The sequence below is a fragment of the Mesoplodon mirus genome (assembly GCF_964341445.2).
Source record: "Mesoplodon mirus genome assembly, chromosome: 3".
NCBI lineage: Eukaryota > Metazoa > Chordata > Mammalia > Artiodactyla > Ziphiidae > Mesoplodon > Mesoplodon mirus.
In genome coordinates this window covers 19,128,764-19,675,808 of record NC_138978.1, presented here as the reverse complement: position 1 = coordinate 19,675,808, position 547,045 = coordinate 19,128,764, and the positions used below count along the sequence as shown (strand labels likewise).

Below are 547,045 nucleotides of genomic sequence, written 5' to 3'. Positions count from 1 at the left end.
CATTGTGGGGACAGAGGTGGATGGGGCAGCAAAATCCCTGCCCTTAAGGAGCTACATTCTAGCGGAGGGAGCCAGAGACTAAACAGACAAACCAACCAACCAGTAAGATCACTTCAGAGAAAGGAAAGAAAAGAAAACAATGATGTGGCTGTGAGGTGGGGGGTGGGATACCCTAGATGGCTGGGGAAGGATGAGGAGGGGGCAGTCAGGCAAAGATGCGGGAGAGGAGAGTTCCAAACAGAAGGAACAGCAGGTGCAAAGAGCCTGAGGCAGGGACGAGCGATTTGGCACGTTATGAATGGCAGGAAGGCCGATGTGGCTGGGCAGAGGAAGCAGGGAGGAAGTGGGTAGGAAGAGGTGGGCATGGAGGGGCCAGGTCCTGCAGGGCCTTGTCAAGCATGGGGGGAAGCTGGCATTTCATTTTTAGAGTGACGGTAAGCCACTGCAGGGCTCCAAGTAGGGGATGACTCGTTTGGTTTATGTTTTAGAAAGGCCCTGGCTGCTGTGTGGCGGAATGGCCTGTAGGGGGCAGGAGTGAGGCAGGGAGGCCAGTGTCTGGTGAGAGTGGGCCTCAGTACTTTCTCCTGTCCTGAGGGCAAGGAGGCTTGTGTTACTCTAGGATGTGGGATTTTAGCAGCTACTTCAGAGGACGGGAGAGCGGTAGTGGGGGCATCCCAGGTGCTGCAGGATGTTCCTGGCAGCAGAGCATGGTGGGCAAAATTTGCCTTTGGAGCCAGATAGACCTGTCTTAAAACCTCCATTTGAACTCAGCCTTCCAGGGGGAGCTTGGGATTCTCCCAAAGTGACCCCTTTCCCACCACCCCAGGCCCTGGGGACCCAGGGACATGGAGCCAGAAGGGCACAGAGCCAGGGCCTGCCTCCCCCGCTTCCGCACACCCTGCCGAGAAGTGAGGCGGAGGAAGTGATGGCCTCAAAGGCACGCCTGGCCCCTCTGCCCTCGGGCTGCTGCTCCCACGGCCTGGCTCGAGGAAATCCTGTGGCTTGGTGGTTCCTGGGTGTCCCGGGCTGGTCTGAGGCAGGAGGCGGCCACGAGAAAGCAATACTTCATTTTTCTCTGCCCCTGAGTGGGTGGTTACTCGGTATCCTGCTGGGCTTCCGCGGGTGGAGGGAAGGAAGAGGGAGGGAGGGCATGGGAGTTCACAGAGTCTCAGAAGATCTGCATGGAAGTGGGACGTAGACATCATCTAGAACAACCTCTTCGCGGGGAGACAAAGGCTCAGAAAGGGAAAGAGGCTTTGCCTGAGGCCACGTGAGTTAGAAGCAGGACTTAGACCCTGACTTCCGGGACTCCTAATTTGGTGCTCTTTCTGTTAAGATGTGGGTTTCAGAGCCAGATAGACCTGGGTTCTCGTCCTAGCTCTGCCACTTAATCCTAGCTGGGTGATCTTGGGCCGGGGACTCTTTCTGAGCCTCGGTTTTCTCCCCTGTGGGATGGGATGATAGTAATTCCTTTCTCATGGTGTTTTAAAGAGTGGTTGAAATGATTCATGTAAAGCTCATAGGATGTGCACATAGTGGGTCCTCGGTAACGGGAGCTGTCAGTAATGTAATGGTAGTAGGATTGAATAACATTGCTATTGCAGTTCTGTCATTCTGAGCCTCGCGAAGAGCTGGAGAGACCTGCTGCATGCTAGGCTTCGCTTATGCTGTTTTCTAGTTCTGGTGAATGCAGTTAGGCTGGGGAGGTGAGGAAATTCCCATCATCAGCCTATCTCACTGTGGGTTTATTTTACTTCCCCATATAGTTGGGAGACCCTTTAGCAAGGCCCTTAATTATCACCACCACCCCAACACATACACACACACACACACACACACACACACACACACACAAAAACACACACACACACATGCATGCGTGAAAGGCTTAGGTGGGCTGGAGCTATTCTGTCTGCCTGCAGCCTGAATAGGGAGCAGACAGGCATTAAATGCAGGCCCGGGATGGAACCTTAGGCAGCTCCCACTTTCTGCGCCAGGTCCCTACTACACACTCACTGATTCCTGTTTGTGCAGCATGGCCTTGGGGCCAAGAGCAGGGGTTGAGGTATCAGTTTGAACTTGAACCCTGGCTCCACCACTTATTTGTTGTAAAGGACCTTTGAGCAGGTAAGTTTTCCTCTCTGAGCCTTGGGTTTCCCATGTGTGGAGTGGGGATAACAACCTGCTCCGGGGTGTTTGCAAACATTAAACGGGGGAAGGTGTGCTCAGAGCATGTGTGGTGCATATTCAGCACTTGGCTCTGAGAGATGGGTGTACTAATTACAGCACTGACATATGTATGTCCCAAACCCATTGGCCTGTTCCTCTTTCCACAGCTGTTCTCAGAAACTTTCTTTTTTTTTTTTTTTTCTGTGGTACGCGGGCCTCTCACTGCTGTGGCCTCTCCCGTTGCGGAGCACAGGCTCCGGACGCACAGGCTCAGCGGCCATGGCTCACGGGCCCAGCCGCTCCACGGCATGTGGGATCTTCCCGGACCGGGGTACAAACCCGTGTCCCCTGCATCGGCAGGCGGACTCTCGACCACTGCGCCACCAGGGAAACCCCTCAGAAACTTTCTTGACCGTGTCCGGCCCACCCATCCCCTTTGAGGGATGAAGGAGACTGTCCCTCAGCCCCCTTCATTCCCCACCCCCGACTGCCTGCTATCAGGCTACAAGTCACCTTGGACGGAATTTCCCCCTCTTTCTTGTCTCCTGCACCAATGCAGATCAAGAGCCGGGACAAGCCTGCCTGGGTTTGAATCCCAGCTCTGCATTTACTTGAGCAACTTTAGGCAAATCCCTTTAGTTCTTAGCCTCTCTTTCTGCCTAAGTGAAATGGGATTTGCACCGTGGGCCACAGAGAGTTGTATTGCCTTACCAGTGAATTGGGTCTCCCCGGAAAGACCTTTGTCAGGGACTCGGGTCATATTGTGAGCTTGTTTATGCCCATGTTGTGGGCAGACCTTTCCCACAACCCTGCTCCGCATCACCCCGTGCTCTAGATGGTGTGGGAGAAGGTGCGGACGCAGGGCTGCCTTAGTGAGCTCCCAGTCCACAGGGGAAGCTGGGCACTGTGGCTCTGATCCAATTCGAGCATGATCAGCACTGGCTGGGCAGGTTACTTCAGAGAAGACTTCCTGGGGTTGGTGACACTTGATGATTCCTTGGGAGAAATGATGTATTAACTTCTGCCTACCTTTGATTTTTCTTCCATAATCCTTTTGTTCTTTCCTGCCATAGCGTTTACTGGTCTCAGCTATTACATAAAGATAATCAGGCTATCATCAAAAAATCCGCAAACAATAAATGCTGGAGAGGGTGTGGAGAGAAGGGAACCCTCCTGCACTGTTGGTGGGAATGTAAATTGGTACAGCCACTATGGAGAACAGTATGGAGGTTCCTTAAAAAACTAAAAATAGAGCTACCGTATGACCCTGCAATCCCACTCCTGTGCATATATCTGGAGAAAAACATGGTCCGAAAGGATACATGCACCCCAGTGTTCCTTGCAGCACTGTTTACAATAGCCAAGACATGGAAGCAACCTAAATGTCCATTGACAGAGGAATGGATAAAGAAGATGTGGTACATATATACAATGGAATATTACTCGGCCATGAAAAAGAATGAAATAATGCCATTTGCACCAACATGGATGGACCTAGGGATCATCATACTGAGTGAAGTAAGTCAGGCAGAGAAAGAGAAATACCATATGATATCACTTATATATGGAATCTAAAAAGAAATAATACAAATGAACCTGTTTACAAAACAGAAATGGACTCACAGACTAGAGAATGAACTTATGGTTATGGGGTGGGGGGGAGCGGGGGAAGGGTGGGGGGAAGGGATAGGGAGTTTGGGATTGACATGTACACACTGCTATATTTAAAAAGGATAACCAACAAGGACCTACTGTATAGCACAGGGGACTATGCTCAATGTTATGTGGCAGCCTGGATGGGAGGGGAGTCTGGGGGAGAATGGATACATGTATATGTATGGTTGAGTTACTTTGCTGTCTATCTGAAACTCTCACAACATTATTAATTGGCTATACTCCAATATAAAAGTTAAAAAATAAAGATAATCATGTTTTTTGAGTATTTACTGTGTGCTAGGCACAGTGCTAAGTGTTTTATGTTATCAATTCTCTTAACTGATAACATCAGCCCTATGAAGTATTTATTATTATCCCCATTTTAGAGGTGAGGAAACCGAATCACAGAGAGGTAATGTATCTCTCTGAGCCAATAAGTGGTAGAGCAAGATTTGAACCCCAGACAGTTTGGCCAGAGCCCAAGTTCTTTTTTTTTTTTTTTTTTAAGGTGTTTTAGGTATCCTTTTTAAAAAATTTTATTTATGTATTATTTTGGGCTGTGTTGGGTCTTCGTTAATGCGTGCGGGCTTTCTGTAGTTGTGGACGGGCTTCTCATTGCGGTGGCATCCCTGTTGCGGAGCACGGGCTCAGGCACGCGGGCTTCAGTAGTTGTGGCTCACGGGCTCCAGAGTGCAGGCCCAGCAGCTGTGGCACACGGGCTTAGTTGCTCCGCGGCACATGGGATCCTCCCGGATCAGGGCTCGAACTCATGTCCCCTGCATTGGCAGGCGGATTCCCAACCACGGCACCACCAGGGAAGCCCTGAGCCCAAGTTCTTAACCACTACACTAGAGTGCTTTGTCTGTAATTGACTGTCCCCCACAGTCCTATGACTAGGCAGTCTCGCGGACCCTGACTGCTTCCCCTTCCATGGGAGTCCTTTGCAGCCAGCAAAGGTTAAGAGGTTAATATGAGGTCTTTCTGTATATCCTCCCTTAAGCATCAGCTCTGGCTTGAGCTGATGTCCCTTCAGGAGAAAGGGATCTGGAAGTTGAAACCCTGGAAAACAAAGGGCTTTTATCTGAGAGAGGAACAGGGATTAGAATAGAGGCATTTAGTGGGGCGAGAAAGGGAACTCAGAAGGCTGAAAAAGTTGGAATTCAGACTGAACCAATATTTGCTGAATGCATCTTCTGTGCCAGGTATGGGGGTATCTCTGCCCTCAAGGAACTCCTAGGCCTGTGGGAGAGATAGACAAGTCAACTGGCCACAAGTGAAAGGCAACAGCCTTTAAAGGCTGGAGGAATGGATGACTAACTTGGCCTAGGGAGGTGATATTTTGAGTTGGGTCTTGAAGGATGATTAGGAGTTCACCAGCCAGTAGTGGCAGAGCCAAAATTTAAACCTGAAGAGTCTGTCTCTAGAGTCTGTGTTGTCACCCACCGTGGCATGCTTGGCTCCACTGCCCTGCGAGGCCTGGCCTTGGGAGAGCGATTCTTCTGGTCCTGGGCCACTCAGTGTGGGCCCTGGGCAACTGTCCAGCCATTTCCCATCCAACCCCTGCTTCTGTCCTCGCAAACCCTGCTGCGCACCCCTTCTGCAAGGGTGGTGGGTGGTTGACCAGCCTTGCATGGAGAGCCTCTGCCCTCTCTAGGTGGCCAGGACTTGTGTCCTGAGAAGGACACACAGATTCCACCTCCGGTGCACCTGTGGCAGCAGAAGAGGCATGAGGAGTCGGTGAAGGATTTCCTGTTTCGTTTTGCAGCTCTCCCCATCTCCCCACCCCCAGCACCTGAAATGAGCTTTGCATAAGGCACTTCCTCAGATCATTTCCAACAACCCCGGCAGGTAGAGGTTGGTTGTTACCATTTTACATCTGCAGAAGGCAACAAAGAGAGGCTGAGCTGCATGTCCAGGGTCACACAGCTAAGCAAGTAGAGAGTCCAGAATTTGTTCCTCAGCTTGTCTAACTCCAAGGCCTGTGCTCATGTTTTTAAGCCATGAGGAAGCAGAACAGTCCATGATAGGCCTGTGCCTTTCTGGTGACAGATGCTCTCACTCCCATTCCACATGACCTATGGGCTTCTAATCAGGGCCCCAGGAGTTGCAGGTTAGTGGTAACAGTAAGACTCCATTGACTGCAGTGCTTCTCAAGCCCAAGTGTACATGAGAATCACCAGGAATTCCGGTGACAAATGCATATTTCATTGCCCTTGTCACAGACATTCTGATTCAGTACGTTTGGAGTGGGGTACAGGAACCTACATTTCCAGCAAACTTCCTGATTCTGACGCTGGCGGGCGAATGATCACACTTTGGAAATCCTGACTTATTACACGTATGCTCTGGGCCCAGCCCTGTCCTGGGCCTTCTGTTTTGTCACTTCAGCCATCAGAACATTGCTTGGTGGGGGAAATTGATGCAAAAGGAGGTGGGGAGTCATGAAAGAGACCTCTACCAGTCATAATAAAGACATTTATAATCAACGTGCCGTAAGTGTTAATTTAATCTTGAGATTAATTGGCTAGGAAACTGAGGCTCAGAGAGGTTCGGTGACTTACCCAAAGCCAAAAATCTCATCGAAGCAGAGCTGGAATTAGAACCCAGATCCCTCAGCTGCTGATGCCTGTGTTCTTCTCAGGCCCCCACACGGCCTCTTTTGCACACTCCTCCACGTAGATTCTTAGAGGCATGGAATCTAGGTAAATATGAGAAGATTGGTGGTGGTGGTAACTACCATTTATTGAGCAACTGCTCTGTGCCAGGCACAGGGTATAGAATGGTGAGCACACAGAAGTGGTCTTAGGTAATTGCATAGATTTCTGATTTTGAGCAGGATACTGTGTGACCTTATGTCTGAGGAGCCTGTCCCAGGCAGGGGCTGGGGGGAGAGCAGTGGCAGGGAAGACATCTCTCAGGAAGAAACATTTGAGAAGAAATCTGAAGGGTGGGTTAAGTATTAACCACGTAAAAAGATAGAAAAGGATTCTAGGCTAAGAATGGTATGTGCAAAGGTCCTGAGGTGGGTGACCTATAGCATGTTCAGCGCAGCTGGAGTAGAAAGAGAAAGTGACCCAAGGTGAGGCTGAGGGGTCACCAGGGCCTGGGCTCCATGGGTTATGTGGACCAGGTGAGAGACTTGGATTTCATCCCAAGAGCAGTGGAAAATGGAAAGCCACAGAGAGAGAGAGAGAGAGAGAGAGAGAGAGAGAGAGAGAGAGAGAGAGAGAGAGAGTGTGTGTGTGTGTTTCAAATCAATAAAGTTTAGGCTTAATTTTCTTCTACACCAAAAGACCCCACTTAAGCCTGCAAAGGAAGAAAAGGCAAACATCTATAACTGGAAGGGTGGAGGGTCCACCTGGCCCTGCAAAGGGTGCCAGCAGGGAGATGGCAGGACCTGAATTGCCTTTTTTAAAACTCTCTCTGGCTGCTGGTGGCCTTGGGTGAGGGGGCAGGAATGGAGGTGGGAGATGGTGGTCCAGCCCAAGCCCATAGTAGTGGTGAGGGAGAGGCAGACAGAGACACTGAGGGGTAGAGTTAACAGTCTTGGTGATTGATTGGGGTGGGACAGGGGATCCAGCCCATTGCTTTGACAGGTGAGAACTGCGCCCAGAAAGATGTGTGAGCTGCTCTGGGTCAGGGTCACACAGCTTGTTAGCGGGCCTTCCAGCAAAACTCTGACTCAAGGCCCAGTTTCCTGGTAGCTGCTTTTGCAGTCCTTCTTTCAGGCCTTCTGGTGGCTACATCCGCTCCCTGTACCCCCCAACTCCCCCACTGTGGAGTCTGCTGGCTTCAGAGAAGGGGGAGGCTTTATGGGCACAGATTCTGTCTTTGAAGCATCTAATGGGGGAGGAGCAGCTCTCTGCCCTCCGGATTCTTTCTCTGTGACCTCTGCACTCCTCTGCCGCCCTCCCCAGACTTTGAAGGAGTCCACAGAAGTGGGGCTGGGGTGGGGACTGGAGTCGCTGTGCCCACACGGCCCCTCACTGGGCAGGGGTGGGGGCCTGCCAAGGACCTGAGGAGGCTCCCTGCTGTGGAGAGAAAGGAAACACAAGGACTGAAGCCTGGGCCTCAGCCGGTGAGGTTTCCCCAGAAGTAGGATATGCCCCCTCATCCAAACCTCTTGTACTGGAAACTGCTGGCTGCCATTTAAGATTTCTGTCCCCCTCCTGCCCCCCCCCATTAACTCTCTGGCAAATAAAATCTCTGAGATGTTCAATTAAATGAATTTCTAGCTCTGCAGGCCTCTCCCCACCTCCCCATCCCGGTCTAAAGTATCCCCTCTTGGGATCCAAGATAGCCATAACTCCCCTGTCATGGACCTCATTCACCCTGTATCGGAGCCCCCATTTTCCTCTTTGGGGCTCAGGCTCCCCCTTTTTCTCTCCAGGTTCCAGAGCCCATTTTCCCTTCAGGACCCTTTTCCCTGGGAATTGCCCCTGGACCTTAGACCCAGGCCTGATCTCCCTCTGGGGACTGGGTCCCCTGCTCTCCTAGAGATGAGACACCTACAAACACACATGCGCATGCGTGCACTCACCCACACCCCAAGAACTGGCACACAGTAGGTGCTCAAGAAATGTGTTCTCTTCCTCCTGCCGCCCCGTTTCCCAGACCCTCCCACCCCCACATGGGTATTTTTGCTCCGGGAGCTGCATGCTGTGTGGCAGCCGGGCCTGGGAAGCAGCTGCTGTTAACTCAGAACATCAGGTGGAAGAAAAATGAGGGCTGAGAAGGGACGGAAGGAGCTCAATGGTACCGGCTCAGCCCCCTGGTCCTGATGTCCTGTTGGATCGGGATGAGGCAAGTTTGGGACAAGTCAGAGGAAGTCCCCTTCCCACAGCCGGGAGCTCACTGTACTGGGATCATTGCGCTGGCAGGACATGGGCAGCAGGTTTGGAAGTGAGGTGGGGGGTGGCCTAAGAGCCACTGGTGGCTTCCTGGAGAAAGAAGCCGGGATCTCCTGGAGCCTCTGGCCACCGTCAGGAGGACAGTACCCTGACCCCTGGTGTTGGTGCAGCTCTTTGTGGCACCTGTTCTCTCTGTCCTCTTTCCTGTCTGCTCTGCAAAGCAGGAGGGAGGGGCCATAGTTTGATTAGCGTGAACTTTGAGCCAGGCTCTGTGGCAAACGATGTGTGTGCTGACTCATTTCATCAGAGTCAGATCTAAAGAGATGGGTCCTCTTATGTCCCCATTTAACAGATGAGGAAGCTGATGCTTGGTGAGGCGAGATGACTTGGCCAAGGCCACACAGCTTAGAGCCGTTAACTCCAGAGCCAGGAGTTTTTTGCAGGTTCCTCTGGAGCATCGAACTTCAGGGCAGGGACTGGGTGGGCTTGTGGCTCAGAAAGCCTTCAAGCAGTGAAGAGAGAGGGGCCAGCAGAGGAGGACTAGAGGAAGGTTGCTCTGGAACCCCTCCTTGGGATCTCTCTGGAGGGAAGCAGGTGGTCCCCTTCGGGCAGGGGCCAGGCAGCTGGAAGCAAGTTTCGAGCTGCATGAGGAACTGGCACTGTTCTGTCCTCTGGGCACTCTCGCCCTTCAATTGTGCCTGTTACTTCTCTGCCCCAGAGGGGAAGCCCTGGAGGGCAGAGACCCTGGCTGTCTTGGCCCACCAGCTCTCAGCAGACACCCGTGAAAGACTGAGTGGAGGGAGGGTGCCACCCCACAAGGCTGGAACAGGGGAGGGGTCGGGATGGGGAACAGCCTTCCTGTGCCAGGGCGACAGTCCTGGAGCCAGTGCATGGTTCATAGTGTCATTAGGGACATGTCTCTAAGTGTTAATGCCAAACAGCTAATGGAGAAATAGAACTCAATATATGTAATTGCACTTTGCAAGTAATTCTGACCCCCATCTGTTGTGTAACATGTTTCTTTAAGGAACAAAAGCTGGAACAAAATGTCAGGGAGCATTTCTGCCGGTGATCTCGGATCCCTCTGTTGAAGAGGGATTTTTCCTTCTTTGGTGATTTGTGAGTTGTCTTGCTGTCCCCAATGCCAGTGATTCAGCCATAAAGCTCATTCAGGAAAGTCCAGAGGAATTTTCCTTCTCCATCAGGTTCCATTTGGGCAGTGCCGGGACACCCAGTGACACACTCGAGGCTGGGTGAGGAAAGCCGGGCACACTCCACCAGCCACTTGTCTCTGCCACCTCCACCTCCATTTGTCTCCCCTTCCTGGGGCCCAGAGCCATCTCAGCTGGATCAGGCAGGTAGATCAGTGACCCAAGGGCTCTTCCAGCCTGACTCGGTACAGCCCTGGCCCTCTCTGGGGGAAAATGAGTCACTTCTTCAACCCTGGAATGTTTCTCTTTATGTGGAAAGGAGGGGGAAGGAGTGGGGGTGGGGAGAGCCCCTCTTGGTTCCCTCCAGACTTGTTTCTCTGGCCGTGGAGGGAGGGATTCCAGGGCGACTTGTTGGATGGGGCAGCCAGACCCAGTGAAGTCAATAAACTGCAGCTTTGACAGCGACCAGGGTCACCCTGGAAGGAACTGTGCTGAGCTGAGCAAATAGAACGTCCCTCCCCTTGAGTGAGGCTGATCCCTCGCCCCTTCCTCTGCCCACCCAGTGCCCTCGGGGCGGGGGGCATGCCAGTCCTTTCTACCCCTTAACCGGTCTTTAACCTGGTCAGGTTAAGGAGGTATATGGGGGTGGGGGGTGTTAGTTAGCAGTGATTATTCTGAGGATTTGGAAATCTGACTTCAGCAAGGGAGAGAGGTGTGATGGATTCCATCAGTTGGTGATGTCTGCCAGGGCCTGGGGACAGGGGTGCAGGGTGGAGACAGGTGTTCCTGATTACTCTCCTGGAGACGGACTGATGGGCCTGGGTTCACTGCTCTCCCCCAGTTTCCCTGTTATTTCCTAGGCGACCTTAAGTAAATCGTTTTACCTCTTTGAGACACTTTTCTCATCTGTAAAATAGGGCAAATAATACCACCCACAGTTGTGAAAAATAACTGAGAAAGCATCTACAAAGCAGCCTCATTTCCTTTGCATCTTTACCCAGATGTCACTTTCTCAGAGAGACCTTCCTGGTCACCCACTGAAAATCGTCCCTCCCCCCATTTTCTGTCCTTTCCTGCTTGATTTTTCTCTTTAACACTCACTACAATCCAACATACTCTGTATTTTATTTTATTTTTTAAAATTTATTTTATTTATTTATTTTTGGCTGTGTTGGGTCTTCGTTGCTGCACGCAGGGGTGAGCAGGGGCTACTCTTCATTGCAGTGCGCGGGCTTCTCATTGCCGTGGCTTCTCTTGTTGTGGAGCATGGGCTCCAGGCGCACGAGTTTCAGTAGTTGTGGCACGTGGGCCCAGTAGTTGTGGCTCATGGGCTCTAGAGCGCAGGCTCAGTAGTTGTGGCGCACGGGCTTAGTTGCTCCGCGGCATGTGAGATCTTCCTGGTCCAGGGCTCGAACCCATGTCCCCTGCATTGGCAGGTGGATTCTTAACCACTGCGCCACCAGGGGAGCCCCTCCCTATTTTATTTATTCATTTTATTTCCTCTATCTCTTCCCACTAACGTATAAGGGTTTCTGTGTGTCTTGTTCCCTGGGTTAGCCACCTAGAACTGTGCTGCTACATGGGAGGCACCTAAATATTGGTAAAAAGAATGAGTATGTGAAAAAAATGAATGAAGGCACCTGAGCCCGGGCCACAGTCTGTAGCCAGTCGTAGGACTCGGGTACCTCTTCCTCCTTCTCCAGCTGCGTTATTCTAGACGATGGAGTCCTTTCTCCCCCACTCTCTCCAGGTCAGTTGTCCACTTTTGAGGTTTCATACTTTGTATTTGAAGGTTTCATACCAGTGCATGAGATTGCCCTGGGAGTACAGTGGGGGACATTTACAGTGAAATCAAAAGGTACTATTTTGGGGTTTCCCTGGTGGCGCAGTGGTTAAGAATCTGCCTGCCAATGCAGGGGACACGGGTTCGAGCCCTGGTCTGGGAAGATCCCACATGCCGCGGAGCAACTGGGCCCGTGAGCCACAATTACTGAGCCTGCGCATCTGGAGCCTGTGCTCCGCAACAAGAGAGGCCGCGACAGTGAGAGGCCCGCGCACCGCGATGAAGAGTGGCCCCCGCTTGCCACAACTAGAGAAAGCCCTCGCACAGAAACGAAGACCCAACACAGCTATAAATAAATAAATAAATAAATAAATAAAAGGTACTGTTTTGGAGTAGAATGCATAATTGGCATGAATTTTAAAGATTTTTTTTTAAATGAAGCTTCAACAAAGGCTTTTTATTGTGTCCTCAGACCTCCTGGCTACAGAGTCACTCTCTGGGAACCTTTGGGAAGGTGTGAGGAGACTTGGTTTTGGAAGTGACTCCAGCCTCGAAGCCCCGTGAAGCCATCCCTCCTGAGCCCCTGTCAGGGATTTCAGCCAATGTGCACTATGTCTACAGGGCGCAGATCCCAGCTCATCTAGTCATTCCCTGGGAATGACTTTTATTTTTTTAAAAATAAATTTATTTATTTATTTATTTATTTATTTGCGGCTGCGTTGGGTCTTCGTTGCTGTGCGCAGGCTTTCTCTAGCTGTGGCGAGCGGTGGCTACTCTGTGTTGCAGTGCCCGGGCTTCTCATTGCAGTGGCTTCTCTTTGTTGTGGAGCACGAGCTCTAGGCACGTGGGCTTCCGTAATTGTGGCTCGCAGGCTCTAGAGCGCAGGCTCAGTACTTGTGGCGCATGGGCTTAGTTGCTCCGCAGCATGTGGGATCTTCCCGGACCAGGGCTGGAACCCGTGTCCCCTGCATTGGCAGGTGGATTCTTAACCACTGCGCCACCAGAGAAGTCCCCCCCCTTTCTTTAAATAAGTATTTTATTTTGGAATAATTTTAGGTTTACAGAAAAGTTGCAAAGATGATACAGAGTCCCTGTATACCCCTCACCCAGCTCCCCCTAAAGGTAACATCTCATATAACCATGGTAGGTTTGTCAAAACCAAGAAGCCATCATTGGTTCATTACAGTTAATTAAATCCACGCTCTGTTCGGATTTCACCAGTTTTTATACTTTTCTGTTCCAAGATCCCATCCAGAACACCACATGGCAGTTAGTCATCATGTCTCCTTAGCCTCCTCTGGTCTGTGACCGCTTCTCAGACTTTCTTTGTTTTTCATGACCTTGGCAGTATTGAGGATACTGGGCAGGTATTTTGTAGAATGTCCTGTGGCCTTCCTCTCTGTCTGCTGCACGTTGGAGTGGTCCCCAAAGCCATGGCCTTTTCCTCTGCCCTGGACTCCGCCCATCCTCTCTTTCACTGATGCTGTCCTTCCATGGTGAAGGCCACCTCTGCACCCGCCCTCCTGCCTCCCAAACCCGGCTTTGCCTGCCCTGCTTTCTCAGTCAGCGGCACCTCTGTTCACAGTTGCCTGCATGAAGTTCCAGGTGCCAATCAGATGCCTTCCTGCCGAAGTTTGATCAGTATTCTGCCTCCCCTCCACTTCTTTCCACCCTCGCCCTCTGTCAGCCTCCCTCTTGCCTGGATTAAGGCAAAGCCTCCTGCTTGCCCTCCCTGCCTCCAGCCTTGCCCCTCCAACCTTGCCTCCTCACTGCAGCCTTAGACAGCTTTCTGAAACACATGTCAAGCCCTGTTCCCATCCTGCTTAAAACCCTTCCAATGCCCCCCATTGTCCTGGAGGAAGTCAAACTCCTCCATAGGAATTCTGGGTTTTTTGTGACCTAGTCCTTGCCCATTTCCCCAGCATCATCTCTGGCCTTTCCCTACCCTGTCCTCCCTGCTTCAGCCAAACAGAAATACAGTCTCCCCTCCCACCCCCCAGTGCAGCTTACTCTGCTCTCCCACCTCTGCCCCTTTGCATAGACTGTGCCATCTTTGTCTGTTTCCTGCCATTAGAATGTGAATTTCATGAGTATAGAGATCTTCTCTGGCTCGTTCTCCACCTTCCTGCAGTACCTTGGACAGCACCTGGCACATAGTAGGTACTTGATAAATAACTATTAATCAATATTAGAAGAGCATGGAGGTAAGAAAGTTCTTTATCAAATAATCTCAGATAAGCATGAAATTGCAGCAGTGACTAATACCATGAAGACAAGGGTCCTGATGCTGCATGTACCTGTAATAGGGGAATTTGACTAGTAAAGGTTAGAGAGGGCCTCTCTGCAGATGTGACACTCTAACTGCAATCCGAAGGAGAGGTGGTGTAACTAGGAGGGAAGGGAAGAGCATTCCAGGTACAAGGTGTGTGCAAAGGCCCAGTGGTTTAAGGGAATGAAGGACTACAAGAAAAGCAGAGTCACTGGGGCCTAGGGTAGGGAGGGGGAGGGCACACTGTGAAATGAGGCTAAACAGGGTGGCGGTGCCAGAGCCTGGAGTGCTTGTAGTTTTTATCTTTATCCTTGGAGCAATATGAGGCTTTTGAATGGGGTATGAAAGAGAGAGAGAGAGAAAAGTAGAGGGAGAAGACAGGGAGTGAGAAAGAATCATGATTATGTCTAGGCTGTGTGACCTCGGACAAATCATTTTGTCTGCCTGAGTGTCAGTCTCCTTGTCTATAAAATGGGGACAGAACCACCTACTTTGCAGGGTTATTGGGTGCATAAAATGATATAAAGCACTTTACCTCATTATGGTGCATATTTGGGGACCTGATAAATGTCCCATTTCTTCCCTCCCTCTGTCATGCACCGCACCCCCCTCCCCCCCCCACCAGCTGCAAGCTGTGAAAGAGACATTAACAAGCCCTGTTCACAGCCCTGCCATCCTCTTTGCTCATGGTCCTTCCCCTTTTCCCTCCCTTCTCAGGCCACCTCCAGCCTCTGCCCTGAAGGGAGGAAGGCAATGCCTGACTGTCCCTCCCAACCCAGACCCACCTCCTGCTCTGACCAGCAAGATGCTAGGATCCCTATTGCTTGCCTCTCCCTGAGTCCTGCAGGGACCAGTGAGCTACAGGAAAGCCAGCCAATCTGTTCGTTTCACTCTGGGGTTAAGGGGTCTGGGTGTGGAAGGGCTGTTCCTGTTCTGATAACTCGGGAACCTGCCCAGCCCCTTCCGCCTGCCCACTTGCCCTCAGAGCACCACCTGTCCTGCTCTGTGGCCACAACTTCTCAAGTCCCCTGCTGTAGATGCTCTGGAGTCATTACCCTGTTTAAGCCACAGGCATTCATGCAGGGCACGAATCAGCGTCCCCTTTTCACAGATGAGGAAACTGAGGCCCAGGGAGGTGACATGATATCCCCAGGGTCTCATAGCTTATTGGTGGCAGAGATGGATTGAAAGCAGGTATACCTGACTCGGAGACCCTGTACTGTGCACTGCCTCCTGTTAGACTTGGAGGTCAAGGACACTGGGAGGGTCCTTTGAGGTTAGCAGCCATTGCCTCTGAATGCAGGCACTCTTGGCATTTTGAGAGACAGTTTTTATTATTCTGCAGGATTGTTCCACATATAGCAGGAAGTTAACAACTGTGGCCCCCAGGATTAAATGCGAGTACTCCCCAGTCATTTGACAACCAAAAATGCTCCCACATATATACAAAAACCCCTTAGAGGGGCAGAACTGCCCCAAATTGAGACCTGCTGATAATTCAATAAAAAGTATGGTAATACTAATAGCAGCTAATATTATTGAGAGCCTAGTATGGGCTAAATGCTTAACCTACATATTTTCATTTAATCTTATCAGATATAGGTACCATTAATAGACCCATTTTACAGATGAGGAAATTGAAGGTCGGAAAGGTTAAGTGCTTTGCCCAAGATCGCTCAGCTAGTTGATGGTAGAGCCAGGATTTGAATTTATGCTTCTGCTTTAAAGAGAAGGCAAATGATTTGCTCAATGTCACACAGTAAGTGAGCATCAGGGATGAGTTTGAACTCAGGACTTCAGAGCAGTGCTCTTTTCATTCCAACCTGATGCTTAGAAGGACAAGATGAGCCCCACTGGCTGGCAGCTGGCAAGAGAAGCCACTGGCCTACGGTCAGGGGAGGGTTTCCACCTCTGTAGTTCGATACCTTGGGTCCACCACTGTCCCCTTCACCCAGGCAGCTTTGTTGTATTTGCCTACATCCCCTTTTTCTCCCTCCATCACCCCTGACCTTGTACCCTTGGGCTGGGCCCATCAAGGCCCTCCTCTAGCCTCACTTTCTCTCCTCATTCTTGGAATTTATCCTCATTTTTCGTAGAGTGGGACAGCTTAGAGGATCGGGTGACAAAACGAATGTGAAGAAGGTGCTAGTTTGATGCCAGGCATGTCCTACCGGCTCAGGAAATGTTTTCTAACTCTGAAGCCCATTGTCCTTCTCGACTCCATTCTCTGAGTGTCCCTCCGTCTGTTCTTCTTCCTCTCCTCTTCATCTCTGAGTTTTTCTGTCCTCACCTGGCTAGGTATTTAGGCCAGTTTCCAACTCCTAGTGCCAAAACGGCACCACCTCCCTGTCTCCTATGCCAGCAGTTGGCACTGTCATTTTTGTCACAGGGCCTGGGGTCTTGGGGTGGAGTGCGTGGGACGAGGGGCCCTGGCAGTCCCAGCATGTGCCTTCGGCCTACCCTTTGCGCTGGCCAGGTGAGAAAGGCTGACTGGTCTCCTGCCCTTAGAGCATCCTCTGGGTTTCCATGGCAGCCGTGCAGCCAGGATCCCTTGGCTCTTGCTGGGCAAAGGGCCACCAAATTCCCCACACGTGCCCATAGTCCTGGAACGGAAGCATCTGTTAGGAGGCCAGAAGTGGGCAGCACTGACTGACCTGCCCCAAATTCTTGGAGAGGGAAGCAGTGCTCAGCTCAGGCGGGTTGTGGGGTCTTCTGGTTTCATCCACACACACCCCGTCCCCAGTCCATCTCACTGGGAAGCTGCCTGTGACTTCTCTCAGCCTCGGTTTCCTCATCTGTAAAATGGCGATATAATGCTGATCTCAAAAGTCTTTCCAGCTGCCCACGTGAGCCAGATGGGGACTGTGGTCAGTGAGCCTGGGGAAGCTGTCCTGGGAGCCTCAGACAGAGCAGGAGGAGGGAGGCAGGACCAGACCACAGGGACACAACTCTGTTTCATTAGGACTCGGGAATCAGACACATCTGCCCCTTCTAAGCAGTATGGTCTTGAGGAAACACCCTTCCTTCTCCAAGCCTCAGTTTCTCTTTCTCTAAAATGAAAATAATTCTTCCTGTATGACAGGATTGCTGGGGAAATGGTCCAGTATACAGTAGGTGCTCATTAAGTGTTGATTACCTGTGAAGGCACTGGCCAGTCACAGCCACTCAGGGCAGGGTATTCCTGTGGTCAGCCCTGTCTGCACAGACCTAGGTCCTCAGCAGACCCCCTTCCTGGGCACACTGCTGGGCGCCCCCAGGATGTGCTCTTCCCATGGGGAATTCCTCTTGTGTTATTCATACAGACTTCCCCAGGAAGGCCGAACCCCTCTCTGTAAATGTCCCCAGCCCCTTATCTGGCTTTCCCTGAAGGCCTTTATCACTTTCTGGTTTGTGTTAGGTTGTTTGTGTCCTGTCTTATCTCCCCCAGGAGACGGGCAGCCGGCTGAGTCAGAGTGACCTGAGTTTGAGTCCCCAGCTCTGCCACTGATTAACTGGGAGATGCTGGGCAAGTGCCTTTACCTCTTGCAACCTCAGTTTTCTCTTCCATAAAATGGGGATGATAATCCCTCCAGCACAGGGCGGTCATGAAGATTACATGAGAAAATGTCATTCGGCGCATCACACGGGGTAGATGATGAGTCAGGGATAGCCCATCCCCCTCTTTTCCAAACCAGGGGCCCCGCAGCCGCGGGATCCTACAGGCTCTGACGCAGAGCCAGGGAAGAACATCACAGATGATCAAGTCACCACCCAGGCAATGGGCGGGGGTAGCTGCACAGCTGAGCCTGAGGCTGCTGGAAGTTCCCAGTACCCCCATGGCCTAGAGGAGGCTGGGACCTCAGGAAGCCTCCCCAGAATGAAGGAAGGGTGGGAGGGAAGACACAGATGAGGCCCCTACAGGGATGTGGGCAAGGGTAGAGGTTAAGAGCACAGTTTCTGGATCAAGCACACACTTCCTCCACCTACCAAGGGCTGTGTGACCCCATATAAGTGACTCGACCTTTCTGGGCCTCAGCATTCCACCTGTGAAACGGGTGATAATGATGCACCCCATCTCCTGGGGCTGCTCTGTGGAGGTGATGAGATGATGCATGGAAAGTGCTTGGCACAGTCTGGCCAAAAATTTCCTATTATTTATTTTTAATAAGTGCTCTCAAGGGCCCACCAACTGCTTAGCCAGACTCCTCAATTATCCATAAAACAATTACCCATAAAATTTTTCTGAATTTTAAGAGCTTATTTTTCTAGTACCTTTCAGGAGCCAGGCACTGTACTCTGTGCCTTCATCACGTTACCCCATGTAACCTTCACTGTCACCTGTTATCCCCATTTTGTAGATGAGGAAATTGAGCCTCTGAGAAGCTGGGCCTCCTGTCCAAGCCCACACAGCCCTTGACTCCCAGAGCTTGGCCCTCTCTCACTTTGCCCCTGTTCTGGAGCCTATCATGGCCTGGGTTAGGGTGTCTTGCCAGGTATCAGCTGGATGCAGCAAACCCCAAACATAATCCGTGGAGAGAACCTGTAAACAGAGGATCCAGAGTGGGCTGGAGGCTCCTGTGAGAGTGATGACCAGCCTGGGAGGCGAGCAGCCTGTCGGGGGCTGGAGACAGGAGCCTGTGAGCGCGTGTGTTTATTCAGCCTGTTCCAGGCAGGCAGGGGGCCCTGGCCGGCCAGTGTAAACATCCGGACTGCTTGTGGGCCTGCTGAGGGAGCTAAGGCAGCCGGGGAACCAGCATCCAGGGCCTCCTGGTGCCCGGTGGGACAGCACTGACTGAGCACCTAGTATGTGTCATGTCATTTACACGCATCTTATCACATCTTTACAACAGCCCTTTTTGGTCTCTTATTAGTTTTACCTTACTGATGAGGAAACAGAGCCCCGGGAATGGCACAGCCCCAGCTGTCAAAAGCCCACAAAACTTGGTTTGCTGAGAGGGTGAGTTTGTAAAAGCGTAACAGTATTCCTTTGCATCTGCCTCTGCTGATACCACTCTTCCCATACAAACTCTATGGAGACCCGAATTCACTTTCTCTCTTGCTGGGTTGTGCCCACCTGGGAGCTGTAGTTCCTGCTGTAAGTTACCTCCTCTGGTTTAGTACTTTTTAGCGCATCACCGTGTGTGGGACTGGCCGGGCTGAGGAAGGCCAGCTCAGGGGTTTTGCCCCTTTCTCACCCAGGAAAGGCGATTTTGCTGACTCTGGTTATGCAGCCTTGTGGAGTGAGTCTGATAGATCAATAAGACCTTAGGTATCATCCCACCCATTTTATAGATGGAGAAGCAAGAAGCCCAGAGAGGAGAAATGTTTGTCCCAAAGATTCACACTGAGTAGCCGAGGCAGAACTGACGCCCAGGTCTCCAGGGAGGATGCCCCTAGTCCCTTGTTAATGGGGGTGAGACAGGGTTAGGAAAAGGCAGGGATGAAGTAAACACGTTCCCCAGATGCTTCATGATTTCACAGCCAGCCCCCTCCCTTCTTCTGCCCTCTCCAAGCTGTGCCCCAGAAATGCCCTTGGGCTCTCGGAAACTCTGATAAATTCCTGTGCTTGTGCCAGCAGGGTAGTTTCACTTGGTTCCAGTGGCTGGAAGCCCATGCTGGGCCCCCTGCTCCCCACCTCCTGCCACGCTCTGCCCCGGGTCTTGTCTTGCTGTATATTCACACGTTCCCCTGCTCGGGTTCATCTTGGCGTCCAGCAGAACTGCCACTTGGGTTGTGCCAAAGCCAGAGGAATCATTTAAATATGCCAGCAGCCTGAGCCTGGGCAGCCAGAGTGATCCATCTAACACCTGTGGGGTGCGCCTGGGAGGCGCAGGTGTTCCCCGCCCCACTCTGAGGGGGTGGTGGTGGCCCCAGTTGAAGGTTGGGACCATTGAGATCACACCCTGCGCCTGGATTTGAACCAGGAGATGGACGCCCGGGCTCAACTCCCTCGGCCACACCTGTTGGAGCCTGGGACCTGCGGAAGTCGCTCCAGAGGGTTTGTTTGGGTACAAGGTGGCTAAGACTCCACCTGGAGAATTAGGAGTAGGGTCTCGGGAGAGGCTGAGGAGAATTGGGCAGGGAGGGAGCCCAGCATTCCTGCCCAACTCACAGCAGGGACAGGCACCTAGAAGGCCAGAGACAGAGAGTCTGAGTAGGGGTGGGGCCCTAGAGGGAGTCCAGCCAGCCCAGGCCCATGACTTTCTTTTTGTGTCCTGGCCAAGGGACCAAGATTACCCAATCCCCAGAGCCCCATATGCGTCACCAGTTAAGAACCACTGAAGGCCAGCCTGGCCTTGGGAGGAGTAAACCCTTTTCTCCCCTTGATCTGAGGCCTGTGGACTGGCCCTTCGCCTCCATCCATTCATTTTGGGAGACTCTCCTGAGAGCAGTAAGAACGATAACAGCTGCTGTGCACCAAGCCCCCCATCAGTGCACCAAGCCCTGCTATGCGCCAAGCCGCTGTGTGCCAGGCCGTGCTGTGAGCCATCCTATCCCCCACTGTGCGCCAGCCCACCTGCCCCCGCACTGTGCGCCAGACCCTTTACAAACACAACCTTGTTTGAGTCTCAGAAGAGCCGTGGGAGCTAGCAGAGGGGTCTTATGATCCCCACTTCACAGAGGAAAAAGCAGCTCACACAGCAGCAAAGCCCGATTCCGGCCCTCCATCCAAGTGTGTCTGCCTCCAAAGCCCATGCCTTTTTTGGTGTGGGACAAAATATTTCAGACATATAAAAAGCATAGAGTTCAGCAAAAACAAATATTGGTGAACCCACCATCCAACTTCGGAACTAAAACATTCCAAATGCAGCTGAATGTCCCACACGGGTCCCTCCCTGATCCCATTCCCTACCCACCCCTCTTCCAGAAGAAACTTTTCTTAAATGACTGCCTGGATTCTTTTACTAGATGTTTCTGCCCCCCCCCAAATGATACATAGCATTGCTCATGTGTTTTAAAACTTTAATTGGTACAAGGCTATGTATTTCCCTCTGCAGCTTTTCTCTTTGCATGTCGTGTTTGAGTTTGTGTCCATGTCATTTCAGTGCCGTGTCATGTGTTGTGTCACTTGAATCTACACAGTTATGCAGGCTGTGAGAGGTGGCCGTTTAGGTGTTTCTCATTCAGTGTTTTTTATCTTAAACTTATTTATTTTATCGTATTTATTTTTGGCTGCATTGGGTCTTTGTTGCTGTGCACAGGCTTTCTCTAATTGTGGTGAGCGGGAGCTACTCTTCGTTGCAGTGTGCGGGCTTCTCATTGCGGTGGCTTCTCTTGTTGTGGAGCACGGGCTCTAGGCGTGCGGGCTTCAGTAGTTGTGGCTCACGGGCTTCAGTAGTGGTGGCTCGCGGGCTCTAGAGCGCAGGCTCAGTAGTTGTGGCTCACGGGCTTAGTTGTTCCGTGGCATGTGGGATCTTCCCGGACCAGGGCTCGAACCCGCGTCCCCTGCATTGGCAGGCGGATTCTTAACCACTGTGCCACCAGGGAAGCCCTCTCATTCACTATTTAGATGATGCTGTGGAGCTTCCTTGTCCATGTCTCTTGGTGACCACGGGAGAGTGTCCAAGGTGTATATATGTTATTTATGTTACGGAGGGGGATCCAATAAGCCCACTGTATCATAGGACTCTTTGCTGAGAGAACTGATCAATTGTTTGAGGAGGGTTGCCCTAAGAGTTTAAAAACCGCTTAATGGGGCTTCCCTGGTGGCGCAGTGGTTGAGAGTCCGCCTGCCGATGCAGGGGACACGGGTTCGTGCCCTGGTCCGGGAAGATCCCACATGCTGCAGAGCGGCTGGGCCCGTGAGCCATGGCCGCTGAGCCTGCACGTCCGGAGCCTGTGCTCCGCAACGGGAGAGGCTACAACAGTGAGAGGCCCGCGTACCGCAAAAAAACCCCAAAAACCAAAAAAAAAACACTTAATGACAGGAATGTTCCTATTTTGTCTGCTGCTGTGAACAGCAGGAAGAAGAGTGTCTGGCACATAATAGGTGCACAGTAAATATCTGTTGACTGAGTAAGTGCGTGTTCCAGGCCCTGTGTGAGGCCCTTGATCTTAATCAGTCTGCTGTGAGGAAGGGTTCTTCTCACTTCACAGATGAGCTGACTAAGGCTTCAGAGGTTGAGTCATGGTTCCAATGTCCCACAGCCAGTAGCCAAGTCAGTCAGCTCCAGAGCCTGCTCTCTTTCCTAAGCCTAGGCATCCCCTGAAATTATCTGTGTAGCCAGGGAGTGGCTTCAGAGGCCAGGAACTGCTTCTAAAGCCTAGTTGCCTGGATAGACGTGCTTTTAAGGTGGTCCGGAGACTGGTAGAGTGAGGTGGGCCCAGCTGCTTGGTCCCCTTTGTCCTGGAATGCCACAATGGGGTCGGGGTGAGTAACATCTCACCTCTGGGGCTGATCCAAGGGGGAACTACAAAGGTTGGGACCACGCTAGGCTTAGGATTCCAGTGCAGTCAGTGGGAAGGACCCATCATGGGGGAGGCAGTCTGACCCCACCAAAGAATCATTTGCATGGGGCTTGAGCAGATCCGGATTCAAATCCCAGGCCTGCCACTTTTTAGCTGTGTGACTTTAGGTAAGTCTCTCAGTCTCTCTGAGTCTTATCATCTCCATCTGTTAAATGGGGATATTAACTTTCTCTTGCAGAATTATTGGTACATTTAGAATTGAGTGTAACAATCTTGGCACAGTACCTGCATAGAAACTACAGTGCAGGAGGGAAGGACATTCTGTTAGCAATACAAACAAATCACTACAGGTGCACAGAGATAGGGCAGTTTAGGACACAGAGGAGGACTTCATGGAGGAGATGACATTTGATCTGGGTTCTGAAGGGTGAATAGGAGTTCTCCAAGCCAAGGAGTATACTGTGAGTCAAGCAACTTCTATGTGTCCTGACTAGACTTGGTGTTGAGAGGAACATCATAGTGTTGCTTGGGGAAAAAAACAAAACAAAACAAACGCGACTTGCTTACAATTTGACAGAGATACATGATCCTGTGACAGTGGTATAGACCAAGTGCTGACTACATAGACAAAGAATCAGGAATCAGTGGTATTGGGATCAGAGGAACATGTGAAAACTGTGGGCCAGGGCAGTCAGGAAGTCCTGGGGGTGAGGGGTAGGGCTTGAATGAGAAAGGAAGACAAGAGGGAGAGGGGCTGCCTGATTCTTGGTTTCCTGGCTGGGCTGGGTCAGGAAAGGGGCCTCCCCAGCCTGGCAGGGGACTAGGGACCGATCTCATGGGTTCCGGCAGAAGCTCTGCTGTGTCCGTCTCACCAAGGCTTGTACTGTTTTCTCCTTTGGAAGAGAAGAAAAGTTGTTCCTAATTGTTAATTGTGCAACTGCGAATTGGCTCCTGAGCCAGGCTGAGCAGAAGCCAAGCCCCAGAGGGAAGGAGGAAGAGCCCAAGCTGGATGGCTACAGAGCCAGGAGTTTGGGGGCCCAGGAGGGGGTTTGGGAATGCTGCTGTGTGAGTGTCCCAGGCAGGGACGCCCGCCTGGCCTAGTCAGGCCTCCCTGCCCAGAACTCCCACTCCATTCTGCAGGATCCTGTGGTGCCCAAGAGTTGGGTAGACCTGGGTTTGAATTATATCCTCACCCCAGCTATGTGACCTTGAACCAGTTACTTAACCTCTCTGTGCCTGTACTTTCAAATCTCTCACCTGCGGTTGCTGCGATGGTTAAACCAGAAAACACATGTAAAGTGCTTATCAGCACAGGGCGTGGGTGAAGTTGCTCAAGGAATTGGTTTTGTTGCTGCTGCCGTCGTCGTCGTTGTGATTTAGCAGCAGTAACAGCAACACCCTTGTGGCCAATACCCACCATCACGCCTCTGTGACCAGGCCAGGCCGTTGCTCAGGGTGAAGCCCGGGGTCTTCCCAGCCGCCCCTGCCATCTCTCCATGAGCCAGGACATTCCCGTGCCATCTTATTAGCATCCAGCATCACAGCCTATCCCCTTGGCAGTGCCCCTCTTAGGAGGAGGTGGAATTTGAGTTCCTGTGTGCCTTTTCATGGATTATCTCCTTATTTCTCACCCTGTGAAGTAGGTTCAGATGTCCGCATTTTATAGATGACGAAACATGCTCAGAGAGGTGAGGTGACTTGCCCAGGGTCACACAGCAATAAATTACAGGATTCAAACCCAGGTCTCTCTGCTCCAAAACCTTTGCTCTTCCCACTCCAGGATGGGGGAGTGGCTTGTTCCCATAGAAATGAGCCTGGCACTCTCCCTTCCTGCAGTCACCCCCCACTCCCTTTTTTGTCGTGTCCCCCTGTCCCTGGTTCTCCACCCCCTTGGCTCTGCTCCGCGCCTGGGGACCACTCTGGGCCAAGACTGCAGATGGGGCAGCTTGTGTCTCCTGGAGCCAATACAGCCATTGCTCCCCCACTGTCAGCAGGAGCCCGGCCTCCTCTCCCCACCAGGCATTTCCTCCCGGGCTCCCCGGGAAGCGTGACACATGTGTGATGAGGGGGGTAATGGGGACCAGATGGGAGGCTGAGCCTGGGGTGGGCTTTGTTAGGCGGACATTCCTGATCACTGAGGCAACGCCAGCTCAGTAGCATCTGGTTTGGCCGAGGGTCCACCCCGATTGGCTGGGGCTGCTGGACTTGGGGAGTTGCCCTCCCGTGAGGCCTTGGTGTGGTGGCAGGTGGGGATGAGCACTTCCTGCTGAGACAGGATTTCAGAGTCCAGGAGGGAATAACGGAGGGCAGAGTGGGAGCAGCAAGGCGTTCGGAGTCAGACCTGGCGCCCAGTCCTGGCTCTGTCACCTTCTGTCACTGTAACCCAAGCAAGTCACTGCCTGCCTCTGGGCTGCAGTTTTATCTTCTGCAAAATGGGAGACAGTGGTAGTACTTACCCCATGGATGCATGAGGGAATCCAATAAATAGCACCAGGGTCAGAATGCTTTGTATATTTTAATTCCTTTCATTCTCATGGCCACCCGTGAGAGCGGTGCTGTGATGATCTCTGTTTTACTGATAAACCGAGGCCCAGGAGGTCATGTCACTTGCCCACGTCAGACTGGTAATAGGAGGCGGAGCTGGTGTCTGAATCCAGGCTGCCTGGGTCCCAGGTCCACCACGCTGCTGCTGCTCCGCTGTCCTGCCGCTCAGTGACATGTGTGATGACATAAGAGAAAAGTGCCGTTTCGGCGGGCGATGCCACATGCTCTTTTTCCTGCTTGCCCCAGAAGCCGGTGCCTTTGGTGGCCTGTGGGACAGGCCTGCTGAGCTCATAAGTGGGTGAACAGAGGAGTGGGTGGATGCTGGGAACGTCCCTGCACATTGGGCGAGGGGAGGCACCGGGGCTGTGACTCTCAGTACCCTGCGGTCTGGGCAGCCAGTTAGACCCACTGGTTACCCTGAGAGGAACAGGGAACCCAACTCTGAAAGCAACAGCCCCCACCTCTCAGGTCCCGGCTTCACTCCACATACTTTGTCCGCATTCTCTTCGTCTATCATCTTGCCCAGGATCGTAACGTGTGTCTTCGGAAGAAGCTGGTTTTGACCATAAGTCCAGCTGACTGCAAAGCCAGAGCCCTTTCCCTACAGGGCACCAGTCTGGGGCCCATCTCCTGCTTTCTGAGGGATGGGTTACAGTCTCCTTGTCAAGGAGGGTTTTTTTGAAGATGATTTTTGATGATTGTGGGTGGAGGGAGGACGCTGCAGGGTGGGGTCAGAAGAGCCTAGACGACAATTCACATCCAGGTTGGCCCCTTGGGTGACCCCTTTTACTTCTTGAGCCTCTTTTCCCTCATTTGTTGAAAGTTGTTTACAATTAGAGGGCAGAGTTGAGTGCTAGAGGGCCCAGATGACCAGAGCCTTGGCCCTTTAAGATTTCATGGCTCAGTGGGTGGGACAGCCACATACCCAGTCTCCATGGCGTCCTGTCATCCTACGGTAGCAGGTGGGATCTGGTGGAGGGGTGTGCAGAGTGCCAGGGGAGCACAGAGCAAGGAAACCCTGCAGCCCAGGGTGTCAGGGGTGATGGCATGGACACGGGTTGTATCTGTCAGCTTCCCTACCCACTCCATCTGCTAACAGCGGCCCCTTCCTTTGGAAACTGCTCTTCCCCGACTCCTTGTGCTCTCAATTGGGTGCCAATCACAGGATCTTGCCCCACCTCTTCCCAAGGAGGGCACATGAACCAGGCCTGGCCAATCAGAGTTCTTCCCTGAGACTTTATAATTCAACATAGGGAGAGAGAAGGGTTCTTTTCTCTAGGGCTCTTAGCTGCCCGTAAGTAAGCCTGGCCCAGTTCTCTGGGCCTGAAGGATGTCTAAACTCAGGAGATAAGAAGGAGGGTAACACACAGAGGGAACGTGAGGGATGGGGTCAGAGAGAGGGAGAGACCCCAGCAGCAGCATCTGAACTGGATATCCTCCTGCCTGATGCCTGATCCTCCCTCCCTCCCAGGCATTGCAAGCCCAGGCGTTTGCTTGAACTGAGTTACAAAACTCATTTCAAGCTGGGTTTCTGTCACTTATAACCCTGAGGGGCCTGACTGAGGAGGCTTCACAGAGGAGATGGCATTTGAGCCACGTGTTGAAGGAGTTCTTGGGATAAACAGCAATAGTGAGGTTGTGCCAGGCAATGGAAGCTGGTGGGAAGGGCCCAGTCGTGACTTGCCTGGGTGATGGCAGAGGGTGAGGTCTGGGCAGTGCCCAATTACATCCTCCTAACAACCCAGTGAGGTACGTACTATTATTTTACCACTTTACAGATGGGGAAACGAAGGCACAGAGAGGTTAAGTAACTTGTTTAAGGTCACATAGCTGGTAAATGACAGAGCTTGGATTTGAACCCATGCAGTCTGGCTCCAGAGTTATTTTCTTAATCACAGAGTGGAAGTGATCACCCCGTGACTACAACGCCCTGACTGCAGAGTTCTTTCCATGGAACTCCACATCTCATGGCCCAGTGGGGATGGAACTGCAGTGCCCATGCTTGAGATGTGGCTCCAGGACCCCAGAGCCCCAGTGTGGCCTGGGCAATGGGGAAGAGAGGGGGGGAAGGCCCTGTGGATTCTTTCAGAGGATGTGGGGTGCTCTTCTGGCCCAGTTTCATCCCAGGCTAGCAAGGAGCTGGGGCTAGGTTCCTGCCAGGCGTCCTGCCGTTTCTGTGAGCTGTGATAATCTCCAGAAACAGTGAATGATGGGCTCTGTCCAGCTAAGCCCTCAGCAGGAGGTCAGTAACTTTAAGAAGCTCTGGCTTCTAACCAAGGTGCTGGAGAGTTTTAAAACCACTCCCAGGGCTTCCCTGGTGGCGCAGTGGTTGAGAGTCCGCCTGCCGATGCAGGGGACACGGGTTCGTGCCCCGATCCCGGAAGATCCCACATGCCGCGGAGCGGCTGGGCCCGCGAGCCATGGCCGCGGAGCCTGTGTGTCCGGAGCCTGTGCTCCGCGACGGGAGAGGCCACAGCAGTGAGAGGCCCGCGTACAGCAAAAAAATAAAAAAAAAAAATAAAAAAAAAATAAAAAAAATAAAACCACTCCCAGCAGGGGAGGCCCTGGGCGGGCAGGAAGGGAAGAGGTATTCCAAGCTGCGGTCTTTGAGAATGGAGCCCTGGGGATCCTCAGCATCAGTCCACAGCTCCAGTTTGCCCCAGGGTCAGGCATCTCCCATGTGTCAACAGCTTTTACCTTATACTTACAGAGTTAAGGAGCATGAGCCCCATTTTACAGGTGAGGAGGTTGAGGCTCAGCAAGGCTAAGCGACTTGCCCAGGATCACACAGCCAGAGTTCCTAGGTCTGGTCTATGTCCAGATTTCCTGGACAGCCTCACTCCTGCCTCTTCGGCCTCATCCCTGAACTCAAGGATTTCTGGAACACATGCCAGAGCTCCCTCAGGTCTCCTGGCCCTTCCCACAAGACACCTTCCTTCTTCTTACCACCAATTCCACAGAACGGATTTTTCCCCCATGAGAGAGTACTTTTCCATTCCTCCAAGGGAGGAGCCCAGCAGCCCCTGGGATTCCTACACAGGTGGCTTCTGGGGCAGGGGCTGGGGACTAAGGCTTCCTACTGTGCCCCCGTGTCCGGGGCCTGGCAGGATATGTGAAAGGGAGCCAATCTTGCTTGTTAGACTAAATCTCCGACGAAGGATGACTTCAGCTGGGGTCAAAGGAAAGCCCCTTTAGGCTGAGCCTCAGGTTAGTCCTTAGAGAGTAGCGCAAGGAGCGAGGCTCTCCAGGTGGAGGAAACGGCGTAAACAAAGGTCCAGAGGTGGAGAAGTAGGTGTGCTCTAGGGGGAGGGTGGCAGTTCCCACGTGCGTGGAGGGGCTGGATTATGGCACCAGGCAAGAGCGGGGCAGGCACGTTTCTAGAGGGATCCAGAAGGTATGTGACCCACTGGGGTCTTAGGAAAACAGGTTCCTCTCCTGTCCTGATCCAGATCTCTGCCCCACAAGGATGCTTAAGGTGGGCTCAGGCCCCCAAGTGGACAGGGGCCTCTCCCCTGGGCCTGGCTGCCTTTCCCAAAGGCTTATCTGTTCCTTCCCGTTTCCTGTCGAGCCCGGCGCCCCAGAGCAGCAGCCCCCTTGTGGGCACAGCCTGGCCATCACAGCAGGTCTGGTCCCGGCCGGCAAGGCAGAGAGAGCTTCCACCTCCGGCCCTTGCTTGTTTTCCTCAGCGGTGCAAAGAACCCCAAACTCTTTGCTCTAGAACCAGAGTTGCAGACCGGGTGGGGACAGGTAACCAGAATGGCTCCTGGGATGCAAGGAAAGCTCTCCTGGCTGTCCTCGTGCCCCTGACCTCCTCCCATCAGTGACTGTGACGATGAGCAATGCCCTTTATGAAACCCCTGCTCTGTGCCTGTCCCTGCGCTTGGCACTTTCCACCCAGGGTCTCATTTGACACTCAGGACAACCCTGCCAGGAAGCCACTGCTCTCCTCCTTGTGGGGTGAGGGGAACTGCAGCTCCGAGAGGTGACATAACTTGCTCAACGTCACCGTCACTAAACAGCTAAGCCAAGTGCATCTGACATCAAAGACTCTTTTCCCGTCCATGACGTGGTGATCCTAACTCCGAGCCCTCAGGGTTGCTGTGCACAGCAGAAGCAGATATAGAGGAGTGATAAACCAGGGAGTCCAGTGTTGTACAGCCTGGGCTGGACAAACGTGGACAGGTGTCCTGAGCAGCGAGTCCAGGAGCTGACACACTGGACCTAGAAGGAAGGCGGGGATCTGGGTGCAGGGAGGCAAGGGCCCATCAGCAGCCCTCAGTCATCCTAAGCCCAAGTCGGCTCCTTCACCACCACCGAGCTCTTAGCAGCCATGGCACAGGCATGCGGGGCTTTGGAAGGAGTGTCCAGAGGCCTGTCTTCTGGTCCTGGCTGTGCCCCTGGTGCAGCTTACTCAGGGGACTTCCTCCCTCTGGACCTCAGCTGGTTCATCTGTAGAATGGGATGGGGTGGGCGTGGGGGTCGGACAAGGCTCACCCCTCCAGCCACACTGCCCTTCTTTCCTACTCCTTGATCTCTGTTTGGTCCTACCTCCGGGCCTTTGCTCTGGCTGTTGCCTCTGCCTGAAGCGGCCCCCTCACCGCTGACACCCCATCATTCTGGTTTCCCTTGACGTGTCACCTGCTCACAGAGGGCTCCTCCCCTCCTCCTCAGAGTTCCCCACCGCACCGCCCTGCTGTCCTTTCTCTGTAACACAAGTCACTCTCTGAAGTGAGGCAGTCGAGGTACTGGTTAGGGTTAGGGACTCCAGAGTCAAACTGCCTGGGTTCAAATCCCAAAGTTCACCACTTAGAGCTGGGTGATCTTGGCTGTAACCTCTCTGTGCCTCAATTTCCTCACCTACAAAACACGGTCAGTAATAATATATATTATTATTTTTGTAAGGATTAAATAAGAAATGCATTAAAAAGCACGTACAGTGCTCAGCGCACAGTAAGCACTCAATGCATGTTAGATGCTATTATTTTAATAACTCTTAGCAACATTGTTTAGCGTCCCTCCTATTCAGCTTCAGGCTCGTGAGAGCAAGGACTTTGTCTTCTTCAGTGATACATTTCAAGCGTGGAGCCATCTCCTAGCACACAGTAGGTGCCTAATAAATACTTGTTGAGTGAATGAATGGAGAGATGAGCGCTGACATTCCCAGCTTTTAAGAGGCTCTGTAGGGCTGGATATAGAGAAGGATGGATGCAGGGAAGACGACCCTGGGCCAGCCCCGGCTCAGGGCCCAGCCCTCTCTGCTCCCAGCAGCCCGCATGGTGGGCCCCATCGCGGCCTGCCCTGTTGGGAGTCCACCTCCTGAGAGGACAGAGGGGTCTCTGGGAATGGAGGTGGCTCCCTGTCCCAGACACCCGGACCACAGCCACGTCTGTGGGTGTCCGATGCTCTTTCCCAGCTCAGATTCTGGCAGCCAGGCATGGGGGCTAATGTAGATGTTGCCCTGTGCTCAGCAGCCCTCCCTCTCAGACCCACAGAGCTGGGCCCAGCCTGCTTTATCTTTACCACTGCCCGTGCCCACCCACCCCACCCCAGAGCATTTTCAGAAACAACCCTAACAAACAGAAATGCCCCCAGCTGCCCCTCCCACCACTCCCATGCCTCCTACTTGTTCTAGAATTCAGAGTGGGACTGCTGGCACATCAGTTCCCCTGCGGGCTTTTTCTTGGCTTCCGGTCCTCTGAGCACCCCGAGAACATCGGTTTAAGTGTCCAGTCCTGAGAGAGAGGGAGAGATCGCTACTGCCATCTGTACAGACAACACCGAGGCTCAGAGGGCAGGTTTGCTGGAGGCCCTGCAGTTGGCGAGGGCCGGGGTCAGGGTTCAAACTCAGGTCTCGCCATTTGCTGCTTCTCTTCTCATTCATTCAGCTCAGTTACTGAACAGCTACTGTGTGTCAGGCGCTGTGCAGCAGTGATCACAGTGCCTGCCCTGGCCTAGGGCCCAGAAGTTAGCCCAGCTACATACCAGCATGTACACCAGCGCTGTCCCATAGAACTCTCTGTGATATGGAAATGTTCCATATCTCTGCTATTAACCATGTCTGACTCTTGGGCACTTGAACTGTGGCTAGTGCAAATGCAGAATTGAATTCTTCATTTTAATTTTATTTTAATTTCAGTGGCCACATGCAGCTAATGGCTACTGGGTTGGACATTATGGGTCTGAGAGTCCTTTGAGAGCAGTCATTCGTGGCCTTGGACGGTCGGTCTCAAACTCAGATGTGAGCAGGGGCACTGCGTTGATTTCCCAGGGGGGCACCTTAGGGTCTGTCTTCATTCCCAGCTGTCAGTATATTAAACTCACAGGTGTTTGCTTCACAGCCACAAAGGAGTCAGACAATGTTTTCTTTGAAACACGAGACCCTCCTAACCCATTTTAAGTCTTCCACTTTTTGTTTTTTCTTACTGAGGTGTAACTTGTGTAGAGTAAAATGCACAGGCCAGAAGCAAACAGTTTGACGAATTTTGACAACTGTAGACACCCGTGTAACCACAGTGGGATCAAGATATAGGACATTACCAGAACATTTGCACTCCCCCAGAAAGTTCCCTCATGCCCCTTTCCAGTCAGTCCTGTCCTCAGAGGCAACTGCTGTTCTAACGTCTGTCACCATGGATTAGTTTTGCCTGTTTTTAAGCCTCACAGAAATCATTTTCCCACTTTTGACTGAGGCAAGATCATAAGAAATATTTCTTTTCTCTTTGTTGCAGAAGTAGAGTACCAGCATGATGAAAAGTGGCAGCTGAGCCTGGGCCACCGTGAGGAGGAGACAGGAAATGGGGAGGGGTGGGGAACTGTAGGACCCTGGGGATTCATGGCCGGTCCAAAGGGGACAGCCGCCCCTCAGCTCCAGCTGGCTGTTGCCACTTGAGAATGTGGGCCCAGCACTGCCAAGTCTTTTTTTCTCTTTTTTTTTTCTTCTGCCAAGTCTTTTTTAAAGGAAAGCTGAAAATACTGATTTTCATGTAAAATCTCCTTAGCGTTGGTATTTCAAAACCTATTACAACACTACAGGCCAGATAATTCACATGTGTGGGCCAGACTTGACCTGTGGACTGCCAGGGTGTGTGTTCTGCCTTGGGCTGATCAGAATGTTAGTTACAAGAGTAGCTGATATTTGTGGACTGGTTCCTTTGCTTCAGGTCCTGTTCTAAGTACTCGATGTTATTAAGTCATCTAATCTTCCTAACAGTTTATTAATGCATCGATTTTACAGATGAGTAAGCTGAGACATAGAGAGGAATTAAGTGACTTGCCCAAGATTACAGAGTACTTGGCTGGCATTTGAACCCCGACTGTCTGCTTCCTGAGTCCCCGCTCTTAACCACTACAGGAGCGGGGGTGGAGGGCGAAGCTGCCTGGGATGGTTATACCATTTGGGGTGCGGCTTTGCCAGCCAAGGGTGCTACCACCCTGAACGAGCGATGAGAGAGGCTCGGCCCCACCCACTGGGACTGCCCTGGCACAGGTCGTTTTCAGGTCCAGGCACCTTGGCTGTCAGTTGATGGAGCCCCAATTTTAGGATGTGCTGGGAAAGCAGCCCGGGGTGGGGTTGGAAGGATGGAAGCATGGCTGATGCTTGATGAGGGTGTCAGGGAGCACCGGGCAAGTGAGGACAGAAGCAGCAGGAACCTGGCAGGGAGAGGGCCCAGGCCCAGAGGGTGGCAGGGGAGAGGAGGAGGTGACAGCAGAAGAATCAGCCAGCCGGCGCAGGGCCAGGCCAGGCTGCCGCTGCGGAGACCTAGTGGCTGGGGCATCTCCACCCACTGGTGCTTCGTTCAGACAAGCCTGTCACCTGGGGAGGTTGGAAAGGGGAAGATAAGGATCACCAGGCCAAACCGTGCTGCATTTCCATTGTCCTCTAGCACATCCGCGGGAGAGGAAACTGAGGCCCAGGGAGGGCACAGCCAGGACCAGACCTGGACTTGTAGCTCCCACTCCCGTGCTTTTGTTGCTCCATTTGGCCGCATTCCTCAGGACCCAGAGTTGTGGGGAAAGAAGGTCTGTGGTCACTGGCAGGGAAGTGTTCCAGAAGCCTAAGGGACATGACAGGGAGAGGCCAGACCCTCCCCTCTGGCCCTTGCCTGTGTCACTGAGCCAGGACCTGTCCTGAAGTAAGTGCTAAATAAGTGTTTGCCATTATTTTTTTTCCAATTAGGTCTTCACACCCACTTTTGAGAGATGTACTCTTATTATTACCCATATTACCAATGAGAAAGCCGAGGCTCAGAGAGGTAGAGATCACTTCCAGAAAGTCGTTGGTGGGATTGAATGAGTGATGAATGCAGAGTGCTCACAACCGTTCTGGTGCACAGCAAAGGGTCGAGGGCCGTGGGCTGTAGGAGGGGTGACATGGCAGGGCTGGGCTGTGGTCACTGGCAGGGAAGTGTTTCGGAAGCCTGAGGGACATGACAGGGGGAGGCCAGAACACCACTACCCACCAAAACACCAAGTAACATGGGCTGGTACCCCAGGGCCCTCACAAGCCTTCCAGCAGCCTCCACACCAGGGGAGCCCCCTGGGCCTGGCTCCAGATCCTGTGCATCGTGAAGGGGCAGCCTGGCCTTGAGGTGCTCATGTCACCTCTCTGAACCTCAGTTTCCTCATCTGTCAAATGGGTACAGTGCTACCTACCATTCAGGGTTATGGTGAGGGCCTGGCATATGATAGGTGCTCAATACCCAGGCATCACAGAACCTCTAGGAAACAGCTGTTGAATTGAATTGGACTTTAAGGACAGAGGACAGGCATATCCCCAGTGTAGCCCCAGAAAGCTTGCTCCACACTTCAGTGCAGAACCAAAAAATCTCAGCTACAGCTCTTGAACTTGCATGCTTTAGAGGATCAAGAGGAGCCACTCACCCCTCTTCAACTATGTCTACACTGGTTGAGGGCACTAGGGAGCAAGTTTGCCATTAGTTATTTTTCCCCGCACCAAGAGCATCAGACACATATTGAGCACTTACTGTGTGCCAGGCACTGTGCTAAGCCCTTCTTTTATGTCGTCATTTTACACAGGAGGAAACAGGCTTGGTAATTGGGCCCTGGGCCCTCAGCCAGTACATGGTGGCATCGAGATTTGAACCTACATAGTCTGGCTCCAGAACCTGTGCTCTTAGGAAGGGAAAATAGTCTACCAGAAATAAGTGAAAATATTGATTTGGGGCAGTCTTTCACAGTTGCAAAGCCTTTACGTGCATGTGGTTCAGTTTGGTCCTGATGTCGCTAGATGAGAATGATGTTATCATGCCCATCTTTTTTTTTTTTTTTTTTTGCTGTATGCGGGCCTCTCACTGTTGTGGCCTCTCCCGTTGCGGAGCACAGGCTCCGGACGCACAGGCTCAGCGGCCATGGCTCACGGGCCCAGCCGCTCCGCGGCATATGGGATCCTCCCAGACCGGGGCACGAACCCGTATCCCCTGCATCGGCAGGCGGACTCTCAACCACTGCGCCACCAGGGAGGCCCATGCCCATCTTATAGTTGAGGACAGTGAGGCCCAGAGAGGTGATGCAACTTGACTGAGGCCATGCGGCTGGGCTGGAATGTGGGTCCATCCACCTGATTCCAAGTCCAGTGCTCTTTCCCCTGCTTCTCAGTCACCTCTTGGGGAAACAGCTATCTAGCTTGAATGGTGACAGCCAAAAGGCCCCAGTGAACTCTGCCACAGGTGTGGCCCAGTCTGTCCCACCCACACTGGGTGACACCATCCCAGCCCCAGACCACCATTGCCTGCATCCACCTCACTTTGATATCAGAGCTTTAGAGCCATTAATTCTCAGAGAGAAACATAGATGAGGGATTTTTCAAACTCTCTTTCTTGGAACCTCTGAGGAAACCAGGCTCAGGGTCAGGATATGGGGTCATTGAATGCGTAAGTGGCAGCTCCACTTATATCTCTTTTGTATTTTGGGTTGCCATGTTAAGTTTTTAAAAACAAAGGGCTCTGGGAATTCCCTGGTGATCCAGTAGTTAGGACTCCACACTTCCACTGCAGGGGACCCGGGTTTGATCCCTGGTCGGGTAACTAAGATCCTGTAAGCCGTGTGGTGCAGCCAAAACAAAAACAAAAACAAAACAAAACAAAAAACAAAGGGCTCTACAGGACCCAGACCCACCCACCAGCAGGCCAGCAGCCCCTGCACAAGGCAGGGCCTGGTAGCCACTGGGCCCTCACACAGCCCACATAGGGGGCACCCCTAGAGTATACAGCTCTGATGACCAGTGGGAGTGTTCTGCTGGCTTCATAGGACATCTTCTAGACAAGGCCACTTCTCCAAGATTGGGAAATATAATAAACCTACCTTATACATGGAAATAAAAACAGAATTATGCAAAATGAGGCAACAGAAGAATATGTTCCAAACAAAGGAACAAGATAAAACCCCAGAGGAAGAACTCAGTGAAATGGAGATAAGCAGTCTGGCCAATAAAAAATTCAAGGGAATGATCATAAAGATGCTCAATGAATTTGGGAGAAGAATGGATGTACACAGTGAGAAGTTTAAGAAAGAGTTAGAAAATATAAAGAGGAACCAAACAGCTGAAGAATACAATAACTGAAATTAAAAATGCACTAGAAGGAATCAGCAATAGATTAGATGATTCAGGGGAATGGATCAGTGAAGTGCAAGACAGAATAGTGGAATTCACCCAAGTTGAATAGAAAAAAAAGAAGAATTTTTTAAAAATGAGGATAGTTTAAGGAACCTCTGGAACAACATCAAGCATACTAAGATTCACATTATAGGGGTCCCAAAAGGAGAAGAGAGAGAGAAAGGGGCAGAGAACTTATTTGAAAAGATAATAGCTGAAAACTTCCCTAACCTGGGAAGGGAAACAGATATCCAGGTCCAGGAGTACAGAGTCCCAAATAAGATGAACCCAAAGAGGTCCACACAAAGACATTGTAATTAAAATGGCAAAAATTAAAGAGAGAATCTTAAAAGCAGCAACAGAAAAGCAGCTATTTAAGGGAACTCCCATAAGGTGATCAGCTGACTTTTCAGCAGAAACTTTGCAGGCCAGAAGGGAGTGGCATGATATATTTAAAGTAATGAAAAGAAAAACATACAACCAAGAATACTCTACCTGGCAAGGCTATCATTCATATTTGAAGGAGAGATACAGGGTTTTACAGATAAGCAAACGCTAAAGGCGTTCAGCACTACTAAACCAGCTTTACAAGAAATGTGAAAGGAACTTCTCTAATCGGTAAAAGACCACAACCAGAAATATGAAAATTCCAAGAGGAAAAATCTCACTGGTCAAAGCAAATATACATAAAGGTAGTAGATCAACCACGTATAAAGCCAGTAGGGAGGTTAACAGACAAAAGTAGTAAAAATCATCTATATCCACAATAAGGGATACACAAAGCAAAAAGATGTAAAATATGAAGTCAAGAACATTACATATGGGGAGGGGAAGTAAAAATGCGAGGTTTTTAGAATGCATTCGAACTTAAGAGATCATCAACTTAAAATAATCATATAAATATCATATTCATATATATGTGCGTGTGTGTGTATATATATGTTGTTATATATAAACCTTATGATAACCACAAACCAAAAATCTGGAATAGGTAGACACAAAAGAAGATAAAGGAATCTAAACATTAACTCTAAAGATAGTCATCAAATCATAAGGGAAGAGAGCAAAAGAAGAAGAAAGAAACAGAAAACTACAAAAACAACGAGGACACAACAAAATGGCAATAAGTACACACCTGTCAATAATTACTTTAAATGTAAATGACTAAATGCTCCAATTAAAAGACATAGAGTGGCTGAATGGCTGTTTTTTTTTTTTAAAAAAGACCCATATATATGCTTCCTACAAGAGACTCACTTCAGATCTAAAGACACACAGACTGCAGGTGAGGGGATAGAAAAGATATGCAAATGGAAATGGAAAGAAAGCTGGGGTGGGGAATTCCGTGGCAGTCCAATGGTTAGGACTCTGTGCTCTCACTGCTAAGGGCCTAGGTTCAATCCCTGGTCAGGGAACTAAAATCCCTCAGGCCATGTGGGGTGGCCCAAAACAAACAAGAAAGCTGAGGTGGCAATACTAATATCAAACAAAATAGACTTTAAAACAGAGACTGTAAAAATTAAAGAGACAAAGAAGGACATTACATAATGATAAAGGGATCAATTCATCAAGAAGATATAACAATTGTAAATATATATGCACCCAACATAGGAGTACCTAAATATATAAGGCAAATACTAACAGACATAAAAGGAGAAATTGACAGTAACACAATAATAGTAGGGACTTTAACACTCCACTTACATCAGTGGACAGATTATCCAGACAGAAAATCAATAGGGAAACACTCGCCTTAAATGACACATTAGAGCAGATGGACTTAATAGATACATATAGAACATTCTATGCAAAAGCAGCAGAATATACTTTTCTTTCAAGTGCTCATGGAACATTCTCTAGAACAGATCACATACTAGGCCACAAAACCAGTCTCAATAAATTTAAAAAGACTGAAATCATATCAGGCATCTTTTCTGATCACAATGCCATGAGACTAGAAATCAATTACAAAAAAAACTGCAAAACACACAAACAATGGAGGTAAACAATATGCTACTAAACAACCAATGAGTCACTGAAGAAATCAAAAAAGAAATTAAAAAATACATGGAGACAAATTAAAATGGAAACACAATGATGCAAAATCTATGGGATGCAGCAAAAGCAGTTTTAAGAGAGAAGTTTAAAGTGATACAAGCCTACATCAGGAAACAAGGAAAAATCTTAACCTAACCTTACACCTAAGGGAACTAGAAAAAAGACAAACAGGACCCAAAGTTAATAGAAGGAGATAAATCACAAAGATCAGAGCAGAAATAAAGAGAGACTAAAAAACAACAGAAAAGATCAATGAATACAAGATGGTTTTGAAAACGTAAATGAAACTGATAAACATTTAGCCAGGCTCATCCCCAAAAAAGAGAAGAGAGCCCAAATACATAAAGTCGGGAATGAAAGAGGAAAAGTTACAACCAACACCACAGAAATGAAAGGATCTTAAGAGATTACTATGAACAATTTTATGTCAATAAGATGGACAACCTAGAAGAAATGAATAGATTCCTACAATCTCTGAAGACTGAATCAGGAAGAAATAGAAAATATGAAGACCAATTACCACTAATGAAATTGAATCAGTAGTAATAATTAAAAAAAAAAAAGCCTCCCAACAAACAAAACTCCAGGACCAGATGGCTTCACAGGTGAATTCTACAAAACATTTAAAGAAGAGTGAACACTTATTCTTCTCAAACTATTCCAAAAACTTGAAGAGGAAGGAATGCTTCCAAACTCACTTTAGAGGCAGGTATCACCTTGTTATCAAAAGCAGACAAAGACACCACACAAAAGAAAGGAGGGAGGGAGGGAGGGAGGGAGTGGGGGGGGGAGAAGGGAGGAAGGAAAGAAAGAAAAGAAAAATATTATAGACCAATATCACTGATGAACATAGAAGCAAAGATCCTCAGCAAAGTATTAGCAAACCAAATTCAACAATACATCAAAAGGATCATACACAATGATCAAGTGGGATTTATCCCAGGGATGCAAGGATGGTTCGATATTTGCAAATCAATCAATGTGATACATTGAATTAACAAATTGAAGAATAAAAATCATATGATAATCTCAATAGATGCAGAAAAAGCTTTTGACAAAATTCAACATCCATTTATGATAAAAACTCTCAATAAAGTGGGTGTAGAGGGAACATATCTCAACATAATAAAAGCCATATATGACAAGCCCACAGCTAACATCATACTCAATGTTGAAAAGCTGAAAGCATTTCCTCTAAGGTCAGGAACAAGACAGGATGCCCACTCTCACCACTTGTATTCAACATAGTATTGGGAGTCCTAGCTGCAGAAATCAGGCAAGAAAAAGAAATAAAAGGAATCCAAACTGGAAAGGAAGAGGTAAAGCTGTCACTGCTTGCAGATGACATGACACCATATATAGAAAGTCCTAAAGATCTTATAAAAAAACTATTAGAACTAATAAACGAATTTAGTAAAGTTGCATGATACAAAATTAATATTCAGTAAACTATTGTGTTTATATGCACTAACAATGAATTATCAGAAGAAGAAATTAAGAACAGTCCTGTTTACAATTGCATCCAAAAGAGTAAAATACCTAGGAATAAGTTTAACCAGGGAGGTAAAAGACCTACACACTAAAAACTGTAAGACACTGATGAAATAAATTGAAGAAGACACACAAAAAATGTAAAGATATACCATGCTTATGGATTGGAAGAGTTACTGTTGTTAAAATGACCATACTGCTCAAGGCAATATACAGGTTCAATGAAATCTGTATCAAAATACCAATGACATTTTTCACAGAACTAGAACAAATAATTCTAAAATTTGTATGGAAGCACAAAAGACCCCCAAATAGCCAAAACAATCTTGAAAAAGCACAAAACTAAAGATATCATGCTCCCTGATTTCAAACTGTAATACAAAGCTACAGTAATCAAAACAAAGAACAAGTGTTGGCATGGGTGTGAAGAAAAGAGAACCTTCATGCACCATTAGTAGGAATATAAATTGGTATAGCCACTATGGAAAACAATACGAAGGTTCCTCAAAAAATCAAAAATAGAGCTACCATATTATCCAGCAATTCCACTTCTGGGTATTTTTCTGAAGAAAACAAAAACACTAATTTGAAAAGATATATGCACTTCCAATGTTCATTGCAGCATTATTTAAAATAGTCAAGATATGGAAGCAACCTAAGTGCCCATTGATAGTTGAATGGATAAAGAAGATGCGGGGTGTGTGTGTGTGTGTGTGTGTGTATAAAATGGAATATTACTAAGCCATAAAAAAGAATGAAATCTTGCCATTTGCGACAACATGGATAGATCTAGAGGGTATTATGCTAAGTAAAATAAGACAGAGAAAGACAAATACAGTGTGATTTTACTTACATGTGGAATCTAAAAAACAAAACAAATGAACAAGTGTAACAAAACAGAAACAGTCATAGATGCAGAGAGCAAACGGTTGACTTGAGGGAAGGCAAGTAGGGGGATGAGTGAAATAAGTGAGGGAGATTAAGAGGTACAGACTTCCAGTGGCAAAATAAAAGAGTCACAGGGATGAAATGTACAACATGAGGAATATAGTCAATAATATTGTAATAATTTTGTATGGTGACTGATGCTAGCTGGACATACTGTGGTGACCCTTTTGTAATGTATAGAAATATCAAATCACTATATTGTACACCTGGAACTAACATAGTGTTTAGGTCAGTTATACTTCAAAAATAAATAAAATAAAATAAAAACTGGTTGTGTTAACTAAAAATAATAATAAATTAAATAGAGGGCTCTATGGGGTTAAAAAACATATGCTTTCAAACCACTGTCTGAATCCAGTAACTACCTCCCCATTTTACAGGTGGAAAAACTGACTCCAAAGCACATGCCTTTCCCATAAATGATGATAATATTCAGGCATTGTTCTGAGTTTTTTAACTTAACCCTCACAACCCTGTGAGGACAGTACTGGTCTCCATTTTACAGATGAGAACACTGAGGCTCAGTTGGTTAAGTGGCTTGCCCAGAGCTTAGAATCCCAGGAGCCTACCTCCCAAGTTCACACTCTCAGCCACTCCCAGCCTGACAGGCACACCTTCTCTTTTTGTCCTGCAGAGGGGAAGTCACTAGCTGAGGCCCAGGGTAAGGCAGTGTTGGAACTCAGTCCAGAATACAGATCTCCTGCCTCCCAGCCCAAGTCCTGATTACGTCCTTATGTCTAGGACATCACTGGGCTGGAGAGGAAGATGGGCAGGCCTGTATGGACCCTGGCTCTGTTCTTCACTGGCTGTGTGACTTTGCACAAGTGAAAGGACCGCTCTGAACCTGTTCCCTCACCCTAGAAAAGGGATAATGGGGCCCACATCACGGAGTTATCATGAAAGCTAAACAGGATTATCCACATGAGTTGGTTGGCACAGGGCCTGGCACAAAGTGTGAGGGCCCTGGCCACCTCTGTTCAGGGATCCAAGGAGTCCCCAAGGCTTCCTGCCCCGCCTGCTTCCTCCCCCTCATCCCAGTCGTCACCCACCCACCCACCCGTGTAACACAAATACTAATTATAACCCTTTCCGTGAACTGCTTCCTGGCTGAGCCTAATTACTGGGCAGCTCAGTCATCACCATTATAAATATCACTAAGGGAGACAGATTAGCTTTGTCCGAAGTTTTATGTGATTATATCAATAAATGCTTGGGCATGCTTGGTCTTCCTGGCCTGGGACTTACCCAGCCTGGTCATCCTGCACAGCTTAATGCCCGCTGCAGGTTTCTGGTCTGTCTTGAACTTGGTGCTTGGCTATAAGAGTGGACAACCCAGCCCCTTTAACCTGGCCAAGAGGTGGTGCCTGAAGTGGTAGGGATGGATCAGGTTGGGGCTGCCATCTTATTTGTCATAATGGCAAAACCACAAGTTTTGGAAATAGATATACCTGGGCTCCAACCCAGGCTTCGTTAGTTACCAGAAGTGTGACTTTAGGCAAGTTACTGACCTTCTTTGTATTACAGTAGTTTTACGCTATGTAACGGGGAAGAGTCAAGGAGATCAGGCGTGGTGCCTGGCGTGTCATAGGTCCTCCCAGTTCCTCCTCTTCCCATCTTCCATCATCTTCAGTGTGACCTGAAGAGCCAGCCCTTTCTGAACCCACCGCCACACACACTAACATCTACTGAGCACTGCTTCTCGGTGAGGCAGTGGACTGAGGACTTTATGTGTCTTGTTGAATATGTATAAAGACCCTATGGAGTGGATACCATAATCGTTTGATAGATGAGGAAACCAAAGCACAGAAAGCTTTGTCAAGGTCACACAGCTGCACTTGGCTGCTTGCTGGTCACTCTGGTGGGATGAGATGCTAGAAGGCTGTGTAGCTGCCTTTGGGGAGCATAGAGCAAGGGTCACAGTAAAGTCTAAGAAGGCTGCCTGCAGGAAGATGCCTGGGAGCTGAGGGGTTAGCCAGGGGAGGGAGGAGAGCAAAGGCCAGGCAGAGGCCAGTGGACATGCAAAGGCCTGGAAGAGGAAGCATGGTGTGTTTAGGGGGCTGACTGTTCATAGTTTACTGAGGTTCAAGCATGTGAGGGAGGGTGAGAGAGGCTGGAGAGGTGCCAGGAGCTGATCAGGGCCTGGGGTGGGTTGTGGGGCAGTGCTGGAAGCCCAGCCAAGGCTCGTGCTTTCTTCTGCCAGTTCCAGGAAGCCTGTGTGAGAAGGAGAGTGACTGGATCATATTAATTAGTTTAGAAGGTTCTGCTGGAGCCAGCTGGGAGATGGCGGACTGGGGGTCTAATCAGGGAAGGCTTCCAGGCAGAGGCGGGACAGAGCCAAGTGGGCCTGGACAGAGGGGCAGAGATGACAGATGGAGACCATCAGGACGGTGGGGTGGAGAGAGGCATGGTAGGAGCCTTGCAGGGGGCCTGAACAGTCAGTGGTGGTGTGGTGGAGGGCCTACGTGGGGAAGAAGGAAGATGTTGCTAGCCAGGTTTGGGGCTTGGGTGTGGGCGGGCCTCCTCGGCAGGCGCTGAGGCACAGTCCGTTGGCAGCACTAGGTAAGGCTCTCAGTGCCTCCGGGGCCCCCAGGCAGGTGAGTCAACACCAGGCCAAGTAGGTGAATGTTTTTCAGCTCCCGGCATGTGTGGGCAAGTCTCCCACTGCCAGCACGTTAAGGGGAGCCCAGCCTGGGACTCTGGTCCAGACTAGGGTGATTGACTCATTGGCCGGCAGGGCTGCTGCCTTCTCCGAGGAGGTGGTTAGCAGCCTTGGCCTCCCATGTATGCTCTGTGCCCCTGGCCTTCCAGTCTTTCTCACCTTTAGGCCTCCCTTAACTCCTAACTAACCTCTCCTAACTGTGCCCTAGCTCCTGCCCACCTTCCCGCTTTCCATGCTCAGGCCTCCAGCTCCATCTGGCACAAAGTGGAATCTCCCTTCCCGGCCCCAGCCCCCTGTTAAAACCCTCCCTATTTCCCACATCCCGAATGGGCAGCCTACAGTCTCCAGAAGAGGTCAACCTGGAAAAGAGAAGGAGGCCCTGAGAGGGTCAGGAAGATCTGGGTTTGAGTGTCAGCTCTGCCACTAACAGGCAAGCCGCTTCCTTTCTCTGGCCTCCGTCTCCTCATCTGTAAAATGGGGATCCCTGGGCTTATTCCACAGGGTGACTGATCATGAGACACAAATAAGATGAGGGTATAAAAGAACCTTGAGAACTGGGCAGTGCTGGGCTTGTGTCAGTGCCGACAACTTTGTTTTCTGTTTTAGGGGGCAGCCAGTTATTTTTTTTAACAAATGTTTTATTTTGGAATAGTTTTAGATTTATAGCATTATTGGGAAGATAGAACAGAGAGTTCCTTTACGGCCCACACCCAGTTGCCCTATTATTAATACATGGTACATTTGTCACAATTAATGAACTGACATTGATACATTATTACTAATGAAAGTCTATACTTGATTTAGTTTTCTTTAAGTTTCTGCCTAATGTCCTTTTTCTGTTCTAGGATCCCACTGAGGATACCCCATTACATTTAGTTGTCATGTCTCCTTAACCTCCTCTTGGCTGTGGCCGTTTCTCAGACTTTGCTTGTTTTGATGACCTTGACAGTTTTGAGGAGTCCTCAGCAGATATTCTGTAGGTTGTCCCTCAATTGGGATTTGTCTGATATTTTTCTTAGGATTAGACTGGGGTAATATGCTTTGGGGAGGAAAGCCACAGAGGTAAAGTACCATTGTGATCGCATCATATCAAGAGTACATACTATCTTTTGGTAATTAGACTTATTGTTGATAGCCTCGACACCCAGGAAGTCAGTTGGTTTTGCCTGGAGTACAGCAACAGAGCTAAATTCATGCCAAATGTCAGCTGAACTAAGGCCAAGATCAGAAAACCTGGATGAGAGCAGAAGCAAATGGGAAAGGTGATGAAGGAAAATAAAGAAAAGCAATTTATGAGGTGGGTGCTGTAGTGTGTCCCCCAGGTGCCAGGTCACTTGGGAATGGGACGCTCTGTGCCGGGCAGTTTGTTTCAGCTCATTTAATCTTTACACTGAACCTTTTCATAAATGAGGAAACTGAGGCCTTAGAAGGGAAATGACATGGTGACATGAGCCAGAGAACCTGGAGTTGGGCCCAGGTCTGTCTTTATTGCCTCACTCCCACTGTTGAATAAATACTTTGAAGCTGCATTCCCAGGAGAGTAGAATAGGGAAGGTATGTTCCTGATACAGGTTTTTTCTAATTCACTTTATTCCACAAAGGATTCCTGATGGGTTATAACTGAAACACATCCAATATAATGATATGCAATAGAAATGAAAAATCAGGAGCAGAGAAAATAGAGTGGAAAATGTGGACAAGGACAAAGCTGAACTCAAAGACCAGAAAAGGGCCCATAGGTGAGCTTCTGATTTGGCTGTGAGCTTCCTCAGCCAATTCCTGTGATTCCTATAATCAAAGAGCTAAGAAGCAGTTCACTCCTCCAAGAACTTTGTGGTAAATTTAAAAAGAAATTAATCACATGGAAATTTCTCATGTAAAAGACACTGAGCAATGTCATAGATAATGTAATAGTAGTAATAGATGTTACATGGTGTCATCTTCAGGAGTGATGACTGTATTTTTACTATATGCCCCTTGCCCACAGTTGTCCTATTTGAATTTTACATTGTCATCAAGTAACTAAACTCTACTGTTTCTTCTTTGCTGAAGTCACAGATGCCTTTGCCTTGGTGAAAATCTTGGATACAAATTAACCAGTTATCTATATACCAGGTTCTGGGCTGGACACCAGGGATGGAGGGAAATAAAATGATTGCTGTCCATCCCCCCCAGGTCCCTCCCTGGGATAAAGACAGCGAGACAAAGGCCTGAACAAAATGCAGGTGCTACGCCGGTGGTACACCAGAGGGAAGGGCATAATTCCCTCTGACTGAGGTGGGGGGGTACTTCATGGAGGAGGAGGTAGGCCAGTCATGGAGAGCAGCAGTTGGGGTGGAGGGGGCACAGTCTTGGGAAACATAGGTCCCTTGAGGGTAGGGACCAAGTCCTACTCAGGGCTGCCCCCTCAGCTTGCCGCACAGGGCCTGACAAACATCAAGGACTCAGAAAACTCCTTTTGAGTGAGGGATAGATGAGGTGTCAGGGTGACGGCCACACAGCTGAGAGGTATGTGGGAAGGGTGAGTCTGGAGAGGTAGGTTTGGGCCAATTGCCAGGCGGCCTGAATGCCAAGCTAAGGAGTTTGGATTTTGTTCTTTAGGTGGTGGGGATCAATTGGAGGCTTTTGAGCCTTGTGTTTTATAAGAATTGATGGTACAAATAATAGCAGCTAACACTTGGTGGGCACATGCTGTGTGCCCAGCACTGTTCTAAGCACTTTATATTAACCATTTAAGTATCACAACAGTCCTACGAGGGAGGTGCTATTATTTTCATCCCCGTTTTACAGATGAGACAGCTGAGGCACAGAGAGGCTGAGTCACTTCCCCGGGCTCACGCAACTGGGAAGTGGCATAGTGGGGGTCTGAACTGAGGTTTGGAACTAGAGCTTTTACTCACTCTATCATTGTGCTTGTTAAATGTAAGTATTTAACTAACATATAACCTGAGTGTGTATTAGATGACATGTAAAGATTCAACAGATCTCAACTAATTACTGGCATGAGAGGCAAGAACTGACGGGGACTTTGGCCACAAAGGGCAGCATCCCTAAGGAGCTGAAGCTTAGAAACAGAATGTGAAAATGGCTCAGAGGATGTGGTACGGAGTCACAAACCTCCGAATTTCACTGTAGCTGCCTCTGACGGGCTCCTAGATTTCTTGGAAGATACCCCCGCCCTTGGGCACACCAACCCTGAGAGCCATCTGAGTGACTAACACAGTCGGGGCAAATGCCCGGTGGGATCACACCCAGCGCCCTGCCCCTGGGCCAGAGGCCTTTGTCGTCAGAAACACACGAGTGTTTATAATACTTCTCATTTCTGTTCACCCCAGGCCTTTGATTTCCACAGGGTGGGGTTTCCAGAGCTGGGCACCATCACACCCTCCATCTGGCTTTCCTCACCTTCTCTGTGCAGCGGGGGGACTGGGGACCGTGGTTCCCACTCCTGCATTCTTGGTCTCCGCCAAGCCCTTCTCACGCGAACACCAGGCCCACATTTCACATCCAGGGGCTCAGCGGAGCTGGGAGAGGAGCGAGCAGATCAAGGCAGAGACTCCCTCCAGAGCAGCAGAGATTCTTCCCCTTCCCTGAAGCTCCCTGGCTGCGGGCGTCCCCACAACCGCAAATGAGGCAATTAGGGAGAACGGCGCTGGCTGCCCTGCCACTCAGCGCCTCTGGACTCCACGAGGTCCCACCTGAAGAAGCAGCTCCCCCTCCACAAAGAGCACGGGACCAGGAGGCCAGGACCCAGGTTCCAGGCCCAGCGCTGCCCCTTACTAGCTGAGTGCCTGGGGTTCTCTGGAGGCAGCATGGTGAGGTCAGGCAGCAAGGATTCACATCCCGGCATCTCACTCTCTGGCCAGGTGACTTGGGGCAGGGGCGGGAGGCGGTAGGGGCGGGGGACGGTGTGTGCCGCCACCTCCCCAATCCTCAGTCTTCTCCTCTGTAAAGTGGAGGTGGTGATCCCCACCTCACAGGGCTTCACGGGGTCGGGAGAGATACATTGGGCCCAGTGGCTCATTCTAGGTGTCTGGTCTGCCTAGCCCCTCTCCCTGCCTAGTCCCCTCCCACTTCTCCTAAAAGGGAAGTGATACCTGCTGAGATTGGGGCTCTTGGTGGGTGTGGGGATCCAGCAAGACATTGTGTGGAAGGCCCCGCCCAGAACCTGGCGGGTAAGAGAGAGGGCTGCCCTGTCTTTGGAATGTCACTCGCTGACTGGGGCCCACTGTTTTCCCCATGGAGCGGAGCCAGCTAAGCCATTCCCACGTCTGAGGTGGGTTCAGTTTCACTCCCCAGCCCGGGGCCGGCAGCGTTTCAGGAAGGGCCCCTCATCTTTTGTGTGCTGAAAAATAAACAGCTCTTCGTCTCGGCGGATTTCTGGATTTCTGCTCGGGAGGTATGTGAGCTTCCCTCGTCATCCCTCCACGGACAGGTTGGCCTCGGCCCCTGGGATGGGCTGCCAGCCTCCTCCTTCGCTTCTCACCTTCGCTCAGACGCCTGTGGAGGCTCCAGCCCCCGACTAGGCCTTTGGGGATGTAAGGCCTGACGAGACCCAACCCCTGCCTTCAAGGTTCTCCTACTTAAGGTGCTGTGCGCTTTCAATAGAAGGAAGCATGGGGGCTTCCCTGGTGGCGCAGTGGTTGAGAGTCCGCCTGCCGATGCAGGGGATACGGGTTCGTGCCCCGGTCCGGGAGGATCCCACATGCCGCGGAGCAGCTGGGCCCGTGAGCCATGGCCGCTGAGCCTGCGCGTCTGGAGCCTGTGCTCCGCAACGGGAGAGGCCACAACAGTGAGAGGCCCGCGTACGGAAAAAAAAAAAAAAAAAAAAAAAGGAAGCATGGGATGGGGGGCTTGGGGAGGCGGAGGATACAGAGCAGGGGGCCAGATGCTGCTTGGGGTCAGAGAAGAATGGTCAGGAGAGCTTTCCGGAAGGGCTGACCTCTGAGCTGAGACGGAAGGAGGACCCGTTGCTTCACTACACCGGGGCAAGTTACTTCCCCGAGCCTCAGTTTCAGGTTCTGTAAGAACACCTGCTTCAGAGCCAAGAGCTTAAATGAGATGATGGATGTAGAAGAACTGACAAACACCTCATACCCCTAGGTGCCTAGGAAATAGTAGCTGCTGTGCCAGGCCGTAGAGATGTTTGGTGACTTGAATTTCTTTTTCAAGGGTCTTTTCCTGGGGCAGTTAACACCTGTTGCTTAGTGTAGCTGAGAGTCCCGATTTCAGAAAAAGCCCAGCTGTAGCCCAGCATGAAATGAAGCAGCCTGGGAGCTCTTTCTCTCTCTCGGGTGGGTAATGGGAAGTCCTGCACCCAGTGGGAGTGGAGCAGAAGACCCCAGAATTCACATTCTTCCCTCGCACCCTGCGTCTCCCAGGTGCTTAGACACGTTTCCTTTGTCTTCGGGCATTGCAAAATTAGATGCACAGGGATTCAAAGGCACGTCCCCAGAGTAATTTTCACTTCCCCTCTAATTGTTCTACCATTCATTTTAAGTTTATTGAGCACCTGTGGTATGCCAGGTGATGGGGATTCTCTGTGCCAGACAAGGTCCCAGCCCTGATAAAACTCACAGTTCTGGGGAGGGGGAAGGAGATAGACCTAAAAACCAACATAAATAAATAAATAACAGACTGCAGTAAATACTATGAAGGGGAAAATGGAGTGTCGTAATCGAGAATTTGGGTGTCTACTTAGGATGGTTGGGATATTTGAGGAAGTGACATTTAAACTGACATCTGAAGCAGGAGCCAGTCATGGGAGGAGTAGAGATGAGGAAAGAATGTTCCAGATAGAGGCAACAGCGCTATAAAGGTCTTGAGGGAAGGAGAAACTTGGAGAATCTGAGGACCAGAGGAAGGGCCAGAGAAGTTGGGGCCTGAGTGAGTGAGGTGGGGAGCAGCACAAGATGAGGGTCAGGGTGAGCAGGGGCCATGGGGGACTGGTAAAGGGACTGTCCCTGCAGAGTTTGAAGCAAGGGTAACAAGATCAGAATTTCCTGTTAAAGGCTGGCTCTGGCTGCAGAGAGGGCTATGAGAAGGCAGAAGGCGAAGCCAGGAGACCTCAGGAGCTGTCACTGTGGCTGTGACCCTGGATGTCACCTCAGCCCTCTGTGCCTGTTCCTTCACACACGTGTGACTGTGAGAGTCAAATATGGGAACGAACAGAGGTGCACTTTGGAAAGCTGAGGAAAATGTATAAATGCAGGGGATTCCAGGTCTCACTGGATACGGAGGGTCCTTTTGGAAACTGCTGAGTTAGGGTTGTCTGGGGCCTCGGGTGGGAGAGTGCCTGAGCACCCCCCATCTGAGGGAAGTGTCACCTTCCTGATTTTCAACTAGGCCCCAAGCTGTTAATGTTTTGAGGGTAAGGTCACACCTGTGAGCCTGGGATTCCCCTCCAGCCACCCAAACGCACACACATAACATTTTTCATTCTAGGTCAGGAGAGTTCTCTGGAATTTTCTGAGATCATCATGAACTCTGACTTAAAGACCCCTGAGCTAGAGGATGGCGGAAATGAGAGGGGAGGCACATGCCTCTTTTTTCCCCCAATCTTTCTAGCTCCAATGGGCAAGTCCGCTCTTGGGGCCCCTAAGGGACAATGGTGAGAGGAGCCTCTTTCTTGAGTGTTGTAGCCCAAATTAGGGGCACTTTCCTAATACCTGACTTTTGGTATCTGCCATAGAGGTTTATTTGAAGGGGAGCTTAATGTTTCTTCGAAGGAGGGGTTGCTGCGAGCCCCCTTCCTGACTGCTGGGGTAAGGCCCCTCCACCCCGACCTCTGGGAAAGGGAGCAGCCTCCATCTCCCCAGGGACTCCGGCCCTGGGGTGGTCTCCCCCGCGCGGCCAGGGAGGGAACCGGAGACGCGCCGATCAGGCCCCGCCCGCGAAGGTGGTGCGAAGCCCGGCCCAGCCTCACAGCCGGGCCCGCCCGGGCCAGACCCGCGGGAGTGCGGCGGCGGCGGCAGCGGGGATCCGGGCGTCGCGGAGGGCACCATGCGGAGCCTGTGGCCGCCGTGGCCGGTGGCCGCCGCTCTGTCGGCGCTGGGGGTGAGGCGCGGTGTTGCATAAGCGGGGAGGGGGGTGGCGGAGGGAGGCGGGAACCCCCCTCCCCCGCCGCGGGCCGGTCCGTGGGCCGGTCTCGGTGTCCCGGCCGGGGCGGGGCGCGGCAGCGGAGGCGGCGGGTGGCCGCTTCCCCATTCGGGCGTGAGAGCCATGGAGGCGCTAAGAGAGTCCGTGCTGCACTTGGCCTTGCAGATGTCGACCTACAAGCGGGCTACGCTGGACGAGGAGGATCTGGTGGACTCGCTCTCCGAGGGTGACGTGTACCCAAACCACCTGCAGGTAGGAGCCCGGGCCCTCTGTGAGCCCCTAGCCCAGGCCCACCAGGCAGTCGCGCTGGTGCCGCCCCCGCCCCGCCCCAATCCTACCAGCCGGGAGGGAGGGGGCCAGTGCCAGACCGGCAGCTCTGGGCTCCTTGTCGAAAAAGTCTTTCTGGATTAGTAGTGCCCCTGAGGCTCTGGACTCCCCCCCACCGGTCTCCCCTCCCCAGCTCTGCACCTCCCCAAACCCTCCCGACCACCTGCTACTGGGGCTACAGGCCAGGTGGCAGAGTTGAAGCATCCTGTAGAGGTGAGCTGGTCCAGTTCTCTTTTCACAGAAGAGGCCGTCCCTGAGTACTGAGAGACCTGCCCAGGGTCACACAGCCCTTTACTGGCAGAGTCTAAAACTGTCCCACTTGTAGCATGGAAAGCCCTGGAATCCCATCAGTGCTCGGCCAGCTGGGGTGGTTGGTCACCCTGTCTGGTGGGCATTACCCCATTCTTCCTCTTTCCCCCCAGTCCCTGAGTCTGCTGGGGGTTGGAGCCCATCCTCTGCTCTCCCTTTCCCTGCCCCTTTCAGCCTACTCAGGAAGCCCAATTCCTCCGCCACCCAGGGTCTGCCCCTGTGGGATTCCAATATGCCCACCGCCTCCCTGCCTGGTAGCAGACCAGTGAGTGTGGCTTCTTTCTGTGCTCTTCTTCCCCTGCGGGGCTGAGCTGGGACAGTCCTGACCAGGACCTCAGCCCTGGTTGGGTTTGGACTCAGGCAGGTGGGTGGGAGCGAGTTGGAAATATGAAGGATGCCTAAGGGGGCCCTGTGACCTGACTTCCGAAAAACCGGCTTAAAGAGAGGCTGGAGCAGCGGAGTCCAGGAGGACTTCTGCCAGGTTGACCACGGGAGGCATTGAGGAGAGTCTTGGGGCTGTCCAGTGAACTGACAACAAATCACAACGCCTCCGAAGGGCAAACTTAGGGTGTGTGGAAACTTAGGCTGCCAAGCTCAACCCTACTCAGGCTCTTAGAAGCTGGGATAATAATATTAGTAAAGGGAAACAGTGTTGATTGAGTCCCTCCTCCAGGCTGGTTAAATAGGCCCAGGGAGATCCAAACTCATGATCGCAAGTGGTCTGCCCACTGGAATAGAGCACCTTTACCTACATCATCCCACTTAACTTCAGGACCACCCCCATGAGCTATAGGGATTACTGTTCCCACTTACAGATGAGGAAACTGAGGCTCCAAAAGGGGAGACAATTGGCCTTAGGTCACAGAGCTAGAAATCTGGGAGTGAGAAATCAAACCCAGTCTGTCTAGACCCTCTATCCCATAGACCCTTCTTAAGAGGCTAAATCCAGCAGGAAATTAGATTGCTGTGGCAGGCACTTTTCCCTTTCCAAATCAAAACAGAATCTAATCAGCAATCTTTTTCAGTCTCATCTTTCACAGAAGGTTCTAAATATATCAGCACAGAAGCATTTCGGAATTCACAACAAAATAATATGCTGTGTTGTCATCATCATAACAGCAGCCCACGTGGGTATAGCCTTTTTTCAGGCCACAAAGTACATTCATCCGCCTGAGGCTGCCTGGCAGAGTGGAGGCAGCCCAGTCTCTGAAGCCGGGGGCCCAGCTTTGAATTTGACATCACTTGTGATCTTGGGTGAGCAGCTTAATCTCTTTAAGTCGCAATTCCCTCATCTGTAAAATGGAGTTAGAGAAAATGGGTGTAATGCATATTTCTGGGCCGGCTAGGATTCTTGGGTTTTTTTCTGGTCATGAGGTAAGGGCCCCTGTGGCTATGTTACACATGACAAAGCTGACTCTCAGAGAGGTTGGGGACATTCCTGTGGTCACACAGCTATCATGTGGTTGGAGTGCAAACTGCCACTGGTTGGCAGTACACCAAACTGCCAAACTGGGTAAATCACCCATTTTTACTACAGGAAAAGCCAAAAAGCTTGCCCCAAGGATTTGGAGGCATTTCTGTGGGTACCCAGCCTGGCTTTCCTTGAGACTCCCCGACTTCCCTAAAGCAAACATGAACTAGCTAACAATTGTTCTTCTAAGAGTCAAGAACCTATTTATCTCATCTTACAAAGCAGAGTTTTCTATTAATTTTATGTTTTTAATCATAGGGATTTTTTTTCCAATATAAAAACTTTGCATGCTCATTTGTGGAAAAAAAAAGAGTCAAGTATAAAAAAAGATTTACAAAGAAACAGTAACCCCACCACTCAGAGATAATCGCTTCTAGTTTTTCACATTTGCTTATATATATTTTAGAATATAGTTGAGCTCACTCTAAGTACACAATATTTTGTCCTGCTTTTTTCATTTAATGCCACTTCATAAGCATTTTTCTGTGTTGTTAAAAACTTCGAAAACATCAACTGTACCTCAATTTTTAAAAATACTTCCAGGGAATTCCCTAGTGGTCCAGTGGTTAGGACTCAGCGCTTTCACTGCCGAGTGCCCAAGTTTGATCCCTGGTTGGGGAACTAACATCCCGCAAGCCGTGTGGTGGGACCAAAAAAAAAAAAAAAAACACACAATAAAAAAATACTTCCAAAACATGCTGCCATTAAAAATCATAATACTTTACAGTACCAATGTATAAAAGTATATTTACTCAATCTGCTACAGTTGGACAGTAGGCCCAGTATCTCTAACACTGTGGGTGACCATTTTCTAGACTTTCGAATAATTTCCTGTGAGTGAGTGCTAGAAACGCAACTGCTCCCTCAATTTTAGGCTTTTTAAAATGGACCCAGTCCCCCCAAATCTCCCTCTCTTGACGGGCAGCTATTAAAAGCAGCTACTTGATTTTTCAAGGTTTGGAAGCCCATTGGTTCTCGGAACTTCAAAGTCGTCGATACCAACACTAGTAAATGAAAACTTGCATCTTTCAGCCAAACTTGCCACCTTTTTGCCTGAACATGCTGACAAAGTGCTGTATTTAGCTGGAGCAAATTTCTACCTGTACCTCACCTGAGAGGATTTTTCTTTCCCTTGATCTCGTATTTGAGGTAAAAGTTAATTACAGTCATCTAAAATTAGTCACTGTGGACTGAGTACAGAATTGAAAGCCCCATCTCTAACACGGAGCCCCAGCTTCGCCTCTCATGGTCTCTGAGACCTGAAAACTACTCACTTAAACCGCTTTTTTTTTGGCAAGATGGGGTTAATATTAATCCACCTCTCAGAGCTGTTGCAAAGATTGAAATGAGACAGTATAAGTGAAAGCACCATGTATAATGCACAGAAAATGCATTTGGTTGTTATCGGGATCATTATCAGAACTCACCAGGCATGATATCTCAGTGATGCCCTAAATATAATAGCTTTGCCTCTGTTCTGCTCAAACTGGCTGCCTAGTCTCCCCACACCCCAGTGGCTCAAAGAGAAATAGCTAAAGATACACTTGCAGCCTAAACTGGGGAACAGAGGGCCACAACTGTTTACCAAAACCTTTGAAACTCATCTAGTTAATCCTAAAAATCAATTTTTTCAAGAAAAAGGAAAGCTGAGATATTTAATTCTTAGTGGTGGTTTTCTCATTTTTTCTACCCCCGCCCCCTGCCATGCACAGAGCTGTCTTTAGCAGGTGATTTCAGAGACAGTCCCACTGAGTGCTTTACAGAGACCTCTTTGCTTACCAGGAGACCCTTTCAGCTCTACCTGCCTGTTAGATCTTTATGCTCCTGGCCTTCGAGTTGTTCTGGGATCTGAGCTGGTCAGACCTAGCACCTCATCCAGCTTCCTCATTTTAAAAATAGGTGACTGAGGTCCAGAGGCTGCCCAGGGACGCACGAGGGATCTTGATAAAGTCAAGGCTGACCTTTGACTTCTCGGATTGGTGCCCTTTCTCCCGTGCCATCGTGTCATCAGCAGCTGGGTGTTTTCTCTGGGAAGCAAAGAGAGCTAGAAAGTGCTTCTTCTAAATACTAGACTTTGATCCTGTTTAGATATAAGGAGTCCCCTCCTTCCCAACAGGTACTACTATAAGCTGTTCTCAGTCATTGGAAAAGAGTCAGGCACAGGGGCAGAGGGGCAGGTAGGACTCAGGAAGGAAATGGGGAGGACAGGAGGGCATTATAGTTTCACTCTGGCCTGGCCCCAGTGGCCTCAGCCAGAAGCTCACCATATAGAAACTGTGCTAGAAGAAACTTCCCCAACCTAACACCCGGACGGAGGCAGGATATCACGCAGGGCCAGGCTGTCCTGGTCTGTCTGCTCTGAAAGGCTGACTTCAAGGCAGGCAGCCAGACCTCCCTGCCAGCCCTCACGGAGTGGTCTGGCCTTCGGGCTGCAGCGGGTGCGCTCCCTGCCAATCCTTTGGCCAGACTGACTCCTGTTCGCTGCTCCACTCAGCCCAGGTCGCTGGGGGGCCAGGCGGTGACTCAGGAAAAGACTCTGCCTTCCCTCTGGAGCCCCTGCTTCCTCTGAAAGCCAGGCTCCCCGCCCCTTCTGCTGGCTTGTCTCCTGGGCCCCGGGCATGGTGTCCCATCCTCGCCTGCAGAACTCGTTCTTGCAGAACCTTGCCGAACCAGGCCCTCACTTCTGTAACCCAATATCTATCCCTCATCAGGGCTTTGTTCCCTTGGCTGTTCCCTGGGAACTCCTGAACTGGACAGCTAGACAGTTCCTCCCTCTTTCTCGTTCTCCAGCTCTGTTTCCTTCTCGGGCTCCCTCTCCACCTGTCTTGCGAGCGCATCCTTTCCTTTCTATTTCATTCTCTCTCTGCCTCACACGACAGTCGCTAGGATGTTAAGCCTGCCAGTGAGCTGAGCGTTCACGGTCATCCTTACCCCATCTTCCAGACGTCAGCTCTGCGCCTTGACTGATGCCCCTTCCCTGTTACCTCTCCAGAGACCAAGAGGGCTGCCCGTCACTAACCCCCCGACCCTCCATGTCCCTGCAGACCCTTCTTTCATGATCAGCATGCCCTCCTTTCCAAAAGGCCGGCTCTGAAGGAGGCAAGGCGGGGACAAGAGGGGCTCAGAGAGGAGACAGCACGGAGCCAGGTAGCAACTCAGACCCACAGCCCCGCCCCTGTCCGTTGCACCCAGGAGTTGGACAGGGTCTCCTGTAGAGGCCTCTTGATCCCGGCGCAGTCTCCCGGTGACTTCTCCTGCCACGGGAGGATGGCTCTGGATTTCTTCTGCCCTCAGACATGAGGCTTGTGCAGAAACCAAGAGGCCCGTCAACCTGGTAGTTCAAGTCGAGCAAAGAATAGTACAGAGGCTAAAAACCCTATTTTCAAATTCCGTTTGCCATTTCTGCCTAGAAATATGAATTTTTAATTTAATTCTGACTTAATTCTATTTAAGTTTTGCAGTGAACACCATCTGTTTGTTTGACGTTAAACAATGAGGCTCAGCTCGGCTTGCGGCTCCTGGGGGGCAGCGTGGCCACTCGGCTGAGACTGTGGGTTTGGGAGGGACGTGGGTTTTCTCACGCTGTCTCCTCGCCCCACTTCCTGTGTTTCTTCTGGAGCTAGTACTCATACCTACTCTTAGGGATGTTGTGAAGATAGAATAGCATCATCTAGCAACAAAATAGAATGAACGTGATGCCAGGAGCATAGAAAGCCTTCAGACAATACCTGCCATGATTACTCTTCTTTTCCTTCCCTCCCTTTGTCTTTCATCCTCTCCCTTTTATTTCTTCTTTCTCTCCCTTTCACCTCCTCAGCTTCCCTGCACCTCGGTATTGCTCTGTCCACATAAGAGAGGGTTTTCTGCTTCCCCATCCCTGACGACTGTGACCCTTGGCCTCCGAGGGGACGGGGTACCTGTTACACCAAGATCGCTCCATCTCTTAGCTTTTCACCCCTCTCCCCCCACGAGCTGAGCCTTGGTAATGGGGGCACTGAGAGGCCCAGAGTGGGAGGCAGAAGGTGAGACCAGCTCAGGGGTCCATGAAAAGTAAATGTCAGCATCCCCAGACAAGGCAAATCCTTTGGGGGGGGCCTCTGAAATACCGGTGCCCAGGGTAAACTGTGTGAGAGAATTGATGCCTCTGAAAAAGCACTTTATAAACGTTGATTGCTGTGAGCATGTCAGCATCGTCCCAAACTGTGTCTGCACCAGTAGCGTGGTCAGAATCTTCATGTCTCACGTTTTTAAAAAGGTTCTTAAGGGATTTCAGGAGGCGGCCCGCCCCGACCCCGACCCCGACCCCCGCCTGACACAGCTGCTTCTGTGTCCGAGCCTCCCGGACCTCCACAGCATTGTCACCAAGCCTCAAGTTCCTTTTCTCGGTTATAGAACCCATCTTTTTTTTTTTTTCCAGAAAAAGTTCTTGTCTTCCTCTTCCTCTAGAGCAGCAACCCCCAGTCATTTTCTGTTCACAAAATAGCCAGTGATGACCATGAGGCTGTTCAATGCCCTTCCCTAAGGTGACCAGCCTCAGATTCCCCAGGCGCCAGTGTGAGGCTCCCTGAAGGCTGTGACCTGCTCCTAGGGGCAACCGCCCCCTCAGCTGTTGGGGGGCACTCGCAGGTCAGAGGCTGGGTCTCCTCATCTCCCCTGATGTCACCCCCTTCACCTCCTGGCAGGCTGTGGATCTCCCTGCCTGCATGCCTGCTCCCCTCCAAGCCTTGCTCCTTCCACCTTGGCTTTTCCAAAGGGTGAATCTAATCGTATCCCTCCAGCCCTCAGGAGGAAGTCCCCGGTCTTTCACCTGGCTTACAGCACCCCTTAGGATCCAGGCCCCCCTTTTCCCTTCCCCTCCCCATTCACCTGGCCAGCTTCTCGTTATTCTTTAAGACCCAGCCCAGGCATCCCCACCTCTAGGAAGCCTTCCCAGACTGAACCTCTGCCCACCCCAGTCTGTTTCTTTATTTGCCTCTCTGCTGGGCAGTGAGCAGCTGAAAGCAAGGGAGTCTATCTTTTCCCCTCTGTCTTTCCAATATGGCCCTGAGTTGGTGCTCGACTGTTGGCCACAATGTCACTAAACTGAACCCCACCTTCAGGGGACCCTTCCTGTCCCGCGGCCCTGGCTTTTGCAGGAAGCGCCTCGTAGAACAGAGGGGAGCCCCCAGCTGGCCTCGGCTCTGAGGGCCGGGCCGAGGACTCTGAGTGCTATAGACTGGTGGGCTCCTCCTCAGCCTGGAAGGCCCTGTCACGCCCTCCACTTCCTCCCATTGTACCTCCTTTCCTGTTTAGCTGGACTGTTAGGCTGAGGACATTTTTTCCTCCCTTTGAGGACCTGCTCCAATGGAGCTATTTCTCCATTGCATCTCCCCTGACATCTCCCAAGACTCTAATCTCTGACCCACAGGCGGGCTCTAGAATCAATACACTTGGGCTCAAATCCGAGCTCTACCCATTTAGCTATGTGATGAGAGGCAAGGGTCTCACCTCTCCGGACTTCGGTTTCCTCATTTGTAAAAAGAAACTAAGAACACAGCCCTCATGGGATTATGACGGTTTCGACAGCTCAGGCTGTCTGTGCCCCTGGGAAGTGTGCACTGGGGTTGTGTCATCAAGGGGGTTGTGTCACCCCCGGCCTGTTGAAGCTGGGGCTCTGAAGAGAGCCCAGCTGGATGTCTGCTGGATGCCTGCGCGTCCAAACATCCTGTTGTTTTTTGAACTCCTTACTGGAGAAACAGGGAAAAGCTGATCTTTTTTTTTCCTTCTACCCGTATCAGGTGACACAAAAAACACAAGCCCAGCTGGGTTGACTGCTTGACTCTGATGTTTAGCAGAGAATCTGAGCTGCCGAGCAGTGTGCTGGTTCCTTTCCTGGATTGGGACTGATTCCGTGGGAACCAGACCACCCCTGAGGCAGGAGGGGACATCAGGCAGCCCCGATGTCTCCCCAGGGCTGGGTCCTGCCGTGGAGCCCCCTCCTCCTGGGTAGTGGGCACCCTGGGCTCACGTTCTCCTCGCCCCGCCTGTCTCCTTCGCTACAGGTGAACTTCCGAAGCCCCCGGAGTGGCCAGAGGTGCTGGGCCGCCCGGACCCAGCTGGAGAAGCGGCTGGTGGTGTTGGTGGCACTTCTGGCGGCAGGACTGGTGGCCTGCTTGGCAGCGCTAGGCATCCAGTACCGGACAAGTAGGTGCCCCCGTGTTGCGTGCTGGGCTTCACTCACTCCGGCCCCGGGCTCTGTCCACTTGCGTAAGGGGGCTTCCCCGCTCAAGCCAGGACTGGCCTCCGAGGCCAAGGAGAGAGCTGGGTCTGGAGGCTGGGGTTACTGCAACAGACCAAGACCTGGGAGCTGGGCAGATGGGTGATGTTAAGGTTTTGGGGTCAGAAGGACGTGAGTTCAAATCCTGGCCTGGCAACTTATTGTCCATGGGACCCTGGACAAGTCACTCAGTCTCTCAGAGCCTGTGTCTTCTCTACTTTAAATGGAGAAAATAATGCTCAGTTTGGGGATGTCTCTGAGGATTCGAGATGATGTCTATCACATACCTGGTGCCCAATAGGCCTTCTCTAGCCTTAGCTCCAGGCACTGTTATTGTTAGGATGTGGGCTGGTTCGACACATGGGCTGGCCCTGTCCTCCATCCCTAGTTCCAGCAAAATAGCAATAATGGCTTCCGTTTGCTGAATACTTTCCATGTACCGAATACCAGGCCTCTCCTTTATGGATGTAATCTCACTGCCTCCTCACAGCAGCCCTGTGAGGTGTGGTTGCTTCTGGCCCTGTTTTCCGCACAAGGAAACCGAGGCAGTGGCACTAAGTAACTTGCCCAAGGTCATGTGGCTAGTGCGAGAGGGAGTGGGGCAGCTGGAGTTCAACCGTGGGCTGGCGGGGCCCAGAGCTCAGGCTTTGTAATTCATGGTGCACCCCAGTGTCCTTCTGTGAGCCAGGGACCTTTGTGTGCCTCTGTCGTCTCATTTCTCTGTCCTACCTTGTATATGATCAGACCCCACTTCAATCCCACTGTCAGCGGCCTGAGGCTGGTTCTCTGTGTCTGGCTTAGTATATGTAGCAAGTGCCTTACACAGAATCAATGATCCATAAGCTCTTATGGACCTGGAAAGGGCAGATCCAAGTTAACAATAAGGATGGGAGTCCAGTCAGTTCCAGGATCTCTCCCCTGGGCCCCAAGATCCAGCTCTCTGACGACAGTAGGCCACCTGGTTGAGTAGCCTCTGGGGCTATGCCAAGAGTTTAACCCCATCAACTTGGTCACCTGGTACTCATCCCATCAGAGCGATCGTGAACCTTCATAGGATCGGGGAACATCAACTGCAGGTTTTGTTGAACCTTCTCCACTGTGAATTTGCTGGCCTGCGTGGGTGGCCATGCTGCACTAGGATGAGGAAGGGATTTGGGGGCCTGGAGGGAGGGCAGGACTTCATCTGAGTCATCCTTACATCCCTCCTGGATCAAGCACTCATTCATTCATTCATTCATTCATTATTCCTCCCACAAACATTTAATGAGAACTTAATCTATGTCAGGTGCCTAAGTGGTTCCTAAGAATCGCTTAATTGTTTAACTGACTGTTTAATGATTTGTAGATTTTTACCAAATGCGCCTAGCACAGCAGGTGATTAATGCATATCTGATTAATTAATTAATGATTTCTTAACCATATGTGCTTAGCATAGTGCCTGCATGCCATAGATGTGCAGATACTTTGCAAAATGAATAAGTAAATGATTGAATGAACAAAGAGCAAGAAGGAGGACTAAGTGGGAATAGCCTTTCTCTACTGATCACCCTAGTCCTGCAGCTGCCACACCACAAGGCATGTGGGATCTTAGTTCCCCGACCAGGGATCGAACACGCACCCACTGCATTGGAAGCGTGGAGCCTTAACCACTGGACCACCAGGGAAGCCCTGCTACAGTCACCATCTTGCTTCATCCTAAATCAGGTTTAGTTCAGAACACCCTGCCGGGAAGTACAGGCCCTAGCCAGCCTCGTCTGCCCAGCTCTTGGCCCTGTGAATGGGGAGCAGGCTAGATTCCAGCAGGCAGTATTGCCCTGAGATTGCCCCTAGGAGTTCCCAGGCTGGTTCTCCATCAGGAACCAGAAGGGAGCCCCCAAGACCTGGCTTCTAGTGATTGGGCCCCAAACACTTCTGTCATTGCCAGGTGGGGCCCACAGAGAGGAATCCTGCTTCTGTCTGTTCATTCCACCTCGGGGCTGCAGAAGGGTTTTCCCGAGGCTGGACCTGGGTGAGGGGAGTTCTTCCCCCAGGGTGGAGCTGGGCTGGGGATCCGGTGACCCTTGAGCCAATTCATGTGTCTTTATTGGCTGCCTGGGCCTGGGAAAGCAGTGGCCTCCCCAGATATTGACAATAACCTCATTACCCAGCAGCAGCAGGTGCTGGCTGGCATCAGCCACATCTGTGCAAACATCAGTCAATGCAAATTCTGGTGATTCTGAAAGACTCACCTTTAAGTTATGTCTGGGCACTTAAATACATATTTATCCACCTTCCTGCTGCACCATCCTTTCCAGAAACTTACAGATGCTTTGCAAGCAGTGGCAGCAAAACAAACGATAAATTCTCTGGAAAATATTCTGAAGTGTCTTACTTAGTATCGAGGCCAGGCACCATCCAGACGAGTGTCTGTGAGCTAGATCTGGGACCTGCTCCACGGATCATGCACGTCCTAAAGAGAAGGAATATTTTCTGCATCCACAGGTGGTGACCAAGGGCTGGACAAAGCTCTTTTATTCACTCAGCCATTCATTCATTCAACAAACATGTATTGGACAGCTGCTAGGTGCCAAGTTCAATGCTGGGCAAAGGAACTATAAATGCAAGTAAGATGCTGGCTCTACCCTCAGGCTCATATTCTAGTGGGGGATGTAGACAAGGAGACGGCCATGACATAGCATGGTCTGTGCTCAGATAGCGGACACCCAGGCAGCCAAGGGGCCCAGAGAAGGATGAGGGTCTGGGAAGTTTTCCCCGAGGAGAGGGAGCCTGAGCTGAGTTTTGAAGGTGTTGACAGGAGATTAGGGGGGCCTGGAAACCATGAATTAATTAATCAAATGTACATTAAACACCTGCTAGGCCAAGGATAGTTGGTAAAGCATCTACAAACCAGTCATAGTTAAATAATCAAGTGATTATTGCTTAAGTACCACCTGGGTACCTTGCAGTGTGCCTAGCAGATTAGGTGCTTAGTGAAGAACTCAAGCCTCTCAGACTGATTCCTGGGGGCTGGCTTCTTGTTTTGTTTTAAAACCAAGTCCCTCTATGATAACTACAAATACCTCTCTCTCTCTCTCTCTCTCTCTCTCTCTCTCTCTCTCTCTCTCTCTCTCTCTCTCTCTCTCTCTCACACACACACACACACACACACACACATTCTGATGTGTCTTGCTCCCTGAGGGTCACCCTCTTAACAGCGGGCTTCTGGGTTTTCCCACCAGCCAAGTATTTGTCAAGCTTTACTTCCTGCAGTTTGTTGTATAAAAACAATAGGTATTCTTTTCCTTTTCCAAATATGAAGTTATATCATAATAGTGAATAGGCTCTTTCAAACTACACAGAAATTCTTTCCCCCCACCCCCTGCCCCCAAAGATTCTGGTACATTCCCTTAGTCGGGAAGTGGGGCATGCGACTCAAAGATCTCATTTAGAGATATTTTAAATGCTGCCATGTCCCCTACCATTTCCTTTCTCTATTTCTATGCCTAAGGGCCCAATAATCTTTCATTGTTGTACGGTCATCTCAAAACAAGTAATTACCTCGACATAGAGTCACCCTGATTTTTGTGCGGTTGTGCGACTGCTCTGAGCCCTTTGTCAGCTTTCAGGACTTTGGGTTTGTCATCAGATGTTAATAAGCACACAGGCTGCCCAGCCCCAGCTGGCATTGTGTCTCCGAGTGAGAGGAAGACCACCCTGCCAGCCCATGCATTCTCTTCTGGTCTCTGAGGATTGGCCTGGGAACACTGGACCCTAAGACTCCAGGGAGCTGAGCCCCCCGCCCAGCCATGAGATCATCATCACCATGAAACTGGTTCTACTGTTCTTCCTCATCTCCAGATGGAGAAACCGACCCTCAGAGAGACGAGGCCCCTTGCGCGAGGCCAGAAGCAGAAAGCTGGGATTTGAACCCAGGTCTAAGAAACAGCCCCTGACGCCTGCCCTACTGCTTTCCTCCCTGTGCAGTAGGGAACTGAACGCGCCAGAAGGGCTGCAGCAGCCCCGGGCATCACTGGCCAAGGGGTGGTGAGGGAAAGGGGGAAAACCCCGGCCTTGGTGTTGCCAAAGCAGCCTGGAGTGGGGTCAGCCTGGGCGCTCCCACACCACAGAGTGACCTTGTTCCGTTCACTTGCTCAGAGCTTCGGCGTCCTCATCCCACAATGGGGGTGTCGCCCCCGTATCAGGAAACGGTCCCTCGTTGCCGGTCAGCTTGGGTCAACAGGCGGTGCGGCTGGGCCTGTGTGCTTAGTCACAAGCCTCCATCTCCTGCAGTCAGCTTCATCTCGTCACCTGGGGCTGGGCCACGGCTAAGGCTGCCCACCGTTTGCCTCCTTTGCTTGAGCCCACCGACCAACGGCCCCCTCCTCTTGCCTCTGCCCCATGTCCTGGGAGAACCGGCTCAAAGGAAGCTGGTTCCTCTGCTCACTGTGTTTTGGGGGCACTTGGAGGATGTGGCAGCCCTGCACACTGCCCACCTGTGCCAGCTCCTATCCCTCCTCATGGCAGCGCCTGACAGATGGGGCTGCCCTGCCTCCTGGGCCAGTCCTTACCGGGAGGGCTCCCTTCCAGGCCCATAGCAGGCATAGCAGAGAGAGGCTGGGGTTCAAACCCCAGTGGCCACTGAGCAGGGTACTTAGTCTCTCTGTGCCCCAGTTTCCTCATATGTAAAGATGGCCTTAAGCAAAGTGATCTCTTAGGGTTGTTTCATTTTTATTTTTTTGAAGATTCAGTGAGATAACTCTGCTGCCTTGTACTCAGTGGGAATGATTTTTCATAGTTGCTTCTATCCCTAAGACTCTTTCCTTCTTCCTGAGTCCTGGCAGCACCGTATTGTCTGCATCACCCATTTGGCATGGACTGAATATCCTCGGTCTATGTTGGTAGAATAAATGACAGACATTTCTCCTACTGTTGTCTTTTTACTTTTCTTGTATAATGTGTGTATCTCCAACTAAATTATTAACTCTTGGAGGAAAGGACTATGCCTTTTATATCCCCCCCACCACACACACACCACACACACACACACACCATACACACACCACACACACACCACACACACACACCATACACCATACACACCACACACACGTGACACACACCACACACACACGCACCACACACCACACACCACACATACCACACACACACCACACACACACCACACACACACACCATACACACACACCACACACACGTGATACACACCACACACGTGACACACCACACACACGCACCACACACCACACATACCACACACACACCTCACATACCACACACACACCATACATACCACACACACACCACACATACCACACACACACACACACCACACACACCACACATACCACACACACACCACACACACACACACACACACACACCACACACCACACACACACACACCACACACACACCACACACACATCACACACCACACACACACCACACACACACCACACATACCACACACACACACCACACACACATCACACACCACACACACACACCACACACACACACACACATTCTGCAAAGAACCTGGAAGATACTCAGTAATTATTTTGTTGAATAAATGAATGCATGAATGAGCAAATAAATTTGTTGAACATCAGGGAATAATTTAAAAATCAATGAATATTGTGGAAGGAAGGACTGATTAAAAGAAGCACCTTGGTTCAGGGTAATTTTTAAAGCTGTAGAAAGGATTTTAGGCAGCTAGACAGAAGTCTGTTTTACACATCAGGAGATGGTAAATCTGAAATCTTTTCTCCGTAGTGGTCTAGTGACTGTCCAGTTCAAAATCTGTTTGGTCAGGGCTGGGGTGGGGCATGGCACCCCAGTGCCCCAGGCCACCTGCACTATATTCCCATAGCCTCTTCCCTGCCTTCCCTTCACTGGCCTCTTGTCCTTGACCCCTGCCAGGAACCCCCTCGGTGTGCCTAAGTGAGGCCTGCATCTCGGTGACCAGCTCCATCTGGAGCTCCATGGACCCTACGGTGGACCCCTGCCAGGACTTCTTCACCTATGCCTGTGGCGGCTGGATCAAAGCCAACCCCGTGCCTGATGGCCACTCACGCTGGGGGACCTTCAGCAACCTCTGGGAACACAACCAAGCCATCATCAAGCACCTCCTCGGTAAGCACCCAGCAGCGGGACCAGTGGACGGGCTGCAGAGGACGGCTGTCCGCTGGACCTACCTGGCCAGGCCCGGTTGAAGGAAGAGCTTGGCAGGATGGGGAGACGAAGGGCTGTGGAGTAGGTGAGACTGGGTTAAATGTCTGCCCCATCGTTGGGTGCGTGATCCTGAGCAAGTTACTCATCTCTGAGCCTTACTTTCTTCATCTGTGAGAACAGGATTAATAATACCCAAACTGCAGAGGTTCGAGAACTAGTGAGCACATGTGTGAAGCATTAATGTGGTATGTGTGGCATGTAGTAGGTGCACAAGAACTGGTAGCTGTGGTCATTGCTCTTCTGGCTTTAAGCTGTTCCTTAGGTTTTTGACTAGTACTGACTGTGAGTTTTGCAAGTTATGAGCAAAAGGAATGAACGCTGAGTGCACTAGATCAGATTTTAAGGTTGTGAGCTGATCAAAGTTCCAATAACGGTTTTATCTGAGAGTTATTCATTGTAGGCAGAAGTCTTCCTTGGCCTCATGGTAATCGAGCTTGTGTGATAAGCCATCTAACCAAAGTTCTTCTCTTTATACCTTGTTAGGCCTTCAGCACCTCTAGTTGACCTTGTTGTTGGTTGTTTCATCCTCAGGTTAGAACCCCATGTTGGTCTTGTTTGAAGTTGTATCTTTAGTTAATGTCCGTTGAATTAACATCTGCCCGTTGGGTGCTTCTCCATGTGGAATCAAAACACCCTGTGCTGTAACTTCTAGAGGTCCCGACTTAAACCCTTCAGGGCCGAGACTTTCACCATACCTGTCTCCTGCTGACCCCTGCCCCGTCCTGGGACCCTAAATGCTGGGAGAGGCTAGATCATGAAAAGCCAGTCAATTAATCCATCAATGACAGAACTTAGATTTGACAAATACTTATTCAGTTTAAAAAAAAAAAAAAGCATATTGATACTCAAAAGTAGGTAAATTGAAGAAGATACCTAAAAGGGGGCAGATCTTCCCAAAGGGACAGAAACCTTCCCACGAGATAAGAAAAGAGTCTAATTTGATGATTATGAATTTCAGGCAACTGTGTCTTTAAGACGAAAGTGGAAATAAGCAAACTAGGTTAAGGAGACCTTTGCTTGTTTTCCCCACCTCAGCCCCAGGGGGCATGGCTGCCGCAGGGTGAAGCCCACCCACCACTTCTTGGCCCCCAGCAGCTGCTGGGCAGCGCCCCCTGGCAGCCCCCTGCTTGTCTCCCTGAGGGACAGAGCCCGGTGGTGTGTGAAGGCCGGGCTGAGGGAACCCCGTATGTCAGGAGCAGCAAAGCCCCCTGTGTGCTTTATGCTACCGAGTGCCCTTGCAAGGGGACCCAGCCTTTTATTTCAGAACTAAAGGCAAATATGTCTGTGGTAGCCAGACCGGAACTCAGGGATGTCCCTTCCCCAGTACCTAAAGACACAGCCAGGGACTGCGCAGGGACCATCAACCAAAGCAGGAGAACAGTCCAGATAGGATAACGAGATGGGCTAGTGCCTCTGCTTCAGTCACCAGGACCTGCGTTCAAGTCCTGGTTCTGCCACTTACTGTGTGACCTTGGGTCAGTTACATAACCTCTCTGGGCTCTTGTCTCATCAGTACAATGGGAACCATGCCTCCTCCAGGTTTGGAAAATTAAATGGGAAAATATCTTTAAAGCGCTTTACCTGGGCCAGGTGTATTGTGGTGGCTGCTGTCTGTGTTGGTTTTACTATTGTTATTTACCCTTGACCTTTGCCCAGTACTTTTCAGTTTACAGAGCTCTTTTGTAGATATCACCCTATGTGACCCTGTAGGGTAGGAGCTAGGAAACTGTTGCTCACCTCGCTTGATAGACGAGGAAACTGAAGTCCAGAGAGCTCCTCAAGACACGCTAGCAGATGGCAGAGCTGGGACTGCCTGACTCCTGGTCACGTGTCCTTTCCCTGTCCCACACCACCTCCACCAGGTGCCAGGGGCAGTACGGCTCCCTGCCCATCTTGTTGGGGAGAGCCTTCAGGAAGCACGGGGCTCTGAGAGTCTGAAGGAAAGAAGGAAAGAGGCTGGCATTTGCTGAGTGTCTGCTATGTGCCGTGCTCTGTACCAGGCTCATCATATCCACTGCCTCCTTAATCCTCACAGCTACCCTGGGACTTAGGAACTGTGGTTCCCATTTTATGGATGAGGAACCTGAGAAAAGTTAAGCTTGCCAAGGACACCCTGCCAGTCCAGGATGAAGAGGGACTCCAGCCAGGGGAAGGAGTTAGCACCCAGAGGGGATGGGGGAGAAAGGCGGACGGGCCCTCTAACTCCCCAGTCAGGTCCAGAACTGCCCCTTGTGTAGGACCCCCATGGGTCCTGATCCTGCTGGTTCTAGGAGGATCTTGGGTCTTATCAGGAAGACCTTGGGTCTAGGCCAGGACCGAGCGCATCCCCCTCCCCTACCCCACTGGCAGCAGTCCTGGGCTCTGGCCTTACATCCCCCCTGTCCCTGAGGGTCAAGGTAGGGGTGGGGGAGTGCACTGAGCCAGGCACGGAGCAGCCAGAACCCTGACCCCCGGGGCCGGGGCCCGGTGGTATCAGGAGCGAGCCCTAGCATGCTAGCTTATCACATGTGGCCTTGGACGAGTGACCCAGCTTCTCTACAACTTAGTTTCACTATCTGTGAAATGGGAATAATGGTGCCATCTAACACTCAAGGTTACTCTGGGTATTGTCTCACTGTGATGGGTCAGAGTGCTTAGCACAGAGTCTGGCACCCAGTAGGTGCTCGGCAGAGTAGGACTGCCCTTCTCGGTGGTGGTGGATGAGCTCCAGCCCAGACATCTCCCTACAAGCTGTGTGACTACAGAGAGGCTGCTCAGCCTGCCTCAGCCCTTCACCTATGAAGTGGGAACTAACTCCAAGCATTGGCAGGTGTGTTCTAAGGATTAATTGGGTGGTTGAAGAAAGAGTAATTATTGCTTATTTTATTTCTCATAGAAGCACTGATAGAGCCTCTTATCAGGAAAGGAGGGATAGGGTGTATCCATGACCGTGCTGGGTTGTTTACTTGTATTATTTTATTCACGCCATGGAGTATATGCCCATTTTACAGATGAGACTCACAAATACAAAGGAAACATATTTCCTAGGAAATGATGGAGCTGGAATTCAGTCCCAGACCTGTGAGGCCTCAGACCTGTATTCTTTCTTTACTGATTCTGCTGTGCGCACAGAAGTCACAGAGCAGCCCACGAGTATGGTTTGCCAACCTCCTTTCCCCCAAGGCTGCTTGATATTGTTCTCCAGGCCAGGCGAGACCTGTCCGAGTCCTGATGAACACAGTAGTTGGGGTCACCTCATGTCGTAGTGACCGAGAGCTTCCCCACAAGGCATATCCTGGCATCCCCTCTCCCCGGGCTCACTCCCGGAAACCGGTCTGGATACGGCGCCTCACTTATGGGCCTTGATACCTGGGACTCTGGTACCTGGAAACTCCCGAAGAGGCAGGAAGTAGGTGAGTGGGTGACCAAAATATGCAGGAGTGTGGGCCAGTGCATTCTTGGGCTTAAGACCAGGCTGGTTTCAGCGCCCCTAAGACAAAGGGGTCAGCCAGCAGGCCTCAGGAGGGAGCTGGAGCTGGCGGGGATTGGAGCACACAAGAGGCCCCTGCTGTCCAGGCTGGCCTGGGGAGCGGCTTCTCTAGGAGAAGAAGGACAATTCAGAGGCCAGTAAGGACTGTGTCAGCTGGCCAGGCAGGACAGCTATTACCATCAGCTTGCAGTGTGACCTTGGGCAAGCCACTTCTTTCTGTGAACAGTGAATTTACTCTGACGCCCTCAGAGGAAATCCAGGCAGATCTGTAGCAGGTGGGTTGAACTGGGCCAAGTGCCACCGTGGCGTGTTCTGGCTGCCTGCTGGCTGGAGGGGGGTGACCTCAGCTGCATGAGACACAGATGCCTCTCCCAAAAGACACTCTGCCGTCCACCCAAGCTGCCAACTTGGGCTGTCTTCGTAGGCTTTGGGGAGACAAGAGTGTCCTCACTTCATCAGAGGAAAGATACAGCTTGACCCGTCACCCCTTAGGCTGGGCCTTGCCTTAGGCTTTCCAGCTTGTGCTTTTAGCACAGACTGTTCTGCCATCTGGAATACCTCCCAGTCCTTCAAGACTTTTGTCAAACCTGCTTCTCCCGTTGTGCCTTCTGTGGATACCCAAGGGCCTCTCCGGGCTTGAGCTACAGTTATATTTTGTATACTTGTCATATTTACTACATTTTATATTCTAAGATTAATCATGCAAAAAAAAATTGATGCTTGCTTGTTGTAACAATTCAAGTAACACAGATTCCATAAAGAAAAAGTTAGTGGTTTCCCTTTCTTCTCCTCCTGACACCAGTCTCCCTGAGAAATACAAATAGAATCATTCCAGTAGCATTAAATTTGTCCATGTCAGTGACTTGGCAGTTAATCATGGCACCCTGTGACATCTCTTCTATTTTCATTTTGATCTGTTTTTCCAATATTTACTGTCTAATGTAGTTTCATCTTCCTGAACACATTGGAAATTCTACAGACAAGCTCTGCATCTGAAATGCTTTCTATCCAATATCACGCCTGCAGAAGCAGGCCTTTCTTTTTCTTTCATGCTTGGGGAGTGGTGAGATGGACTGACTGATAAATTGATCCAAGGATGGGAGTGGGTATCCAGGGCTTCTTAGGGGTGGCTGGACTGCTTCAGATCTACCTCTGGTTTTCCAAGCCAACCTGCAGAAGAGGAAAGGGAAGCAGAGAGAGCTTAGGCCTTTGCTCTGGCCTCAGCCACTCACTGGTGTGACCTTGGACCGGTTACCCAGCTTCTTGCCTATAAATTGCACCCACTGGTGGAAACGGCTGTGACAAGATACACACATGCAGCCATACCCACACACAGAGGAAGTAGCTCGTTTTCTCCGGGAGGCTTAAAAATGCGTGGGTTCAGGGCTTCCGTGGTGGCACAGTGGTTGAGAGTCCGCCTGCCGCTGCAGGGGACGCGGGTTCGTGCCCCGGTCTGGGAAGACCCCACATGCCACGGAGCGCCTGGGCCCGTGAGCCACGGCCACTTAGCCTGCGCGTCCGGAGCCTGTGCTCCGCAACGGGAGAGGCCACAACAGTGAGAGACCCGCGTACCGAAAAAAAAAAAAAAAAAAAAAAAAAAGCGTGGGTTCAAATTCCGGCGTGCCGCCCATTAACTCTGCCTCCATAGGCGAGTTCCTTCGTCTCCCTGGACCTCGTTTTCCTTCTGTATGAAACGGAGTGAGCCTATCCACCTCAGGGTGTCAGTGTGGTGATGAAAAGATCCCAGCACACAGCCTAACGGGCAGTAGTCACCAGTAAATGGGAATGATCTTATCATGATTTTTGTTCTTCTACAGAAAAAGGCACTGCCTGATCAGCTCCCCCTCTGACCCTCACCGGATGGGGCTCCTGAGGCCTGTGACTGTCAGAATCGTGTCTGTGGTTTTATCTAAAACAAACGCTGGTCCTGCCCTGATGTGGAGTTGGGGCCCCACAGGCTCCTGGCCAGCCGGTCTGGCTGCAGCACGGGTAGGGGGGGCGCGGTGGCAGTGCCACAGAATCCCAGGAGCCCCCAGCTCTGTAGCCTCCCAGCTGCCGGAGCGTTTGTTTCCTCCCCAGGACTGATGTGGGAAGTGGTGTTCCAATCAAAACTCCCAGAGGAAGAAGCGGGCCGATTAAATCGTATGCTATCTTTCCTCTCTGGGACTTTGGGGAAGTGACTGAGGAAGTTTCTGGAATTTGGGGTCCCTAAAAGGAAGTACCCAGGCAGTTGGGAGTCCTGTCATCTGGTCCTGGGCTGCCAAATTGTTTCCAGACCACTGGGGCCCTGGAAGTGCCACCGTCTCAAAAATGTGGCCCCCTGCTGGGTCCTGGATCCCACCCTGTCCATTCCTCCTAGGTTGCTCCCTACTCTGAAAAGTAAGCACGGTCGGGGGTGTCTTAAAGGAAACCAAGCTTTTCCTCAGGAGAAAATTAACTGTGCCTGACTTCACCCTGACACCCAGCCTCCTCCCTCAGGCTGAAGTGATGGATGCCTTTCTCTGTGGCACGCCCAGACACGCCTTCATTCATTCTCTCAACAGTTACATACTGTCCACTAACTGTGGGCCAGCATCCCTAGGTGCCTAGGATCCTGTGAGGAATAACAGTCTTTTTTGTGTGTGGAACTTACATTCTCACAGGGGAGACAGACAATAAACAAATAAATGAGTTAATAGATACCATGGTTGTGAACAGTTAGGGCCTTGAAAAAATCAAGTAGGATGCAGGGCCAGAGAAGGGAGAGGTCATGGTAGCCACGGTGATCCGGAAGGATGGGCCGGCCTGCAGAGAAGGGGACATTTGAGCAGAAGCTTGAATTAAGGGAGAGAACAGACCACAAGGCTGGGAGGGGAAGAGTGTGGCCGGCAGGAGGAACAGTGAGCACGGTGGCCCTGGGGTAGGAGCATGGAATCGAGAGGGGAGGAGCAGAAGACAGGCCAGAGCTGGCAGCCAGGAGGTGGCAGGGCCCAGGTCATCCAGGACAGTGTCTCTCAACCTTTTTGAATGACTGCTTCCTCCCTAAAGTTTTAATACCACGGATATACTGTATGCTTGTTTCTGTACTGTATGTATGCATAAAAAGAATAAGATGTTTCTGGGGACTTCCCTGGCGGTCCAGTGGTTAAGACCCCACACTTCCACTGCAGAGGGCATGGGTTCAATCCCTGGTCGGGGAACTAAGATCGTGCATGCGGTGCAGTGCGGCCAAAAAAAAAAAGAGTAAGATGTTTCTGCCATCCAAGAACTAATTCTCTCCCCGCCTTTAGGAGCAATATTGCCCCAGTTGAGAATGCATGCTGTAGGGCCTTCTAGGCAATTTGAAGGAATGTGTATACTCCAGTGCCTATTTGAACTGAAAGTATTCAAGACAACAGCTCTATAAACTACCCCCAGGGTTCCACTTGGATGTTTAATAGACATCTCAAACTTAAAATATCTAAAACCGAACTGCTTATTCCAGTCCCCGAGCCTACCTCCATCCCCAGTTTCTGCATCTTAGCACCCTCTTGCTCAGGCCGAGGAAGCCTGGCAACATCTTGACCCCTGTTTCTCTCACGTTCCCCCTGCTTCTCACCCCTTCTGTGCTGTCACCCTGGCCCAAGCCCCCCACCATCACTCTATCGCTCACCTGGTCTGTTGCAGCGGCCTCTTAACTGGCCATCTTGCTTCGGCTCCTGTCCCCCAAGGAGCCTGCCAGGTAGTAGGTGCCCTGTGAGTGAAGAGGAAGGAGAGGGGGTGGAGAATGTGCCATGGGTTGTCCCGATGGGCACAGGAGCCAGAGGGCGGCGGTGGGGCAGTGGAGGAGCTTTACCTGCTCCTGGGGCTCCTGCCCCAGCCAGCGTCAGCGTGAGAAGCTGGGGTGAACGAGGGGGAGGACACATGCTAACCCCTGGTGGGGCTCCCACTCCTGTCTCTTCCTGCCCTGCCTGCCTCACTTCCGCCCCGTGCAAGCCTCCAGCGGTACCGGGCTCATCACCCTCTCATCCCCCAGATAGGGCGTCCTTCCTCATCAGAAGCAGATCCTGAGCTCTGTTCTTTCATCAAGCGTCGCTGAGGGCCGCCGTGTGCCCGCCGGTGCTGGGGGAACAGGGGCGACTAGGACGTGGACTAGTGAGCGAGGCAGCCCCAGCACAGCCCGCACTGCCACTCCACATGCAAGTCATCCTTCATCCCCAGGGCTCCGGCAGGGAGTTCCCAGGCCTCCCCCTGCCATCCTCTCCAGGCCCCCTGGACTTTGTCCTTATAGCAGTCACCCCACGTGTAATCAGATGCCTTGCGATGCTCGCACTGCTGTCCGCCTGGCCGCCAGGCTGGCCCCGTGCGGGCAGACCCGTGGCCGCGGTGCCTGCTGCCTCCCCACACCCAGCCCGGCAGCCTCCAAACCTGCAGAACTGACTAAACATCTGTGGGAAAACAAGCGGAGGTAACAGCCAGGGTGTGGAGCTGAGAGGAAGGAAGTTTGACCTTGACAGTGAAGGAGAGAGGGAGGCGATGCATTCCCCCTCCTCTCAGCGGTCATATGGGGCTGGTGTACAGGTGTCGGGAAACGGGGGTTCCACCTGGAACTCTCTGTAATCAACACAGCCGGGCTGTTCCTTGGGAGTCTTTCTTTGGGCCTCTTATCTTGGTGGCCTTGGGGCCATGGAGGAGGGAGATGCCAGGCCCTTTCGTGGGCCAGAGCACACAGAACACGCCTCCCCTGACACTGGCCTGGCACTTCAGGGTCATGGCCAGAGTCAGATGCTGCTTCTGGAGCCTGGTGAGCAGTGATGATTCTTCAAAAGCCTAGGTGATATAGCTGATTCACTTTGTTATACAGCAGAAACTAACACACCATCGTAAAGCGATTATACTCCAATAAAGATGTGGAAAAGAAAGAAAGAGAGAGAGAGAGAGAGGGAGGGAGGGAGGGAGAGAGAGAGAGAGAGGGAGAGAGGGAGGGAGGGAGGGAAAGAGAGAGAGAGAGAAAGAAAGAAAAAGGAAAGAAAGAAAGAAAAAGAAAGAAGGAAAAGGAAGGAAGGAAGGAAAGAAAGAAAGCCTAGCTGCTGGGGGGCGGGTGTTGTCACAGAAACGAGGCCCCTGGGAGGGGTTTTGCTTTCCCTCATGTTGTGCTTCCTGAGTCTGAGAAGCAGGGCGAAGTTCAGCTCTCCCCACGTCTGCGCTCCCCCTCCAGAAGGCTCTTCTCATGCTCCAGGAGGACACTTGGGTGTTTCCAGGGCTCAGCAGTGGCTGCCTGTGGTCTCCAGGGCTGTGTGTGCCCTCCACAGACCCTCGGCACGCAGGCCCCTGGACCTCTGTCTCTGTATCTCCCTTCAACTAGCCCCAGGCTTGTCCCATCCCCTGTTGAGGGCTGTCACCCTGACTGCAGCAAGACGGGGGCTGCTGCTCTCTGACCATTGACACCCGTGATGCTGTTCATGGTAAGAACTGGGGGGCACAGGAGCTCTCGGGAGATGAGGGGCTGATGGGAAAGCTAATTCGGCTGGTCAGGAAGTGACTCCAGCCCTCCTGAAACAGGCTACACCGAACATTGATTTTCTCCCGTGCCCTGTTATGCTTCCTTGCTTTTCCTCATACTGTCCACTGCCCCCAAACCCAGTACCCTTTCCCCTCATTTCTACCTGGTGGGTAACTTTTCATCTTTCAGAACCAGCTCAAATCGTAGAACATCCTCTGGAGAAACACCCCACTCCACCAAAGGGCGTGACTTTTCTCTGGGTTCCAGAACCATTTGCGTTAGTCAAAGCACTGTCTTGTCTTGAGGTCATATCTTTGCATGTATGTGTCACCATCTGACCATGAGCTCCCTGGAGGCAGGAGCGGGTCTTACTCGTGTCCATAAAACCTAGTGGCCAGCCCAGTGCCTGGCACCCAGTAGGTGCTCAGTGTTGAGGCCCTTCGTGAATGAACCTCTCAGGAGAAGCTTCATAGGCAAGATGGCCTCTGAGGGGCCTTGAAGGCTGAGTGGGGTTTGACAGTATCCTATGCAGGAGGCCAGGGGGAGCTTTTTCTTCATGTGTTTACTTGTGTGTTACTTGTGTCCTCACACTGGAAAGGAAGCTCCATGGAGACAGGGACGTTGTCTTTTGTGTCCCCAAAGCTGGTACAGAGCCTAACAGAGAGCGAGCAGCTAGTGCCCACTTAGTGAATGAACGGGTAAAGCTCTGCCGGAAAAGGAAGCAAAGGAAGGGGTTTCGGGGTCCAGGAGGGATGAGAACGAAATGAGGAACAGTGGCCAGAGCAGTGAGGAGTGCCCCAAGGCGGGCGGGAGCGGAGGGAACCAGGGGCCCAGCGGGCTGGGGGTCTGGAGCAGGGCTCTGAGAGAAAGGCAGATCCTCTGTGCCCTGGCTGCAGACGGGACACTGCCCCCACTTGTGCCCGTGCAGGAGCGTGGCCTCAGCAGGTGGCATCCCGGCCAGGGCACCAAGGACAAGGAGAAGGGACAGAGGCTCCCGGGTGTCCCGGTGTCAGGGACTGAGATGCTGCTTGTGGGGGATGGGAAGGGACATGGCAAAGGGCCTCTGAGTCAGCTCTGTCTGATGAACATGGCCGGCCCCTCTGAGGAAGAAGCGGAGAGTCAGTTTGTAATGAACGAGGCCTTAAAGCTTCCACCCAAGCCCTGTCTTTAGCACAAGAAGGGTTCTCTGGGATCTGGAAAAAAAAACAGACAGGTGTCTGTCCCACGCACCGGGCGGGGGTGTCTGGGTCACACGCTAGCCAGCAGGGAAAGCAGACTGTCCTCCCGTTGGGTGGCCCCTGCTGCCAGGTCAGGGACACGTCTGAGAACCCATCCAACAGAGGGGGAGAAGCACAGTCTCCTCTCCTTAGCTGTGCTCAGTGAATGCGGAGCCCTCCAGTCTGCGCACGGCTGTCAGATGCCCACCGTGGCGGCTCCCCACCTGCACTGACAGGCCCAAGGCCCAGCTCTTGTCACAGCTGAGAACACCCAGGCTCCAAGAGGGACTCGCCCAGGGCCACCCAGTGTGCAAATGGGGGTGTGTTGGAAACTGCTTTCCCTTGTCGTTCCAGAAAACTCCACGGCCAGTGTGAGTGAGGCAGAAAGGAAGGCCCAGGTATACTACCGTGCATGTATGAACGAAAGCAGGATTGAGGAGCTCAAGGCCAAACCCCTGATGGAGCTGATCGAGAAGGTGAACCCCTGCCCCCATCTCCTCCTGCCCCTGCCCCTTTCCCCCATCTCCTCCTGCCCCTGCCCCCCATCTCCTCCTGCCCCTGCCCCCTGCCCCCCATCTCCTGCCCCTGCCACCTGCCCCCATCTCCTCCTGCCCCTGCCCCCTGCCCCCCATCTCCTGCCCCTGCCACCTGCCCCCATCTCCTCCTGCCCCTGCCCCCTGCCCCCCATCTCCTGCCCCTGCCACCTGCCCCCATCTCCTCCTGCCCCTGCCCCCTGCCCCCATCTCCTGCCCCTGCCACCTGCCCCCATCTCCTGCCCCTGCCCCCTGCCCCCATCTCCTCCTGCCCCCTGCCCCCATCTCCTGCCCCTGCCCCCTGCCCCCCATCTCCTGACCCTGCCCCCTGCCCCCATCTCCTCCTGCCCCCTGCCCCCCATCTCCTGCCCCTGCCCCCTGCCCCCCATCTCCTGCCCCTGCCACCTGCCCCCATCTCCTCCTGCCCCTGCCACCAGCCTGTGCCCCTGGCTTCTGCCCCAGCTCTCAGCTGCCACCAGGGCCCAGCCACCTCACACCTCCAGCCACCTCGACCAGCTGGATCATGGAGTCTGTCTGTCTGCTGGCGTGTGTCAGGTTGTCTGAGTGTGTATGTGTGTGTGTGCGTACACATTTCTGTGTAGTTGGGAATGTCTGTATGTATTTGTGTGGGGCTGTCTGTCACATGTATGTGCCTCTGGGCATGTTGTGAGTGGGACAAGGGCCCTATTTACAGGGAAGATGTTTCTCTACGTTGCTGCTTCCATTTCCTCAGGGGGCATGTTTGTATGTGAGGAGGGTTGTGTTCTGGAAGGACCAACAGAAAGTCTGGGATCAGAAGCAGAGCCCTCCCCGTGAGGAGGGCCACGCTGACCCGGGCCCCCCGTCACCCTGAGCAGAATGAGTCTTCTTCTTCCTGGGCACCTTCCAGTCAGCCTTGGATGGACTTGGGGGTCGGGGGGGGCACCCAAGGCTGGCCACACTGCCCAGTGCACACAGAAGGGTAGCCGTGGGTGTTTTCAGGAGAACTGCTGCTCCCCAGAGGCCCGCCTCCTAGGTGGGCTCAGGGGAGACACTGCAGCAGGGTGGGGAGCTGTGGGCATCTGGGACGGGACAGGCCCTCCCCGCTGGCACAGGCCCCACATGCCAGCACGTGCCCAACCAGGGAAGACTGAGGAGATGAAAAGCATCCCACCTCGAAGAGAAACTCTGGTAGACCTTAACTCACCAACCTTTTAAAGAATAAGGACCCTTTTTTTATAGGCACAATTGAATTTCTACTTTAATAGGAATTACATTCATGTGATTGAGTACGCAAAAGTGAACAGAGTGCAGGAAAATTCTTCCTATCCCCATCCCCAGCTACCTAGGGAGCAGCCACCATATGTTTTCATGACTGGTCAGAAACCCCTCATGAAGACAGACCAGGGACTTCCCTGGCGGTCCAGTGGTTGGGACTCTGCGCTTCCACTGCAGGGGGCGTGGGTTCAATCCCTGGTCAGAGAACTAAGATCCCACAAGCTGCACAGCATGGCACGGCCAGAAGAAAGAGAGAGAGAGAGAGAGGAAGGAGGGAAAGGAGGGATGGAGGGAAGAAGAGAGAGAGAGAGGAAGGAAGGAGGGAAAGGAGGGAGGGAGGGAGGAAGAGAGAGAGACAGGGAGGAAGGAAGGGAGGGGAGGGGAGGGGGGAGGGAAGGAGGAAGGGAGGGAGGGGGAGGGAGGGAGGGAGGAAGGAAGAGAGAGAGAAAGAAAAAAAGAAGGAAGACAGACCAGCCTTTTCATTTACTCCTGAGGCTCAGAGAGATCAGAGGACTGCAGAGGGTCACAGAGCAAGTCAGCCGCAGAGTCAGAATCCACACCAGGTCTCCCCCGACCCTGTCTCATCCCCTCCCCGGCCCCCCTCCCTCCCCACAGCTCGGGGGCTGGAACATCACAGGGCCCTGGGACAAGGACAACTTCCAGGGCACGCTGCAGGTGGTGACGTCCCACTACCGCACCTCGCCCTTCTTCTCCGTCTATGTCAGCGCCGACTCTAAGAACTCCAGCAGCAATGTGATCCAGGTGAGGGGCCTGGAGGCCGGGGGAGAGGGCCGGGCCTGACCTCAGGGCCTGTTTTGAGTTTAGCAAGCAGACCTGCCCTTGGGCAACAGGCTTCTGGTTTCTGAGCTTGGTTATTTCTGGAGGCTCCCAACTGTGAGATTTTTGCAGGAAAGTTGTGAAAGGGCAGGCTTGCTTTCCTTGGGTAGGTTGGGGTCATTGCAGCACAGGTGAATCTTTGGGGTTCTGATTGGTTACTGTGGGTCCCAGGAGTGACGTCAAGTCCTGGGCACAGCTGGAGTCACCTCCCGGTCACCCCAGCTCAGTCTCTGGCCTTTGTGGCTCTGCTCGGAATAGCTTTGAGTCCACCTCTTCCTGCCAGAGCCTGCCCCAGACTGAGTATCAGCACACCCAGGGGACCCCAGCCCTGGTCTGCTCACCCTCAGAGGCAGAAGCGAGAAACCCGGGTTGGGGGTCCTGAAGGCTAAGTTCCCACCCACCTCTGCCACTAACTCACTGCGTAACCATGGGCAAGTGCCTCAACCTCTCTGAGATGCAATTTCCTTATCAGTCAAATGAACTATAGCAATACCTACTCTAGGTATGTCAAGGTGTGGCCCAAGGCTCTGATAGGAGCTATCAGGGACTGACCCTCCCTACCTGCCCAGCACCCAACAAGGCCCTCACTGGCACTCTCTCCTTGAATCCTCATTCCAGCTCTGTGGGTTAGATAGTTCCCCTATTTTCCAGGTAAAGAACCTGAGGATCAGAAAGGTTTGGCAACTTGACCAAGGTGACACAGCCGTGAGTGGCCCTGGACTGCTTACCACCTTGGGAAGTGTTTAATGAAGCATAAGTGCTCCGCCGAGCCTAGAAGGAGTTTAAAGAGGAGGGTGGTTCTGTCTGACCTTCAGAAGGGCCCCAAATCCCCGCGGCTGACCACATGTGTGGGAAGGAATGTAGCCCGACATGTGTCTGTCCCCTCGTTGGGGGGCCCATCCCAGGGGTGGCCTCGGCTACCAGCTTGTGCTCCTGCCAGGGCCTGAGCTGCTCCTCCATTGCCACATGCCTGCGGAGACTGCGTGCAGGCGTGTGTGCGCAGGTGTGCGTGCGCAACGGGAGATCCCTTCTCACCCCCGCCTTTCTCTTCAGGTGGACCAGTCTGGCCTGGGCTTACCCTCGAGGGATTATTACCTGAACAAAACTGAGAATGAGAAGGTAGGTGTGCCTCTTCAGAGAGTGGCTCCCGCCTAGACCACCTCTCTCCATGGTTCGTCCCCCTCGGTGTTCCCTCAGTGTACACACCTCTGCGGGTCTTTGAAGCTAGAGGAATATAGAGGTGTCCCTTACCTGGCAGTCCCTGGCAGGGGAGGGGTATCATTTGTCCCCATTCTAGAGTAAGGCTCTTCCATATTCAGGCACCGTGGGCACAAGGGACAGGCGTCATTTGTCCCCATTCTAGAGCGAGGCAGTGATAACGCCCACCGCCTTACATACACATCACCTCTGGCCTTCCCAGTAACCCTGCAGGTACTGAACATCTCTGAACTTCATTCGCCTTATGTGTCACATGGGCATTATTTTTACCTGGCCTGTTACAGAGAAAATAAGGCTCAGAGATGCTAAGTGACCTTATCAAGGTCACACAGCTAGTCTTCAGTGGTGAGGCTGAGATTCTCCAGATCCGCTAACTCCAAAGCCCACACCTTTCCCTCCCCCGGCTGCCTCCCGTGATGTCCCAGGGAGACCTGGCCTGAGGTTCGTTGACTGTCCATTCATGATTCCACCCACTTGTATTGAGCAAGTGCCTACCAAGTGCCTGATGCTAGGGAGATAGTGGTGAATAAGACCAGCTTGGTCCCTGCCCCATGGGGCTTCGAGTCTGGGAGGGGAGGCAGATGTTAAGTAACTAACCACCCGATTAGAGGCATTTTGATAAATTGTGAGAAGGGAAGGGTGAGCTGAGAAAGTAACCTGGAGACCTAATTCAAATCTGGGGGCCTGGTAGCGCAGGGTGGATCAGAAGTGCGTTCCAAGAACTGAGCAATGCAATGGCCCTCTTGGTGGCTTCCATGGGGTGAGCGTCCAGGAGGGAGGATGGGCTGCGACAGCAGGGACCAACCCACCTGGGGACCTTTGTGGGCTTTATCCTGAGGGCCATGGGGAACCAGTGAAGGGATGCACTGCCAAAACCTTTCTTGAAGCTGGTTTCTAGTGGGTGTCCTGGGTGAAACCCCCCAGCCCCCTGGCTCCCTGCGCGGGGCTGCAGCTGGCCTGCCCCGCCCTGCCCCCCTTGTCCAGTGGGCAGTGGGTAGCAGCCACTGACGGATGGGGGGTGCTGGGTCCCACAGGTGCTGACGGGATACCTGAACTACATGGTCCAGCTGGGAAAGCTGCTGGGCGGAGGGGACGAGGACACCATCCGGCCCCAGATGCAGCAGATCCTGGACTTTGAGACAGCGCTGGCCAACATCACCATCCCCCAGGAGAAGCGCCGGGACGAGGAGCTCCTCTACCACAAAGTGACAGCGGCCGAACTGCAGGTAGCTGAGCCCTGCTGACGCGGAGGCCGAGGCAGCACAGGATTCAGGATGGAGGGCACTGGACTGGGGTGTTTACCCCCCCTTCACCAGACCCTCAGAACAACCCCGTGAAGCAGGGATGGTTGTTGTCCCCAATTCACAGACGGAACTGAGGCTTAGAGAATTAGAGTTGCCTGCTGAAGGCCACACAGCCAGAGACCAGCCAAAGCCAGTCTCTTGCCCTACGCCAGGCTGCTTTTCTGCAACCGCAGCTACCTGGGGAGACCCTGTGGTCGTGATAATATTGGCTCACATTGACTGGGCATTTCCAGTCTCTGAAGCTCAAGTACATCAAGCCTGGTGCACAGCCAATAAACGTGAAGGTTGGGTTCTGATGTCACCTCCCTTTTCCTAGCCAGGAGGTTAGGTGATGTGCTCAAGGCCTCTAGGCTCCTAAGTGGCAGGGCATCTGGGACCTGGACTCAGGCTTGGCTCACTGGAGCTCTGCTTTTGACCACGACCCCTGGTGACCTCCTGGAGCTGTTACAGGGTCAGGGTCAGAACTGTGACACTCTCTGCCCTGGGTGTACCCATCTGAGAAGTCCATGTCTCTTCTGTAGGTCAGCCTCTACCAAAGCCTGCCCCCTGGTGGCTGCTTGGGACTTGCAGGTAGTGAGTTGATTGCCTGCCAGTTCCTTCTTTCCAGTTCATGGCATATTGGTGTCCAGCCTTCCCCCAGGCTCTGGGGTCGCAGAGGAATCAGCAGAATGGCCTTAGTCAATCTTCCTGTTTCCTGCCATCGCCCAGGAATGCTCGGCTAGGCCGTGCTTCCCTGCTCGGAAGGATGTCCAGGCCACCTGTGTTGAGGCTTCACTCTTCCTCTGCCCGGCCGAGTCCTGCCCATCCTTTAGAGTTTGGCTCATTTCTGCGCTTTAGGGAAGAACACCTAGGTCCCTACCCCTTTTTCTCTCTCCATCCCTCCCTCCAACAGGTGTCTATGGGGCTACCTTGGGGCCTTGCTCTTGACGTGCTTCCGGGCGAGTAAGGGACACCAGCGAGGAAACAAGCTCAGTCTCATTGCCGAGTGCTTTGGGCAAAAGAAGCAGGGCACTGGGGCCAGGGGCAGAGCTAAGTCAGGGAGGGTGAGTCTAATGAATAAGTGAGCGAGAGCCGGGCTGACTGAGTGTCCCAGGCAGAGGTGCAGCCCACACAAAGGCTGGGGATGAGGGCAAGAGAGCCTGGCCTCCTTCTGGGTGCCAGCTGCCCTTTAGGTCCCCAGAGAAGCTGGCATCAGAGGAAGTGGTGCCGAGTGGATTGTTATGGAGGTCAGCAGCCTGTGCTGGGCACCATCTGGCACTGTTTTTCCGCTCCGAGGCCAGGAAGTCGAGGGAGATGCTGTTTGTGCATCATGATTTGATTTGCTCCAGCTGCCCAGTTCTCAGCCCAGAAGGGCTCCAGCAGTCCCTCTCCCCCGTGCAGTGGCCACAAAGGCAACTGACAGCCCAAGACTGGCCGAGAAAGCACAGTAGCCCTGGGCACATATGCCCCAGCGTGGCTTCCAGGCTCTGCCCCCAGATGTCTTTTCACCATTGCTTTTGCTCTTTTCTTCCAAGCAAGCAAGGAAAGGCTTTTCCTCCCTCCCAGCTACAGAGTTCCCAGGGTGGGGAGGATTTTAGCAGAGGCAGCAGCCTGGAGTTGTGTGAGTCCTGGGCTTGGAGTCAGAAGACTGCTCTGGCCCAGCCCCACCGTGAGCCTTGGACAAGTTACATAACCCCCTCTTTGAGCCTTGGTTTCCTTCCTTGTAAAATGGGCTTTGCTTGCTCATTTACACCTGCTCCGTTGCAGAACACAGAGACAAATTAGGGACAGCCCCTGCCCTCATAAGGGGCAGTGGGTCTTAACTTTAAGTCACAGAATTCTTTGAGGACAGGTTGAAAACGGTGGCGCGTCTCCCAGAAGAAATGGGCATGGTTATGTATTAAAAAATTATGTCTAGCGTTTAAAGAAGTCCTGGACCCCTGAAGCCTGGTGTCCTGGATGAGAATCGGCCTGCCCTGCCCATGGGGTTGCATGACGGTGAGATAAGGCAAAGGATGAGATCTCATCTTGTAAACTGACATGCAATTCGAACATATTACAGTAATCGATCTTAGTATCATTTCTGTGTCATCGGTGATGACAGCCCACGTCGCCAGCCCTAAACCAGTTTGATTCATTCCACCCTTGGACAGAGAATGTCTTTTTGTTCCCTGGTATCTGGAAATTTGGTTTTCTTCCCAGACACCAGGAGGCTCAGGGAAAGGCGCCCCAGCCTTTCACAGTGTGGTTCTAGGAATACACGGCGGTTCCAGGCAAGCCCCCAGCAGCAGAGTCTGAATTCAGACGCATGAATCAAACATCCTTCTGTTGCTTCTCTAGGGGCTTGAGGACCTTCCTGTTCCTTTCTAGGACCTTCCACACCAAAAGTTGATTGGGAATGAGCCCCATCCTCTGATCTAAATTCTTCAGCTGAGATAGAGCCTGGGAGCATCCTCTTTCCTCTCCCACTTTGCAAGCCTACTTGAGCTGGGTGCTTGGTGACCAGCAGTGCTCTCTGGCTGCGGGTGTGGAAAATAGAGCTCATCTGTGTGCCCCAAAGGCTTTGAGTCACAAGTGGAATGTCCTGGTTGGTTAAAACAGCTGTCTCCATGGAGATGGACCCAGGCACTTGGGTTTAAGTTAGGTGTTCACTAAATCAGTAAAGATTGAAAATGTGAAAATCCTGGTATTCAACACATCCTGTTTCAGAGTTGTGGGAATTTACCTGCACAGAGCACCTGCTCTCCCAAAAGGAACAGGCTTGTGTTAAGTATACAGGGATTTATCATCAGCTGTATCTGTACCCTGATCAGAGAGTTCCAATCACCTGCAGCTTATGAAGCTCTTGTTAATTGTATAAACAGCGACATTTTGTAAACTTGGCCATTTTCCCAGGGGGCTTTGCCAGCAGGTCATACTGTCAGGTGGCTCTAAGTGTTGAGCCCTGTTTGACCATCTCACCTGGACACCTTCAAGTTTTGCAGCCACAGAAATTTGATGGAGAGCCCCAGAGGTCACCTGCTTAAGGAGCTCCTGCCAGGAAGAGAAGGAGGAATGGACAAGCTAGGGGAAAAAAGAAGCTCGATTTATTGTATAAGCTGTCCCGAGAGGCACAGAGTAGCCCACCCTTGGCAGGGATTTTTTTTTTAATTTATTTTTATTTTATCTGTGGCTGCGTCAGCTTTATTTATTTATTTATTTATTTTTTGGCTGTGTTGGGTCTTCGTTTCTGCGCGAGGGCTTTCTCCAGTTGCAGCGAGCGGGGGCCACTCTTTATCGCGGTGTGCGAGCCTCTCACTGTCGCGGCCTCTCGTTGCGGAGCACAGGCTCCAGACGCGCAGGCTCAGTAGTTGTGGCTCACGGGCCCAGTTGCTCCACGGCATGTGGGATCCTCCCAGCCCAGGGCTCGAACCCGTATCCCCTGCATTGGCAGGTGGACTCTCAACCACTGCGCCACCAGGGAAGCCCCTTGGCAGGGATTTTTGTCTCCATTTGAGAGAAAGGCTGCAAAGTGACTTGAGGTCCAGAGCTGGTTCATGGTGGGGACCCCAATCTAGGTCTTCTCCAAAACAGGGCTCTTCCCAGCTCATCTTGGTGCCAGGCAGATGGGGATGTACTGGGGCCCACTGGGCACAGCTCTTCCCAACTCTGTGGGTAGTTTGCAATAGGTCATGGTGGGAATGCAAATTATCCACCATCACTGAGAGGCAGTTGTTAAATGTTTACCAGCACACCACTGCCCATGGGACCTTTGAGGTCCTTGTTCCCCAGCAGCTGAGCTGCACTTTAAAACCAGAGAGACTGTCAAGTGGGAGGTTTTTATGGCTGCCTCTGTCACTGAGGACATTATAAGTATTTACCAGCAGGTTATAGATTCATCGATGTCACAGATTGATTTTACGTTCTTAATTGATCTTCCTGTATGAAGGCCATTTATAAGGCATCTCTCACTTCCTTTATTTGTCTCACATTTTGCCCGTTTTCAAGGGAACAAAGAACAGAATTTGGAATCAGTCCCAGGACCACTCTTGGGAGGCTTTGAGCAATGATTACAATAGCTAATCAATGATTATAATAGCTAACATTGATTGCTTGCTAAATGCCAGATACCATTGACATTACAGGCATTTTTGCTGTAACACAGTATATGCAGTCCTGAAAAACCTTACATCCTGTAAAACTACAGGACTGAAAAGAACTAAAAACAACAGAACATATGGGGAAAATAGAACTAGAGCAGTCCATTCAAAGGTTGTGTAACTTGAGGACATTATGCTAAGTTAAATAAGCCAGTCACACAAGGACAAATAGACTGCATGGTCCCACTTAGATGAGGTACATAGAGTAGTCAGGTTCACAGACAAAAAGTAGAATGGTGGTTGTCTAGGGCTGAGGGAGGGGGATGGGGGAGTTATTGTTTAATAGATTCAGAGTTTCAGTTTTGCAAGATGAAATCTGTGGATGGATGGTGGTGATGGTTGCACAACGTGAATATATTATACTTAATGCCACTGAACTGTACATTTAAACATGGCTAAGATGGTAAATTTTATGTTACCATAATTTTTTTTAAAGTTGTGCCACTTGGTCATCAAAACACTCACAAGACAGTAATTGGAACCTTGAGAAATAGCTTGCATGGCTGGAGGCTGCCTGGTGGGAAATGGAACTCCTGACTGTGGACACGGAGACCCCGAAGATAGACAGATGGGAGCTCTATGCAGTGGGGCTGCCGTTAGGCGGGCCAAGGGCAAGTGCAGCCCTCTGGGAGCTGAGAGTTATGCAAAGTGTCATGTGCCTCTGTGGGGAGGGTTGTGTGCAGGTGCTCCTTTTAAATTATCTTAAAATAGAGCTGACTGGCTTCCTGTGTGGGCATCGGCTGAGCTGTGGGCTTTTCCTCTCTGATAACCTCTTCCTGAGGTTATCATCCTATGCTTGCTTTTCCAGATCCCATGCCTGAGAAAGACCTGCTGTGGACCAGAGAATTCCTTACATTCTACTGCTGTTATTCTTGTAGTTACCAATCATACAGAAGACTGATCATATAGAATCTAGTTGATGTTACAGGACCACATGTTGAGTAGAACAGACAGGATTACTTGTTTAATTCTCACACTAACCCTGTGGGGTGGGTTTTATGATGATGATGAGCCTCACTTTTCAGATGAGATCCCGAGGCACAGAGGGGCTCATCCACCTACTCCAGGTCACACAGCTAGTAAGCGTATGAACCCAGGCAGTTGGCTCCAGATTCTACACACATCCATTACAGACGCCTCTGAGGCTCAGTTTCTTCATCAGTAAAATGGGGATAATGGTACCTACCACCTAGGCTTGTCATGAGGTCCAACTGAGAGAAGATGTGTGTCACTGATGGTGGCACCTGGCACTGGAGGGGCTTGACCAACAGTGGCTGCCGCTGCTGTCACTGTGTCTCCTCTTATTCCATTTCAAGTTACAGTTTGGTGTTTGGTGCCTTACAGTTCTATGTACAGCGTCTCTGACAACAGTCAGCCAGCCTGGGTTTGACATCTGCCCAGTGCACCGTCAGCCAGCGCCCAGCTCTTTGCTTTGTTCACGGTGAGGGCTCGATGGCGCCTTCTTCAGAAGAACGACCTAGAGTCCTGGGCTCTAAGGAGAAGCAGCCCAGCCAGAGTCACGCTGTCTGCTTCCCTTCCAGGCCTTGGCGCCCGCCATCAACTGGTTGCCCTTCCTCAACACCATCTTCTACCCCGTGGAGATCAACGAATCCGAGCCTATAGTCGTCTATGACAAAGAGTACCTGAGCCAGGTCTCCACCCTCATCAACATCACAGACAAATGGTAAGGGCACCCGGCCGCCTGGGATGGGCCTCTCGTGGGCAGCCTCTTGGTCACACATGGCCCCTCTCCTCAGCCAGGACGGGGGCCACACTGACTAGGAACATGGGCCCTGGGCTGGCTTCTATGAGAGGCTGCAGGGTACCCAGGCTCCTCCGCCCGCCAGCTTGGTAGCCTTGGGCATGTTTCTTTCCCTTTTTTGGGTTCATTTTCCTCATCCATAAAATAGGGATACAAATACAGAGAACTGAGTGAAATAATCTGTGTGAAGTATTTTAACACAGTGCCTGACACTGAATGGGACCCAGTAAATGTTAGGTAATAATTCAGTTAATATTTATGATTTTTTAAAAATATTTATTTAGTAGGCTTCCCTGGTGGCACAGTGGTTAGGAGTCCGCCTGCCAGTGGAGGGGGACGTGGGTTTGAGCCCTTGTCCGGGAAGATACCACATGCCACAGAGCAACTAGGCCTGTGCGCCACAACTACTGAGCCTGCGCACTAGAGCCCACGAGCCACAACCACTGAGCCCGTGTGCCACAACTCTTGAAGCCCACCCGCCTAGAGCCTGTGCTCCTCAACAAGAGAAGCCACCACAATGAGAAGCCTGTGCCCCACAATGAAGAGTAGCCCCCGCTCGCCGCAACTAGAGAAAGCCCACGCACAGCAATGAAGACCCAATGCAGCCAAAAATAATAAATAATTTTTTAAAATTAATTATTTATTTATTTATTTGGCTGCGTCAGGTCTTAGTTGCGGCACACGGGCTCTCTAGTTGTGGTGTGCAGGCTCTAGAGCGTGCAGGCTTGGTTGCCCCCCAGCATGTGGAATCTTAGTTCCCCAACCAGGGATTGAACCTGCATCCCCTGCATTGGAAGGCAGATTCTTAACCACTGGACCACCAGGGAAGTCGTGTGATTTTTTAATTGTAGAGATTTGTTGCAGAAATGTTTTTAACTACAGAAAAAAATTGAAATTACCCAAAACACTCATGTTGATCTTATGGGATGTGCATGTGTGTTTGTAGAGAGAAGCAGGTATGTGAGAGAGAGAGTGAGAGATGGATTTTCTAATACATGGTTCCTTTCTTCGCCATCATTGTGACCACGTGTATAGTCTGCCTTTCCCTTGACCTTTACCATAAGCACCTTCCCCATGTCATCCCAGACCCTCTGCAGGTCTCATTTTTCATGGCTACATAATATTCCATCAAGTATAAATATGATTATTTACTCACCGTTCCCCACTTGTCAGACTTTCAGGTTGGTTCCAGTTTGAGGCTGGATGTTCACCATAGTGAACACTATATCTATGTGTGAAGGTGACTTGTTTGCAAAGGTGACACCAGCCACAGATAGTTCTCTGTGCCCTGGGGGTGGGGGCAGTGAGAGCTCTCATTCATGGAGACATTGGCCAGGCTGGCCAGAGCTTCCTTTCCTGCCCCTCCGATTCTTAGGCCCCCTTTCCCACCTTTGGCCTTCTGGCTGGGTCTTCCCCAAGCATTGGAAATGGCCACTCCTTCCCTTCTTCAGCCCAGTACCACACAGCATCCAGGGTGCATCTCCATGAGCGCCCCCTAGAGGCCAGTAGGGGGAATGCTGTTGTGCATCCAGCCTGGGGCACTTCTGAGCCTGTCTGTCATCCTCTTGCCCCAGCCTGCTGAACAACTACATGATCTGGAACCTGGTGCGGAAAACAAGCTCCTTCCTCGATCAGCGCTTTCAGGATGCCGACGAGAAGTTCATGGAAGTCATGTACGGGACCAAGAAGGTGAGCCCCTGCTGTGCGCCAGGCCCTAGAACTCGCGAGGGAGGTAGATGACAGGCAGAGGATGAAGAGGGCCACTGGGGATCCACCATGGTGTCCCTGGGCGCACAGGAGGGGATCTAAGCCAGCCAGGGGTGGGCAGAAGTTTCCAGGAAGAGGTGATTACACTGTCTTCAAGTGTAAACAGGGCTCTCAGTGATTTAGCTAATTTACAGTAAAAAGTGGCTTCTGGTCTTTCCCTTCCGACTCCTTCTCGATGGTGATGGTGATAAGGCTTTCCTTGTGTAACTCATGTGACTGTCACATCCCTGCAAGGTGGGTATGATCATCAGCCCCCTCTCACACAGGGACCCCCCCAGTAATACTACTTCTTCACCATAAATGTAAAACCCTTGGAGCAGCCCCTGACCCACGGTAAGTACAACACGAGTGTCCACTGATACTGTTACCCTCCCAAGCCCCAGACCAGGTGGTTTCCACCAGCTTTATTTTATTTTATCTTTTATTATTTATTTATTTATTTATCTTTATTTGGCTGCGCCGGGTCTTAGTTGAGGCACGTGGGATCTTTGTTGAGGCATGCGGGATCTTTTTTTTAGTTGCGGCATGTGGGCTTCTTAGTTGCGGCACACATGTGGGATCTAGTTCCCCGACCAGGGATCAAACCCGGGCCCCCTGCACTGGGAGCCCGGAGTCTTAACCACTGGACCACCAGGGAAGTCCCTTCACCAGCTTTAAATGCCCCACTGTGACCCCTGCCCTCCAGCTACTTCCACCTCCCCAAGGAAGTGGAGGTCATTGTGTCGTTCACATGGCCAGCTAGTGCGCATTCACTGACGCCCTGCCACCATGTGCCAGACTCTGAGCCCAGTATGGAGACACTGAGATGGGGTCTGTGCTCCAGGCCCCCACGTCTGCTGAGGGGGCTGAGAGAAACCGATCAGTCCTCACGTGCTGAGGGGATACACCAAGCCGGGACCCCTGCAGGCAGCTAGGAGGTGCCCCAGCCACAGAGCAGTGGAGGCTGGAGTGCCAAGCCCCCCTACCCCGGCACACCCTGCCCACGCCCAGGACCGCAGCTAGCAAGACCCCAGAGGGCGAGCAGAGCTGGCGCCAGGTGGACTGTGCTCCTGCAGCCCCTCCCAGAGTCCAGGGGACCGAGCAGAGCCGGATGAGGACTGGCAGAGAATGGCAGGATGTGGGCCCCAGAGTCGATCGTGGGGAAGGTTCTGTCTCTCCCTCCCCTTGTACACCCACCTCTGGCAGGAAGGGGACAGAGGGAGAGGGAGGCTGGGAACAATCCCTGCTCCTGACAAGAGGGGCTTGCTCAGCCACGAAGGCCACCCTGGGCCTCCAGAGAAGGACCAGGGGAAGAGCTGGCTGCCCTGCCCTCCTTCCTGCCCCACCTGCTCCTATCTTGGACCAGCCCTGGGTGAGGGCCTGGGTCACAGACGCGACAAGGCAGGGACTCTATCCCCTGAACACGAGGTCTCCCAGGAGACTTTATACAGGAGGGGCCCGACCAGGACCCGGGATGGTAGTTACAGAGACGGCTCTGTGTCGGGGGCACACACCTCCATCATCCCTTTACCCCCACCCCGGGTTACAGATGAGGAGACCGAGGCTCAGCGAGGTAAGGGGTTTCCCTAGTCGCCCAGCAAGGAAGCAGCCAAGGTCAAATTCAAACCCGGGTCTGGATGACTACAACTTTTGACACTTTGGGCTACTCACTATTAGTGATAATAGATAAGCTGTACAATTACTGGATGTTTACTTTTTATAGGCATTATCTCACCAAGCTCCTGCAAGACTTCTGCGTGTTGGAAACTGTTGTCATCATCTCATTTTACAGATGAGGCAGCTGAGGCTCAGTGAGGGGAAGGGACTTGTTCAGTCACGCAGCTTGTAAGTGGAGTGGCTCTCAAACCCAGCACATCTGATTCCACAGCCCGTGCCCCTGAGCCCTGCACCACTCAGCCTCTACTCTGCAGGAACCAAAAGTTAAAAATGAGTTTCCTGGTGGTTGCCAGGGGCAGCAGGTGGGGAGAGGAGAGTGGGGAGTTGTTGAACGGGCGGAGAGTTTCAGATTTGCAAGATGAAAAGTGCTGGAGATTGGTTGCACAGTCCAGTAGGTATAACACTACTGGACTGTATACTTCGAGTTCCCCGGATCGGGCTCAACGTGCAGCTGCTGCACTGACTAACGAGGTGCTGAGAGCTGGTGGGACACAGGAAGGCCTTGGCAGAAGCAGGGGCAGCTGGGAGACCCTGGACGTGGGAGGCTCTGAGCTGGGGCTCACTAGATGCCCCGGGGCTGAAGGGGGAAGACACTGCTCATCTGGTTCTCATTCTCTGGCCCTCCCCACTCCCCACCATGGCTGCTTCTGGGTCCAGGCCAGGTCCGTCTAGCTTGCGTCCCGCACAGCTCAAAGCACAGCCCTGCTGTGTGACCTTGGGTAGTCCTTGTGGCTCTCTGAGCCTCAGTTTTCTCATCTGTTGTTTGGGATCATCCCTGACCTCATCTCACAGGACCCTTGGGAATGGCCTCCATTTGCAAAAACACTTTTAATTTTAAAGCCCTATAGAGCATCCAGGTGTCCATCCTTGTAGGGGGGGTAATAGCACAGAGCTTTGGGTCAGAAGTCCTGAGTTTGCGATGCTTCCTCGAACCATACAGCCTCGGGCAAAGCACTGCATTGGATCAGGGAGCTCGGTCTTCCCATCTGTAAAAAGGGGTAACTAATCACTGCCCTATTTACCAGAGGGTTGTCTGGGATTACATGAGGGAACCCCTACAAAGTCTGCTGTAAAGGCTACCATACTCCACACCGTGTTCTTCACCTGCAGAAAGGAGCACAGAGAGTACCTGCCTCACAGGGTTAACAGCGAGGATTCCGCAGGGTAGGGCCCCGCACCCAGTGAACACTTACTAAACGTTTCCTACTATTGCTGATGCTGTTACGCTTTTTATGCACCTGTCTCTCCCCCGAATGTTCTGGGCATTTCAACTGAGCCCTTTGAGGGCAAGACCTAGCACAGTCAGGGCCCAGCAGAACTGCTCAGAGAACGCTGGCTGTGTGAATTAATGAATGTGTGCGTGAATGAATGGGTTTATGCGAAGAATCCCCTGAGAAGACAATAAGAATCAGTCCGTGATTCAGCCGTCCCAGCCTGGAGCCTCCACAGAGCCCAGGAGTTAGAATCCCCCTGGGCCCAACCTCCTGTGTGGTCAGGCTCCGCCAGATCCAGGTACAGCCCGTGTCCAGCTGTAGGCTTTGAAGCTGAGGAAGAGCAGTGGGTGGGGTTGCGGGGGAGGAGAGGGGCGGCCAAGTGGACACATGGCTGGGAGAGTTTAAAAGAACTTAGAGAAGGCTGGAGTGCCTTTTTCTTCCTTCCTTTCTTCCCTCTTGCCTTCAAGAAAATTTTTAAAAAGGTGTAATTTACACACAATAAAATGTATACATTAAGTATACAGGTTAGTGAGTTTTGACAAATGAAGTCACTCCTGTAACCACCAACCCAATCAAGACAGAGAACATTTCCATCAGCCGTTTGTCCAGCATGCTCTGCGCAGGAGGGTCCCTTGCCCGCCATTCCCATCAGTGCCCCCGACCCAGCATCCCCAGAGGTGGGCGTAGATGGGACCACACACTGTGCGGGCTTCTTTTGCTCAGCAAAACGGCTGTGAAATTCATCCATGTTGTGTACATCAGTTGTTCCTTCCCTTTTGTTTCCAAGTCGTGTGCTGTTGTACAAAAATACCACATTTTGTTTATCCATCTGCCTGTCGATGGGCATTTGTGTTGTTTTCAGTTGATGGCTATTATGAAGCAGGCTACCCTGAGCCTGGGCGGTTTTTACCACCTGCTCTTCAGGGTTAAGAAGGCTCGGCTTCCTCTGCAGCACAGGGTTTATGTGAGCAGGGCCACCGCTTGTGGTCATACGGACTGTCCACAAAGGCTGCCAGGGCAGGGGAGCAAGTGGGGCTGAAGCTAGCGCCTCACCGGGGGGTAGAAAGTTAACTGCCCAAGGCTCTCTGCCACCAGGATCCTCATCCTCTTCCAGGAGGGCAGGAGGGGCGTGGGGTGTGGAATCAAGCACGTGACAGTTCCGGTGGCTGGGGGACCCTGGACCAGCGGCTTCCCCTTGCTCAGTATCTGTTTCCTCATCAGGCTCCCAGGTTCATTTTGATGGCTCCGGAGGATACCCTCAGCATCTGTGACGTGCTCTGCAGGAAGTAGTAGATGCCGCTGATTAGGGCTATCCCGTGGCCTCTTGGTCCAGTGCCTAAAATAACTTCCACGGGGTCAGGAAAGGTCTCCCTCAAGTTCTGGACAGAAGCACGGGTCTAGCTGGTGCTACCTCCCACACAGACAGGGGTTGGGAAGACGGATGGGGGCCATGTAGCCCCTCTGACTTGTGTTTTCCAGACCTGTCTTCCTCGCTGGAAGTTTTGCGTGAGTGACACAGAGAACACCTTGGGCTTCGCCCTGGGCCCCATGTTCGTCAAAGCGACCTTCGCCGAGGACAGCAAGAACATAGTAAGTGTCTCCCTGTGCACACAGCCTGTGACATCACTCCTGCGACGGCCCCTCCCGAGCCTGACAGCCCACGCTCTGGTCTGCTCTGGACCTTCCCTACCCAGGCCAGGGCTCCAGCTTTAACCCCAAGGTCCTGTTTTCTTTTTCTTTCTTTTTTTTTTTTTTTGCGGTACGCGGGCCTCTCACTGTTGTGGCCTCTCCTGTTGTGGAGCACAGGCTTCGGACGCCAAGCCCAGTGGCCATGGCTCACGGGCCCAGCCGCTCCGCAGCATGTGGGATCTTCCCGGACCGGGGCACAAACCCGTGTCCCCTGCATCGGCAGGCAGACTCTCAACCACTGCGCCACCAGGGAAGCCCCAAGGTCCTGTTTTCTAAAGCCTTGAAGACTCTGAGTTACGCACAATAGTTACTGTGATCGGGTACCAGGCACTTTATCTGTAGTAGCTCATGTAACCCTCACCGCAGCCCGGCCAGGTTATTCCAACCATCTCCACCTCCAAGGGGCAGGCAGGGCCCAGAGAGGTAATGCTGACAGAGCACCCTGACCTCGAGGGGTGTCAGACAGAGGAACCTCACGGCTGAGCACCAGGAGACAGCCAGGCCCCAGCTCAGATCCTGGCTTTACCTCTTCCTGGCTGAGTGACTTGGGGTAATATTCTCACTCCGTGAACATGGAAGTGGGAGTGTCCATCCTGCCTAAATGACATAGTGCACACAAGAGGGCACCTGGCACAGAATAAGGGCTCAGTAAATGGTAGCTGTTACGTCGTTGGTACCACTTTTATTTCTAACTTTAACTGCCTAGATATTATTTGCAGTCAGAGGTTAGCAAACTGAGACTCAGATCTGTTCCGTGACCGACCATGACCTGCCTGTTAGTGTCTGATGCCACCAGTTCCTCTGCTCTTTCTGCTGCCCGACTGCACCTTCCCCTGCCCTAGAGTCTTCAGTCTCCGGGTCTGCTCTCAACATTATCACCCTCAGTAGCAGCCATTCATCTCCAGCCCAAGCAGAGCATTTCTGAAACCGCTCCTCAGAACTCGACCTCTCTAGATTTTAAAGCCCAGTTCATCAGAAAGGAATTCTGTGATCCAGTACATCTGAGAACAGCTACATATTCTGGCATCTCTAAAAAGAGTCGCAGTGCCTGGTACCCAGTAAAGGCTCTGAAAAGTCCTGCAGCAAAGAGACTTTTCCAACGTTCCCAAAGCTGGCCCTGAGTGTATTTGACCAGGGAGCCCTGTTTACAGAAGTCCAGTCTCATCTCACAGGATGTTACAGAGGAACGAGTGTTGGGGGAACATGGCCGTGGCCCCCCCTGCTTAGCCCAGCACCTTGGAGCACAAGGCCTCGAGCCAGGATCTGAGTTTAGTCTCTGGCCTGGCGTCATCCTTCTCCCTGGGATGCCCACTGCCTTTAGGCAAGTCCAGTGCCCAGACCTGACTAGTTCAGCTGCTGTCTCCTCAGGCCAGCGAGATAATCCTGGAGATCAAGAAGGCATTTGAAGAGAGCCTGAGCACCCTGAAGTGGATGGATGAAGACACTCGGAAATCAGCCAAGGAAAAGGTGAGGCTGGACGGGTGCTGGGAGGGGTCCCGCACAGAGGGCAGCAGCCTCAGAGAGACGAGGGTGGATGAAGGAGGGACTAGTTTTATCCAGTGAGCGCAGCACGGTTGCTGTCCTGCCTTCAGGAGGTGCAAAGTCCAGCACGATGGAGGGACAGCCTTGAACACATGATCGGATTAACAACTGTATGAAAACAAACTGTGCTAAGTGTGCGAGGGAGGTGTGACCATGGATGAGACGCGGCCCAGCAAGGGGTGGTGACCAGGGAAGGCTTCCCTTGGGACATGACATTTAGGCAGAGACCCCAAGGATAAGTGGAAGTTAGACAAGAGAAAGGGACGTGAAAGCTCTGAGATGGGAGGAGCTGGGCCGTTTCCCTTGGCCCAGACCCTGAGCCCGGCACCCACAGAGCACTGCTGGGCGCTCACTGTCCTCTGTGTCTCTCCTGCCCAGGCTGATGCGATCTACAACATGATAGGCTACCCCAACTTTATCATGGACCCCAAGGAGCTGGACAAAGTGTTCAGTGATGTGAGTTGCTCCCACCCTGCCCCCTTGCATTCCTGAATGCCCATGGGGGCCCTGCTTGGGAAAGGGCAGAGGCTGGGTCTGGGTGGGCCGCTGGAGGCACCATGACTGTCAAGACATCTGGAGATGATGTGGTGTGGGGTTTGGGCATGGACCGCGAACTAAGGAGCCGTTATCTGCTCCTTCCTCTCCTGGGCCAGCTGGTGACCCCCGCCTCCCCAGAGCCGCTAGCAGTCAATGACCAGCACAGCACAGTCAACTCTACTGAATGAGTGGGAAATAACGGGGGAAAACAGATCCTAGAAGTTGTAGAGAGAATTGGTGTCCGTGAAGCATCAGGGGGTGGAGCACAGAGTGGAACCCCTCATACACTTCCCAGCCCCACGAGTTGCCTCCTATCCCCAGGCTTCTCCCCAACCTCCCCAGAGAAACCTGGACCTCTCATTCGGACTTTGAAATGCTAATGGAAAAGAGGAAGCATAAATCCCAAATGCACGTTTAAGCTTAATTTAGGCAACAGGCGTAGTTGATACATCCCTGGTGGTTAGAGCTTTGGGCAAATCACTCCTTTAAATGGATTGTGCTTCTGCCCCGAAAGATAAAGTTTTACACCTTATAATTGAAATTTGTGAATTCAGGCATTTTAGAAATTGTAATAACCGCTCATCATGGTTATATTTAAAACCAAAGAATAGTAAAACTACTTCTGAGAATATGGGACTCATTCTGCAGCCTTTTTCCTTGAGAGTAATTTTAGATGCTCCAGGGTATCATGATATAAGATGAGGGGCTCCTGGAGACAGCCCAGGCAGACCCCACAGGATTGGAGTCATGACCCCAAGGGCCTAGCATTTTTCCAGAGCCCTGATGTAAAGCCAGAAAGTTCTAGAGCAGATCTAAGGGAGAACCTTGCACCTGGCAAGAGCTGAAAGGCCGGGCTGAGTGGTGAAGAAGGTGTGCAGTGATGTCTGTACCCTGATGTTTCACAGATCCCAGCTGGATTTATGAGGTCTGTGCTGGCCAGCGTGGTAGCTACTAGCCACAGATGGCTAATTAATTAAAATAAAAATTAATTAAAAATAATTAAGTTAAAAGGTTGTACTAGCCACATTTGAAAAGCTCAGAAGCTACATGTGGCTGATGTCGACCGTATCTGACAACATAGGCATAGAACATGTCCATCATCACAGAAAGTTCTGGACCCCACTGGACATATTTCCCACCTAAGGCCCTGGCACGGCTGCAGGGGCTTCCTGCTGCCTTGAGACACTGTTGGGTGCTGGGCGGCCCTGGGTGAAGCTCTTGGTGTGTCCTTGGAGTGGGGAGGGGGCCAGGCCCCAGCAGGATGAAGGGCCAAGGGAAGAGCCCAAGCCTGCAGCTCCGAGCCCTCCGTTCTGCCCTGCGGACCAGCCCCCTGACTGCATGGGGTCTCAGTTTCCTCGGTTTTAGAAGACACGGTTTGCGTTCAGGGACCTGAGTGGGCTCTGACCCTGTGGCTTGCTCCCGTCTGTCCAGTACACCGCGGTTCCAGACCTCTACTTCGAGAACGCCATGCGGTTTTTCAACTTCTCATGGAGGGTCACTGCCGACCAGCTCCGGAAAGCGCCCAACAGAGATCAGTGAGTCCCCGGGCCTCTCTGGGAGGGCACGGGCTCCTGCAGGCAGGTATGGGGGCCCAGCTTTCCTTCAGCACGAGCAGGGTGCGAGATGTGACTGTCGTGAGGGCCCTCTGAGGAGCGGGGGCGGCTGTTACCCCGCTCAGAAGCCAGGAGCTGAGATCAGCCCGAGTCTATGTGCCCTTAGCACCCAGCCTGTTGCCAGACGGAGCTTCGTCCCTGGAGTTGAGCGGGCCTGGCATCACCGCCCAGCTCCACCACTTCAGCGTTTTGGAGCCTTTGCTTCATTATCTGTAGATAGGATGGGAGGAGCTTAGTAGCCTCCTAGAAAACTCAGATGTAATCAGCCAAGTACTAGTTCTCAGACTAAACTCCCTCCATGCCTAAAACATTTTGCAGGGTAAATCTTAGAGAAAAGAGAAAGCAACTTCTTTGCCTCTGGCTCCCTCTTGTGGACAACAGGGGTTTGAATTGTCTTCAACCAGGGCTCCACCTAAACGTGCAAGAAGGTGGTCTTTGATCTCCAGAATAAGGCACAGGCACTGCCCCAGTGTTGTGAATTTATTTGAAGTCTTTTAATTTAGCTTAAAATTTTCCATCTAAAGTTAGTCTCCTACTCATTAATATACCCACCTCTTAATACACCTCTGTGGGACTTACCAGAGGAGGCATCGTGACTGTTGAGGCTCTTGGAGAAAATATCCTTTCTGTCTCACTCCACTCCCCACTGGCCCTTCCCACCAGAAAAACCATTTGGAAGCCAAGTGTTTCATTACTATCTACCATCAGGGCCCCTTCTACGCTCTTAAAATCATTGAACCCCCAAAAGCTTTTTTGTTTATGGGAGTTATATATATATATATTTTTTAAATAAATTTATTTTATTTATTTATTTTTGGCTGCGTTGGGTTTTCGTTGCTGCACGCGGGCTTTCTCTAGCTGTGGCGAACAGGGGCTACTCTTCGTTGCAGTGTGCAGGCTTCTCATTACAGTGGCTTCTCTTGTTGCGGAGCACGGGCTCTAGGCACGCGGGCTTCAGTTGTTGTGGCACATGGGCTCAGTAGTTGTGGCTTGCGGGCTCTAGAGCGCAGGCTCAGTAGTTGTGGCGCACGAGCTTAGTTGCTCTGCGGCATGTGGGATCTTCCCGGACCAGGGCTCGAACCTGTGTCCCCTGCATTGGCAGACAGATTCTTAACCACTGCACCACCAGGGAAGCCCTATGGGAGTTATATTGATTTTTCTGAAAATTTTATGAAAAAGAACAATTTTTTAAAAAATTTATTGAGAAGAGAAGTATTGTTTTACTTTTTGCAAATGTCTTTAATGTTTGGCTTAATAGAAGACAGCCAGATTCTCACATCTGCTTCTGCCTTCACTCTGTTACAATATATTGTTTTGAAATATATAAAGAAATTCTAAGACTTCCCCAGTGGTCCAGTGGTTAAGACTCCACGCTCCCAGTACAGGGGACACAGGTTCAATTCCTGGTTGGGGAAGTTCCACATGCGGTGTGGCCGAAAAAAAAAAGAAAAGATAGGAATGAAGAAATTCTAGCCTCACACAGACATGTAGTTAGAAAAGGGAGGGACCTTTGAACAGGCTTTTTGATACATATGCACATCCTTCATTGATCCTATACCATAACGCGACAGGTGTAACTTTCTTAAAGGTTAATTGCACCACCCTCCGAAACCATATTCATAAACTTTTCATACTCTGTTACACTAAAGTCCATCAGTCTGTCTTGCGCTTTGAATGGATCTTTTACCCCTGTATGATTTTGTAACACCATGCATTGGTCATTTGGAAAACAATGCTTCACTGAATTTCACATATCTTCCAAACAATAACTTCTTCATTTTAGAATATCAAAAAAAATCCACATTTGGTAATATCACTGCTGACCTCCAGAGAGAAGTCTTTAAGTATTGGGCAGCTGTCAAGTTTGTGGTGGCTGATACCAGTTTTCCAAATTTTTGCTTAAAACTTCAGGTTTTTGGAAACCTTGAATTTTTTGTTTTTGTTTTTGTTTTGTTTTGTTTTGCGGTACACTGGCCTCTCACTGTTGCGGCCTCTCCCGTTGTGGAGCACAGGCTCCAGACATGCAGGCTCAGCAGCCATGGCTCACGGGCCCAGCCGCTCCACGGCATGTGGTATCTTCACGGACCGGGGCACGAACCCATGTCCCCTGCATCGGCAGGCGGACTCTCAACCACTGTGCCACCAGGGAAGCCCGAAACCTTGAATTTTTATCATTGGCAACAAATGGTGTCGGTTGTTTTCCTTGAGGTGATGAGCTCACTCTATTCATTTTCAAGGATATGTCTGTCAAACACCAGTCATCCTCTCAAGTACAAATGGTGTTCCATGAAAAAAACAGAAATGCTTATGAGTGGTTCCCATCTGGTCACACATAATATTTAGAGACTTGTACTCAAGGGTCTAGATTTAATGAAGTTAATAATTATGCTGCGTCATCAAGGATGTTCTTAAGTGAAAATGACTTTTTTTTTTCTGGTGAAGAACATGGTGACCAATTGAACAGCTGGTGCCACCAGCTTGACTCAGCTAGGACTCCAGCACTTTTACCCAGCATTGCTTTTACACCATCAGTGTAACAGCAACACGATGGGAAAGGCAAATAGCATCTTAACAGTATTATGAAAATAGTTTGACCTCACAGAACCCCTGAGAGGGAATTGAGGGATTCCCATCCCGCCAGGTATCCACAGAGCACACTTTGAAAACTGCTGACAAATACATTTTGAGCCTAGATTGTAATGACTCTTTAGTATGTAATGGTCCATTTTGTTCTTTTTTTTTTCTGAGATGCTCAACATTTTTTTAATTTAGTTTTTGACCACGCAGCATGGCATGGGGGATCTTAGTTCCCCGACCAGGGATTGAACCCATGCCCCCTGCGGTGGGAGCGCAGAGTCTTAACCACTGGACCACCAGGGAAGTCCTGAGATGCTCAACATTTTTAATAGTCAGTGAAATGAAATTAAACGTAAAATAAGATTTCACTGTATACTTGCTAACATGGCTAAAGTTAATAGTTTCTGGGACTGTTGTGTGCTTCTGTGGCCTGGGGCCTGGGGTCAAGGGGAATCCACACTTTTAGGGCTCTTGACACCCTCCAGATGGGCCGTCCCCACCTGTGCTCCCCCAGCAGGCTCTGAGCTTTCCCGTGTGTCTTGCTTGCAGGTGGAGCATGACTCCACCCATGGTGAACGCTTACTACTCGCCCACCAAGAATGAGATCGTGTTTCCGGCTGGAATCCTGCAGGCACCGTTCTACACCCGCTCTTCACCCAAGTAGGATGCTCCTGTTGCTCCTGCCCCATCTCCTCCCCCCTACCCCTCAGTGGATCCCCCAGCCCAGCCCGGCCCTGTGGCCCACAGCTGACCCCACGTGCACACCCATCTCGCTGAGAGCTCCTTGTCCCACTGGCCAGGAGATGTTGCCATGGAAACAACAGCCTTACTCCCTGTGCTTCCCTCCGGGGTCTCCGGGATCTCCGGGACCGGGAAGCCCCTGCACGGTGGGAACTTGGGGGTAGGAGCCACATATAGGGAAATTCCCCTCTAACAGCGTTCTAGAACAGTCTCAGCTGGGAAGTTGGGAAGAGTGAGGGCACTGTCTGGGAAATGAAATCCACACAGGCCTGGGTCCGAGTCCCAGGCCTGCTCTCTGCTGACTGTGTGGCCCTTGGGCAAAGTGCCTGAACCATTCCACGCCTCTGTCTGCTCACTTATAGAGTTAGTTACCAAGGCCTAACTCTTTGGGATGACCAAAGAGGACCGTGCGGTGCCACAGAGCACCCGGCACAGTGCTTGGCGTCCAGCGGGCACAGGCAGGGCACAGCAGACTCACCAGGCTCTGACTGGCTCAGGGGCCTGGCTGGAGCCCTGCGGGACTCTGCCGTGTCTCCCGGCTGGGAAAGCAGTGGTCCCTCCCCACATGGCATCACTCTCACCTTCGTGTCCTCCCCTTCAGTGCCTTAAACTTTGGGGGCATCGGTGTCGTCGTGGGCCACGAGCTGACTCATGCTTTTGACGATCAAGGTACAGGTTCCTTGGGGTCCCCTTCAGATGATTCCCCCACCAGCTTCCTGGCCCCACTGCTTCTGCTTTTGCTTCCTTCACGTCTAAGGGTCTTAGCCTTAGAGACAGAAGGATCTGGGTTCATATCCTGGCCTGGCCACCTGCCAATTGTGTGGACCTTAGCAAGTCCCATCAGTTCTGCAGGCCTCTGTTTTCTGCTCTGTAAAATGGGCATGATGCTTGTGTGGAGATTGTGAGGACTGGGCAGACTCACAGTGGAGCACCCTGCTCCAGAATGGTGTGCAGTGCCAGGGGTGGGTACCAGTAGTCAGCGGGGAGAGAACATTTCTCCACCACTCCAGAGATTTCTCCCGTCCAACCACAGTCAGAAGAGTTAGCGCCTCTCCAGCTAATGTCCAGAATCCTCCTCATTGCCTCCTGCCTTGGGGACTCCAAGGCCAAGAAGGAGGAGGCAAGGCCTTGGAGGCCGGGCCCTGTCCCATGACCCTAGCACTGCTGGCTGCGTTCACCTCCTCCTGGCTCAGGGTCAGAGGCCCTTCACCAGCCTTGACAGTGAATCCAGCTCCACCGAAGCTTTGAACATGCTGGTCCTTTGCCGAGATCATGTTCCTCTACCCCCCACCCCCAGCCCAGCAGCTGATTCATGCAGCTCCTTTAGCACGCAGACCGGCCTCATCTCCCCGGTGCTGGGTGGTAGATGGGTGGGTCACTTCTCCCTGAGGCGAGAGGCACAAGCAGCACGGGTCCCAGCTCTGCCTCTTCTCCCCCTGACCCGACACTTCTGTCTGACCCCGCAGGACGGGAGTATGACAAGGACGGGAACCTTCGGCCCTGGTGGAAGAACTCATCCGTGGAGGCTTTCAAGCAGCAGACTGAGTGCATGGTGGAGCAGTACGGCAACTACAGCGTGAACGGGGAGCCGGTGAATGGCCGGCACACCCTCGGGGAGAACATCGCTGATAATGGGGGCCTCAAGGCGGCCTATCGGGTAAGAGGCCCCCTCCTCACACACCCCAGGCCAAGGTTGGGACTGTCCAGCCGCTTCTCAGTTAAGGGTGGCCGTAGACAAGCTGGGGCAAGCGCAGCAGCCCTGCGAGCCTCAGTTGCCACATCTGTGGAATGGGTGGCCGTGAGGACTGATTGAAAGGGTGTCTATGAAGCACCTAGCACGGAACTGGCACATAGAAGGCTATCTACTCTGAGTCCGACTGCGGTCACCAGAAAGAGCTTGGGTTAGACCCACCTGAAGACCTGCCTGTTCTTCCCTTTGCAGGGGAGGCCACCACTGACTCAGGCAGCAGTGGGCCCGGGAAAGGAGGGAGGGGTCAGTGGTCTTGGAGCCACTTCCGGCTCACATCCTGGTTCTGGAGTAAGTCACTCAGCCTCCTTGAGCCTCAGGATGCATGGCTGTGGCTCCCTAGTCCCTGCATCGCTGGGTGTTAGAAAGATAGCATGTGACCACTTGGGCTCAGGGCCTGGTCTGGAGTGGCACTCGGAGATGTTAGCTGAGTTGGAAGGGAGATACCAGAGGCCAGTGCAGAGCCTCCCCCTCCCCGTGGTAGTGAGAGCAGAAATCCTGTGAGGTGCCTGGTGTTGAGGCCTTACTGTGCGCCAGGCGCTGTGCTCAGCGCCCCCGACAGCTTTACCATTAGGTATCACACGCCCGTTTTGCAGGTGAGGAAACCAACTCAGAAACATTCAGCAACTTGCCTGACGTCCATTAGTCAGTGAAAAGGAATCGTGAACTTTCTACCCACCGTGTACGGTTGTTGGCGCCGGAGATTCTGTGACAAAACAGACAGGGATCCTGCTGTCCTAAAGCTCACAACTTTAATGGGGTGGGGAGGGGGAGAAAGGCAATACATACCTACACAAATAAATGAGGTAACTTCAGGTATTGATAAGAGGAAGAAGAATATAAACTAGGCCAAAGTAATAAAGGAAAATGGGGGGAAGGATGGCCCGGGGAGGCCTTCTGGAGGGGATGACATTTGAATTGAAACCTAAATGATGAGGAAGAGGCAGGGAAAGCTGGGAAAGAAGAGTAATTACGGAGGCCATGAGATGGACCCAAGCCTGGCGTAGTCAAGGACGGGAGCAGCGTGGAGGGAGGGCGGGGCCCAGGGCAGGGCGGGAGGCCGGAGGAGTGGCTAGACCAGGCTGCCGGCCTCTGCTGGCTGAGCAAGGAGCTTGGGTTTTATTCTGGCGACAGTGAGAGCCGCTGCAGGGGTTTTAAGTAGAGGAATGAAATGATCTAAGTTATCCTGTACGACAGGGTCAGCAGACCTACAGTCCCTGGGCCACATCCAGCCCTCAGCTGGATAAATCAATAAAAATAAATAAAAACTGGTGGGGACACAGCCATGCACATTCGTTTCCATGGTGCCTGTGTCTGCTTTCACACAACAGTGGCACCCTTGAGTTGCTGTGGAAAAGAGTGTTTGGCTTCCAAAGCTGAAAATATTTACTCTCTGGCCCTTTACAGAAAATTTTGCCAACCGCTGCTTTATGAGGATGACTTGAGTTGCTAAGTTGGGAGGGGATTGGAATTGGACCAGTTTGAGTCATGGAGACTAGTTAGAAAGCTGCTGTGAGGTTATCCAGGCAAGAGATAGGATAGAGCAATGGGAAAGGTGAGAAGTGGTTAGATTTGGGTTGTTCGGTTGATTGAAAGAGAAGAATCAAGGAAGAGTCCTGGGGTTTGGGCCTGAGTAACTGGGTGGTTGGTGATGTCACTATGATGGGAAAGTGATGTGTGTGTGTGTGTGTGTGTGTGTGTGTGTGTGTGTGTGTTAAGTTTGGGATGCATCTTGGATATCCAGCTGGGGCAGTAGAATATACCCAAGAAGAGGCTGGAGCTAGAAGGGTGCATTTGAGAGCCGTCGGTATTTAGATGTAGATGGTATTCAAAGCCATAGTGTTGAATGAGCTCCCCTCAGAATGAGTGCAGGTAAAGAGGATGGCTCCTCTAGGCTGAGCTGAGGCCACCACCAGAAGCTAGTCCCTGTCCCAACTGGGTAGACCTTCCCCGATCTCCCATGGTAGCCCCCACCCCATCCCGCTTGCTCCTGTGTCATGGGGACCCTGAGCTCTGTTCTCTCCCCCCAGGCCTACCAGAACTGGGTGAAGAAGTATGGGGCTGAGCAGACGTTGCCCACCCTGGGTCTCACCAATAACCAGCTCTTCTTCCTGGGGTTTGCACAGGTGAGTTCATTAGAGAAAAGCCAAACTCAGACACAATCTGCCATCTTGAGTTCCAGGAGGTCTGAAAATCAAAAGGCAAATTTCCTCAAATTGGGAAGCCCTAGCTCATTGGTCCGTCCGCAGGGTATTTACCCTGTAGGGAGGTGAGCTTCCTCATTAGAGAAATTCAAGGAAGGGCCAAGAATGCTGTTAGAGGAATTCCTGCATCAGGTAGGTGAGAGGACGAGGTGACTGCTAAGGGCCCTTCTGCTTCTGGGGTTCTAGCAATGTCTTGAAAACTCAAGACGTCCCGGGCTGTTCCTTGAGCTGGCATTCAGCACATAGCCTTATGTTGGTGCCCGGAGCCACCAGGCCATTAGACAGTTCGTTCTGCCCGGGAAGTGAGTGATCTAGACTCAAAGTGGTTTTGGGGCAGAATCCTTCGTTCAGGTGAAATGTCACAAAGATGCCCGGAACAGACAGAGAGCTGCTCTGGCTGCAGCAGAGGAAGCTGGGATGGGGTCCCACCAGCCCCTGTCTCTTCCTAACCCACTTGACAGGCTCTCCTGGCCCCCGGGGGTCTCAGAACCAGGCGGGGCCCTTATTTCCCTGCTGTGGTGATGGGGCCAGTCTGGCAGCCCCAGGGCCCCGCAGTGACCCCGGCCTCTCCCATGTCGCTCCCCCGAAGGTCTGGTGCTCCGTCCGCACACCCGAGAGCTCGCACGAAGGTCTCATCACCGATCCCCATAGCCCGTCGCGCTTCCGGGTCATCGGCTCCATCTCCAACTCCAGGGAGTTCTCGGAACACTTCCACTGCCCGCCCGGCTCACCCATGAACCCTCGTCACAAGTGTGAAGTGTGGTGAGAGGGGTGGAGCACCAAGAGCTAAGACGGAGGAAGCAGGGCAGGGGCTGAGGACCCGCCCCCGGGGCGGGGCCGACAAGGCTGCCCGCTCCATCCGGCGTCCAGGGCGTCGCCTGGCCACCTCGGGCCCCCTTCCCCTCGCTGGAGGGTTTACAGCCCGAACCAAGTCTGTGATGTGGGTTCTCACATTAATCCGAGATTTGCTCCCCTGTGAAGACCCGGTCATCCCAGGCACACGTGTGTCAACTCTGATGGGCATTTGGGTGTCAGGCTGGTTGCTCACCAGGCCTGGGCCCAACGCCGACACGGGCAGCGGGACACAGCCTCCTGCCCACATCCAGCGCCAGATACACCACAGACACCACTGTGTCAGTGCTTTAAAGATGTATTTTTGGGGAAACTATTTTTTAAACATTGTGGAATACACTGGAAATCTTCAGGGAAATAACGCATTTGAAACACTTTTTTTTTTTTTTTAAGAAAGGATTGGTATATTTATTATGTTCTGTTTTTCTAAATAACCTGTGGACAAGCCCCACTGATTTACCCGCCTCGCTTCCTCACTTGCTGCAAGGTTGGGCTGAAACAGGATCCCCAGCCACTGAGCAGGTCCCCCAATGGAGAGCTGCCTCAGTCCTTGGGGTGTGCGGTTTCAGCCTCCTCCCCTGGTTCTTGGTCCCCTGGTGCAGAGAGGAGAGGCATAGAGGCCCGGCAGAGGGAGGGGCCAGCTTGTTGGTACCACCCCCTCAGCGTGCCTGCCTCTGTCCCCAGAGTCCAACAGTGGGAACCCCAGCAAGGAAGATCTGACCCCAAAGTCACAGCAGGAGACTGATGGCTGCATGAGGCCAGGTCAGGGCCCTCAAACCCTGTCTGGAGGTGCCCGAGCACCCTGGATCCGGGTCACAGGAGCCCTGCGAGGCTGAGACATCCCCATCAGGTGTACTCGGCCACGCCATAGATGTCCTCTTTCCGTCCGCCTTCCTTTGACTGCGCCCCGTCAGTCCCGGGGCCTGTTGCCTCTGCAGCATCCTGCCATCCCAGCCACTTTGGGGTCTCTGCCTTGCAGACCCTCTTCTCCCAGGGAAGAAGGAAAGAGAAAGCAGCTCCCATTGCCCGAGGGCCCAAATCCTCCCTTCGAGCTCCGTCCTCCACCGCTGGCCCGGGCCGGGCTCCCAGGACCGCAGCCAGGCCCGCCCTCCCTTCTCTAGTGCCTTATCCAAGGCTGCGCCTGGGCTCCCCGCAAGGAGACAGCCCTCCGCCCCCAGGGGCCCCTGGGCCTCTTCAGTGAAGCCCCCCAAGTGTCCTGACTGGAACACAAGGCCATACCCCCTACTCCAGTGCCACACAGCTGCCCCTCGTGGCCACCCAGAGGCTCTGGCCTGTGGCCCTGAGGTCAGGAATCTGAAGAGCCCCTGAACTTGCCCTGGGCTCCGGCCCACCCTCAGCCCCTTGGGTTGAATCAAGACCATACTTGTAGCAAGATCCACTGCTCTTCTTGGGGGATGCTCTTAGCCACGGGAGGCTGCGAGGGGAAGGCTCCCCCAACCTGGTTGGTCTGGCCTGAGGTGTTAGGGGACCAGGAATGTCGTCCCCTCCCTGCGGCCTCATTTTCTCTGGACTCCCCCACCTGGTGGAGCTCGTGTAGCCCCAGGCTGGCCCTGAGGAAGCAGGCACCCCTGACCAAGGCAGGAGCTGCCTCAGCCCTCCTGCCTGGCAGCCAGGCCACCGGGCCAGCCCCGCTCCCACAAGGAACCAGAGTTCTCCTCGCCCGAGATGAGCAGAGGCTCAGCCACTGCCTCGCCCACCTTCAGGTCAGCCCTGGAGCTGGGGCGGGGGTGTTGGCAGTGGGTTCCAGGTGAGGCCCCTGGTCCCCACCAGCGGCAGGCCTGCAGTCTCTTCAGAGGAAAGGGAGGACAGGTGCCCACCGTGCGCACCTCACCACGGAGGGACCGGCTCTCCTGGGCCTGGCGCCCTCCCCTCCCCCACCCTCCTGCCCTCCAGCCTTCCCCGAGGAGGGTCGTAGTCCCGGCACCATGGACTGGGACCTGCCAGCCAGAAGCAGGGGTCCTAGGGCTGAGGGTCCAGCCGGAGGGAATGTCCTCTGCCCTCATTGCTTCAGGGAGTGGCAGGGGGCAGGCCGAGGAGGACTCGGGACCAGCAGGGCTGGAAGCAAAGGAAGCACTCCCACTGCCTCCCCCGCAGAGCCTTGGGCAGCTGCCCTCTGAGGGGCCCCTTCCTCCTAGGCCTGGGGAGCCATAGGGGCGGCTTCTCCGTGGGCACATGCACGTGGGGTTTGGAGCTGGGAATCTATTTTTTGTATTATCATGCTTGGTGTGGCACTATTGTAACTGAAATAAAGTACTTGTACCGAGGGCCGTGTTGGTCCAAGCGTGTGTCCTGTGGAGCTGAGGGAGGGCGCCCGGCCAGCACAGAACTGCTAGCACCCCCAGGGCCTACTGCACCTCCTGTCCCGAGCGGAGGCCTTGGACCCAGACAGATACCAGAAGGTTACACAGTGCCTGTGCCCACCTGGCCACACTTCCTTCATCCATAGGGTCGTGTAAGGGCCCCCTGCTGGTGAGAATGATGCATGTCACCACATGGGCTCAAGGGACCTCCTGGTAAAAATAATTTTTCCATTATCTTGGAGCAAAGGATACCAGCAGCGGGTTTCCAGGCCTCAGGTGCTTGGGCCGGGCCAGGCAGGAGAAGGGGAATTCGAAGAAGTTCCAGGAAGAGTCTCTGACATACACTCATGCCTCCTCCTGGGTTTTGCATGTATTCTTCCCTCTGCCTGGAATACTTCTCGCTGGCTTCTTTTGGCTGATAAACTCCTACCCATCCTTCAATGCCCAGCTCAGCATCACCTCTCGGAAGCCATTCCTGACCTCCAGTCCCGATCAGGTGGCTCATACAGGCTTCCCTCTCCTACCAGGGTGTCTTAGTGCCAGGGCTGCCATAATGAACTTGACAACATGGTGGCTAATACAACAGAAATTTATTGTCTCACAGTTCTGGAGGCTAGAAGTCTGAGACTGAGGTGTCGGCAGAGTTGATTCCTGTTGAGGAATGTGAGAGAGAATCTAGGCTAGAAGCCTGGTTTCTGGTGATTTGCTGGCAGTCTTTAGTGCTGCCTACTTGTAGAAGCATCATTCCAGTCTGCCTTCATCTCACATGAAAATATGAGAGGCTGCTAAAAACAGTACCGCCTCGGGAAGCACACACACACACACACACACACAGGCTGAAGGTGCAGAAGGGAGACATTTTTTCCTGCAGAGGCCCACCTTACTGACACTCTCCCTTTCCCAGTGACAAAGTGAACAGGCTCTTTTCTCTTCCCCACTCTGAGCCCTGGGGCTCCTGCTTCTCCTTTCCCGAACTGCCTCCCTTTTTTGTTAGCAGCAGATCCTCTGCTTCCAAAGCATGCCCCCCTCCCCAAGCAGGAATTAAAACCCCAGCTCGACCCTCCAGGAGTTTATCCTACAGTTAAGGAGATAGAAACACATGCAAGATGTGATTGAGAACAACTAGAAAATGTATACAACCTATAATAACAATTAATTGTGAAAGCAAAAAGATTCAGCAGAGACTCTCCATAAGGGTTGAGGAACTGCAGAGGGAGGGATGAGACAATATGCTAAACTTTAAAGAATCTACTACAATAATAAAACAATGAAAAATGGGTGAGACCTTTACAAAGAAAACTAAAACTTTCCAGAAGACCATAAAAGAAGACCTGAATAAATGCAGATGAATACCCTTATCATGAATGGAAAAGTTCAACATAATAAAAGATGCAGTTCTCCCCCACGTTAATCTATAATTTCCATGTACTTTCAACCAAACTTCCAAGATAATTTTCATGGAATTTGATAAGTGGATTCACATGGAATAGAAAATGCACCATGGCCAAGACAATTTTGAAAAAGAATAATGAGGGAGCTGGTTCTCTCAAAATATGTTATAAAGCTTTAGTAAGTAGTATGATGTGTTGGTGTAGGATTAGAGAAATGATACAACTTGAATAGATTAGGGAGACAATTCTATGTATATGTGGGAACTAGTATAGGATAAAGGAAGCCCTTTAAATCAGTTGGGAAATGATGAACCATTTAATAAATCGTGTTAGGATATCCACTTGGGAAAAAATGAATCTAGATCTTGCCTCTCTCACACAGTTCTCACACACAGTGATCACAGCGATAAATTCTACACATACTGGAGACCTAAACATGCAGTAACTATAAAAGTATTAGATGAGATATTACAGAAGATGTTCATGACTTTGGATAGGTAAAGTCATCTTTGAAAAGACACAGCTATTCACAAATATGAAGGTAATTGTAGAATTTCTAAAACTATTTAAAAAAACTCTAAAGAAATGAAAATCTACCATAATCCTATCATCCAAAGACACACACACACACACACACACACACACACACACTTGGACTTCCCTGGTGGCGCAGTTAAGAATCCACCTGCCAATGCAGAGGACACGGGTTCGAGCCCTGGTCCAGAAAGATCCCACATGCTATGGAGCAACTAAGCCCATGCGCCACAACTACTGAGCCCACGTGCCACAACTACTGAAGCCTGCACGCCTGGGCCTGTGCTCCACAACAAGAGAGGCCACCGCAATGAGAGGCCTGAGCCCCACAACGAAGAGTGGCCCCCGCTCACCGCAGCTAGAGAAAGCCTGCAGGCAGCAACGAAGACCCAACGCAGCCAAAAATAAAAAAAATTAAAAAATTTTAAAAGCCCTTTAAAGACACATACACAAAGATACAAGTGAATAAAGAAAAAAAATAAAAGGAAAAGACTAATACATTTGGCAACATGAAAACAATTCATTTATAAACAAGATACAATAAGTAAAATTAAAGATTAGATAAACAACATGGATCTACTATATAGCACAGGGAACTATATTCAATATCTTGTAATAACCTATAATGGAAAAGAATCTGAAAAAATATATATATACATACATATACATAAAAACTGCATCACTTTGCTGTACACCTGAAACTAACACAACATTGTAAATCAACTATACTTCAATTTAAATTTTTTTGAATTAAAAGACAAGTGACAGGTCCAGTGGTAAAGAATCTGCCTTCCAGGGCTTCCCTGGTGGCGCAGTGGTTGAGAGTCCGCCTGCTGATGCAGGGGACACGGGTTCGTGCCCCGGTCTGGGAGGTTCCCACGTGCCGCGGAGCGGCTGGGCCCGTGAGCCGTGGCCACTGAGCCTGCGCATCCGGAGCCTGTGCTCCGCAACGGGAGAGGCCACAGCGGTGAGAAGCCCACGTACCGCAAAAAAAAAAAAAAAAAAAAAAAAAAAAGAATCTGCCTTCCTATGCAGGGGACACGGGTTCGATCCCTGGTCAGGGTACTAAGAACCCACATGCCGCAGGACAACTAAGCCCACACACCACAACTGCTGAGCTCATGCGCCTCAACTAGAGAGCCTGTGTGCTGCAAACTACAGAGCCCACTAGCTCTGGAACCCGCACCACAACTAGAGAAGCGAAAACCCGCACGCCACAACTAGAGAGAAGCCCGCGCGCCACAACGAAGAGCCTGCATGCTGCAACAAAGACCCGATGAAGCCAAATAAATAAATAAATTTTTTTAAGTGACAGATTGGGAGAAAAAATTTGCAACATGCATAGCTAATGATCCAGAATATATATAAACAACTCATAAAATTAAAAAACCCAATCAGGTGAAAAAGAGCAAAAGATTTAAAGAGATCATTCAGAGAAGAAAAAAAGAAAAAAGTTTTTGAAACGATAATCCCACTAATAATATGAGAAATGCATTTAAAATTACGATGAGGTAACATTTTTCACCCATCGGTTCAACAAAAGTGATGATATTTGATATTAAGCATTGGTGAGGATGTAGGGAACTGGGTACTGCCATCCACTGTGAGGGCCAATTTGACAGTGTTTATTACATGTCAAGTGCATTTACCAGGACTTCCAGGCTTGGAGGACAAGGGTAGCACCCTAATTTCAAGTGTACCCACTCACCCTCCCCGCAAAGGAAGGTAAATCAACAAAGGAAATAAAACCACACAGGAACCTTGAGTTACTTGAAGTAGAGAAATAATTCAAATTCCAACAGAAGTCCCACCACATACAGCTGCAAGCCTGTGGGTGCCGAGACTGATGGAGAGAAGGTTTCAGAGACATTGTGAAAAACAGTAGAGGGGCGTGGCAGCCTTAGGTGACCCACGGACAAAATCACTCTCAGGACGTCCAACACCAAATGCCAAAACATTGAACACAGTTGGGGCATAATAGCCACCAGCAGCACCAGCAACGGGGAGGGATCTGGAAAGAATAGAAAGGGTAGCTTTGTAGAAGCATTGCTTCTTGGAGAGAAGCAGATATATAGAGTAGGGCTGGTCCCCTTGTAGATTAGATAGTGAAGGAAAGAAGGGATTAAGAAGGGAAAAGTAAGAATCCTAAAAAACAAACAAGAAAGCTAATATGATAGCGTAAGTCAATTATACTTGAATTAAAAAAAGTGAGACCTGGGGCTTCCCTGGTGGCGCAGTGGTTGAGAGTCTGCCTGCCAATGCAGGGGACACGGGTTCGTGCCCCGGTCCGGGAAGATCCCACATGCCGCGGAGCGGCTGGGCCCGTGAGCCGTGGCCGCTAAGCCTGCGTGTTAGGAACCTGTGCTCCGCAACGGGAGAGGCCACAACAGTGAGAGGCCTGCGTACCGCAAAAAAAAAAAAAGTGAGACCTAAGAAAAGCCAATTCCCCACAACACCACCACCTCCTCCTCCACACTGTTTATAAAGGATGTTGAACAGGGGCTGCAGGACGTACAGCAGAGGGCAAGCTTGAATAAGAAGTCCTGTCCATGAATGACTAAGACTATAAAGAGGCAGATCACATAGATTCAAAACTACTGTTAAAAAAAAAAGAGAGAAAATAAATGCAAATCAGAGCATCTCAGCAGAAGAAAACTAACATGACACTCCAAACTGAATTAAATATCCTCAAATAAGCACTTAGGGATATGGAAAAATACCTCAAATCAGAAGTACAAAAACTGACAGCAGAAATAGGCCAAAAAAAGAGGAAGAAGTGAAATGAGAATTGATCTTGATCTTGGAGAAGAAAATAACAAAATCGTATCATAAATGAAGATTAAACTAAAAGGTGTCCAAGGGATGATAGATTCAAATGAAAACTTACTAAAGGACGTTGAAGAAAAGCAGGAAGACAAGCAAGAGAACTAAAATGAGATAAAGAAGTAAAAACGGTCAGAGAGAAAATGGTGGAAATGAAAGACAAGCAAAGAGCTAACATTTAAAACTGTAATCCAGGAAGACTTTCTAGAAATAAAAGACCTGGGTCTACACATCAAAAGGGTTCACTGGGTACTATGTAAATTGACATTGAGCAATCAACTCTAAGATAGATCCTTGCAAAGCTATTGGACTTTAAAGATAGAAAGCAGAGCCTCCAGGCAAAAATATGAAATAACTTAAGCAGACGTTTTTAAAAATAACATACATTATATGAAATACCTAGAATAGACAAATTCATAGAGACAGAAAATAGAATAGAGATTACCAGAGGCTGGAGGGAACGAGGGAAGGGGAAGCTATAGTTCAATAGGTACAGAGGGGTTTTTTTGTTTTTTTGTTTGTTTTTTATGGTTTTTTTTGCGGTACGTGGGCCTCTCACTGTTGTGGCCTCTCCCGTTGCGGAGCACAGGCTCCGGACGCGCAGGCTCAGTGGCCATGGCTCACGGGCCCAGCCGCTCCGCGGCATGTGGGATCTTCTCGGGCCGGGGCACGAACCCGTGTCCCCTGCATCGGCAGGCGGACTCTCAACCACTGCGCCACCAGGGAAGCCCGGTACAGAGTTTTTGCTGGAGATGATGAAAAAGTTTTAGGTATAGATAGTGGTGGTGGTTACACAACATTGTAAATGTATTTAATGCCACTGAATCGTACACTTATGAATGGTTAAAGTGATAAATGTTATACATATTTATATATATTTTGACACAAAAATAAATAAGATGCAAAGCAAAAAAATAGTGGAGCAGCATTCTCAAGAAACTTACGGAAGCAATCCAAGGATGTTACATTGAACCCAACTGTCCTTCAAATAGCAAAACTACAAAACAACAAATAACATACAAGGGAATCCCCATAAGGTTAACAGCTGATCTTTCAGCAGAAACTCTGCAAGCCAGAAGGGAGTGGCAGGACACACTTAAAGTGATGAAAGGGAAAAACCTACAACCAAGATTACTCTACCCAGCAAGGATCTCATTCGGATTCGACAAATAGCAAAACTACAGAAAAACATCTGCCCAGCGAAGGGAACTATCAACAAATGAAAAGGCAGCCTATTGAATGGGGGAAGCTATTTGCAAATGGGGGAAGATATATCTGATAAGGGGTTAATATCCAAATATACAAGGAACTCATACAACTCAACATCAAAAAAAAACCCAATTAAAAAAATGGGCAGGGCTTCCCTGGTGGCGCAGTGGTTGAGAGTCCGCCTGCCGATGCAGGGGACACGGGTTCATGCCCCAGTCCGGGAGGATCCCACATGCCGCTGAGCGGCTGGGCCCGTGAGACATGGCCACTGAGCCTGCGCGTCTGGAGCCTGTGCTCTGCAACGGGAGAGGCCACAATAGTGAGAGGCCCACGTACCGCAAAAAAAGAAAAGAAAAGGGCAGAAAATCTGAATAGACATTCTTCCAAAAAAGATATACGGGCTAACAGACACATGAAAAGATGCTCCACATCATTAATCATCAGGGAAATGCAAATTAAAACCACAATGAGATAACACCTCGCACCTGTCAGAATGGCTATTATCAAAAAGACAATAAATAACAAGTCTTGGCAAGGATGTGGAGGAAAGGGAGCCCTCGTGCACTGTTGGTGGGAATGTAAATTGGTACAGCCTATGGAAAACCGTATGGAGGTTCCTCAAAAAATTAAAAATTGAGGGCTTCCCAGGTGGTGCAGGGGTTAAGAATCTGCCTGACAATGCAGGGGACACAGGTTTGAGCCCTGGTCTGGGAAGATCCCACATGCCGCAGAGCAACTAAGCCCATGCACCACAACTACAGAGCCTGTGCTCTAGAGCCCGTGAGCCACAACTACTGAAGCCTACGTGCTGAAGCTACTGAAGCCCGCAAGCCTAGAGCCCATGCTCCGCAACGAGAGAAGCCACCGCCATGAGAAGCCCGCGCACCGCAACGAAGAGTAGCTCCCGCTTGCCGCAACTAGAGAAAGCCCGCGCACAGCAACAAGATGCAACACAGCCAACAAACAAACAAATAAATAAATCTTAAAAAAATTTTTTTGAACTACCATATGATCCAGTAATTCCACTTCTGGGTATTTTTTAGAAGACAACAAAAACTCTAATTTGAAAAGATATATGCACTCCAATGTTCATTGTGGCATTATTTACAGTAGCCCAAATATGGAATATATGGTCAGGAAAAGACAGTCTCCCAGTATCTCCCCCACTATTTACCCTGGTTCCAGATGGATTAGCCAATGTAATTAGCTAGGAATCAGAAAAGCAAAAATAAAATGATCTCTACTTGCAGATGACATGATTGTGTACCTGAAAAACCCTAGAGAATAAATGATAAAATTAACTTAATAAAAGAATTCATCAAAGAAGCAGGTTATAAAATTAACATGTAATAATAAATAGCACTCATACGCACAAATACTTACCAACTAGAAGACATGATGGATGAGGAAAACTCATTTACAGTAGCAACAACAGAAAATAAGATGCTTAGAATAAACAAGTGTCAGTACCCTCTAGGCAAAAACCCCCAGGAACACACTGGTGGTTGGACAAATTGGGATTATTGCTTCTTGCATCAGAGAGCACGCACACTATGGGAATTATAGGGTATCTCAGTAAGTGGGTGTTGGAAAATACTTATAGAATTTGGTCTTGTGGTAGGTGATCTTGAGGAGGGTTTAATGAAGTGGGGCTTTAGTTTGGATGCTGTCAGGAAATGAAAGTACTTCTATAAATGGTATCTTTTTTTTCAATTTTATTGAAGTATATTTAATTTACAATGTATTAATTTCTGCTGTACAATAAAGTGATTCAGTTATACATGTATATTCTTTTTCCTACTCTTTTCCATTATGGTTTATCACAGGATATTGAATATAGTTCTCTGTGCTATACAGTAGGACCTTGTTGTTTATCCATTCTATGTATAATAGTTTGCATCCGCTAATCCCAAACTCCCAGCCCATCCCTCCCCCACCACTCTTCCCCCTTGGCAACCACAAGTCTGTTCTCTATGTCTGTGAGTCTGTTTCTGTTTTGCAGATATTAATTTGTGTTGTATTTTAGATTCCACATGTAAGTGATACCATATGGTATTTGTCTTTCTCTTTCTGACTTACTTCACTTAGTATGATAATCTCTAGGTGCATCCATGTTGCTGCAAGTTGCATTATTTCATTCTTTTTAATGGCTGAGTAATATTCCATTGTATACATGTACCACATCTTCTTTATCCATTTATCTGTCAGTGGACATTTAGGTTGCATCCATGTCTTGGCTATTGTGAATAGTGCTGCTATGAACATAGCAGTACATGTATCTTTTTTTTTTAACATCTTTACTGGAGTATAATTGCTTTACAATGGTGTGTTAGTTTCTGCTTTATAACAAAGTGAATCAGCTATACATATATCCCCACATCTCCTCCCTCTTGCATCTCCCTCCCACCCTCCCTATACCACCCCTCTAGGTGGTCACAAAGCACCGCGCAGGGGCCATGCTAATTTTCTCTGTATCATTCCAATTTTAGTGTATGTGCTGCCGAAGCAAGCACTCTTTTAAAATTATAGTTTTCTCTGGATATATGCCCAGGAGTGGGATTGCTGGATCATATGGCAACTCTATGTTTAGTTTTGTGAGGAACCTCCGTGCTGTTTTCCATGTATGAATGGTAGCTTAATAAATCTTATCTAGTTGGAAGACTAGACTGAGGCTAAAATGAGTTGTTAATGTTTTGACACAAAAAAATTTTAAGGTCACGGAACAGTTTTAATTTCCCCCTATTTAGCTCATTTAAATCACACTTAGTTTTCAAATAAAAACAGTAATGAAATCATACTTCCCCCTAAACATGATACAACTATCCTGCCTACAACCAAAACACACCAACCCTTCTCAAAAAGAGGATGCCGAGTCTTTGGGTGATGTTCACTTTTCTCCTTTGATATTCTGTAACCTAAATTCTGAAAATAAGCTTAACTCTTATTGATAGATCTTATATTAGTTGATAGGAGAATAGGAGAGGGAAGAAAACAAAAATATTTGGATACTATACATACAAACATATTCATAACAAAATAAGGAAGAGATATTCATAACTATTTGAATCCTCGTTTCTGCAGTGTGGTCAGAGCTGGTCTTTATAACTCCCTTCTTCCATTACTCATCCCTTATTTCCTTTGCCCTCAACAAGGTTCTTGGTTGGTCATGACTCTGCCTGGTGGAGTGACCCAAACCTTCATTCCTGAAAGGTCTAAGCCATTAACAGTCCTGCTTATGTTGAGTTGTTGTAGTTTTTCTTTGACTTTATTCACAGACATGGTAGAGATGCCATAAGGCAGCTCCTGTATTCCAGACATACTCTTCCTTGTTACCACTGTAGAGTAGCAATCCAACTTGCCCTTGGTAGTCAGGATCAATTGCCCCAGCCACTCTAGGAACCTCCTTATTTGCCTGTTAATTCTGAGTCATGAGGAGCCCAAAGTGCCTGGGTGGCAATTCAATATACTCATTGCCACATTGCCTAGTGGAATCATTCATTCCTCCCTTTAGAACTAAGATCTCCAGATCAGCAGAGCCTAAGGTCACAGGGGACAGGAAGAGAAAATGTTGCCAGTAGATCACTAGGCAAAATAGGGAGAGGACCCACTCTTATTTCCACCCATTGATTCCTGACCCTGTGAATTCTGGCTACGAGAAAAACAGCATCATCCGTTGGACGCTGATTTAGAGCATATACAGCATGGAGGACATTGTTACAGCCCTGCAAGGTATTGCCACCTAGATGGCCCTGTAATTGAGTCTTCCAAAGTCCAGTACAGGGACTTCCCTGGTGGAGCAGTGGTTAAGAATCCGCCTGCCAATGCAGGGGACACAGCTTCGAGCCCTGGTCCGAGAAGATCCCACATACCGCAGAGCAGCTAAGCCCGTGCGCAACAACTACTGAAGCCCACGCGCCCAGAGCCCGTAATCCACAACAAGAGAAGCCACCGCAGTGAGAAGCCCTCCCACCGCAACGAAGAGTAGCCTCCGCTTGCTGCAACTAGAGAAATCCTGTGCGCAGCAACAAAGACCCGACACAGACAAAAATAAATAAATAAATTTATTTTTTAAAAAAAAAGGCCAGTACACCATTCTATAAAGCCAGCTGCTCCAGGATAATGGGGAACATGATAAAACCAGTGAATTCCATGAGCACAGGCCAATTGCCAGATTTCGTTTGCTGTAAAGTGAGTTCCTTGATCAGAAGCAATACTATAAGTCCACGGAGGGTAAACTTGGCAGAAGGACTGTGTTCAGGGACCTCCTTGCCATCAATTTTCCCATCAGGTTCTTTCTGAGTCCCTTATGACCCAGCTAACCACTGAGCATAGCCTGTGAATCAGTATAGACTCATACCTCTGGCCATTTCATCTTCTAAGCAAGATGAGTAATCAGGTGCACTGCTTGAAATTCTGCCCACTGGAAGGATTCCCCTTCATCACTGTCCTTCAGGGATGTCCTAGAAAGAGTCTGTACTGCTGTAGATGTTTACTTGGTGCAGAACATGTGTAAACCAAGCCTGAGTTTTCTCTTCCTCAGCTGGTTGCCAGGAACTCTGCAGGAGGCCGTAAGTGTGGGATGGGAGAGAGAAGGTAATGTAGTGGGAATAGGAGTCATGAGCATTTGGACCACTTCCTCATGAAATTTACTTGTGCCTTCTGGGCCTCTTCAAGTACAGTCTCGACGATACCACCTGCATTTCATAGTGAGCCCTGTGGTACTGCCCACTCCTATGGCTTGTAGGTCAGACAGTACCTAGTTCATGAAGGGTAGCTCAGATCACATGGTAATGGGGTAGCCTATGGTCAAGTGGCCAGGAGCAAGCCAAAAGCTGTTTCCCAAAAAGAGTAGTCACCCACAGAATCCTAAGGGTCTGTTCTGTGATTCACCTGTGGGAACCTGCCAAAGGCTCCAAACATCTCCAACTGCCAGTGACACTCCAAGTGCCATTGGATCTGCTGGATCATGTAGCCCAAGTGGCAGAGCAGCTTACACAGCAGCCTGGACCTGTTGCAGAGCCTTCTCTTATTCTGGTCCTACTCAAACTAGCAGCTTTGAAGGTTAATTGCTAAGTGGGCCCTAGTAGCATACCTAACGGAGAAATATGTTGCCTCCAAAATCCAAAAAGACTCACTAGACATTGTGCCTCTCTTTTGGTTGTAGGAGGTGACAAAAGCAACAATTTGTCCTTTTCCCTAGAAGACATACCTTGACATGTCCCACACCACTGGACACCTGGAGATGTCACTAAGGTGGGAGACTGCTGAATTTTTGTGAGGTTTATTTCCTACCCTCTGACACACAATTGTCTTATCAATGTCTAGAGTATTTGCTACTTTCTTTTATTTATTTGTTTGTTTGTTTGTTTGTTTGTTTATAGCTGTGGCGGGTCTTAGCTGTGGCACGGGCTCTTTGTTGTGGTGCGTGGGCTTCTCTCTAGTTGCGGCATGTGGGCTCCAGAGCACAAAGACTCTCTAGTTGTGGCATGCAGCCTCAGTAGTTGTGGCCCGGGGGCTTAGTTGCCCCATGGCATGTGGGATCTTAGTTCCCTGACCAGGGTCCAAACCCGCATCCCCTGCATTGGAAGGCAGATTCTTAACCACTAGACCACCAGGGAAGTCCCTAGAGTATCTGTTACTTTCTGCTCACCAAGTCCAATCAGTAGAATATCCATAATGGACCTACATGATGTCTTGTGGAAGGAAAAGGCAATCAAGGATCCTGGGGACTAAATTATGACATAGGGCTGGAGAGTTGATACACACCTGAGGAGGGTTGATCAGGTATATTGCTTGCCTGTCCAGCTGAAAGAATACCACTTCTTGAGGTCTTTACTAAGATGTATTGAAAGAAAAGCGTTTGCCAGGCTGATAGTTGCACACTAGGTTCCTGAATGCTTGTGTCCCTCTCAAATTCATATGTTGAAATTCTAACCCCCAATGTGATGGTATTAGGAATAGGGTACTTTATTTAGGTCATGAGTGTGGAGCCCTCATGAAACGGATTAATGCCCTTATTAAAGAGACCCATGGGACTTCCCTGGTGGTCCAGTGGCTAAGACTGTCTGCTCCCAATGCAGGGGGCCCGGGTTTGATCCCTGGTCAGGGAACTAGATCCCTGCTAGGTTCAGGGAACTAGAACTTACTGCAACTGAGACCTGGTGCAGTCAAATAAATAAATAAATAAACATTTAAAAAAAACCCGAACATTTAAAAAATAATAAAGAGACCCATGTGGGAATTCACTGGAGGTCCAGTGGTTAGGACTCTGCACTTCCACTGCAGGAGGCACAGTTTCGATCCCTGGTCAGGGAACTAAGATCCCACATACCGTGCAGCATGGCCAAAAAAAAAAAAGAGAGAGAGAGACCCATGTGAGGATACAGCAAGAAGATGACCCATCCACGAACAAGGAAGTGGGCTCTCGCCAGATACTGAATCTGCTTGATTTTGGACTTTCCAGCCTCCATAACTATGAGAAATAAGAGTTTGTTGTTTAAGCTACCCAGGCTGTGGTATTTTTGTTATAGCAGCCTGACTGGACTAAGACACAGGGGGGGGCCTCAAGCAATGAGATCATATCTGGAACAGCAGCGGCAATGGAGTCAGCATCTGAATAAGTTTATGATAATCCACTGTCACTCTCCAAGATCCATCTATTTTCTGCAAAGGACAAACGGGTAAGTTGAATGAAGATGTGACGAGAATCACTATTCCAGCACTTTTCAAGTCCTTCATGGTGGCAGTAATGCCTGCTGTCCCTCTGGGAAAGTGGAATTGCTCTTGGTTTACTTATTTTGCAGATACAGATGGTGCTAGTGGCTTCCATTTGGCCTTTCCTACCATAGTAGCCCTCACTCCACAGGTCAGGATACAATGTGGGGATTCTGCCAGTAGCTGAGTATGCTTATTCCAATTATGCATTCCAGAACTGCAGAAACAGCCCCAGGTTGGATTTCAGCCACCACTGGGCAAACTATGAGTTGGACCTGAGCTAAAACTCCATTGATCTCCTCACCGCCATAAGCCCCTACTCTGACCAGTGGACCACAGTGGTGTTTTGGATCAGTTCAGAGCTAGCATCCAGTAACCCCTGGAAAATGTGATTATTTCCTTTTCCCCAGTGCACAGTCACTCTGGTAAACAGCCATAGGTCCCTTTGGGGGACAGGGGGAATTCCATAGGCCTGGTAAACAGCCATAGGTCCCTTTAGGCAGCAGGGAATTCCCTGGTTGTCCAGTGGTTAGGACTCGGCGCTTTCACTGCCGGGGTCCGGGCGGGTTCAATCCCTGGTCGGGGAACTAAGATCCCACGTGCCACGCAGTGCGGCCAAAAAAAAAAAAAAATTCTTAGCTTGCAAGTTGTACAAAAACAGCAGAGGGGTGGATTTGGCCCATAGACACAGTTCGCCAATCCTTGCCTTGGGGGTTTAGAATATACATCTTTAATTAATCTCCATCTGATTTCAAATAACATTATGTTACTTCACATATAGGGAAAGAAACTTACAACAGTATACTCACAATTCCTCCCTTCCATCTTTTGTATATTATTGTCATCTATTTTATTTTTATATATGCTATAAATCCACATCGCTATTATTTTTGCTTTAGATAGTCAATTATCTTTCAAGGTGATTAAAAGGGTCTAAACATGACTTTTATATTTACTTTTTTTTTTTTTTTTTTTTTGCAGTATGCGGGCCTCTCACTGTTGTGGCCTCTCCCGTTGCGGAGCACAGGCTCCGGACGCACAGGCTCAGCGGCCGTGGCTCACGGGCCTAGCCGTTCCGCGGCATGTGGGATCCTCCCGGACCAGGGCACGAACCCGTGTCCCCTGCATCGGCAGGCTGACTCTCAACCACTGTGCTACCAGGGAAGCCCTATATTTACTTTTATTTTAACCATTTCTGGAGATCTTCATGTCTTTGTGTAGGTCCAAATGCCTATTCTGGTATCATAGTCTTCCACATGAAGAACTCCTTTATGATTTCTTATAGTATAGGTCTGCTGGTGATGAAATCTTTCAGCTTTTGTTTATCTGAAGAAGTCTTTACCTCACCTCATTTAAAAAAAATTATATACAGTAAAACTGACTTTTTTGCATACAGTTCTATGAGTTTTGAGATAAGTATAAGATTCTCTAACCACCACAATCAGGATATAGAATAGTTGTGCTTTCATTAAAAAAGAAAAAAAATGCTTTTTATTTTGAAATAATTGTAGATTCATAGGAAGTTGCAAAAAAAATAGCATAGAAACTCCTGTGTACCCTTCACCTAGATTTCCTCAATGTTAACATCTTACATAACTATTATACAACATCAAAACCTAACATTGTCGGGCTTCCCTGGTGGCGCAGTGGTTGAGAGTCCGCCTGCCGATGCAGGGGACACGGGTTCGTGCCCCGATCCCGGAGGATCCCACATGCCGCGGAGCGGCTGGGCCCGCGAGCCATGGCCGCGGAGCCTGTGTGTCCGGAGCCTGTGCTCCGCAACGGGAGAGGCCACAGCAGTGAGAGGCCCGCGTACAGCAAAAAAAAAAAAAAAAAAAACAAACAAACAAAAAAAAAACAACCTAACATTGTCAATTCAAGAAACTGACATTAATACAATACTGTTAATCAGACTTATTAACACCTTATTTACATTTCACCAGTTTTTATATGCACTCATTTATCTGTGTGTGTGTGTGAGCGTGTGTGTGTAGCTGTATGCAATTTTATGCCATGTATGGATTCTTGTTACTAGCACCTTCATCTTTGAAAGATATTCTTGCTGCAAATAGAATTCTGGGTTGATGTTTCTTCAGCACTTTAAAGATGTCAGTTCATTGTCTTGTTTGTATAGTTTGTATGGCTGTTAGCATCACTGACTCCATCTTGGGCCCGTTCAGTTCCTCCTATCCTTCCACTGACCCTACCTTGGGCTGTACTGGGTAGTAACTCTCCTTTCTGTCATCAAGGGCTTTGTAGTTAATAGATAATGTTTAATGATCGTTGGGTCCAGGTGGCCTCTATGGTCTGTTAGTTCCCAAACAATGATGAAGATGTTTGCTGACGTATTCCCAGCACCCAGAAGACTAGCTACCTATTCATAAATCTTGACTTAGGAATGCATTCTGTGTTTCCAAGCATGTAGCCCTGTACCCTAGGTTAACTATAAAATTGCCCCAACGGCCCCTCGGTGGTGCGCAGTGCAGCTGTGAGTGCTTATGGGTCGCTGCCCGCCCTGTAAGTTATCCTTTAACAAACTGATCCATTGATTACATGAAGCTGCTTCCCTCATTTTTCAATCTCAAGATACCTTTTCAGTTCAGTGAGCACTTTTTGCTCCCTCTGTCCTCCAACGTAGTTTCTGATGAGACGTCTGCTGTAATTCTTATCTTTGTTCCTTTGTGTGCATTAACGTATCTTTTTTTCCCTCTGTCTGCCTTCAGGATTTTCTCTCTGTCTTTGGTTTTCAGCAGTTTGGCTATGATATTTCTAGTTGTTTTTTCTTTTGTGTTCTTATTGATGGGGGCATTATTTATCCCACTTGGTGTTCTCTGTGATTCTTACATCTATGATTTGATGTCTTTCATCATTTTTGGAAAAGTCTCATCCACTATCTCTTCAAGTGTTTCTCCTGCCCATTCTCTCTCTTTCTTCCTTCTGGGATTCCAGTTACACATATATTAGATAATTTGATTTTGTTCCACAGCTCTTGGATGCTCTGTTCTGTTTCTTTGTTTTTTCACTTATTTTTCTCTTTGTGTTTCAGTTTGGATAATTTCTATTGAACTGTCTTCAAGTTTACCAATTCTTTCCTCAGTTTTGTTGAGTCTGGTGATGAGTCCAGAGAAGGCATTCTTCACTTCTGCTACCGTGGGTTTTTTTTATTTCTAGATTTTCTATTTGACCCATAACTTCCACCTCTGCTGAAATTCCCCATCTGTTTATGCATGTGGTCCCTCTTTTCTACTAGTGTTTCTAACATATAAATCATGATTGTTTAAAAGTCCCTGTCTAACAGTTTCAACGACTGCATCATTTCTGAGTCTGGTTTGGTTGACTCTTTGTCTCTTGACAGTGGTTTTCTTGCCTTTTAGTGTTTTATAATTTTTGACCGAATTCCTGACATTGTGTGTAGAATGGTAGATACTAAATGAAATGGTATTAATTCCTGGAAATGGGCATGTATCTTCTGCTAGACAATTAGTGTAAGAGCTTAAGTCAGTGTAGTCAGGAGCTGGTTTGGACTTTGTTGTTGCTATGGTTACCTTCATTGCACTACTGGCTTCCAGTTCGTCTAGCATCATCTCAAACAGGATGGGGACTGGGTTGCTGGAGGGTTTTTAATCAGTGCGCCTGGTCCACCCCTCAACTTTCCATCCCTTGGTTGGGTTGCTGTTGCTTGTTACTTGGTGCTTGCTAGCCTGGTGGAGGGGGGTGGGGTGTGTATCTTATCCTGGTCCAGCCTCAGTTTTGGCAAACTGTATCCCTGGGCTTGGGGGTGGGGCTTCCTCAGTGGTCCTGCTCCTCCTCCCCATGGCAGCAAAACTCCGCCTTGTTATCTTTGGCAGATCCATATGGGAGAGTTTCCTGCCCCTCCCCAGTGATAGGAGCCTTGTAATGGTATTGGCATAGGATCCTGGTACAGGATGTTTTCCTGCCCCTCCCACTTTCCCCAGCTATAATAGGTTGTCGTATGTGCCCTGCAGGGGAGGGTTTGCTGCCTGTCCCCAGCAGCTTCATTCTACAGAGGGGAAGGATCCTGGTGAGGTTGAGACTTCCCACCTTCCCTGCAGCTGCAGCCACTTCCCTCCTCCAGGCCTGATGGAGGTCTGTGGAGAGAAACCTGCAAGAGGGTGCAAACTCATGTTGTGTCTGAGATTTCTGGGGGTCCATAGATGGCCTGTAGCAACTTGTTACAAATTTTCCTGAATCCCTTACATGCTTGGCACTTAGTAAATGCACAATGCATGCTTATTGTATATTCGGAGGAAATCATTGCACTTTTCTGAGTCTGTTTCTGCACCTATAAAATGGGGCTGAGAAGGCCCATTTAGTCCTCACATAGAGTTCATATGAGGTAATGGTTATGAAAGGGCTTTTAAGCGGAGAGTAGCAAGCACATAGACAGGATGATTGATCCTGGGGTCTCTGCTTCCTTAGCTGTGCAAAGGCTTGGAGGCAGAGAAGGCTAAGAAGTGCTGTGAGACCGGGATGGAGCGTGAGGAGGGTGTGGGTGGTGGGTGTGGTAAGGATACTGGTGGGAAGAGAGGATGCAAACCAAAAGGTAAGCTCCAGTTCAGACTGTCTGGATATAAGTTCTGGCTCCCACAGTAAATCCCTATGTTACCTGGGGCAAGTTGAATAACCACTCTGAGGCTCAGCTGCCTCATCTGTGATATGGGTTTTGAGATTTGTGGTAATTTGATTAATTAATACTTGTCAAGAGTTTAGAATAGTGCCTGGCAAAAAGTACTTAATAAATATCAAGGGGTTTTTGTTTGTTTGTTTTATTAATTCACTCATCCATTCAACAAATACTTAGAACCCACTATGTGCTAAGCATTGTGCTAGGTGCTGGAAATACAGCATTGAATGGGATAGGGTTCTTGTTGTTAGCTATCAAGAAAAGCAGTCACTGGGCAAGAAATCTCTATCGTAAAGAGCTCTCTAAACTTGAAAGTGCTGGGCAGGAACTTCCTTGGTGGTCCGGTGGTAAAGAATCCTCCTTCCAATGCAGGGGACGGAGGGGTTTGATCCCTGGTTGGGGAACTAAGATCCCACATGCTGCAGGGCAACTAAGCCCGTGCGCCACAACTATTGATCTCATGCGCCTCAACTAGAGAGCCCACGTGCTGCAAACTACAGAGCCCACGTGCTCTGGAACCCCAGCGACACAACTAGAGAGAGGAAATACCTGCACGCCACAACTAGAGAGAAGCCTGAGTGCCAAAACGAAGAGCCCGCACTGCAACGAAAGATCCTGTGTGCCTCAACGAAGACCCCACCTGCCGCGACTAAGACCTGACGCAGCCAAAAATATAATAATAATAAAATAAAGAAAATTTTTTTAAAAAAGAAAGCGCTGGGAAATATAAAAGTGTATCTCCGAGGAAATAACCTTTGAGCTGAAGCTTGAAGAACAAGCAGGAATTTGCTAGATAAAGGGCAGGGAAGAGTGGGAATTCCCTGGTGGTCCAGTGGTTAGGACTCCTCACTTTCACTGCCGGGGCCCAGGTTTGATCCCTGGTCGGGGAACTAAGATCCCGAAAGCTGTATGGTATGGTCAAAAAAAAAGCGGGAGGGGGGGGCGCAGGGAAGAGTGTGCCAGGCAAAGGGAACAGCAGGTGTAAAGACTGAATTAGGAAGACTCAAGCACCTGGAGGAAGGCCAGTGAGGCTGGAGATCGGAGGGGGCGGGGGGAAGGAATGGCCATTGGACTCGTCCTCAGGATTGGGCTTTATCTTAAGATCAATGGGAAGCTATTGGAGAGTATAAGCAGGGGAGTGACACGATCAGTTTTGGGTTTTTAAAAGCGGTTCTGGGGCTTCCCTGGTGGCACAGTGGTTGAGAGTCCGCCTGTCAATGCAGGGGACACGGGTTCGTGCCCTGGTCCGGGAAGATCCCACATGCCACTGAGCGGCTGGGCTCGTGGGCCATGGCCGCTGAGCCTGTGCGTCAGGAGCCTGTGCTCTGCAAAAAAAAAAAAAAAAAAGAGTAGCCCCCGCTCGCCGCAACTACAGAAAGCCCATGTGCAGCAACGAAGACCCAACACAGCCAAAAATAAATAAATAAAATAAAACCGGTTCTGCCAGCTGTGCAGAAAATAGATTGGAGGAGAGTTGGAGTCGAAGCAAGAAGACCAGTCAGGAAGCAGAGAAAAAGGGGGGCATGACACATCTAAGGCAGCAGGGAGTCTGCGCTAGGACCTTGTGTACCATTTCCTTTTCCCTCCAGAGCACCAAGACAAAAACCTGGTTCTGAAGAGGGAGTTTGCTAGTAAGTGCAAGCGAGCTGATTCTTGCTAGTTTTAAGATATGACCACCAGAGGGCGCAAAAACACTAAAGAGATTGGGGGTCAGCCCTGATCCACCTCCCCAGGCTGTGTCCTGGGATTCAAAGGCAGCCCGAGCGCGTCCCCTCCCCTCGCCCAGTTAGATGGCTGACTCTAGGGCCCACAGGAGCCAGCCTCCAGTTCCTTTGTTAGAAAGCAGTGAATAAACTGAAGGAATACTGGACTGGGAGACTGAAAATGTGAGTTCAATCCTTCCCCACGGCTCCCCGACTTGGATGACTTGCCCCTGTTTTCCCTTCTGCCTCCTCATTTGGCCCAGGTCCCCGGCCCCCAGGGTTCAGAGCCTGGTGTTTGAGCCACCTGGGTTTAATCCCCACTCCAACCACAAACTAGCTAAATAACCTTGGTCAAGTGACTTCACCTGTCAAAGCTCCAGTTTCCATCTCTGTTAAGTGGGAATCCTGACACATCCCTTGCACGGTTGCAAATTATGAGATAATGTCTGTAAGTACTTAGCACAGTGGCTGGCACATAATAATTGCTCAATATATGTTTATTATTCAGATGGAAATGTGACTCACATTCATTAAGTGCTTACTTAATATCCAGGACTGGGGCTTTACTAGTAATTCTTTTTGTGGCTTTTGGCAAGATTCCTTCTTTTTTCTGAGCCTCAGTTTCTCCAACAGAAAAACAGAGGGTTAGATCAGAGTGGATTCTCAGTAGGAGCCATTCCAGCCCTGACACTCCAGGCTGTTTCTATTTCTCTCCCTCCTACCTCTCCCTGCTTCCTTCCTTTCTTCCATCTATCCATCATTTATTCATTCATTCAACAATTATTTATTGAGTATCTACTATATTCCAGGTGCAGGAAACAAAACAGACCGACATCAAAGCAGCTGTCCATCACCGAGAGCTAGTCTGTTGGAAGCATGTTTGTTCTAAACCTTCTTTGTCCTCTCTTCCAGCAATCAATCTTGCAGGTTATTTCATGTTTAGAACAGGAAAAAATTGTGCCAAGAGTTTATTTCTGTGCATCCCTGTGTGGTTGTGTACACACACACATTTATATATAACATTTGCAGCAATGTTGTCATGGTAACCATTTTTTGGTGTCTCTGGGCATGAGGGCTGCCTGTGAGTGGAGGAGCTTTTATGGAGCACCCCCTGCATGCACTTTTGTGTGGTGAGAAATCCTGCTGGGAGAGTTCCCCAAGAGCCTTTGCCGGCCCTTTTGATCATTGCTGCCTATTTTTCTCATTGATCTTGTCGGATGTGAGTGAAATTGACTGGGGGAGTTGAATGTCAAGCTCAGTGACTGGCAGAGCAAGATCCTCCCGGACATCTGACAATGAGTGGCAGTGGATAGGTCAGCTTGGGCTTTTTGTCTTTTTAAACCCTTGATTTGGGAATGTTTAAGGCTTCGGGGAAGACTCGGATGAAAAGGCAAAAGCAGCCAGGGAATGTATTTTCAGAAACGACAGCTGCAGCAGCCGCTTTTGAACTTGGTAGGCAGTGCCAGAGCCGGGAGGGGTGGAGTGCCAGCAGGAGGGAGAGAAGGGACTCACTATTCACCACGCAGCCTGGCCCCATCCTGGGTGCTTTGCATATGTTATCTCCTGTAATCCTCGAATCCAGCCTGTGAGATAGACACTGTGGTTCTTAGCAGGAAACTGGGATGGAGAGGAAAAGGGGCCTAGCCAGGAAGTGGCAAAGGTGCGAGATTCAAACTCAGGCTGCAGGTTGACTCCAGTGCCAGGGTTCTACCCACTACTTGGGCCACTGGACCACTCTGCAGCCAGGTTCCCCTCACTTCCAGGCCAGGAACTCGGGGAAGGGGCATCCAGGAATGGCAGCCCAGAGATTCAAATCCTCACAAACCCCAAGTCACAGCAGCAGATCCAATCATGGCAGCCATGAGATGAACAAATCAAACCTACGCACATATTACCTTCACTCTAAATACAGGAGCTGGCTGCTTGTGTTTTGGTGTCGTGAGAGTTTCCCGTGTACCAGGCATTGTTTCACTTCTTTTTTTTTTTTTTTTTTTCGGTACGCGGGCCTCTCAGTGTTGTGGCCTCTCCCGTTGCGGAGCACAGGCTCCGGACGCGCAGACTCAGCGGCCATGGCTCACGGCCCAGCCGCTCCGCGGCATGTGGGATCCTCCCGGACCGGGGCTTGAACCCATGTCCCCTGCATCGGCAGGCGGACTCTCAACCACTGCGCCACCAGGGAAGCCCCCTCACTTCTTTATTATTAAAGTCTGTGAGACTGTTGCTATCTCATCATTACTCTATTACAGATAAAGAGAGTGAGGTACAGAGAGGTTAAATGTCTTGCCCAAGATCACACAGCTAATGAACTGAGATTTGATCCCAGGCAACCTGGTTCCCGCGCCTGAGCTCTTAACTGCCGTGCCTTTCTGGTCCATGAGTTAGGGTTCTGTGTGTGTGTGTGTAGTTCTAATGGAGCCATGTGGACTCTCCCCTCCCCAAAGAGCTTCAGCTATTTGAGAGATAAGAAGAGTTAAAGGGAGAGGGAAGAGGATACTCTTTTATTGATGATCTCCTATGTGTCCAGTACTGAGCTAGGCCTTTCCACCTCACAACTTTGCTGGAACATTGGAACTACTATAATCCCCTTCATACAGATGAGAGGAATCAAGGTCCAGCAAGGTGAAGTGATGGGTTAAGGTCTTAGAACTGGGATTCGAGTGAAGACCTACATTTTCCAAAACCCAAGCCCTACGTTGCAGAAGTAAAACAGCACTGCCCTGGGCCCTTCTCCCACGTTTCTCAGCTATGGTGCCAAAGAGGTGTTCAGGTGTTCTCCTGAGAGCAGGGAAGGCCCCTCTAGAAACCCTTGGCAGAGGACCCTGACCTACCCAAATCGAGGTGCTCCCCCAAATCTGCCAGAGTAGGGTTACACTCAGTAACTCAACCAGCATACATCCCACAACTATTTATGGAGCACCGCCTAATGCCAGGCTCTGGGCATGTAGCAATGAAAGCGAGTCATAGTCCCTGCCATCGGGAGCTTACTTTCTAGCAGGGAACAGCCATGATACAAGTTAAGTACCTGTGCGAGAAGTGCAGAGAGCTATGGGTGTGAATAAGAGACTACTGGGGGCTTCCCTGGTGGCTCAGTGGTTGAGAGTCCGCCTGCCGATGCAGGGGACACGGGTTCATGCCCCGGTCCGGGAAGATCCCACATGCTGTGGAGCGGCTGGGCCCGTGAGCCATGGCCGCTGAGCCTGCGTGTGCGGAGCCTGTGCTCTGCAACGGGAGAGGTCACAGCACTGAGAGGCCTGTTTACTGCAAAAAAAAAAAGAGTGACTACTGGGCCTGGGTTGATAACTGATGTGGGTGTTTTATGTTTATTTAAGGGGTACCTTCCCAACACTTTGGCTTGAGAAGGTCAAAGATATCACTCAGTGCTTTTGGCCAAAGCCGAAAGCTGGCCACACTGCAGCATGAAATGAAAGAGGCTTCTATTTTCTTCATGTTCAGAAATCAGGTGTGATACTTATCCTCAAGCCATTTCCAGCTTCATAGAAAAGATAAATAAGCTAATGTCTGTTGAGTATTTATTATGTGCCAGGTACTAGGCTACATTGAAGTCCCTTATGCACACAGTGTGATAGAATCACAAGAAAATATCCCAGCACAAAAGTAGATTAAATTTGGATTAATTTGGATCAAATTAATGGATTAAATTTGTCTGGGAAGGAGGGGGATCAAGGAAAATTTGTCCCATAAGATGATACTTGAGCTGGGTTTTGAAGGATAAATAGGAGCTCGCTATGCAATCCAGGAGCAGGAGACACTTCAGGTGGAGGAAACAGCATCTGGAAAGATTGGGAGACGTGAAAGTGTGTGGCCATTCAGGGGGCATGTGGTGGGAACTGAGGGTGAAGAGATTTCTAAGAGCCAGATGCAAAAGGGCCTTAGGCACCTGGCTGAGGAACCTGGCCTCTATCTAATCCCCACTTTCCCTGCATAAGGGTGAAATCCAAAAACCTTCTTCAACTTCTCTGTTCAAGTGGAAGAAAAGGCGTGCGACAAGGATGGAGGGGAAAAAGCATGATTGCCAAATTTGGGAAGCTGAAAAATGTTCATCTGCAGAATTAATTCTAAATTGCTGCTATTTTCATTCTCATGCTGGTGGGAAAGGCAGAGCATAGCAACGCGCCTCAGCCTTTTTCCAGGTGTCTGGAGTGCTGGCAGGCCAGGCCAGGCCAGGCTGGCAGGCCGGCTCCCACGGAGATCACTGGAGCCAGCCTGATGCTTGGAGCCAGCTGTGGGCATCTGGAAATCCAGCTTCCTCTTCTAGTCATTAGATGGGGGGAAATCGGAATCCAGGATTTTCCCAAGGCAGTAAACTTGGCAGGATGATTAAATGGCATTAGGCTTGACAAGGGCCAGGGCAAGGCTGGACCACCCAGGGTAGAAGGATGTGGTTTCCAGATTCAAGATGGGATATGTGGGTGACTCTGCGAAGTCCCTTGGTGTAGAGAGTGCTGGAAGCCTGCTGGGCAGGTATTAGAGACCTTTCACTGGGCCAGACCCAGTGGCCATACAGGTTGATCTCAGGAACAGGGCAGCTCAGCAGATCTGGTATGTAGGGGGTTCTGCTAATAAGGTGTGGAAGCAGTAAGATCACATGCTGCCTTGCCCCAGGCCGAGCAGCCACCTCTTGACCATGTTGGGTGACAGCCAGACAAGGGAGGAAGGAAGGCCCTGTTATGATTCACCTCCTATGTGCAGGTAGTATTGGTACCCAGATCTCCACTGGGGTGTAATGAGAATTAAATGAGTTAATACATGTAAAGAGCTTTGCCCAATGCCTGGCACATAGTGAGTGTTCAGTAAATGTTAGCTGTTACTGTTTTTATCTTCTAGACACACTAATGGTTTTTTTCCACTTGCTACCTTACTTAATCCTCACAACAGCTCTAGGAAGTAGGAATTAATAGGTTAAAAAAAAGTTTGCTTTTTACAGTTGAGAAAACTGAGGTACAATGGGGGGTTATGTAACTCACTCAAGGACACACAGTTAAAAGTGGCAGAGCTGGAGGGAACCTCTACAACTCAACAACAATAAACCCCCCCCCCCAATTCAAACATGGGCAAAGGACTTGAATAGACATTTCTCTGAAGAAGGTACCAAATGGTCAGTAAGCACCTGTAAAGATGCTCAGTATCACTAATCACTAGGGAAATACAAATCAAAACCACAATGTCATTCCACGTCACACCTATTAGGTGGGTTATTATAAAAAAAGAAAGAAAAAAGAAAACAAGTGTTGGTGAGAATGTGGGGGAAATTGGAACCCTTGTGCATTGCTGGTGGGATATAAAGTGGTGCAGCCATTGTGGATAAACAGTATGATGGTTCTGCAAAAAATTAAACATAGAATTACCATATGATCCAGCAATTCCACTTCTAAGCATGTACCCCGAAGAACTGAAAGCTGGTACTTGTAAACAGATACTTGTACACCCCTGTTCACAGCACCATTAGTCACAGTAGCCAAAAGGTGGAAACAACTTAAATGTCCACTGATACATGAATGGATAAACAAAATGTGGTATATCCATTCAATGGGTTATTATTCAGCCTTGAAAAGGAATTACATTTTTGACACATGCTGCACAAGATGAACCTTAAAAATATTAAGTAGCCAGACACATAAGTATTGTATGATTCCATTTATATGTGGTACTGAGAGTAGTCAAATTCATAGAGACAGAAAGTAGAATGGTGGTTGCTAGGGGCTGGAGGGAGGGGAGAACGGGGAGTTATTGGTTAATGGGTACAGAGTTTTAGTTTGGGACGTCACAAAAGTTCTGGAGATGCACAATGTAATGACTGCACAACAGTATGATTGCCCTGAATTGTACATTTAGAAAGAATTTTAGGGGCTTCCCTGGTGGCGCAGTGGTTGAGAGTCTGCCTGCCGATGCAGGGGACACGGGTTCGTGCCCCGGTCAGGGAAGATCCCACATGCCGTGGAACGGCTGGGCCCGTGAGCCATGGCCGCTGAGCCTGTGTGTCCGGAGCCTGTGCTCCGCAACGGGAGAGGCCACAACAGTGAGAGGCCCGTGTACCGCAAAAAAAAAAAAAAACCACAACAGTGAGAGGCCCGTGTACCGCCCCCCCCCAAAAAAAGAATTTTATGGTGTATCTTACAATGATAATAATAATAAAAAAAGTTGAAAGAAAGATAAGTGGCAGAATTGGGATCAGGACCAGGTCTCTTTGTCCCCCCGGCTCCTTGGGTTGGTTCCCTGGGCCCACTTTCTCCTTTCTAGGAAAATGCACTCCAGTTTTGTTCAAAACTGACTGGTAGAGAGAAAAGCAGTGACTTGAGGATGATGGGCACACACAATCGGAATTAGTTCAAGGCATTTGCAAGTGATGTTCGACTTGAAGGACAGGCTAATTCTGAATTCTGTACGAGCTGAGTCAGAGAGCAGAAGGCTGAAGAGTCAGAGGTGGTACCCGTGCGCCGTCCTCTTGTTCTCCTCCCACCTCCACCACCTGCGCCCGCACAGCGGCCATCATTTTGTGTCAGTCAGTCCACAAATATCTACTGGGCCCACGAGACAACTCTCAGCCACCAGGTGAGTATCCTACAATTTAACTCAACTCTGACACCATCTACCTGGAGAGAGCTTCAAATCCCACAGCTCATTTATAAGGGATGGTGTGGGAAGTTCTCTCTGATAAGGTGAGGCTAAGGGCTCAGTCCTACAGGGGCGCCCCACCCCCATCCCCCTGCTTCAGATGACAGTCACAAGCCCAGGCTGTTACCTGTGCTTCTGATCCACTGGCTAGAGATTGGAGGTTCCCATGACCCCCCTCCTTGGGTTCAATTAATTTGCTAGGGCAGAGCACAGAACTAAAACAAACATTTTACTTACTGGATCACCAGTTTATTATAAAAGGATATAACTCAGGAACAGCATAGGGCAAAGAATGGGGAAAGGGGTGTGAAGCTTCCATGCCATCTCTCAGCACCTCCATGCGTTCACCAACCTGGAAGCACTCGGAACCTTGTCCTTTTGGGTCTTTATGGATGCCTCACCACATAGGCTTAACTGATTAAATCATTGGCCACTGGTGATTGAACTCAGTCTCCAGCCCTCTCCCCTTCCCAGAGGTCAGGGGTTGGGACTGAAATTTCCAACCCTCTAATCACAATGTTGTTTCCCCTGGCAACCAGCCCCTCCTACTTAGGTGACCTAGGGCTTTCCAAAAGTCACTTCATTAACATAACAAATGACACATTATTCCTTTCCTTGCTTAGGAAATTCTAACGGTTTTAGGAGCTCTACACCAGGAATGGAATGAAGACCAAATATATATTTCTTATTATAAATCACAATATCACAAGCACACAGTACATGTCAGGCACCATTCTAGGGCCTGAAGATACAGCAATGAACAAAACAGACAGAAACCCTACTCCTGTAGGGCTAACATTCTAATGGGGAGGAATAGATAGTAAATCATGAATATGTAAATATGTCACTGGTTAGGTGGTGATGAGTGTAATGAAGGAAATTAAAGTAGGTTAGGGTAGCCTGGGGTTGGGGGTGGGTTGCTAACTTATAAGGGATGATCAGGGAAGGCCTCTCTGATAAGGTGGCATTTGAGCAGGGACATGAAGGAAGTGAGGGAATGAGCAATGCAGATATCTCAAGGACAGGAAACAGAAAGTGCAAAGGCCCTGAGGCGGGGAGTATATAAAAAGGAACATTGTAAAGGCCAGTGTACTAGAAGAGGAGAGTAGGAGAGAAGCTCTGAGATGTAAAGGTGGGGGTGGGAGATGGAGATCACGTAGGGCCTCATAGGTCATTGAACAGATTTTGGCTTTTATTCCAACTCAGAAGTGAAGACAGTGGAGGGCTCTGAGCAGAAGTGACATGACCTCAACTTTTCTTTTCTTTTTTTTTTTAGATTTATTTTTGGCTGCGTTGTATCTTCACTGTTGCACGCGGGCTTTCTCTAGTTGCGGCGAGCAGGGGCTACTCTTCGTTGCGGTGCGCGGGCTTCTCATTGCGGTGGCTTCTTTTGTTGCGGAGCACGGGCTCTAGGCGTGCAGGCTTCAGTAGTTGTGGCACACGGGCTGAGTAGTTGTGGCTTGTGGGCTCTAGAGCACAGGCTCAGCAGTTGTGGCACATGGGCTTAGTTGCTCCGTGGCATGTGGGATCTTCCTGGGCCAGGGATCGAACCTGTGTCCCCTGCATTGGCAGGTGGATCCTTAACCACTGCACCACCAGGGAAGTCCTTAACTTTTTAACGTAAATAATTATGGGGATTATTTAACTTGTAGGCCCAGTTACCTATCTCTCTTCCCTGTTAAGACGTGGTCTCACAGTCCTTGCTAGGGGCCCAGAACGGTGCCTGGTACATAGCTGTCACTCAGTAAATGCTTGTTTAACAAGTCCTGAAGATTGGTTGTGATTCCAGAGGCACACGGGGAGGAATGACTGACACTTGAAGTGGGAAAAGCCTGGGGGTGGGGGGATAGGGGGATCTGACTTCTAAATGAGAGGATGCTATCAGATGTGAGAAACACCTTGGTCCAGCAGTGAAAAGAGGTCATGAGTTTCAGTCCAGGTTGCACTGCTTACTTGCTGTTTGACCTTGAGAAAAAGCCTTTCTTATATCTGGGCTCTACCCCTAAAACCAGGACACTGGGTAAGGTGATCCCCTAAGGCACCTTCAGTCCTGACTAGACTCTATTACAATACTTCAAAAAAATTGTGGTAAATACAAATAACATAAAATTTACTGTCTTAACCATTCTATGATTATATTTTTTGTTCCCTCTTGCATCCTGGTGAAGCTGAAGCATCTGCTGCCATAGTGCTGGCGGGGGCTGTGGTCCCCTCCAGGAATAGCTGAGAAATGAAGACCATTACACACACCGTGGGCAAAGAGGTAGGAAGACTTGGCCCCAGAAGTGGGAGTGGGAGTGGCAGCAAACTTTGCCTTGGAGGCAAGAGGGAAGGAGTGAAGCTTTGTTGAGGTACCTACCATGCCCTAGGCCCTGGCGATGCTCTCTACAGACCAGCTCCTTTATGTCTTGCTTTAATCCTTTAGAGGCAGACCTCCTGTTTTTATTTTGCAAATGGCCCAGAGACGTTAGGAAACTTGCTTAAGGTTGATTAGCTAGCCTGTAAGGTTAGAATCCAGATCTATCTGAAAGTTTACAACCTTTGAAAGGAACTACCACCCTTACATGGCATCCTACCACTGGGCCCTGTGACGCTGGGCAGGGCCTGCTGGCACAGCTCTTTACTGAAGAACATTCATGGCCAATTATGAATGGGCCTGCAGTATAAGGAATGGGACAAAATATTTCTTTACTATTCCCATTGGGCTTTCTCTCCTTCCATCCATGTCCATTTCAAATGGGTGCCATGCAGTTGCTCCTTCTTTGGTCTTTCTTCCTCCTCCTCCTCCTCCTTCTTCTTTTTTAAATGTTCTCGGCCTCCCATCTCTATGTCTTAACTGCCTAGGGTCTAGATCTTGGGTCAGCAAGTTCAATTCACAGCTCTATCTCATCAGGCCTTGGTGGAGGTTTGCATGTCTCAGAGCGGAGCACCTAATAACATACAAACCTTCTGTGGCTACTAAAGATGGCTTCCGTTGTGCTAAAAGGCCAGTCCCCTCCAGGAGAAAAAAAAAAAAGAAAGGGCCAGAGAACTCCAGCTTGTGACAATATTTTCAAAAGTTTTCAATTAAGAAATTAAGGGGTCCCCTGAGCCCAATCTTCACTTCACTCAGAGAAACAGCACAGTGACCCCACATGATAACAAATAAGCAAAGCTCCATCACCCAGCCAGGAGGAGATGTGTAAACCAAGTCTTCACCTGTCTGCTGGCTCTTTGAATGAGGATGGAGAGGTAGTTTGATTCCGGGAGGGAATGCAGGTCTCTGTTGGGGGTAGCGTGGTGGGCTCTGGGAACAGTGGCTGGCTGGTCAAAAATTCAGGACTCCTCCTGTGAGCCAGCACTGCCTGCTCCAGGAAGCTCTCACCCTTTTCACTCCCTGTGTAGTGAGGCCCAGCCTAGGCTCTGCAGTACCCAGGGCTTCTCCAGGGTAACCTGAAAATCCTCTGGCAGTTCACAATTATTCTGTCCTTTAGCAAGCTCACATCCTTTTTATTGAGTGCTAGATATCAAGGATATTTTAAACGACTAGGTAATGTTCCTATGTAAATGAATAGTAGTAGCTAAAATGTATCCAACTATGACAGTGAGCAAGGGACTGGACTTTGTTGTCCTATTTCTCATGATAAGAGGTGGAGTCTCCATTTTACAGATGAGAAAACTGAGGCTTGAGAGGTTATGTGATTTCTCCAAGGTCATACAATTAATCAATGGCAGGTCTGAGAATCAAATTCAGGTAATCTGATTCCAACAGCTGTACTCTTTATTGCTCAACACTGAGTTCTAAGCATCTACTTGGGAGCCTAGAGAAGGGGAGCCTAGCTCAGCCTGGGGAGTGAGGAAAGGGTGCCTAGAGGAGGCGAGGCCTAGGCCAAGCCTTGAGGCAGGAGCAGGCATAAGCCAACGGGCTGAGAAGGGAGAGGATGGTTTGGGGTCGTAGTCCACAAACAGACACCCGGGCGAGGAAGAGAATGGCTTTGTCTGCAGTGGAGCAAGGTGGCTGCAGTTCTGGATCTGAGGTGGAGAGTGGCAGGATGGAAGCAGAGTCCAGATCCTGAAGGGCCTTGAATTTAGACTGGATTCTGAAGGCAATGGAGGAGCCATGGAGGGCTCTTGGCAGGCAAGTTCACAAAATCAGCTTCGCTTGTTGACAGCGCCTCTGGCCAGCGTGGGGAGGTTGGTCTGTGGAAGGCAATGGTGGCAAATCAGAACTGGAGTCAGGTGCCTGGGTTTGAATGCCAGCATTTCCACTTGAAAGTTATACAAGTTGCTTCTTCCTATCTTTAAGCCTCAGTTTATTTGTGAATGGGATATAATAATACCTTGCAGAGTTGTTGAGGTGAATAAGAGTGAATCTAAGCAGAACGTTTAGCAGAACTGTACCCTGGCACCCAGGAGGTGTTCAATAAATATTAGCTTCTCCGTGCCAGACGGGAGGCGTTGAGCAGGGCTATGCTTTGGATGAAAGGAGAGTGCTCCACCTTTCTGACTTTGCTCCCTATAAGCCTTTCTCGTTGATTGCCTGGAGCCAGAATCTTATCAGGGACTTTGACATTATTTTGCCCCAGGTCTATCTGTTTCAAGACAGATAATGCTGGTAAAGTGCTTAGCAAAGACCAGACACACAGTAATCACCCGATGCTTGTAGCTATTAAGTTAGGAAATGAAACTAGCTCAGAAAAGAATAACAATTAAGCAATTATCAGTCTGTTATCACCCTAGTATAAATGGGAAGCCAAATTCTTTCCTGGGAACAGGTTTCCATTGGGATAAGGGAAGTCTGAGATCTGGAACATAGAAGGAGAATCTGGGGAACTGCAGGACCACTTGGGAATTTTTCCTGGAGCCAGTCACGTCTAGAGAAGAGCAGAAAAATCCAATCCCAGGTAAACAGGTGTTACAAATCCAAATGGCTTAGGATTCCAGAGTATGAAGTAGCTCCTGCCTTCCTGTCTGGAGATGGGGGATGATGCTTCCTTTTCTACACTAGGAGCTGTGAAACCCTCTCCAGAAAGATGCAGTTGTGGTATCACCTTCTTCCAGATGCTTTTTCCCGGAGGGAGCTTTTGGAGGTCCCAGGGACTGTCAAGAATTAAGCAACCACTATGTGTAGAGCTTTATGTGAATTGAAAAAAAAAAAAAAAAAAAGGAAGGTAGTGTGAGGCAGTATGGCAGGAGGCAGAACCCAGCTCTAATTTTGTCTCTGCCAACTATACTCTCCATGTGACCTTGGCAAAGTCTCTTGTCCGTTTCGAGCCTCAATTTTCTCAGCTTCTTCTGTTGTGTGATGGTATTGAGCCTCACTGTGCCTCAGTCTCTACATTTGTGAAATGATTACCACCTCTTTCACAGGACTGTGTGAGATAATGAACTGCTCAGTGCCTGGTTACAGTTATTACCTGGCTTGCTCCCTGATCTCTGCAGTTCCTTTCCCCTCAATGTTCCTGTGCTTGGACAAGACCCCAATTGGGGGTGGAATGTGTGGGCAGGGGGTACGGGGGTGTTGGCTGGTCCTGCTGGGGAGAAAAGGAGCTTATCACCAAGTGTTACTCCGGCATAGGACACCGGGGAGCCGACCACTGGCTGCTGGTCAAAAGGCGCTCCAGTCTCCCGGGCAGGCCTTGGAAGAATCCGTCCACAGATCCCCAAGTTAAGGCTGCTGATTAGATAAGGAGGGTCGGATCAGGTTCCCAGGCAACTTGGGAAGCGGCAAGGTTCATTCGGACGAATGAACCTGGATTTCAGATCCAGGTTTGTTTCTGTCCTTTCCTGGCTGGATGACCTTGGGCCGGTCACTTTTCCTCTCTCAGGCTCAGCGTGCTCTGGAAATGGAGCTCCTCATCCCGCTCACCTCTCTGAGTGGACGAGGGCGAAATGTAGACACAATGGACGGGAACTGCGTTTAAGGGCCGGCGAGTGCTATTTGTTATGCTAATAGGTCCACGCGGCGGGCTCCTATCCAGCGGTTTCACTCCGGTTAAGCGGTTCCTCCCACTGTAACCGAGGTTTCTCGCCTCACTGCCTCCCGCCCCTACGGACAGGGCTCTGCGGACCGCAGGCTCCAGGGCCGTTACCATTGTTCTTCGAGGCTGGGCGGCAGACGAGGGCTCTCGCAAACCAGACCTCGCCTTTGATCTCTCCCTCCGCCCCGCACCCCAGCTGCAGCGTGCCTGGAAGCCCCCCTAGCCGATCTTTCCCGAGGAAGCGAATCAGCCCCGGAGAACTGCCGAACGGCGGCCGAAGGCGCCCCCGAGTGTTTCCGAAGAACCCCGACCTCTCGCAGTCTCCGGAAAGAGCCGAAGGAGCTTCTCACCCTCGGCCTCCCGAGCTACTCCGAAAAGGCCCGAGGTTTTCCGAGCGGCCGTCCTGCCGGACTGCTGGAGGCGACCGCAGCGCCATGTTGGATGCTCTACTCGTTGAGTGAAGAAAATCCGCCGGCATCGCCTGAGCCCCGCTACCGAGAAGGGCGCCGCTTCCCCCGGGCAGGGGGATAAAGACCCCCTGCCGCCGGCCCATGAGGATATTGCCGTGAAAGGTCCGGTCTCTCCGCCTCCTGCCCCCGCCGGGTCCGGCCCCCCCCCTGGGGTCGCGTTGTCACGGAGACCGGCAGCCGGTGGTGCTGGCCCGCGGGGCGGCTGCTGCTGCCGGCGGCGGCGGCGGCGGCGGCGGCGGCGGCGGGCGTGTGTGACCGGCCCCGGCTCCCTCCTCCTCCTCCTCCCAGCCTCCCCCCGGCCCCCCGCTCCCGCCGCCTCCCCGGGTCTGCCCCCATCCCGCCCCCCCGCTGCCCCCGGCCCCTGCACCCCGGCGCGCCCGGTCCCGCTCTGGGGGGGTTGGTGGCTTCGCTTTGCCATGAGTTTACCGCAGAAACCGGCTCTGAAATCAGGCTCAGCGGCTGCAGCAGGAACCGGACCCGGCACCGGAGCGGCGGCGGCGGCGGCGGCGGCGGCGGCAGCAGCAGCGGTACCGCCTCCTCACCCGGCGGCGGCGGCGGCGGCGGCGGCGGCAGCGGCGGCAGCGGCCCCTCCTCACCCGAACATCAGGGCCCTCCAGACCCAGGCGCCCCAACAGTATCCTTTTCACCTTCCTGCCGGCCCTTTGGCTCTCTTCGCTGCAGACCAGGGGTACTGGGGCCCCTCCGGGGACTCTCCTGCCGGCAGCCACTGCCCAGCCAGGGAAGGGGCTGCTCCTCCAGCCCACGCACCCGGCTTGGCCGGAGCTTTTGGGGTGCCCCGGCAGCAGCACTACGGGGCACCCCGGGACCCTCTGCACTACTGCGAAAACTAGCTCCATCGGCCTTGCTTCTGCAGCCCTTCCCTTGTGGAGCTGGGGGACCCTTCCCCCCCTAGCCTCTCCTCCCCTAAACCCTACCCCCGCCCCCCTTTATTAGGCCGAATTTGCTGGTGCCTGTGACCAGCCCTGCAGGGAAGGCTTTTCTCTGATTGTTGTGAGGACTACACCCTCCTCATCTCCCTGCAGCGGGGCATGGTGGGCTTCTCTAATAATTATTATTAATACATAATAAACTTTATTGGTAAATTTCCTGTATGAAACTAAACTCAGCTCGTTCGTGAGGTAAGTTGGATTTTAAATCTACGGTGAAATTTTGCAGAAAGCACTCCCTCTTGCTAGTGTTTTTTAGCGATTGGGGGAGTTGTGGTTTGTGGTGGAACGCGATCTAGGGAGGAAATGTTAAACCGGACGCTTCCCTGCGTTTGACCTTTTTAAAGGAAGAGGAAATTAACAGACATTACCCATCACCCCCAAAAGTCTCACTTCTTGGAAGGCTTGTGTTATGCTGAATCTTTGTAAAGGGCTTTCATTTACTCTTCATAGGCCTGATGTCTAGAGGGTACCAGGGCCCCTGGAGGAAAGTCTAGTATTGAATGTGTCTAATTTCATGTTATTTGCTTGATTGTAGAATTTTTGGACAGCTTTGATTAAAAAGACTTGGTGACGAGGTATTTTAGTTAAAAACCAGGCGGTGAAGGTAAAACATTGAGTTCATGAATTCCACGGAGACTTAGAAAGGTATTATTAGCTACCTTAGAATAACATTTCATCATGCATCCCTCCCCCAATCCGTTGTATTTGTGTAAATCAATAAATAATCATTGGATGTTAGATGTGTTTTTGTATTTGTGTCATCGTGTGTTTGACTTTTAGAGTAGGGTATTTGAGCAAGTGAGAAGCTAACTGCTGTGAGGTCCACAGATTATTTCACAGGCTGTAGTTTGATTCTTGTCTGTGTCCATTGCTTTGAGAAGGGGAAGGTATCTCTCTTCTAGAGTCATTCCAGGTCATCGTTTTGGTTTCTGTCAAGTGCCATTTTCTCTGTTCTTTGAATATTGTTAGTCCACATTTTTTCAATCCAAGCAGTGGTGGCGCAGAGTAAGATAAATTCCATTCCAGTGTCATGTGTGTACTGATTTCATAAGGTTGAACTGCAAGATTCTGTTCAATTAAGAATTGTTCACCAATGAGAATGGTTAGCGATACCTGAGTGTTTGTTGCTCCTCGAAAACCTGGTTAGTTTTGATCAGTATCCCTAGTTGCTTTACTCTGGGGGACGAAGTTTGGCTGACATGCCTACTTCAAGGTGGAATTCAGTGCTGGATCTCTTAAACATATCTTAATGCTTTGTGAGTTTAAATTCCTTTTTAATTTCAGTTTGTTTTTGTTTTTTTTTTTTTTTTTTTGGTCTTGATTGCCCATATTTGGTTAGGGCTTTAAGTTTCTATACTGCGCCACCAAGTAAATTATTCCTTACCTGCATCTTGGAGCTGTTTTGGAAATTAAATGAAAGGAGGTCCATAGTTACGTGTTCTTGACTACAGAGTGATAAATAAGGACCTGAGTACTGAATATGACAGTGCTTGGTGAATTTGGTGGTGTTACTTGGACACAGAGCTGTGACTTGAGTGTTTCAAGTGTACGTTTTCTCAGCGCATTTCACAAAGGAAGGACTTATAAAAGCTGTGAGTTGGTTGCAACATAAAAGTAGTTACTACTACTGCAACAGTTGTTAAAGGGGATTTAAGGTGTAATTTCTAGTGGAAATAACTTTTATACATATACGTAGTAATATAGGATACTTGGTTTTATGTGGCTTTAAGTTTTTACTTTGCCTCATGTCATCGAAGTAAGATTAAATTTTCTTCTTGATGTATTTCACAATTCTATTATCTTCTCTTTGCTTTACACGTTGAAAGGTTACAAATTGCTAAAATCTAAAAGCTTGTATAGTAAATGAAGTGTAGATTACAGATTTCATTAGAACATACCAATGGTGAAATGTTATCTGTGGTAATGGAGAATTGGTTAAAAATGGATTGAAACAGAGCAATTCTGCTTTTGTACACTAAGTGTGACTGAGTGTGGGAATTTGTATTTGTTTGATGAAAGTGGTTATTGTATATAAGTTGATACACATTGAAGCATTGAGACTGGAGTGCAAATTTGGAGTTGCTCTTTCTATGGCTTGATTAACTCTCCAGTTCCTCAAAATATATGGGTGCAGTTGTGTTTGAATTGAATTAATAAGTTCAGATAGTATTTTAAATTTGTAAAAATATTAGAGATTCATGTAACAAGATGTCCTTCATTTGTACTTAGGGTTCAAGTGACAAATCAGAAATGATAGTGAATTTGAATTTAAACGGAACCTGCTTAAGTAAGCATTGGTATGGCATGGCAGGCTCATAAGGCCATTTCATGGAAAGATGCCTTTGACTGCTGAGAGGCAAGGGATGGGGCATGGCAGAGGGTGGGCAGGAATGGTGGGGATGAAAGAAGAAGATAAACCCTGATATAAAAAGTGCTAATGGCAAGGGAGAAATATGCTTAGAGTTTTATAACATAATCCAGTATGAATCGTTTATGAAATTGGCACTTTAGGATACTTGCCTTGAGATTTGCTCACCTCAGCTTCCCAGTATGAGGTTCCAAGAGGCTCTACTGAGAATCTCAGTAGTGATTCTTAACCTTTTCTGGGTAACAAACAACTTTGACATTTTGATGAAAGCTTGTAGATCCTCTCCACAGAAAATTGTACATGCATAGAAAATCTTGCTTACATTTTCAGGGAGTTCTTGGGTCCCCATTAAAAGCCTAATTCTTTAGATGGAAATTGCTCACCCTTGAGATAATTAAAGATAAATGAGTTTGAATTCAGGTCCCCAAGTAGTTCTGACTTAAACAGAACAATTTTTCAGTCTGTTACGAATACACAGTGTTCTATTTATATGGAAAGACTTCAGGGTGTAATTTCTCTCAGGGCTGCTGACACTTCTGGGGAGTCTAGTTACTGTTTGGGGGGAGTTGGTTTGGTTAAGAAATCAGAGCAGTGGGTTCTTTAAAGGAACTAAATTTGGTAAAGGCCTGTGGTGACCCAAAAATGACTTGTGTCCTCAGCTATTTTGTCTTAGATATGACATATATTAAAAGCAAATATTCCCTTTTTTTAGTATTACAGTTTTCCTTTTTTTGTGTTCTGTGTTGATTTTCAGTTTCGTAGGCTGAAGCTAATAACATTTGCTTTCTTCTTTTTTGCCTCTACCAAAGCTAAATCTGAATAATAACAATAGTGTTCATTTATTGAGTGCCTACTATTCTAGGAGCCATACATACATGATTTTATTTAATTCTCACAAGGACTGTAATGAGTCTGTATATATTCCTCATCTGTAAAATACCGTCTGTATTTTACAGATGAGGAAACTAAAGTTCAGAGAAGTTAAGTAACATTCCCACAGTTGTCTCTCTAGTAAGTAGTGGACTGCAGTTCAGACCGTGGCTCCAAAGCTTATGAATGTCCTTTGCAGTATGCTGTGCTACTTCTTACCAAGTCTGCATGTGGAAATGGAAGGAAGGATACCCTCCCATATTTGATAGCTAGGGGAAGTCTGTATAAACTATAGGAGCTCTTTGGGGTAATCGAGAATGCAGTGATGCTGCACGTTGTTTTAATTAGCTCATAGCCACACACTGCTAGACAAGTAGGATATCTTTACCTCATTGAGCCTTAAAGCATAAGAATAGGCCTGCCACATTTGATTCAGTGCATGTTTCTGCTTGTTCAGATGTTAGCAAGGCCTCCAGCAAAATACCTTTATAACTAGCAACTAGAACTCCGTAGCTTACGCAGTGGCCAGCAGTCTGTTTACTACTAAGCCCCACCATCAACAAAGATGGATCTGTGCTTTGAGAGAGCAGATCCTCATCATCCTCTTTTAGCAAGGGAGAGAGGGAGACCAATGCAAGATGGAGATAAAGAAGGAAGAAAGTTAGATGCCTGAGTCCCATCAGCTCACATCAGTCACATCCTGCTGCTACTCCCTGTCCTAGGCTTATGGGTATTTTCTGTCAAACTGAGAATTTAAATTACCTAAGGACTGATATGGTGCTTTTCCACATTGGGGTTTCTGATAAGATTTTTACAAAACGTCTGCTAAAAAATGTTTGAAACCCATGTTTTGAATCATAATAGGGTTGCTATTTGTATTGGAGCTTTAATCTAAGTGGCAAGGTTTAAAATTGTTCATTTATCCAGCACCTACTGTGTGCCATACTCAGTGCTAGGTCTGGGGTTGAAATCTTTGCCCTCAAAGAACTTGGTCCAGACAGGTAAACGGACAGAATACCATGAGGCAAGTACAGTAACTCTGCTCTAAGAGCCTAGCCTGGGGGAAGGAGGAATTAGGGCTTCCTAGAAGAAATCTGAGCTAAATTAGAAGGATGAGTAAGAATTACCCAAGGTTTACAGAGCTTTCACCTTCTGCCTGCTGACTTTTCACGATTCCTTTGCTGTTGCTGCTGCATAGAATTTTAGTACTAAATGGATTTCAGGCATGTTTCGGGTTTTTAGCAGGAGCGGAGAAGCTAGAAGGAGGTACCAGAGAACATGGTAATCAAAACACAATTGCTGTAGATTCGAAATATCTTCTGCATCATAATATGAGGAATTAGAGTATGAGAAGATACGTATCAGATCTGATCTCTGTGGTTGGTTCTTTCCTGGTCTCCTTCACACTCATCCCATAATACCCCCCTGCCCTTCTGATATTAGACTTTGGCTGGGAAGCAGTACCTGCTGGCCTTAAAATATAGATTTTACTTGGTGTATTGAGAAGTCCACCTGATTTGGAGTAAAAAAAAAAATCTGGATTCAAGTTTGGCTTTAACATTTTTTTTGTGTGTGTGGTACGCGGGCCTCTCACTGTTGTGGCCTCTCCCGTTGCGGAGCACAGGCTCTGGACGCGCGGGCTCAGTGGCCATGGCTCACGGGCCTAGCCCGCTCTGCGGCATGTGGGATCTTCTCGGACCGGGGCATGAACCTGTGTCCCCTGCATCGGCAGGCAGACCCTCAACCACTGCGCCACCAGGGAAGCCCTGGCTTTTCCATTTTAATGTGTTATCTTGGACTAGTCAAATAACTACTTTGGGCATCAGTTTCCCCTTCTCTAAAATGAAGGGTTAAGACTAGTTTATAGTTTACAAAGTGATCCTCTTGAATTGTAATGGCTTTTAATTCTGAAGATTATGGTTTGAGGTTTGTTTTGTTCTTGCAAGTAGGCGGGAAGGATTTATAGAGACCTATTAATGGTTTCTTAGTTTGTCTGATGGTCAGTGACACGTTTCTGTGGTGACTTACTGATACTAGAGGCATTCTGACGTGGATCATAGGGAAGGCAGCTTGCTCATATGGGAAGAAGCTTCTGGTTTTTGTTTTATTAATGTTAGATTTAGCCAAACAGACTGAAATACTTCTGTGACTTTAGTAGTGAAGACTATATTGTCTGTGGTGGGATGGCTTGAGGCTGTAAAATAAGGTTGCCACCATGGTCAGATGCTGCCTTGCTCTGGGTGAAGATCCAGTTAGTTCATTATGAAGTATGAGGGAAAGTAAGTTCTGAAGTAAACTCCTGTGATGAGAAACAATCTATTTTTACTTTAGGAATAATACTTCGAGCTAATATAATATGAAATGAAGTATTTCCTGATTATTAGGTAGGCACCTGACTTCAGGTAATGTGTAAACTGCAGGTGAGATTTACATGGATGAAATATTGCAGGATCCCAAGATACTTCTGAATTCTCAATTGGGTCCTAGTTCTTTGACTTGCTGCCAATAAGAAGTTTTTCAGTCTCCTATACTCTTAACTGAAATTTGAGATAGTTTGAACTATTTAAAGTATATTTGAAATTTGTCAGTTTTTATGATCTTTATTAACTAGTAGTTGTTTTGTATTTTTTTGACCCCTGTGTGTTGTTTCCTGACTCTTCTGAGACATTAAATTTTTTTTTTTTTTTTTTTTTTTTTGCCGTGAGTGGGGCTCTTGCTGTTGTGGCCTCTCCCGTTGCGGAGCACAGGCTCCGGACGCGCAGTCCCAGTGGCCATGGCTCACGGGCCCAGCCGCTCCGCGGCATGTGGGATCTTCCCGGAGCGGGGCACGAACCCGTGTCCCCTGCATCGGCAGGCGGACTCTCAACCACTGCGCCACCAGGGAAGCCCTGAGACATTAAATTGTATCTGTAGAGAATGTAAACTTCATAAAGGCAGAAATTTTTGTCACTTTTGTTCACTGTTGAATTGCTAGCACCTATAACAGTGCTTGGCAGGTAGTGGGAAGTCTAAATATTTGTCGAATGAAATGTTGATTAAGTTAGAGTCTAGGAATCAGTTTAAGGTAAGTTTTGGGGTAATAGAGATGGCATCACAACACACTTTTTGCACTCAAAGCTGCCCTAAATTGTTTGCGCTGATGTGTAATTGAATTGAAAATAGTTCCATAATTTCCTTTGAGATGGCATAAGCATTGACCCAGTTTACATAGACGTCTAAAATGGCTGGGTTACATTTGAAGTATAGATACTGAGAATTAGAATTTGTATAAAGGCCAAGGAGAAAAAACATTTATAGTCAAATGTTACCATTAAAATTTTTGTTTTATAATTATGAGTAACACATCATCAATTCAGAAAATTTTTAAAATATGGAAAAGTAAAACATCAATCATAATCTTAGTACATAGAGGTAACCACTGTTTAATATTTTGGTTTATTTCTTGTCCTTTTTTCTATAGACTTTAATTTTAATGGACTTAAAATCTGCCCTTTTTTGGTAACATAACTTAAGGTTAAATTACATACAGTTTTGTATCTTGCTTATTTTGTTACTTAACTATCTGCCAGCAGAAACTACTTTTTGAATAGTTTTATTCTTCATCAATTTGGAATGAACTATTTTTGTTTCTTTGGAAAGGTCTTCTTTCACCTTTGGCTTGTAGCTCAGAAGTTATCACTGCACATTAGAAAGAAGGGCTGAAACCTTTATCAAGAAGTCAAACATTTTTGACTTGTGCCTATAATGTTTTGCATTATTTATGACATTAAAACTTGATCTAACTTCACAGATTTCCCCCCCCACAGTTACGTACATTTAAAAAATTATTCCTTTGAATCCATCTTCATCCATATGTTAAATCATACTTAAAAAAGATGTGGCCAGGGTGGTATTTGCTAGTTATGAATTGTATACATGTGTGATATTGCCTTGATTACTTTAATTGGTTTTCAGCAAACGTTGGTATTATGTGGAGTGATTGAGGAGGTAGGAAAAGACCATACGCGGTCTCATGTGGAGTTAGGGAAATAAGATTGAAGCACGGGAACAAACAGAATTTTGGAATAACAAGGAGGAAAACTAGGTGGCAGTAGAAATAAGTACTGCCAGTTTTGAGCCAGAACACAGTATTTTTACATTGAGAGTGGAAAGGACTGAACCTTGAAGATAGAATGGAGGAATGTAAGAAAGAAAGGGTGACTCCTGACTCTTTCTAGGCCCTGGAAAATAGCGTATAAGAAACAGAATTTGAACTGAAAGATGAATTTTTAAAAAATTAAAAAGAGTTTAAGGCTGTAGTCAGGGTTTGGTTCGGCAGAGAGGAATGGATTGTGGTGAGTGGGTGATCGGCATGAACAAAGATTTGGGCCTGAAATAAGCACGGTGTATGCTGGATTGTAAGGCTCCTGATCAGTATGCTTGGAGTGGAGGAGTCTTGAGGTTGAATGCTTGAGATAATGGATCCGGATGCTAGAGGACTTTGAATGAATAAGAGAAGAGGATAGACCTCACTTGTGTAAAACCATTGCTCTTTTTTTTGGACAGCTTTATTGAGATATAATTTGCATACCATACAAGCCACCCATTTACAGTGTACAGTTCAGTGGTTTTGAGTATATTCACAGAATACTGCAACCATCACCCTAGTAAATTTTAGAATATTTTCATCACTCCCAAAAGAAACCCATTAGACTCACCAGTTCCCCCACCCCACCCCCCGCAGTTCTCTCTGCCCTAGGCAAGTACTAATCTACTTTCAGCCTATAGAGATTTGCCTATTCTGGACATTTCGTATAGGAATATACAATATATGGTCTTTTATGAGTGGTTTCTCTCACTTTGCATAATTTTTTTGTGGTTCCTCTATGTTGTAGCGTGTTTTGCGGTACGCGGGCCTCTCACTGCTGTGGCCTCTCCCGTTGCGGAGCACAGGCTCCGGACGCGCAGGCTCAGCGGCCATGGCTCACGGGCCCAGCCGCTCCGCGGCGTGTGCGATCTTTCCGGACCGGGGCACGAACCCGCGTCCCCGGCATCGGCAGGTGGACTCTCAACCACTGCGCCACCAGGGAAGCCCTGTAGCGTGTTTTAGAACCTTTTTTTTTTTGATTGTTGGAGAATATTCCAAGTATTACATTTTTTCATTCATCTGTTGATGGACGTTTGGGTGGTTTAAACTTTTTTACTCTTATGAATAATTATGCTATGAATGTTTTTGTGTGGATGTATGTTTTCATTTCTCTTGAGTATATACCTAAGAGTACAGTTGCTGGGTTTTATGAGGTAACTCCATGTTTAACATTTTGATTAACTGCCAAACTGTTTTCCAAAGTGACTACCATTTTACATTCCTACCAGCAAAAGATGAAGGTTCCAACACTTGGCACTGTATATATCTTTTTGATTATAGGCCGTTCTAGTGGGTGTGAAGTAGTATCTCATTGTGGTTTTGATTTGCTTTTCCTTGATGACTAATGATGTTGTGCATCTTTTTGTGGGCTTATTGGCCATTTGTCTTTGGAGAAATGTCTGCTCAAATCCTTTGCCCAGTTTTCAGCTTGGTTGTCTTTTTATTATTGAGTTGTAAGAGTTCTTTATATATTCTGGATACAAGTCCCTTTTCAGATATAACATTTGAAAATATTTTTTCCCATTCAGTGGGTCATCTTTTCACTGTTCACCCTCCGAAGCAGAGAAGTTTTTAATTTTGATGAAGTCCAATTTATCTGTTTTTCTTTTGTCACTTGCACTTTTATATTATGTCTAAGAAGGCTTTGACTAATTCAAGGTCATGAAGATTTACTTCTTTGTTTACTTCTAAGAGTTTATAATTTTAGCTTGTACATTTAAGTCTCTGATCCATTTTGAGTTAATTTTTGTGTATGATGTTAAGTAGGGGGTCCAAGTTTATTTTGCATTTGGATATCCAGTTGTTTCAGTGCTATTTGTTGAAAAGACTGTTGTTTCCTCATTGAATTGTCTTGGCACTTTGTCAAAAATCAATTGCATTTCTTTTTTTTTTGGTGGGGGGAACTGGTGATGAAAACAGTAGTTTTGAAGATTTATTTGATTGAGGTGTGCAAGTTGAAATAAGGAACAGGAAAGATTAGGAGAGTAGGAATGGCATCACAGAACTATGTGTAAGGTTTTATAATCCATTAAATGTTTGAGATTTAGTGAGGTGTGCTAATTTTTTATGACTTATTGAATAAACAGACTTTGACCATTTCTTCCTTTTGTATAATGCCTAGAACTATTCAAAAGAGATTTTGCCTGCTTCTATTATTAAGATAATTCCTATTAGGCAGTGATAATTTTGTAAGAAGTAAAGTATGGGCATTTGACTACTTTGCTGTCCTGTGAAGAATTGAAATTGTAAGTTACAAATTCTTGGGTTATTGTATTTCATATAGAATGTTAGTTCTGCCTAAAGCATTTATGTAATTTTCAAGTTAAATTTGATTTTTTTATTTATTAGGTTATACCCTCAGTCTATGCTAATGTTTCTTTATATTATTATAAAGAAACAAAATAGAGAAATACTGCTAATCTCTAACAGGATTCTTTTTACTGTTTAGGAAAAGACCACATTAAAGAAGAGGCTCTGTATAACCTTTCAGGTCTGATAAGAACAGGGTTTGTTTGCTTTGGATGAAGATTTTCCACACACAAGAAACTTCTTCAGTGACTTGAAATATTACAGTGTGGGAAGGGGGTTGCTGATTTTTTTTTTTTTTTTTTTCCCTTGGTACACGGGCCTCTCACTGTTGTGGCCTCTCTCGTTGCGGAGCACAGGCTCTGGACGCGCAGGCCCAGTGGCCATGGCTCACGGGCCCAGCCGCTCCGCGGCATGTGGGACCTTCCCGGACCGGGGCACGAAGCCGTGTCCCCTGGATTGGCAGGCGGACTCTCAACCACTGTGCCACCAGGGAAGCCCCGGGGTTGCTGATTTTTAAAGATTATGTCTGTCTACTTTTTAAGTTTTATAAATTACTATGCGTATCTTTAGCTTAGCTCTTACTAAATATGCAAAGGAAGTGGGTCTTAATTAACCTAAATGTAGAATTTTAAGGACATCAATACCTGGTTAATATTGTTGAGTCTTTGAGGCTAATATGTCATATTCAGCTGATACTTTCAATATTACATTGCTGATCTTTTTCAGAAATAATAGAATTTGGAACCAGTCCAACTTCCTGAGGTAACTGCTGTTTCAAAAGCATACAGCAGAGTACTTAACCTTAGCTTATTACCTTTTATGCTGTGACTGGGTGAGTGTACTTGAATGTGGTACATTTTAGGCAAGGCAGTGAAAGCTGAATGCTGCTCTGGAAAGTCAGTGATTTCATTCTTGACCTTTAAAAAATCATAATTAAAAAATCGAAGCATGTTGTAAGTATGCATTAGCTTACTTTCGCATTACCTAAGTCTACTTTGGGGATCTCCCCATTCAACTTTCTGGTCCCTTCCCTCAGGGGCGTTTGTTCAGAGGCTAAGGGAAATGAGGATGACTTGCCTAAGCATCGAGTTTGTGCCAACTCAAACTGACTTGAGATCTTTAATAACATGAACCACTTTGACCTACTGGTAGGGTAACCGAAGATCCCCTTTCTCCTCTAATGGTCCTCGTTTGGATGGTAAATTATAGGGTCATCCTACCTAGTAACCATTATATAGCTTAGAAAATTAGGCATCTTTATGCTATTTCTAGATATGTTACTAAAATGCTTTGTGAGGCAGCAAAACATTTTATATCCTTTGGTCCAGCAATTTGTATTTTGTATTTGACCTTGTAGTTATTATAGAAGTCTTTGACATTAGCATGTCAACTAAGTAGGAACAAAGTATTGTCAGCTCCCTTTAAAAAAAAAAAACTTGATTTGAACTAATTTTAGATTTGCAGAAAACCTGCCAAAATAGTAGGAAGAGTTCCCTTGTATCTCTCACCTCCTTCCCCTACTGTTAGCATCTTCCATAACCAGTATAATCATCAAGAACAGGAAATTACCATTGATACAATATTTTCAGCTAAACTACAGACCTTATTAGAATTGTTACCAATTTTTCCACTATCCTTTTAGTTATTATTTTTCCTTAGTCTTTTCCAGTCTGTGATTGTTTCTCTGTCTTTCCTTATCTTTCATGACCTTGATGCCTTTGAAGATTACCAGTCAGTTATTTTGTAGAATGTCCCTCAGTTTGGGTTTATTTGATGTTTTCTCATGATCAGAATGAGGTTATGAATTTTGGTAAGAATAGCAGAATGCATCCTTTCGTAGTGTATCATATCAAGAAGTTCGATAGTGTATCGTATTAAGAAATTCCTGATGTCTGTATGTAATCGTTACTTTGATTACTTGGTTAGATTGGTATCTGCATGGTGGGTCATTCTACTGTGGTGTTACTATCTTTCTCTTTGTAGTTGATAAGTATCTTGTGGGAGACTTTGCAAATACTGTTTCCTCAAACTTTGGCCCACTAATTTCAGCAACTGGTGGATCTTAACATGCAACGTTTATTAAGAGTGTGGTTGCATAATTGGGGCTATTTCTCTCTTGCCTTCTACATTTATTAATTGTAATTCTGCTGTGAGGAAGAGCTCGCCTTCATTTATTAATTTATTCTATTATATATTTATATCATCACAGAGTCATGGATATGTATTATCATTATTTGTTTTGTTGCTCAGATTAATCCAACTTTGCCCATTAGGAGTTCCTTCAGATTGGCTCCTGTGTTCTTCTACCCAGCCACCAACCTGTTGTTTTGTTCTTTTTTTTTTTTTTGCCGCGCGCTGTGCAGCTTGCAGGATCTTAATTCCCTCACCAGGGATTGAACCCAGGACCCTAGCAGTGAAAGTGTGGAGTCCTAACCACTGGACTGCCAGGGAATTTTGCCCCCCCTTTCTTTTTTAAAGCATTTTTTTACTTTCTGGCACCACAAGATGTTTCAGGTTCATATTGTATTTTTCCTGCCTCAGTGCTGTGATCAGCCACTTCTCCAATAAATCCTGACTCTTTTTATTGGAAAATGGTGTTAGTGACCAAGCTCTGGGCCGAGGTGTGTTCAGTGTTACTGGAATGTCATTGCTTCTAGGCCCTTTCGGCAGACAAAATTAGGAGAAAAAAAAAAAAAAAAAATATATATATATACACACACACACACACACACACACACACTAACCCACTTGTATACACATTATCTGTATTTCTGTATTTGTATATACATTAAAAACCACGAGTTTATACTAATAGCTCGAGTTCCACTGCAATGCCACCCAGTTTGTTTTAACATTCCCCTTTTCCTTATTTATTAAATATCTCCAATAATGAGAAACCTGGCTCTCATTATCTGTAATCTACTCAGCTTATTATAGTATACACATAAAAAGTTTGAGAATTGCTAACCCTATTCCTCTACTTTCAGTTTTGATTGTTTATTTTGGATATGTGAAACATTACTCTGGTTCTAAGAGTCTGAGTTATATTAAAAAAAAAGATATACTCAGAGAAGGGTTACTCCTATCTCTGCTACCCAGTTTCTCTTTCCCCCTTCTTTCCCACCTGTACCTGGAGGTAACCAATCTCTTAATTTCTGGTTTATCTTGCTTGTATTTCTTTTATACAAATGAGTACATTTTATACAAATACCTGTACGTTTTCTTATATCCCTTTTCTTACATGAAGGTAGCCATGTGGTCGTGGTGAATCCCCTAATTCCTTGAGTTCTAGTTTTCTCATCTGTAAAATGAGGAAAATAGTACCTCTCTCTTTTTCAAAGGGTTATGATAATGATTGAGATAATGAAAGAGAAAATGCTTTCTAAACTTTATGATGCGTTTATAAGGCAACAGCATTAGTGGTTTCTGTCCAGGGAAATGACTCAACTTATTTGACCTTGTGACACAGTACAAGAAGCTTTTGTTACTGTGAAACAATTTGAGAATTAAAACATAGTTTTTTTGTGGTTCTAATTTTTCATTTTTATTATTTTTACCAATTTTCATTATGGTTTTAGGTTATCACAGCCTATCATGTGTGATTACTTAATTTTTTATTTTTGAGTTTGGCCAGCATCTGAATTCTCCAAGAGTCAACGTTTTTAATTTGTATTAAAACTTGGTCAGGTTTAAAAAGTATTCCTTCTTCTGTTAGCAGAGTAGATAAAAGAAGGAAATGTGTAGAGGTTTTTGTTTTGTTTTTGTTTTTGCTTTTTTTTGCTCCCAGAGACTTGAATTTGAAGGGCTTTTTATGTTTAGGTTGTATTGGGAACTGCAGGTCCAGTGTCTTTACTTCATATCTAACAGTTTGATTTAGTCAGAAGACGTATGTATTTCACATTCTTTGAATTTGCCTAAAAGTAAGTTCTTTTGATGAGATTTGAGGTCGGAGACGTACTCTAGTTAACCCTGTGGAACCCATGGATAAACCACCTACATTGTTTTTTATTGTTGTTAAATTTTGAACGCCAGGTCTGATGAATTGTTTTACCTGAAGGAGCTTAACTGAAATAGAAATTTAGTCATTAAAAGTTACAGTTCATATGCACTTTAAAAATCACATCCCCCTTTCTTCAATTAACCATATATTTATCACGGAGTCTAGGTACAAAAAGTAAGTCTGCATACATTTAGTGAAATTAAGGCTTTGGTCTATTCATAGGAGTTCTGTGTGTGAAAATGAGTGTCAGTGGTAAGGACAGTTGTGAGAAGCCTCCAACTGTCAGATGGCAAAATAACCTTCACACACGTACTGCTGGTCACTCTTTCTAATTTTTCTCAGAATACTTGGAGAGGCAAGTCATGTTTCTTTTGTATTCCAGAAACATATTTGTGAAAATAGCTTAGTTGCTATTCAACTGAATGGAAGAGGACAACTGGTAATGGTAAGGTTAGGATGCTCAAGGGAGAAGGAAAGAACTAATGGAATCTTGAGAAAAGAATAAGAAGTGGAACAGGGAAGGGAAATATTGGTCATTGTTTTGATACCACAGGTTAAGCTAAAAGTGCCTGAGACTTAGTAGACACACAATCATTGTTTATTAAATGAAGAAAGGAGCAAGTGTTATTAAATAATAGTACGTACTAGCAGTTGAAGGAGATACAAAAGAAACCTGAAATGTGCTCTCTGCCTCTTATGTACTCTAGTCGAACAGTTAAAAATTTAAGGTGCTCTCTGAATGGAGGTGGGAGATCAGAGGCCTGAAAGATCAGTGAGAACTAGAGGAATAGGAAGTAAGATTTGGGTAGACGTAAGGGGAAGGACATTTGCAGTTTATTTATTTATTTAGCTAGCTAGCTGCGCTGGGTCTTAGTTGCCATATGCGGGATCTTCTGGTTGGGGCGTGTGGGGTCTTCAGTTGCGGCATGCAGGATCTTCAGTTGCAGCATGCAAACTCTTAGTTGTGGCATGTGGGCTCTAGTTCCCTGAGCAGGGATTGAACCCAGGCCCCCTGCTTTGGGAGCGCAGAGTCTTAGCCACTGGACCACCAGGGAAGTCCCAGGACAATTACAGTTGAGGGGAGGATACATTTATAGCAGTTAGGAAATGGTACATAGTTTGTTTGGGGTAGTCAGAAGACCTGCTTGGCTGAAATGGAAAACATAGAATGTGCAGGACGTGATAGTTTTGGAGACTTTTGGGTATTTAGCTAAATAATCTGTACTTTTATCTTGTAGCAGGTGGAAGTTTATTGAAGACTTAAGACCTGCTAACATATTTGGTCATTACCGGAAGACGAAGATTGTGCTGAATGGGTTGAGAGAGATAGGAGGCATGGAGACTATATGTTAGTTCCATTAAAGGTTTTCCAAAGTTTTACTGCGGCACGTTGAGGCTAGAGGGAAGTGAAAAGGAAAGGATGGTCATATCATGAAAGCTATAAAAGAAAGAAAGATTTGACTATCCTTGATAAAAGAAAGTAAGAAGTTAAAACTTACTCCAAGGCTTTGAGACTGGAAAATTATGCTGTCATTGATGGAGTAAGAAAGATGTAGGGTTTAATTTTATATCACGTTTTGAGATAGTGGGCAGATAAATTCAGTTTAGGACATGTTGGATTTGAAATGAATGGAACGTCTTATTCATTTAACAAATGGAGATAACTGGACATGTTTGGAAATAGGGAGATGAAGGTCACATGAGCAGAAAGGGCTGGGAAAACAAATGTGTGAAAATATAAGCATAATGGAGAACGTGAAGAGAAAAGCAAAGGTTCTAAGTCCATGCATTTGTCCAGCGATTTGATCAAGGTGATGAAACTAGAAAAGAGGAAGCAGCTGAGAGGAAGGAGAACCAAGAAGGCACAATCATTTTATGCTTTCCTGGTTAGGTTCCCACTGAGCTTTATGTAGCTGGAGAAAGTGACATTTAATACTTGACAGGTAGCCTTTGATTTAAAAAAAATTATTTATTTTTGGCTACGTTGGGTCTTTGTTGTTGTGCGTGGGCTTTCTCTAGTTGCGTTGAGCGGGGGCTACTCTTTGTTGCGGTGCACGGGCTTCTCATTGTGGTGGCTTTTCTTGTTATGGAGCATGGGCTCTAGGTGCACAGGCTTCAGTAGTTGTGGTACGCGGGCTCAGTAGTTGTAGCTCACGGGCTCTAGAGCGCAGGCTTAGTGGTTGTGGCACATGGGCTTAGTTGCTCCGCGCATATGGAGTCTTCCCAGACCAGGGAACCCGTGAACCCCTGTCCCCTGCATTGACAGGCAGATTCTTAACACCACTGTGCCACCAGGGAAGTCCTAGCCTTTTGATTTAAACTCCAAACTCTGCTTAAGTAATTGTTGCTACATTTAAGGAAGATTGGGGACCGAAGAGAAATGTCTTTCTCTTTCTTTGCAAGCCTGAAATTAGTCCTTGATGGGCTCTGGTTTGGGTAGTTATATTAAAATCTATACTTTTGCTTACTCTCTATAATAATGGCATATTTTATAATAAAAAGCTTTAAATATACTTAAATCACATATTATCTACCTTGGCTACTCAAAAGCTGTTGTTATTGGGGTTCTGGGCTGCAGTTATTATGAAATCATTCATTTGAATTCACTTTTTTTTTTTTTTCCGGTACGCAGGCCTCTCACTGTTGTGGCCTCTCCCGTTGCGGAGCACAGGCTCCAGACGTGCGGGCTCAGTGGCCATGGCTCATGGGCCTAGCTGCTCTGCGGCATGTGGGATCTTCCCAGACCAGGGCACGAACCCATGTCCCCTGCATTGGCAGGCGGACTCTCAACCACTGCGCCACCAGGGAAGCCCTGAATTCACATTTTTAATAAAGGATTTTATATACTAATCAGGAATTAAGCATAGCATAATGAACTCAGTGTTGCCATCCTTAATTGATAAATTTCAAGAAGGAGAAAAGGAACTGATGTTTTAGCCAGTTTTTGCCTCATTATTGTGGACTGATGTATAATTTCTTAGGCTTTTTGAAATAGTGAAAATAGCTTGTGGATGATGAATTTTTGTACCTAAGGAGTTCGGTTTACAAGTTGGGAACTGCTTTGTTAGTCCAATATTTGTACCAGCTGGGAACTGGTGATTTGGCAAGCTTTGTAGAACAAAGCAGAGATGGGATACTTTCTCCATAGGTTTTAAATAGAAATCTGTTTTTGGGACGTCCCTGGCAGTGAGTCCAGTGGTTAAGACTCCGTGCTTCCACTGCAGGGGACACAGGTTCGATCCCTGGTCAGGGAACTAAGATCCTGCATGCCGCATAGCACAGCCAAAAAAAAAAAAAAAAATCTGTTTTCTTGTTTATGTATCCCAGCTTAGTCATTCAGTAGATATTTATTGAGCACTGACAACGTGTCCTGGGCTAAGCACAGACAAATTAGAAATAAGTCATAGTCTTTGCCCTCAAGAAGTTTACAGTCCTAATGCAGGAGACAGATATGTAAGAGGGTAAGTAAACAGGAATCAGAAAGCACTGGACACCTGAGAGCTCTGAGGGGGGTCACTTCACTTAAGGGGGTGGGTGGGAGAGAATTGGGAGGAATGAGGGAAGAGGCTTCCTGGAGAAGGGGATACTTCTAAACAATCTGGAAGGATGAATGAGCCATGCGAAAGATAGTGGTAGGACAAAGGGTATTTCAGCCATGAATCAGCACATACAGAGACTTAAGACAGTGAAAAATGACTTGTTCATCATTGCTGCAACAATAGTTTGGAGGGGAGAAGTGGATAATCAGAGGCCACAGAAAAGGGCCGTATAAGCCATGCTAAGGAGCACGGATTTCACCCAGATGACAGTGAGGAGCCATCAAAGCTGTAGGCTGGGGAATGATGTGGCCAATTTGTGTTTTAGAAGGACCCTTCTGGAAGGTTGTTAGGCTGGAGGATCAGATTATATATTTTTAGTAAATAATTCAAATCCAAGATTGATATGTGAGTTATAATTTTTACTTGGGACTCTTAAGATAGGTTGTATATACTTTTCCTAAGGTTGACTTTCAGTTCATTTACTTTTTTATCTGCAGTTTTCCAAATTTATGAATTATGTGTAGATATTTTTAAGAGACTTGGAGCTAGGTTAATTTCCATGGTTGTTACCAACCTGTATTTAAAGATAACTCGGACTTTATATATTTTAAAAAACACATGTAGTTCTGATTTAAGTTTCAGCCTTTGTTTCAGTTGGTGCATGGTTTGTAGCAGATTCATGGTGGATAGCTTGTAAGTTTATAGTTTAACAGGCATATTGTGTTGGTACTCAAATAAAGGAACACTTAATAGTGAAAGTACCTCCTGGCTAACAGGGCATCTTTTGTCATAGATATATATGTATTGTATATATCTATATCTCCTTGTTCAGCTAGGAATTTGAAATATTAGGTTAATTTGACTGCCTTTGAAATGAAAAGGGAAATTATTAAGATGTAATGCCCAGATGAGCCATGGATATGAAACTAGAAAGCAATTAGGAGTTGTTTCTCAGCCCAATACTTTATTGGAAATCACAACTTTGAAAAATATATTTGGATAAAAGCTCTCCAGAGAGTGGGCATAGAGGGAACCTACCTCAACATAATAAAGGCCATATATGACAAACCCACAGACAACACTGTTCTCAATGGTGAAAAACTGAAACCATTTCCACTAAGATCAGGAAAAAGACAAGGTTGTCCACTCTCACCACTATTAATTCAACATAGTTTTGGAAGTTTTAGCCACAGCAATCAGAGAAGAAAAAGAAATAAAAGGAATCCAAATGAGAAAAGAAGGAGTAAAGCTGTCACTGTTTGCAGATGACATGATACTATACACAGAGAATTCTAAAGATGCTACCAGAATACTACTAGAGCTAATCAATGAAATTGGTAAAGTAGGATACAAAATCAACGCACAGAAATCTCTTGCATTCCTATACACTAATGATGAAAACTCTGAAAGAGAAATTAAGGAAACACTCCCATTTACCACTGCAACAAAAAGAATAAAATACCTAGGAATAAACCTACCTAAGGAGACAAAAGACCTGTATGCAGAAAACTATAAGACACTGATGAAAGAAATTAAAGATGTTACAAACAGATGGAGAGATAGACTATGTTCTTGGATTGGAAGAATCAATATTGTGAAAATGACTATACTACCCAAAGCAATCTACAGATTCAGTGTAATCCCTGTCAAACTTCCAATGGCATTTTTCACAGAACTAGAACAAAAAATTGCACAATTTGTATGGAAACACAAAAGACCCCGAATAGCCAAAGCAATCTTGAGAAAAAAAAAAACGGAGCTGGAGGAATCAGGCTCCCTGACTTCAGACTATATTGCAAAGCTACAGTAATCAAGAGAGTATGGTACTGGCACAAAAACAGAAATATAGATCAGTGGAACAGGACAGAAAGCCCAGAGATAAACCCACACACACATGGTCACCTTATGTTGATAAAGGAGGCAAGAATATACAATGGAGAAAAGACAGCCTCTTCAATAAGTGGTGCTGGGAAAACTGGGAAAACAGCTACATGCAAAAGAATGAAATTAAAACACTCCCTAACACCATACACAAAAATAAACTCAAAATGGATTAAAGACCTAAATGTAAGGCTAGACACTATAAGACTCTTGGAGGAAAACACAGGAAGGACACTCTTTGAAGTGTGTTGCTGTGAAGTGTAAATCACAGCAAGGTCTTTTTTGACCCACCTCCTAGAGTAATGGAAATAAAAACAAAAATAAACAAATGGGACCTAATGAAACTTAAAAGCTTTTGAACAGAAAAGGAAAGTATAAACAAGACAAAAAGACAACCGTCAGAATGGGAGAAAATGTTTGCAAACAAATCACGAACAAAGGTTTAATCTCCAAAATATATAAACAGCTCATGCAGCTCAATATTAAAAAAACAAACCACCCAGTCAAAAAAAGGGCAGAAGACCTTAGTAGGCATTTCTCCAAAGAAGACATACAGATGGCCAACAAGCACATGAAAAGCTGCCCAACATCACTAGTTATTAGAGAAATGCAAATGAAAACTATAATGAGGTATCACCTCACATCGGTCAGAATGGCCATCATCAAAAAATCTACAAAAAATAAATGCTGGAGAGGGTGTGGAGAAAGGGGAACCCTCATGCATTGTTGGTGGGAATGTAAATTGATACAGCCACTCTGGAGAACAGTATGGAGATTCCTTAAGAAGCTAAAAATAGAATTAATATATGACCCAGCAATCCCACTACTGGGCATACCCAGAGAAAACCATAATTCAAGAAGACACATGCACCCCACTGTTCATTGCAGCACTATTTACAATAGCCAGGACATGGAAGCAACCTAAATGTCCATCAACAGAGGAATGGATAAAGAAGATGTGGTGTATATATATACAATGAAATATTACTCAACCATAAAAAGGAACGAAATTGGGTCATTTGTAGAGACATGGATGGACCTAGAGACTGTCATACAGAGTGAAGTAAGTCAGAAAGAGAATAACAAGTAATTGTATATTAACACATATATGTGGAATCTGAAAAAACTGGTATAGATGATCTTATTTACAAAGCAGAAATAGAGACAGACCACAGACGTAGAGAACAAATGTATGGGTACCAAGGGGGAAGGGGTGGTGGTGGGATGAACTGGGAGATTGGGATTGACATATATATACTATTGATACTATGTAAAAAATAGATAACTAATGAGAACCTACTGTATAGCACAGGGAACTCTACCCAGTGCTCTCTGGTGACCTAAATGAGAAGGAAATCCAAAGAAGAGGGGATATATGTATATATATAGCTGACTCACTTTGCTGTACACTATAAACTAACACAGTATTATAAAGCAACTATAGTCCAATTAAAAAAATAATTAAAAAAAAGAAAAATGTATTTGGAGGGAATCCTTCTTATGACAGAAGGATTCTTAAAGGTGAAACACTTTTGGTTCTGAGAAGTGAAGCTGAGTTGAACCAGAACAGGAGAAGGTAATTCCATTGAGTATCAGGTTATTTGGCCTCTCCGACTCTGAAAAAAGATTAGTAATTCATATTTTATCCACTTGTTTTCAGTTCCTTTAAATAAGCACTGAACTGTGCTTTAGTTAACAATGTTATATGATTAAAAAGAAAACAAAACCAACCCTTATTTGTTTTTCTTACTGGAAGCACTTTTTCCTGTGTCTGAACATGTATAACATTAGTAGTCTATGAAGAGAACTGGGTTATTGCGATCAGAGGCATGCTCCTAGTTGCGAGAATGGTTTTTGAATGCTCTTTTAGGCACTTAAATTATTTTTGCTTTGAGAAAAGAGATTGTTCACTGTGCTTTAGGAGCTGGTAACTAAGTCTGATGCTTCTTAGCCCTTAACTAAGAAAAATGGAGCTTGCTGACAAAAAATACGTGGTTTTATAGGCCTGTGAAACCCGACAGCATGTTCAGCAATGTAAACAATGGCAGCTGTCTTTTGCTGGCTTGTCTGTTGTTTGAAGTGTAATGAAACTGCTTCTCACAAATGGCTTCACCTGCTGACTCATCTTCCAGCCCCTAAACAACCATAGTATCCAGCACTATTTAATGCTGGGATTGAGAATAAAAATAATCCAAGTCTTAGAATGTGAGGGTAGGAATGGATCATGGAAATCCTTTAACTCAGCCCCTTCACAGATGGCCTCGAAAGAAAGGTCATTGTGGCAGATGCCGTATTTTGATAGTTATAAGAATTAGTGGTACTACTATTCAGAGAGCCATTATAATCTTCTTGCATGATTGAGGGCTCTTTTCTGTATAGAAATCCTTGAGATGTACTTTTTAGCTTTCCTACAAAAATAATACATTCTGAAAGTGGTTGTAAGTCACTGGTACAGGGGCAGCACACATTTAACGCCTGCTGTATACTGTAGGAGGAATGTGGGAAGAAGTAAAATGAAAGATGGACTGTTCCTGAAAAACTTCCAATTTAATTAGAAAATAGATATGGGAAAAGAGTGGGAAACATTTAGGAGTCAATTTATTAATGAGTGTATAAGCTGATTTACCTGATACATTGTGAAAGAGGCTTGTGTAAATTTATGTGAGCTCTTAGAGCAGTAGATGCAAAAAAATCTCTTGCAGAAGTGAAAACTTCCCACTTATATTTTAATTCTATAGATTGGAAATTACATTCCAAGAAACTGAGGCAAAATTTCCACAAAAAACACAGCGAAAACCATTGACTTAAAATAGTGGTTCTCAGGGTTTTTTTGTTTTTTGTTTTTAAATCTCAAGAGTACAGATTTTTAAAATAAATCTGTACATTATTAAATATTATTGAGGATCTCAGAGAGCTTTTCTTATGTGGACTATATCTGTTGATATTAGATATTAAAACGAAAAAATTAAAAATATTCACTTAATTAAAAACAAGACAAACCCACTATAGGTTAACTTAAATAATTGAAAAATAACTTTTTCAAAACAAAAATTTCAAAAAAAAACTGTATAGCAGAATGAATGCAGAAGCAGATATGAGAATCAAGTTACATTCTTTTAAGCTAGAAATTAAAGAGATTTGCAAAAATATAAAACACCACTCTTCTCACTAATTTTTTTTTTTTTTTTCCGGTACGCGGGCCTCTCACTGTTGTGGCCTCTCCCATTGCGGAGCACAGGCTCCAGACGCACAGGTTCAGCGGCCATGGCTCACAGGCCTAGCCGCTCCGCAGCATGTGGGATCTTCCGGGACCGGGGCACGAACCTGTGTCCCCTGCATCGGCAGGCGGACTCTCAACCACTGCACCACCAGGGAAGCCCTATTCAGTGTTTCGTTTGAAGAAAATCTGGTCTCACTCAGATCAGATTTGGAAAGGAGACTGGGAGGGAGAGGAGTATTTTAATGTCTTTCTCAGATAATTGTGGATATTCTTTATTATTATACCAAAACTTAACAATGGTGGTTTCTTTTCTTTCTTTTTTTTAAACCCAACTTTCTGACAATGGTAGTTTCTTAAAGGTTAGTTTCAATTTGGAACCTGAAACCATGTCCATGAACTTATTTATTTATTTGGTTGTGTTGGGTCTTCGTTGCTGCACGCGGGCTTTCTCTAGTTTGTCAAGCGGGGGCTACTCTTCATTGCAGTGCACAGGCTTCTCATCGCGGTGGTTTCTCTTGTTGCCAAGCTCGGGCTTTAGGCATGCGGGTTTCAGTAGTTGTGGCATGTGGGCTCAGTAGTTGTGGCTCGCGGGCTCTAGAGCGCAGGCTCAGTAGTTGTGGCACACGGGCTTAGTTGCTCTGAGGCACGTGGGATCTTCCTGGGCCAGGGATTGAACCCTACATTGGCAGGCAGATGGTGTCCCTTGCATTGGCAGGCGGATTCTTAACCACTGTACCACCAGGGAAGTCCCTCCATGAACTTTTCATGCACTTAAATCTGTTGGTTTGTATGGTACTTTGAATGGATCTTTTACTCATGCATGATTTTGTAACATCATGCATTGATCATTTGGAAGATAATAGTTTTCAAATGTTGATAGATTTCATTATACAGTGTTTGGGAAGTTTTGAGCTCTTGGTGGTTGATACCAACTCAGCTGTGACTTGTGAAGTCTGGAAGGATAATTGAAATTGCATTAGTAACCAGTCTTTGGGTTGGAGGGAAATGGATTTCATTTTCATGAAGAAGCTCCATGTTGATGACCCTGAAAATGGGGCATTTTATTGTTCTTGTGCTTTTTCGTAGTGTTAGCAGGTTTGATTATTCATTTAAGGGATGCAGAACTGGAAATAGTTGGCCTTTTCAAATAAATTTATTAACCTGGAGGAATTTCTCTGATGGAATGTGCAGGTGTACTTTTGAACATGGCTGCTCTAAGTGCTTGGTTCCCTGTCAGTTATAGGTCTGGGAGTCTAGAACCTCTTCTAAACCTTTTAATTTCCTCATCCTTCAATTGAAGATGGACCTCAGCAGTGTCCATTTAGAGTCCTGGATCAGTTTTACCTCATGGAATTACTTTCAGTTCTTCCCCAGGCTCTGCCACTGTTTTCTTTTCTTTGAGCTTAGTCTCTTTCACTAAACAGGTATCTAGGGTGAGACAGAGACTAAAATGAATTTCTTTTCCAAGTGGGATGAATGAGACGGTTTGACCTAGGATTTTGCTTCTTGTGTCCCTTGGTGATGTAACAGAAATTGGTCTGTTGTTATATTAAACTTTGTTAAGGTTCTGAGGTCAACATATATCCAAGGATTACTTTGAAATCAAGCTTGGTTTTTTGTTTTTGTTTTATATAATATCATCTGCTTTTACAGAATTATACTTTGAAAGTCAGGGTTTAAATAAAATTCTGATTGTTGTCATGTCATCATTTATAATAGCAAACCTTTTCAAACATTCTAAGGCCTAGTAATAGAGTTCTGGGCAAATTCTGGCCTCAATATCCATTGAAACACTATGTAACCCTTAAAAATGTTGCAAAACACTTACTGACATAAAAACGTCCACTTTGGGACTTCCCTGGTGGTCCAGTGGCTAAGGCTCCGTGCTCCCAAAGCTGGGGACCCGGGTTCAATCCCTGGTCAGGGAACTAGATCCCACATGCCGCAACTAGGAGTTCACATGCCGCAACTAAAAAGATCCTGCATGCCACACCTAAAAGAAAGGGTCCTGTATGCCGCAACGAAGATCCCGTGTGCCACAACTTAGACCGATGCAGCCAAATAAATAAATAAATATTAAGAAAAAGTCCACATTTATTCTATGGAAGCCAGTTAAAAGTAGCATGTGTGATCAAATTTTATCTTAAAAAATATATAGAAAAAGTGCTTGCTTATACAACAGTGTTCATAGGGGCTCTTTCTGGTTGCTGGTGAGATTGGGTGATTTTCATTTTCTTTCTGTGCTAAGTCATTTTTGTTTACATTAACCACATATCATTCATTCATTCATTCATTCATTTATTTATTTTTGGGTCTTCGTTGCTGCTCACAGGCTTTCTCTAGTTGCGGCTAGCAGGGGCTACCCTTTGTTGCAGTGAGCGGGCTTTCTCATTGTGGTGGCTTCTCTTGTCACGGAGCACGGACTCTAGGCACACGGGCTTCAGTAGTTGTGGTGCACGGGCTCTAAAGCAGAGGCTCAGTAGTTGTGGCGTATGGGCTTAGTTGCTCCGTGGCATGTGGGAGCTTCCCGGACCAGGTCTCAAACCCCTGTCCCCTGCATTGGCAGGCAGATTCTTAACCACTGCACCACCAGGGAAGCCCCCACATACCACTTTTATAATCAGAAAAGTAAAGCAGTTTCTACTTTGAAAAATGAAACTAAGCTAAAATGTGACTCAAGTTCCTCACTAAGCAAAGACAGATAAAGTTACATTCATTATTTTAAGAGTGAAGAGGATTTAAAATACATTTGTAGTTTTTTAACAGGGAATCGAGAGAGGGAGCATTTTTTGGTTAATTATTAGTTAAGTAAAAACTTATGAATTGTGTTCCCCATGCATTCTGATTAAATTGATCTTTACCTTAATAGTAATACTTATGCTGATCTTCCCAAATTTGTTTTCATGATACCAAGAGAAGCGGCTTAAAGTACTTTGAAAGAGGCATCATTAAAAAAAAAAAAAGCCTTACTTTTAATGATGTGGCAGATTAGTGCAACATTTTTTATGATACCTCTTATTTGTTACAGAGTTTCCTTTTTAAAGTCCTTTGCCATCTTGTGCTTGATGTCCTGCCTTTCATCTGGGGCTGCAGCAGGGCTGAGCCAAACATGGCTGCTGCTGCAGCATGGGCGGGCGTAGTATAGGATTCGGCTGCTGTGGTTCCTGTGACGAAGCAGGAGGAGAAGCCTGGAGAGCGTGCTCTAGGTCAGGATTCTCTTAAAGCTTGTTGCCAGGAGAATTGGACTTTTCTCGTGGAGGAGATACTACATTTCAGATTCTGCTGTTGAGAGGGAATGCTGCTGTGTATTGGGATTTATAGCCTTAGCAGGGGAACCACCCATTCTCTGCAGAAGAGAGAAATCTTAGCATATGCTGTCATTTGCCAAGCAGGATTGGCCATTTTTAGAAAGCAGCAAGGCTTACCTGTCTGTTTCAGTTGATGACAGAGAAGTGTCCAGAATGACGGTGATTTCTGGCTTGGTGGGTAAATTTACTAAATGGGTAGCATTTCTTTCAGGGGCAAACTGGGCGGCATAGAGTAGACGATTAAAATGGTCTGTCCCCACGTGCAGCTTGTGTGAGGATTACTGTATCACATCAAAAGTAAACCTAAAACGTTGGGTGAGAGATGGGGAGTGGTTTGAGTGGCGAATTGAAGTTGCTGTACGTGCTGCTTAGGCTGCTCCATAGAGTGAATGCACTGCCATTTGGTTGGGGCGTATTTGTGCCTGAGTTTCTGTCCTTTCTGCCTGTGACTGGAGACGGGCATGATGGAGGATATGCTGCTTGACAACCAGTAAGATATGATATATCCAGATGCGCAGTAACAAACTACTTCACTCATTTCTCTGTTTAATATGATGAAGAGAAAAGGCTTTTAAAAAAGAAAAATCTCCCTTCCACAGAAAAGCCATATGTGATCATTGTAAAAATCACAGGGAAAAAGAAAAAAATCACTTGTAACTTTACCACCCACTGATAACTATTGTTAGCATTTTGATATATTTCCTTGGAGGAATTTTTAAATATATATATGTTTATATATATATGTGTTGGCATATATGTGTTTATGTACATATACTCATATGTGCATAGCTGCAGATCATCCTGTGAATATTATTTTTTCTATTTTAACATATTGATACATTCCCATTTCAATAAAAAATTTGAGAGGGCTTCCTTAATGGTTTTATAGCATTTCTTTATATGGCTGTACCACAGTATACTTAAAGCACATTGCTTATCACTGGATTATTCAGTTAACAATTTTGTTATTAAAAGAAATGCTGAGACTAGCATCTTTGTGTATAATGTTTTTCAATATTTCAGGTATTTGTTCAATAAAGTAAAAATTACTGGATCAGCAGGTGTGAACATTAGGATAATTGATGCATATTGCCCTCTTTTTACCAGCATTAAATATTCTTTTAACTTTTGTTAATTTGATAGGTGAAAATTATATACAGTTTTAATTTGCATTCTTAGATTACTTGTAAGATTTAGTTCTCTCCCATGTTTATTAGCTTTTATTTACTGTTTTGAAAATTATCTGTTTATACTGCTATTTTCATGTCTCTATTCAGATCTTAGTTTAGTTTCAAAACAGTCAAATAATGCATGTGTATTATAAAGAATACAGATTATATTGATTTATACCTTTATATTATATATTTAAAAATAATTAAAAACCTTCTTTACTTCCACTTCCATTATTAGCAGCTATCACAGTTGACAGTTCAGCATTTCTCTTCTTACAGATCTTTTTGTATGCATTTACAAATTGAGAGAAAGAGGAAGGGGAAAAGGGAAGAGAGTCAGGGAGTGGGAGAGAGGTGGAGGTTTTTAGAGGATGGCCTCTGTAGCTGGACTCTGTGATTTGCATCCTAACTGCTGGAAGTGTGAAGTGTGATCTTGGAGGATTTCGAGTCCCATAGATGATAGTCCCAGCTCCCATGGTTTCATGGCTGTGTACCTTGGGAAAAATGATTTAACCCTTTTGTGTCCCAGTGTCCTCATGTAGAAGGGTTAATTATAGACTCTAGTGCTTAAGGTTGTTGTGAGGATTAAGTTAGTTATACCTATAAGGTACTTAAAATGGTACCTGGCACTTTGTGTTATATAGTAATAAATAGCTATTACTATTATATTACTTGTGTAACAAGATTATAAGTGGGATTTTACTGCACATGCTTAGTGATTGTTTTTTCATGTGTTGTATAAATCTTTCCCATGTTGATACATGTAGATTATTCTATAGTTGTACCATAATTCATTTAACTCTTTCCTATTGATGGATATATGTATAGTTTCTAGGCTTTTTTGTGTGTGTTAAAATGTATAGTGCATGGGCTTCCGTGGTGGCGCAGTGGTTGAGAGTCCGCCTGCCGATTCAGGGGACACGGGTTCGTGTCCCGGTCCGGGAAGATCCCACATGCCGCAGAGTGGCTGGGCCCGTGAGCCATGGCCGCTGAGCCTGCGGGTCCGGAGCCTGTGCTCTGCAACGGGAGAGGCCACAACAGTGAGAGGCCCGCATACAGCAAAAAAAAAAAAAAAAAAAAAAAAATGTATAGTGCATATCCTTATACATATGTGTGAGTATTTTAGTAGGATGGAGTCCTATAAATAGAATTGCTGAATTGAAGGGTGCGTAAATAAACATTTGGCAATTACTTTTTTAATATCTAAGAATTTTTGTTTTCTCTCCTTTTCTGTGTGTAGCAGATGCGTCTTATTTTATGATTGGAATAGTATCTTGAATCTTTTCATAGGTACTAATTGGAAATTAAAAGAATCTTTTTCTGTTCCCTGCACCATCTCTCTCCTTCCAGGGTTGGTTCTGTTTATTCATCTTGGTTCTTTACTTTCTTAATGTCTGGTGATTGTTTAGTTTCCATTCGTGTTTATGAATGGAAGATGAGGTAGATTAGTAGAGTTGACAGATGGATTCCCTGCAGTTGGGTAACAGGCCTCAAAGGTTGTCTTTAAGTGTTGTGGGTAGCGCCTGACACCAAGGACATTTCACTGAATTTGTGCCTTTATTTGCTCTTGGAATAAATTTTTTAAAGGACCATATTACTAATAAAAGTAGACTGATTTCTGTTAAGTCATGTTAACAAGTTTGTAGTATAATCAGCATTTTATATATTTGCATATTATCTGTGTTTTGTGGAGTTTCTCATGTACAGTATTTTCCAGATACATTTCAGTTATGATTTTGGACTCATATCTTCTCACAATTGGATACTGTGAAGTGGAAATCCTAAAATTTCTTTTTTTTAAAAAATTATTTTATTTTATTTTATTTTTGGCTGCCTTGGGTCTTCCTACGCGCCGTCTTTTCTCTAGCTGGGGCAAGCAGGGGCTAACTCTTTGTTGCTCTGTGTGGGCTTCTCATTGCGGTGGCTTCTCTTATTGCAGAGCACGGGCTCTAGGCATGTGAGCTTCAGTAGTTGTGGTGCGCAGGCTCAGTAGTTGTGGGTCGCAGGCTGTACAGTGCAGGCTCAGTAGTTGTGGTGCAAGGACTTAGTTGCTCCGTGGCATGTGGGATCTTCCCGGGCCAGGGGTTGAACCCTGCATTGGCAGGCGAATTCTTAACTACGGCGCCACCAGGGAAGTCCTCTAACAACTCGTTTGCTCTTAATTCCTTAGCTGAAGAGCTTAGTTGAAGCTTCAAAGCGTTCATAAAACAAGGAAGTAATTAACCATCTTTCAGTCCTAACCCTGAATATGTCTGCTTTTTTTCAGATCCCATTTTGTGCAGTTTGTTGATTGGTCTTGTTTTCAAATGGTCGTCTTCACTGTCATCCGTTGCTAAAAACTGCTTTCTCTTATTTTTATCTTTTTATAATCTGCCTCATAAATAATTCTGCCCAAGCTATTGGAACCTTGAATTTTAGTGAAATGAAGAACATTTTATTGTTCCTTCTCTGCTCTTATATTAGTTTATTGCCATCTTTGCAATTTGAAAATCAATTTGTTAACTGTTTTGTCATTGTGTTGGTTATCCACAAATGTCTAGAAAACATTTTATTTTCCTGACAAAGACATATTGTTTTTTTTGTTTTTTGTTTTTGTTTGTTTGTTTTTTTTTGCGGTACACGGGCCTCTCACTATTGTGGCCTCTCCCGTTGCGGAGCACAGGCTCCGGACGTGCAAGCTCAGCGACTATGGCTCACAGTCCCAGCCACTCCGCGGCATGTGGGGTCTTCCCAAACCGGGGCACGAACCCATGTCCCCTGCATCGGCAGGCGGACTCTCAACCACTGCGCCACCAGGGAAGCCCTGTGATACACTCTTGATGGGAGAAGTCAGTGTAAAACAAATTGGGAGGATGTGTTTAAGAATGTGAGAAGTATTAATTTTTTCAGTCATTGAAAACTAAAGTTAGTTAATATTTTCATTAGACTTGATTGACCCAAGTAAGTAATCTTTTACTTTTTTTTTAATTGAAGAAAATGCCAACTTAATTAGCATAATCTTAGGGATGTGTTAAAGCTAGGATACTAGTTCTCAATTTAGGCTGCTCATTGGAATAATTTTTGCAACTTAAAAAATATACAGACATCTTCTGAATTATATTTTGGAATTGAAGTTTTAGATATATAATTAGACTCCTAGCCTAGAAAATTGAAATGGCCAATTGTGAGTTACTTAGGTCTTACATATTATATAAATGACATTAAATTAGCTTAATTATTTGGATTGTACCTTTTCTGAGAGTTTTGAGTACTAGCATGTTGCTTGTTGTTGGATTTGAAGTCTGTTCTTTGTTAAGATTCTTAATTTTTAATGATCAAGAAATGAATGATTCCTTTACTTCTCAGTAGACATGTTCTTTAAGTTTCATTTCTAGATTCATACTGAAATAGGATTTGGCAGATGACTAGAGGAAGATGTTCTTATCTTTTGAAATAGGTTGATTCTGAGACCTGGTAAAAAGTTAAAGGGCAAACCAGGCATTTTGCAGCTGACATCCTCTTAGAATTTAAAATATTTTATTACCGGTATCTGATTGGTCATATTGACAAACTAATGGACACTGACAGCCTTTATCTGTTTTCTTTCCTGTTATGAAGCGCTGTGTCGCTTGCGGGATCTCAGTTCCCCAGTCAGGAATTGAACCTGGGGCACGGCAGTGAAAGCCTGGAATCCTAACCACTAGGCCACCAGGGAACTCGCTGAAGTGAACTTTCTTAATCCAGCAAAGCTTATTGTGTGCAACGCATAGTCCTGCCCCTGTTGTTATTGAGGATTATTGGGATTACCGTAAACCTGCCTAGAATTTTTATTTATTTATTAAAAAATATTTATTTGTTTATTTATTTATTTATTTTTGGCTGTGTTGGGTCTTCGTTGCTGCGTGGGCTTTCTCTAGTTGCAGCGAGCGGTGCCTACTCTTCGTTGGGTGCCCGGGCTTCTCACTGTGGTGGCTTCTCTTGTTGCGGAGCATGGGCTCTAGGTGCGTGGACTTCAGTAGTTGTGGCACGTGGGCTTAGTTACTCCGCAGCACGTGGGATCTTCCCGGTCCAGAGATCGAACCCATGTCCCCTGCATTGGCAGGTGGATTCTCAATCTAATGGAGCAGTTATAAAAGCTTTCTTATAACTTTTGGTGTAAGAAATTAGATATATAAAATTCCTACAAAGGAGAGATTTGTGCCCTTTGAAAAACAAAGTTCAGTGTTTACCTAAGAATACGAGGCTAAGGACACTACAAGCTATATAAGTATTACGTGAAAAAAAAATATTTGTCAGTCTTTCTCTGTTTTAATAACATCTTTGGATTTATTGCCTTGAATTTGCTTTTGCTCATAGTGAAGTAATAAGAGAACTTAGAATTACTTTCTTCTATAGTTTTATTTATAGGTCATGGAAATGAAAATCAGTTAAGAAGCAGAAACACTCTTACTGTGGTTTTCATTCAGATAACATTTTCAGAGTGATTTCATTTTTGAAAAGCAAATTATTTCTCTCCCCTTAGTTTGCTTTCATTGTTTATACTCTTACCATGTCATTGGAATTATTTTTCCATTGAAAATAACTAGTAAATATTCTGCGTTCAGTTTTAGCTGCCTATATTTGTGGCTTAATTGAAATCTATTCTGACTAGTAGGAATAAATAGATTCTGACTATGAGAATAAATAATTTATGTGATTATATTATGGAAAGAAAAAGTAAACTGCCAGTGAAAGCATTTAAATAATATATTAGAGTTTGTAAGGGGAAACTTAGGGTCTCTTACACAAGACAGAACTTTGGTTGAGAGTTTCTTGACCTTTTACTAGTACTTATCGTTCCCTTTTATTAAGTATAGACTATTTTGATATTTTGGATAATATGCCATAATTCTGTAAAAAAAATAAAAGTTTCTGGCTTTCTGTGCACTCTGCTTTTTGTTTTCCCTTACCTGTTTGGTCTGCTTCTAACATCTCTTCTTTTCTGTGGTTATTTTACTTCTGTGTGCTCAGTCTCTTTCTCTGTAAAATTGGTTAACTAGACTAAACTAATTCCAAAATCCTTTTGGACCTTTTTATTAGCCTATGATTAGGGTAAAAATAATCTCATATATCCTTTTTTTCACCTTTCTAGAGTATGGGCAGCAGCCCTTTTTGTTACTAAGGGCTTTCTTTTAGGCACAACAGGGAAATATGTGGGCGAAGGGGATTAGTTGATAATGAAACTTTAGCAATAAAGAATTATCAGAAAAGTTTGAAACATAGTTGATATTAGAGACAGTCTTGCAGAAGAACTCCTTTCCTTTGGTTGTATTGTTTACTATTGGAATTTGATGTACATTTAAAACATTTTTCTTTCTACCTTTTCTCTCCTAGAATAATAATCCTGTTAGGAAATGCCTCCAGAATCAAGGGACACTCCAGGCAGTGTCCAATAGAACTTTCTGTGATGTTGAAAACATTCTGTGTCTACACTGTCCAATATGGCAGCCACTAACCGTACATGGCAACGAGCACTTCAAAGGTGGCAAGTGTGACTAAGGAACTAAATTTTAAAATTTCATTTAATTTTAATTAAGTTTATATTTAAATAGCTACATGTGGCTAGAGGCTGCCACATTGGACAGCATAGCTCCATATTATCCATTCAACCAGCAAATTATTTTTGAGCATTCAGAGATATGCCCAGCATTGTGTTAGGTGCCAGAGATATTAGGGTCCTGCAATGTGGTGAGGGAGAGATGATTAAAGAGGTAAGTGTAATATGTGTGTTAGTTGCTGTATTAAAGGCACAGGGTTCTCTAGGACCATAGATACTGGTTCTTACCTAATCCAGGCTGAGGGTGGGTCACTTTGGGGGTGCTCTTATGTCAAAAGAAGTTGTGTCAACTATCCCTTTGTATTATACATAGGTATTGAGCTCAAGTCAATCCTTGTTGTGTTTCAACATACCAAGGGATATGGAAACACTTGGTCATTATTATTTTTAAGTGTTTGGGGTTAGCACTAGTATTTTTGTGCTTTAACTTTGGACCATGTATAGAATTGATAAGTCTTCATTGTTTGTGATGCGATTAACTGTTTCTCTTATGAAAATCTGTAAACAGAACTGTAAATCATCAAGGCTGCAGTTTGGCTAAAGTGGTTACTTTTATTTATTTATTTTTAATAAAAAATTATTTATTTTTGGCTGCGTTGCGTCTTCGTTGCTGAGCGTGGGCTTTCTCTAGTTGCAGCGAGTGGGGACTACTCTTCATTGTGGTGCGCGGGCTTCTCATTGTGGTGGCTTCTCTCGTTGCGGAGCACGGGCTCTAGGCACGCAGGCTTCAGTAGTTGTAGCTTGTGGGCTCTAGAGCACAGGCTCAGTAGTTGTGGCGCACGGGCTTAATTGCTCCGTGGCATGTGGGATCTTCCCGGACCAGGGCTCGAACCCGTGTCCCCTGCATTGGCAGGCGGATTCTTAACCACCGGAACGCCAGGGAGGTCCAAAGTGGTTACCTTTATTTTTACTTTTTTTTTCTCTTTTATTATTTATTTATTTATTTCCTTTTAACATCTTTATTGGAGTGTAATTGCTTTACAGTGTTGTGTTAGTTTCTGGTGTATAACAAAGTGAATCAGAAAATATGGAACGCTTCACGAATTTGCATGTAATCCTTGCGCTGGGGCCATGCTAATCTTCTCTGTGTTGTTCCAATTTTAGTATATGTGCTGCCGAAGCAAGTGCTCAAAGTGGTTACTCTTAAGTGGGTGCAGTTTAGGCAGTTTTTCAAAGGCCACGTCTTGCTCACAAATAACATTTTGTTTGTGTTATAAGGTACTGGCAAGGAGGCTGTCTTGGTTCTGTGATTCCTGGAATGCATATTATGGACATCCTTGGGGTCAAATTTCCTGGGCTTTGGGACTTTTTTTTTTTTACTCCTTTTTTTTTTTTTTTTGCGGTACGCAGGCCTCTCACTGTTGTGGCCTCTCCCGTTGCGCAGCACAGGCTTCAGACGCGCAGGCTCAGCAGCCATGGCTCATGGGCCCAGCTGCTCCGCGGCATGTGGGATCTTCCCGGACCGGGGCACGAACCCGCGTCCCCTGTATCGGCAGGCGGACTCTCAACCACTGCGCCACCAGGGAAGCCCTGGGACTTTTTCATATGAATATTGAGTGGGAGAGTAATAGTTCTTTAGCTTCTTTAGTACTGATCTTTATTTAAGTTCTTCTAGAGATGAGGGAATGCCTAGTCATGTCTTAGGGCCCCTGGATGTCATTTGTAGTCTCTCTGGGTCCATTTATAGTCTCTTTGGTTTGATCTATTTAGAACCTTCTCAGCCACGTAAGTCTCCTTGGCTTGGGGAAGGAGGGCCTTTGGAACTCTCTCTTTGCTCTTAACGCTGGTTCTTCAGGTGACTCTTGAGGAACCCAGGTCAGTGTGAGTCATGTACCTAATGAATTAATTTTCATGGCCTCTCTAGATACTAAAGAGCAAGAGCTTTGACTTTTAGCCCCAGAGGTCAGATTCTGTAAGAATGCACTTACACGTAGTTTAAATGAATCGCACTCATAAGTAAATGCCTTGTTTTTAGGATGTTTTGAAGTTTACTTCTCTGTAATTATAAAAAGAGCTTGGGTTTTGATGCTGTGGTATGGTTTTGATGAACTGTGGTATACTGGGCTATTTCTGGTGTAATTCAGTGTAATAGGAGGAGGAACAATTTTACTGAATATTAATTAATCTAGAAAAGTAGAGTTTGTGGTTTCAGTTTGTTGGGTTAATGAGTGTCATTGTCAGACCATAAACACATGGCCTAGGTAATTAGAATTCTGACAACATAGATCCTTTCTTTCTTCATGTTTGATTTTCTTTTTGCGGTACGTGTGCCTCTCACTGTTGTGGCCTCTCCCATTGCGGAGCACAGGCTCCGGACGCGCAGGCTCAGCGGCCATGGCTCATGGGCCCAGCCGCTCCGCGGCATGTGGGATCTTCCCGGACTGGGGCACGAACCCGTGTCCCCCGCATCGGCAGGCGGACTCTCAACCACTGCACCACCAGGGAAGCCCTTCATGTCTGATTTTTAAAAAGATTGAATTTAGATATGGTTATAGGTTACTTTAGCTAATATTTTTGAAATTTCAATTTAAGATTTAGCTAATCCTTACTGAATACTTTTGAAGTGCATTATGTATTCAGTTTTAATTTTTTTTATGGATTATTTGTTGGGTGGAAATATGTAAACCAGCTATGTAATTTTAGATTTTCTAATAACCATGTTACAAAGTGAAAACAGGTAAAATCAATTTTAATAACATACTTTCCCAGTATATCCAAAATATTATCATTTCAAGATGTGATCATTAGAAAAATTATTAGTGAGATACTGTATTTTACATTCTTTCTTTGTACTAAGTCTTTGCACTCCAGTGTATATTTTACACTTACAGCACGTCCACCTTGTGGTAGCTGTATTTCAAGTGCTCTATAGCCCCATGTGGCTTAGAGGTTACCTAGTGAATAATGCAGTTCTGTAGTATATAGAAAGGGTAAATACTGCTTTCCTGTCTGCTCTCAGCGAAGACCAGGACTAGCAGAGCTGGGGGCAAGGGAAAGGATAGAGAGAAGGAGCTATATGGCAGAGAGTACCAATCAATAGGGTGATACTTCACACCTCTTTCCAGCTGGGTTAGTTGCTCTACTAACAGCTATAGATAAATTTATTATTTATTGTCTTTACTAAACTGAATGCTTAAGGCAGGAATTATGTTTTTTGTTTCTATTTCTCTAGGGTCCGTTAGTGCTAGGCACAAAGTAGACACTAATAAATAATGTTTTCTAGAAGTCTATACTGAGAACAGGAAGCTTTAAACACTGCCTCTGAAGATTTTTGGCATGATTTATTGCATTTCTGGGAGCTAGATATATTTTTCACCCATGTTAGTTATACATGTATCCATTCCCAAGGTTATTCCACAAATTAGGAGTGGAAGAAAATGTATACACTGTCAGGAATAAGTACACATGTGAAGACCTACAGTTTGTAAATACTGACATACAATGTCATATTTTTTGCATTTTTGTACTTTAGCAGTTGCCACTAATAGTAACTAACATTTGATGAACATGTGGACTGTTCATTTTTTGTCCCGCTTCGTTTTCATAATACTACTGTGGATAGGTAGGTGGGATTGACCTCACTGTATAAATGATGAAAATGGGTTATACTGTCTTTTGTCACAAAAGGCATTTACTTGTCATGGTTGGAGTTAGTGTGTAAGTTTACCGTATGTGGTGGGATATAGTTCTTCTTCTAGAAACTACAGTAATAGTATGGTAATGATTATTTACATTTGTGTTCAGGGAGATAAAGAGTGACATATCTGGTTTGAAAACTTAAAAGATGTATTTTGAAATACTGCAGATACTATACAGAAGTACACTGTAGTATAGCAAACTCAAGTATCCATTAACCAGCTTCACAAACAAAACATTATCAGTATAATTAAAGACCTCAGCATGTACCCCTCCTTTATCACTTGATTCTTTCATTAGAGGTAACTGTTATCCTGAATTTGGGATTTATTAGTGCAGTGTATTTCTTTTATATTTACTACATACTTATATTTGAGTTTTCTAAATCTTTTTATTTTTTTTATTTTTATTTTTTAATTTAATTTTATTTTTTTGCTTTATAACAAATATAATCAGTTATACATATACATATGTTTCCATATCCCCTCCCTTTTGCGTCTCCCTCCCACCCTCCCTATCCCACCCCTCCAGGCGGTCACAAAGTACCGAGCTGATCTCCCTGTGCTATGCGGCTGCTTCCCACTAGCTATCTACCTCACGTTTGGTAGTGTATATATGTCCATGCCGCTCTTTCACTTTGTCACAGCTTACCCTTCCCCCTCCCCATATCCTCAAGTCCATTCTCTAGTAGGTCTGTGTCTTTATTCCTGTCTTACCCCTATGTTCTTCATGACATTTTTTTTTCTTAAATTCCATATATATGTGTTAGCATACAGTATTTGTCTTTCTCTTTCTGACTTACTTCACTCTGTATGACAGACTCTAGGTCTATCCACCTCATTACAAATAGCTCAATTTCATTTCTTTTTATGGCTGAGTAATATTCCATTGTATATATGTGCCACATCTTCTTTATCCATTCATCCGATGATGGACACTTAGGTTGTTTCCATCTCCGGGCTATTGTAAATAGGGCTGCTATGAACATTTTGGTACATGTCTCTTTTTGAATTATGGTTTTCTCAGGGTATATGCCCAGTAGTGGGATTGCTGGGTCATACGGTAGGTCTATTTGTAGTTTTTTAAGGAACCTCCATACCGTTCTCCATAGCGGCTGTACCAATTCACATTCCCACCAGCAGTGCAAGAGTGTTCCCTTTTTTCCACACCCTCTCCAGCATTTATTGTTTCTAGATTTTTTGATGATGGCCATTCTGACTGGTGTGAGATGATATCTCATTGTAGTTTTGATTTGCATTTCTCTAATGAGTAAAGATGTTGAGCATCCTTTCATGTGTTTGTTGGCAGTCTGTATATCTTCTGTGGAGAAATGTCTATTTAGGTCTTCTGCCCATTTTTGGATTGGGTTGTTTGTTTTTTTGTTATTGAGCTGCATGAGCTGCTTATAAATTTTGGAGATTAATCCTTTGTCGGTTGCTTCATTTGCAAATATTTTCTCCCATTCTGAGGGTTGTCTTTTGGTCTTGTTTATGGTTTCCTTTGCTGTGCAAAAGCTTTTAAGTTTCATTAGGTCCCATGTGTTTATTTTTGTCTTTATTTCCATTTCTCTAGGAGGTGGGTCAAAAAGGATCTTGCTGTGATTTATGTCATAGAGTGTTCTGCCTATGTTTTCCTCTAAGAGTTTGATAGTGTCTGGCCTTACATTTAGGTCTTTAATCCATTTTGAGCTTATTTTTGTGTATGGTGTTAGGGAATGATCTAATCTCATACTTTTACATGTCCCTATCCAGTTTTCCCAGCACCACTTATTGAAGAGACTGTCCTTTCTCCACTGTATATTCCTGCCTCCTTTATCAAAGATAAGGTGACCATATGTCCGTGGGTTTAACTCTGGGCTTTCTATCCTGTTCCATTGATCTATCTTTCTGTTTTTGTGCCAGTACCATACTGTCTTGATTACTGTAGCTTTGTAGTATAGTCTGAAGTCAGGGAGCCTGATTCCTCCAGCTCCATTTTTCGTTCTCAAGATTGCTTTGGCTATTCGGGGTCTTTTGTGTTTCCATACAAATTGTGAAATTTTTTGTTCTAGTTCTGTGAAAAATGCCAGTGGTAGTTTGATAGGGATTGCATTGAACCTGTAGATTGCTTTGGGTAGTAGAGTCATTTTCACAATGTTGATTCTTCCAATCCAGGAACATGGTATATCTCTCCATCTATTTGTATCATCTTTAATTTCTTTCATCAGTGTCTTATAATTTTCTGCATACAGGTCTTTTGTCTCCTTAGGTAGGTTTATTCCTAGATATTTTATTCTTTTTGTTGCAATGGTAAATGGGAGTGTTTCCTTGATTTCACTTTCAGATTTTTCATCATCAGTATATAGGAATGCCAGAGATTTCTGTGCATTAATTTTGTATCCTGCAACTTTACCAAATTCATTGATTAACTCTAGTAGTTTTCTGGTAGCATCTTTAGGATTCTCTATGTATAGTATCATGTCATCTGCAAACAGTGACAGCTTTACTTCTTCTTTTCCAATTTGGATTCCTTTTATTTCCTTTTCTTCTCTGATTGCTGTGGCTAAAACTTCCAAAACTAGGTTGAATAAGAGTGGTGAAAGTGGGCAACCTTGTCTAGTTCCTGATCTTAGTGGAAATGGTTTCAGTTTTTCACCATTGAGGACGATGCTGGCTGTGGGTTTGTCATATATGGCCTTTATTATGTTGAGGAAAGTTCCCTCTATGCCTACTTTCTGCAGGGTTTTTATCATAAATGGGTGTTGAATTTTGTCGAAAGCTTTCTCTGCATCTATTGAGATGATCATATGGTTTTTCTCCTTCAGTTTGTTAATATGGTGTATCACGTTGATTGATTTGCGTATATTGAAGAATCCTTGCATTCCTGGAATAAACCCCACTTGATCATGGTGTATGATCCTTTTAATGTGCTGTTGGATTCTGTTTGCTAGTATTTTGTTGAGGATTTTTGCATCTATGTTCATCAGTGATATTGGCCTGTAGTTTTCTTTCTTTGTGACATCCTTGCCTGGTTTTGGTATCAAGGTGATGGTGGCCTCGTAGAATGAGTTTGGGAGTGTTCCTCCCTCTGCTATATTTTGGAAGAGTTTCAGAAGGATAGGTGTTAGCTCTTCTCTAAATGCTTGATAGAATTCGCCTGTGAAGCCATCTGGTCCTGGGCTTTTGTTTGTTGGAAGATTTTTTATCACAGTTTCAATTTCAGTGCTTGTGATTGGTCTGTTCATATTTTCTATTTCTTCCTGATTCAGTCTTGGCAGGTTGTGCATTTCTAAGAATTTGTCCATTTCTTCCAGGTTGTCCATTTTATTGGCATAGAGTTGCTTATAGTAATCTCTCATGATCTTTTGTATTTCTGTAGTGTCAGTTGTTACTTCTCCTTTTTCATTTCTAATTCTATTGATTTGAGTCTTCTCCCTTTTTTTCTTGATGAGTCTGGCTAATGGTTTATCAATTTTGTTTATCTTCTCAAAGAACCAGCTTTTAGTTTGATTGATCTTTGCTATCGTTTCCTTCATTTCTTTTTCATTTATTTCTGATCTGATTTTTATGATTTCTTTCCTTCTGCTAACTTTGGGATGTTTTTGTTCTTCTTTCTCTAATTGCTTTAGGTGCAAGGTTAGGTTGTTTATTCGAGATGTTTCCTGTTTCTTAAGGTGGGATTGTATTGCTATAAACTTCCCTCTTAGAACTGCTTTTGCTGCATCCCATAGGTTTTTGGGTCGTTGTGTCTCCATTGTCATTTGTTTCTAGGTATTTTTTAATTTCCTCTTTGATTTCTTCAGTGATCACTTCGTTATTAAGTAGTGTATTGTTTAGCCTCCATGTGTTTGTATTTTTTACAGCTCTTTTCCTGTAATTGATATCTAGTCTCATAGCATTGTGGTCAGAAAAGATACTTGATACAATTTCAATTTTCTTAAATTTACCAAGGCTTGATTTGTGACCCAAGATATGATCTATCCTGGAGAATGTTCCATGAGCACTTGAGAAAAATGTGTATTCTGTTGTTTTTGGATGGAATGTCCTATAAATATCAATTAAGTCCATCTTGTTTAATGTATCATTTAAAGCTTGTGTTTCCTTATTTATTTTCATTTTGGATGATCTGTCCATTGGTGAAAGTGGGGTGTTAAAGTCCCCTACTATGAGTGTGTTACTGTCGATTTCTCCTTTTATGGCTGTTAGTATTTGCCTTATGTATTGAGGTGCTCCTATGTTGGGTGCATAAATATTTACAATTGTTATATCTTCTTCTTGGATCGATCCCTTGATCATTATGTAGTGTCCTTCTTTGTCTCTTCTAGTAGTCCTTATTTTAAAGTCTATTTTGTCTGATATGAGAATTGCTACTCCAGCTTTCTTTTGGTTTCCATTTGCATGGAATATCTTTTTCCATCCCCTTACTTTCAGTCTGTATGTGTCTCTAGGTCTGAAGTGGGTCTCTTGTAGACAGCATATAGATGGGTCTTGTTTTTGTATCCATTCAGCCACTCTGTGTCTTTTGGTGGGAGCATTTAGTCCATTTACATTTAAGGTAATTATCGATATGTATGTTCCTATTCCCATTTTCTTAATTGTTTTGGGTTCATTATTGTAGGTCTTTTACTTCTGTTGTGTTTCTTGCCTAGAGAAGTTCCTTTAGCATTTGTTGTAAAGCTGGTTTGGTGGTGCTGAACTCTCTCAGCTTTTGCTTGTCTGTAAACGTTTTAATTTCTCCATCAAATCTGAATGAGATCCTTGCTGGGTAGAGTAATCTTGGTTGCAGGTTTTTCTCCTTCATCACTTTAAGTATGTCCTGCCACTCCCTTCTGGCTTGTAGAGTTTCTGCTGAGAGATCAGCTGTTATTCTGATGGGGATTCCCTTGTGTGTTATTTGTTGTTTTTGCCTTGCTGCTTTTAATATGATTTCTTTGTGTTTAATTTTTGACAGTTTGATTAATATGTGTCTTGGCGTATTTCTCCTTGGATTTATTCTGTATGGGACTCTCTGTGCCTCCTGGACTTGATTAACTATTTCCTTTCCCATATTAGGGAAGTTTTCAACTATAATCTCTTCAAATATTTTCTCAGTCCCTTTCTTTTTCTCTTCTTCTTCTGGAACCCCTATAATTCGAATGTTGGTGCGTTTAATGTTGTCCCAGAGGTCTCTGAGACTGTCCTCTGTTCTTTTCATTCTTTTTTCTTTATTTTGCTCTGCAGCAGTTATTTCCACTATTTTATCTTCCACCTCACTTATCCGTTCTTCTGCCTCAGTTATTCTGCTATTGATCCCATCTAGAGTATTTTTTATTTCATGTATTGTGTTTTTAATCGATGCTTGATTCATCTTTAGTTCTTCTAGGTCCTTGTTAACTGTTTCTTGCATTTTGTCTATTCTATTTCCGAGATTTTGTATCTGGGAAATAGAATCTTGGATCATCTTTACCATCATTATTCTGAATTCTTTTTCAGGTAGAGTGCCTATTACCTCTTCATTTGTTAGGTCTGGTGGGTTTTTATCTTGCTCCTTCTCCTGCTGTGTGTTTTTCTGTCTTCTCATTTTGCTTATGTTACTGTGTTTGGGGTCTCCTTTTTGCAGGCTGCAGGTTCGTAGTTCCTGTTGTTTTTGGTGTCTGTCCCCAGTGGCTAAGGTTGGTTTAGTGGGTTGTGTAGGCTTCCTGGTGGAGGGGACTAGTGCCTGTGTTCTGGTGGATGAGGCTGGATCTTGTCTTTCTGGTGGGCAGGTCCACGTCTGGTGGTGTGTTTTGGGGTGTCTGTGGACTTTTTATGATTTTAGGCCACCTCTCTGCTAATGGGTGGCGTTGTGTTCCTGTCTTGCTAGTTGTTTGGCTTAGGGTGTCCAGCACTGTAGCCTGCTGGTCGTTGAGTGAAGCTGGGTGCTGGTGTTGAGATGGAGATCTCTGGAAGATTTTCGCCGTTTGATATTATGTGGAGCTGGGAGGTCTCTTGTGGACCAGTGTCCTGAAGTTGGCTCTCCCACCTCAGAGGCACAGCACTGACTCCGGGCTCCTCAATTTGGGATGATGTGTTGTCTATTCATGTATTCCACAGATGCAGGGTACATCAAGTTGATTGTGGAGCTTTAATCCGCTGCTTCTGAGGCTGCTGGGAGAGGTTTCCCTTTCTCTTCTTTGTTCTCACAGCTCCTAGGTCTCAGCTTTGGATTTGGCCCCGCCTCTGCGTGTAGGTCGCCGGAGGGCGTCTGTTCTTCGCTCAGATAGGACAGGGTTAAAGGAGCAGCCTCTTCGGGGACTCTGGCTCACTCAGGCCGGGAGGGAGGGAGGGGCACGGAGTGCGGGGCGAGCCTGCAGCGGCAGAGGTCGGCGTGACGTTGCACCAGCCCGAGGCGCGCCGTGCGTTCTCCCAGGGAAGCCGCCCCTGGATCCCGGGACCCGGCAGTGGCGGGCTGCACAGGCTCCCGGAAGGGCGGTGTGGGCAGTGACCTGCGCTCGCACACAGGTTTCTTGGCGGCGGCAGCAGCAGCCCCAGCGTCCCACGTCTGTCACTGGGCTCCGCGCTTTCAGTCGCGACTCGCGCCCGTCCGTGGAGCCCCTTTAAGCAGCGCTCTTAATCCCCTCTCCTCGCGCACCAGGAAACCAAGAGGGAAGAAAAAGTCTCTTGCCTCTTCGGCAGCTCCAGAGTTTTCCCGGACTCCCTCCCGGCTAGCTGTGGCACATTAGCCCCCTTCAGGCTGAGTTCTCGCCACCAGCCCCAGTCCTCTCCCTGCGCTCTGACCGAAGCCCGAGCCTCAGCTTCCAGCGCTGCGTGCCCCGGCGGGCGAGCAGACAAGCCTCTCGGGCTGGTGAGTGCTGCTCGGCACCGATCCTCTGTGTGCGGATCTCTCCCCTAAATCTTTTTAGTTTTAATTCAGTTGTGGAAGAAATCAGAATTATTAAATCTAAATTGTTTTGTGTGTATTTTTTCAGCCTGTGAGGATTTTCTGAACTTACTTCCAACATTGTATTTCTGTATAGAGTTATTAAGTCATTTTGACTGAGAAGTTGCAAGGTTTTATTTGAAAGAGCTAATCTAAGTATTATTAGCCAATATTTTGAGCAATTAAGATTTTGGGGGACTTCCCTGATGGTCCAGTGGTTAGGACTCCGAGCTTCCACTGCAGGGGGCACGGGTTTGATCCCTGGTCAGGGAGGTAAGATCCTGCATGCTGTGCGGAGCAGCCAAAAAGCAAAAGATTTTTGTCTCCTAAAGGGTAGGGATAAGACCATTTCAAATTATTTTGCACAATGAAGTATAATTCTTAACGTGAGGTTTTTATTAAATATGGTCTGTTCACTGTTAATAGGCATAAGCATTGAAGAAGCAAGTGACATTAAAATACACAATGGAAATCTAGGAATACAATTTAAGGACTAGGGATAATGCATATGATGATAGTGATCTCTGTCTTTTTTTTTTTTCTTTTTGCCACGCGGCATGTGGGATCTAATTCCACCACCAGGGATCGAACCCGTGCCCCCTGCATTGGGAGTGTGGAGTCTTAACCACTGTACCTCCAGGAAAGTCCTGACAGTGATCTTTAAGGATCTAAATTCTGATATCTGTACTTCCTTATCCATAAATGGCAGTAGGAGTATTTACATTATTTGGATAATGGGGAGGGCTAGAGTATATAAAGGCCCTTAAACCATCCTGGGTGCTTTATTATCAGCATATCAGATATTTTTCAAACCTCAGTATTTATGGCCTTTGGGTTTAAATAGCTGCCTGGAAACCTAGTTTGTTATTAGCCTCTTTTTTAATTGTTGGAGTAGATGGTGATGAGTGGAATATGTAAGCTATAAGCTGCTCCTTTTTGATTTTTATTACTCTGAAAGGTAGGGCTATGGTAGAAGTTAGGACTGTGTTTACTTGATTGCTCTGCATTCACTTTCCTGTAACTAGCAGTGATACTCCATACTGGTATGGTATAGGCACCAACTATGAAGAAAGAAAGGGTTTGTACTTGACTTCAGCCCTATCTGTAAAGTGCAGTATTATTTAACTATGGTACATTGTCATTTTTGTGTAATAGGACTTTTTTTCCATCTGAAACAAAAATAATAACTGTTCATGATGGAAAATTTGAAGCTTTAGATGTTGTGAAGAAAAAAAGTCAAACATAATTCTACTATTCAGAGAGAACCTTTTTTTTTCATTCAGCATTTTTCCCTAGGTTTGTTTCATTCTCTTTTAATTGCTTCAGTTCCTCCATAGTATTCTAAACCATAGACTGGATGAGAGGTATCAGGGTTAACAGGAAGGGCTTTTATTTTATTTATTTATTTATTTATTTAATTTTTGGCTGCATTGTGTCTTCGTTGCTGTATGCCGGCTTTTCTCTAGTTGCGGCAAGTGGGGGCTACTGTTTGTTATGGTGCACGGAGTTGTTGCTGTGGCTTCTCTTGTTGCGGAGCATGGGCTCTAGGCACACGGGCTTCAGTAGTTGTGGCACGCGGGCTCAGTAGTTGTGGCACATGGGCTTAGTTGCTCTGCGGCATGTGGGATCTTCCTGGACCAGGGCTTGAACCTATGTCTCCTGCATTGGCAGGCAGATACTTAAACACTACGCCACCAGGGAAGCCCAGGAAGGGCTTTTAGAAGTGTGTTTAGGAGATGATAAACTTTCACTTGAATGTTAAGGAAAATGTCTGAATATTATGGAAAATAACCTCTCAGTATTTTAACATCATTTCAAGTGCAAAGACACTTTTTACCATGTTTATTGCATTTCAATAAAAATATCTAACAGTATTTATCTTCAGTTTGGCATGGAGAACATTGTTTAGGTTGATAGTGATCTTTGCCTTCATGATGAAAAATAATTTTCCTGCATATAGAATTCTGGGTTGACATTTTTTCTTTTACAGCATTGAAGTAGTGAAAAACATTGTCTTCTGGCTTGCATAGTTTCTGATAAGATCTACTGTAATTCTTATCTTTGTTCTTGATTATGTATGTAGTATTTTTTACCCCCTCTGGTTGCCTTCAAGCTGTTTGATGCGACTAGGCAGGTATGTGTTGTTGTTTTATTTTATCCTGCTTGGGATTTCTTTAAGCTTCTTGAATCGTTTGGTATCTTTTATTATTTCTGGAAAATTCTTGGCCTTTATCTTTTCAAGTATTTCTTCTGCCTTAGTCTCCTTTTTCCTTCTGAGACCTCCTTTACATGTATGTTAGACCATTTGATAGTCCCTCAAGATTGGATCTTCTGTTTTTCTTTTTTTCTCCCTGTGTTTCAGTTTTGATAATTTCTATTGATGTCTTCATCTATTTTCCAAGTTTATTGATTCTTTTATCAGCTGAGTGCAGTCTGCTGCTGAATCTGTAGAAGGAATTCTTTATCTCTGACATTGTATTTTTTATTTCTAGCATTTACATTTAATGTATAGAAAAATTTTCATCTCCTTGCTGATATTATCTAATCTGTTCATGTATGTTGTCCACCTTTTTCACTAAGTCCTTTAACATATTAATCACAATTAAAAAAAAATCCTTCTCTGATAGTTATAGCATCTGAATCATCCCTGAGACTACTTGTATTGATGGCTTTTTCTCTTGACCATAGGCTGTTTTCTTTTTTTGTGTGTCTCATAATTTTTGTTTAGGTGTTGGGCATGGTGTATAGAACAACAGTTGAGACTGAGGTAAATTGTATTTATGTTTGGAAATGGGTACACCCCACTTCTGTTGGGCTGTCAGTGTGTGGTGTTAAGCCCAACTAGTCATGAATTGAGCTAGTTTGGGGTTTCATTGTCGTTATCATTACTTTCAGTGCACCGCAGTCTTCATAGTCTTTTGTTGGCTCTGTTACCCCTGGTGGTAGAATGCTGTTGCTTGCTTCTTGGTGTTATGATTATGTTGGAGGCAGTTATCTCAGTTCAGCTTCAGTCTTTTGCAGACCCTGTTCATCTGGGCCTTATAAATAGGACTTTGTCATTGTTCCCTCTCCTCCTTTTGGCAGCCATTGTTTGCCTTGTGTTTGCACTTATTCTTGGATAGGGTTTCCTGCCCCTCTCCCAGCATTAGGAGGCTCCTGGGTGGTGTATTTGTGTGGGATCCTAGGCACAAGATGGTTACTTACCCCTCCCCACAGGGATAGAGGGATTTGCTTATCTCTTTATCTCAGCAACAACAGATGTTTGCCAGTGTCCTAGGACAAGTTTGCTGCCCCTACTCCAGTGGCCTAACACCTTTGCTTCATAGGAGAAAAGGATATGGGGAATCAAGTGTGGCTTTGTGCCTCTTCTCAGCAATGACTGGTCACCTCCTGAATTCCTGTGCCATTGAGTGGAACTCTCTCTGGTCTTCTGCCATGAAACCAATCTTTTTCATGAGCACCCTGTGGAGGCCAGTGGAGAAGAGCTTGCAAGTGAGTGCAGACTCCTGTTGTGGATAGGGCACCCAGTTGGGAAATTGGCATGCTAGCCTATACCTTTTAGGAATTCAGTAAGTATTTAGCAGATCTTCTTTTTTATTCACTGTATTATGATTACCCCTTTCTCTTCTCGTCTACCATTTATGTTCTTTATTGGAGGGTCTTGTTCCTCTTTGGAATTCAGGTTATTTGGTTGCCTTGCAACTTTAGCAGTCTGATGGGCTCAAGAAAGGTTGTGGTGTTTCAGGTAATCTGGTCTTTTCTTCTGTTAGAGATGGTGCCATGTTTTTGTAGTTTTCTGTATCTTAAGCAGAAACAAATTTAATAGTAATCTGTAGAATTAATTAATCTGTGCTAAACTTCATTCAAAGATGGATTCAAAGTGGTTTACAAAAATACTTGAAATAATAATAGATGATAAAATTAGGTAAAGATAGCCTTAGCAATATCTTTTTAGATCTGTCTTCTCAGGCAAGGGAAACAAAAGCAAAAAATGAACAAATGGCGATACATCAAACTAAAAAGCTTCTGCACAGCAAAGGAAATCATCAGTAAAATGAAAAGACAACCTACGAATGGGAGAAGATATTTGCAAATGCTATATGTGATAAGGGGTTAATATCTAACATATATAAAGAACTCATACAACTCAACAACAACAGCATGATTAAAAAATGGGCAGAGGAGCTGAATAGACATTTTTCCAAAGAAGACATACAGATGGCCAACAGGCACAGGAAAAGATGTTCAACACTGCTGATTATTAGGGAACTGCAAGTCAAAACCACTATGAAATATCACCTCACACCTGCCAGAATGGTTATTATCAAAAAAACAAGTGGGACTTCCCTGGCAGTGCAGTGGTTAAGAATCTGCCTGCCAATGCAGGGGACACGGGTTCGAGCCCTGGTCTGGGAAGATCCCACATGCCACGGAGCATCTAAGCCCGTGCGCCACAACTACTGAGCTTGCGCTCTAGAGCCCATGAGCCACAACTACTGAAGCCCGCGTGCCACAAATACTGAAGCCTGTGCGCCTAGAGCCCGTGCTCCACAGCAAGAGAAGCCACCACAATGAGAAGCCTGCGCACTGCAACGAAGAGTAGCCCTTGCTTGCCGCAACTAGAGAAAGCCCACGTGCAGCAATGAAGACCCAACACAGCCAAAAATAGAGATAGCTAAAAAAACAAGCAATAACAAGTGTTGGCGAGGATGTGGAGAAAAGGGAACCCTTATACACTGTTGGTGGGAGTGTAAATTTGTACAGCCACTATGGAAGGCAGTATTGGACATTCCTCAGAAAAGTTAAGTATAGAACTGCCATATGATCCAGCTGTCCCACTTCTGGGTATTTATCCAAAGAATACAAAAACACTTTGAAAAGATATATGCACCCCTGTGTTCATTGCAGCACTATTTATAATAGCCAAGCTATGGAAACCACCTAAGCGCCCATCAGTGGATGAGTAGATAAAGAAGATGTGGTGTGTACACACACACACACACACACACACACACACACACACACACACACACGAATACTACTCAGCCATAAAAAGGTGAAATCTTGCCATTTGTGACAACATTGATGGACCTTGAGGGTATCATGTTAAGTGAAATAAGTCAGACAAAGATGAATATTGTGTGATTTCATTCATAAATGGAATATAAAAATGAATAAACAAAATAAAAGAACAACCAAACTAAACAAAACCAAATATAGTTACAGAGAACACAGTAGCGGTTACCAGAGGGGGAGGGCAAAATGGGTAAAGGGGATCAACTGTATGGTGACAGATGGAAACCAGATTTTTGGTGGTGAGCATGCTGTAGGGTATACAGAAGTAGAAACATAATGTAGTACAAATGAAGCTTATACAATGTTATAAATCACTGTTACTTCAATAAAAAAATAAAACCAGATAAAGAAATCAAAGCAAAGGGGAAATAAGGATGGGGATTAAAAAAGTACCAACAAACAGACAGATAGGTAGAGCATGAGTATTATATAGAAATGAATGCCAGAGACGCTGGATGGTTGTTGGTTGTGGGTTACAGATTTGAATCAGCTTCATCGTGACAAAAGCAAAGTTACATGACTGACATTGCTCAAACTTAAGTTCTTTTCATTGGTGCGTTTTAAATTGTAGGAAGAAATTATTTTTTTACTTTTACTGGCAGAGCTGGTGAAGTGAATTATGTAATGTGTAAGACATTATATATATATTTTATTGAAATATAGTTGATTTACAGTATCATGTTAGTTCCAGGTGTACAGCACAGTGATTCAGTTATATGTATATATATATTCTTTTTCAGATTGTTTTCCCATATAGGTTATTTTAGAATATTGAGTATAGTTCCTTGCGCTATACAGTAGGTTCTTGTTGACTATCTATTTTATATATAGTAGTGTGTATATGTTAATCCCAATCTCCCAGTTTATTCCTCCCCCCCCCTTTCCCCTTTGGTAACCATAAGTTTGTTTTCTATGTCTGTGAGTCTCTTTCTGTTTTGCAAATAAGTTCATTTGTATCTTTTTGTTTTTTTTTTTTAGATTCCACATATAAATGGTATCATATGATGTTTGTCTTTCTCTGACTGGCTTACTTCACTTAGTATGATAATCTCTAGGTCCATCCATGTTGCTGCAAATGGCATTATTTCATTCTTTTTTGTGGCTGAGTAATATTCCGTGTGTGTGTGTGTGTGTGTGTGTGTGTGTGTGTGTGTGTATCACATCTTCTTTATCCATTCATCTGTTGATGGACATCTAGGTTGCTTCCACGTCTTGGATATTGTAAACAGTGCTGCACTGAACATTGCGGTGCTGCACTGAACATGTGTCTTTTCGAATTATAGTTTTCTCCAGATATGTGCCCAGGAGTGGGATTGCAGGATCATATGATAACTCCATTTAAATTTTTTTAAGGAACCTTCATACTGTTCTCCATAGTGGCTGTACCAATTTATATTCCTACCAACTGTGTAGGAGGGTTCCTTTTTCTCCACATCCTCTCCAGCATTTATTTGTAGACTTTTTGATCATGGCCATTCTCACTGCTGTGAGGTGATAACTCTGTAGTTTTGATTTGCATTTCTCTAATAATTAGCGATATTAAGAATCTTTTCATGTGCATGTTGGCCATCTGTATGTCTTTGGAGAAATGTTTTAGATCTTCTGCCCATTTTTTTGATTGAAGACATTATATTTTTAATACAGATACTTGATTTTTTTTTACCCATACTATTTCTTTCATTTGTTGTATGTACTTTTCTCACATTCTCTCCTGGAGGAGCTGGGTAATTCCATGAATATTAGTGCCTGATGATCAATGTAAGATGCTAGCTCTCTGGCAAATGGTTTTATGAGGTAGTTGCTGTTTGAATCTCTGAGTCCTCAAAACAAGCTATTAACATACTGTTGCTAGGAAGCCAGGATGGCCTTAATGCATAGGTGGGGTTAGGTCTCTGAGGTTGTCCCATGTACATACATTTTGAAGCAGCTAAAGGTGGCCAGTGTAGTTGGAGATGAGGAAGTGGGGAGCAAGTTAATGTAGGCCCATGTAGGAAATGGTAAGAATTTTATTTTGATATGGGAAGCCTTTGGAGGGTTTAGAGCTGAGATATATTTTATATGACTTGTAAGAATTACTCTGATTTTACATATACCTACCCACCTAAAATCTATAATATCTTACTATGCTGCATTACCATATTGTTCCATTTGTCTACGGAGATCAGGATGACCCTGTTTTCTTCCAAAATATTTGTTCAGTTTCCTAGGTAGTATCTTAAATTTTACTTTTAGAACATTTTTCTCTGAGCTTAAGGAACCTATTCTTGTGATAAAATAGGAATACTTCCAGAAGTCTCTAAACTGTATTTGGTCATCTGTCTATTAAGGTATGTTATTTGTGATTGAGATCCAATCTTTTGCTATTTTAAGTGATGATAAAGACACTTGATGCCTATCAAGGAGGGGGAATGCCACTAACTGGGGAAAGTAGATTGGAATACAGAGGTGAGAGTTCCAAGGGCAAACTCAACTACACTTTCAGTTGAAATAGAGCCAACTTTCTTAATGTGGTAACTCTGGTACCTGATGCCTTTGTTTCCCTTATCTTAACAAATGTTTGTTTCTTTAAGTCTCGTCAGCTTAAGACTTAATACTTTATATAAATGCAGTGTAGTATTATGGTTAAGAGTATGGACTCTGGAGTTAGAATATTTAGGAAGCTTGGGAAAGTTTTGTTTTTGGTTTTTTTGGCCTTTTCTGTGCTTCAGTTGTCTCATCCTGAAATGGAGCAAAATAGTAGAACTTTTCTCCTAGGTTTGTTGTATATGAATTAATGTGCTAGAACAGGGCCTGGTTAGTAAGTGCCTAATAATGTTAGCTATTCTTATTATATGGAATATGTAACCATAAGACTTCCTTTATAAGGGCCCTTTGTCATTGACAAAGTGAGGTCACTATTTCAACAGTATTTAAGCACTGTTTCTAGGCCTTCCCTATTTATTTTTGTTTCACAGTAACTTAGTCAACAATTGAATGATCTTGATGGAATGTGCTAACTCCAGAAGATCGTCATCAGGATATGCCTGGTTCATTTTTCTATTTTGAAATAAACTGGTGACTATTAAAATCTTCAGTGTAACCGTCTCCCTGAAATTGATCTGATACTGGGTATACAGAGATAATTCGTGCTTAAGTAACTAATCCGATTATATTTATAGGCTAATGGAGCATCTTAATTAAAACTCTTGTTCTTGTTTTATCATATTGATCTGACTTCTGAGAATTGCTCATATATATTAACATGTGATATACTATTATATATTAATGTTAGAGCTTTAATACCAGTAAAAAAAACTTTAGATTAGATCTGTAATTATCAGAAGTTTTTGCTTTCCAAGCTCAGTTCTCCAGGCATGAAGAATTGTCATGTTTTCTTGTTTTATGCTAAGGTGATCATATTATACTGTCTAATTGTGTTTCCTCTTTTAAAAAGCTGTTTTTTATATCTCATAAGCTCCATATACATAAGCCAGATTTGATCTTTTACATAATAGCATTGTAATGGGTACACAGTTATTGAGAAATCAGTGGATTTAAGTGGATATATAATTAAATTTCTTGCCTCTTGTTCATATTTGTGGTAGTTGATATTGCCTGGGTACATTTTTTGGTAATGTGTGTCACTTTAAATGTGGTCTTACAGAACTTGTTTCTTAACCTGAATAAGTTGAAACAGTTAACTGCTGTGGAGGTAATCTTAGATCTACTTGGTGTTGAAGAAGGACAAAACCAGAAAACACCATAGTAACAGAAAATCACGACTGATGTGTTATCCTCTCCCCCTTTTTTTGGTTAGCAATTGAGAAAAGGAGCTCCTTGGCATATGTTTTCATAAAAATGAAGGTCTTTAGTGTGACCAGTTTAAAATGGTTAGTATTACTCTTACTCAGAGAATTAAGCTATTTAACTTTTTAGGAATATACCTTGTTGTCAGACTGAAATGAATGCCATTTTATGCTTCCTTTAAAAAAGGGCTGTAAAGAATGGAGTTTCCTCAAAAAGCTAAAAATAGATCTGTCATATGATCCAGCAGTCCCACTCCTGAGTATATATTTGAAGAAAAAAACACCGATTCAAAAACATACATGCACCCCATTGTTCATAGCAGCATTATTTACAGTAGCCAAGATATAGAAGCAACGTAAATGGCCATCGACAGATGAATGGAGAAAGAAGATATGGTACATATATACAATGGAATACTACTCATACATAAAAAAGAATGAAATTTTGCCATTTACAGCAACATGGATGAACTTGGAGGGCATTATGCTAAGTGAAATAAATCAGACAGAGAAAGACAAACTGTATGATATCACTTATATATGGAATCTAAAAAATGAAACAAACTAGTGAATATAACAAAAAAGAAACAGACTCAGCTATGGAGAACAAACTAGTGGTTACCAGTGGGGGAGAGGGAAGTGAGGAAGGACAAGATAGGGGTAAGGGATTAAGAGGAACAAACTACTGTGTATAAAATAAATAAGCTACAGGGATATACAGGGAATATAGCCAATATTTTATAATAACTATAAATGGAATCTAACCTTTAAAAATTGTGAATCACTGTTGTACACCTGAAATTTATATAATACTGTAAATCAACTCTACCTCAGTAGAAAATTAAATAAAAATATACTGTCAAAAAAAGGACTTTACAGAAAAACGAGATTTCAACAAATTTTGGGTATTACAGTTTGAGATGATTTCAGAATTCTGAAGAATCTATTTCTACTGTAGGCATTCAGGCCTTTCTCTCTGTACATGGCTCAGTGAGTTGGACTTCTGCAGAAGCAAAATAAAACCCACCCCAGTACAGGCATACCTTGTTTTATTGCACTTTCACTTTATTGTGTTTCACAGACTGAGTTGACAGATAATGGTTAGCATTTTTTAGCAATAAAGTATTTTTTAATTAAGGTATGTACATTTTTTTAAGACAATGCTATTGCACACTTAATAGACTACAGTATAGTGTAAACATAACTTTCATGTGCCCTAGGAAACCAAAAAACTTGTGTGGCTCATTTTATTGTGATACTGACTTTATTGTGGTGCTCTGGAACTGAACCTGCAGTATCTCCTAGGTCTGCGTGTATCAGATTTGCTGGCTTTCTGGTGTTTGAAGCCAGTAGTGCCCTTATAACAAGCAATAGCACATCTTTACTATGGGTTCTTGGATGGCAGTTTGAATGTTTGCATTTGGAATACATTTGTCTAAAGCTCTGTCATACACCTTGAATATTTGGAAGGGATATATAATATTTGAGATATTTAAGGAAGAGAATATGTATTTTTAATCCCTGAGTTGATCCCTTGACCATCAAAAAGATAACTGTGTATGCCATAGCATTTCTATGTCATAGAAGTGCCTTCAGTATATTGTCATTTAATGCATGGTTTTTGTTTTCACTGGAATTTTAAAAAATAATATTTTGTATGTTTTTCATGGGACCTTTGTGGCAAAACTTTACTTGATTATAATCTAGGAAAGAAGTTGGTTTTTTTTTTTTTTTTTTTTTTTTTTTTTTTTTACGGTATGCGGGCCTCTCACTGTTGTGGCCTCTCCCGTTGCGAAGCACAGGCTCCGGACGCACAGGCTCAGTGGCCACGGCTCACGGGCCCAGGCGCTCCACGGCATGTGGGATCTTCCCGGACCGGGGCATGAACCCGCGTCCCCTGCATTGGCAGGCGGACTCTCAACCACTGCGCCACCAGGGAAGCCCGAAGCTGTTTTTTTGCAATAAGTTTTCTGCTATTTAAAAAATTGTCCAATGCAATCTGTCTCCAGCTCCCTTCTTTTTTTTTTACTTTAGTGCCATTAAGCTTTAAGCCAGTTTTGACCCAAATGCTGTAAATTACTTCAGTTTAGGTACTGAAAGCATCATTTCCTTTTTTGATTGATTCCTTTTGTTTCCCCCTCAAGTGTCTTGTATTATTTAAGCTCACTGATATCTCAGAGTCACTGGGACTAGGGCAAATAAAAAGAATTGCAGGGCTTCCCTGGTGGCGCAGTAGTTGAGAGTCCGCCTGCCGATGCAGGGGACATGGGTTCGTGCCCCGGTCCGGGAAGATCCCACATGCTGCGGAGCGGCTAGTCCCCTGAGCCATGGCCTCTGAGCCTGCGCGTCCGGAGCCTGTGCTCTGCAACGGGAGAGGCCACAACAGTGAGAGGCCCGCGTACCACAAAAAAAAAGAATTGCAGATCTTCTGAGACTAGATAGATGTCTGCCAACCTTAAGATATTTTGATAATTTACCATTAAGAGAGAATGAGGGGCTTCCCAGGTGGCGCAGTGGTTGAGAATCCACCTGCCAATTCAGGGGACACGGGTTCGAGCCCTGGTCCGGGAAGATCCCACGTGCCGCAGAGCAACTAAGCCTGTGCGCCACAACTACTGGAGCCCACGTGCCCCAACTACTGAAGCCCGCACGCCTAGAGCACACGCTCCACAACAAGAGAAGCCACCGCAGTGAGAAGACCGTGCACTGCAATGAAGAGTAGCCCCCACTTGCCACAACTAGAGAAAGCCCGCGGGCAGGAACTAAGACCCAACACAGCCAAAAATAAATTTAAAAAAAAAAAAAAGGTTTCCCTGGTGGCGCAGTGGTTGAGAGTCTGCCTGCCGATGCAGGGGACACAGATTCCTGCCCTGGTCCGGGAAGATCGCACATGCCGCGGAGCGCCTGGGCCCGGGAGCCATGGCCGCTGAGCCTGCGCGTCCGGAGCCTGTGCTCCACAACGGGAGAGGCCACAACAGTGAGAGGGCCCGCGTACCGCAAAAAAAAAAAAAAGAGAATGAGGAGGATCATGAAGACATCTCATAAGAGAAAATGCTTGGCCATCAAAAAGAACAGCAATTTCCAGAGGATTTTATTTTTAATTAGGATTGGGTTATATTACTCTTACATTTACACTCATATTTCCAACTGTGTAGTTTTGCCTGCATACATGATCTTGTCTTGTAAATAAACACAATACGTAGTCTCCAAAATCATCACGATTCAGGTCTTGCCTGGGTCTGAATCTGTAGTTACTTGAAACTCAGCATTGCTGCTTGTGTAAATGCAATAACACATCATTCACATGTGTAGTGCAAACTGTCAGACTAAACCCCCAGCTGATGTGTTAAATGCACTGTAAAGAAGTTTTTCTCACATTTAAATTGTGTTATTTTCTTACAAGAAAATGCTCAGTATTACTGGCCTGGACTATAGTAATTGAATCACAGTTGAACTTGAATTAGCCCAAACTGAAAAAAACCTATTGGTTGACCTGGCAGGAATTTGTTCTGTATCTGTGTGCTAACTGCGGAAAGTATTGAAACATTAGGTATGTGAAAGCATATTAAATAATGAGATGTTTATTTAAAAAGCAACAAGTCTGGGGCTTCCCTGGTGGCGCAGTGGTTGAGAGTCCGCCTGCCGATGCAGGGGACACGGGTTTGTGCCCCGGTCCGGGAAGATCCCACATGCCATGGAGCGGCTGGGCCCGTGAGCCGTGGCCACTGAGCCTGTGTGTCTGGAGCCTGTTCTCCGCAACGGGAGAGGCCACAACAGTGAGAGGCCCGCGTACTGCCAAAAAATAAAAAATAAAAAGCAGCAAGCCTAAATTTGTAACTAATTTTCCAACTAATTTATGACATTCAAAAAAGTGTCATTCTCCTCTCTTACCTTGTACTTCATAACTGAAAATAAATCAACAGAAAAATAAGTTACATGGTTTGAATTAGTCATTTAGCTTTTTGGTTTCCGATATATGGTAAAATAGAAATTATTTGGACCCTTAAAATATTTACATGATTTTGTTTTTAATTAATGATTGCCATTTGTTCTTTGGCATAAAGGAATTTTCATATAATGTGGAAGAGGTACTTTATTGAGAGCTCATCTGAATTCCTTTATTCTTTCAAATTTAAGTATAGCTTTGTTTAAGCTTCTCCGTGGTCCTTAAGTTCATTGTTTATAAATACATGAATTCATGCCAGAGGGGAAATAGAGGATGGTGGCCATAGGCTTCACTGGAACTAGAGCTCAGGTGACCTGGGTCGAATCTCTGCCCTAGCTGTGTGACCTTGGGAAAGCCACCTAACTTCTCTGTTCCTCAGCTTCCTAATCTGTAAAATCGGTTTAATAACAGCACCTACTTCACAAGTTGTTTTGAGTCTTAAATGACAAGTGCATGTGCATGCTTAGCAGGGAGCCCAGCTTGCAGGGAGTGCTCAATAGTGTCTGCTATTACCGTTGTGTTTAATTTTATCATTCTTCCACCAGTACCCTGCCAGTGCTGAGAGGCTCTTTTCTCTAAAGTGGCGCCCCTCTCTCCCTTACCTTCAGCATCCCGTTTCATCCCAGGAGCAGACTGAGGTGGAACGATTAGCCTTTTTTTTTTTTTTTCCAATTTATTTTTTGGCCACACTGTGAGGCATGTGGGATTTTAGTTCCCGACCAGGGATTGAACCCATACCCCCTGCAGTGGAAGCGCAGAGTCTTAACCACTGGACCGTCAGGGAAGTCCTAGCCTTTGGTTTTTATAGCATAGGTGCATGTTCTTACTGAGCTTCAGTCTTAAAATGTGAAACTTTCCCTCCTTTTTTCATGCTACTTACCTAACTCTTAGCTGGGGCATTGAAGTAGGTGTTTGAAGTGATGGATTAGTTATCACTGATCACTTAAGTATTAGGAATATTTACAAGATCCTGGGGGTATCCAACTAGAATACTCGTATTGTTATTCATCTGTGTGACAAATTAAAGTTTGTAAATTCTAGTTAGGTTATTTCATCTTCTCTCTTGTGCACTGTGGAACACATGGGGGAAGTTAAATACCATTCGTTGAAGGTAAATAAAACTTAAATATATACATTTATAATAATAAATTACATTGCTGTTTTTTGTGTATATAGTCAGTAAATACAGTTGATCTTAGAAAAGGGAAAGTCAAAGGTAAGTAATCATAAAATACTTGATCAGAGAGGAAAGGTTTTAAACTTGTTCTTCAGAAAGGTTGGGATTTGGTGAGTTCGAAGGAGCTAGGTGATTGAAGGTGAGGCAAAGGTATAGAAGAGAAAACAAATGTGGTATATTTAGAAAGCACTAAAGGAACACCCCTTGCCCCCAAAAGCTAACATTTTTTGAGCACTGACTCTATGCTAGCTACAGTATAAGGGTTTAATTTGTTTAATCCTCACAGCAACTCCATTTTACACATGAGATTTAGAAACTTGGCAATACCTGGCTATAAGGCTGCCCCCAATTTTGTTATAGTGGAAGAATTGTATTTGTGCGTAGATAAAGTTTATCTGTGTTGCTGTGTAACAAACCACCCCAAAACAGTTGTAAGTGAATATCGCAATAAGTTTTCTCATACTGCAAGCACCAATATAGGATATCAGGCAGTAGAAGACCACCCTCCACCCTCAGCTTACTTTCCAGTTTGCTCCCACTGACCTACTTCTTTTTTTGTTTAAGTTGCTGATCTCTTAATTTCAAATGCATTAAAAAATTTTATTTTATTTATTTATTTGTGGCTGCATTGTGTCTTCGTTGCTGTGCGTGGGCTTTTGTCTAGTTGCAGCGAGCGGGGACTACTCTTTGTTGCAATGCGAAGGCTTCTCATTGTGGTGTCTTCTCTTGTTGTGGAGCATGGGCTCTCGGTGCATGGGCTTCAGTAGTTGTGGCACGCGGGCTCAGTAGTTGTGGCTCGCGGACTCTAGAGCGCAGGCTCAGTAGTTGTGGCGCACAGGCCTAGTTGCTCCGTGGCATGTGGGATCTTCCCGGACCAGGGATGGCATGTGGGATCTTCCCGGACCAGGGATTGAACCTATGTCCCCTGCATTGGCAGACGGATTCTTAACCACAGCACCACCAGGGAGGTCCCTGACCTGCTTCTAACAGCATAGATTATTTTTGTCAGGTTTTGAACTTTATATGAATGTAAACACAGTGTCTGTGTCTGGTTTCTCTTATTCAACATTGTGAGATTCATAGCAGTTGTATATAGCTGTATTTTATTCATTTTTATTGCTATAATGTTTTTTTAAAAATTGATTTAACTGAACATAAAAGGTTTAAAAAGAAAGTTGGAAGTTTTTTAACCATACTACAAATACAAATGGACTTAGGTTTTTTTAAGAAAGAGGCATTGAAAGTGTGTGTAAGGTTCTAAGCTTATATAATTAAAACTAATTTATGGATGCTAAGGAATATTCTATTTTAAAGGGAAAGTTATTTTTCTGAGCTTATTATGGACATAATAGTATGTATCAATCTTTTGGGTTTTTTTTTAGAAACAAGAAGAGAGAATCTATGTCAACTTTATTTTTTTTAACTTCTTTATTGGAGTATACTTGCTTTACGATCTTGTGTTAGTTTCTGCTGTATAACAAAGTGAATCAGCTATACATATACATATATCCCCATATCCCCTCCCTCTTGCGTCTCCCTCCCACCTCCCTATCCCACCCCTCTAGGTGGTCACAGAGCACTGAGCTGATCTCCCTGTGCTATGCGGCTGCTTCCCACTAGCTATCGATTTTACATTTGGTAGTGTATATATGTCCATGCCACTCTCTCACTTCGTCCCAGCTTACCCTTCCTCCTCCCTGTGTCCTTAAGTACATTCTCTACGTCTGCGTCTTTATTCCTCCTCCCTGTGTCCTTAAGTACATTCTCTACGTCTGCGTCTTTATTCCTGTCCTGCCCCTGGGTTCTTCAGAACCATTTTTTTTTTTTTAGGTTCCATATATATGTGTTAGCATACGGTATTTGTTTTTCTCTGACTTACTTCACTCTATATGACAGATTCTAGGTCCATCCATATCACTACAAATAACTCAATTTCGCTTCCTTTTATGGCTGAGTAATATTCCATTGTATATATGTGCCACGTCTTCTTTATCCGTTCATCTGTCAGTGGACACTTAGGTTGCTTTCATGTCCTGGCTATTGTAAATAGTGCTGCAATGAACACTGGGGCACGTGATTCTTTTTTATTTTATTTTATTTTATTTCTGGTTGTGCCGGGTCTTAGTTGAGGCATGCAGGCTCCTTAGTTGCAGCTCACCAGCTCCTTTAATTGTGGCACACGTGCTCCTTTGTTGTGGCATGCGAACTCTTAGTTGTGGCATGCATGTGGGACATAGTTCTCTGACCAGGGATTGAACCCACATCCCCTGCATTGGGAGGCAGATTCTTAACCACTGCGCCACCAGGGAAAACCCCATGACTCTTTTTGAGTTATAGTTTTCTCAGGGTATATGCCCAGTAGTGGGGTTGCTGGGTCATATGGTAGTTCTATTTTTAGTTTTTTAAGGAAACTCCATACTGTTCTCCATAGTGGCTGTATCAATTTACATTCCCACCAACAGTGCAAGAGGGTTCCCTTTTCTCCACACCCTCTCCAGCATTTATTGTTTGTAGATATTTTGATGATGGCCATTCTGACTGGTGTGAGGTGATACCTCATTGTAGTTTTGATTTGCATTTCTTTAATGATTAGTGATGTTGAGCATTCTTTCATGTGTTTGTTGGCAATCTTTTTGTCTTGTTTATGGTTTCCTTTGCTGTGCAAAAGCTTTTAAGTTTCATTAGGTCCCATTTGCTTATTTTTGCTTTTATTTCCATTTCTCTAGGAGGTGGGTCAAAAAGGATCTTGCTGTGATTTATGTCATAGAGTGTTCTGCTATGTTTTCCTCTAAGAGTTTTATAGTGTCTGGCCTTACATTTAGGTCTTTAATCCATTTTGAGTTTATTTTTGTGTATGGTGTTAGGGAGTGTTTTAATTTCTTTCTTTTGCAAGTAGCTGTCCAGTTTTCCCAGCACCACTAATTGAAGAGGCTGTCTTTTCTCCACTGTATATTCTTGCCTCCTTTATGAAAATAAGGTGACCATATGTATGTGGGTTTATCTCTGGGCTTTCTGTCCTGTTCCATTGATCTATCTTTCTGTTTCTGTGCCAGTATCATACTCTCTTGATTACTGTAGCTTTGTAGTATAGTCTGAAGTTGGGGATCCTGATTCCTCCAGCTCTGTTTTTTTCCCTCAAGATTGCTTTGGCTGTTTGGGGTCTTTTGTGTTTCCATGCAAATTGTGTAATTTTTTGTTCTAGTTCTGTGAAAAATGCCATTGGAAGTTTGATAGGGATTACATTGAATCTGTAGATTGCTTTGGGTAGTATAGTCATTTTCATAATATTGATTTTTCCAATCCAAGAACATGGTCTATCCCTCCATCTGTTTGTATCATCTTTAATTTCTTTCATCAGTGTCTTATAGTTTTCTGCATACAGGTCTTTTGTCTCCTTAGGTAGGTTTATTCCTAGGTATTTTACTCTTTTTGTTGCAGTGGTAAATGGGAGTGTTTCCTTAATTTCTCTTTCAGAGTTTTCATCATTAGTGTATAGGAATGCAAGAGATTTCTGTGCATTAATTTTGTATCCTGTAACTTTACCATATTCATTGATTAGCTCTAGTAGTATTCTGGTAGCATCTTTAGAATTCTCTGTGTATAGTATCATGTCATCTGCAAACAGTGACAGCTTTACTTCTTTTCCGATTTGGATTCCTTTTATTTCTTCTTCTTCTCTGATTGCTGTGGCTAAAACTTCCAAAACTATGTTGAATTAATAGTGGTGAGAGTGGACAACCTTGTCTTTTTCCTGATCTTAGTGGAAATGGTTTCAGTTTTTCACCATTGAGAACAGTGTTGTCTGTGGGTTTGTCGTATATGGCCTTTATTATGTTGAGGTAAGTTCCCTCTATGCCTGCTTTCTGGAGGGTTTTTATCATAAATGGGTGTTGAATTTTGTTAAAAGCTTTTTATGCATCTGTCAAGATTATCATATGGTTTTTATCCTTCAATTTGTTATATGGTGAATCTCATTAATTGATTTGTGTGTATTGAAGAATCCTTGCATCTCTGGGATAAATGCCACTTGATCATGGTGTATGATCCTTTTAATGTGTTGTTGGATTCTGTTTGCTAGTATTTTTTTTGAGGATTTTTACATCTATGTTCATCAGTGATATTGACCTATAGTTTTCTTATTTTGTGGCACGTCTGTCTGGTTTTGGTATCAGGGTGATGGTGGCCTCATAGAATGAGTTTGGGAGTGTTTCTCCCTCTGCTATATTTTGGAAGAGTTTGAGAAGGATAGGTGTTAGCTCTTCTCTAAATGTTTGACAGAATTCGCCTGTGAAGCCATCTTGTCCTGGGCTTTTGTTTGTTGGAAGATTTTTAATCACAGTTTCAATTTCAGTGCTTGTGATTGGTCTATTTATATTTTCTATTTCTTCCTGGTTCAGTCTTGGAAGGTTGTGGTTTTCTAAGAATTTGTCCATTTCTTCCAGGTTGTCCATTTTATTGGCATGTAGTTGCTTGTAGTAATCTCTCATGATCCTTTGTATTTCTTCACTGTCAGTTGTTACTTCTCCTTTTTCATTTCTAATTCTGTTGATTTGAGTCTCCTCCCTTTTTTTCTTGATGAGTCTGGCTAATGGTTTATCAATTTTGTTTATCTTCTCAAAGAACCAGCTTTTAGTTTTATTGATCTTTGCTATCGTTTCCTTCATTTCTTTTTCATTTATTTCTGTTCTGATCTTTATGATTTCTTTCCTTCTGCTAACTTTGGGGTTTTTTTGTTCTTTCTCTAATTGCTTTAGGTGTAAGGTTAGATTGTTTATTTGAGATTTTTTTTGTTTCTTGAGGTAGAATTGTATTGTTATAAACTTCCCTCTTGAAACTGCTTTTGCTGCATCCCATAGGTTTTTGGTTGTTGTGTTTTCATTGTCATTTGTTTCTAGGTATTTTTTGATTTCCTCTTTGATTTCTTCAGTGATCTCTTGGTTATTTAGCAGCGTATTGTTTAGCCTCCATGTGTTTGTATTTTTGACTTTTTTTTTTTTTTTGCGGTATGCAGGCCTCTCACTGTTGTGGCCTCTCCCGTTGTGGAGCACAGGCTCCAGACGTGCAGGCTCAGCGGCCATGGCTCATGGGCCTAGCTGCTCTGCGGCCTGTGGGATCTTCCCGGACCGGGGCACAAACCCGTGTCCCCTGCATCGACAGGCGGACTCTCAGCCACTGTGCCACCAGGGAAGCCCGACCGTTTTTTTTTCCTGTAATTGATATCTAGTATTGATATCTAGCATTGTGTTCGGAAAAGATGAAGTATCAGTATTTAAGAAATTTCAGTCATATAATTGTGGTCAATAGCTATTCAAAATAAGTAAGTTTTCTTTCCCACTTTTCTCTTTAAAAACAAGCAATAAAGAATTTTATGAAGATAAATACAGTATGATCTCACTTATATGTGGAATCTTAAATAACGAAAACAAAAAACAAAAGAAAACCAAGCTGATAGATACAGAGAACAGATTGGTGGTGGCCAGAGGTGGCTGGGGTGAGGGTTGGGTGAAATGGATGAAGGGAGTCAAATGGTACCAAATTCCAATTATGACAACATAAGTTATGGGGATATAATGTACAGCATGGTGACTATAGTTGATAATACCTGAATTGTGTATTTAAAAGTTATAAATCTTAAAAGTTTTCATCACAAGAAAAAAAACTGTAATGTGACAGGTGTTAACTAGACTTAGTGTGGTGATCATTTTGCAATACACGCAAATGGTGAATCATTATGTTATACACTTGAAACTAATGTTGTATGTCAATTATACCTCAAGTAGAAATAAAATAATTTTATGAAGGTGGAAAATGAACTTTTTGAAGTAGTACAGGGGAATAATTAGGTTCAGTGCTGAGCTGAGCTGAGGTGGAAAATCTCAGTGAGATTTATTTATTATTTTTTTAAAAATAATTAATCAGTTAATTTTGGCTACATTGGGTCTTCATTGCTGCACGCGGGCTTTCTGTAGTTGCGGTGCACAGGCTTCTCATTCGGTGGCTTCTCTTGTTGCGGAGCACAGACTCTAGGCGTGCGGGCTTTGGTAGTTGCAGCACGTGGGCACTAGGGTGCTTGGGCTTCAGTAGTTGTGTTGTGTGGGCTTAGTTGCTACATGGCATATGGGATTTTCCTGGGCCAGGGCTCGAACCCATGTCGCCTGTGTTGGCAGGTGGATTCTTAATCACTGTGCCACCAGAGAAGCCCTTCAGGGTGAGATTTGAATTAACTTCATCCTAAGCCAGACAAAGACTACCAAAATGGTCGTTTTATGTATGCTATGAGTGAATGCTTCTCAACTAGCTTGGTCTAGGATCCACAGACTGCGTATTTAAAAGTGTATTTTTTTTTCCTACCACAGATGTGTGGATGGTGCCAAGCTTTAGAGTAATGTAGTTGATGCCGTTTGATGATTTTTGTTAAAAAATGAGAAGTGAGAGTAACCGTAGGTGGAAGGGCACATACCTTATCATTATTATTTAAAAAAAAAATACACGTGGCTGGGAAATCAGTGGTAGAGAGCACAGCAAAGGGAAGGAAACTTTGCAATATCTCCTCCTCCTCTGTTTCCTACATTAAGACATTTTACATATACTTCAGGCTTTTAAAGTTTCCTCTCCATAGTTCTTCCTCTGTTTCTTACCAGTACAGGTAATTTCCTTGACTTAGCTGAGAAGAGTAAAGCTGTGGGAATGTAAGATAAGGAAATAAGTGTTCTCGTTCTGCTTCCTAGTTTTTCATGAAAATACTTCTATATTTATATCTTCGCTCGGATTCCTTTGGAAGTTGTCCTTTCTTTTACAGAGCTCCCCCTGTTATCTTCTTTTGGTCCTATTTCCATTCCCTCTCACTTCTGTCAGGCTTCCTGCTCCATTACTTACCTCAGCCTTCCTCTCTTGCATGCGTACATTCTTGACTGCTGCTGAATCCTTCCCCTGTGCCCATAACCTATTCAGAACTTCTCTACACTAAAGTACCTTTCTCAAGCTGCTGCTACTTGAATGGCATTTTGGCCAAGTATGTTTGTTTCAGTGTTTTTGTTTTGCTTTGCTTTTTTAACTACAAAATTGCTAAAAGATTGGTTTCTACTTATGTTTCCAAGTTCCTCATCACTCATTCAGAAACCTTACTCTGTACCATTTGGCTTCTCCTCTTGTTTTACTTTAGTTGTTCTTAACCTTGGCTGTACATTGGGATTACTTGGAAGGAGTTTAAAACCTGAACATCACTTTTAGATTTAGTTCTGATTTAGTTCTAGAGTGCAGCCTAAGCATTGGGAGGTTTTTTTTTTTTTTTTTTTTTTGCAGTACGTGGGCCTCTCACTGTTGTGGCCTCTCCCGTTGCGGAGCACAGGCTCCAGACGCGCAGGCTCAGCAGCCATGGCTCACGGGCCCAGCTGCTCCGCAGCATGTGGGATCTTCCCAGACCGGGGCACGAACCCGTGTCCCCTGCATCGGCAGGCAGACTCTCAACCTCTGCGCCACCAGGGAAGCCCCAGCATTGGGAGTTTTGAAAGCTCTACAGCTGTTTCTAATGTGTAACTAAGGTTGAGAACCAGTACCTTGATTGAAATCAATAGACATCAAATTAATTCCCTTATCAAGTCACTTCTTAGAACCTGAAGGAGTATGTATTTGGTTCTATTGGTAAGAAGCCTTCTGTGCTTCTCTTCAGCCTCAGGTGAGAACAGGGTTAATCATTTGAAGGTCTTTTGACATCAGTGGTCCTTCTCTTGCACACTCTATATTCTCCTGGTTAGCTGGGTAGGTAAATGTCTGTTCTACTGACCCAACTGTCCTCAGGTACACGTCCCAAGGTCTTAGGTCAGATGGAGTAGGCAGCCCATTTTGTTCTTGGGCACAAGCTGAATTCTCTGGTCTAGCTTTTATCAGTAGTAAAGCTGACATTTTAATTATTTTCTGGCATCTCTTTCTTTCTCTCCTGCTTAGAACTTTGAAGGGGTAGGAGTGTGATTACATGAGTTCCCTCAGATTACAACACATGCTGCTTCTTCATGCCCTCTACCTTTTTTGGGTTGAACAGAGTTAAGAGTCACCAGCAGAACTTGGGACACTTTCAGTCTAGGACAGGGCTTGTCTTGCAGGGCTTACTGCTTGGAGGAGAGGAAACAAAAATAACTTGCATATGCACAGTGATACAATTTCAGATCCAGTAATGTGAAAAATGGCAGCTGTATCCATTCTGTGGGCTAAGACAGGAATGTGGGGGAACAGAGCTTGATCCTCCATATTGTTTCTCAGATTTGGTCTTTGGCTCTCGTTTTCTTCCATATGCTTCTTTGGGATATCATCAGCTCCTATAACTTTAAACCTTATCCTAAGATGGCAACAGATCTATACTATTTCTTCTTGTGGACCTTTGCCTGATTGCCTGCTGCATATTTTCTCTTGGAACATTCTGCAAGTAACTCAGACTCAATAAGGAGATGGTGTTCAGTCATAAGCATTAGCAAAACCTGGGCTGTAATCTTGGTTTTGACATCGACTCACTTTGTGGCCTTATTTGGTGGCTCTCCTGAGTCTTAATTTTCTCATCCGTGGAAGGACGTGTTAGAAGCGGAGTCCTTTCTAGCTCTGACATCACCTGACTTTCTACGCTTGTGCCTCCTGTGCGCTTGCACTACCCGTGCTGGTCACAATGTGTAGACTATTCCAGGTTCATTCTTGCTTCCCTTACTTAGAACGTCTCTTGGTCTTTTACTTCTCAGTCTTAATCTTCCTCTGCAGTCCATTTCAGTCCTTTTATTTCTTGTAGAATGGTTCCTGATCGTCTCAGTCCACAAATACTTCTTTGTTTTCTGAATTCCTACAAAGTCATTGACATCACTGATTGGCATTCCTCAAAAAATTTCTTGAATGGCTATTTGTTATACACATATCTTACTTAGGCAAATTGTAAGCTTTCTGAGGGTGTCTGTGTTCTGTAGTATAATGCCTTGCACTGATGGGCATTTAATGATTACTTTTTGCCCTGTTGTACCCTAGTTGCCTAGTATATGCATTGCCCCTAATCTGCACTGTTAAGTCCTTTCAGATTACTTTGTGGTCACTTTCGCTAACATTTAGAATAGATGTGTATCACGTTTCAACATGAGACTGTGATTTGATAGCCTCTAAATGGAAAAACATATATATGTATTTTTTTCCGGAATATAATCAGTGTGAATATTTTGCTTGCAGACTACTTTGTGACTCTGTTCACATCATTTAACAAAAACGGCTACACCTTCTTTTTTTTTAAGCTTTTGTTTTATAATTTTTAATTTGTTTAGTATTTGGATATATGATGATTAAAGCCACAGGATGAAGGTGTCATTTACTGATATGATGACATATTGTTAACTGGTTATATATAAGCTCCAAGAGGGTGGGAACTTTGTGTTGTTACTCACTCTCTCTCCTATTCCTAAAAATTGATGTCTGGAATGAAGCAGGCTCTTAATAAATATTTGTTGCATATATGAGCGAGTGAGTGAATGAATAAATCTTAACAGAACTGGAAGTATTTATGCTTTTCTCTGTATCTCTGCATTGCATTTGAGTATTCTGTATGCTAAGGAATGTCTTATTGTTATCTGTTTTCTCATTCCGTGGTGGGGGAAAACCAGATGAGTAGTGGGTTTTGACCCACAGAACCCAAAATTCGGCTTGTGTCCTCTTTTCTGATGGTGTGATGGATGGGACTGAAGTTCAGATAGGGTAAGCTGGGGTGGTGATTCCAATGGTGTTGTCATTTAAATGGGATTGACAAAGAGGATTGAAGGTATAGGGCCAAAATGGAGGTGGGAGGAGGTAGTGTCAAAGAACTAGGAAAGTTGACAGCAAATAGTGGAGTGGGCAGGTCATAGCTGGTCTGGAGGTGGTTTGGAGATGAGATGTGGATAACCTGTGGTGACTTTTTCCTGGGCTCCATAGCAGACTTGAAGGATCAGGTCATGATCTGTGAAAGGGGTAACATTTTTCTTTTTACATTAGGGTCACAGAGTACACACCAACAAGAAGGAAGCAATAATAAAGAGGAATATGTCTTGTGTTATTTTGACTTTAGTCTTAGAGTTGTGTTTTAGAATTCATCTTATCAGTTTTTCAAACTTTGAAGTTTCACTTTTGTCTTCTAGCTACACATGTTCCCTTGAGAAACAGAATAATTCTGTATCATCTTTGTATCTTTTTTTTTTTAGAGAGAGTTCTAGTCTTTGCCAAGACTTGTATATCGTTTGTATGAAGGGATGATTAGAGTTATTCTTCTGGTTTGGTAGAAATTAATTTTCTTTCAATTATTTGATAGGCTTTCAGTGATGCTCTTTGCCTTTAGGAAGTTATTCCTGGACTGCTGCATGCTAGGGATTGCAGTCTTGAAGATGTACAAATGATGAGCAAAGAGTTTTGAAAGTCAGCATGGTATTTTGGACTAATAACCTGACTAGGGCCAAACTTGGTTCAGGTCATTATTAGGAAAATTCCATATTCTATCGGAGTTTCATTAGCAATACAGAATTGAAATCAAACAGTTAATTCTTAGGACTGGAAGGAGGGCGTGTACTAAATTGTTAGTGGTGATTGTCACTGGCTTGTGGTTGAATGATTTTTAATTTCTTGATAGTCTTGTATTTAAAATAATTTCAACAAAGCATATATATTTATAATGAAGTTATTTGTGAAATGTAATAATGAATACAGTTGATCCTCCGTATCTGTGGCTTCCACGTCTGCTGATTGAACCAACCACAGTTGGAAAATATTTGGGGAAAAAAATTCCACAAAGTTCCAGAAGCAAAACTTGAATTTGCACCAACACTGGCAACTGTTTACATAGCATTTACATTGTATTTACAGCTCTTTACTAGCAATTCCATTGTATTCGGTATTATAAGCAGTCTGTAGATGATTTAAAGTATATTGGAGGGTGCGAATACTACACCATTTTATACAAAAGACTTGAGCATCTGTGGATTTTGGTATCTGTTGGAGGTCCTGGAACCAATCTGTCAGGGATACTCAGGGACGGTTGTACTAGGAAAATACATGATTTAATGAGTAGTCATTGTATTATACACTATATTAACTTCCTAAGAAAATGCATACATGGGAGAAAGGACTGTAAGAAAATTAGATAGAAGTGCTAGGAGTGGCCTAGGGAGATAGAATCGTGGGTAATTAAAAAATTTCCTATTTTACAAAGCTTTGGTAATATGCTTATGACAATCATAAAAGAATCAGTGGGCACTTATCTTTCTTAGGTGGTATATTTTGAAGCAGTGGTTTAGTTGACAAAATTGACAGCAATGCAAGAAGCTTAATCAAATGTCATAATTTAAGGCATAGTAGTGGATCTTTCCCATTTTCTATGTGGTTGTGAAGCATAGATGATGTATAGGGTAAGGGAGTAGAAGTTAAGATTGATCGCTGCTGCTTCATTGGGCTTCTGGACAGATGACAGTGCTATAAACAGTGAGTAACAGGAGGAGGGAAGTGCTTTAGGGGTAAGTAGTAGAGTTGTGATAGAAAATGGCCATGTTTGCATGTGGGACATTTCAGGAGGACATGATTAGCAGAGAGTAAGACATTTTATCACTTAGAACAATCTGAGTTTAAGTTACAGATTTGTGAGTCATAATTGTAAAGACAGCAAATTGAAGCATGGTAAGTGCTAACTGCATTCAGAATCTAAGAATTTTGGTATATGACCAGTGAGGAAAGGAACCACTGCTCACAAATTGTTTTCATCAAAACCTTTGTGTCTCACAATTGCTCTTCATAGTGACAGCATAAAGGTTGGAAAACAATGAAATGGCTAATGTACATGTGTGTTTTAGTTGTGACCCATTGTAAAAGAAGCTAAAAGTTTCCCCTACTAACTTGTTGGGTTGGGGTAAAAGTTGTTTTACAAGGCCAAATGGAAAATTGAAAGTGTGCTCAGTTGGTATTTTTGATCATTTATGTCAGATATTGGGTCCAAAGCTAAGTTCTCACATTTCTTGAAATTTAACTCTATCATGGCATGTGTGTGCATTCATAAACTGAGGAAATGGAATGTATATTTATATGTATATGTACATTTTTCAATTATGCTAGGAACTCTGCTTTGTCAGTAGTTTTGTTTGTGAAATATTACTATATAGGAAGCATTTGCATTTATTATAATGTATGAAAGGTCTTCTTTAAATGCTACTGCTACTAGTAATAATAATTGCTCCCATTTGTTGAATGTTTACTAGGTGCCAGACTTGTTACGAATACCATTTTACATGATAGAAAACTACACTTGGTGGTAGATGTGGGATTCTAGCTCAAGTCTGATTTTAAAGTTGATACTGTTGCTCTTGTACTGAGATGTGTGTTGGGTACGGTGAGTTGCTGAGATTCATATTCATTAGCATAGTACACCTCCATCAGTTGGAATATACATATTAGAAACTGACATCTTGAATTTCAGATCTGTTAGGACATGTTTACTGAAGACTTCTTGTATAGTGTATTAGATTTTTGTTCTTTGATTTTTTTCATCAGAACTTGGAGTGCTGTTGTTAGTTTATGATTTGACCTAATTTAATTTTAAAGGAGTGATTACTGGATTGTCACAGGTTTAATAAGATGTAATGGAAAAGAAATGGGGGAAATGAAGATGGAATACACTGAGAAATAGCTGTAAAGATTAATAGATGATGTAACTTGTCAAGTGACAGTGTCATTTATCTAGTATGTATATTTTAATTGGCTCCATTGTGTGAAATTAAATGTTAAAAATGGTCTTAACAGACAGAATATTAGATCAAATAGTTTTGTCAGCACTTCAGACATTTATTTTGTCTGTTTTATAACTTTAACAATCTTCATTATTATGTTGTAAATGACCCATATTTAGAAATTTTACTCTTCTTTCTTAAACCTATAGTGATCTGACATTTTGGGGAGCCGTGCTATGTGGCTTGCGGGATATTAGTTTCCCGACCTGGGATTGAACCCAGGGTCCTGGCAATGAAAGCGCCGTGTCCTAACCACTGGACAGCCAGGGAATCCCTGACATCTTAGATAATTTTAGAGCAATCATAATGATTAATTTTAGAAACAATTTTTAAGAATTAAAAATGATAATGTGTATGTATTGGTTTAGAAAATTTCTGGAAAGATGCATAAGAAACTCAGTGGTTACCTTTAGGAGAAAAATATTGGATGACGGAAGGTATTTTCTATCTTACATCCTTCTGTGCTAGTACTCTCTGCTTTGTATCCTTTTTAACATTTAATATTTTTTTTAATAGTGGTTACGTGATCTTAAAACTCGTTATAGTTAATAGCACAGGCGACCACAGATCTGTAGACTGTGAATGCAGCTATAGTTTTCTTTGTCTTATTTTCAAAGTATGTAATATTTACTTCTTCCTTTTATTTACCAAATAAATTTAGCTGCTGTTCTTTGTTTTTATTATATCCCTTTATTCTCACTAAAATATTATTTTATTTCAGAAGTCAGTATGGTTTCCAGAAAATTGTTTAGAGGTCCTTTGGGAACAGTAGACGATTTATTCATTTGCAGATCATAACCCAGTAAAACTGAGGTTGTAAACTTATACAAATTTGGCTTTTCATTTTCTACTCTCGTTATAAAGGAAATTTAGTTGTGTGACCTTCAGCACATTACTTAATTTCTGAGTCTTTTTCTCTACATTTAGTTAGACATTCATTTTTGTAAGATTATCTCCCATGACTCTTCGAAATCTCTGATTTTATAATTTCATAACCATTTCAACTCAAAAGATATAATTCAGTAATTCTTAAAGTATTTTACAAGCAAAATTTCTAGTTACCCAAAATCTACATAACCTCAGAATCAACTTTAATTGTTTAAGTGCATTTGCAGTCTGATTTGTCTCATGAGTGAATTCTAATGTAGTGCTACATAAAGTCAGCCATATGCATATATAAAATCTTAGTCATGGAGTGGGATTTTGAAATGAAAATTTCCAGTAATGAGGACATATTAACTTTCTGTGTGTGTGTGGGGGGGTATGTGTATGTATATGTGTGTATTTTTTAAACAAGTTAACATTTCTAATTTTAATCTTAATACTTAGTCCTAGAGAATGAGCCTTTTCTTTGTTTAGAACCTTAAAGGAAATGGTGTCTTATGCCAACTGTAGCTTCATGGATAATTATACAATGGGTTATCAATCAAATTTAATTAAGCTATGACAGCTTCTTTCACTAACTTTCCTTCAGTTGGTTTAGTTATGGCACTGAGGAAAATGGTTATGATCCACACCCTGAGGGCTTGCTATTTTCAGAGCAAGTATAGTGTACTGACATGTGACGTCTCTTATGTGAACCTGTGTTAAACATTGAACTGCTGCCTTCATTAGGGAACCTCCTTTGGTTACTTGGCCTTTGAAAAACATTTGAACAACAAAATAAGATTAATTTAAACTTTTCTGATGTCTCTCAAGCAAGAGGATTATCGTTACTGAAGTCTAAATTGGAAGCCAAATGATTTTATTTCCCCTGTAGTTTTCTGAATGAACTAGATTGAAAGGGTCAATGTGTTTTAGAAATTTTGTTTAATGGTAAGGTGAGTTGTAATGGAAGCAGGGCGCATGAGTCTTGTTTGCTGGCTTGTGTTAATAGACAAAAGACTGGGTAGCTACATGCTTGGAAAGCTTTTCTGTGTCCTTGCACCCTTGATCCTTACTGTAGCCAGGCAGCTGAGGAGATATCCCCTGAAGTGGCAGAACTCCCCATCCTCCCTATTCTCCTGCCTTTTTTTTTTTTTTTTTTTTTCCTTTTTCTTTACTATATACTGGGACATTCAATGGCCTTGCATTGACCAGAAAGACAAAGGGTGCTTTCATACTCAGGCTTAGCCATGGCCGGTGTGCTGGGCCTTTGTTAGGACTTGCAGTAGTAGCCTTTTCTCTTTCACCACCCCCAGTCTCATTGCTCATACTTGGCAACAGCAACAGTGTCATTTTTAGAATTTTACCTCCTTACTTACAAATAAATACTTGCAAAAGAAAAATCCACTTTCTCTTAATGAAAAATGCAAAGAAAAGCAGAGCTTAACTTCCTCTTGTGGTTTTTTGATAAAAGAGTGCCCTGTTACAGCTAAGTGCCATAATGCGAGACTTGATCTTATTGAAATTATTCTCTGTCATTTAAAAAGTAAAAATGAACTTTATTTCCTTTTTGTATGGCTATATTGCATCTAACTTATTGTTGGTGCTTGATATTCATTCATGAAGTATAGACGAAAATCTTTTTAACCAGTGTCAGATGGTTTTTAAATTATTTAATGTTTTTATGGTTTATTAGATAATATGAAGTGGAGAATTTAGACAGTTATGTGGATTATTTAAAGAATGTCTTTTGCCTCAGTTAACAGGCACAAGTTAATAGTGTTGTTTTTGTCCTACATTTTGCTTATATAGAAGTAAACCATCAAGATGAAATAAGCAAAAGTTATTTTTTAAAACATGTTACATTTGGATATGTAAACTTTATCAGATAGGGCTGGACTATATTTTACATTTTTATTCAATTTTATTTTAATTTACTCAAGAGCTCTCTGTTTTTTACACGTGATTAATCTTTTAATGAATAGTTTTTGCATATAGAAAATTATAGAGAATAACGTAACAAACAGTAGTGCATATACCCCCAGCTTTATTGTATTTGTATTCTTGAGAGATTTTAGAGGATTTTGTTGAACCCTAGAAGTCTTAATCTGTGTCTTGTGAAAGTTTATGATTTTTCATTTCCTCATCTGTCACAACTTTTTTTCCTAGACAAGTCATTTGTTAAGGTAAACCTAATGAGTGCCACAGTTCATTACCCTTAGACACAACACAGTAACTGCTTGAAAGTGTTTGTGACCAATTTAAATTATATTTAATAACCTCAGTATTAAACAAGTATATGTACTAAATTTTTAGATGCTAAAACTAGGTTGTCACACTCTAAGAAGGGACTATTATATTCAACAACGGCGAAAATGTATTCATAGTCATGTTATATAAGCTGGTATATATATATATATATATATATATATATATATATATATATATATATATATGTGGTTGAAATCTGAGTAAAATTTCTGCGATATTGTCATTAGTTCAGCTGCTATTGATACTTCATTTTGACCTGTACACTAGAAAGAGGAATTGCTCTTAGAGGTCTTGATATTAGCAGTGGTTTATTGTATGCCTATTGTATATCTGGCACTCGGTTAAATACCCTAAATAAACTATGTTTCAACTCTGTGAAGTAGGGACTATTATTGTCCTTATTTTTCAGGTGGAAACCCCTGTGCTTAGAGATGTTAAATGTAACTGCCCCAGAAATCACACAGGTAGTAAGTGGAAGAATTGGAATGCTAAAATCAGATTTGTATTTGAGATCACTGATGTGAATAAACTGCCTCGTGAGGTCAGTGTTTTTAGAGTTGTTGTAAGAAATCTCTTTGATAGTCTGAATTCGATCTGTTTCAGTTAAAATTCTGGGCTTCAGGTTGAGGTATATTCAAGTTTTTTGAAACCTAGGTGTTGGCTGGAATCATTGGCTCTAGTTTATAGATTAAAGGGCTTGTGTGGGATGTGTTTGATTCAACCCAGAGCTCTTAGACTGAATTGTTGCCACTGGCACTGTTCGTCTCTGTTGCTGTACCCATTCCAGACAGATATGTCACGAGCTGAGGTGCTTAGCTACCTACACCTGAAGCTAGAGAAAAGGAAAAGAGGGTTGGGAGAAAGGATCAAAAGGAGCCTTTGTTTTTCCAGTGGTTGGACTACATTGATGAGTGAGGGTCATTTTGGAAGGGCCTAGAGTGTGAGATCCTAAGGGTGAGGTGGAGAAGGAAAATGACTTGACCATGGGTTGAGGCAGTGGGGACACAGTAGAGAAAGCTGCCATTGCTACATTTATTTTAAGATTTTACTAAATATGGGCTAACAGGATATATATATATATACTCCATACATACCAGTTTGTTCTTTTTTTCTGAAAGAACATTAATTAATGAGTTCTCTGTGTGAATGAAAAGCCCTTTGGAATTTTTTCATGACCATTTTTGTATTAATTTAGCATAACTACATTTATAGGGTTCTCTGGTGCCCTTACTTACTTGGAGCTCTGCTTCTGGCTTGCTTACCTAGATTTACTCTGCTCTAGGAATTTTATTCTGGATGTTAGTAGTGTTGAAATTCTGTTCCTACCATGAGGGGCCACTGTGAGAGTAGGATTTTCTTAGGGTAACTTACTATGTAGAGGTAGAGGTCAGAACTGTTTTAATAATTGTTCTAAGATATTTCTTGCCTTTTTCATTTTATTGACATATTCACTGATGGTGCCCAATCAATGGTGTGGGTTAAACTGCTGGCGCCATAGCATGAATCAATGTAGAAGTACCAGCTGAACTAGTAATGATCGTTTTTTTTCACCAACATGCATTCTCCAAAAAAAAAAAAAAGCTCCAGTTTCACTTAATATCATTGATGAAACAGTAAAACTTATTCATTTTATTAAATCTTTACCTTTGAGTGTACATTTTAAAATATTCTGTGTGATGGAATGGGAGGTATGCATAGAGTACTTCTGTTGCATAGTTGTCCAATAACGGCTTTAATGAAAACCACTTGTGGGAGTGAGTTGCAGGCAGAACTAACTGGTTTTTTTCATGTAACCATTTTTATTTGAAGGAATGATGAACTATGGTTATTCAGACTTGCATATTTAGCAGACATGTTTTCAAAAATAAACCACTGTGCCTGCCTCTTTGAGGAAAGCTGTTACCAATGATAAAATTAGAGGTTTCAAGTGAAAGTTAGAAAATTGGACTTGTATCTGCCACCGTGAGTTTGACAGCTTCCCAGTACTTAATAGACTTTTCTGATGAGATCAATGATGATATTAACAGATTTCATTTTTATTTATTTATTGAACAGATTTGATTTTTAAGACTGTGCAATGAAATGTGTCAATATCTGGAAACTCTGCATAAGTTAATGTGCCAATATTTCCAGATGATCAGTGCATGATATTACAAAATCATGCCTAGGTGAAAGATCCATTTAAAAAGCGATCTGGAACAACTAATTTTAACGTAACTGTGTATGAAAAGTTAATTAACATGGTTTTTAGATTCCAGATTTCACATAACCTTTAAAAACTACCACTTATCAAGTTTTGGTGTAATAACAAAAAGAATATGCACAATTATCAAGAAAGGCTATTAACATACTTCTCCCTTTTCCAACCACACATCTGTGTGAGACCAGCTTTTCTTCACAGACTTCAAAATAACATGTTGCAACAGATTGAATGCAGAGCACATATTAAGATTTTAGCTGATCTTCTATTAAACTAGACATTAAAGAGATTTGCAAAAATGTAAAACAGTGCCACTCTTCTCCCTAAATTAAAAGAAAAAATTTTATGGCTATTTTTTAAAATAAAATTTTTACTTATGTTTACATATAACTGATTTATTATTGCTATCTGAAAATAACTTAGCAGATATTCAAAATTTTTCTTAGTTTTAATTTCTGATGTGGTAAACATACTTAGATGTAATCCATTTAAGCAAAAGCTCTTTAGGTTCCTCAATAATTTTTAAGTGTAAAAGAGTTCTGAGACCATAAAGTTTAGAAACCCAAATTTTATCATCTCAACAATTAAAGCTATCATTTCTTTGTTCTTATTTTAATGAGATAATTATTTTAAAGGAGAAATAAACTTTTTGTTATAATTTACTAGTAATTTAGTTGCTATAGTGCAATTATATCAAACACCTATGTATTATTTTATTTTCGCCAGAATCCTATAAAGTATAAGTACTGTTATTCCGTTTGCACATAAGAAAATTGAGTCTCAAAAAGCTTAAGTAACTTGCCCAAGAGCGCACAACTAGTAAAGTGATGGAGCCAGGATTTGAATCTGGCATCTTGACATCAGAGTTCACATTCTTAATCACATAAAATGTTTGTCAAAATGGCCTGCTTTTCTGTTAGGTTTTTTTTTTTTTTAATATTTATTTATTTATTTGGCTGAGCCGGGTCTTTAGTTGCGGCATGTGGGATCTAGTTCCCTGCCCAGGGATCGAACCCGTGCCCCCTGCATTGGGAACATGGAGTCTTAGCCGCTGGACCACCAGGGAAGTCTCTCTGTTAGATTTAATGTCAGTCAATATTAACAGTTGTATCTAAGATGGTATTTACTTATATAATATCTTAAATATTCTTTCATCTTTTTCCTCTTTCATTAAGTTTTTCTTCCTCTTGTTTATTTTTTCTTTTCTAAGTATAGCATGGAAGTCAAAGACATGGAGGACAGAAACAGTATCAGTTGAGTGTCTGCCACATTTTAGGTACATCCTACTTCATCTTCATAATAATTCTGTGAAACAGCTGTTATCATTTATGAGAAAACTGAGGTTTGGAGAGGTGAAGTGACTTTCCTAAGTTAAGAAGTAGAGAAATCAAGATTCAAAGTCAGGTCTTATTTTTCCAAGTGCTTGTTCACTTTCCATTCTTAATCTGCTTGCTCCCAAGCAACATGAGTGGGTAGGGAAAAACGGGGGAATCAGCGCTTATTTCTTTGTCCAGTTCTTTCTTTTCTTTTCTTTCCTTTTCTTTTCTTTTTTCTGTCTCTCTCTCCCTCCCTTCCTCCCTTTCTTTCTCTCTCTCTCTTGCCCTCCCTCCCTCCCTCCCTTCCTTTCTTCCCCTATATCCTTTTCCCTGCATACCTACGGAGTCCTTCTCTCTTTAACCCGGGTCCTCTGTGTTGTTGGTGCCTCTCTTGACGGTGATCTGTGGTGACTGCAGCTGGGCTGGCTGGAAGAGAGGCAAGGTATTTAGGATTTAGGAACTTTGATTTAGTATTTAGGTACATTGATTTGATGTTTGAAGTAATATCTGTACTCTTCTGGGAGATGCTTGGGCTGGCTTGAGTGCCACATCCTTTTTTCCAGTCTTCATGTGAGAAAGTGATCCTTTTGGTCATTTGGACCAAGACTTATTTTGGCAGGGTAATCCCTACCCTAAAAGCCTTTATCAAGACAAAAAGAGAAGCAAACAGCATTGGATTCTAATTAGCTTTGGGACTAATTTGCTTGTGTGAATTATTCCATCAGGGATTCTTAGAAAGATGTCTTTTGTCTAGTTGGAGAAAGGATGTTAACATAAGGAATAAAGAGAAAGTGTCTGAAGTGTTCTCTCATATAAGATACCATTTATTAAACACCTACTATGTACTAAATTCTTTATAAGGATTATTTATTTAATCCTTACAATAGTTCTTGAAGTTATTATTTCTTGTCTCCTTTTACAAATAATAAATAGGATAACTGAGGCTAAGTGAAAAGAAGCAACATACGATCTCTTATTACAAAGTAGGGAAGCCTGGAATTTAATCCAGGTGGTAGTTGGGAGTTGAAAGAGTTTAGATTAGTGGAGGAAAGAAGGGAAGGCATTCAGGCATTGGGAGTTGCAAGATCAAACAGTCAGGAAAGAGCCTAACATTTGGTATTTAGGAGAGGTTTTATTTTAGGGAATGGGAAATAAAAATTATATAGGAGAGCTCCTAGGTAGTGGTGGTAATCAAATTACAGGATTTGGACTTGGAGGTAAAAAAACAATTGGGGAGCCATTTACTATTCATTGATGAGCACAGTATTGTCCAGGAAGATTGATCTGATACCATATTGTATGAATTGAAGAGGAAGAGACTCTCCTCAGGAAACCTAGGCGGCTATTGCAACTAGAAAGTGAAGATCTGAATTGAAGTGGTAGCCATGGCTTTGGGAAAGGGGAGGTTGAGGATGGCGTCTAGAAAAATTACAAAAGTAGTATAGAGAGGAAATTGAATGAATTTATAGGCTAAAATTGTATACCAGCATTTAGCTTGCACATTAGTTACTAATTGGGCTGCTGCTGCATCGAAGTAGAGGTATTTTAGTTTTTTTTTCTTGGGCCGTGCCACACGACCAGGGATTGAACCTGGGGCCACGGCAGTGAAAGCGCAAGGTCCTAAACACTGGACCACCAGGGAATTCCCCGACCCATTTTAGCCAGTAGAATTTTTTTCTTGAATAAAAAAATGCTTAATGCAGTAGAATATATTGATATGTAACAGATTGACTTTGGGATAGAATAATTATGTGCGTCTCTGCAGAGATTACTACTAATAATATAATGGATATGTTGCTGTAACAGTTGGAAATTGAATAATAGGAGAGAGTGATTGGGATGTTTTGTACACAGTGGTGTACCAGTGGTGGTGGGATGGTGGTGGCTGCATAGTCAAATGACTTTTAAAAATCTGTTTTAAAGGAATCTTGTCAGATATCACCATACTGTGTCTCAATAAATTCAGCACAGTAAAATTTTCTTCCAGGTTGTATTTCTTCCCTGTTTGAGCACAGGATAATTCACTGTTAAGTAGAGTCCAGATTATATAACAATACATACTCAACATTAGAGTAACACTTAGGACTTTGAGAACCAAGGAAACTAGTTGGTTTAGATCTCAAGTCTCATGCTGACTCTGGAGCATCTGCTCCTTGAGTGGAATGGCAAGAGTCAGCACTGTTCACATTTCCTTGCATCTCTCTTCCCCTCTACCTTCCTTGTGACATGGTTACTTTTGTGTAAGTTAAATGCAGGTGTGACGAGACTCTATATAAATACGTACTCACACCTATTGTATTTTATTTATATATGATAAGAAACTTCACAACTACTGATTTCCACGGCATCAGTTCTAAAAGGAATGTTTCTTTTTATGTTATATAGATAGGAGTTACTTAAATTTGAATTAAAAAGTAATTTGTCACTTTTGCATAGTCTTACTATCTTTTTAAAATTTATTTATTTTATTTACTTATTTTCTGGCTGCGTTGGGTCTTCGTTGCTACACGCGGGCTTTCTCTAGTTGCAGTGAGCGGGGGCTACTCTTTGTTGTGGTGCGTGGGCTTCTCATTGTGGGGGCTTCTCTTGTTGTGGAGTACGGGCTCTAGGCGCGCGGGCATCAGTAGTTGTGGTATGCAGGCTCAGTAGTTGTGGCTTGTGGGCTCTAGAGTGCAGGCTCAGTAGTTGTGGCACACGGGCTTAGTTGCTCCACAGCACATGGGATCTTCCCGGACCAGGGATTGAACCTGTGCCCCCTGAATTGGTAGGGGGATTCTTAACCGCAGCACCACCAGGAAAGCCCCAGTCTTACTATCTTGAGTCCACTTCTTCCTCCTTCCTGTTAAGTTGAGTAATAACTATTATGATGAAATGTTACATTTGGGGCAAGGCATATTTACAGTTCTCAGAGTAGACACTTTATACCTATTTATAAAAGTGAAAACTAACGTTTCTGTTAACTTTTACCTTCATCAAGCCTGTGGTAAGCATCTTTTAACTTACCTGTTTTTAAATTGTGTGTTAAAAAACAATATTTGCAAATGATAAAAAATTCAAACAGGACAAAAGGCGATATACAGTGAAAACAAAATCTCCTTCCCACCCTCAGGGCCCTAGTTGTCTTTCTCAGAGGCAGCCACTGTTGTCAGTTTCTTATGTGTTCTTTCAGAGATGTTTTGTGTGTATGCAATCGTGTAATAAAGCTTTACAAACATTTAAAATTTGTAAAGCCATCAAATTTATTAAATATTTCTAGGAACTAGGCAATAGAAGAAATTGTTCCTAGTCCTTAAAAAATATAACAGGAATAAATTTTAATGGTGGGCCAGGTTATAGATTTTACCTCTGATTTTATGGTTTCTGAGTTATGTAAGCTAGGACAAGCTGAATTTCAACTTTTACCTTTATATAATTAACATTTTTTGAGGCCTATCATGTATTTAGAATTATATGCAACTTTATTGTTTTTTTTTTAATAGATGGAGAAACCATATGTAACATTGTTAGTTAAATAGTTACAGACAGTAAATTCTGAGCATCTAGATTGCTGTTTTCATAAGATTTCTGTTTACATTTAATTAGCAGAGCTAGAAAATATGTAGAATCCTTAATTGATTCAGTCATCAAGCTTAGCGGGAGGCTGACTCTACTTGAGCTTGGCTTGGAGTTGTATTGGTCTGGAACCTTGATGTAAATAGTGGGGATACTGAGAGAGATATGGAGCAGTGGGACAGAATAGTAGCAGCTTTTGTGAATTAAATATTCATAAAGTGACACTGTTTGATTTGAAGCATTATGCAAGGTTAGGATTTCTACATACCTATCCATGCTTGAAAACCAAAATTTACTAGAACCAACTAGAAGTTACTTTTTATTAAGTATCCTTTGATCTCTTATGCTAAGGTTTGCTATTTGTGGATAAAGAAAAGTTTATCTGTTAAATTCTAGCACACAGTATTTGGATACTCTTCTTGGATTTAGGTTTATTTAATACTTACCATCAAATGCATGTCATAACAAAGGAACTCATTTGATTTGGAAACATTGCCATTAGAAAGATAAGAGCAGAAAGTTATTGGTATGTTTTGTATTTCAAATCATTCTCTCCTTTGCTCTTTTTGTTCTTTTTCAGTTTTCTGAATATTTGTATCTTTCTGATTTTACCACTCAAATTTATTTGAAAATAAAATATCAAATCACTATAAAAATAAAAAAATCAGGGACTTCCCTGGTGGTGCAGTGGTTAAGAATCCACCTGCCAATGCAGGGGACATGGGTTCAAGCCCTGGTCCAGGAAAATCCCACATGCCACGGAGCAACTCAGCCTGTGCGCCACAACTACTGAGCCTGTGCTCTAGAGCACGCATGCCACAACTACTGAAGCCCGCGTGCCTAGAGCCCATGCTCTTCAACAAGAGAAGTTACCGCAATGAGAAGCCACCGCAATGAGAAGCCTGCATACCACAATGAAAAAAGAGTAGCCCCCACTCGCCCCAACTAGAGAAAGCCCACGTGCAGCAACGAAGACCCAACTCAGCGCCCCCCGCAAAAAAAATCACTTTATAAGCCTGCTGTCTTTGAAGAATGTGATTGTTTTTAAAACAATTTTTTGGAAGACTGTTAAATTTAAACATGTGACACTGGATACATAGTAATTACTTTGGGCCGGAATTTATGGAAGAAAGTCATCTTGGATATGTCCATTCTACATAAGCATGTGAAACCTTCTGAAAAACTTTCTGTTTGATAGTTTTCATTATAACATGCTTTCCTTTCAGAATTTTATGTTGAAAACAAATGCTGTTTTAAGAAAGAAAACATCTTTCTTGAATGTTTCTTAGGAAACATTCCATCTTTCTTAAGATGGAATCAGGCGTGTCTAGAATGAGACAGGAAAACATTGCCTGTAGTTACTGCCATACCTCACAGTCACCAAATAAAATAACAGTGACTTCATATGGGTCTAATATCCTAAGAAATTATGTTTAGAGTTGTGAAAGTTTGTAAGATTTTTTTCTCTGTCAGGACATTTTTTTTTTTTTTTTTTTTGGCTGTGCTGTGTAGCATGAGGAATTTTAGTTCCCAGACCAGGGATTGAACCCATGCCCTCTGCAGTGGAAGTGCTGCGTCTTAACCACTGGACCACCAGGGAAGTCCCTTTGTCAGGACATTTTTATTGAATATTGAAAGTAAGTTACAATGATGTAAAAGTTTATATTCTTCTTGTTGGTGTTATTTATAATCCATTTTTTGGCTTTGTGATTGAAAGTTGACTTGTCATCTTTTTTGCGGTACGCAGGCCTCTCACTGTTGTGGCCTCTCCCATTGCGGAGCACAGGCTCCGGACGCGCAGGCTCAGCGGCCATGGCTCACGGGCCCAGCCGCTCCGTAGCATGTGGGATCTTCCCGGACCGGGACACAAACCCGTGTCCCCTGCATCGGCAGGCGGACTCTCAACCACTGTGCCACCAGGGAAGCCCGACTTGTCTTCTTTATTTGTTCATTAGGTATCGCTAGGGGACCTGCTCTCTTGGGTGGCTCTGAGTAGGGTGAGAGTTGCAGAATGCTTTACAGCTCTTGTTGGCTATGTATTTGCAAGTAGATGGAGTGATGAAAAATGTTTCCAGTGTACTTTGACGTTATTAAAGATGATAACTACAGAAAAAGGAGAATTATTTATTTTTTGAGTGGTGGTGGTTGGTGTTTTGTATTGCCATTGATGTGTGTGAGATCATGTTTTTAAGGAGAAAATTAGAAAATTACTCAAAATTTCAAGTGGGCGGTAGACTTTGAAGGTAAGTTTTGCTAGTAAAAGGGTATTGATTTACCCCATAAGTCTCTTTGACAGCTGGCATGGTGGGAACAAGTATTTTCAGTAATAGGACTTCTGGAATGTGACAGTTGGATGAATTTATTTGGCTAATGACACGGGTTGTTCAGACGTAAATAAGAAAAGCAGTTTCCTCTTTCTGACACTCTTCCATATAAACTACCTTGAGCTGAGAATCGTTAAGTTTATCTAATAAGCTGCTCACCTTGGGGAGAACAGTTAAGTCAGAATTAACAAGTTTCAGAGAGGAGAGAAATTCTTTGAAGAGGTGAATAAATGTCTGTGTAAAAGTTCACTATCCAAAGTAGCATAACTCAATCAGTATCTTTCAGAATTTTGTCAGGTATGGAACAGATTGCATAATTTTTAGCTTCTTCTTTTTTTTTTTTTTTTGTGGTACGCGGGCCTCTCACTGTTGTGGCCTCTCCCGTTGCGGAGCACAGGCTCCGGACGCGCAGGCTCAGCGGCCATGGCTCATGGGTCCAGCTGCTCCACGGCATGTGGGATCTTCCCAGACCGGGGCACGAACCTGTGTCCCCTGCATCGGCAGGCAGACTCTCAACCGCTGCACCACCAGGGAAGCCCTAGCTTCTTTTTTCATATGTCATGGTATCTGTCAGATGCTCCCAAAGTCCTCTTCTTTACCACATCTTTCATTCTAGCTTTTCTAAACTCTAAAGAATGCAGTAGGAAGTTCTTGGTGCTGTTAGCAATTGGTAGGAATCTGGGAGAGCTATCTTAAATGCCATGTATTCTGAATACTCAGAGAAAGGAAAATAATAATCTTTATGGAAGAACTATTTGAAATAATTAGATATTGCCTATTATGTGCCAAGCACATCACAAGCCTTGTTTTGTTAAATCTTCCCATCATTCCCACACAGTATAGATGAGGAAACTGAGGAGATCAGATCATTTCCCACAAGGTAATCTAGTTATTGAGGAAGCTGTTAACCTTTTTTCTACCTATCTGTCTACTTCAGGGGTCAAAGTGAACCTTGACACGTAAGACCTAAGTTTGAGAAATGCAGATAACTTACTGTAGCTGCATATAGCTGAATAAAATTGAGCCTAACTCTGTTTTTATCCAGTTCCCCTTCTTCTGCAGTAGGAAAGTACTTATCAGTCCCCTCCTTAAAAAAATTCTTAGAACTTGTATGCATAGCTGTAATAATGCTTACACTAATGGTATCACTTGTTTCATTAATAAAACTTCACACATTTCACAAACCATTTAAGAGCATATCTCTCTTGTGCAGTGCTCTGCCTTGGAGCCTGAGAACTCAGATTATCTTTTAGTCACAAAGATCTGTGTCTGTAAACACTAAGCCATTTTCAAAATTAGAGAGTTTTTAAAATAACCACCATGATAGCTAATGTTTGTTGAGGTTTACTGTATCCCAGATACTGTTAAATGCCTTGAATGTATTAGTTCAGTTCTAGGAGATAGTTTCCATTTATTCATACTTCATTTTTTTAATGATGAGATTTTAGCAACGCATTGGCTAGCATGTAGCAGCCCGTGTGGTCTAAGACTGGATTCTCAAGGCTTCCTGGAAGGCTGGCAATTTGGTTACTCTTGTTCTGGTGTGTCAGCAGTTAGAGTATAAAGAGAATGTTATGGCTGCAATGTTCACTTCACTTCCCTGAATAATGATGTGGTCCTTCGGTACCCCAGTACTACTGCATCTGTTGATTTTCCTCCTACCCGGGCAGGGTCCTTTGCTGATGCCTCCTTTGTCTCACCCTCAGGGCTGTGGTACTTTGCTTCTTTATTTCTCTTGGGTTTAAATACTATTTTTATGTTGATGACTTTCAGATTTTTGTATTTTTATATCAGATTTTTAGCCAGACCTAAATATTCATTTATCAAATTTGTGTATTTACATCTCCTCCTGGATTTCCAACTGGCATTTCAGACCTCTTGATTTCCTTCTCACCCCTACTTCAACCTGTTCCTTCCCAGTTTTGCTAAATAATATTGCTGTCTACCTAGCTGCTCAAGGTAAAACATCTGTAAGTCTATCTTTGATTATTCTTTTCCTTCACCCCTCTACTCTTAGGCAGTAGCAAACCCTGTTGCTTTTACTATTTAAACTTGGCCTTTTCTCCATTTATTTCTACTGTCCTACTCTCTTCCAGGCCACAATCATCTCTGACCTAGTCAGCTGCTACAGTCTCCTAACTAGTCTCCTTATTTCCTTCCCTACCCTTCTCCAATTCATTTTTTCATAAACATTCAGAATGGTCTTTAAAAAATACTATTAATCTTATGCCCCTCCTCCGTTTAAGCTCTGCTGTTGATCTTAGATTTCATATTGTTTACCAGGGCCTACACAGCTTCAGATGACGTAGCTCCTGCTTGAGTTTCTGAACTCTGTGATGACCACTCCCAACATACTCCCTTCACTCTAGTCTCATGATCACTTTTAAAAAAAATTTATTTTATTGAAATATAGTTGATTTACAATGTTGTGTTAATTTCTGTGTACAGCAGTGATTCAGTTATACATGAATATGTATATGTATATTCTTTTTCGTAATCTTTTCCATTATGGTTTAATATAGGATATTGAATATATCCTGTGCTATACAGTAGGACTTTGTTGTTTATCCATTCTTTATATATAATAGTTTGCATCTGCTAATCCCGAACTCCCAATCCATGCCTCCTCTACCCCCCTCTAGTTTCATGATCTTTGAACACAGTCCTTTTCCACTTCTGGCCTTTGCATTTGATGCCCCCTTCCTAGAATGCGCTTTCCCTTGCTTTTTTGTAGAATGGATAATTTGCACCCTTCAGATCCCAGTTTAGAAGTTATCTCTTCTATCCTATCCAGAATACTATTACTCACTTCTTATATCATTCTTTTTATTTTCATGCCATTTTCACCATTTTAATTTTCTGGTTTGTTTACTGACTTTTTGTCTGTCTGCCCCCAATAGAATGTAAGCACCATGAGTTTGGTAACTTTGCTTATTTTATTCACTACTTTGTAGCTACTCATAAGATATTTGTTGAAAATGAATGAATGAAGTGACTAGCTGCTTAAAAGCTGACTTCTTGCATTTCTCCTTCTAATGCCACTTTCCAGACCATGGTTGTATCATATTCTAATTTGGGGGCTAGAAGAGGGAATTAACAGGGATTGAATGGCAAATACCTGGCAGGCATTGTGCAGAGAGTATTTAGTCTAGTGACTTAGTTAATCCTCAGAGCAATTTATGAATGTTTTATGTTACCATTTTACAATTGAGGAAGCTGCTGTTTAGAGATTAACTATGACTACACAGTGTACTAAAGGCTAAAGCTAGGAATGGAACCCAAGATTGTCTGACTCCAATCCAGAGCCTCTAGAGCACAAAGTATTAGGAAATTCTGTGGTGAGTATGCTTTTAGGCAGGAAAGTAGGATTTTGGTCACTTCAAAAAAGGGGAAATGGGGCTTCCCTGGTGGCGCAGTGGTTGAGAGTCCGCCTGCCAATGCAGGGAACACGGGTTTGTGCCCCGGTCCGGGAAGATCCCACATGCCGCGGAGCGGCTGGGCCCGTGAGCCATGGCCACTGAGCCTGCATGTCTGGAGCCTGTACTCCGCAATGGGAGAGGCCACAGCAGTGAGAGGCCCGCGTACTGAAAAAAAAAAAAAAAAAATGGAGATGGATCTTATTTCTTCATTCTTCTAGCCTCTTCTTTTTCACCCTTTCACTACTGTTAGCCAATCCTTATAGTCACCATTCACTCATCCTGCTCTAAGTGAAATGAATCACATTCACTATTCTCTTGAGAATTCTTTATAACTTTCTACAGTCCTCTTAAAACAGGATTTACAAAAGTTGAGCAATAGTTAGGGAGCAGGGAGGATTTAACATTCCTTTTTGGCTGCCTCCTTGCTATTTAAATAGTGAATATTTGGTGTAGGGGACTGGGTAACTGATAGTACTCAGAGTTTAGAAGGGGACAGGGATGGTGAATAGAAGGCAACATAGGAGCAGAGTGCAGCTAGCCATATGGACTGGGCTACTGGACTACTGTATTTCAGAATGTTGTTATAGTACATTAAATCAAATAAACCCCAACAATGTTTGTCTCAGAACGATAAGGAGGGACTTCCCTGGCAGTCCAGTGGTTAAGACTCCGCAGTTCCTCTGCAGTGGGCAGGGGTTCGATCCCTGGTTGGGGAACTAAGATCCTGCAGGCTGCGAGGCGCGGCCAAAAAGCAAAACAAAACAAAATAAAAAACATTAGGGAGCATTGGTGAATCAGTATACTATAGGGAGATCAGTGTGTTTTTATAAATATAGATTTTTAAGAAATACACGCAAATATTTTTTCTTTAGAACAGTAAATTTGTCAGAACGAAAAGCACAGTATGAGATAGTTGACTTTAATATTAATTTTTAGTATTATTGAAGGTGGTTTAATAGGAAAGAGAATTGAAATGAAATATGTCTTCCTGTTTCTCTTAATATGGGTGGATATGTTAAAATTATTTTTTCTCCCGACATTTATTTCTTTTGTTTTAATTTTTATTACTGCTACTGCTACTACTACTACTTGAGATTGTGGAGTAAAATTACTTAAGGATTCACTGTCATTGTTACTGAATTAACATTTATATGTGATTATTGGCATATCAGAATTTGTTCTGGTTATTAAAAACTAGTCTGAATTTAAGCCGTATGTACACTCTTAATTTTTTCAGAAAGACCATTGTTTTATTAATGATAATTTCAAGAATCTCACTAGTATCAGTCTATTGACATAGTACTATAACTCTTCTTCCATCTACATCATGGATGAATTTAATTACTGTTTGAAAACATAAGGTTTATGTTACCAGATATTGTATAACTGAGCATTTATAATCTTAAGTGGGTAGTGTTGTACAAAGTATTGGGGAAAACTCTTTTATTAGGTGAAATTAAGGGTAGGCAACCTATGGCCCACTAGCCAGCTGCCTATTTTCGTAAGTGAGTTTTATTGGAACATGCCATATGCATTCATTTTACGTGTTATCTGTAGCTTCTTTTGCATTACAGCAGTGTAGGTGAGCAGTTTTGACAGAGACCGTATGGCTCGCAGGCTCATACAAATACCATGAATGTACAAATATTTACTATCTAGCCTCTTGAGAAAAAGTTTGCTGACCCACGGGTTACATTAACAACTTACAACTTACCATTGCAAACTTCCATATTATGTAGTTGTCCACCTTTGCCTCCTTATCTCCTTGTTATTTTTAGTAATTGTTTTTCTTTCTTTATTTTCATTGATTTATTTTCTGATTCACTGACTCTTTCCTCTGTCATCTCCAATTTGTTACTGATACCACCCAGTGAATTTTTTTTTTTTTTTTTCTTTTTGCGATATGCGGGCCTCTCACTGTTGTGGCCTCTCCCGTTGCGGAGCACAGGCTCCGGATGCGCAGGCCCAGCGGCCATGGCTCACGGGCCCAGCCGCTCCGCGGCATATGGGATCCTCCCAGACCGGGGCACGAACCCGTATCCCCTGCATCGGCAGGCGGACCCTCAACCACTGCGCCACCAGGGAGGCCCACACCCAGTGAATTTTTTAAAGATGTTGTATCATTCAGTTCCAAAATTTCCACTTGGTTCTTTTTTATAGTTTGTATCAGTCTGTTGAGGATTTCTATCTTTCCATTCACTTCAAATGTGTTTACCTTTACCTCTTGGAGCATAGTTATAATAGTTGCTTTATGTTCTATGCCTCGTAATTCTAATATCTGAGTCTTTTCAAGGTTGACATGTGTTGATTGTCTTTTCTCCTGAGAATTGGTTACATTTTCTTGGTTCTTTGTATGTCAGGTAATTTTGGATTGTGTGCTAGACACTGTAAATGTTAAGCTTGATAAATTCTGAATCATTTGGAGAATATTTTTTAAGCAGTCAACCTTGTTAGATTTGACTGCTAGTTCTTGAGAATTGGTTACATTTTACTATATTTGTATGCTGAGTAATTTCAGATTGTATCCTGGACATTTAAAATTTTATGTTTTTTTTTTGATGTGGACCATTTTTAAAGTCTTTATTAAATTTGTTATGATATTGCTTCTGTTTTATGTTTTTTGGCCCCAAGGCATGTGGGATCTTAGCTCCCTGACCGGGGATTGAACCCTCACCCCCTGCATTGCCTGCATTGGAAGGTGAAGGCTTAACCACTGGACCACCAGGGAAGTCCCAAAATTTTATGTTTTATAGATTCTGGGTCCTGTTATAACCTTGGAGAGTTGTGATTAAAAAAATTTTTTTTAAGCAGACAATCAACTTGATTAGGCTCAGGGCTTAAGTTTTGTCTCTCTGTGGGGCGTGGTTCTAATTTTCGTTTATTTTCAGAGCTTTTAATACACTGCTTTGGATCTGTCCCATTTATGTACAACTTTGAGGGTGAGCCTGGACTTATGTAGGTTCATACAAAGAAATAGGGATCCTCCTCCTCTACTTTTCTTCTTTGGAATTCCCCTAATACTCTTTTGGCCCACAAGGACTCTTTCCTCCATTTCCTCTGGCCAAGAAGAAGGGGTTTCTGGAGTATCACAGTGCTCTTTCTTTAATTCTGACCTGTTTAGTATTTTTTACCCCAGTGATTTAAATTAAGATGAAATTCTTATCCTTGTAAAAACTACTGGGAAATTTAGATGAAAAAGTTGAGTGTAAGATTAGATTTCAAAATGAAATGAATCAGAATCTGCATGATGAAATTAAATAGGTGCAAATGCATTCTGTTTACATTCAAATGATTGATTACTTACAGTTATGCCCAGAATGAATCAGACATGACTTTGTGACAATTTTAGGTGGAAAGAAAACAACATGGACAATAGTTTATTACAGACAACATAAATGTATTAATAAGCAGAGGTAAAGAGAGCTCACACAATCTTTGTTTGCATTGATAATAAGAAAATTGTCTCCCTTCCACTTTACTCTGATAGGATTATACCACATCTGCCTCTCCACGAGTGGTCAAAAGGAAGTGAGTATTTCACCTAAAAGATAAAGACTAAATAATAAAGACTTAATAAAGACTGAAAGATTTATTAATATTAACAGTACTCAGATATTTGAAGAGTTTTCCTGTGGAGTAGAGTGTACTAGGTATATGGAATCCCTGCATTTGTTGTTAGGTTGACTAGAGCAATGTGGACCTTCCAAGTATAATTTGGTGTGGTTTTCACTGTTGATGAATTAACCATGATTCTTTATTTTGTGACGTTATTTCTTCTGTTAAATGTGGTTTTCTTTGTTACTGTTTTTCTAGTGTACAGAAATACTTTGACTCATTTCTAAATACTATAATTAGTCTCCCCTTTGGTATATTGACAAGCAGTATTGATCCACTGGTTTAGTGTTTAAGTGTGCTTTGGCTTGGGTTTGTTGGCTGTGGATAGAGAAGGATCTTTTCCAGATAATACTGAAGAGAAAAGTTTGTTGGGAGTAGTGTCAAGAAGCTGGCTGGGCAAGTTTCCATGTTGCAAGGTCATTAGGCAGAGTTTCAGGAGAGTATAAGATCCTGTATTTCTTTCTGCCATTGAAAGAAATTCAGTTCACTGCATAAATCCAGCTACCCATTTTCCTGTGGGGCACCTGTTTCACTATTACTGTTGCATAAAACTTCTCTTTGTTTGCTATGTAGATTCTTAGGATGAGCCATACTTCTTTTAAGTCTAGTGGACTACGGGAATTCCCTGGAGGTCCAGTGGTTAGGACTCAGCACTTTCACTGGCAGGGTCTGGGTTCAATCCCTGGTTGGGGAACTCAGATCCCATAAGCTGTGTGGCGTGGCCAAAAAAAAACACTTATCTTAAAAAGTAAGTCTATTGGACTAGATCATGATGATGAAGCATTTTGAGTTTATGACTCTTTTTAGCAATATTCTAGTGTCTGGGGATAGAGTAGTAGACAAAGTTCTTGCCCCACCATGAAGTTTTAATATTATTATTTAAAAAATTTGTTTAAAAATTACCTACAATGTTATTCACTTTTTTGATAACAGCTTTATTGAGATATAATTCACATAACATAAAATTCACCCATTTAAAATGTATAGTTTATTGGGTTTTAGTATATTTACAGACTAGTGTAACTATCACCATAGGTTTAGAACCTAATTTTAGATTACTTCAAAAAGAAACCCATACATATCCTTTAGCAGTCATCCCTCCTTCCTCCATTTCCATCCATCCCCTCAGGCCTAAGCATCCACTAGTCTTTTTCTTTTTTTTTTTTTTTTTTGCGGTACGCGGGCCTCTCACTGTTGTGGCCTCTCGCGTTGCGGAGCACAGGCTCTGGACACGCAGGCCCAGTGGCCATGGCTCACGGGCCTAACCGCTCCACGGCATGTGGGATTTTCCCGGACTGGGGCACGAACCTGTGTCCCCTGCATCAGCAGGCGGACTCTCAACCACTGCACCACCAGGGAAGCCCTCTTCTTCTTTTATACTTTTTGTCTGTGGATTTACCTGTTCTGGACCTTTCATATAAGTGGAATTATACAAAATATGGTCTTTTGTGACTGGCTTTTTTCACTTAGCATTGTGTTTTCAAGGTTCATCCATGTTGTAGCATGTATCAGGACTTCCATTTCTTTTTATTGCCAAATAAAATTCGTTGTATGGATATACTTCATTTTGTTTATCCATTCACCAGTTGATGAAAACATTGTTTCTACTTTTTGGCTATTGCAAATAATGCTGATATGAACATTCATTTATTACTTTTGTGTGCACATGTTTTTATTTCTCTTGGATGTATACCTAGGAGTGAGTATTGCTGAGTCATTTAGTGACTTTATTGCTTAACCTTTGGAGAAACTCAGAACTCACTTATTTTAGATATATAGTTTTATTTATTCTGATAAATGCAGAGTTTTGCAGCCCCACCATACTGAAGATACGGAAAAGTTCCATCACCTAATTACAGTCCTTCAGTGCCATCTCTCTTTTTTAAAAATTTTATTAAAGTATAGTTGATTTACAGTGTTGTGTTAGTTTCTGCTGTACAACAAAGTGGTTCAGTTATACATAATATTCTTTTTCATATTCTTTTCCATTATGGTTTATTATAGGATTTTGAATATGGTTCCCTGTCCTATATAGTAGATATTCTATATATAATTCTATATATAATAGTTGCATTCTATATGTAATAGTTTGCATCTGCTAATCCCAAACTCCCAGTCCATCCCCCACCCCCACCCTTGGCAACCACAAGTCTGTTCTCTATATCTGTGAGTCATTTTCCATTTCGTAGATAAGTTCATGTGTGTCATATTTTAGATTCCACATGAAGTGATATCATATGGTATTTGTCTTTCTCTTTCTGACTTATTTCACTTAGTATGATAATCTCTAGTTACATGCATGTTGCTGCAAATGGCATTATTTCGTTGTTTTTTATGGCTGAGTAGTATTCCATTGTGTGTATGTATATATATATATATATATATATATATATATATATATATATATATATATATATATATATATATATATACCACATCTTCTTTATCCATTCATCTGTCAGTGGACATTTAGGTTGCTTCCATGTCTTGGCTGTTGGAAACAGTGTTGCTGTGAACATAGGGGTGCATGTATTTTTCTGAATTATAGTTTCGTCTTTTTTTTTTTTTTTTTTTTTTTTTTTTTGCGGTATGCGGGCCTCTCACTGTTGTGGCCTCCCCCGTTGCGGAGCACAGGCTCCGGATGCATAGGCCCAGCGGCCATGGCTCACGGGCCCAGCCGCTCCGCGGCATATGGGATCCTCCCAGACCGGGGCACGAACCCGTATCCCCTGCATCGGCAGGCGGACTCTCAACCACTGCGCCACCAGGGAGGCCCTATAGTTTCGTCTTTATATATGCCCAAGAGTGTGATTGCTGGATCATAGTGCTGTCTCTTTTTAGATAAACTCTCCCTCAGGCCCTAGCCCCTATAGTTTTGCCTTTGCCGGAGTGTTACATAAATGGACTCATAGCCATTTTGAGTCTAGCTTCTTTCACTTAACTTAATTAGCATTTGAGATTCACTCATGTTGTTGTATCAGTAATTCATTACTTTTTGGAACCCTCCTACACTGTTGGTTGGTGCAGCCACTAAGATAAACAGTATGGAGGTTCTTCAAAAACTAAAAATAGAATTACAAAATACTAACAGCATGGTCAGCAGCCATTTTCTTTGGCAATATTGGTCTTTAAAAATAAAAACACAAAATCTAAGCAGAGTATGTTTCTGGGTAAATTTAAATGCGACTGTCAGGAAATCAATTTGTAATATGTGGTGAGTTGTGTTCTGAGTTAGAAAACCAGAGTCAGAACAAAGGCATTTCTGGCTAAGCACTTGGAGACTAACGTTTCTGGATTTGTTTAAAAAAAAAAAAAAAAGAAAAGAAAGCAAAATAATGGTTCCTAGTTGTTAACATTCAAATGGTGATTTACAGAGACTTTTAGAGCTAAAACACAACGGGAAAGAAGGTATAGGCTTGCAATTCTAAAATCAAAAGAGCTTGGGGAAACTAATTGTTTTCTGAAATTGGCAAAAACTCTGGTCAGAAATACAGAAATTTCAATATTCATATATTTTACAGTAGAGATATTAATGTATTTGATTAAGGAGTGCTGTCTTATTAACTTTCTAACAGTAGAAAAATTCTGAATTCCAATAAAGGATTTTGGACCTGAATTAACAGCTCAACATGAAATTGAGTTGAAACAAATATTAAAATTGGCTAGTTTTATTTCTGTGCAGTTTTAGTGGCAAAAGATAAGCCAGCAATGAAGAAAAAATAATATATATATATATTTTGCGGTACTCGGGCCTCTCACTGCTGCGGCCTCTCCCGTTGCGGAGCACAGGCTCCGGACACGTAGGCTCAGCGGCCATGGCTCACGGGCCCAGGCGCTCCGCGGCATGTAGGATCCTCCCGGACCGGGGCATGAACCCGCGTCCCCTGTATCGGCAGGCGGACCCTCAACCACTGCGCCACCAGGGACGCCCTGAAAAAAAATTTTTTTTAACACATTCTGTTATAGATTCCAAGGTTAAAGTAGGAGTAGATATGTCATAGTGTTTAGGTTTGAGAATACAGTTTCTGTTTTGCTTTTGTCCATACAGAATTACTAAAGTTGTGCCCCCTGAGATTTCTGTAGTTGCTAGGTCGGGTCATTCAGGATGTTCTGCTTTTTGGGACATTTTACATGCTTGGTGCCTACGTTTGACAGCTTCAAACTCTAATTTATTCCTGTCTGTTTCATCTTTCATAATAACATGCATTAATCTTACTAGTATAGTTTCATACTTGAGTTTGAGGATGGGCTCTGTCTTTGGTGCCATTTAGGTAAGTAGAAATTAGCTGAGGATGCTTTACTGTTATCCGCTGAAGGCTCCATTCTGGAATTTGCTTCTCTTACTTATCTACAGTCTCTGGTAGTACAGCTCTAGCCCTTATCTTTTATGAAGCTTTTCCGAGTGTAGGAAAGGGTTAATTTTTTTTTTTTAATTTAAACTTTTGGCTGCGCTGGGTCTTTGTTGTGGCACACAGGCTCTTCATTGCAGCGTGTGGGCTTCTCTAGTTGTGGCACGTGGGCTTCTCTAGTTGTGGTGTGTGGGCTCCAGAGTGCCCGGGCTCACTAGTTGTGGTGCACCGGCTTAGTTGCCCTGCGGCATGTGGAATCTTTGTTCCCCAACCAGGGATCGAACCCGTGTCCCCTGCATTGGAAGGTGGATTCTTAACCACTGGACCACCAGGGAAGTCGCTCACTGCTTGTTTTCACTACTTGTTTTCTAATTTGTCAAAATCTACCTTTTGAGGAGGTACTGACTATATGTCAAACCCAGGGTCAGATATGATTGCCATAGATTAAGAAGTTTCATCCTGGTGGGAGTTCATCATCCTTGAAATGTCGGTAAACATCTGTGCTCAAAAAATGATAGGTCTCCTCTTTCCTTCATGGTGTAAGTAGGAAATGTTCAGATCATTATGTAATCTCCTCATAGATCCTTGGATTTCTCTGATGAATATCTGCCTAATTGACATTTAGTGGAGAGTATGTAGTGAGTACTATAATAATCAGAGTCTACTGCGTTTTACTACTCTTTAACCCTCAAATTTTATTTGTTTCTGAAGTTTGCCTTTTAATTTTTTATTAGAAAGAAGGTGGGGAATTAGAATTTTTTTGCATTTATTAGTTCTATCTTGGGTTGGCCATAAGGTTCGTTTGGGTTGTTTCCATAACGTTATGAAAAAACGCAAACGAACTTTATGGCCAACCCAATACTTGAGTGTTATTAATTCGGTTATTACATAGCAGCTGTCCAATCTTGCTAGTGATTATGCTTGTATTTCCTAATGACATAATATAAATCACAGCAATTTGAAGTACAGAAGTGTCAAGTGGGTGTGCTACTGTATTTCAGTCATGAGATTTAAAAAATAAAAAGTGTGGTCTGGAGCACTGCACATACATATTACACTGCTCATTGTTTGAATTAGAATTTTAAGTGGTATTATGAGAAGCTGTTTGCTTGATATGTTGAGCTGAAAGGAAGGTAAGCATCCAGTGATTTATGCTGGAGACACAGAGCTTGGTGGGAGCTGGTAATAAGCTTAATGACAGGCAGAATTAGAAAGTATGTAGTGTAAAAGCTTTACATTTGTGCCATTTCTTTGAAATTCTTCTGTTTCTGGAGAAAATGCCTAGCAGTGCTTATCTCATACTAATTTATCTAGGCTTTTTTAGTGGAAGGAGTGGGTGCTAAACAGCCTAGTTGCAAATTACTAAAATACCATTAAAAAAATTGAGATATAATTCACATACCATAAAATTCACAATTTAAAAGTGTACAATTCAGGGTTTTTTTTTTTGGCTGTACGCAGGCCTCTCACTGCTGTGGCCTCCCCCGTTGCAGAGCACAGGCTCCGGACGCGCAGGCCCAGCGGCCATGGCTCACGGGCCCAGCCGCTTCGCGGCATGTGGGATCTTCCCAGACCGGGGCACGAACCCGTGTCCCCTGCATCGGCAGGCGGACTCTCAACCATTGCGCCACCAGGGAAGCCCCAGGTTTTTTTTTTAAACTATATTTATGAAGATGTGCAACCATCACCACTACGAATTAAGGAGAAAATTGCTCCGTAAAATAAGTTCCCTTGGTTTCATGCATTACGTGACCAGTCTGCAGTAGTGTGATTCAGCCTGGGCCAAGAACTTGGGACTTTTTAGAAGTTTTAGAGTGACACTCCATTGACTCTTTCATGAGTTGAACTACTAATTTAATTCTGTCCGGAAGATAGGGGCAACCATATTTTGACCAGGTTGTGATAATGCTTTTTTACTATGCTATAAAGTATTCTGCCCGTGGGCACGTTGATGTAATAGGAAGAGCACTGTCTTTAGAATACAGAAGAAACCTGACCTGGCCACTTAGCTTAGTTAGCCTTGTTAACTTGGGCAAATTACTTCATCTTGCTGAGACTAAGTTTATAGGAGATGCTGTAAAATGGCTCATGGAGGACAACATGGTTGGTTAGGCTTGCCGCATGCTCTAGATTCAGATCTCCTGACTTTGGTTTTCAGTTTTCTTTCATAGAACTATGTTTTTGTCTTAAATATTTTTATCCAAATGGTCTTTTAAGAAACAAGTTATTAATCCACAATATTCTGTTGGTAGTTTTCAGAGAGGGGAATAAATGAAGTCAATATTCTTTATGTGACCAAGGAAAAAGAATGTTTGTTACTGGAATATTGGCCAAATATATGATCATCTCTTTAAAAGTCTTGTAGTTAACAGTAATATTGTTAGCCAGTAAAGTTACTAATAGAAATCAGGAGCCTTAACCTTTCCTAGTGAGGTTAAATGGTATGGCTCAGCTCTTGGGGCCTACTACCGATGACTCATTTGAGAACTTATTCCCACCTAGTGACAGTTGGTCCTAGCTCGAAAAACTACTAGCAGTTGGCTTTGTAGAAGAAAGAACAGTCTCATATTTTCTACCATTCATGTGACCACAATGCAGAACCATAATTCAAAGAAAGTTTTATTTTGGCTAGGGGTAATCTTCATTCTGAAAGAATTGACAAACTAATATAAAGGACTTTTGTCCTGAAACTTGTTAGGCTTATGTTTTCTGCACTGCAAACATATATATAGTTTCTTTGGATGAAGCAGTTCCTTTATGAAATGTTTCAGCTTTGTTATCTCTCAGTGCGGCATTTTAAATCAGTTCTTTGTGTGTAGGGGATGATGGCAACGCATGGAACTGTTGTCTGAGGTTGCTAGTTTGAAGAACTAACTAGAGGCTGGTACAGTGTTACTAATTTTGAATGACTAAAGCATTGGGTTTTTTGGTTTTGTTTTGTTTTGTTTTCCCTCTCCCACCTCAGTAAACTTTTGCTACTTGGATATAAAGAATTTTACTTCTAAAGATTCTTTTAGACCTCTGCAACTTGTGGTCATTCATATAAAATTATTATTTGCAGCTGTCACGTTTTCTTCCTTACTGTTTCATTAAATTAGAAAGGAACATGATGTGAGAACTGTTAACTATTTGTTAGGTTGAAGAAAGAATTCTGTCTTATTTTGGGTTTATTATATTTGTAATCTTTCTTTTAAAATACATTTAAATTGTACAAATAATTTATATTTATGGTAGAAAAGGCAGTTATGTAATCCTGTCATCCAGAGATAATTGCTGTTAATCTTCTGTGCCAAGTCTCTTGGTTGTCATTCTTAGAGAGGTAAAATATCACCTTACCAGGTAGAAGAGCTTACGTCTTTCAGTTTTGAAGCTGAATAAAATGATAGTCTTTTGTCTTTTGAAGAATATCCTGACATGTTGAAATATTTTAATCTAAATTACAGTGGAGAGCCTCTTTTATAAAAATGAGGAGTTGGTGGGTAGATATTGGGAAAATAGCAGCTAAAAAAGAAAAACAAGGAAACAATTGTATTCGCAGAACAGACTAGGTCTTTGTCAGCAATTTCCACGTTGATGAATTAGTCTTATCTTTCTGAATATCCTGCTTGTACTTCCTTAGTCTTTTTCTCTAGAAAGTAAAGGTGGTAGATTCTCATCATGGGCCTAAAGTTAGGAGGCTTGTTGTATGATTTTTATTTGTTTTGAGTTTCCATGGAATGTTTATCATGGGAATCACTTTTGGAGAGACTGATCTAATCACATTAGGAAATTTGAAATACTTTGTTTTCTAGTTTCTCTGGAGAAATAAGTGTATAACTCCACTAACTGGATGACAAAGCTTGGGTCATTGACAGAATTTTGTGGTCGTAATTTGCTCTTACTGCTAAAGCAGTTCATTTTTGAGTTCTCTTATCCTTAACTCGCTCTTCTAGAATTCCTAGAGGACCTGTGCAGCAGCCTCTCGAGGATCGAATCTTCACTCCTACTGTCTCGGCAGTGTACAGCACGGTGAGTACCTCAGGGTTGTTTGTCAGATTGTGTGTGTTTTTTGCACATGAACCTTCGATATTATAGGCAGTGTTTGTTAGGTTGGTACATAATAGGCTTTTGACAGAAAAGTTCAATAAAATCTCGAACAGAATTAGATGTATATAATATAATAAGGTGAATAGGTCTTTTCCCCTGTCATCTTAATTTAAGAAGTAGACATGAAAGAAACATTCTGTTAAGGTAGATTGACTTGTACACCTGTGTTCTTTTTCCTCCTTTTTCCTCCTTCCATAAATATTGTGATTCTTCTAGGACACTGAGTTTTAATTTTCTTTTGGATATTTTTTCTTAAATTTTAATAAACTTTACACTTTTAACTTAAATTTTTTATTTGACTTTTTTTCCTTCTTTGATTACATATAAAAATGCAGAAAGTTTAGAAAAGAGAACAGTGGTTAATGGGAGTAAATTTAAGTATTTATGTTAAATGATAGATTCAAATTCATAAATGAAGGGAAATTTAAAAGTTAGAGGATGAAGATAATAAAATGAGAAGCAGATTACAGGGGTATTACAGTGAGCCTAAGGGAATTTAAGGGAGAATCAAGGAGTTAGACATGTCTTTTTTTTTTGGCTGTGCCATGTAGCTTGCGAGATCTTAGTCCCCCAGTCAGGGATTGAACCCAGGCCCTCGGCAGTGAGAGCCCAGAGTCCTAACCACTGGACTGCCATATCTTTATTTTTTATTTTTTAAATTAAAAAAAATTTTTTTAAGGGAGGGGGGATCTCTCCCCTTATCTTCTCTTTCTTTTTAAAAATTTTATTTATTTTATTCATTTTTGGCTGCGTTGGGTCTTTGTTGCTGTGCGTGGGCATTCTCTAGTTGTGGTGAGCGGGAGCTACTCTTCGTTGTGGTGTGCAGGCTTCTCATTGTGGTGGCTTTTCTTGTTGTGGAGCATGGGCTCTAGGCGCGCAGGCTTCAGTAGTTGTGGCACATGGTCTCAGTAGTTGTGGCTCTAGAGCACAGGCTCAGTAGTTGTGGTGCATGGGCTTAGTTACTCCACAGCATGTGGGGTCTTTCCGGACCAGGGATTGAACCTGTGTCCCCTGCATTGGCAGGAGGATTCTTAACCACTGAACCACCAGCGAAGCCCTAAAATTTTTTTATATTTATTTATTTGGTTGCGTGGGGTCTTAGTTGCAGCAGATGGGCTCCTTAGTTGTGGCTCGTGGGCTCCTTAGTTGCGGCTCCAGGGCTCCTTAATTGTGGCATGAGAACTCTCAGTTGCAGCATGCATGTGGGATCTAGTTCCCTGACCAGGGATTGAACCCGTGCCCTCTGCATTGGGAGCTCAGAGTTTTATCCACTGCACCACCAGGGAAGTCCTTGGACATGTCTTTTTTTAAAAAATTATTTATTTATTATTTTTGGCTGTGTTGGGTCTCCGTTGCTGCACGTGGGCTTTCCCTAGTTGCAGTGAGCGGGGGCTACCCTTGGTTGCTGTGTGCGGGCCTCTCATTGCAGTGGCCTCTCTTGTTGCAGAGCACAGGCTCTAGAGCACATGGGCTTCAGTAGATGTAGTGCGTGGGCTCAGTAGTTGTGGCTCGTGGGCTCTAGAGTGTAGGCTTAGTAGTTGTGGCACACAGGCTTAGTTGCTCCGCAGCTTGTGGCATCTTCCCGGACCAGGGCTCGAACCCGTGTCCCCTGCATTGGCAGGTGGATTCTCAACCACTGCGCCACCAAGGAAGCCCTGGACATATCTTTTAATGTTTCATTTCATCATACCATTCATCCTTGGAAATAGGGTGCTTTGAAGAAACTCACAGTATAGTGAGAGAGATGAGTAAATAAATAATTGTAATCCAAGTGATATGATAAAGCAATAATTCTTATCCTTTTGGGTTACAAATTACTTGTAGAATCTGAAAATAGTCGCAGTGCTTTCTCCTCAAAAAAGAGCATATACCAAGTGTTTACATATAATTTCAGAACTTCACAGATGTCTATCAGGCCATTCATAAGGCTCTGGTTGAGAACCTTTGATTAGAGATATGAACATGCTATTATATGGGAAAGGGAGAAGTTGCTTCATTGAGGAAGTGATCCTAAGCTGGAAGGTATAAGACTTCTAAGCAGAAAAGGGAAGAAAAGGCCTTCTAGGAAGTCAAAAATTAGACGCATGGTTAATGGAATGGTCAGTAGTCAGAAGTGTGGCATGTGTGCTAGGTTTTGTAGCCAAAGTAGAGATGAGATAAGTGAGTTTTGCAGGTTTTAAGGTTGTCCTAAAGAGATAGAAGTTTATCATGCAGGTAATGGGTAAGGTAATTATTTTTCTTGGTTTGCTTAAAACAAGTCTCAGTTTACACCTGTTGTAGATCAACCAAACACCTGTTAATTACTTTTTGAACCCTCTGTAAATCTTAAAATGGTCCCAGTTTGGATGATAAACTATCTGCTCACTGTACTAATTGGGAACCTTCAATTTACATTAAAAAAATAACCTTTAATTTTTTTCTGGCACAAACTTCCTCCAGGCCAGAGTTGTTTGTTTGTTTAAAGTACTGAGGCTGGGGACTTCCCTGGCAGTCCAGTGGATAGGACTCTGTGCTTCCACTGCAGGGACACGGGTTTGATCCCTGGTTAGGGAACTAAGATCCAGTGTGCTGCGTGCCATGGCCAAAACAAAAAAAGTACTGAGTTTAAAGGCTGTAGAATTTTATCAGGCATAACTCTTACCATGTAATTTTTTCTAATTATGAAAGTATACCTTCAACATTAAATTATTTTCAAAATTAGGATAAGAAAAAGAAGAAGATGAAAATTTCTAGTAATCTTGACTGATTTCTAGAGGCATCTACTATAACCGTTTTTTGGTATAGTTCCTTTGTCTCTTTTTCTGTGTTGTAGGCTCTGTATAAGATATTTTATTCTCATTTTTCACTGTATGTTGTAATGTTAGCTTTTCCTATGCTACTTGAAACATGTCTGAAATAATAAATTGTTGTATGCTGTTTTGTTATAAGAATTTAGCATTCACTCAACATTTGACAGATTATTTCTTAAGCTTTTAATGTGTGTCAGACACTGTTCTAGATGTTGGGAATGTAGTAGTGAGCAAACTAAACCTGCAGTCCTCCTGGACCTTACTTTTTTACGAGATAGAAAGATAGTTAAATAAAAAAAAATGTGTGCAATATGCTATTAGGTGGTAATAAATGCCTTGATGAAAATGAGGTGAGATAAAGGGATAAGGAATGACTGGACATCCTACTTTAGCTAGGGCTCCCAGGGAAGTTTTATCTGAAAAAATGGCATTTAAGTAGAAACTTAAGAAATAAGGGAGTGAGATTGTAGATTTTAGGGAAAGAGCACTTCTGGTAGAAGAAAGAGCAGTGCAGAGGCCCAGAGGTAGAATCTGGAGCATCAGATTATATAGGGTACTATAGACCATGGTAAAGATTTTGGATTTTAATCTAGATGTAATGGAAAGCCATTGGAAATTTAAGAACAGAAGATCTGATTTTTTTTTTTTAAGGTGACTGTACCTACTGTATAGAGGGTAGACTGATGAGGGTAGGTGGTTGTGGTTGTGAGGTGGAAGCAAGACCAGTAGGTGGTTATTGTAGTAATGTAGGCAAATGATGGTGGCTTGCTCTAAGCTGGTAACAGTCAAAGAGAGGAGATGGGGTTTGCTATATATTTTGAAAGTGGAGTCAATAGGATATGATGATAGCTTGGATGTGGGATGTGAGAGAAAGAAGAGTAAAGGAAGATGTCGTGGATCGTCGCTTGAGCAACTGAGTGGATGAGCATGGTACTATTTATAGGAAGGAACACTGGGTGAGGAACAGGGTCTTTGTTGAGAAAAATTTATATATGTGAACATTATTTTTGTGAGGAGTTAAGCATTAGGTTGTTTCTTGTTGTGAATAACCTACTGAATTTTAACCCTTTTCTGTATTTGGATTATTTTATAGAGTAACTTCCTAGAAATGCAATTCCTGAGTTAAAGTGTAGGCATGTTATTAAGATTCCTCATAAATGAGGACATGTGACTTCGTAAACTTAGTACTTTAGAGAGGAGATAATCAAAATCCTGTGAGTAACACAGTGCCTGCTACACAGTTTATGTGAATTGTTTTGCATCTAAAGTTTTGAATTTATTTTTGAGTTAGATCAAATTTGACTTTTACTATGAAAAGCTACTGCCATATTTGTGGTCCTTCACTTAATTTAAAAATTGGGTGTGGGGCTTCCCTGGTGGTGCAGTGGTTGAGAGTCCGCCTGCCAATGCAGGGGACATGGGTTCAAGCCCTGGTCTGGGAAGATCCCACATGCCGCAGAACAACTAGGCCCGTGAGCCACAACTACTGAGCCTGCGTGTCTGGAGCCTGTGCTCCGCAACAAGAGAGGCCACGACAGTGAGAGGCCCGCGCACCGCGATGAAGAGTGGCCCCCGCTCGCCGCAACTAGAGAAAGCCCTTGCACAGAAACAAAGACCCAATGCAGCAAAAATAAAAAATAAATTAAAAAAAAATTGGGTGTGTCAGTTATATGTGATGCCTATTCTGGAAGGACCAGGGGTTTTAGACAGTAAAAAGTTACCTTAAAATATGATGTCTCTACTTTTTTTTTTTTTTTTTTTTGCGGTACTTGGGCCTCTCACTGTTGTGGTCTCTCCCGTTGCGGAGCACAGGCTCCGGAAGTGCAGGCTCAGCGGCCATGGCTCACGGGCCCAGCCGCTCCGCGGCACGTAGGATCCTCCCGGACCAGGGCACGAACCCGTATCCCCTGCATTGGCAGGCGGACTCCCAACCACTGTGCCACCAGGGAAGCCCTGTCTCTACTTCCTGATCACTTATTTCCATTCTTAGTAATTTAAGTCTCTTCCCCACTTTTACAATGCTGTTGTGCACATTAACAGTGAGTAGAAGGGTAGTTGACCAGGTGCTTAGTCTCCCTTTTTCTCAGCCCCAAGGTTATGTATTGGTCATTATTCTCTAGTGTCTAGGTCCATTAGCACCATTTATGACATTTAGTGTCATAAAATAAAGGCTAACCTTCAATTCACCTCCTCCTGGCTCCTCATATGGTGCCCATATGTCACTTTAATTGAGTTGGTTAAATTCCTTGAAAGGCAAAAAGACACCTGGATAGTCTTTAAAAATTATACAAAGATTTTGCTTTTTAATGTCTGATATGGAGGCCGTATGCCCTTATGTCAGCCAATTTAGGTAAGTTCTCTGCTGCTAATCAAAGAGGTATCAGAAGTAGGGCTCAGCTTTTTTTTTTTTTTTTTTTTTTCTTTTTGTGGTATGCGGGCCTCTCACTGTTGTGGCCTCTCCCGTTGCGGAGCACAGGCTCCGGATGCGCAGGCCCAGCGGCCATGGCTCACGGGCCCAGCCGCTCCGCGGCATATGGGATCCTCCCAGACCGGGGCATGAACCCGTATCCCCTGCATCGGCAGGCGGACTCTCAACCACTGCGCCACCAGGGAGGCCCAGGGCTCAGCTTTTATAATGCCTTCGTTCTACATTTTAGCATGCTTATTATTTATTTATTATAGTCTGGTTTATCTAAGTTTCTCCTTGGAATATTTATCAGGGATGAGAGAGATACTTTTGTCATTACTCTTCATTAACCATAATTAGGGTGATTCGTCATATGAACAAAAAAAAAATAAAGCCAATATTTTTTAAATGCTAGTAAGAGCAGTATATACTATGGTAGAGAGGAAATGACAAAACTAAAGAGGCATGAGCTAATCTGAAGTATATTCATTAATAACTGTCTTATTGGCATGCTTCTGAAGAACAGAATGTGAAATTTTACCATGTTGTATATTTTTGGCTTATATAGTCAGCCCTCCGTATCCAGGGGTTCCTCATCCTTGGATTCAACCAACCGTGGATTGAAATATTTGGAAAAAAAGATTTCAGAAAGTTCCAAAAAGCAAAACTTGAATTTGCTGTTTGCTGGCAGCTATCTACATAGCATTTACATTGTTTTAGGTACTAGTGTAATCTAGAGATGATTTAAAGTATAGGAGAGGATGTATGTAGATTATATGCGAACACTAAGCCATTTTATATGAGAGACTTGAGCATCCTCGGATTTTGGTATCTGTGGGGGGAGTGGGTCTAGGAACCAATCCTTCTCAGATACCTAGGGATAACTGTATATCTTATTTAGAGAAATTAGATTTTATGACTATTAAACCAGTATTTTAAACATAATTACAGAGATAAACTTAATAAATTTTTTTTCTGGAATAGTGACTTTACTACAAGAAGCAGCAGTCTATATTCTAGGGGATTGGAAGGGCTGTGTTATTAACTGCTTATGAAAAATTCCTGTCAATAAATTATTTAATTTGAATAAATTACTCCTTAATGTCATAACATTTCACAATCCTTTTTTTTTTTTTTTTTGCGGTACGCGGGCCTCTCACTGTTGTGGCCTCTACTGGTGCGGAGCACAGGCTCCGGACGCGCAGGCTCAGCGGCCGTGGCTCACAGGCCCAGCCGCTCCGCGGCATGTGGGATCATCCCGGACCGGGGCACAAACCCGCGTCCCCTGCATCGGCAGGCGGACTCTCAACCACTGCGCCACTAGGGAAGCCCCCACAATCCTTTTTAGTCAGCTTATACTTTATAAAGTTTTGATTCTGTCATCCTGTAGCTCTGTGTCATGTAATTAGAAAGTCTGCTGATACATATTAAGTAGGCCAACATGTCAATGGAGACCTCTGCACAGAGACAAAATTTAGCTTGGGTTGATCGACACGCTTTAAGCAGTGGTGTCCAGCCAGATGTAAATCCACTTAATTGCCCTATAATCCATCACAGAGTAACAATCCATTTTTTTCCCCCAATGGTAAAACACCAGCTGAACTCGTTATTTGTTTGTTTATTTATACTTTATTTTTAAGAACAGCGTTATTGAGTGTATTTGATATATAGGATATGTAGTACCTATGATTTAAATATATCTAAAGTGTAGTATTTAAAGTGTATAATTTGGTAAGTTTTATTATAAGTTTATAGCAATAAAAACCTCTACCACAATCAAGAAGATTAACATACCCATCACTCCCAAAAGTTTCCTCATGCCTTTGTCATGTTTCTACCTTCCCCCACCACTGGTCTGCTTTCTGTCATTATGGATTCATTTGCATTTTCTAGACTTTGTTTTTTTTTTTTTTTCACTCAGGTTAATTATTCTGAGATTTATCCATGTTGCTATGTTTATCATTAGTTTATTCCTGGAAAAAAGTAAACTGTGGGCTTAAAATTTAGAGTTGTCATAATCATGTTTCCTATATTATTTTTTCCTCCTAATAATAGAGTTTGCTTTTTGTTAAATGTAATGTAAATCATAATGATTATACAATTTGGCAGTTTTCTTCTTTAATACAACATTGCATTGTAAATAATTGTCATGCTCTTACATAGCATTTATAAACATTATGTTAACAGCTTAAGTAAGTAGCATGCCAATGAGATGAACCATAATTTACATAATCAGTTAATTTACAAACTAGTGTTTGGTTTAAAGATCCCTTCTTCTTTATCTTCTATTTTAAATAACTTTGTGATACATACGTATATAAAATATATATTCATATATATATGTATATATTTTTTTCTATTTAAATAGGGTTATTTCCTTTGGCTAACATTCCCAAAAGTAGCCTTACTAGGTTAAAATATTGGGTTGGCCAGAAGTTTCATTGTTTTTTTCCGTAAGATGGCTCTAGTAACGCTTAGTGATCTTTAACTTCATTTGAAACAGTTTTCTTAGATTCTGTTGTGACAGCTGTCATATCAGCATGCATTAAAAAAAAAAGAAACATCAAAATTGGTGAATTTTTGTGTAGCCATTTTAATATTGAAGATGGAAGGAAAACAACATTTTTGGCATATTATGTTTTATTATTTCAAGAAAGGTAAAAAGGCAACTGAAATACAAAAAAAGATTTGTGCAGTGTATGGAGAAGGTGCTGTGACTGATCAAATATGTGAAAAGTGGTTTGCGAACTTCTGTGCTGGAGATTTCTCGCTGGACGATGCTCTGTAGTCGGGTAGACCAGTTGAAGTTGATAGTGATCAAATCGAGACATTAATTGAGAACAATCAACGTTATACCACATGGGAGATAGCCAACATACTCAAAATATCCAAATCAAGTGTTGAGAGCCATTTGCACTAGCTTGGTTGTGTTAATAGCTTTGATGTTTGGGTTCCACATAAGTTAAGCAAAAAAAACCTTGACTGTATTTCCGAATGCGATTCTCTACTTAAATGTAAGGAAAATGTTCCGTTTTTAAAAAAATTATGGGGCTTCCCTGGTGGTGCAGTAGTTGAGAATGCCAATGCAGGGGACACAGGTTCGATCCCTGGTCTGGGAAGATCCCATGTGCCGCGGAGCAACTAAGCCCGTGCGCTACAACTCCCGAGCCTGCACTCTGGAGCCTGTGAGCCACAACTACTGAGCCCGCGTGCTACAACTATTGAAGCCTGTGCTCCTAGAGCCCGTGCTCTGCAACAAGACAAGCCACTGCAATGAGAAGCCCGTGCACCGCAATGGAGAGTAGCCCCTGCTCGCCGCAACTAGAGAAAACCCACACGCAGCAACGAAGATCCAATGCAGCCAAAAATAAATAAAACAAATAAATTTAAAAAGTAAAAAAAACAAACCGTTACGGCGATGAAAAGTGGATACTGTACAATAACGAGGAATGGAAGAGTTGGTGGGGCAAGCGAAATGAACCACCACCAACCACACCAAAGGCTGGTCTTCATCCAAAGAAGGTGATGTTGTATATATGATGGGATTGGAAGGGAGTCCTCTATTATGACCTCCTTCTGGAAAACCAAACAATTAATTCCAACAAGTACTGCTCCCAGTTAGACCACCTGAAAGCAGCACTCGATGAAAAAAAAAGCATCTGGAATTAGTCAACGGAAAATGCATAATCCTCCATCAGGATAACTAACGCAAGACCTCATGTTTCTTTAGTGACCAGGCAAAAACTGTTACAGCTTGGCTAGGAAGTTGTGATTCATCCGCTGTATTCACCAGACGTTGCACCTTCGGATTTCCATTTATTTCTTTACAAAATTCTCTTAATGGAAAAAATTTCAATTCCCTGGAAGACGGTAAAAGACACCTGGAACAGTTCTTTGCTCAAAAAGATTAAAAGTTTTGGGAATTATGAAGTTGCCTGAAAAATGGCAGAAGGTAGTGGAACAAAATGGTGAATACGTTGTTCAATAAAGTTCTTGGTGAAAATGAAAAATATGTCTTTCAGTTTTACTTAAAAACCTAAGGAACTTTTTGGCCAACCCAATACACACACTATAAAAATAATACTCTTCACATACTGTAAAGTTATTGGCCTTTATGTTGCTGCAAGCGTTATGGGAGTCTGTCCATTTCATTTTATCTTGATAGTTTCAGATCTTCTCATTTTCAAACATCTTTGCTAATTCGATAGGTCAGAAGTGCTATTTAACAATTCACAGGAGAGGAAATTGGCAGGTTAAGTGACTGTGGAAGGTTTACATCGATAAAATAATGATGTCATATTTTGGTTGTAAAATTAACAAAGGTTTAATTATATACCCAATTCTCAGTTGTAGGAATATACTATTTAGGAATTTTTAGGACTTTTTTCTTAGCTTTTTTTTTCCTGTTTAATATTTTTGAATTACTGGGTATAGAAAAGGAATGAAATTTTCCTGTTTGTTGTGGCAAGAAGGTTGTAAGGAAGATTGTAGTTTTAAAATTATTATTGTCGCTTTTCTCCAGTGGCATTGCTGAGTGATATTCAACCACAGTTGGAAATCCAAATTTTTGTATTTGGAATTTAATAAAAGATGAAAATCACATTTAGCGATACATGTACATACATATATTTAAATTGTGTAAAATACACCTAACATAAAATTTACCACATTAATCATTTTTAAGTGTACACTTAAGTTGTACTAAATATATTCACATTGTTGTGCAAATACCATTACCATCCATTCCCAGAACTCTTATCATCTTGTAAAACTGTACCTATTAAATAACAACTTCATTCTTCTCTCTCCCCAGTCCCCGGAAACCACCACTCTGCTTTCTTTCTCTATGATTTTGACTACTTTAAGTACCTCACATAAATACAATTATACAGTATTTGTCTCTTTTTGTGACTGTCTTATTTCACTTAGCATAATGTCCTCAGTGTTCATCCACATTGTTGCATGTGTCAGAATTTTCTTTCTTTTTCAGTCTGAATAATGTCCCAATGTATGTGTATTGCACATTTTTGCTTATCCATTCCTCTGTCAATGGACACTTGGTTTGCTTCATCATTATAGCTGTTGTGAAGAATGCTGCCATGATACCTCTTTGAAACCCTGCTTTCAGTTCTTCTGGGTATATGCCTGGAAGTAGAATTGCTGTATCATATGATAATTTTATTTTTAATATTTTGATGAATCATTGTACTATTTTCCACAGTGGCTCTGCCATTTTACATTCCCACCAACAGTGTACAAGGATTCCAATTTCTCCACATCCACTCCAACCCTTGTTGTTTTCTGTTTCTTTGTTTGTTTTTTTTTTTGCGGTACGCGGGCCTCTCACTGTTGTGGCCTCTCCTGTTGCGGAGCACAGGCTATGGACGCGCAGGCTCAGCGTCCATGGCTCACGGGCCCAGCCACTCCGGGGCATGTGGGATCCTCCCGGACCATGTCCCCTGCATCGGCAGGCTGACTCTCAACCACTGCGCCACCAGGGAAGCCACTCTTTGGGTTTTTTTGATAGTAGCCATTCTAATGGGTATGAGGTGGTGTGTCACTATAGTATTGATTTGCATTTGCATAATGATTAGTAATGTTGAGCATCTTTTCATGTGCACCTTGGCCATTTGTATATATTCTTTAGTGAAATATCTATTCAAGTCTCCTGCCCATTTTTGAGTAAAGTTGTTTGTTTTGTTGTTGTTCAATGTTAGTAGTTTTCTGTATATTCTGAATATTAATCCTGTATCAGATATATAATTTGCAGATATTTTTCCCATTCTGTGCATTGCCTTTTTACTCTGTCAGTAGTGTCTTTTTTTTTTTAGTTTTCAGTCTTTTTTATTTTATTTTTTTAGTAAACATATTTATTAAGGCCTCTTTACAGAAGAGAATGGATCATTCTGAAGCCAAAGTGAAACTAAAACTTTAAAAGAGATTTCTGGTTCTGGGAATGGTAAACTAGGTAATTCAGACCAACCATCCTATCTTGCTAAAAACAGCCCAGAAAATCTGGACAAAAAATAAAAAAAATCTTAAAGGCAGAGAAGCACTAATAAGTTAATTAAGAATTACCATACACAAAAATCAATTCCAGTTGAACTATCTACCCCAAAGGGGAAGATAAATAATAAAGCTTTTGGAAAACAATGTAGGATAATGTTTCCATTACCTAGGCATAGGGAAGGATCTCTTAAACAGGAAACAAAAAGTATCTATTATCAAAAACCAGACAAATATAATGACACCAAAATTCAGCTTTTGTTCACCAAAAGACATCCTCAGGAAAACAAAAAAGCAGGTCATATAAAACCAATAAAGGGCTCATATTCAAAATAATAAAGAGTTCTAAAATGAAAAAAAAGACAGATAACAATAGGAAAATGGGCAAGAGGCAAGATGAGGCACATCACCAAATAAACAAACAAGCTATATTATCTAAATGGCCAATAAACATATGAAAAGGTGTCTAGCCTCAATAGTAAGAAAAATACACAAGAAAATCATAATGGAAAATAAAAAAGAAAATCATAATGACATAACATTATATACCAGAATAACTAAAAATTTTGAAGTCTGGTAATAACAAGTGTGGCCAAGGACATGGAACAACCAGAACAATCATGTACTACTTGTGTGAATGTAAACTGTTATATCCACTTTGGAATACAGTTTGGCGTTATTCTTCTAAAGTTAAAGACAGACATACTCCATGAGCCAGCAATTGCACTCCCAGGCATATATGCCAAAGAATTCACGCACACGGGCACCAAAAGATACACAGAAATGTTCGGAGCGGCACTGTCAGTAGTGTCTTCTGAGGCACAAAGTTCTTTTCATTTTCATGACGTGCAAGTTGTCTATTTTTCCTTTTGGTACTGGTGCCATTGGTGTCATATTTAAGAAATCATTGCTAGATCCAGTGTCATAAAGCTTTTGTCCTAGGTTTTCTTCTAAGAGTTTATTGCTTTAGGTCTCATATTTAGGTCCTTATCCATTTTGGGTTAATTTTTGTATGTGGTGCTAAGTAAGGTCCAAGTTCGTTCTTTTGCACGTGGCCATTCAGTTTTCCCAGCGCCATTTGTTGAAAAGACTGTTCTTTCCCTATTGAATGGTCTTGGCACCCTTGTTGAAAATCATTTGATCATATATGTGAGTATTTATTTCTGGGCTCTCTATTCTCTTCTATTGGGAATCTGCCTTTATGCCAGTAGCACACTGTTTTGATTACTATAGTTTTGTAGTAAGTTTTGAAACCAGAAAGTATATGAGTCCTTCAGCTTTGTTGTTCTTTTTCAGGATTGTTTTGGCTATTTGGGGTCCCTTGAAATTCCATATAAATTTTAGGATGGATTTTTCTATTTCTTTAAAAAGAAGTCATTGGGATTTTGATAGGAATTGCATTGGATCTGCAGATCACTTTGGATAGTACTGACATCTTAACAATATGAAGTCCTTCCTATCTGTGAACATGAGATGTGTTTCCATTTACTTATGTCTTTAATTCCTTTCAGCAATGGTTTGTAGTTTCCATTGCACAAGTCTTTCATTTCTTTAAGTTAATTCCAAAGTATTCTTTTTGATGCTATTGTACATGGAATTGTTTTCTTCATTATTTGTGTTTAGAAATTCAACTGATTTTTGTGTGTTGACCTTGTATCCTGCTACTTCGATGAATTCATTTTTTGTTGTAAGAGTTTTTTTTTCTTGGTGTGGAATCTGTATACATTGTAAGTGTGTGTGTGTGTATATGTATACATATATAAAAAATATCTTCTTTCTCCATCCTCTGATAGACTTATATCTTAGCTATTGTGAATAATGCTGCAGTAAATATGGGAATGCAGATATCTTTTAGATATCTTGTTTTATTTCCTTTGGATATATACCCATAAGTGGGATTGCTGGATCATATCGTTGGCTGATTCTAAGGCTTGTATTACTTTGAAAGATCATCTTGAATTCTACAAAAATTTGTAAGATATTCCAGATTGAATATATTTCATCATTTCCTTATTCTTCCTGGGCTCACATTTTACTAATACCTTCAAGTTTTACTTTTATAAAAAACCCATCACTAACATTATCCTCCTTTCTTTAGACAAATCTCACAATCAACATCAAGTATTTATGAACTCTAGGTGCTGCTACAACTGTATTTTTTGTCTTTGTTAAAAATGTCTGTTAGGGGCTTCCCTGGTGGCGCAGTGGTTGAGAGTCCGCCTGCCGATGCAGGGGACGCGGGTTCGTGCCCCGGTCCGGGAGGATCCCACATGCCGCGGAGTGGCTGGGCCCGTGGGCCATGGCCGCTGAGCCTGCGCGTCCGGAGCCTGTGCTCTGCAACGGGAGAGGCCACAACAGTGAGAGGCCCGCGTACCACAAAAAAAAAAAAAAAAAAAAAAAAAAAAGTCTGTTAATTAGATCCAATTTATTTTTGTATATTGCCTTTCTTGCTAAATGTAGAATTGTTATCTGTTGTAACAATTTAAGACATCTTTTTTTTTGCGGGGGGCAGGTATGCGGGCCTCTCACTGTTGTGGCCTCTCCCATCGCGGAGCACAGGCTCTGGACGTGCAGGCTCAGCGGCCATGGCTCACGGGCCCAGCTGCTCCGCGGCATGTGGGATCCTCCTGGACCGGGGCACGAACCTGTGTCCCCTGCATCGGCAGGCAGACTCTCAGCTACTGCGCCACCAGGGAAAGCCCCTAAGACATCTTTGAAGTTACTTTTCTGTGGCATTTTTAAATACAACTAAAAAGCCTCTGGCCTCTTGGAGCTTGTGTTCAGGGCTTAAGCACTGAAGATGTGGCAGAGTTATTAAGGATATTGAGACAGACTTAATTCAGTAAATGTTTATTGAATGATAGCTGTGTGCAAGTTTTTGTGTCAGATAATATGGGATAACAATGGTAGATAATATGATCCTTGTCTTTAAGAGTTTTCATTTTATCAGGTGAGATGGTAATACATTATTTTAAGTATGTATTGGAAAATGAGGAGGACACATTAGTGACTATATAAATTAGAACAAGTATATGTAAATAATAAGAAAGATTTATTGGTATAGGTATCAAGGATTCTCATTAGGCAGAAGTACTTGGAGGAGTGAAGCATGGTTGTAATTGTTCACCAGAGAAAGAAGATGACTAGATAAACTCTAAGAAGCCATAAAATACAAATGGGGACAAAGTTTGGACTGTATCTTAGTGGAGGTGGGGATAGGTGAACATATTCCAGTTAAATCCTTTGAGGTGGATGATGAGAATACTGCTCCATAGTGTAATGAGTCATGAAATGTACAGTTGACCCTTTAACAAATGGGGGTTAAACTCTCTGCATGTATAACCTAGGTATATAAAAATTGAGCAAATCTGGTCAGAGCAGTTCATCAAGAGGAAACTGACAGGATACTTTATAGAACATTTTCTTCATTATCATCACTAACACTTACTGAGCACTGACTATGCACCAGGCACTATTCTAAGCACTTCATTTGTATTAATTCATTTAATGCTTATAACAAAGGTATGAGGTAAATATAATTATATCCCATTTTTTAGTTGGGGAAACAGATACAGAGGTGAAGTATCTTGACTAACGTCATCCACCTAGTAAGTTAGAGGCTGGATTTGAACTCAGATGGATCTTTAACATTTATTGAGTGGTTGTTGTGCCCCAGGCACTGTGCTAAGTACTGTAATACAGTGTATTGTTTAATCATATGACAACCTTCATTTACAAATACTGAAATGGGACTCTCGGAAGTTATGTAATTTGAGTACAGGTCTATCTGACTTTACAGCTCTTGTGAAGTACTACATTTTACTATGTGGGAAGCTGCCTTCCTTTTGTTGAACTCTCAAAAATAAGGTGTAAAAAGCAATACTCAGTTTTTTGGGGAATGGGGGCTCTTGATCATTTGATGAAAGCTATGGATCTGCTTTGCAGAACAGTGAACATACAAAGATAATTTTTACTGCAGTGGTAGGAGAGTTCAAGTATCCTTTGAACCTAGCTAAAGAATCCTAACTCTGATAAGATTCCTTGCTCTAGGCTAGACCAAGTTTCCCCTTGCAAGGGTGCTGTGTTGCACTCTTTTCATGATTCTCAGTATAGGGAAATAGCTCAATTGATACTTTGTACATTGTGGGTTAAACTGACAGATACCTTATTAAGATTTTACCTACTTGTCCATCTTGAGGTATCTTTTATTTTTTTTATTATTTTTTAAAAAAATTATTTATTTTTTATTTTTGGCCGTGTTGGGTCTTCATTGCTGCACGCGGGCTCTCTCTAGATGCAGGGAGCGGGGGCTACTCTTCGTTGTGGTGCACGAGCTTCTCACTGCGGTGGCTCCTCTTGTTGTGGAGCACGGGCTGTAGGCATGCAGGCTCAGTAGTTGTGGCTCATGGGCTTAGTTGCTCTGCGGCATGTAGGATCTTCCCAGACCAGGACTGGAACCCGCGTCCCCTGCATTAGCAGGCAGATTCTTAACCACTGCACCACCAGGGAAGCCCCTTGAGGTACCTTTTTAAAAGCATTTGTATATGTGGAGCTCATTTATATCCTGGTTATTAAAAATTCTGTGTCTGTTTTGCTGCCTATCTTAGTATCTGCTAAGTAATGACATTTATGAAAGTTAGGATTCCTTGCTGTTAGTATTTAATGTGGATTTGCTCATTAAATGTTAAATCACATACCTAATTAAAATGATATTTAATATATATTCACTGATTTTTCTCCTTCAGAAGGAGGATTAACTTTAAAGATAACAAAGCGTGTTCTGTTGTTAAACGTCAGTTATAAATGGCTTTTGAGTTTCTCAGATAAGAAAATAGTAGAAACAGTAATCAAGTCCTTTAACGTTAGAGAACTTTGAAAATGTGTTTATTTAAACTCTGGGGTATTCCCTGTAGGGCCATTTTATAAAGTATTATTATTTTTGTTATCTAAAAAAACAACTGATGGGGACCAATTTAAAATAAAATGAGTCATAGGAAATTGGACTGTCATAAGTAAATTGTGTGGTAAATGGAGTTGAATTATTTTAAGGAAAAAGAAACAAAGAACATTGTTATTTCAAGACATGAATTTATTATTGCCATGAAGTTGGTGGTATGAATAGAGAGGTCATTTTTTACTGTATGCTTTTTTTTTTTTTTTTGCGGTACGCGGGCCTCTCACTGTTGTGGCCTCTCTCGCTGCGGAGCACAGGCTCCGGACGCTCAGGCTCAGCGGCCATGGCTCACGGGCCCAGCCGCTCCGTGGCATGTGGGATCTTCCCGGACCGGGGCACGAACCCACGTTCCCTGCATTGGCAGGCGGACTCTCAACCACTGCGCCACCAGGGAAGCCCTACTGTATGCTTCTGATAGACATGGAAGCATTTAACTTCACTTCATATAGTTCCTTTTTTTATCTTTTAAAAGCATATTCTGGCTGACAGGGGTATCTTGTAGGCAAGAGACTGTGAAGGATTAGCATCTTTGTCTATTGTGTCATTCTGTGGTTGCTTAATTGCCATATAGAGTACAGAATGTTCAATAGAAGGGTGTTTAGTTTCTTTAGCTGTTACAAATACCAAAAAACCTTTGATTATGTTATTAATTCTTAGGTTTGTTAAGTCAGCAGTACATTTTTAGTCTTTATTTGTTCGATATGTTGCAGGAAGGGGGACCCCTTCCAGGGCCCAAGAGTGGGCTCTTGTCTAACACTCAGAAATGAATTGTCCGAGGAGACACACGTGGTGACAAAAAGCAAGAGACTTTATTGGGAAGGGACGCCCAGGCAGAGAGCAGCAGGGTAAGGGAACCCAGGAGAATTGCTCTGCCACATGGCTCTCAGTCTCGGGTTTTATGGTGATGGGGTTAGTTTCCGGGTTGTCTCTGGCCAGTTATTCTGACTCAGGCTCTTTCCTGGTGGCGTGTGCATCTCTCAGCCAAGATGGATTACAGTGAGAAGGATTCTGGGAGGTTGTTAGGACATGTGGACTGGCATCTCCTCTCTTCTTTTGACCTTTCCTGAATTCCTCTGGTTGGTGGTAGCTTGTTAGGTCTGTGTTCCTTACCCAGACCTACTGTTGTAAGATAACTCATGGTTACTATAGGGTCTGGCCAGGGCGGGCGGTTTCTGTCAGTGGTTCCCCTAACAAATAAGCATTCGCTTAGTAACCATTTTTTTTTGGCCGCGCCTCGCGTCACGTGGGACCGTAATTCCCCTACCAGGGATCGAACCCGTGCCCCCTGCATTGGAAGCACAGAATCCCAACCACTGGACTGCCAGGGAAGTCCCTGCTTAGTACCCTTTTAAAAACATTCAGAAAAATTAATTAGGAGCGTGTGTCAAATATTTATTTCAAACCTTTAAAGGCCAATTAAGCGAGGTTTCTCTTGGTGAAGACATTTATAGAAGAAAGGAAAGAGGTGTAATAGTGAAATGTATGACTAAATATTATTAGACCCTGATAGTGAGCTGGGTTGGGTGGGAAGCTTTCTGGGAGAGGTCTTCATCTCATTAGTATCTTTCTGAATATTAGTCATGCATTTTATCAGGAGTGCTAATTGTTTTCAGAAGAAGCTGATAAATTACATCACACAAAAAAGTTTGACCCAGACCAGGTTTGGGGTGGATTTCTTTTTTCGTATTTATTATGTGTTGGGCTAAGTTCTATGGGAGAAAAAGTAGTAGGAGAGAGAGGTTTCACTTAGTTTGTGTACTTACACTTTGGCTGGAAAGACAAAATGTAGTCACAGAAAATGAACTGTTAAAAGAATTAGAGGAAAGGAATTGTTTAACATTTCAGTGGAAGTGAAGAAAGCCAAAACCAAACAGTAACATTAAAAACAAACTCCTCAAACTTTGACAATGCAGAGACTGTCAGCGCACCAAGGTCTTTGTGCTTTTCTCTTTAAAAAAAAAAAAATTAATTACTTAATTTTTTCTGCGTGGGGTCTTCGTGGCTGCGCGCGGGCTTTCTCTAGTTGTGGTGAGCAGGGGCTACTCTTCATTGCGGTGCAGGCTTTTCATTGAGGTGGCTTCTCATTGTTGCAGAGCACAGGCTCTAGGTGTGCAGACTTCAGTAGTTGTGGCATGTGGTCTCAGTAGTTGTGGCTCACGGGCTCTAGAGCTCAGGCTCAGTAGTTGTGGCACACAGGCTTAGTTGCATGTGGGATCTTCCCGGACCAGGGCTCAAACCTGTGTCCCCTGCATTGGCAGGCGGATTCTTAACCACTACGCCACCACGGAATTCCCTGTGCTTTTCTCTTAAGGGATTTTTTTTCAAACCCTAACCTGTTCATTCATCATTTTTTTGAGTATCTGCCTGTGGGGCATTGTGCACAGAACAAGGAATACAATGCTCCTTGTCCTGAAGATGCATACAACCTAGTGGGAAAGTTGAAAGTGATCGATAGTTTAAGTGCAAGTGTGATAAATGCTGATTCGAATTAGGCAGAGAATGTCTTGCCATTCTTGAGTGTGGAGCAGCACTGTGAAACCCAGCCACAGAGGCAGGGTGTTGAGAAATATATCTCAGGAGAGGTGAAATTTGGGTTGAGTTTCTAAGGATAAGGAAAAAGGTATGTAAGCGAAGAAGTGGTGTACACTTGTGTAGTTGGAGAGATGCTGGAAAACTACAAAAAAAAGTATTGGAATGTTGGCTATTGAGTTTTGAAGCCCATCTAAGGTTATTAGAAAGAGTTAATTACAAGATAGTAAGATTGCAGCTTTAGGCTGGAATGCTGTCGTAGCTAGAAGTCATAGCTAACTACACGACAGCAATCGTAGATGTAGAAAAGTGTGCAGATTGTTTAAGGGCTTAATGACATTCCATTAATCTTAAGTATACTTTTGCGTAAAACCTGATGTTCATAATGATGAATTTGTGTGACCAAGAAAAAATTTAGCCTACGTTCAGTGTGCTAAAGATTTCCATCCAAAATAGTTACAAGAGAAAAATAAGTTTTGCTTTTTTAAAGAGCTTCATTCCTAGCTGTCTGGAAAATCTGGCACTGTAGAATGAATGACTTACTCTTCAGGGATTCCAAGAAATTGAGGTTGTATCATAACCTAGTATAAACTGTTCATTAAGTGTGTTTGGAATGGAGGGTAAAGGAAAGAACAGAATGGGTTGGTTAAGTTAAGAGAGTGATTTTTACTTGTACTGGGAAGAAAGCACATTTTAGGGATGAACATATTTATAAACGATAGTGTTTCTTTGTACTATCATACTCAGCAGTAATATAGGATAGACATATATATGTCCAGTAGTCTGCCTTCTAATTTCTGTTGTAACTCGGTGGACTAAATACACAAAACAGGTGTAACATGTAGGTGCTGAGAATGTTGGTGAAAACTTGCCAGTGTTGTATTTAGGTCAGCGGTTCTTAAACTTCAGTTACATCAGCATCACCTTGTGGGGCCCAGCTTGGAGTTACCAAATCAGTAGGTCTGGAGTGAGGCCTACAAATGTGAATTTTCAGCAAGTTGCCAGGTGATGCTGAGGCCACTGGTCCAGGGACCACACTTTGAGAACCACTGCTTTAGGTTTAGTTCAATTCCTGCTTGTTCCCCTCTCCCATTTGTACAATGAAAATCGAAGTAGGAATCATGTGAACCCAAAACTGTTTGGTTTACACTTCTATGCCTAATACTAAGATTTTAGTTTAAATAAGTTGAAATATTTTTAAACAATGAAATATTACAATAGCTACCATTTTGGGGACACTTTTTTTTTCCTTTTTTTTTTTTTTGCGGTACATGGGCCTCTCATTGTTGTGGCCTCTCCCGTTGCGGAGCACAGGCTCTGGATGCACAGGCTCAGCGGCCATGGCTCATGGGCCCAACCGCTCCGCGGCATGTGGGATCTTCCCGGACCAGGGCATGAACCCGTGTCCCCTGCATCGGCAGGCAGACTCTCAACCACTGTGCCACCAGGGAAGCCCTGGGAACACTTTTTATATAATAGCCATTAATGGTGCATTTTGTCTCATTTAGTGTGTTCAGCGAATCTTGAGGGTAGTCCTTTCATAGAGGAAGAAAGTGAATTTAGGTAATTTGCTTGTATAGCTTCTATGTGGTGGAGCCAGAATTTAAACCCAGGTCTTGGTATGAAAAACCCATGCTCTTTTATTAATGCTGTTGGGCCTACTTGTAAGATAACTTGAATCAGTTTACCCTCTGCTTGTGTTCTTTGTTTGAAGCTTTTTGTCCAGAAAGTGATGATCTTTGACTCATCCTCAGTATGGAAACATATATCACGTTTCATGTGACTTGGTCTGTGCCAGAGAGCTTAATATTGTGACTTTGATAATGTAACTGAATTTATGTTTGTTTATAGTTGAACACCAAGTTCATAGTTGTAATATCTTGGAATTAAAAGCAGAATTCACTTACCTTGGGCAGTTAGATGAATGGTTCATTATCAATAAATGAAGATCAGGAGAAAGAAAGAAAGAGCATAAGTTGTGCGGTGGGAAATGACGGCTGCTATTGCAGTTGTAAAATCGATACCAGTCATGTCCCTACTCACATACAGCCATGTCCATGGTGGAAAGTTAAGAGCTTTGGTAATGGGACTTCTGAACGTATAAAAGCCATCACTCCTCAGGTCAGTTTTCAGTGGCTCCTCTTCTGAGAACAAGGACAGCAAATGGCCTACAAAGTATACATTTCTTGAAAAAGTAAGGAGTTAATTTCTCATGCTTATGTAGAGTGTTATTTTTTGCGTGTAAAGGTAGTTTAATAAATGATTGGAATAGGGAGGATGGGAGGGAGATGCAGGAGGGAGATGCGAGAGAGGGGATATGGGGATATATATAAACATATAGCTGATTCACTTTGTTATACAGCAGAAACTAACACAACATTTTAAAGCAATTATACTCCAATAAAGATGTTAAAAAAAAAAAAGATTGGACTTAACAGAATTCCTTATCACTCTGTTCCTTTTCCCAAGACTGTCATCTCTAATTGGCTAACATTTTATTACTGAATCAGGAAAGGACCTTCTGGGCTACTATTAGCAATGAAAGAAATAAAAATCTATTTACTGTCTTGGCCCCATTCCTTTATACTACTGGAAGGCAGCTCTGGCCACCGGAGTTATTCCTGGTGTTCATGAGATGATATTCTCAATCCGTTTTTTTAAAAATTTAACTTAATTTATTTTTTATCCAGCAAGTTCTTATTAATTATCTGTTTTATACATATTAGTGTATATATGTCAACCCCAATCTCCCAATTCATCACCCCCCCCCACTTTCCCTCCTTGGTGTCTATATGTTTGTTCTCTACATCTGTGTCTTTATTTCTGCCTTGCAAACCAATTCATCTGTACCATTTTTCTAGATTCCACATATATGTGTTAATATACAATATTTGTTTTTCTCTTTCTGACTTCACTCTGTATGACAGTCTCTAGGTCCATCCATGTCTCTACAAATGACCCAATTTCGTTCCTTTTTATGGCTGAGTGATATTCCATTGTATATATATATGTACAACATCTTCTTTATCCATTTGTCTGTCTGTGGGCATTTAGGTTGCTTCCATGATCTGGCTATTGTAAATAATGTTGCAATGAACATTGGGGTGCATGTGTCTTTTTGAATTATGGTTTTCTCTGGGTGTATACCCAGTAGTGGGATTGATGGATCATATGGTAATTCTATTTTTAGTTTTTTAAGGAGCCTCCATACTGTTCTCCATGGTGGCTGTATCAATTTACATTCCCACCAGCAGTGCAAGAGGGTTCCCTTTTCTCCACACCCTCTCCAGCATTTGTTGTTTGTAGCTTTTCTGATGATGCCCACTCTAAGCAGTGTGAGGTGATACTTCATTGTAGTTTTGATTTGCATTTCTCTAATAATTAGTGATGTTGAGCAGCTTTTCATGTGCCTCTTGTCTATCTGTATGTCTTCTTTGGAGAGATGTCTATTTAGGTCTTCTGCCCATTTTTTGATTGGGTTTTTTGTTTGTTTAATATTGAGCTTCATGAGCTGTTTATATATTTTGGAGATTAATCCTTTGTTCGTGATTCATTTGCAAATATTTTCTCCCATTCTGGGGGTTGTCTTTTTGTCTTGTTTATAGTTTCCTTTGCTGTTGAAAAGCTTTTAAGTTTCATTAGGTCCCATTTGTTTATTTTTGTTTTTATTTCCATTACTCTAGGAGGTGGGTCAAAAAAGACCTTGCTGTGATTTATGTCAAAGAGTCTTCTTCCTGTGTTTTCCTCTAAGAGTTTTATAGTGTCTGGTCTTATGTTTAGGTCTTTAATCCATTTTGAGTTTATTTTTGTGTATGGTGTTAGGGAGTGTTCTAATTTCATTGTTTTACATGTAGCTGTCATGTTTTCCCAGCACCGCTTGTTGAAGAGACTGTCTTTTATCCATTGTATATCCTTGCCTCCTTTGTCATCGATTAGTTGACCATATGTGCGTGGGTTTATCTCTGGGCTTTCTATTCTGTTCCATTGATCTATATTTCTGTTTTTGTGCCAGTACCATATTGTCTTGATTACTGTAGCTTTGTAGTATAGTCTGAAGTCAGAGAATCTGATTCCTCCAGCTCCATTTTCTTCCCTCAAGATTGCTTTGGCTATTCGGGGTCTTCTCTGTCTCCATACATGTTTTAAGATTTTTTGTTCTAGTTCTGTAAGAAATGCCAATGGTAATTTGATAGGGATTGCACTGAATCTAGATTGCTTTGGGTAGTATAGTCATTTTCACAATATTGATTCTTCCAATCCACAAACATGGTATATCTCTACATCTGTTTGTGTCATCTTTGATTTCTTTCATCAGTGTCTTATAGTTTTCTGAGTACAGGTCTTTTGCCTCCTTAGGTAGGTTTATTCCTAGGTATTTTATTCTGTTTGTTGCAATGGTGAATGGGATTGTTTCCTTAATTTCTCCTTCTGATCTTTAGTTGTTGGTGTATAGGAATGCAAGAGATTTCTGTGCGTAAATTTTGTATCCTGCAACTTTACCAAATACATTGATTAGCTCTAGTAGTTTTATGGTGGCATCTTTAGGATTCTCTATGTATAGTATCATGTCATCTGCAAACTGACAGTTTTACTTCTTCTTTTCCAAGTTGTATTCCTTATTTTTCTTTCTTCTCTGATTGCCGTGGCTAGGACTTCCAAGACTGTGTTGAATAATAGTGGTGAGAGTGGACATCCTTGTCTTATTCCTGATCTTAGAGGAAATGCTTTCAGTTTTGCACCATCGAGAATGATGTTTGCGTGGGTTTGTCATATATGGCCTTTATGATGTTGAGGTAGGTCCCTTCTATGCCCACTTTCTGGAGAGTTTTTATCATAAATGGGTGTTGAATTTTGTCAAAAGCTTTTTCTGCATCTATTGAGATGAGCATATGGTTTTTCTTCTTCAATTTGTTAATATGGTTTATCACATTGATTTACATATATTGAAGAATTCTTGTATCCCTGGGATAAATTCCACCTGATCATGGTGTATGATCCTTTTAATGTGTTGTTGGATTCTGTTTGCTAGTATTTTGTTGAGAATTTTTGTACCTATATTCATCAGTGATGTTGGTCTGTAATTTTCTTTTTTTTTGTAGTGTCTTTGTCTGCTTTTGGTATCAGGGTGATGTTGGCCTCGTAGAATGAGTTTGGGAGTGTTCCTTCCTCTGCAATTTTTTGGAAGAGTTTGAGAAGGATGGGTGTTAGCTCTTCTCTAAATGTTTGGTAGAAGTCACCTGTGAAGCCATCTGGTCCTGGACTTCTCTTTGTTGGAAGATTTTGTTTTTTTGAATTTTATTTATTGTTTTATACAGTAGGTTCTTATTAGTTCTCTATTTTATACATATTAGTGTATATATGTCAATCCCAATCTCCCAATTTTTGGAAGATTTTAAATTACAGTTTCAATTTCATTACTTGTGATTGGTCTGTTCATATTTTCTATTTCTTCCTGGTTCAGTCTTGGAAGGTTATACCTTTCTAAGAATTTGTCCATTTCTTCCAGGTTGTCCATTTTATGGGCATAGAGTTGCTTTTAGTAGTCTCGTAGGATGCTTTGTATTTCTGCGGTGTCTGTTGTAACTTCTCCTTTTTCATTTCTAATTTTATTGATTTGAGTCCTCTCCCTCTTGATGAATCTGGCTAAAGGTTTATCAATTTTGTTTATCTTCTCAAAAAACCAGCTTTTAGTTTTATTGACCTTGCTACTGTTTTCTTTGTTTCTATTTCATTTATTTCTGCTCTGATCTTTATGATTTCTTTCCTTCTACTAACTTTGGGTTTTGTTTGTTCTTCTTTCTCTAATTCCTTTAGGTATAAGGTTAGATGGGTTATTTGAGGTTTTTCTTGTTTCTTGAGGTAGGATTGTATTGCTATAAACTTCCCTCTTAGAAGTGCTTTTGCTGCATTGCATAGGTTTTGGGTGGTTGCGTTTTTGTTGTCATTTGTCTCTAGGTATTTTTTTTTTTTTTTTTTTTTGCGGTATGCGGTCCTCTCACTTTTGTGGCCTCTCCCGTTGCGGAGCACAGGCTCCGGACGCGCAGGCCCAGCGGCCATGGCTCACAGGTCCAGCCACTCCACGGCATGCGGGATCCTCCCAGACCGGGGCACGAACCCGTGTCCCCTGCATCGGCAGGCGGACCCTCAACCACTGCGCCACCAGGGAAGCCCTCTAGGTATTTTTTGATTTCCTCTTTGATTTATTCAGTGATCTCTTGGTTATTTAGTAATGTATTGTTTAGCCTCCATGTGTTTGTGTGTTTTACATTTTTTCCCCCTGTAATTGATTTCTAATATCATAGTGTTGTAGTCGGAAAAGATGCTTGATATCATTTCAGTTTTCTTAAATTTACCAAGGCTTGATTTGTGACCCAAGATGTGATCAATCCTGGAGAATGTTCCATGCGCACTTGAGAAGAAAGTGTAATCTGCTGTTTTTGGATGGAATGTCCTATAAATATCAGTTAAATCTATATGATCTATTGTGTCACTTAAAGCTTCTGTTTGTTTATTTATTTTCATTTTGGATGATCTGTCCATTGGTGTAAGTGAGGTGTTAAAGTCCCCCACTATTATTGTGTTACTGCTGATTTCCTCTTTTATAGCTGTTAGCAGTTGCCTTACATATTGAGGTGCTCCTATGTTGGGTGCATAAATATTTACAGTAGTTGTATCTTCTTCTTGGATTGATTCCTTGATCATTATGTAGTGTCCTTCCTTGTCTCTTGTAACTTTCTTTATTTTAAAGTCAATTTTATCTGATATGAGTTTTGCTACTCCAGCTTTCTTTGGATTTCCATTTACATGGAATATCTTTTTCCATCCCCTCACTTTCAGTCAGTATGTGTCCCTAGGTCTGAAGTGGGTCTCTTGTAGACAGCATATATATGGGTCTTGTTTTTGTATACATTCAGCGAACCTGTGTTTTGGTTGGAGTATTTAATCCATTCACATTTAAGGTAATTATGGATATGTATGTTCCTGTTACCATTTTCTTAATTGTTTTGGGTTTGTTTTTGTAGGTCCTTTTCTTCTCTTGTGGTTCCCACTTAGAGAAGTTCCTTTAGCATTTGTTGTAGACCTGGTTTGGTGGTGCTGAGTTCTCTTAGCTTTTGCTTGTCTGTAAAGCTTTTGATTTCTCCATTGAATGTGAATGAGATCCTTGCTGGGTAGAGTAATCTTGGTTGTAGGTTCTTCCCTTTCATCACTTTAAATATGTCATGCCACTCCCTTCTGGCTTGTAGCGTTTTCTGCTGAGAAATCAGCTGTTAACCATATGGGAGTTCCCTTGTATGTTATTTGTCTTTTTTTCCCTTGCTGCTTTCAATAATTTTTCTTTGTCTTTAATTTTTGTCAATTTGATTACTATGTGTTTCGGTGTGTTTCTCCTTGGGTTTATCCTGTATGGGACTCGCTGTGCTTCCTGGACTTGGGTGGCTATTTCCTTTCCCATGTTAGGGAAGTTTTCGATTATAATCTCTTCAGATATTTTCTCGGGTCCTTTCTCTCTCTCTTCTCCTTCTGGGACCCCTATAATGCGAATGTTGTTGTGTTTAATGCTATCCCAGAGGTCTCTTAGGCTGTCTTCATTTCTTTTCATCCTCTCTTCTTTATTCTGTTCCATGGCAGTGAATTCCACCATTCTGTCTTCCAGGTCACTTATCCCTTCTTCTGCCTCAGTTATTGTGCTATTGATTCCTTCTAGTGTATTTTTCATTTCAGTTATTATATTGTTCATCTCTGTTTGTTCTTTAATTCTTCTAGGTCTTTGTTAAACATTTCTTGCATCTTCTCGATCTTTGCCTCCATTCTTTTTCCAAGGTCCTGGATCATCTTCAGTATCATTATTCTGAATTCTTTTTCTGGAAGGTTGCCTGTCTCCATTTAGTTGTTTTTCTGGCGTTTTATCTTGTTCGCTCATCTTACATAGTCCTCTGCCTTTTCATTTTGTCTGTCTTTCTGTGAATGTGGTTTTTGTTCCACAGGCTGCAGAATTGTAGTTCTTCTTGCTTCTGCTGTCTGCCCTCTGGTGGATGAGGCTATCTAAGAGGCTTCTGCAAGCTTCCTGATGGGAGGGACTGGTGGTGTGTAGAGCTGGGTGTTGCTCTGGTGGGCAGAGCTCAGTAAAACTTAAATCTGCTTGTCTGCTTATGGGTGGGGCTCGGTTCCCTCCCTGTTGGTTGTTTAGCCTGAGGCACGCCAGCATTGGAGCCGATCAGTGGAGCTCTTTGTTGGGGCTGATGGTGGACTCTGGGAGGGCTCACGCCAAAGAGTACTTCCCAGAACTTCTGCTGCCAGTGTCCTCGTTCCTGCGGTGAGCCACAGCTACTACCCACCTCTGCAGGAGACTGTCCAACTCTAGCAGGTAGGTCCGGTTCAGTCTCCCATGGCGTCACCGCTCCCTCCCCTGGGTCCTGATGTGCACACTACTTTGTGCGTGCCCTCCAAGCATGGAGTCTTTGCTTCCCCCAGTCCCGTTGAAGTCCTGCAATCAAATCCTACCAGCCTTCTAAGTCTGATTCTCTAGGAATTCCTCCTTCTGGTGCCAGACCCTCAGGTTGGGAAGCCTGACGTGGGGCTCAGAACCTTCACTCCAGTGAGTGGACCTCTGTGGTATAAGTGTTCTCCAGTTTGTGAGTCACCCACCCAGCAGCCATGGGATTTGATTTTATTGTGATTCATCCCCTCCTACCGTCTCATTGCAGCTTCTCCCCTGTCCTTGAATGTGGGGCATCTTTTTTGGTGAGTTTAGCAGTAGCTGTGATTCCGGTGCTCTCGCAAGAAGAGTAAGCGTATGTCCTTCTACTCTGCACTCTTGAAGCAATCTCCTCAGTCAGTTTTACTGCTAAATAGCCATATTATAAATAGTGAGAGTCTTGGAATTAATAATATACTGTAATATTTATTCTTAAATGTCTAAAGGGGCACGTGTCTGCAAACATTGTTGTAAGTACTGCTTAAGTCCTTTCCCTGTGTAGATAATGAGGCACACAGATAAGAGAGTGACGATAACAGTGATGATTACTCTGAGTGGCTGCAGGGAGAGAGAGGATAATGTGAGCCTTGTCTTCCTCAGCTACATCATTGGCTTAAGTAAGATTTTTTAGGCCAATCCGGAAACCTAACTAGCAAGTTCCAAAAGCCGGTTTGCTCACTGTAAAATTTATGTGTGCCTGCTAGAAAAAAAAAATAAAACTCAGAGAAAAGTGTAACAGGAAACAAAGACCCATGATCTTGCTACCTAAAGGGCCGTGCCACTCATTTTAACATGTTCCTTCCAGTTGTTTTGCTTTGTACTTAAGAAAAAAATACTTTTGATTTAGTATCCCCCTTAAAATTATAAACAACTTCTTATTAAAAAGTCTTTCTAATATGGGGATATATGTATATGTATAACTGAATCATTTTGTTATAAAGCAGAAACTAACACACCATTGTAAAGCAATTATATTCCTATAAAGATGTTTAAAAAAAGTATTTCTAAATATATATTTTAAGGATGCAATTGCCCATTCCCCATGGTGTTATGTATTTTTTACTGTTATAAATATGTTTAAACAGGTGACTCATAGCTTTACTTTTTTTCTGACTAAATAATACCAGTTAAGAAAAAAAATCAGAAAATAAAATTGTAAAGAGAAGGAGAATCAGCCATTATTTCCCAGAGAAACCTTTATATGTAGAGGGAATTCTTTATATGCTTTTTACTTTTATAGACATATATAAAATATACACATACAACTTTAAAAGTTATACACATGTAAGTTAAAAAAGATTTTTGTTCATACTTACGTGTATTCCTTGAAGTTAAATTTTTATCCTAACATATCATGTGTATCATTTCATGTCAAGGTAGAATTAACGCATCATTTTAGTGGACCATGATTTGTGTCATTAAATACAGAACTACGTCATAAGAGTTTTGGCTATATTGGGAAGAAGGCACTTTTAGGAATGGAGATGTTTACATATAAGAGTATTCCTTTTGTACTATGATTTATATAACTAGTCATTTGTTTTTTGTTGTTGTTATTTTAATTTATTTAATTAATTTATTTATTTTGGCCTCACTGTGCAGCATGTGGGATCTTAGTTCCCTGACTAGGGATCAAACCCACACCCTCTGCATGGGAGCGTGGAGTCTTAACCAGTGGATCGTGAGGGAAGTCCCTATAACTAGTCCTTTGTTGATGGACATTTGTGTTATTTCTCTATTCTTGCTTTTATAAATAATACTGTGATTAACAGCTATATCTTTTTGATCTTTGTTATCTTGGTAATTTATTCATGATGATTCTTAAGTAACTGATTAACATTTATCCATCTATTCAATGAAAACAGAGCAGTAGAATACATATGGCTTTTAAAAAGCAAATAATATAGAAAGGTTTATTATGAAAAGAAACAACCCCTTGCCTACTCTTCACCTTCTGGTTTTACCCGTCAGAGGCAGCCGCTTTTTACTAGTTTTGCTTTTAGTTCCTCTGGCATTATCTCTGTATCTGTAAGTAAAATACTTTTTTTTAACAATTGTTTGATTTGTCGTTATCACTTGACTCTTTGCTTTGATAGGTGGTGTTTCAGTTCTTTCACAGTCCTCCTTTCTCTTCTCTGTTTCCTCTCAATATAGTTAGATTCTTGGTCTCCTAACAAATAACTAAGCAAATTTTTAGAACAATTTGGACACTTGATGAATCAGATCATACTCAAAGGTGAAACAGAACAGTGTTGTTTGTTTATAAATTCTGTTTTCTTTTAACTCTTGCTTTGTGATCTCTGCTCTTTTTTCATCTGATTTTTTTTTTCCAGTTTTACTGGTAAGAGAATTTATATTGTCAACTCTTACATTAAAGGAGAATGATAATCTCCATGAATCTTTCTTGTGAGATTCTCCAGAGCTCCCATGTGGCCTGTAAATAAAAGAGACTAAGTCTTAGGGAAACCATTTCTTTACCTAATCCAAATGTAGAGTTTTAGGTATGGTGTCCGTCTTGTCTCAGGTTTTTTCCTTTGTACTGTCTGAACCTGAATTATATTAAGAATATTAAAAATCTAGTTCTAAAGAGGATGTGAGTTCCTTTTGGAATTATTAATCCTTAAAGAATATATCAGAGGACAGGAATTTATTTTATTATGCAGTCAATGTATTAGTTATTCTTTTAGTCAATGATTCAATGTTACATTTTAATTTTGTTTTGTTTTTGATGGCGGTTTCATGATCTGCCCTTAGTTTTCCTGTACTTTTTGCTAATTTGTTTTTGTGGGCATATCAACAGAACAGATATAAGTGAATTAAAGAGCTTTGTTACCTCATGCTTATCCCTCAGCTGCTAAAATCTCTGATGTTATAACTAATGGAAAATGACCTAAAACTCATTTATTTCATCTTAATTTAATACGTTTATATTCTAAGAATAGTTATCTATCTTGCACATATATGAATACAAACTCATGATCCATGTTTAAAGATGCCCTAGATATCAAGTTAAACTGTATATTTTAAAAATAAGTTGTATGTTCCTATAAAGGTCTTCATGAACCTCATGTTTAATTTGTAAGTATATATATCAGTAGCTTCCAATTGTTGTGTATCATGCACTCTCTTAGGTACTCTCCAAAGTGTATCTGTAATCTTTCATTACATGCCTCTTAAGATTTCCTTATTTTTTTTTTACAAAGTAAGAAAGTGAAACACTGAGTTCTTTGCCCATAGTAACACAGCTATTAAATGATAGAGCTGAAGTGAGGTATGGTCATGTTTTCTCCTACTGTATTTTCAGTGCCTCAGTTTCTAACATATGGAAGAAGAATAGATAAAACCAAAATGAATAGTAACTAAGATAGAAATTTTGAACATACAGTTTGCTATTGTGTCACCAAAGCCAATCATCTGAAGTTTAGGTTAGGTGAATAGGATAAAATACTTCTAGATCTGCCATGTCTTTTCCTAGTCAGACGTGAATCTTCATAAGTTTCCTGTTGATGCCTTTGGATATTGTGATGTATTGCATGTAGAAACCATAAGTTATCTCTGCAGCCCTTGATTAACGTTGTTATTTCTCAAATTGGTCCTTTGAAATTGATTCCCATGTGAAAATCATCTTCTTTCCCATTACTACCCAGTTTGCTTCCTCAGCTCTAGATTCTATCTCTGTCTCTCTCATCTTTATTGAGACAACATTTGAATATCATATAATTCACCCACTTAAATGTACAGTTACTGGATCTTGGCATATTCAGAGCTGTATAGCCTTCACCAAAATCAATTTTGGGACATTTTCATTACCCCAAAAAGAAACCTGGTGTCCCTTATTAGCCCATTACTCCCCAGTCACCCAGCTCTAGGCAACCACTAATCTACTTTCTGTTTCTGATAGATTTGCCCATTCTGAACATTTCATATAAGTGGAATCATATAATATCTGGTCCTTTTGATGACTGACTTCCCTTAGCATAATGTTTTTGTGGCTGATAGTATCTATTGTGTGGATATACCTTATTTTATTTATCTCTTCATCAGTTAATAGATACTTGCATCATTTCCACTTTTTGGGTATTTTGAATAAGGAACGTTCATATACAGATATTTTTGGTGGACATTCTAGCCTCTCTTTTATCCTTATAATATAAATGAGGTAAGATTACATGATCATTTAAAAAATCAGTGGCTCCTCTTTGCTGACAGCAAAAAATTAAAATATCTTGGCAAAGAATATGTAGTTTTTCTACAGTCTGGCTATAGTCAGGCTACAGTTGTACCAGCTTCATTCCACTTACCTCCCTTTCCCCCAACCCTTTCTATAGAGAACCCCTTACCTAAAACATGCGGAACATGTTTTACCTTCTTACCCTCTGTACTCAGTAAATTTCTTTTTAAAATAATATCTCTAATTCTTGGTCTAAACTCAAGCTTTTTACTTCTCAAGGTGCAACTCAGATTTTACTAAGCCTTCCACAGTTTCAGACCTGGTTACTTCTCGTTTTTAATCAATGCTTTAAATACATATCCTTATAGGATTTTATCACATGATCTGTTTTCTTTACTTACTGTGATTTTCTTTCTATTGGAACTCCTAAGGACAAGGGCTGTTTCATTTTTAAAGCTTAATACAGTGCCTGACAGAACATTGATGCTTAGTCAGTGTTGACTGTACGTCAGAGGAGGTAAAATTAGGAATCATATCAAATTGGTTTGTATTACGGTTATCTGTCCTGTCCTTTATATTCTGTCCTAACATTAGCAGACCCATTATTTTTTATTTATTTATTTATTTATTTTGCGGTACATGGGCCTCTCACTGTTGTGGCCTCTCCCGTTGCGGAGCACAGGCTCCGGACGCACAGGCTCAGCAGCCATGGCTCACGGGCCCAGCCGCTTCACGGCATGTGGGATCTTCCCGGACCGGGGCACGAACCTGTGTCCCCTGCATCGGCAGGCAGACTCTAAACCACTGTGCCACCAGGGAAGCCCAGCAGACCCATTATTAAACAAAACAAAACAACTTTTGTTATATGTCACTTATACCTCAGTTAAAAAAAAAAAATTAACCAGTCTAAAAAAATATCTGTTTTGGGCCTTCTTCTGTGTGGTGCTAGGTCTGTATTGATCCTAGGACTGCTGAAATTAGGTTGATTGTCTTTCAGTCACCTTTTGTCTTTAAAATTCTGAGATTCTCACTTTGGTTTAGTTTTAGTTTAGGACATTACTGATTCATCTTATGGTAATCTTGTTTGTTCTTTTATAATTCTGTGCAGAGAAATTAGCCATATAGATTCCATTGAGAGGGTGAGCACTGTCTTGAATATGCAACAATTAACACTAACCAAATAGATCCAGAAATAAATTTAGCTTTGGTTTTTGCCCCCTGGTTTATAAATTCAAACTTTTTCATATTTTCATTTGCTAGTTTTCATAATTAGCTCAGAGACTACCTGAAACTTTGATATGAACCTACTTCTAAATTTATCTTCTCTAGCCCTGACTCCTCTTCTGAGCTTAGATTCAGATATTGAACTGGCTACTTATCACTTCCATTTGGATACCTAATAGGCATATATTGCTTTTGATTACCCTTTCCCCTAAATCTGCTCTCCCTATCTCACATGAATATCTCTACCCACTTAATATTTCAAGCCATAAACTTAAAAGCCATCCTGTAGTCCCATAATAGTTACACTTTAAAATATATATTTAAAAAATTATTAAATCTGTTACAGTTATCTTATTACCTTCAGCTAGGATGTAAACTTCATGAAGACAGAGATTTTAGAGTCTTATTCACCTAATTTTGTATCCCATGTACCAGTGCATGGCATACAATTTGTTCTCAATAAACGTATATTAAATAAGTGAATCAATCAATCCTCATTCCCTTCTGTCCCTTCCGTTCAGTCAGATCAGTAGCAATTCTGCTTGGCTCTGCCTCTAATATACAACCCAAATTGGTCCACTTCTTTTCATCTTTATTTTTACTGTTCTAAGCTACCATCAGTTTTGGCCTAGCTTATCGTGATAGCTTTTAAACTAATCTGTTTCCATTCTCGTACTCTTCAATTCTTTCTTTTCACAAAGCAACCCAAATGATCTTTGGAAAACATCAGATCTGGTCATGCTCCTGCTTAAAATTTCCGATAGTGGGACTTCCCTGGTGGTCCAGTGGTTAAGAATCTGCCTTCCAATGCAGGGGATGCGGGTTCGATCCCTGGTCAGGGAACTAAGATCCCACATGCCGTGGGGCAACTAAGCCTGCGTGCCGCAACTAATGAGGCTTTGCGTGCCACCACTAGAGAAGCCCGTGCGCTGCAGTGAAGACCCAGCACAGCAAAAAAAAAAAAAAAAGAAAAATTTCCATTAGCTTTGTATTCCACTTAGAATAATATCCCAAGTCCTTACCATGCCTACAAGCCCTTAAGTCATATTGCCTCTGCTGCCATCTCCTTTTAGCCTCATGATGGGGGGACTACCCCCGACCCCCAACTTGTAACAGTTTAGTCACTCCCATTTCTTGACCTTGTCAAGATCTCAGGGTCTTATATTATACCTGTTGTTTTCTCCGCCATGTGAGGTCTTTTCCTAGTTTTTTTTTATTACTAGGTAACAAATCACCACAGAATTAACAGCTTAAAATAGCACCCATTTATTACTTCACAGATTCTGTGCGTCTGGGCTAGCAGGGTCCTCTGCTCAGGACCATGCTGAAATTAAAGTATTGGCAAGGACTGGAATCTCATGTAAGGCTTGGGGTTCACTTCCATACCCATTAGGATAGTTGGAAGAATTTATTTCCTTGTAGTTTTTGGACTGAGGTCCCTGTTTTCTTGCCGGCTGTTGGCTAGGGATTGCTCTCAGCTCCTAGAGGCTACCTTTGGGTCCTTGCTATGTGGCCCTCGCATAACCTGTAAGTCAGCTTAGTCTTTAAGAAAGCAGGAGAGGGGCTTCCCTGGTGGCACAGTGGTTGAGAATCTATCTGCCTGCCAATGCAGGGGACACGGGTTCGAGCCCTGGTCCGGGAAGATCCCACATGCCTTGGAGCAACTGGGCCCGTGAGCCACAACTACTGAGCCTGCGCGTCTGGAGCCTGTGCTCCGCAGCAAGAGAGGCCGCAATAGTGAGAGGCCCATGCACCGCGATGAAGAGTGGCCCCCGCTTGCCACAACTAGAGAAAGCCCTCGCACAGAAACGAAGACCCAACACAGCCAAAAATAAATATAAAAAATAAATTTAAAAAGAAAAGAAAAGAAAGCAGGAGAGTCTCTCTCTGATTCACTGTGTTTTAAAGAGCTCACCTAATAAGTTCACACCCACCCAGGATAATCTCTTTCTTGATTAACTTGAAGTCAGCTGTGTAGTTACCTAGTCATAGGAGTGATATTCCATCATATTCACTGGTATATTAAGGGGAAGGAATTATACAGGGTACGTGCACCAGAGACAGGAATATTGAGAGCCGTTTTAGAATTCTGCTTGCAACAATTTGTCCTCTGGCCCCCAAAGATTCACACTTGGTATGCTGTTTGTTACCTTTTATACCTAGACATGTTTGGAGGCCAGGTGTTCTTTTCTTAGTTTTATTCTATTGTTACTGATCTGTTGTAGGTACTCAACTGTTAACATTGAAAAAGCAGCTAATCTGCTTTTCTTTCTCTTGTTTCCATTGCCAGTTAATAAATACGAAAAGAAACAATCTTCAGAATTGAACCCAGTACTACAGAGTCCATGATAGAACTGATGAATTTAAAAAAATGCACAACATGAGAGTTGCGAGTTAAGTTTTATTTGGGGCAAAAATGCAGACTGCAGTCCAGGAGACAGCATTTCAGATAGTTCTGAGAGACTGCTCCAAAGAGGTGATGGCGGGAGCCAGGTAATATAGAAGTTTTGTAACAAGGGGCAGATAGTCTGAACGTCAAAAGATTATTGTTAATTAAAGAAAACCAGATATCTCAAGTTAAGGAATTTAGCGCTTTTCTGTGTATGGGAGGATGCAACAGACTGGGCTCACTGAAATCATTCCTTTGGTATGCACCTCAGCTTTCTGGGGCCAGTATCCTGTGTTTTCACATCCTGAATTTCCTCAGGGCTCATGGTAGGGAGTGGCTACAGTCTGATGGCTGCTAGGTGGCAGGTATTTTTTTAAAAAATATTTATTTATTTATTTGGCTGCATTGGGTATTGGTTTGCAGCACGTGGGATCTTGGATGTAACGTGTGGGATCTTTCGTTGTGCATGGGCTCTTCGTTGCGGCGCGTGGGCTTCTCGCTAGTTGTGGTGAGCAGGCTCCAGAGCTCGCGGGCTTGGTAGTTGTGGCGCAAGGACTCTCTCTCTCTCTCTCTCTTTTTAAAAAAAGTTTTATTTGTTTATTTTATTTGGTTGCGCCGGGTCTTAGTTGCGGCACGCAGCCTCCTTAGTTGTGGCATTCGAACTCTTAGTTGTGGCATGCATGTGGGATCTAGTGCCCTGACCAGGGATTGAAGCTGAGCCCCCTGCATTGGGAGCGCAGAGTCTTATCCACTGTGCCACCAGGGAAGTCCCATGAGGGCTCTCTTAGTTGTGGCCCACGGGCTCTAGAGTGCGTGAGCTCAGTAGTTGTGGCAGTCGGACTATCGTAGTTGTGGACCACAGGCTCTAGATCGCGCTAGCTCAGTAGATTGTGGTGTGCGGGTTTAGTTGCCCCATGGCATGTGGGATCTTAGTTCCCTAACCAGGGCTCAAACCCGCATCTCCTGCATTGGAAGGGGGATTCTTAACCTCTGGATCACCAGGGAAGTCCTGGCAGGTAGTCTTTTCAGCCCTGAGTTTCCTCAGGGCTCACCGGCTCACATTGGAGGGCTGCAGGTATTGATGACTGTGACATCCTTTGTTTAAATATTACATTTATCAGAACTGTCCATGATAGCATCTGTTTGCTTGAGTATTTAAGTATTACTGGAATCATGAAATTGCCTTTTTTTTAAAATGTGAAAAACAACTTGAATATTTGAAGTTCCATATGGTTCAACCTAATAAGTGTAGCAAAGAGTAGAACAAAGAGGAAAGTCACTTACTTTCTCTTTTTCTTGGTTATGGGAGGGGATTGGCAGCGATAATGTTGGAGAGACTTTGAAAAATGTCATGATACATAGTAAAATTTTCTAGTATCCACTGTAATGTTCCTTTTTAGTTGACTAAGCCAGCTTTTATTTATTTCCCAATATCTGTAATTAAAAATATCTCTAGATATTGGGAAATAAATGACCCGAAGGAAGAACTAGTATGATATACATGAAAAACTAATCAGAAGGAGAAACTACTTATCCATTCAGCTGCTAGAGGATCTCATAGAGTATTGAAATTAACCAAGTAAGAAAAGCTTTGGAATCTTTCCAGTCTACCAGAAATTGAACTTGGTCATTTCCATGTGGGAATTGCAGCTGTTGGAATGCTTTTATTTTTTTATTTTATTTTATTGTGGTACGCGGGCCTCTCACTGCTGTGGCCTCTCCCGCTGCGGAGCACAGGCTCCAGACGTGCAGGCTCAGTGGCCATGGCTCACGGGCCCAGCTGCTCCGCGGCATGTGGGATCTTCCCGGACCGGGGCACGAACCAGTGTCCCCTGCATCGGCAGGTGGACTCTCAACCACTGTGCCATCAGGGAAGCCCTGGAATGCTTTTAGATGACTTCACTAAATAAACTTCATCTTGGGATAAAAAGTTAAGGGGTGGCTTCTCAGACATAAACCATGTGCCCTTTTAACCTTTATATTAATCATTTTTTGCTGAAAACATTAATATTTCTTGATAGGAATCCTTTGTAATTCTTTTAATAAAGATTTAATTATTGTGTGTTTTTAAGTGCTATGTTTTTATTGTATATATTGTGCAATATATGCATATATTATGTAGATGCAATGAATAAAGGTATAATACTTTATATATGTGTATATAATGTTTAACAATATATCTGTATTCACTCAATGACTATTTGTCTAGAATTCAGTCACAGGTCTATACGTGAGTACTTCCTTAAAGTTTATTCTCTCTAGATTTGCTGATTGGAATATTCTGAATAAATTCATCAGAGCTTTACTGTTCTCATTGTTTTTCTTTACCCTGTTCCTTCTGTTGGTACATAAAGTGGCAGAGGTGGAAGAACACCATGGCAGTGTATAAGACATTCAGAGCAAATGTGCGTGCCTGCTTATTGTATAATAAAGATAATGTCTCTTTCTGGAGCAAAAGGCAGCATGCTTACTGCACATTATAAAAGATTCAAGTTCCTAAGTGCAGTGTTCTTTAAGGTAATGCAAGTCATCATATGTGCACTTGTCATCTGGCCCTCTTTGTGTTGCCCTGGGACTCAGGTTCAAAGTGTGGTGCAAAAATGCTCATACTCTGGCTACTGCTATTGTTGAAAGTAATAAATAGTCCTTTGTTTTGTCAAAAAAACAAACAAACCCAGAAAGTTCATATTTGGTGATGATCATGAGGTACCCCTAGAGCCAGATTCACACACTGGCTGCCTGTGTATTTTTTTTTTAATGCCTGTATACTTAATCTATAGATGTGTTTTATTTGGCTTGTACAGTGTTTTGGGGGTCAGGAAAATTTCATGTAAAAATCTTTATTTTTAGTTTTTCTTGAAAACTTGGAAGATACTGCATGACTTACTTGGAATTCCTGAATGGCAGCACTTGGCTACAGCTGAGTATCTGAGTATCTACTGCCCTATGGGGGATGGGTATTCTGTCCAGTTCTCCATAGTCCCTACTTCCTGTTGCTTAAACCTGGCCATTTTTCCCCCACGTCTGTTTCCCACATGGTATTTTCATTGCTCTGGGGTCATGAGAGAATGATCATGTTCAGGAAACTTGAATTTTTAAATTACTATTATTTGAAAATTGTAGTTTATGTATTATAGCCTTTAATTGGCCAGAATATTTTTTCAAATCAGGAAATTTAGTGCTGAATAAATCAACTTAAAAATTTTATTATTATTTATTTTATTTATTTATTTTTAGCTGTGTGGGGTCTTCGTTGCTGCACGTGGGCTCTCTCTAGTTGCATCGAGTGGTGGCTACTCTTCGTTGCGGTGGGTGGGCTTCTAATTGCAGTGGCTTCTCTTGTTGCGGAGCATGAGTTCTAGGGCGCACGGGCTTCAGTAGTTGTGGTGCACAGACTCAGTAGTTGTGGCTCGTGGGCTCTAGAGCGCAGGCTCAGTAGTTGTGGTGCACGGGTTTAGTTGCTCCGCAGCATGTGGGATCTTCCTGGACCAGGGCTCAAACCCGTGTCCCCTGCATTGGCAGGCGGATTCTTAACCACTGCGCCACCAAGGAGGCCCTCAACTTTATGCTTACTGACTCATCTTAGTTTCCATGGCCTTTATGGTTTAGCTTTAAACTTTCAAAAGATTCTTCAAGTTACATTTGGTCGGCAACCACCAAGTATCATTGGTTTTATAGGAGATGATTTTAGGTAGAACTCTTGAATGAAAATTTACTAGCTAGCTGAAGTTTCCACTAAGGTAAACTTTTAGAGGTTTTCTTTTAATTTATTTTCTTTTCATATTCTTACTCCTCTTGTAGAACAGCAGTATAACTAGTACCAGTGTAACTAGAATTTTACCCCAGGTCCTAAGTAATTAGCTTGTTTTGGTCTGTAAGCTTTTTTAGGGAGTGGAAGAGGATTATAACATACATGCATAGAAGTGCATAAAACATAAAAGTAGAGTTTAACAAATAATTTTAAAGCAAAATCTATGTCTCACCTCCCAGGTATATTAAAAAAAAAACATAATGTGGCCTTACCTGATCTTAACTCCTTGTCTTCCCAATATATCTGCATTAAAAAAAAATTCCTGCTCTTATTTACAGTGTTGCCATCCATTTATGCATTTCTAAATTAGTATAGTCAAGTTTTGTTTGTTTTGGAACTTTTTTGGAATCATACTCTATAGTCTTCTGTGTTCTCTTTCACTCAGTATCATTAATGAGTGTCATTCAAGTTGTGATGTGTTGCTGTAGTTTTAAATTTGATGTCCACATAGGAAAATATTTCATTATTGATCCATTCTCCTGCTAATGAATGGCTGTGTTATTTCCAGTTTTTGGTAGTAAGAACAATGCAACTATGGACATTTTTGTACACGTACCTTGGTGCACATTTTCCTGTTTCTCGCAAATGTATACCTAGGAAGAGCTAGGTTATAGGGTATGCTTGTTTTCAAGGTTACTAACTAATGCCAAATTCTTTCCCAAAGAGCTTATACCAATTTACATTTCCACCAGCATATGAATGAGAATTGTGGATGCTCTACATTATTGCCAGTGCAAAACTATAATATCTATAAAAAGTAAATGTTTCTTGGGCATATAATCTTTTAAACTTAAATACAGGGGACACACACACACACACATTCTGCATACTACAAAATGTTTGATTAATTTTGCTTAAGATGAATATTACAGAAAAGACAAAAATCTTTTTAGCTTTGGAGGTGGTTAAGTAGTTGCCATAATTAGCTACTTATACTTCTACTCCCAGCCTCCATAATTGAGACGGTACTAATAATAAATAATGGGAAAACATGTTTTTTTCCCCTTTACATGAGAACTTCTTGTCACTACCTTCAAAGGACATGGATTATAACAGTATGATCTGAAATGGAGTAAGTTAGCCAGAGAGGAGAAGAAACTGTAGCCAGAGACTAGAAAATTCAATAATCATTCATCTAGGAATATTTTGAAAGAAGATATTCAAAGTTTCATGTAACTTTGAGTTTTATCCTCAACAGCTTCATTAGACCTTGTGCCATTTCCTTGGGATAGGGTTGTGTTACCTACTTATATTTTGTATAACTTCTAATTGAAGATGGTATACCTTTTTCCTGGGCAAAGATAGTAAGCTCTATAGTACACTAAAAGCAAACATGTAGTACATAATGCAGTATGACACTTGTAATAGGGGGTCTTTTTGAATTAAATAGATCACAGCGAAGGCCAGAGATTTATTACATGTTGTAGCTTTTTGGGGGGAGAATTTTTAAGAATGACATGATTCTCCTATTACTTTGATACAGATTTATTTTCTTTGGTTTGCTTTTATTAGTAGAAACCTCCAAATTTGGGAGGGAATACTCTACTAAAATACACAATACCAAAGGATTCCTGCAATTTGCCTACCCCTTTAGGAACAGCAGAGAATGCATACTTCAGGGATATTTGCCTATGAAGGTTGTTTTTCACTGGTGCTTGCTTTAAGGAAAATTTTAATGTTAGCAGTAGCATGTGCTTTGGCTAAATGCCTTTTCTCCTTTTGTCAAACATCTGTATTTCATGGGGTGATAACAATATTCTAAAAAGTGCACTTAAGCAGTTTTCAGGGAAACATGAACACTAATCTTTTTTTTTAATATTTGTGTATTTATTTTTTATCTTTGGCTGTGTTGGGTCTTAGTTGTGGCACGCGGGATCTTCGTTATGGCATACGGGATCTTTTGTTGCAGCACGCAGGCTCTTCCTTGCGGTGCACCGGCTTCTCTCTAGTTATGGCGCACGGGCTCCAGAGCCCGTGGGCTCTGTAGTTTGTGGCACGCGGGCTCTCTAGTTGCAGTGCACTGAACACTAATCTTTATCTGAAATCATTGATTTAGTTATTTTGGTCTTTGTCAGTAGAATATAGAAGAACCTCTTTGTAGTTCTAAAGGGTGTATCTTTTCTTTTTTACTCTTGATTGTTTCACATATTCATTTCAATTGGTGGCAGTTCACATCTATGTATTTTTTATGTCTTCAGTTATGTTACTTTATTTTCTCATTATTTGCTATTTCTACCTTTTTTGCTCTCATATATTTAAGTTCCTAGTCTTTGAGGTAAGATTATTTCTTCAGGGTATGTATTCCAAAATGGAATCATTCTTTGGGTGTGGTTTTAAGGCAGCTGTGATGCATTGCTCTGTAGTTCTGGGGACATGGTAAACCCATTCACAGTATCCTGTCTATGTCCTGTTTCCTTAGATCCTTGGCAATATTGGGGTGAAGTTTTTAATTTTACTTAATTAATTAATTAATTTATTTATTTTTGCGGTACGTGGGCCTCTCACTGTTGCGGCCTCTCCCGTTGAGGAGCACAGGCTCCAGACGCACAGGCCCAGCGGCCATGGCTCACGGGCCCAGCCGCTCCGCGGCATGTGGGATCTTCCCGGACCGGGGCACGAACCCGTGTCCCCTGCATCGGCAGGCGGACTCCCAACCACTGTGCCACCAGGGAAGCCCTGGGGTGAAGTTTTTTAAAAAAAACTTATTATTTCTGTTATTTGTGATATGCATGTAGTAATATATTTCATTTTTAAATTTTATTGAAGGATAGTTGATTTATAACGTTGTATTAATTTCTGCTGTATAACAAAGTGATTCAGTTATACATATACATTCTTTTTCGTATTCTTTTCCATTGTGGTTTATCACAGGATATTGAATATGCTTCCCTGTGCCATATAGTAGGGCCTTGTTTATCCATTCTATATATAATAGTTTGCATCTGCTAACCCCAAACTCCTACTCCATCCCTCCCCAACCCCCCTCCCTCTTGGCAACCACAAGTCAGTTTATATCTGTGAGTCTGTTTCTCTTTCATAGATATGTTCATTTGTGTTGTATTTTAGGTTCCGCATGTAAGTGATATCATATTGTGTTTGTCTGTCTCTTTCTGACTGACTTCACTTAGTGTGATAGTCTCTAGGTCCATCCCTGTTGCTGCAAATGGCATTATTTCATTCTTTTTAATGGCTGAGTAATATTCCATTGTGTGTGTGTGTGTGTGTGTGTGTACCACATCTTCTTTATTTCCATGTCTTGGCTGTAGTAAATAGTGCTGCTATGAACATAGGGGTGCACATATTTTTTTGAATTATAGTTTTATCTGGGTATATTCCCAGGAATGGGATTGCTGGATCATATGGCAACTCTATTTTTAGTTTCTGAAGGAACTTACATAGTTATTTCCATAGTGGCTGCACCAATTTACATTCCCAGCAACAGTGTAGGAAGGTTCCCTTTTCTCCACACCCCCTCTAGCTTTTGTTATTTGTAGACTTTTTAATGATGACTATTCTGACTGGTGTGAGGTGATACCTCATTGTAGTTTTGGTTTGCATTTCTCTAATAATTATCAATGTTGAGCATCTTTCCATGTGCCTATGAGCCATCTGTATGTCTTCTTTGGAAAAATGTCTATTTAGGTCTTATGTCCACTTTTCAATTGTTTTTTTTTGTTGTTGTTATTGAGTTGTATGAGCTGTTTTTATATTTTGGAAATTAAGCCCTTGTTGGTTGCATCATTTGCAAATATTTTCTCCCAGTCTGTAGGTTATCCATTTTGTTTATGGTTTCCTTTGCTGTGCAAAAACTTATAAGTTTGATTAGATCCCACTTGTTAATTTTTGTTTTTATTTCTGTTGCCTTTGGTGGACTGACCTAAGAAAACATTGGTACGGTTTATGTCAGAAAATGTTTTGCTTGTGTTCTCTTCTAGGAGTTTTGTGATGTTGTGTCTTATATTTAAGTCTTTAAGCCATTTTGAGTTTATTTTTGTGTATGGTATGAGGGTGTGTTCTAACTTCATTGATTTGCATGCAGCTGTTCAACTTTCTAACACCACTCTTGCTGAAGAGACTGTCTTTCCTCCATTGTATTTTCTTGTCCCCTTTGTTGAAGATTAACTGACCATAGGTGTGTGGGTTTATTTCTGGCTCTCTATTCTGTTCCATTCGTCCATATATCTGTTTTTTGTTCCAATACCACACTGTTTTGATTACTGTAGCTTTGTAGTGTTGTCTAAAGTCTCAAGGGTTATGCCTCCTGCTTTGTTCTTTTCCTCAGGGTTGCTTTGGCACTTCTGGGTCTTTTATGGTTCCATATAAATTTTAGGATTATTTGTTTTAGTTATGTGAAAAGTGTCATGGGTAGTTTGATAGAGATCAAACTAAGTCTGTAGATCGCTTTGGGTAGTATGGCCATGTAATAGTATCTTTTAATATTAATTTATTCTTAATAGCAATTTGAAAAACATTTTTCCATATTATGATTTTTTGCCCTGGGTAAATTTAATCTTTGATTGTTTTATCAGAATGAATTGGAGAATTGACCTGACATTTTATATAGCTAACTTCTTTCACTTTATTTCATTGTGCAAATTTTTTTCCTAATGTTAAAAATATGTGTCCATTTTGATGCTTTGCTTTAGTAGAATATCAAAATAATTTATTCTAAAGCATGTGAAATAAGAATATGAATTTATAAAGCCTTGTTGGTGAGAAATTTGCTTGTAAGAACTCTTCGTTTCTGGTTATTAATTTTCTAAAGTAGATGTTTAGATGGCATTCTGACTTATAGCCTTTGAAAAATTGCCCTGATGAGATTTATAAATACTATAACATTTCATGGTAAACCTCATGCCCTTATAAATGTAATTTTCACTCCAAATTGGAAACAAAGTTTTTCAAGGAAATCATAAAGCTATTTAAAAAGCAGGGAAGAAATTAAATACAATTAATTTCAGTTTTAAACTTTGGTCACATTTTAGCATATTCGTGTCTCTTACTAGCCTGTAAGCTTTTGACTGTAGTTAGTTCTCCGTGAGTCCATTTTATTTCAGCTTTGGGAACAGGTAGCTGAACCTTTAGGCATTTATGTCTGTTTTAGATAGACATAATGGATTCTAGGGTTAGATTATCAGGGAGTAGGCTTTCTTCAGAGCCTCTGACTGATTAAGTGAATTCCAGGAAAATCTAATGTCATTTGGAGACCACTTTCATTTCTCCCTGGGTAGAGTTTTTAACTGTGTGGTAGAATTCAGGGGATCTAAGAACTTGGGTAAAATAGCTAATTGACTGTTGAACTATATTAGAAAATAAAAATGATAGAAAAAAAAGAAACACCTACATGTTTTCTTTTAAGATCTTTGTATATCTTCTTACAGATCTTTTTAATATGACATGTATACTTGTGAGTATATTATATATATGCACACATATGTAGATGTAGATACACATATAGAAATATATATACATGTACATTCACATGTACATGTATATTTAGATGTACTTTTTTAAAAACAAAAATGAGTTTATGCTCTATAAGTAACTTTTTTTGGTTCAGGTTTATTGAGGTATAATTTACCTAAAGTAAAATTCACCGTTTTTAGTATACAGTTCTGTTAGTTTTGACAAGCACAAAGAGATATATAATCTGCACTACAGTCATGATACAGAACAGTTATGTCATACCCCCAGAATCTCCCTGTGCCCCTTTCGTAGTTATCCTCTTCCCTTGTAATCATTTATTTCTTTTTCATTCCTTTTACAAAATATCGTATAAATGGCATCGTACAGTATGTAGTTTCTAGTCTGGCTTTTTTCATTTAGCATAGTTTTTCCTTTAAGAATTTTAGTTTTAGGTATGTTTCAAGAATCTTTTATCAAATGGATGAAAATATTCATGTCTTTTTTTCTAGGAATTTCATTTGTTCAATTTTGAAATTTTAGGCCTTTAGTCAGTCTGGCACTTACTTTAGTATAAAGTGTGAGACAGATACTTCCATATTTAAAAAATTAGCTACTTTGGCAATATTTATGAAGATTGAGTTACTAATACTCTTACTAAATTGATTTCCTCACAGGTAACACAAGTAGCAAGACAGCCGGGACCCCCGACCCCTTCCCCTTACTCAGCACATGAAATAAACAAGGGGCATCCAAATCTTGCGGCAACGCCCCCGGGACATGCATCGTCCCCTGGACTCTCTCAAGTAAGAAAAACCTTTTTTTTCCTAAAAGAAATTTCCATGTCAGAGCTGAATTTTTATTTTTCTTTTTTAAAAAATATATTTATTTATTATTTATTTTTGGTTGCATTGGGTCTTTGTTGCTGTGCGCGGGCTTTTTCTAGTTGCGGCGAGTGGGGGCTACTCTTCTTTGCGTTGCACAGGCTTCTCATTGCCGTGGCTTCTCTTGTTGTGGAGCATGGGCTCTAGGTGCGCGGGCTTCAGTAGTTGTGGATCACGGGCTCTAGAGTACAGGCTCAGTAGTTGTGGTACACGGGCTTAGTTGCTCCGCGGCATGTGGGATCTTCCCGGACCAGGGCTCGAACCCGTGTCCCCCGCATTGACAGGTAGGTTCTTAACCACTGTGCCACCAGGGAAGCTCGAATTTCTATTTTTCTAAAGCAAACTTTTATACATTTTTTTAGACACACCTCCCATGATAGTGACTACTAACAGTTTTACGCATTTCATTTATGGAGTCATTCAAAATAAACTGTCAGTGATATTTAGTTTTCCTTTTTGTTGTTTTAGAAATTAGAGTATGACTCTATAAAGTTCATTAAAAGTCTCATAAAGCACTTGTTTGCCTTTCAATGTGTAATCCGTTAGTCTCCCTTTTCGCTTTTTGGTGGAGTGTTGGTGGTTATTTTCTACTTTCGTAAACAATATGGCTGTCTTTCCCTCTTAGTATTGATAATTTTAGAGGGCTTTTTTGTTTGTTTGGTTTTATAAATAGATTATTGGAATTTGTTAGGCTTAAAATTTTGTTGAACTGTTAAAGAATAGTGAACTCCTTAGTTTATTTCCAAGTAACAGGCACAGGAGACACTGAAACTGTTTTAAAAAGATGTTGCTGTGGGTCCCCTGCATTTTAAACCATTTCCAAGAAATCTTTCAGCATGTACCAACTCACCATTACATGCTTATTTGGTCTTCCTTTTGGTTAAGAGTGGGGTAGAGTTAAGAAGTCTCTTACTGGAATGTAGAGAGAGTCAAGCCAATAACCTTGAACCAAGCTGTTTTGAGATTGTCAGTATTTACATGTAAGAAACATTCCTTTTAATAATGAAAATTAATATTATAATATTATTTTCAATTTGGGCTTTTATATTTTAGGCCTTTAAGAGCTTGAATAATAAGAGGAAGAATTCCTGAAAATAATGCTAAAAGCTGGTGATTATAAGTTAAGGGTTGATTAATGATAGTTTAAACTATAGAATGTTTGGAGAAGGAATGTACAACTTGCCAAAGCATGATTGAAATAGCGCTATTCAGGAATATGTAAGTTACTTTGGGCTTAGTACTATACTTAAACTCGGTCTAAATCATTCTTGTTTAAGTTTGAGTTTTAAAAGTAAAATATGTCAAAATGAATTCTTAATTGTTTAGGATGGTTTCTAGTGTTGGTTTTCATGGCACTGAACAGAACCACCCATGCTATTAATCAGGTATGTTGGTCTGAGTCTCAGGAGGAAAGAAAAACTGTAGTAAGTTGAATAGGGAAAGTTTAATATAAAGGATTATTAAATATAATAGGGGATTGGAATACTGAGGGGTTGGCTAATAAGAAAGAGAACTCTAAATGATATAAAAATTACAAATATAAGGAGTAGCTGCTTCTCCTGGGGCCAAGATGGAGTCCCCATGGAAGAGCCTTCTTCTCCACCCTGTTACCAGAGAGTGCTTGGCTGTGGCATACCTTATAGTAGAGAAGTCATTGTAGTGTCATACCAGTGGAACGTGCTAGAAATCCTTCTTCTGGAATTTGCTGGAAATTCATCTTATGGAGTGTTGAGGAAAGCTGGCTTCTCTAGCACCGGTTCCTTTAGCAAAGAGCTGCTGCAGTGCACAATGGCTACAGCATCCCTGCCACAGGCACTTCAGGTAACCTTGAATCTGCTGGATCACAGGTTGTGGTAGAGCAGCTTGTGTTGCAGCCTGAACTTACTGCAGAGCCTCCTTTTGTTCTTTCCCTCAATCAAAATTGGAAACCTCCCAGATGACTTTGTAGGTAGGTCGAGGTGTATCACACTCAAATGTAATGTGTGTTCTCTCCAAAATCTAAAAAAGGCGTGTCCAACCTTTTGCCTCTTTATTTCATGCTACTGTTAGGAGACTGCTCCCCCAACCTTGGGCTGAGATCTGGCATGATGTGGTTCTCTGAATGGTAGAGAAGTTGCTGTGGTGCCACATCAGTGGAACCTACTAGAAATCCACCCTCTGGAACTTTCCAGAATTCTGCCTTCTAAGGTGCTGAGGGAAAACTCTTCACAGGGCTCTTTCTTCTAGGAGGCACTCTGCTGCAGAATGGCTTGAGAGGGTACCAGGGGTAGCTGTTAGTTACTGGCTACTGCTGGCTGCTGCACACTGCAGCAGAATCCTGACACTGGAGAAGCTGTGCCCTCTAGAGCAGCTGGGCACTGGGGAAGTCAGGTTCTGGAGAAGCTGTCTGTTCTGCAGGAGCCAGCTGCGCATGCCCACAGGAACCAGGAAGCAAAACCCTTTCCTCCTGCAATATCTTTACAGTGCCCTCTACTGACAAAACTTTACATTGTGCCAGATCCATTTTCACTGTACTGGCAGACAAGTTGAATTTTGAGCTGAAAGGCGAGCAGTCGATAACTGGCACATAAGGGGAATAGCTTAGTTTTGCATTTCAAATTTTTACTGTTTCCAGTTGTGATTTGACCCCAGCAGTTGGCCCAAAGCCCTTAAGTGTTCTGAAAGACGGTATTGCTTGCAAATGCATAGTTTGCATTTAAGAAAGGATGATCTAGCAGTGGTCTCAGTTGTCAAGCCCACAAATGCCTTTCTGTATGCCATTTTATTAGTTTCTTTTAGAAGTCAGAGTACATGAATTCCAGGGAGAAGGGTCACCAAATATTATCTTGCTTCCCTTTGTGGTCTGTTTTGTTATCATCTTCCTAATCTGATGGATGAACCCAGTAACTCACATCTGATTTATTACCCCCCTTTTGTTCCCTGCCTTTCAGAGACAGCCTTATATAGATTCGTCTCCTAACAATATCTTAACATCTGTTGACAGAGTGAGGAAGTTTTTCTAAATTGGCATACCTGGAAAAATGAGGAGTCTGTAGGAAACTCAGTCTTCTTAGGTTTATATATCTTTTAAAATTAATTAATTAATTAATTTTTGGCTGCGTTGGGTCTTTGTTGCTGCGCGCGGGCTTTCTCTAGTTGCAGCGAGCGGGGTCTACTCTTCGTTCTGGTGCGCAGGCTTCTCATTGTGGTGGCTTCTCTTGTTGTGGAGCACGGCCTCTGGGTGCATGGGCTTCGGTAGTTGTGGCATGCGGGCTCAGTTGTTGTGGCTCGTGGGCTCTAGAGCGCAGGCTCAGTAGCTGTGGCGCACAGACTTGCTCCGCGGCATGTGGGATCTTCCTGGGCCAGGGCTCGAACCCGTGTCCCCTGCGTTGGCAGGCAGATTCTTAACCACTGCGCCACCAGGGAAGTCCCTCCTTAGGTTTAATAGTTGACATGTTTGTAGATCATTATGGAAAGTAGAACCTTCAAAATAGAGGGAAAAGAATTATAGTCTTGGAGTCAAAACAGACTCCAGGTTCTGGGACTTGGTCTGTCACTTTCTGGTTATATGATGTTGGGTAAATTATTTGATATCTCTAGAACTTGGTTTCTTCTGCTGCTATATAGGAGAGAATTAGAATTCTACCACTCTTTAAGAGGATTGTTATGAAGACTATATAAAGTTCTGCCTCAGAACAGGACATGCTAATGCTTTCAACAAGTGACATTTGTTATTTTTGTGCCTGACTTGATTCTCTTCAGGATATTGTGTGTGTGTGTGTGTGTGTGTGTGTGTGTGTGTGTGTATCTAATTTGGCTACCTGTCTGGTATTAGTGTGAAATTTAGAAGCTCTCTCCAGGAGTTTGAGATGTCTTCCAGGTCTTTGCTTATCCCTTCCAGGATAAAAGTAGAGGCCAGGCTTGGTCATTTTCTGTTGGAAATAGTGTGGTTTATTCTTACACACAGAACTATTAGATTCAAATCAACTGCAGAAAAGATTAAAGGAACTTCTTTAACCACATGTCCCTTTTAAAAAAAAAATTTATTCATTTATTTATTTATTTTTTGGCTGTGTTGGGTCCTCGTTGTTGTGTGCCAGCTTTCTCTATTTGCGGCGAACGGGGGCTACTCTTCCTTGTGGTGCACCTGCTTCTCATTGCTGTGGCTTCTCTTGTTGCAGAGCACGGGCTCTAGGCCTGCGGGCTTTAGTAGCTGTGGCACTCGGCTCAGTAGTTGTGGTTTGCGGGCTTTAGAGCACAGGCTCAGTAGTTGTGGCGTGCGGGCTTAGTTGCTCCATGGCATGTGGAATTTTCCTGGACCAGGGCTTGAACCCTTGTCCCCTGCATTGGCAGGCGGATTCTTAACCACTCTGCCACCAGGCAAGTCCCATGAAAACATTATGAATTCTCTATTTTATACTTAAAATTAGGCAAACTTTGCATTGTTTCATTTTGTGTCTTTTAAAAAATATTGGAAGTTTGTACTTGAATTATCTTAAATTACTTAAGCAAAACAAGTGTTTCATGCTTGTTGCTTGATTGTTGGTACACATTTGTTTTAACTCAGTTAATTTTCTCATAATGGAGCTAAATTACAAAATAAGGAGTCCAAACTGGCACTGATTATCAGGTTCAGTGTCTAGTCCTTTTCTTTTTTCTCTTGGTATCCCTGTCTAAACTCCTAAGCTATGTTCACAGTAATCATTGAGAAGACATGCTCAGAATAATGCCAGAGAAGTGGAGTGGTACATGTTTTCCACCCACTGTTCCTGTTCATTTGGTTCCTCTCTTTTCCTGAGAGATCAACTTGGTCATGTTAAGTAGTGGACTGAGATGGTGATAGTATGTGATCCACTGGTTAGATTCTTTATTGTCTCTGGAAATGCTAAGCAAAGGACTTCTTCACTGAGGAGTAGTGATTGATCATGGTACTTATTTTAACATTACTATTTTCATTATTACAAAAGAATATGATTAAACAACTCATGGTCCCTGCAATCTTTTTACTTTATCCAACTTCCAGACTTTGTTTTCCTTTCAGAGGACTTGTTTTACTGAGGAAAAATACTCACTATTGCCTCACGGTTGTTGATTGATGGATTGTTTCAGACTTTGCAAACTGCTTTATCTTTCTTATTAAGTTAAACGGTGATTTTATTTACTGCAAGCAAGTTTTTATACTTTTTTGATTTTTAAAATGTCTTTCGCGAAGAAAATAAATTCTGAGTTTGGCAACTCTGACAGTCAGTGTTGCTAACCAGGATAAGTAGAGGAAGCTTTGAAAATGTTTTTCACATTTCATTGTTGAAATAGATGAATGTTGACATTCCTTAAAAAAGGAAAGCAGAGCAAAATTTATTGTTTTTTATACTTGCCTTCTCCCCCATGGAACACATTATGGCTGTCTAAAGCAGTCTTTGAAGTGACTGGTGTTTGGAAGCTGCATTCATGGCACATAAAGATTTGATGTAGCCTCCAGAAACTGCAGTACTGACTGCATTTAGTTGGTCCTGTTGCCAAATCTTCTGTTTCGTTTTCTTCAGTTGATAATATATGTATGTACTTAAAAATTTATACCTATTGAAAATTTCATCAGCAAATACTGTCATTAAGCAGCTTACAAATTAACATGCCTTTACAAGTGTCATTAGTATAAGAGTAAGGCTTATAAAAATTTAAATCATTTGTACTTGTGGTTTCATCTAATATATGCTAAATAATTGTGGTAAGCTCTTTTCTCTAATTGTTGAGATTTATCTTAATGTGGTCATATTTGATAGAGAATTTTAGCTCTTTGTCTTTTTTCTTTATTAACAAAAACAGTTGCAACCATATTTATAAAGTAGGGCTTCACCAGATGTTTTCCGAATTTCATCTTTTATGCAGTCTTATAGCTTACCATGAAATATGCCTGAAGGCATATTTGTTTGATTATGCTTCTTTTTGCATTGCATGTAACTAGAAAAAATTCCCAGTGATTTTCTTTCAAGATATTTGTGGTTAGTTTTTAAGTTTTGTTGTAAGAATGATAGTTAAGTGCAACTATTATTCAGACCTTCCATACCCTAAACACAAAGTTTCAGATTCTGTTTGGGAAATCTATAAGACTAGAACCTATATTTTGAAATATCCAAGTGTGAAGAGTGAAAGTTTTAAAACTGAATTCTACATTAATTCAACACAGTTTTAAAAACCAAAGATGGAACTTCCCTGGTGGCACAGTGGTTAAGAATCCACCTGCCAGTGCAGGAGCATGGGTTCAATCCCTGGTCCGGGAAGATCCCACATGCCGCAAAGGAGCTAAACCCGTGTGCCACAACTAATGAGCCTGTGCTCTAGAGCCTGCGGGCCACAACTACTGAGCCCAAGTGCCACAACTACTGAAGCCTGCACGCCTAGAGCCCATGCTGTGCCACAAGAGAAGCCACCGCAGTGAGAAGCCCGTGCACTGCAACGAAGAGTTGCCCCTGCTCGCTGCAAGTAGAGAAAGCCCGTGTGCAGCAATGAAGACCCAGTGCAGCCAAAAATTAATTAATTAATTAATCAGTAAGTTAATTAAAAAAAGAAAAAGAAAGCATTTTCTAAGAACCAATCTGTAAGAACTGAGTGATTTTACAAGCATTTTTTTCATTGTCTTTGGTGTAATCTCAGTTTTTTGTTGATGATGTTGTTTATTTTCATCTCAGTTCTGTCAGGGGGAGAAAGGTTTAGGATTTTATCTGTTTCACCTTTAAGGAGTTATTTCCTCTGGACACGTCCTGGGAGGCGCTTCTTGAGTTCTCTAGCTACCACTCATCTGTTTTAATAGGTAGTGCAAAACCTCTTCCATAGTTTCCCTTGCAGGTTTACCTCTTTACTTCACTTACTTCCCATAGTTTTAGAAGAGAAACTCATTTCAGCTCCACCAGTCTGTTTTTTACCTAGCTGTGACATGATTTTTCAGATTTTTATGGTTTTGAAAATTGCAGCCTCAGTTCACCTACAGACTGCACATGTGCCAGTATATCAGGGGATGGGAAATAGAACAGAGAATTAGGAAATGGAGTGGTTTGACTATTCAATTCAGAGTGCTTGTGATTTTTCCTGCAAAAATTTATATTCCAGTTGTCTTAGTTAGCTCAGGCTACCAAAACAAAATACCGTAGACTGAGTGGCTTAAACAACAGACATTTTTCACATTTTTGGATGCTAGGAAGTCCAAGATCAGGTGCTGGCTGACTGATTGAGAACTTCCTTCTTGGATTGCAGAAGGCTGCCTTGCCTCCTTACTATGTCCTCATATGGCGGGGGGTGGGGGGAGAGAGAGAGAGAGAGACAAGCAAGCTCTGGTGTCTCTTACAAAGGCACTAATTCCATCATGAGGGCCCCACCCTCATGACCTCATCTAAATCTAATTGTCTCCTGAAGTCCCCATCTCCAAGTACCACCACATTGTGGGGTTAGGGCTTCAATTTATGAATTTTTTGCAGGGGGCGAGGGAGGCACCTCCATCCATAGCACCATTTATGTGATTCAGAGAGCTATGGGGGAAGTGGGCAGATAGGACTACTGGGAGAAAGGTCAGCAGAGGGGATAAGTACCATAGACATGTAGAATAGTGTCCTGAGCTTAATCAGGCATATAGGTAAATGTTCTTATCCAGATTAATTGGGGGGGGATTCAATTTGCATGGATGTGGGAGAAGGGAGAGGATGAGCTTAATACAGGCTTATTTGTTTTTATCAGTGATCAAATGAGAAAGTTTACTTGAAGTATAAGAAAACTAGCATCTTTGGGACTTCCCTGGCGGTCCAGCGGTTAGGACTACACACTTTCACTGTTGAGGGCTGGGGTTCAATCCCTGGTTAGGGAACTAAGATCCCACAAACCTCACAGCATGCCTCTCCCCCTTCCCCCCCCCCCCCGCAAAAAAAAGAAAGCTAGCATCTTTATAGAACTAAGAGTCTTGAATTTCAGTGACTCCATACTCAGTGAAAAGCAGACAATACACACATCATGTATAATAACCTTGTGGTGGGTTATTTTAAATTCTGTCAAAGAAGAGTTAAGGGGAGGTTGTTATATTTAAAGCAAGTAGAATTGATTAGCTGTGAACAAAGAAGATTATAGATTGATTGTTAATAAAGTGTTCTAATTTACTTACCAAACTAACAAACTTTTTCCTTAATACATATATTAATTTACTGTCCTTTTTTTCTCAAATTTCCAATGATGCTGATAATTAAGTAACAGGAAGAGCTAGATCTGATTGTAAAGTTTTCATTGGTTGATGAACCCTCATCTTTTTCCCTCTCTGAGGAATGGTAAACTCTCAAGCTACTTGAATTCTCTCACTCTTGTATGGTATCTTTACTGTCTGCCAAGTGTTTTGTTCCATAGGTACCTAAGTAGGTGATATGTAGAAGAAAGAATTTATGTTGCCAATATTTTGTTGTATTTCACTGGAAAAATAAATCTCCTTTTCAGTTTCCTGTCAGTGATACTCCATTTTCAGGTACTACGCTATATTACTCAAGACTGTTTATTACTTCAAATTTTATTACTCCTCATCACCATTAAAATTGCCCATCTTCTTTTACAGTTTAGTTCCAAAATTTTGACCTGCCTGTTTAGTATAGTTGACAACATGACAGCCTAATTAGCTTAGCAGTACAGCTGTTAAAGTATTGTCAGGAAAAAAAAGAAACGGAACTATTTCAAATAGAGGGGATCTAATACATGAATTTGTTAAACTAGCTGATTGATTTTCAAAGGGACACTGAAGTAATCCAGAGATTAATAACTACAGAAAGCAGCTAACGTCCCTAGAGCTGAGGGAATGAAAGAGGAGACATGGTGGTGTTGTGAGAACCTAGGAGCTTAGAGGAAGTGTCCTTTAGGGCAGCGGTCCCCAACCTTTTTGGCACTAGGGACCAGTTTCGTGGAAGACACTTGTTCTATGGACCCGTGTGTGTGTGGGGGTGGTTCAGGTGGTAATGCAAGCGATGGAGAACGGCAGATGAAGCTTCCCTTGCTCACAGCTCACTTCCTGCTGTGTGGCCCGGTTCCTAAGAAGCAGCAGACCGGTACCAGTCTGCGGCCCCGATGTTGGGGACCCCTGTTTTAGGGGACTGTTGGTCAGACTTGTCAGAAGGGAGTTTTACTGCAGCTTGGCCGTCAGAAACTCAGTAGGTGAGAGAGCAGGGTGAGGCTAGTACTTTGAATATCAGGTGTGGACGCCTGTCTGCTGCTGGATCTCTAAGTGGCTTTCAGAGACTAGAGATCTGAATGGAGTTGGTGTCTGGAGCCATACTGACAGGAGGTGAAAGCACCCTTCTACTTACAGGGTGGATTAGAGCTGAAAGACAATGGGTAAGTAATGGGCACAAATAATGGTAAAAGGTTATATAGTTACCTTAATAATAAAGAATAAGCTAGGACCATAAATCCCATGAATTTAAAGGGAAAAGTAAATGTGGTAAAACAACATTGTTGGTAACTGTAATAATAATGACATTAAATTCCTCTATTAAATAGTCACTCAGTTTGTCAGAAACTGAAATCTAGATATATGCATTTAAACATGACAGAGATTAAAAACAAAAGCAGGAAAACATTAAAAGGAAAATGCTAATAAAAAGGAAGCAGTATAAGCAGCCTTTAGAAGTCTACATAGAATGCAAGGCAAAAAACTATATGGGAGAGAGATAATTCCTACAATATAAAAATTTAATTTCTAGAAGATGTAACTTTACAAATTCTTATATACTTAATAATTGGTTCAGAATATATATATGAAGCAAATGTAAATGTTGAAATTGACAAATTCATAATCAGTGTGCGAGATTGACATCTCAGGAAAATGGACAGATTAGTTAGTAACCATATAGATCATGGGTTGGCAGACTATGACCCAAGGGCCAAATCTGACCCCTCTCCTGTTTTTGGTAAGTAAGTTTTACTAGAATACATCCATACTAATTTATTTATGAATTCTGCTTTTGTGCTACAATTGACAAGTTGAATAGTTGCTACAGATTTTATGCCCTACAAAGCCTAAGATATTTTCTGTCTGGACCTTTACAGAATAAATTTGCCACCCCCTGATGTAGATTAGCAAACTAGAAAGACCAGATAGTAAATATTTTGGGGCCAGATGATCTTTTGCTGCTGCTGCTTCCTTTTTAACCCTTTAAATAAGTAAAACCCTTTCTTAGGTGCTAAGGGCCATCCTTTGCCAACCCCTGATACAGATAAATGACACAGATAGTAAACTTGTTTTTATATAAATATATATTAGCACAAGAATGTATATATATTTCAAACATATGTATGAAAGAGAAATTTTGTACACAACCAACCAAGATAAAAATAATTGAGGATGTCAGTGATTTGAACATCATAATTATCAAACTTTAAAAAAAAATAGAGTTGTGTTACCAATTCAAGTTAGAGAAACTATTACAAAGGCTATGAATAATTTGCATGAAATAATAATTAATAAATCTGTTTTAATTTAATTTTTTCTCATTCAATTAAGACTGTGCTTTTTTTTTCAGCTACTCAAGGAGTATTCATAAAATTTAATCATGTTAGGCTACAGAGAAAAATGCTACATTCCAATCATATTTATATTTTTTTCTAAATATACTTCTATAGAATTTAGAGCTTAACAACAAAAGGAAGACAAAATCTAAATTATGTTTAAGTTGAAACTCTACAGAATATAATTGCTGTTTTTAAAAAAGCTTATCAGATTTATAATTTATTTTAGTTGAACATAATTATTCATAATATGAATACATATAATTATTCATAATATTTTTCATAATCTTAAACATAATGTTGGAGTAAAAATAATAACAAAATCAGTTTATTTGGAAATTTAAAAATTATTGACTTAAAGATAAAATAAAAATAGAAAACATTATCTTTAGAAATGAATGACAGGGCTTCCCTGGTGGCGCAGTGGTTGAGAGTCCGCCTGCCGATGCAGGGGACACGGGTTCGTGCCCCGATCCCGGAAGATCCCACATGCCGCGGAGCGGCTGGGCCCGCGAGCCATGGCCGCGGAGCCTGTGTGTCCGGAGCCTGTGCTCCGCAACGGGAAAGGCCACAGCAGTGAGAGGCCCGCGTACAGCAAAAAAAAAAAAAAAAAAAAAAAAAAAAAAAAAAAAAAGAAATGAATGACAAACAGCACTTTGTACCAGAATTTGTGCAATGTGCATAAAGTGTTACTTAGAGGAAAATGTGTAGACTTAAAGGCATATATTAGAAGATAGGAAAAGTTGAAAATAACCAGTGATCTCAATGGAAGAGTGTACTGATGAAAAATTAATCAATCTAAGAAAGAAACGGAAAATTTTATTTGAACCAAAATTCAGGATTACAGCTCGGGAACAGCATCTCAGAAGGCTCTGAGAACTGTTCCACCTGTTAGAAGTCAAGGGACAGTTATATGTTTTTTGAGACAGAGGGCTGGCTGTACATCAAATGCCCTCTTACTGACAGTTTAAATAATCCAGATCATCATCGTGGTGGGTCATGTGACCCTTTACAAGATCAAGAAGGAATGCTGTCTCTTAAGGTGTTGTCTTGTTGATGTTAAGAGAATGTTGCTCTTTATGGCTGATGGGAAAGGTTTGGTGATGCAGATACACAATGCACAGTGAGGGGAGAGAGGATGCCAAAGGGCAGAGAAGATTTTTTGTTTAAATTTCTTGTCTTGCCATAAAAATATGACTTTTATTTCACAGCTGTTATGTTGTAATTTAAGGATTGTAGGTTTTATTTTCATACGCATATGTAGTGTACCTCGTTCTGATGTTGTTGACTGTAAACACTAGCTATAAATTGCCACACTGCTTTATCTGTTTTAATACCAGGAATCAAGAGCTTTTATATAGTAGTAACTAACTCTCCTTATAGTATTTCTAGTTTTGAATGGCCAACTTGTGTCTACTGTCATTCAGAATATGCTCCTTTTGATAACAGCAAGCTTGATGATGGTGTCAGGAAATTCGTGTGTGTGTGTGTGTGTGTGTGTGTCTGTAAAACATTTGCATGTCATTAGTGATTAGTGATGTTGAGTATCTTTTCATGTGCTTATTGGCAATTTATATGTATTCTTTGGAGAAAATATCTGAATCTTTTGCCCATTTTTTTTTTTAATTTATTTTATTTTTGGCTGCGTTGGGTCTTCGTTGCTGAGCGCGGACATTCTCTAGTTGTGGCGAGCGGGGGCTTCTCTTGTTGTGGAGCATGGGCTCTAGGCGTGCAGGTTTCAGTAGTTGTGGCACACGGGCTTAGTTGCTCCTTGGCATGTGGGATCTTCCCAGACCAGGGCTTGAACCCGTGTCCCTGCATTGGCAGGCGGATTCTTAACCACTGCGCCACCAGGGAAGCCCCGCTCATTTTTTTTTTTTTTTTTTTTTGCGGTATGCGGGCCTCTCACTGTTGTGGCCTCTCCCGTCGCGGAGCACAGGCTCCAGACGTGCAGGCTCAGTGGCCGTGGCTCACGGGCCCAGCCACTCTGCGGCATGTGGGATCCTCCCAGACCAGGGCACGAACCCGTGTCCCCTGCGTTGGCAGGCGGACTCTCAACCACTGCGCCACCAGGGAAGCCCCCCGCTCATTTTTTAGTCGGATTGTTTTTTTTTTACTGTTGAGTAGTAGGAATTCTTTATACATTCTGGATCTCAATTCCTTATCAGATACATGATTTGCAAATATTTTCTCTCATCAATTGCCTTTTCACTCTGTTGACAGTGTCCTTTGCACAAAAGTTTTCAATTTTGATGAAGTCTAATTTATGTTTTTTCCCTTGTCTGTGTCTTTGATGACATATTCAAGAAACCATTGCCAAATCAGCAGTTACTTCTTTACACTAAATGCAGTGTAGACTATCGCATTTCTTCTTAGCTTTAAAAATTTTACACACATGGAGATTTTCTCCTTTCAGGAAATAGTAGCATGTTTAGAGAAAAATGTATTGAGATATCAGGACGACAGGCATGTTTGGAAGGAACAATGGAAATACTTACTAGTAGGTGACCAACAGTTGCCAATAATAACCCCACTGGAGTGAGAAAAATCACTGAAAGTCCAGCTGCCATGTTCAAAAAGACACTGAAAAATTCCAAGGGCTGTTAAGGGTTCAAAGAGTGTATCAAGGTTCACTTTGGGAGTTAGAGAAGTTGAATACAAAAGTGGTGACTCAGAAGCCAGCTGGCTTATTTACATAACCATTTGGCAACATTTAAGAAGGGAGGGAAGTAGCAAAAGGACAGACGGCTGGCCAACAGGCAAAGAAATAAGTATCAAGGACCTGGAAGGCATTATTCTACTCTCTTCTCCTTGATTTTGAGTGATTGTCTCTTAACTTCAGCAGCAATGAAATTAGGAAGTATAAAGCCAAAGGAGGAAAAACACTGTTGAAGTACATATTAGAAAAGGGGACTATAAAACTTTGTATAATTTATAGAGAAAATGAAAGCTATCAAAAAGCTGGATGCATACAGAAGGCATCCTTCACCAAATCTTTGTGTTCTGCTTAGTTTGAATTACTCCAAAAAACCTTAAGGAATATAGGTTTCTTGAAGAATGACCATCCCTAGAGGGTCTTCAAAAAAGACAGTCTCGCACTAGAAGCTATTGCTGTAACAAGCTCTAAAAGTAGATCTAATGCTGTAGGAATCAGATGGACAGATTCTCCTAAAAAATATCAACTCTTGAGTAGATAAGGGACAGTGAGTGTAGGAGGATCTTGACTGTTGGAAACATTTAGAAATAATTTTAACTAAAAGCTGTTCTTCCTAATATAACTTGAATTATAACAGTGTGAACTAGTATTTATTGTGTACTCCTATTATCAGATTATGTATTTGAGGATAATATCTTGATGGTAGATTACCTTATAGGTTAGAGTTTGCAGAGCATTTCTCAGTTACTTCACTGTACCTATTTTATCATTACAATAACCCTGTAGATGGATATGATTATCTCCATTTTGTAGATTGGGAATGTTGAGTGTGAAAAGTGAAATGATTTGCTTCATATACCACAGGTAGCAGTGTTGCAGGAAGGGGGACCCCTTCCAGGGCCCCAGAGTGGGCTCTTGTCTAACGTTCAGAAATGAATTGTCCGGGAGGCACATGTGCTGACAAAGCAAGAGACTTTATTGGAAACAGGCGCCTGGGCGGAGAGCAGCAGGGTAAGGGAACCCAGGAGAACCGCTCTGCCACGTGGCTCACAGTCTCAGGTTTTATGGTAATGGGGTTAGTTTCCAGGTTTTCTCTGGCCAGTTACCTTGCTTGGCGCATAGTGTGACTCAGGGTCCTTCCTGGTGCTGTGCGCATCTCTCAGCCAAGATGGATTCCAATGAGAAGGACTCTGGGAGGTTGGTTGTCTGCTCCCTCTTTTGCCCCCTCCTGAATTCTCCCAGTTAGTTTTCAGCTGCAGCACCATGTTCTTTATCAGGACCTCCTGTTATGAGACAACTCAGGCAGGTGGGCCTGGCCAAGGCAGGTGGTTTCCATCAGCAGTTCCCTAACAGCACCATTTGTAAAGGATTGAGTCTAGATCTCCAGGTCCCAACTCTAGGCATTCTTCTTAGCTTTCTCATAATTAATCGTAGTACTTTATTTCAGGTTCGTTTTAGACAAAATAGGCTTTAATAATTTTGAGAATACAACCACCACTTATAACATTGTTTTTATGAAATAGTATGATGTGATTTTTTTTAAAACATTCAACATGAAACATCTTTGGGGGAACATAAATTTGAAAAATTGGGCTTTATAAAAATTCAGCCACACAATATTGAAGCTTCTGGTTCTTAAATGTAGAGACACATGTCTAAATCTGAAATTAAAGAATTAGTGAGAGAGGGACTTCCCTGGTGGCGCAGTGGTTAAGAATCCGCCTGCTGCTGCAGGGGACACGGGTTCAAGCCCTGGTCCGGGAAGATCTCACATGCCACGGAGCAACTGAGCCTGTGAGCCACAACTACTGAGCCTACATTCTAGAGCCCGTGAGCCACAACTACTGAGCCTGCGTTCTAGAGCCCATGAGCCACAACTACTGAAGCCTGCGTGCCTAGAGCCTGTGCTCCACAGCAAATAGAAGCCACCGCAATGAGAAGCGCTGCAACGAAGAGTAGCCCCCGCTCGCCACAACTAGAGAAAGCCCGCGCGCAGCAGCAGCGAAGACCCAATGCAGCCAAAAACAAACAAACAAACAAACAAAGAACTAGGGGAGGAGGAGGTGGTCATAACGGGAGTAGCAGGACCTAGAGTGAAGATTATGTCCAGTGTGACAAATGAGGGGAATGGGAACTCTAGCTGGGGATGTTTTAGATGAGAAGTACAAGAAGAAACTGTCAGGAAACCAGAGAGTAAATAAAAGTGAGGCTAATGGGGGGAGGAAAGTAGGAGAAATGATAGTGGTAGTTAGCAGTAGAAGGTACAGGAGATGTGATGAGTAGCAGATATTGACTTTGGAAGCAGAGAACCAGCAGTGCACAGATTATAGAATACCTTTGGTACCTGGGAATTCAGTGAACCAGGCACTGAATTCTCCTTTAGGCAGGTCAGTACTTTTAGCCCAGTAGCCTTGGGAGAACTGGTACTAGGGTTGGGGAGAGAACTGGCTTTTATTATGTTGTGTAGGGAAGAGCTGAACTTTGAATAGTATAGTTACTATTGTGGGAACACAAGTAGCATGTCAGATCTAGGTATATTGTGAAAGCCATCCTATTATATGAGCCCATCGTTGTCTTGTGAAAGGCAAAAAACCATAGCATTTAAATGTCAAACTAAGTGTAAAGAATACAGAAATGGTGGTAAACTTAGTACAGTATTTTTCTGTACTAAGATAACGTCACTGCTTAGAAATGGAAAAGAGATCAGTGGCTCTCAATCCTCGCTGCCACTAGAATCTTCTGATGCCTGAGTCCCATTCTCCAGAGGTTCTCTGATTGCTTGGGATGAGGCCTAGGTAATTCTGATGTTGAGAACAGAGCTGTGGAACAGGGAGTACCCACTGCCTAAGTGAGACTTCCTGGGTCTTCTTTGCTGGAAGTGCTTTTCAGTGAAAGGAGCAGAAAGCATCCCCATTTTTTAGACCACATACAAACATAATGATTTTCTTAGGGAAAGTGGCTCTGGTGATTGAGAAGCCATTTCTATCTAGCATCTACAGGGGCCTGTTAACTTTTTACAGATAATATTACAGTCTGTACTCAAATAGTTTTTACTATATTGATAATATATACCAGTTAATTTTGAGGATTGAATCAAATTCTCTCCTGACAGGTGTTGTATAATTGACCATTCTAATACAAGCAGAGTATGAGCAGGTGCTTTTGGCTTCAATAGATCAAATCTTTCTGGATTTAAAGCTGCAGTACAGTGTTTTTCAAATTTTTTAAGACAGTAAGAATTTATTCCCCCATGTACAGTGCCCGAATGTAAGTAACTTCCTAAATCTTTGGGATGGAAATGGCTCTAAATGAAATTTTCTAAAAGTAACTTTGTGGCTGTTTGCCATGCTTTATTTGGGTAAACAGAAGTTTTTTTCTGGCTGGTGCTCTTAACTGTTTTGTGTAATTCAGTAGAGGTTTATTTTACTGGTACAAGCTTAACTAAACAAGAGCCAAATACTCTATTGTTACATCCTTCGAGAGCTTGTTCTAAGGAAGGCTTATATTGAGGAGGGGTCTGTGAATCTTTTCTCAATGGTACTGTTATCATGAATTAAATAATTAAGATTCAATTCTGAAGCCAGAAAAAGTCTTTTGTGGATATTGTGGCAGGGATTTAGATTTTTTTAAAAAACAGTTCAGTACTATATTGATATAGAATTTATTGCCTTTTCTGGCAGGTGATCTCATTTTCTGGTCTGAATTTTATCATAATGTAATCCACAAATAAACTTTTTTTTTAAAGAAAAAGTTTATTTATTTGGTTGCGCTGGGTATTAGTTGCAGCAGGTGGGCTCTTTAGTTGCAGCTCGCAGGCTCCTTAGTTGTGGCATGTGAACTCTTAGTTGCGGCATGCACGTGGGCTCTAGTTCCCTGACCAGGGATCGAACCCAGGCCTCCAGCATTGGGAGCGTGGAGTCTGAACCATTGCGCCACCAGGGAAGTCCCCACAAATAAGCTTTTTTATAGTCATGGTGGTGGTTAGGTACAAAGAAATACTGTCCCTGGTATTTAAAGAAATGTAATGTGAGATGTTAAGGTTCATTTTTGTATTAAATATTTCATTTTACAGCGTATGATGTGAAATGTTTACTTGTCAAAATTGTCTCATTTTAAAATTCTATTTATTATGGTAAATATTTCTAGAGTTGGATTGAAGAAAGAGTGGCCTGACAAGTACAGCTGTTGAGATGGGTGATGACTGACATTAAAGTGCACTCCAGCTCATATAGGGTAGTGCTCATTAAATATCTGTTTTTGAGGTAACAAAGAGTAAGAGTAATTGGATGGTCCTAATGCAGAATAAAACATATATTATGACTTAATGAATGGTTGAGTTGCCTAAAACATTCATTTAAAAAAGTCCAAAGCCACAATTAAGTAAAGCAGTATTTGTGTTAGATAACATTTGAAATACAGCCCTTTTAATTTTCTAGCAGCCATGTTTCTGGGGCTGAAAAGAGATTCCTTTCAGAAATGAATAATGTTTCTCCGGGAGTACGTCTTGAAGAGGCCTTGAGAACAGCCAACAATTGAACTGTGATAAAGTACCAAAAAAGATTTTCTATTGATCTACCTTAAAACAGAGGTTGATCATATAGTCTTCACTTTTTTTTTTGAGGAAGAGTTCCACTCCCACATCCAAAATATAAGCCATGGAAAAGAATTCTTAGTATGCTAGAGTATAAAGGCTGCATTATCGAAAGTGAAGTTTCTTTTTCTTTCTTTCTTTTTTTTTTTTTTTTTTTTTGCGGTACGCGGGCCTCTCACTGTTGTGGCCTCTCCCGTTGCGGAGCACAGGCTCCGGATGCGCAGGCTCAGCGGCCATGGCTCACGGGCCTAGCCGCTCCGCGGCACGTGGGATCTTCCCGGACCTGGGCACGAACCCATGTCCTCTGCATCGGCAGGCGGACTCTCAACCACTGCGCCACCAGGGAAGCCCGTGAAGTTTCTTTTTAAAAAGAGAGACCTGGCTGTGAATCCCAGTTCTACCAGTTATTAATTATGAGATCTTGGTAAGTTAAACCTCCTTCCAAGTGGAATTTTGCCATCTAAGTGGAAATAACAATACCTACATCACAGGATGGTATGAGGATTAAATCAAATAACAGATGCGAAGGCCCTGGCACATGCTGGATGCTTAATAAATGTCCATTGCTTTTCCTATGCTACAGTAGCTTTGCAATATTTACCTTTTTTAAAAAAATTTATTTATTTTTGGCTGTGTTGGGTCTTCGTTGCTGCACGCAGGCTTCCTCTAGTTGTGGTGAGCGGGGGCTACTCTTTGTTGCGGTACATGGGCTTCTCATTGCGGTGGCTTCTCTTGTTGCGGAGCACAGGCTCTAGGCATGCGGGCTTTCGTAGTTGTGGCACGCGGGCTCAGTAGTTGTGGTGTGCAGGGTCAGTAGTTGTGGCGCATGGGCTTAGTTGCTCTGTGGCATGTGGGATCTTCCCGGACCAGGGCTTGAACCTGTGTCCCCTGCCTTGCCAGGTGGATTCTTAACCACTGCGCCACCAGGGAAGTCCTAACTTTTTTTTTTTAAGTTGGGAATTAATTTTAGGTAATGAATTCTTATCTACCCCGGCATTGTATTTCAGTATCATACGTTTCTGGGACTTCTTCTAAAGTCTTTAATACCAATTTACAGCTGTATTCATCATTACTGAAATCCTGGCCTTGTTACATAGGTATTTTAATATTATCACTTAATGTTGTTAAATTTTTATTAGTTTGACTGTCACTGTATTTATTACCCCAGTAAAATTGTTTAAAAAAAAACACCTCACACCTCAGGCAAAGCTGATACGTAGAGTGGTTTAGAAATCCCAGGGTAATCACTCAGAAAGCCATGGTAATAACCTTGATGCTGTCTAGAAACACAGACAGGTTCATCTGTGAACTTTTCCAAAAGTCATTCAGCAGTGTGAACTGTCAAACAAACATTATAGTACACAAAAAGGAAAAATTCTGTTCAGTAGGCACCTCTGTTATTTGCTTCTTTGAGAAGCAGTCCTCATTGTGTTATGATGTATTTGGAAAAAAGTCCAAGTGCTAAAACAGGTTATTAGTTTTTGGTTTAGGTATACCATCTTTTATTTTGCCTCTCACTAATACTTCTCTACAACCTTCTAACTCTTCTTTTGATCATTTGTTCATTGCTCTGTAGAATACTCAGCAAAGGAAATTAAAGGTGACATCTGATCGATGGGTGTTACTTTTTGATAGTAACTCTTTTAATATCAATAGATTTCAAGATGAAAGTGTTTGAAAATCATACCAGATATGATGACCTAGAATGTCTGCAAAGGCTATTATTTTTGTGGTGTCTTACTGTAATCAGTATCATAAGACATTTATTTCAACAGCTGAAATATTTTTTCTAACTAAATCAAATAAAACAAGAATTGTTCTGCTTCAAGACAAGAATGGGAGAAGTGGGTGGAGGAGAGATGGTGTACTGTCTATTAGTATTTGGGTAGATTATTTGTATTTTGTTTTAGCCAAAGCTTGATTCAGATTTATCCCAAATCATCTATTAGAGCCATGCTTTGATTTAGACTTACAATGTACATTTCAAAAGTTTATCAGATGAGCCATGACATCAGGAATGAACAGTTCTGCCAAAGATTAACTAGTAATAAGACAAACCTAATGAGAATTTGTCTGGGGAGACATTATTGTTTTTCATCTTTCATGTCTATCATCTTGCTGGAATTTTATGAAAATGAAAAATTATAGGAAATTGAATGATCTGCAGAAAAATGCCTGTGCTATATTCCCAGTGTTATGGCTGACAGAAAACACTGGAGCTAATAAATAAGATCTAGGAGACAATATAGATTTGTTGTGGTAAATAGCATTTATGTAGTTTGATTTCTTATCAAACCTATTTTTAAAGCAATTTTATTGAATATACTTTTTCCTACTTATCAGTTTTACTGTTACGATGACCTGTTTGAATTAATAGCTAGATTTTCTTAGAAGGCCATTCTTCCCATAAATATTTGGGTGCCACATATTTGTAGAGTGCATACTGTGTGCTAGGCACAAATGGGCTTATTTGGAAAAGACCCCCTCACAAAGTTTAAGCAAGATAGTTTCCTTATAAACTGCCAACTCTGTATTTAAGCCATTTATTTCTCTGAGAAGATTAAATAGTCCAGTTTAGTGACTATGTATTCTAAGCTCCAGAAGAAGCTTATTAGTCCTAGAATCAGGAAACTTGCCTTCTGCTATTTATTTGCTTATCTACATATATTTTTATTCCATAGTAGTTAGAGTGCTTGTAGAATCTCTGCTAACATCCTGTTACTGGACCTCCTGGGACGGTCTAGTTATCAGGTTTCTTCCTTAGCACCCTTTCCATGTGCTCACCCACCATCCTTCTGTCTTCTTACTCTCTGGACATTTAGGTAACATTACTTTCCAGAAATCCTTTCAAGTAGATATTATTAGTTTTAAAATTTTCTTTAAGGCAGGCTCAGCATTGCTCTGGCCCTTCATTACTCTGTCTAGGTCCTTGACCTATGACCCATGTGTAGCATATGTGTATACTGCTTTCCTTATTGCTATCATCGCTAATGTTCCAGAGCAAATTTCCACACTCTTTAAGGATTTTAGCATTTGGCGCACAATTTACTTTTCCATTTTACTTTCTGCCATTTACCATGAGGATATCTAGCATTCATTTGTTGTCCCATTAGACTGTTGCTGTGGGCTCCTGGATTCATCCTCTGTTTTCCCTTTTTTCACTTTCCCAGAACAATCGTATATGAACACATATTCAGCAACCCATATGTACATAGTCTAGACCTGCACTGTTCACTGCAATAGCCACTAGAGTCACCTGTGGCTTTTGAGCACTTGAAACAGCACAAATTGAGATGTGCTATGGAATGTAAAATACAATTGTCTCTTGGTATCTGCATGGGATTGTTTCACAGGACCACCCTCTACAGATAATAGCAAAATCTGCTGATGCTTACTTCCGTTATATAAAATGGTATCATATTTGCATATAATCTATGCCCATCCTTACGTATAAGGCATACTTTGGAGATACTGCAGGTTCAGTTCTGGATCACTGGAATAAAATGAATATCACAATAAAGCAGGTTGCATAAATTTTTTGATTTCTCAGTGCATGTAAAGGTTATGTTTGGGGACTTCCCTGGTGGCGCAGTGGTTAAGAATCCTCCTGACATTGCAGGGGACACAGGGTCGAGTACTGATCCGGGAAGATCCCACATGCCACGGAGCAAGTAAGCCCGTGTGCCACATCTACTGAGCCTGTGCTGTAGAGCCCGTGAGCCACAACTACTGAGCCCACGTGCCACAACTACTGAAGCCCACGTGCCTAGAGCCCGTGCTCTGCAACAAGAGAAGCCACCGCAATGAGAAGCCCACGCACCGCAACAGAGTAGCCCCCCGCTCGCGCAACTAGAAAAAAGCCTGCGCGCAGCAATGAAGACCCAACGCAGCCAAAAATAAATAAATAAAATAAAAAACGTTGTGTTTACACTATACAGTAGTCTTATTAAATGTGCACAAACATTATGTCTAAAAAACCTTAATTCAAAAATACTTTATTACTATAAAATGTTAACCATTGTCTGACAATGAAGGATTGCCACTGTCAATTTTAATAATATAATACCCAGTTATTTTACCAGCAAAGGCAGACTTATTCAGGAATAGCCAGAGGAATCCCGATTTGGAAAATGCAGCTCATGGTGTACCATAGGCAAATCCAAAAAACAAGGAAGGGGAACTTGCTTTTGTAGGGGAAAAAGGAGAGTTGGGAAGGGCTGTGAGAACCACAGAGTCCATTGGAAGAATCTAGGAGTCCAAAGTATAGAGGCTTCTCATTGGTTGGGCTGCTACAGCCTCTGATTGGCTGGGCTGTCGTGGAGTGGAGAGATGTTTTCTTCTTTCTGCGAGATAGTGAAGTAGAGGCAGAGTCCTGTTGGAGATGGAGGCCTATGGTTCTTCCATTTGGAGCAATTGATGATGCATGGCAGGGCGTGAGAGCTCCCCCTACAGGTCTGTTGTGACTCCAGTTTTGGCTGAGGTTTCTTTAGTTTCACTTTTCCCCTTTTGATCAAGATCTTTCCTCAAAAACATCACCAATCAAGAGTCAGAATTTCCACATGTAGTGGTTTGTTTTTCGGTGCCAGGAAGGCCCTTCCCTGGTTGTAATGTCCCCTGTTGAAGGGGAAGTATTATACACAAATCAGAACCCTCATCAGGTTGCCTTTGAGTAACAGGAAAAGGTACTAGGGAGAACTCTCAGGCATTTCTTGTTAAAAGTTCATATTTAGTCAAGGTTGTAAGCAGTAGAATTATCTTGAAGGCTGAGCTAGCATTATCTTACTAGGCATGCCATTTTTACAAAGGTTCAACAAGTAATAGGTACCAAACTTAGAAACCAGTATATAAAGCAGAATTAAAGACAACATTCTAAAACCAGTTTGCGGGAAGGTTCTAAATCAGGAGCCTAGACCTGAAGGTATCCAGCTGAATAAATGACAGTTGGTTGTCAGGTGAAATTTGCTGTAACCAATGTGCTTGCTCTTTAATTTTATGTATATTGGATCTCTACTTCCCCAGAGGTATTTATCCATGTACAACAAAAGGTGTTTGCTGTTGCACAGAGACCTCCTTGCTCAGCAAGTAGGTAATCAAGGGCTCTGCAGTTATCCAAAACCACCTTGGCCAGTGAGTTTAGTGATTGTTCCTGAGTTAAAACTGAATTGGCTGTGGGGTCAGCTAAATTACCTAGTGTCAGGAAGAAATTCCTGATACTTGTTCATTGGCACTCAGTCTGATCTCTGGGAAGAAAGCTCTCCCTATGAGGGCAAAGCCAGAATCACATACACTTCCTGTAAGTTCTTGCTTAGGGCAGTTATAGATGGGGCAGTTATAGATGATTAATGGGATTGACCAATGAGAGGCTTCTGTTCGGTATGTAGGGAGAATAGGACAGTGAATACAACACAGGCACGCTGTCCTTGTGTTCTCCAGCTATCAAGGCAATGAGTTGCCCACGCCTAAAAGCCATTCCCCAAACTTCCAAATCTGAAAGTGTAACCAGAGGGAGTACATAAGGCCCCCACATAAGTGATAGTATCTATGGATTCATTCATTGGTATAGAGGCATTAGCATTACTTACCAAGTCTCAGATATTACATTGTTACACACTGAGAGGGTTACCTCCATAGAACTTTTTATGCAAATATTGAAAAGATCTTGTTTTCTTATCCCAGGGCTGGAGCCAAATGAAGCAGGGAATACATTTAGGCGGGTTTAGCACCCTGACTCTATGAAATGGTACTGTGGAACAATTTGGACAAACAACAGCATCTGGAACCCCAGTGAAATCACTTATAGGGTGAACCAAAGGGCCATTGCTATCTTGGAGGGACTGAAGTTTCCTTTTTTAAAAAAATTTTAAATGGATTTAAAATATATTTATTTATTTATTTGGCTGTGCTGGGTCTTTGTTGCTGCATGTGGGATATAGTTCCCTGACCAGGGATCGAACCTGGGCCCCCTGCATTGGAAGTGCAGAGTCTTAACTACTAAACCACCAGGGAAGCCCAGGAACTGAGGTTCCTGATGGCAAATCCAGCAATCAGAGAGGTTTCCGCCTTGCGCAAGGGATTGGGAAATTCGGATGAGGGCACTGTCATTCCATGGAAGGGAGGGATAAAAACGTGTAAGAAACAGTATTGAAAGAAAGCTATATAGGCCTAGTCCAGACATGTTGGGAAAGCTGTCACCTTCAGATGTCATCTGATTCAGATCCTGGTGAGCTTTATATTCAGGTTGTCAGATGGTGTGCAGATCCAGTTGGGGTTCAGTGTCTTCTTCTGGTGATACATATGGATCCAGGAGTCTTCTCCCTGGAGTTTGGCAGCATGAGGATTAGTCAGCAGTATCTGATAGGGGTCCTTCTAGTGAGGCTGGAGAGAGTCCTTTCGGAGGTGTCTTTTCCAGTACACAAAATCTCCAGGGTGTAGAGTGTGGTATATTTTTCTTTTCTCGTGATTGCACTGTGAAACGAATTCTCTACCAGAGCATAGTTATTTTTAATGGAAGCAATTAGACCTTTACAATATGGAACTGTGTCTCCCTTTGTCAGTTGTGGATCAAAAGAAGCGGGACCCAGGTGCTTCAGGCATCCTGTTACAAGGAGAATAGACTCCCTTAAAACTGATGCAAATATGTATACATTGTATCTATGCAAATATATACATGAAAAACAGGAGTATTTAATGAGAGTTTCAGAATTTGGGGAGAACCAGATAGAAAAAAATAAATTCTTCAACCTTTGCTGTGAAGATAACACTTTACCAAATTGCTGTAAGTTATAGATAGCTTAAAGGAGAAGAAGAAAAATAAAGGACCCTTTACATGTGGAAAGCAAAACATTAAAGCAGTCGGTTTTCAACTGGAATTTTAGAAATCCTTATCCAGTTCAGTATTATGATTTTAAAGTTATCAAAAAACTGTGTTCCAGAATACCCATCAGAGTCCTGAATTTCTTTAAAGATGAAACATATTTACAAAAGCATTAGAATAAAGCAGTAACTGCCTATAAATGGCAAAGACTTGAAAATGCCCATTTAAAGATCTGAGGAGAGTTCACTATAATGGGACTGAGAAGGGAATCTGCTTATTTCTGTGACATACATTTAAAAATTATGACTAATAACATTATATCAGGACATCTTGGAATTTCAGGAATTTGATACAGTTTTGAACACATATTAACATACACCTATACAAATAAGGTAAAAAGATTCAGTAATTCTTCTTACATGACAAGCCTCATATGTAATTTAATATATCAAATAAGACTGATTCATTCAACGTTTTACCAGGTGAGACGCAAATCTTTTTAGATTCTCCATGGGCCCTCTGGGAGAACCCGAAGTTAGTTCAAGGTGAAAAAAGAAAAAAAAAGATTTCATTTAGAACCTGATTTTTGGGAAGTTTGTCAAAAATATCAGAAGGTTTTGGACGTTTGATCCAGTGGGACCACAGATCACTATGAAATGATACTTAATTATCTATTTGACTAAAGTAATAGAAGATTACAAAGGCAAATACAAAAGGTTATGTGATTGTAAGGGAAACTTACAACTTTTAATATTGAGAAGATTTAGTTTTGTTTAATAAAGACTTGGTTAAGACAACATGAAACACAAAAGAATTTTGGTAAACTACAAATTTTTGTTTCTAAGGAGACTAATTAAAGATAAGGAAAAGACTTCCACAGTCTTTTATCAGGAGCAGACCACTATTCTAAGAAGACTTTGTTCTTATAACAAATGAAAGTAAATTAAGTTTTAGTTTTATATAAGTACACCACTGATTTTAAATCTTATTCTTAAAGTCCTTATAATATTTAGCCAGCTTGACCACACATAAAGCTCCTTTTTTCAAAGATTCCTTTTCCACAAATCTTCTGCAACTTACTGTTTACATTCAGTTTTTGTCCTATCTTTCCACTTTCCTATTCTGAAACAATCAGTCTCACTTTAAAACAAAATTACTTTCTTTTCCTCAACAAAATGTATTTCCCTTCCTCATACCTTTTCTTACCAAAAAAACACATCCAACTTTTCCCTTATTTCTTGTAGCATTAAACAATTATGAATGGTCTGTTACTGGAAAATTTATGAGTACGCTTCATAATTCCTAAAAGCATATTTTCTTCATAGTAAGTTTTCCAATGTGGCATGTTTACCAAGAGACCCAAGTATCTTTTTAATTTTTAAAAATTTTTATTGAAGTATAGTTGATTTACAGTGTTGTGTTTCTGATGTACATCAAAGTGATTCAGTTACTTTTATATATATATACATATATATGTATGTATATGTATTTTTTCATAATCTTTTCCATTATGGTTTATTATAGGGTATTGAATATAGTTCCCTGTACTATACAGTAGAACCTTGTTGTTTATCTATTTTATGTATGGTAGTTTGTATCTACTAATTCCAAACTCCTGATTTATCCCTCGTCCACCCCCTTTCTCCTTTGGTAACCATAAGTTTGTTTTCTGTGTCTGTGAGTCTGTTTCCGTTTTGTAAATAAGTTCATTTGTGTCATATTTTAGATTCCACATATAAGTGATAGCATATGGTATTTGTCTTTCTCTTTCTGATTTACTTCATTTAATATGAAAATCTCGGGCCTCCCTGGGCGCAGTGGTTGGGAGTCCGCCTGCCGATGCAGGGGATACGGGTTCGTGCCCCGGTCTGGGGGGATCCCATATGCCGCGGAGCGGCTGGGCCCGTGAGCCATGGCCGCTGGGCCTGCGCGTCCGGAGCCTGTGCTCCGCAACGGGGGAGGCCGCAACAGTGAGAGGCCCGCATACCGCAAAAAGAAAAAAAAAAAAAAAAAAAAAAAAGAAAATCTCTGGGTCCATCCATGTTGCTGCAAATGGCATTATTACATTCTTTTATATGGCTGAGTAGTATTCCATTGGTATATATACCACATCTTCTTTATCCATTTATCTATCGATGGACATTTAGGTTGCTTCCATGTCTTGGCTATTGTAAGTAGTGCTGCTATGAACATTGGGGTGCATGTATCTTTTCGAATTATAGTTTTCTCCAGATATATGCCCAGGAGTGGGATTGCTGGATCATATGGCAACTCTATTTTCGGTTTTTTGAGGAACCTCCATACTTTTTTCCATAGTGGCTGCACCAGTTTACATTCCCAGCAACAGTGTAGGAGGGTTCCCTTTTCTCCACACCCTCTCCAGCATTTAATATTTGTAGACTTTTTAATGACGACCATTCTGACTGGTGTGAGGTGATACCTCATTGTAGTTTTGATTTGCATTTCTCTAATAATTAGAGATGTTGAGTATCTTTTCATGTCCCTGTTGGCCATCTGTATGTCTTCTTTGGAGAAATGTCTTATGTCTATTTTTCCATTAGGTTGTTTATTTTTTTTTGTTATTGAGTTGTATGAGCTGTTTGTATATTTTGGAAATTAAGCCCTTGTCGGTTGCAAGTATTTTCTCCCAGTTCGTAGTTTTAAACTCAAATATCTTTAGTTCCTTTGTAAAGGAAGCCAAAAATGGATGAACTTATTTTCAGTAATGTTTCAGTATTTTATGTTATTTGGGAATGATCTAGATATTTAATGACTACCCATCATTTAATTGAACTTAGCAAAACGGTAAAGTTTCAGGTTGCCAAAAAATTTGGGGAAGCTACTTAAAAGGTTTATCTAGAACCATTTATCTATCCATATCCCTTCAATTCACTTGTTTTATTTTTTTAATTTAATTTTTTTATTGGAGTAAAATTGCTTTACATTGTTGTTAGTTTCTGCTGTACATCAATTCACTTGTTTTTAACAGCCATGTTTATTTAGACCACTCATGAAAAAATTTTATCTTACCAAGTTATTTTTCTTGCTGACAAATTTTTTTAGCACCATGAACTTATTTGACCTGAACTAAGATAACATGAACTAATCTGACCAATAAACCCAACTAGAATGAAAATTGTATGCCTGCATTATTTTCAGTCTTGATAACTCCAAAGACGTGCCTGTTTTAATTAAAACAACAACCTTAAGCTAGCTTTCATTTACTAAAATTTAAACCTAGATAGTGTGAACCTGAAAAGCATTTTGGGTTAGTTTATGTAATATTTCTTTAACTCACATAAGCACTTGTTTATTTTTAAGAGCTCTCTCACAGATTAATTTTGGCAGTACCACTTGGAAATACAAAAGGAAAAAAAAAAAAACCCACACATCTACAACACAGATATACACATGAATAAAGACACATGAAAATACAGACAGATGCAAAAGGACCTTATGGTTTCATTTTAAATTTTAGCTGAGTCTCAGATACAAACTCAAAAGAATACTTAGATCCAAATTGTGTTTGCATGCTATCAGGTTCCATGCTTTCAGGTTCCTTTTAAGATCTGTTTTTCAAGTCAGTTTGTCTTTTAGAAGACAAATTGCATACCAAAGAATGCATTACTTTGTCTCCTAAGAGGCTTAGAATCCTCTTTTAAGGTACTCCTTAAGGTGGGTTTATCTAAAACAAATGTTCCTCCTTTTGAACATGATGGGTGACTTACCAGAAGTCTCAACAAAAACGGAAATAGAAAGTAAGATGTTTCCTAGGAGTTTTGGACTGTATTTGTCTATTATCAAAATCTAGGGCAATTGCTGTTTAAATCTTTTCTTCTAGCTATTTGCTTAAGTTAACTTAGAAACAGTAAACAGGGATTTAGCATTTGGATCCTCAGAGGTTCCAATTTTAAAAGTATAGGTTTTCACAGAGGAGGAGAGAGGAAGATGGCATGGGGGCACAGCTTGAGCACAAGGTGGCTGCTGGGGTGGAGTCTGAGACAGGGGTCAGAGAAGACAAAGATGATGATGCCTGAGACAAAGAAATTGGAGGAGGGGAGCCCAAGGAGCATGAAGCTTTGGAAGCCATTTTGTTCTTTTTTAGTATTTTTTGTTTTGGTTAATTTAGAAACACAATCTTGCAAAGAGGCAATTTTAGGGTTTTGCACATGTTTGGAAACCTCCAGGTATCAACAAAAATAAATATACCATTTGTTTTGTTTAATTTTAGAACTATGTTCCTCCAATTTAGCCTTAAGAAAAATGAGTTCGAAGAGATGGAAAGTTTCCCATAATGATCATTGTAATTCTGAATTTCTTTTAGTTTGTTTGGACCACTTAGTTAAAAATGTGAACGGGGGGACCATAGTTTTTAAACATCAAACCCCCCAAAGAAGGGCTTCCCTCAGAGCATTTAGATGACTGGGATCCCATTTCCCAAAGTTCTCCTGGAAACCCAGGAAAGTTGCTACAGTCCTACTCTGGATTCCAGAAGTTGTAAAACAAATTCTTGGATCCCAGTTAGCTCCATCTCCCAAAGAACCTTGCTGCCACGTGGTCCAGAAAACAACTCTGAGTACATACCAAGGATGAAGACTTGGACCAGAAAGGATGAAACCTTTCTCCTGAAAGAGCAAAACCGTTCCGGTTCCTGAATAAAGCTGGAGAGCTCAAAATGAAAAAAGACTAAAGTTCTGGAATCTGAGAGGAGACTCACCAAACCAAAAGCAGGCAGTGACTCACAGAAGCAGTGAGCACAAGGGGCTCAGTGCGGGTACCTCGCTCGTTTCCACAAGCCGTCATCTCTCAGGGTTCGCCTCCTTCAGATCCTACTTCCGACATCAAATAAGTCAACTTCAATAATTGAAGTTACCTTACCATTAAAAGCAGGTTTATTCAGAAATAGCCAGAGGAATTCCAATTCAGAAAATGCAAGCTGTGGCAGACCATAGGCAGATCCAAGAAACAAGGAAGGGGAGCTTGGGCAAAGGGGGAGTTGGGAAGGGCTGTGAGAACCAAAGAGTCCATTGAAGGAAGCTGGGAGTCCAAAGTACAGAGGCTTTTCATTGGTTGGGCTGCTACAGCCTCTGGTTGGGCTGTCGTGGAGTGGAGAGATCTTTTCTTTTTTCTGCTGGAGAGTAGAGGTACCTTCCTATTGGAGATGGCAGCTGTGGCTCTTCCTGTTTGGAGCAATTGATGATGCTTGGTAGGGCATGAGAGCTCCCCCTACAGGTCTGTCCTGACTCCAGTTTTAGCTGAGGTTTCTTTAATTAATTCCATACCGCAAACCTTCAATTTGTTAAAACCACAATATCTATGAAATGCAATAAAGTGAAGCACAATAAAACGAGGTATGCCTATACTTTAAATAATCTCTAGGTTACTTATAATACCTAACACAATGTAAATGCTATGTAAATAGTTGCCAGCGCGCAGCAAATTCAAGTTTTGCTTTTTGGAACTTTCTGAAATCTTTTTCTCCAAGTATTTATTTTTATTTTTATTTTTTTATTTTTTTTATTTTTTGCGGTACGTGGGCCTCTCACTGCTGTGGCCTCTCCCGTTGCGGAGCACAGGCTCCGGACGCGCAGGTCAGCAGCCATGGCGCACGGGCCCAGTTGCTCCGCGGCACGTGGGATCTTCCCGGGCCGAGGCACGAAGCCGCATCCCCTGCATCGGCATGTGGACTTTCAACCACTGCGCCACCAGGGAAGCCCATCTCCAAGTATTTTTGACCCACAGTTAGTCAAATCTGTGGATATAGAATCCATAGATACTGAGAGCTGACCTTACACCAAATGTCTCCGTTTTTATATTGACTACAAGTTGAAATTTTGAGTATATTGGGTTAAATAACATATATTACTAAAATTAATTTTACATGTTTATTTTTACTTTTTCTAATGTGGATACCAGCAATTTTAAAATTACTTATGTGACTTGTATGTGTGTTCAAGAGCACTAGTTTACCTCTGGTTTCTACCTAGAACTGCTCTTCCTTTGAACTCTGACATCTGCATTTTCTTTGACCACAGCCGCCTACATCTACCTTTCCCATGGTTAGTCCTGTTATACCTGTTTTGCAGCCTACGCCCTTTAATTCTGTCATCCCTTTCTATTCTCAATATGACAAGCCCCTTCCCGCCTTCACATTCCATTTGTTTAGCTTTGATCTTATCATTAATCATTATTAACCCTTAGTTCCCTTTCTTTGCTCAGTTTCTCTATTTTGCCAGTTTCCATCCGTGACTCAATCTAACCAAGCAAGTGTTTTCCTCTGTTCTGGCTCCCTGGATGAAGGTTTCTGTTGTAGAGATTAAAATACTTTTTTGCTGATATACTTTATTAAGAATTTATGATTTCTTAGTACAGCTAGACTAAGCTGTAACTTAGCTGTTGGGTAATCCTACTGATCATCATTAACTGATTTCCGGTTATGTCCTGCACTGTACTTTCATCTGCAACAGGCTGGCCACCAATGGCCTGATACACTGTACAGCTCCTGAAGTTATGCATTGTGTTAGTCCTGCTTCTCCATTTCTAATCCTTCTACTTACTTATTTTTGAAGCACCTACAGTTTTAATAATTATCATGAAATATATAATTGTATAAAAGAATATATTACAACATGTTCAGTTTGAAAGAATAATAAAATAACTGACCACCACTCACCTTAAAAAAATAAGTTATCAATATCTTTGAAGCCCTCCTGTACTTCTCCTTTAACCCACCCCACTCCTTTGTCTTTACAGGTAACCATTATCCTGAATATTATGTTAATTGATATTTTGTTTCACCTCTTGTGTTTGTTTCTCTCTGCTTTCATTGGTGTCAGCAGATTGAGGTTCACATTCTGAATTAGCCATTGTGTATGTGACCTTGGGCAAGTTACTTTATTTCCTCTGAACATGTTTTCTCATTTTAAAAAAGATTTACTTCATAGAGGTTTTGTATAATTAACGTAGATATGTGCCTGGCTAAAGAGACTCTCCATAAAGGGAGCTTGTGTTTCATCCTTCAGAAACTACATCTTCCTACTTTAAAGATTCATTTTCTTCTCCCCATCTCATGAAATTTGGTCCTGTATCTTAGGTGAGCTCGGCTACTCGTGTGGCAAGGAGTTAGTTTTATGCTGCTGATGACAACTGTGTTCTTTACATGTTTAATAACTCTATACACCTTTACACCTGGGGTTTTCTCTGACAGTTAAAACTCAACATAATACAGTTGAATTGATCACTTTTTCATCCAAAGCAGAGAAAACAGCTAATGCAAAGACATTAGGAGAAAATAAACTTGGTATGTTTGAGGGAAATAAGTGAGGCCAATGTGGCAGAAGAGTAATGGGGTATGAGATGAGGTCCAAGAGGTGGCCTGATCATTTTTGGCTCTCTGTGCATCCTGAGCTACCCAATCCTCAAACCTTGGTGCTTCCTTACCACTTACATCTAGTGACTTAGAAGTCCTGCTATTTCAGTGTACCAGTTATTTTGAAATATGCCTCCTTTGTCTAGATTCATCATGGTAGACCAGACCCTTGTCATCATGTACCTAGACTATAACAAAGCTACCTAACTGGTAACCCTGATGTGGATCCTTTTCTCTAGGACTCCATATTATTGTAATAGTCCTTTTCATTAAACAAATCCAATGATATTGCTGCCCTGTTCAAAATATCCTGGGGTTCCTTTTAAGATAAAGTCCTTACATATCTTGACATATCTTTTTAATTCAGCCCTAATCTAATTCTGTGGCCACACTGGCTCACCCACCCCTATGCGCTGGCATCACTGACCTTTTCAGAGTTCAGCAGACTTTTCCGGCTTTTCCATTTTCCAGGTTTTGGTGCTTCTGTTACACTTTTTCTTTTGTGTACACTTTGTGCTCCTCTCCTCATATGGCTCCCCTACATTCCCATCCCTTGTTGAACTGTGGTGACCTGTGGAGGCTCTCTGGAAATCTTCTCCCAGGAAGAATTAATCAGGTTTTGCTTTGCTTCTTGATATGTTATTCACACTCTTTAAAGCATTTTCTATATTCTTTAACAGTTGAGTTAGGTAAGTTGTCAATTCCTTGAGCACAGGAACCATGTCTTTTTCAACTTTACCTTCAGGACTTCTGTTGGTGCTGGGGAAAATAAATTGAGTTGCTGCATTTTAAAAAATGTATATGGTGTGAGAGTTTATTTCATTCCAAAAAAAGTTTTTGTGTGCTTAATGTTTTTCATTGACGATACTACTAAATAGCATCCTCAAAGGAAAGAAAATCTAAAGCAATTTTGCTTTGAGGCCGTATTAACTGTAGTTGAGGTCAAGAATGTAGACTGTGTCATTCAGGGATACTTTGGAAGGAAAACCTAGGGGATGTATTGGTCATGTCCATAAAAGCATAAGCTGTGTGAACCAGTGCAGTGGTTAAGTATCTCCGTGTCAACTAGAGAGACATGTTTTTCTCCAGAGTAGACTGGCCTAATTGAGATGTTTGCCAGCCTAATTAACCTCCTGTTTTGCTTGTCTTTGTTTTTGTATTGTCAGGAACACTGGTGTGTTAGTTGGGGTGGGGGGAGAGCTATGTGATTCTTAAAATGAGCTTTCTCATAAACTGGTCGATATTATTGAGGGAAAGATTTAAGGGAATTGTAACTTATTAGTGGGAATGGAAGAAGCCAAGTGTTGTAGTGAGACAGAAATTTCCACTGAGTTACTGGGAGCAGGAAGACTATTGGTGGGTGACTCAGCTGTTTTCTAAACCTGTCTCATGTGATAGAGTGTGCATGATGTCTGTTTATTATCGGCAGAGTAAGTACTAAGGGAGTCACATTACACAGCAGGCATAATATTTATTTAACCAGCTCAGTGATGATCTAAAAATAGCTTGTAGGGGATTTTTATTTTCTTACTACATTTAGCATCCCAAGATAGAAGAATCATAATGCAGACCCACTGATGAGTGTTCTCCCTTGTAGATAACTTTGAATATTATAGTTGGCCAGTACTATTTCACTTCTTTCAATGTAAATATGAAAGCTTTGATATTTAAATAAAAGGTTAGGAAAAGAAGATAGCCTTCTAATTATCCAGAAAATAATTCTGCACAATTACACTTTAACTTGTATTCTGGACAAATACTCATTTTGGGTGCTTCAGGGCCATCATTGAGGTATTTATGTACGAAATTTTTATGTAGGAACTTTTCCTTTTTGTGAAGTTAAAGCACATGCTTTTTTTTTTTTTTCTTTTCTCTTTTTAATTAGTTTCTGCTTTATAACAAAGTGAATCAGTCATACATATACATCTGTTCCCCCATCCCTTCCCTCTTGCGTCTCCCTCCCTATCCCACCCCTCCAGGCGGTCACTAAGCACCGAGCTGATCTCCCTGTGCAGTGCGGCTGCTTCCCACTACCTATCTACCTTATGTTTGGTACTGTATATATGTCCATGCCTCTCTTTCGCTTTGTCACAGCTTACCATTCCCCCGCCCCATATCCTCAAGTCCATTCTCAAGTAGGTCTGTGTCTTTATTCCTGTTTTACCCCTAGGTTCTTCATGACATTTTTTTCCCTTAAATTCCATATATATGTGTTAGCATACGGTATTTGTCTTTCTCTTTCTGAGTTACTTCACTCTGTATGACAGACTCTAGGTCTATCCACCTCATTACAAATAGCTCACTTTCGTTTCTTTTTATGGCTGAGTAATATTCCATTGTGTATATGTGCCACATCTTCTTTATCCATTCATCCGATGATGGACACTTAGGTTGTTTCCATCTCCGGGCTATTGTAAATAGAGCTGCAATGAACATTTTGGTACATGTCTCTTTTTGAATTATGGTTTTCTCAGGGTATATGCCTAGTAGTGGGATTGCTGGGTCATATGGTAGTTCTATTTGTAGTTTTTTAAGGAACCTCCATACTGTTCTCCATAGTGGCTGTACCAATTCACATTCCCACCAGCAGTGCAAGAGTGTTCCCTTTTCTCCACACCCTCTCCAGCATTTATTGTTTCTAGATTTCTTGATGATGGCCATTCTGACTGGTGTGAGATGATATCTCATTGTAGTTTTGATTTGCATTTCTCTAATGATGAATGATGTTGAGCATTCTTTCATGTGTTTGTTGGCAGTCTGTATATCTTCTTTGGAGAAATGCCTATTTAGGTCTTCTGCCCAATTTTGGATTGGGTTGTTTGTTTTTTTGCTATTGAGCTGCACGAGCTGCTTATAAATTTTGGAGAGTAATCCTTTGTCAGTTGCTTCATTTGCAAATATTTTCTCCCATTCTGAGGGTTGTCTTTTGGTCTTGTTTATGGTTTCCTTTGCTGTGCAAAAGCTTTGAAGTTTCATTAGGTCCCATTTGTTTATCTTTGTTTTTATTTCCATTTCTCTAGGAGGTGGGTCCAAAAGGATCTTGCTGTGATTTATGTCATAGAGTGTTCTGCCTGTGTTTTCCTCTAAGAGTTTGATAGTTTCTGGCCTTACATTTAGGTCTTTAATCCATTTTGAGCTTATTTTTGTGTATGGTGTTAGGGAATGATCTAATCTCAAACTTTTACATGTCCCTGTCCAGTTTTCCCAGCACCACTTATTGAAGAGGCTGTCCTTTCTCCACTGTACATTCCTGCCTCCTTTATCAAAGATAAGGTGACCATATGTACGTGGGTTTATCTCTGGGCTTTCTATGCTGTTCCATTGATCTATCTTTCTGTTTTTGTGCCAGTACCACACTGTCTTGATTACTGTAGCTTTGTAGTATAGCCTGAAGTCAGGGAGGCTGATTCCTCCAGCTCTATTTTTCGTTCTCAAGATTGCTTTGGCTATTTGGGGTCTTTTGTTTTTCCAAACAAATTTTGAAATTTTTTGTTCTAGTTCTGTGAAAAATGCCAGTGGTAGTTTGATAGGGATTGCATTGAATCTGTAGATTGCTTTGGGTAGTAGAGTCATTTTCACAATATTGATTCTTCCACTCCAGGAGCATGGTATATCTCTCCATCTATTTGTATCATCTTTAATTTCTTTCATCAGTGTCTTACAATTTTCTGCATACAGGTCTTTTGTCTCCTTAGGTAGGTTTATTCCTAGATATTTTATTCTTTTTGTTGCAGTGGTAAATGGGAGTGTTTTCTTGATTTCACTTTCAGATTTTTCATCATAAGTGTATAGGAATGCCAGACATTTCTGTGCATTAATTTTGTATCCTGCTACTTTACCAAATTCATAGATTAGCTCTAGTAGTTTTCTGGTAGCATCTTTAGGATTCTCTATGTATAGTATCATGTCATCTGCAAACAGTGACAGCTTTACTACTTCTTTTTTTTTTCTTTTTTTATTAGTTTCTGCTTTATAACAAAGTGAATCAGTCATACATATACATCTGTTCCCACATCCCTTCCCTCATGCACCTCCCTCCCTCCCACCCTCCCCATCCCACCCCTCCAGGCGGTCACAGAGCACCGAGCTGATCTCCCTGTGCTCTGCGGCTGCTTCCCACTATCTACCTACCTTACGTTTGGTAGTGTATATATGTCCATGCCTCTCTTTTGCTTTGTCACAGCTTACCCTTCCCTCCCTCCATATCCTCAAGTCCATTCTCAAGTAGGTCTGTTTCTTTATTCCCGTTTTACCCCTAGGTTCTTCATGACATTTTTTTTAATTCCATATATATGTGTTGGCATACGGTATTTGTCTTTCTCTTTCTGACTTACTTCACTCTGTATGACAGACTCTAGGTCTATCCACCTCATTACAAATAGCTCACTTTCGTTTCTTTTTATGGCTGAGTAATATTCCATTGTGTATATGTGCCACATCTTCTTTATCCATTCATCCAATGATGGACACTTAGGTTGTTTCCAGCTCCGGGCTATTGTGAATAGAGCTGCAATGAACATTTTGGTACATGTCTCTTTTTGAATTATGGTTTTCTCAGGGTATATGCCTAGTAGTGGGATTGCTGGGTCATATGGTAGTTCTATTTGTAGTTTTTTAAGGAACCTCCATACTGTTCTCCATAGTGGCTGTACCAATTCACATTCCCACCAGCAGTGCAAGAGTGTTCCCTTTTCTCCACACCCTCTCCAGCATTTATTGTTTCTAGATTTCTTGATGATGGCCATTCTGACTGGTGTGAGATGATATCTCATTGTAGTTTTGATTTGCATTTCTCTAATGATTAATGATGTTGAGCATTCTTTCATGTGTTTGTTGGCAGTCTGTATATCTTCTTTGGAGAAATGCCTATTTAGGTCTTCTGCCCAATTTTGGATTGGGTTGTTTGTTTTTTTGCTATTGAGCTGCATGAGCTGCTTATAAATTTTGGAGATTAATCCTTTGTCAGTTGCTTCATTTGCAAATATTTTCTCCCATTCTGAGGGTTGTCTTTTGGTCTTGTTTATGGTTTCCTTTGCTGTGCAAAAGCTTTGGAGTTTCATTAGGTCCCATTTGTTTATCTTTGTTTTTATTTCCATTTCTCTAGGAGGTGGGTCCAAAAGGATCTTGCTGTGATTTATGTCATAGAGTGTTCTGCCTGTGTTTTCCTCTAAGAGTTTGATAGTTTCTGGCCTTACATTTAGGTCTTTAATCCATTTTGAGCTTATTTTTGTGTATGGTGTTAGGGAATGATCTAATCTCAAACTTTTACATGTCCCTGTCCAGTTTTCCCAGCACCACTTATTGAAGAGGCTGTCCTTTCTCCACTGTACATTCCTGCCTCCTTTATCAAAGATAAGTTGGCCATATGTGCGTGGGTTTATCTCTGGGCTTTCTATCCTGATCCATTGATCTATCTTTCTGTTTTTGTGCCAGTACCACACTGTCTTGATTACTGTAGCTTTGTAGTATAGCCTGAAGTCAGGGAGGCTGATTCCTCCAGCTCTATTTTTCGTTCTCAAGATTGCTTTGGCTATTTGGGGTCTTTTGTTTTTCCAAACAAATTTTGAAATTTTTTGTTCTAGTTCTGTGAAAAATGCCAGTGGTAGTTTGATAGGGATTGCATTGAATCTGTAGATTGCTTTGGGTAGTAGAGTCATTTTCACAATATTGATTCTTTCAATCCAGGAGCATGGTATATCTCTCCATCTATTTGTATCATCTTTAATTTCTTTCATCAGTGTCTTATAATTTTCTGCATACAGGTCTTTTGTCTCCTTAGGTAGGTTTATTCCTAGATATTTTATTCTTTTTGTTGCAATGGTAAATGAGAGTGTTTTCTTGATTTCATTTTCAGATTTTTCATCATTAGTGTACAGGAATGCCAGAGATTTCTGTACATTAATTTTGTATCCTGCTACTTTACCAAATTCATTGATTAGCTCTAGTAGTTTTTCGGTAGCATCTTTAGGATTCTCTATGTATAGTATCATGTCATCTGCAAACAGTGACAGCTTTACTTCTGCTTTTCCAATTTGGATTCCTTTTATTTCCTTTTCTTCTCTGATTGCTGTGGCTAAAACTTCCAAAACTATGTTGAATAAGAGTGGTGAGAGTGGGCAGCCTTGTCTTGTTCCTGATATTACTGGAAATGGTTTCAGTTTTTCACCATTGAGGACAATGTTGGCTGTGAGTTTGTCATATATGGCCTTTATTATGTTGAGGAAAGTTCCCTCTATGCCTACTTTCTGCAGGGTTTTTATCATAAATGGGTGTTGAATTTTGTCGAAAGCTTTCTCTGCATCTATTGAGATGATCATATGGTTTTTCTCCTTCAACTTGTTAATATGGTGTATCACGTTGATTGATTTGTGTATATTGAAGAATCCTTGCATTCCTGGGATAAACCCCACTTGATCATGGTGTATGATCCTTTTAATGTGCTGTTGGATTCTGTTCGCTAGTGTTTTGTTGAGGATTTTTTGCATCTATGTTCATCAGTGATATTGGGCTGTAGTTTTCTTTCTTTGTGACATCCTTGCCTGGTTTTGGTATCAAGGTGATGGTGGCCTCGTAGAATGAGTTTGGGAGTGCTCCTCCCTCTGCTATATTTTGGAAGAGTTTGAGAAGGATAGGTGTTAGCTCTTCTCTAAATGTTTGATAGAATTCGCCTGTGAAGCCATCTGGTCCTGGGCTTTTGTTTGTTGGAAGATTTTTAATCACAGTTTCAATTTCAGTGCTTGTGATTGGTCCATTCAGATTTTCTATTTCTTCCTGATTCAGTCTTGGCAGGTTGTGCATTTCTAAGAATTTGTCCATTTCTTCCAGGTTGTCCATTTTATTGGCATAGAGTTTCTTGTAGTAATCTCTCATGATCTTTTGTATTTCTGCAGTGTCAGTTGTTACTTCTCCTTTTTCATTTCTAATTCTATTGATTTGAGTCTTCTGCCTTTTTTTCTTGATGAGTCTGACTAATGGTTTATCAATTTTGTTTATCTTCTCAAAGAACCAGCTTTTAGTTTTATTGATCTTTGCTATCGTTTCCTTCATTTCTTTTTCATTTATTTCTGATCTGATCTTTATGATTTCTTTCCTTCTGCTAACTTTGGGGGTTTTTTGTTCTTCTTTCTCTAATTGCTTTAAGTGCAGGGTCAGGTTGCTTTAAGTGCAGGGTCAGGTTGTTTACTCGAGATGTTTCCTGTTTCTTAAGGTGGGATTGTATTGCTATAAACTTCCCCCTTAGAACTGCTTTTGCTGCGTCCCATAGGTTTTGGGTCGTCGTGTCTCCATTGTCATTTGTTTCTAGGTATTTTTTAATTTCCTCTTTGATTTCTTCAGTGATCACTTCGTTATTGAGTAGTGTATTGTTTAGCCTCCATGTGTTTGTATTTTTTACAGATCTTTTTCTGTAATTGATGTCTAGTCTCATAGCATTGTGGTCGGAAAAGATACTTGATACAATTTCAATTTTCTTAAATTTACCAAGGCTTGATTTGTGACCCATGATATGATCTATCCTGGAGAATGTTCCATGAGCACTTGAGAAAAATGTGTATTCTGTTGTTTTTGGATGGAATGTCCTATAAATATCAATTAAGTCCATCTTGTTTAATATATCATTTAAAGCTTGTGTTTCCTTATTTATTTTCATTTTGGATGATCTGTCCATTGGTGAAAGTGGGGTGTTAAAGTCCCCTACTATGAGTGTGTTACTGTCAATTTCCCCTTTTATGGCTGTTAGTATTTGCCTTATGTATTGAGGTGCTCCTATGTTGGGTGCATAAATATTTACAATTGTCATATCTTCTTCTTGGATCGATCCCTTTATCATTATGTAGTGTCCTTCTTTGTCTCTTCTAATAGTCTTTATTTTAAAGTCTATTTTGTCTGATATAAGAATTGCTACTCCAGCTTTCTTTTGGTTTCCATTTGCATGGAATATCTTTTTCCATCCCCTTACTTTCAATCTGTATGTGTCTCTAGATCTGAAGTGGGTCTCTTGTAGACAGCATATATATGGGTCTTGTTTTTGTATCCATTCAGCCAGTCTGTGTCTTTTGGTGGGAGCATTTAGTCCATTTACATTTAAGGTAATTATTGATATGTATGTTCCTATTCCCATTTCCTTAATTGTTTTGGGTTCGTTATTGTAGATATTTTCCTTCTGTTGTTTTTCTTGCCTAGAGAAGTTCCTTTAGCATTTGTTGTAAAGCTGGTTTGGTGGTGCTGAACTCTCTCAGCTTTTGCTTGTCTGTAAAGGTTTTAATTTCTCCATCAAATCTGAATGAGATCCTTGCTGGGTAGAGTAGTCTTGGTTGCAGGTTTTTCTCCTTCATTGCTTTAATTATGTCCTGCCACTCCCTTCTGGCTTGTAGAGTTTCTGCTGAGAGATCTGCTGTTAACCTGATGGGGATTCCGTTGTGTGTTATTTGTTGTTTTTCCCTTGCTGCTTTTAATATGATTCCTTTGTGTTTAATTTTTGACAGTTTGATTAATATGTGTCTTGGCGTATTTCTCCTTGGATTTATTCTGTATGGGACTCTCTGTGCCTCCTGGACTTGATTAACTATTTCCTTTCCTATATTAGGGAAGTTTTCTACTATAATCACTTCAAATATTTTCTCAGTCCCTTTCTTTTTCTCTTCTTCTTCTGGAACCCCTATAATTAGAATGTTGGTGTGTTTAATGTTGTCCCAGAGGTCTCTGAGACTGTCCTCTGTTCTTTTCATTCTTTTTTCTTTATTTTGCTCTGCATCAGTTATTTCCACTACTCTATCTTCCACCTCACTTATCCGTTCTTCTGCCTCAGTTATTCTGCTATTGATCCCATCTAGAGTATTTTTCATTTCATTTATTGTGTTTTTATTCGATGCTTGATTCATCTTTAGTTCTTCTAGGTCCTTGTTAACTGTTTCTTGCATAGTGTCTATTCTATTTCCAAGATTTTGGATCTTGGAAATAGAATCTTGGATCATCTTTACTATCATTATTCTGAATTCTTTTTCAGGTAGACTGCCTATTTCCTCTTCATTTGTTAGGTCTGGTGGGTTTTTATCTTGCTCCTTCTCCTGCTGTGTGTTTTTCTGTCTTCTCATTTTGCTTATCTTACTGTGTTTGGGGTCTCCTTTTTGTAGGCTGCAGGTTCGTAGTTCCCGTTGTTTTTGGTGTCTGTCCCCAGTGGCTAAGGTTGGTTCAGTGGGTTGTGTAGGCTTCCTGGTGGAGGGGACTAGTGCCTGTGTTCTGGTGGATGAGGCTGGATCTTGTCTTTCTGGTGGAGAGGTCCACGTCTGGTGGTGTATTTTGGGGTGTCTGTAGACTTTTTATGATTTTAGGCAGCCTCTCTGCTAATGGGTGGCGTTGTGTTCCTGTCTTGCTAGTTGTTTGGCATAGGGTGTTCAGCACTGTAGCTTGCTGGTCGTTGAGTGAAGCTGGGTGCTGGTGTTGAGATGGAGATCTCTGGAAGATTTTCACCGTTTGATATTATGTGGAGCTGGGAGGTCTCTTGTGGACCAGTGTCCTGAAGTTGGCTCTTGCACCTCAGAGGCACAGCACTGACTCCTGGCTCCTCAATTTGGGATGATTCGTTGTCTATTCATGTATTCCACAGATGCAGGGTACATCAAGTTGATTGTGGAGCTTTAATCCGCTGCTTCTAAGCACATGCTTTTTTGAAATAGAAATGTTAGTGATGTATATTTGCTGGATTTTATTAATATTAACTTAGGATATTTGTAGTGTTACTCTGATTTTCTTGATTTACTCACCTTGTACTCAGGGTTGGCACCAATGGGTACTGTAATTGAGTTTTTCAGTGTGTCAGAATGTGATTATTATTACCCTGTGTACCTGTTTACATGCTTGGCTCTGAAAGAGAAAGCACTTGGAAGCCTGAGCATATCTAGTAATCATAATCTTCTCATTTGTCTGGGAAGCAGTGAGTCACTGTGATTAATTCTTTTTGACGTTTGAGTGTTGCTCTTCGAGGTGCAGCATATGAACTTGAGTCCGAGATTATTTCGAAAGGGAAAGGGAAAATGGATTCATTAGGAAGAAATAATGTCAGCATTCTGTTTACAGTAATGTTTAAGTGGGAATATTGAATTAGTCTAGTAGTCTATAAAATTACATTACTTACAGTGCTTGATACTATGGGAAATATATACCTTTTTATGTTGGATGAAAAAAATGACTTGTGCATTAAACAGTTATTGCACTGTTTTAATTTGCTTCATTCTCTGTTTCAAAAAAAATATTAAGGAAACATAAGAGGATTTGTTTTTATATTGAAGATTTACTGGGATTTCTATTTTAGCATCTTTTTAGTTGGTGCAGTCATTAGGAATTTAATATACCTGGACGGACATACCTTCTAATTCACTCCATGTAAATGGGACTGACTTGAACACCATTTGAAGGTTCCATACCTGACCTGTTGCAGTAGATAAATGAAAAAATTGGTTGTTTCTCAGTGTTAAAATTGTCTGGGCCTGAAAATCTAAGGTTCAGCTATGGTGCTTGGGCATGTTCCAGAGAAGAAGTTACAAAAGGATATCAAGTAAACTCAACTATTCCACAGCAGATAAATTCAGATTTGGGAAAAGAGAAAGTGGTCCTCCACTTCTTGTAAGATTGGCAGTTAGTTGCAACAGATGTCTCACTGAACCCTGAATGACACGCAGAAACAATGTTTTCCTCTGTAATGGCGGAATTATTTCTATTTCCTGTGGTCATTTGTAGTGTTTCTTTGATGATGTCCATTGTGGGGAGGGGGAATTTTCTTTGTTTTCATTTAAAACCTCTTTATGAGGGTCTGATTCTTTATGCCTGGGTCTGATTCTCTGTGTTACTCTCCTTCCTTGGAAATAAAAGATAAGAACTTGGTTTTTTCCTTCACTGAAATATATAAAAGGCATTGTGTGTTGTGCAGACCGTTAAATGATGATTTTAAAGACTGTATTAGGTGATTTTTTATATTTAGCTACCATTTATGAGTTTCAGGTGGATTACAGTGGCATATCAAGTTGTCATTGTTTAGAAAGGTCTACTTGATCAAGTACTGCTTAAAATTCAATGAGATATAAATAAGCAAGTATATATGTGTATATACAGATATGTATTAGTCTGATAGCTAATCGATGGAGTTGAATAAATGCTGTCAAAACAAAGTTGTTTGTGATCAGACCTTGTGATGTGTGTTGATACTTTAAAATTTTTTAAATGTGGCAAATACATATAAAATTTGCTGTCTTAACCACTTAAAACTGTATAGTTCAGTGATATTAAGTACATCCACACATTTGTGCAACATTCACTACCATCTGTCTCTAAAACTCTTTTCATCTCGTACAACTGAAACTCTGTAGCCATTAAATGATAACACCCACCCCCTCTTCCCCGCCATGTGGCAACAACCATTCTGTTTTCTGTCTTTAAATTTGACCAGTCTAAGTACCTCATAAGTGGAATCATACACTGTTTCTCTTTTTGTGACTGGGTTACTTCACTTAGCATAATGTCTTCAAGGTTCATTCATGTTGTTGCATGTATCAGAATTTCCTTACTTTTTATGACTGAATAATACTCCATTATATGTATATACATTTTGTTTATCCATTCACCTGTCACTGGACACTTGAATTGCTTCCACCTTTTGGCAGTTGTGAATACTTCTGTGAATATTGGTATATAAACATCTCTTCAAGGCTGTGCTTTTAAATCTTTTGCGTATATACCAGAAATAGAATTGCTCAACTACCTGACAATTCTATTTCCCATTTTTTGGAGAACTGTCATTCTGTGTTCCATATTGGCTGCACTGTTTTACATGTGTACCAGCAACACACAAGGGTTCCAGTTTCTCCACATCCTAACCAAATATTTGTTATTTTCTGTATTTTCTTTCTTTTTTTCTTTAGTAGCCACCCTAATGGATGTGAATTAGTATGTCATTGTAGTTTTGATTTGCATTTTTCTCCAGTGATTAGCAATGTTGAATATCTTTTCATGTGCTTACTGGCTATTTGTGAACCTTCTTTGGAGAAATGTCTATTCAAATTCTTTACTCATTTTTCAATCAGGTTTTTTTGTTGTTGTTGAATTGTAGGATTTCTGTATATTAACTTCTTTTCAGATACATGATTTACAAATATTTTCTCCAATTTTGTGAGTTTTTCCCTCATTGTGTCCTCTGATGCCTAGTAGTTTTTAGTTTTGATATAGTCCAGTGTATCTTTCTTTCTTTTGTTTCTTGTATTCTTGGTGTCATATCCAAAAATCATTGCTAAATCCAGTATCATAAAACTTTCTCCCTATATTTTCTCCTAAGATTTTTATACTCTTAGCGCTTAGGATTTGGTCTTTTATACATTTTGAGTTAATTTTTTTATATGGTGAAAGGTAAGAGTCTAGCTTCCTTCTTTTGCATGTGGATATCCAGTTTTTCTAACACCATTTGTTTTAAAAGACTGTCCTTTCCCCATTGCGTAGTTTTGGTACCCTGTCAAAAATAATTTGGTCATACATATGAGGGTTTATTTCTGGAGTCTTTATTCTCTTCCATTTGTTTATATGTCTATCTTTATGCCAGTATCACATTGTTTTGATTTCTGTAGACTTGTAGTAAGTTTTGAAATCAGAATGTTTGAGATCTCCAACTTTGTTCTTCTTTTCCAAGATTATTTTGTCTTTTCGCAGTGCCTTGAGATTCCATGTGAGCTTTAGGATGGAGTTTTCTATAGCTGCAAAACATGTCATTGGGATTTGATAGGGATTGTAATGAATCTGTAAATTACTTTGGGAAGTATTGACATCTTAACAATATTAAGTATTCCAGTTCATGAACATCGAATCTCTTTCCATTTATTTATGTCTTCTTTAATTTCATTAAGCAACATTTTGTAGTTTTCAGTGTACAAGTCTTTCACTTCCTTGGTTAATTTTATTTCAAAGTATTTTATTCTTTTTGATTCTATTATAAATGGAATTTTCTTTTTTTAAAATTAATTGAAGTATAATTGATTTACAATGTTGTGTTAATTTCTGCTGTACAGCGGCGAAGTGATTCAGTTACAGATACATATACATTCTTTTTCATAGTCTTTAGCATTATGGTTTATCACAGGATATTGACTGTAGTTCCCTGTGCTATCCAGTAGAACCTTGTTGTTTATCCATTCTATATATAATAGTTTGCATCGGCTAATCCCAAACTCCCAGTCTAAATGGAATTATTTTCCTAATTTCCTTTTCAGATTTATTGTTAATGTATAGAAAGAACTAGTTTTTATGTGTTTAGTATTTATACTGTAACTTCGGTGAATTTGCTTATGACTTCTAACAGACTTTTATGAAATCCTTAGGGCTCTCTGCATAGATTATGCTGCCTATAAACAGAGATAATCTTATTTTTTTTCTAATTTGGATTCTTTTTATTTTTTTTCTTGTCTAATTGCTCTGGATAGAATTTCCAGTACTAGGTTGAATAGTTGTGGTGTAAGCAGGCATCTTTGTCCTATTCCTGATCTTAAAGGAAAAGCTTTCAGTCTTTCACCAATGAGTATGATGTTAGATGTGAACTTCTCATGTATGACCTCTATTATATTGAAGTAGTTTTCTTCTATTCCTAGTATGTTGAGTATTTTTATCATGAAGGGGTGTTGAAGTTTATCAGATGGTTTTTCTGCATCAGTTCCAATGATCTTGTGATTTTTTTCTCTTCATTTTGTTAGTGTGGGGATATTATATTGATTGATTTTTGTTTGTTGAATCAACCTTGCATTTCAGGAATAAATCTCACTTGGTTATGGTGTATAATCCTTTTGATGTGCTATTGAATTCTGTTTGCTAATATTTTGTTGTGGATATTTACATTAGGGATATTAGTCTGTACTTTTCTTGTATTGTTTTTATCTGTCTTTAGTATCAGGATAATGTTAGGCTCATAGTATGAGTTTGGAAGTGTTCTCTCTTCTTCAGTTTTTCGGAAGAATTTGAGGAGGATTGTTGTTAATTCTTTAAATGTTTGGTAAAATTCACCAGTGAAACCATGCGGTCCTGGGCTTGTCTTTGTTGCAAGGTTTTTGACGAGTAATTCAGTCTCCTTTCCAGTTATAGGTCCGTTTAGTTTTTCTATTTTTTCATGATTCAGTTTTCATAGATTGTGTGCTTCTAGGAGTTTGTCCATTTCATATAGGTTATCTAGATTTTGGTGTGTAATTGTTCATGGCATTCTCTTTATAATCCTTTTTATTTCTGTATAATCAGTTAAAATATCCCCTTGTTGATTTCTGATTTTATTTATTTATCTCTCTTATTTTTCTTTTTCTTATTCTGTCTAGCTAAAGTTTTTTTTTTTTTTTTTTTTCTTTTTGTGGTATGCGGGCCTCTCACTGTTGTGGCCTCTCCCGTTGCGGAGCACAGGCTCCGGATGCGCAGGCCCAGCGGCCATGGCTCACGGGCCCAGCCGCTCCGCGGCATATGGGATCCTCCCAGACCGGGGCATGAACCCGTATCCCCTGCATCGGCAGGCGGACTCTCAACCACTGCGCCACCAGGGAGGCCCTAGCTAAAGTTTTGTTAGTTTTGTTGACCTTGGTTTCATTGCTTTTTTTCCCTATGGTTCTATTCTGTATTTTTTTTTTCTAATTTTCATTTTATATTGGAGTGTAGTTGATTAACACTGTTTTGTTAGTTTCAGGTGTACAGAAAAGTGATTCATTTATACATATACTGTATGTTTTTTTAACATCTTTATTGGAGTACAGTTGCTTTACAACGGCGTGTTAGTTTCTGCTTTATAACAAAGTGAGTCAGTTATACATATACATATGTCCCCATATCTCTTCCCTCTTGCATCTCCCTCCCTCTCACCCTCCCTATCCCACCTCTCTAGACGGTCACAAACCACCTAGCTGATCTCCCTGTGCTATGCAGCTACTTCCCACTAGCTATTTTACATTTGGTAGTGTATGTGTATGTCGATGCCACTCTCTCACTTTGTCACAGCTTACCCTTCCCCCTCCCCATATCCTCAAGTCCATGTTCTAGTAGGTCTGTGTCTTTATTCCTGTCTTACCCCTAGGTTCTTCATGACCTTTTTTTTTTTCTTAGATTCCATGTATATGTGTGACCATACGGTATTTGTTTTCCTCATTCTGACTTACTTCACTCTGTATGACAGACTCTAGGTCCATCCACCTCACTACAAATAACTCAGTTTCATTTCTTTTTATGTCTGAGTAATATTCCACTGTATATATTTGCCACATCTTTTTTTTTTTTACATCTTTATTGGAGTATAATTGCTTTACAATGGTGTGTTAGTTTCTGCTTTATAACAAAGTGAATCAGTTATACATATACATATGTTCCCATATCTCTTCCCTCTTGCATCTCCCTCCCTCCCACCCTCCCTATCCCACCCCTCTAGGTGGTCACAAACCACCGAGCTGATCTCCCTGTGCTATGCGGCTGCTTCCCACTAGCTATCTATTTTACATTTGGTAGTGTATATATGTCTATGCCTCTCTCTCGCTTTGTCACAGCTTACCCTTCCCCCTCCCCATATCCTCAAGTCTGTTCTCTAGTAGGTCTGTGTCTTTACCTGTCTTACCCCTAGGTTCTTCATGACATTTTTTTTCTTAAATTCCATATATATGTGTTAGCATACGGTATTTGTCTTTCTCTTTCTGACTTAACTTCACTCTGTATGACAGACTCTGGGTCTATCCACCTCATTACAAATAGCTCACTTTCGTTTCTTTTTATGGCTGAGTAATATTCCATTGTATATATGTGCCACATCTTCTTTATCCATTCATCCGATGATGGACACTTAGGTTGTTTCCATCTCCTGGCTATCGTAAATAGAGCTGCAATGAACATTTTGGTACATGACTCTTTGAATTATGGTTTTCTCAGGGTATATGCCCAGCAGTGGGATTGCTGGGTCATATGGTAGTTCTATTTGTAGCTTTTTAAGGAACCTCCATACTGTTCTCCATAGTGGCTGTACCAATTCACATTCCCACCAGCAGTGCAAGAGTGTTCCCTTTCCTCCACACCCTCTCCAGCATTTATTGTTTCTAGATTTTTTGATGATGGCCATTCTGACCGGTATGAGATGATATCTCACTGTAGTTTTGATTTGCATTTCTCTAATGATTAACGATGTTGAGCATTCTTTCATGTGTTTGTTGGCAATCTGTATATCTTCTTTGGAGAAATGTCCATTTAGGTCTTCTGCCCAATTTTGGATTGGGTTGTTTGTTTTTTTGTTATAGAGTTGCATGAGCTGCTTATAAATTTTGGAGATTAATCCTTTGTCAGTTGCTTCATTTGTAAATATTTTCTCTCATTCTGAGGGTTATCTTTTGGTCTTGTTTATGGTTTCCTTTGCTGTGCAAAAGCTTTTAAGTTTCATTAGGTCCCATTTGTTTATTTTTGTTTTTATTTCCATTTCTCTAGGAGGTGGGTCAAAAAGGATCTTGCTGTGATTTATGTCATAGAGTGTTCTGCCTATGTTTTCCTCTAAGAGTTTGATAGTTTCTGGCCTTACATTTAGGTCTTTAATCCATTTTGAGCTTATTTTTGTGTATGGTGTTAGGGAGTGATCTAATCTCATACTTTTACACGTACCTGTCCAGTTTTCCCAGCACCACTTATTGAAGAGGCTGTCCTTTCTGCACTGTACATTCCTGCCTCCTTTATCAAAGATAAGGTGACCATATGTGCGTGGGTTTATCTCTGAGCTTTCTATCCTGTTCCATTGATCTATCTTTCTGTTTTTGTGCCACTACCATAATGTCTTGATTACTGTAGCTTTGTAGTATAGCCTGAAGTCAGGGAGGCTGATTCCTCCAGCTCCGTTTTTCGTTTTCAAGATTGCTTTGGCTATTCGGGGTCTTTTGTGTTTCCATACAAATTGTGAAATTTTTTGTTCTAGTTCTGTGAAAAATGCCAGTGGTAGTTTGATAGGGATTGCATTGAATCTGTAGATTGCTTTGGGTAGTAGAGTCATTTTCACAATGTTGATTCTTCCAATCCAAGAACATGGTATATCTCTCCATCTATTTGTATCATCTTTAATTTCTTTCATCAGTGTCTTATAATTTTCTGCATACAGGTCTTTTGTCTCCTTAGGTAGGTTTATTCCTAGATATTTTATTCTTTTTGTTGCAGTGGTAAATGGGAGTGTTTTCTTGATTTCACTTTCAGATTTTTCATCATTAGTGTACAGGAATGCCAGAGATTTCTGTGCATTAATTTTGTATCCTGCTACTTTACCAAATTCATTGATTAGCTCTAGTAGTTTTCTGGTAGCATCTTTAGGATTCTCTATGTATAGTATCATGTCATCTGCAAACTGTGACAGCTTTACTTCTTCTTTTCCGATTTGGATTCCTTTTATTTCCTTTTCTTCTCTGATTGCTGTGGCTAAAACTTCCAAAACTATGTTGAATAACAGTGGTGAGAGTGGGCAACCTTGTCTTGTTCCTGATCTTAGTGGGAATGGTTTCAGTTTTTCACCACTGAGAACGATGTTGGCTGTGGGTTTGTCATATATGGCCTTTATTATGTTGAGGAAAGTTCCCTCTATGCCTACTTTCTGCAGGGTTTTTATCATAAATGGGTGTTGAATTTTGTCGAAAACTTTCTCTGCATCTATTGAGATGATCATATGGTTTTTCTCCTTCAATTTGTTAATATGGTGTGTCACGTTGATTGATTTGCGTATATTGAAGAATCCTTGCATTCCTGGGATAAACCCCACTTGATCATGGTGTATGATCCTTTTAGTGTTTCATTGAGGATTTTTTGCATCTATGTTCATCAGTGATATTGGCCTGTAGTTTTCTTTCTTTGGGACATCTTTGTCTGGTTTTGGTATCAGGGTGATGGTGCCCTCGTAGAATGAGTTTGGGAGTGTTCCTCCCTCTGCTATATTCTGGAAGAGTTTGAGAAGGATAGGTGTTAGCTCTTCTCTAAATGTTTGATAGAATTCGCCTGTGAAGCCATCTGGCCCTGGGCTCTTGTTTGTTGGAAGATTTTTAATCACAGTTTCAATTTCAGTGCTTGTGATTGATTTCTTCCTGGTTCAGTCTAGGCAGGTTGTGCATTTCTAAGAATTTGTCCATTTCTTCCAGGTTGTCCATTTTATTCTCATAGAGTTGCTTGTAGTAATCTCTCATGATCCTTTGTATTTCTGCAGTGTCAATTGTTACTTCTCCTTTTTCATTTCTAATTCTGTGGATTGTTTTTTTTTTTTGTGGTCCACGGGCCTCTCACCGCTGTGTCCCCTACCGCCACGGAGCACAGGCTCCGGATGTGCAGGCCCAGCGGCCATGGCTCACGGGCCCAGCCGCTCCGCGGCACGTGGGATCCTCCTGGACCGGGGCACAAACCCGCGTCCCCTGCATCGGCAGGCAGACTCTCAACCACTGCGCTACCAGGGAAGCCCCTAATTCTATTGATTTGAGTCTTCTCCCTTTTTTTCTTGGTGAGTCTGGCTAATGGTTTATCAATTTTGTTTATCTTCTCAAAGAACCAGCTTTTAATTTTATTGATCTTTGCTATCGTTTCCTTCATTTCTTTTTCATTTATTTCTGATCTGATCTTTATGATTTCTTTCCTTCTGCTAACTTTGGGGTTTTTTTTGTTCTTCTTTCTCTAGTTGCATTAGGTGCAAGGTTAGGTTGTTTATTTGAGATGTTTCCTGTTTCTTAAGGTCGGATTGTATTGCTATAAACTTCCCCCTTAGAACTGCTTTTGCTGCATCCTATAGGTTTTGGATCGTCGTGTGTTCATTGTCATTTGTCTTTAGGTATTTTTTGATTTCCTCTTTGATTTCTTCAGTGATCTCTTGGTTATTTAGTAACGTATTGTTTAGCCTCCATGTGTTTGTGTTTTTTACGTTTTTTTCCCTGAAATTCATTTCTAATTTCATAATGTTGTGGTCAGAAAAGATGCTTGATATGATTTCAGTTTTCTTAAAATTACTGATGCTTGATTTGTGACCCAAGATGTGATCTATCCTGGAGAATGTTCCATGTGCACTTGAGAAGAAAGTGTAATCTGCTGTTTTTGGATGGAATGTCCTATAAATATCAATTAAATCTACCTGATCTATTGTGTCATTTAAAGCTTCTGTTTATTTATTTTCATTATAGATGATTTGTCCAGCGGTGTAAGTGAGGTGTTAAAGTCCCCCACTATTATTGTGTTACTGTCGATTTCCTCTTTTATAGATGTTAGCAGTTGCCTTATGTACTGAGGTGCTCCTATGTTGGGTGCATATATATTTATAATTGTTATATCTTCTTCTTGGATTGATCCCTTGATCCTTATGTAGTGTCCTTTGTTGTCTCTTGTAACATTCTTTATTTTAAAGTCTATTTTATCTGATATGAGTATTGCTACTCCAGCTTTCTTTTGATTTCCATTTGTATGGAATATCTCTTTCCATCCCCTCACTTTCAGTCTGTATGTGTCTTAGGTTTGAAGTGGGTCTCTTGTACACAGCATATATATGGGTCTTGTTTTTGTATCCATTCAGCAAGCCTGTGTCTTTTGGTTGGAGCATTTACTCCATTCACCTTTAAGGTCATTATGGATATGTATGTTCCTGTTACCATTTTCTTAATTGTTTTGGGTTTGTTTTTGTAGGTCCTTTTCTTCTCTTGTGGTTCCCACTTAGAGAAGTTACTTTAGCATTTGTTGTAGAGTTGGGTTTTGGTGCTGAATTCTCTTAGCTTTTGCTTGTGTGTAAAGCTTTTGATTTCTCCATGGAATCTGAATGAGATCCTTGCCTGATAGAGTAATCTTGGTTGTAGGTTCTTACCTTTCATCACTTTAAGTATATCATGCCACTCCCTTCTGGCTTGTAGAGTTTCTGCTGAGAAATCAACTGTTAACCTTATGGGAGTTTCCTTGTATGTAATTTGTCATTTTTCCCTTGCTGCTTTCAATAATTTTTCTTTGTTTTTAATTTTTGCCAATTTGATTATTATGTGTCTCGGCGTGTTTCTCTTTGGGTTTATCCTGCATGGGACTTGCTGCGCTTCCTAGACGTGGGTGACTATTTCCTTTCCCATGTTAGGGAAGTTTTCGACTATAATCTCTTCAAATATTTTCTCAGGTCTTTTCTCTCTCTCTTCTCCTTCTGTGACCCATATAATGGGAATGTTGTTGCATTTAATGTTGTCCCAGAGGTCTCTTAGGCTGTCTTCATTTCTTTTCATTCTTTTTTCTTTATTCTATTCGGCGGCAGTGAATTTCACCATTGTGTCTTCTAGGTCACTTATCCATTCTTCTGCCTCAGTTTTTCTGCTACTGATTCCTTCTAGTGTATTTTTCATTTCAGTTATTTTATTTTTCATCTCTGTTTGTTCTTTAATTTTTCTAGGTCTTTGTTAAACATTTTTTTGCATCTTCTCCATCTTTGCCTCCATACTTTTTCCAAGGTCCTGGATCATCTTCACTATCATTATTCTGAATTCTTTTTCTGGAAGATTGCCTATCTCCACTTCATTTAGTTGTTTTTCTGTGGTTTTGTCCTGTTCCTTCATCTGGTACATAGCCCTCTGCCTTTTCATCTTGTCTATCTTTCTGTGAATGTGGTTTTTTTCCCACAGGCTACAGGATTGTAGTTCTTCTTGCTTCTGCTGTCTACCCTCTGGTGGATGAGGCTAAGAGGCTTGTGTAAGTTTCCTGATGGGAGGGACTGGTGGTTGGTAGAGCTGTCTGTTGCTCTGGTGGGCAGAGCTCAGTAAAACTTTAATCCGCTTGACTGTTGAGGGTGGGGCTGGGTTCTCTCCCTGTTGGTTGTTTGGCCTGAGGCAACCCAACACTGGAGCTTACCTGGGCTCTGTGGTGGGGCTAATGACAGACTCTGAGAGGACTCATGCCAAGGAGTACTTCCCAGAACTTCTGCTGCCAGTGTCCTTGTCCCCACAGTGATCCACAGCCACTCCCCGCCTCTGCAGGAGACCGTCCAACACCAGCAGGTAGGTCTGGTTCAGTCTCCCCTGGGGTCACTGCTCCTTCCCCTGGGTCCCGACGCACACACTACTTTGTGTGTGCCCTCCAAGAGTGGAGCCTCTGTTTCCCCCAGTCCTGTCAAATTCCTGCAATCAAATCCCACTAGGCTTCAAAGTCTGATTCTCTAGGAATTTCTTCTCCTGTTGCTGGACCCCCCAGGTTGGGAAGCCTGACGTGGGGCTCAGAACCTTCACTCCAGTGGGTGGACTTCTGTAGTATAAGTGTTCTCCAGTCTGTGAGTCACCCACCCAGCAGTTATGGGATTTGATTTTACTGTGATTGTGCCCCTCCTACCGTCTCAGTGTGGCTTCTCCTTTGTGTTTGTATGTGGGGTATCTTTTTTAGTGAGTTCCAGTGTCTTCCTGTCAATGATTATCCGGCAGCTAGTTGTGATTCTGGCATTCTCACAAGAGGGAGTGAGAGTATGTCCTACTACTACACTATCTTGGTTCCTCTCTTCTGGAATAAGCACATATTGGTTTTTTTGATCAGGTCCCTTATGTTCCTTAGTCTCTGTTCACTTTTTTTGTGTGTGTGGCACACAGGCCTCTCACTGTTGTGGCCTCTCCCGTTACGGAGCATGGCCTCCGGACGCACAGGCTCAGCGGCCATGGCTCACAGGCCCAGCTGCTCCGCGGCACGGGGGATCTTCCCAGCCCGGGGCACAAACCTGTATCCCCTGCATCGGCAGGTGGACTCTCAACCACTGCGCCACCAGGGAAGCCCTGTTTACTTTTTTATTGTTATTTTTTTGATTTTCTTCTCGAACTCGATAATTTCAAAGGTTTTGTCCTCAAGGTCACCAGTTTTTTTTTTCTGCCTCTTTGAGTCTGCTGTTGAACCTTTCAAGGAAATTTTAAAAATTCAGTTACTATATTTTTCTACTCCAGAAATTGTTTGCTTGTTTTTACAATTTCTATTTCTTTGTTGATATTCTCATTTTCTTTATATATTGTTTTTCTAATTTCCTTTAGGTTTCCGTGTTTTCCTGTAGTTTTTGAGCATATTTAAGACAGTTGTTTTAAAGTCTTTGTCAGGTAACTCCAAAGGCTGTGTCTCTTTGAGGTCGGTTTCTAGAGATATATGGTGTTCCTTTGAATGTGCCACGTTTCCCTATTTATTTATATGCCTTGTAATCTTCTGTTGATAATTGAGCATTTGAAAAAACAGCCATACCTTCCAGTATTTGAAAAGTGGCTTCTTGCAGGGGAAGACCATCAGCCATCATTTTCTGTGCATACGTCTTCCCCGGGCTTGTGTGTTTGGTTTTCCCCCAATTCTGCTGTATACATGGCTCCTTTTAAATGTTGTTATTGCTCAGTCTTACCCTGGCTTCTTCTCAAGGCCTTAAATGTTCTGTTGTGTTCTCCTGCCTGTAGTCTCTTGCCCCAGGTGCCTGCAGGTCTGAAATCTTCCTGCAGCTCCCATGTAGTTCAGCAGGTGCCACTCCTTTCAGGGACCCAATCTTATATCCAAACTATGTCACTCTTCCCATCAGTGGTCTGAGTCAGGTGAGACAGAAACCAACCCCGCAGTCAGCCCCCAGACAAGACAGAATGTTACAAACAAGTTCAGCCTTTTTCTTTCTGTTCTGAAGGAGGAACTGGGAATGGTTGTCTTCCTCCAGATTGTGCCATGCCAGCCAGGTAGGGGTTGGGGCAAGGACAGGCAAAAACACCACTACATTTCCTGTTCTTTTGAATGTGGTTATGTAGAGCTCAGGAAGACAGTTTTTGAAAGATTGAAGGTTCCTGGTAGCAGTGCAGATGGAAATTATTTTAGGTTCACAGTAAACCACATTAATGTGGAAATTTGGGAGAGTGAAAACAAACTGTCCCTCAGCCATCAGGAATGGAAAGTTTTGTTTTGTTTTGAGGAAAAACTTAAGGGTAGGGAAACAAAGTAAATGTTTAATATTTTAATAGCAAGAAGTAAAGGAAGATCCCTTTCAGCTCTAGTATTAATCTAGGTCAGTGTTCTCAAAACTTTTTGATTCAGGGCTTCTTTATACTCTTAAATAAAAATATTTGGGGTTCTCAATATTTTGTCTTATGTTTGTTAATATTTACTGTATTAGAAATTAAAACTGAGGAATTTAAAATATTGTTTTAAAATAAATTTAAACCTATTTTTGTAAACCTGAATAATATATTTTTGTGAAAAAATATTTTCTGAAACAAAAAAAATTGATGAGAAGAATTGTATTATTCAAAGCTTTGCAAATCTTTTAATATCTGGCTTAATAGAAGTTAGCTGGAATCTTATATCTGCTTCTGCACTCGACCTGTTACAGTGTTATTTCAGTTGAAGTATATGAGGAAAATACAGTCTTACACAGGGATGTAACTGGGAAAGGGAGGTGTATTTTATTCAGCCTCTTCAGAAAGTTGTGGTTATTCTTTGATACTATACCAAACTCAAAAAGTGATAGTTTCTTAAATGTTAGTTGCAGTATGGAATCTGAACCCATATTAGTGAACTTTTGGTACTCTGTTACATTAAAATCTATTGGCCTGTCTTGCACTTGAATTAATTATATACTTCGTTTGTATATCATCATGCGTGGGTCATTTGAAAAATATTGCTTGACTGAGTTATGTGGATCTGTCACGTACTGTTTATTATACAGTATAAAAAATCACATTCTTATCTGGAAAGTCTACATGTTGGGAATATGCCAAGCTCATGGTGACAGTTACACATTTTATAAAAGTTGAATTTTCATTTGAAAGCTTGAATTTTATCATTGGTAACAAATACCTTCCGTTTTCCTCGATATGATAAGTTCACTTTGTTCATTTTTAACAAAATGTCTGCCATGTACCAAGGTCTGCATAAGCATAGTTTGTCTCTTATTTATTCTTTCAAGTAAAATGGTGTTAATGGAAAAAGCACCTAGTTCAGCTTGTAACTTAAACAGTCTTATAAATGCTTTTTCTTGATATAACCTGCTAACCCCAATATACTGCAGAAGTGTTTCATTTGTTTTCTCTCATTCGGTCACACAGTATATTAAAAAGACATGTTCTACAGCTTCCTTACTTTGTGATGTCATTTTTATGACGTCTCTATATGATCAAATTACAGAGATGGAGAATAGGTAAGTGGTTCCTAAGGGTTAGGTGCATAAGAGGTGAAGGGAGGAAAGAGGAAGGAAAGAAGGTGCCTGTGGCTTTTATAGGGTAGTGCAAAGGATCTTCGCGAAGAACTTTTTCTGTATTGTGACTGTAGCAGTGGTGACAGGAACCTATAAATGTGATAAAATTGCCCAGAACTAAATATACACGAAAATTTGTGTGCACGTAGAACTGGAGAAATCTGAATAAGGTTGCTGGATCATATCAATGTCATTTTTCAAGGTTTGGTATTGTACTATACTTATATAAGATGTTACCATTAAGGAAAACTAGATGAAGAGCATATGGAAACTCTTTGTATTATGTTTTAAACTCCACGTGACTCTATAATTATCTCAGAATAAAAATTAATGATTTTTACTGTCACATAAATGACATACTTAAGTATTCGCTCTTTTTTTTTTTTTTTTTTTTGTGAGTGCATGGTGAGAGTGTGGGAGTGAGGAATACAAGGAACACCATTGGTTTGATTTTTACTAAGGCATCAGTAGTTTTACCCTTCTTGTTTTTCTGTCATTAGTGCAAATGTCAACACAGCAACATCTTGGCATTAATATTATGAGACTGTTTTCTCTCCCAGGCCTTCTCATCACTAGGGCTCTGCAGTCCACATTCTGAGAATCAGTGCCATAAAGTTTTAGTCTTTAGTTAGCTGAGGAAAACAAATACATTTGGCCCTCTGTATCTGCGGGTTCTGAACCTGTGCATATGGAGGGCCTGCTGTACTAAAACTGTTTTATATGAGACTTGAGCATCTGTGGATTTTGGTATCCACAAGGGTCTTGGAACCAAGCCCCGGAGGATAGCAAGGGACAATTGTAATATGCTTAAGACTGCATGTCCAGTTCAGTGATATGTCTCTGCTTCTCTCTCCAGCGTTTTATCTTTGGACTCTTGCTTATGGGATGTTACTGTACTTCTGTAAAATTAGAGTTACATTTGTAAAGATATAAAAGGTAGACATGAGAAGTAAAATTTTGGAATTAACAGCTTTCTGCATCTGTGCTGTATAGTATGGTAGCAGCTAGCCGTATCTGGTTATTTAAATTTAAATTCTAAGTGATGAAAATGTGTATAAATAAAATTTAAATTGGACCAGTGGTTATACAGTTTCAGTTTTGCAAGATGAAAAAGTTCATCACAGAAATTTTTATTTACACTGGTTGTGTAGCTCTCAGGAAGACAATTGTAAGAGGTTGAAGGTGCTTCAAAGCATTGTGGATGCCAATATGGTCAAAGTGCTGGTCTAGACTTTAAGGTATTATCTTTACTTCTCTGGCCAGATTTAGATGTCAAACATTTATTTGATAGAAGAATTTCTCACTATTTATATCCTCTAATAGCTAGTTAATAAGAATGAAGGAACACATTTATGCATATATATGTATATACACACACATATAGTTATAAAGAAAAATATTAAAATTGAGAACTTTTATAAATTTATAGTAATAGTGTATTTAAAAAAATATTTCGTGTATCCATAGGTACTGTTTTTATTTAGATTTTAAAAGTAGGGCTTCCCTGGTGGCACAGTGGTTAAGAATCCGCCTGCCAGTACAGGGGACAGGGGTTTGAGCCCTGGTCCGGGAAGATCCCACATGCCGTGGAGCAACTAAACCCGTGCGCCACAACTACTTAACCTGCGCTCTAGAGCCCACAAGCCACAAGTACTGAAGCCCGCATGCCTAGAGCCTGCCCGTGCTCCGCAACAAGAGAAGCCACCGCAGTGAGAAGCCCGCACACCTCAACAAAGAGTAGCCCCTGCTCGCTGCAACTAGAGAAAGCCTGCGCACAGCAACAAAGACCCAACACAGCCAAAAATAAATAAATAAAATTAATTTATTTTTTAAAAAAGTAATTCCCAGCTCTAAGATGACAGAAATAGATTTGCCTCTGGTACCTTTAAAGTGTCATGTTTTACATTCCAACATTTTTAATCAATCTGGAATTTTTTGGTATTTTTTGAGTTGAGTGTATATATCCTCCTTCCCACTAGATGATTATCTAGTCATCCCAAAACAATTTATTAAGTAATTTTGGTATTTCTCTAGTGACTTGAGATACTACCAACATTTTGTACATATATGTGCTTATTTCAGCATTCTCTCTCAATATCATTCTTTCCATGTCATTAAATGCTCCTCTGTATCTTTTTTAATGACTACAAAGGATTATACTGTTATGGCTGAGTAAATACTACGTACATCTATTATCTGTCTCTTTATTGATTAAATTGTGGATTTCTTGAAGCTTAAAACACCAGTAAACATATATTATTGGCCTCATTTAGGCACATAGCCCACAGCATAGTGTCTTTGTGTTACATTTCCATAAATATTGTTGATTTAGTTTTCATTGTGATTTATGAGATGATATTTCAGTTGTTTTCCAGAAATATTTAAAACTTCGCAAAATACAGACCTCCTACTGGATTTTCTGGTTTGCTTTACTATTTTCTGTCACATGAAGGGAAGTTGAAGGGAAGCTATCACAGAGTTTATCTTCAATGAGTTTTTATTATAAAAGTAATCAATTCTTATGAAAAAGGAAAAATACCTATAGGCATACCATGGCAATATTGTGGATTTGGTTCCAGAGCACTACAATAAAGCGAATATTGCAGTGATGCAGTTCACACAAATTTTTTGGTTTCCCAGTGCATATAAAAGTTATGTTAACGCTATACTGTAGTGCATAAAGTGTGCGATAGCATTATGTCTAAGAAAATCAGTGTACGTACCTTAATTAAAAAGCACAGTGGACCCTTGAACAACTTGGGAGATTGGTTCCAGGGCCCACCACATATACCACAATCCATGGATGTTTAAGTCCCATAGTTGGCACTTTGTATCCCTGGTTCCACGTCTGCAGATTCAGCCAACCACAGATTGTGTAGTATTGTAGTATTTATTTATTTCCCCTAGTTTTACTGAGGTGTAATTGACAAACAGTGCTGTATCAGTAGGATGTACAGCATAATGATTTGACGTACATACATCATGAAGCACTGTAGTATTTATTGAAAAGTATACGCATGTAATTGGACCCACACAGATCAAACCCCTGTTTTTTGAGGGTCAACTGTACTTTATTGTTAAAAATGCTAACCATCATCTGAGCCTTCAGCAAGTCATAATCTTGTTGCTGGTGGAGGGTCTCGCCTCGATGTTGTTGCTGCTGACTGACCAGGGTGGTGGCTGCTGAAGGCTGGGGTGCCCGTGGCAATGTCTTAAAATAAAATAACATTGAAGTCTGCCACATCAACTGACTCTTCTTTTCATGAACGACTTCCCTGTAGCAAGCAAGGCTGTTTGATAGCATTTTACCCACAGTAGAACGTCTTTCAAAACTGAAGTCAGGGCTTCCCTGGTGGCGCCGTGGATAAGAATCTGCCTGCTAGTGCAGGGGACACGGGCTCGATCCCTGGTCCGGGAAGATCCCACGTGCCGCAGAGCAGCTAAGCCCGTGTGCCACAACTGCAGAGCCTGCGCTGTAGGGCCTGCGAGCCACAACTACTGAGCCCACGTGCCACAACTACTGAGCCTGTGCTCTAGAGTCTGTGTGCCACAACTACTGAGCCTGCGCTCTAGAGTCTGCAAGCCACAACTGCTGAAGCCCGTATGCCTAGAGCCCGTGCTCCGCAATAAGAGAAGCCACTGCAATGAGACGCCCGCACACCGCAGTGAAGAGTAGTCCCCGCTCACTGCAGCTAAAGAAAAGCCCGTGTGCAGCAGTGAAGACCCAACACAGCCAAAAATAAATAAATAAAATAAGAATTTAAAAAACAAAAACAAAAAACCGATGTCCTCTGAAAACCTGCCACTGCTTTATCAGCTAAATTTATGTAATATTCCGAATCCTCTGCTGTCATTTCAGTAGTCTTCACAGATCTTCACCAGGATTAGAGTCCATCCATCTCAAGAAACCCTTTCTTTGCTCATCCATAAGAAGCAACTCCTCATCTGTCACAGAGTTTTATTATGAGATTGCAGCAATTCAGTTACATTTTCAGGCTCCACTTCTAATTCTAGTTCTCTTACTGTTTCTACCACATCTACAGTGACTCCTCCATTGAAGTCTTGAACCCCGCGGGGGTTGGAATCAACTTCTTCCAAACTCCTGTTACTGTTGACATGTTGACCTCTTCTCTTGAATCACGAATGTTCTTCATGACATCCAGAATGGTGAATCCTTTCCAGAAGGTTTTCAATTTACTTTGCCCAGATCCATCAGAGGAATCACTATCTATGGCAGCTAAATAGTCTTATGAAGTGTATTCATTAAATAATAAGACCTGAAAGTTGAAATTACTCCTTGATTCATGGGCTGCAGAATGGATGTTGTGTGAGCAGGCAGGAAAACATCATTAATCTCGTACATCTCCTTCAGAGCCCTTGGGTGACCAGGTGCATTGTCAACGAGCAGTAATATTTTGAAAGGCATCATTTTTTCTGAGCAGTAGGTCTCAACAGTGGGCTTAAAATATTCAGTAAACCATGCTGTCAACAGATGTGTTGTCATCCAGGCTTTGTTGTTCCATGTATAGAACGCAGGCAGACGATTTAGCAGAATTCTTAAGGGCCCTAGGATTTTCGGAATGATAAATGAACACGGACTTCAGCTAAAAGTCACCAGATGCATTAGCCCCTAGCAAGAGAGTCAGCCAGTCTTTTGAAGCTTTGAAGCCAGACATTGACTTCTCCTCTCAGCTATGAAAGTCCTAGATGGCATCTTCTTAAATGGAAGGCTGTTTCATCTACACTGAAAATCTGTAGTTTAGTGTAGCCACCTTCATTCCTTACCTTAGCTAGATATTATGGGTAACTTGCTGCAGCTTCAACATCAGCACTTGTGGCTTCACCTTGTATTTGTATGTTATGGAGACATACAAATACAAGCCTCTTTCCTAAAACCTCATGAACCAACCACCTCTGCTAGTGTTAAACTTTCTTCCTGCAAATTCTTCACTTCTCTCAGCCTTCAGAACCAAAGAGAGTTAGGACCTTGCTCTGTGTTAGGTTTTGGCTTAAAGGAATGTTGCTGCCGGTTTGATCTCTCCAGACCACTAAAATTTTCTCCATATCAACAATAAGGCTGTTTTGTTTTCTTAGCATTCGTGTGTCCACTGCAGTAGCAGTTTTAATTTCGTTCAGGAAGTAACTTTTCCTTTGCATTCACAACTTGGCTAACTGTCTGGCGCAAGAGGCCTATCTTTCTGCCCATCTCAGCTTTCGACATGCTTTCCTCACTAAGCTTAATCATTTCTAGTTTTTGATTTAAAGTGAGAGACATGGGACTCTTCTTTCACTTGAACACTTGGAGGCCAACGCAGGGTTATTAATTGGCCTAATTTCAATACTGTTGTGTCTCAGGGAATAGGGAGGCCCGAGGAGAGTGAGAAAGATGGGGAACAGCTTGTCAGTGGAGCAGTCAGAATACATACAGCATTTATGGATTAAGTTCACCGACTTATATGGGTGCAGTTCATGGTGCCCCAAAACAATTATAATAGTAACATCAAAGATCACTGATCACAGGTCACCATAGCAAATATAATAATAATAATGAAAAAGTTTAAAATATTGCAAGAATTACCAAAGTGTGACACAGAGACATGAAGTGAGCACGTGTTACTGGGAAAATAGAGTTGATAATCATGCTTATATAGTGCAGGGAACTATATTCAATACCTTGTAATAACCTATAATGGAAAAGAACCTGAAAAAGAATATATGTAAATACATATAACTGAATCAGTTTGCTCTACACCTGAAACTAATACAACATTGTAAATCAACTATACTTTAAAAAAAGACATGCTTGATGCAGCGTTCCTGCAAACCTTCAATTTGTAAAAATCAAAGTATCTGTGAAGTACAGTAACACGTAGCACAATAAAATGAGGTGTGCCCTTAATACAGAGTATATAAAATAAAACCTACAAGTTGTATCCTATATCCCCCTTTCAATTCTATTTCTGCGAAGTAGCAGTTTTAAGTTTGCTATATGTCTTCCCAAGACATCTTTGAGTATACTATTAGCATATATCAAAAAGCACTACACAAATAGGATTTTTATTCTTACTAATTCTGTGATTTGCTTATGTCACTTAATATTATAGATATCTTTCCATGACAGTGTATGTAGATTTACCTTATTCTTTCTTAGCTCAAAGATTACACTACGTTCTCTCTTTGACTGAATATAGCTTACTTTAACCTCTCTCTTATAAATGGAAATACGAAGTGCTTCTTTATTTTTTGCCATTATGAATTTATCTTTAGGGTCAATTTCTTGAAACGGAATTGTGGAGTAAAAGGATAAGCTTATTTAAAATTTGGTAAGTATCACCTTTGAAAGGCTCTTTGAAAGGCTATGGCTACATAATTTTTAAATCAGATTTATGTGTGTCCGCACACGTGCACAATATTGAATTTAGTCTTTACGGCAGTATTTATTTAAGGGGAAGTGAGTGTTTTAAGAGAAATAACCTTTCATCTCTGTGTCATGTGAAGTGCTTAGAATGGTTTCTGAAACACATTAAGAGCTGTCTAAATGCTATAATTACTTTTGTTTGCTTAATTCCCTTCTATTTTGAAAATTGAAAATCTTATTAATTTTTCCACATATCCTTATTTTGAAAACCGTCAGCATCTGGACCTAAGTTTCTGTTAGTGTGTTCTGTGTTGTAATGGAATTCACCCTCAGATTTCTATCTTTAATTGTCACAATCACTGTTTTTTAAATAGTTATTATGGACTTAAAGGTTATGTATGCAGTACAAAGTGTGTTTTGATTGGCTTGTCTTCTTTCACTGGCATTCCGTTAATGGATAGTCAATTACCACCATTTGCTAGTTTTTGTTGTTACCTCCAGTTAATAAAAAAAGTCAGTGACTTAAGAGAGTTCATTGAAACTTGAAAGTAATGATGAAAATGAGAACATGTCTCAACTTGTAAACTTGTACAGTGAACTGGATTGCCATTTAAATATAAAGCATTCATGTATATAGTCTTGGAGAAGTAAATCTTTGTGATAACTTTGAAGGTATTTGAAAAGGAAAGTACAAACAAAATGTATGAAGACTATCAAAATGACTGTCTATCCCTGGTTCTCTGTACATCTGATGTTGTGAAACATGTTCATAGAATGTTCCCATTCAGGCTTTTGCAATGTTTTTCAACAAAGTGTAATAGTATATTGAAGAAGTTACTTGAGAATAATTTAATCAATAAACTTGGTTAATCATATCATTAAATGCAGAGAAGAGAGGAAAAGCATAGAGGCATCATTCATGGTTGTACTCCCTGCCTCAACAACAGGTACAAGTCAAAATCATTCCTTGAAATTTCTAAAACCATTCACAAAGAATGGACAAATTCTCTGCAAGAAAGCTGAGCGAGCTATTGGCAAAATTTCTTTATCAATGCACCTATTAACATATTGCAAATGGGAGACTTCCCTGGTGGCACAGTGGCTAAGAATCAGCCTGCCAATGCAGGGGACACGGATTCAATCCCTGATCCGGAAAGATTCCCTCATGCTGCAGAGCAGTTAAGCCCGTGCACCACAACTACTGAGCCTGTGCTCTAGAGCCCACACGCCACGACTACTGAAGCCCGCGTGTCCTAGGGCCAGCGTGCCACAACTACCGAGCCCACGTGCTGCAACTGCTGAAGCCCACGCGCCTAGAGCCTGTGCTCCGCAACGAGAGAAGCCACCTCAATGAGAAGCCGGCGCACTGCAACGAGGAGTAGCTTCCTCTCGCCGCAACTACAGAAAGCCCGCGCGCAGTAAGGAAGACCCAAGGCAGCCAAAAATTAAAAAAATAAAATCAAAAATAAAGGGGACCCGAGCCCATTAACAAGAACAACAACAACAAACATATATCTCTATATTGCTAATGGCACAGTGGCATACGCTGTGAGAGAGGAATCGCATCCATGTGTGGCAGCCATCAGGTGTTATGCCTTGCATTCAGGTGAAACTGCTTGTGTACAGAGTATGCATCAGCTCTTCGCATACATACAATTTAAATATGAGAAGGACTTGATTATTTTTTGTCTGTTTAAAAGAGTAATTCCAAGCTAAAGGAAAATAAATTCTTTGTTTTATTAATATTCATTTTGAGAGCAATGATAGAGTTTCAGTATTGATAGAGCACCAGCTATGTGTGGACAGTAAGGGTGGTATTACTGAATGAAAGAACTTGAGCCTGAATGTTAATTCACATACTTCTTTTGCAGTTAGTTGTGTGTTTACTTATATGGCTCTAGTGTTGAAGATATTGGTGAAAAGTTTGAATAAGATCAAATATGGCCAGCATGCACATTTTCAGCGTCTTCTGTGAAAAAAATTGGCTGCTGTTCCTTTCTGTAATACAATAGTTATGAGAGGGCTAAGTTCTTATGTAACTTTTTGAAGTGTAGAAAGAGATTTCTCTGTGTCTTCATAAGGGGTACATCTCAGTGCTGTATGTATTATCTTGACAGCCACAAGTTTATGCTTCAGTATACCACCAACTAACTGTTGAGAATAAAGTACAGTATTCCCCCCTTATCTGCAATTTCACTTTGTGAGGTTTCAGTTAATGGCAGTCAACCACAGTCTGAAAATACTACATGGAAACTTCAAGAAATAAATTATTCATAAGTTTTAAATTGCTCACCATTCTGAGTAGTGTGATGAAATTGCTTCTCATCAGGAGATTTAAGAAAACTTCTAAAAAAGCTGCACTGATTCTGAATTGCTGGATATTGTGATAAAGATAAGTTTTTAAAAGTAGAGCTGTAAACCATATTAATAAACACTTTCCTAAACTTTTAAACTCTTTGAATTTGAGTTACTATGCTGTATTTACTCACGTTATGATATTGTTCTTACCATTCTTTGACAGACCCCTTATCCCTCTGGACAGAATGCAGGTCCAACCACGTTGGTATACCCTCAAGCTCCTCAGACAATGAATTCACAACCTCAGACCCGTTCTCCGGTAAGTAAGCAGAAACTTGTTCTAGATAATATTCTCCACCTAAGTTTGTGTTTGTAGTAGCTTAGGTTCTTTTGGCTAATATTTTTACTCGATTTTGGAAAATTTTTACCCAAATAATTTTTAAAATTATTATTACTATTATTATTGGATAGCATTGCATTTTCAGACCTTTCCTGTAGGAATAATTTGAATTTATTAAGAACAAGAAGAAATGGAGCTTTTTATCTTCTTTTACTTTTCTGTGTCATGCAAGTTCTGGTTGCATTCAAGTTCACTTCATCTCAGCTCTTAATTTGTTATTTGTACTGTTCAAAATTCAGGAGAAGTATAAAGCATGATTTTGAAAGTAAATTAAATTTCATTAATTGGACTCTGAAATTCCAGTGCTTTGGGAAGTATGACTTCTGAATCATTGTTACTAGATCAGTTCTAACTATTTGACTGTGTGGACATATGCATGACTTACACCCATAGTGTATTTATTTCTTCAGACGGTAAATAAATTGTCATACAAGTGTAAATGCTATCATCCTCTTTGCTCATCTTTTACATGGATTGCAATAAGTATTGCAAAGACTGAGAATTTACTCAAGGTTCATCCTTCTGTTTCACAAAAGTGTACAGTGGCTTCAGCTGTCCATTCCTTAGAATGTTGTTTCCTGCCCTGCATGATTAGTTTTTGCTAGAAGGTGCTTCTGTAACATCTCACATTGTCTCTCACACCCCTACTTGTATCTCAGCTCTGTGTTTTCCTCAGAATACAGGGATCTTCTTTTGGTTCTCCACCTTTGCTTTTTTGCCTGTAGTACAGGAATATTTCATTGCATTAGCTCCTGTTCATTTGGCTTTATGCATGAATTTAGGAATATTGAAATATGTGATAGAATTGCTCAAAGAACTAGGAGATCACAGACTTCACCAAAATGTAATCTCTTTCTTATCCTCCTCCTACATTCCTTTTCCCTATTGCCCTCTTCTCCAATACCTGTTCTTAGATCCTGGTTCTTCCCAGGGGGTGGAACCATTCTAAGGAGGTGGGACTTTGGCCTAGTTGCCCATTTGTTTGTCTGGGTTTTTTTGTTTGTTTTTTGGGTTTTTTTGCCGAAATGGTCAACAAGATGTCTGATGCAAGTTTTGTTCTGAGAGTGGTTTGGGAATGTGGACACTTGACTACTTGGAATGGGCCTGAGATCTCACCAGATTAATTTAGATAGGCCCCGGTTCTAATCATTAAACATGGAACGTTGTGGTAAGCTCTTATTGCAAAGGATTCTATGGCCCTTTTTACCCCTCTACCCCTTTTATAATTATTGGGGAAAAAAAAAAAGAAAGAATTAAATTTACATGGTTAGAACTGGCGCAAAACCTGACTGAAGAGCTGCATCTCTAAACCAGTTTTTTTGACAGCCCAGCAGAACAGTGCCAATACATTGCACAGAAAACTGGAAGAGGAGGAAGGTTTTGGAACAGACTCCCGTTTACAGGTCCTTGGCTGGAAGAGGCTGGATAAAATACTGCATTGTAAGCAATATAACAAACTGTACTTCTTGCAGGCAGTGGTGCCTCTGGCACTCATTATTTTTGACCACATCCATTTATTGGCTGATGAACACAAATGCACTTATTGCTTCCTCTCTGAAAGTCTAACCTAGCATGGCAGTTTTTGCCAGGCATACTGGGGAAAAGAATAACAAATTGGGTGGGTCTTCTCTATTGGGAATTAGACAGGAGTAATTTGGGGTTTAGATTCTTCTTTATTTTAAACTTGAAGAGGGATATCCCTTTCAGATGAATTTGATTTTAAAAGATAAATTTCAAGGCTTCTTTTTCCCTCTTTCCATTTTATAATTGAATATCAAGGGGAAAACTGTCTATAGTTGTCAGCCATTTTTCTGTGGTCATAAACTCTTCAGACACTATCCTCTATGCAATTTTTACCATCTGCTCTGCTAGTGACCATTACCACCCCCATTACTAAAAACCACACACATAACATTCCATTACATGCCCCAAAACAAGTGCAAGACTAGCAGACCCGACACTACTCTTGCTTGTTGTTTTGGGTCCAGTTTTCTTTGCTTCATTTGTGTTGGTGCTGGGAGGGTGAAGTTGGGTTTGGAATTTGGAAGGATTGCATTTCTTCTGACATCCCAAGTTGCCATAGTCTAGTCTCATCCATCCCACAGCTATCCCAACTGGTGAGGAGAGGTAAGCTGTTGCACTAAGGAAGGGACTCTTCCCATGGCTTTGTAGAGCAGCTAAAGCTTACTCCGTTCTATTTCTGCATTAATGGGCCATTGGCAATTGCACAGTTTAGGCTTCTCTGTTCTTCCCTGGACAGCTGCCTTTGCAATCCAACTGGCTTCAAGTGGCCCCTTTCCCTCCTTGAGGTGATCTTTGTGCCTGTATTTCTACTCGATACTTAGTATCTTAGTTAAATTTATATTGTTGAAAGTCTTGCTTAAAAGTAAAAAAAATAGTGATAAGCTACCTATATGTTCCATTTTCTGGTTGTATTGGAACTCTTTAAACTGTAATTTTTTTTTAATAGCTTCCAAAATAGTGAAACTATTGAATGCTTAATCGGGAGAGGGGGACAGTTTGGCTTTTGCAGTAACCTGTAACCGTTGGTTATTTTTATATTCTGTGGTGCTAAGTGCCAAAATTATATCAATATATGTTGGCCATGCTCAGTTACCAACTGTGCACAGAAGAGTGAGTGAGTGGGTGGGTGGTTGAGTGGGTGGCATTAACGTTGGATCCAAGTTCACAGAAGATTGCTTTCCTTAATATCTACAGTCCTCACCATCTTAAAGACCCCTCTTTAAAAAAAAAAAAAGGAAAAAGAAACAAAAGTTTCTATTTTTAATATGAGCCAGCAGCGACTACAGTTTGTTCTGTTGCTTACAGTTACCCATAGGATTAAGACTATTGTCATTACAAATGAAAAACTCAATAGCCAATGGTGACTAGTGCAAAATAGACTAGGATACTTTCCCACTAACTTTTTTTTTAATATATGTGTAATTTTGTAAGGTAGTCCTCTTGCTCATAGAAAATTCTCTTTTGACTGGAACATTCCAAATATATAGTTTCAACTTTTATTTTAGAGCCTTAGAAATGGGGCCTTTCTGTGGAACAGTGATAAGACAGGTACTACTGTACTAAGGTTAATTTTTTAACGTGGCCCTTCTCTCCCATTTCCTTCAAAAGTGTCATGAAGAAACATCTCACTTCTACCCCCCCACACACACTTTAATACCACCTGGGTGGTATTAACCTATTCTTGAAGCTTGATGTCCATGGTAGAGGTTTGATCTGTGTTCTTTTCATAGTTGGAAAACTGAAAATATAAGACATCAGTTTCTTTGAAGAGAAAATGTTCTGCAAGAACTGTAGCTGCCATTATCATCATTCTGAAAAACTATTTTACGATGGTTGTTAGCAGATATAATGGCTGGCTAACACACTTTAATCGTACAGGTCATGGAGAGCTCATTAAATTGTACTGAATAACTTCAAAATATGTTAAGGTACTTTTCATTACTTGAATAATAGGTATACATTTTAGCTTCTAAGGTAAATTCTTGATAGGGCTGTCTTCAGTCATCTCCTACATTGTGGCTTGTGACCCACTGCAATTTCTTGAAAATTTTTTATATTAAGTAATGGCAGTGGAGGAAATAATTCCAAATCTCTTGCATATGCTATTGTGGGTAACTTAAATTCTGAGTATGAGGGTTTGTTTCTTAGTTCATCTTCAGTCTGGTTTACCCATTATAATGAGCTAACGGAAGGAAGGCTCAAACAACTGAAGGAAAATATGTATTTTAGCTTTTTTAATGTTTTAAGTAAAATCCTTGTAAGGTTTTCATTCAAAACTGCTTACTAAATATTTTCTGTTAATTGTTAAAGAGGGTGGTTAACGTTTCAGTAGTTAATGTGTAGGTAGCCAGTACATGACTCTACGTGCCCAAATAATTCCTTTGTTCTTTTTAGTAAAATCACTTTGGAAGCCCAATTTTGCTATGATGAAGAATTATTTGATCTTAGGGATTTTGTATTTAAAATTTGATGGGTGAAAAAGCTTTTTCTTCCATTCTAAGTTAGTGAAAGTAAGAGTTGGAATATGTATTATCCGCTTTCAAGTACTCTATGATTTAACTAAGAAGTTAGGTTTTCTTTGGCTTTTATTCTCAATATCAGATAGCAGTAGGTACATGTATACAGTCTTGTGCTGTTGTGTATAAATAGTAATTGAGAGATTTGACTTTTACTCTTTTTTTCTTCTTGAGCTTATAATAGTACCGCTTTGATTACTCATGTTACAGAATGATGTTCTTTACTACTGTTTGCTTTCATATGCCTGGTATTAAACATTACTAGTTAATTGAATTTAAATATATATAATTATTTATATATTTACATATATTTATATATCACAAATATATTTTATACATATTTATATATGCTTATATATTTATAATAGATAAATTTTAATCTTTAACTCCAAGAAACAAAGGAAGATACTGAAATTTCCATTTCATGTGTGAGATATCCATTTAACTTAAGTAAATTTGAAATCCATCCTATTACATTCTTTATTTCCTACTGGACATTATAATTACCTCCTGGCTATTTCTTGTAATGTAAAAGCATTTCTCATTCCCTCTAGTTATATCAGTTGCATAAGCATAGTTGACTTTTCATATGTTTGTCTTAATATAACCACTTAGTGTTTCAAACTTTCTTTTGCTTTATTTTAGGGTTTAAAAAAATTCCTATCAGAGAAGCACCTTTATGTGCCTAACAGCTTAGCTGTTTCTCTCCCAGCTGATAAATGGCAAACTATTTCTGGTAGAGGTGTTAACCTCTTGACTCTCAGTACCTGTCTGTCACTGTCCTGCAGCAAAGCTTTGACTGTTTGTGTTTTTTTTTTCTTGTGGGTTTTATTTCTTTTGGCATAATGTGTGACATTTTGGTTTTTGTTGTGGTGTTTCTGACTCTTTGTGCCTTTCCTTTTGTGTTTGTTTTCCCTCCTTTTCTCAGTTTGCAGCGGGGCCTCGACCTGCCCATCATCAGGTACTGTACCCTTGCCCCTTCACTATTACCCTTAACTAATAGGTGGGGGCTTTAGTAGTTTCTGACTCTTAGAATGCTGCCATTCCATGGACCCACTCAAACCAGTCTTTTCTGGAGTAGCTTCGGTCTGAGGTAATGCAGTTCTTTTTGTATTTCACAGCATTTTGTTATTAACAAACCAATTTCCTTCTGTTTATTACACAGTTTAAAAATAATAGAGTTTTTTTACTTTCCAAAAAATAGTTGCTCTGAATTTAGAGGACCTTGAAAATGTTTAGATATATTAAGCCCTTACAGATTTTGTGGATACCTGTATTAAGTTTAAATTTAACTGAATGGAATAGGCAACATTCTAAGGGTTTTCTGTTAACATCCTGATGTAACTTGTATTGATGTGTATAAAATAGCATTAGTATTTCTAAAACCACTTAATCTCAGTTACTAACTTAGACCTAATAACAGATTCATTAACAATAATATACATTCATTTGCTGCATAGAATTATCTTTATTCTTAGGGTATATAGAAAATAGATACCTTATTTAATTTTAATATTTTTAGCCTATTCTTTTAAATGAAGTAATTGTATAAATTAAAATTTCAAAAATGTTTATGCAGACACTAGTTTATTTAGCAGGAATATACTAGAAGGGATGGTTTGGGAGAAAGAAAAAGACTTGCAGGGTTTTTTCCCCAAAGTGTTCTGAAACATTTTCTCATTCCGTAGTAGAAAGAGCCTACTAAATTCTAAATCTGATAGATCTGGGTTTATATTACCAGTCTACTGTGTAACCTACCAGCTGAGTGAAGCAGTTCTTTTTCTGAGCCTCAGTTTCCTCATATGTAAAATGGGGTAAATACCCTTTACATCACAGATAATATATGTAAGTCAGCTACCATAAAATAAGCAGCCAGTAAGTGTTGGCTATTTTTAATATTGTCATGCAACTTGGTATGGTTTGATAAAATGAGAGGAATATTACCAGCGTTTACCTGTGGTATCATATTTAGAATTCTTATTACTGAGTAAATGGTTATTGTTTAATTGAAGCCTTTCATTATCTAGCAGTGATTTAATACAAAGCTCTACTTCTCAAAATACAGTCTTTCCAATTTGGACGATGTAAAAGCCAAGCAAATTCTGAGGTGTTAAAGACATTTAGCAGGAGAACTCAGAGGTGGTTATATGAAGTGGATGGCAATTCTTTGGATTTGATAAAGAAAACTCAGGGGTATCTTTTACTTGATAGAGATAGCATTGTTAAAATACTTCAAGAGTTTGGACTTTGATGTCAGCTAGACCTAGATTTAACTCTCCCTTATTAACTGGGTGTTCTTGGGCAATCTACTTACTGCTCTCAGCCTCAGTTTTCTCATCTGTAAAATGGGGACAGTATCAATACCATCTCAGGACTAATGTGAAGAGTAAATGAGATAATACAAATAAAATGATTAGCAGAGTGACATATACTACGAATCTAGGGGATGAGATTACTAATAATTAAAAAAATAGATAATCTCTTAGGTAAAAAGATTGATTATACCTTTTTTTGGGAACAGATCTAGTCAAGGGCCATAAAAAAGGCAGGGTTAACATTTCAGTCAGGGGTAAAGCCAGTTACTCCTGACAGAAAGCTGGAAGGTCTCTGTTTAAGAAGCAGAGTAAAAAGAAACTAGTGATTCGGTAAAAAGGTTTTTGAGCTCCTTCATATAAGGCTGTTTCTATTATTTGGGTTCAGTTGCAGTGGTCCTCAGATAGGGATGTTGTATTTAAGCCTTTATATATTGTCATCTTTGGGAAAATCTTTTTTTTTTTTTTTTTTAAGAATACCAGCTGTGCCTTTTTTTTTTTTAATTTAAATTTATTTATTTTTGGCTGTGTTGGGTCTGCGAGGGCTTTCTCTAGTTGCAGCAAGCGGGGGCCACTCTTCATCGCAGTGCGCGGGCCTCTCACTGTTGTGGCCTCTCCTGTTGCGGAGCACAGGCTCCTGACGCACAGGCTCAGCAGCCATGGCTCACGGGCCCAGCCGCTCTGCGGCATGAGGGATCTTCCCAGACTGGGGCACGAACCTGCGTCCCCTGCATCGGCAGGCAGACTCTCAACCACTGCGCCACCAGGGAAGCCCCCCACACTAGTTCTTGAAGATGGGTTCTTGAGATGCAGCATAAATCCAGAGCATTGCTTTTGGATACAAAAACTTCGGGTAGCTGGCCACTTTTACTCTGGTATTCTTCCTTCCTAAATACAATTAAAATTTTTTTCCTTATACCTCACAGAATGAAGTGAGTAAGGAAATACATAACCTTGGCTCAGGCTGCTGCAGTAGCTACCTTGGAGAAATAGAGAAGGGGCGAGTGTGGTTGAAGTGACACTGCTGAGCAGCATGTAGTTGAACCAGTGTTGTGGAACAGCATGGAGTACACTGTTGGGAAGAGTTTGCTGTCTTGTATCCATGAATGTAGGAGCCAGTTCGGCTTATTTCACTGTGGAGTTGGTATTGGCATCTTGGATGGAATAACCAGTTATGAAAAACTGCCCTGTATATTGCAGTTGCTTTAGCAACTTTTGGGCCATACATGCCAGTGGAATTCCCCCAGTGACAATTTAAAAAACAAAACAAAATACACCTTCCTACATTTCCAGATACACTCTGTGGAGGTGATACTAGTTCCCATGTAAGAATCCCTGGCCTGGGCTTCCCTGGTGGCGCATTGGTTGAGAGTCCGCCTGCCGATGCAGGGGACACGGGTTCATGCCCCGGTCCGGGAAGATCCCGCATGCCGCGGAGCGGCTGGGCCCGTGAGCCATGGCTGCTGAGCCTGCGCGTCCGGAGCCTGTGCTCTGCAACGGGAGAGGCCACAAGAGTGAGAGGCCCACGTACCGCAAAAAAAAAAAAAAAAAAAAAAAAAGAATCCCTGGCCGAAGTCTGTATTTAAGAGATCTTCTCCTCAAACCTAAGCCACATAGAGACCTAAACCCTAAGAGGTTCATGGAGAAGCATGGATTCAATGCTCATAATACAAAACAAGACATATAGAGGCTTGCATAATGAAAGCAATACAGTTGATAACAAAAGTTGAGTGGTATACAGAAAATACATGTTTTAAGGGAAAACATCTTTGTCCTGGGATATTTTTAGTTTGTTGTGATTAAGACTCAAAAGTTGAAGGCCCAAATGGTTTTTTCATCTTCGGCTGTTTGCTTTGGCCAGAAAGAATTAAATCAAGGGTTAGAGTTAGTCTTGACTAGTTAGAATTAGTGAATAGATTTCTCATTTCTCCTTTATTACATTATTCATCAGTGACTGCCTTTCCAATCATATGTCCTTTCATGCTTTGATCTTATTTTTTTTTACAAAATAATTTGATGCTGGATGATGTTTCCTATGATTGATGATTCTAAAGTCCCATAGTAAATACATAACTTCTCGTGGATGTTTAGTAACAATTGGTTCTATAAACTGTTGACTAAATATAATGCACAAGGTGAGCGTTGTGAGTTCAGTTTTATTTGGGGCAAAATGAGGACTATAGCCTGGGAGACAGCATCTCAGAAAGCTCTGAGAAACTCCTCCAAAGAGGTAGAGGGGGGAAGGTCAGTTATATATGTGATTTTGGTGAAGGAGGAGTACGTGTAATCAAGCACATATTTTTTGCAGAAGGTTGCCGCTAGTCTCGTGAAGGTTACTGCTAGTCACGAGGAGCAGACGTCACCGTGAAGGATTTTAGTGCTTTTCTAGATACGAGGAGATCCAAGAATTGCGCTCATAAAATCAGCTCCTGAAAATATCTATCTAAAGGCCTGTTCTGCCAGTTTTTCTCAGAGCACAGAGCGCCTCATTCCTCATCTCCACCCTGAACTCCTTTCAGTGTGTGTTGAAGGTCAGCGGCTGCAGCAGCTTGTGATTTAATCCTTGTAGAGGCAGATGGCAAGTGCCAATTTTTAGTTGGCAAAACGATGCAAAGAAAAAAAAATCAGTAGTTATTTAGATGAGCTATTTGAAGGTAATTGCTTGGGAAAAGAAAACTAATAATCTAGTAATCTAGAACCTATATATTTTTTCTTTGTAAAATGAAGTTATCAGAATTGAAATGAGACAAATAACAAGATTTTGGATGGTAAACATTTTTAGTTTAATACAACCAAGAAACTGCTATAGGATGTATATGTTTCTTGGAACTGCTTTTATTTAGAAGATCTTTATGTGTGGCCAGCCAGGGATCTTTTTGGGTCCCTCAAGTCAGGGATACCATGTTCTAATTAGTATTATGTCAGCCACATCATCTTCCTGGTACAATTAATTTTTGGCTTTTGCAGGGATTCTTTAGATTAATAAGGATGTTCTATTCTTTTTGTATTTTATAATCTGAAGAGAGCTTTAGCTTAGAATAACAGTTTTCTTCAAAGGTAAAAGAAAGTAGTCCTAAGTTATTTTATATGCAGAACACTCTTGGCTTTAGAAATATGTCAACTATTTTTATTCTGATGTTTGAAAATCCCAAGGTAATTAGAAACTGAAAGAACAGAACGTACACCCAGAATTAAAACAAGTGACTTGGTATAATGTAGATCTGGCTGTGTTACTAACTTCATGTCTTTGGTCATTGAAGTTTGTGTAATTGTGGTTTAAAGTTACTTATGTTCCTGTCCTTATTTTACTTTTGGATTTCACAAGAAATACAAGCGTTGGTTATATACTATGGCTGAATTGTCTTTACATTATGAGGAAAACCAGGGAATTGGTATTTTAAAGTGTTTGTGGAACAAAAACATTTTGCAGCATGTTGGTATGTGATTTTAGTTCACATAGTGTTCAAATTAATTGGATTTAGCTTAAACAAATAATAAGCTTCATAAAAAAACAGTGTGTGGCATCAAGGAGTATGTTACCTGGGGCAAGCATTGAAACTATGCATGTTTTCCTATTGTAGTACTTTTTGCAAAAAGATTTTAAAAAAAGAAACAGCTGGCTTATGTTTATCCCCTCCCTCCAATTATGACCTCTAAAGGTTTCTGTTCTCCAAGTTGTGCTGTTACATTTGAAGTCCTAGTCCTTGGTAGAGAAATATTTGTATTGCTCTAGACATTTTCTTAGATGTGGAAAATAAAATAGATGAAGGCTTTGGGTTTGCCTCTGGGACCAGACCTGGCATATCAGAGTTTAATGGATAGGAAATCTGGCCAAGCATCTATGCAGTCTCATCACCATAACTCTTGTATTTTTCAGAGCTTGATGTAGGCCAGTGATGGGCAGTTTTATCTGGTGCCTTCCTCACAAGGAGTTGTAGGATTGCAGCAGAGACAGTGAAGAAAATATAGGTTGGGAGTTGGCATAACTGGGATTCAGTCTAACCTTTTCTGCAGACTAACCTTGGACTTCAGCTTTCTTATCTGTGAAATGGATAAAATATGCTTACAAATGATGTAATATTGAGGTGTTATAATAACAGCACGTTTCCTAAGGGTATTGTGGCGAATAAAAGTACCAGCCTGTCACAGTGCCTGACACATAATAGGCCCTTGAGAAGTGTCAGTTTCCTTTAGCAGTGAGACAGCCTACCTTTCCCGTTTCCCAAGCTATTTTTACCTATGAATGAAGTGTTCTCCAAGGATGCTTGTTTCCCAGACTCTGCATTATGATCTGATAGAACACTTTCTTCTTCCTGACAGAATCCTTAAGGGTTTCTTTCCTCCATCTGACAATCCTCTACGGTAACACCGTCTAATAAAACTTTCTGTGATGACGAAAATCTTCTGTATCTGTGTTGTTCACTGTAGTAGCTACTAGCCACATGTAACTATTGAGTGCTTGAATTGTGCATTGTGGCTGAAGAACTGAATTTTAAATTAAATTTAAGTAACTAAATATGGCTAGTGGCTACCTGTTGGATGGTTCAGCTGTAGGGCTTACATTTCCTAATTCTTAGTGAAATCTAAATTATGTGATAATATGTGTTACATGCAGGAAAACAAAGAATTTTACATGAATAACCATTATAAATTGTTGTAAGTCAGCAGAATATCTGATTGATACTTGAATGATATCCCATTATATGGAGTCTTTACTACTCGTCCATTTCTAACTTGTCAGAAAATCATAGCACTAACATTTTTTTAAGTACTTAATTTTTTAAAAAAGATATTAGCCTAAAAATTTTTTAATTAATTAATTTATTTTTGGCTGCATTGGGTCTTCTCTAGCTGCTGTGTGCGGGCTTTCTCTAGTTTTGGCAAGCGGGAGCTACTCTCCATTGCGGTGTGCGGGCTTCTCATTGCAGTGGCTTCTCTTGTTGCGGAGCACAGGCTCTAGGAGTGGGGGCTTCGGTAGTTATGGCACACGGGCTTAGTTGGTCTGCGGCATGTGGGATCTTCCCAGACCAGGGCTCGAACTCGTGTCCCCTGCATTGGCAGGCAGATTCTTAACCACTGTGCCACCAGGGAAGTCCCAACCTAACAAATTCTTAATTGAGATTCTTACTGTTTACCCCTCCAGTAGGTTGAACTATATATGCAAAAAGCTAGGGATTTCAGAAACATAGTTTTCATATGGTTTTTATTGCTTTGCAAATTAATAAGTACTCAGTGGTTTTTGACATAGGAAGAACTAATGTGATTGAATAAGATTTTTTCTGGTTACTGAAAATGAATAGGTGTTTTTCAAAGAATTTCTGGTTATTATATAGTTTTTTAGAGATATTTTTGTCTTTTGATGGTTTGAGAGAGCAAAGTCATGAGAAAATGATATATTCTAATTAATAGCATCTGGATAATTCCCTGGTGGTCCAGTGGTTAGGACTAGGTGCTTTCACTGCCAGGGCCTGGATTCAATCCCTGGTTGGGGAACTAAGATCCTGCAAGCTGCACAGCATGGCCAAAAAAAAAAAAAAAAAAAAAAATTAACAGCATCTTCAAAAAGCATTTATTACCATTGTTATTGGCCAGGAAACTTTGGTAAAGCTATAATTACTACGTCTTTAGAAGGATTTTCCAAGAGGTAACTTTTTCCTTCTTGCTTCTAGAGTGTTTCTGTGAAGGTCAGCAATCTTAAGTACCCTATAAATTCACCCTCTGTTTTAAAGGTATCCTAGCCCTTTGGAGCTACCCAAAGTACCACCTCAAATGAGGGCTGTCATCTTCCTCTGCTGTTTTCCTGACATACTAGTGGACCATTGAAAGATAAAAGACTAAACAGATTGAAATCAGGTTTGGAGATGATATTTACGTTGTACAAGGTTCTTTTCTCCTTACCTGTCCCGTTTCAGCATTTTTTATCAGTGACTTGGATTAATGCCATGCCTGTCAAATTTGCTGATGGTCATGTAGTTTTGATATTGCATGATATATTTAGAATCCAAAAAAAAAAAATCTGTGTAATCTGAAATGATGGGTTGAAATTAGCCAGATAAATTTTCAAAGGAATAAAACACTAGATTCCTATATGAACTTCAAAACACAACTATAAGAGTACACACAGAAATGAAGAGCATAACTTATTGCCAGGTTATATATAAAGAATATTAAAGAATTTTAGATGATTGTAACTCAGTACTAATTGGTAGTAAAATGTGGTTGACAAAAGAGCTCCTGTGATCCTGTGATCCTTGTTCATTAATGTAAACAGAGTTGGCCAGAATAAAAGAGATATATTATTCCTTTATTCAGCAACAGATATTTATTCAATGAGGGCCTGGTATGGTCTGGGCAGACCCGGATATTTAGGTTTGGCTCTCTACTTTGAGAACTTTGAACAGTGGGAGAAGATTGAGAAAAAAGAGTTAGCTGGTTAGGGAATTTAAAAATCTTGTTTGGAAGGAGAGGGGGTGGAGGGTGGTGATTGGCTTGCAACAAAAAATGGTGATGTGTAAGTTGGCAGTGATGGCAGTCTTCAGATAACTCAGAGGTTTGTCACTCCTGGAGAGGAAGGATTTGACTTTGATGTGATTTTTTGGGGATAGATGTCAGACCAGAGGGTAGATGGTACAGAGGGATAGATTTGGAGCCAGTAGAAGGAGAGACTCTTGCAGTGTCAGAACTCCATTTAACAATGAAATGGAACTGTGTCCTGAGTTGCTGAAGTCTCATAACCTCAAAGGCATGTCATATAAGAGATTCAAACTTTAGGTATATGGTTAGACTAAATGGCCTGTACTGTCCTTCCAGAACAGGATAGTTTGATTTTTTAATGTTTCTTCAGTACTCAGTGGAAAGGAAAAAGGATTCAGAAGCATTGCAAGCAGTTTGGGAAAGCCTGTTCACATCCACACACTGTTTTCAATAAGCTGTGGTTTGCTGCCATGCCTACTGACTATTAAATCTAATTCTATATTTACAATTGAATGGTTAGGAGGGAGTACAAAAAAGAGAATCCATTTCTTTTTATTTCTTTGCATGTCCAACCGTTACACCTTTTCTAGTCTTGGAGATACTAGAACCTCATGTGTTGTGTGTGTGTTTGTGTGAGTGAGAGTGAGAGAGAAAGAGAGAGAGGGAGGGAGAAATGGTGTACTTTATAAAGGGAAAGACAAGCTCCAAATAGCCTGTCATAGTAAAAATCCTAGTGCAGTGAGTGAAGTTGAGTAAAAGTAGGCCTGTTAAATGTACCAAGGATAAAAAAGCATATGAACAAGTTTCAGTTACTCTAAGGGAGATAGAGAATTAGAATCTTGTAGGTAGGAGAAATTTGTTTTCCTGAATGATAAACATGAATTTCATGAGGTGGCTGATGGAGTGTTTTTCTTACCAGAAATCAATTATGATTGAGGGATCTGCTACCCATCAGTGTACTTTGATAAACGTCCTGCCATATCCCTTCAGCCTTTGAAAAGAAAAGATTTCTTCTGACTGATGTCACTTGTTTGAAATTATGAGGGGTGTTCCATTTCATGAGAGTTAGAGTGTGTAACAGTTAAAAGTACAGGCCCAGAACCTGAATGTGTTTAAATTACACATGGCAGACCTTTAGCAAGTTACTTAATCTCCCCGTCCCTCAGTTTCCCCATATATCTAATGGTGGTGTTAAAAATAGTACCTGCCTTAGAGGTTTGTTGTGAGGATAACTTAATATATTGATATATGTGAAGAGTTTAGAGTGATACCTGGTAGCTTAAAGTGCTATATGAGTCTTCATTGTTGTTATTTAGTGTTCCTGTTTAATACAAGTTTCTACTTAGCTTCAAAGCTGAAATCTTAGTTTATAAAAAAAAAATATGGTATGTCCACATAACCACAAATTTTGTGTTTTACTGGCTTGGCTATATGTTGATATTAAGAGTATCATTAGAAACATTTGTTTGTTTCTCTTTCAGAGCAGCTTAAGTAAACAGTCTTATCCTATTCAGAAATCTCCTTGCATAAAACGTAATCTCAGTTATTCTAGACAGGCTGGTTAAAAATTCCAGCAGAACAGTTGGAAAATAGTGGTGAGAGAAGTATTTATGGGAAAACTTTACCCATGTCTATTTTTCTTGTTCTGCATAAGTTAACGGACTAGTTTCCTCTCTCTCTCTCCCCCTCACCTCCCCGTAACACCATGTGTCTTAAGGCAATAAGTACTCTGACAAAATTTGTTGATAATATAACCACAGTGGATCATCACCTGTATCCGTTTGATACTCTCCTTGTCTTGCCTGCCCTCTAGAGTTCATGGAAAAGGTTCTTACAGAATTAATCTTTTTATCCACGGTGTCTGACATCTCATAGTGCTCAGTAAGTTGAGCCAGATGAATGACCCTCCTTTCCTCGAGTCCTGTTGCAGTTTTGTGGCTCCTGTGATATATACACCGAGTTATAAAAATGGTTAACTTCATTCCTGAAATGTGTTCACAGCTCACATTGATGAATAATAGATTCTGTCTGCTGTATAATTAGGAAAAGTGAAGTCTAGCCTGGAAAGTTTACTAGTCCAGTGTTCCTGGTTGCAACTGACAGAAATTCTTGTGTCTGTCACCAAAACTGTGTCTGTGGAGATAACTTGAAGACTATTGCTGTCATTGTGACCCAACCCAGGTTCCTATGATATCACCCTTGCCTCTTGTATTTTCTTTTCATCTTCACCAACTACGCTCTGTAGTTTCCCCCATCTGCTTTCCCCATTCACTTCATTCTCCTGCTATACCTTACTCTCTGTTGCTTTTCTGTGACTTACCCTCTTTAGGGCTTTCTTTCCCTTGGGGTATGAGGGCTGAATGGGGATGAGCCTTGGGCACTGGATCCCAATTCTTCCAATTCAGCACAAGATGACAAGTTACTTCCTACCACCTGTGGGTAGCTTGATGCTTTAGAGTAGGACATGATAAGACCTGAGTGGGCCCAAAGGTCAAACTTGCAGTTATTTGGACCACTAGCAACACTCATGTCTGGAATTGTGAGACAACTCAAGAGATTTTGGAGCTAGACAGCATTTTTAGAGTATTACTATATTTCCCCATTTTAAAGCTATAAGTGGCCTCTTATATACCTGGTTAATTGAAAAGAGCAAGTTTCTGTCATGTGGAGCTTGGTAAAAGTTGAAAGGTTTAGGTATTTCTTAGGACTTTTGCAAACTTAAAAGTAACAAATGGCACTTCTACTGTTAACTCTCATCTCCATTGAAGATGGAGAGCAGATCCTAGAGATGCTAAATAGCTAATGCTGAGTCATATCATGGGGGAGAGCCAAGAGTAGGAATCAGTAGTTCCAATGGTACTTGTCCACTAAGCATACATTTCCTTTCAAGCTGTTAATACTTTTGGCTACTATTAGAATATTTTTGCCAGTGGATTTATTTACTTTCGATTAAATGTCATTCGATTCTTCAATTCCATGTGCCCTTGAATTCTCAAGTAGAGAATTGTCATTCTGATTTTCTAATCTTCTTTCTTCTCCTATTATTACTAAATAGAAAGATATTTTTGTTGAGCTGCATGCTATGTCCTACCCCTTCCTACTGATCTATAAGCTTTTCCATTGGCTTTCTTTCTGTTTCCTGCTGCTTTCTTGCTTCATAATTGAAGGGAGGATTCAGACCCATCCAGGTAACAAACTACTGGTTCTGCATGGCCTCTTTATTTCTCTATTATCTTATTATTATTATTAGAGTGAGATTGATTGTCTGCTGATGAATACACGCATTCACAGTGGGAATTTACTATTGGTATATTGTTTCAAGGCTTTTAAGCCTGCAGTGAAAACCATAAACAACCACAAGTACTGGTTACCATTTGAAAGATTTGAGATGTGCTCCTTCCAGACCATTCTCAAGCCTGTCTAGATTTTCCACTTTTATTGCAAACTATTTGAGAAAAGAAAATTGGGTTCAGTTTAGTATGAGATTGCCACTATTTGCAAAATGAAGGCTTTTCGTATCATGTGACAATTAGCGTGTGACAACCCTACAGATGGTTTTAGTTTAATTTGACCTTGATAAACTGAGATGAAAATTTTAATGTCCAGAAAGATTTATTGTTATTCTAAATACTTTATAAATGACTTGAATGGTAGTTTTTTAGGGGACTACTTAAATTTTTAATAAGTTGATAATGAGCTATCTACTCTTTATGGAAGAAGCAATGCTTTTATACAACAGAACAACTTTTAGAGAGATACCAACTACCCCTTTTGTTATATTTTACCACACATTTTAAAATTAATAATTTATGGTATGGAATTTTTAGTTTAAATTAGCTGAGATTTCATTTTAAAAGTGAGGCTGCCCTACCGTTTTCAAATGAGTGACAGCATTGATCAAAGCCTGAATCGGTGTGGCTATGCCTCATGTGGAATGCTTTTTGTGAACCCAGATATAGGCAATTAAGTCTCTCTTTATGTTGTATTTCTAATTCAAGTTGATAAGATTTTTATAAGTGGAAAAAAGGAGAAAGCTCAAGATAGTAAAATTTACATACTGCCCTTTGTAAAAAAAAAAAAAAAAATATATATATATATTTTTTTCTCCCCTCCTCAGTTTTTCCAGAGGCCTCAAATACAGCCTCCTAGAGCTACCATCCCGAACAGCAGTCCTTCCATTCGTCCTGGTGCACAGACACCCACTGCAGTGTATCAGGCCAATCAGCACATCATGATGGTTAACCACCTGCCCATGCCGTACCCAGTGCCCCAGGGTCCTCAGTACTGTATACCACAGGTAAAGTATTTCTCAGATCCGTGTGGTCCATCAGCAGAGTGGGGATTAACTCAGCTTCTCATCAGAGGGAACAGGGAGGGTGGCTTGTAGCTTTGGTTTTTAGTGCTGTGTGAACTTTTCTGTTGGATATAAGTCTAAGCCATTTTGTCATTTTTCATAATATCATAAGGAGATATTTCTTCATCTCTTAAAATTTTCTAAGATGATAGAGAAATTGTTTTTATATCCTAGCTTTCTCCCAATCCGTTACCCACAACCAGCTGCTCTAAAATAGAGTCCATAACTACCTGTTCTAGTAATACCATTCAGTGTCATTGAAAGCTATCAGCCTGAAATAACTTTACAATGAGCTGATGTCTGCCTGTGCCCTGATTTGCTGTATGGCTTTACCTAAGGCACACCTTTTTTTTCATCCTCATTACATCTTTTTTTTTTAATTGAAGTATATTTGATACGCAATATTGTGTTAGTTTCAGGTGTGCAGCAAAGTGATTTGGTTATACATATGTATATTCATTTTTTTCAGTTCTTTTCCATTATAGGTTATTACAAGATACTGAATATAGTTCCCTGTGCTATACAGTAAATCCTTGTTGTCTATCTACACATTGCATCTTAATGGCAAGCAGGTGTTTTGAATGTGTTTAACAAAGTGGCTTTACCTCCTTTAAATGATTCTCTTACACACACATACATGCACATGCACACACACACACACACACACACCTTTATTTTTCCATAGTAAGCTACCTTCATGTTACTTCCTAAATGTCTGTAACCCCTCTCTTGCAGTACCGTCATAGTGGCCCTCCGTATGTTGGGCCCCCACAGCAGTATCCGGTTCAGCCACCAGGGCCAGGTCCTTTTTATCCTGGACCAGGACCCGGGGACTTCCCCAGTGCTTATGGTAAGTATGAAAAATTAGGCAATTTTCTGCTAGTTTGTTGTGCTTATTTCATTTTGTTGTTTGGCAGGTCAGTTAGGTAGTGAGGTTTGGTGGTGTGAAAGACTTTTAAATAAAATGTTGCAAACAGTTCTGACCTGAAAGCTTTTTTTTTTTTTTCGAGTGGCTTACAAGGAAAGAATATTATAGAAACGTATTTAGTTAATGACACCTTCTGAAGGAGCTGGTAATTCTGTTGCAAAGAGCCCATGTCTCAAGAGTCTGACGTCTGCTGCTGGCTCATGATTACCTAGATTGTTGCTGGATTTTTGCTGAATGCATAAATATACCTTATCTCCCTTCCATAATTTCTTTTTTTCTAAGCATTTACCACCATTTACCAAAACATTTGTTAATGTTTTCTCACTAGAATGTAATATCCACGAAGGCAGGGAATTTTATTTGTTTTGTTTACTGCTATATCCCTAGCACCTAGAGAACAGTGACTGGTAGGCACTTAGAGAATATACATGGGATGACTGAATTTAACTCAGTATACCTGTGATTCCTTTTCTGCAAATTTTTGGTAAGATATGTGTCATGGGGAGGTTTTGAGGATTAGTTAAATGGAAATGCCTTGAAAAATTACAAGTATTTTTAATGTAGAGAAGCAAGCACCAAGCTTATACTTGGTGTGTGAACCGATACTAAACTAAGGAGTAATGAAAATTACTTATTTTATTCAGTAAATTTCTACTACATACCACACTTGTTTTTTTTCCTTAGAAGGCGAATTATAAGTGATAAAATCAGCAAATACTAGAAAAGTTAAACTTTAAGATTCAGTAAGGGGACTCCCCTGGTGGCACAGTGTTAAGAATCCGCCTGCCAATGCAGGGGACATGGGTTCAAGCCCTGGTCTGGGAAGATCCCACATGTGTCAGAGCAACTACTCCCGTGCACCACAAGTACTGAGCCTGTGCTCTAGAGCCCGCAAACCACAACTACTGAGTCCACATGCCACAACTACTGAAGCCCGCGCACCTAGAGCCCGTGCTCTGCACCAAAGAAGCCACCGCAATGAGAAGCCCATACACTGCAACGAAGAGTAGCCCCTGCTCACCGCAACTAGAGAAAGCCTGTGCGCAGCAGGGAAGACCCAGCAAAAATATTAATTAGTTAATTAATTAAAAAATAATTATTTAAAAAAAAATCAGTAAGCATCGCTCTTTTCCATTACAGCAAGGATATATTAAAATTTTAACTTGTTCTTTTAAGATGGTAACCCACCCTAGATAAACATGTATCCACTAACTGATTTCCTAACATTGGGATTAGTGGCTCAGTTAAAAACCTTTATAGAATAATTGATGGGTATTAGAATAACCCAAGAAGGTTTCCTTTAGGTTTTGAGGTGAAATAGGCAAAGCAACCAAGTGTTAACTAGCTTTACTTCTTTTAGAAAAGGAAAACCTTTCTGTTACTTGTGAAACTGCTATTTCAAAATGATATACTTTAAAACTTCATTAAATGTCTCAAATATATATGTTTATTTAACATGGCTTTATTAAGTGGTATTTTTACTAAGAAATACTTGATATTTTCAGAATAATACATGTTTACACATATGTTTAAAAGGAAAATAATATATGCACATTACCCAGCTTTAACATAGAATATTGCCAGTACTGTTGAGGTACTTGTGCATCCCTTGAACTTAGCTTTAAGGCACAGTTTTCACACAAGTCTAGTGCCTTTGTATTGGTACTTGCTCTGAAAATTTAAATCCAATTAAAATTATTTTGAGGTGTAAAATTGGCTGTTGTTGTTATGTAGAATTTATTGAACAGAAAAATTTTAAGATGAGATTATCTGTCAGAGTAAACATGCTCAAATTAACAGTATTTCTCTTTCAAATCCATGTTGCAAAGGGGATGCAATTGTATCTTCGAATTTACAAAATTATTTTGAAAGGTTTCTCACTGAATTTTAGTCTACTGTTTATTTACGGATCACATAAATGATTTTTTGACTCAGAAAATATCATCATTATAAGTCTGTGCCAGCCCTCTTTCTTGCTCTTGAAACTACTGCTGCAGTATATATGGAAACAATATAGATGAGTTTACTAGTAGAGAAATATTTTGATGATGTGTATACACAGTATTATAACGTTTTGGTTTTATTTATTTCTTTTATATATAAGCCATATTTATTTATTTTTACAAAAAAGCAATAGATTGAGGTGCAGTTGTATCTCAGATATTGTTGATGTCTGTTCCTTTTGATAGATATTCTTTCTTCCCCAGGAAATTCTTCCATAGATCCAATCAATAGACATTGAGTAGGTAGTTCATCACCTAGATTAAAACACTGTTTTCCTAGTTTCCTTAAGATTAGAAAGATGATCTTAAGATAGTTTTTCATTATGAAAGTAACCAAGTTGATGAAAAATACAAATAATGTAGGACATAAAAAGTTGAAATAACCAATTTTTGTCCCTCCTTACCCCCTAAAAAAATAATGATTTAGCAGATTGAAACATATTTTTTTCATTGATATTTAAATAATTTTTAATGCAAATGGGCACATACTATTTTTAATGTTCTAAAACCTCCTGGTTTTTTTTCCCATCTCACGACATATTCATGGACATCTTTCCATTTCATTGCCTATAGAATTTCAAGCTACATAGTATTCCATTTTAAGAATAAATCATAATCTAGTTCTCTGCTGATAGAAGTTTAGGTTCTTTTTGTTATTGGGGCATATGTTTTAGTTTTAAAGCCTGTCACTAGTTAGTATGTTTTTATCAGAATCAAAAGTTGAAATCTAATCATTCCCATCAATTATAGGTCCTCCAGCTATATTGCCTTGGTCTTATGGTGTAGAAGCCATAAACATTCCCTTTCTGTTTCCTTTTCTTGGAATCTCCCCTTCTCTTACCTTTTCACTTCCATTTCTTAATTTCCCTCTGATCCTGATGCCTCCCCTTTCCTCTTCATCTCTCCTGTCCTGATCTTGGGTTGGGTTTAAGGTGGGTGTGGGGATGGGATCCTACTTCTGTGTTCCAAAGCAGGAGTCCTTTCTTCTAGGGCAGAGGACCTTCCTTTATCTGAACTGGCAAGGAATGAATCCAAGACTTGTTCCTTCTTGCTCTACTGCTGGAGTTTGTGAGTTGGGTGGGCTTTTCTCCCCCCAGAGTTCTTAGTTCTTCATCCTTAACTTTGCACTTCACTCCTGCATACTAACAGTTTACTCCCCTACTTGGTTTAAACCTTGAACAGTGGTTCTCAAAAAATATTCTTAACTACATTGAATTTCAGTAACTAGGATCATAGAATTCTGTATAATTTTTGCAGTGTTTCTATAGTGTTGAGGAAAAATAACTAATGAATAGTATTTGCTCAGTGTCACTTTTCAGTTTTTCTCTTGTCAGTGCTTCTTAAATATTTTGTTGCCTGTTACATGAGAAATACCTCATGGAGACTGAAATTATTTCCAGGCCAACCCTAGAGGGTGATTGCCCAAGATGAAAAGCATAGTTTTGGGAGCAAAGGGATGTGGTTGATGGTGGCAGTGATGTTGAGGAAGAAAAAAAAGATTGAGACTTTACAGTGGTAGATGGCCCCGTTCTCTCTTACTTCAAGCCAGTATACTCTCCTTTTTTCTCACTCTGTCATGTCATTTCCCTTTCCTTCTGTCATCTTCTTTCCACTCTTTCCCTGAGTCTCTGTGGGGGCTTGGGCACCTTGTTCAGCTCGTAAGAGTTGAGGGAGTCATTGTTCCCCATAGTGTGTGTAGGTGGGAAACATTTTTGGCACCTCAAATTCAGTTTGATTGTGTTTTCGCAGAGCGGCAATACATTATTATTATGGGTATATTATGGGATAAATTGATTTTTATGTGCCAGCCTGCATATTTAACCACTATATTTATCTTTGTTTCTATGGGAAATTGAAGGTTTTGAAAGGTTTTGGAAGACCTGGAATGTGTAAGACATTTGTGCTAAGTATTCTGTGGAATGTAGATGTTGAGGTATTCTCCGTGCCTTTCAGGAACTTATTTGTGTGATGTTTGTGCTTGGGGTTTTGCCAATGAGATGAAATCTAAATATTGACTAGACCAGTTGTTCCCATATCTTTCAGTATCCTGGGCAAGTGAAATATAAAGTAAAGTAAAATAAAGGAAGAAACATACATGACTATTACATTTAAAATTTTGCCAATAAGACTTTTAAAGCAAACTGCTACTTACTGTATCATTTCCTATAGGAAGGCTATTTTAAGAACACAAGAGTAAGACTGAAATAATTTCAAAAAAGGAACAGTCCTTTCCAAAAATGTCAAGTTGGCAAGCCTGTAGTTGTGTGTGTGTGTGTGTATTTCATGGTTATTATTGTATATATTTTGCCGTATATCATTGGCACCTTTTATATAGACTGGGGTTAGGAGAACCACTGATATACAATAAGAGTCAGCAAACTTTTTCTGTAAAGGACCATATATAGTAAATATCTCAGGCTTTGCAGAACTAGGATCCCATCCCCACACCCACCTTTAACCCAAACCATTCAGCTCTGCCATAGTAGTGGGAAACCAGCCATAGAGAGTAGATAAAGTTTTGTTTGTGGGTGTCTTCCCATAATACTTTATTTACAAAATAAATGGTATTAAGCTGAATTTGGGCCTCCTGATCTAGACAAACCTACCTCATTCCATGAATAAGAGTTCCAGAGACATTAAGTAACTTGCCTGATAAATGGTATGTAAAAGTGATTCACATTTTTAATAGAATAAAATAAATGTTTTAAATGTCCCTGCCTATGTAAGAAGTTGGATTAGATTATTAAAAAAAAAAAAGACTGTTGTTTGGTAGGGCAGAAGGCCTGCTCTGCTGGGGTCCATAGTTGACTAAATGTTTTACTAATTTAGTGTTTAACTCCCCACTATATTGAGATTATCCTATTCTGCCAGGTTTATTCAGCTGGTATTTATTGTGCATATATTATACATCAGCCTCTGCCCCAATGATGTTGATTCAGAACTGATTCATTAGAAGAATCTGATTTTTTTTTAAGTGATGTTTTACCTTTTGGATCTTATTTCACTTAGCTTAAAAAATAAGGCAAGGTGAGCCAATTGTATTGCTTGTGTAACAGCATTCGACACCAATTTTAGGGGTTTGTTTTGTGAGTTTTGGAGCTAGTGACATATATGGTAGTATAGAATTGCTTATCTGAGCTCTGCTTTGATAATACTTTGCTCACTTATTAGAGGATAGCTAATGTGTTTTTGTCTTTGAATTTACTCAAATCCTAGTCATGCTGTTTACATCAGCCCTGTTTAGTTCTTTTCCAAATCTGATTCTCGAAACCTGATTGATACCTGCAGAGTTCTGATACTGCAAATCATAGTGCTTCCGAGAAATTTCCACTTGAGGATTATTATTATGATGATGGTGGGGATGGTGAAGATGTTGATGATGACAGTGATAATGGAGCCTACATTATTTGACTTCTTACTGAAGTACCAAGGATTTTACCAGTATTAACTATCTTCATACACATTTCTTTCCTTCTTGTTACTTTGACTGCTATCCATCTCTCCCACTAAAGGCTAATCATCACTTGTGCACCCATCATATATGTACCCATTTAAGGCTGTTACTCTAGCAGTTCTCTTCTCTCTTTCCTACATTATCATTTTTTTTCTCCCTCTGCTGGATTAGTTTTATCAGCATACAGGTATATTGTTTCATTCCCATCTTTTTAAAAAAAAGGGTTTTTTTACTTCATATTTTTGTCCACCTATAGCCCATTTTTCTGCTTCCTTTAGGACTTTTTTTTTTTTTTTTTTTTGTGGTTGCGGAGCACAGGCTCTGGACGCGCAGGCCCAGCGGCCATGGCTCACTGGCCCAGCGCTCTGCGGCACGTGGGATCCTCCCGGACCGGGGCACGAACCTGCATCCACTGCATTGGCAGGCGGACTCTCAACCACTGGGCCAACAGGGAAGCCCCCTTTAAGACTTAAGAAAAAGAGCTGTCTGTACTCACTGTCTTCATTTTCTGAAGACAGATGAGGATGCACACCTCCACCCCCACCCAAACAACTTTTGTCAAGGTCACCAGTGAATTCTACTTTGCTAAATCTTAATTGACCTCCCAGTACCATTTGACATAGTTAAGCACTCTGCCCATTCTTGGACCATTCATCTCCTTTGCTGGGTTTTCTTCATATCTGTGACCTCTAAACAACATAGAGTGCCTTGGGAGTTCCATGGTGATCCAGTGGTTAGGACTCTGTGCTTTCACTGCCATGGGCCCAGATTGAGTCCCTGGTCAGGGAACTAAGATCCTGCAAGCAATGCAGCGCCGCCAAAAAAAGGTCACTATTAAAATAAATAAATAAATAAACAGCATAGAGTGCTTCAAAGTTTAGTTCTTGGGCTTCTTTTCTGTTTGAACTCATTTCCTGAGTTACCCAGTCTCATGGTTTAAATACTGTCCGTATAGTCTAATTCCAAAATGGATACCTATTCTCCGACTCCAGACTTGTGTCTCTTTTGGCCTACTTGATATCTCTGTTTGAAAGTCTAATAAGAATGTCAAAACTTTACATGTCCAAAATTGAGCTCTTGATTTTTCTGCCCTAAATTGTACTCTTCCTCATCTCAGTAAATAAATAAATAACACAGTAAATAGTACCTCCATCCTTCCACTTGCTCAGACAGACCTTAAGAATTTTCCTTGACACTTGTTTCTCTCACACCCACATCCAATCCCTTAGCAAGTCTGGAGGTTCTACTTTCAAAAATATCCAGTATCTGACCCCTTCTTACCACCTCTGCTATAAGCACTCTGGTTTAATAGTAATTATAATAATAGTCAAAGTTTTGAAACTTAAAAAGGATTCATTGACGTGGGTAGGTAGAAGTTAATTTCAGGCAGAAGGGCAGTATAGTCATAGGCATGAACAATGTTGAAGAGATTGGTGTACTCAAGGGATAGGAATACGTTATACCTTAGAGCAAAGGTGTGGAGTTTGAGAATGGTAGAAAATGTAGTTTGGAACCTGGATTCCTAGTGGCTGGACTTTATCTTTAGGCTGCTTGTTATCAGCCCCAACAGTAGGACATTCGCCAAACCTAAATGGTAGCTCCCTGTGGCAGTGGTTCTCCATAAGTAAGGAGAAGAATTAGACCACCCCAACCCCCAAGATGATGAGATATATTCTCCTGCCCCTGACCAAACCCACACACAAGACATATCCACACAAACCTTTGAAAATCATGGTTGGAGGCAGTGGGCCCCCAGGATAGATGTTTTTTTTAAGCAGTAACTCTGGTGGCAGTCTGCAGGAGTTCCTTATTTAGTTGTTTTTATAGTGGATGCTGAAGAAAAGATAGATGCTTATGACTGGGAATCATTCCTTGACCACTTCAGTAGCTGGAGGGAAGCTGGTGGAAAGAGCTGAGCAAGAAGAATGCTTATTTTTGTCTGTTACTTTTTTTTAAAACGAATTGTCTAGATTTACAGTGCCATTACTAGCCTTATAGTGGTTGACAAAATAACTGAATGCTTTTTTCATTCTTTTCTAATTCTTTAGGAGCGCCTTTTTACCCAAGTCAGCCAGTGTATCAGTCAGCACCTATCATAGTGCCTACGCAGCAGCAGCCCCCTCCAGCCAAGAGAGAGAAAAAAACAGTAAGAGATCTTCATTAAGTTTTCTCACTTTAAAATTGAATGTCCATTTACTTATCAAATAAGTTTACCCACAGCTGTAATAATTATTCACCTCAGTTCCCAAATGACTGCCAATTTTTATTCCTCCCTTATATCCTCACCACTAGACCTGGAGGATTTGTATGGGCATATAACTAGACGTTGCAAGTACCCTTTGCTTAATATCAATTTTCAACACGCGCTGAGCTAGCTATGCTAAATGACAACATGCCATCCAGCTCCAGAACAGGAAGGTTTAATCTTCTAAAGTCTCACTAAGTGGGAGGAATTTGAGCTCGGTTCTCACATCCTTATTGTCCTTTAACTCTAGTCCTAGTCAGCTCTATATTCAAATGTGAATTGACAGGGGAAAAATAGCACAAGAGAAAATGGGCATAGTATTAAGGACAGCAAGAAAAATCTTTCCTATAGAATATATTTATTTTAAGAAACAGAAAGCAGAATTTAGAAAATGTAATTGTTTTAAATAAATTACAGAGGCTTTGCCTCTATCTAGTCAGGCAGGCCCAAGAGAATTAGAGTACAGTAATGTGAAATACGCACTGCAGAATATTTTGTAGAACAGTGGCTTGCAATCTTTTATCCATCAGAACACACAAAATGAATGATGTTTATAAGAGCTTCCCACATTCACACAGATAAAATAGGTGGGAGTGACATCATAGCAATACTCTTGCAAGTACTCTCATTTAATAAAAATTAATGAGGTTCAGAACTTTGGTTCTTTTTCATCAGAGACAAATTATTTGTGCACACATCATAATAAACATGACATGCCAATGTATCATGACACTACAGTTGAGAAACTGCTGTGGAAATGTTGACACAGCATGGTAGATGTTGGACTTGAAGAACACTCTCAGAATGCAGAAAAATTAATAAAGAAAATAATGGAAATGGAAGACAGTATTAATAGATGTTACTGAAAAAGAAAGTAGAATAACTGAATTGTAAAACAGTACATAAAACTGTAGTAGGGGACTTCCCTGGTGTTGCAGTGGTTAAGAATCCGCCTGCCAGTGCGGGTTTGAGCCCTGGTCGGGGAAGATCCCACATTCTGCAGAGCAGCTAAGCCCGTGCACCACAACTACTGAGCCTGTGTGCCACAACTACTGAAGCCCATGCACCTAGAGCCCGTGCTCCACAAGAAGAGAAGCTACTGCAACGAGAAGCCCGCACACCGCAGTGAAGAGTAGTCCCCGCTCACTGCAACTAGAGAAGAGCCCACACACAGCAACGAAGACCCAGTGCAGCCAAAAATAAATAAATAAATAAATAAATTTTTAAAAATCCAAAAAACTATAGTAAGCATGGGATTCTATACCTGAAAAAATAGCTGATAGTAGAAATCTTAATAAAGACCTACTCCCAGGAAAGCTTCCAGATACAAATGGTTTTATTAGTGAATTCTTTGAAATTTTCAAGAAGCCAAGGCTAGCTTGATAAGCTCTGGATTAAATGACAAACAGAGCGGGGGCTTTCAGCACTGTCCCAGGACGGAAGGCCTAGACCCAGGTACTCCATCTCCGTGTAGCACCATCTCCACTGATGTCTATGCATAGGTAGCCTTCAAAAAAATTAAAAGAAGACCATACACATTGTTCTGTATCTTGCATCTTTTCATTTACCAGTACATCTTGACAGTCATTCCATATTAGTACATGTAGATCAATCTCTTTTTTTCTACTGGCTGTTTGGTATTTAATTGTAAGGATGTAGCATAAATTTTTTTATTTTATTTTTTATACAGCAGGTTCTTATTAGTTATCCATTTTATACATATTAGTGTATATATGTCAATCCCAATCTCCCAATTCATCACACCACCACCGCCCCTTGCCACTTTCCCCCCTTTGGTGTCCATATGTTTGTTCTCTACATCTGTGTCTCTATTTCTGCCCTGCAAACCAGTTCATCTGTACGATTTTTCTAGGTATCACATATTGTAGCATAAAGTTTTAATTACTATGTTCTTGATCAGCCTTTAGAATCTTTCTGTGTCTGCTGGGGAAAAAAACAGTATTGCAATGAGCATCTTTACATACATATACAAGGTTATCTGCAACATAAATCCCTATTTCTGAGTCCTAGGATATGGATATTTTACATTTTGTTAGAGAACCATTTAAGGGCTTTAAAACTTTAGATAGTAACTTCCATATTTTAAAACTCTTTTATGAATCTTGTCTTATGTTAAGCATTATAAATAAAATCAGTCAATTTGGCATTGCTTAAAAGACAAGTGTTAATACTTTGCCTTTTTCACGTAGAAATTTATCCAACTAGGTTTCATTTTAGCTTGTTGTGCTAATTAATTCAAGTCAGAGCTAATGGCCTAAATTCTTTTGAATGACCCCCTCTGGTTCTGTGATTGAAATCAAGTCAAATGTGGTGATTGTCAGCTTTGATGTTTGACAGGTTTCCCAGTTTGTATCTTTATACATCATATGCCTATAAATCTACTACATAGACACCCATCTATAAATATGCCATCTTATTTGTAACCTTATAGATAAGAATTCGAGATCCAAACCAGGGAGGTAAAGACATAACAGAGGAGATTATGTCTGGAGGTGGCAGCAGAAATCCTACTCCACCCATAGGGAGACCCACATCCACACCTACTCCTCCTCAGGTAAGACAGAATGTTCCATGATGGATGATGATGTGTATTTTTTGTTCACTAACCTCTACTGAGCTCTTCTTTCTTCTATAGCCACTTGACTGTACTTTTCCTTTCTCTCAGTTGTCTCATAGCCTCGAATATCTAAATGATATTTAAACAGACATGTTGTTTCTCTTTGTAAACTGTTATAACTTCCAACTTTTTATTGGTAATATTTCTCTGTATTGTCTTCACATTCAGAGCATAGCTGCTGCCACTCTTCCTAATGAACTATTATTGCATGGTACCAAAAGGAGCTGCATTCCTATGGAAACCTCATCATTAAATGAGTATTTTATATTTTCAATATGGAGTCTTAGGAATTAAATGCTACACTCTGTGATAATATTAACATTAAAATTGAGAATTTAAATATTTTTATTGAACTGCGTTGTTTGAGATGATTGCCTGTGTTATTCAGAGCATATTTAAATGTATTATAGGTATACCTCTTACTTTTTAGTACTACATAAATGAGCTTCTTGAGTGGAGGGTGTCTTCTTTAATCATTTGCAAAGGTTATTAACAAGTTCTAGCAAACACCTTTTTGTTCCTGTTGCAGAATGTGGTTATCACGATCTTCTAAGAGTTCACTTTCTTGCTTTTAGATATCAAGGCTTTCCAGGAGAAGCTGAGGTTTAGCAAACTTTGATAGAAAATGGACACCCCCCCCAAGTTTGACAGAATTTTGATTTCATCATTGGGTTACTTTAAATTCTGCTAAACCATTCAGAGGAGAAGAGTGATTTCAAATCTTCAAAATATCTAAAGTGAATGCTCAGCATATAAATCAGACATAACCAAAGTTGTTAAGGTCTAAGGATCTGCTTGCTTCCCCATCTTGTGGCAGGATGGTGAGGTACTTCTCAGAGCCCAGTTTACAAAACAGGTGATATGGATGATCAAATATAAGGCATTTCAGAATGACAGACTATTGACTTGATTTTAGTAGTACTATATAGGTTAAAAAAAAAGTTCTTTAAAAATTGAGCTCACAAACAGATGTCTAAGTTTAGAGCCCCTTGAAAATCTGTGAATTTTGAGTCGACCTAAAACTTGGGACTTTGTATAATGATGTGTTTCACTTGGAAACGATGATACTCTCTGGCTGACTTTTATCTCAGTCCTTCCATCATCTAGCTAAATATAATATGTAACCATCTAGATATATGAATTGTAAGGTTATGTTAATGATTGTTAATAGAACTTTTCACCATTCCCTGTTATTTCCCCAGGGATATTCCAAATCTGGAATGATTGAACAGGGCTTATACTTAATCTTGTCCCTGTACGTAAACGTGGGACAAGCACCATATACACATTTAAGTTATCCACTTATGTGCTCTGTTAGGTGGGAACATACTATAGCAAAAATTTAGGATTAGTTGATCGAGGCAGTTCAATTTTGGTCTGTATTTTCCCACATTAATTAAAATATTGTTACTGTCCAACTATGTAGTCAACAACCTTTTGTTGATTTGTGTTTAAATTCTCAACTTGAATATATATTAGTATATCTTTTTGCATTTTAATTCCCTGTGGGTTGGTTTGTTTTTCTTTAATCTCACCAAGCTTGATCCTACCCTCTTCTGGTTATCTCTGTCCTTAATCACAGGAATCCTTTTGCTCTTTATCTTTCCCCAGGGATCCCAGGCCTGAATACGAATGTATGTGTTTGGGTAATCATAAAGCCCATTAAATGTATATTTTTATTTGATAAAGGTCATCAGTCAATTATTATAATGTTGGTAGTTCTTTTTGAGGTGTAATGTTGTCTTGAAGCATCAGTTTATTTTATTAGGTAGTTGCATTTAAATCCACACTTAACGATCTGTTGTCTTTCCAAATGCATGAACTTCATGGAATGAATAAATAGCCTCTTAACAGACGTATGTACTAGAAATATTTCATTTTCCTCTTAAGAACAACAACAGTGCAAGTGTGATGATGGCAACCGACACTTGGCTTCATTTTCTAGAAATTCATGGAGAGTGGTGCACATAGAGTAGGAGAGGATATCCCTGGTTAGGGGAGGCAATCATTAATGCCTAATTGTTATGCCACGTAAAAATGTTGACCCAATGTTTCAAAAGAAGCTAGAAATCAATCTGCGAGTTTTAATCGGCAACTAATTCTACTAATAAATAGCACTATGCTAGCCAAATAAGATCCTTTAGGTTTAACCTAAAAACTGCTAGTTTGTAGCCTTGGCCTAATTCTAAATAGATCCTAGACCACAGTCTTAGTAAGTAAGACTGCAGATGAGACAACCCTTTTCAGAATTTATGACTAAATAGTAAATACTGTATTGCTTTTGGCCTTACGGAGTACCTGCTTTGATTCACATTTGCGTGTGCTGTGAATAGCAAAGCCCTTTCCCTATCATTGAGCTCATCCCAGTCTCTTCAAGGGAGACAGAGGATACGTACTAATATATGACCGATCCTCCTGTGAAGTGTATACCAAGAATTATTAAAGCACAGAGGCGACCAAGTGGGTCATATTTACAGCACAGGCTCAAATGTGTTGGATCACAGAAACCTATTAATGGTACTTGGTACAGGTGAGATAGTACAGGGGAGAGGTTTAAAGGTTTGGCTTAGAATCAGATATACTTGGTTTCAAGTCCTAGTTCCACAACTGAATTTTGTAACTTTAGCCAAATTACTTATCTTCTAGAACTTTAGCTTCCACATTTTAAAAAACAAGGGAGGGCTTCCCTGGTGGCGCAGTGGTTGAGAGTCCACCTGCTGATGCAGGGGACACAGGTTCGTGCCCCAGTCCGGGAAGATCCCACATGCCGCGGAGCGGCTGGGCCCGTGAGCCATGGCCACTGAGCCTGCGCGTCTGGAGCCTGTGCTCCGCGGCGGGAGAGGCCACAACAGTGAGAGGCCCGCGTACCGCAAAAAAAAAAAACAAGGGAAATAAATATCATATGGAGTTATTGTAAGTATTAAATACTTAAAATTGCTTAAGCTTGGGACATAATGAGCATTCAACAAATGTTATCTGTTATTAGTATTACAATTATTGTTATTTCAGAAGGCACAGAGAATGACTGGAGGAGTCTTGAAGGCTTCACAGCAGAGATGCCACTTGGCCTGAGTTCCCAGATTGGTATCACAAAAATGGAAAGAGAGAGAAGGGTATTCCAGGCAGAGTGGCAGCATGTGCAGAAAGGCACATGGAGGTGGGAAATAGAGTGAAGGGAGACTGTTACCATTTCTAGCGATAAATTGGGAAGTCAGTTGAAGGAGAGGAAGCCAGTGAGAGAAATATTCAGCAATTGGTTACTAAGTAAGGATTATAAAAAGGGTAACCCTATAATTTATCATCTAAATTGGGTTGGTTTTAGAGATGAATGGGGATGCTATTAATCATTTTGCTGGGACAACAGGCATAAACCAGTACTGTCCAGGTAAACACATTGCATGGTTCCCCTAGGAGTTAGAGAGAGGGAAGAATCAGAGGTCATTCTTCAAGCTTAGATACTGGAATTTATAGTAAAACACAACATGCAGTGTACATGGGATGTTTGAAAAAAGGGGGATAATGAATGATTTTGGCAAGCAAGCAAGCTAAGAAGAGCTAGTTGAGAGAAACTGCATTGGAGGAGGAGAATGGAGAGGAGAAACAGGTTTTTGCTGCTTCTGTTTTTGTCCTGAAGAGTAGATTGAATTTAAAATTGTCCTGCTTCCTGAGTTTTAAAATGATCTGTGGAATAACTCCTTGAGATTTTATATCTCAGATGTATTAAAGATATAGAAATATGTGTAATATATGTGCCCATTCAGATGATCATAGTACACAGACACGTGCATGAATGGACAGAATACTAGAGTACTTGATGCTGGTCAGTCTCCACTCTGTCACTTAGATTTATGACCTTGGGTGAGAATGTTAAGCCCTTTAAACCCCTATTTTTTGATATGTAAAATGAAGGATTATACTAAGTAATCTCAGAGTTCCCTTTTAGTCCTTAAATATTTAAGTTGGAAAGAAGGGAACATTTTTGTTACTTTCCCTCAGCATCAAAGTCTCTCAGCTATATCTCTGTTGTTGATAGCAGTGAGGCACAAGGAACGTTTTCATATTAAGAAATGTGCCAGCTTCCTGAAAGTCATTTTGGACCCTGCAGGGTAAAAATAAGTGTATGGTGTTGTACAGTCAGCCCTCCCTATCCACAGGTTCTTCATCTGCTAATTCAAATAACCAGGGATCAAAAATATTCAGAAAAAAAAATTACAGAAAGTTCTAAAAAGCAAAACTTGAATTTACCATGCACTGGCAATTATTTACAGAGCATTTACGTTGTATTAGTTATAATAAGTAATATAGAAATGATTTAAAGTACCTGGGAGGTTAAATGCAAATACTGTACCTTTTCATATAAGGGACTTGAGCACCTGAGGATTTTGGTATCCACGGGCTGTCCTAGACTTAATCCCCCATGGATACTGAGGGACGACTGTATAAGCAAGGCTTCCAGAATTGTCTAATTCCAAAGGTGGTGAAGTGAAATCACTTAAAATTTTTAAATGAACTATATATTTTCCTTCCTCTCCCTACTCCCTCTTGTTCTTTTTTCTGTTTTAAGAATTACTCTTATAATGAAGCACAGATATAACTTGGGATAGAGCCCTATGCCACAGAGTATAGGGTCAGGTGAAAGATAATTGATTGCTGCACATATTAAGGAAGATACAGCCTCTCCTGTCTTTTGGGAAAATTACCAAAGTTAGCAGATTATTCAGTCTTTTGAAGAGCTTCTTACAAACTTGATACCTGGAAATCTTCTGGCCAGTTGTTACCTAACCTCCAGAAATGTATCAGTTAATCTCCCAATAGCAGTATGAGAGAATACCCCTTACCTTACATTATGGCTTATTTGATAGATTTAAAAATGGTATCTAGTTTAATTTTTATTTATTGATTTGTGTAGTTAAAAATTTTTTTCTTTTTAAATTTATTTATTTTTGGCTGCGTTGGGTCCTCGTTGCTGCATGCAGGCCTCTCGTTGCAGCGAGCGGGGGCTACTCTTTGTTGCGATGTGGTTTAAAAACTTGGTTTTTAAAGTTGTTGTTGTTTAGCCCTCTTACCCCATTGGAACCTTAAAATCATTATAAGTCCTCTAGTTAAGCCTAAGGACAGCTTTTACGCTGAGTGTCTGAGTTTCCCTCAGCATTCCTGACACCTTGGCAGTCTTTCCTTGTCTTCAGGGAAGAGGTTCTTTTTATTGCAGATGTATGTTGTTTTATCAGGTTAGTGTTTAAAGAAAAAAAGTTTCCATCAGTCTGAATGCCTTTAACCTGGGCATACATTCTTTAGTTTGTTACATTGTTCTATTATTATTTTACACCCTTTTGAGTCACATATTTAGGTCACCCATTAGTTTATAAAAGCATTTGAGTTTGTGAATCCTTTGTTAATGTTTCCTCAGGTGTTAGGTGTGCTCCCCTGGTTGTTTTTGTTATCAGTAAATTATACCATAGTCTGCCCTAGTTGCTCAGACAATAAGCCTAGAAGTTGTCTTTACATCTTTGTTCTGAGACTTCACTGGTGGCGCAGTGGTTAAGAATCCCCCTGCTAACGCAGGGGACACGAGTTCGAGCCCTGGTCCGGGAAGATCCCACGTGCCATGGAGCAACCAAGCCCATGTGCCACAACTACCGAGCCTGCGGTCTAGAGCCCGCGAGCCACAACTACTGAGCCCGTGTGCTGCCACTACTGAAGCCCACACGCCTAGAGCCTCTGCTCCGCAACAAGAGATGCCACCCAAGTGAGAAGTCTGTGCACCACGATGAAGAGTAGCCCCTGCTTGCCACAACTAGAGAAATCCCGTGCACAGCAACGAAGACCCAACACAGCCAGAACATTCTTTTTAATTAAAAACAAAAATCTTTATTCCATATTCCACACCATTATATCAGCAAGTCCTATCTGGCTCATTTTCACCATCTCCACTGCTACTGTTATTCTCTAAACAACTTTGATCTCCTCTAAACAACAGTAACTTTCCTACTCATCTCCTTGCTTCTGCTTGCCTCTCTGTCTATTCTTTCTATTTATTTATTTATTTTTAAATTTTTATTTATTTATTTATTTTTGGCTGTGTTGGGTCTTCGTTCCTTTGCATGGTCTTTCTTTAGTTGCGTCGAGCGGCGGCTCCTCTTCGTTGCTGTGTGTGGGCTTCTCATTGCTGTGGCTTCTCTTGTTGCAGAGCATGGGCTCTAGGCACGCGGGCTTCAGTAGTTGTGGCATGCAGGCTCTAGAGCGCAAGCTCAGTAGTTATGGTGCACGAGCTTAGTTGCTCTGTGGCATGTGGGATCTTCCCGGACCAGGACTTGAACCCATGTCCCCTTCATTGGCAGGCGGATTCTTAACCACTGTGCCACCAGGGAAGCCCCTCTTTTTATTTATTTTTTTTATTGAGGTATAATTGACATAACACATTACATTAGTTTTAGGTGTACAACGTAATGATATTTGTATATATTGTAAAATGACCACAATAAGTCTAGTTAACAGCTGTCACCATGCACAGTTACAAAAAACAATTTTTTAATTATGAGAACTTTTAAGATCTATTGTTTTTGCAGCTTTCAAATATGCAATATAGTATTATTAACTAGAGTTGTCATGCTGTTCATTACATCCCCATGACTTATTTATTTTATAACTGGAAGTTTGTACCTTTTGATTCCCTTCACCCATTTTTCCCACCCTACCCCCCACCTCTGGCAACCACCAATCTGTTCTCTTTTTCTATGAGTTTTGTTTTGTTTTTTAATTCTACATATAAGTGAGCTCATACGGCATTTCTTTCTCTATCTGACTTATTTCACTTAGTATAATACCCTCAAGGTCCATTCATGTTATTGCAAAGGGCAAGCTTTCATTTTTTTTATGGTTGAATAATATTCCTCTGTGTGTGTACCGGTTTATTCTTAAATGTTTCCCTTGAAAGAATATAAGCTCCAGAAGCTAAGGATTTTTCTGTTTTAGTCACCAGTGGGTTCTCAATGTTTTGTATGTGATAGATGCCAGGGGGGAAAACCCACACATGTGAGTGTGTATGTGTGTGCATGCATACACACACATACACACCTTTCTAAAGAATGAGTGTAGGCGAATTCTCTCCGATTTATGAAAGAAGTATGTTTTGGTCCTTTTTCCTGGTGCCATTTATGTATTAATTTACTTCCTAATCTTCATAATGTTTCTCAGTTGGGGGCAATACTTCTTTATCCCCAGGGTTTGTATATGTTAAACGCATGTGGTATTTATTACAATGGCTGTTTTAAAGTCATTGAATGGGACTTTGAAAAGTCAGTTTACATATAAATAATGAAATGTGAAACATTCAAATAGCCTCTTATGATAACAGTAAATTACATCAGCATCTTGTTTATATTTGTATAACTATTTGGAGTCTCTGGCTCTCTCTCAGTGGCTTACAATAAGGGTCAGCAAACATTTTCTGTTAAGGGCCAGATCGTACACATTTTTGGTTTTGCAGCCAACTGTCTCTTTCACCACTACTCAACTCTGCCATTGTTGCATGAAAGCAGCCATAGACAATATGTAAATGAATGGCTGTGGCTGTTCCAGTAAAACTTTCTAAGTATCCTGTAATTTTCATATGTCAAGAAATATTGTTCTTTTAAAATTCCCCCAACTATTTAAAAATGTAAAAAGTTTTTATATCATGGGAAGTACCAAAATAGGCATGTAGCCCCTGGGCCATAGTTGCTGGCCTCCTGTCTACAATTACCTCTGTACTGAAGCATCCTGTCATATACAAATAGACAGTAAATGATGGTGACCTCTCTTTGGGTAGAAACAATATAGGTTATGTAAAGAGAAATGAATTTTGTTTATTTTTTAAACCTGCCAAATCAATTTTTAAATTTTTATACAATTTTTAAAGGTTACTTTCCATTTACAGTTATTACAAAATATTGACTATTTTCCCGTGTTGTACAATACATACTTGACACCCAGTAGTTTTGTATCTCCCACTGCCCCACCCCTATATTGCCCCTCCCCCCACACTGATAATCACTAGTTTGTTCTCTATATCTGTGAGTTTGCGTCTTTTTTGCTATATTCACTAGTTTGTTGTATTTTTTAGATTCCACATATAAGTGATATCACAGAGTATTTGTCTTTATCTGACTTATTTCAGTTAGCATAATGCCCTCTAAGTCCATCCATGTTGCTACAAATGGCAAAATTTTCATTCTCTTTTATGGCTCAGTAGATACCGTTTTGTGTGTGTGTTTGTGTGTGTATCACATCTTTTTTATCCATTTATCTTTTGACGGACACTTAGGTTGCTTCCATATCTTGACAATTACAAATAATGCTGCTGTGAACATTGGGGTGCATGTAACTTTTCAAATAAATGTTCTTTCTTTTTTTGATATATACTCAGGAGTTGAATTGCTGGGTCATATGATAGTTCTGTTTTTATTTTTCAGAGCATTTCCGCACTGTTTTCCACAATAGCTGCAGCAATTTACATTTCCACCAACAGTGTACAAGGGTTCCCTTTTCTCCACATCCTCGCCAATATTTATTTGTGCTCTTTTTAATTCAGTTCTTCTGCCCACTTTTTAGTCGGGTTGTTTTTTTTTTGATGTCATGTTGTATGAGCTGTTTACATATGTTAGGTATTAATGCCCTATCCATCATATCATTTGCAAATATTTTCTTCCATTTACTAGGTTGTCTTTCCATTTTGTCCATGGTTTCCTTTGCTGTGCAAAAGCTTATAAGTTTAATTAGGTCCCATTTGTTTATTTTTGCTTTTATTTTCTTTACTTTAGGAGGTGGATCCAAAAAAATATTGCTGCAATTTATGTCAAAGAGTATTCTGCCTATGTTTTTCTCTAGGAGTTTTATACTGTTGGTCTTACATTTAAGTCTTTAATCCATTTTGAGTTTATTTTTGTGTATGGTGTCAGAGAGTGTTCTAATTTATTTCTTTTACATGTAGCTGTCCAGCTTTTCCAGCACCACTTATTGGAGAGACTGTCTTTTCTCCATTGTATATTCTTGCCTCCTTTGTCATAGATTAATTGACCGTAAGTGCTTGGGTTTATTTCTGGGCTCTCTATCCTGTTTCATTGATCTATGTGTCTGTTTTTATGCCAGTATTGTACTGTTTTGATGACTGTAGCTTTTTTTATAGTCTGAAGTCAAGGAGCATGAATTTTCCAGCTCTGTTTTTCTTTCTCAAGATTGTTTTGGCTATTTGGGGTCTTAGGTGTTTCATATAAATTTTAAAGTTTTTTGTTCTAGTTCTGTGAAAAATGCCATTGGTATTTTGATAGGACTTGCATTGAATCTGTAGATTGCCTTGGGTAGTATGGTCATTTTAACAACATTGATTCTTCCAATCCAGGAACATGGTATATCTTTCCATCTGTTGTGTCGACTTCAGTTTCTTTCATCAGTGTCTTAGAGTTTTCAGAGTATAGGTCTTTGCCTCCTTAGGTAGGCTTATTCCTAGATGTTCTGTTCTTTTTGATGCGTTGGTGAATGAGTCTGTTTTCTTAATTTCTCTGATAGTTCGTTGTTAGTATATAGAAATGCAACAGATTTCTGCACATTAATTTTGTATCCTGCAACTATACCAAATTCATTGATGAGCTTTAGTAGTTTTCTGGTAGCATGTTTAGGATTTCCTATGTGTAGTATCATGTCATCTGCAAACAGTGACAGTTTTACTTCTTCCTTTCCAATTTGGATTTTTAAAATTTCTTTTTCTTTTCTGAATGCTGTGGCTAGAACTTCCAAACCTGTGTTGAATAAAAGTGGCAAGAGTGGGCATTCTTGTCTTGTTCCTGATCTTAGAGGAAATGCTTTCAGCTTTTCACCATTGAGTTTGATGTCAGCTGTGGGTTTGTCATATATGACATTTATTATGTTGAGGTATATTCCCTCCATGCCCACTTTCTGGAGAGTTTTTATCATAAATGGATGTTGAATTTTGTCAAAAGCTTTTTCTGCATCTATTGAGATGATCATATGGTTTTTATTCTTCGATTTGTTAATGTTGTGTATCACATTGATTGATTAGCAGCTATTGAAAAATCCTTGCATCCCTAGGATAAATCCCACTTAATCATGGTGTATGATCTTTTTAAGGTATTGTTAGATTTGGTTTGCTGGTATTTTGTTGAAGATTTTTGCATCTATTTTTATCAGTGATATTGGCCTGTAATTTTCTTTTTTTGTAGTATCTTTGTCTGGTTTTGGTATCAGGGTGGTGCTGGCCTCATAGAATGAGTTCAGAAGAGTTCCTTCCTCTGCAGTTTTTTTGCACTGTTTCAGAAGGATAGATGCTAACTCTTTTCTAAATGTTTGGTAGAATTCATCTGTGAAGCCATCTGGTCCTGGACTTTTGTTTTGGGAGTTTTTAAATTACTGATTCAGTTGCAGTACTGGTAATTGGTCTGTTGGTGTTTTCTATTTCTTCCTGGTTCAATTTTTGGGAGATTGTGGCTTTCTAAGAATTTGTCCATTTCTTCTAGGTTGTCTATTGTATTGGTGTATAGTTGCTTGTAGTAGTCTCTTATGATCTGTTGTATTTCTGTGGTATCGGTTGTAACTTCTCCTTTTTCACTTCTGATTTTATTGATTTGGACCTTCCCTTTTTTTCTTGGGTAGTCTGGCTATAGGTTTATCAATTTTGTTTATCTTTTCAAAGAACCAGCTTTTAGTTTCACTGATCTTTTTTTGTTTTTTAGTCTATATTTCATTTATTTCTTCTTTGATCTTTATGGCTTCTTTCCTTCTACTAATTTTAGGTTTCGTTTGTTCTTCTTTCTCTAATTGCTTTAGTGAGGTTAGGTTGTTCATTTGAGATTTTTCTGGTTTCCTGAGGTAAGCTTGTATTGCTCTAAACTTCCCTCTTAGAACTGCTTTTGCCATATCCCCTAGGTTTTAGTTCAGGTTTTTTTTTTTTCATTTGTCACTAAGTATTTTTTAACTTCCTCTTTGATTTCTTCAGTGATCCATTGGTTGTTTAGTAGCATATTTTCTGTCCTCCATGTGTTTGTGTTTAGTAGCATATTTTTCATCCTCCATGTGTTTGCAGTTTTTTTTTTCTTGTGGTTAATTTCTAGCCTCACAGCATTGTGATTGGAAAAAGATGCTTGATATGATTTCAGTTTTCTTAACCATATCAAGGCTTGTTTTATGGCCTAGCCTGTGATCTATCATGGAGGATGCTCCATGTGCTCTTGAAAAGAGAATGTATTCAGCTCCTTTCACATGGAATGCCCTTCATATATCAGTTAAGTCCATTTGGTCTAATGTGTCATTTAAGGTCTGTGTTTCCTTACTGATTTTCTATTTGGATGATCTGACCATTGATGTAAGTGGGATGTCAAAGTCCCCTACTATTATTGTGTTACTGTCGATTTCTCCTTTTATATGTTAATATTTGCCTTGTATATTGAGGTGCTCCTATGTTGGTTGCATATGTATTTGAATTTTTTATCTTATTCTTGGATTGATCCATTGATCATTATGTAGCGTCCTTCTTTGTCTCTTGTAACAGTTTTTATTTTAAAGTCTATTTTGTCTGATATAAGTATTGCTACTCTGGCTTTCTTTTGATTTCCATTTGCATGGAATACTTTTTTCCATCCTCTTTCAGTCTGTGTGTTTCTCTAGATCTGAGGTGAGTCTCTTGTAGATAGCATATATATATAGACCTAATTTTTGTTTTCATTCAGCCACTTTATTCCTTTTGGTTGGAGTATTTAGTTCATTTATGTTTAAGATAATTATTGATATGTATGTTCTTATTGCTATTTTGTTACTCGTTTTTTATTTGTTTTGTAGGTCTTTTTTTTTTTTTTTTTTACCTGTCTTCTTTTGCTCTCTTCTATTATGATTTTATGACTATCTTTAGTGTTATGTTTGGATTCCTTTCCTTTTTTGTGTATATATCTATTGTAGATTTTTGGTTTGCGGTTAGCAGTCTATATATATACATGATTGTTTTAAGTTGCTGATCTTTTAATTTCAAATGCATTTTTTTTGGCTGTGCCACGCAGCACATGAGATCAACAAGCAGGATCTTAGTTCCCCAACCGGGGCTCGAACCTGTGTCCCCTGCAGTGGAAGCGTGAAGTCTTAACTGCTGGACCACCAGGGAAGTCCCTCAAATGCATTTTTAAACCCCTACATTTTTTAGTCTTCTCCTCTCATGATTACTGTTTTTGATATCATATTTTACATCTGTTTTGTGTATCCCTTAACTGCTTATTGTGGATATAGATGACTTGACTACATTTTTTTGTCTTTTTAACCTCCCTGCTAGCTTTATGTATGTATGATTTCCTACCTTTAGTGTGTGTTTACCTTTACCAGTGAGCTTTTTTATTTTGTAGTTTCTTGTTGCTAGTTGTGTCTTTTTTTGCCTAGAGAAGTTCCTTTAACATTTGTTGTAAAGTTGGTTTGGTGGTGCTGAACTCTTTTAGCTTTTACTTGTCTGTAAAGCTTTTGATTTCTCCATCAAATCTGAATGAGAAACTTGCCAGGTAGAATATTCTTGGTTGTAGGTTTTTCCCTTTAATCACTTTAAATATATCATCCTACTCCCTTCTGGCCTGCAGAGTTTCTGCTGAAAAATCAGCTGATAGCCTTATGGGAGTTCCCTTGCTTCTAATATTCTCTCTTTATCTTTATTTTTGTCCTTTTGATTATGGTGTGTCTTGGTGTCTTCCTCTTGTGTTAATCCTGTGTGGGACTCTGCACTTCCTGGACTTGGGTGACTGTTTCCTTTCCCAGGTTAGGGAAGTTCTCAGCTATTGTGTCTTCACATATTTTCTCAGGCCCTTTCTCTCTCTCTTCGTCTCAGACGGCTATAATGTGAATATTAGTACAGTTGATATTGTCCCAGAGGTCTCTTAAACTGTCCTCATTTCTTTTCTTTCTTTTTTCTGTTCAGCAGCAGTGATTTCCACGACTCTGTCTTCCAGCTTACTGGTCCATTCCTCTGTATCATTTAGTCTGCTATTGATTCCTTCTAGTGTATTTTTCATTTCAGTTATTGTATTCTTCACCTCTGTTTAGTTCTTTATATTTTCTAACTCTGTTAAAAACTTCTCACTCTGTGTATCCATTCTTCTCCTGAGTTCTTTTATCATCTTTACAATCATTACTCTGAACTCTTTCTTGGGTATTTGCCTGTGTCTCCACTTCATTTGGTTTTTCTTCTGGGGTTTTATCTTGTTCCTTCATCTGGAACATGTTTCTCTGCCACCTCATTTTGTCTGAGTTGCTATTTGTATTTTTATGTATGTGGTAGGTTAGTTACATTTCTCAAACTTGGAAAAGTGGCCTTCTATAGGAGACATCCTATGCGTCCCAGCAGTGCACTCCCCTCTTGTCACCCAAGCTATATGCTCTAGGGGTTCCTCCTAAGAGGGCTGAGTGACTCCTGTTGTGGACGGCTGACTGTGTGGGTGGTCTGGTAGGCTTTGTTGGCTCCTAGTGTGATTGGTTGCCAGGCCGTGCCTTGTGTGGATGCTGCTAGCTGCTCTGTGGTGGGGCCTGGTCATGAGGTGGCTTGTTTTAGATCCCTAGGGGGCCCTTGGGCTAGTGCTGGCTCACTGGTGGGTCAGGATCCCAAAGACTCCGAGGCTGTTGCCTGTATTACACCAGGTCCTGGGATTAGTGCCTGGGGTTAGTAGTGGTGTACAGAGCTGGTTCCTGAATTCTGGCTGAAGGGCCCAGGGATCCTAGAACTTGTTTCAAGTCGTTGGTGGGGGAGCCAGTTCCTGACACAGTTCGGTATGGGATCCAGGGTGTCCTGAAGCTTGTGTTGGCCTGCTAGTGGACCGGGCCTGGGCCAAGCTAGTCGCAGGATAAGGTCTGGCCTGCTGTGAGTGGGCTGGGTCTGCAGGCTGCAGGATCATAGTTTTCTTGCATCCGATGTCTGCCCCCTGTTGGATGAGGCTGTTCTAGAGGCTAATGCAGGCTTCCTGGAGGGAGAGGGCAGTGCCTGCCCATTGGTGGGTAGAAGTGGTTCTTGGCCCTTTGGTGGGCAAGGGCATGTCTTGGCGCATGTCTAGAGGTGGCTGTGGGATCACGACGTCTTTTAGCAGCCTGTCTGCTGATGGGTGGGACTCTGTTCCTGCAGAGTTGCTTTGCCTGAGGCATCCCAGCACTGGTGCCTACAGGCTGTTGTGTGGGTTTAGGGTTAGGTGATGGAACTAGTGAGTGAAGATGGCAGCCGCCAGCAGCAGTGGTCAGACAGTAGAATGTTCCCAAATATGGCTGCCACCAGTATCTGTGTCCTCAGGGTGAGCCACAGCCACCCCCCCACCCACACACACACATACCTCTCCAGGAGACTGCCCAAGACCAGCAAGTAGGTCTGGCCCAGGCTCCTATCAAGTTACTGCTTTTGACCTGGGTCCCAGGGCGCATCAGATTTTGTGTGCACCCTTTTAAGAGTGAAGTTTCTTTTGCCCTCAGTCCTATGGGGCTTCTCAAATTAAGCCGCTCTGGCCTTCAGAGCTCTGGGGTTTCATCTTCCCAGTGCAGGACCCCTGGACTGGGGAGTTTGACATGGGTCTCAGAACTCTCACTCCTATGGGAAATCCTTTGCAATATAACTATTCTCCAGTTTGTGGGTTGCCCACCCAGGGGTATGGGATTTGATTATATCATGAGTCTGCCCCTCCTACCCGTCTTGTTTTAGTTCCTTCTTTATGTCTTTAGTTGTAGAAAATCTTTTCTGGTAGGTTCCAGTCTTTTTCATCGATGGTGGTTTTGAAGACAGTTGTGATTTTGGCATGCTCACGAGTGAGATAACTGAGTCTTTCTACTCTGCCATCTTGACTGCTCTCGAGAAGTGAATTTTAAATTGTACAAAGAATATTAAAGACAACCCCAGATTTTGTTGCCTCGTTTTATCTGTTGGTACTCTATTTAAAAAAAATTAATTCTTCCATTGGGCCCACATCTACCAGTATCCCTTCAGGCCAGTACTTCAAATTTAATATGTAAATCTTCAACAGAGTAGATTCTCAAGTAGAGTTCATAAAGGAAATTCACTTCTTGGGTACTGTCAAGTGTCTGATATCTTGCCATTCTTTAAATAAGCTTCCTTAACATTGTACTTGAAAAGTGAGAATTTTTTTTCTTCTGCCAGTCAGAACTTTGATCTTGAAAAATTTGATGTGGGGAGGGAATTTAGCATTGACATAAATTATGAACTGTTGAAACAATGTGATGTTGCCAAATAAACCCTAACCTTTTAACCTGACTTCCTGAGCATCTTTGTTGAATTATTTTATGTTTTGATATCAATTGCCCTTCCAGTCTGGTTTTTATAAATTTTAACTCCTACCAATAGTGAAAGTGACTGAAGTGCAGTGATTTTGAAATTCATTAAATATATTCTCAACAGGGTTGATCATGTCACCTGAGAAGAGATGAAATTAGAGGTTAGCTAAAATTTGAGATTATCCTAAATTAAAATTAATCTGAAACAAGATTAAAGTATTGATGTATGTTGTATGTTAGTATGTTATTTTCTTGGTCCTGTCAGAGGTTTAGAGAATGTTAAAGCTGAAAGGCACTGTAGGATCTTTAGTTCCTTTTCAGTTTACAGCTAAGGATTACCTTTGTGTGTGTGTGTGGTTTTTTTTTTGGCTGTGCCGTGTGGCATGTGGGATCTTAGTTCCCTGACCAGGGATCAAACCTGCACCCCCTTCATTGGAAGTGTGGAGTTTTAACCACTGGACTGCCAGGGAAGTCCCCAGCTGAGGAAATTGAGTACTTTTCCTAGCATTCTGTGGCTATATAACTAAGTACTAGACACTTGGATTTGGAACTATGAGTTAACCAACATGTTATCTCACTCCTTTCTTATAAATCTTTATGCATAACATCTTCCTAGGGCTTTGTTGTTGGAAAAATGTCTGTGCAGTTGTCTTTTTAATATGATTGAAGGTATTTTAATCTTAGATTGAAAAACTCTCTGATCTATACAGATTTATAGGTATCAGCAGTCTTTTACTGTCTTAAAACTCTCACCTTAACCATGTATGTCATTTATTTTGGTGACCTACTTTCAGCAGTTACCCTTTTTCATTGGTTACTAATTTCTCTGACTATTGAAGTAGTTAATATTTTCTTTCTTTCTGGTAAAGGACACAATTTACAGATCTTTCTTTCCTGGGTTATGTGGATAACTATTTAATAAATATTAAACAGTATAGACTCTTTCCTTTGTTCTAGAGCTGTTTTCAACCTTAGAATTGAACTGAGTCCCTATAGTCATCCCTCAGTATCCACAGAAGATTGGTTCCAGGACCCGCAGATAGCAAAATCTGTGGATATTTAAGTCTTTTAGGTATTAATGGCTAGTACAATCGGGTCTGTGTATCTGTGGTTCACACATCTGCAGGTATAGAGGGGTGACTTATTTTCACTTACAGCTGGGAACCCTTCCTAATTTTTGAATTTTAATAATAGAATTTTTTCCCACTGGAGCTAAGGATTCCGAGTAGAGTAATCATGGTAGTACTATCCATTTGACAGTGATTCAAAGTGAAAATAGAAACTCTTTCATTTTTTACATATGGAAATATAATTTTAGTGGTCTTCATTTAGAAGTTTTTGTGGAATATGAGTACTTTCATGGTCTATAATGAATAGGTGAAATAATGCTATTTTTCCCATTTTTATCTGTTATTTTATACATTACATATAGTCCTATATAAATTGTATGTTGTACATTGTGAAAAGCATTGTTAGGTAAATGACATATGGTAAATGATAGGTGTTTAACTTATATATTTCATTTTATATTCCTACTGTATGTGAGACTTACTGACGCGAAAATATTTTTCATCAACTCCCATTTTTGAGTGGCCCTGTCTACCCCCAATTTCCCCCTCCCCTCCAAAAAAAAAAGTCCGAATTGTGCAGGGAGCCCTGCTCTGATAGCAGTGATAGAATTCAATGTAGACGATTATAGCTATCAAAAAATTGACCTTAGATCTCCGAGGAGAGACACTGCTTTGTTGTGTGGCTTTTGTGTAACCCTCAAATCCAGAACAAATACCTAACTGGAATGTGATGCAGATTGAATGTTCTTGTTCTTTCTTGTGTAATTCTTTTTCCCTCTAAGTTGAACAATGCCTGCAATTTTTTTCAACCTACTCTGCTAGAATTTTGATGGGCATTTTTTATTCCATATACTGGCTGATTGAAAAGGATAGTTTTCTCTTAGCTCTGAGAAGCCAGATACTTTACTCAGATTTCAGACTCTGAAAAGATATCATCCTTGACCCAGAATCTAAAGACATTTTAAGGTGAAAGTTTCTTTAAAGGCTTTCCAAGTTGCATTTCACCTGAGTGGTTATATGGACAAATGATAAGAATCACCTTTCAGTATTGTTTTCTTGAATCAGTAACTGGTTTTAAGACCCATCATGTTTTGTTTGTCCTCTTTTTGACTGATGAACTACTTTGCTAGGTAATTTATAAATGAAGTTGACCAAGTCCCTTTGGTCTTGACTGGGAGGATGCTAAATTCTCTCTCAGATGTGACATCACCGTTAGATTGAAAGTCTGTCCTTAGAAGGAACACTGGAGAATGCATTGTACTGATGATTGTTGTGCTGTCTTCTCTTGCTGTGGTTAATATTAATCATCTCTTTTCCTTCCCCTTTCCCGCTGCCGCTTTTCCTTTTCTTCCTTGTCTTCCCATGTACTTTTTGAATTTATTATACTGGCCTATATATTTTTTACTTGCTTTCCGTTTTTTGTTTTTTTTTTTAATTTTGTGATCTCCTGCCCTACTTTGTCTTCCCCACTTGCCTTGGGTTCCATGTTGCTAGTTTTTATGTTCGCACGCTCATTATCACCCTTTTTTGTACTTCAAATCCCAGCAGCTGCCCAGCCAGGTCCCTGAGCACAGCCCTGTGGTTTATGGGACTGTGGAGAGCGCTCATCTTGCTGCCAGCACCCCTGTCACTGCAGCTAGCGACCAGAAGCAAGGTTTGTGTATGACTTTTCCTCCCTCTTACCTTTAGTCTCTTTCTTTTTTTTCTTTTTTTAATTAATTACATTGCCCTCAGCATTTAGGAATAAAAGTAAAACATGAGGATTATTTAGATACCCACTTTTAAACAGAGCTTTGAGATGGAAAATCAAAGTGTTCTACCTCTAAGGAAGTAAAGTAGGTATGATTAGTAAAAATTTTTCCTACATTTTATTAATGCCTCACTGTCAATGTATGTTTATAGGTAAAGGCTTTAGCTGCCTTAAACTATTTCTTTTGGAACAAGGTTGGGGAAAATAAATCTATGTATATATTTCTTTATAAGAGCAACAGTTTTGTTTATAAGTTCAACATGTTCATGTGTATCTTGCTATTTTTAAAAACATAAAATGTTTCTTCTTACAAGTTTGGCTTCTGTAGCCTCAGTTGGGGACAGTACTGAGTTCACATCCTGAATCCATCAAGCACTATTTGGTCTTGATGAGTCATGTTGTATATCTTAATTTCTTCAGTTACAGAATGGAATGAAGAATACCTGCCTCACAGAGCTGTAGTGGGGACATGCCAAGCATTTGAAAAGCACTTAGTAAATTATAGCCGTTATTATTATGCAGGAATCATACTAAGGTCTCTACTGTTGACCTTGAACATGAAGTACCAAATGTTTGGTGAAATAAGTACACATACTGCCTCTTGGATTATAAATAGGAAACTTTAAGGGAAACCTCATGCCAGAAAGTGGGTTATCACAGTCTCTCTTTCCTGCCTAGTTGGATTTAAGTTGACCTTAGCTAAAATTGGGAGACAATTCATTAGACACAGAAGGAAGCAAGTTAGTTTGTTCATGTTTCTGATTTCATTCTAAGAATGAATAGAAGTCATATGTGTTTTCTGTTTTCTTGAATTATTTATTCCTCCAAACCCCTTAATATTCCATAGCTGATGTATACTTTCTGTACTTTCTAAAAATTATTCTTTAAAAAGCATTGGGGGGCTTCCCTGGTGGTGCAGTGGTTGGGAGTCCGCCTGCCGATGTGGGGGGCACGGGTTCGTGCCCCGGTCCGGGAAGATCCAGGAGGTGAGAGGCCCGCGTACCGCAAAAAAAAAAAAAAAAAAAAAGGCATTGGGAATTGGCACAGTCAAAGTGGAGGTATTTAGTGGCATTGTTTTTTCAGTGGATTGCAAGATGATAACACAAACTTCTAATGTGTGGTTTCAATGTTTCTTTACGGCGTGCAAAGATAATATGGTGTTCTTTCCCTTTAGTATTCAGGAGCCTAGAAGACTTGGACAGAGACAAGTCCTAAATTTTGTTTTATGAAATAGTTTTAAACCACAAGATAGGTAATAAATCCTAAACTGACATGCTTCTAAAAGTTGCAGTGTCAAATACTTCTTTCAGCAGTGTTCAGAGTTAGAGACTCATAAACGCTTAAAGTTAAAATTTTTAATATTAAAGCCGTTCATCTTGCAGGAGTGCAGTTCGTAGGTATTGTGGAAGACTACTTCCTACCACCAATGATCAAGCAATTTTGAGTCAAAATTCAGAATATTTTCAATCTGAGTGGAGAATTTTCAGGGTATTCCCTTCAAAATGTCATTACTTTTGCACAGTTATAATCCTTTTGCTAGTTAGAATCGTGCTAAACATACTGAATAATTACTGTGCAGAGAGGTCTTAAAATATATCCTTTACGCTGACTTTCTCTAGCTGGGCTGCAATACAAGGAATTCATAACATATCTTGATGGTGATAGCTCTGACCTAAGATTTTTGGATTAGGTAGACACCTGCATCTTACCATATTTAGGCCTTGATTTACAGAAGGAGGAATGTAGAATGCTTTGCTTTTTATGCTTAGTGGAAATTTGAATAATAAAATCAACATTTCAAATTGATGTTTGATATAGATATGAGTGAATTGGAAAATGTTCGACATTACCTTGATGAAAAGAAAAACTTCTGTTTTAAGTATATTTCATAGAGCTTATAGTAACTTTTTGGAACTACTGCTGTCTTCCTCTAGTACCAGCTGTTCTCCAGAAAACTCAGTAATTCTAATCTTCTGTTTCTAATTCTGTCCATAACTTGTCAATATATAGAATAGTTTTCAGAGTAGTTTTCTTTTTTAAACTAAATATATGTAATTCAAATAACATTAGAAAGCGTTCATCATTTTTCAGAGAATTTTTTAACAGTTAAGAAAGTTTTTAAAAATTTCTTCTTAACCGTAGATTCATTTTGAAATTAAAGTAGGATACAAAAATGCACTGTTTTAAAAAATTGTTATATTACCCCCAGAGACAATAGATTCTGCATTCTGCAGTCAGATTGGTTTTTCTCTCTTGATGGAAATATCATTACTGAGGGTTTGTACTGGGATCCCATTTTAGCCCCAAAGTCTCCCACTAGCTTGATTCACCTAAATACTTCTTTTTCCATAAACTCCCCCTTTTCCCCTCTGAATTGGAAGAATTTAGGATTTGAGGTCATTTTTAGGTTCTTGAATTGGAAGAATTTAGCATTTGAAATCATTTTTAGGTTCTAGTTATATGACCTTGGACCTGTGACTTAATTTCTAGAACCCTCAGTTTCCCCCTCTGTAAAATAGGAACGTAATAGTTTTTATCCCATTGGTGACTGTAAGAATTGAAGGACACTATGTATATATGGTATTTGACCCATTTCCTGGTACATATTAAGTGCTTAATAAACGTTAGCTGCCATAATTAAGTGTCTGATTTTCTCAGTTTTTGATGTGAACAGCTGGAATAGTTACATGAAGACCAAGTTTCCAGACAAATAAGCCATTTCCCATTTGTTTTGGTACTTGATAAAAACCCAAGGAAGGGCTTCCCTGGGGACGCAGTGGTGAGAGTCTGCCTGCCGATGCAGGGGACACGAGTTCGTGCCCTGGTCTGGGAGGATCCCACATGCCGCAGAGCGGCTGGGCCCATGAGCCATGGCCGCTGAGCCTGCGCGTCCGGAGCCTGTGCTCCGCAACGGGAGAGGCCGCGGAGGTGAGAGGCCCCCGTACCGCAAAAAAAAAAGAAGAAAAAACCCGAGGAAGACCTCAACTTGACTTGTAGAAAGACTGTTGAATGAATTAAAATCTTCAGTTGGTGTGATAGTCTAGAGACACAGCTTAAATGATTGTTTGATGTTTGAAAAAATGCATTCAGCTCAGTGTATTGAGGATATGGTATGTATAATTAAATACAAATAAAAGTTATTTGAGCCTTAGTCTTAGTGCGTTTTGAAGGCTCTTGATGTAGAGTAGGTATTCAATGAATGCTATTCTGTTGTAATTCAACCAGTTGTACCAATGTAGCTCAATTGGGGCTTTTTTGGAATTTAGGACAGGACTATTCTCTGTCAAATGAGACTGTCCCTCAAATTGTAGGATGCTTAGCATTCTTGGTCTCTCCCCATTCAATGATAGCAACACCCTCTCTGTCTTGTGTGGCTCCTGACAACCAAAGGGCGCCCATCTAGGAGCTTGTTTCCACCACTCTATGAGAATAAAAGGGAGCAGTTTTTTCTTTCTTATAAATTTGACATTCATTATAGAAACTATGGTTAAACAGAAAGAAAAATTATCTCTTATCTCATTATCCAGAGCCATTGTTAATAACCTGTATGTAATTCTAGACTTCCCCGTATGCATCTATGTTAGTATTCTGTATATTTTTTGTTACCAGTAGGTTTGTGCTCCATGTGCAATTTTTGTGCCCTGCTTTTTAGAAAAACATGTCTTTTATTATAAACAACTTTCTGTATAATTAAATACTCTTTTAAAAGCTTATTTCAAATGATTGCGATAATTACCATTATATGCCCAGACCATTATTTCTTTAATAAGTCCCTCGTTAGAAATTTAGTTTACTTTTCTATTATAAATATTAGTTTATAATATAAATATTTAGTTTATCTTTCTATTATAAATATTGTTGCTTTAAATATTCTAGACTTCTGTCTTTTCTCTTCAATGTTTATTTCCTTAGAAAAAATTCTTAAAGGTGAAATTCCTGCAAATTCCTAAAAATGGCCAAATGGTATAAACATTTTGAATGCAGTATATTAGATTTCAAACTACCATGGCTCTGAAAAACATACTCTTAATAGTAAAAGTTCTTAGAGAAATAAAATCAGTGTTCTTTATTTAGATCTACTCTATTATACCTTTCTGCTTTCTGTAGTAAAAGTTTAATGAATTAATTAAAGGACTTATTTCAGAAAAAGGAGCTCTCAAAATAAATTTTTTTTGTTTCTAATTTTCTTTATTAATGTTAGCTATTTCTCAAGAGCATGTAGAAGTTTCAGTCATAGGTCTGCTTTTGTTTGATATTTTTAGTATCAGAAATTTTATTTCCCAAAATTAATAATTGAATTGACATACTCTTATTAGATTGTTAATGTGAGATTTACTATTTTCTACTGTTTAATTTAATTCATCTAGGTTTCATTCAGTGGTCATAAAGGGTAATATCCTTTTTTAAATTATTTATTTATTTATTTATTTATTGGCTGCGTTGGATCTTCGTTGCTGAGTGCGGGCTTTCTCTAGTTGCGGCGAGAGGGGGATACTCTTCGTTGCGGTGCGTGGGCTTCTCATTGCAGTGGCTTCTCCTGTTGCGGAGCATGGGCTCTAGGTGCACGGGCTTCAGTAGTTGCAGCACGCGGGCTCAGTAGTTGCGGCACGCGGGCCCTAGAGCAGGTGGGCTTCAGTAGTTGCGGTGTGTGGTCTCAGTAGTTGTGGCGCACGGAGTTAGTTGCTCTGCGGCATATGGGATCTTCCCGGTCCAGGGATCGAACTCGTTTCCGCTGCATTGACAGGCGGATTCTTAACTGCTGCGCCACCAGGGAAGTCCCAAAGGGTAATATTCTGATGTGCTTTTTAATAGTGGTATCTTATAATCTGGGTTACCCATGTAGCAGTTACTCTGGTTGAGTTGGAAAGTATTTTCATCAGGGATATTTTAATAAATACATATTTATTTTATATATATCACATATATGTAATAAATATAATAGATGTATTTCTTTGAATGTTTTTGTCTCTTGCCCTGGCAACTTAGTCTGAAGTATTTGGCATTCAGAGCCTATTGATCTTATTTCTCCACTACAGTAAATAGGCAGAGTTAAAGAAACACTGGCCTCTAAGCCCATCAATTAAAGTGAATTTTAAGGCCAGTAAAAGTAGTTGCGGTGAATGAATTAGCCTTTAACAGCTTAATTTTACCATCTGTTTATCTGATCAACGAGCATATTTTCTTTGACAGACTTACTTAACTAAAGGTTATTGTAAACACTCAATTTCACTTATGCATAAAGATTTCTGGCAGAGAAAGTAAAGTCCCTTTCAGTTTAGATTGTCTTTCAGCAGTGCTTAAATTTTTTGTTTGCATTTGATGAACATGCTCTTGAGTAGCTGTTTTTCCACTGGAGCCTGTTTATTCCACTAAGGAAACACAAGGCTGGAAACCAGTCTAAATCTCCTTTGGTTTCATCTTCCCAGGCATGAATCATGTATCAGTTTGCCTGGAATTTTAAAATATAGAAATTTTCATGAGTTAGCTTTCCTTTCGTTTTTCTGGTTTATTATGATTATCAATTTATTAACCTTTATTATGATTATCAATTTATCTCTCTCACTCTTGCTGTCATTCTTTTTCTGTCTATATACAAATGCACATTTTCTGTATTATTTTAATATATATTGTTTATTTTTAATTGGACTTGATTATCTGAATATTAACGTTGGTTTCTCCTTAAAGAATTTTTTTTTTTACAACTGAAGATACAAGATAAATTTCCATTTTTATTCCTTAACATTATTTGTAGTTATATACCTCTTTTAAGAAATGAAAGTTAATTTCTAAATGCATTTTTATGTTCAGGAACTTGATTTCACTGATAATAAACTTCATTGATAATAAATGGCATCATGATAGTTTTTATTGAAACTAGTTTTTTATACAGGTAATACATGTTCTTTATAAAAATCCCCCAAATGCAGAAATATATAGAATAAAAAAATGATATCTGTATCTAATAATTTAATCTGCAGTTATTTGCCCCTGAACTGTCCTGTCCTGTCTCTATAGTGTATCCTTGGTAGAAAAATTTTCTACAGATGAAGGCTTTCTCTACCTTAAAGAAAAGCCCCATTCCCATCCTGAGAATGTTTTAGTTACAGGTTTGATTAGATTTTCCCTTTGTGTTCTTGACATAGTCATCTGGTGAATTAATTCCTTCTCTTACTTCAAAATAAACTTTATATATGTATTGGAGGTTAAGTAATAGTGGAAAATAGGGAAGAAAATATGACAGTGTTTTTGGAGTGGCAACGTAAGTAATATTTTGATCTGTCTTCTGCTGCCCATGTTTTAGAGTAAGAGATTAAAAGAATTACCCTAAAATAATACAGTACAATCTCTGATCCAAAAATTATTCTTAAATGTCTTTCATTTTTTTCTTTCCCAGAAGAGAAGCCAAAACCAGATCCAGTGTTAAAGACTCCTTCCCCAGTCCTTAGGCTAGCCCTTAGTGGAGAGAAGAAAGAACAAGCAGGCCAGACATCTGAGGTTACTGCAGTAGAAGCCATACCAGAGCTTACTCTGCCTCCATCACCTACCACTGTTTCTCCACTTGCTCGAAGTACAGTTGCTTCCCCCACCTCTGCTGCTCTTAGTAGCCAGCCAGTATTCACCACTGCTACTGATGACAGATGTGAACTCTCTTCCTCAAAAGAAGACACAATTCCTATACCCAGCCCTACAGCTTGCACAGAAGCATCAGATCCTTCACCAACAGATGAAATCCATGATGATATATGCAAGAAATCTTGTAGTGTAGCACCTAATGATATTCCGCTGATTTCTAGTACTAACCTAATTAATGAAATGAATGGAGTTAGTGAAAAATTACCAGCCACGGAAAGCATTGTGGAAATAGTAAAACAGGAGGTGTTGCCATTGACTCTTGAATTGGAGATCCTGGAGAGTCCCCCAGAAGAAATGCAAGTGGAGAGTGTTGCAACTCCTACCACCCCTTCCATAGTTCCGTCCTTCTCTCCGTCTCCTCCAGCCCCTCCAGCTTCTCCTCCTCCCACACCAGTCAGTGTTCCTGCTGCCGCCTCTACTGTCAGTACTGCTAGTGGTCCCTCCGCAGTTCAGAGAGTCTCAGAAGAGGACGAGAGCGTAAGAACTTGCCTTAATGAAGATGCAAAAGAGACTCAGAACAAAACAGAGGTAGAAGCGGATGGGCAAACAGAAGAGATTATGGATTCTCAGAACTTAAGTTCAAGAAGGAGCCCAGTCCCAGGTAAGCCATTCTGTTATTAATTATATTTTGCTTGTTCAACATGAAAAGGAAGCAGTGTTTGAGTTATTTTTTTAATTGGCTACTTTCCTTGACTTCCAGAAACATCAAATGAATGCTGTAATTCCTAGTCTCATTTCTTCATTGGTGTGTTTATGTTTTAGTGCATCCAGCAGAGTTACTCCATTGTCTAAAAATGCAAATGAAATTTCAAATATACAAAATGCCTCCAAGGTATATGTCACTGTACACGTGTTTTTTGTTTTTGCCTCGTGCATATGAATCATTTCCTCCGTGGTTAATTTTGTTGCTTTGGGGCTGGAAAGCAGTCAAAACCAGCATGGTCTATAGTCCCTAATCCTGTCTTCTCGGAATTTTAAAGTGTAATCAATCCTAAACTTAAAAGAATTCCTCTATGCAAGACCTCTTCTTTAATCTTGGGTTAAGGAAAATAGCAATCAGAATGTCAAAGGTTTATAACTAGTTCTGAAAAATAAAAGTACCCTCGCTGATTAACTCGCAGATAGGTTTAATGCTCTTCTGCTTTTTCTTTTTAAAGTTTCATTTTTCCTGAAATATTAATTTTATCATTATTACTTTATCATTAATATTGTCAAAGTATTATGTTCTTCTGAATTCAAAATTATTTCTTTTTAATGTAGCATCACCTGGAATCTTGGATCTAACCATTAGGTTTTTATAATATTAATCAAAAGTTATCTGAGGCTTATCAACTATTCTTATGTCAGTAGTCCATAAGAATATGGCTTTTAACAAGTCAGCATAGCCCATCTTCTGAAACATTGCCCTACACTGTATAATTTTGCTCTCTGTGTACCTGTCAAGTTAAGTTATACAATTTGGCAAATGACTGCTCCCCCAGCAGTTGATCTAGATAGGTACTGGAGATGTTTTAGTCACCCACATTCCCAATATTTATTGCCTACTGTGACCTGTCTAATTGAGAAACTTGGCAAATCAAAAAACCTGATCTCGGGCTTCCCTGGTGGTGCAGTGGTTGAGAGTCCGCCTGCCGATGCAGGGGACACGGGTTCGTGCCCCAGTCCGGGAAGATCTCACATGCCACGGAGCGGCTGGGCCCGTGAGCCATGGCCGCTGAGCCTGTGCATCCGGAGCCTGTGCTCCGCAACGGGAGAGGCCACAACAGTGAGAGGCCTGCGTACCGCAAAAAACAAACAGACAAACCTGATCTCTACCTTTAAGATGTGGTTTTCCCACCCAGCTCAGTTCTTGAGGTAATTTCCTCATGAAGGTCTCTGAGAGGTGTCTGGTTCTTTAGAACTGTAGAACACCTAGTTCCACAGTAAACCAGAGCAGAAAAGCAAGCAATGCCAGGCAGTTGGGACGGGGAGAAATTTATCATAAACATTTATAAATCGCCTGTTTCCTCAACAGACCGGCCTCTATAAGCATCAGTATGCTCCAGAAGCATAGTGCCTTCACTATGTTAGGAACTTCCTCCTTGGTGGGGTGATGACCTGGGGCTTTTTTGTAAGTCTTTGAAAAAACAATCTTACTTTTGGTGTGGCTGTAGGTGAATGCCCCTCCAAAGAACACTTGTTTGATAGAGAATAGTAATTTGTTTGACCCTTCATTTTTTCCCTTCGTTTACCTACCTGTGAGTTGTCATTCAACAATTAGTGATGTGGTAGTTCCAAAAATAGGAGAAGCTATTGAAGACAAATGTTTTGAAAAAAAAAACATCCAAACAAATAATAGAAAGAATAGCAGGCATAGGGAATACAAAGATACAAACCATATCTCAGAAATGAAATTAGTATAAAGCAAAGTTCTGCACTGAACTCCCACTTCTACTCATCCCTGACATTCATTCATTCTTTTAAGCAGTTTGTCACTTAGGTGGCCTGATATTGCAAGACAGCTCCCAGGGATAAATGGACAAACAGAATTTGGGGTTAAGTTGTCTTCATACCATGGTACATTTTTTTTGAAATGCAAATACTCTTGGAATTAGTAATATAAGTCACCAGCACCTTAGTAAAAGAATATAGGTTATTCAGCAGTAAACCAGAAGATAGCTAAAAGAAAGAACTGTCTTTTGCCATGATTAGGGATGAGGTAGAGTTTGGTGATGTCAGGAAGGAAAGTGTCTTGGCATTTTTCTAGTTCCATGATCTTTTTAACCTATGAATGTGTTTTAAAGGAACTAGAAGTTCTGTAATTTCCCTTTATATCTTACACTCTTCAAAATTCAAAGTAAATGAACCTCAAGAACCCATGCACCTCTAGCATTTTTTAAATTGTAAGGCTTACCAGAAACATTCCTGGCCCTCTGATTTCAGTATTAATATTTTTTAATGTTATTGCTACAAAAGTTAACCATGAAAATTAACTCATCATCGTTCTTTTAGATAATATCGACCTGAAATGTCATATGCTTAATGACTCCCGTCTTTTTTGCACTTATTTAGCGTACCTTATTTACTTTGAGAGGATATTAAAATTGTAACAATTTGGTTTGGATATCAGTCTTTTGTTGTTGACTTTTGAGAATAGTTCTTACTGTCTCCGCCTGAGGATGAAACACTTTAAAGCGGGCTTCAGAAACCATTTGCTTTTCACAGGTGTGATGCATAGAAATACGCAGTAGTTCGTACAGAGGTACTTGTTTAAAGCAGTAAAGTCAGACTTAAGATATGTGGTCCCTTCTCTTACTTCTGCTAGAAAACATTTTCTTGCTACTATTCTAGATCATATTTCTGACTGGAGCAAATTGCAGCAATTCTGGATGCTTAGGGGTTGAAGGGCAAACCCTATAAAACGAGAATTGTATCTTCAGGGTACTCTGAAAAGCCTCAGAGATGGGCTTTTGATTCATATGATCACTTCAATAATTAAATGTGCAAAAATCTGTATTAATTGATTTCTTTTTAAAAATATTTATTTATTTTGGGCTGTGTTGGGTCTTAGTTGCGGCATGCGGGATCTTTTGTTGCAGCGCACGGGCTTCTCTGTCTCTAGTTGCGGCACGTGGGCTCTCTCGTTGAGGTGCGTGGGCTTAGTTGCCCTGCGGCATGTGGGATCTTAGTTCCCCGACCAGGGATCTAACCCGCGTCCCCTGCACTGGAAGGCAATTTCTTTACCACTGGACCATCAGGGAAGTTCCTGTATTAATTGATTTCTTGAAGTCCTAGGAATTTTTATTATGGTTTCCTTATACTTGGTGGGGAAGAAGAGAGAATTTCAGAACTTGTGGAAAAATGTTCCCCACTCAGCATTCAGGAATTCATTTTGTGCAATTTCATGAGTGTATATACTGTGTGACATGCATGCTGTGTAACATGAACTTTTCCACTTTTAAAAATAATAGTGATTTTTTCTTTTTCTTTTACATTCATTATCTGTTTTTGATATAAAACTATTATTTGAAATTCTTCTGGCAGAGGGAGGTTTCTAATCTTTCTGTTTGTCTTCTCTGGCTTTGCTCATGGTGTATTGTTTCTTTGTATATTTTATAAATTTGTTTTATGAACTTATCTTCAGCTAAACTTTCCCAGATGTGGATTGAGGGCAGCTCCTCTCAAAGCATGTCTTAGGGAAAACATTAGCTGGAACTTAATCTGAGTTTAATGTCCTAAACGAACTTTCTTACCGCACACAAAATAAACGCATTCCCTGTGTATACTAATTTTCAGGATGACAGCAGGCTCTCTACACCTAGTTGAAACCAAACATCCTTCCTTGTCATCACTCTGTGTTGATTCACTGGTTTATTTTGGTCTGTGTACTGTTTTAGCTTCCTTTTCACTGAGACTGTCACTCTGTTAGGAGTCTCAGGGATTTTTATAAGAATCTCAGTTCCAAGTCCTTGCTTTTGTAGGGATCCAAGATCTTGTATGTCCCACGTGGATGTTCAGATGTAAACTCCTTGGCTATAGAGACTGGCAACAGCCTCCCATATCCCCAGTATTTTAGTGGTAGCAGCCGCTGACCTGGTTTGTGTGGCTTCCAAGTGTTTGCCTTATATTTCTTGTAGGCTCAGCTAAGGTTGAAGGATGGTTTTCAGTTTCTGTAGGCTGCAAGGTGAGAGATTTATTTCTCAAATGGAGATATGATTGTATGTTTCAAGAGTTGTTAATAAAATTCTGATTCATACAGCCATTTGAGTTGCTGTTATCACTTTTTTAATATAGGTTTTTATTAGCTATCAATTATACACATACTAATATTTATATTTCAATCCCAATCTCCCAATTCATCCCACCACCACTGCCCTCCCTGCTTTCCCCCTTGGTGTCCATACATTTGTTCTCTACATCTGTGTCTCTATTTCTGCCTTGCAGACTGGTTCATCTGTACCATTTTTCTAGATTCCACATATACGTGTTAATATACAATATTTCTTTTTCTTTCTGACTCACTTCACTCTGTATGATAGTCTCTAGGTCCATCCACGTCTCTACAAATGACCCAATTTCATTCCTTTTTTATGGCTGAGTAATATTCCATTGTACATATGTGCCACATCTTCTTTATCCATTCATCTGTTGATGGGCATTTAGGTTGCTTCCGTGACCTGGCTATTGTAAATAGTGCTGCAGTGAACATTGGGGTGCATGTGTCTTTTTGAATCATGCTTTTCTCAGGGTATCTGTCCAGTAGTGGGATTGCTGGGTCATACGGTGATTCTATTTTTACTTTTTTAAGGAACCTCCATACTGTTCTCCATAGTGGCTATATCAATTTACATTCCCACCTACAGGGCAAGACTGTTGGTTCCCTTTTCTCCACACCCTCTCCAGCATTTGTTTGTAGATTTTCTGATGGTGCCCATTCTAACTGGTGTGAGGTGTTATCTCATTGTAGTTTTGATTTGTATTTCTCTAATAATTAGTGATGTTGAGCAGCTTTTCATGTGCCTCTTGGCCATCTGTATGTCTTCTTTAGAGAGATGTCTATTTAGGTCTTTTGCCCATTTTTGGATTGGGTTGTTTGTTTTTTTAATATTGAGCTGCATGAGCTGTTTATATATTTTGGAGATTAATCCTTTGTCAGTTGCTTCATTTGCAGATATTTTCTCCCATTCTGAGTGTTGTCTTTCTGTCTTGTTTATGGTTTCCTTTGCTGTGCAAAAGCTTTTAAGTTTCATGAGGTCCCATTTGCTTAGTTTTGTTTTTATTTCCATTACTCTAGGAGGTGGGTCATAAAAGATCTTGCTGTGATTTATGTTAAAGAGTGTTCTTCCTATGTTTTCCTGTAGGAGTTTTATAGTGTCTGGTCCTACATTTAGGTTTTAATCCATTTTGAGTTTATTTTTGTGTATGGTGTTAGGGAGTGTTCTAATTTCATTCTTTTACATGTAGCTGTCCAGTTTTCCCAGCAGCGCTTATTGAAGAGACTGTCTTTTCTCCATTGTGTATCCTTGCCTCCTTTGTCATAGATTAGTTGACCATAGGTGCATGGGTTTATCTCTGGGCTTTCTGTCCTGTTCCATTGATCTATATTTCTGTTTTTGTGCCAGTACCATATTGTCTTGATTACTGTAGTTTTGTGGTATAGTCTGAGTCAGGGAGCGTGATTCCTCCAGCTCCATTTTTCTTTCTCAGGATTGCTTTGGCTATTCGGGGTCTTTTGTGTTTCCATACAAATTGTAAAATTTTTTGTTCTAGTGCTGTGAAAAATGCCACTGGTACTTTGATAGAGATTGCATTGAATCTGTAGATTGCTTTGGGTAGTAGAGTCATTTTCACAATGTTGATTCTTCCAATCCAAGAACATGGTATATCTCTCCATCTGTTGGTATCATCTTTAATTTTTTCATCAGTTTCTTACAGTTTTCTGCATACAGCTCTTTTGCCTCCTTAGGTAGGTTTATTCCTAGGTATTTTATGCTTTTTGTTGCAGTGGTGAATGGTATTTTTTCCTTAATTCCTCTTTCTGATCTTTCGTTATTTGTGTATAGGAATGCAAGAGATTTCTGTGCATCCTGCAACTTTACCAAATTCATTGGTGAGCTCTACTAGTTTAATGATGGCATCTTTAGGATTCTCTCTGTATAGTATCATGTCATCTGCAAACAGTGACAGTTTTACTTCTCCTTTTCCAATTTGTATTCCTTTTATTTATTTTTCTTCTCTGATTGCCATGGCTAGGACTTCCAAGACTATGTTGAATAATGGTGGTGAGAGTGGACATCCTTGTCTCATTCCTGATCTTAGAGGAAATGCTTTCAGTTTTTCACCATGGAGAATGATGTTTGCTGTGGGTCTGTCATATATGGCCTTTATTAGGTTGAGGTAGGTTTCTGTAGAGTTTTTATCATAAATGCGTGTTGAATTTTGTCAAAAGCTTTTTCTGCATCTATTGAGATGATCATACGGTTTCTATTCTTCAATTTGTTAATATGGTGTATCACATTGATTTGCATATACTGAAGAATCCTTGCATCCCTGGGATAAATCCCACTTCATCATGGTGTATGATCCTTTTAAAGCATTGTTGGATGCTGTTTGCTAGTATTTTGTTGAGGATTTTTGCATCTATATTCAACAGTGATATTGGTTGGTAATTTTCTTTTTTTGTAGTATCTTTGTCTGGTTTTAGTATCAAGGTGACGGTGGCCTCGTAGAATGAGTTTGCGAGTGTTCCTCCCCCTGCAGTTTTTTGGAAGAGTTTGAGAAGGATGGACGTTAGCTCTTCTCTAAATGATAGATAGAATTCGCCTGTGAAGCCCTCTGATCCTGACTTTTGTTTGTTGGAAGATTTTTAATAACAGTTTCAGTTTCATTACTTGTGATCGGTCTCTTCATATTTTCTGTTTCTTCCTGGTTCAGTCTTGGAAGGTTATACCTTTCTAAGAATTTGTCCATTTCTTCCAGGTTGTCCATTTTATGGGCATAGAGTTGCTTGTAGTAGTCTCTTAGGATGCTTTGTATTTCTGCGGTGTTTGTTGTAACTTCTCCTTTTTCATTTCTAATTTTATTTTATTTTATTTTATTTTTGCGGTACGCAGGCCTCTCACTGTTGTGGCCTCTCCCGTTGCGGAGCACAGGCTCCGGACGTGCAGGCTCAGTGGCCATGGCTCACTGGCCGAGCCGCTCCGCGGCATGTGGGATCTTCCCGGACTGGGGCACAAACCCGTGTCCCCTGCATTGTCAGGCGGACTCTCAACCACTGTGCCACCAGGGAAGCCCATTTCTAATTTTATTGATTTGAGTCCTCTCCCTCTTTTTCTTGATGAGTCTGGCTAAAGGTTTATCAATTTTGTTTATCTTCTCAAAGAACCAGGTTTAGTTTTATTGATCTTTGCAATTGTTTTCTTTGTTTCTGTTTCATTTATTTCTGGTCTGATCTTTATGATTTCTTTCCTTCTACTGATTTTGGGTTTTGTTTGTTCTTCTTCCTCTAGTTCCTTTAGGTGTAAGGTTAGATTGTTTATCTGAGATTTTTCTTGTTTCTTGAGGTAGGCTGGTATTGCTATAAACTTCCCACTTTAGAACTGCTTTTGCTGCATCCCATAAGTTTTGGATCATCGTGTTTACATTGTAATTTCTCTTTAGGTATTTTTTGATTTCCTCTTTGATTTCTTCAGTGATCTCTTGGTTATTTAGTAACGTATCTTTACCCTCCATGTGTTTGTGTTTTCTTCTTTTTTTCCCCCATAGTTGACTTCTAATCTCCTAGCGTTGTGGTCAGAAAAGAATGCTTGATATGATTTCAATTTTCTTAAATTTACTGAGGCTTGATTTGTGACCCAAGATGTGATCTATCCTGGAGAATGTTCTGTGTGCACTTGGGAAGAAGGTGTAATCTGTTGTTTTGGATGGAATCTCCTATAAATATCAATTAAATCTATCTGATCTATTGTGTCATTTAAAGCTTGTGTTTCCTTATTAATTTTCTGTCCGGATGATCTGTCCATTGGTGTAAGTGAGGTGTTAAAGTTCCCCACTATTATTGTGTCACTGTTGATTTCCTCTTTTGTAGCTGTTAGCATTTGCCTTATGTATTGAGCTGCTCCTTTGTTGGGTGTATATATATTTATAATTGTTATATATCTTCTTCTTGGATTGATCCCTTGATCATTATGTAGTGTCCTTCCTTGTCTCTTGTGGCATTCTTTATTTTAAAGTCTATTTTATCTGATATGAGTATTGCTACTCCAGCTTTCTTTTGATTTCCATTTGTGTGGAATGTCTCTTTCCATCCCCTCACTTTCAGTCTGTATGTGTCCCTAGGTCTGAAGTGTGTCTCTTGTAGACAGCATATATATGGGTCTTGTTTCTGTATCCATTCAGTGAGCCTGTGTCTTTTGGTTGGAGCATTTAATCCATTCACATTTAAGGTAATTATGGATATGTATGTTCCTATTACCATTTCTTAATTGTTTCGGGTTTGTTTTTGTAGGTCCTTTTCTTCTCTTGTGTTTCCCACTTAGAGAAGTTCCTTTAGCATTTGTTGTAGAGCTGGTTTGGTGGTGCTGCATTCTCTTAGCTTTTGCTTGTCTGTAAAGCTTTTGATTTCTCCATCGGATCTGAATGAGATCCTTGCCAGATAGAGTAATCTTGGTTGTAGGTTCTTCCCTTTCATCACTTTAAATATATTGTGCCACTCCCCTCTGGCTTGTAAAGTTTCTGCTGAGAAATCAGTTGTTAACCTTATGGGAGTTCCCTTGTATGTTATTTGTTGTTTTTCCCTTGTGGTTTTAACAATTTTTCTTTGTCTTTAAGTTTTGTCAATTTTGTTGCTATGTGTCTTGGCGTGTTTCTCCTTGGGTTTATCCTGCCTGGGACTCTCTGTGCTTCCTGGACTTGGGTGGCTATTTCCTTTCCCATGTTAGGGAAGTTTTCTATTATAATCTCTTCAAATATTTTTTTCGGGTCCTTTCTCTCTCTCTTCTCCTTCTGGGACCCCTATAATGCGAATTTTGTTGCATTTAATATTGTCCCAGAGGTCTCTTAGGCTGTCTTCATTTCTTTTCATTCTTTTTTCTTTATTCTGTTCTGTGGCAGTGAATTCCACCATTCTGTCTTCCAGGTCACTTATCCGTTCTTCTACCTCAGTTATTCTGCTATTGATTCCTTCTAGTGTATTTTTCATTTCAGTTATTGTCTTGTTCATCTGTTTGTTCTTTAATTCTTCTAGGTGTTTGTCCTTTAATTCTTCTAGGGCTTTGTTAAACATTTCTTGCATCTTCTCGATATTTACCTCCATTCTTTTTCTGAGGTCCTGGATCATCTTCACTATCATTATTCTGAATTCTTTTTTTAGAAGGTTGCCTATCTCCACTTCATTTAGTTGTTTTTCTGGGGTTTTATCTTGTTCCTTCGTCTGGTACATCATCCTCTGCCTTTTCATTTTGTCTTTCTTTCTGTGAATGTGGTTTTTGTTCCACAGGCTGCAGGACTATAGTTCTTCTTGCTTCTGCTGTCTGACCTCTGGTGGATGGGGCTATCTAAGAGGCTTGTGCAAGTTTCCTGATGGGAGGTACTGGTGGTTGGTAAACCTGGGTGTTTCTCTGGTGGGCAGAGCTCAGTAAAACTTTAATCTGTTTGTCTGCTGATGGGTGGGGCTGAGTTCCCTCCCTGTTGGTTGTTTGGCCTGAGGCTACAGGCTCTTTGGTGGGGCTAATGGCAGACTCTGGGAGGGCTCATGCCAAAGAGTACTTCCCAGAACTTCTGCTGCCAGTGTCCTTGTCCTCTTTGTGAGCCACAGCCTCCCCCCTCTCCCCACCTCTGCAGGAGACCCTCCAACAGTAGCAGGTAGGTCTGGTTCAGTCTCCTGTGGGGTCACTGCTTCTTCCCCCCGTTTCCTGATGTACACACTACTTTGTGTGTGCCCTCCAAGAGTGGAGTCTCTGTTTTGCCCAGTCCTGTTGAAGTCCTGCAGTCAAACCCCGCTAGCCCTCAAAGTCTGATTCTCTGGGAATTCCTCCTCCCCTTGTCGGACCCCCAGGATGGGAAGCCTGACATGGGGCTCAGAACCTTCACTCCAATGGCTGGACTTCTATGGCATAATTGTTCTCCAGTTTGTGAATCACCCACCCAGTGGTTATGCGATTTGATTTTATTGTGATTTTGCTCCTCATACCATCTCATTGCAGCTTCTCCTTTGTCTTTGGATGTGGGGTATGTTTTTTGGTGAGTTCCAGTGTCTTCCTGTTGATGATTGTTCAGCTGTTAGTTGTGATTCTGGTGCTCTCGCAAGAGGGTGTGAGCGCACATCCTTCTACTCTGCCATCTTGAACCAATCTCCATGTTCTCACTTTTGATTTACTTCAGTATGAAAGAAACATACTTTAATTCAGGAAAATTGTTTTAATAATAATCCTTGATTTATTCTCACTTGTGAATATTGAAAATACCTTAAAAGAGATAAAACGTAAGTAAGCTTAAAATAAAAGAAATAAAAGTCTTTCAGTTTGTGTAAACTAACCTGAAAAAGACTCATGTTTAAAACCATAACCTGAAGGTCCACATCAATAATAAGGAATTTGAAATTTATTCTTGCCTTTGCTTGAGTTAAACTTTCTAAGAAGTATTCGAAATATCCCTGGAAAATTTGGTTCCTGGTGCCGAAAATAGGTCACCAGTAGTTTGAGTGTCCCACAAGCCCAATCCTTCCCATATTGTGCACCCATCTAATTTAACTTCTCATATACCTCTGGAGGACTGTGTTCTGGAACCTTGTGAACAGAACTTCTTACACATTCCTGGTTCCATGTCATTTATCAACACCAGCAGAGCAATTTTTAAAACAAGGACTCTTAGCTCCCTTTTCTAGAGGCTTGAGTCTGAGTGATCCTTAGGGATAAATAAATTAAAATGACTGGATTTCCCCACCATGTTTGTAAAAATATTGGCAACAAAGCTGCCTAAAAAGAACATTTCTGCTATGTTATTCCTATTTTCTTGTTGCCTTCCACAGTGAAATCTTAAGCATTTTCTGTAGAATGCTGGTGCTGGTTCAAATTCTTTCTATATTCATATGCTGTGGAAGGAGTCCAGACACTTACCTGGTGGTGGAGCTTATCCACAGACTCAGGTGCCAAGCCTGTCTGGCAAGCACTGTGCACAGGTCCTCCTTGCCTCCTCAAATGGGTTACACTTCCCCACTATTTACAGAAGTTCATTTCTTCGCAACATGAGCCTTGAAGTTTCATTCATTGATATTAATTAACTTAGTTATACATATTTCCATGAATAGACATAGATACTTTGTTCAGAATTTAGCCCACTTTTCCCAGACTTAATCTACCTCGGAAAGAAACCGTTGTACTTAACTTGCTTCCAGACAGGGTAATACAGACAGTTCAGGGGAATGCTGTTCTCTTTCAGGCAAGCCTAGTCTTGCTAAAAGCTTTCTGTTTCTCCAATAGCCATCTTCACCTTGCATACAGTAGTCTTGAGAGGTGTTTCCAATATCTTTGACGAGATCATTTTCACTACTAATGCAGAAAAATGTCCAAAATGCATTTCCTTCAGTATATGTTTTTTCTCCATTTTCTATTGCTATCTTAACAGTACTTCGTAATTTAGTTGCAATCATAATAAAATTATCTTTTTTTTAATGTTTACAAGACCTTCTCTCAGGCATCTCAAGCATTAATCTTACGATTTAAGCAGTTGTTTCTGGGATATAATTATTCTTACTTTGCTATTACCAAAAATAAGCCGTGGAGGTAAATTGGGTTTTTCAGGGTCACCAGAAGAGTTACATCCCAAGCCTTCCTTTACGTCACATTTCTGTTATTCTTTCTAACATGCTTTTTACATTGTTATAGTTATTTAAATATTTTCAGGATTTAGGGAGTATACATTTATGCATGTTTAAAAGGACCTGTGAATGCCCACTTGTTTCAGCCGCAAATAGTTAACGAGGGTCTACTATGTTCTACATTGTTCTGGGCACTTCAGATTCATCAATGAAGAATCTAGTGATCCCTGCCCTAGTTTATATTAGAAAGTTTTAAGTCCTATAAAAATAATCAAGCAGGGAAAGGAATGCTGGAGGGGCATCAGGTTGTAGTATGTAAATAACATGGTTAGAGTTGTAGGCCTCTATAGAAGATGAGATTTGAGCAAAGATGGAAGAGGAGGATTATCTGATAATTCCTATCCCCTTTTCCTTTAGAAAAAAGCAGTGCTAATACCCCATCTTCTCTCTTAAATTCCAGTAGGCAGAGCACTACTGGACAAGATTACACCACTGTGAATGAAAGTGCCTCTACAAAAAAAAAAAGAAAGTGCCTCCGCAAACACATGCTCTCCACCACCAACCATTCATTGTATGACCTCCCTGTTGTAAAATCCTGTAATCAGCCCAACCCTCCCCACTCTCAGCAGATGGCATTTTTTCTGTCTCTGTTTAGAAAACTGAGTGCACTGAGTATGCCTTTTTCAACCTTCTGCCGGAGCTACAAACCTGTCTCTATCCAAACTTTCATCAGAGTTTACTAGCTGTCCCTTTGCAGTCTCATATATATATTCACCACCTCCCACAGACTTCTTTCTCATTGTAAATGTGCTGAAGTCTCTTTCAGACATTAAACACTCCCTCAATCCTACACGTCCATTTAGTTACCATTTAAACTCATTCTTCCTCTTACCCAGTCTTCTCAAGAATAGTCTACCATTTCTGCTTCTACTGTGTTCACTATTAACTAATATGGTCTGATTTACGCTTGCAACATGCTATCATATTGGTCTTTTTACCACTTCTAATGGCATTATTGGTACTGATTATTGACTATTGATCACTCTCCTTTTCTTCTTTTTTAGTTAGATTTATTGAGTGTAATATATATGCAATAAAATTCACTCTTTGTAGCATTCATTTCTGTGAATTTTGACAGATATGTAAAGTCATGTAATCACCACCACAGTAAAAATATACAACAGTTTCACCACCCCAAAATTTTCCCTCATATTTGGGTTATGTTCTAATTCTGATATTATTCAGCACATTTTTCGTGGGTAATTTCATCTAATGGTAGATGGCCCCGGTGGTATGTGTTAATGAATTACATTTTTTATCTCCATCCCACCTTCTCTTCTGAGCTTCAGTCTTGTATTTCCAGTTGCCTGCCGGATATCTCCACTTGGAAATCCCGGAGTCGTCTCAGATTCAATATATCTGATACCAGACTAATCACCTAGTCCCCCAAACCTGTTCTTTTATCTAAGTGGCACTGACTTTAATTAAGCTAAAATCCTGAAGTCACTGTTGATGTACTTCCTCCTTGAGTCACTCCTTTTTCATATATGGTCATTTAACAAGGTTCTTTCATTTTACCTGATACGGTTGTTGAATTTGTCTCCTCCTCTCTATTTCCTACTGCCTTAGACCTGCACTTCTGCGTGGATACCTCTCATTTCTCTGGCTCCAGCTTTGGCCCCCTTCAAGTTCATTCTCCACGAAGTAGTCATCTTTTAAAAATAGAGATCTGGACTTACCACTCCTTTTTCACATCTCTGCTTAAACCCTTCAGAGTGATGGGTGGCACTGGGGGCATTCACCCTCAAGATAAATTCTAAGCTTCTCATTTTTGACTATAACGTCTTTTTGTTATTTTTAGTTACAGCAGCAATCTTCTTAGTATATATGCATAAGATCTGAATGTAACTTTTCATGTATTTGGTTAGTCTAAACACCAGCAGTAAAGTATAGTGGTCAAGATGAAAGCAACAGAGTCAGATACTCCTGAGTCTTAGCCTTTTCCTTTGTCCATCTCTGTGACCTTGTGTTTCTTAATCTCTGAATTGGTTTTCTCATCCAGAAAATGAAGATAATAATAGTATTTACCTCATAAATAGTGACAATAAAATGTGCTATATATAAAAAGCACTTAGCATAGTGTCTAGCACATATTAAACACCCTATAAATGTTAAGTATTATTAATACTACTATTTTCAGCTAGTATTAAAGGCCCAAATGTTCCCTTTGAACTGTACTAATATAACACAGAGCAAATGGGTGTCGTGATCTCTGCCCTTATGAATTTTTGTTCCATAGGAGAGCAGCTCAAGAATATGATAGCATCTGAAAAGTTCTTAATTAAATTCTAGGCATGAGATGGTAGAAAATCCCTTAGAATAGTCCCTATATGCATGTATAACTTTGATTAAAGGATTTGTACCATTATGTCAGTTAATCTTTACAATGGCGCATCTCAAAATGACCTCTGCTGTCATTTGGAAGAGAGATGGTTTGCTTAGAACATGAATTTTAAGGAGAGTGTATACCACTGAAAGCCTTAACAAGCATATAAAATAGAGGAGAGTAATAACATTATGAACTTTCTGTTTCAGTCAGGAGTAGAAGATTCGGAAGAAAGGGAAAGAGAAAACTAAAAGGAATGGGGAAACAATAAATAGGACAGCTGAAAAGTGGAAACAACCCAAATTTTCATCAACTGATGAATTGATAAACAATGTATTGTGTATCTATGTAAAATACGAAATATTATTCAGTCAAGAAAAGGAGTGAAGTACTGATATATGCTTCAACGTGGATGAACCTTGAAAACATTATGCTACAGGAAAAAGTCACAAAAGACCATGTATTATATGATTCCATTTATATGAAATGTCCAGGATAGGCAAATCCCTAGGGACAGAATGTAGCTTAGTAGTTGCCAAGGGTTGAGGAGAGAGAAGAGTGGGGAAGGAGTGCTAATGGATATGGGGTTTCGTTGTGGGGGTGATGAAAATCTTCTAAAGCTAGATAGTGGTGAAGGGTGCATAATTCTATAAATATGCAGTTGTGAGATACAGGCATATCTCTTTATAATGCACTTTATTGCACTTTGCAGATACTATTTTTTACAAATTGAAGGTTTGTGGCAACCCTGTGGCAAGCAAGTCTGTTGGTGCCGTTTTTCTAACAGCATTTGCTCACTTCATGTCTGTGTGTCACATTTTAGTAATTCTCACAGTGTCTTTAACTTTTTCATGATTATTACATTTGCTACAGTGATAGTGATCTTGGATGTTTCTGTAAGATGGTGAACTTAATCCATAAATGTGTGTATTCTGACTGCTCCGCTGACAAGCTGTTTCCCATTTCTCTCACTCTCCTCTGGCCTCCCTATTCCCTGAGACACAACAATATTGAAATTAGGCCAATTAATAACCCTGCGTTGGCCTCCAAGTGTTCAAGTGAAAGAACAAGTGAAAGACTTGTGGCACGTGGCACGTGGCTTGTGGCAGTTGTGGCACGTGGACTCAGTAGTTGTGGCGCGCAGGCCCTAGAGTGCAGGCTCAGTAGTTGTGGCGCACTGGCTTAGATGCTCCGCAGCATGTGGGATCTTCCCAGACCAGGGATAGAGCCCGTGTCCCCTGCACTGGCAGGCAGGTTCTTATCCACGGCGCCACCAGGGAAGCCCTGACTTCAGTTTTGAAAGACGTTCTACTGTGGGTAGAATGCTATCAAACAGGGAAGTCGTTCATGAAAAGAAGAGTCAGTTGATGTGGCAGACTTCAATGTTATTTTATTTTAAGACATTGCCACAGGCACCCCAGCCTTCAGCAGCCACCACCCTGGTCAGTCAGCAGCATCAACATCGAGGCGAGACCCTCCACCAGCAACAAGATTATGACTTGCTGAAGGCTCAGATGATGGTTAGCATTTTTTAGCAATGAAGTATTTTTAAATTAAGGTATATAAAAATTTTTAGACATAACCCTATTGCACACCTATTAGACTACAGTGTAGTGTAAACATAACTTTTATATGTACTGGGAGACCAAAAAATTTGTGTGACTTTATTGCCATATTCACTTTATTGCAGTGGTCTGGAACCGAACCTGCAATATCTCTGAGGTGTCCCTGTAATAGAAAATATATATTGGTCTCTGCCTCTGGTTCCTGGCACAGAGCTCCTAATACTCTTGTAATTTACTGAATGATAAGCACACTAGGAGCATCTCTTGTTCTAATACTGTTTTTTGACCTCTGTCCATGGCATAGGGCTCCTAAAAGCCCGGTAAAGTCCCCAGTGATGAAAGTACTGTGAGCATCTTTTGTTCTATTGAGGTGACTCTAGGTGGGTTCTTGGATGACTCCTGGATGGGGGCTGGTAACCAGAAAGAATCAGTCATGATTAGAGTCTTGGAATTTTTAGCCCTCCTTCCATCCTCCAGAGGGAGGAGAGGGGCTGCAGATGGAATTAATATTGGGTCATGCCTACTTGATGAAGCCTCCATAGTAGGGAGTTCAGAGAGCTTCCAGGCTGGTGACACATCCACACTAGGAGGGTGATGCACCCCAGCTCCACGACAACAGGGAGCTCCTGCACTTGGGACTCTCCCAGACCTCTCCCCTGCCCGTGTATATCTTTACCTGCTGTTTATCTGTATCCTTTATCATATCCTTTAATAAACTGGTAGACATAATGAAATGTTTCCCTGAGTTCTGTGAGCTGTTCTAGCAAACCTGAGGAGGGAATTGTTGGAACTTCCAGTCTATAGCAGGCTGGTCAGAAGCACAGGTGATAACCTAGACTTGCAACTGGCATCTGAAGTGGGGGTGGGGGGCAGTCTTTTGGAACTGAGCCCTAACATGTAATATCTGATACTATCTCCAGGTAGATAGTGTTAGATTGAATTAAATTGTGGAAACACAGCTGGCGTCACAGAGAATTGCTTGTTGTGGGGGAAAACCCCTACGTATTTGGTGACCAGAAGTGTCAGAAGTGAAGTGTTCTGGATTAGTAGAAAAGGAAATACATTGTAGGCAAGAACTGGGTTTTCCCCTTCATAGAAAGATGGAAAGACAGGAGTTTTTCCATTACAGATAAAACCACTGAATTGTGTATTTTAAAAAGATGAATTTTATAGTTACGTGAATTACATCTCAATAAAGCTTTTATTAAAAAAAAATGAATAGGACTGTGAGTGGTTGTGCTACCAGCATCTATATAAGGATCTGTCAGAGGCATCAGCCTAAGAACTTTATGCTAAAAACCCTGAAGATAGAAATTAATCATGTTAGGGAAGTTATAGCTTAGACATTTAGGAAGTAGGTTCCAACAAAAACACCATAATTGACAATACCAGATGTAAAGGAATGTTGGAGTACAACCTGAAACCACATTGTCTTTTGATGTGTTTTATGCCTGAACTATGTATTATTTGTATTCTATCTTACTATTTTGCTAGTAGTTACATCTTACCTGAGTTTGAGAGGGTCTTCTCAGCTGGGTAGTGAATGCCCCTCTGTAGTTAACCACTCTAGGTGCATTGTTTAATGTCATAAATATGGAACACCCAACTGGGCTGGGACAGCAGGGTCGTTATTTGTGGTTGAAACATAAAGGATCTGTGTTTTATTGTATAAGTTAATGATTCTGAATTTCCTTTGTATATAACTTAGTTCTTGTATATTTTTGCCACAGTTGCATTGCTCTCTCCAAGGCCGCCTACCCAGGACCCTTCCAGGCCTTTCTTATCCTTCCAGCTATCCATCCCATTTATTTATCCATCCATCTGTTCAATCCCCTTCCCTTTCTAGTCCATTTCACAGACTCTCTTATTAATACCTCAGCTTCTGCAATTCTCTCTGCTTTGAGACTTCTCTACAAAAGTATGTTCAGTACACATTCCCCAGAAAAGTCTTCCAGAGAAAATACTGTTTCTGGATATATCTGTCTAAGCGTTACAGAGACAGAGTAATTGATGCAGAGGTGTGAGATCCAGGCTCTCAGGTTAACCTTCAGGGCCCTCTGTTAGTCGTTATCTCTTCTTAGCTGTACTATTTTATTTTTTGTAGCCAGTCCTCCACACCTATTTGCCAGGTACTAATTCCCACATTGTTGCCTTGACGTTGTCTTCTTAATTTAGAGCATATTAAAGAACTTGCTCAAAATTTAATATTTTCAATATGACTATCTTCACAAAATTTTCCATTCTGATAACTCCTTGACTCTTAACACCTAAGTATGTTTATATCAGTTTAGAATACTTGTAGGGCTTTACAAATATTGATATGTATGCGTTTTATCTCCAGCTCTCTTACACCTTCTTCAAGATTAGTAAAGCTCTGATTTGTTTTATTACCCTCCTAGAGCTTTTGTTAAATGTTTGTTTACTCATTTAAGCAAATGAATAAGTTTTTGTTGGTGTCAGTTTATTCTTGGCGTGTGTGTGTGTGTGTGTGTGCGCGTGCGTTATAGAGTATCTGACTAACAAATCAAGTGTATTTAAAATAAGCCATACATACAGCCACTATGGAAAACAGTATGGAGGTTCCTCAGACAGCTAAAAATAGAATTACCATATGCTCCAGCAATCCCAGTCCTGGGCATATATCCAGAAAAAACTCTAATCCAAAAAGATACATGCACCCCTATGTTCATAGCAGCACTACTCAGAATAGCCAAGAAATGCAAACAAATTAAATGTCCATCGACAGATGAATGGATAAAGAAGATGTGGGGTGTGTGTGTGTGTGTGTGTGTGTGTAATGGAATACTATTCAGCCATACAAAAGAACAAAATAATGCCATTTTCAGCAACATGGATGCAACTAGAGATTATCATACTAAATGAAGTAAGTCAGAGAAGGACAAATGCCATATGATATCACTTATATGTGGAATCTAAAATATGACAGAAAGGAATCTATCTATGAAGCACAAAGAGACTCAGGGACATAGAAAACAGACTTGTGGTTGCCAAGGGGGAGGGGGTTGAGGGAGGGAATGTAGTGGGAGGTTGGGGTTAGCAGATGTAAGCTATTTTACATGGAATGGATAAACAGCAGGTCCTACTGTATGGCACAGAGAACTATATTCAGAATCCCATGATAACCATAATGGAAAATAATATTTAAAAAAGAATGTATATATGTGTATAACTAAATCACTTTGCTGTACAGAGGAAGTTAACACGTTATAAATCAACTATAATTTTAAAAAGACACATCAAAAACAAATAAACAAACAAACAAACAAATAAATAAATGAGCCATACCATCCTAGTTGGAAAAATTTGTTGTTTTTAATAATAGCTGTTGCTGGTTAAGTGCTTACTATTTGCCAGGCACTTTTGTATTAACTTCTTTAATCCTCACAACAACCCTATTAACTTGTTTTACAGAAGAGGAGACCAAGATACAGAGGAAATAATACTTGCTAAAGGTTATATAGTTTGTAAATAAATGATAGAGCCAGAATTCATACTTAGCTCCACATCTAGAGCTCATAACCACTTTTCTTTATTGTCTCTCATTTAAAATATTTATTTATAGTTTTCATTGAAGTAGAGTTGATTTACAATATTATATTAATTTCAGGTGTACAACATAGTAAATCAATATTTTTTATAGAATATACTCCATTTAAAGTAATTATAAAATATTGGCTATATTCCCTGTGCTTTACAATATATCCTTGTAGCTTTTTTATTCTATACATAGTAGTTTGTGCCTCTTAATCCCTTACCCTTACTTTGCCCCTACTCCCTTCCCTCTCCTCATTAGTAACCACTAGTTTGTTCTCTATACTATATTTCCTCTCATCATTTAAAATAATCCTTGTGATGTAGATACTCATTTTATATTGGAGATTAATATAATGTTCGTATATTCATATAAATTAACAATTGAGTAAATAGGTAGATGATGACAGGGGTTAGAGTTAAATGTACTCACCTTAAATGGCTAATAAGGGACCACAAAAGCACAGAAGATGTTATCCCCAGCCCATTAGTTAATGACTCTTTCTGCAAGTTTCTACTGATTCCAGAATCCATGCGTGTAATCTAGGCTGTACCTTAGTACCTAGTGCACCATTTAAAAAATGAAAAAGAGGTCATTTTTTATGTGATAGCATTTAGTATTCAATGAAGTACTTGATAACATCCAAAAACTATTAGGGTTTTTAGAACATAGCACCCTCATTAGTAGTTGTCATTTACTCAACAATTACTTATGAGTCCCAGAGCTGTCATAATTTAAATTAGCTATTATTAGTTATTTAAACACAGAATTCAAACATGATTAGAGTGTTATTTGAAACATTTAAATCTATTTGATTGTAATAGGGAGATACTCCCTTTGAAATGTCATACTGTACATATAAAGATATTTCTTAAATTGTACAATCACATTATTAAATCATGTTATAACCCCCTAAAAGCATGGCTTTCTTATACATGTTGCAAATGGGGTCTACACTAATCATTGTTAAATAATACCAATCAGAAGAATGGAAGTATACCTCAGGAATTTATTTTTTGTGTAAATTCCTAATACCATTTGTATCAGGTCAGTTTTTCAGATGGGAGAGTAATTAAAAATTCCACTTATTTGGATTTAAGACTTAGTACTGTTCGACTCAACAAATATTTGAGCAACTCTGCTTGGAATAAATAGATGCTGACATTTTTAGATTTCCATAGTAGACTCTAGATCGCCTCTAAAATTCGTATTTATTTTTAGATGAGTTGTAACTTAAAATACTTTTTGACAGTATATTCTGATCCATATTTTGGGACACAAGGAAGAATATTCAAATTAGAAGCTGTCGTAGAAAGCCAAGAAATATGGACGTATGGCCTAAAGATGGGTCTTTATAGTGTGTTGAAATATTTTGATGTATCCATACTTAACTGTTTGGGGTAGACATTCAGAACTAAATTGATTAATAGCTTTATTTGATTTGTTCAGACAATGTCAATTTGTATTTACTATCTGACAGGTCTTCTTCTGACCTCTGGGACTCAGAGATGACTTTCCATTGGGAACTTGATGATCTTAAAGAGAGATAGTTGGTAATATAAGGTTGGGTAAGGTGAAGATGAGGGATAAGTGATCACAGCTGTCAAGGTGTGTCTCCTTATTCTTAGTGGCTTCCCCCAGATGAAGGTTTCAGTGGACTCCTGTATACTTTGCAAAGCACTGGCAGTGTGGACTCACTGATGATCAGATGGGAGGGGTTTTTAGATCAGGGTTTATGTGTTCAAGGGAATGAGCTCTAGTGTTGTATTTAGAGATGAAAAGCATTTAGTAGACAGAAAGATAACTACTTGTGTTGTAGTCTGTTCTCAAATTATATATCTGTGCTGTAGTGATTGACATTTCTTTATCTGTACTAGATTTACCTTAAATCTAATTGCAGTTTATTTTGATCGTGGTAGAAGTGGTGCAGAAGCACTTACTAAAGTGTAAAAATGCCTGAGGCACTGTAGAAAGAACAGTAAAATGTAATACAGAGGCCTAGCAAATGAGGTAGTGGTCTCATTGGAGTCATCTTTTTTCTCACCGCTACAGCATTGCATAATGAACTATCCTCTGCCGAGCTTGGAGCAAACCTTCTACTTAGAGTCACTTTGTCATTTTATTTTCCTGATGACTTGACATACTGTGCTTAGGGGTAACAGGCAGACAGCATTCTTTACGCTACTGTCCCTTGTTTACCTCCACATCCTCTCCTGCTACAAAAACAAAAGACAACCAAAATGAAAATGAAGCTGGAATTAAGATGAGAAAGTACAGGAGCAAGGTAGAGTTGAGAGGCAGAGTATTATGTTGGGAAAACAAAGGCTTTGAAGTTATATCTGTGTTTTAATTCTGGCTCCAACCTTTGCTCTCTCCGGGATTGGGGCCATTTAGTTAACCTCCTCCTATTTCGGTTTCCTGATCTCTGAAATGGAAATAATATAGTAGTACCTACCGAATACAAAAAGACTGAAACAGTGTTTATTGCTGTTGTAGAGAAACGTTAATCTTCGGTTTAATTTTGATTGCAGGGCATTTGTTTATTAACAGATTTTTAGTGAGCATATACTGTATTAGATGTAGGACATACAAAGGAGACCAGTAAGATACAGTTGTTATCTTCAAAGGGCTCAAATGCTAACGATGCATTCTCAATTTGTATCTAAGTCTTTGATTGTATAGAATAACAAAGGTGTATTGAGTGGGTTAGTGGTAAAATTTTTAGCACTGTTGGGGCAGGAAATCGTCCTGCTTTTGACCAGAATGTAGAAGCTAAATTTCTAGCTTTAATGCCTCAGAAACTAGAGAGAGACATGGTCTTAAAGATTGCGAGGCTAGGGCTTCCCTGTTGGTGCAGTGGTTGAGAGTCTGCCTGCCAATGCAGGGGACACGGGTTCGAGCCCTGGTCTGGGAGGATCCCACATGCCGCGGAGCGGCTGGGCCCGTGAGCCACAACTACTGAGCCTGCGCGTCTGGAGCCTGTGCTCTGCAACAGGATAGGTCACGACAGTGAGAAGCCCCCACACCGCGATGAAGGGTGGCCCCTGCTTGCCACAACTAGAGAAAGCCTTCGCACAGAAACAAAGACCCAACACAGCCAAAAATAAATAAATTAATTAAAAAATACCAAAAAACAACAAAAAAAACTTTAAAAAAAAAAAAAAAAGATTGCGAGGCTAGTCCATGCAAATAAATCCATTTAAAAATTTTGGGGTTTGAAAGTGGCACATTGATATGTATTTGAGACAGTTTTTCCTTGCCTTAATTTCAAATTAACTAAAATACATGTGTCGTTTTTTCATGGCTTTTTTTGTTGGTGTTGTTTATAAACATAACACATATTCATTAGAGAAAATTCATTATAAAATTGTAATAAATAAAATTTTGAATTGTTGTCTTGGCAAAAGGAAATTAAAAGAAAATGGTATGTAAGAGGTTAATCTGTTTATAGAGTATATGCAGGTTAAAACAAACAATTTAATGGAATACTGAGTAAAGAATAAAATAAGAAATTTACAGAAAACACAGATCAAATAGTAGAAATAGAGAAAGATGCTGACCCTTCCTAGTGAATGTTGAAATACCATTTTTAGCTATTAGTTTGGCAGATATAATATCAATACCTGTGAGAATGGAAGAAAGCCAACACTCATGTATTTGTGATAGGAATGTGAATTTTTACCTTTTTGGAGTGAAATCGGGTGGTATCTGTTAAGATAAATGCGTATGTGTGCGCGTGCCTTTGTGGGGGTGGCAGGGAGGAAGTAAAAGAAGCAGCAGGGAAGGGTTTAAAAGTGGTCGCTGTGGCAAGAAAAGCAGCAAGGTGTGTGAGGCTCGCCCAGAGGCGTGCACACACACGCTGAGGGACCCTGTGCGGCAGCTCGCGGGGGCAGGCCTGCCCCGTAGCCTAAAAGGACTTCCGTAATAAAGGCGGGGGAAAGCACTTGGCAAAGTAACTTGTATGGCATGACCCCGTTCTTAATTAAAAATAAACCTACATATTTGATTGTGATTACTTGTGTGAGCCGTAAAGGTATGGTAGACTGTACCCCAAAGACTGCTACCTCTGTTCAGCTCAGGCAACTAGAATTCGCTAGTTGGTAGAGAGGGATATTACCTTTATATTTGTTCGCTTCAAATGATATTTTTGGCATTTTTGAAAAGAAGAAAATTAAAAGATAAAAAGCAGCAAAAGTTAGGAGGAAGAAAAAAAGCCCTTGGAATCCTATTGCTTGGCTGTATAGATTTCTATTTCTTTCCATAAGTGGAAGAATACTATATATGTTCTTTTTAAATCTTTTAAAACACTGTCATTTATTATAGGTTAAAACACTGTCATTTGTTATAGATATATGGATATGCATATGTTTTATTTACTTTAGAAACCACCCAGACCACTTTAACACCTTTATTGAAGTGTAACTGACATAAAATTAACATATATATATTTAAAGTATTTGATTAGTTTTGACATCTCTATATATTCATGAAACCATTACAACCATCAAGATAATGAACATATTGGGCTTCCCTGGTGGCGCAGTGGATGAGAGTCCGCCTGCCGATGCAGGGGACACGGGTTTGTGCCCCAGTCCGGGAAGATACCACATGCCGCGAAGCGGCTGGGCCCGTGAGCCATGGCCGCTGAGCCTGCGCATACAGAGCCTGTGCTCCACGATGGGAGAGGCCACAACAGTGAGAGGTCCGCGTACTGCAAAAAAAAAAAAAAAAAGATAATGAACATATTTATCACCTCAAAAAGTTTCTTCCTGTCTGTTTATAAATCCTTCTGTCCTGCACTACCCTCACCCCAGTCCCCAGGCAAGCACTTATCTGCTTTCTGTCACTATAGATTAGTTTGCATTTTTTAGAACGTTATGTAAATGAAATCAGAAAGCATAAACTGTTTTGTCTGGTTTCCTTCACTCATTAGGTATGTCTATATTGTTGCACATGTTAGTGACTCATTTTTTAAAGTTGCTGACACACTATGCATCCGTAGCACAATTTGTTCACCTATTGGTGGACATTTGGGTTATTTCCAGTTTGAGGCTGTCACAAATAAATTTGCTGTGAACATCCGTGTGTAAGACTTTGTATGGACATATGCTGTGATTTCTCTTGAGTAAATAACTAGGAGTGGAATGACTGGGTCATATTTAAGTGTATATTCTTTTTTTTTTTAAGAAACTGCAAGACATTTTCCAAGTATTTGTGCCATTTTATATCCCCACCAGCAATGTACGAGAATCTCAGGCTACCCGTTTTCTGGTAAATTTCCTTTACAGCTTTTCCAAAAATATGTTGTGCATGTTATATGTGGGTCTGTTTCTGATTTCTCTGTTTTTTTCATTGATCTAGTCATCTTTCTTGATGCCAGTACCACACTGTCATGATGACTGAGGCTCGTAATAACTCTTGACATCAGATAGCACTAAGTCCTTCAACTTTATTCTTCATTTTCAAAATTGTTTTGGCCATTCTGGGTCCTTTGCTTTTCTATGTTAATTGTAGAATCAGTTTTTTTCTGCAGTTTTTTTCTACAAAACCTATTGGAATTTGATTGGGTTTGTGTTGAATCTACAGATAAAATTGATGTCTTACGATATTGAGTCTTCTGACCCATGAACATGATATATTTTGACATGTAAGTCTGTCTTCTTTAATTCTCTCAGGAATATTTTGAAGTTTTTAATATACAGGGCTTTTATAATTTTGTCAGATTCATATATCTGGATGGCTATTGTAAATGGCATTTTTTATTTCAATTTTTTATTTTTTATAACTAACATATTGGAGTACAATAGACTTTTTCATCTCATATCCTGCAACCTTGCTAAAATTCACTTACTAGCTTTATTAGCATTTTTGTAGAGATTCCTTTGGATTTTCTATGTAAATATGTCATTTCTGAAGAAAGACAGTTTTACTTCATTTCTAACTGGATGCACCTTTTCTTTCTTTTTCTTGACTTACTACACTAGCTAGAACCTCCAGTACAATGTTGAAAGAAAGTGGTGAAAGTAAACATTCTTGTCTTTTTCTTGATCTGAGAAAGCTTTCAGTCTTTCACCATTAAGTGTGATACTAGCTGTAGGGGTTTGAATTCTCTGGTTGAAGAAGTTCTTTTTATATTCCTAGTTTGCTGAGAAATTTGTTATTTCAATCAGGAATACATGTTGGATTTTATCAGTTTTTTTCCTGCATTTCTTGAGACAATCATAGCTTTCTTTTTTTTGTTTATTAATTACTTGATATTTGAATATTAAACCAACTTTGCTTTCCTGGGTTAAAACTTGGTCATGAGGTATTTCTCTTTTCATGTATTGTTGAATTTGATTTGCTAAAATTTTATTTAGGGTTTTTTTTTTGCATCTAAGTTCATGAGTGATACTGGCATATCTTTTTATGGCAGTTTTCATATTTGGGTATATGGTAATGCTGACCTCATAGAATGAATTGATAAGTAGTCCCTCTTCTTCAGTATTCTGGAAGAGTTTGTAGAATTGATACTGTTTCTTCCTCAAATGTTTGCTAGAATTAACCAGTGAAGCCATGAAAATATATGACCCACAATGAGGAGAAAAATAATCAAAACTGATTTATTACTGACATAGTTATTAAAATTAGCATAGAAAATCATTAAATAACTTTTAAGTACATTTATTATAACTGCATTTCACATAATCAAAAAGTAGTGACACGGATTTGACGTAATTAGAAAAACATAATTGATAGAACCAGTAGAAAGAAAATTAGAGAGGCTATAGAAGGCTTAAACAACACAACCAACTTGACCTCATTAAACAGTCAAACAGCAGATACAGAAGTGCAAATGTCAAATTTGCCCAGATAGACGATATTGCGGGTCATAAAACAAGTCTTAATAAATTTCAAAGGATTCAAGCCAAAGCAGGTATATTCTCTGACCACAGTGGAATTAAATTAGAAATCAGCAAGAAAAGTATCTCAGGAAAAATCCCTCAAATATTTAGAAACTAAATAACACACTTGTAAATAACCCAAGAGTCAAAGAAGATATCAAAAGGGAAATTATCAATATAAAGTATTTTGAAACAAATGAAAACCCAAGTCAAAATTTGTGGTTGTGGCCTTTTCCTGTTGCTGCTATAACAAATCACCATAATTTGAGAGGTCAGAAGTCCCAAACTGGTTTCACTGGACTAAAATCAAGATATCAACAGGTCTGTGTTTCTTCTGGAAGCTTTATGAGAGAATCTGTTCTCTTTTTCCATATTTCAGAGATACATGTATTCCTTGGCTTCGAGCCCTGTCCTCCATCTTGAAAGCCAGCCGCATAGCATCTTCTTATCTCTTCAATTCTCATGCCTCCCTCCCACTTGTAAGGACACTTTTGATCACATTGAATCCATTGGGTTAATCCAGGATAATAGTCTCCGTGTCAAGATCCCTTAACTTAATCACATCTGCAAAGTCACTTTTGTCACGTCAGGTAGCATATTCACAAGGTCCAGGGATTGGGACGTGGATATCTTTGGCGGTACATTATTCTCCCTACCACACTGCTAGGATAGTACTTGGGTGGCAGTTGACACCACTAAATCCCCATATTAGAAAAGAAAATGGTCTCAAATTATTGACCTCAGCTTCCATCTGAAGAAACTATTAACTGAACAAATTATATAAGATGAATGAGGTCTGAGATCTAATGTAAAACATGGTGACTATAGTTTATAACACTGTATTTATTGTATAACTGAAATTTGCTAAGAGAATAGATCTTAAATGTTCTCACCAAGAAAAAAAGATAAATATGTAAGATGATGGATGTGTTAATTAACTAGATGAGGGGAATCCTTTCACAATGTATGTGTATGCATATATTAAATCACAATGTACACTTTAAATATCTTATAATTTTATATATCAGTTATAGAAAACAGGGACACAATAGGGAAAAAAAGAACCATAAAACTGAAAGGTAGTTACTGAGAACATCAATAAAATTAACCTATGATTTGACTGTTACTGTGATGATGTTTAATGTTAAAGCTGGAAGTAAAAACTTTTAAATTGTGTTATAGATGTATGTTTTTGGTAGAATTTAAGTCTAGACTCATTATTTTATTATACTTACATTTTTGGTTTCAGTGCTAGGCCCTGGGGAGACTAGCTTATACTATTTAAGCTTCTGTAAAGCAGTCATAGAGCAGAAAGCCTATTTTTAACACACTGGGAGCATAATTACCAATCCATCCATCCATATCAAATAGCAACACCTGAGAAGATGCTGAAAAAACACTGGCAGACTTAGACTCTAGTGTTTCTTTTCTTTGACATTTCTTAATGACCCTATCATTCTTACATATTTTATCACCATAATTATTCTTTTCCAGTTTATTTACATCTCCATGGTAAAAACTTAATCCTTCTCTCACCTGGGTTTCTTCTTTGCTCTACCCCGTTCCTTAAATAAATCATCATATTTTACTAGATTCTCACAAGGATCTGTGGAAGAACAAAAGGACAGAATAATATCCCCAACTTCAAGAAACTCTAGACAAAATTCTTGAATATGATATAATCAGAATAATTTATTGCCAGCTTTTAGGATTTCAAAGCCGGGTGGGGAAAAAAATAAAACATTGGGCCTGGGAGACAGGAATGAGAAAGGATTGGAACTGGGTGTTAAGAGTGGGACCTTGCACTCTTTCCATTATTGGAACGTTCTACTCCTTATGTACAACCCTGTGACAATGCACTTGAGACCTTCCCTTACTAGTAGTAAAGTATCCTTTTTTTTTCTTTTTAAGTATGTAAGTTTCAGGTGCACAGCATTATAGTTCTACAACTGTATACACTACAGAGTGATCACCACCACAAATCGAGTTACAGTCTGTCACCGTACAGTTGACCCCCTTCACTCATTTTTCCCACCTCCTTTCCCCTTTGGTGACCACTAACCTGTTCTCTGTATCTGTGAGTTTGTTTCTGTTTTTTTTGTTTTGTTTTTTTAATTGTGGTACGCGGGCCTCTCACTGTTGTGGCCTCTCCCGTTGCGGAGCACAGGCTCCGGACGCGCAGGCTCAGCGGCCATGGCTCATGGGCCCAGCCGCTCCACGGCATGCGGGATCCTCCCAGACCGGGACACAAACCCGTGTCCCCTGCATCGGCAGGCGAACTCTCAACCAGTGCGCCACCAGGGAAGCCCTCTGTGAGTTTGTTTTGATTTTATTTTGTTTGTTTATTTTATATTCCAAATATATGAGTGAAACCATTCAGTATTTGTCTTTTTCTGTCTGACTATTTCACTTAGCATAGTGCCTTCAAGGTCCATCCATGTTGTCACAAATGGTAGGATTTCATTATTTTTTATAGCTGGGTAGTATTCCGTTGTGTGTGTGTGTGTGTGTGTGTGTGTGTGTGTACACACACCCCACATCTTCTTTTTCCATTCATCTGTAAGTGGACACTTAACGTTGTTTCCATACCATGACTGTTGTAAATAATGCTGCATTAAACACAGGGGTGTATATATCTTTTTAAGTTAGTGTTTCCAAATTCTTCAGATAAATACCCAGTAGTGGAATAGCTTGGTTGTGTGGTAGCTCAATTCTTAGTTTTTTGAGGAATCTCTGTACTATTTCCTATAGCAGCTGCAACAATTTACAGTCCCAACAAGTGTACAAAGTGTACAAAGGTTCCCTTTTCTCCACATCCTCTCCAACATCTGTTATTTCTTGTCTTTTCGATAGTAGCCATTCTGACAGGTGTGGTTGATATCTCATTGTGGTTTGGATTTGCATTTTCCTGATAATAAGTGATGTTGAACATATTTCACGTACCTGTTGGCCATCTGTATATTGTCTTTGGGAAAATGCCTATTCAGATCCTCTGCCCATTTTTTAAATCGATTTGTTTGTTTTTTTGTGGTTGAGTTGTATGAGTTCTTTATATATTTTGGATATTAACCCCTTATTGGATATATGATTTGCAAATATCTTCTCCCATTTAGTCAGTTGGCTTTTTCACTTTGATGATGGTTTCCTTTGCTGTGCAGGAGCTTTTTAGTTTGATGTAGTCCCATTTGTTTTGTTTTGTTTTTTTTAATTTTTCTAAAATAATGTGTTTATTGAGATGTAATTCGCATACCATAAAATTCACATGTTTAAAGTGTACAATTTAGTGGCTTATAGTACATTCACAAAGTTGTGCAATCATCACCACTGTCTACTTCCAGAATATTTTCATCGTGCAAAAAAGAAGCCCTGTACCCACACTAGCAGTAATTCCCATTCTCCCACCTCGCCTCTGACAACCACTAATTTGCTCTCTGTCTCTGTAGATTTTCCTATTTCGGACTATGTTAAACTTTTTGAAGTGTAAAAAAGAATTCTTTTTCTTTTTTTTACCAACAACCCCCCGCCCCATTTCCCCCCTTGGTTCTCTACATCTGTGTCTCAATTTCTGCCCTGCAAACTGGTTCATCTGTACCATTTTCCTAGGTTCCGCATATATGCGTTAATATACGATATTTGTTTTTCTCTTTCTGACTTACTTCACTCTGTATGACAGTCTCTAGATCCATCCAAGTCTCTACAAATGACCCAATTTCGTTCCTTTTTATGGCTGAGTAATATTCCATTGTACATATATATACCACATCTTTTTTATCCAGTCGTCTGTCGATGGACATTTACGTTGCTTCCATGACCTGGCTATTGTAAATAGTGCTGCGATGAACATTGGGGTGCATGTGTCTTTTTGAATTATGGTTTTCTCAGGGTATATGCCCAGTAGTGGGATTGCTGGGTCATATGGTAATTCTATTTTTAGTTTTTGAAGGAACCTCCATACTGTTCTCCATAGTGGCTGTATTAATTTACATTCCCACCAACAGTGCAAGAGGGTTCCCGTTTCTCCACACCCTCTCCAGCATTTGTTGTTTGTAGATTTTCTGATGATGCCCATTCTGACTGGTGTGAGGTGATACCACATTGTGGTTTTGATTTGCATTTCACTAATAATTAGTGATGTTGAGCAGCTTTTCATGTGCTTCTTGGCCATCTGTATGTCTTCTTTGGAGAAATGTCTATTTAGGTATTTTGCCCATTTTTGGATTGGGTTGTTTGTTTTTTTAATATTGAGCTGCATGAGCTGTTTATATATTTTGGAGATTAATCCTTTGTCAGTTGCTTCATTTGCAGATATTTTCTCTTGAGAAAATTCTGAATGTTGTATTTTTGTCTTGTTTATGGTTTCCTTTGCTGTGCAAAAGCTTTTAAGTTTCATGAGGTCCCATTTGTTTATTTTTGTTTTTATTTCCATTACTCTAGGTGGTAGGTGAAAAAAGATCTTGCTGTGATATATGTCAAAGAGTGTTCTTCCTATGTTTTCCTGTAGGAGTTTTATAGTGTCGGGTCCTACATTTAGGTTTTAATCCATTTTGAGTTTATTTTTGTGTATGGTGTTAGGGAGTGTTCTAATTTCATTCTTTTACATGCAGCTGTCCAGTTTTCCCAGCACCAATTATCGAAGAGACTGTCTTTTCTCCATTGTGTATCCTTGCCTCCTTTGTCATAGATTAGTTGACCATAGCTGTGTGGGTTTATCTCTGGGCTTTCTATCTTGTTCCATTGATCTATATTTCTGTTTTTGTGCCAGTACCATATTGTCTTGATTACTGTAGCTTTGTAGTTAGTATAGTCTGAAGTCAGGGAGTCTGATTCCTCCAGCTCCGTTTTTTTCCCTCAAGACTGCTTTGGCTATTCGGGGTCTTTTGTGTCTGCATACAAATTTTAAGATTTTTTGTTCTAGTTCCATAAAAAATGCCATTGGTAATTTGATAGGGATTGCATTGAATGTGTAGATTGCTTTGGGTAGTATAGTCATTTTCACAATGTTGATTCTTCCAATCCAAGAACGTGGTATATCTCTCCATCTGTTGGTATCATCTTTAATTCCTTTCATCAATGTCTTGTAGTTTTCTGCATACAGGTCTTTTGCCTGCTTAGGTAGGTTTATTCCTAGGTATTTTATTCTTTTTGTTGCAATGGTAAATGGGAGTGTTTCCTTAATTTCTCTTTCAGATTTTTCATCATTAGTGTATAGGAATGCAAGAGATTTCTGTGTATTAATTTTGTGACCTGCAACTTTACCAAATTCATTGATTAGCTCTAGTAGTTTTCTGGTGGCATCTTTAGGATTCTCTCTGTGTAGTATCATGTCATCTGCAAACAGTGACAGTTTTACTTCTCCTTTTCCAATTTGGATTCCTTTTATTTCTTTTTCTTCTCTGATTGCCGTGGCTAGGACTTCCAACACTATGTTGAATAATAGTGGTAAGAGTGGACCTCCTTGTCTTGTTCCTGATCTTAGAGGAAATGCTTTCAGTTTTTCACCATTGAGAATGATGTTTGCTGTGGGTCTGTCATATATGGCTTTTATTATGTTGAGGTAGGTTCCCTCTATGCCCACTTTCTGTAGAGTTTTTATCATAAATGCGTGTTGAATTTTGTCAAAAGCCTTTTCTGCATCTATTGAGATGATCATATGGTTTTTATTCTTCAATTTGTTAATATGGTGTATCACATTGATTGATTTGCGTATATTGAAGAATCCTTGCAACCCTGGGGTAAATCCCACTTGATCATGGTGTATGATCCTTTTAATAAGTTGTTGGATTCTGTTTGCTAGTAGTTTGTTGAGGATTTTTGCATCTATATTCATCAGTAATATTGGTCTGTAATTTTCTTTCTTTGTAGTGTCTTTGTCTGGTTTTGGTATCAGGGTGATGGTGGCCTCATAGAAAGAGTTTGGGAGTGTTCCTTCCTCTGCAATTTTTAGGAAGAGTTTGAGAAGGATGGATGTTAGCTCTTCTCTAAATGTTTGATAGAATTCACCTGTGAAGCCACCTGGTCCTGGACTTTTGTTTGTTGGAAGATTTTTTTTTTTTTTTTTTTTTTTGCGGTACCTGGGCCTCTCACTGTTGTGGCCTATCCCGTTGCGGAGCACAGGCTCCGGACACACAGGCTCAGTGGCCCTGGCTCACAGGCCCAGCCGCTCCGCGGCATGTGGGATCTTCCTGGACCGGGGCACGAACCTGTGTCCCCTGCATCGGCAGGCGGACTCTCAACCACTGCGCCACCAGGGAAGCCCTGTTGAAAGATTTTTAATCACGGTTTCAATTTCATTACTTGTGATTGGTCTGTTCATATTTTCTATTTCTTCCTGGTTCAATCTTGGAAGGTTATACCTTTCTAAGAATTTGTCCATTTCTTCCAGATTGTCCATTTTATGGGCATAGAGTTGCTTGTAGTAGTCTCTTAGGATGCTTTGTATTTCTGCAGTGTCTGTTGTAACTTCTCCTTTTTCATTTCTAATTTTATATATTTGAGTCCTCTCCCTCTTTTTCTTGATGAGTCTGGCTAATGGTTTATCAATTTCATTTATCTTCTCAAAGAACCAGATTTTAGTTTTATTGATCTTTGCTATTGTTCTCTTTGTTTCTATTTCATTTATTTCTGCTCTGATCTTTATGATTTCTTTCCTTCTGCTAACTTAGGGTTTTGTTTGTTCTTTCTCTAGTTCCTTTAGGTGTAAGGTTAGATTGTTTATTTGAGATTTTTCTTGTTTCTAGAGATAGGCTTGTATAGCTATAAACTTCTCTCTTAGAACTGCTTTTGCCACATCCCATAGATTTTGGATCGTTGTGTTTTCATTGTCATTTATCTCTAGGTATTTTTTGATTTCCTCTTTGATTTCTTCAGTGATCTCTTGGTTATTTATTTTTATTTTTTTGCGGTGTGCAGGCCTCTCACTGCTGTGGCCTCTCCCGTTGCGGAGCACAGGCTCCGGACGCGCAGGCTCAGCGGCCATGGCTCACGGGCCCAGCCGCTCTGCGGCATGTGGGATCTTCGCGGACCGGGGCACAAACCTGTGTCCCCTGCATCAGCAGGCGGACTCTCAACCACTGCGCCACCAGGGAAGCCCCTCTTGGTTATTTAGTAACGTATTGTTTAGCCTCCATGTGTTTGTGTTTTTTACTTTTTTTTCCCCTGTAATTGATTTCTAATCTCATAGCATTGTGGTCAGAAAAGAATGCTTGATATGATTTCAATTTTCTTAAATTTACTGAGGCTTGATTTGTGACCCAAGATGTGATCTATCCTGGAGAATGTTCTGTGCGCACTTGAGAAAAAAGTGTAATCTGCTGGTTTTGGATGGAATGTCCTATAAATATCAATTAAATCTATCTGATCTATTGTGTCATTTAAAGCTTGTGTTTCCTTATTAATTTTCTGTCTGGATGATCTGTCCATTGGTGTAAATGAGGTGTTAAAGTCCCCCACTATTATTGTGTTACTGTCGATTTCGTCTTTTATAGCTGTTAGCAGTTGCCTTATGTATTGAGCTGTTCGTATGTTGGGTGCATATATATTTATAATTGTTATATCTTCTTCTTGGATTGATCCCTTGATCATTATGTAGTGTCCTTCCTTGTCTCTTGTAACATTCTTCATTTTATCTGATATGAGTATTGGTACTCCAGCTTTCTTTTGATTTCCATTTGCATGGAACATCTTTTTCCATCCCCTCACTTTCTGTCTGTATGTGTCTCTAGGTTTGAAGTGGCTCTCTTGTAGACAGCATATATATGGGTCTTGTTTTTGTATCCATTCAGCAAGCCTGCGTCTTTTGGTTGGAGCATTTAATCCATTCACGTTTAAGGTAATTATTGTTATGTATGTTCCTGTTACCAGTTTCTTAATTGTTTTGGGTTTGTTTTTGTAGGTTCTTTTCTTCTCTTGTTGTTCCCACTTAAAGAAGTTCCTTTAGCATTTGTTGTAGAGCTGGTTTGGTGGTGCTGAATTCTCTTAGCTTTTGCTTGTCTGTAAAGCTTTTGATTTCTCCATCGAATCTGAATGAGATCCTTGCTGGGTAGAGTAATCTTGGTTGTCAGTTCTTCCCTTTCACCACTTTAAGTGTATCATGCCACTCTCTTCTGGCTTGTAGAGTTTCTGCTGAGAAATCAGGTGTTAACTTCATGGGAGTTCCCTTGTATGTTATTTGTTGTTTTTCCCTTGCTGCTTTCAATAATTTTTGTTTGTCTTTAATTTTTGTCAATTTGATTACTATGTGTTTCGGTGTGTTTCTCCTTGGGTTTCTCCTGCCTGGGACTCTCTGCTCTTCCTGGACTTGGGTGGCTATTTCCTTTCCCATGTTAGGGAAGTTTTCGATTATAATCTCTTCAGATATTTTCTCGGGTCCTTTCTCTCTCTCTTCTCCTTCTGGGACCCCTATAATGCGAATGTTGTTGTGTTTCATGCTATCCCAGAGATCTCTTAGGCTGTCTTCATTTCTTTTCATTCTTTTTTCTTTATTCTGTTCCGTGGCAGTGAATCCCACCATTCTGTCTTCCAGGTCTCTTATCCGTTCTTCTGCCTCAGTTATTGTGCTATTGATTCCTTCTAGTGTAGTTTTCATTTCAGTTATTGTCTTGTTCATCTCTGTCTGTTCTTTAATTCTTCTAGGTCTTTGTTAAACATTTCTTGCATCTTCTCGATCTTTGCCTCCATTCTTTTTCCAAGGTCCTGGATCATCTTCACTGTCATTATTCTGGATTCTTTTTCTGGAAGGTTGCCTGTCTCCACTTCATTTAGTTGTTTTTCTGGGTTTTATCTTGTTCCTTCATCTGGTTCATAGCCCTCTGCCTTTTCATCTTGTCTATCTTTCTGTGAATGTGGTTTTTGTTCCACAGGCTGCAGGATTGTAGTTCTTGCTTCTGCTGTCTGCCCTCTGGTGGATGAGGCTATCTAAGAGGTTTGTGCAAGTTTCTTGATCCTGTTTGTTTATTAAAACCCAGTGATTAAACTTGTCTGTGTCCCTCATATTTTTCAGAATTTATATATTAGTCATTTCATAAAAAGAGCTGTGAGGGAAAACATTTTCCTTCCAATAACGTAAAAATTTGCAAAAATCTTGAAATCAGAGCATTGCTCTAATGTTGGAATTTACTTATTCTGTATTTTAACGTAGTAGAAATTCAGTGTGCCTCTAAGAGTTGAATTTTTATGGAGAGTTGGGGAGGCTCCTTTAGGCATCTCTAAATTCAGGTAATTATGAATCTCATCCAGAGATTGTCACTTTTCCTGTGGTGCTTTAATGCAAGACAAGGGGGAAAGAATTTGTCTTTGTCTTGGGAATGTTGGTAGTACCTCTTTCAACAGAGAGCTGCTGTCATTTGTTCAGTCAGCAAATTTGAATGCCTAGCCTGTGTAAGTGCCTAGCCTTGCTTGGCACTATGGATGATGCCTTAAGGAATATTTTAAGTAGAAGAATAACCAATGAAATCAATTCTTTAGAGAGGCCATAATTCAGGCAGTATTGCACATGATATGTTAAAATAAGAAAATGGAGGCAGTGAGTTGAGACTATCTCTTGTTAAATCAGTGCAGTAGTAAGGGCCTAATTAAGGTATAGGCATTGGGAATGGACTAGAAAGGAAAGAACAAATCTGAGACAGTATGTTAAATTTACTTCCCTTCTTCTAGCTAACTTGGTATTAATTGTCCTTTAAATCTGGCAGTTGGTGTTTCTGTCTCTGTGTCTCTCCCTCCCTTGCTTCCTCCCTCCCTTGTCGCCTACCTCTTCTTCTCCCTACTGTAGCACACCAAAGGTTACTGCACGTCTCCATCAGTAATGGTAGGAGAGGGTTTGTATATCACAATCTCACTAGACACTAGGTGTGTATCTGTGTCCAGTTTGTTGAAGGACTGAGTATCTCCTAAAGAGGTGTGTGCTTTCTCTCAGCTCTTTTTGTGAATTACTGCTTTAAATCAAAACTTTAACCACTTGAACAGAGTAACAGTTCTTGCTGTGTACGTAGCTAATTTTTAAAAAGCATGTTATATGTGTTATGTTACCCATGGAAGAAATGTTTAATGTTTTGGGGTTGGGTACATTTGATACAGTTTTGAAGGAAAAGTTTGTCTACATCTTTGTTTTTTTTGGTTAGAGGAAACTACGCCTGAGTTTGTGTTTCATCTTAACAAATCCTCCGGAAAGTAGTCTTCCCCTTTTCCATGAATGGAAATTAGAGCTGAATTCATGCATATATGAAACAAGATGTTAATTTAAATGTACAGTTTCCTCAAACTCTCTATAACTCTTAAAAAGGATTCTTCTGTGGATGCAGAATTAATCAGAAGCATTTCAGAGAGATGCATATAAAATGGACTGGTTATATAAAATCAGAAGATTCATAAAAATTGAAAAGAGACCACCACATACCACATACATGAATACATGAATATACATATTCATCATAAGACTGTGAGGCAACAGCGAATTTAAACCCACCCATAGTTACCATAATCTGAGTTCCATACTTTGAGAAAATGATTTACCTTGGTAGGCCACAAAGGAAGAATAACAGTTGGTCTAATAATGCTTTATTGTTCCTTATGGTCTGTGAAGGGAAGGCTAAAGACAAATTGGTTTGAGGTGTGTGTAACAAAGGAGATTTACAGGGTATTTTTATGATGGTGCAGTAATTTTGAGAAGATGGTTAAATGTCTCCTTTTCCTTGTTCCCCAGACCAGTGTGAGTGTTTATGTTCTACTGTTCTTCCAAAAAAATTTGAACCTGCCCCAGAGAGATTAGTTGGTTTAGTTTCAATGAGATCTTTTATTTCTATAAGGAATCAGATTAGATGGTTCCCTTCAGCTTTGTGTTGACTCCTTTTGTGGGATCCTTTTAATATATTCTATTTGCTATGTGATGTTTAAATTATCATTAAATTGTACATCCAAGTGTTGAATGATTTTGTGGGATTTGTAAGCCAAATAAATTTTTAAAAATCCTTTGTAAGCTTAACTTTCCATCCAAAACTTCTGGTACAATAGAATAATTCAATAAAAATTATGTTTCTGCGAATTCCCTGGCAGTCCAGTGGTTGTGACTAGGTGCTCTCACTGCTGGGGCCCCAGGTTCGATCCCTGGTCTGGGAACTAAGATCTGGCAAGCTGTGTGGCGCAGCCAAAAAGAAAAAAAAAATTATGTTTCTTCCTTAATTTTCACCCCAGCAGTATAAAAGGGTAGGCCAGCAGTATTGATGTGAAGTGAGAAATGAATGTTGTAGAAGTGCTGCCTATCTAATGAAATCTGAATCAAAGTATCCTTTTGGTGTCTAGAAAGCTTTTTTATCTATTTATTTGTTTGTTTATTTATTTAATTCTTTTGGCTGCTCCGGGTCTTAGTTGCGGCACACAGGATCTTTGCTGCGGCATGTGGACTCTTAGTTGAGGCATGCATGTGGGATCTAGTTCCCTGACCAGGGATCAAACCTGGGCCGCCTGCATTGGGAATGCGAGTCTTACCCACTGGACCACCAGGGAAGTCCCTAGAAAGCTTTTTAAAACAGAATCTGGGGACTTCCCTGGTTGCACAGTGGTTAAGAATCTACCTGCCAATACAGGGGACACGGGTTCCATCCCTAGTCCAGGAAGTTCCCACATGCCTCAGAGCACCTAAGCCCATGCACCATAACTACTGAGCCTGCGCTCTAGAGCCCATGAGCCACAACTACTGAGCCCATGTGCCGCAACTAATGAAGCCGGTGCACCTAGAGAAGACCCTGCAATGAGAAGCCCACATACCACAATGAAGAGTAGCCCCCACTTGCCGCAACTAGAGAAAGCCTGTGCGCAGCAACGAAGACCCAAAACACGGCCAAAAATAAATAAAAATTTTTTAAAAATCATTAAGAAAAAAACAGAATCTGGAATTTAATATTTTTGTGGCTTAAAGGAACCTTAGATATCTTCTAATCTTACTCTTATACTTTATAGTTGAATATGCTGGTGCCTGAGAAGTGTGACTTGCTTATGATCACATAGTTGATTAACAGTAGAACCAGGCCCAAGTCTAGAATTGGCTGGTAGGGCAGTTTCTTATATAGATACTCACCTCATACTGAATTATGTACCTCAGTATGTCCTAACCATGAAATAGGAGGAACTTAGGCCACTGGTTGAAGGCCATATGAACTGATGTGACCAATTTGTGCCTAAGACATTTGCCATTGCAATCTTTGGGCCACACACAGCTACTCAGTTCTTCACTTTATCATCCATCTATCTCCTCAGTGTGGAGGAAGCCCTCTATTTTTCTGCTAAATTTGAACACGGGTATCATTTAGACCTAATATTTCCAAACTTTGCAGTGGGAAGCAATGGCAGTCTACTTTTCTGTTTCAGCTCAGACAGCTATAACTGCACCAAAGACGTGGAAGAAACCAAAAGATCGGACCCGAACCAGTGAAGAGGTGTTAGAGACAGAATCGGAGGTAAGGGGCAGCAGTACATCTCTTCAGCTCATCTTCAGAACAGTGGTGCCATGTCCTGAAACAGGTGTGGGTTTGCAACTTTTTCTTGAGATACTGTTTTCCAAGCAAATATATCAAGCTCAGGGTCTGATTTTTTTTTTAATCCATTTACAGAATTTTTTAAAGATTGTTAATAGCGTGTTCAATTTCATTGAATTCTTGCCTCTGCTTCAAAATACCTCTTCTCAAGTGGCAAAAATAAGTATTGTTTAATTTTTTTCCTTATATTAAGCAGATGGGAAGACTAATCTGGTTTTTTAAAAACAGGGTTATTTGCAAATACCTCTTAGCAGTGCTGGTGGAAATCATCATATATATTTTAAGGAAATTGATTTTCAACCTGTTGTCTTTTACCTGCATCCCAGGAATATAACTTTTCACATATGGTTTGTCTATTTGAACTAAGCCACGCTAGATTTCTCTGTAGGATACCACACACCAGGTCCAGGACATGATGTGAGGAAGAATCAAGAGCAGATTTAGTCCTAAGGTGTGCTCTACCAATTTCATAGGCTCTAATCTCAGTATCCTTAGTCTTATGTACTGAAGCTTTTAATGAAGAGTAATATAAACAATCTCTATGTTGCTTTTATCTTCTTGAGCTCTTCTTACATCTACTTTATTAAAATAATTTTCATTGAATGTTTAAGATGATAACATTAAAATGTAGAAATTACTTTAAAATAACTTTAAATGCATTTATTTCATAAAACTTTTCTAGCTAGTTATAATTCTTACCCGCTTCAGGCAGCTCACATTACGCCTTTGTTACTTCTCCCTGTCCTGTCATTGCTCATACATGATGCTCTGTTGATGTCACAGTTAGTCCCATAGCAACCACTAAAATGTTTCATGGGAGTGATTTCATTATGGTTATCAGGGCGTAAGAATTGGCAATAAGTTATAGAGGTGCAAATAGTTGCTACACTCCTTTTGCAATTGGACAAGAAAATGTTGCTCCTACAAAGAATAAAATACCTTCCAGAGGCAAGGGGAATCACATACATTCCTGGTATGGCTGTAAGAGCTTCACAGACTGGTTTCTCTTTAGATTCAGCTGTTATTTATTCACTTTGTTCTATTATACTTTGTGTTTCTTTGCCCTATGGCTATTTTTCAAATCATTATTGAATATTAAATGGGTAGGTCACTATTCCTGTGCCTCCAGGTATTCATCCTCATCTTCAGGTCGGGGTTGACCAACTTTTCCTATAATGGTCCAGATGGTAAAGTAACTATCAGGCTTTGTGGACTATATGATCCCTGTCACAATTTCTCAACTCTGCTGCTATAGCCCAAAAGCAACCATAGACAATGTGCAAATGAATGAGTGGCTGTATTTCAGTAAAAGTTTATTGAAATTTGAATTTCATATAATATTCACATATCATAAAATATTCTTCTTTGAGGGCTTCCCTGGTGGCACAGTGGTTGAGAGTCCGCCTGCCAATTCAGGGGACACCGGTTCGTGCCCTGGTCCAGGAAGATCCCACATGCCACGGAGTGGCTAGGCCCGTGAGCCATGGCCGCTGAGCCTGCGCATCAGGAGCCTGTGCTCCGCAAAGGGAGAGGCCACAACAGTGAGAGGCCCGCATACCACAAAACAAAAAACAAAACAAAACAAAACAAAAAAATATTCTTCTTTGAAATGTTTTTGCATCATTACAAGTGTAAAAACCATCCTTACCTTGCACACTATACAAAAACAGGTGAGGAGCCAGATTTGGCCCACGGGCCATAGTTTGCTAAAACCTGCTTTAGATTGTTATTCTTCATACAGAAGAACTGTTTGAACTCATTTTGAACCAATCACTTTTTTCTTAACCTTATAGTTTGCAAGTATAATAAGAAGGTATTTGGTCATTTGCACACAGACTTTTTCCAGAAATCCTATTCCCTTGTCTTTCCTAAAATTGAGCATTTACTAGAGTAGTTTAGTAAATATGGGTTGTCACTGTCTACATTTTTCACTGATCATCAAGGTCTTCTTCTCTTAGATTTTTCTCAGCCTTTAAAAGAATGTGTTTTAGCTATCAGCGTATTTTAGGTTATATATTGAGTTGTTACATCATTGCAAGTGCTTAACCAAATTCTTTAAATTATAGCCTAGAAAGGTAGCTTGAAGGATGATTCATCTTAAAATTGTTAGTCAGGGCATCCTAAAATTTACTTTAAATTTTTAGGATATTTCATTGATTGTTACATATGTAGTTGTCAATCTGATTTTCTAGCACTTTAAAAACTCGTGCATTAAGCAGGCAGTTTTGTCAACTAAATTCTTGTTTTAGTAAGTTCCTATAAAAGTTTCTGCTTTGACAGTCTGACCAATAAAGTGTTTTCTTTTTTCAATCTGGTTTTCTGGGTAAACAACTGAAGAACTGTTAGACATTTACAAACTAATTTAGTAGAGCTCCATCCTGCTGAAGGAAAAATAATCATCATAAATATTTAATGCAGCAATTTTTTGTGGATTCTTTTGAAAAATAGCCCTTCTAATAATGTGCCTCAGACACCTCATTGATTCTTCGTGCTCTGAATTACGGTTTGTCATTCATGGACCAGGTTTCTTTATACTTTTTTTTCCAGTTAGAAATTGACTTTCTAAGTAATGCATCCTCTGTTTATATCCAATAGATTGTCTGTTGTTGGTGGTTTTAAGTACAGAGAAGATGACTCAATAAATTTTTTCCTCTAAAACAGCATTTTTTCACGTTTTACAGGATCTATAATGAGTTCTATATGATTGTATAATGTAGTTATACTGCTCTGTAATAAGTTTAAGTACCGTTTACAGACTCACATGCCAGATTATTAAAGATCTTCTTGATGACCTGTACTTAATTATAAGGTGGTATTACAAGGTTGTTTTGAGTTTAGACTGTAGTAGAGTATAGAATAAGAAAAAGTGAGGCTGCTAATTCTTGATCCAAACTTGGTAGATCAGTTTCTTCTCAAAGTATAAAAGATGCCTCACTGGGCTTCCCTGGTGGCACGGTGGTTGGGAGTCCGCCTGCTGATGCAGGGGACACGGGTTCGTGCCCCGGTCCGGGAGGATCCCACATGCCACAGAGCGGCTGGGCCCGTGAGCCATGGCCGCTGAGCCTGCGCGTCTGGAGCCTGTGCTGCGCGGTGGGAGAGGCCACAGCAGTGAAGAGGCCCGCGTACCGCAAAAAAAAAAAAAAAAAAAAAAAAGCCTCACTTTCTGCCATGTTTTATAAAAATAAATCATTTTCGTCTTTTATTTTCTTGGAATTTTTATGTCTGTCTTTCTTTTGATGGTTTCTGTGCTCTTCCTGTTGGAAGAACAAGGGAGAGAGAGAGAGAGAGAGAGAAGGGAGTGTATTTGCATGAACTTTTTATTTCCATTTTAGAAACAAGGCCTAAAAATCATCTGTTTCTATTGATAACATTTTAAAATTTAGTGTCTTTTCCCCATGATCTGATTTTAGTAGAAGAAAATTTATTAGTATCATATCTGTTATAATACTTAATAACAAAGTAGGGTTTGTAACTCTTTAATTAAAAATTTTTTTTTTCATAAATCAGTTGGGGTCACTACTTCCTGGTGTATATGACATCCTTTTGTTCAGCCAATTCAATAGAGCCTCTAATTTGGCTCTCCTAGTGTGAATTTATCCACTGGAATTTGTGGTAAATTGCTGTTTCCTCTGAGAGCTTCTTCCAAAGGATTGTTTTCAGCGTGCTTCCCTTTGAAAAAGAAAGACTTAAAGTTTGTTGAGACCTTTTCCTCAGAGAGTTTTGAGGGCTGATATGGCCCTTAAGAATTACTTCTTTTTTTTTTTTTGGATCTGAAACTGAGATGGTCAAAAGTAATCTGGTGAATAACTTTAATTCTATTCTGCCTTTTAAAAATAGGATGCACTGGGGGCCTCCCTGGTGGCGCAGTGGTTGAGAGTCCGCCTGCCGATGCAGGGGATACGGGTTCGTGCCCCGGTCTGGGAGGATCCCATATGCCGCGGAGCGGCTGGGCCCGTGAGCCATGGCCGCTGGGCCTGCGCGTCCGGAGCCTGTGCTCCGCAACGGGAGAGGCCACAACAGTGAGAGGCCCGCATACCGCAAAAAGAAAAAAAAAAAAAATAGGATGCACTGGAACCCAGATTTCTCCCTGGAGGAATATATTCCAAGCATTTTTCCATGTATAATTTGAACAAGGTCACAATCTCAGAGAATTCTAAGAACCAATAAACAAAATAGATTTTAACTAACAAGTGTCCTCCTTGTTAAATGTGAGCGATGGTCAGCTTTGTGGGACTTAACATACTTTAAACTATTCATTGAACTCTATTTCACGGCCAGAGGACAGCCAAAAAATACCCTCTAGTGTGTTTCTTTTTATATTTGCTGAGTTTTAGTGGCAAGGGTAATAGTGCTTGATATAGATTCTGAGTAGAACTCTTTCATGTCCATCAAGTTCCAAGGATTAACAGTTCTTTCCTTTTTAACCTTCGATATATTTAGATTTCATTAGTCATGTTAAAGCATTTCAGTAGCCATTTGAATTGTCTGCTTTATCCCAGGACATGAAATGAGAAAAGTGTTTTAAATAAACTTACCATTTTAGTACCATATGCTGAACACAGACATCCTTATCTTGAGTGACATGTTTTCCTATGCTTTTTGAGGGGATAAGTGTGGGTCTTCCTGTGTATTTACACACAGTGAAAAGAATATAACCTCTGTGTTCACTTATGCTTTAGCCTAAAGCAGAAGAGGAGCTTTCGGGTGACAAAGTACTTGAATCTGAACAGGATAAAATGAGCCAAGGGTTTCATCCTGAAAGAGACCCCTCTGACCTACAAAATGTGAAAACTGTGGAAGAAAATGGAGAAGAAGCTGAGCCTGTACGTAATGGTGCTGAGAGTGTTTCCGAGGGTGAAGGAATAGATGCTAATTCAGGCTTCACTGATAGTTCTGGTGAAGGGGTCACATTCCCATTTAAATCAGGTAAGTTTATCCCTGTCTTCCTGTGTATGTCTTTCTTTCTCTCCTTCACTCTACTGCAACTTAGAGAAATGTTGCCTCCTTATGAAGAAATATTGGGTGGAAGGAAGAGGCTCATCACAATGTAATATTTACAGAATAGATCAGCAGGCGGGCGCTAGTAGCTAGCAAATCCAGAGAGTCCTGTGTTGGCGGAAGTGATATCTGATGCTGGTATTCTGCTTTCACTGGCATTGGAGGAGCAGCTGGCAAAGGAAATCAGTGCTAGGTTGGTAGAATTCGACAAGAGAAATTTAATTTCATTTTAAATGAAAGAGATGTTTCAGATATGATGGCCATGTTCCTTGGGATAGTGTACTTATCATTTCACAAACCTTGAACTTAGTTTGTTGATAGAACTCACTCTGTGGAGCTGAACTCCAGGAGGCAGTTGGAAGCAGTATGACTAAGTTATTAAGCACCTGTGGTGTGGGAGGCGCCCTGTGAAGTATGTGATAAGCCCTAGAGGATCTTTCACCTTTAGACACCGTCAAATACACTAAACCTCTGTCCTAATACTATATAAACCATGGTTGACTTCGAGATTTATGGATATTTGGTGTGGACATGTGGGGAAAGGTAGAAAATTTGGGTTAGGTGAAAAGTTTTTCTTAGCTGCCAAATCTAAAGTGACGTCTGCATGAGGTAGTGTTTGAATGTAAAATATCAGGCCTCAGAAATAATCTCGACCAGTGTTTTTCAAACTTCTGGTTTTAACCCATTTAATAGGTTGTGAAATTAATTTAGTGAGTTATAACCAACATTTTTTAAAGAGAAGAATACAATAAAAATTGTCAGTGTATTACATGCACTAAGGGAAGTATTGTTTTTTTAAGCTTTTAATTTCATTTATATGTGTGTGTTTGCTCAGAGTCATGAAATCACTATATTTCTTACTGTGAGTTGTAGTCAAAAATGTTTGAAAGCCATTGATCGATCCCATCTTAATATACTGATCAGTTACATTTAGTGAAAACACTACCAGTGAACTGTACTCCTAATGGGCTTTATGAAATTGTAAGGTTAGGCTATTGTAAATTTTGTTTAAATTTCTAAGCAATTCTTAGAAATTGTTAGACCAAATGGCATTTGAATTAAATGTTTAAATTAAGCTTTGTTGGGTTTTGGGTTTATTATAGATTACAGTAATTGTGGGGTTTGGCTCAGATTTGAGTGGTAAAGTTTTAAAGCTCAATGTACTGACACTTAAAGCTCAATAAACTGACACTTCTTCTAAAGATCCAGGATTATACTGCCAAGCACTTGGGCTACCACCAATCCTTGTTCAGGGATTGAAGTACTATTGTCATTTTTAGGACTGTATAAATTATATTTTTATCCTTTAGTTTGGCAAGGAAAAAGTGCACAACTATAGACCCTAACTATATTGATCAACTAACTGCCCTTTGCCCCAATAATATACACTAGCAGTAATTAAGGAAAAGGGCAATTTAAAATTTAGATCCTAATAAACTGTATATATTTTAATAAATATAATATGGTAACAAAATATCTGTAAAATTCTCACAGACCATCAGTGAGTCTATGACCTGTATATTAGGAACCACTAATATAAAGAAGGATCCAGTGTCCTGTCATTAAGTGATCTGGGGCCTGATTTTGATGAGTGTTTTGTTAATTAAAAGAAAAAACTGTGACTTGCTTTTATTATCCAATAAAAATTTCAAGAAATTCTTCAACTTTATATAATGATAGTAGGATTGTGAGTAATGATAGCTGAAACAATAGTAATAGTAGCAAAGTAAGTGCCGTGGCAAAGAACTAATTTAAAATTCATATTAAAAATATTAGCTAAGAATATGTTTAGTGACAAGATTTTTGGACAAAGATATGTGCTTTTCCAGTCTAGTCGGCTCAGTAAGCAAGGACATTATTTTGTTTTCTTCAGATTAAACTGTAATCAGGGAAAATAATCTATAGACTGCTTAGACCTTTCAGAATCTTTAATAAGTTATTTGCTTTTGTGTTTTACATCCTTTTACCTTTTTTTTTCCCCTCCAAAGTAACATTTCCAAGTGAACATACAAAGTATCCTTCTTTTCCAGGAAACCAAGAGTATTATTATGTACAAACTACTAGGTGTAAGATAGGCCACAGGATATATTGTACAACATGAGGAATAGAGCCAATATTTTGTAATAACTGCAAATGGAGTATAACCTTTAAAAATTGTATTTTAAAAAAAGGCTTGGTAGTTTATTTAATGAGGATTATTACATGTCCCTGACCAAAGGCTGCTTAATGTATAAATGAAATGGTTCCTATAGCACCTTACTTCAGATTACTTTACTATTCAAAGGTATCCAGAAGGGGATAAAAGAACAAATAACAGTTTAAATCTTTGTATGACATTTTCCGACTGAAGCTCAGTGTTTCCTTGGTGGCTTTGTTTGTATCTGATGAGATAAAGTAAAATATTGCAATCAGCTTATACTCTTACTGGCTATACATATAATGACCTTATAGACAGTTGTCTGCCTGCATTCCTCTTTTTAGAATCCTGGAAGCCTGCTGATACTGAAGGCAAGAAGCAGTATAACAGGGAGTTTTTGCTGGATTTCCAGTTCATGCCAGCATGTATTCAGAAACCAGAGGGCCTGCCTCCCATCAGTGATGTGGTTCTTGACAAGGTAAGCTGAGCACTCAGAGAAAGCTATGTCTTTTTGGTGGGAACTGTTTTTAACTATCAGTGCAAATATGTGAAGTGTGAGCAATTCTTAGAAATTGTTAGACCAAATGGCATTTGAATTAAATGTTTAATTAAGCATTGTTGGGTTTTGGGTTTATTATAGATTACAGTAACTGTGGGGTTTGTCTCATATTTGAGGGGTAAAGTTTTAAAATTTATTGTCAGCTTATTATGGCTGTTTCCTAGTGATGTGGTAGAAACCGTGTGTGTTGGGCTAATATACCTATCTTTCCCCACTGTTCTAAAGCCTCAATAGGGAATTAGAATGGTATTAAGGTTAGGTCAGAAACCTAGGAAAGTATTTGGCAGATCAAACTTAAGTGGGAGTTAACGTAATTCAAATAGTGTATAACTCAATATTTCCCTAAGAGATACTTAATAGGAGGATTAGTCTTTAACCTGTGCAAATAAATAGGCACCCTTTCGCTTTACATCTGTTCTTAATGGTGCATACAGAAAATTAGTCCAGTCAGTGTTTATTTCATCTGTTTATTAAATTAAAAAATGTAAAGTCAGGTGTATATCTGCCCAAATAATTTCATGTAAATCAATGATGAACCAGTTCTGGTGACTAAGCTCTCATTTTATAGAGGAACTGTTAATCCCTAATTAAAGTGTAGACGGTAACTTTGTTACAGAATGAGATCCAGTTCTTATTGGGATTTCCAGCAGCTGCCTTTCCAGACCTTATTTATATTATTTTATTCTGTTATAGCAACAGATCTTTTTATTTCTCTTGCTGAGTCCTCTCTGTTAGGTACTAACATGAGGACAGTTGAATGATTGGTGGTACTAATTTGAAACTACTTCAGTACCTCAGAGGGCAAGTTTTGTTATTCCCACTGAATTAGATTATCATTTTAGAAGATATTCCTTCCTGTCTTCCTGCTTTATCTGTTTCTGACTTTGGCCAACCATGAGTTGATTTCTCACTGAGCTACTTAGCTTTGCTGAGGCTATAGTCACATTTTACGCCTATACAAAGCCAGATAGCTCCGATTAACATGGCAGACAAAGTGAGATTTTAACTGAGTCATCATAGGGAATTCCCTGGCAGTCCAGTGGTTAGGACTCGGCACTTTCACTGCCAGGGCCCAGGTTCAATCCCTGGTCAGGGAACTAAGATCCCGCAATGGGCACGGCACAACCAAAAAAAAGAAAAAAAGAAAGAAAATTAAATGAGTCATCATATGTGAAACTTATCTCCTTTTGAGATTTGTTGTCCCCTCAGAATACATCCTTTACTAACCATAAGTCAACAGCATCAAAACCAAAAGGAGCAATATCAGGTTTCTTAGAGGCAAGTGCTTTGATGATCCTGGAAAAAGATTCCAAACTTTGGCCCTAGTTCATAAGTTCTCAAAATAGCTTGTCTTGTGCCATTCTACTGGTCCTAAGTGTCTAGTGAACCAATCCACTGATTGTCTAGCCTCCCCTTGGGAATTGTAGGCCTAATCATTCCCAAGGAACCAAAAAACCATTGTTGACCAAGGGCTCTGTGGCTAGCCCTGGAGAATCTATCAGGATTCAGTTCGGACTCCCACTGGCTCAAAAAGCCAGTGCTTGTCTTTTCAGCTGACATAACTTTTCAGTCTAAGTTTTTATCTTCGTGGCACTGAATGCTCTGGAACTTGTGTTAAGCTTTCCTTTGTTTCTTTGTGCAGATCAACCAACCCAAATTGCCAATGCGAACTCTGGATCCTCGGATTTTACCTCGAGGACCAGACTTTACTCCAGCCTTTGCAGATTTTGGAAGGCAAGCCCCTGGTGGAAGAGGTGTACCTGTAAGTGCAAGTTCCCTACAACCCAGTTAGTTAGAAACTGTCGTAGACTTCATGTCATCTTGTCTGACGGCAAGAGAGCAAGCAGCTTTTATTCCTCGATTCTTCTAACCAAGAAGAAGAAGTAAAAGAGGCGAAGACTATCCTTTCCATACTAATATTAAAACAAATAAAGAGTACACTTGAGTCGTTTTTACTTGAAAGAAGCGGGTCTGCATTAATTTGGTCTCGATTTTTTTTTTTTCATATTTTTGCAGTTGAAAAGACCTGCAAATGGGTTAAAAATAGAGCCAACCTTGAATAGGATTCCTGTTCTGTCTTGAGGTGTCTCTGATGACATTCAGCTAATGGTCATTTCTTTGTCTTTGTTTCTACAGATTTGCAAAGTGCAGAGCAGGCATGGATTGCCAATTCTGGAACAGAGCAAAGCCCTAACTTGCACTCCACTGGAGATGTCTCACCCAACCCTGAAGAGCCTGCCTCTAAGGGTGTGCTGAATCTTTAAAAAAAAAAAACCAGTAGTCTGTGGTGTTATATTTTCTGTTTTGCTCTTCTCATTTACTGTAGGTTGTGAAGTCAAAATATGAAAAAATGATGTGTACAAAAGAGTGCAGTTGGTAAACTGCACATTGCCTTTACACCCCCAGTGGCAGGCTATTCAGCGGTGGAAGTGGCATCACCAATGGAGTTATGCTGGGGCACTGCACTGTGCAGAATTTGGCAGGCTCTGCCTACTCCATGCTTTGTAGACTTACAGAAAGCATGGGGTAAAGTTGCCAGTGATGTGAATACCTCTTTTTCCTAAGTTGGAATGGCATAGAGAACACTTAATCTGAAGTTCTGAAGGAGCTTGGGGTTTGATGTACATTTGTGGATCACCCTGTTTATACTACTTTATTTTATGTTTGTAAAAATATTTTTATGTAAGGTGACATTTTTTATTTCCCCATCACCTTTTTATTTCGGGAATGGCAACTTTTGAAACCTGCTTTGAAATAAGACTACACTGTCTGAAAACAAATGACACTTGGTAGACATTTGAATTATTTGAATTATTTGCCTGCAGCCAAACACTGATTGAAAATACTTGAAGGTCTACACCGTGTTGGAGGCTTTATACAGTAAAACCTATAGAAAATCTTAATTTGAAGCATACTTTTTATTGAGCATCACCATCTTAAAGACCTCTGTGTGTATAATATTCTGTTCTCACACAGGTTTGAAATTTAATGTTTATCTTATTTCTCTAAATACCAAATTAAAATTTTCTCTAAATTTTTGAATTTCCACACTAGAGAGTCTTAGAAAGCAGCTTTCTAGAAACCATTTTATACCTTGTTTTTCAGCATTATTTCCCTTGTTGGTGGGTTAAATTTATATTTGTTAACGTTTGTTTTAGTTTTGGTTTCGGTTTATATCTTTGTTTTGCCAAACATTTGAAATAATGTTGATGCCATTTTGATTATTCCCTGGTTAATATCTGTGGTTATCATGTTGCTCAATTTTGTTCATATGTTAGTCACAGAAGATATGAATTCCGGCATCTCCTCTTCCCGTGTATACGGTCACTTTTCATTTTCAGCTTGCTATTGTCTAATAATCAGGTATAGCATAAAGGAAATACTATGAATTAAGAATAACTATATCTCTCTGAAAATACTGAAATTAGAAAAGGAGTTTTAAAAGTAACTATCACAATATATGTTTGCCCAATAATTTATGTGCCTGCATATATCAGATAAATGGGTTATTTGGTGCAAAGTAATGTGACAGGAAATGAGCCATTATCAATAATTTGTAGTGTCTCCAAAAAAATGTGCTTTGTTTAATTCACTTTCTTTGCATAGCTTTGTCATGTGCCACAAGCTAATTTTTAAGTGGAATTATTTTGATTAATCAGGGTAATATTAATATGTTAAGTCTTAATGCAAGTAATTATTCTTCCAACATCTCCCATAGCAGACAAACATTCCCCATGTAATTTGTCCATCTTACCTTGGTATATTGGTGAAGATAAAGATAGGAATTTTAAAGGATATGTATTATACATATCCTTTATATTATATATAATATAAAGGAACAATCAATAATGCTGCTTGGAAAAAACCAGCAGCCCTACTCTTCATAGTTTCTGGTTCCATACAGCTTCCAAATTGGCTTATAAATAATTACCATGCAAAGATGTTAAGACCTACTAGGTATGCTTCTTAGAATAGCTTAATTTTCCAGGACTCCTGGTATAAACTTTCCTGCAACAGACTTGTTATAAAATATTTTTAATGGGTAGCAATTGTTTTAGCGTCATATACAGTTACATGCAATTTTTAAACATAAAGGTAGGTCTTTTGATGGGCAGTTAAGTGTATATCTGTTGGAAGCACCCAGGCAGTATCATCCCTCTAGTTTTTTAAAAATCAAATCACTTGGCTATTGTGGTGTTAATTTTAATAGTAATCTGTTGGCAGACATCACAGAAAGTGTCCTAGAAGAAATGTATTGAGAAAGGGGCTGTGGACCTAGACTAGTAACTCATGTTCATTTTAACTAACTTTGAGATTCACTGAGCTGTTATAAAAATCCTAGGTGCAAAGAGGTTTCCGAAGCTCATATCATCCTTCCCTCTCTCTTAAAGGGACCCTTGGTTATCTCTCTTTAAAAAATGCTAGAATGAATATTGGTCCTATTTTCTTTGGTTATCCAGGTAAGCAGAAGAGTTTGAGTTTATAGTCTCTGAGTGAGATAGGAGCAATGTATATTAAATTCTACAGCAGAGATGTGTATAGTTTCTTATTTAATACATTTAAGAAAAAGAGTGGGTAAAAAATTTTAAATTTTTTAGCTCACCTGAAAAAAATTGTGGCTCACTAGTTAGCCTCAAATTTTGACACTTCATTTTAGTTTTGACATTTGTGGACCCTGCACACATTATACCTCAGAGTTCCTCTTCTAGTCATCAGTCAGGATTGTCCTTCAAGCAAAGAAAACAGGCTTTATTTCTTTGTATATATTCCATAACCCTCAGCACAGGATCCTAGATTTTGTTTGTATTTAGTAAATAAGTCATTCATTACATATGGTGCAACTTTTGAAAGATACTGTAAATCTGACAATGTATATTAAGTTTTTCACACACACACAAAGGACACAAAATGTTTAAAGGTAATTATACCAGTCTATATATCACTTTTTTAAAAGTTTCTTTTTTTCCTTTGCTATTGATGATAATACCTGATATTGTACCTAGTTTTTAAGGTCCTTTTACATGCCTTATTGTATCCTGTGATCCTCGTAATAACCTGTAGGTAAGATAAGCATTTAATATGTGAGAAAGTTTAAGTTCAACAAAGTTGAGACCTGCTCACAGTAACTTTGCTCATAAGTAGCAGAATTGTATTCAAGAGTCCACAATTCTTTTGTCTTCTAATCTGCCTGTTTTGTCCACTTCACCAGACAGTGAATCATTCTCAGAGTGTAAACATTCTCAGAGTATAAACATAAGAATGTTAGAGATTAATTAATCAAGGATGTTAAGCATTTATAAGAATAGTAATCTGTTGAGGACTCAGTATACTTAGGTAAATATTTGTGAACAGTATCTATCTTAGTTTTATCCAGAGATGCAGATAAAGTTAAATTTATCTTGGAAGGTTGCACATGGATTATAATTTCAGTTTTTTAATCCTAGACTAACAGTTTATATTATCTTTTCAAAACTTTTTTTTCCTTTGAAACACTGTTGTTATCTGTTTAGTAATATTTCTCACATCTCTATGCTGCTCATTTGAAATTCACTCATATTACTCATATTACCTGTCTTGGTGCAGGTAAAGAGTTGTAGTGTAAATCATATTTACTTTTTAGAAATCTCAAACATTCATTGGTGTTTGCAGTATTTTTTTGGAAGTGGACGTTTTCTAACTTTATTCAAACATGATTAAAATTATATCCACAGATTATACTATGGCTCTTACATGATTTTGACATAATTACCTTTTATTACACCCACCAGTCTTTGTTCTTGACAAATTTTTATGTGCAGATGCATTGATTAAATGTCTTGTGATCTTTGAATTTTATCCAAACATTGAAAAAGATAGCAACCCACATGAATTAACACTAGAATATATCCTGAGTTATAAGAACCAGAAAATACATGGTTTACTACCTTTTCTTAACAGAATTCTTTTGCCTGAGCTACCATATCAAGGTTTCAGTACTGTCTGGTTTAGCAGCTGTTCCCTGTTGGTACTTTTCTAGTATGATGATCCTCTTTAGTTCTCTCTCAGTTACACCATGCGTGGTACCTCTGGGTTTATTTGACCTCAGCTTTTTCATGTTTATGAAATAGTCTTAAGCTCATATCATCAGTACCAAGTCTTTAGCTGGATGTATTTGACAAGATTGCTGTGTATTGTCCAGAAATTCTAAGTTTTGATCCTGATACATCCTTGATACTGCTATTTCTAATTAGGGCAGATGGTAAAGGGTAAGGGAATAATTAATTCTGAGATAAGTCAGAAGCTTATCAAAGGCCTCAGACCCTGTCTCTTAGAATGTGTCTTTATATATAAAGCATGACCTTTAAATTTCTACTTAAAGGGTAGTGTTGGGACATTAAGTGAGATATGGTTCTGGTCTATATGTCTTGTGTGAAGTTTTTTTTTTCTTTCCTCTTGAAACCTAATTGCAATATTTACTCATCGTTTAGAGAAGGACATGTTAGAGAAAGTAAAGGCTGTCAATACGCTACAGACCTGGGAGGAGCAGAACTTATTATCAACCCAAATATTTAATCGTGAAAAAGTATTTCCAAGCATTTAGAGTAGCAACTATTATGAATATTTTAATACACAGAATATAACTTTTAACTTACCATTGCTCTTACAGTAACAATTTTTAATTTGATGACCGGCATGACATGCTAGCAAATATTGGTTTTAACAGAATGAGTATAGTGGGACTCTAGAAGGAACAAAGAGCTGACAAAGAAAGGAAGATATTTTTTTCAGAGAGCAATTTAGTTGGATTTCATTAATAATAGAAGGAAGACTTGTGTTAGTCTTTCTGACCCAGCAAACTTTGAGGGATCCATTAAGATCTACAGTCAGGCTGGGTGTCTATGCTGTAGATAATTTTTATGGTAAGGGTGTATTTGCATTTCACATGAAGTTTATAGGCCCAGTTTTTGAAGCAGATTTGTAACTGTGATGATTTCTGCCTGTGAATTTTTGTAATTGTTCAAGTGACCAGTCCCAAGTCACATAACTAGTTAAAAAAAAAAAGACGCTTCAGTTAAGGGTAATCTTTTTTGTTAGGAATAACAGCTTTATCAAACATAATTTTCCATCACTTTAGTTATCTCATTTAGGATTTCATGGTCAAAAATTGTAGTGGTGGTGTAAATTACAGTGATGGTGTTCTAAGACATACCCCTCCAAAAAAAAGATCACATCTAAATTGAATGCCTAGTACCCATCTTTGCATCCAGAAGTGTTTGGTGTGTTCATCAGTCCTGACTTGAGCAGCACAGCAGAGACAGTAAATTTTAAGTACTCTGTGTCGATATTATAAAAAATATTCTTGTCCTAGTTGTTGAATGTTGGACCACGGAGATCTCAACCTGGACAACGAAGAGAACCCAGAAAGATCATCACAGTCTCTGTAAAAGAAGACGTGCACCTGAAAAAGGCAGAGAACGCCTGGAAGCCCAGCCAAAAACGAGACAGCCAAGCTGAGGATCCTGAAAACATTAAAACCCAGGTGAGAACAGAAGCACACTCTAACACTGTTTTGGAATTATAATGATATTGTTTTAATTTGTCTTTTTGCCCTGTTATTATATGTAGAGATTTTAGTTTAAGATTTTTTCTGATTTTTTTCATATTACAAGCATTATTCTAAAAGCTATCATAGATGCCAGCCACCTACTGTTTTCTCTTGAAATTGCATTCTGTGTGCTTTTCAAAACAGACACTATATTTAGAGGGCTCATATATCATAGAATTCTGTCATTCAGGTTTAGATCAATATTTGCTTTTCTTAAAAATGTGTTTTTAGATTCTCAGTCATTACCCTGTGCTAGTCTAGTTAGTATATTGCTTTATGTTTCATTTCTAATAAGTTAGAATTTAGAAACCCATCTTCTTCATAGTCCTTTGTAATAAAATTAAAGTCTGTGCATCTTTCTGTACATATCCTGCCCTTAGAACTCCTTAGGGTAAATTAAATGAATTCCTTTAATCCACACAAAATTATTTTTGTGTGTCAAATTATACAAAGTCTCTATTCGTCTTTTGCTGTATGCACAATGCCAGTTCCCATCCCTGGGTTACCTCTATTATATCCTTTGGATGTTTTTTTTATTTTATTTTATTTTTATTTTTACGGTATGCGGGCCTCTCACTGTTGTGGCCTCTCCCATTGCGGGGCACAGGCTCCGGACGCGCAGGCTCAGCGGCCATGGCTCACGGGCCCAGCCTCTCCGCGGCATGTGGGATCCTCCCGGACTGGGGCACGAACCCGTATCCCCTGCATCGGCAGGCGGACTCCCAACCACTGCGCCACCAGGGAAGCCCCTGGATGTTTTGATACTAATTAAGATACTAATTTGATACTAATTAAGATGCTAATATAATGTATCTCATAGGGCATTGTGAAGATTAAATGAAGCAGTGTAAAGCACGTGGCAGGTTCCTGGAGCCCAATTACATACTTAGTGTGATACTGTTCCTGGGAAAGAGATGTGCCTTACAAATCCCGATTTTGATTGAGCACACACAGAGCCTCATACATAGTAGATACTCAATAAATACTTGTTAAACAATATGCTAACCAGTAAAGTTGTTCATACAAAGTCAGGACCAAGATGAACTGATCCAACACAAAGCCATGTTGTCCAACCTTAATTGGCTGCTTGCCTTTGTTCATCTTTCTAGTAATTGCCCCAGACATTTGTCCCTAAGTACATCCTTCTCCAGACTCACTAAAATCAAGTACCTACTCTTTCCTCCATTTCTTCTCAATGTATCTCAACCTTTTTTTTTTTTTTTAAAGCATCTTCTACATCCCTCCCTCCAGTCCCTCTGAGAATTACTTAATGAATAGGGACCTAAAAGGTTTACAAAGATAGTTAAAATTCCTGCTAAATCTTTATCATTGAAGATGAAAAGATCTTGTTTTAGTATTTAAGGCACTTGTATTAGTGCCGTATTTCATTAGATTCTTACAACACCTATGAAGGAAGGAATAGATACTGTCTCTTTTTTCTTCTTCCTAGAAGAAACAAGCTTTAAGAGACTGTTACTCACAGTGTTGTAGTTACTGAATAGTCCGTTTGTTGTGATTTGTAATCTGCCTCTTTACTCTGTAACAGAATTCTCCCCATGATTTTTTAAAAATTTTTTTATTGAAGTATAGTTGATTTACAATGTTGTGTTAGTTTCTAGTATACAGCAAAATGACTCAGATATGTGTGTGTGTATGTATATCATACATATATTCTTTTTCATATTCTTTTCCATTATGGTTTATTATAGGATATTGAACATAGTTCCCTGTGCTATACAGTAGGACCTTGTGGTTTATCTATTTTATATGTAGTAGTGTGTATCTGCTAATTCCAAACTCTAATTTATCCCTCCCCTACCCCCTTTCCCCTTCTGTAACCATAAATTTGTTTTCTATGTCTGTGAGTCTGTTTCTGTTTTGTAGATAAGTGCCTTTGTGTCATATTTTAGATTCTACATCATATAAGTGATATCACATGGCATTTGTCTTTCTCTTTCTGACTTACTTCACTTAGTATGATAATCTCTAGGTCCATCCATGTTGCTGCAAATGACATTATTTCATTCTTTTTTATGGCTGAGTAGTATTCCATCATATCTATCTATCTCTCTCTCTCTCTATATATATATATATATATCTCACATCTTCTTTATCCATTCATCTGTCGATGGACATTTAGGTTGTTTCCATATCTTGGCTATTGTAAATAATGCTGCTATGAACATTGGGGGTGCATGTATCTTTTCCAATTATAGTTTTGTCTGGATATATGCCCAGGAGTGGAATTGCTGGATCATAAGGCTATTCTGTTTTTAGTTTTTTAAGGAACATCCATACTGTTTTCCATAGTGGCTGCACCAGTTTACATTCCCACCAACAGTGTAGGAGGGTTCCCTTTTCTCCACACCCTCTCTAGCATTTGTTACTTGTAGACTTTTTAGTGATGGCTATTCTGACCAAGTTCTCTCCATTATTAATTTCAGAAACAGAAGAATAATTATATTGACTTCGAGATGTCATTAATTAGCTAAGTTTTCTTCAGTGAATAGATAAAGCAAATACAGTGCAGGATTAATAGACTTCTTTTTCAGGGCCAATACAACCTCCTTTTTCTTGATACTTTTTCTTCTTAATACAGAACATCTTTGCTTCATTCCCTCTCTTTCTTGTGTTTTTATTCTTCTCCTCTGCACAGGTATACCCCATGTTGACCTGTTGCTCCTGCTACCTGTTATTCTATTTCTTTCCTTTTGTCAAAACAACAGTTTTATTGTTGCCTCCACTTCCAGAAAACTCATTCACCCTGACTTTTGTTCCTACCACTGTATTTATAACAACATTATGAATGACCACCAATGCCCTTATTTTTCCTGTATCATAAGATTTAATCTTTTCCTTGAAACATTTCTAGGAAATCATTGCTAATGACATGTCTAGACTACTTCCACATACATACACTGCTGTTGTGGTTCCACTGCTGGGGTTCCCTGCTTCATCTTTCTTCTCTTGATACAGTATTCCCACTGCTGCTGCCTGACTCATCTACCTGAGAGGCTGATTTTTATCTCTTCACTCTAGCTTTTAATCTATCATTTAAGTCCTATCATTTTCTCTCCCAACTAGTGCACACTAGTCCTCTGATCTGTTTTGGTTTTTTAAAATATTTATTTACTTATTATTTATTTGGTTGTGCTGGGTCTTAGTTGTGGCAGTCGGGCTCCTTAGTTGTGGCATGCAAACTCTTAGTTGCAGCATGCATGTGGGATCTAGTTCCCTGACCAGGGATCGAACCTGGGGCCCCTGCGTTAGGAACACAGAGTCTTAACCACTGCACCAGCAGGGAAGTCCCTAGTCCTCTGATCTTTCCTTGTTTTCTATTCCTGAAATAGAAGAGCCTCAGTAACAATTCCTTCCTAAAATATTTTCCCCTTCCTAAAATGTCTTCTCCCCCTTTTTTTCATTTAGCCAGCTTCTTCTGCCCTTCATAATCTGGCCCTATTCTCATTTCCTTCTAAAGGTATTTCCTGACTAACCCATTGCCTCTGACCTCTCTTGTACCTAAATGACTCACTTCTCTGGCTTCTAGTCAATTTCGTGCTTTGCTCCATCATTTCTCTTGTAACTTTCTTGTCTTTGCAGCTAAATTTTAATGGTTTTGATTACTGTGCCTTATGCTTCATTTGTACTTAATACAGAATTTTGGGAGCATCAAATAGATATTCAGTTATAATGAATAAATGATTTTCAGTCTTTTTTTTTTTTTTTTGCGGTACGCGGGCCTCTCACCGCTGTGGCCCCTCCCGCTGCAGAGCACAGGCTCCGGACGTGCAGGCCCAGCGGCCATGGCTCACGGGCCCAGGCGCTCCGCGGCATGTGGGATCCTCCCGGACCGGGGCACGAACCCGTGTCCCCTGCATCGGCAGGCGGACTCTCAACCACTGTGCCACCAGGGAAACCCTGTTGTTTTTTGATGCTGGAGATTTCCTTCTTTTTTTAATTGAGGTATAAATTGACATAGAACATTATATTAGTTTCAGGTGTACAACATGATGATTCAATATTTGTATAAATATTGCAAAATGATCACCACAATTAGTCTAATTAACATGCATCATCATGCAGAATTACAACATTTTTTTTCTTGTGATAAGAACTTTTCAAATATGCAGCACAGTATTATTTTTTTCTTGTTTTTTTAATTTTTATTGGAGTATAGGTGATTTACAATGTTGTGTTAGTTTCAGGTGTACGGCAAAGTGAATCGGTTATATGTATACGTATATCCACTCTTTTTTAGATTCTTTTTCCATATAGGTCATTACAGAGTATTAAGTAGAGTTCCCTGTGCTGTACAGTAGTTCCTTATTAGTTACCTGTTTTATATATAATACTGTGTATATGTTAATCCCAATCTCCCAATTTATCCCTCCCTCCCCTTCCCCCCTGATAACCATAAATTTGTTTTCTACATCTGTGACCCTGTTTCTGTTTTGTAAATAAGTTCATTTGTACCTTTTTTTTTAGATTCCACATATAAGCCATATCATAGGATATTTGCAACACAGTATTTTTTTAAATAAATTTATTTATTTATTTATTTTTGGCTGTGATGGGTCTTCACTGCTGTGTGAGAGCTTTTTCTGGTTGCAGCAAACGGTGGCTGCTCTTCATTGCAGTGCATAGGCTCCTCATTGCGGTGGCTTCTCTTGTTGCAGAGCATGGGCTCTAGGCTGCAGGCTTCAGTAGTTGTGGCACGTGGGCTCAGTAGTTGTGGCGCACAGGTGTAGTTGCGTTGTGGCATGTGGGATCTTCCCGGACCAGAGATCGACCCCATGTCCCCTGCACTGGCAGGTGGATTCTTAGGCACTTTGTCACCAGGGAAGTCCCGCTACAGAGTATTATGAACTGTAGTCGGTCACTTGCTGTACGTTACTTCAATAAATGACCTTTTTATTATCCTGTTTTTATAAGCTTAAATTATCTTCTGATATATTTGAAGATCTGAAGGCTGGGTTTTGTTTTTATTTTATTTTGTTTTTATGTAAAGCACAAATTAAAGATTTAGACCTACATGATACTGTCTCAATTGATATAGGCAATTTAGAGAAGTGCATGACTCCCCCATCTCTAATAAACTTGAAAAAAATTTTTCTTTATAAAAGTGATACTGGGCTTCCCTGGTGGCACAGTGGTTGAGAGTCCGCCTGCCGATGCAGGGGACGCAGGTTCGCGCCCCGTTCTGGGAGGATCCCACATGCCGCGGAGTGGCTGGGCCCGTGAGCCATGGCCGCTGAGCCTGTGCGTCCGGAGCCTGTGCTCTGCAACGGGAGAGGCCGCGACAGTGAGAGGCCCGCGTACCGCAAAAAAAAAAAAAAAGAAAAAGAAAGAAAAGTGATACTGACTCATTGCTTAAAAAGTTGATAGTATAATTTTTTTTCAATGTATTTACTATCTTCTGCCTAGAGAAAACTATTGACATAGGGGTACATATTCTAAAAATCCTTGTATTCAGATATATAGGGATCAAACAAAACATTTTATAGGCCTTTTCAGGTTATTATATCATGATTTCATAGATTTTTACAACTTCATATTTTTACTGAGGTGTAATTTACATTTAGTAAAATTTACTTTTTTGTGTATAGTTTTATAATTGTTGACACACACACACAGTCATATAACTACCACCACAATCAAGATACAGAACAATTCCATCAGCCCCCTGAAATTTTCATGTACTGCTTTGTATTCATCCTCTCCCGCCCATGCCCACCTCTGGCAGTCAGCCATGTGTTTGTCCCTATAATGTTGCCTTTTCCAGAATGTCATTTAAATGGAATCATTCAGAATAAAGCTTCTTTTACTCAGCATATGCATTTGATATTCATCCATAATATTACGTGTATTATTAGGTTATTCTTTTTTATTACTGGATCCATTCACAGGGTAAACAGTTTCCAGGTTTTAGCAGTTATGAATAAAATTGCTATAAACATTCACATACAGGATTTGTGTGAACATATGTTTTTGTTTCTTTGGGGTAGATTCCTAGCTATGGAATCAGTGAGTTGTGTGCTAAACATAGGTTTAAGTTTATTAGAAAATACTAAACTGTTTCCAGGATGTTACTGGCAAGGCATGAGAGTTTCAATAATTCAGTCTTCACCAACACTTACTATTTTCTGCTCTGTAAATTTTAACCATTCTAATGGATGTGTTATAATATCTCATTGTAGTTTTAATTTGCATTTCTCAAATGACAAATATGTTGAATAAGCACATCTTTTCATGTGCTTCTTTGCCACTTGTGTTATCTTCTTCGGTAAAATTTTGTTTATATCTTTTGGCCTGTTTCATTGGTTGGTGTGCTGTCTTATCACTGAGTTTTGAGAGGTTTTTTTTTTTTTTTAACTCTGCATATAAATCCTTTATCAAATGTGTATTTTGCAAAAATTTTCTCCCAGTCTGTGGTTTGTCTTTTCATTCTCTTAATAGTGTCTTTTGCCAAGTAGAAGTTTTTAACTTAGATGATGCTCAATTTGTCAGTGTTTTCATTCATACTTTGTGCTTTTGCATACAAGAATAGAAATGCATACATTGTGCTTTGCATACAAGAATAGAAAGCTTTGTCCTGTGTTCTGTTCTACAAGTTTTTAGTTTGGGGTTTCACATTTTGGTCTGTGATCCAGTTTTAGTTAATTTTTGTGTTATATGCAAGGTGTGAATCAAGATTCTTTTTTTTTTTTTTGCTTATGGATATTCAGTTGTTCCAGCACCATTTGTTGAAAAGACTATCCTTTCTCCGTTGAATTTCCTTTGTACCTTTGTTGAAAATCAATTCATCACATATGTATGAATCTGTTTCTAGGCTTTTCATTCTGTTCCAGTGATCTGTTATGTCTGTCCTCTGGCCAGTATCACACTGTCTATGCATAGTAGTTTCATGTATATAGTAAATATTGAAATTAGGTTGTAGGAGTCTTCCACATTTTGTTATTTTTCAAAATTGTTAAGCTATTCTAGTTTTTTGTTTTTCCATTTAAATTGTAGAATCATGTTCTTGATTTCTACTCCCCCCCCCAAAAAAAAAAAAACCCTACTAGGATTTTTATTTCGGTTGTGTTAAATCTGTAGGTCTCTTCAGAGAAAACTGGCAACTTAACAATAATGAGTCTTCTAATACATGAACATGATATAGATCTCTATTTATTTTGGTCCTCCTTGATTTCTTTCATCAGTGACTTGTATGTTTCATCACACAACTCCTATGAATATTTTGATAATTCTTCTCTAAGTACTTCATGGTTTTGGTGCTGTTATAGATTGTACTTTTTAAAAATGTAATTTCTAGTTGTTTGTTGCTAATACATAAAAATAAAATTGAGTTTTATATATTGACTTGTGTTCTACAAACCTACTAGACTCACTTATTAATTCTAGTGTCTCTATAATATGCCTTATGATTTTCTGTGGAGACAATCATATCATTTGTGAATAGGGAGTTTTATCTCTTCCTTTACAATCTGTATGGGCTGTAGTTCTTTTTCTTTGCATTATTCCACTGAATAGGACCTCCAGTAAGATTTTGAATAGGAATGGTGGGAACAGACATTTTTGCCTTGTTCCCATTCTTAGGGGGAAAGCATTCATTCTTTCACCATTAAGTAGGGTTATCCATGGCCTTTTTCTAGTTAAGGAAGTTCACTTCTATTTCTGATTTGATGAGGGTTTCTATAACATCATTTTAAAAGACTCCTGCCTACTGTTTTATACCATGATTTGTATTATACCATAATGTAGACAAATTCCTATTTTAAGACATTTAAGTTATTTGCTGTAAAGGGTAATTGATGGAAGTTATGATGGCTTAAACCTTTTTTAACCTATCCTTAAATATGAATAAATTTCTGAAAGTATAATTGCTGGTTTAAAGGGCACTTCACAGTTTTAAGAGTTTCAGTACACATTGCCAAATTGCCCTTGGAAATGTACCAAATTATAGTCCCACCAGTGAAGTGGAAAACATACCTAGTTCCTTGAATTCTCATCCATAGTGAAAAAGAGGTGGTGTAAATTTTTACTAGATGTTAAAATAGGTGGATTTAATTATTTCTATGACTAGTTCACAATTTTTGTTAATAATTTAGGAACTCACACTTATAAATTATAAACAAGATATTAATCCTTATAGAAAGCATCATATTGTCACAGTTAATATAATGGTCTTTTCTTTTTTTGTGGTCCTTCTAGGAACTTTTTAGAAAAGTTCGAAGTATCTTAAATAAATTGACACCACAGATGTTCAACCAACTGATGAAGCAAGTGTCAGGACTTACTGTTGACACAGAGGAGCGGCTGAAAGGAGTCATTGACCTGGTCTTTGAGAAGGCTATTGACGAACCCAGTTTCTCTGTGGCTTACGCAAACATGTGTCGATGTCTAGTAACGGTAAGAAGAGAGGAAGGAGTAAAACCAGAAATCTCCAAGAGGTATATTCTCCCCTCACTACACATTCTTCCCAGAGTGTTAATGGGGCAGAGTAAAGGGGAGAATATATTTTTAGTACTTTATGTAATATCCTCATTGTATAAAAATAATCTTGCTTTTTTAAAATATCTACTCACGTCTGGAGGGAATATGGAGATGAGACTGAAATAGGCATGATATAGTCCCATGCAATGTGAGGAAGATCAAATAAGGTTTAAATTTGTACTGTGAAATTTTTGTCACGGGCAACCAATTTTTCCTGGGGTGTCATCTTATAGAAATAAAGCAAATGCTTACATTTACATTTAGATTCAAAATTGAAAATCATGTTGATTCTAAGTCTAGCCTTGGTAAAAGTGGTAGGGTAGTTGTGGTCATAAAGGTTTCAAACTGATGATACTGTCTTAGAAACTATTAGATTTCTTTCTCTTTACGTTGTCCACAGCCTGTCAAATCTAGGGCAAGAAAGAATGGGAGACCAAAGAGCTTCTGGTTAGTGTTCATTGTCCTCTATTCTGCAGTCATAAAACTGCCATGTACCATCTGTGTTTTCTCTTCCTGTTACTATTACCAAGGTACTTGTATCAGAAATGTGTGTCCTTTAACATTTGAGTCTTTTCTTAATTATCGCAACTTATCGTCATTGTGCCTCACTATGAAAATTCAAAATTCCATCATTTTATACCAGTATTTTTGAGTACCTGTGTCAAAGGTAGGTAAGTCTGTTGGGACTTGGAAAAGGTACATTTTCTGTCTTTAAGGTACTAAAAATCCATATTGGAAAAAGCAACATTAGCAAGAAAAAAATCACTTATAAGGTACTTTGTGATATTGCAGTGTGTTGATGTCTGAATGGGTGGTTTAGCCTGAAAAATCAAGTTGAAGGAAAAAGAAATCACTATATTTGTGGGAGAATGACAAACTTTTCTGAAGCAAGTAGAGTTTGAGTTCAGCCTGGATGGAAGGGGGTCGGGGGGGTACAAGTATAGAGAAGGAAGAACGTATTCCATGCAGGCTCAAGTCTAAGGCAACAAGCATGGCATAATGTTTCCAACCACTGACTTTGGAATATCATAGTTCTAGGTTTAAAATTTTAAGTTTAAAATTTAAATTTGAATTCCAACTCTGCCATTTGCTGACTTTATAACCTCAGAATAGTTACATAACTTCTTTAAGCCTCATTTTTTAATCCATAAAATAAGATTAACTCATACAATTCAAGGTTATTATATTGATAAAATTAATTAAAATAAATGAGATTGCATATGTTAACGTCCTAGCTCTGTATTTGGCGTGTTGTAGTCCCTAAATGATTCAAAACTAAATTGGTGGTGGAAAAGATTGTGAAGATCTTAAAATGCTAGATAATAGAATGAGGATGATTATAATAGCAGAAACCATCTATTTAGCACCTACTAGGTTGCACTATGGGTAGGTGGTTTACATTTGTCATTTTAACAGTCTTTATAACCCTGAAAGGTCAGTGGGTCATAGCCCCACTTTATTGAATAAGAAACTGAGGCTTAAAAAAGGGTAAATAACTTATTTATTGAATAAGAAACTGAGGCTTAAAAAAGGGTAAATAACTTGCCCAAGATCACATACCTAGTAAGTGGCAGTGCTAGAGCTCAAATCTAGGATTATTTAACTCTCATCACTTGCCATATTGCCTTCTAACATACCACAGTTATCTGAAAGCAAACTGATTCTTCAGCTTGTGCCTCTCATTTTCATTGTGAGAGCCATGACATCATGTAGTCAGAAATTAGAACTAGGACTAGATCCCAGACCTTCTGGTTCATACTTTTGTGCTCTTTACCAATTTTTGTGTGTGTGTGTGTGTGTGTGGTACGCGGGCCTCTCACTGCTGTGGCCTCTCCCGTTGCGGAGCACAGGCTCCGGACACGCAGGCTCAGCGGCCATGGCTCACGGGCCCAGCCGCTCCGCGGCATGTGGGATCTTCCCAGACCGGGGCACGAACCCGTGTCCCCTGTATCGGCAGGCGGACTCTCAACCACTGCGCCACCAGGGAAGCCCTCTTTACCAATTTTTGAATTTAATGCTGCAAGCAATGAAGGGTTGTTAATTTTTTAAAAAAGAAGAATACTCTTGCTGAAAATAACCCTTGAAAAGGCCTGGTCATAATACAAGTTATTTTGGAATGGGAAGAATTCACAGATAAGCCAACCATTTATGGGACTTTTGTTATGATATACCCTCTTATAATAAGATTTTTTAAACTATTGGATTTTTTTAGATTACAAAACAACCACCTATTGGAATAAGTCAAATAAAATAGGGATAAACACAGAGAAAGGTAGTACTCCTCACTTGCAGCCCCAGCCAGTTAAGCTTCCTTTCTTTCCAAGGCGATCAACGTGAACGATTTGGTTGTACCGTTCCACAATTTTCCTTATATTCATAAAATCATATAAAAATATATACATATGTATAAAGAGGATATTTAAAATTTTCTCTTTAATTGAATTATATCATGGTTTTGCATTTTGCTTTTTTTTCCACTTAGTATGTTTTGGGCATCCCGCTAGGTCATTACAGATAGATTTTACTCATACCTTTTTAGTAGTTGCATATTTCACATTACACACACACTCACACACACACACACACATAAAATTTTTCCATTCATTTTCCTCTCTTCTGCCCCTGCCCCCCGCCCCCACCCCATGTTGTTTCTAGTTTTTTGTTTTGGAGGTTTTTTTGTAACCGGAAACAGCACTGCAATAAACAACTAAGTATATTTATTCTTACATGCTGGAGATTTTACTTCTTTAGCATAAGTTCCCCCAAAGTTATATCATATACCAAAGGATATATATGTTTTTTAACTTTTTTTATTGCAGTATAACAGAAATACATGCAGTTTGGGAAAAGAAAAATTGCTCATTTGTAGTTTTTGTTAAATTAATGATGTAAATACTCTCTTAATGGTTAATTTTAAGCTACCAACAGTTTGACACTTGACTCACAAATTCCTGTTTAACAATTGGCCCTCATGAACTAGGGTGAACCAGCTTTAGCACACCACTACAACATGTACACAGAAAAATGTACAAATCATTAGTTTATAGCTCATTGTATATCAGCAAAGTGAACACACCTACCACCCTGGTCAGTAAATATAATTATACCTTTCTTTCTTCCTTAAAGGTGACCACTGTCCTAACTTCTAACACCATAGCTAACTTACTTTTGAGATTTATTTTATTTTATTTAAGGGTGATTTATTTTACTTAAGGGTGGCAGTGGGAATAGTCATAGATTTCTAATACAAACCAAATACAAAAATCAAACAACCATAAGAATAATGAAAATCTAAATATGAAAAGCTAATCTTTTAGGAGAAAAGTAAGGAGACTATCTTTATGAACTTTGAGTGGGGAAAAATTTCTTCAGCAAGAATCAAAATGAATAATCTATAAAGGAGAAAAATATCAAATTTATAACCCTTGGTGCAGCAAATGATGCTGTAAATAAAATAAAAAGATAAAGCCACAGCCTGGGAGAATCTATTTGGACTACATATAGCTACCAAAATATTAGAATCCAGAATTGAGGAGGGAAAAAAAGCAAATCAGTAAGAAAAAAAACAGCCCAATTAAAAAATGGACAATTCATAGAAATGAAAATCCATTGGCTCATAAACTTAAGAAAAGATACTCAGTGTTATTCATTATTAGGGAAATGACAAGATAATATATGGTTCTATGCAAGTCACATCCATGAGAGTGAGAGAAAAGAAACCATTTTGAAGTGTTGAGAAAGAGAATATAATCACTTCGGAGAGTAATTGGACGACAACATTGAAGATGTTCATATACTATACCCCAGTAATTTCACTTCTTGGTATATACCCCAGAGAAATTCCCAGTTATGCACTAAGAATCATATATTAGAATGTTTATTTATGTATTGATTTTAATAGTGAACAATAGGAAACAACTGTAAAAAGCCTAAAGAAGACAATAAGAATATACCACAATTTATTTGGTCAGTGGATTTGAATAGTAATACATACATGCAGTAGTTAAAATTAATGATGTAGGAATTCCCTGGCGGTCCAGTGGTTAGGACTTGGCACTTTCACTGCTGTGGCCCGGGTTCAGTTCCTGGTTAGGGAACTAAGATCCTGCAAGCCACATGGAGCAGCCAAAAAAAGAAAAATGAGTATTAATGATGTAGGGACTTCCCTGGTGGCGCACTGGTTAAGAATCCGCCTGCCAACGCAGGGGACACGAGTTTCATCCCTGGTCCGGGAAGATCCCACATGCCGCAGAGCAACTAAGCCCATGTGCCATAACTACTGAACCTGCACTCTAGAGCCCTCAAGCCACAACTACTGAAGCCCACAAACCTAGAGCCCATGCTCCGCAATAAGAGAAGCCACCTCAATGAGAAGTCCACACACCACAATGAAGAGTAGCCCCTGCTTGCTGCAACTAGAGAAAGCCTGCACAGCAATGAGGACCCAATGCAGCTGAAATAAATTTTTAAAAAATTAATGATGGGCTTCCCTGGTGGCGCAGTGGTTGAGAGTCCGCCTGCCGATGCAGGGGACACGGGTTCATGCCCCGGTCCGGGAAGATCCCACATGCTGCAGAGCGCCTGGGCCTGTGAGCCATGGACGCTGAGCCTGCGCGTCCAGAGCCTGCGCGTCCAGAGCCTGTGCTTCGCAACGGGAGAAGCCACAACAGTGGGAGGCCCGCGTACTGCAAAAAAAGAAAAAGAAAAATTAATGATGTAATGCTAAGTGTATCACCATAGATCAACCTGAAAAACCTTATTACCGAATTAATAGTATGACATCATCTAATAAGGTTTTTAATATGCAAAATGAAATTATTTATTAAATATATATAATAAAATTATACAAATTGGAAATAAACACCAAATTCAAGGTAAGAGAAAGAAGGAAGTAGGATTAAGGTAAACTGTTGTGGCTTCTGGTACTGGCTGGTTAGGTGATTCAGAGCACCTTTCCATGGATAACAATTAGAAAAGCTGGTCACAATATTTTAAAAAATCTTCAGTGTATCAGAGAGCTAAAAGACAGTAAAGAATTTCTAAGATCCTGGAAAAGGTAGAAATCAGAAGAAAAGTGAGACATTTGGTAAAACTTACCCCTAGAAGAGGCAATTAAAAGACTTGAACAACTTATTTTTCATAAAGTTTCATTGGGTTACAGTTGGATGAATGCCCACCGAAAGGAGTAGCAGAAGAGGCTCTAGTAAATCCTCCTATACTTTTGGTTGGGATCCCAAAGGACTGAATGTTTGGAACAAGGGTGAATCAGAAATTCACCCACTCTCGGGACTTCCCTGGTGGCACAGTGGTTAAGAATCTTGCCTGCCAATGCAGGGCACATGGGTTCAATCCCTGGTCTAGGAGGATCCCACATGCCACGGAGCAACTAAGCCTGTGCACCACAACTACTGAGCCTGCACTCTAGAGCCTGTGCACCACAACTAATAAGCCTGTGAACCACAACTACTGAAGCCCGTGTGCCTAGAGCCTATGGTCCACAACAAGAGAAGCCACCACAATCAGAAGCCCACGCACTGCAACGTAGAGTAGCTCCTGCTCGCTGCAACTAGGGAAAGCCCTCACGCAGCAACAAAGACCCAAGGTGGCAAAGAAATATAAAAAAAGAAAGAAAGAAATTCACCCACTCTCACAGGGACTGTAGTTCAACATCAAATCATCTCAATCCTTGAATTTGGATTATGGTGATTTCAGTGTTAGTGCCCCCTAGGTACCTGCAATAAGCAATCAAAAATTCTTTTTAGAGACTATCATACTAGTCTTCAAATTATTTCTATGAACAGTTTTTCAAATAAACTGTCCAGCACCCAATTAAAAATAATTAGACACACAAGGAAAAAAGACAGTATGAATGAACCAATAACAAGCAGATGCCCTACATTGGGACCCAGATACTGACTTTATCAGGCACAAATAATAAATGAATATGCTTATGTTCAAGGTGATAAAGATAGATTGAAAATTTCAATAGAGAATGAGAAAGTATAAGAAGGACCAAATAGGAAGTCCAAAACTGAATATTATAATAAAATTAAGAATTCGATAGATTTAACAGCTATGAGACACAGATGAAGAAAAGAATTATGAACTAGAAGATAAGTTTATAGAATCCAGATTGAAGCACAGAGACCCCCAAAAAAGGAAAATTACAGGGAGGGTAAAAGATGGTAAAATCAAAAGATTTCCTACAAACCCCAAGCATGATTTTTTTTTTAAAGGGTGAAAATAAAGGAAAGCTTTTACAACTAGTCATAGTAAAGCTAATTACAAGAAGAAAAAGATAGTAAAGAGGACAATAATTTGCAAGTTTCTTAGGACACAAAAGTCACCATATACAAATGAAAAGATTGGTAAATCAAACTACATTAAAATTAGCATTTTTCATCAAAAGGTGTCACACTATTAAGTGAAAATGCAAGCCACATGTTAGGAGAAGATAATTGCAACACAAAAATCCAATTAAGGGCTTATATCAAAGTTTTTCTTAAAAAAGTAATAGAAATCAATAAGAAAATAACTCAGTTTTTTAAATAGACAAGAGACTTACACAAACACTTCACCAAAGAGCTTATCCAAATGACCAATAAATGTGAGAAAATTAATCAACTAGATAAAAAACCATGTAGTAACACCAGATTGCTAAATTTACCAGATGTTTGCAAATATGTGAAGCAACTAGAACTCTCAAACACTGCCAGTAGGAATATAAATTGTAACAGCCACTTTGGAAAAGAGGTGAGCATTATCTACAAAAGCTGAAGTTATTTTTTCTGCTATAACCAGCATTTCCATTCTTAAGTATCAATATATACCCAGCTGATAAATATACATTTCTTATGTGCCAAGAAACATACAAAAATGTTTGTGTCATTATTCATAACGGATCAAAACTTGAAACTGCCCATCAACAGCAAAATGGATAAATTGTTGCATGTTCATACTAGGACAGTCAACCCAAACTATAACTATGTACACATGGATCTAATAAGAAAAAGTTTTAGCAGAAGAAGCCAGACCCAAAAGAATATATACTATGTGATTTGTTTATTTAAAGGTCAAAGATGAAACAGTGGTTTCATGGTGTTTGGGGATGCATATCTAGATGGTAAAACAAAGAAAAGCAAGAAAGTGTTTATTATAAAAGTATAGGGTAATGGGATTAACTGTGGAGGCTGGAAGGTGGTAGTGCTTTGAAAGGAGAATTTAAGTGAGGCTCTGGGGGGCTTTCAGTGTTCATTAAGCTAAACCTTAAAAGAAAAAAAAAAAGAACAAGCAATAGAGTGAAAAATAAAAAAGTACTCTGGGCCCTTGAACTTTAATGTTTAGTTTCTTAAAAATAAAAGATCTAAAGTAAATATGGCAGGACTTCCATGGTGGCACAGTTGTTAAGACTCCGCACTCCCAATGCAGGGGGTCCTGGGTTTGATCCCTGGTCAGGGAACTAGATCCCACATCCATGCCTCAACTAAGGAGCCATAGGTAAGGAGCCTGCCTGCCGCAACTAAGACCCATTGCAACCAAATAAATAAATATTTATAAATAAATAAATTAAATTAATATGGCAAAATACTAAGTTTTAGCAAAGTTTACTGATGAATACATGAATGTGTGCTCTTTTATTTTAAGGGAAGAAATGGAGTTAAGCTGATTATTTTCAGATGGCATGTCTATGGGCCAGTGTTGTCCAAAGTTGAAATGGTAGTATATGTTTCACTAATGCCAGCTTTAGCAGATTTTTTTCCTTTAAGTTTCTGTTTCCTGTGCTGATGTTTCCTGTGAAATCAAACAAGAAGGATCTACTCTCTGCGAAGTTTTCCAAACCTTCTTGACCACAGGCAGTTTGATTTTTTGTTTTTTGTTTTTTGTTGGTTTTTTTTTTGCGGTATGCGGGGCTCTCACTGTTGTGGCCTCTCCCGTTGCGGAGCACAGGCTCTGGACGCGCAGGCTCAGCGGCCATGGCTCACGGGCCTAGCCACTCCGCGGCATGTGGTATTTTCCCAGACAGGGGCATGAACCCGTGTCCCCTGCATCGGCAGGCGGACTCTCAACCACTGCACCACCAGGGAAGCCCCTGTTTTTTTTTTTTAAACATAATTATTAGTTTGATAAACAGTACCTCCAAATAGAATGAGAGAAATGGAAGACTGAATTTAAAAATTAAGGTATTACCCAGGGGAGGTGTTCTTTTTCTATCCATTATATTCATTAAGTTATTTAAGTAAATTCTTTGTCATTATCAATATATTTTACTAAGACACACCCACAGGTCAAATTGCAAGGTCTTTGGCCTGATTCATAGTCGTAAGAAATGTATAGACCTATGCCACTTTCATGTATTATCCATGTTGGTCATTTGAAGTAATGGAATCTAGTTATAGTTGCCCACATAATCATAATTATGGTCCTAAGTAGTAGTAGGGAGAGTAAGGAGTAGTGGGAATCATAGGAATATTTTTTTTGAGATGTGTGCTAAAATTGTTACATCTAACTCATTTAATCCTCAACCATTTTATTATCCCTATTTTATGAAAGTTAGAAAATTGCCTAAGTAGGAATTTTATACATATAGAGGTTTCCAATGTTAAATGATAGAACCCTAGCTCAAACAATGGCCTATATCAGTGGTTTTCAACTCTCAGCGGTGGTTTTCAACTCTCAGCTGTGGTTTTGTTCTGACCTTGGGCAACGTATGGAGACATTTTTGGTTATAGCTACTGGCATATTAGTGGGTAAAGGCCCAGGATGCTACTAAACATCCTACAGTGCACAAGACAGCCCCCCTACAACAAAGAATTGTCCAACCCAAAATGTTAATAGTGTCGAGGTTGAGAAACCTGGTCTAGATTGTTGAGATGTTAAGATTTAAGAGAATACTTGTTTTCATTGTTCAGAGCTGAGTTGTTTTGTTTTGTTTCGGCCGCTCTGCACAGCTTGTGGGATATAGTTCCCTGACCAGGGACTGAACGCCCACCCTCGGCAGTGAAAGTGCGGAGTCCTAACCACTGGACTGCCAGGGAAGTCCCTCAGAGTAGTTTTTAAACCTTTTTTCTGCCTCCTTCTCGTTCACCTGGATCACACACCTCCATTTAAAACCTCCTTTGTTACTTTGCAGTGATTATCTAGGGGAGGGCTTGAGAATACAATTATTATTGTGTGTCAGTTTTCCATGACATATTAAAGGGTAGGCTTTTAAGAAAGGAATTCTTTAGATTTACAGAGGAAATTGATATAATAGTTTTGGCTTTACCAAGTTACTCTGCATGTGCCATATTTATTATGTACACAGACACACTTATTTAGACATATACACAGCTGCCTACCTCTACCATGCTCTTCTGAGTGAACTTCTGGCACATAAGGCTTAAGGGCATCTTAAGAGATAGTAACCCATGCCTCTGGAGTATGCTGCTGCTTCTCCTGGCTCGACTAGGAATGACTGAAGAGACCTGCAAGACCTCCTTCACAAACTGTGGGGCATTTAACTAGAACTCAGTACTCCTCTTAGGAGGAGGAGGACATCTGAATCAAGCTGCCAGTGAAGAAGAGTAGACAAGAGAAATTGCTATCCTGTATCTAAATCTGTGCTTAAATAAAATTTTAAATTGGGTTATTAGTCATTTTAATGGAGATGCTTTTGTTTTAATCAAAATTTAAAGAAAACCCCCATCTCAGAACTCCATTAGAACGTAAGTTCCTAAGGGCAGGGACTTTTTCTTGGTTTTTCCACTGCTAAATTCCTAGTGCCTAGAATGGTTCCTGGTGCATAATAGACCCTCAGACATACGTCTTGAGTGAGTGGGTAGATGCATGAATGAAAGAATAACTAACAACTTTTTATTGTATAACTTAAGACCGTACTTTTGTTACTTTTTATCTCTGCTGTGGCAGGCATGCATACCTCAGCTATAGAGAGTGGCACTAAAGGGTATATTTTTGAGCATTCTGTGTCCTGTTATACCACATCCAGGACTTTTAATGTTGCCACTTTTTAAGTGCTTTAAAGCAAGATGTGAAAAGAAGGATAGGACTGATTATAGGAAGAGACACTAAGAGAACAAGGGAGACACAATTAAATCTCTTCAGAAATAAAGCCTGGAATTACAGACATGAAAAGTTGGCCTTAGGCAACAGCAAGTGGCTGGAGTCAACTGGAGGAGGAAGGATGTGCAACTTGCCTGAGGAGAGATGAAAAATGTTTGGTTTTTTTCATTTATTTATTTTTTTAATTTTTTTTTTAACTTTGGCTGAATTGGGTCTTTGTTGCTGCATGCAGGCTTTCTCTAGTTGCGGTGAGCGGGGGCTACTCTTCCTTGCAGTGTGCGGGCTTCTCATTGCGGTGGCTCCTCTTGTTGCGGAGCACAGGCTCTAGGCACGCAGGCTTCAGTAGTTGTGGCAGGCGGGCTCAGTAGTTGTGGCCCGTGGGCTCTAGAGTGCAGGCTCAGTAGTTGTGGCGCACAGCCTTAGTTGCTCCGTGGCATGTGGGATCTTCCCAGACCAGGGCTTGAACCCATGTCCCCTACATCGGCAGGCAGATTCTTAACCACTGCACCACCAGGGAAGTCCAAAAATGTTTTGAAGAAAAGATTGATGAGAATTGACTTACCATTTCATAACTTGACCACTCCCTTGTGGGTATCCCTAAGCACTGTATACCTCTCCACCTGTATCTAATAGAGCTGCATTTTGATAGATGTGTTCATAATACATACAGATTATGTTAAGTTCATTTTTAGGTTGGGGATTTACTAAGGTCAGGATATAACCACTGATAAATGGACTCATAGACCTATGAGTTATAGTCAGACAATTGATTTATTGCTGTTCACTTTGCATTTTAGAGTTAGTTTGGGGGAACCACTTGTTTATATTATACTAGTCATTCCAAATACTTTACCTCAGACCAGAACATGCTTCGAGCAAAATAACTAATGGACCATGAGTTACCACTAGCATCTTTATGTTCTGGGAGAGCATTCAAAATCCTGAGCATGCTAAGCAAGGCCAGTACTTGTCCTTCTATTTTCTAGTTTCCTATTTGACTACTATAATTAACACACAGCTGATAGTCCTTGATGATTCTCAGGGAGTTTCATCCTTTTAAGGATAAGGAGTATCTACCCTCAACACTAACAAATATATTAGCAGTACAAATCCTATTGCTTGAAGAAAATAACTACCTGATGCTGACAGCATTCATATCCAAGATTGCTGGCTGACCGGTATGTGGACAGATCTCATCACAATATGAGATGGACACTGTTAGTTTACAGTGTAATGTAATGTCACATGGTTAGTTTACTGTTGTGTGAAAATGAAAAGGTAGGTGCTCTCCAGCGAATCTAGCTTACCAAGCAGTCTTACTATAAAATATTCCTCCTTGACTCCCTCACTTCCTGAGAAATCATCTCCCAAACAACCCATTTGAAATACTTATGTATCTTAGTTTTGATCACGGACTACTGTTAGATGAAAATTATACTTGTTGGGATTTCCCTGGTGGCGCAGTGGTTAAGAATCTGCCTGCCAGGGCTTCCCTGGTAGCGCAGTGGTTGAGAGTCGGCCTGCCGATGCAGGGGACACGGGTTCGTGCCCCGGTCCAGGAGGATCCCACATGCCACGGAGCGGCTGGGCCTGTGAGCCATGGCTGCTGAGCCTGTGTGTCCAGAGCCTGTACTCCGCAATGGGAGAGGCCATAACAGTGAGATGCTCGCGTACCACAAAAAAAAAAAAAAAAAAGAAAAGAATCTGCCTGCCAATGCAGGGGACACAGGTTCGATCCCTGGTCCGGGAAGATCCCACATGCCATGGAGCAGCCAAGGCCATGAGCCACAACTACTGAGCCCACGTGCCACAACTACTGAAGCCCGTGCTCTGCAACAGAGAAGCCACCACAGTGTGAAGCCCACACACCACAACGAAGAGTAGCCCCCGCTCACCACAACTAGAGAAAGCCTGCACACAGCAACGAAGATTCAATGCAGCCAAAAAATAAATTGAAAAAAAATTTTTTTTATATATGTGCCACATCTTCTTTATCCATTCATCCGATGATGGACACTTAGGTTGCTTCCAGCTCCGGGCTATTGTGAATAGAGCTGCAATGAACATTTTGGTACATGTCTCTTTTTGAATTATGGTTTTCTCAGGGTATATGCCTAGTAAAAAGAACAAGAAAACTACAGTTGTTTAGAGAGGTCTTTTTCTTGCTTTTGCATGTCACCTTTCATTTTTGCTATTATCCACAATCACATCTTCAAGCATCTACCTTGTCAACAGTTACAGACTGGATGTTTGTCTCCCTCTAAATGCATATGTTGAAGCCCTAACCCTCAGTGTGATGGTGTTAGGATGCAGGGCCTTTGGGAGGTAATTAGCTTTAGATGAGGTCATAAGGGTGGGGCCCCATGATGGAATTAGTGCCTTTAAAAAAAGACAAAGAGGCACTAGAACTTCTTTTTGGACACATGAGGACAGAGGAGAAGGCAGATGTCTGTAAACCAGGAAGAGGGTCCTTCTTCCCCAAGAACCAAATCTGCTGGCACCTTGATCTTGGACTTCCAGCCTCCAGGACTGTGAGAAGTAAATGTCTGTTGTTTAAGCCACCAGTCTATGGTATTGGGTTGGTCAAAAATTTTCGCTTGGGTTTTTTTCCTTATGATGTTACAGAAAAACCAGAACAAACTTTTTGGCCGACCCAATATTTTGTTATAGCAGCCCTACCAGACTAAGACACCCACTCTTCATGTTCTGTTCTAACTAACCAATTTTACTGAGTCTCCTGGCCAATGTCCAGCTGACAACACATGCTGACTTAATAATGCCATAATCCTGTTGAACTTATCATCTCTTAAGAAGAAAAAAGTTACCATGCATCACAATTCTCAGAGGCTATATCCTCCCTGGCCTATTTCCATATTTCCACAGCCCTGTTAACCATCCCCAGAGGACCTTAAGATCAAGTTCCAAAACAAGTCTTAAGGGGGTTGTGTAGCTAAACATTCATTCATTTGGAGACAAATGTTCTTGCAGATTTGTGACCATTCTGCTGATTGTTTGATTTTAATACTTCCATGTGAATATATCTAAAAAGCTTATGCACAATCACATGTTCTTTATGTCCTATACATGTGAAGTGTCCCATGACCATCATTTTGGGATAGCAGATATACAGTTCTCTTGCCTTTTGTGGTTCTCTCTCTAATTGCTTTGTGAGCTAACTTAAATACTTTCTTTGATATTTATGTTATTAGAGTATAGATTTCTCTTAATTTTTACTTACAAACATGTCAAATACAGCTCCAAGTTTAAGTATAGCTATATTAGTTTATTGTACTCTTAATTATGTGCTAGGCACTATTATTTGTTTTACTTAGACTATCTCATTTAATCCTTCAAACAGTCCTAAGAGACAGATGTTATCCCCATATTAGAAAGAAACAGAAGTTTGGTGAAGCTAATTAATTTGGCCAAAGTCACATGGCAGAGCTGGGGTTATAACTATCTCCAAAGCTCCTGTTTCAACAGCTACTTTATGATGTCCCTCAATCTATAATCACTGGAATGCCTCCTTTTGCAGATGAAGGGACTAAGGCTTAATGAGGTAACTTTCTCACATTTACATACTGATTAGGTATAGAGCTGGGATCCAAATTCTGATTTTATGATTCAAGATTCCAGTGCTCTTTCACTTTCAGTGTTCCGCATACCCCAGGTAAACTTTATTCTTTGTGACTTATAAAGTGTTTCCCCCAAACCTGTTTCACTGGATGCTTAAAGCTGCACTCTAGGTTAGACACAGGGATTGTGCCTCCCTTGTTTTTAGATGATGAAACGAACTTGGGTTAAAAGAATTGCCTTTGTTTAAAATCAAGTGAGCAAATCTGTTGATCTTTAACCCAACACTTTCAACATAGCCTTCCCTACATAAAAGGTGTAAAAGGCAAAGCTTTTTATACATTTTGTGTAGGGAAATTCTCCTTTGCTTATGTCATTTCTATTTGTTCCTATAAACCAACATATCACAAGTTGTATTTATTTAACCTTTCTGACTCATTTTAATTCTGGTCCCTCTCACCATAAGACAGTGGCTTGAATTTTCATATTATCCACATTTTTCTCATTTTCTACACAGTAAATCCATAATGCAGGAAACATCTCATTATGGCCCAGGTGATTTTTATTATATCACTCTATTATGTTCTTAGTGTTAATATAGATAATGGTGGTGAATATGCCAGGAAGTTGGATAGGACCTTTTGACTGATTTACTTGTGTTCCTATACAGTAGCAAATTGGATATAACTGCTGATTTTTATAACCTTCAGTCTATTCTGGAACCTTACGTCATGTTGGTGCTCTGTTACATATAACCTCGCTTGTAGATATGCTTCTTGTAGTGCATTTTTGTTGTATATTCTGGGTTGTATATAGTAAGAGTCTACTTTTGGCTTTTACTTTGAAGAAACCTTTGCTTTTGTGTAGCATTTCTTTTCTTTAAGGCTGATTACCTACTCTGGTGTGATCATTAGAATAGGCCTGACTTTGAAGTGACTTATAGTCACTTGCATTTGAATGGCCTGAATTTGGAGATAGGGACATGCTTTTCTCTGGTTGTCTAAAAAGTATTTGATCATCTTCTCCTCTTTCTAAGTTAATGTTTCTTGCTGAAAAGAAAGTATAATGAAACACTCGACCCTTGGTTGGTAAGAACTGGACTTGTTGAATGGTCTTTCATATCCATTGGGAACATGTTGGAGTGTGCCATCAGTTCTGGCACAAATATATTGTACTATAGGATCGTAGTCCTCAGTCCTCAAGTTTCTAGCCATTCAGCCTTGATCAGTAGTTGTCCAAGTCCATTCTGGTTGTAACTCTTTTGTGAGTATGAATACAACATGTCCCATTTTTTACCAACTTCTCCCACTAAATCCAGGGTGAAGACCATGCATTTCAGAACTTTGGTAGCACTGTAGTTCTAGAAAAACCATTTTGCCATGTGAGGCAATGACTATTCAAAATGGTACTCAGGGGATTTTTGTCTGTAAAATAGAATATTTTAGTCCATCACTGTACCGGTCCACTTTCTTTATATTCTAAATAAGAATGTCTCTGTGTTTGGTTACAAGTAACCTTGAAGGTGTGAGCTACTGCAGTTACTAGAAAGTAATTGTCATTGGATTTGAATGGAAATCTTGTAAGCATCTTGCCTCCAAGAGGCGCCTCCCCTCCACCCTGAATCTTTCTGTATATCAAAAGAATGTTGCTAAGGTGGGCATTTATTAGACTGAACTTTCAGAGAATTAGTATTTTCTTTTGACACATAAGAAATAATAAACAGGGACTTCCCTAGTGGCGCAGTGGTTTAGATCTGCCTGCCAATGCAGGGCACACGGGTTCAAGCCCAGGTCCGGAAAGATCCCACATGGCACAGAGCAACTAAGCCGGTGCGCCACAACTATTGAGCCTGCGCCCTAGAGCCCTCAAGCCACAACTGCTGAGCCTACAAGCCACAACTACTGTAGCCCGTGTGCCTAGAGCCCGAGCTCCGCAGCAAGAGAAGCCACTGCAACGAGAAGCCTGCACACCGCGACGAAGAGTAGCCCCCACTCGCCGCAACTAGAGAAAGCCTGCATGCAGCAACGAAGACCTAATGCAGCCCAAAATAAATAAAGTAAATAAATTTATTTAAAAAATAATAATAAACATACTATATTGATAGTCAAAGTAAATACTAGTGTTACAGTGTTGTGACATTCCCCTTAGGAATAGATACCTCAAAAATCCTCAAATGTGTCCCCTCACTTCTGCTTTTTTCTAGAATAAGGATCTCACCTCTAACAGTTTTCCTATGGCCATGAAATTCTCCCCTGCTTTATTTCGTTTTTATTTGTTCCTTTAAACCAAAGTACCTACAGTAGTAGGAGGAAAAACAAAAGTAATAACCCTTCAGAGTTAAAAAGGTCTAGAGGAGTGCAGAATCATGACTGTAGTAATATTACAAGGATTTCAGTCAGCTAGAGGCACAACCAGTCAGAGAGGATACAGAACATTTATATGAGAGGAATGTGTATCTTTTCTGTATAAAACTTAAAACATCTTAAGCATTGAAACATGAAATGCCTTAAGCTAAATTGTATATATCGTGTAGAATGCTTACCTGTGGTTCGGTCAGCGTTATTTTGCACAATAAAGAAAATAGATATTTTGAGAAAATCATTATATTTCTTTCAGTAATTTTGCCGCTTTTGCATTTTCCCATCTGGATGCAGCTGAAAGTACCCATGGCGGACAAGCCTGGTAACACGGTGAATTTCCGGAAGCTACTACTGAACCGTTGCCAGAAGGAGTTTGAAAAAGATAAAGCCGATGATGATGTCTTTGAGAAGAAGCAGAAAGAACTCGAGGCTGCCAGTGCTGTAAGTATTTTCACGGAAAGACAGTGCTTGTGCACTTCGAGTATTTATCAAATAGAATTTTCAGGAAGCTGGCTACAATATCTTCCTACTACTTCAGTAGGTGCCTGTGGCCTTTTCTTCACGTGGAAATATACTGTATTGGTGTTTAGAGGAATGCTTTATTCCTTTTAGTGCCACATGTAAGGGCAGCTCAACCTTCTAAGATAGGGATTCAGAACCTAGACTTCAGAAAGGTCACTAAATTCCAGAAATCTCCTGAAATGGATGCACACTTACGGGTATAGTTTTGTTTTCTGAGTAGATCTGTAGTTACTGTCAAAATATCAGAGGGTATCCCTGACCCCTAGAAAGGGTGAGGACCATGAATCCAAGCGTATTTTTTTAAAAAAACAAGAAGTTTATTTAAACAACAAGACGCTTGACTTGAAGGGAAAACTATCTAGGATTCATTTCTTTTAGAGTAATTTAGCCCTACTTAAAGACAGGTTGCCTTACATGTAACAGCTACATACAAAAAAGTTATAAAATTGTCCTTGGTTTTACAATGATACATGAAAAACATTAAAATTCTCCAATCGAACAAGGTATGCAAGAGTTTTTATGTTGGTTTTTTTTTGTTAAATAGTGAGAGCAAAATAACTTACTGGAATATAAAGATAAAGAGCTGAATGAGCATGCTACTAATGGAGAAAAGGGGGTATTTTCACAGAACCAGTATTTTTCCCCATCCCATCTCCATTTGATGTCGATCAAAACATACCATTGGCCATTTAGTTTAAAAAAAAAAGCAATATGCTTGTGCACATACACCAGTTACTTTATGTACGATAAAGGAATGGGGAAGGGGAAAATGAAAGAATAGAGCAACTATACTGTAATAGTCAAGATGCGGTGGAACCAAATTGCGGTTTTCTAATTGAGAACGTCTTTCTTGGTCTGGAGGAACAGAATTCTGGAGTAAAGTAGCAGGTTTCCGCTTTAGTAGACACCTCCTGTCTGCTGTTGGAACACATCAATTGCATCTTCATCCTCCACTTCCAACTGTGCAGGTGTGTCTGTTTCACTGATTGGCTGCCCATCAAATTGGAACGTGATCTGCCTCATTGACAAACCCTGTCGTTCACAGTAGGCTTTCATTAGTTTACTAAATGGTGTATGCCTCTTAATATTAAACTGCACCACGGAACCATCCTGCCCTGCCACCTTCAAATTAATACAGTCATTGTTCTCCATCTTGATTCTTTCCTTGGGCTTTTCATCAGCCATGGTGAGCACTGGAGTCTCCTCAGCTGCCGCTTCACAAAAGAGGTACCAGGTCCGCCCTGAACAAGCACACAAGCAGCACCAGTCAAGCGTATGTTTTTAGCATCTATTATGCAGTACCATTTTCATCATCAAGATTCTGTTATTCTTCCTTACACAATAGCCGGAGGAGAGGACAAGGCTTCATGATGAACTAGAAGAAGCTAAGGATAAAGCCCGGCGGAGATCCATTGGTAACATCAAGTTCATTGGAGAACTCTTTAAACTCAAAATGCTGACTGAAGCCATCATGCATGACTGTGTGGTGAAGCTGCTAAAAAACCATGATGAAGAATCCCTCGAGTGCCTGTGTCGCCTACTCACCACAATTGGCAAAGACCTGGACTTTGAGAAGGCAAAGGTAAAAACCCCAAATCTCAGAAACCTCCGGCAGGGACTCTTTGTCAATTGCGGAAGAAGTAGACTATCAACACAAGTGTCCATCTCGCCCCAGCAGTCTAGGCTGCTTGTTTTTCTTCTTTTGTCCTTCTCATTGTCATTGTTGGGCCGTCATGCTCCTTACCACATTTTCATTAAAGTCAGAAGTAAAGAGGGTCCCAAATTATATAAAAGCCAATTCATGAATTGACATTATTTGTCACTTGTCCTTTTTCTGCATGACTGTTTCACAGGTCATTTGTATGTGTATGTATAGCAAATTGTGCACAGAAATTTTGGAGAGGAAAGCTACTAAGGGCCAGGACTGAGGGTAAGACAGAAACAAAGAAGACCTGATAGCTTTCTCAAGTTTATGTTCTAATTAAATAGAGCATTAGCGACAGAGCTAGCTAACCATAATATAAGAAATCATTAAAAGTATTATAATTCAAATATAGCATGGTAGTTTCCAAATAATGGGCAGGGAAATTAGAAATGCATCAAAGAAATAATGTTAGAAATGTTTCATAACATCAGAATCAGCTAGGATTATGTTTGGCTACGACAGAAAACTCCAAATATCAGTGTGTTATACAAGACTGAGGTTAATTTCTCACCCATGTAAATGAAGTTCAGGGGTAAGAAGTCTGAGGCTGGCCTGGTGGCTAAGTGATGATAAAAAAATTTCAGTTCCTCCAGCTTAACATTTTGTCATCGCTAAGGTGTAGCCCTTGTCCTTACTGATCTGATAGCCCAAGATGGTTGGAAAGGGGCAAAGGACACAGCCACCCCTCTCTTAAGGTTCCAAGGAGCTGCAGTATGACATTTTCATTTATATTTTGTTGGCCTATGACTGTGACCAGCTGCCTGGAATATGTAGCCTTTATTTTGGGTGTCATGTTCAATTAAAAATTCTACCACATGGCCTTTTGGCTATAAGTTGTGTTTATAGGCCGTTTAAAATTCTACATGGTAAAACTACATTTGAATTCCTCAGCCAGGAATACTAATGATTTTGTATCCTGCAGCCACGTATGGACCAGTATTTTAATCAGATGGAGAAAATTGTGAAAGAAAGAAAAACCTCATCTAGGATTCGATTCATGCTTCAGGATGTGATAGACCTAAGGCTGGTAAGGAGAAAAATAAGCCTACCACTACAGTCTCTTTTCAGGAGTTGGCTTGGGGAGGATGTCCTAAGATTTACATGTATAATGATTTAATGCTTTTGCTGCCTGACTCTCAGAACTTGAATTGACAAACTTTCGTGAGGGAGTTATGTGAAAGGACAAAGGGCATATACGCCTACCTGTCTGTTACTTGTTTCTTTTCTTTATTCTGATTTTCAAACCACATTGCAGTTTTGAAATCAGCCATTCTGAATTCAAACTGTGGTCATTTAAATTTAGTCTTAGCATGCTAAATAATCAGGAAGGCTCATCTTCAAAATGAATATATTTAACTTCCCTAAGCCTTACATTTTAGCCTCTGAAATGGTGATGTTGCCTACTTTGCAGATGTGTTACGAAGATTCACTGAGGTAATTGTGTATTGTGCCCAGCTCAAAAGAGATGTCAATGTTTTCCTCTCTGTTTTTCTTACCGTATACCCTCTTGTTCTGCTACTTTTTATTTTTTCTCATTTCTCATACCAGGTATAGTTTTTACCACTACCACCTCTTTTCCCTTTTCCTGTTTTAACTCCTACAGGGAATATACTGCAGCTAACCCTAAGCTAGAGAAAGTGAATATAGGTCCCCCCTCTTCCCTGCCCTGCACCCAGACCAGATGGTATTGATGACGATTCTTCATCTTCCTAAGCCGAGATGTGACCTCAGGATCCTTCTTATTAACAAAGCAGCTACCAGTTGATCAGAATTTTGAATGCTGATTTCAACCTTTTTGCCATTCTTGCCTCAAGCTAATATAAATGTTAAAAACTTCTCCGCCTCTTCCTTTAATCACTCATATTGGTATCAGATGTTGAGACTATAGCTGGGAAGGGAAGTAAAGGGAGAAGTGAAACTATAAGGAGACAGCTTGTTTTGTCCTGAGTGGAGAGGATAACCAAAGCTCAGAGTGGTGCAGCATTTTGTGTAGACACCAGAACCTTGATACGGGAGGAAGAAAAACACTAGTCATCCTCGATTTAGAGCCCCAATGTAGTGTGCTATGAACTGAGTAGCAACATACCAGACTAAGTCAAGGCCAAAGAATCCTGATCTTTGTTGATTCCTCTTCTCCTTTCAAAAATACAAAATGATAAAATGCATAGATAGGTAAGTAGGTAGGGTAGGTAGGAAGGAAGATAGATAGATAGATAGATAGAGAGTTGGGCCAGTCTTTCACTCTGTCTTTATCCATCAGCTATTGGAATGCTCAGTATACAGTAGCTCAGGGTTGATTGAGAAAAATTTAATTATTTAGCTGTAATGAAAAATTGTCATAGTACCACATTTTATATGTATTTTATACTTTTCCAGCAAAGTATAAAACAGATTTTCAAAAGTTTCCTTTTTATTTTTATTTTCCTTTTTCTGGCTGATGACTTCGTTTTCTCCTTTTACAGTGTAATTGGGTATCTCGAAGAGCAGATCAAGGGCCTAAAACTATTGAACAGATTCACAAAGAAGCTAAAATAGAAGAACAAGAAGAGCAGAGGAAGGTCCAGCAACTCATGACCAAAGAGAAGAGAAGACCAGGTGAGGGGTGGAGTCCACCAGGCGTTAGAGAACTTGGGAGTTTTGAGGGATAGATGTTTAAGAATTCTATTTTTAAATATGAAATGAGAGCAGAAAGACTAACCCAAAGAATGGAGTGGTGATTGGTAAGTGAAGCAGCTTCACCTGGAGACTGGGTTGTTGAGTAAAAGCAGAGAATACAGGAACTAAACATGATTTCTTTGACTACTTCAAAGGCAGTAATCAACAAGACTTTATTGAGCATCCTCTGTACACTCAGCATTGGTGAGAGAAATAAAAAGAAGTAGAAGATATAGCTCCTTCCCTCTGAAAGCTTTCAGTTTATCTGGAAAGCCAAAACTAATAAAGGGAACATTTTCAAGCAAATGGAAGATACTATCAATTATGAAATGTATTCTCCACTAAGGCTGTTAAAATTCAGAAGAGAAAAGGTAGAAACCTGGAGGAAATCCTTATTTGAGGAAGGGGCACTTGAACTGGGTATTGGTGGATGGATGATATTTGGAAGGGAAGGAAAAATTTTAGTCATGAAATTAAAATAAACATATACTGTAAAGAGGAATCAATAAGCCTGATTAGAGTAAAATTTAAGTGTTCAGAAGAAATGGAAAAATGTTTGTCCAGAAGAATGGAGCCAGATGAGGAACTTTCGGCTTGATTTGACATTAAGGAGCCATTGTGTGTTTTTGAGCCAAAGGAGTAATGTCATGCTAGAGATACATAAATAAAATGAGTCTGTTGCTCTTCACATGATGAATCAACGGCTACACTGAACTCAGAAATGTTGCTGTTGCCTGAAATCCTATGTGGAGGAAGGTAAGATGAAAGATGAAATAGAAGCCATTTTACACCTGAGATAATAGAAAGTCTATTGACTAAGTTTAGGAACATTGGAAGAGGAAAACTTTTTCAGAAAGGAAATGATCTTTTTTTAAGCCTGTTTCTTCTAAGATGACATCCAAATGAGAATGCTCATTTTGTCCACTGTACAGTTAAGTGATCAGTTAAAGTGACTGGATCATATTAGTATAGAGGTTGAGAGCATAGACTCTGGAGCCAAGCTATCTTGGTGTGAATTTCAGCTCTCCTGCATCCTAGCTGTATGACCTTGCACAAGTCACTTAATCTGTAAAATTCATCACATAATAGTACCTAGGATTTGTGTGAGGATGAAATGAGCTAATAATATAGGTAAAGTGTTCAGCATAGCAACTGCCACCTAGTAAATACTCAATAACCATTAGCCCTTATTTATCATAGACACTGTATAGCTCATAGTGAAGTTCTGAGAGATGAATCCTCCAGGGAAGAAAGTGTGCTTTTCCATTTCACAGGAACAAGGAATAAGCAAGCCTGTTCATGATCATTAATACCATTTAGCAAAGAGAAAATCAAGAAATATGTGAGGGGCTTCCCTGGTGGTGCAGTGGTTGAGAGTCCGCCTGCCGATGCAGGGGACATGGGTTCGTGTCCCGGTCCGGGAAGATCCCACATGCCGCGGAGCGGCTGGGCCCGTGAGCCATGGCCGCTGAGCCTGCACATCCGGAGCCTGTGCTCCGCAACAGGAGAGGCCACAACAGTGAGGGGCCTGCGTACCGCAAAAAAAAAAAAAAAAAAAAAAAAAAGAAATATGTGAAGATTGGAAAAGCTTTTGGATAGACAGTTTGGTGGTCTTTCATTCATTTATTCAATAAATATTTATTGAGTACTTGTCACTTAACAGGAGAGACAAAGTCCCTTACCTCATGCAGCTTACATCTTACGGGGAGTGGGAGGTGGGGTGGGGAACAAATACATAAATATACAGTTTTGCCAGATAGATATATTCTATAGAAAAGCTAAAACAGGGCTTCCCTGGTGGTGCAGTGGTTGAGAGTCTGCCTGCCGATGCAGGGGACATGGGTTCGTGCCCCGGTCCAGGAAGATCCCACATGCCGCAGAGCGGCTAGGCCCGTGGGCCATGGCTGCTGAGCCTGCGCGTCCGGAGCCTGTGCTCCGCAACCGGAGAGGCCACAACAGTGAGAGGCCCAAGTACCGCAAAAAAAAAAAAAAGAAAAGAAAAAAAGAAAAGCTAAAACAGAGAGGGAGGGGGTAGGAGTGCAAGGTTTGATTAATAGAGGTTACAGTTTTAAATAGGGAGGTTGGGCAGCCTATTAAAAGTTGGTGGTGTTTGAGCGAAGACTGAATGAAGTAATGAGTCATGTGGATATCTGGAGAAGAAGGTTTTAGGCAAAGGGAATAATAAGTACAAAGGCCCTGAAGCAGCCTTTTCAAGGATCAGCAAGGAGGCCAGTGTGGCTAGAGCAAAGGGCACAGGGGGAGAGTGGTAGGACATTGGGTCCGAGAGGCAGGGGGCCAGATTATTTAGAGTTTGTAGGCCATTTATAAGGAACCTGTCTTTTTCTCAGAGTGAAATAGATAACAGAAGTGTTTTGAGCAGAGAAATGACAGGACCTAACTCACACTTTACTAGGGTCACACTGGCTGCCATGATGAAAACAGGTGAGGGTGAAAGCAGGGAAGCCAGTGACGATGTTTTTATACCAGTCAAGGAGTGTTGCTGGCTTAAACCAAATTTGTAGTGTTGGTAGTGATTAGAAGGGGCTAGATGCTGAATACATTGAAAAGGTTGAACTGACAAGATTTGCTGACAGATTAGGTGTGATGTGTGAGAGAAAGAGGAATCAAGGTTTTCTGCCTCAGCAGCTGAAAGTTTGGAGAAGCAGGTTTTGGGGGGATGATTGAAGCATAGTGTGTCATATGACACCATTAAGTGAAATAAACTTTGTAATAAATTATTTCCATCTGATCTCTCCCAAAGTGTTCTCATCATTAACTCTATAAACATTAGATTTGGCCCTCCCTTGTCTAGCACTAAATCCCTATTCATTTGTATCAGTTGGTTTCTTCTAGGTCAGTAATGTTTCATGACAGATGGATACAAGCAAAGTACTTCTACTTGATACTTTCATGTTGTGGGTAGTAAAGAGACTGTCAGCAATGCTTTTACAATTTCTTTTGTGTTTTTCCTGGGTTTTGATTGGAGCTGCTGAGTTAAAAATATTGCTTGCCCTTTCATTGTCAAACTGATTTGAGACAGATGAGAGAGTGGCTCGCTCTGTTTTCCCTGCAGGTGTCCAGAGAGTGGACGAAGGTGGGTGGAACACTGTTCAAGGGGCCAAGAATAGTCGGGTACTGGACCCCTCAAAATTCCTGAAAATCACTAAGGTGAGTGTGACATTTAAACACAACTTCAAACAGCCCCAAATCATGTCCCTCAAAATGATTTCTCATATAAAATAGCCATATTGCAGATTTTATGGGGTGGTGGTTTTTTAATGCAGATGCATTTCTACAGGTCAGCATCATCAGTAAGTGTATTCTTACCTACTTGTCCTGGCATTAGTCCTTTTATTTCTATGAGTGTTTATTAAGGAGGACTAGGTTAATTAGGTTTACTAAGGCTTACTAATTGACTAGGTTAATTCTTAAAGGTATGAGATGCTTAGTATAAGAGAGATGATAAAAATTCTTGAGAAGCCATAGTTAATTGCAAGCTTTTATACATATATATATATACAGTATATTCATACTGTATGATATAATATTCATACTGTATAATATACATACAGTATATTCTTAGCTCTGAGGAAGAAGCAGGCACCTGTCTAAGTCTAATCATGAAGGGAATGAATGGTTTGCTATATCCAAGGCATAAAAGAAATCACAGAGGACCTACGAGAAATTATTCTGTGATAAAGATTTAATGTATTCCCTTTCCTTCTCTTGAGAATCCATGGGCAGTAAGAGGAAAGACTTTTCTCCTAGCAGATGTTTTCAGCAGTGGAAGTTGATCACTATAAGTAGAATGAAGGACCTTGGAAACGATAGAGAAAGTAGAATTACATTTTGTAAAAGTGGAAACTTGTACAGCCCAGTGAGTTGTGCAGATCACTTGCAAGTGTAGTTTGATCCTTACTTGTAATATACTTTACATAGTCCTGAAAATTGGCAGCCTGCCAGTAGGATAAAGACAACCTAAAGCTAATGTTGAAAATATCAAATGGAAGAAGACAGGCTATGTTGTTTGCATCTTTATGGTCTTGTCAAGGCATTGCTTCAGGATAGAACAGTCCCTCTCTGGGTCTCTTTTGATGTATCAGCTGGGATCCTGTTCTCTAAGACTCTGGTACATTCTTCCAGTTGTTTATGTCTCAGAGAAGGAATTCCATTTCTGAATACAACTTGATTCCCATCCACTTCCATTTCCAGCAAGAGACAGTTTTAACCAAAATCATTTGTCTCTGTTTTACAATACTGTTTCTGTGCATGGGCACTATGATAAGCCTACAACATTATTTCCTTAATATTTTGAAAAATATATAAATTAAAAAGAATAGATGTAGTATATATTCAGGTAGTTATACTGTAGGTACTCTATATAAACATCTCGTTAAAAGTTCAAAACCATTAAGCAAATTCACTGTTAACTGTCATATAGCAAACAGTACTGTCAGAATAGAGTAATACCTTTGTTACAAGGCACTGCTTTACAGCTTTTGTGTTGTGGTGTGCATTTTATGAGTAACTTGTATTCATTTGTACTGAAGTTGTGCTGGGAGAGTTAAACCTGAGAGATATCAGGCACCTTAACTCCCTGTCTTAACATTTTATTCTCTTTTGTCTTATTCCTCTTTATTGAATGCTCCTATTCCACCTCTCCTTCCCTGCCCCACCCTATTTTAGGCTTTGCTAAAATGTGAAATCTTTGTGTCTTTCAGCCTGTTTTCTGACAGTCACTTGAAGAGATTAATGAGTTAATTTTGTAGTATTTGTGTACTCCTTTTTTTTCTTTTTTAAATCCCTGGGCATTATTGTAAGAGGGGAATTACTAGAAACTACTTGTGTGTAGCAGATTGGCATTGCCGTCTTAGAGGATCTGAATGCATTCTCCAGACCAGTGGTTTCTAACTGTATTTTGTGGAAGCTGGATTCCAGAGAGTCCTTCAGGGGCCATGGGAATCCCAGTTTAATGTGAACAGCTCCCATTTATGTTTCTTATGTGGGCATTCCAGGCAAAATTTCATTGCTGAAATTGGTTTTATTTCACGGGAAAAAAAAGATAAACTGTTCTTCTAGAATATTTCCTATTGTTGACTTGTGGTCACTTATATTACAGCCCACAATTGATGAGAAAATTCAGCTGGTACCTAAAGCACAGCTGGGCAGTTGGGGAAAAGGCAGCAGTGGTGGAGCAAAGGCAAGTGAAACTGGTAAGTATGGAGTGTCCCTTCTTGGGAACCTGCATGTGGTCTATTAGCGTTCACCTTACAGTGCTTTCTGCAGTCATTTCATAAACAATTTTAGGAAAATATCTATAGACTAATCATGGCTGGATTTATTGGTGTCCCACTCTAACATAATTTGAACGTTTCCTCCTCAGTAAGGATCCTTAGGTATTTTGAATATTTAAAAAAATTTTTTTAAATTCAGTTAGGTTATTTAAAACTTTCATCTATTTGATTCCTTTGTTGCTGTTGTTATTGTTCATAAATTCAATATAATTAGAAAAATTACTGGGACTCCAGGTTAAAAAGGGAAACTCATATTGCTGAGAAAAATAGTATTATTACCCAGAAGCATTTAATTTCAGGGAGTTGTAAAAGAAAAAAGAATTAGATTAAAATATTTTTCAAAATCTTTGCCAAAAGTAGATTTTGAGAGATTTGGCTTTAGGACTGAAATATTTGGATCATTACAAAAACATCTTAAAAGCTAAAGAAAGACCAATGGAAAAAATGTAAACTTCATTGCTAGCCTCCTTCCCGTATTTCCCTTCTACTATGTAATTTTGACCTTTTTTCTTTTAAATTAGAAAAGAAATTGTTCACTTAAACTCACATCCATAATTTTATGTAAATGATATCACAGCATTTATGTTAGTTAGTTTTTTTAAGTGAAATATTTTGTTTTGCTTTGCTTGCCTCCTTCCTTCCTCTATTTACCATTCCCATGCCCTACTTAGGATAATTTAATTATATTTTTAAAGGAGCAAATGGTTGTAATGAACAAAGATTCCTAAATCCTTTTTTGCATACAAGATCCCTCTAACACTGTGCTTCTGAGAGTGTGGTCTGTGGACCAGGAGATTGGTACCACCTCATTAGGCTGGTTAGAAGTGCCTAGTCTCAGGCCGCACCCCAAGGAGGCAGACCAATTAGAAGCTGCATTTTAGTCATGTGATTTGTATTTTTTTCTCACGTCTCAATACCTATAGATGCCTTAAGGTCAAGTGCTTCCAGTTTAAACAGATTCTCTGCTTTGCAACCTCCAGCACCCTCAGGGTCTACATCATCCACGCCTTTAGAGTTTGATTCCCGACGGACCTTAACTAGGTAAGAAGCTCGGTCTGCACATTAACTCAAGACTGACCTGCTTGTCAGACTGTTTCTGTCTGTCTCTCTCTCCCTCCCCCGCAACACATATACACACACACACACACGCACGCACGCACGCACACACACACACACAGAGATTATGATGATAATCCCTATGGATAGATTCCTTTCATCCCTAAAGTTGATTTTCTCCAAGATAAGGAAATTATAGATTTAGGATGAGGTGGAAGGGAAGGGCAAGTTATCTGACAAATATCTAATACTTTGCTCGACTAAGAAAACCAGGCGCACCCAAAGAGCCATGGAGGCTTGTGTAGGGCTCTCCAAGGTAATGCCTCAGGATGCTCTAGGTTAACTTAGCACTCTCAGGCTGTGAGTTAAAGGGCATAACAGCCCAACCATATATTTCTCTGTCACACTGTCCTTGGAGTTATATTTGAGGTTGTCTTTTATTTTTCACTACTCTATATTCTACTGTCTTTCTACTTGCATTTTTGTAGGATTTATACAGTCAAGTGTTCCATTGACTAGTTTATGGAGAGTGGATGCGGACCTGTAATATAGTGACAGAATATAATTTTTTCATGTAAACACTTTTAGAGCTGAGTTTCTTTAAACTCTCAAGTTTTTGGTTTTTATTATAATCAGTATAACTAGGTAGATTTTCTAAGCTGTATTACTATCCTCTTGGCTTTTGAAACAAAATATAGCACAGGTCAACTTTTTAATGAGGACATAGATTGCCACTGAGCATCAGTTGTGCTATTGAGGTGTTTGTGGCTCTTTGCCCTGCTTTAGATGTCCCGTGATGGCCCTGCTTTTTGAGCACTGTGTATGTTCTTTCATAGTGGTTAGAACATTGTCGTTCCTCTAGGTCTTCCCTCTTTCCTACTTTTAAATTCTCTGTTTCTGATCTGCCCTGGGCCAAGGACCCATTTGCCCAGCTGGTCAGAATTGTCTGAAAAAAGAGTAGGAAGATAGGAAGATTCTCTCTTAAAATGAACAAAGTGTGTGATTTTGGCTATTCAAAAACTGTTTCTACTACTTGGTTCTCAAATATTTTCCATGTATTTGAAGTTTTTGAATAAAGTATCATTGAAAGTTTTTAAGATTGTGATACCACGTTCTTTTGGTACTCTGTTTCCCTTTCACTCATTTAGCTCATACATTCATTACTGTCTTCTTTTTTCTTAAAAGATTTTTTTTAATTTAAATGAAGAATTGCTATTAGCATTTAAAATTTTCAAGTGGTATCCCTTTAACGTTTAAGAAAAATGTCGAACACATCTTAATATTCTCCTTAAAGCATGATTTTACTTGTTTATATAAATAATTACACTTTGAAATATAATTGTTGCCTCACACATCTGAAGTTATCTGTGAAAAATTCTTCTGCATACTTTTAGAAAGTCTTAGTGTTATTTTATAATTTGAATACAGAGTGGATGGGGTGGTCTTTAGTTTGAAAATTGTTGTTTTGTCTTTTCAGTCGCGGAAGCATGGGCAGGGAGAAGAATGACAAGCCCCTTCCATCTGGAGCAGCTCGTCCAAACACTTTCATGAGGGGCAGCAGCAGTAAAGACCTGTTAGACAATCAGTCTCAAGAAGAGCAACGGAGAGAGATGCTGGAGACTGTGAAGCAGCTCACAGGAGGCATGGATGTGGACAGGAGCAGCACCGAGGCTGAGCGAAGCAGAATCAGGGAGTCAGGTGGGAGGCTTTATATGAACAGGTACAGGTGAAGATTGGGCCCTTAAATTTGTAAGGGAAAAAATGCAAAGGAGGCTTTGTGCCTGAGTAGATTTCAGAATCAATACATGATAACGGCACACACGCCAGTGCCTTAAAAGTTAAAGGGTATCTTCATAATCTTATAACATAGTTCTCATTCCCCAGGTATCCCTTTGTTCAGTAATTTGTAAATTTTCCCCTTTTACTATTAAAAGTGACGATGGTGAGGTCCTCTTGATGTATATTAAGCAGTGAATTTCTTAGAAGTTCCCTAAATTATACCCCAGTGTGCATTAGAGTGCCTGTCCTTTGTACAGCCCCTCAAATGTATGAAAATTCTGACACTCTTGAGCCACGACAGGGCAAACCAAAGAGAAAGTATCAGATTGTCTTTTGTTACCTTCATCTTGGAACCTCTGTGGGTTTTGTACATGTTGAGCATGTATGTGCTTAGAGGACCAACTCAGATAGTGCTCTAAAAACTGCCTCATGTATTTAACCTATCTGTGTTTCAGTGTCCTCATCTGTCATATGGGGATAATAAGTGTACTAACCCTGTAGAGTTGCGGAGATTAAAAGTGAGGTTAATACATGTAAATACTTAGGACATTACCTAATAAATACAAAGTTTGCAAAAGGTATTAGATGTCTTAATGATAATGACAGTGATGAAAAATAGTTTTAAATTTTAATCCTGAAGTAATACTGGTTGTTTTACAACATTTTCCAAGCTTTCAATTTTGTTTCACTATTTAAATTGTGTCTCCCAACTGTAGTTTCTAAATGGATTTCACAGGCAAATTAAAATGTCGTCTCCCAACTGATAAAGACTTCAGATCTTTCAATGTTTTTTTTTCTGAATTTTATTTATTTATTTTTTATACAGCAGGTTCTTATTAGTTATCTATTTTATACATATTAGTGTATATATGTCTATCCCAATCTCCCAATTCATCCCACCACCACCACCACCCCAGATCTTTACAAGTGGCTTTCTTATCTAAGCTAGTTTACTTTGAGAACATAACAAGGTAAGGTGTGAAAATAATCTTGTGTGTAGTGAATAATGTAGCACAGCTGCCCTCTGCATGTTTATTTTCTGGGCCATTTGTTCATTTGCCACGTGCACCTGAGCACCTAGTGACTTCTGGGTACTCGATCCCTGCTTTGGCCTTCAGTCTGCTGGATCAGGAAGAACTTTATCAAATAACCCCACGAAAGATGATATATAAATACAAACAGCAAAATGCTATGAAAGAAACAAATATATTTCTAAGAGAGTACTTAACAAAGGAGCTGAGTACAGTTGACACAGAGGGATGTTAGGGAAGTCTTCCCTCAGGTCTGAAGGACCAAGAGGAGTTAAAACAGGTTTGCAGGGAGGGATGGATGAGAGACAGAGAGAAAGATCATTTCATACAGGAGGAGCACCATGAGCAAAGTATTAGAAGGTGGAACCATGGCGTATTCAAGCAACTGCCAAAGGCCAATGTGGCTGTAGCTCTGTGCACGATTGTGTGGGCCTCATGTGCTCTTCATCATAGAAGCAATGGAGAGGAATCAAAATACAGAAAGGAAATGGAGTATAATCTAGAAAAATGTTGAATTACTATGTTGTATACCTGAAACTAATGTAATATTTTAAATCAACTGTACCTCAATTTAAAAAGAATACAGAAAGGAACAAAACTCTAATTATAAAGATTTATCATATCCCTATACCTTGTAGCTGTTGTGGATTATGAAGTTACTTAGTGCATATCTACTCTAAAACAATGTTTCTGTATTCTACTTCCAGGTAGCTTGCTTTGTCAAATTTGTACCTATTTTAATGCCTTTACCAAAAAAACAATGTAACAACACATAAATATTGTCAACCATAATCCTCCCATTTTAATGATAATTTTTGTCGTTTTTACTTTCTCACTTTTTTTAACCTCACTAGTAACGAAACCAGAAATTCCAGCAACGTCAGCCCCTGACAAGCCTGCCTTGTCAGAGGAGGAGATGGAGAGGAAGTCCAAATCTATCATTGATGAATTTCTACACATTAATGATTTTAAGGTAAACGAAATTTTTAAAAAAGAAAGCAACAACAACACAGAAAGCCCTGTGGCAAGAGACAGAGGAACCTGGTTCTGGTCTAAACCAGTTATTGTGAACTGATGAGACTTAGAGTGAGTAATCCAGGCTCTACACAGTTCAGTTTGCACAGCTTTGATGCATTTCTGCCAAGTACTCTCTTTTAATTGGTACTGTAGTTCACAAGATCAGTGGTCCGGAAGGAAGAACGGGTATCAGTCCATTCCCACTATGGAGTAACCAAATTGACTTTGATACTGATGAACAGAAAACAACACATTATCATTATGAGGAATTCCTGGCTCCTTATATATTACCTGTCGTTATCTTTACAGTCATTTTATCATCATTCTCATATTAACTTTAAAGTACAGCTGACATTACTTTTTCTTTATTTCATAAGTGGAAAACTGAGGCACAAAAGAGTAAGTAATGTGCCAGGGTCAGACAGCCTAAGTGAAACATTTCAAGATGTGGCTTTCCGTTTGCCCTTCTTTAACCTTAACCTTCTCCTTGATCTTCATTTTAAGATAGCAATGAATAAGATATACATACCTCCTGACTTCACGAGCCCTGTAGTCTTAAGGTAGAGACAGATCATAAACAGATAAATTCCATAAATAGTTAAACTCTAGTAGACCTATAGGGTCTTAGGAGAGATCATATAATGAGGCCTAGTGTAGGGATCTGGAGTCAGCAAAGGCTTATCTGTTAAAATATTTGTCAGATACATTAACTACTTTTCCTTTGGCAAAAGCTTACTGAAATTGTCCAAAATTTACAAGAAGTAGGAAGAAGTTTTGCTCATGAGCGAGTTGGAGAGGAGTACTTTGCAGAAACCCTTGGAAATGCAGCAAAAATAAGTGAACATTATCTGGAATGAGCCAAAAAATAGACTTCATATACTGTGATTTGTTAGATTCCTGGAAAATGAGGAGTATTCTTACAAATGGGCAGCACAGCTTTTTTCTTACGTGGAAGTAGGGAAATGTGAAAGAAGAAAATGGAAAGACTAAGAAAAGATGAAAAAACAGAAACAATAAGAAAGAAAGCAGTAGAGATTGTCTTTAGAAATAATTTAAAGGATATACAAAGTCAGTGAGCAACAAATGCTTTGAAAGAGGAAAAGTAGGACCCTGTGATGAACTGGAGGTTTAAGAAGGAAAAGACCTTCGTAACACTTAGGTGCAACAAGAGGACCCTTTGAAGATTCTTCAGCTCTAGACCAAGCCTGCACTATGGAAGGGACAGAGTCAGTTATGACTCATGAATGTCATTATGCATTGTACAAGGCAGCTCTGCTGCTGAGTGGCAATAGGAACCAGGTAATAATGTCGGACGTAGTGAGGACTTACTGTGTGCTAGGTGCTACTCCATGTATTTTATGTGTATTAGTTTATTTAATCCTCATAATACCATCCAGACATTAATACTATTATAATAGCCATTTTTACAATAAGGAAACTGAGGTGCAAAGATGTAAAGTAACTTGCTCTAGGTCATACTGCTGATAAGTGGTAGACTCAGGATTCAAATCCAGGCTTCTAGCTTCAGAGCCTAAACTATACTTTTTCTTATTACCTTTAGGGTATTAGTGTGTCATGCTAAAGGCTTACAGAGCTCATTCTAAGGAAGTTTGTTCCCTAATATTTTAATAGGTGCTAATACAAATTAATATTTATTGAGCCTTTGTTTTGTGTTTGGCAATGTGCCCAAGTGCTTCTATCAATATATATGTATTATTTGCAATCCTCATAGTAACCCTATGATAGGAAGTCAAAGCTGAGAGATTAAGTTACATCCCTAAACTCATACAATAGTAAGTAAGTGGCAGAGCCAGGGTTCAAACCTTCGTTTGTCTGACTCCACATCTTGTGTTTTTAGCCTATGTGATACATATATGTATAGGGTACCTGAAATGTGCCAGCCACATTTTAAGGAGTACTTCCTGGAAATATTGTAGTATATGTAGTGAACAACATAGTCTGTTTTTTTTATGTTTCTTTTATGGAGTTTATGTTCTAGTGGGAGATACAGACAAAGCTGCCCTAAAAATAAATAAACAACTACTACAAAAAGAAAACAATGTTATAGTGCAGAGAAGTAAAATTAGGTGGTATGCTAGCCGGTGATTGGGCAGTCACAGGGACTATAGGAGGTGTCATTTCAGCTGAGAGCTCAAAAACAAGAATCAAACTGTTAGAAAATCAGGGAGAAGGGTAAGATTATGAACTGCTGTGAAATTAGAAGCTTCTCATTAGAAGTTCCATGATGTACTTAGTTGGCCTGGTAGGCAGATTCAGTGACTAAATACTCACTGGAAGACACTTAGTCACTTCAGGTTTAGTACTGAGCACTGAGTACTTGCATTCATTTTTACTCTCTCCTGAAAAAACCTTTTAATGATGAAGATAGGCTTAAAATGAGGTAAAAACCCACAAGGATAAAGAGCATAAGGAATAGAGGGCAGCAACATTCTGGAAGTTAGAAGGATGAATGGTAATTTACTTAGCAGACCATGAATGTGCGTGAGGTGCAGATGGGGCTGGAAACAGAAGGATTGATTGGTTAAAAGTGTATGTAAGAAACAGCTTTACATGACAGTTGTTTCAAAAGTACCAGTGCCATAAAAAGACAAAAAAGAGAGAAAGGACTGATCTAGACTAAAGGCATCTAAAGCGGGAATTGGAATTCCCTGACAGTCCAGTGGTTAGGACTTGGAGCTTTCACTGCTAGGGCCCTGGGTTCAATCCCTGGTTGGGGAACTAAGATCCCTCAAGCCGCACAGCAAGGCCAAAAAGAAGGAGTCTAAAGAGACATCATGACATGTGATGTCAGGTTTCAGTTGGATCCTAGAGCAACAACAACAAAAAGTTATATTGGACATTTGGGGACAATTGTGGAAATTCGAATATGTACTATATATCAGATATTTTTGTTGACATTATTGTATGAATGTTAAATTTCTTGGATATATGAAGAGAAAGAAAGCTAACAACTAATGAATCTAAATTGAAGTAAAGGTATATAGGTGTACCTTGTATTACTCTTTAATTTCTCTATAGTTTGAAAATCTTTTAGTTAAAAAATTGATGTGGGAGATATTACATAAAGTAGCAGAGGGGAAATACAGTCTCAGTGAGACACCCAGATATGCCTTACTCCCTTCCTCAGTCAGGAGGCTGCCCTTCTCACATGCATCTTCCCCCTCAGAAGAGCTACTCTCTGCAGATGTTGAACCAAAGGATTTTGGACTCAGACAAAGTTGAGGTAGCTGAGGGCAGGGAGGCACACTGCTGTATTGGTGATTCAGTGACCCTGGCTGCCAGGCTTTTATCCTCCAGATCAAAGGTATTGACCTAGCTAGATCATCCCATGGTAAGGACCAGTTTACAAGCCCCACATCCCAAGATCTTCCTAAAACGTTTTTAGTACTTCAGCTAACCATGTCAACTTTACTATGAAGGAAGACATTTTTCATTGAAGATTTTGCAAATATTACATACGCAAACAGAATTACCTCAGTTGCCACATTAAGGCTTTTGAATCATGACATTGAATTTCTATTTAAATATTGTTTCATAATATACCATTTCCAGTTTTAAAATGATCATAATATAGGTAAACATTGTGTAGAAAAATACATTTTTGCCTCTGGTCCTTTGAGTGATCTTTAATAAAATTGTTAATCTAAACACATTAGCCTTATAAAGATGCAGTATTATTTTTAAATATGCCTAATAATATTGCCCATATTAACCTGAACTTTACTGAGCTATATTAATGTTTAACTATATATATATATATATATATGAAAACTGTCTTGTTCTTAGAGTTGTCTACTGACTTTGTCATAAGTAAAAGATTTTAAACTTATTTTCACACTCTGGTAATTCTATCCATATTTTGGAGTAAGCTTTTATTTGCTATTTGAACAGGAAGCCATGCAGTGTGTGGAAGAGCTGAATGCCCAGGGCCTGCTCTATGTGTTTGTGAGAATGGGTGTGGAGTCCACCCTGGAAAGGAGCCAGATCACCAGGGATCACATGGGCCAATTACTGTATCAGCTGGTGCAGTCAGAAAAACTCAGCAAACAGGACTTTTTCAAAGGGTCGGTATCCTACTCAAGAGTGGTATTCAGTTACTAGGCTCTTAAGTAGTCTTTAATTTTAAAAGTACATATCTTTTTAAGTATTTAGCTATTTCCATAGATTAAAACTGTATCTACCATAATATGTTGATGTATATTATATTGATAATATGTTGGTTGATATGATGGCATTTTATAGATTGTGCTAGGGCATAATGGTTATTTTCTGATTTTCTGTATCTAGTTGTTAGTCTTATATTATGATGTAAGTAAGATAGCAGAGACCCCCTTAACTGTCGGGAAGCTCTGAGCTCATCAGCCCATTTATATGTAAACCCCTGCATGTTCTCTAGGAAAAAGCTTTTCTTTGTGAGAAAAATTCTGGAAAATTAACTTAAACCTAAAAGCCTTATTCTTTCAGTAAACCATGGTTCATTTTGGACAGGAAGTGCTTGTCTGTTCACTGTACCCCCATAGAAGCATATGTAACTCCCAAGTTGTTAATGATATAGTTTATTCCAAGCTGGTTTCATTATGATTTCTCATGATGGCTGGTTTGATGAAGTCTGGCTGTCACTTGTGTTATATCCTTATTTGATCAGGTTCTGATTATCTTTGTGATCATCACAAATGCATGGATCAGGTTCTTTGTGGTACAGAATCTTGCCCAGGCTTATGTTCTAAAATCAATATTTAAGGCGAAAATTGCATATGGTAAAAAATTTTGTTTTATGAGCCATGTTGTGCAAAGGTAAACATAGAACCACACCCAGGACTGACAGGTACCCACTTTCTAAGAGGAAAGGAACTAAGACCTCCTGAAGGATAAATGTCAGATGGGATAAATCTCACATCTCATACTCATTTGGGGTATATGCTCGTTGAGTGGGATGGCCATAAGAATTCTGCACTATTTAAGTTATTTTTCTCATTGTAAATCTTTTTTGCTAATCTTTTTTGTGTTCATGTAAGTTAAATGCTGGTGATCTCTGTATATCTTTCAGATATGGCCAACCTCTTAGAATAGTGTAACCATTAAATGCCAAGGTTGAATGTACTTAGGAATATTCATTTGATTTTGGAAGGAATGATGACATTGTGCTCAAGGTCCCAGAAGATGTGTATTTGTTCCTAGGATCATTAAAAAGTTATCCTTCAGCAGTGAGCTAGATTTCTCTCGATTCAGTGACTTGACCAGATTAAGGCCATCTGACCCAGTTAACTTATTAGTAAGAAACTTTGGCAAAAGTTGCTATGGTTGTTGGCCTTTAAAAGCCAGGATGTTTTTTCAGTTTTAAAAGAGATATATGAGATTCACTCCAGTAACCAGCCAGTGTAAATAATAAGAGCAAATGAGGGTATTTATAGCCTCACACGTTGAGTTCTGCCCCTAGCCAACTTGAAACTATACTTTCAGTAATACCTATTATATTAATTTATAAATATTAGCTTTTTACCAGATACTATGACATATTCACCAGAAAGTTTTGGAAATGAGAATGCTAGATTACTGTTTACCATTTTCTGTCTCTCTTCAAGCTGTACTCAGAAGTTGATTCATACCTGGAAAGCCCTCAAAGGGGTGTGTTCTAGCTTCATTGGCCTTAGTTGAACTTGTGAGGTGCTAGCTTGGTTTCTAAGCTACCTCAGACATTTTCATTTCTCTTTGTGGGATTCCCTGAGGAAAAAGTGTCACACCCAGACCTGGTGTCCACACTTTCATGGTGGTGCTGCCGCCGCTGCTGGCAGTACATCCACAACCACAGCCTTTTATTTAGACCAGAAATGAGATGAACACTTCTGTGTCTCGGTACCTACTTCATCTCTCTTTGTCCCTCCTTCCTCTGCAGCTTGTGATAATGCAGCGGCTTCAGGCCGAGCTTTTGATACTTAGTTAGACCTAACCATCCTTAGACCCAGAGCCCTAGGAAGACCCCTATTCTTTCCTAAATGCAGAGGCCTGGCACGGTGCAAACAAAGAGATAGCCTCTTGGTTATTATTTACCAAGAGCCTTCTTGCAAGTAGATCGTAGTTTCCCGATTGCTTCTGAAGCCTAAGTTATAAATAGATCATATTGTCCAGAGAGGCACATTTCACTGGAGCCACAGAAATGCCCTGTCTTGTGTCTCTTTAGTCCCAGTATCCAAAGATCTGTGTCCTTACATAGCACCGTGGGGGAGCACAAGGTCAGCTTTCTTGGATGCTGATACTGCTTAGATGCCAACTTCTGAGCAGCCATTAAAGCTGTGATGGTTCTGGAAAACAAAGAAGACCTCCAACTGTCAATCTGCCCTTTCTCCTACATTTCCCCAAAGCATGCACTGCTACTTAAATAGTAAGATAGACTAGACAGAAATTTCAGATAGGCTCTTTGTGTCAGGTGGTTTATAAATAAAGCTTAGATCCTTTGGAATTTTCCTTACAAGATGCTGTATCAACTCTGAGCATAATAGTTGCTGTATATAAATAATATTTCCACAACATCAAGCCATCCTCTTGGAAATTTCAGGACTTGAATCTAAATACTTTATGATGCAAATTAGATAGGTAGGTACGTGGGCACATTACTGTGTAGGTGCATTTCAAATAGTGTGGTACAGTCATTTAATATCATGGCCTCAGAAGACTTCTTTTTAAAAACTGTCTACTAAAGGTAGTTGAGTGTAGCTCACTGTTCACCATGGAATTGGAATCTCTTTGAAAGTGTAATAAACAAATGAAAAACAGGACAGTAAAAATTGGAGTTGACTAGAGACATAAAATATGTGCCCTTCAAGGAATCTTGATATATTAATATTTCATTTTGGGAGAGGCTTACTGGAAAAGAAATTCTTATCTCCTTCTTGACTTTTTTTTTTTTCCGCGGTACGCGGGCCTCTCACTGTTGTGGCCTCTCCCGTTGCGGAGCACGGGCTCTGGACGCGCAGGCTCAGCAGCCATGGCTCACGGGCCTAGCCGCTCTGCGGCATGTGGGATCTTCCCGGACCAGGGCACGAACCCGTGTCCCCTGCATTGGCAGGCAGACTCTCAACCACTGCACCACCAGGGAAGCCCTTGACTACTTTTTTGATGACTTTTCTTGAACTTTTCTTGCCACCTAAGGCATTTCTGCTTTGGTAAAAAGATACTATTTGGCGCTTACATGGACAAGCAGACTAAGTTCCATATGCAAAATGGTAGAGGTGCTAGTTAACAAGTGAAGACCCCATTTGCTCACATAGGTAAGATTTAGTTTAAATAGCCTTCTCTGTGGTATTCCTTTGAAGACGGTACTGGCTTTTAAAATCTTTTTATTTATTTCTTCCTTTTACCTATAGTTAGATTCTCTAATGATCAGTCATAATAATACTTGACCAGTCTAATTTTGAGATGTCTTCATTCTTTCTTCTTTGATTATCTACAGTAGATTTATATTGTTATTAAGTCATCATAATGCAAATTGTAGAAGATTCTGCTTGACAGTATCATTTCCAATTGTGGTAGATTATTTTGCCTTTTTAGCAGCTGTCTAATCAGAACTTTACTGAATTAAAAAATATATTTCTAACTTTTAACAATGTATTGCTTTCTTTAATTAAATTTTAGACAGGAACCCAATATATAAAATAAATAAAAGTAGAGTTTCTGTAGTTGAAATGGGGGAAGGGATGTCCTAAGTCCCACTTGTGGACCTCATGGAAGTACAGTTTAGTGGGTGTGGTGGTCACTACATACCAAGAAACAAGGCTACGGTGTAGCTCTGTTTCATTTATTCAGCCAGCTTCTGAATGTATATTATATAAGGCATAATATACATTCAGAATATATATAATATATAATATATTATTCAAGGCATTGTTACAGGCTAGGTAGTAGTCCAAAGACATAAAGATAATTATCTAGCAGCTTCTGCACACCTAGGATTTTTCTTTTAAAATCGTACAAAAGGATTTAGGAACTGTAAATCTGAAGAGAAATAAGTCTTTTATGAGCTTTTGCTTCAGATATCCTATGTTCAGCCAAATATATTTTTTTATCAGCAGTATGGATTTGATCAGTGATTGTGTTCTGCAAATTGTACCATGATAAACTGACTAATCAAGAAGTAGAAAACAGGGGCAAGAATATGGGTATCTCTTTGTTGTAATATGAGATGAAAAGAAGAGCAGATATACTGCTGCAAGACCAAGACGGCTACGGTTGTCTCATGGGCTCATTAAACAGTTTAATCTATACCGCTAACCCATGGAACATGAATAGGCATTATAGGTGATCAACCCAGAAATCCTGAAGCCCAGCCAGATTATGTTCCATCATTGGCACATTAACTGAGCTGAAAGTGGACATAATGAGAGAACAGTCAAGAATCTGTTGTATAGCAAATAGATGTCAAGTAATTGCAAGCTGTGAGGTCACAAAATTGTCGTTAAGGATTCATGAAGCCCAGAGGTAGATAATGTGGCTGAGCTGCCAATTGTTTTGAAATGGCACCTTCAGGAAAGGGACTCTGCCTTGTAGGTTTTAAGTGGAAAAGTGTTGTGTAGGCCTCTGAGGTAGGTAAAAAGAATGGCACACTCTGGCTAGAAACTGGAATTGCAGTGAAAAAGCACACATTTTATGTGTGCAGAGATCTAAAAGGATATGAAGACTAACACCACCTGCTCTTGGCCCCTTCATTCATTTGCCCTTTCCTTCTGATTATGTGTATTTCCTTGTGATTATGTATATGTCTCCTATAGTTTAATTCACTTTTGTTTTTGGACTTTTTAATATGCTCTATATTGGAATGATTAACAAAGTCTTGAGTTATGTTTTTATACTTAAAATGAATAGCTATGATTTTCAGCCTAAAAAGACTGTGCTGATATTTTGTATTTCTAAATTTTATATTGAAATTCCATTTATTTTACTTCACATTGAGAAATATTCCATAGCATGAAAGCCTGAAACCATTAGCTTTTCTTTAGAGGTCGAACAGTTTGTAACTTGTCATAATGACGATGTTATATAATAATGTTGTCAGGCTCTTTTGTATCCATCCAGTTTTCTTCCCCATTGTAAGCTCCTCAATGACAAGGATTTTTGTCTTTTCTTCTCCTTGTGTCTGGTCTGCATTACACTAAGTTTTTAGTCAGTGCTTCTGACTGACTCAGAGGATATGATACTCAACTGTGGTAAACTATTTATAGTGTGGGATTAAATAGAATAGCCTATTACCCTAGAATTTCATATAACTGCCTCATTTTCATCATTTAAGTCTTTCAGATGTCACCTCCATACAGAGGTATTTTCTGATCACCCTCTAGGGATAGCCTAGTACCATAGTTCATGTTCTTCAGAGAATTAGCCCTATCTGCAAATAGGCTTTCGGTTGTTTTGTTTTCCTCCCCACACTAATATAAGCTCTTTGAGAGCAAAAACTTGTTTACTTGATGCCTAGAACAGTACCGAACATAGCAGTTGTTTAATAGGTATTTGTCGACTGGTTTTTGGTCTGTTTATTTAATGTTAACTTTTGAATTATATTTGCATGTGAATTTTTTTTCCTATTCTTTTTCAGTTTTTCAGAAACACTAGAATTGGCAGATGACATGGCCATTGATATTCCCCATATTTGGTTGTACCTTGCTGAACTGGTGACCCCCATGTTAAAAGAAGGCGGAATCTCCATGAGAGAACTTATCGTGTAAGTTATACTTGTTTCTTTTGATGTGTATCTACTTAAAATAACTCAGAGCTTACCAGCTGGCTTTCTAGCATAGTGCTCTTGCTTTAGTGCTTTTGAGGACTCTCACACGCAGCCTGTGGCTCTTTAAGACTTCTAATTTCAGTATAAACATGTTATATTTTTCTAAATTGGAGAAGTGATGGGGATATAATAGCCCTGTGGTCCATTAAGGTTAGATATGGCTCCAGAATCATGTAATTGGAAGGTGATTGCTCCTGGAAGCTTAATGTTAATCTGACTTTTATGTCTCTCATTGCTCCAATGCTGTAAGAAGTTATAGTTCCACATAATAACTTTCAGACTGTGGTACCTGCATAGCACATGCTCAGGTTGTTTTAAAAGGAGCTGAGCTCTTAGGCATTTCTAGATTTGGACGTGAGTGGGAAATTGTTGCTACATTGTGTAGACTCTTCTTCAAAACATTAGTATTTCCCCCAAAGCTGTTCACATAGTCAAACTCTGCATACTATTGTGTCCCTTTTCTTTGAGATTCACAAAGCGTATTATAGCACATTAAAAGTTATGAGAATCCTATAGTAAAACCAAGCAACAAATAAAAACTTTAGCTTTGTTTAAGTCAGCAGTGCTTCACTTAATTGACTGTAGAATCCTTTTCTGAGGAATAATTATTGTCATCCTGTGGAACACAGTTTGGGAAATACTGATATAGACTGTGAGAAAATTGGTTCCTTTCTGTTTCATCTGGATTCTAAAGAAAAGCTTCCTTTCTTAAAAACACTTCATAACTAAGCTTCACAACTCCCTGCTACCTAAGGTGCTTCTCTTCTTTCGGCTTAAGGTGGAGCTCATGTAAATAAACAGATTGTTAAGTGAGACTGATCTTTGCATTGCTTCTGTCACTGAAGCAGTTAGAGAAAAAGGCAAAACCCAGGAATTCTAAAGTCTCTTTCCAGCTTCCCCATGAAGCGTAAAGTGAACCTGAAGTCTCTGAACTACTTCTGAAAATTATTACTTAGAGATGTTCTGGAATTTTGGCTTGCCCAGTATTATTTAGGTTGCACAGTATCTGTTCTTTTGGCATACATTGTTTGCATACTGTTCTAGAACAGAGAATTTGTTCAGAGGTACTTAATCACTACTCCTATCTTTTACAGAGAATTTAGCAAACCTTTACTTCCTGTCGGAAGAGCTGGAGTCTTGCTTTCTGAAATATTGCACCTTCTATGCAAACAAATGGTGAGTGTTGGATTTAGCAGCCTATTGGGAAGTGCAGTGATTTTGATCTTGGGTTATCTGTGAAAAGCTTAGATATCATTGTGCAGGTAACTCTCTTAACTTCTATTATTTGAAGAAGAAAAAAAAAGTGAGGTTTCTGGTTCAATCTAGTTTCTTCCAAAGGTATATTTGTCCTTCTGTTTTCTTGTAATTTGGGAAAGAATTATCTAATCTCAGCTAGATTTGGTACAATTCTAAAGAATCTCAAGATGTATTTTATTTGTGGCTAATGATTTTATCTTCTCTTGAAACAAAATGGCTATATTATTTATACTTCTTAATAGATTTCAATTAAAACTCCTCTGCTTTCAGAGAAAGATAAGATTCATAAAATGATTAATTTTACAATATTTTTGGATCATGGGCTAAGTAATCTGATTAGAAATAGGTGGTAAAAAAAAATCATATTGATATCACTTACATGTGGAATCTAAAATACAACACAAATGAACTTATCTACGAAACAGAAACAGACTTACAGACATAGAGAACAGACTTTTGGTTCCCGGGGTGGGGTTGGGGTAGGGGAGGTAGGGGAGGGATGGACTGGGAGTTTGGGATTAGCAGATGCAAACTATTATATGTAGAATGGGTAAACAATAAGGACCTACTGTATAGCACAGGGAACTATATTCAGTATTCTGTGATAAACCATAATGGAAGAGAATGTGAAAAATAATGTATATATGTATATATATGTATAACTGAATCACTTTGCTGTGCAGCAGAAATTAACACAACATGATAAATCAACTATACTTCGATAAAATAAATTTTTTAATGGCAAAAAAAGAAATAGGTGGTAAAAATGATTCTGCAGGATTGTGAATTTCTATCTTAAAGTTGCATTTATTTTAGTTTAATAAATACTGCATAATTCTCTGCAAAGCTCTATGCTAGGATTTTAGTCTGCAAAGGTAGCTAAATCTTCAAAGAATTTATAGACTGGAGAGGGAGACAAATCTAAACCAATAGTTTCAAAAGAGAGTGTCAGTGCTATATTAGAGGTCTAAGACGTTTGGGAAAGTGGTGTAGCTTCACAAAGGTGATGTAACTCCTGGGGTGAGAAACGTCAAAACAAAACAACTCACGTATGAAAATTTTAGAGTGATTTCTGACTTAAACTATACTTATTTGTTAATAGTTATTCATAGATAGGTGTACTAAACAGTCTCGTCTCTAATTCTAGTTGATTACCTATTTGTTCTTAATATTCTTTGCTTGATGGCACTAAAGTTTTTATTGAACCCCAGTTTGTAGATCCAGAATTTTCTCCTGCTCTTCTACCTACTTGACTTTAGTCCCTAAAATTCAAATTCTCGTTAACTTTTATTTGTAGAAACAGAAAGCAAATTCTCACTTCTCCTAACTAAAACAAAATTCTCATAGAATATAAGCTCTGGAATTAGCCTGAGTTTAAATCCTGACCCTGCCAGGTTATCAGCTATACCTTGGGCAAGTTAGTCTGTGAAATAACTAGTACATGTTCCTTAGATGACAGTTGCAGCCTCAAAGCCTGACATTTTCCTTTATCACTGTGACTTTGTTCAGGCAGTGGACTTGTACCTCCTCATCAGTTTTCCACCTGACAGCAGCTCTTCTCTGTTGTTTCCTGGGCTCAGCCTTGCACTTCTTCTTGCCCTTGAAATAATTCTCATTCCTTGATCAGGAGCAATGACTTCCTTAGTCATTCTCATGTTAGGTAGCATAATCATAATCTACTATGAAGAGAGACTCCAGGGAGGCTTATTGAATGGCTTTAATAGCAGATGCATATAGCACTATCCAGGAAAAGAGACAGTTTTGAATTTATAAGCTCTGTGAATTGGACTCTTTTTAGTTGATTATATTCATAAACCCCAAACACCAGCTTGCAGATCCCCAGATTAGTCATCTGGTAGAAGAAATTATTGAACGTTAAGCAACTATACTTCATTTACCATTACGTTTATGAACCTTCAGACATCTCAGTTTGAAAGCTAAGTGTCCTAAGAAATTAACTTCATATCAGCAAGGAAAAGTTTCAGTTTTTTAGCCTTCCTTCAAACTTCTGTACTCTTGACTTCTTTTTCTCCTTCCAATGTAAAAGTAAATGGATTGGACTTAATGTCTGTTTTAGAGCCATAAGAAAGTGGGAGCCTTATGGAGGGAGGCTGACCTCAGCTGGAAGGATTTTTTACCAGAAGGGGAAGATGTACATAATTTTCTCTTGGAGCAGGTGAGTACAAGCAAGGCTTGTGCCTTCCTGTTTGATCGTAGTTGGTCTGTTTCTTAGAGGAGATAAAAGTATTTGTACTAGTATTCCAGTTATTAAAATTAGACCAAAATAGGAATCATGGTCAAGATGTCATTGTAAGTCCATGCTTTAAAGCCACTTTACCCAAAAAAACCTCGTGGTTCCTAAGGACAAATATTTTCTGATCTCTCATCAGACTCGATCACAGTTCTCACCAGGCAACTTTTAACAACATCATAGCTTTTTGTCTTTGCGTTCATTAGATGATAGATAAAAAAGAAAAGAAAATTTTAAGGATTTAGCCACACTTAGAAAACAAGCTACACGTCTCCATGAACCAGAAATGAAATTGATGAATAAAGTAGGGTTAATAGGGCTAAAGCTGCAAGTCTTCTGAGCTCTGGATCTGAAAGCAAATAGAGGCAGGAGAAGTTACTTCTGTGGGGTAATAGGGTCTAGATGCCCCTTTCAAGGTAGAAGATTGGAGACAGGCTTACTGCATGTCACTAAGTGGAAACTTGATAAATAAATACAAGGAAGTAGATATAGTCTTATAGGCAGAACCTTAGCTAAGCTGCCTACTGACTTGGTAACTGGATTCAGGAATCCACAACAAGGCAGAAGGCTCCATAGTCAATATAATCTGGTCCTAAGTAAAGAATTGTGGGGGATCAAATAGAGGCAACCATAAAAAGAAGAGTGACAAAACAAAAAACTTCCTCTCAAAATGATCCTGCAAGTCAGAATCCTAAAACATCTGAGGAAAATAAATGCTAAGACAGCCAACAAAATCGGCAATAAGAAGAAAAAAATCACTCTTAGGTAAAAAGAAAGTAATAAAGCAATCAGAAAATGACTTTAAGTATATTTTAAGCTGGATATATTTAAGCTGGATAAAGACATTAGGTTAACTGTGGACTTTAGCTTTCTTTTGGTTGTAGTCTAGATACACTGAGGAGTACTCCTACATAAGGCATAATTTATCTTGCATAGCTGGGCTCATAAAAAGTGGAAGAAATTCCCAAGTAACAAAACGAATAAGGGCGGAAAAAGCCAAAGATGAAATTGGCTCTGAGCAGTAAGCACATGTAAAGGGTGTGTTGCCTAATACCATTATAAGCGCTGCCAGAGATCTTGAAGATGTTGAAATGGTCCCAGTTCAATATTACCCTGGCTCCAAGAAGCAGCAAACCAAAATGCTCTTTGGAGAAAACTATACTCAACTTAGCTCTTACTTTCTGCAAATTAACATTATCTAAATATATGAGTTAATACTTAGAGTTCATTTAAAGTATAACGAAACAGGTAACCATGAGTGACAGTAAACAGACAATAAGTGCAAGATTTAGACTCCAGAGACTTGAGATAATGGAATCATCACTCAGCATATAAAATAACATTATTTTAAAAAGAAGGAATCACAAAAATGAGCAAACATGAATAGAGTAGTCAAAATGACTGGGCAGATATAAAAAGAGAAGGAGAAGAAACTAGACAGAATTCTAAGAGATGTTATGAAATTTAGAGGATAGAATGAGAAAGTCTAACATGTGTCTAATTGGAGTCCTAGAAGGGAAAATAGGGTGAATGGAGAAGAGGCAATATTTGAAGAGACTGTGGCTGACTTTTCCAGAACTGAAAAATATATGAATCTATATAGAAAGCACATGTATACCACATAGGATAGTTACATTTTAGTGAAACTACATAATATCAAAAGCAAGCAAAAAAGGATTTTAAAGTAGCTAGAAAGAAGCAGCACATCACCTACAAAGGAAAAGCAGACTTTGCAATAGCAACAATGAAAGCCAGTTGTTAATCAAAGTATACATAGATAACAATGGAAGATGGTGGCGTAATCTTTTTTTTTTGGCGGTGGGGGGGCTGCATCGGTCTTAGTTGCGGTAGGTGGGATCTTTCATTGAAGCACGCGGGCTCTTCATTGCGGAGTGCAGGCCTCCCTCTAGTTGTGGCGCACAGGCTCCAGGGTGCATGGCTTCTGTAGTTGTGGCGTGTAGGTTCCAGAGCGTGTGGGCTCTGTAGTCTGCAGCACGCAGGCTCTCTAGTTGAGGTGCAGGAGCTCAGTAGTTGTGGGGCATGGGCTTAGTTGCCCCACGACATGTGGGACCTTAGTTCCCTGGCCAGGGCTTGAACCCGTGTCCCCTGCATTGTAAGGCAGATTCTTTACCACTGGACCACCAGGGAAGTCCCGGAATAATCTTAAAGTTAATCTAGAGTTGACTTCCAAATAAACTAACCTTTAAGGATAAGGGCAACATATATTTAGAAACTTAATAACACACTTTTAAATAACCCGTGAGTCAACGAGAAATCGTAAAAGATTTTTTAAATATTTCATACTGAATGAAAATGAAAACACAACACATCAAAATTTGTGGGATGCAACTAAAGCCGTACTTAGAGTGAAATTTTTAGTGCTGAACACCTGTGTGTAGGAAACAAGTAAGGTCACAAATTAGTAACTTCAGCTTCAACCTTACAAAATTAGAAAATGGAAGAGCAAATAAAACAAAGTAAATAGAAAAAAGGAGGGGCTTCCCTGGTGGCACAATGGTTGAGAATCTGCCTGCCAATGCAGGGGACACAGGTTCGAGCCCTGGTCTGGGAAGATCCCACATGCCGTGGAGCAGCTAGGCCCATGAGCCACAACTACTGAGCCTGCACGTCGGAAGCCTGTGCTGTGCAACAAGAGAAGGCTGCGAAAGTAAGAGGCCCGCACACCGCAATGAAGAGTGGCCCCCACTCGCTGCAACTAGAGAAAGGCCTTGCACAGAAACAAAGACCCAACACAGCCAAAAATAAATAAATAAATAAATAAATAAAAATTTAAAAAAGGAAATAACAAGAATCAGAGCAGAAGTCAATGAAACAGAAGAACAGTAGAGAAAAGTCACTGAAGTCAAAAGCTGGTTCTTTGAAAAGATAAAATTGATAAACCCCTAGCCAGACGAATCAGGAAAAATAAAAAAGAGAAGGCACAGGTTTCTAATAAAAAGAATGAGAGAGGTGACATTGTATAGATTCTACACATAACAACAAGTAAGAGAATTTTGCAAATAATCTTTATGCCAATAAATACATCAACTTAGTTGAAATGAGTAAATTTCTTGACACAAACTACTAGAGCTGACTCAAGAAGAATAGATAACCTGAATATCTATGAAAGAAATTGAAGTAGTTAATGTTCTCACAAAGAAAACTCCAGGCACCAGTGAGTTCAGTGATGAATTCTACCAAACATTTAAGGGAGAAATAATGCCAATTCTGCAAAGAATTCTACACCAATTCTTCCAAAACATTGAACAGGAGAGACTTATTTTCCAACTCATTCTGTGAGGCCAGCATTAAATTGATAACAAAATCAAGGGCATTTCAAGAAAAGAGAACTATAGACCAGTATTCCTAATTAACACAGAAAATCTTGTCAACAAAAATTCCACAAATCAAATGCAACAGTATATAAAAAGGATAATACATCATAACCAGGTAGGTTTTATCACAGGAATGTAAGGTTAATTTAAAATTTAAAAATCAGTGTATGGATGGAGGGAAGATGATATAGTAAGAAGGTCCAGAATTAGTCCCTCCACTGAAACAACTATTGAGCTGGGAAGGTCTGTTAGAATCAGCTATTTTGGAATTATGGAGTGGAACACATGCACTACCAATACCAGGAGGATTCTTGATGAAAAAAAGAGTCTGGTAAATTCCAGTGATTTTGGTGTTTTGCATAGAAAGCTATCAGCCCCCAGCTCTGTGACAGACAGCTGAGGAGACAGTAGCACCTTCTTTCTGGCGCCAGGTTGAGCCATAAAGACCTTGTCCTCTAAAGATGGGTGTTGTGTCTTTTAATCTGCCTAGCAGTTCACCGAGTATCCTGTGCAGGACCTTGATGTCATTTCAGCTCCTCACCCTGAAGCAACTTCTTGGATGGAGTCTGTCAGAGAACTTAAACAGAACACATTTATGTCTTCCCCACACCCCCACGCCCCTCTCTTTTTCTCATTGGATCCAGGCATTCACTGAAATCTCTGAAAGGTCACTGGCTGACTGCAGAGATAATGGATCAGAGACTTCAGTAACCATATACGAGAAGGAATATAGTCCTTGTCTAAAAGTCACTAAACAGATGACTGCAACATCATACGGGGTGAGAGAGAGAATCTAATGTCCAGACTTACTGCATTACACTGTCTAGTTTTCAACAAAAAAATTATGAAGTATTCAAAGAAACAGGAAAATATAGCTCATTCACAGGGGAAAAAAAGAAAATTACAGAAAGCATCCCTGAGGAAGCCCAAACATTGGGAATACTAGACAAGGCCTTCAACTGACTTAAATATGCTCAAGTTGCTGAAGAAAACCATGGACGAAGAAATAAAGGAAATCAGAATGATGAATTGAACAAGTTGAGAATACTGGTAAAGAGGTAGAAATTATAAAAAGGAGCCAAGTAGAAACTGAAAAGTGATAATAGCTGAAATGAAAAATTAGACTCTTTCAACAACAGGGTTGAGCAGGCAGAAGAATCAGTTAGCGAACTTGGAAACAGGGCAATTGAAATTGCTCAGTCAGTCAGGAATCACTGATTCAGCACTAATTTACTACGATGAAAATCCATCTTCAGTATTCACAACAGATACACTCTTTTACTAATTGTTTTGCTAATGAAATTTCTGGCATTGTTATATGAAACTGAATATCATTGAATTTTTTTAAAAGTCCCTATAGTTTATTTTTTAAAGAAAACTTTAAATTGTAATAATACATATTGAAAAAATAATCCATTTAACATAAAAAGAGGCTTTGAAAAAAATTGCTCAGTTTGAGGAGCAAAGAAAAGAGAAACAAGAAAAATTAACGAAGTCTAAGGACCTAGGGGACACCATCAAACACATCAGTATATACATAACGTAGTCCCAGAGAAGGGAGAAAGGAGCAGAAGAAAGTATTTAAGTATTTGAAGAAATAATGGTCGAAAACTTCCCAAATTTGATCAAAGATATGAATCTACACATCTAGGAATTTCAACAAACTCTAGGCAGGATAAAGTCAGTTTCACATCAAGATATAATGAAACTGTTGAAAGACAAAAACAAAGAAGAAATCTTGAAAGCATCAAAAGAGAAGAGACTCGTCACATACAAAGAAGCCTCAATAAGATTAACAGCCAATTTATCATCAGAAACTATGGCTGTCAAAAGACACTGGAATGATATATTTAAAGTACTGGGCTTCCCTAGTGGTGCAGTGGTTAAGAATCCGCCTGCCAATGCAGGAGACACGGGTTCGAGCCCTGGTCCGAGAAGATCCCTCATGCCGCGGAGCAACTAAGCCAGTGCGCCACAACGTCTGAGCCTGAGCTCTTGAGCACGTGTGCCACAACTACTGAAGCCCACACACCTAGAGCCTGAGCTCTGCAACAAGAGAAGCCACCGCAGTGAGAAGTCTGTGAACCACAATGAAGAACAGCCCCCGCTTGCCTCAACTAGAGAAAGCCCCGCGTGCAGCAATGAAGACCCAACGCAGCCAAAAAAAAAAGAATAAAGTACTAAAATTTAAAGACTGTTTATATCTGGCAATATTTCCTATAAAAATGAAGAAGAAATTAAGACATTCCCAGATAAAAACTGAGTTAGTAGACCTCCCCTGCTAAACTGAGTCTTTCAGGCTGAAGCAAAAGTTACACAAGAGTGTAACTCGAAGCCATGCAAAGAAATATAGATAAATGGTAAAAGTAACCACACAGGTAAATATAAAAGCAAGTATTTTTATGTTTTTGGTTTGTAGCTCCTCATTTTCTTTGCTATATGATTTAAAAGGCAAATCCATAAGAAAATAACTATAAATATGTGTTAATGGGCATACATTGTATAAAGATGTAATTTATGAAAATAACTACATAAGGATGGTTTCCTCACAGAATTCCCATGAGACCCAGCAGTTGTACTTCTAGGTGTATATCCAAGAGAAATGAAAACATATGGCACCCTGATTTGAAGTCAAATAAACCTGGATTCAGGTTCCAATTTTCTACCACTTAAGACTTTAAGCAACTTACTTGATTTCTCTAAGCCTCATATTCCTCACCTATGAAATGCTTATAATAACTATCTGGTAGAATTTTTATGGGGATTAAATGAGATAATGTTTAAGAAGCACTGAGCATAGAGAGGAACTCAGTCAGTTACGGATGATGTTGTTATTAATAAAAATGTTTAGGGCTTCCCTGGTGGTGCAGTGGTTGAGAGTCCGCCTGCCGATGCAGGGGACACGGGTTGGTGCCCCGGTCCAGGAAGATCCCACATGCTGCGGAGCGGCTGGGCCCGTGAGCCATGGCCACTGAGCCTGCGCGTCCGGAGCCTGTGCTCCGCAATGGGAGAGGCCACAACAGCGAGAGGCCCGCATACCGCAAAAAAAAAAAAAAAAAAAAAAAAAAAAGTTTAAAAGACAAAAAAATGAGGTTCCAGAAAACTTGGCCTTCTGTATCCTGAATTTTAGCTTTCTTCTAAAATGGCTGGTTTAGAGACTCCCCTGGTGGTCCAGTGGTTAATACTCCACACTCCCAATGCAGTGGGGGGGGGGGCTGGGTTCGATCCCTGGTCAGAGAACTAAGCCTGTGTGCCGCAACTACTGAGCCGGCGTGTCACAACTAGAGAAGCCTGTGCACCACAACTAGAGAGCCCATGAGCCACAACGAAGACCCAGCACAGCCAAAATAAATAAAAACTAAAATGGCTGGTTTAATGCCCTTTTTCTGGGAACCCGAGTACATTCTGCAAGAGATAGTGATGAGCTGATCCATAAATTTGAAGCCCAGCCTTCTAGGTTCTAGGAGGATTCGATAACGTATACAGAAACACAGGGATTCTGAGAAATAAATGTTTCTCTCCAATGACCAAGGTAAACTTTACAACTCACCACTGACTCTGTTTGGCCATGGTAAAGACGTTCACTTTCACATTTTTATGTCATATTATATTAATGAGCAGTGTAATTCATGTTTGACTTTGCTGTTGTTGTTAATCACTCTCAGACCTTCAGTCATCTATGTAGGTTTAGGGTAGGTTAAAGAGGTATTCTGTGTAGGTGTTCTAACACCTAAGAGTGTTAGAACAAATTTGGAGAACGTTTCAAAGCTGTGAAAAATTGCCTGTTCTTAAAAGAACTTATGGCCATCTTCTTGTGATTTTGTATGTATACTGAAATGTGGTGGTTGAGATATTTATCAACATTGAATCAGAAAAATTGTAATACTGAATCATGTTTCTAAACTTTATAGGAATATATTTTAAAATGAGACATAAGTGGTAAAGACAATTAAAATGATAGAATGAAATTTTTTTTTCACAGAATTCAAGGTAATTTTTTCTTTGTGGATCAAAGGAGGGTATAGAAATATATCAGAGTCTTCTAAGGTATTAGAGGAAAATATGTTAATAATCTTTAATATTTTAATCTTCATGGTTTTTGCATAGAGAAACTTCATAAGGCAAAACATACTTATATACCTCATTTCCTTATACCCTTGAAAATGAAAAATCATTTTGATTATTGATTTTTTTTAACTACCCATCTAAGAGTTAAACAATTATGGCATCGTTTCTCACACTCGGATTCAGAATGGTCAAGAGGTGTTTAAAGGACTTGACAAAACTAAAACTATAGAGTTTTTGACAGCTGCTCAGTGGCAATAGTGATACTAAATCATAGGCTGCAGAAAGGGAGTTAAATTGTACCCTTGCCAGTACTCCTGCCCTGCCTTAGAGCTATGTCACAGCTAAAAGCCAGACTGAAGCACCCAAGGGTATTATGTTAAATGAAATAAGTCAAGAGAAAGACAAATATTGCATGATTTCACTTACATGTGGATTCTACAAAACAAATCAAAACCCATAGATACAGCGAATAGGTAGTTGGTTGCCAGAGGGGAAGGGGTTGGCAGGGGTGAAATAGGTGAAGGGGGTCAAGAGGTACAAACTTCCAGTTATAAAATAAATAAGTTATGAGGATGTAATATATAGCATGGAGAATACAGTCAATAGTATTGTATTGACTTTGTACGGCGATAGATAATGACTAGACTTATTGTGGTGACCATTTCACAGTGTATACAAATGGCAAATCACTATTTTGTACACATGAAACTAATATAATATTGTATGTCAGATGTACTTAAATTTTTTAAAAAGACTGAAATTCAGAATGATTTGGAGGAGAAGTAAGCTTGCTTTTGTTTTTAAGAAGAAGCAGAGCTATGCAGTATTAAAAAATGGGGAAATATTCAGAAGGGTAACGGAGTGAGAATCTTTTAGAACAATAAATATAGAATGGCTTCTGCTGATCATTTTGATTCCATGTGCAATAGAAGAGATAGCCCATGACTTTGTTTTCCTCTCAGGGTGATAATAATATTGAATTATGTTAATATGTTTAACACTGTATGTTACAGAAGTTGGACTTTATAGAGTCTGATGGTTCCTGTTCCTCTGAAGCACTTTCAAAGAAAGAACTCTCTGCCGAAGAGCTGTATAAGCGACTCGAGAAACTCATTATTGAGGACAAAGCAAATGATGAACAGATCTTTGACTGGGTAGAGGTATAAAGACTATGTCACCTTCCCTGATATCTCTGAAAGGAAGATTCTTGTGGGATCCCTTCATTCACATATTTACCCTCTCACTTAATGGGAGTTTTTAACTTTAATGAAGTTAGTTTTTATTCTTACATGTTTATGTATTTGAAACTAATGCTGTTTTTCTATTTTTATAAGATTCGTAGTCTTTTATAAAGTCAGGTAAAAATATTCAGAACATAAGCCATTTTTCTGGATCTCTCATTAGTTTTGGATACACCCTGCATTTTACCATTCAAAAATTTTCATTTCTTAATGTTGTCATGTTTTAAATACTAATCTGGATAAAATTAATAAGCAATATATAATTATTATTAAATGTGTTGACTGGGCCTCCCTGGTGGCGCAGTGGTTGAGAGTCCGCCTGCCGATGCAGGGGATACGGGTTCGTGCCCCGGTCTGGGAGGATCCCATATGCCGTGGAGCGGCTGGGCCCGTGAGCCACGGCCGCTGGGCCGGCGCGTCCGGAGCCTGTGCTCCACAGCGGGAGAGGCCACAACAGTGAGAGGCCCGCATACCGCAAAAAGAAAAAAAAAAAAAAATGTGTTGACTGACATTTTCATAACGACACTCCCTTCTGGAAACTTCGTATCTTATTTATCTTGTGGAGTCTGTTGATGATGTCCATTTTTAATTTGTTACTGTATTCCTTTAAATAGTAACTTCTGTTTATGTACATGTGTTTTATTTGTGCACATTTCCATGGGATCATATACTAATCCAAGTTGAAAGAAAGCCATTGAAGGCTAATCTAGTTCTCTCCCTCTTGCATAAATCTTGTTTTGTAGTCCTTCTAATGGGCTGTTGTTTTTTTAACAACTCATTTCCAGGCACTGAGAAATAATGAAGCTGCTGATAAATTGGTTTTTCTACCTATTTTCCCTGCTGTCTATATGATAATCTATCATCTCACCTAATTCAGAATCTCTTTTAAGTAATTTATACTAGTCAGTAAGATATATCCCTATCTCCCCCTCTAGGTTCTTTCATTCGTTCCTGAAATCTTCATATCCAGACCCTTGTCTGGTTATTCTCATACAAACATAACCTGGATTTTGAACATTCCTCACAAAGTGACATGTGCAAACTGAGCATGATCACCAAGTGTGGTCCAACAGTACAGTTACGTGGTGCTTTTTGCTTTTTTTTTTTTAAACTCTGTGCTTCTGGCAGGCTCACTACACTGAGCTCAAACTGCTCTTTCAGTCTTTTTTTTTTTTTTAACATCTTTATTGGAGTATAATTGCTTTACAATGGTGTGTTAGTTTCTGCTGTATCACAAAGTGAATCAGCTCTACGTATACATACATCCCCATATCCCCTCCATCTTGCATCTCCCTCCCACCCTCCCTATCCCACCCCTCTAAGTGGTCACAAAGCACCAAGCTGATCTCCCTGTGCTATACGGCTGCTTCCCACTAGCTAGGTATTTACATTTGGGAGTCTGTATATGTCCATGCCACTCTCTCACTTCGTCCCAGCTTCCCCTTACCCCTCCCCGTGTCCTCAGGTCCATTCTCTACATCTGCATCTTTATTCCAGTCCTGCCCCTAGGTTCTTCATAACTTTTTTTTTTTAAGATTCCATATATATTTGTTAGCATATGGTATTTGTTTTTCTCTTTCTTTCTTACTTCACTCTGTATGACAGACTCTATGTCCATCCACCTCACTACAAATAACTCAATTTTGTTTCTTTTTATGGCTGAGTAATATTCCATTGTATATATGTGCCACATCTTCTTTATCCATTCATCTGTCGATGGACACTTAGGTTGCTTCCATGTCCTGGCTATTGTAAATAGACCTGCAATGAACATTGTGGTACATGACTCTTTTTGAATTATGGTTTTCTCAGGGTATATGCCCAGTAGTGGGATTCCTCGGTCATATGGTAGTTCTGTTTTTAGTTTTTTAGAAACCTCCATACATTTTTCTCCATAGTGGCTGTATCAATTTACATTCCCACCAACAGTGCGAGAGGGTTCCCTTTTCTCCACACCCTCTCCAGCATTTATTGTTTTTAGATTTTTTGATGATGGCCATTCTGACTGGTGTGAGGTGATACCTCATTGTAGTTTTGATTTGCATTTCTCTAATGATTAGTGATGTTGAGCATTCTTTCATGTGTTTGTTGGCGATCGGTATATCTTCTTTGGAGAAATGTGTATTTAGGTCTTCTGCCCATTTTTGGATTGGGTTGTTTGTCCTTTTGATATTGAGTTGCCTGAGCTGCTTGTAAATTTTGGAGGTTAATCTTTTGTCAGTTGCTTCATTTGCAAATATTTTCTCCCATTCTGAGGGTTGTCTTTTCGTCTTGCTTATGGTGTCCTTTGCTGTGCAAAAGCGTTGAAGTCTCATTACGTCCCATTTGTTTATTTTTGTTTTTATTTCCATTTCTCTAGGAGGTGGGTCAAAAAGGATCTTGCTGAGATTTATGTCATAGAGAGTTCTGCCTGTGTTTTCCTCTAAGAGTTTGATAGTTTCTGGCCTTACATTTAGGTCTTTAATCCATTTTGAGTTTATTTTTGTGTATGGTGTTAGGGAGTGTTCTAATTTCATTGTTTTACGTGTAGCTGTCCAGTGTTCCCTGCACCACTTACTGAAGAGGCTGTCTTTTCTCCATTGTATATTCTTGCCTTCTTTATCAAAGATAAGGTGACCATATGTGTGTGGGTTTATCTCTGGGCTTTCTATCCTGTTCCATTGATCTATATTTCTGTTTTTGTGCCAGTACCATACTGTCTTGATTACTGTAGCTTTGTAGTATAGTCTGAAGTCTGGGAACCTGATTCCTCCAGCTCTGTTTTTCTTTCTCAAGATTGCTTTGGCTATTCGGGGTCTTTTGTGTTTCTAAACAAAGTGTTAAATTTTTTATTCTAGTTCTGTGAAAAATGCCATTGGTAGTTTGATAGAGATTCCATTGAATCTTTAGATTGCTTTGGGCAGTATAATCATTTTCACAGTGTTGATTATTCTAATCCAAGAACATGGTGTATCTCTGCATCTGTTTGTATCATCTTTAATTTCTTTCATCAGTGTCTTATAGTTTTCTGCATACAGGTCTTTTGTCTCCTTAGGTAGGTTTATTCCTAGGTATTTTATTCTTTTTGTTGCAGTGGTAGATGGGAGTGTTTCCTTAATTTCTCTTTCAGATTTTTCATCATTAGTATGATGAAAGGGTATAGGTATGCAAGAGATTTCTGTGCATTAATTTTGTATCCTGCTACTTTGCCAGATTCATTGATTAGCTCTAGTAGTTTTCTGGGAGCATCTTTAGGATTCTCTGTGTATAGTATCATGTCATCTACAAACAGTGACAGCTTTACTTCTTCTTTTCTGATTTGGATTCCTTTTATTTCTTTTTCTTCTCTGATTGCTGTGGCTAAAACTTCCAAAACGGTGTTGATTTTTTTTTTTTTTTTTTGCGGCACGCGGGCCTCTCACTGTTGTGGCTTCTCCCGTTCCAGACCACGGGCTCCAGACGCACAGGCCCAGTGGCCATGGCTCACGGGCCTAGCTGCTCTGCGGCATGTGGGATTTTCCCGGACCTGGGCACGAACCCGTGTCCCCTACATCAGCAGGTGGACTCTCAACCACTGCGCCACCAGGGAAGCCCAACTATGTTGAATTTTAATAGTGGTGAGAGTGGACAACCTTGTCTTGTTCCTGATCTTAGTGGAAATGGTTTCAGTTTTTCACCATTGAGAGCAGTGCTGTCTGTGGGTTTGTCATATATGGCCTTTATTATGTTGAGGTAGGTTCCCTCTATGCCTACTTTCTGGAGGGTTTTTATCATAAATGGGTGTTGAATTTTGTCAAAAGCTTTTTCTGCATCTCTTGAGATGATCATATGGTTTTTCTCCTTCAATTTGTAAATACAGTTTATCACATTGATTGATTTGCATATATTGAAGAATCCTTGCTTTCCTGGGATACACTTGATCCTGGTGTATGATCCCTTTAGTGTGCTGTTGGATTCTGTTTGCTAGTATTTTGTTGAGGATTTTTGCATCTACGTTCATCAGTGATATTGGCCTGTAGTTTTCTTTCTGTGTGACATCTTTATCTGGTTTTGGTATCAGGGTGATGGTGGCCTTGTAGAATGAGTTGGGGAGTGTCCCTCTCTCTGCTATATTTTGGAAGGGTTTGAGAAGGATACGTGTTAGCTTTTCTCTAAATGTTTGGTAGAATTCGCCTGTGATCCATTTGGTCCTGGGCTTTTGTTTGTTGGAAGATTTTTAATCACAGTCTCAATTTCAGTGCTTGTGATTGGTCTGTTTATATTTTCTATTTCTTCTGGTGCAGTCTCTGAAGGTTGTGCATTTCTAAGAATTTGTCCATTTCTTCCAGGTTGTCCATTTTATTGGCATATAGTTGATTGTAGTAATCTCTCATGATCCTTTGTATTTCTATAGTGTCAGTTGTTACTTCTCCTTTTTCATTTCTAATTGTATTGATTAGAGTCTTCTCCCTTTTTTTGTTGATGAGTCTGGCTAATGGTTTATCAATTTTGTTTATCTTCTCAAAGAACCAGCTTTTAGTTTTATTGATCTTTGCTATTGTTTCCTTCATTTCTTTTTCATTTATTTCTGCTTTGATCTTTATGATTTCTTTCCTTCTGCTAACTTTGGGGGTTTTTTGTTCTTCTTTCTTTGATTGCTTTAGGTATAAGGTTAGGTTGTTTATTTGAGATGTTTCTTGAGGTAGGATTTTATTGCTATTATCTTCCCACTTAGAACTGCTTTTGCTGCATCCCGTAGATTTGGGGTTGTCGTGTTTTCATTGTCATTTGTTTCTAGGTATTTTTTGATTTCCCCTTTGATTTCTTCAGTGATCTCTTGGTTATTAAGTAGTGTATTGTTTAGCCTCCGTGTGTTTGTATTTTTTACAGATTTTTTTTCCTGCAGTTGATATCTAGTCTCATACCGTTGTGGCTGGAAAAGGTACTTGATACAATTTCAGTTTTCCTAAATTTACCAAGGCTTGATTGGTGACCCAAGATATGATCTATCTTGGAGAACATTCCATGAGCACTTGAGAAGGAAGTGTATTCTGTTGGTTTTGGATGAAATGTCCTATAAATATCAATTAAGTCCATCTTGTTTAATGTATCATTTAAAGCTTGTGTTTCCTTATTTATTTTCATTTTGGATGATCTGTCCGTGGGTGAAAGTGGGGTGTTAAAGTCCCCTACTATGATTGTCTTACTGTCGATTTCCCCTTTTATAGTTGTTAGCATTTGCCTTATGTATTGAGGTGCTCCTAAGTTGGGTGCATAAATATTTACGATTGTTTTATCTTCTTCTTGGATTGATCCCTTGTTCATTATTTAGTGTCCTTCTTTGTCTCTTGTAATAGTCTTTGTTTTAAAGTCTATTTTGTCTGATATGAACTGAGAATTGCTACTCCAGCTTTCTTTTGATTTCTATTTGCATGGAATATCTTTTTCCATCCCCTCACTTTCAGTCTGTATGTGTCCCTGGGTCTGAAGTGGGTCTCTTGTAGACAGCATATATATGGGTGTTGTTTTTGTATCTGTTCAGCCAGTCTACGTCTTTTGGTTGGAGCATTTAATCCATTTACATTTAAGGTAATTATCGATATGTATGTTCGTATTACCATTTTCTTAATTGTTTTGGGTTTGTTATTGTAGGTCTTTTCCTTCTCTTGTGTTTCCTGCCTAGAGAAGTTCCTTTAGCATTTGTTGTGGAGCTGGTTTGGTGATGCTGAATTCTCTTAGCTTTTGCTTGTCTGTAAAGGTTTTAATTTCTCCATCAGGTCTGAATGAGATCCTTGCTGGGTAGAGTAATCTTGGTTGTATGTTCTTCCCTTTCATCACTTTAAATATGTCCTGCCACTCCCTTTGACTTGTAGAGTTTCTGCTGAAAGATCAGCTGTTAACCTTATGGGGATTCCCTTTTATGTTATTCGTTGTTTTTCTCTTGCTGCTTTTAATATTTTTTCTTTGTATTTAATTTTTGATAGTTTGATTAATGTGTGTGTCTTGGCGTGTTTCTCCTTGGATTTATCCTGTATGTGACTCTGCGCTTCCTGGACTTGATTGACTCTTTCCTTTCCCATATTAGGGAAGTTTTCAACTATAATCTCTTCAAATATTTTCTCAGTCCCTTTCTTTTTCTCTTCTTCTTCTGGGACCCCTATAATTCGAATGTTGGTGTGTTTAATATTGTCCCAGAGGTCAATTATTTTCATTCTTTTTTCTTTATTGTGCTCTGCGGTAGTTATTTCCACTATTTTATCTTCCAGGTCACTTATCTGTTTTTCTGCCTCAGTTATTCTGCTATTGATTCCTTCTAGAGAATTTTTAATTTTATTTATTGTGTTGTTCATCATTGCTTTATGCTCTTTAGTTCTTCTAGGTCCTTGTTAAACGTTTCTTGTATTTTCTCCATTCTATTTCCAAGATTTTGGATCATCTTTACTATTATTGCTCTGAATTCTTTTTCAGGTAGACTTCCTATTTCCTCTTTATTTGTTTAGTCTGGTGGGTTTTTACCTTGCTCCTTCATCTGCTGGTTGTTTCTCTGTCTTCTCGTTTTGCTTAACTTACTGTGTTTGGGGTCTCCTTTTCTCAGGCTGCAGGTTTGTGGTTCCTACTGTTTTTGATGTCTGTCCCCAGTGGCTAAGGTTGGTTCAGTGGGTTGTGTAGGCTTCCTGGTGGAGAGGACTAATGCCTGTGTTCTGGTGGATGAGGCTGGATCTTGTCTTTCTGGTGGGCAGGACCACGTCCGGTGGTGTGTTTTGGGGTGTTTGTGACCTTATTATGATTTTAGGCAGCCTATCTGCTAATGCGTGGGGTTGTGTTCCTGTCTTGCTAGTTGTTTGGCATAGGGTGTCCAGCACTGTAGCTTGCTGATCATTCAGTGGAACCTGGATCTCAGCGTTGGAATGGAGATTTGTGGGAGAGCTTTCGCCATTTGATATGTGGAGCCGGGAGGTCTGTGGTGGACCAGTATCCTGAACTTGGCTCTCCCACCTCAGAGGCACAGGCCTGACACGTAGCCAGAGCACCAAGACCCTGTCAGCCACACGGCTCAGAAGAAACGGGAAATAAATAAATAAATAAATAAAATAAAGTTAATAAAATAAAAAATAATTATTAAAAATTAAAAAGTAATAAAAAATGAAAAGAAAGAAGAGAGCAACCAAACCAAAAAACAAATCCACCAATGATAACAAGTGCTAAAAACTATACTAGGGCTTCCCTGGTGGCGCAGTGGTTGAGAGTCCGCCTGCCGATGCAGGGGACACGGGTTCGTGCCCCGGTCCAGGAAGATCCCACATGCCGCAGAGCGGCTGGACCCATGTGCCATGGCCACTGAGCCTGCGCGTCCGGAGCCTGTGCTCCACAACGGGAGAGGCCACAACAGGGAGAGGCCCACATACCGCAAAAAAAAAAAAAAAAAAACTATACTAAAAAAAAGAATAAAAACAGACAGACAGAACCCTCGGACAGATGGTAAAAGCAAAGCTATACAGACAAAATCACACAAAGAAGCATACAGATATGCACTCACAAAAAGAGAAAAAGGAAAAAAATCTATCTATCTATCTATCTATATATATATATAAGGAGGAAGAGAGCAACCAAATCAGTAAATAAACCTACCAATGATAATAAACTCTAAATAGTAAACTAAGATAAACATAAAACCAGGAACAAATTAGATGCAGAAAGCAAACCCCAAGTCTACAGTTGCTCCTGAAGTCCACCGCTTCAATTTTGGGTTGATTCGTTGTCTGTTCAGGTATTCCACAGATGCTGGTACATCAAGTTGATTGTGGAGATTTAATCCACTGCTCCTGAGGCTGCTGGGAGAGATTTCCCTTTCTCTCATTTGTTCGCACAGCTCCTGGGTTTCAGCCTTGGATCTGGCCCCGCCTCTGTGTGTAGGTCTCCTGAGGGAGTCCGTTCTTCACTCAGACAGGATGGGGTTAAAGTAGCAGCTGATTAGTGGGCTCTGGCTCACTCAGGTCGGGCAGGAGGGAGGGGTACAGAATGCGGGGAGAGCCTGTGGCGGTAGAGGCTGGTAGAGGCTGGTGTGCCGTTGCAACAGCCTGTGGCACACAGTGTGTTCTCCCGGGGAAGTTTTCCCTGGATCACAGGACTAGTGGCGGGGTGCACAGTCTCCGGGAGGGGAGGTGTGGATAGTAACCTGTGCTTGTACACAGGCTTCTTGGTGGCTGCAACAGCAGCCTTAGCATCTCATGCCCATCTCTGGGGTCTCCGCTGATAGCCACGGCTCGCACCCATCTCTGGAGCTCGTTTAGGTGGTGCTCTGAGTCCCCTCTCCTCGCGCACCCTGAAACAATTGTCTCTTGCCTCTCAGGCAGGTCCAGACTCTTTCCCGGACTCCTTCCCGGCTAGCTGTGGCACACTAGCCTCCTTCAGGCTGTGTTCACGCAGCCAACCCCAGTCCTCTCCCTGGGATCTCACCTCCAGAGCCCGAGCCTCAGCTCCCAGCCCCGACCCGTCTCAGCCGGTGCGTGAGCAGACAAACCTCTCGGGCTGGTGAGAGCTGGTCGGCACCGATCCTCTGCAGGAATCTCTCCGCTTTGCCCTCTGCACCCCTGTTGCTGCGCTCTCCTCTGTGGCTCCGAAGCTTCCCCCTGCCTCATCCCCCTCGCCCCATCTCCACCAGTGAAGGGACTTCCTACTGTGTGGAAACTTTTCCCCCTTCACAGCTCCCTCCTAGAGGAGCAGGTCCTGTCCCTATTCTTTTGTCTCTGTTTTTTCTTTTTTCTTTTGCCCTACCCAGGTACCTGGGGAGCTTCTTGCCTTTTGGGAAGTCTGAGGTCTTCTGCCAGCATTCAGTAGGTGTCCTGTAGGAGCTGTTCCACATGTAGATGTATTTCTGATGTATTTGTGGGGAGGAAGGTGATCTCCACGTCTTACTCCTCTGCCATCTTGAAGGTCTCCTTGCTCTTTCAGTCTTGTAGTACCCATTCTTTTATATTCTACAGGTTAGTCACCTCTCCCATCCCAAACTCATGCATTTGGTTTTGAACCAAAATGGTGTTTTAAAATTTTATTTCTTTTTTTAAAATACTTATTTATTTAATTTATTTATTTGGTTGCCCTGGGTCTTAGTTGCAGCAGGCAGGCAGACTCCTTATTTGCAGTTCGCCAGCTCCTTAGTTGTGGCCTGCAGACATGCAGACTCTTAGTTGCAGCATGTGTGTATGATCTAGTTCCCTGACCAGGGATCGAACCCTGGCCCCCTCCATTGGGAGCGCGGAGGCCTATCCAGTGTGCCACCAGGGAAGTCCCTTAATAATTTAATTCTGTTTACATTTATCTTCTTAAATTAGACAGTTTTTTTTTCAGTCTTGTCAGGACATTTTAAATTCTGACTTGGTCATAAATTTTGCTTGCCATCTTTTTCACTTTGTATCCTCCTTGCATTTCATTAATATGTCAACTTTGTCCTCATTCGAGTTATGGGTAAAATGTGTGAATGGGGTAGGACTAAGGATAAAGCAGCATACTTTTTAGGACCAAATCTCACCCCACCCCTGTGGACATTTCAGCTATTAACTTGCTTATTATTTCACATCATTCTACTGTCTAGTTCACCTTTTCATCTTGTCCATAAGGGGATATCTCTTATTAGATAATTTGTCAAATGTCTTGCTAAAGTTTAGAAAAGTGAAGGCTGTATCCATCTGAGCTACCATATACTGATCGTATCAGAAAAGGAAAGAAGGTTAGTTTAGCATGACTTGTTTTTCATGTATGTATTTATTCCTCTTAACATAATCATCTCTTTCCGCTGTAAGACTTTTAAACCATTCATATGATAGTTTGTTATAGATTTTTAGCATAGAATCAGCCTCAGGCTTTCCGGTATATTATTGACATCAGACACCTTCTTTTATGTTTTAAAAGTCAGGTCAGTGTTTGCATACTTCACATCATTCTCTTTCTCCTTGATTTTTCATAGATTTCAGCATTTTGGTCTTTTACTTCTTCTATTTCTCATGTATTGCAAAATGATGCTGTTTTTACCTCTTTGTCCATGTTGGGCTTCATTTTTTTTTTTTTTTTTTTTTTTTTTTCTTTTTGCGGTATGCGGGCCTCTCTCACTGTTGTGGCCTCCCCCGTTGCGGAGCACAGGCTCCGGATGCGCAGGCCCAGCGGCCATGGCTCACGGGCCCAGCCGCTCCGCGGCATATGGGATCCTCCCAGACCGGGGCACGAACCCGTATCCCCTGCATCGGCAGGCGGACTCTCAACCACTTGCGCCACCAGGGAGGCCCTGGGCTTCATTTTTTAAATATTAGTATTTATTCTGCCTAGTCCAGACCAACAAATATTCTCCTTAAATAGAAGATGAAGGGTAAATTTTACTGAATGTAAATTATACCTAATAAAGGTGACTTTTAAAAAAGGAGCAAGAAGACAAAAACATAATGGTCACTGAGCTGACAATACATATAAGGTGTTTGTTGCTCTGTGTCTGATACTGGTACTATATAATAATCTGATTTCGCTTATCAGTTCCAATTAGAGGACCCATCTTCCTTATTGTTCTGTGCTTTTTTGTTAACATCTTTGCTTAATCTTTAGTGTTCTTATACTTTTCTTCGTGTCTTTTCTATTCTTGAATGTTAGAATTACAGTATGTGGCTTTATTTGGTAGAAGAAATATGCAATTTGTTTCTTTAAAACAGAAGAAACAGTTAGATGGTTTGGAAGTGTTATTTATTATCTAATCACATTTAGCTAATTTGTTTATTTTTCTCAGACTCCACTTGAAGTCTAATCCTTGGGGATTTCAAATGATATTCAATTGAAATAGCTCTACAACGTGTTTATAAAATATTGTTGGGCCAAAAAGTAATGGTGTGTTTTTATTCTCTCATTTATTCTTCAAAAATAATTGTTCAGGGCCTCCCTGGTGGCGCAGTGGTTGAGAGTCCGCCTGCCGATGCAGGGGATACGGGTTCGTGCCCCGGTCTGGGAGGATCCCATATGCCGCGGAGCGGCTGGGCCCGTGAGCCATGGCCGCTGGGCCTGCGCATCCGGAGCCTGTGCTCCGCAACGGGAGAGGCCACAACAGTGAGAGGCCCGCATACCGCAAAAAAAAAAAAAAAAAAAAAAAAAAAAAAATAATTGTTCAGACTTTGCAAAAGTAATTTCTGGGGCTAGACCAGCTTTGGCTTCAGCCTGTATATTTTTTAAAGAGGTATACCAGCAACTGGCTATAACACATAAATCATCATGAAATCTTTTATGCATAGTTCTTGCCCCACCCTTTCCTCAGCCTTAGCTGTCAGCAGTGCCACCACCTGTTTCTGTCCTGTGGGAAAAGATTGGTAGCAAAAGGTATCACGGCCCTCTGTGTTCAGCTCTGCCAGTGTCCCACAGAGCCAGCCATCTGACTTGTTAACCAGTCTTAATTCTGCTCTCAGGAAGCCACCAGTTCCTCCCAGGTGATGTGCGAGGTTAGATATTCAACAAAGAGAGAGCTGCTGGTTAGTCTGTGTCAGTTCTAAAATTCATAAACGTTAAACTGATCTCTGAATATCTTTGAAGTTCTTAGCTTTCTAACACTAACGTTTAAAATGACATCTTTAATTTTTTCCTAGCTAGTCATTTTAAGCCTGACTCTTTCAGTAGAAAATACTATGCTCTGCTATTAAAAGAAGCTGAGATAAACATTAATTCTGTTCACAGGCATAAGGAGCATAAACTCTGGAAAATATTTGAAATACCTGCCTAGAAAATGGCTGCTTTTGTTTGTCTTTTCCTTTTGCTAGTCACCTGGTTTAGTATAGTGGGTTTTTTCCTTTTAATTTTAATTTATTTTATTTTTATACAGCAGGTTCTTGTTAGTTATCTGTTTTATACACATCAGTGCATATATATCAATCCCAATCTCCCAATTCATCCCACCACCCCACCACCCCCCGCTTTCCCCCCTTGGTGTCCATACTAGTATGGTGTTTTATAGCAAAAAGATAAGATCTTAAGAGAAACTAAAAAATAAATTGGGGGCCCATTTACTCTATTTACCTTATCTCTAAATGCATTTTTTTGCCATCCTTAGAAAAGAGTAATAGTTTTCTCACCACCGCCTGAAGGGTTTGTTTGAGGTAATGCTTGAAATTAACCTCCAAGTCACATGAAAATTAAGATGAGAAAGCAGTGTTAGTACCTCAAAACATAGTTGCACACTACTGAGCAAAGTAGGCTTTAAAACACTGTGTGGTTGTGGTGTAGTTGTTCTTTCAACTTTATAGATTTGGATAGGTCATCTTAGTATGGCTTATTTATTGAGAAGGGAAAATGCTTTTAAATGGTTACGTTTCTAAACGTATATAGTACACAGCACTGTTTAACTGAATGAGCAAAGGATAGGGGATAGTAAGCTCTCTGAAAATGAAATACTGCTACTGAGAGCATTTTCGGACAGAACTGGCGATAGCCCCAGTATTTTCTGGTGAATTAGGAGACTAATTTTTACAAGAAAGTTGAACATGATCCCATCTGCCCTTAGAGCCAGACAAAGCCAGGTTTAGGGGAAAATAATTTCTCTGGTGTGCAAGGGTACCTTTAACTATTCTATTTACTTTTGATTTCAGGCTAACCTAGATGAAAGCCAGATGAGTTCACCTACATTCCTTAGAGCTTTAATGACAGCTGTTTGTAAAGCAGCTATTATAGGTAAGTAATATTTCTGAAGGCAGCTCTTAACACCTGAAATCCCCTGTATGTCAACTGCTGATGAGATGATGTGGGTCAGAGTTTATATTGCCCTCCAAACTTGCCCTGTAAAGCTCAGTTTCTGTGCCAAATGGATACCATGTCTCTCTGTAATGCCTGGCTGTCTCGGGCAGGGGGGTGAATAGCTGCTCTGCCTGCAGAGAGCCCAGATGCGAGCAGTTGCTGCGTGCCTTGTGTTCCTCAGTTCAACGGAAGTTGGTGCATGATCCTTGGGTTGTTTTATACTCTGCTACATGTGACTTTTCCTTTACTTTTCACCTCCAACATTCAAAGCCTCCTGTCTTCCATTGAAGAGTTTTAAAGAACAGTTTGAATATTCTTATTTAATATCAATGAAGGGCTAATCTCAACAGAAAAGCCATTATATGTAAATACATATATGAGGAAAGAAAATACCAATTATTTCTCCTGCTTTATGTTGACTTTATATGATAAGACATAGGTGGATAGGATTCAAATTGGTAGAAAACCTAAATGTTCCAAGCTGCATATAGTTTTTACCAGTACTTCATGAGATCATCCACTTAGTCTCAGACAGAAATCCACATTTCTGTCACTGAAGTAGAAAAAAAAAAGAAATCTGTCAGCTCAAAAGTTGTTCAGAATTTCAGGTCTGTCTTTATCATTATAGAGATAGCTTCAGAGTTTAAGATTTTCTCTCAGATGAATGTTTTTTCAGATGAATGTTTTTCCAATGTTAGTTCTTTACCAAGGAAAATAACAGGCTAAGTGGAAAGTCTTCATTAAAATTTTTAAAGTAATTTTCAGCATCTATACAACCATAAGACTTTGGTGTTTTAATATCAGAGTTGTAAAGTATAGAAGGTGCTTTTCAAAACAAGATTGTGGGGCTTCCCTAGTGGCGCAGTGGTTGAGAGTCTGCCTGCCGATGCAGGGGACACGGGTTCGTGCCCTGGTCCGGGAAGATCCCACATGCCGCGGAGCGGCTGGGCCCGTGAGCCATGGCCGCTGAGCCTGCGCGTCCGGAGCCTGTGCTCCACAACGGGAGAGGCCACAACAGTGAGAGGCCCGCGTACCGCAAAAAAAAAAAAAGAAAAAAGAAAAAACAAGATTCTGTCCCAGTGCTAACTTACAGAAGAAATAAAACTGCATGCTTAAGCTTGCACAAGCCTCTTAGATAGTCTCATCCACTAGAGGGCAGACAGCAGAAGCAAGAAGAACTACAGTTCTGCAGCCTGTGGAACAAAAACCACATTCACAGAAAGATAGACAAAATGAAAAGGCAGAGGACTATGTACTGGATGAAGGAACAAGATAAAACCCAGAAAAACAACTAAATGAAGTGGAGATAGGCAACCTTCCAGAAAAAGAATTCAAAATATTGATAGAGAAGATGACCCAGAACCTCGGAAAAAGAATGGAGGCAAAGATTGAGAAGATGCAAGAAATGTTTAACAAAGACCTAGAAGAATTAAAGAACAAACAAACAGAGATGAACAAGACAACAACTGAAATGAAAACTACACTAGAAGGAATCAATAGCACAATAACTGAGGCAGAAGAACGGAGAAGAGACCTGGAAGACAGAACGAGGGAATTCACTGCCACGGAACAGAATAAAGAAAAAAGAATGCAAAGAAATGAAGACAGCCTAAGAGGCCTCTGGGATAGCATTAAACACAGCAACATTCGCATTATAGGGGTCCCAGAAGGAGAAGAGAGAGAGAAAGGACCCGAGAAAATATCTGAAGAGATTATAATCGAAAACTTCCCTAACATGGGAAAGGAAATAGCCACCCAAGTCCAGGAAGAGCAGAGAGTCCCAGGCAGGAGAAACCCAAGGAGAAACACACCGAAACACATAGTAATCAAATTGACAAAAATTAAAGACAAACAAAAATTATTGAAAGCAACAAGGGAAAAACGACAGCATACAAGGGAACTCCCATAAGGTTAACAACTGATTTCACAGCAGAAACACCACAAGCCAGAAGGGAGTGACACAATATATTTAAAGTGATGAAAGGGAAGAACTGACAACCAAGATTACTCTACCCAGCAAGGATCTCATTCAGATTCGATGGAGAAATCAAAAACTTTACAGACAAGCAAAAGCTGAGAGAATTCAGCACCACCAAACCAGGTCTACAACAAATGCTAAAGGAACTTCTCTAAGTGGGAAACACAAGAGAAGAAAAGGACCTACAAAAACAAACCCAAAACAATTAAGAAGATGGTAATAGGAACATACATATCCATAATTACCTTAAATGTGAATAGATTAAATGCTCCAACCAAAAGACACAGGTTTGCTGAATGGATACAAAAACAAGACCCATCTATATGCTGTCTACAAGAGACCCACTTCAGACCTAGGGACACATACAGACTGAAAGTGAGGGGATTGAAAAAGATATTCCATGCAAATGGAAATCAAAAGAAAGCTGGAGTAGCAATACTCATATCAGATAAAATAGACTTTAAAATAAAGAATGTTACAAGAGACAAGGACACTACATGATGTTCAAGGGCTCAATACATAAGGCAGCTGCTTACAGCTGTAAAAGAGGAAATCAACAGTAACACAATAATAGCGGGGGACTTTAACACCTCACCTAAACCAATGGACAGATCATCCAGACAAAAAATTAGTAAGGAAACACAAGCTTTAAATGACACAGTAGACCAGATAGATTTAATTGATATTTATAGGAGATTCCATCCGAAAACAGCAGATTACACTTTCTTCTCAACTGCACACGGTACATTCTCCAGGATAGATCACGTCTTGGGTCACAAATCAAGCCTCGATAAATTTAAGAAAATTGAAATCATATCAAGCAACTTTTCCGACCACAATGCTATGAGATTAGAAGTCAATTACAGGGAAAAAAACGTAAAAAACACAAACACATGGAGGTTAAACAATATGTTACTAAATAACCAAAGATCATTGAAGAAATCAAAGAGGAAATCAAAAAATACCTAGAGATAAATGACAACGAAAACACGACGATCCAAAACCTATGGGTTACAACAAAAGCAGTTTTAAGAGGGAAGTTTTTAGCTATACAAGCCCACCTCAAGAAACAAGAAAAACCTCAAATAAACCATTTAACCTTATACCTAAAGGAACTCGAGAAAGAAGAACAAACAAAACCCAAAGTTAGTAGAGGGAAAGAAATCATAAAGATCCGAGCAGAAGTAAATGAAATAGAAACAAAGAAAACAATAGCAAAGATCAATAAAACTAAAAAACAAAAACAAAAAACCACGCATGCTTCTAGGCCCTGAGCGTGCTTTTCTTAGCCCTTTGTTTTAACTGTGCCTTTCCCTCAGAAGGCTCAGATTAAATGTGTTGTTTGCCACTGTCACAGTTAGTCCTCATCCTGATAGTAATAATAAAATGGTTCTAATTCTTTTACCCTTGTGAAAAGATTTTATATGAACTATCACTTTAATTTCCCTTCTAATTCCTTTTGTAGTTTGAAACGTCATGAAACCACTGTCCCTGTTTCATTACGATTAAAGATAAAGAACTGAGTGTGCTGCTCTTGAGGGAACCCAGCACTCTAAATGTATCCACCACCCCCCCCACTATATTTTTGTTTGTTTGTTTCAGGGAGAATATCCCATGAAGAATTTCAGAGAATTTTGGGTTTCAAAATCTTTGCCTTGGACCCCCTTGCTTCCTCTTTCCTTGCAGAGTCATGTGTGTCTTATCGACTCAGAAAATTGAAAATGGCTCTGTGTGTTAATGCTCAGTTCTTCTATCACCTCCAGCCGACTGTTCTACCTTCCGGGTAGACACTGCTGTTATCAAGCAGAGAGTGCCGATCTTAATCAAGTACCTGGACTCAGACACGGAGAAGGAACTGCAAGCACTTTATGCACTACAGGCATCAATAGTAAAACTTGACCAACCTGCCAGTAAGTTTACCTCTTGCTACAACTAACCCAACCAGAGGGTGAGACTTATCCAGGCCAAGACGTGAGAGATGGTTGGATGGGCTTGAACAGTGGACAGTAGAAGACTCACTAATCACAAAAACTCAGAGAACCAATAACTTTAATAGACCCGAACGTTTGTAAGTGTTTGACTTTTATGGGAAAATGATAACAAGAACACTAGTCTATATTAGAGATTTAATCCTCATCCTAGGGCAGGTCTGTCTAATAGACTTTCTGCAATGATGGAAATGTATCTCTGTCATGCAGTATGGTAACCATGAGCCACACCTATCAGTTGAGCACTTAAATGTGGCTACTGTGACTGAGGAAATAAATTTCATTTAATTTAAATGTAAATAGCCACATGTGGTTAGTGGCTACCCTATTGGACAATGCAGGTCTAGGGCATCTTGACATTAGCATATGTGCAGTACAGTTTTTCACCTTCTTAGACACAGGTCTTAATAATGAAAGAGGATGGTACTCTTCAGAATCCTCAGATACCCAACAAAGACATTAAGGCAGTTTAGACTAATTTTCAGTTAATAGTTATGATTAATTCTGGCTAACCAGACAAATAAGGTAACCTGAATACCAGAGTCTTAGTGATGCTGGTAAATTAACTGAATTGTATTAAATCTTGAAAATTCAGTTGAAACTTGTGAAAGTGGATAGTAAATACTTGGCTATTTTAGAGATAGCACTGAAGTAGTTCTTTGGCAGTTCCGTAGGCTGTAGCATTTTCAGAGTTTTCCTTCTTGGCTAGTGCTATTAAATCCCTCTGGGAAATAAAGGAAAAGATTGAAACAATCCTCAGGGTGTAACTGAAGAGACATTCTATCTTTAAATCTCTCTTTTTTGAACAATAATATAAGCTAAGTTTCCACTGTGAGAGCAAAACAGAGGATTAAAATTGCCCAGATCATCTGGACATTGAAAACGATAAACCACGACTATCATTTCACTGGGTAAAATCCAGATGAGATAGTTTTTACCCTTTTTTTCATATGAATTATTACTCTTTTCATCTTGAAAATAACATTGGGGGGGGAAGTACATTCTGCCTTTTTCTCCCAAAATTTGTAAAAATAATATATTTTTATTGTAAAATTTCAAACGAAATGTATAAAGAAGAAAGTAAAAAAAAGTATTCTTATATTTAATTTTTAAGTGTTTAGGGTGAGAACTACCTGATATCAAACAACTCAGCAATATCAGAAAATAGTTCAAATTGAACAAAATAATAGGAATAGGAAATAGTTTAGACTGCTTAAATCTTTTCCCATTCTTTAGACAAATGGTTTTGCTCTTATGCTATCAAGAGGGAGTGTGATGAAGTGTCATGGATGCTCTTATCCTGGGGAGTTCATGTGCATCCATTCACTGCTTGGAAATACGGTCTTCTCACAGCTACAGTGCCCCCAGAACTGATGGTTTATTTTCACCTCCTTGCAGATTTGCTACGGATGTTTTTTGATTGCCTGTATGACGAGGAGGTGATCTCTGAGGATGCCTTCTACAAATGGGAAAGCAGCAAGGACCCCGCAGAGCAGAATGGGAAGGGTGTGGCCCTGAAATCTGTCACAGCATTCTTCACATGGCTGCGGGAAGCAGAAGAGGAGTCTGAGGATAACTAAAACTTCAAATACACAAAATGAAACAAAAGAAACAATTTAAGTATTTTTATAAAAAGTGTCACGTCTTCGCCAATCACAGTGCAGCAAGGCCAATTCTCGCAGAAACCCCCACGTGTGCACGAGTGGGAGAGGGGAAAGAGAAAGAAAGGTGATCATGGAGGAAAAAGGTACTGGAAAAAAGTAAACTTCAAACCTGAGGGCGGGAGCACTAAAACCAAAATACATGTATTATTTATAGAAAGTATTTTCTGTTTTAATCTTTTCTTTTTAAACGAGGACTCATACTTTAAAAAAAAAATCTGTTTAGCAAAAAAAAAAAAAGTTGAGAACTTTTAATTTATTTTAAGGACTGCAAATGCCAGTGTAATTTTTTAATTTGCAGTTTCTGTAAACAACTTGTATAATAGAAAAGCAGAGAAATAAATTTCCCTCCCCTTCAGATGCACCTCACGTTTGTTTTAAAGCATAGTATTTAGTCCAGATTTAAGAAGGTTTGGGGTGAACAAGGTAAGAAAGATTATTATTTTTTTTTTTTGGCATCAAATCTTTCTGCCTGCCTCTCAGCTTGCTTCAGAAAATAAAAAGATCAAAATAGTAATCAAAACATACATAACCTTGGAACAGAAGGAAATGCTGTGGACCAGAGAACTCCAAGAATTGTTTTAAAAAAAAGTGCTACCCTGGGAAAAGTACTCTTAATACTTTTGAAATCTTTAGAGCAACTTTAAGGCTTGTAAATACATAGAACAAATATTTAAAAAAACAAAAAGAAATTGACTCAATACTATTTCTTTTCACTTTCAAAATATAAAGAACAAAATAAAGACAAACGTTGCAAGTTTAAAAGAAAGTAAAGTGACTTCTCCTTTTGACAGCTGCTGCATGTGCGCCCATCTCTGGGAGGTGCTGTCTGGCTTCTCGCTGTCTAATCAAAATCACTTCTGAAGTAGGGGAGAGAGTGAGAGAGAGAGAGTGAGAGAGAGAGAGAGAGAGAGTGTGTGTGTGTGTGTGTGTGTGTGTGTGTCTGTCTGTCTGTCTGCCCGCCTGCCTGCCTGTGTGTCCACAGTTGGAAAAGGCAGGCTACTTTGTGGGTAAAGGAGGATGCTTGTGCTTGGGTGGGAGAGCTTCTCTGAAGTCCAGGGGACGCTTCTTTCCAACACCAACTAGAAATGCATTTGTGGTAGGAACAAACCTAACAGCAATATTTTAAATAACCACGTGTTCCACTCTATGTATTTGGATTAGGGGCACTAATTCAATTTGATACTACCACTACCACTGATTTTTAAAATCATCATTGCTGCCAGTGCTTAAGAAACGCAAAGATGTCTTCTAAAAAATGAAAGAAACCAAAGCTAAATTACACTTTTTAAAAAGTGGGTGTGGGGTCTAAAACCAAACCAATACCATGTGTGAAAATCACATTTTTCCCAACTTCAGCTTCACTCAAGCCATTCTGGTGAGTATAAAACAAACTGTGGTTTGGGCCTCTGTTTCTCCGACAGATATTGGAGTGCTGTGCTGTGCTTTGTTTTTTTTCTTCTTTGATGAAGTTGTAGTCTCTACAGGTGGCTTTCCATTTCAATTGTTTGTAGGCCATCACCCTACAAAATGTATTATGAAGAAAGCCATGCTGCTCCCAAATAAGCAGTCTTGTATTTTGTATCTGGATAACCAAAGAGTTCTTCTAGCTTCCACCTCTGAAGAAATATTCACATTAAGAGACTTGGCAAGACTTGTGATGCCCAAGAACAAAACTGTCCATAGCAATCAAAAGTTCTTCAGAATGTAGTTGAACACAATACAGGATCCCACTACATGAGCACACTGAGCCCACTGCACAGGGGTGGAAAGCTGTTCTCGAAGAACAAAACCCTGAAAGTCTTGTGACAGGCGTATGACAGCAGCTGTCATCAGAGATGCGGCCTGAAAAGCTTCAGGGTCTGGCTGCAGGCTCTGCCTGGGAACCCTCAGTTGGAAGAAGCAACTTGATTCTGTGTTATATTGAGTTTTTAACAGCTGCCAGAATCAAAAGTGCAGAGGGTTCTGATCCAGGAATCTCCTGACTGATGCAGCTTTAGGTGTCGGCAGCACTCACAGGGGTGAAGGGTGGTAGGTGGGGATGGAGAACTAAGGTGGTGACTGCCTCTTGGAAATCCGTGGCTGTCGTTTGCAGGGGTCTAGCCAGGATGGAACTTCAGGTAGTAGTGATGGCCTATTCATGGGTATTTTAGATGTGGACAAGTGTAAGGACTGGAGGAAAGAGAATAATATTGGGGGGGAAATAATTCAAGGGTTGAAAAAAGCTTCAGCTATAAATGTCTATAGTACAGTAACAGAAATAGTGTTGGAAATCTCAACCTATAAGTGTGAAGTGTGATGAGGAGACTACAAAGTGATTTATGGATAACTTGCTGCTTTATGCACAGAACGTTAGATGGGATTAGCAAGATTACCTAATGGCAAAATATGAGCAAAGTGGGATATTGATCCACACTTACACCAGCTGAAATGCAAAACACTGTTGTGTTAGCTTCTACTGCACAGCAAAATGGATCAGCCATACATACACATATATCCCCTCCCTTTTGGATTTCCCTCACAGTTTTCTTACTGGAAAGCAAGGTTTGGTTGTTTTGGGTTTAAAGTAATAGGTGACATGGCCAGCACTGACGTGGCTGCAACTCCTTCAAGCTGTCACAAAAGCTCTTTCACCCATTTGAACTTTGGGAAGAGGTTCATTAATGAAGGTTTAGTTCACTGATTAAGGTGCTTTATGCCTGTATTCAAACCAGCTAACTTATAGCTACTCAATAAGTTTAAATGAGAGTTTTTCCCTTTCTAGAAAAAGAACATGATGCCAATTTTCAAAATAAACCCATTTTAGATTCTTACAAAGACCAGCAAGCCTGTTCATGGCTGCCTCATGAACTTGGTTCATTCAACAAATATTTACTGAGCATTTACTATGTTCTAAGTGCAGGGAATAAAACAGTGAACAAAACAATCTTTACTCCCATGGAGGTCACATTTTTCATGGGAAAAAGACAAAAAGAAAGCTGGAAGTTTACATTGCTACATCAGCATACCATCCCACTAAGACCTGTCTACCGCTTGTTATGCTGGCAGATCTTTGATTTGGGTTTTGTCTGTTTTAATATATTTCAAAATACAATCTAGATTATTTACAACAATTAACCCAAAGACAGTTTTATCTGGTCTAGGACCACTCTTCAAACAAGTTATCATTCTGGGGTTTTTGACATCTTTTTGTTACAAATGGCTCCATTCAAGGAGAATTTCCTTTTGTCACTCTGTGAACTTGATCCAGTCAAAAGGATTCTAAGCTAGAAAAAATAGTCTTGGGCTATTGGATGTAATTCTGTGTTATCATTACTTAAGTTTTATTCTTTTTTTTTGGCCGTGCCATGCAGCTTGCAGGATCCCAGTTCCAGTTCAGGGACTGAACCCAAGCCACAGCAGCGAAAGTGCTGAATCCTAACCCCTAGACTACCAGAACTCCCTTAAGTTTTATTACTTTAAAAAAAAAAAAAAATGTAGGGATCCAGTTTTTCAGTTTTGACCATTCCATTGGCCCTTATGCACTCCTACATTCCCCATTTTGGAGAGAAGAACATTTTGCATTCCTTTATTTTTGTGTTGCTTTTTTTCTTATTGAGATACATTTCACATACTATAAAATTCACCCAAAATTTACTATATTCACCGTTGTGCAACCATCACCACTATCTAATGTCAGAGCATTTTCATCATGCCATAAAGAAGCACATAGCCTTTAGTAGTCTCTCCTCATTCTCTACTCTCCTCAGCCTCTGAGAGCCACTTACTCTATTTTTTGTTTCTGTAGATTCATTTAGATGAAATCATACATTGCATTGCTTTTTGTTCTGACCTCCAGTCCAACATTTAGCAAATGATCAAACCTCACAGGTGTTTGCAACATCAGGGGCCTAACAGCAATGTTTAAGACCCTGATATTCCCCTGTTTTTGACTTTTTGTTCTGTTACTTCTTTAGGTATAACTTGGAAATATGTTTACAACCATCAGCTAATTCTGAACAAGTTCCTGAGAATTTCCTTTTGTCACTCTGTGAACTTGATGTATATGACCTGGGCTATCTGACGTCCTAGCGCTGGCAACTAGGGTCTGGTCATTTCTGACCTCTCATTTATTGCTACTTGAATAACTTTTCCATGGGGTTGAAATTCCTGCATGAATTAGAGGCTACTACAGCGTACCCTGGAAAAGTTAAGATGTAGCTTGACTTGGAGTCTGAGGTTTTATTTGTCCTCTCCATTGAGGCACATTTGGACATAGGGACTGTTGAGGCTGCTTACTTGTCATGAAAGTAAAATGACTCATTAAGGAATAAAAATGCCTTGAAACAGCCCCTACTACTCGTTAGTCCCAGTTTATTAGTCTTACAGAAGATTACTTTTCCTATTCAATAAACTTGAGCTCTAAGTCTCCACATCCTCCAGTAGTTTAGGGAGAGATACACTATATGCTCACTAGCTTCAAAGATCACATGTATCCCTCAGAGGGAAAAATGATTATCTGTTAATGTCGGGGCTACCAACCATCCCCCCCCACAAAAAAAGGGAAGACATCATTTTGTATTACCAAATCATGAAATGACTTAACATATCAAAGAAAAAAAGCTACAGAGACCCATGTGCCAAACTTTAAAAATATGTTTTATTGGGCTTCCCTGGTGGCACAGTGGTTGACAGTCCGCCTGCCGATGCAGGGGACACGGGTTCGTGCCCCGGTCCGGGAAGATCCCACGTGCCGCAGAGCGGCTGGGCCCGTGAGCCATGGCCGCTGAGCCTGCGCGTCTGGAGCCTGTGCTCCGCAACGGGAGAGGCCACAACGGTGAGAGGCCCGCGTACCACTAAATAAATAAAGAAAGAAATAAATAAAATATGTTTTATTTTGAAATAATTTTACTCTATGGGGAAGTTTCAAATTTAGTAGAGTTCCATATACACTTCACCCAATTCCCTATTAATGTCTTACACCACCAGAGGACATTTATCAAAACTAAGAAACCAGCATTGGTGCATTGCTGTTAACTCCAGACTTTATCACTACTGTCCCTTTTGTCCTTTTTGTAGTCCTGGATGCAATCCAGGATACCACATTGCGTTTAGTCATCATGTATTCTTAGTGTCCTCTGGCCTTTGACAGATTTTTAATCTTTCCTTGTTTGTCATGACCTTGACAGCACTGGTCAGGTACTTCGTAGAATGTCCCTCAATTGGGTTTGTCGGGTGTTTTTCTCATAATTAGAGTTTGAGGTAAAAATACCTTTTAAGTGAAGTGCCCTCCTTATATCAGGGGGTATGTGATGCCCCCATGACGTCATTGGTGATGTTTAACCTTGACTACATGGTTAAGGTGGTGTTTGTCAGGTCTCCACTCTAAAGTTGTTTTTCTTTTCCCCTTTTCTTACTCTGGTCTATTTGGAAGCTAATCACTAAGTCTAGCCCACATTGGGCGAGGGAGGGTGGAATAGGAGAGAATTAAGCTCCACTTCCTTCCTGGAGTTGGAGATACCTGCTTATTATTTCGAATTCTCCTGCAAGAAAGATTTGTCTCTTCTCTTTGTTTCTTTATTAAGTCGTGTGTAAATACGCACACACACACATATAACTATATTATATATATATACATATATATCAGTACAGATTCATGTATATTTATCTTACACTTTGAGTTACAATCCAATACCACATTATTTTGTCACCCAGATTTTTCCAGCTTTGGCCTTGGGAGCTCTTTCAAGTTAATTCATGTGTCTCTTCGACATTTCTTCATCTGTTTGTTTTTAGAGCACTTACTTTGTGACAGTACAAAATGCCACTGGAGTATCTTGGATTTTTGCATTTTTCCTGCCCTAGTCATAGAGTCAGTTATTTCTTCAAGGAGCCTTGGTTTCTTTTAGGAGAATAGTATTTAGAAACCTAGATCTGGGCACTGGGTGAGCTCATTACTACTGGGGTTTCTCTGCTTCTAGTTTTGCCAGCACTGTAAACTCTTTTTTTTTTTTTTTTTTTTTACTGAATGTGAGATCTTGCCAGTTTCACAGGAACACTGACTTTTTACAAATACTGCTTCATTTTTTATATGATAACTCTGGTACCCAAAAGACTTCACCCTATAGACATTACAGTTATGGTTTTGCTCACCCTACATAACAAGAAAAAAGGATTAGAACTATTCCCTCTCTTTCCCTGTTATGATAATTTGTTTTAACTTTCCCTTAGCTAGCAATATTCAGACAATCTACTAAAGTACCATACAGTACAGTGTTAAAATCTTGCCTGAGAGACTAACTCAATTAAATAATAATAATGGAAATTGCTAAATAACCAGAAGTTAACTGACAATGGAAACCATTGTACTGCATATCAAAACTTGATGAGATGCAACTAAAATAGTACTTTGAGGTAAATGTAAAGTCTTAGATTTATTCAGGAAACATGAAAGAGTTAAACAAATTAGGCCATCTAAGGAACCAGCTGAGTAAAAAACATGTTACCTGAGTGGATAGCAAGAGTTCATATAGGAAGAAGTTGTATGCTGTAGTGGAAAAGAGATCTTGACTAGAGTTAGGAGACTTGTGTTCTGATGCTAATGCTACTGTTTACTGCTAATTTGTTCACTCTCACGTGTATGGGCCCCCACTGTCCTCTCTAAAAAGGGTTCACTCATGCCAACCATATGAGCACATCCAGAATCACTTTAAGTACTGTTTGCCAAGCTTAACAGTGAATTAAGTCTTGGTGAAATAGGATATTAAACTTTTCAAAGAAGTAAGAATATCAAGATTTTCTGAAATTTTCTAAACAAATGACCATCCAGCAGTTGAACTTGTTCTACCGGTGATTTCCTTTCTGACTCTTCTGAAATATTTACCTCTTGTTAATCAAAATATGTCTTCTGACCTGAAGTCCTAGGAAACTATCTTTGCCAAAGCTCTAATGGTTGTCCTATCTTAATTGCTTCCTAGAACATAGAATAACGGGGCTCAGCATTGTTGTGTGTTAGAATCACCTGGCAGTTTTCAAAAACACAAATCCTGGGACTCCACCCCAGACCAGTTATTTCAGACTCTCTGAGGATGAAACCTTGGCATCATTTTTTTTTTAAGTTGCCTAGGTGATACTAATATGAGCCAGGGTTGAGACCACTGTGGAATGGTGAAAATAACCTGATTTACCAAACAGTTTTGGGAACAATTTATTTTCAGATTTTTTTTTAAAGTTTCAGTCATGTTACAACCCTTTTTCATATCTTCATTGTTTTTTTGTTTTTTGGTTTTTTTGGCCACACCTCATGGCATTCGGAACTTCCCAGACCAGGGATCAAACCCATGTCCCCTGCAGTGGAAATGCGAAGTCTTAACCACTGGACCACCAGGGAAGTCCTCTGATATTTTAAAAATATGTTTAAACTGCAAGGTGTTGGTTGGACACACAAATGTGGCATTACAAATGGCACATGTTTTGAAAATACAGTGCTATGAGAGCATATAATGGGTGCCCTGTGTAAACTGGGGGGTTAGGGGATGCTTCCCTCAGGAAGAGAATTTTAAACTGAGAAATCTAAAGAATTAAATAGTTAAGGGGGTGGGTTCAAGTAGAAGGGATCATGAGTGCAAAGGCTCTGTGGTAGGGGGGATGCAGGGTGTATTTGCAAAATGAAGAAAGAGTGGCAGGTATGGGGAGAGTCCATTTCATGTGCAGAAGTAGAATTTAAACATGTCCTGTGACAGATTAATACAGACAAACCTTCTCTGGGCAAATGGGTGAAAGAACTTTTTGAAAGTTGCCGTATTCTCTCAATTTAGTAGAATTCGCTAGAGACCAACCTTAGTTGGGTTTTTTATGTTTTGTTTTTTTTTTAATAAGTTGTCACTCAGTAAGAGGAATGGCCGTACTTTTAATCATTTCCAGTCCCAAAATTTAGCCACACAGTTAGTGGATGGGAATAACTTCTGGCCCTTTAGAATGAACAGTTAAGTTTATATCTAAGATTAAAGTTATCTATAAACACCATCCACCCCATAAGGTTGTTGTGAGGATTAATTAAAGGAGATCAGATAAAGCCCCCAGCATTCTGCCTAGAATACCTGGGGCATGTCCTCCCTGTGTCCAATGTTCTTTTTCTATCCCATTCTACAACCTTAGTCATATTCAGCCACATACAAAATTAAACTACACTACCTTCGAACCCATACCCCCTGCAGCGGAGCATGGAGTCTTAACCACTGGACCGCCAGGGAAGTCCTTCCATCACCATTCTTTTTGGAACTTCAGGTTTGTGGTTTTTTAAACAAATGGATCCATTTTCATAATTCTGACTTTAAAAATCTGTCTTCTTTTCAGTCATAGATTTTGATTCATGTTTTCCTTTAAATTACTGGGTTTTATTGGGAAAAATACCTTCCCCTTTAAGCTTAAAGAAACTTTCTCAAACTTCCCCATAACCACGAAGGAAAGATGTGTTATGGTGACCAACTCATTTTGCTGGGATTTTCCTGGTTTAAAACCTGAACGTCCTGCCTCCCACTAACTCTCAACCTCCCCATCAGTAAACCCTGACAGTCACCACCCTAGGTGTCATTGATCTGACTCTCACTTATCTCTGGCCACCATCACAGGCTTGGTTCCCCTTCAGGCATCTTCCCGCAAATAAGATTTGCCTTTTAAGACACAAAGTAGGAGTGGAGAGAGAAGAATAGTACTGTTGGCAAATTTACTTCCTATTACACTGTCAAAACTGGATATATTTTGATTTTTAGTAAATCTGATAAATGAGTGTCTTTATTATGTCTAAAATGCGGTTGTCTTGCCTCTGGTGTTTAAAAGGGGTAAAAGATGGTTCAACACATACAATTCCCAGAACCTGACATGAGCCAGGCTTGAAAGCAAATCCTGATGCTTTCCCTAGAGATGGCAGGACTAAGTACCTTAGGGACCTTAATTCTAGGTTCTAGTTCCCACTGAAAGACACCTATAATAACATTCCCAAATGTTTTTGTTCCTTTGAAGGCTGAATTGTAACTTCAATTTGTCAGATGCTTCAAACTTAAAGGGTAGCTTTTAAAATCCTTATCCTCAAAATGACAGTAAACTCTTGGCACTAACACTTTTCAGACCCCCTCAAGGAGCTAGAAACATTGACTCCAATTGAACACCGAAGGGCTAATGACATCTAGGACAGAGGTTCTCAAACTGTGAATGACAAAATTAATGGATTACAACCAGTATTAAATATATATATATATATATACATATATATATATATAGAGAGAGAGAGAGAGAAGGGGGGGACATACGACAGAAAATGTTATTTTGTAAAATGTATTTGGTTTTTATATTCTGATCTATGTATGATTCTTTATCCAAAGCGATTGGGATCAGACATATTTTAGACTCAGAATTTTTCAGAGTTTAGAAAAAAGTTTTTCAGTTCGATGACTGCTACGCTGAATAGAGTTAAAATTATTGCCACCAGTGAGTAGAAGAAAGTGCAACATCGGCAGAGGAGGATCCAGTGGTGTTGCTTATCTCTAAACCAGGGTCTTGGCCTCAGATAATAACAAACAATAAAAGAAAACCATTAAGGGGGTGGCAGTAGTGAAGTAATATTAAATCTCTTCATCAGTCTCCACTTTCTGCCTAATCATATAAATTCTCTTACCATCCCTTTCCAAGCTGCAGCCAAATTGAGAGCCATTTCCAGTCTTTCCGGCTAGAAACCAGAAAAGTCAGATGACCCCCAACCCTACCAGGACCATACCTTCTTAAGGGATCGAAGCTCCAGCCTGGCTTTTGGTTACTGCTGTGTGAAATTGCAACGCCTCAGCTTTGATTTGTGGGGAAAATAAAGATCAGGCTTGCTAGGAACAGAAACTTCTCTCCCCACCAGGCAATCAAGAATTATTCTTTAAACATCTGTGTTAACACGAGGTGGAATGTGAGTAAAATAGGTTGATGTATCTTTCATGCTCAACCTTGTGAGGCAGTGTCATAGCTGTGGTCTGGAATATTCTTGGAATCTGCAATTGCTTCAACTTCCTCCATCCTTATGCCTAAATCTCCAAAGTCACATATTTTGCTTTTCTATACAAAACAAGACCTTTTAGCCTAACAGATTTAAGTATCACTTAGCTTTAAATTTGCGGAATAGCAAAAAACCTATTACACTGACAACAGGCCATGAAGTCTGCAAAGCTTGCTGTATGCTAAAGTTTCAACAGTGACTTGGCTTTTGAAGAAAATGAGTGTTTTTGTTGAAAACTAGAAATGATGCAGTTGCATTTTGGGGACTTTTTTTTTTTTTTTTTTTTTTTGCGGTACGCGAACCTCTCACTGTTGTGGCCTCTCCCGTTGAGGAGCACAGGCTCCGGACGCACAGGCTCAGCGGCCATGGCTCACGGGCCCAGCCGCTCCGCGGCATGTGGGATCTTCCCGGACCGGGGCACAAACCCGTGTCCCCTGCATCGGCAGGTGGACTCTCAACCACTGCGCCACCAGGGAAGCCCGACTTTTTTTTTTTTTTTTTTTAATTTTTTTATACAGAAGGTTCCTATTAGTTATCCATCTGGGGGACTTCTTAACACTTGCTTTTCTAGTTCACAAAACCCTACATTCTCTCATGTTTCTGGGACTCCAGAGTCACTCCTATAAGCTGGTTGGCCCTGGGCAGAAGTGTGAAGTCATCACGGACGACAGCACGTTTACTCCTTTTCTCTCTCCTAGAAGCTCTTCCTCTAGTCAGAGTTCTTACTCTTCTGATCCCTGACTGTCCAATGGAAAGCTTTAGATTCTCAAGTTCAGAGGTTAAAACAATGAATTCTGAATTATCAGTTTGAGGGCTGTACGTTAGCTCTCCTTGATAGCAGCACTTTAAAATTGCTATAGAAGAGATTAAAAGGAATGAATGGTGGAACTTCAGGGACTTTGATATCAGTCAGTGTGAGAGGTCTCTCTGCAAGAGGGTCTTACTGGTGCTCTGACCGTAAACTCCACACACTCCATAAGAACTGAGCTGCTCTTAAACTTGCCAAGGTGCGTGTTCCCTCGGTGCAGAACATCAAACAGCCTAGCAGCTTAAGTAAAGGGTGCAAAATTCATCATGTAAATCTGTTTTTAACAAACACAATTGAATGATGTTTTTACTAGTATAGCTCAAAGAAAACCAAGTGAGATAAACTATAAAACCATACCCCATGGAGTCTTAACTCGGATGCGGCTAAGTATAAAAAGCAAAACTGGGTTTCCCTGGTGGTGCAGTGGTTGAGAGTTCACCTGCCGATGCAGGGGACACGGGTTTGTGCCCCGGTCCGGGAAGATCCCACATGCCGCGGAGCGGCTGGGCCCGTGAGCCATGGCCGCTGAGCCTGCGTGTCCGGAGCCTGTGCTCCGCAACGGGAGAGGCCACAACAGTGAGAGGCCCAAGTACCGCAAAAAAAAAAAAAAAAAAAAAAAAAGCAAAACTGACCAGATGTTACATTTAGCAGACGTAAAATGCCTCAAGCAATATACATGTCCAATAAAGACTTCAAATCCCTTTGGAAGTGAAAAACAGCTTCCGACTTCAGTGAGTGTTAGCTTTAGTGCATGGTTGGGAGGCGGTTGTTTGCAAGCGCCTCCATGCGCACACTCTGGAGAAAGAATTTTGTTTTCAGGGTTTTCCCTCCTTGGGTGTACGTGCTGTAAACAACAGATAAGTTGTGTGTGTGTGTTTTAAGCAAAAATCTGTGGAGTGGAGAAATCTAGTTTGCCCTTATCTGTGTCAGCTTCTTGCATGAGATAGGGCTAAAGACATTTCCGGGAAAAAGAAGAAAGGTAGGACGTTTTAAACATATGAACACATAAAAATGGAAGAGTCTTTAAAAAAGGAGACAAAAGATAGAAATGTTGATAAGAAAGGAAGTGAGCAGGATGAAGTTTGGGCACAAAATGACCAAAACACCTTGTGAACATGTTTAATGGGACATTAGAGTGCCAGGGCATTGGTAATGCCATCGGGACATTAACGGTAACACTCACCTTGTAAGGAATTTTTGGTGGTGGTGGTTAAATTTTTATATACCTCCCTTTGGAACTGATGGAGTGGATGGCTATGCCTGGGAAAGCTGGTGAGACAGTTAAAGTGCTATCGGCAATGCCAGAGCCTGAGGACTGGGCTAGCAAGTGCTTAAATGGTTTCATAATAAATCTTTGGGATGACAGGCACATGCATTTGAATGCTAGTCACACTGCTCTGAGCCTCAAGGCAATTGTAGTGTTTATTATTTCCCTATATCATTACCCGAACCCCCTCTGACCGCGACAAAACACCTACTACTTTAGGTACATAGAATTTTCCCAAACCGACTTTGAAAAGTTACATTTTTAAACCGTACAAGCCGAAGTACGCTGATACCAACGTAAAATGGCAATCCAAAGGGAATTCCCTGTTTTCTAATCCCACGGTTTCCTTGTTGAGAACCGTTCCTGCATATGCAGATTGGGAAGCCAGGGAAGACCGTTTCATTGATTAGAAAATCAACTTTTACAGTTCTTTTCCTGAGTCATTACGCTACCCTGTACTGTATGGATACTTAATGGGAACGAACGTGAGGTACTGAACCGCCTTCAAAGAAGTGTAGTTCTTGTGCTGTGGCTAAATTCAGAAGCGGGAAATCCCAACCCCTCTAAAGGCAGACGGATCGCCAAAACCAGGGACTGAACCAGAGTAGAGAAGGGTTAAGTGAAAAGAGTGCCCTTCCGAGGAAACCGAAACTGCAAAACCCAAGCTAACGGGC

At 41.3% G+C, this 547,045-nt stretch overlaps 3 protein-coding genes across 20 annotated transcripts in view; 2 read left to right on the top strand and 1 right to left on the bottom strand.

Moving 5' to 3' along the window:
* The window catches only part of ECE1 (endothelin converting enzyme 1), a 114,782-nt gene extending 8,906 nt beyond the window's left edge, over positions 1 to 105,876 (top strand). The window contains exons 1-19 of one of the 2 annotated variants that reach the window (XM_082615635.1): positions 49,492 to 49,634; positions 49,842 to 49,928; positions 57,825 to 57,966; positions 63,962 to 64,174; positions 74,775 to 74,896; positions 76,826 to 76,972; positions 78,101 to 78,166; positions 79,300 to 79,491; positions 85,229 to 85,371; positions 87,024 to 87,138; positions 91,566 to 91,676; positions 93,144 to 93,242; positions 93,696 to 93,773; positions 95,286 to 95,389; positions 98,594 to 98,704; positions 99,387 to 99,454; positions 100,252 to 100,442; positions 102,563 to 102,658; positions 103,326 to 105,876. In XM_082615635.1, the coding sequence (XP_082471761.1) occupies positions 49,581 to 49,634; positions 49,842 to 49,928; positions 57,825 to 57,966; positions 63,962 to 64,174; positions 74,775 to 74,896; positions 76,826 to 76,972; positions 78,101 to 78,166; positions 79,300 to 79,491; positions 85,229 to 85,371; positions 87,024 to 87,138; positions 91,566 to 91,676; positions 93,144 to 93,242; positions 93,696 to 93,773; positions 95,286 to 95,389; positions 98,594 to 98,704; positions 99,387 to 99,454; positions 100,252 to 100,442; positions 102,563 to 102,658; positions 103,326 to 103,502 (2,316 nt within the window). In that variant the 5' untranslated portion in view covers positions 49,492 to 49,580 and the 3' untranslated portion in view covers positions 103,503 to 105,876. Of the gene's footprint in view, positions 1 to 49,491; positions 49,635 to 49,841; positions 49,929 to 57,824; positions 57,967 to 63,961; positions 64,175 to 74,774; positions 74,897 to 76,825; positions 76,973 to 78,100; positions 78,167 to 79,299; positions 79,492 to 85,228; positions 85,372 to 87,023; positions 87,139 to 91,565; positions 91,677 to 93,143; positions 93,243 to 93,695; positions 93,774 to 95,285; positions 95,390 to 98,593; positions 98,705 to 99,386; positions 99,455 to 100,251; positions 100,443 to 102,562; positions 102,659 to 103,325 lie in introns of those variants that run through there. The other variant, XM_082615634.1, reaches the window with a different exon arrangement.
* Positions 105,877 to 137,986: 32,110 nt separating this feature from the next.
* Positions 137,987 to 535,031, top strand: EIF4G3 (eukaryotic translation initiation factor 4 gamma 3). 17 transcript variants are annotated; one of them, XM_082614842.1, is made up of 37 exons: positions 137,987 to 138,093; positions 138,442 to 138,625; positions 236,410 to 236,485; positions 281,400 to 281,528; positions 346,609 to 346,704; positions 348,112 to 348,225; positions 351,754 to 351,786; positions 363,729 to 363,908; positions 364,701 to 364,815; positions 372,399 to 372,496; positions 375,048 to 375,170; positions 393,131 to 393,239; positions 399,730 to 400,569; positions 439,009 to 439,097; positions 443,855 to 444,101; positions 446,655 to 446,788; positions 448,512 to 448,631; positions 449,006 to 449,116; positions 454,218 to 454,388; positions 462,666 to 462,863; positions 479,234 to 479,380; positions 480,807 to 481,043; positions 482,089 to 482,193; positions 483,629 to 483,761; positions 486,895 to 486,989; positions 488,941 to 489,034; positions 490,039 to 490,156; positions 491,649 to 491,869; positions 493,836 to 493,954; positions 497,911 to 498,083; positions 503,603 to 503,728; positions 504,886 to 504,967; positions 507,126 to 507,224; positions 515,716 to 515,862; positions 528,510 to 528,591; positions 532,396 to 532,542; positions 534,019 to 535,031. In XM_082614842.1, exons 5-37 carry the CDS (start codon positions 346,675 to 346,677, stop codon positions 534,198 to 534,200), a joined length of 5,019 nt encoding a protein of 1,672 aa, XP_082470968.1. In that variant the 5' UTR covers positions 137,987 to 138,093; positions 138,442 to 138,625; positions 236,410 to 236,485; positions 281,400 to 281,528; positions 346,609 to 346,674; the 3' UTR covers positions 534,201 to 535,031. The 17 variants fall into 17 exon arrangements, with proteins under 17 accessions (XP_082470968.1, XP_082470971.1, XP_082470975.1 ...); XM_082614845.1 differs by lacking the exon at positions 137,987 to 138,093 and having other exon boundaries at positions 138,432 to 138,625; positions 490,096 to 490,156; XM_082614835.1 differs by lacking the exon at positions 137,987 to 138,093 and having other exon boundaries at positions 138,438 to 138,625; positions 393,134 to 393,239.
* On the bottom strand, positions 479,799 to 480,690 carry LOC309800586 (small ubiquitin-related modifier 2-like). Its single transcript, XM_082614754.1, has one exon. It carries the CDS (start codon positions 480,644 to 480,646, stop codon positions 480,359 to 480,361), a length of 288 nt encoding a protein of 95 aa, XP_082470880.1. The 5' UTR covers positions 480,647 to 480,690; the 3' UTR covers positions 479,799 to 480,358.
* Positions 535,032 to 547,045: the final 12,014 nt, after the last annotated feature.

Bases quoted from the DNA above. Each gene is read 5' to 3' on its own strand.
- LOC309800586 (XM_082614754.1), bottom strand. From the start codon at position 480,646: ATGGCTGATGAAAAGCCCAAGGAAAGAATCAAGATGGAGAACAATGAC.
- EIF4G3 (XM_082614842.1), top strand. From the start codon at position 346,675: ATGAATTCACAACCTCAGACCCGTTCTCCG. The intron at 454,389-462,665 runs GTGAGAACAGAA...TGGTCCTTCTAG, and splicing joins CTGAAAACATTAAAACCCAG to GAACTTTTTAGAAAAGTTCG. The intron at 479,381-480,806 runs GTAAGTATTTTC...CTTACACAATAG, and splicing joins AACTCGAGGCTGCCAGTGCT to CCGGAGGAGAGGACAAGGCT.